Raw genomic sequence first — 576,716 nt, 5'->3', positions numbered from 1 at the left:
CAGCTTGCGCTGTTGAACGCATTCCAGAGTGACAACCGCGCAGTAACGGGTGCCGCTCCTTTTATGCTCTATTATCATCACAGCTGTCTGAACGACCGACTGAATAGTGTCCAAAGTAGATTTACTTTTCTTAAATCTATACTGGTTGTTGGACAGGCCGTCCGCATCTTACATATACGAGACTAGCCTGATGAGGATCAATCTCTCCAACAACTTGTTCGTCGTATCCAGTAGACAGATAGGTCTAAACGCCGACAGGCCACCTGGTGGTTTACCCGCCTTTGGTTGTAGCACCAATTTCTGTCGCTTCCATAGATCCGGGAAGATTCCTTGATCTATGCAGCGTTGCGTCGTGGTTCTGAACATGTCTGGATCTGCATTGAATACCGCTTTTAGGGCAACATTTGGGATACCATCGGGTCCCGGTGCATTATTCGACGCGAACAATTTCACGACTTCTGCCAGCTCTTCGTTCGTCACCCTCGCTTCTTCTTCTTCCTTCAGTGGGCTCTGTTGAATCTTCATAAAAAAACCACATATCTGTAAGTAGTTCTGAACAAGCGACCTGGTACCGCTTCCAAAGTGCCTTAACCCCCTGGAGTGTCAACAGGCACATCAGGATGGACGCCAGAAAAATCCTGATTACGGTATACTGGTCACGACGTTCAAGTAGAAATAGACAAGGATATTGGGTCGGACAGCGATATTGGGCTGACAGTCGTGTCATTCTACTCCCCGAGTAAGGAAAGGTGACACCAACTTGAAACGGCGAGTAGGCTCATGGCTCGTCTGCCTTAAACCCTTCGCAAGCCTCTGTATACGTTCGGAACTCGTCCATCACAGTTCGAACGAAACGTGTAAATTTCTGAGACATATAATGCACATAATTGGAGCGTGGAATATAATGGATATTTACATGATATGTCATGTAAACTTCAATTATATGTCATGTAATCCAGCAGGATCCTGAGTGATTACATGACATATAACACATTTTTACATGATTTCAGAATTAAATTTACATGACGTTGTGTTTACATGGCATAAATGAAGTTTACATGACGTGTAATCTTCATTATTTTTAACTGTGCATATTAAGTGATGAGTACCGTTTTTATTCATATAACGGCCACTTAAGGCCTCAGTGAAGTATAACTCACAAAAAAGCATGTAAACTAAATCACTCTGTATGATTCCTCCGCGTTATCGAACCTTCAAACCCCTAAACTTTCGAACGGTGAGTGAAGATTTCGATTCCGAAACATGAATAATTTTAAATAAATAGAATTGTGTGGACTTTACATGATTCTTATTCCGGACGCTTCCTTACTTTTGCCTCATATTCCGGACCCTTCGATTCAAATTCCGGACAGGTCAAACAAAAAATAAATAGAAAAGTCAAATCATCAAATGAATTCGTTAAACCATTTAAGAGACGCCTAAAGAAGTTGGGCATTATAAATTTTCATAGATATCTATGGAAAATGCTTAGTAAAAATAGCCTTAAAATTGAAAACTTTTGAACGGCGAAAATTGAAACATTTCGTGTGAAATGTTTCCCATACAAAGCAGAGTGTCCGGAATTTGAAGCTGTCCGTAATATGAATCAAGACGGTACTAGGCTCGGGTGACCAATAACACTGTTCGACAAAAATTTTTTTTTGATGGATCAGGGACGCGTTTATATGGGTCTTGAAGTGCAAGAAAAGTATAGAAAGAGGCCGTTTTCAAATGATTTGCAGCACCCTTGGATTATTTTTGATAAAGCTTGAAAATTTGGCATTTTTTATCACAAAAAGTGTAATAAGCAAAATATCAATATCTTTTTAAATTCAATTATACAACCATTGAATTTGTCAAACAATATTTTTAGCACTGGATGACTTCAGGGAAACGTGCACTATTTCAGAAAAATATTGGCATCTATTTTGTATATGAATTTAGAATGTTAACGATCATTTAGCAAGTACGTGAGGATGTGCACCATATAAATACTACTTTTTTTTTCTATTTCACACATCTGGTTCATTATATAATAATTATTATAGGTTCAAGAAGAAGCTTGATTAGGATTTGATTCTTTGCTCCATTAGATAAAGCAATCAGCAACGCAATCCAGTAACATTTGATTTCTACAAGGATACGACGACTACGGAAAATTTATGTGTCTGTTATATTTATATGGGCTGGTTGGTCTAATAAACTCTTAGCAGTAATACAAAATTAGGTTAGACACTGACATGTAAGTGGTCCTACATGAGCTAGTCTGTTTATCAGAAACCGATGGCGAAGTCTATGAAAAATGTGACAATATTGTTATTTGCGATCAAATCGTATCGTATCAAAGATTTTGATACATACTTATTAAAAATAGATCGTGAAGTCCAATTGTTATCAGAATATCCCTAGAAATTACAGACTAACGTAAAATAGCAACCCAAAATTCATTAATCAACAATTTCACCTTTGTTGTGACACCACTCGACAGCCACTCAGGCAGGCATGAGCTCTTTTTGATTCAGTTTGTGTACAATACTAATCATTTGTGAAAACTGGTTAAGTTTTAACATGCCTGCTTCTTACTTATAAGATGAAAAAAATTCTGGTTAAACCATTTCCAAATCTTTTTTTTTGGTTCTACATTTTACATTTTTTCGGCAATTTTAATCAAACTTTCAAATGGATCGTTAGTTTCTTGTTCAATGGGATGTTTTCTTCAAATGGGTTTAGTTGTAAGCATATTGGAAACATAAAGAAGTCGACCATTAAAATTAATTTTAAACTCGTTTCCCTTTTGAGGCCAAACGTGTCCATTTATGAACCCCCATTCCCATAATCTCTAAATGAGTAAAAATGCTTTTCGATTAAATGAAGAAACAATTTATCAATACATTTATGATAAACAATTTTGCGACACTTCACGTAATGTCTGATTTTCTTTCTTTAAACAGGAAGACATATAAAAAAAGTGTTTAACTCATTTAGATTACATCACAATTTTTTGTGAAATTTATTCTAAATCTCAAAACTGAAAGTTTGATTAAAATTGCCGAAAAATATGTGAAATGTAGAATAAAAAAAATCGGAAATGGTTTAACCAGAAATTGTTTCATCTTACAAGTAAGAAGCAGGCATGTTACCACTAAATCAGTTTTCAGAAATGATCAGCATTTTGCACAAACTGAATCAAATAGAGCTCATGCCTGCCTGAGCGGCTTTCGCAAAGAAAAATGTAATAATGTTGATAACTTAACTATTTATTGCTATTTTCTGTTATTCTGTAATTTTTGTAGGGATATTCTGATGGAAATTAATCTCACGATAAGTAAACTATTTTTAATGAGAACATATCGAAATATTTAGAAATCGCAAATAACAATGTTATCATATTTTTTTACAGACACCGTCTCCTGATAAACCAGCTAGCGCATGTAAGACCACTTATATGTCAGTGTCCAACCTATATCAATTTTGTATTTCTGCTGAGAGTTTATTAGACCAACCAGCCCATATAAATATAACAGACACATACATTTTCCGTAGTCATCGTATCCTTGTAGAAATCAAATGTTACTGGATTCCATTGCTCATTGCTTTATCTAATGGAGCAAAGAATCAAATCTTGATCAAGCTTCTTCTTGAACCTATAATAATTATTATATAATGAACCAGATGTGTGAAATAGAAAAAAAGTAGTATTTATATGGTGCACATCCTCACGTACTTGCTTAATGATCTTTAACATTCCAAATTCATATACAAAATAGATGCCAATATTCTTCTTAAATGGTGCACGTTTCCCTGAAGTCATCCAGTGCTAAAAAATATTGATTTGACAAATTCAATGGTTGTATAATTGAATTTAAAAATATATTGATATTTTGCTTATTGCTCTTTCTATACTTTTCTTGCACTTCAAGACCCATATAAACGCGTCCCTAATCCATCCAATTTTTTTTTTGTCGAACAGTGTAATTGACCATTCTCGACCTGTGCCGATCCGGAATCGTGTCAACCCTAGCATGGCCTCCCTGCTTGTATAGATAACCATGGGATCATGAAAGGCGACTACGTACGGCGATTGACGATAGCGGTTTGGAGGGGGACCCTGAAGAATGGAGAGTATAAACAACATCGGAGAAGGCGCAGCAAATCCGTTTGCCAGAAGCGGGTTGGTAAGATCACTAACGCTTCAAACCCAACAAGCGCATCAGCAGCACGAGCGTGAGCAGAAGCAAATTAACTTGCAGCCACAACAGGAGTATAGTGTTTGGTCGAGAATACCTAAACTACCGAAGGTAGTTACAGCGAAGGAACTTGTGGAGGAGCTACAAGAGTATGTCGACAAAAGAAGTAATGTGCACAAAGACACCAAACTGTTGGTGATGGAAATCCAAGGAACCCTTGGAGCGGCAGTCAAAGAATGGAAATCACTGGAGGCGAGGGCTGATGCAGCCGAAAAAGAGCTTGCGGTGACCAAGTCCACGTTAGAAGCAATGCGAGCCTCAGCATCGCGAAAAGTTGAAACGAGTACTGTTACGGGAAGCGGCCGTGTCGAACAAAATTGTCAACAGCGTGCAAACCACGCACTTCTTCACGCAGAAGAGGGCAGGAGCGTCACCAGTAGATGTTAGACCAGGCGGCTCAAAAAAGCATAACGACTCCCCCGATTCTAGGGTATATCCAACAACCTAGGAGCTACTGAGTAAAACAGCCAAACTTAGTGGCATTGGGTAACGTTCCAATGACAATACGCATGAGAATAGAACTCAGTGGAATGCAATAGCCACGGCCAGGTTGCCTGTTGACGCAGCAAACAAGTAGAGATGGTCGGGTTTCACATTTTTCAAACCCGAACCCGACCCGTACCCGACTTATTAATTTAAAAAGATGGTGAAATCATCGTTTCTGATGCATAGGGAAGCTTTTAGGTTGTTACTCTGTTCACAAATCTCACCAAACCCGAGCTTAACCCGACTCGAACCCGACTTTTTGTAAGCCCGAACCCGACCCGTACGCGATAATTTTGTAGCTTGCAAACCCGACCCGAACCCGAACCCGAAAAATTCCAAATTTTTAAACCCGAACCCGTCGGGTTCGGGTTCGGGTCGGGTTTCGGGTTTGAAAACCCGAAACCCGACCATCTCTGCAAACAAGGTCCTCAAAACCGGCAAGATCAAAGTAGGATGGTCGATTTGTTCGCATATTGTATGTGAGCTGGTCCTTATCTTCCTTCCAGAGTGGACTGTATTTGGTGGCTACAAGTAGCTCTCCCCTTTGGTGGTTGAGGTGGACGTCTGTAGAAATTATTTGTTGATCGGCTAACCGATTCTTAGGCACTTCGGTGGGTTTCTCCTTGGGATTCATCCACAAAACTCAGCACATCATTTCACAATTACACAATTTATTTTGGTCCATTACTCATTACATCAAGCACCTTTATTTAAAACAAACTACAACATTTATTACACTACTCTAAAACTACATATATTTGGGTTTTTAGTTGGAATCTGATCTGTGACAATAACGAGGACAACAAACACGTCACAGGAGAACTCTAAACAAGTGTCTGCAAACATGTCTCAGTGGAGATAGTGCAAACAAACTTGAACCACTGCGAGGTTGCACAGTATTTGCTATGGCAGTCCGAAGCGGAAATGAAGGGTGACGTAGCTATGATCTTTGAGCCATACCGAATCCCACCTAGAGATGGGTAGCAGATACAAGTAAAACAGCGGCAATTTGGACAGTTGGAAGATACCCCTTTTAGATAGTGGTGGAATACGCAGATGAAGGCTTCGTAATCGCCAAAGTTAATAGTGTGTATATCTGTAGTTGCTACGCACCTCCGCGATGGCCGTTAGAAGAATTCAACCGTATGCTAGACAGATTAACGGAAGAGCTTACCGATCGTAGACCATTTGTCATAGTGGGGAAGCCGCCTTACTAACGCAAGAGGATCCAGTCTGTTACAAGCGTTAGCAAAACTAAATGTTCATCTAGTCAACGAAGGTACCATTCGCTTATATCGTCGGGAAGACAGAGAGTCTATCATCGACCTCACTTTCTGCAGCCCGGGGTCTCCTGCTAACCATGAACTGGAGAGTGTTCGAGGAGTATACCGGCATTATCCGGTACCGCATTGGGGGCAGAACTTCAAGAAGGACGCGTTCATCGAAGCACTTAGACTTGAACACATTACTTTGAACCTCAGTGCAGACAAGTTAACGGCAGCACTAACTCGTGCGTGCGAGAGTTGGAAAACCAGCTAATGATCGCCGTCCAGTCTACTGATGAAACTCGACCATTGCCGATCTACGTGGAAGGTGCCTCCGGCTTTGCGGACGATGTGGTGCTACTGGTAGTCGGTGAATCAAGAGAGGAGGCGGAGGTAATCACCACCGAGACGATCAATACTTAGAAGATTGAATACGGGACCAGAAACTGGCGATAGCTTACCACAAAACTGAAGTGGTTATGATCAGCAATCGCAAGGCAGTGCAGCATGCTATTGTGACCGGACGAATCCAAGCTTCTTCTCATTTCAAACTCATCTCAATACTCTATCCTTCTCAACACAGGCAAGAATCACGGTTCGTGGTTGCATCATCAACTTAAAGCGTGAAGTTAAGCATCTGAGGTTGATGATTGATGATCGGCTTAATTTCAACAAACATATCGATTAAGTCTGTCAAAAAGCAGTGAAGGTGATTTCGGCGTTACCCCGGATCATGCCAAACAACTCGTCGATTAAAAGCAGCAAGAAACGGCTGCTAGCGATCGTCAAAACATTGATCATCAGATAAGGAGGTCCAGCATGCGTGTCTACACTGAAGACCGAAAGGAATCGATCTCGTCTGAGCAGTACGTATAGGTTGATAGCAATGCGGGTTTCAAGTTCGTACCGCACCATTTCATCGGAGGCAGTATGTGTGATAGCAGGGATGATACCTATCAAGCTTCATCTCGAGGAAGATAGCGAGTGTTACAGGGACCGCCAAACAAGAGGAGCCCGAGAAAGAGTACGTGCTGACACGATCAGGAAATGGCAACACCAGTGGGATCAAGCTGCGACTGACAGATGGGCACATCGTCTCATCCCAAGTCTGTCGATGTGGATTAGAAACCACACGATGAAGTAAATTTTCACTTGACGCAGTTTCGGAATTACTATGTGGCGCTTTAACCAACACCTAATGATTCTGCGGAATAGAAAGACAAGCACAACAATCCCTCATTACACGTCTCTTTTCAAAAGTCCATGTCTCTTCTGGTTTAGATTTCTGTCGTATGTGTCTGTAGAGCGTAAGAGCTCAGTAACTATAAACAATTCATCTAGCTTGTAATCGGAAGTTCGAGTGTCACTAAAAGAAGTATTCGCAAATCCATGTCTCAATTTTGTCAGTTGGAAGCACACTCATACGTCAAATCATGGTGTCGTACGAATATTCAACTAATATTACTTCCTCGATCATTGTGAGCGTATTGTCCAAAGATCATTTCATTATTAGGCATTTTCCATGCAGTTGCATTTATTTATTTTTTTTTTTGACCTATGTGTTTCGCTCGGCCGTTTGAAATTTACAATTATTCCTCTTCTTGAATTCAAGCAATGTCTCGTATACGGTGGGTTTTTATTTACAGCCACTTTTAATTTAATTACGTTGTATTTATTATTCCTTCAAGAGAGTAAACATGCCTGCTGCATGCTAAAGTTCACTGGAGAAATTCTTGGAAAAAATCCCCTGAGGAATTCCTGGAGGAAATCCTGTTAGACACATAGGATGATCTTTGATAGAATTCTTGGAAAAACTCATGAAGATTTCTATAGGAGGACTTTATTGAGGAATCTTAATATTTATTCCCGAAAAAATCGTGGTGGAATCCATGTACGAATTCTTGCATGAATTCTAAAAGGAATCCCCGGATAAATAAGTTGATGATTCCTGGAGATGTCTCTGTATGAATTTCTAAAGGATTCCCCGAAGAAATTGCTGGAAGAGGAATAAATATTGTTTAAAAAAAACAACAGCGATGGAATATTGTTCCTGTTTTTACTTACCTAAAATGAGTAGGCACTAGAGGTGGTTGTTTCAGCGAGAAAAAAACAGAACTGGTAAACAAACATGCGTCAAAACAATTTTGGATCTGACCAAAAATGGACCAGACAATTAGCCTGTTCCCAAAACATAGACCAGAAAATACCAGTTAAAAAATAAAATTGAAATATTATTTGCAACACCGGTGCAAGCTCCAATTTTTAACATGGTCCGAAAATTTGGAACCTATCGATGATTTGAACCGTCGGTGAAGTTGCCCTAAGGGCACACATAAGGGAAACAATGCATCGATCCAATGTCGGTCAACCTCAAAAGAAGACAGTCTCCAGGAGACGACGAGCCTCCACAGGATGCAGCTACAAAAAGTAGCACTCGTAAGTCGTACCTGTTAGATGATTTTGGAGAACTTGGACGAGCCCTCGTCCAAACTCTAGTCACGATTGGAATTGATATGGAGTCTCGTTCATGACTTGAAAAGCAGAATATATCAAAATATGACTTCAATAGATATTTTATTATAGAAAATTGGCAATTCAATTTTATAATTTATCAAACAAGCTATTCTACGTTAGTCTTATATAACCAGAGAGTGATGAAATATCAACAATAAAATTACACTACACTCAGTAAATTTATACCAAAAAGAAAATAAATCAGCTTTTTTTTGGGGTCCTCCAAATTTATATCTGCACCGGATACCAAAAACTCTAGCTACGCCTCTGCTTCTGTCGGGTAGCACCACTTCCGGGAGAGGTCTGTATTATGAGTGGGACTGTTTTGTGGGTACACGGAAGTTCACGAAAGACGAGAATGAATGCAAGAAACTGACAGTGTGAGCGACTTGCATCTACCGAGCATCTTGTATGCTGAAGTTGTGGATAAGGAGGGCAGAGGTCGTTATATTCAGTTGACAGCCTATACTCGTAACCGTCGGACGCGTTTTGAAATTCTCCCGTGCTTCATATCAGCAAAATGAGTGGTGTTCGCAAAAACACTTTGGTGATTGATTTTAGTGTCGTTCCTGCGCGACCTGAGGTTCGAAAAGTCGAACAATTTTTGGAACACGAAATCAAACTGAATCTATCCGATGTGAAAAGTATTCAGCTACACAACACGCGTAACTGTGTATACATCGAGATGGTGGACAACAGTACAGCGCTGCGCTATGAAAAAGCGCACAATATCAAACGCGTTATTGTCTATAAAGATAAACAGTTTAAAATACCGGTATATGTGGACAGCGAGGCAGTGACTGTGAGAGTGCATGACCTGCCCCCATCCGTCCCTCATGCGACTGTCGGTGACTTCATGATGAAGTATGGGGAGGTGTTTTCAATACAGTCCGAGCGTTGGAAACACTACTTTGCCGGAATACCTAACGGAGTTCGAGTGCTTCAGATGCGAATAAAGCACCCTATCCCGTCGTATCTCACGATAGCCAATGAGGTCTGCTACGTGGAACACCCGAACCAAATCAGGACCTGTCGACGGTGCTCCAAGCCATCGCATCCTAACCAAAAATGTTTGGAGGTGTCCTTAACTGGACGCGAACCTGTAACAGCAGCACCAGCCGCTTCATCAACCGAACAAATTTTCAACCAGGCGGATTTTCCGCCGATTAGCAGTGAGCAATCGACCCCATCTTCCCCTGAAGCGAGTGATCCGTTTGCCAAAATATTGGCAAAAGGTAAACGTGCGCTTACCGAACTGGACAACAAAACACCTATAGAACAACAGAGCTCAAGTGAAAGCGACGACGACAACGACGGGAACGGCAGTTCATCTTCTCCATGCGAGAACAACGATGGCACAAACAAGAGACGGCTGTCAACGAAGCGCGGGAAGGAGAAAAAAAAGTTGTGTGCTATTCAGGGATCACAGAGTAGCTGTGATTCCAATTTGTCAAATAAATGATAATTATTATCAAGGATAATCGGCCCCGTAAAGCCTTTGAGCGTTTGGGCCTGCCAAATAAATAATTTGAAAAAAAAAAAAAAAAAAGGTCGTTATATTCCCCTTGTATTAGTGAAGTTAATATTTCCTGCTAGATTTAATTTACAGATGCTCACCACAAGTAATATCCTCGCCATCGAAATCATTGCAACATTTGACCACTTTACTAAAGACAGAGAATCTATCACATGCTAATTGTCAATATTTTTAGATAATTCCTAACTGATGACATTATCTGTAGAGCATCATTTCGTGTTTTGCGAATAAATCAAAAGCGACACATATGTGAATTGGAGTAGTTAGAAGCAAAGGAGTATTACAGTTGCCTCTCCACATTTCGATTTCGAAGGGACCATCGAGATAGGGAGAGATCGAGAGAAAGAACACATTTTTGATGAACACTAGATTGAAAAACACTCCGTTGCGAAGAAAGTAATAAACAAACCAACGTCATTTTGCGCTCCTAATTTGTTTTGAATCCCAAAGCTTTGGTCTAGTTACCTTCGATAATGGTCATATCGACATATGGAAAGAAAATTGAGAACGAAAAATCAACAGAAACACATCGAGATATGGAGATATCGAGATAAGGAGGATCTCGATATGGAAAGTGAAAATGTATGCAGACTGAAGGGACTTATGAAATTATCGACAAAGGGAGAGATATTGAGATATAGAACATCGAGATGTGGAGAGTCGACTGTAGTGAGAAAAACCTACTTTTGAAAGTACGGCTTTGAAGATCAATAATTTTCCACTACATCCACATAGTATAAAAGTCAAAAAACAAGCCATTTATCTACAAATAATGTTTTTCTTTTTTACTTATCATAAAACAGCAGTTGGTATTTTAGCGATTACCATTATTTGCCGCATTGTATGAAACAATGTTTTTAACTTATTTTTACATTATAGTAGAAAGTCTGGCTTATTGAGTAATGTTTGATCCTTCGACTTTGACGTTTGCTCCTGCGGGGGTGAGCGATGAGGGCAGGATCAAACATGTCGCGCGTCGTTTGCGTAGCAGTGAAAAAGTTCTGCGATTAGTTAGTAGTGTTTGATCCTATGATCTTATCGCTTGCTCTTGTGGGGGCGGGCGACGAACACTTGTTCGGCGTTCAATGCGTTTATAGAGAAATATCGCTAATCCGGTTAGGCGCATTCATTTCAAATTATATACGTTTACCGAAACGAATACTTCACGCAACCCTTTCCCATATCCAAACTCCCAGTGTTTACTTGTGGAAGTGCAGAGGACTCTTCAACATTTCCCTCCCATCCCCAAATTGACCTGCATTCCGACGCAGCTGGCGTCGTTATTGTTTGTTATAATAATGAGAACACCAGTACTTACACATTGAGGATGCTACTGATCCTGAGTAGCGTCTGTTGGTTCCTGTGTAAGTACAGCTGTTCTCGCAATAACGGAGTAGCATCTGCGGGCGGTCAATTATGCTCATGCTCAAAGTCTAGCTTTTTATTCTGAGAAAAGATTAAATTCGGTCAATGTTATGATCACTAGACTGATGCAAATTTTGGAGTTTCTGCTCCCCTATGCTTAAACGATGTCAATTATGATAAAAATGATTCTCCCAAAATTTGAAGTTATTTGGAAGAAATTTGGTTGTGCACACGCTATTTGAAATTTATATGGAAATTACTATGGAAAAGTGAACATACTCTTCTCATGTGAATTCCTCCCAGCTAAAACTTTGCCGAATACCTTATTTTGATTGGACGGAAGGATAATTTGTTATCATTGATAACTAAGTCTAAATCATGCTGAGATGATCATTCAATTACTTTGATCTATTCTCCTCACCAAGCATCACTCTAATGATCACCCTTATTTTTTTTTATAAGCATTCAAAGAAACTGTACTTACAAATTTCTATTAATGATTTTCTCTTCTTTAAATATTTAGCTGTTCTTTTGGGCTAACTAATGATATACACTTTGACGTGTTCGGACTTACCATAGAAAAACCAGCACTTCCACTTCTAATCTAAATTTACAGTCCAGTGGATCGTCTAGGACTAAGAGAGCTATCCTTCATACATCTTTTATATGCAATATGTACAGGAAGTCTACACAGTAGACAATAGATATTCCTTACAATAGCTTATTCTCTATGGTGCCATCTGTGTTCAGTGAGAGGAACAATTATAGTAGCTTTGCTATAATAGGGATTTCTGATACACTGGACCCCATGGGCGTAAATAGCAATCTGTCTCGAGGGGGGCCACGGCCCCTTCTCATTACAGGTAATTGATCATATAGGACTTATATAACTTTACAATGCTTGTTTCAATAATAGTTATGAACCGATTATTGTGGCGTACTTTCATACCTTTCCAATTCGGCTCAAATTAGAATTTAGCAGAATCGTGAAAGAGAAAGCAGTTTTAAATTTTGGATTAAGGCTCAAGAATCCATCATTCAATCATCAGTTCGATGAGAAACGTAGTGGTGTTCAGACGTGTCGAATTTTACCTCCGCTCGTGCCGGTAGTGTTATTTTTTCACTCAGAATAGTGATAGGATGTGAGAGTTTTTATGAAGAAAAGTTGTGTGCCTTCAGATGTCCTAATTGATTCGAAAGTGATTTGCTTATTTACTTTCTAAATTTATTTAAAACGTTGGATTAGTTGAGTCAAAATCTCAATTGGTGATCTAACGCAAAGCTAAAATGCGTAGATGGCGCTCTTCTAGAATAGGGATTAGTGCATCTTAATCAAAATTTGTAGTGATAACTATGTAAGAAAAATCACCATAATCATTTAACTGACAAGATTTTTGCAACTTAAGGCACAGGAAATCGTAAATATTCATTTCAATTTGAAAAACTTTTGCAACCTAACCTCACTTTTGATCGCCAATCATGTTGATAAAAAAAACATTTTCAACCGCGTGCTCTCACGGCTGTTCTCTTGCGTACGGTGGTGTGTGTGAATTAGGTGTATAGCGAAAAACCGAAGAATATCCGAAAGCGGATAGAAGTGTGTGACGCCTAAATCGTGAATTGAATTCGTTGAAGGAACACGGCGCTTTTTCAGGAAAACGCGGCTAATGGCGGAAAGTTGTCGACAAAAATCCGGTGAGTTTGTTCCAATGTGAAAAGATCATATTCTAGGTTTGTATCTTTTCGTGCGGATACAACATACTTGGGATTAAAATTCTTGTGGTGAGGCTGCCATGGCAACGAATGAACGCGGCGCCGCGCAGGCGTCAGATTATTAAACGGGTACACACTGACTGCTCTTCTATGCTTATTGCTTATCTGTCCCATGTTCCACGTAAACCTTATATTCCGCGGGACAAATATGCGTAGAACGGCAGCTGAGTAGGTATGAGTGAGAAGCTGATGTCCTACCCGAGTAAAGCTGGAGATCATATTGAAAACTAATTTTGTTGTTGTGCTGTCGCGAATTTTGATAACTCACTTTGCTGTCATTTTGGTCGTTTTAATGGTTAAAATATCAAAACTGAGAGCAGAAAAATGTTTCCATGAAATCAAATGAAAAACTATTTTTGCTATCAGTTACAGCAAATTGAAAACTGTTTCTGCTATCATGGAGGGTAAATTGAAAACTCGTTGAGATGTACATATTTTCGATTGATATTGGAACGAGTCTGCGACAAAATAAATGCTTCATTATTATATTCTCATAGTATCTATACATGTAGCACGAATAAATTTATAATTAGATAAAATGAAAACATTACCAAAAATTTAAAATGATAGCAGAACAAAAACAAAATATGATATCGAATATTTCAGTGACAAATTGATATCAATTTATGATATCAACTTGATGCTGATAACAGAATATGTTTTCAACTTGCATTCTTTTTGATGTTGGACTTTGCTCGGGTAATTATCATGCTTGTTCCCTGGCTCTGTTAAGGGTTTTGTGAATATTGGAGTATGAAGTAATTTGCGAGAGGAATAGTGGGAGAGGGGGAGGAAAATGGATAGGAAAAACACAGTGTATGTACAGAGCCTTTCTAACCTTTTTTTTTCTCTCGCACATGTTGTTTCGCTTGGGTATGTGTAGAAAGCATGTGAGTTGGAATGGGCATGGAACGGGTGCTGATCTTACGTACGAGGGTTGTATTTGTGCGATTAATGCAGCAAATGCTGCGTGTGACATATCATGTTGCGCATGTTATGCAATGAGAATATATACCGAGGTGTGGAAGATGACATTTAGTGTGCGTGACATCCGTGTACGGTGCAAAATGTTTCACAACTACAAGCGAACGAGCTCCCATTAGAGGCCGTATAAATTATTATTATTGTTTACGTTTTTTCTCATCACTAATCCATAGCCATCACCTCTTCTTCCACACCTTGGTATATATTCTCATTACATGTTATGCTAGGGTTTCAGGTGTTTATGAACTTGCAGGATGATGTATGTGTTTATGAATTGGCTTGCTTGTTTCTTCTCATGGAATATTCGCGTAACTTTTTAGAATGACCTATGAAACAATAAGAGATTCTCTCCTCTCTTGCTATCTTGCAATTATACCAGTGCAATAATAAAATAGATCGAAAGAAAATGTGCTTGGCTAGCGTTTCATACTAAAAATTCAACAGAAGAGGTTTATGCCTGAGCCACATTGATTAAGGATAAAATAAACAAAGAGAGCCTATTGAGTTGTTTTGAAAAGTTATGCGAGAGTTCATTTAATGATATTTCAAGCTAGATAATTGAGCCAACCTTTTTTTTTACAGTTTGTGCCGACAACATGCCAGAAACATACCAATAAAAGATAGATAAATATTTTTATTGAAAAGATTTGCTGCCAGAGGCTGGATCATCTGTATAGAAAACACCAATAAACAAATAAGTTATGCGACGAAAGGAGCTTCATTTTTACATGAACATGGATTATCATTTTTTAATTTGAGAATTGTAATTAGCAAACACAACTTATCATTTTCAAAACAAATCATTTCATTTATATTTATACCTAAATCATCAAAAACAATCATTAAAATGTTGTATACCATAATGATCATTTTTTCAGATAATCAAATCATAGCTAATTGAGACCCCGGTTAACGGAACTTTTGATTTATCAAGTTTGACCAAAAGAAAATGCTTCTATTCTAAATATCGCTTGATTTGATTATCAAGGTGTCCTGGATTACATGGAGCTTAAACTTTTCAATTTCATTTTTGCGAATGTTTTAGTAAGAGCGATGAAAAAAAACTATAGAGGACGAATGTTTCTAGTATTTACTTAGTTCTCGTTGACACGTATAAACTTTCTTATCTCTACCAGATGTTCCCACAGCGACATTCTTCCTGTATAGTTGTTTATCTGTAGTGTTTTAGAACATCTAATGTGTATTCACAAACAAATCAGTCATAAGATTCACAACAGTTATTTTCAATATTCCCATGCTCTATTGTTCAGTTTATGTTGTATTCTAGCACGCAAGGTGCTTATATATGTTTGACTTATTTTCCTATTTCAGTGGTTGGGAGTATCATGGAGTCTACATATCGGAGATGCTAATCAAATCACTGCGCTTTAATTTTCAGCATATCGGTCTTTTCTACAAAATAGATTTGGTTATTTTTTCAGAGCGTACCTCATGAGATTGAATTCATCATATCCAACTAATTAAATAATTTTAACATATATATCAATTTTATATAAATATTTGATCTTATACAATATATTGGGAATTGAGAGGGTGCATCAGGGCATCATTGAAGTTACAGCTGAACGATGGAGTGGAGTACCAACTGGAGCCTAGGAGAATGCGCCGTATCATCCTTGTAGATGGGTGCATATCTACAACAATTGCAATGGATGTGACACGCCCTTCTCATAACAAACCATCTCGTGGAAAGCTGGACAAGTATTGCGATTCTCTTTATTCTATTTGTTGTATTGTATTGTTTGAAGGAGAATCTTTTTAAATCTCGGGTTTCACGACTGCTTAAGGGGCCGCCACAACCCCCCTTTGGCCCCTCTGGTTTATGAATTCAAATTATTTACATACATAATCTATCTCCTTACATAAATTGTCATTGTATTATTTTCAGGCTTGTTGGAATTATCTGTGATTATGTATTTAATATTAATCATCTTTCAGTCATCGATTCTAGGTCAAATCATCGAGTTATTGCATGTTTTTTTATATTTTAAATTATTCTATTTATTTTTATTACATAACAATCATTTAATTGAATCATATATCATGGGTGATATTGGGAGGGTGCATCAGGGCATCATTGAAGTTACAGCTGGAAAATGGAGTGGAGTGCCAGCCGGAGTCAAGGGTTGAAGTAACCGTAACATCCTTGTGGTGGGTTCTTCTATCCCAACAGTTGTAATGGATTTGACGCGCCCTTCTTATAACAAACCATCCCGTGGATAACTTGACAGGTATTGCAAATTTCATTATACTTTCCGTTGGATCATATTATTGGAAGGAGATTCTCTATTTCCCGCGGGTTTCGCGTAAGTGTCTCTGCCTACGGGTCCGCCACATCCCATTTTGGCCTTTCATACAATTATTTTTTTTGTTTTTTTTCTTGATGGTCCCATAGGAGTTTTAACTTTCGAACTCCTCCTCCACCCCATACGCTTTTTTGCAAAGGGGAGGCTTACAAGACTTGGTTTATCAATTTGATATTTTATTCGTAGTGTCCTCATGTGTCATCGTCTTCTATCCGTTTTTTTTATTCGTCTGGCTCCCGCGTATGTCCATCGTCTTGTTTTCTTAAGTTTCCATCAGATTTTTTATTAACGGTTTACATTTCCGCTTGAATCGATTCTCATTAGTCTCATACTTTACTTCATCTGGAAGTGAGTTAAAAAGTCTGAATCCTTTGAAAAATAATGAATTTTGTGTTCCCGTCATTGTCAAATTTGGTAGTCGAAAGTCATTTGCTCTTCGTGTCGCATATCGATGCACGTCTGATCCGTATTGCACGTTCTCTGTCAAATATTTCGGTGTCAATCCATTTCTTATCTTAAAAACAAGTGTGAGTGTTCGGAAGGTTATTCTCTCTGATACTGACATCCATTGTAGAACTTCTCTCATTAGTTGACTTGAAGTCTTTCGGTCACATCCTAATATTAATCTCATTGTCCGGTTCTGCACAGTTTGCATCCTTCTCATTTGTCGTTTTGAAGCCAGAAACAGTATCGAAGCGCAGTATTCGAAATGTGGGGCTATTAAAGTTTTATATATCATTATTTTGTTATCGAATGTCAGATATTTGTTGATTTTACATAACATCCCATACTTTGATGCTGCTTTACGTATTATGTAGTCAATATGTTCGTTGAAATTGAGTTTCTCGTTAACTATAACTCCTAAGTATTTTACCAGTTTTACTTGCTCCACAACCTCACCATCAATAGACAATGTATCCAAATATCCGTTCCTAGATTTGTTTGTTATTACCATATACTTAGTTTTTGTTACATTTAACTTCAACTTCTTGATCTTCAACCATTTCGTTAACTTATTTAGTTCAACCCTCATTACCGCATATGCTGCTTCAATGCTGTCTGCAATAACATGGTATGTTGAATTCCGATTGATAATGAAAATTGACTGTATTGTTAAGTGGAACCGCATGCAGAGCTAGACTCAAGCTAGGATGGTGGCTACCTACATACATACATACATACAAACACGTCGGAACATTTCAGGAACATGACTATGGAACAACTATCAAAATCCAATAGCCCGTTCTCAAGCCATTTCGTGACATACAAACACCATTCCATTTTTAATTATATAGATAAATTATATAAGCATATATATAAACTTTCAGGAGCAACATGGAGTCTGCATATCGTAGATTCTTACTCAATTAATGATTTTCGTATTGCAGCATGCCATTCTTAAATAATATAAAATTGCGTCTGCTCATGTAAACATTTGTTTATCATTATAAGTGTACCTTAACCTAACACCAATAATTTCTGCGTTTTTTTTGCATATTTACATTCACGCGAATGGAATTGTAATTCTTAATATTTTACAGCGATCTATCAAGAAAAGTAAGATAAAGCATCACACGCTATGTCTGAACCAGACGATCATAGGGGTCGAGTGTGCATCGGATTTTTTCTTGCTAGGGATCAGTGGTTGATCCATGTTTTGATAGTCGTGAGGTTTTAAAATGATCTATTGGCGATTTTTTTCCATACATTTTGTATGGGTTGAAATGCGCCGAAAAACGAGGTTTTCATGGGCTTTAGTATAAAAAATAGCTGAAAAGTGTAAAAAATCAAAATTTCACCGATAGAATATTTTGAAACCTTCCGATATTGGAAGTATGTATCGGTTACTGGTCTCTGGCGAGGGGGAATCTGATGTTCATTAGATTTTTGTAGTCGTCTGGTTCAGACATAGCGTGTATCAGTGCTTGGTTTTTGCCTACCATTCTACATATCTAAAACGATAAATAATTAATAAAGTTTTGTTTTGCAGTTCATTTTATGCCTATATATCATAACAACATTTTATTGTAATGTTATCTTATGTTATATTGTGTAGCGTTGTACTGTATCTACTGTTCATAGGTAATAAATAGGTATACAAATAATTCCTTTGGCTCATAAAATAGCAGATAATTTTATTCCTTATAGCTACTAGTCCAGTGGTGGTTCACGAGTTACTTATTTATAATTGGTTTGTTAAACTAATTCATTGGCATAATTTCCAGAATCATCATGGAGTCATCGGAGATACTAACATAATCACTGCTATTAATATTTCAGCCGTTCTATTCCGGAAATTGTAATTCGTCCTTATTTTGGAGACTACCTAACGAGGTTCAATTCATCACAATTAGAGAATGGAAATTCTGAAACATCTATATTCATATCATATACAACTATAAATTCCATTTAATATACTTTATTATAATTATTTCATTTATTATATGCTGGGTATTGAGAGGGTGCATAAGCGCATCAGAGAAGTCATAGATGGACGATGTAGTAGGGTGTTAGACGGAATCTAGGAGAATGTGCCGTAACATCCTTGCACTACATGTTGCTACTTATAAATTACTTTAATGTAATTGTCTTTGTTTACTACAGTAGGCTACAGCGGATGAAACGAAGCGGCGGATGTAATACTATTTTGTTTGCCCTCCCTAAACATATGGAAGCTGGAATTTTGTTTTTGATGTATCCGGAACTTTATTAACAAATCGCTGATTTTTTATTTTTATTTAAATTATTTGTTTATTTTTATCATTCTTCCCTAGACCAGCCTAATATCATCAGTAACAAAATGTTTGCCGATATAATGCTGCATGCTGTTTCACTGCGTCATATTTTATTGTTACTTTCATTTTATTTTCATATTTTATTATCATATTATTATATATATTATAATCTTATGTACTATATAACATATCACTATAATTGAATTTCTCATGTTTTGGGGAGGGAGGGAGCATCAGGGCATCATTGAATTTACAACTGGACAATGAAGTGGAGTGCCAATCGGAGTCAGGAGGAAAAGTGTTAGTCGTTCGCGTCTAATACTTCTCTCTCCAACAGTTGTGAAAGATTTGACGCGCCCTTCTTCTAACAAACCTTTCCGTGGAAAGCTCGACAAGTATTGCAAATTCTAATACTCAATCTGTTGGATCATATGGCTGGAAGGAGATTCTCTATTTCCCGCGGGTTTCGCGTAAGTGTTTCTACTTACGGGTCCGCCACCCCCCTTTTGGCCCTTCATACAGCGATATGTTGAATGCAGATTGGTAATAAAATTTGACCTTACTGTTGAGTGGAGCCGCATGCAGAGCAAGACTCAAGCAAGGATTGGTGGCTACCTACATACATACATACATACAAGAATCCATCATTCAATCATCAGCAATCATCAAAAATGGAAAACCAGTTTTTTCGTTCAATTTTAAAGGTATCCTCATACAAATTTATCACTGCATTACAGATAGCAAGTGCAATGCAATGATAGATTTTCATAAACATTGCTTCGGTTTTGAGCGAAAAAAAAATGGTTTTGAAATTTTGCAAAACGTTGATGGTTATTTTCCTCTTAAGGATCAAAATAAATGTGAATTTCTAACTTCTTGAAGCTAAAACGGATTAATTCACGTTTGAAATTTAATATTATTGGGGACGGATCTGATGTAGTGGCTAGAACACACGCCTCTCACGCCGAGGACCTAGGATAGATTGCCATCCCCGAGATAGTCACTAAAAAGTTCAGTGACGACCTTCGGAAGGGAAGTAAAGCCGTTGGTCCCGAGATGAACTAGCCCAAGGCTTAAATTCTCGTTAATAAAGATAGAAAAAAATTAGGAATATTTGTTGTTCAGCTCTTAAGTGAGTGATAAATTTCTCCAAACTTCAACACTTAACAAATAAAATTTTGTGATTTCCTGATTTTTGAACAGAAAATTGAATAATACTTTTTTGTTAGAGTTAAACGCTTAAAGCTGCATGGCAAGGATTGACATTTATTTCAAACTAGTGGTTCCGGCAAACTTCGTCTTGCCATCAAGTAGGCTGTTGAATAATGACATGCAATCTCCCATACAAAATGACACCTTAGTTTTCTCCCGTTTTTAAGACTATTCCGAAGACTTTCCTAAAGTTTTTCTACGCACGAACACGTCGGAACTCTTGACGAATTCAATAGTGAAAAAACTGTGAAAATACGTTGAACCGTTTTCAAGCCATTTCGTGACATACAAACACCATTCCATTTTTATTTATATAGAAGATAAAGCTGTGGTCCTTAAATTCGCATGTTTATAATTGTTTGAAGGAAACAAGACAAACGGTACCTTTTTCATGAATTGAATAATATCCTATTTTATTGGATTGTTCACATTTGGGCTACTAAAAAATCGTAAAAATATCCGATCAGTCATAAACTATAAATGTACGACTGAGACATACATATTTAACTAAAAACACATGAGCTAGTTCTTGACAAACCAACAGCTTTTAATCAGGAATTATCAGTGAAAGAAGTTCAACCAATGCATTGGAAAAGCCATTGCAATGGCTGTTTCATCGAACTTGGTAAAATATACAATGTAAATCAAGAGAAATGTAAGAATATTTCTAGTTTTATTTATTTGCTTATCTCGTTTATTTGGCAGGTTCGGAAGAATTTTTTTTTTTTGTTAGTCTGTCAAAATTTTCTCAAACTTGTTTTGAAACACAGATAAGAAACAAGTGCTTGCTTGCTTGCACAAATAAGAAGCAGCTTTGTCATCACCACTTGAGGTATTTGAAAATTATTCCATATTGTTACGAAGCTATACATCATTGATATATAGGGTGTCCCAGAAAGTATGGGCACGACTTCACCATACTGCCATTTCGAGACAAATGCATTTAAAAATCTGATTTTCACACATTTATTTTTTTAGTTATCAAGGGTAGATATTGAATTTTGAACGATTTTTTTCGCTTTCTGTTTGTTGATGGTGCTACATTTCTGTAAGCACTTCTTATCAGTTTTACACAAATTGCGTTATTTCTGAGCGACTTTGTTGTACGAAATTCGTGCTGGGTCATATTGTACGTACAATAAAAATCTGAAAAAAATATTTTTATCATTGCCGATACGATAAATGATCACACTATCACTTATTTTATATGAAATTATACACTTAATTATATGAAATGTGAATACAAACAAAAAATCCAATTTTTGCTGTGGTCGAATTTTGAAAAGGTCAAAACCATGTCCGTGTATATCCAATAAACTTGTAAAAACATTGTTGCCTATTCAAAAGTATAAATATTTGACACAAGTAAATTTGAAATGAAATAACTTTATTGATATTGAAAATATCTGAAAAGCTACGATTTCGTGAAACTATCGTAGGTGGAGAGAAAAACTTGCTTGGAGGAAGAATAATTCGAATCTGTTAAACCGTTATCAAGCCAACTCGTGACATACAAACACCAATCTATTTTTATTTTTATAGATATATCCTAAATCTTCCAAATTTTCTTGGTTAAATGAATGATCCGAATTATAATATAACTTTCATTAAACACAATCTCACTGAATCATGGCAATGAATTTTCAACAATACTGGATGGCAATGACGTATAAATCTGGGATGAGCTCTCATAAAGACGTGGGTAGGATTCCCATAAGATTCTGGATATCATTTTCACGGAAAACTTTGGAGGATTATCACATAAAACCAGTTTATAACAGAATCTTTGGCATGATTTCACACAATCCTACCAAGGAATATCATCGAATCTGAGACAGAAAATTTCATAAAACCCTAAGCAAATTTCTCACAAAATTTTGTGGTAGAATCTTATAAATGCTTGGACAGCATCATCTATTTTCCAGAAGAGGATTCTAAAATAAATCTTGGAACTGATTCTGAGAATCCAGAGTTGGGTTTCAATTGACTCGAGCAAGATTTCCAGATAATACGAGGTGGAAGTCTGACAGAATCTTCTGTGAATATCTGTCAGAACTCTGGAATTTTCATTAGAAAATCCTAAACATCATTCGCACAAAGTCCAAAGAAAGATTTCTAAAGAATCCTGAGCTTGATATTATTCTTATACACACACATTTCCCGGTAACAACGATTCGGATTTTACATAATTCAAAATAATTGATTTGAGATAATCAATCTAGAAAATTGATCCCAAAATGTCGAACCTTTTATTAAAATTTGTAATCATACTCAATAGCTTTTAGCTATTAATTAACAAATTCTGCCAACAACGTGCTTCGGCAAACTTCAACATTCGACTCATAAAGGAAACTGGCGGTATCAAAAGTTATAAAACTACATTGCAATTGCCTGTTAAACAATGACGACCCAAAAAATTTAGGAAATGTAATTTATCTATATTTTCATTTTTTTCAAAAACTTTTAGGGGGGGCCAAGCTTATGATTCGGGGGGGCCAGGCCCCCCCTGGCCCCCCCTTATTTACGCCAATGCTGGTCCCACAATTATGAATCAATTAAGGCTTTGCGGGGCCCAGATAGCCGTAGCGGTAAACGCGCAGCTATTCAGCAAGACCAAGCTGAGGGTCGTGGGTTCGAATCCCACCGGTCGAGGATCTTTTCGGGTTGGAAATTTTCTCGACTTCCCAGGGCATAGAGTATCTTCGTACCTGCCACACGATATACGCATGCAAAAATGGTCATTGGCATAGTAAGCTCTCAGTTAATAACTGTGGAAGTGCTCATAAGAACACTAAGCTGAGAAGCAGGCTCTGTCCCAGTAGGGACGTAACGCCAGAAAGAAGAAGAAGAAGGCTTTGCGAAAATTAATGCAAGCTAAATAAACAACATATTTCAATGCATTCAACACCAAATGGTAAAGTTGGGCATATATTTACAGTTCATGCACATTGTACTCATTGGAATAGCTGATAATATTGAAATTTTTCACTTACCGTCTAAAACCACATTTTATAAATCGGCAAAAAACCTATCCACAAATATGAATCAATGTGACCACAATTTATGAGTCAGCTGAATATTTTCATTTATTTCACAATAGATGTCGAATATGTGTATGAGAACACTGCCTCGGATATCATAAGAGATATGCAGCGGAAGACCGGAACCAATTCCAAGAACTCAGAAAATGAGTGATGATGACTTGATTCGAAATTGTACCATTTGGAAATTAAAGTTCAATTTTGCTAATCTTAGTCTTATCCTAGAGATCTGATTTTTTCGTCTTTGGGCAAGTTGGTCAGTATTTCAAGCGATTTTTGTTTTTTTTATTATGCTGCTGAGCAGTCAAAGTGAACATATATTTTTTGACTAGTATACCCCTTAAGTCTGTTTATTTAGCCGTGAGTGTAGACAAGAAGTTAATCCATACAAACGTAGGGAGATTAGGGACAGAATGGACACAATAAACAAATGCATATTTTAAGACCATAAAATTACTCGCTCCAGTCCACCTTTTGGATTGCATTTAGGTCCCATAACAACTGTGCAAAATTTCAGCTCGTTCGGAGAAACTATATTTTAACGCCAGCCGTTCAAAGTTTGTATGGGATTTAATATGGGAACACTTACTTTTGCAAAGAACAATCGCCAGAGGTCGCCCGTTGTCCTCTATAAAAATTCTGAACACAGATCACGATAGACATTTTTACAATGAAGTATATTGTCGAAGACCGCCTAACAATCCAATACTTGTGAAAAAAGTTATTCAATGATAACCTATTGGCAAGGCGACGTTGATTAACACGTAAAGGAATAACAATAATAACAAAATCGGGCAAACTTTCCGAATAGTCTATGCTTAATAACTTTTCTCACAAGCATTGGATTGCTTTGCGGTATTTGGCAATGTTGTTCATCGTAGGAATACCTATCGAGATCTGTGTTCAGAATTTTTATAGAGGTCAATAAGCGACCTCTGGCGATTTTTCTTTGCAAAAGTAAGATTTCCCATAGTAAATCCCATACAAACTTTGAACGGCTGGCGCTAAAATATTGTTTCTCCGATCGAGCTGAAATTTTGCACAGTTGTTATGGGACCTAAATGCAATCCAAAAAGTGGTCTGGAGCGAGAATCTAAATTTTTCATATCACCGTGTTCCAGGCTATTAGACACATTGTGTAGCTTATCAGCAAAAATATTTCTGTGATGTTTTGTAATAAGTTCCATTACAATTTTGTCTCTTTAAATCATCTGATTCATAAATTGTGGGTGATTCAACTGTGTGGGTGACTGTTCATTACACACTTCTTAGGAGATTTTTTTTTTTTTAAATAAAAAAGTATCATTGGATGTTCTTCTAAATTCATTTACTGATAAGATGTTTTGCTGCCTGCAGCAAACAATGAAGGTTATCGTGTCACCCTAATTATCAATAATTATAATGATTAAAAAACTAAGATAGGATTGTACCCCGTTTGGCATAAAGTCGTTTGGCATAAGGTCGTTTGGCATAAAGCCGTTTGGCATAAAGTCGTTTGGCATAATGGTCGTTTGGCATAATGGTCGTTTGGCATAATGGCCGTTTGGCATAATGGTCATTTGGCATAATGGCCGTTTGGCATAATGATTGACTTGAAATATATATATCGGCATTTTTTAAGCTTTTACCGAGATCAACACCACCGAGCCCACAGCAAAAAAAAAATAATAGGTTTTAAACAAGCGTGGTGTTCGTTCAGAGATTATCCGAGCTAAGAATTTCAAAAAATGTTGTGACATTCGTGACGGGTCTCTACATCTCAGAACATAGAGTACCCTTGAGCTTGTTGCGATGTACATATTTGAAAATAGTAAATTGGCAAGGAAAGTTCGCAGTTATTCATCAAGGGAACGCTCATAGAATGTTCCGATGCATATCAAGCTCTGTGCCAGTTTGGACGTAACACTCGCTGAAAACTACTTGATAAAAGATTGATTTTTTTTGCAAAATATTAAAAGCTCTAATCAAAAGATCTATTAATGCGACTTAATGCAAAAATAGCCTTTATACGAGAGCAGATTATTTTTCGTTTAAAATGTTTCAGACTCTAACGCAAAAAAAAAATCTTTTCACAGCACAGCTCAAATGAACAACACATCTTTAAAAGAAAATATTTGTGGCAAAACTTTTCAACGGTTCAATATAAATAATAATTTTAAAAGTGTACATCAAAAACACCGTCTATTATCGAGAAAAGGAAAAAATTGTGATTGAAATAATGTATTTTCCAGCATATCTCGTAAGAAGATCACGCGTTTGCCCCAAAAAAAAAGAATATATAGAATATTCCAAAATAATTATAATTCTAACAACACATCTGGCAAGAATTGATAATAAATATGGTTCACAATTAGCTTTACTAAATAATAAAATTTATAACAGTATAAACATAAAGAACAGCCTATTTTTAAAAGAAGGCAAAATTTACAATTAAACCAATACAAGAATTGACGCCAAAATTATTGCGGCAATGACTGGTTCTCCCGAAAAGTGGTGACGAGAAAGAACGATAAACAGTCAAAAGAAGGAAGCTCTAATCAAAATTCTAATTCTTGTCTATACACATGTTGGCAAAAATGCTAAAGACGGTAAAACTCGAAAGAACCGCCAATTAAATAAAGAAGGTTGCATATTAGATGGTCAGTTCGTTCACCCCCCTAAAATGTATATAGTAACGACAATTATGGGTGCTAAAAATTTTCCGGGGGAGTGGGCTAGTCGAGGAAACGGGATATTCGCGAAATGGCATTCGGGAAAACGACATTCAGGGAAAAGTAGCACAACCCATCAAAGTAACTGCAGTAATTGATTTCTCTTTTCGCTGATAATTTGAGCAGATCAATGTTATCGTTTGCCGCCCTTTTGTCAGTTCTATACAAAAATACTTAAAAAATATAGCTCCAAAAAAAAGCTTATGCATAAAAGAAGGAGAAATTTAATGAAATTTGAAATCAACAGTTTTCTATAATAATGGTTACATCATATTTAGGAAAAAATAGAACAATTAATAGAAGGGTAAATTTGTGCTAAATATATAAAAATCTTCAGTACAAAAATTTGTTCCAATAGCGAAACTCAAAAGAAGAATTAATATATAAAAGAAGGGTAATTTCTGGATAAATAATAAAATACTATTGGCAATAACTTTCTTAATGTGCTTAAATTTATTCAAGAGCGAATGATTGTTGAATAGAGTGCCATTTTGTATCAATTGACTCCAAAATAAGCCTTGTGTCATCAGAAAGATTGAATAGAAACGTAGAAACGAAAATTGAGAAATTCTTGGTTTCAGACTCATTATGCCAAACGACTATTATGCCAAACGACCATTATGCCAAACAACCATTATGCCAAACGACTTTATGCCAAATGACCATTATGCCAAACGACTTTATGCCAAACGGCTTTATGCCAAACGACTTTATGCCAAATGACCTACCACCCTTTGGACTTATGGTTAACTTATCAAAGAGCTTCCTAAAAAAAATCATTACATATGCCATTACGACTCATAGAATCATACTAGAAACAATTTTTTTAGTTACAATAAAACAGCTTTCCATAGCTTCTATGATCCATTACTCGATATCTCTATGAGTCAAAGGTCCCTTCAAATATCGATTCATGGAGGTTTGACTGCATTAAAAAATAGATGCGCAAACTTAAAAATTATCTCCAATTTTATATAGTTTTCGACTTATCGGTCCGTTTAGAACCTTGATTAGAAACAAATGATTGCCTAATATTTATATGTAATATATTCGAAGAAAAATCCAAAGAAAGTAAACGCCTTATTTAACTACTGGTCATGGTTAATGTTATCCTGATTATTGCATATCAGTTTCTTAGGCTAATGTTCCGCCGTTTAAAATTTAATCAAATCAATTCCACCATCCAGCTCCGATAAATGTTTAATGCAGCTCCGGTACAATCTGCACTCAATGATAATTTTCCTCCAGAGATTGCCACTGCATTGCCCGGTTTTGGAATAAACTGCATATGCTATTATTATCGGAGGCTTTCGTAGCTTAGTAGATGACTTGTCAATTGTTGGGTAAAACCATGCCGAATGTTAACCGTAGTTTTCGTGGAACTGAGTAGTTCAATAGAAACTTCGCGTCTTGTCTTACTGAGAACAGACAAAGTTCCATTTGGACTGGAATGCCACACTAAATGTGTAGAAGCATGCATTATAATGCCCACAGTGATGCATACTATATGAGCTTGTAGCTTACTTCCGTACTCACGGAATCAGCGCAACAGTCAGCGTATAATATACAGTGGCTCAATTTCATTTTCGTACGGGGCACTGTTTTCATATCAAGTTGGTATAAAACTATTACATGGTGCATGGACTTCGATATACTTTATCAATAATGAAGGTTATAGGTGTCATCTGTTGTTTGACAATGACAAACTGTATTCATTTGCTTAAATCTTTGGAATAATGGAAAAGTATTGAGATTGTGTCTATAATTGACCCAATTCCATATTCGTACACCTAACAAAAAGAAATATACAGCATTCAAAACTAATTTTTAATGGACTAGATGACTACTTAAGCTCTTCGTTGTGTTGTTCAGATGCAGTAGAATACATTTGGAAAATTTATAAACGGATATATTTGAAACTTAAGTAAATTTAAGAAAAATACCAGTTTTCCCATGTTTTTTGCTAAAATATTCGGTAAGTCGAACAATAAATTGCATTTTTTTCAACATCACTTACTTAAGAATGATAATTGCGAATATTGCACAAGTTTCATAAAATTATAATCAGTTTTAGAGTAGCTAAGAGTGGATATCGACAACTTATACTTTTGAATCTTAGGTAATATAATGTTTATAACAAATCCAAAACCAAAAATTTTAGTCAATTTCTTTATGTTTGGCTCCTAAATGTATATACATAATCCATAGTTAATGTTCCTATCAAAACATTGCGTAATTATCATTTTTAATTTACATTTTACTACCAAACATGATTATAGAGATTTATAGAATAAATATTATTGCCATAACCGCCACACAAACGTGTTTTTAAAATGATGAAAACAACAAGATATATTCTATTAAATAGTGTATCAATGCTCTCTGCTCATTCAAGTTATTTAGTATTTTTCTTATGAAATCAATAAATTGCAAAATAGGGTGCTATTTTGAATATAATTTAAATATTATTTCAAATAAAATTGAATATTACGATGACATCAATTATATGGAGGTATGTACAGCGTAGTTTAGGGTACTTTGTTGTTAAATGAAGTTCGTAGTTCAAATTATTTTTACAGACAAATTCAAAATTAACATTTACCTGTTGTTTAGAATGAAAATTTGGTTTACATTGATTAAAAATATCATTTTAGAAGAGTTTTGAACTTATGGCACAACAATTTTCTGAACTCAAAAGGGATAAAAACTATTTATGATTTCTGTAAAGTGTATATATTTCAACTAAATTTCTATCAGAGCTTACGAGTATAATCTATAGATTGGATCCAATGACAGAAATAAACGTTATTGTTCGAATTATTGGATTTTATAGCAAAAATCATTGGAAAACTGGCATTTCTCATAATTTTACCTAAATTTTATATATGTCCACTAATAAATTGTCCAAATGTATTTCACTACATCTGAACATCATAATAAAGCACTTCAGTAATCAAATAGAGCTTCTAAATTTAGTTTTGAACGTTGTGCGTTTGAATTTTGGTAGGTGTACGAATATGGAATTGGGTGAATTTTAGACATCAATTCAATACTTTTCTATTAATCCAAAGATGAATGTAAATGGAAACATTTTGTGATTGGCAAACAATAGATGACACCTATTACCTTCAATGTGGATAAAGTATTTGTAGCTCAATACTTCATTTAATAGTTTTTTACTAACTTGATGTGGAATCAGTATCCTGTACGAATATGAAATTGGGCCACTGTAAGCGGAATATCCTGTCCCGAAGGGGCTAGTTTACGATGATGATGTGGTGTGTAGAAGGAAGGCCGGCACGCATTTGTGTCGATAGTTGGAGCGTAGACGGTGATTATAATTGTTCCAGTTTGTCGTTCAAATTATATTTGCATTGTAGGGGAATTAGGGGCATAATGGACACGTTAAGCGAATGTTCGTTTTAGGACCATTAAATGGCAATGTTTTTAATTTACCCCCGGCTAGTTTTCAAGTTTGATGTTAGTACGACGTGCCACATTCATTCATAGTGATAAAAATCATATCATATGTCAGAAAAGCGAGATAGAAAATTGGGTCGAAAACAAGGCTGGTAAAAAGGTATCGGGGCGAAATGAACACCTGCATGATATTTAGTTATTCCAATATATTCAATGACTGTCAATCGTTCCGATATGCAAAAGGGCTCTCCCTCAATCATAATAGCTAAAAAGCACCTTTCTGGGTTCGTTACTTTGCTCCAAAATTATATTCTTCCACGGTCCTGCTTATATGCCAATTTGAAACTGAGAAAAATTTGAAGTCAAGTTTTGAAGAACAATTGAAGCAAAAATTAAACTTTTATACCGTCAAACATTTCAAATGCATTACAGATTTCATGCAGTGAATGAACTTTTGATGAAATATGCGTATTATCAGATATTGAGAGGGTGTCCATTTCGCCCCGTATGTTCATTATGCCCCTAATCCCCCTACATAGCCGCAAACATGTCCAGTGGTTGAGTGATCGTTGCTTGACTGCTAATTAATACAAACCAATAATGGCCCTAAGCATTATAGAATTGGTGTTGGCTGCTATGGATTTGGAAATCGAATAAATTTCTTAGTAAATGTTATTAGTTCTTCTGTTGAAAAGTGTTATAAATCAGATTTCATTTTTATGATTTTTTTAAACTAAACCTTCTTAAAATAGTACCGTAAAACGGGGTAACTTTGATAACGTGGGTAACTTTGATAGTGCGAGACCCACAACATATTAAACGAAATAACGAAGTTTCTGTCAATCAGTTAAGTAAAACGAATGCAAAAGTAAAGAGTATTAGTATGACACTTCATGTCAAAGCTATTTTCTTTGGAATCAAGTGCATTTGAGGACTTGTATGCAAATATTAAAAATTTATAAGATTTTAACATTTTTGCAACGCTGACTAACAATCTGTTCTACGATCACTATTTGATGAAGTCATTATGAGTTCGTCACTTATCCTTGACAGCCTAGTTATAGTAAAACATGAATTCGGTCTCAAATCTCTTAGCGAAAACCATTTTTACAAACTGGAACCATTTTTGTAATCTAAGTCAGAAATTTCTATATAGCGTTAAACGCCTAGAGGTATGCAACGCCCTATAAATGTTCCGTAATTAATTCAATTTTGTTCGACTATCAAAGTAACCCCAAAACAGAAAAGCAACTTTCGATTATATGAAAAATTATGTATCCATTCAGAATGAATCTTTTGGCAATCTATCAAGTGCAATCGATAGCTAGGATGTCAGTACTTGTTTTAAAAATATAAATTGTAATTCTTTGACACAGAATGCATAAATATTGATGTTTTTTTCGAAAAACCTATCAAAGTTACCCCGTTTTACGGTACTTTAAAGTGGCAAGCCGTTTCAAATGTTTTAAAAATGTATCCTATCCAGGGTTCTGAATTTTCGTATCAATGATGCGAAATCTACGATTTTTCGCACGTAAGGAGAATGGTTTTTCGCTTCCTCGCGTGAACATCTTTTATCGCTTGCACTAATTTTCCCTGGAGCTACGATTAGGGGATAACCGAAAATCACTCCACTCTGGGGATAATTTATTTTTCACTCCATCATATTTTCGCTCACCAACTGCTCCCGAGAATTATCACTATGTGGATAAAAAAAAACTAGTGCCGGCGACGGGATTCGAACTTAGAACTTTGATAAAAACAACCGCGATGCGTGCACGCTAACCATGCTACCACACCAACTTGACAAACGGAGAGGTTAATTTGGTGCTTAAAAACAATTGCTGTTCGTGGCGATGGATACAGGAAAAATTCTCTATGGATCGAAGAAAGAGGAAACAAACTTCTCACAGCTGCGGAAATGGGCAATTATCTATTTTTACTTTGTTTTGTGGACGGATAAAATCGCAAGGCAGCTTATCGCTGAAAATTGCGATTGTGCTCGTGGCCACTACTGCGCCGGACTCAGTTGATCTGTAGCTGCTTTATCGATACAGATCTATTTTCAACTTATCTATATTTTACATCTAGTTTTCACTCTCTCCTACTCTTTTACTCTCACACCGAGCAGGTAGGAGAGAGCTCTGCTATTAGTGAGGCTAGCTGCCTGCGAAGAGGGTCAGTTTGTCTCAGTCACCATCTGATACTGACGGAGGATGGATGTGCTCCGTGAGGCGTCTTCTGGTGGCTGGACGGGTTTTTTTGTGTGGAGGGGCTGGGAATCGAACCCATGACCTTCCGCTTATGAAGCGGAAGCGTTACCTCAAGGCTACAGACCCCCCTAGTTATTGATTTATATGCAATCACAAATTCTTCAGCAGTGCTCATTTAACTTCTGAACAGGCAACATTGCTACACCTGGCGCGAAAGATAGCACGCACAAATCATCCCAAGTAACAATTTATGTTTTAATATATATTTGAAGAAAGGCATAAGCGCAACTCGATAAAACTGTGATTAAATCATAAATCTCTTCAACGACGTGATAAATCAGTTGTAAATAACGTATAAAACTGATTTGGCCCACGCTACAAGATGCTGTCCAGAAGTAGTATGAAGAGCTCCACAAACCTTCCTAGTTTTGTTCAAAGTCGTTTTTTGATTGCATTTGAGATATGCATAAGGCTGTTAAAAGCGTGTTTTAAGAATATTAACTTTAAAATAAACTTCATCCAGAATGCTTTGAGTCTGAACATATTTGTTGAGTAGAATTGTTGAATAAAAACAAATAAAATATAATTTGCACAAAACCTGTTCAAGATAGATTCATCTTCTTAAATTTCAAGGTGCTAAATAAAAACAATCATTCGTTATCGTTATTTTGGGTATGATATATTGATTCAGTTTATTGCATGAAAACCTCTTGCCGTGATAAACTTACCGTGAATGTATACAAAAAAGTGAAGAATAAAATAAACCGCTGCGAAAATATTGTGAAATTGTAGTGAATTAATGATTGACCTAATGAGCGCATAGTATTGCTTTTCAAGAAATATAGTGTTTTGTGTCATTCAATTTATAGGAATGTTTATTACTATTAAGTAAAAGAGTGTGAATCATCATATTTCGAGAAAACTGATGAAAAAACTTGAGAATATTTAAGTAATTTCAAATATGGCTACTGTTTCCTTTCTAGTAAATCGAGTCAAATCTCCATTATTCTTCCTTCCCTCAATTAAAACCGTAACAAACTATTCTTGTGTTGAATAAAATCAGTTTCCCCAATAAAAAAACTATTTCGCACGAGAAAAAACTGGAAACTCTACTATAAATCCACTACTAATCAGTTTGTGTTTATAGTTATCTTAAATAAGAGTGTATTTTTCACATAAAGCAAAATTGATTTGACAGGTGTTTGTTTTGATTTAGATATTCTTGTGAACGCATCATCACAACAAGGTGATCATAATTAATCATGCCTTACAAAGTGGTCCAAACAATTGAGGATGGAGAAATATGTTTGAGTGTAGTTCCCAGTGGATGGGAGTCAAAAGGGATTCTCTTCTGGCCAAAGAAGCATCTGGTCGGTAAGTTGTCGCAAGAGGAATCATCAACGCCGTACGAAAAATGGGAGCGGATGAACTGCGTATGCAAGCGAGAGTTCAAAACACGATCCGAAGCGGAAGCTGAAATGGATCGGATGGAGAACAAATCCGACACGGAAATCGAAGACAACCGAACCATGCTCCCACCCAAAAAGAAAGTCCGGAACGAGATGCCTACCAAATCCCAGGAAAAGTTTGAGCCCCGAAACTTCAACACGTTGATTGCCACTGCCTCGATGGATCTTGACGAATCTCAGCAGACTCTTGCCAATCAAGATGATGTTCAGTTGGACCCAATGGTAAGTGAAAAAAAAGTGGTTTAATTTTCTGTAGGGTAAGGAGGGGCAAGATGGATCACATGAGGAATCGACACCCTTATCTTCCCATATATATCCTGGATCTTTGACGAGCAGTTTCCAGAACGTCTGCTACAGTCAATTCTCCCTTTTTCGATATTTCGCGTCTCGATATCGAGTTAGAGAACCATCGTAAAAGTTGGTTTTCATGATCTACGCTATTGGGGATCGTTCAAATATTACGTAACGCAACAGGGGGAGGGAGGGAGTCTTACATAGTGTTACGGTCCATACAAAAATCTACAATTTTCCATACAAAAGCTGTTACGTGGGGGAGGGAGGGGGTCTAAAATTGGCAAATTTTGCGTTACGTAATATTTGAATGAACTCTTGTCCCTTGGATCGCAGTTGAAATGGTTTTGTGTTCTCTAACTCGGAATCTCCCTATTTCGATGGTCCCTTCAATATCGAATTGTGAAGAGTTGACTATATATTTTTAAAACCCAGTGGCAAGATAGGTCAACTTTTGTTAAATTATTTGAATTTTTTGATGGACGTATATCCTCTTAAAAATACCCATGTTTTATTCAAAAAGAACCTGAAAAATGCAAAATAATTTTTAGAATCCTATTGCCCCAGCGATGTATTAACGATTTTACATTATTAATTTTCACAACTTAAAAACGTAAGAAACAATAAAACTAACATGTATCTTTCAAGTAGCTACACGTTTGTCACTAATAAACTTATTCATGCCATCAGAAAAATATAAATTGCGCTTCAAAATGACATTGACCTATTTTGCTCCGTGACCCATCTTGCTTCGTGACACATCTTGCCCTTTCTTACCCTCCAATGATTCTAATTTTAGGGTGGTGAACAACAGATCATTTTCGTCGAACCGCAATGCGCAATCACTGAAGAGCAACTCACCGATTCTTCACGGCTGATCTATTTGAACACTGACGACGGTACACCCTCGGGAATTCATGTCGCTGCTGGCTCTGGTGATTTAAAAACTGTCATCTATAACCAGAACATCATCAAGGACAACCAAACTAAAATTATGAGGTCTATGGCACAAATGCAAACAACGTTGGATTTTTTGGTGGAATTAGTGGGCCAGCATGATGTCTTCCTGAAAGAGAGAATGCCGATTGGACAAGAAAATGACCACATCATCAATCCCGTTGACAGCATGGAAGATCTCAACAATCTGGAAAAATATTTGGACGATGAACGCAACTTGCAAAAACTCTCGACCAGTATGACTTTCATTTGTGGCACTAGTGGAAAAGCACAAGGAATTGACTGTTGCTACAAGTTGGTTGATTATTTTTTCACACGGCGATTTTTGACACAGTGCTCCTGGACAGGTGCCGCAAGACTGTCAGATGGTAATGCTGGGCAACAGGAAACTGAACCGTCCACATCTGGTGACGTCATTGGGAAGGTGCCATTGAAATTCTTCAAAAAAACTCGGCAATTGTTTTTGAACCTGGTAATACGCGCAGAGAAGGATTTTTCTGAATTGCAAGCCGAAAAGTTCTTCAAAACTGTTTTGAAAAACAGTAAGCAAAGAACAACAGCTAAATCTCTAACTTCAACGCATAAGAATCGACCTAAAAATTTGAAATACAAATCAAGCAAGCGAAATGACGAGAATGAACCCGCCAACCTTAATGATGGAGGGGACAAGAACAAGGATCAGAAAAAGGAAGAAAGGGGTGAAGAAAAGTATTGAAATCGCGAGAAGACATCACAGAGAACGGATACAACATGAAAAACGAAATGATTGGTATGCAGCCGGTGAAATAAAAACATGGCAAGGATAAGAAGAAAAGTTGAAGTTTTATTTTAAATGAAAATAAATGTGAGATAAAAATAAATGAAATTAAATGTGTTTCTCTATTTTTTATTCAAGAGCTTAAAGTAGACTGTGGAGTAACGGTATAAACACCATTTTTTCTTTCAGCTGTATAGCAACCATCTTACATTTGATGACTGATGGGTCAAACGTGGTTGTTACATTTCTTTCGCAAGTCGAGGAGTAAATGTTTAAATGACTTGATTTAATTGGAGTGACAAAAAAATCACCTATTCGTTTTAACGAAGATCCAAAAACAGTAAGCGTGCTTTGTGTCACGTTTTCAAACATAACAATTTGGTTCGTCTTCGTCAAGAACCACTTATTAGCTGTATCATTGCTTAAAGAAAATTTCTCAAAATCAACTCGAGCGTACATTTTTGATTTTGGATCAGTTGTAGAACTTGGAATAGGTTTTTTCAGGATTTTTTGTTGCTTGCTAGTAGCTCCTTCATCACTAACTATTTTGTTCAGTTCGCTTATGCGTTTTGCTACCTGAATCAACGGTTTATGTCCACTGCGAATCATATTCTTGATCTGGTACAACCTACTCTCGAATGGGTAAGCACTGAACTTCGAAAGAATACCAAACCTCTTAACATCATCAACCAAATGGTTGAGATTATGAACATTGCTTGTGATGTAATCTTCACCATAAATTTTAGCATAGCATTCAACATAGTGCAAAAGCATTGTATGAGCTACATCAAGTAGGCTAGTATATGTTTCCGAAGAACATATAGTAATCGCACAAAATAATGTCAGAAAATGTTCGTAAATGTCGCAGGGCAGGAAATTGAAGCCTTTCCTATGTAGTATAAAAATGATCGGAATTCCAATCCTTTCCAATGGCCTATACAGTCCAGACCTCTCACAGATCTATGAATTTCACGAGGTAGCTTGATTTGCACTAGGAGCCGAGTAATATCATAGGTTTCCTTTGCTGACCACTTGCATCTGTAGTTCCCAAACTTCACGTCTCTCCATCCTATTAGACATCTTTTCATGATTCCAAGATCGATCAAATGAAGTGAATCACCTACTGGGAAATCAGCGATCATATCAATAGGTAATCGCAGCAACGGAGAATCGATTTTGTGATGGGATCCATAAATACGCATACGAAACCCCGAATCCGTCCTCTTCAAACAGTTCGCTTGTGGATAATAATTGCAATGCGACAAGTATGAATACTCTCCAGAGACTGTGCATTTTTGGCAACCATTCTGGGCGTTGAAGTATGCCACACCTGTAATTAAAAAAGGTTACTTTGGTTACAGTTTTAAAAACATTCAAAATACCTTTAACAAAAGATCTAGCGGGAGAATCGCATATGATGCATCGAAGTTTCACGTTGATTTTATGATTATTGATTGTCATTCCATGCTCCAAAATATCGTTTAGTTCCTCAACAAAAGGGGTCAAGAAAGCATTCAAGTCAGCTGGCTTAGTTTTACCACTATAGATTCCGATTATCATTGGTGGTACATGTGGGAGCTCTACGATATTAAATAATATGGGCCAAAATTCATCTCTTGAGCTTTTGTAAATCGGTAGTCCATCCAAATTTACATTAATTGATATGGACTTTGACTCGTCCAAATCCATGAAAAGGTTCAAGAGACATTCTCGAATACTATGATGCCAATACTGACCATCTCCTACTGGAATGAGGGAAATGTTTTGAGTAGTTTGAAGGAGCGTTCGAGGATCTTTCGGTAATACGTTTGGCAAGCGATCATTGATAATTTTGATCAGATCTTTTAAAGCACTTTGTTTTATATTATGCTCCAGTGACCAATTTTTGAGCGCTGTTGATAATTTTTCATTTTTGTCATCCTCATTATCGTAGTCATCCCATTCGCCATCGTCATCATCGTCCACATCCTCATCGTATTTGATTTCCGCATCCAAAAAGTTTCCCTTTGCATCCTCCTGCATTCCTGATTCATCACATAATTGTTCGTATTGACCAGCATGTATTGCTAGCGGATTATGTTCTGGTGCTCGAGGAGGTGCTTCATCGATGTGATCTTTACATGTCTCGGCATTTTTGATGAACTACACGGGGGGTTGAGTATTCTATTAAAATTATTATTCACCTTTCTTTTGAATGAACCACTAGACTTGAACTTTTTCCACGTATTCGGCTCCATTTTTTGACAGATAAAATTAAAGTTCTCTTAAGAATGACCGTTCTTATCTTAGGTAAAATAAATATATTATAGATTTAAATGTGTTTTATGCAATTCTCAGGTCCTATTTTTATCTTCAATAAGCTTCTCTTAAGAATTATTTGATTGGAATTTTCGATCGTCATTTAGGACGCATACAAGAGCGTTTTAAATGTGTCTAGAAGACTAATTGTATTGAAATAAAAATAGAATTTATGACAAAGCTTGAAGAGTTCATCAGTACTACTTCAAAACCATAAAAGTTTCAAGTCAATAAATTCTTTTCCAAAATTGTTTTAAAACAAGCTAGTTTTATAATTTTCGTTGAAAATTGCAATAAATTTTGATTAAATTCAATAAGTATTCAAATTGTTACTTGGGATGGCTACTATGTTTTACTGCATATATCCAGTGACGCCTGCAGAACAGCCCAATAATTATAGCCAAAGTTTTACAACTCATTCTAAAATCAATTCAATACCCTGATAGCCTGTGTTTTTCCTCTTTTAGAAATGACTTGGTCTTAACCGACTCTAGTGATCTTTGTAGCCAATTAATTACTCATGCTGATTTTGATTCTGATCATGTCCCTGTTACTTTTCAAATATCCCATGAAGCGATTCTCAATCCTATCAGCTCCACTTTCAATTATTTCGAGCCGACTGGAATACATATGAAACGTATATTGACTCTAATCTTGATGTTAACATTTCTTTATAAACAAAACTTGATATTGACAATGCTCTTGAAACTTTAACAAATTCCATTGTTGAAGCCAGGAGCATTGCAATTCCAAAATGTGAAGTAAAATAGGAATCCGTGATTATAGACGATGATCTTAAACTCTTGATCCGTCTTAAAAACGTAAGGAGAAGGCAATTTCAACGCACTCGTGATCCTGCTACGAAAATTATATGGCAGGATTTGCAGAAAGAAATCAAGAAACGTTTTGCTCAATTTAGAAACAAAAATTTTGAAAATAAGTTTTCTCATTTGGACCCTGGCTCTAAGCCCTTTTGGAAATTATCTAAAATTTTGAAAAAAAAACCCTCAGAAGCCAATACCGGCATTGAAAGAGGAAAACAAATTATTACTAACTTATTGTGAAAAAGCTCAAAAACTTGCTATGCAGTTTGAAAGTGCGCACAATTTTAATTTACGACTTACTAGTCCAATTGAAAATCAAGTTACTCAGGACTTCGAAAATATTCTCAATCAAGAGAACGTTTTCGAAAATGCCTGGGAGACTGATTTGGAAGAAGTGAGAACTATTATTAAAAAATTCAAAAATATGAAAGCTCCTGGCGATGATGGAATTTTCTACATCCTCATCAAGAAACTTCCAGAAAGTAGCTTATCATTTTAGTTGATATATTTAACAAATGTTTTCAATTAGCATATTTTCCTGACAAATGCAAAAATGCTAAGGTTGTTCCAATTTTAAAACCAGACAAAAATCCTGCAGAAGCTTCTAGCTATCGTCCAATCAGTTTGCTATCCTCCATCAGTAAACTTTTTGAAAAGGTTATTTTGAACAGAATGATGGCCAATATCAACGAAAATTCAATTTTTGCCAATGAACAGTTCGGATTCCGCCATGGACATTCGACCACTCATCAACTTTTACGTGTAACAAATTTGATCCGTTCCAATAAATCTGAAGGCTATTCTACTGGTCTTGCTCTTCTAGATATAGAAAAAGCATTCGACAGTGTTTGGCATGAAGGTTTGATTTGCAACTAATCGGTAAATCATACAGTGCCGGGCCAACTCAGGACACAAGAGACTCCGGTAGTCCCAGGGTCGGCTAGCTACTGGGTAATCAAGGGCTTTTCGCGAATACAAAAACTAACACGGGAACTTTCACGTTACTCAAACATTTATTAAAATTTCCTAATTGTAGCGTGTGCGTGTTGTTATGTGTTTTTCAATTAAGTGTAAATTTGTTAAGTGTTATCTAATCTAGTTTGTACCGGTACATACCGCTGCCGTTTGTTGTTGGGTGGACGAATGGCCGACACAGCGACACCAATCCTGCTGTGCGGCCGGAACTCTCGCCGGAATGGCGAAACAGGCGGATGTACGGGCTGGTATTCCGGTCCGTTGACGGGCCAGCGGGCGTTGCTGGACGGTGGGATGCAGGCGTCTTCCCTCTTAGACGTAATCGGCCGGCCGTGGCATGGCCACCTTGGACGACCGAGAGGGGGATCTCCTTAGCGATTAGGGCCAACGGCCCGAGATGTTGGTCCTACTAGAGGACAGGGTCCTTAACATTTAGGCCCGGAAGCCTAATGGCTTCACAAGCCGAGCCGTGTGCTGGACGGAAACAATGGCGAAACAAAACAAGAACAAGAACAAGAACAAGAGGTCCTTTTTGGACATCGAGAAGTTAGACATAAATGTCGTCACGGTAGACACAACAAGGTAGGCTATTCCCACGTGTAAACAACGATTTTCCATCAAAACATGTGTCGTCATTCCTATCTTCAAGCACGAGGCCTTGAGGATAGTAAAGGAGAGCAGGCCTTGCTTTCTTTTGCACTCGTTCGAGTTTGCGATAGGAATGACGTCACTGCCAAGTGTCATTTTTCGGAGTATAATACCTTGCTTCTTTTTACCGTGAAATGTCGTTTTGTGCATGGTTGCTAATTTACCTGAGCTAGGTTTCTTCCCTTGCACCCACTTAGCTCCTGCTAAGGGCTTAGGGGGGGGGGGGGGGGTATATCCCGAAATAAAATCACTACACTTAAAACCACGTCTTGAGCACACGGACGCCTGATATTAAAAGAGGCCAGCTATTGGCAATGGCCGTTCTTTCTAATTTCATTTTTCCCACTTTCCGTCATTCCAATCATTTTTAGCTTTAGCCATCCTTTCTGCCATACTGCAGCAATGGTAGCAAATAAACCTATTTGCAGCGGTACTGAACCCTATCACTCCTGTGGTATTTCTTCTGTTCTTGCACAAGAAACGTGAAGGGTCCAACAAACAACAATATAAATAAAAACAAAAATCCACAATTTGTAACCAACCGGTTACAGATTGTAAAATTAAAAACTTTAATTTTCCAACATACATTGTTAGAATAATTCAAAGTTATCTGTCAAATCGTACACTTCAGGTTAATTATCAGAACTCCAGATCTGAAAGACTTCCTGTAAGAGCTGGTGTTCCTCAAGGCAGCATTTTGGGACCAATATTATACAATATTTTCACATCTGACTTACCTGAGTTACCTCAGGGATGTCAAAAATCTTTATTTACGGATGACACAGGCCTCTCCGCCAAAGGACGAAGCCTGCGTGTCATCTGTAGTCGATTGCAAAAAAGTTTGGATATTTTTTCTTCATACTTGCAAAAATGGAAGATTTCTCCTAATGCTTCCAAAACTCAACTAATAATATTCCCACATAAACCAAAAGCTCTTTATTTGAAACCTTCAAGTAGACATGTTGTCACGATGAGAAGGGTTCCAATAAATTGGTCAGATGAAGTTAAGTATCTAGGGCTTATGCTAGATAAGAATTTAACTTTCAAAAATCACATTGAGGGCATTCAAGCCAAATGTAATAAATATGTAAAATGTCTCTATCCCCTTATTAATAGAAAATCAAAACTTTGTTTTAAGAACAAGCTGTTGATATTCAAACAAATTTTCAGGCCAGCCATGTTGTATGCTGTACCAATATGGGCTAGCTGTTGTAATACCAGGAAGAAAGCTCTGCGGAGAATTCAAAATAAAATTTTGAAAATGATTCTGAGGCTTCCTCCCTGGTATAGTACCAATGAGTTACATAGAATATCCAATGTTGAAACATTGGAACAAATGTCAAATACAATCATTAATAATTTCAGGCAAAAATCGTTACAATCTTCTATTGCCACGATTAATGCGTTATATGTTTAGGTTAAGTTAGGTTAAGTATATTAAAAACATTTTTTTTTCTCTTATAAGCAGGTGAAATCAACTCACCTGTAAAAAAACTGAACTGCTACGGCAAATGAAATGTAATATGTTGTTAACAAAATGTTAATTAAATCTTAAATTTGTTTTACCAAATTAGGATGATAGTGTTGTCAAATAACACAGAACACCTAGATATAAGAAATGAATGTAATGTTTGGAATGATACTAATAAAGAAATTAAAAAAAAAAAAAAAATGTCAATTTTACTATTCTCGAAACAATCTTTGAACTCACTAAATTTACACATTTGACGTGCGCATTGACTTTGTATGTTTATGTGACATATGTTCATATTATTGTTAGACAATGCAGCATTCATTACAGCCCTCGGTATACCTTCATTCATACGAGCGTTCGTTCCCATGGCATTAGCCATTAGCGCGTAAAAAGAACGAAATACGACAGAAAAATACTGAAGGTCCCCCAAGAAAAGAATCAGCAATCAGCAATAAATGTAAATGAATCATAATTAATGACTACTAAACAATTTTATACAAATTCTTCAAATTCAATAAAGCACAGTTCGTTTTGGAAAATTCAACAATTCTATCAATCAGCAAGGCAACAATAACAGCAGCAACAGATCCAGCAGGCAACAACAGCAGCAGCAGCAAACGATTATGAAACCGTATAATGAATAGACTTTTAGGACGGAATAATACATGGGATGCAAGGATCGGATTCACAGGAATGCAATCAAGGGAAAAAAGAAAAGCTTCATTGGATGAGGTCAAACTTTCAGAAGGCTGGAATCATGGATAAATGATGATGGGAAACATGGATCAACGTTGGATGGAAGAGAAGATCTTAAGAGGAAGGGTTTACCGTTGCATTAAGTTGATCGATCGTTTGAACAGGCAAGGCGGCAGCGTATGCTTACACTAACACGCCATTCGTTTATCTCGCAGATTAATTGCTGTTATAATGTTCTGATCCATAATATGAGTCGATTTGATCCATAATAAGGAGCCTCCTCTTCCTCTGATCCACATCTGTGGGATGGACAACGTTTGGAATTTCGATCGAAATCGACACTTTTTTGTAAATAATCGTGCATTTTAAGATATATTCCCAAAGACAACTAAATTTTGCAGTACCAGGAAGGTGATTTGGTTTTGTACAGCGTCACCATGATTTATGAGCATATTTTGTTCTGAAAAATGACCCTTAGTTGATCCATAACTGTGTGGTAACTGTACTGCTCGTTAGTTCACAGCTGAGAGAGACTCGCGAAGAGGAAAAATATCAACGTCATATGCAGCCCAGATTCCCCTCTCACGAAACGTCAAATGCAGCCCACCGGTTTTATGGCTGAAAAAGTTAAAAGTATTGTGTTCAAAGTAAACTGTTATTAAAAACCTCAGTCGGCGGAGCAGTTTTTTCCAAAGTTGCTGATAAATCTAAGCAGAAGATTAATTATTTATAATGTCTGCTACGTTTGCTGGCATGAAATTTCACTCAAACGGCTATTTATAATTCGATGTGATGCAAACTCAATCATTTTTTGCTGAGAGGTTCATGTGAGGATTTGAACAGCATGCGCATAATTGGTATAAACACAAAGTGGAATAAGAAAAAAACTCAGCAATCACAGAAAAAGAAGACCGTCTTCGCGAGTCTCGTCTCAGGTTCACAGCATATTAGAGTACGCAGCATGTGTATGGGCACCGCATCACACCACTCAAATCGACAGGCTGGAGAAAGTTCAACGGAGTTTTATTCGGTACGCCCTTCGACAGCTGCCTTGGTCAGATACTTGCCGGATTACCCAGCACGATGTAGGCTCATCAATCTGGAGATGTTGGACGCCAAACGTAACAACCTACAAAGGCTCTCCTTTTTTTGATCTCATTCGGGAAATATCGATTGTCCTGCACTTCTGGAAGACGTTCAGTTCTACGCGCCGCTTCGTCAACTGAGGGAACGTGATTTGCTGCAGATTAGGCTTCACAGGACTACTTACGGATTCAACAATCCGTTGTCTAGATGTTTTCGTTTGTTCAATAGTGTGAGTGTATTGTTTGATTGTAATGTGTCTAAGTATGTCTTTAAGAACAGGCTTAAGGTTTTTTAGCTTAAGAAACAGTCTGTAGAATGTAGCAATTCGAGACGATGACAATAAAAAAATAAATAAACATGATCTAGTTCACGGTGTATTTTTGCTTGTTGGCGAGTTCACAACGAGTGTGACAACTTTCCACAGAACAACTTTACAGACATTGAACAAACTTGAGTTACTCACATTTTGATAAAAAAAAAATGTACGATGACTTTGATCTTAAAAGTAACTGCCTCCAATTCTGCGCGGTAATCTATATTTCAAATCGTTTTTTTCTTTTCGACGGCATGAGTTATAAGAAAAGTTTGGCTAAAGCCAGAATTTCGATAACACGGTTCCAGTTACCATACTTGAAACAGAACAAATCCAATATCCTATTTCAACATATCAACTGCATGATGCTGTAGCCAGCTCGACAAGGCGAGCGAACCAATCTGCTAGGGCATTCGGGTTGGAAGAGAAACAAGTAGCTCATGCGCCACCTCCTTAGAGGACCACTTGTCAATTTCTATTGCCCGGCAAACTCAAACCTCAGGGCGAGTCCTGTTTTCTTATAAAACTACCGAACGATCTAGCAAATGCTCCACGAAATTCTTGGAGAAACCTTTTTTTTTAAATAAGACACCTACCATAAATGTTTCCAGTGGACAATTTGTCTTTTGAAGGAAGCACCACACCTGACAACGGACTAGCATGCAACGCCCAATTTCACAGTCGAAACACGTTCCCTGACGAAAAAATGTCCAGACTGAAGCGGAAATCGAACCTGCACTCCTTAGTCGATGCTGCCAAATGCTTTGAAATTCTTGCAGGACCCTATCAAGGGATTCCTGAGGCAATCTCTAGAGGAATTCTTGAAAAAATCTCTATAACATGAGATATGTTTTTTGGCTACGTAGTCTTTATTTTTTTCAATGGATTTTTTTTATAATAAAGACTGCGTAAACGGAAAGCATATTTCATTAAAACATGCAGTTAATTGTCTACCAGCTCACCCCTGGAACAATTTCTAGATGAAATCAATCAAAGATTTTTCTGAAGCAATCTTTTGTGAAATTCTTCAATAAAAAGCTGAAAATATCTCTGCAGGAATGGCTGTAAAGATTTTACTAGAGAAACCCCTGGATGAGTCTCTGGAGAAATTCGTGTAGGAATCTCTGAAGTAATTTCTTGGAGAATTCTTAGAGAATCCTTGAAGGTATCTCACGAAGAATCACTGTAGAGCTGTTTATGATGGAATTTGTAGCTAAATCCCTGTAGATTTTTTCTGGAGAAATTCCTGGAAATTCTTGGATAAATCCCAGGAGAAATCTTTGGAGGATTCCATGAAGTGATTTACCAAAAGGAATTAATGTAGAGCATTTACTGGAGGATTTTTTGTAGAGATTTTCAATTTCCCTGAATCCCTGAAAGATTACATGGAGGAATCATTAGAATAATTCACGTCACGATTTTCCATCTGCAGGATTTCCTGGTAGAATCCCTGAAGCGATCTGTAGAGGAGTCCCGGAATAAATCTTTGTAAAAATTCCTAAAAGAATCTTAAGAGGATTACTTGAAGATATCTTTGTATGTTTCCGTGGAGGAATACACGGAGGAAATTCTGAAGAAAGCACTAGTGAAATATCTTGAGAAGTTTGTTCAATGCCAGTTTTGCGTGGTAAAAATTAGACAAAACCTAAGAAATCTTGTAACCTTCTGAGATCTATATCATGATTGATTGTAGGGTGCATTCGATTCGATGTAAACATTTAGGTGCTTTTAGTAGAAGACAGTTTCCTAGCTTCTTTGAATTTGGGGCAAAAGTTCGCAGCCACCAACGATCAAAACAATCAAAAAGTATGTGTATAGAGTTCAAAAAGTGTCACATAGGGAAATGCGTGATAATTTTAGTATATTTCAAAATAAATCACTATTTTGTATTTTATTGAAACAATGAAAAGTTCAAAAATAGCAAATATGTGTTCTTTGTCCCTAAACCTCCATAACTCGATGATCTATTCAATATCTTGCATGGGAAGTTGATTGTACCAATGAAATTTCTGTCAGGTTTATTTTCTTACTATTATTCCAATATGTGACATTAGTTGATCAAAATTTCGGCTTCAAATAAGTGCTCTCTTGATCATTTTTATAAATTTTAGTACCTTCCCATGCTCTATGCTCACTTTTGTCGGACGTTAGATATATGCGGTTATGGACAACAAATAAAGGGCCTTCCTTAGCCGAGTGGTTAGAGTCGGCGGCTACAAAGCAAAACCATGCTGAAGGTGTCTGGGTTCGAATCCTGGTCGGTCCAAGATCTTTTCGTAAAGGAAATTTCCTTGACTTCTCTGGGCATGGAGTATGATCGTACCTGCCACACGATATACGAATGCGAAAATGGCAACATTGGCAAAGAATACTCTCAGTTAATAACTGTGGAAGTGCTCATAAGAACACTAATCTGAGAAGCAGGCTCTATCCCATTGAGGACGTAAATGCCAAGAAGAAGAAGAAGAAGTAGAAATTGAAATTCCAATCTCTCTCTCGTTTAATGACCAAATCTACTTGCTTCACTGAAGCTGGCAGCAATCAAGTGCAAACAAAGTCATAAATAATACCTGTGTTTATAAAGAACACTTCCTAGCCACCATATTTTTATTAAAACCATTACAAACAGAAACCGAACTTCACGCAAAACTCTAAGTCGCGTACATATACAGTATTGGACAAAACATTTGCAACTTTTTCGATTTTCCATACAAAATGACAAACTTTGGTAAGCTAGATTTCAGTTATTTATGGACCGATTCGAGTAAAATTTTCACAGAACATCAGATATAACTTGAATTTTAACATATATTTTTGAATGATTTTTCCAATCACGAGTTAATAAATAATAACGGTTTAACTAAAGTGTATTTTTTGACAAAAAATTTAAAACAATTTATCTTAAAATCTGATAGCTTATCACAAAAACTGTCTTCAGCAAACTTGTTCATCTCGTTTAAATCTACAACTTTGCTGAAGATACCATGAAGCTATTCCTTCAATATGTTTAGTTATGTCATTTATAAAAAATCGTCAAAAAATTCACTTTAGTCAAACCGTTACTGCTTTTAAACTTGTGATTGGAAAAATCATCCAAAAATATATGTTTAAATTCAAGTTATTTCTGATGTTCTGTCAAAATTTCATTCAAATCGATCCATAAATAACTGAGATATAGCTTACCAAAGTTGGTCTTTTTGTATGGAAAATCGAAAAAGTTGCAAATGTTTTGTCCAATACTGTATGAAAGGTATACGCACAACCTGTATTATTCCGCAATTTCTGCAGCGAGCACACGTGGCAGAAATGGCTGGCAATATATGCACCATATGTTGCTTCCACCTACTTACTTCTGCGGAAAGCTAAGACTAGACCCGTCACCCGCCCTCTCGTGTGATTCGTCGGCATCATTCCTGGGGTTCGAATTACAGTGAGTGTACATATTCGATTTACCTCCGGTCCCGGTGGTCCTCCACCCTTGCAGATGAAGGGATTCTACGTGTCGTTCGGTGCGGCATTTATTGGTAAAAGTATCCAAAAGTTTTGTCGGTAATCAATCATATCGAAATTGATTTCGTATGTTATACATATGAGGAGCCAATGCCAGCAAACGATTCCACTGCATGGCGGAAACCAGTTTCCCGATGCTATTATGACCTTTTGTTTGGAGAAATTATATCGTAAAAGAGATTTATGCGGGAATCGTTAAAGCCGATTTAAATTGAATCTGCCACCGTCGCGTCGTCGGAGGAATGAAAACGATGGAAGTTTGCATGCCAAATGCTCGTCATGGGTGGGCCTCTGTCGAATATTGTTGGATAAGTTGTAAGAATAAAGGGAAACAACATAAGACTCATGTTAGTTTTTGAAAATTCTGCATTTGTTCCAATGTTTGTTTGTTTTGAGGATTCAAATTAAAATTTTGAAAATGATTCTAAAGCTCGCTCCCTGAATGAATTTAATAGAATATCCAATGTTGAAACATGTCCAATAAAATTCTTAATAATTTTAGACGAAAATCGTTGCAATATTCTATTGCCACGATTAATGTCTTATACATCTAGGTTAAGTTAGAGTGGTGTTAAAAAGGTGTCATTGTTTTGGTTAGCATTAGAGTTTTCAATCCCGGGAACATTTCCCGGGAATTGAGATTTCCCGGGATTCCCGTTTCCTGGGAAATGATTTTCTGTTTCCCGGGATTCCCGTATTTCCCGGGATTTCTGTAGTTCTTGGGAAGCTCTATTTAAATATAGAATGGACCATGTATATTCAGTTAAAAACTATCGCACAATTTACTTTTCATATCATACCAAACAATGTCCTCACTAGAAGAGATACGATGTGTTTGTGAGTTAAACTATTGGTGAAAACCAACCGAAAAAAGGGAAGAAAACGGGATGTATTTCACTAACATTTTATAGGTGATTTCTACATGGCTTACTTCACTGCCTACTGGTTGGCAATACAGTCTCCCTATCTCGATGGTCCCTTCGATATCGAGATGTGGAGAGGCGACTGTATAACGTTTGCTGGGACAACTAGTTGGCAATACAATATAAAGAAATTTTCGAATAATCTAATTCATGATTTGAGTAGAATTATAAAGTTTTCAAGGTTTCTTCTTGTTTGTTTTTTATTTTAGTTTTGTAAAGATTTATTAAATAATGGTAAATATTATTTGAACTTCATACGATACCTCCACATATAATTTTGCTTAATTTTATAAACTTTTTTGTAAAAAAGCCTAGCAAAAAACAAAGCAAATATTTTTGGAGGAACATTAATAAATACTAATAAATAAAATAAAAATAAAAATAAATAAATTAGGGACCCAGATATCCGTAGCGGTAAACGCGCGGCTATTCAGCAAGATCAAGCTAAGGGTCGTGGGTTCGAATCTCACCGGTCGAGGATCTTTTCGGGTTGGAAATTTTCTCGACTTCCTAGGGCATAAGTATCATCGTACCTGCCACACGATATACGCAGGCAAAAAATGGTCATTGGCATAGTAAGCTCTCAGTTAATAACTGTGGAAGTGCTCATAAGAACACTAAGTTGAGAAGCAGGCTCTGTCCCAGTGGGGACGTAACGCCAGAAAAAAAGAAGAAAGAAATTACTCATAAAAAGAGAGAACCCAAATGCAATGGGTTAAAATAAAACATACATAAAATATGACATTATTTTCAAAAAACTTCATCAAATTAGCATAACTTTTACGTTTTTAGAATTTCCCGGGATCCCGGGATTTCCCAGGAAATGATAATTTTATTTCCCGTTTCCCGGGAAGTCAATTCCCGGAAAAATTGAAAACTCTAGTTAGCATGGTCCAAAAATCTTTCTACCCATTTCAACCCGAGAGAAACCCGAAGTACAGGTTTTCTAGGTATACCTTTTTGTTTGTTTCTAATCGTACTGACTTCCGGTTCGTCGCAGTTTCTTCTCTATGAATTGGAGAATCTTCAAATCCACAATAAAAGAAATTCATCTATTAAGGCGCCTATGGTCAAAAATATAATTTGAACGGGTTTTCCAATGTATTTGATCGATTTTCTCCATACTTCAATCTTCTTTAGCCCCTCCTTAGTGTTGGTGGATCCCACTCATAGTTCCAGAATTGCTTCTGAAATACAAATTATAACATGTTTGTATTAATTAACATATTTGTATGTGTACTTTAGGTATATTTTATTTCATATAAGAATAATCCTTACTCATGCCACATATAAATGTAATTTCATAAAAGCGGGAATTCAAGCCAAATGTGAATAATTTATAAACTGTCTGAATTCACTCATTCGCAGAAAATCAAAAATTTTGTCTAAAGAACAAGTTTGTGATCGTCAAACAAATTTTCAGGCCGACCATGTTGTATGCTGTACCAATATGAGTTACAAAGAATCCGCTATAAAATAATAATAATAATGAATTTAAAAAATTAGAACGTGAACGATGTCGAAGAAACATTTAGGCTGAACGTATTCTGGATCATATCAGATATTCGCGAAGTTAATCACAAGCTTAAGAAAGACCCAATTGACCTCAGGAGTCAATACATGGATATCTACATCAACGCAATCGACGCACGCCTGTGGCACTGGCGTACTCAAAAATATGATTGATATATTTATCATCCCACCTGCATGTTCTCAAAACTAATTAGTGTACCTGTCAGGAAGGCATAATCGAGAAGCAGCAGTAGAAGAAGAAGAAAAGCGTTTCCTTAAGACGTGCAAATTATTGAAACGTTTCCTGTCCTCGCCAATCGCCGGGAGCGATATAACTCTGGACTTCTGCTTGTTTGTCTTTCAATCGGACCGTTTCACTATCAATAATTGAGAATGACATTTCCACATGCGATGTGTACACACACACACCTGAAGGCGTACACGCACATACACCCGCATACACTCACGCATTCGACGCTGGGCATTAGCCACAAACGGACATGTCCCGGGTAGATGTGAATAACAAAATAATGCTGGAATAAGAAAAAAATTCGCAAATAAATGAATAAATAAATGAAGCTCGATATTCACTATCACATCCAAGGCAAACACAAACAATCAAAATCAAATTTGTTACTATTATGTTATTCTTGAAGATCATTGAATAAATTATTAAGTACGCTATATACTAGGTATTACGGTCAATTTTGTTATTTGGGCAAACATACTGAATAACATGAAAGATCATTACAACAAAAAACTTCGCCATCGTTGATGAATATGTTATTATTACGATATGCATATACCATTCATATGTATATATGTATTGGCATAATATCATTCGGATTTGTTCGAAATATTCTTATTTCAATCCAAATACGATGGATTTATGTTGAATTCGATGTTAAAACATGACGACTATAATGTTTGTTTCAACCTAAAACATTTTTGTAGGTGATACTGAAAAAAAACTAATTCACGTATGCTATTAGGTATCATTTTCCAATCCAGCTCCAACTGCAATGATTTTAAATAGTATCCATACTTATTACACTGTGGAACATGTTTTCGAAAAAAAACACTCTATTTACTTGATTTGGGATTGCCGTTTTCAAAAAAAAACATAGCACGCCTAGTTTTCGAAATATAGAAAATGTATTATTTAACGATTTCAGTGAACTTGTATGCAAGTTCACTAGCGTGTATGGCGCTTTGTTTGCGCAATTTACCATACAATTCAAAGTTTATTTGTTGAAGAATAACTATCCTGGCTTCGGTGTCTTCAATGAAAATCAACTTCGCTTTGGGGATGATCTCAAACATGCCCGCAGACCACTTCTTCATCTTCTCGGATAGTCTCAGTTCTATTAAGGCACTCCGATTAAGCATGCATCTTACTTTCTTACAAAAATAAGAGAGCAGATGTGTGCACTAGTCGAAAGATCATATAAGATTACCTTTGTATGGGTCCCCTCACATTGCTTAATTTATGGCATTGAGAAGGCGGACTCTCTCGCAAAGGTGGGCGCTGAGGAAGGTGAGATTTATGATAGACGAATTTCAAACGATGTTTTTTTTTCATTTAGTACGTCAAAGTTCTCTTCTCTTCAGTAAGGGGCCCAGATAGCCATAGCGGTAAACGCGCAGCTATTCAGCATGACCATGCTGAGGGTCGTGGGTTCGAATCCCGCTGGTCGAGGATCTTTTCGTAAGGCGGCATCCACAAATTACGTAACGCACTAGGGGGAGGGGGGGGTAGGCTCAAGCGTTACGGCTCATACAAAAATTTGAAATTTTTCATACAAAAAGCGTTACGGAGGGGGAGGGTGGTCAAAAATTTTCAATGTTAGCGTTACGTAATAAATGGACGCTGCCTAATGGAAATTATCTCGATTCCCAGGGCATAGAGTATCTTCGTACCTGCCACACGATATACACATGCAAAAATGGTCAATCGTCAAAGAAAGCATTCAGTTAATAACTGTGGAAGTGCTCATAAGAACACTAATCTGAGAAACAGGCTTTGTCCCAGTTGGGACGTTACGCCAGAAAGAAGAATTTGTTTTCTGAACCCTGTTTCGAATTTGCATTGAGGATAAAAATCATTTCCAGAGAAAAAATGTTCTTTTCGTAAACAGCTTTGCACTTTATAAAACAAATCTGCTACCTTTAGAATAAAACACATTAAAGGGTTTGTTCCCTAATTCATTTAATTCATTGAACATCAGAAAACAAATATGGAATGTGAATAACAGTAAAACTGTGAATCAGAATGATTAGAACAGTTTAACGGTGTCTTTATATGGCCGTGACAATAATCGATTGTTTCGAGAAGAATCTTTAAGAGGTCAAAAAATGACCCATGACTTTGAAACGCTCTCCAAAAAATATATTTTTGAACCGAATTCGTTATTATAACCGAATTAGGGTAAATTATGGCTTCGGCACCCTGAGGGTATTTTCGGCAGCACTAACTTATCGTCCTTGTTTGAATTTATCTACGGAACAAGAGTTAACTTCAATGTACTCAACACATTCCTTGAACTATAATCTTCCATGTGAATCTCATCTTTCACAAAAATATTATATAACATGGGTTGAATCATTAAAAGAAAAAAATGCTTACAAATTTGTCGTCATTCGTGAGCTGCCCAATAAAACAACACAAGAACAGCTTAAGAAAAACTCACCACTTTAACGGTCCAATTCTCCGCTTCAATTCCAATTTTTTTCACAAAAGCAACGCACCGATGCACTATTGAACTTTCGATTTGTATATAAAGAACTCGAAAATACTTAATTTTAATGCTTCAAATCACAAATTAAAATTAATGCACTTTGATTTCCTCGGCAATCACTTTTTATTACTGGACAAGGTTGCCAGGAAACCATATTCAATTGCGGTGTATTTATTATTCACAATTTAAACTCATTGAAAAAGTCGAACACAACTCATCAATTTATTGGAATTAGGCAACAAAGCATGCATTGGTAATAATTGAGCCTATCAATACTTTCCTTATTTGCGTATTGTAGTGCATAAACATCAATATACTGAGAAACATATAAAATATACATCTTTTAAAAGATTAACTACTTTGGCAACACTCCTGTTGAGTGATTCCAAGCAACAGCACCAAAATTTGGTAAATTTTTTAATTCATTTTTTTCTATTGAGCTGAAACTTTGCACAGTTTTTCCAGTTCCATCTAAATCGTCATTTTTCGATGTGGATGTGAAAATGGTTCAAAAATATTCAAAAAGCTGCACAGCAAAAACGGTTCGTTCGATTGTTAGACAACTAAAGAAACAAAGTTAGACAACTAAATAAAGATTCCAAAAAAATACACACAGTAAAAAAAATTTTTTTTTGCATTAAAATACATAATTTTTGACACAAAAACTCAAATATCTCAAAACCCTATCGGAATACCAACGTAATTTTTTGAGGGAAAACGGTCCATTATATTAGCTATCTACCATAAAAATTTGGTGATGGTAAACCAATAAACAAAAAAGTTATGACATTTCAAACATGTCACAATTTTCACAAATAGTAGAAAAAAAAATTTTTTTTTCGGTGTAAATTATTACGGGAACCGCAGTTTGTTGCTGATTTTATTGTTAAGGGCCTTGCGTGAATTAAACAAGTCGTTTTCATGTATTCATTAGTATTATGTATATTTTATGTATAATATTATGTATATGTATAAATATTATATGTATATGTATACATGTATAAATTAAAATGAATTAACAGATTACACGAAATTATTTTTTTTACCAGGATATTTTTTTTTAGAGTATGATCGATGAGTTTCTAAATGTTATATATAAACTTTAAAAGTTTTGGATTTGGGTATGCGTTATGAGATCATGAAAACATTTTATTAATACTTATTTATTTATTTATTGTTATTCAATTTTTTTACAATATCGAACACTTTTGCATCATTATCAGTACAGTTCGAGTATAGTTTTGCTTTAATTTTATTTTCTGACAATGGAATGAAACAGTGAAATTTTTGGGACGTTTTCGCGTTATTATATTGCTCGCTGAGCTCTGATGCCGTTAATTCGTACTCTTCAGTAGTAGTAAAACAAAATGATAATTTTGTTAAATCTTCTTCTTTTCTGCGATTCGCCCAATCAAATAGTTCTTTTGCAGTTTTAATTGGATGCTCACGTTCTTTGGCTAAACTTGCTCTTGTGGCCATGCGCTTTATGGTTCCTCCAATAGCATCACAAGGACCTTTGCCTTGTGACGTAGCAAAGAAATGCCATTCTGCATCAATTCCGTACTTTGATTTAAATTGACATAGGCTCGAAAAATTCTTACGGTTTTTGTACTGCGATGCTGCTCCATCAGACATGAAATATATCTTTCTGATTTCTTTATCCTTATCAACGCGTAAAAAGTTAATCATTTTGGCAACGAACAAATTCACAGATACTGAGTCGTGTCTTAAATCTTCGGAAATTACAGTAAAACTAAAATGTTCAATTTGCGTACTTCCATTGAAATAAATAACGAATAGATGAATTGTAGCTTGTTGTACGTTCCAGTGATGGGACTGCACTTCATCTTGCAATACAAAGCTATAGTTTTCGGAAAAATCACAAATGACTAAAAATTCACCATCTTGTAATGTATTTTTCGTATTTTTTAAAAAGCGAGATTGCTCTGTTTTAATAAAGTCGTGAGGAATTAAACTTTCTAATTTCAAGCAAAAAAAATGACACAAACTCATCTACAGGTTTTACAATAGTTTCTAGGTCACACCTATTCGTGGTCACCCATTGCTCAAATGATAACAGATCAATATAATTTTCTTCAAACTCAGCGAATAAAGTATTTTCCAATGATGAAGATTCTGGACAATCCGAACAAGATCGTAGATAGCAATTTGATGTTGTATTTTCACACAAAAGACTACCAGTTAACATTTTAATATCCTTTGATAAATTGATTCTTTTCAAACTATGTAAGATTAGGTTAATATTTTCGTGTGTTCATTATGTGTTCATGAATTGGATAGAAGCTTGCATTGTCTTGGACGAAGGCTTGCAAATGAGGAAAAACCTACATTAATATTTTCGTTAATTTCCTTGAAGCGTATATACGCTTCTTTCAAAGTAGTCATCATTAATCGTTTTTGGATTGCTTGACGCTTTCCATCTTTTTTTTACAGATACATAATCTTTTTTGGCCAGGCATAGCTCTACTTACTTTTTTTTTATCTGTATTAACGAGATTTTTAGCCCTGGGCTAGTTCATCTCGGGACCAACGGCTTTACTTCCCTTCCGAAGGAAGTCGTCACTGAAATTTTAGTGACTATCTCGGGGATGGGATTCGATCCCAGGTCCTCGGCGTGAGAGGCGTGTGTTTTAACCCCTGCTGTATTTCTATTGGTTTTGAACTCATCAATGGCGTCTTGAATAGACCACGAGCTTGGCAGCATCGACAAAATCAATAATTTTTCTTTCCTTGTCGTGGCTAGATTCGAGAACCTTTCCTTCATATTCATAATTACCTCATCGTAGTCTGTATTTTCCACATTCTTAGGTCCTAATTTGAAGAGGTTTCTTCGTACAGCTTCGTTGATTTCACGGTATTTTTTCTCGGGATAATTGACGTAACCCATCTTCGTCCATTTAATCGGAGTCACTTTTATTCCAGCTATCCCTTCGTTGAAGCGTTCGATGTTGACCTTCTGAATACACTCATCTTCTGATTGATTTGTTGAAACAGATGTCGCTGATGGTACCGTGGCAAGACTATCTGCACTTGGTACTTCTGGTAACTCCTCAGTTGTTGTCGGTGCATCTAGTAATTCCTCAGTTGTTGTTGTTTTCGAACTTCCTGCAACCTGATCCACCGATGATGTACAGATTGCCCGTTTGTCAACGTTTAAACGGCAGGACGTACAAATGCGTAAATTTGTATTCAATGTAGACATTGGAGCATAACCAGCCGCTTTCAGTTTATCTATGGCGCTTTCGGTGAGATTTCGTAGCTCTTTTGAACACTTTTTTTCTGCAAACGGCCTGCAACAGTTGAGAAAGCGACTACTCATGTTGCTCGTTAGATTTTAATAAACAAAATCACTTTTAAGTTTTTACTGACTAGTTTGGTGTCGTTTGCTTGACTGAAGAAAAATTTTACAATTAAATCTTTTATAACCATAGTGGTAGTATATTTTTAGCTTTTTCGTGAGTATGTTCATGGTATGTACTTATCATGTTTTTGATGTTATTGAAGTTACTCGCTTTCTCCCAAATATGATTAACAAAGTCTATTCTCTACCAAGGCGGGTCTATACCCAGGTGTAATCAGATTTTAACTTTGTGGAGAAAACCAGCGCCGAGAAAACCGACCTGCTTTACGTATACTAGATCACCTGGGTATAGACCCGCCTTGTTCTCTACGAGGTAAACTTTTTGCAGGTAAACTAGTCGTATACCTGTATAGAAAACTTTTTTTGTAGCTTTTGTCTTCAATATTAGATTTCTTATAGGTTTCTTTTATCAAAAGGTTTCAACACTATTGAGAGAATTTTTCTTCAGTTACGTACAATAAAAAATATGACACTATCAAGACTTTAGATCACAACACTGGAACGCGTCTAACTTTCTAATAGATGCTATAATAGTTATGAATAATTAAATAAAATATCATGAAAACAACTTGTTAACCTCATGTGGTACCCTTAACAAAAAATTCAGCAACAAACTGCGGTCCTAAAAAAATTAACAATGAAAAAAAGTGTCAAATTTGTGAAATATTTGAAATGTCATAACTTTTTTGTTTATTGGCTTACCATCACCAAATTTTATGGTAGATAGCTAATATAATGGACCGTTTTCCCTCAAAAAATTACGTTGGTATTCCGATAGGGTTTTGAGATATTTGAGTTTTTGTGACATGTTTTTGTGTGATGTTTTTTAATGCAAAAAAAAACATTTTTTACTGTGTGTATTTTTTTTTGGAATCTTTATTTAGTTGTCTAACTTTGTTTCTTTAGTTGTCTAACAATCGAACGAACCGTTTTTGCTGTGCAGCTTTTTGAATATTTTTGAACCATTTTCACATACACCCTTTTGAAAAGTTAGTCGTGACTCAACTTGAAGATTTGATATCGGAAAATGACGATTTAGATGGAACTGAAAAACTGTGCAAAGTTTCAGATATTTTTGAAATGGTCGATCAGAATCGACTTGCATGCCTCCGTGGAATCCCTCTGTTGTTCTACAGGCAATTCGCAACTACGAAGCAAAAAGAGATTCCACAAAGCACTCGCACCAACGGAAAACCTCGTAAGGAACTGTCATCGTGTGCGTGAAAAAAAAAGCAAAAAAACATCTCTCCTTGTTTTTCTCACAGAAAATAGAAGAAAACATCAGCAGCTTCGTAGTCGCGAATCAGATGATGATTTTTATGTGTCAAGTCTTAAGTAAATTGATTTGTAAAGGGTCTATTCTGATTTTCTCATACACTGAGAATAAAATGAACGTAAATAAATTTTACTGGCAAAGTTTGGATTTTGATCCGATCGAACAATATTCGGAGAGTGCTAATCATAAATCAACTAAAAATCGTGAAACATCGCAACTGGATTTTTTTTAATGTTACCATTCACTCTCTCGATAATAACATGGTGATAGAGCATTCAAAAGCAGCATCCTTTACAGACCACAGCCATTCAGCGAATAGTTCAATTCACGGGGAAATTATTTACCTTTTGCATTTAAAGAAAATTGAAAACAACTGCGCAAGTACCGTCGTTGGGGGTGAGATTTGGCCAAAAATACGTAAGTCCTCATTTATTTTTACACAACTTTCACAATTTGCATGGTATGTTCGGCTAAATATGAGAATACTTGGCAAAAACTGAACAAATGATTGGAATTTGATTATTTTCCTGTAAATAGGAAACGTATGGAAATTGGCACAAACTCACCCCGAGGGGGTGACATTGGGCCAAACAAACTGCACTGAGGAAAGTGAACTATCGATAAACATAGGAATCCCTTATGAAAATGCGCCACAAGACATCGGATTGTTTTCGAAAATCGAAATAGTTTTCGCGGCATCCTGGAATCGAACCAAGAACCTTCCGATCGATAGGCTTGTACGCACTCCCCTTGTCTATCGACGCCTTAATGTGGGGTGATGCTAAAACGATACCTACAGCTTTCGTATTGCAATAATCGTTCCACCATTCTTAAGGCAAAATATATGAATTTCTATAGTCCAGTTCGCTGCGTGTAGAATTGATACGCAATAAGAACAAATCAAGAGAATCGTTTTCTTTTCAAGTTTTCTAGAGCTTTCCAATATGATGAATGATATGATGGACAGGAATGTGAGATTTCAAAATAGTATTCGTACACTTTAAAGCGAAATTATCTTTGAAGCCTCAAAAGTGACAATTTAAAAAGGCCTTTTCAAGCTTTTTTCGATTGATTTATTAAAAATAAACTACTAGTTCCATGAATCTAATATTTTAATGATACAATCAAGCTTCGTTCGTTGCGCTAAACCTATAGCCCACTTAGTGCAAGACTTTGACTAATCAGGCTGAGTTTCGAGCCGTCAAATAAAAAAATACGGACCTATCAACATTGATAAATTGCGTCTTATTTCAGAAAGTGACGTTTGCTCTCTTTTTTGGTGGGCTGCAGCCCAACTAACGGGAGCCCAATTGAAACGTAGCCCACTTAAAGATAGTGCAACGAACGAAATTCGACTGTCGTTGTAGATAATTTCAAGGATTACCACGTTTACAATATTGAGAAGAGGATATATTCCGAAAACTGACAGCTACTTGATTACGTCATTCCTATCTATCTCGAACAAATTTGTGAAGAAAACGATCTAGTGGTCCCAATGGTATAAAGTACGATAGAAGTGACGTCACATGTTTACAACCAAATTCGAGTTTACACCTGTAAAGAGCCTGCCTTGCTAATTGTTATGCCGTGAGGAATACTACATTTAAGTTTCCTTTTTAATATTCCCAATGCTTGCTGAGATATTTCAGATTATAATTTGGCTTAATGTCACTCTCGACGACAGTACCTGTAAACTTTGACAGGCACTGGTGCCGTTATTTTCAGTTCTTTCAAAGGAGAGGAAACCAGTGTGTAGCGAGTAATGAGTTACAGTCGTCGGAACTAACTAGAAGACAGTGAACTTTACTACATGTAGCATCTACTCAAAAATAAAATCCATAAAGTTTACTACACTTTTGGTATGAATAAAAAACCTTTCGAACATGTAGTATCTACTACTTTCGAACATGAGCAGTGGCTGATGCTGCACGTTGAGAAAATTCTATTCAGAGTGCAGAGCGATCATGCACGTTAAGAAATTTCCAAACAGAGTGACACTTAAAATCAATAAAATCATGCATATATGCCAAATTTGTCACTTATTCACACGACAAAACATGTGAAAATATGAATATTACTACATTCCCGCTATACATCGCGTAATCGAGCGTGGACACTAATTCATGTAAGTTATGTAATTTTACACGATTTGAAGTATAAATTTGCGATAAATCTAGCATCCCCTTTATGTGCATGTGAATTTTATGATGATAGTTACAAAGATTTTTCTGAAAATTTTGGATTTTTTGCTAAAATTCTGTGTCCTATAAAGAGATCTTGATATTACAGCAACATAAAATTATGAAACTACTAGACTTTTTTGGATTCCAGTACTGAGATTTTGATGTAAATAAAATCTAAAAATCTCAGAAATACTTTCTTAAAGATATCGAAATAATTTCAAAAGATCAATAATCGAATCAGATTGCGAATTTTTAATATTGCCACAAGAGTTCCAGAAAGCCTTAAATAGTCCCTAAATTATTATGTATAACAAATCTAGAATGTATCGGAATCCCAGAATTTTTATAAAAAAGAAATTGAAATTCCAAAGGAAATCCGAGAATCTTGGATGTCACATAAAGTTGCAGTATTACTTTATAAATATTTGAATTGCCAATATTTAAAATTTCTACAGTAATCTTACCGGCATCTCAAAACTCTTATTGAAATCTCAGATTTTTCAAGGAAATCTCCAAATTATAACATCCGAATTGTCACGTTTTCGTAACGAATTAACTAAATTAGAATTAAAATTGCCCGATTACAAAAATGTCTGCCATACATCATGGCTGGTTATTCTCTTTCGAAATATCAAAACTGACATTATTGTCTATGTTTTCTACTCACATTATTCCATTCAATTCAACAATCTCAACAAGTGACTGATGCTATATAGAAAAGTCCATTCAGAGTGCAGCGTAAAATTCATGCATATAAAGGGGATGCCAAATTTTTCACTTATTCATACGACAAATCATGTGAAAATATATATAGTACTACATTCCCGCTATGCATCGCGTAATCGATCATGAACACAAATTCATGTAGGTTATGTAACTTTACACGATTTGAAGTGTAAATTTGCGATAACCATTCCCTTTATGTGCATGTGAATTTTATAATGATTTGACAACAAGGATTTTTCTGAGAATTTTGGAATTTTAGCTAGAAATCAGCATCCTATGAAGGAATCTTGAGATTACAGAAATTATGGAATTATAAAGGTTTGGAACTTTTCAAGATTACAGTACTGAGAATTTGATGAAATAGCGGTAGAATTTTGAGCTTCCTCTGTGAATTTAAAAAAAAAAATAGCATGTTGAACTCCGATGATGGATAAGGAATTCTTAGTATTTCTGTGAGATTCTCGTTATTTTGGTAGGTTCCCTGGTAGTATCCCTGGAATTCTTAGAAATAAAAATAAATTCCCACAATAGTGGTTGAATTAAGGATTTTCATTTTTACATTTTTACATTAAGACATTCAAAGCGTTATACTACAATTCAAGATTTCTTCTGAAATCCCCACCGAACTTGAAATCAAAGGGGTCTAATGTTTACAAGAATTCCAAATATACGGACTAGAGTTTGCAGGAATTTCACTGAAATCTCAGAAATCCTTACAGAAATACAATCTTGAAGATACCCGAATAATTTCAAAAGATTAATAGCCAGATCAAATACCGGATTTAAAATATCCCAAAAGAATCCCAGAATGGCTTCCAGAATCCCAGGATTGTTATAAAAAATTTAAATTGCCTATCGGAAATCCAGAATTACTATAGGGATTCCAGAATCAGTCATTCTTACATAAAATTAAGAATTACTGCCACACGATATTCACATGCAAAATGATCAATTGACATTGAAAGCTCTCACTTAAAAACTGTGTAAGTACTCATAAGAACACTGAGAAGCTGAAAATTAGGCTCTGCCCCAGTTGGGACGTAACGCCAGAAAGAATACCATATCTCTCAGATAAATTCAAAATTTCTTACCGGAATCTCAAAATTCTTTTCGAAATATCAAAATTTCTACGGAAATCACAAAATACCTTTCGAAATATCAAAACTGACATCGTCTTCCCATGATATTTACTCAAATTATTCCATTCATTTCAACAATCTCAAAGCATGAGTAGCAACCTCTGAAGCCAGTAGCTTTGTAGTAAATGCTACCTTTATTCATAGCAATGCGTTGTTTGTAGTATGTTCGAAAGGTGTAGAAAGAGAAATGACACAAACATGTTCCACTCGTGTTCCACATATAGCGTTTACTACCGATATTGTAGTAAACTCAAGTTTACTACATTTTATTCATACGGCCCAGTGGGTGATATGAATAAAAAACTTTGAACTTTACTACATGTAGCATCTACTCAAAAACAAAATCCACAAAGTTTACTACACTTTTGGAATGAATAAAAAACTTTTCGAACATGTAGTACTTACTACTTTCGAACATGAGCAGTGACTGAAGCTGCACGTTAAGAAATTTCCATTCAGAGTGCAGAGTGATTCTGCACGTAAAGAATAATCTATTCAGAGTGACGCTTAAAATTAATACAATCATGCATATGAAGAAAATGCATGGAATCTAATCGATTACGCGACAATTTGCACAAATCATGAAGGTGCTGTTATTGACAAGATTTGTAGTGTAGTTTTGCGATTAGTCTGGTATTCTCTCTATGTCTATGATTTTATGATGATGGTACATCAAAGAATTTTCTGGGTGGTTTTCGGCCTTCGTCAACGCCGATGATTTTTTAAATACTAGCTTAACATTTATGAAGAGATCTTGAGATTACAGCTATCAAATTAGGAACCACATATTTTCTAGCACTGAGATTCTGGTTAAATTGCGGTAGAATTTTGATGCTCCCCGTGTGTTTTCCTAACAGCATGTTGAATTCCGATGTTCTAAGGGTTTCTGTGATATTCTCGTTATTTTGGTGGGGTTTCTGATAGTATCCTTGGAATGTCTAGAACTTAGAATGTAGATATTTTATGAGAATTGTAGTGATTCCATTGGTAGTCGTTAGAATTCAATGAGGATCTCCCCTAAAATACCAGGGTTCCCTTTGAAATTATTAAAATTCTTAACGATTCCACAAAAAATTCCATTGAAATCTATAAAATATTTACCGACATTCAAAAAGTTTATATTAAAGCTTTACTTTGAAATTCCAACGGAACTGGAGATCAACGGAATCTTAAAGGTTTTTACAATAATTACTAAGATTGATTTTCGGAATTACAAATATTCACACAATAATTCGCAGGAATCCCACCGCAATCTCATAGATTCTTACAGCAATATCGTCTCAAAAATACCCACAGAATTCCAAGAGATTAATATTCGGAATTCCATTCCCACCCCAATTCTAGAGTTTTTACCAGATTCCTAATATTTCCGCAATATTCCTAGAATGGTATTTAAATTTTCAGAATTATCATAAAAAATCCGACATCCCTATCGGAATCGCAAAGTTCCTACAGGAATTCCGGAATTCAAAAGGAAATCTGAGATGTCAGAATTTACACGTAAAATTCAGAATTACTTTATCAATATCTGAATTCCCACCGACATCCTAAAATTCCTAGAAAATAACATAATTATCGTAATGCCAGAATTCACACGGATATTACAAATTGCTACTGCCGGTAATCTTACCGGAATCTCAGAATTGGCGGAGCGAAAGTTTTCGTAACCTCAGAATTTCTTTGCAAAACTCAAAATACCTTCCGATATATCAAAACTCATATCGTTTTCCCATGATTTTTACTCAAAAGTAAATTATTCCATTCAATTCCGCAAACTCAAAGCATGTGTAGCAACCTCTGAAGCTAACTACCAGTAGCTTTGTAGTAAATGCTACCTTTATTCATAGCAATGCGTTGTTTGTAGTATGTTCGAAAGGTGTAGAAAGGAAAATGACACAAACATGTTCCACTCGTGTTCCACATATAGCGTTTACTACCGAGAATGTAGTTAACTCAACTTTACTACATTTTATTCATACGGCCCAGTGTGTCCATCTTTTCCTCTTTTGTGATTTCTTCCTTTCGTGACGACAAAAGTCATGCGTGTTGTTTGAATGCGGACGGATGGTGCGGATCAGGAGCGAATAAAAGGGATAATATTCCGGCACTAATTTTAAATCAACATCAAGCGGTGGCAGTAACGCGCAGACAATATTACGCGCAATTCAAACGCAATTCTGAAATTTAAATTATCCAATAATTGCGTTCTGTGGATTTTCCTTGCAGAGCATAATATTATGAACCAATTAACAATGACGTCATGCTGCAAGTTCTTGTTTGTTTGGTTGGTTCTTGGTTAGAATCGTACCTGCTGCAAGTTTATAACCATGGTATTGTCATGTCTACCTATATCAAGTGATATTCCTTATGACTCTGGTACCTTTTATTTGTTCGTACCTACGGGATTTTTGAGCTATAAATACTGGCTGACGTTAGCGCAGAAAGAGGAGACTTCCTGGACTGTGGACAGATTAACATATTATTTTATTTTTTTATTTGCAGGATATAAAAGTGGCGACGAGGATCATGGAAACGTGTGTTGGCAATTATCGTTTTTCTTTGAGGTGGCGAGTTTGCCAATTTTATTTATTTGAGTATGGTGAAATTGCCAATTTGAGTTGAACTAAATTGTTCTTTAGAGCTGACGAAATTGTCGTATATTGTGAACATAGTTGTTCTTTTGTGAAGCGAGATATTATATTGAGATGAACGAAATTGTTCTTTAGTGTTGACGAAGTTGTCAAATAAAATGTTGAGCAATATGAATCCAATGATTTGAATGTTACGTTGTAGCCACGAGATAAGTACTATGAACATACAATTGTGGATTTTTAGGTATATTTTCGATTGTTCGTTGTATGAGTTGTTATAACATGAAGGTTACTTTTTGAAGAGTTATTAGAAAGTTTCTAAAGGGGAAAGGACTGTCATGTCTACCTATATCAAGTGATATTCCTTATGACTCTGGTACCTTTTATTTGTTCGTACCTACGGGATTTTTGAGCTATAAATACTGGCTGACGTTAGCGCAGAAAGAGGAGACTTCCTGGACTGTGGACAGATTAACATATTATTTTATTTTTTTATTTTTTATTTGCAGGATATAAAAGGTATGTCAATTTTCACAGCCAAAATGCTGCCACAGTGAGTCTTGATAAAAAAATATTCGATGAAATAAATGGAAACGAAATTAGGCAGCGTCCATTTAGGGATTGTACACAAATTATGTCACGCTAAATATCGACTTTTTTACCCCACCCCACTTTGTCACGCTTGACTTGACCCCCACCCCCCTTGGAGCGTAACATTTGAGCTTACTTCCCATCCCCCTACAGCGTTACGTAATGTGTGGATGGCGCCTTAGTCTGCAAAAAATTAAGTGGCGTTGTGCATTCCATTTGATTCTCTGTTACTGTATTTATAACTGCAACGCTGTTTTCAGTGTAGCCTGTATTTTTCCGCATTGGCCCTTTCAACGAGTAGAACATAATGAGTGACGTTTAATTTCAGTCATTGTCAACACATGCGAAAAGTAACCAATACATAAGCTAGTTTTTGCACAGTTTTGGATTGCCGAAGAGAACATTTTAGCTGCCGACAATAGTAATTGCTTTGCCGATAAAAGAACAAGAGCCTCGTGATTTTGGCGAGGAAAAGCAGATGATTTAGAGAACATAATAGTGTTTTGAGTATAATAATCAATGAATAAAGAGTGCTCAAGTTTATTTCAGGTGTCTCCTGCTGATTCTTGTACTTAATTGTTGTGTATAATTGCCTTTTTAAGAGTCCAGCTGCTTAGACTGCCGAGAATACGTAAGTTCCCCTAGCTAGTTTTTGCGCAACATACTGGGTACGTCTTACGGCAACATACTGGGGTACAATTTCGAAAAACGAAAATCACTCGCGTCATGAAAAGTGGTTAGATTTTGACTGTTAATAACATACTAACGCCCGGATAGATTCTCGAGATTCTTGCACCAATCGATTGGAAATCTTTCTACGAATCAACTCCAATAATGAAAACTATTGATTTTCATGACTAAACTATTGATAAATGGGTAAATATCGAGGCATGTCTTATTTTCCATAGAAAAGCACATTTTTCTTGCTGTTATAAGGTTTTGACGTGTTGATGTTTACTTGTACGGTCATGTTAACATTTTTCATGTCTTCTACAAAGTTGTTAAACATGTTAAAACGCGTGTTTTTGCTGAACATCGCACCTCTATCTAAAAGAATTATCAGTCGAATTCGTTTCAATATATCTTATTTGTTTGATAGTAAAAACCCATGCAAAGACGCTTATAGACAAAAGTTTTTATCAAATGCCGAAAGGGGAGATATGGTACTTTCATGATTTGTAAGAGTTGTCTGCGCCATTTTGCACCTAAGCCAGTTATAGAGGCCTAAACTACCCCTTGAAAAAAGAGTAATTCATGAATAACTTTGTTACTTCAAAAGATAGAGTGATGCCGTTGTATGTGAATAGCCCCTAAAAATCATACTTTTTATCATAACATTTTTCCAAGATTTTTAACATTTTTCGTGTTTTCTACAAATTTATTTGTCATGAAAAAATCCGTTTTTGTTGTTTTGTTCAGCAAAAAAACGGATTTTTTCATGACAAATAACTTTGTAGAAAACACGAAAAATGTTAAAAATCTTGGAAAAATGTTATGATAAAAAGTATGATTTTTAGGGGCTATTCACATACAACGGCATATATCTCAAAAAGTATAAGAGATAGAAAAATCGTGTCTTTGACAAAATTGTTTCAAATCCCCAATTCTACAACTTTGCCGAAGACAGCATATGTCTATCTAAATGTTTTGAAAAAATAGTTTTTTTTTATCTCACTGCTAGGTGGATTGATCACAAAACTTTTTTCGTCAAAAGTTGCGCTTCAATATACCAAGAAACTTCTCCGAACACACTATATCGCTAAAATCAACGGTTTGGGCGCTATTCAAAAAGCGCATGAAATCGAGAAAATAATGCACAGTGCGATGTCTTCCTTACCAATATGGACGGCGACATCTCCCAGCCGGTCGTTCATCAGAACCACAGCTCGGACCACTACCCGGTGGTGGCATAAGTTGGTTCCCTGGTCAACCGGCATCGAGTCACCCGGCGCAACTACCATGCGGTGTGTCAACGCCAACATCGGATACGAGGCTCCTCTGGCGTCCATTCAAGACGTCGATCGGCAGCTGCAGAGCATCGAAGAGGCCATCTCCGTGGCACGAGAGCAGCACGTACCAACATCTGGTCAGGTGAGCAACACCCTTCCTATAGATAGAGTTACCAAAGACCTCATTGGATTACGCAACTCCAAACGTAGGCAGTACCAACGCACTGGTCTGCCTACGTTAAAAAGCGAAGTTAATAATAATAAGTTAATAATAATAAGTTAATAATAATAAGTTAATAATAATAAGTTAATAATCGCATATCCAAAATTATCAAGGAACGAGACTTTTCCAAAAAGATACACTCTCTCCCAGATTGTGCTAGGCCATTCTGGAAGACGACCAAAATTCTTAAAACCAAACCCAGACCAATTCCACCGTTGATCCCATTAGACAACACCGGCTCTAAGGATTGCATGATAACCCCTGTGGAGAAGGCCGCTGAGATAGGTCGGCATTTCGTCAGCTCACATAATCTATTTAGGGCTCAACATTCCTAGCCCACACGAAGCTGCTGTCTCCAAACATGCAGCTAACCTACACCGATCTCTCAACGACTTCTCGGAGGAGTTGGAGATCACTGCTGACGAATTGCTGGCCTATGTGAAAACATCCAAAAACATAAAGGCCTCAGGCTTCGACAACATCCTGAACTTGGAGCTCAAGCAATTGAGTCTCCAGTTCTATCAACATCTGGCACTGATTTTCAATCAGTGGAACCGGCCTTCTGATACCTGATAGCTACTTCCCCTCGTCGTGGAAGTCAGCAAAAGTCAGCCCCATCAGGAAACCGGGGAAAGATCCTTCCTCCAAAAGCTATCGCCCCATGAGCCTTCTCTCAGGGTTATCAAAGCTTTTTGAAAAAGCGATCAACAGAGGGCTGCTTTCGGCAGCCGATCAAAATAACATCTTACTCGAGGAACAGTTTGGCTATCAATCTTCAAAACAGAATGATCAGATTTTATTCCAAAACTCTATTAAAGTTAGTTATTTAGTTAAAGTTACACTGAGGTCTTTTTTTACACGGTCCCTCATGCTGTGCAAAACAATTAAGCGCAAAAAAAAACCGTGCCAATTCCGGAATCCGTGTAAAAATAAACCGTGTAATTCTGGAATCCGTGTAAAAAGTGCCGTGTTAATTCCGAAATTCGTGTAAATAAGAAAAAACAGCCGTGTTAATTCCGAAATCCGTGTAAATGAGAAAAAAAAAACCGTGTTGAATCCGCATTCCGTGCAAAAAAAAAGCACCGTGCAAATTCCGAAAAAAAGCCGTGTAAAAATAAAACGTGCAAAAAACACCGTGTAAAAAAAACTTTAGTGTATTAGGAAAAATTGCAATTAAATAGCAAATTCTACCATTGAAGAAAAATGTTTCAATGTCAAAATGTGTTATTTGTTTGTTTGAAATAATAGTTGAAATAACTAAAAAATAATTGAGTTTGTATTCCAGAAACTAACCCTTAGCTTGAACCATACGTCCCAAGTGTCATTGGTAGTTGAACAACAGCTTGTTCAGCTAAAATGTTGTTTATACAGCCTATTTTCAGCTGAATAAACTGTTATCCTGCTATCATTGTTACCTGGGGTGATGAGCTCATTTAGTTACTCGTGCTCATTTATGCACGATGAGATATGTTTTAGTTTTTATGCAATACAATCTGAGTTATTCCATTTGACATTAATTTTGATTTTCACACATTCTCTGATAGTTGAATACAATATTCATTTGCAATTCTCCTCTACTCGGGATGCTGCACCGATGCCGAGAGCCGGCTGTGTTTATAAATCAAAACTCTGCCTCCGGGATAATTTAATCTAATTAACTCCTTTGTTTCAGCTGGAACTAATCATTCATATAATTAAACAATATCAATAACATATGCCCTGTCATCCTTCGGGAAAACGAGATATGAGCACACACACATACCGCATACATAGGTATATCCTTAGCGGTCGGTATCACACGAAACCAAGATGATAGGACGACAAGTGGGCGGAATTGAGCCAGTGGCAGCAAGACCAAGAACCAGAAACGGCATTCATTGCGGAAATATCAGCTGCGAGCGGAAGAAAACTGACATCAAGAGGCTTAATAACAATAACAATAACCGCACCACATCCACTGTAGATGTGAAACCCACAAACAGAGACACGCATGCATGCAGATTCAGATAATTTGAACGGCGGTCGGTTAAAGCAGAGCAATATTACACATTTTCAATTATACTGCGGTTGACGACATCTTCTTGTTCATTTTCTCAAATCATTCGATTTGAGCTAAAAAAACCTTCTGCATATTTATCGACGTTAATTACCGATTACCATCCTCCAGATTGAAATAAGTTTTGCAATTATTGTCGCATTTTTTACATAGAATTGAAATGGCATCTCTTATTAATCGTTATCTTCTTTTTATCCGGTATCGCAAGTGATCCCAAACTTTTGCATGATGTAAGTAACATTCAAAAAGTATAAAATGGCACATGGGTCCAATGGCACAATGCACAGTTCTGATTCTAGCATGGACATTCGACCACTCATCAACTTTTACATGTAACAAATTTTATCCGTTCCAACAAATCTGAAGGCTATTCTACTTGTCTTGCTCTTCTAGACATAGAAAAAGCATTCGACAGTGTTTGGGTAGTAAAATAAAAAAAACTTCAATGTTCCAACATACATTGTTAGAATAATCCAAAGTTATCTGTCAAATCGTACACTTCTGGTTAATTATCAGAATAGAAGTCTTAAAGATTTCCTGTAAGAGGTGGTGTTCCCCAAAGCAGTATTTTAGGACCAATATAATACAATATTTTCACATCTGACTTACCTGAGTTACCCCAGGGATGTCAAAAATCTTTGTTTGTGGATAACACAGGGCTCTCGGCCAAAGGACGATGCCTGCGTGTCATCTGTATTGGTTGCAAAAAAGTTTGGATAATTTTTCTTCAAACTTTCAATAATGGAAGATTTTTCCTATCGCTTCCAAAACTCAACTTATAATATTACCACAAAACTAAAAACTCTTTATTTGTAGAAAGCGCACCTTATTAATGATCCAGACTGACAGTTCTCCAAACTCGTAAAAAAACCTTTTAATAGCTTTCAATTTTAACAGCTTCACCAACTTTCTGACAGTTCAACGATATGAATTACTGATATTTTTGCGTAAAAAGATTGTACCGAACTTCTCCAATAATTTCCATTGCACTTCAGTTAACGAGCAAGAATCATAACGAACAGTATTCATCAAATCAACCAGTCAATTCAAAGTGCTGCTATCAATCGACCAACAAATCAAACACCGTTTGATCTTTTTCTCTTGCTATCATCTACGGTTCTACATCACACTACCAATAGCTCGTTCGGCGATAAATTGGTCTCGTATGGAAAAGGGATTTTCACGAAAATGAGGGTTGAAGCATAATTGTCGAAAGTTGGGAAAAAATACTACTGGGTGACTGAGTTCTTATCTTGCTCGTCCCAGATGTTTAGTGCAGAATTCATTTCATTTTTCTTATTTCTTGAACACAAAAACTATTACAATTGTCCAAGAACTGTTGCAACTCTTAAAAGTAAAACAGAGCGAACATCATTTCTCCACATACTCAGTGTTCCACAGAACATGTCTATGCAGTTTCAACCATCCATGGCACTAGACAAGCGGAAAATTGCAACATTTTCTAACTTATAGACCGGTAAAAGAGAAATCAAGTCATCATTCAATTAAATGTACCTCCACAGTCCACATACATCAACCAGTTGCGCTATACCTGCAAAGCACAGGTATAGGGTGTACCAGAAAAATCGATGGCTTAGGTCGCAAATCTTAGCTGGCGGTAATTTGTCACCCGTCGACCCGTGGAAGCATAAGGTAGGAACTTGTGAGGACTCCGTCGACTCACCATTTTGCAGCCCCTCGGAACCACAACTAAAATCTTTCTAGTAAAACATAAACATCATATCTGGGATTTTTGTTTTTTTTTTTCTTTTAAATATCTACTTAAAACAATAACTGCTTCCATCACTTAATCAATTTACTGGAACACGACGGCTACTACTGATGCAAGGGAGCTTAATTTTTTGCGAAACCCCAATACATTTTAAACATTTTTTTTCCTGGAACACCCTAACAGTCAGCCTTTTGCAACGAGTCCTCGTTGGTTCACTCGGGTGCACATCGAAGCCAGAATCACATGTTGAATATGTGATCTGTTTAGCCAAATCAGTTACGTCCGCTGGCAGGAAACAATCTGGTATGACTTTTATTTGAATGATTGATATCATTATTGTAATTGGCATTACGAGCGCAACCCCCCATAGCGGACATGAGCGAAAAAGAGGCAGAAACGTAAGGGTTTCCCAGGGAAAATATCGGTTCGGTACCTCGTGGAACTGAACGTACCTATACGGAGTACAACACAGTACAAAGTTTAGAGTCAAGCTGCAGAACAAGCGATATAACGAGCATTTTTCCCTGCATCAATTATTTAGTTGGGATATAGGCAAAGCGAAGCAGCGAGTGCTTCCAGTAGTCTGAGGGGCCATCACAGAGCCTTTTCTTTATTCATGCTTTTGGAAAAATCTCTCCTTCGGCTCTTCGGGGTAGTGCTGCATTCACTTTGATTATGGATATCACTTTTGTAAAAGACTTTCCGTTAAATTTGATTGCCAATTATGGGTAAACCATTCTCGGTCTTTTGTACTTTTCGGATTGGCTTACGCTCTTGTGAAGGATTGATCCAACGGACGATTTGCTGAGTCAGTTTCGGCAGGAGAGTCAGCACACTCAAGGGTTCATGAAGGTTAATTGCATAGACATATAATAATTTTCATTTCGATGTACATTTGCATTAATTTTTGAGCATCTACTACAACGTGTAAAAGCATGATAAAATTTTTGATATTTGAATTTTTGACAGCCTGTTTCTAGGATAAACTTATACCCCACAGGTAATCCCTAATCTATGGTGTTATGTGGCCTCATGCTCACTGTGACAAAAATAAATAGTTGTGCTAATTGTATGTCTCGTTTTAATAAATCTTTGTGCAACTTCGATTGTTGTGATCAATCATAAAGAAGCAATTACGAGTTGTGAGGCCATCTATGATCATGCTCATTAGACCTATAAGAATATATTCAAATGTCTGGAAGTTCTTCAGTCAACCAATATTTTGATTTTTCATGTCAAAATGAACTTCTGGTCAAAATTTCAGTCAATTTGGAGAAAATTTAGATGTGCTTCAAATCAATTATATGTTTTTGGACTATTTTCAAGCTTTGAAAATTCATAACTACTGAACGGAACATTGAAACTTATCGGAAATACCAGTACATAATATTTTATTCAATTCTACGAACTTTTGTCGAACACGGTTTTATGATTGGAGCAAGTTTAAACATAGTTTGGTGGAGGTTTGTGCTTCAAGGTTCTTGAAAATCACTATTTTTAGGGAGTGTTCTCCCTGTAAAACATACCTGTATGAAAAATTCAGATTTTGAATTTCCAGAACATGATGACTATGTATTTCTTAAACTCAATCCTGTAGGCGTAGGCCGTCATTGAAATTTGTACGCGTCGTTGATGATTGTTGCTAACTAATCTCACGATTTTGAATCAAAGAAAATCCGTTGGTTTTGCACTGACATAGCTGAAAAAGTATCAGCATACTTTATGCATGTTAGAGCGTACAGTGATACTTTTTCAAGTGAGTATAAACTTTCAAGACCGAGTTTTATGACTTTAAAATTGCAAGCTTTGAACATCATTGCTGACAAAACGAATGACGGGCTACTTAGCCTTAAAGATACCTTTTATAAAACGAATATCAATTGTAAAAAATAGGCAATTAGGAAGCACATTCGTAAATCCGCTGTGGGTGAGCCAAGAACACCACCGTGAGCTTCAAGGAATGTAAAAAATGAACACGTTAGCACTGCTTTTTTTCAGTCGATGATAATGATTGTTTTCAAATCGTTCTGAATAGTCAGTGAAATACGATCAAAACAATCATTACTCGGAAAGAAAAAGCGATGCTAACTTGTTTAATTCATTCATTCGACGGTACATGTGTCAGCACGATTTAAGGCTAAGTAGCCCGTCATTCGTTTGGGCAGCCATGTTGACATAGCAGCTCGCAATTTCAAAGTGATAAAACTCAGTCATCAAAGATCATATTGATCCGGAAAAGTATCACTATATGCGCTGACATGCAGAAAGTATGCTGATACTTTTTTAGATGCATCAGTGCAATACCAACTGATTTTCTTTGATTCGAAATTGTGACATGATTTAGCAACAATCATCAACAACACGTACGAATTTCAATGACGGCCTACTTCGCCTTAACTATCAGGTTGCGATGGGTTGTTCGATCTTTGGGCATTTTTTGTAATCTATTTCCTAAAGCAACATGTAAGCTGTTAATGGTTAATGATTTCATAGGTTTATTATGTTTGTTGACTAGGGTCTGGAAAAATAATGCCAATGTGTGTTTTTTAATAGCATACATATTCAGAAAACCGTGATTTATTTATTTATTTATTTCCAAAAACATGTAGAGTAAGCTAATACTTTTAAATTTCTACATTCGCTAGGCACTTAAGGAAGTAAGCAATTCATCTTTTTTAACTAATTTAACTAAGTTTCTGTTGTTAACTTACATATGCTGATTCCCCCCATTCAACCATTCAGTACAGTTCTGACGAAAGACATTGAACGAATTTATATTTTTGATCGTAGTCGGAAGTTGATTCCAGCATACGACGCCGCGTACGAAGAAGGTACCCGAATAATGCGATGTATTATGTTGAGGAATCAAATAGTTTCTGTTTCTATCGCTTCTGAAAGGCTGCAACTTTTCTTTTAAATAATGAGGATAAGTATAATTAATGATTTTGTAGAACATTAAACACGAACGTAATTTAAAAAACTGATAGAATGAACATCCGAGTAACCTCGATTGAAGGTGTCTGACATGCGAAAATCTATTGAGATTAAAAACCCAGCGTACACAACAATTTAATGCTATTCGCAGCCTGTCTAAACATCTAGCTGAAGCATTAAGAGTAAGCTCCAAACCATACATAAAATGGGAAAGTAATAACGATTTAAATAACATGATTTTTACATTACATGGTAGCATACTTGCTGTGAACCTTAATCTTCTCAAACCAGCATAAATCTTACCACATTGGGCATTTATGTGATCATCCCATTCAAGGTTATTTTGAAAGACAACTCCAAAATTTTTCAATCGATCCGAAAATCCAATAAGTTCAGAACCCAAGTGAATGCTGGGTAAAAGAGCTGTTCGCGCAGTTCTGGTTATCAACATACCTTTTGTTTTAGAACCATTTATGAGAAGTAAATTTTTCTCTGACCACTTTAAAAGCCTAGAAAGGTCGCTATTTACCAAATTAGCCGTATCATGTACATCAAGATTATTTGAGCAAATATAGAGTTGCACATCATCTGCAAACATATGAATCTTGCAGAACTTCAAAATTCTTGGCAAATCATTGATAAACATACTAAATAGTAACGGACCCAAGACTGAGCCTTGTGGAACTCCAGATAGAATAACTGAAGGTTGTGAACGACTATCATTTACATAAACACTTTGCTTCCGGTTACATAAGTACGATTTGACCAACTTCAGAGCCTGAGTGGAAAAGTTAAATTCACACGATAATTTCTTTAATAATTTGCAATGAGATACACGATCGAAAGCCTTAGAAAAATCAATTAAAAGTAATATCGCCAAACCTTTTTTGTCCACAGTCTTATGAATGTCGTCGTGAACCTTTAGTAACGCAGATGTCGTACTATGTTCAGCTCTAAAACCGGATTGAAAGGGGCTTAAAAGATCGTAATTATGAAGAAAATTTTGTATTTGGTTCTTTAAATTTTTTTCAAAAACTTTGGAAAGCCCGCATAGAATACTAATTGGTCTCAAGTTATTTAGATCATTGTTCCGTTTCTTCTTTTTAATTGGTATGATTTTGGTTTCCTTCCACGCAATAGGAAAATTTCCTGAACGTATAATTAAATTGAAAATATAGGTTATTTGTTGAATCACGAAAGGCAGAATGAGTTTCACAAATTTCAAGGGTATGTTGTCCAAACCAATATCATCAGATTTGATAGAGTCAATCGCAATTTCCGTTTCAAGTTCGTTTGTCAATAAAAATGTGAAACCTTCTTCATTACTAGGAAACGTTGGTATTGTAGAAGAATCATTAGTGAAATTAGTACAAAAGTGTTCATTGATTTCATCACACGAGCTATTAAAACAATCGTCATCATCACGGTCGGCTATAACTTTCAAGTTTCTAAGTTTATTCCAAATCGTTTTCTGAGAATCCGTTGGACCAACAGACTGGGAAACATAATCAGATTTTGCCAATTTAATCAAACTAGTCACTCGATTACGAAGACGTTTGAATTGAGCATGGTCTTCTACAGTTCTGGATAACTTCCAAACACGATACGCAATATTTCTTTCCACTATTGCCATCCGTATGTTGTTGTTGAACCATTGTGAATTATTTTTTATTTGACTATATCGGAGAGGTACAAAGCGTTCAATAAGATTACGCAAATGAGAATTAAAGAACTCTAGAGCCAAATCTGAGTTAGTGATTGAGTATAGCAATCACTATTCTCGAAACAATCTTTGAACTCACTAAATTTACTCATTTGACGTGCGTATAGACTTTGTATGTTTATGTGACATATGTTCATATTATTGTTAGACAATGCAGCATTCATTACAGCCCTCGGTATACCTTCATTCATACGAGCGTTCGTTCCCATGGCATTAGCCATTAGCGCGTGAAAAGAACGAAATACGACAGAAAAATACTGAAGGTCCCCCAAGAAAAGAATCAGCAATCAGCAATAAATGTAAATGAATCATAATTAATAACTACTAAACAATTTTATACAAATTCTTCAAATTCAATAAAGCACAGTTCGTTTTGGAAAATTCAACAGTTCTATCAATCAGCAAGGCAACAATAACAGCAGCAACAGATCCAGCAGGCAACAACAGCAGCAGCAGCAAACGATTATGAAACCGTATAATGAATAGACTTTTAGGACGGAATAATACATGGGATGCAAGGATCGGATTCACAGGAATGCAATCAAGGGAAAAAAGAAAAGCTTCATTGGATGAGGTCAAACTTTCAGGAAGGCTGGAATCATGGATACATGATGATGGGAAACATGGATCAACGTTGGATGGAAGAGAAGATCTTAAGAGGAAGGGTTTACCGTTGCATTAAGTTGATCGATCGTTTGAACAGGCAAGGCGGCAGCTCCCTCATGCAGCTTGATGAAAACTATTCCATCTCTGGTGAAAACGTTATGTAACTTCCCAGTCTTTTTAAGTTTTATAGCTGCTCATTTGATCCTACGTGCGTCTTCTGAGAGATTTTCGTTAATATAGTTCCTGGTGTTGACGTTGAACCCGAGATGCAAGAGCGACAGATTCCTGGTAGCCAGATAACGTGAATAGAACTCGTTCCGAGAAATGTTAAAGGCGAACTGCATCAAAATAGGAGGTGTCGACCCAGCAGCTATTGGTGATCGGGCCAACCGTTTGGGTTGAATTAATGGAACATCCTAATATCCAAGCACGGTCGATAACTTCTGCACAAAAACAGAGAGACATTCATCCGGCGTGTACGGAACGCCCGTTATTAAGAGCTCGTTAGTTCTTCCAGCTCGTTCAATGCATCCTCTGTTGAAGTTAACATCTTTTTTTAGTTGCGAAACGGACTCAGCTAGGTTGTCGATGTCCCGGCCACACTCATCTTTCAGGCGTTGCACTTCATCGCGTAGATCGGAAATTTCCGATTTTAATTCTTCTACACAGGTATCGATTTTATCCTCAATTTTAGAATTAGCGGCGTCAAACATACACTGCATTCGAGAGACCAGATCATGGTAGGAGTCAATTTGGCTGTCCGATTTATTCATATTCTCCCACGTACGTTTGCTAATGTTGTTGTTGTTAGGTTTGCGCTTGCCGTGTTTACTCATGCTTCGGCTGAGCTCAGTAAATTTGCTGAGTGACTATTGTGTGGTGGATATAGGTGAGTGTATTTGGTTCACCAATGACAGATATGAAATGGGGATGGCGGATATGAAGAGCTGCGAGGCTGGACCACAATATCAACTTTTTAGTTGCACTAAAAGATCGGGTACATCATGTAATAATCGTACTCCAGTCACTAATGAACAAACACCGATTAAATCGCACGGCAACAGGCAAGTCAATGCAGATATATCAACGGTTCATGTAGAATTTTCCGTTTAGAACTGCCCGTCACAAGTTCACTCACAACTCACGCTCATCCCTTCAGAAACTCTTTCTGGGTACTGTGGTGAACAAATCTCGATCAAATGAGTTTAAACTGAATTTAATCTTATTGGCGTGTTCGACAAACTTCAACAGAATAGAATTAGCTTTCAATAGGGGGTAATAGCAATTGATTTTCATTTATGAGTGTTGAGTTATGATTTTTTAAACCTTAAAATAAGCCTAAAAACACATTTTTAACTTGAAGCATAGTGAAAATTCTATCAAAAGGGTTGAAAATTTGACCAGATATTGTTTTTAGCATGAGAATTCAGAATAATGCTTGACCGGAAGATTTCCAGACATTTTTTCAAATATGAACAGGTCTAATGCTCATGCTCATTGGTATAAAAATGCGCTTGCATGTGTCTTTCTTTACAAGAAATTTTCCACATAATTCCCTTCTCCGGAAGAATTGACGTATGACTATTTGGAAAAAAAGTATATAAACAATATCGTGTGTTACACTGTTGGCTTATTTCTTGAAGGTAGAGTTAGTGTTAGTGTATTTTCTCGTGAGCTAAGGGGCCGTCCATAAATGACGTAGCATTTTATTCACTGATTTTTTACACCCCCATCCCCCCTCGTAGCATTTCGTCACAAATGCTGGAACTCCCTCCTGGAAAATACGTAGCATATCGAGCACCCCCCCCTCTATATTTTCTATATTTTCCTTAGTGACTGGGTTGAAACAAAAAATTGGAATTGAGAAGTTCAATACAAAGTTTGATATTGATTACTGACTGAAATGAAAGGATAATCTATTCTAACAGTTTGATATACAGTAGCGCTCAAAAGTAATTTGGAAAAGTTTTAAATAAACATTTTCCTTGGTTTTGGTTTCCAGTTTCTTATAGACTAAATTATATTACTATTGCTGTTCTTACCATAAAAAACAAGTTTACTATAAAAAATGTGAAAAAAATTGGTTGGATTGATGAAGCTCGTTACTGTCGAGTTAGGGTCCAATATATTGTATAATATATTGAACAAAAATTTCGTTGTATGAAAGGATTGTTTTTTTTTTAATTATTCGTTGTTGGGAAATAGATTTCAATGAAGATGATCAAGAAAATATATTAATTTGAAATGAATCATCGTTAATATTATCCAATTTCAAATCATTTCAGCAAACAGTGGCCAGATACATAAAAGACTAACCTTGAAATATTTGGAATGTTTAGAAAATTTTAGCGATTATTATATAAATACAATAATCTCTTATAATATTTCAGTTGATTTTCCTTATCGTTTCCATACTGAATTAATCTTACAAATAACCGAGTTATTAATAAAATTGAATGATGGCAATTGTATTAACACTCGAATCTATTATCCTCATTAATATTCAGACTATTCCATCAAGAGAATTGATATATCAAAACAAATAATGAGTTGATTGGGTGGAGATCTCATGCAACATTGAAGGCATCATTCACGGAATAAATATCTTGCTTTAAATGTAATATTTGCCAAGAAGAGCATATTTTATTTTCTAGAAGAAATAAAGCCCCAACAGAAAATATGGATAAAACTAAAACGGCTGACTTTATGTCATGTTAACAAATGGCAAAAAAATGTACTCCAAGTAGTTAGAGCACTGATTTTCAATCAATTCATTAAACTTATTTCGTTTATTTATAAATTTATTAATTTGGACACGAATATAATATAATATTCACATAATTATTTAAAGCTTAAAAACATCTGTTTGATTGCCTTTATCAAGAAAATCTGAAGTTTCATAGATATTTTTTTCAATCTTGTCATATGAATGTTTTGAAGCTTAATCATAATTTTATAACCCAAGTTTATAAGTAAAAAAAAAGAAATGCAATAAAAAATAATTGTATGCAATTTTTCTCAGCGCCTTTCTTTTTACGGACTTGATTCAAAATGCTACGTCCACTAGCTAGGACCCCTCCCTCCCCCTCGTCACACTTCGTCACAAATTCGTGAAGACCCCCCTCCCCCCTAAAAAGCTACGTCATTTATGGACGACCCCTAAGGCTGCATTAGTTTTACATATGTCGAACTCAAATTTAGGATCTGAATTCAACCAACGTGTAAACTTTGAAGGAACACATCATCCTATTGGCAGGGAACGTGCCTCTGAAGCCGCATAGTGGCCCCAATTTAGAAAATCATGGCATATTTGTTTTTTTTATGGCGCTACGTCCTTCAAGACATGACATGTGCCACAATGTTACGCCAACGAACTCGGTTTATGGCTACTTGCCTCCAGTTTCTCGGTTGTCGCACTTTTCCAAGATCCTGCTCCACTTGGTCTAATCACCTAGCTCGTTGCGCGCCTCTTCGTTTTGTACCGGTCGGATTTGAATGAACACCATTTGTGCGGGATTGTTGTGTGGCATTCTCACGATGTGGCCCGCCCATCGTATCCTTCCAGCTTTGTCGACTTTCTGGATACTGGGTTCGCTGTACAGTTGCGCAAGCTCGAGGATCATTCTTCTCCGCCATACGCCGTTTTCACATACCGGCGGATGATGGTCCTCAGCACACGTCATTCAAAAATTCAAAGCGCATACAGGTCCTCTTCGAACATTGTCCAACTTTCATTTCATTTATTTAGTTTATCATTTAAACACTGAATCAATAATTTCACGCCACAGCACTCGGTTCGTGGCCTCATCTCTTCATCCTCGGTCCTGTCCCACGCTTGTCAAATCGCTGCGCACTTGATCCGTCCCCACCTAGCTCGCTGCGCTCCACACCTTCTTGTATCAACCAGATCCGAAGCGAACACCATCTTTGCAGGCTTGCTGTTTGGCATTCTTGCAACATGCTCTGCCTATCGTATCTTTCCAGCTAATTCCACATTCTGGATTCTGGATTCGTCGTAGAGTTGGTCGACCTCGTGGGTCGTCCTTCGCCGCCACACACCGTTTTCCTGCACACCGCCAAAGGTCGTTCTAAGCACCCGACGTTCGAAGACTCCAAGTACTTGCAGGTCTTCCTCGAGCATCGTCCACGTTTCATGCCCGTAGAGGACTACCGGTCTTATGAACTTTTTGTACATGGTACATTTGGTGCGGGGTGAATCTTTTTTGACCGCAGCCTCTTGAGGAGACCATAGTAGGCCCGACTTCCACTGATGATGTGCCTCCATATTTCACGGCTAACGTTATTGTCAGCCGTCAGCAAGGATCCAAGTTAGACGAACTCGTCGACCACCTCGAACGTCTCCCCGTCTATCGTATCATTGCTTCTTAAGCAATCGATTGTTGATCGCATTCACCACCAGTCCAATTTTTTCTGTCTCGTTGTTCAGGCGGGTGTACAAGTCTGCCACATTTTCAAATGTTCGGCCGACAATGTCCATATCGTCCGCGAAGCAAACAAATTGATCTCATGAAAGTCGTACCCCGGCGGTAAATTCCGGCTCTCCGCATAACACTTTCTAGCGCAACATTGAGCAACAGGCGTGAAAGTCCATCACCTTGTCGTAGTCCCCGGCGCGATCCAAACGAACTTGAATGTTCGCCTGAAACCTTCACACCCTTTTGCAAACCTTCCATCGTCGTTCTCATCAGTCCCGTGAGCTTCCCGGGAAAGCTGTTCTCGTCCATGATTTTCCATAGATCTACGCGGTCGATACTGACGTATGCCGCTTTGAAATCAATGAAAATGTGATGCGTTGGGACCTGCTATTCACCCCATATTTGGAGGATTTGTCGTACAGTAAAGATCTGGTCCGTTGTCGATCGGCTGTCAACGAAACCGGCTTGATAGATTCCCACGAACTCGTTTACTACAGGTGACAGACGACGGAAGAAGATCTGGGATAATATTTTGTAGGCCGCATTTAGAATGATGATCGCTCGAAAGTTCTCTAAATCTTAACTTGTCGCCTTTCTTGTAGATGGGGCATATTACCCCTTTCTTCCACTCATCCAATAGTTGTTCTGTTTCCCAGATTGTGCCTATCAGCCGGTGTAGACATATGGCCAGCCTCTCCGAGCTCATCTTTATGAGTTCAGCTCCGATACCATCCTTACCAACAGCTTTATTGATCTTGAGCTGGTGAATGGCATCATTAACCTCCCTCCAGGTGGGGGCTGGTTGGTTTCCATCCTCCGCAGTACTGAAGAAGACATTTCATCCGTTGTCCCGTCCTTCATTAACTGTGCTTTCAGCGCCATTCAGGTGCTCGTCGAAGTACTGTTTCCACCTTTCAAACACCTAACGCTCGTCCGTCAAAATGCTCCCATCCTTACCCCTGCACATCTCGGCTCGCGGCACGAAGCCGTTGCGGGATGCGTTTAGCTTCTGATAGAACTTACGTGTTTCTTGAGACCGGCACACCTGTTCCATCTCCTCGCACGCCGTCTCCTCCAGGTGGCGTTATTTCTCTCGAAATAGGTGGGTCTGCTGTTTCCGGTTCCGTCTATAACGCTCCACGTTTTGTAGCAAGGGACCCGGCTACAGCATGACCGCCAGCGCTGCATTCTTCTCCTCCAGCCTATATTCTTCGTCGGACCAATCGTTCCGTCGACTCAGTCCCACGTACCCGACGTTGCTCTCAGCTGCATCGTTGATGGCTGCTTTCAATGTTCTCCAGCAGTCCTCAAAACGGTCTTCATCCAGCTAACCCTCTTCCGGTAATACAGCCTCGAGGTGCTGCGCGTATGCAGCTGCGACATCCGGTCGCTTAAGCCGCTCTAGATCATACCGGGGCGGCCGTCGATACCGTACGTTGCTAATGACGGAGAGTTTTGGGCGCAGTTTTAACATCACCGGATAGTGGTCAGAGTCGATGTTAGCGCCACGATAGGTCCTGACGTCGATAATGTCAGAGAAGTTCCGTCCATCAATCAGAACGTGGTCGATTTGTGATTCTGTCTGCTGTGGTGATTTCCAGGTGTATCGGTATAGAAGGCTGTGCTGGAAGTAGGCCGTAGTATTTTTGGAGGAAACGAAATCAATTAATCGTAATCCGTTTTCGTTCGTCAGCCGGTGGACGCTGAACTTTCCAATAGTCAGTCTGGAATCCTCCTCCTAGCCAATTGGCCAACCTGCGCGTTTCGATCTCCTATGATGATTTTGACGTCGTGGCTTGGGCAGCTACCGTATCATCAACAGTGCTTCCGGAGTGACATGTTTATTATGCTGAAGTTGAAGAACCGGCCTTTGATCCTCAAATTGCACATTCTCTCATTGATCGGCCATCACTCGATCACGCGCCTCTGCATATCAACTATTACTATAAAAGCTGTTCCCAGCTCGTATGTGTTGCCGCAGCTCTGGAAGATGGCATGATTACCTCTAAATGTTCGCACCATCCTAATCCGCCTAATCCGCGGTCCTTCAGTACGTCGGCGGAAATCGCTGTGGTCTTCGCCGACATAGTGCACAGTTTAGCTTAGAGTCCTTCTCTGACACTCGGACTCACTATTTACTTTTTACCAATTTCTTACGTAAAAGGTCTTTTTTGATGGTGCGAATTTCCTACAGGTTCCTGAATGTCAAAAGTCATCCGAACGAGCCTGACTGGTGGGAAGCGATCCACGACGAGTTGGTGGCACTGCAGAATTACCAAACGTGGATCGTGGTGAAATGCCCTTCGGAGGTACAACCGTACCTTGCAAGTGGGTGTTCAACCTGAAGACGGATACTGTCGGGTATGAGGCGAGGCTGGTAGCTAAGGGCTACGCGCAAAAGAGTACAGCGGAGGCCCGACTGACTATCATCCGGATGCTATTGGCACTAGCAACGACGAATGAGATGCTTATTCACCAGCTAGATGTCAAGACAGCCATCTTTATCGGATTTCTCAAGGAGAAGGTGTACATGCAGTGTCCCTATTGAAGTGTGCTTGCTACATCGTGCACTTTATAGTCTGAAGCAGTCACAGAGGTGCTGCAACAGCCATTTAAACGAGTTCTTGACAACTTTTGGTTTCGTACGTTCGAAGCACGATACGTTGACGACCGCCGCTGTTGATGAGGCCGACATCGAACGTGTGAAAACCACACTGATATCAGAAATTCAAGATGACGGACATGAGCTGCACCATTTCCTTGGAATCAAGATCCAACGGGATTTGATAGGGATTTGAACGGTGGCCAGATTAAACTGTCCCAGAAGATAATTGCTCATTTTGGAATGCATAACTGCAATACTGTGAAGACATCATCCGAAAAAAGGCTGTAGTTGAAGCGAGAAGCCGGAAAATGCGAGTACCTCTACCTGTGTTTTGTCGTTGCATACTTGGCGAGATTCTGGTGAAGAACATTGGAAGCAAGACAAGCGCTACGCTACCTTCAAGCAACGAAGAAGTTAGGATTGGTCTACATAATAAAACCGAAGGTAGCTGCTTACGTGGACTCCGACTTCGCAAGCAACGAATGCAACCGGAAATGCGTTTCCGGATTTCTACTAAAGGTGCACGGAAACGCTGTCGCCTGGTCATCAAATAAGCAGTCAACTGTGGCTATGTCGTCTACCGAAGCCGAATACGTTGCCATGATTCCCTGCGTGAGCGAAACGATTTGACTAACCAGATTGATGGTCGATCTACGGCAATATGCCCTACTATTTCCGGTACCACTCTATGAAGACAACCAAAGAGCGATTATGTTGGCGGGACGAGAGAAAAAAAGGCGAGTTTCTGTGAAAGTGCTCATTGAACATTAAGCAGAGAAGCAGGCTTTGTCCCAGTGAGGACGTAATTCCAAGAAGAAGAAGAAGATCAATAAATATTTATCAAGTATAAAGGCTTTGGTGTCCGGTCATTATCGAAGGCTTATCCTATTCAGCTTAAAAGCATAGTTATTTGCCTAAAAAGCTTTCTAATTCATTAAAACATAACCCTACGTGGTTTGAGTTTCCTGTTTCTAGTTTCAAACATCAAAACCCAAGGAAAATATGATGCATTTTATTCACTACCAATCGTGTCAATTTGAAAGCCCTTCAATATCATGTCGCCCGATTAATTCAGATGATAAATTACTGCGAAATGTGTTACCACAAACAGCGTGGGGAAATTAATTTTCGACACGCCCGATAAGTAACCGTCACTTGTTGGTACGCTGCATAAAAATTGCTAGCGTATGCAAAGTATTGTATCAACAATACAAGCATCATTAATTTTCCCTCAATCCCCAATTCAACCGTTTCGGCGATCGGAACGGAAGGGACGATAACTGCTCTGCCGAGTAGGCAATAAATTATTAAACATGTTTGAAATTGGAAAATCCATTCAAGCAAAGATAAGACGCCTGAATCTTCTTTCAATTAATCTTCATTATTGCTAAAAGCTAGTGCTCGTTTTTGCTAATAATCAAACTATGCATAGTTCGTAAGAGCAGCTTGCCTAGAAGAACAGGTACCTAAGGGCAGGCAAACATCTTGCCAAAAGAAACAACCTAGCCAAGCAGCTCCCTTAACTGGACTTTGGTCTCAATCTTTTCCGCAGTGTTCTTAAGGACTTTTCTCGTACACCCATCTGCGCACACAATCTTACACACATACACACCACACTTGCAGCACAGGATCGGAAGCATCATCTCGGCAGCTAGAGACTTTATCATAATTATCTATCAAGCAGAGGAAGGAGTGCTGATGTTGGTTTATAGTTTATGCTAATCCTTTCGTAGATTGTACTCTTGGAGAAACCCGAGTTCAGATGCTGCTCACATAAGAAGGAAGCAAAGTGCTCGAATGTTTGTTGCACCCTTATCGTTTGCAAGAAATTAAAACTCTTGATCTTTGCTACCGGCTGGTAAGACTAAACACTGTTGGGCTAATAGAGTTGGGAGGCTTTGTTGAAGCTGCTTTTGATTCTGATGGGACGATGTGAGTAAAAAGGTATTTTATTGTTTGCATAAATTAAACATCTGAATGAATGTGTGAATTTTCAATATTTTCCCCAATTGAATGTAAGTCTGATGATGAAGCGTAAAAAAAATGTTCAAAAATCACCTTTTTAGTTCTAAATTTTTGGACTAGTACCATTTAAAATATTACAATTATGTGTTATTTTTTGATAATCATTATCACTATCACTATTAATTTGACAAAACTAGCGATTAGTATCAATTTGGTAAACGAAGCATTTTAGCATTTCAGCAGGCGAATAGAATTCACCTGCTTATAGGAAAAAATGCTCTTCAATAAACCTAGCTTATCCAAAATCAATATATTCACACTTATCGTGGTATAAGTTTAAGTTTAAATAATGAGTGTTGGTTTGATTGTCTTAATTTAATCCCAATATAAAATGATTTAATTATATCCGTAATTCAACTACATAATTGAAAATCCAAAAAGAATTTCAACTCATTAAAAGGTTCCCAGATAGCAAGCCATATACCAAAATACCACTGTTGACCAACATGCACAGCGAGGCGATGTAAAACCGTTCTTGAAGGTATCCCTTTTAGGAACAATCATACATTATCTAGAAATAAAACCAAAAATACTGTTTGATTCTGAAATCTTACACGATGTACAAATCGAATATCTAAAACATTTTCAGATTTAAGATCACACACGTGTAGAAAAAAGTGGCAATTCGCGAAACAATCCATTGAGTATAAAGTAAAAAAAAAACCTTTATTCTTAATCAAGATTGGTTGAGAGCTAGAGATTCTAACGAAAAAATAATCAGAAAGCTAATGGACAGTTGATTTACGAATAAGTAAATTGAGAACTAATGAATATGAAATTGAATATTCGATTTATTTGAAATTTCAGCTCAAAGGAGGACGGGCGGATGATTTGATGTTGTTCGTTCTATGTGCTAAAATTCACCTTAATGAAGAGCTTAAAAAAATCCCTGAACTTGAATTCCATTTCCTCAAATGGCCAGTTTCCCCGAAATATTACGCATTTCAAAAATGTACCAGAGACATGGTGACAAAATAGAAGGAACGAAAATAAATCGAAAGAAGGAAATATTTGGTCACTAAAGTCGCTATTATTTTGCTGTCTGACCACTATCAGCCCTGAGAGTATCACGGCTGGAAAAACTACGGCAAGCGAGCATTAAGTGATATGCATTTTTTGCATGATGTTGGTCATGTCGGACTGTGGGCAGTTTCCATATAGACTGGCGGCCAAAAATATTTATATCATATCATGCCAAATTTATGAGGTTTATGATGCAGATTTGATGTTTTGTTTTCAAAAAACAAGTTTTCGAGACAAACTTAGGCCATTTGTGCGATAAACGCAGCAAACATAATTAAAAATATTAGAACTTACATATTTATGATTATATGAATCATATTTTGATATTCAACAATCCCCTGTAATAATTTTTTGTTGTTATTGAATGTAAACTATTAAAAATACAGAAAAATGTATCCGTAATAAAAATAAAATAATGTATAAATAAAAATGTAATGTATGTAATGTAAACTATTAAAAATACAGAAAAATGTAACGACATTTCCTTAATTCTGAAAAAAGTGAAAGCTCTCATATATGCTGATGACATGAAACTGTTTCTTGAAATAGTAAACGATGAAGATATACATACTTTTCAAAATGAAATTGATATGTTTTACAAATGGTGCAATAAAAGCCTTCTTCAATTGAACGTGAAAAAATGTAATTCAATATCCTTTAGCAGAAAGCGTAGTATACCTAACACAACAGTCTACCTAGGGAATCAACTAGTAGAAAAATGCGTAAGAATAAGAGATTTAGGAGTGATTTTAGATTCCAAAGTTACTTTTATAGATCCCTATAATACAATTATCAACAAGGCAAACAAGATGTTAGCATTTATAAAACGGTTTAGCTATAATTTTCACGATCCATACACTATAAAAACATTATACATAACCTATGTGCGTTCAATTTTAGAATACTGTAGCATAGTTTGGTCACCATTTTCATCAACCCATGAAAATCGTATAGAATCAGTTCAAAAACAATTTCTGTTGTTCGCACTTCGAAAATTAGGTTGGACAAGGTTACCTCTACCATCTTATGAAGCACGATGCATGCTCATTAATATTCAAACATTGAAGAAACGTCGCGAATTTGCAATGGTCTCGTTCGTAAACGATATAGTTTCGCATCGTATTGACTCGATGACACTTTTATCAAAATTAAATTTTTATGCTCCTTCAAGACAACTGCGAAGTCGAAGTATTTTTTATACAAACCATCACCGCACAAATTATGACAAATTTGAGCCTTTAAATCAAATAATGTCTGTTTACATTAAACATTGCGAAACCATTGACTTTACTATGACGAAATCGGTACTAAAACAAAAATTTATGTCATATCAAAATTCGAACTAGATTAAGAAAATAACGTTTTCAAACTATAATAGTGTTAAGTGTAGAATTGTAACAAAATGGTCTACTTCTGATTGACGACATGAAATAAATAAACATTCTTTAGTTTACTTTTAATAGTACTTTTGGAAACAGATTTTAGCCTGGGACAACTTGGGACAATAAAGTAAGGGATGTGTAAATTTTGATTAGAAATCGGATATATTTTTTTCAGTGTGGTCCTCACATTTATCCGAATTGAAAAACGAATTTGTGTTTTATTTTATTATTATAAGATAGCTGTTTTAATAAGTTTTTGAACAGTGTATAAAGATCTGTTTAAAATACTACTATTATGCAGTATATTTCATTCAATTGAATTTTACATTTTCTTTAAAACTTTAACTTTGACATACTGTATAAATTAAACTACAAAAGATCTTGCTCTTATATTCCAGAAATACCTTAAAAGAAGTGTTTACTATATAGTGATGTACAAGGAAAACCTATCAAAGCAGTCAGTTTTTCGATTATTGACCACATTTTTGCCCATAGTGTATACACTAGAGTGATGCAAATTTTGAAATTTTAGCTCCCCTATGCTTGAACGATTTATTTTATAGTAAATAGCATATTTCCAAAGTTTGAAATGATTTGGAAAAAAAAAATTAACTGTGCACACGCCATTTGAATTTTATAATTTTATATATAAAATTCAAATGGCGTGTGCACAGTTAATTTTTTTTCCAAATCATTTCAAACTTTGGAAATATGCTATTTACTATAAAATAAATCGTTTAAGCATAGGGGAGCTAAAATTTCAAAATTTGCATCACTCTAGTGTATACACTATGGGCAAAAATGTGGTCAATAATCGAAAAACTGACTGCTTTGATTACTATGAAAAACGCCAATCTTTCATGTCCAACCCTCTATCTATTCGTAACAATATTTTATGGAAAAATGAACAAAATCATGCAAAATCTTCCCAGCTACATTTTTGCAGAAGACTGCATTTTGATTGAAAATCAGGATAAATTGCTATCCATAATCCAAAACTGGGTTCGCATTTTCCATGCTTAACCAACTGCTTGGCAGGTAATAGTGGTGCCCCTGGCGGGTAGAATAGATCAAAGTAATCCAGGCTACACTGAGGTAAAAATACTTAGGTTTTCCATAAATCATGACTTATAACCAGCCAAATTAAAGTTTCATTAAACGCTTAAACATTTTGATAATGAGATCATAAGTTTCATAAGTAAGAGCTTTAAATTATTTAGAACCATTACTTGACATAATTGTTATAGCAATCGCTAGAAGAACTGCTCTGTTTTCGATGTTGGGTACAAGTTAATCGAAAGCAGATCACATGTTATTGAAGCATGTCAATTTTTGAGCACGCCTGAAGTAAAAGGCAAACTTAATGAATGATTGATAATTCTGGTTCAACAATTATCATTGCGTTTATTATCGATTTTTATTGATGGACATATGAAATTTAGTAATGGAAATCTTCACCAAAATCATAAGCAAAACTTAAAAATTTCAACAATAATCGTTGTGGCGCCAAATCATAATTTTTCCTTAAGAAATTAATGAGTTTTTTTGCCTCAGTGTACTATGTTCTACAGCAAAAAAGCAGTGTGACTCTGAAAGTAATTGAATGATCATCTCAGCATGACATAGACCAATGTTTCCCAAACTTTTTTGACTTTCGCTCAGGCTTGGGAACTGTGACCACATGTGACCCATGTGCTGCCAATGGTTCACACACTGCTTGACTGTTTTGGTCTCTCCTCTATGATCGTTTTCGGGCAGCCATTCCGAGGTGAATGATCGAAAAATATGTGAAATAATTCAATCGCTAATAATTCGCTTGTGTTTTCAACTAATTGAAATCTATTAGCTCTAACAGCAAGTGCACAATAATTCCGTTGCGATACATATAAACAACTTCAATTTCATGCTGCCTTTATCGAGCAAAAATTCAAAACCCCGAAAACTGCAAAAATCGTGTCAACACTGTGCTCGAGTCATTTCGCATTTGGGTTTGAAAAACGTTGGGAAGAAGGAGATTACAGTTTTGAAGAGCCGTGACATTTTTTTGTTTTGAACGGTCATGGTTTGCTTTGGATTTTGATGGTCGTACAGAAACATGTAAATGTAGAGGCGGTAATTGTTTGCTACAGTACTTTTCCCATCCCTGCTTTCGCCCCCTTGAGACCAACATTTTTTGGAATCGCCCCCCTGATTTGAAATTTTAATGGTTGCATTAAGCGACAAACTTACGTTGAAGTTTCAATCAATATCTCTTCGTAAGTGTACTAAAAATTTGACAAACTTGAAGGGTGTAGTAGTCAATAGAGTTGCTTAATATCAATCATATCAGCTGATGGCTGATAGTCTAAAACTATCAATATCACTTGCAAGCTATCAATATCACTTTGATATGACAACCAACAGCAGTGATGCGACATCGCACTCTAGATCAAAATCACTACAGAATGAGTGATCACGTGGTCATTATCCATGCTGTTAATGCTTTTCAGTGACCAACACATAGTTTCAATCTATCTGCAACACTGTCGAAAATATCGTACTGATAAGTTGCCATTTTATCTGCTTGATTTCAAGCTAAACTTAACCCATCAGTGATGTCCATAGTCTATCGCCATCAATGCACTGGTGATGGAGTAGACAGCATGATGTTGATGTGATATGGAATGATCCGATTTGTATCGCAGTCGGCCTGCACAAATCACCAAATTTTAAGCATTGATAGTGACATCGAGCAACTCTAGTAGTCAATCATGATCAGAGATGGGAAAATTTCTGAAATTCACACTACAGTAGGTAAGCGTAGCAAATCACAGTCAGCGGAGCCAGTGAAACTCACGCCTATCGCTGCTGTAGGCAAAATGCCTTGAAAATAACAAAACACCCGTTGCTAAGGGCAACCCAAAACCACAGAGAACAGACGTTCATCTTTTCTTGTCAGCGTGTGTAAAGCATTGTACTGGTCATTTCAAAGTATGTCGTTATGCTCCTGTTACGCGGCGCTGTCGTCATATTGAGAACGCTACAAATTTGTCGCTTTTTACACTTTGGCGCTAGTGTCGATATAAAAAATTGCCACTTGTCGCTAGCGGTGCTTTGTGTACTAATGCATTTTGATGTTCACTAGTGACATCGTGTTGTCGAAACGAGTTTGTATGTCGGGCTGTCTGCGTTGACGGCGCTGATGGTTGATTCGAACTTTACACATGATTTAAATGAAATTTTGTTCGAGCCTCCATGTCTGTTCTCTGTGCCAAAACTACTGTAAAAAAATGTTCTATTTCCCGCTGCATTTCCCGCATTTACAGCCTTCAATGACACTACTGATTTAGAGAATTCATGAACCCAACATAGGCTACTTGATGAGATTCACAATTTTGAACTACTGTATTAGAAGATTGGTAATAGTAGTATACCATTCCCAGCCCTGATCATGATGCTCTAATTAACATCTTCTGCTTGTATATTAACCTTCCGCGGATGTTAAGAAAAACAACTTAATAAGATACTGGGGTCATTATGACCCAGAAATGAATACCCCTATAAATCAACGAAATATCAACCGAATAATGAAATTTATGCCGCATTCGAAAGATATACTCCTCAAGATTCTGATCAGTACCTGGAATACCGGTTCCGGTTCCAGTGGCCACCGGGAATCGGCTACGAAGGGGACCATGTTGGCCACGTGGAATTTCAGTACACCCAGTCCAGAAATCTGCAGTCATCACCAAATTGTATGAGATGCAGGCCATATAGGAACATACTGCCTTCAGCAAACTTGCTTCAGGGACCAAGAACTTCCACATGGGATACAATTTAGTTCAGAACTCGACCACCGCGTGGCGCTAGCGTCGACATGAACTTCCGGTATGGACTAATTATGCGATAACTCGAGATTGGGAGCATATAGAAGAATGCTGTCTTCGGCAAAGTTGCTCAGAAGGACAAGGGCTTCCACATAAGGTACAATTTAGTTCAGAACTCGACCACCTCGTGGCGCTAGCGTCGACATGAACTTCCGGTAGGGGCTAATTATGCGATAACTCGAGATTGCGAGCACATAGAAGGTTGCTGTCTTCGGCAAAGTTGCTCAGGAGGACAAGGGCTTCCACATAAGGTACAATTTAGTTCAGAACTCGACCACCGCGTGGCGCTAGCGTCGATATGAACTGCCGGTATGGACTATTTATGCGATAACTCGAGATTGCGAGCACATAGAAGGTTGCTGTCTTCGGCAAAGTTGCTCAGGAGGATAAGGACTTCCACATAGGATACAATTCAGTTCAGAACTCGACCACCGCGTGGCGCTAGCGTCGACATGAACTTCCGGTATGGACTAATTATGCGATAACTCGAGATTGGGAGCATATAGAAGAATGCTGTCTTCGGCAAAGTTGCTCAGAAGGACAAGGGCTTCCACATAAGGTACAATTTAGTTCAGAGCTCGACCACCTCGTGGCGCTAGCGTCGACATGAACTTCCGGTAGGGGCTAATTATGCGATAACTCGAGATTGCGAGCACATAGAAGGTTGCTGTCTTAGGCAAAGTTGCTCAGGAGGACAAGGGCTTCCACATAAGGTACAATTCAGTTCAGAACTCGATCACCGCGTGGCGCTAGCTACGATATGAACTTCCGGTATGGACTATTTATGCGATAACTCGAGATTGCGAGCACATAGAAGGTTGCTGTCTTCGGCAAAGTTGCTCAGGAGGATAAGGACTTCCACATAGGATACAATTCAGTTCAGAACTCGACCACCGCGTGGCGCTAGCGTCGACATGAACTTCCGGTATGGACTAATTATGCGATAACTCGAGATTGGGAGCATATAGAAGAATGCTGTCTTCGGCAAAGTTGCTCAGAAGGACAAGGGCTTCCACATAAGGTACAATTTAGTTCAGAGCTCGACCACCTCGTGGCGCTAGCGTCGACATGAACTTCCGGTAGGGGCTAATTATGCGATAACTCGAGATTGCGAGCACATAGAAGGTTGCTGTCTTCGGCAAAGTTGCTCAGGAGGACAAGGGCTTCCACATAAGGTACAATTTAGTTCAGAACTCGACCACCGCGTGGCGCTAGCGTCGATATGAACTGCCGGTATGGACTATTTATGCGATAACTCGAGATTGCGAGCACATAGAAGGTTGCTGTCTTCGGCAAAGTTGCTCAGGAGGATAAGGACTTACACATAAGATACAATTCAGTTCAGAACTCGACCACCGCGTGGCGCTAGCGTCGATATGGACTTTCGGTTGGAGATAATTATGCGATTACTTGAGATTGCGACCATATAGAAGGATTTTTTTTTCTGTCTGGAACATAACCACTGCGACCAACATTTGATCTATTGTAGTGTATCTCGTGTGTTTTGTTTAGTTCATATCGTTTTACTCTGTCACTATTGAGAAGAGATAAAGTATTCGGTTTTCTTACAGTTGTAATTCGTAACTCGATCGCTGGAAAGGATTCTAATTGGAAGGTTTCGCTTTTTATTCCCTTCGAAGAGTGTGGTGAGTGCACCTTTGTCAGTCAAAATCGGATCCTTTGATAAAGCTAAGAAATTACACAGATATTGTCCATGCATCAGAATCCTTGTCCTTACTTTTTCAAACTAGAGAACTAAATGAATAAAGGATTAGATAAAAAATTGTTGAATTAGACTCCATTTTTTTCCGTGTCTCAATCATTGTCAGATCTTTCTCGGCAACTGGGAAAACCGAGACTTGTCATTTTTAACAAGGTTTCGAATGTTACAAGGACTAATAAGTGTTCCTTTCATTACTAGAACATCCTGTTCTCTTTGTTTGAAGCAGTCAGAACTAGGGTTCACTAGTTCACTTATCTTTTCCCTATAACGCACCACGAAAAGTTAATGTACCCGCGTTATGGGTCATTTAGAAGGATGCTGTCTTCCGCAAAACTGCTCAGGAGGATAAAGACTTCCACATTGGTTACAATTTAGATCAGAACTTGGCTACCGCGTAGCGCTTGAGTCGGTATCAACTTCCGGTAAGGGCTAGTTATGCGATAACTCAAGATTATGTGCATATAGAAGGATGTATTTGGTAAAGTTGCCCAAGAGGATATTTTTTTGTCTCTTATAATGAGGATTTTAACCCATAGCAAGTTTATCTCGAGACCAACGGCTCCAAAGTGACCATCAGGTTATGTGATTTGATCCCAGGTCTTCAGCGTGAGGGGTTTGTGGACCAACCACAATATTAGAGTCAGTCTCACAAAAGAATAAGGTATTCCACATGGGCTACAGTTCAGTTTAGAACTCGACCACCCGGTGGATTTGACGTCGTTTTCTATTTCCGGTAGAGGTTAATTATTAGAGGGGGGTTTCACATTTTTCGAGCCCAAACCCAACCCGTACTCTACTTACTTTATTTCTTCAAACCCGGAACCGACCCGAACCTGAAAAAATCCTCTGTTCAAATCCGTACTCGACTCGAAACTCAAGAATTTTTTGTAAGAAAAAACAGAGTTTTAAAAATAGATAAATTCATCGTTTCTGATGCATAAGGAAGCTTTCTGGATGTTAATCTTTCCATAACTTTTACTAAACTCCACCTAAACCCGATTTTTTACAAGCCCGATTCCGACTTAATCGAAAAAAAATTTCTAGCCTGCAAATCCGACCCGAACCGGTCGAGTTCGGGTTTGAAAACCCGAGACCCGACCATCTCTACTGATTATGCTATATATTGAGATTGTGAACTTATAGAAGGATGCTGTCTGCGGCAAAATTGTTCGAGAGAATAAGGAATTTGGCATGAACATACGTTCCGTGACCGGCATGTGGTGCTGGCGTCTATATGCATTTCCCGAAGGAGCTCTCTTTTGAAGGTTTTATCTTCGGCAAACTTGTTAAGTTTTTTTTATTCTGCGTAGTAAATTCCGCGTGACGCTCGTCATTATATTGCTCTATATGTTATGAACTACACGATCTGAAATGAAGTATATGGTACGATATAAACTATATAATATGAAATGAGCTCTATGATATGATATGAACTATATTGTAGTCACTTTTAAAATTCCAACAAGAGTTAGATACAGATAATGTCATAAAGTTGCGGAAAAAAATACTTCTAAATTTCTTTAGAAGTTTTTGCACTTTATTTTTTAATTGGATCCGGAGGAATCTTATGACTTTACACCAGTATTTCCTTCTGGAATTCCTTCAAAAAATCATCTGGATCTCAAGACGTAGTTCACATCAGAGTTATTCAAAGGAGATAGTCCAGTAACCTTATATGATTTGTATGATGAATTCTACAGTTTTTTACCGAGAGCTCATCCGATGGTATACAACCTCAAGCCCTTCTGCTCATCATCTTCTACAAATATCTTCAGAGACTCTTCCAGAGATTTCTTCAGGAAATCTTTCGAAGATTCCTCCTGGGATTTTACCAGAAAACAATCCAAGCTGATCTTTACCTTAATCCCTACAGTGATTTCTCCTGGAGATCCACTAGGACTTTTGCCAGAGATTCTACCAGGAAGAACTTTTGTTCGCCATGCATGAAATTGTAGTTATTTGAAGACGTTTTCCTCAAAGCAGTTTTTCGAGCTAAGATTATAACTAACTGACAGTATATTTGATTCTTGGTTTCCATACTCATATTTCTCCAGGCCAGGGAGTTGACAAGAAATTTTCACAAGGATTCCTACAAGAAAATATGTTCTTTAGCGATTTCGCAAAGATTTCCAGCAGAAATGTCTTTAGTGATTCCTCCATTGATTCCTCCAGAAAAATCTTTACTGGGATTATTTCAGGAATTTCCCCAATGATTCCTCCAGGATTCGTTTCAGGAATGCTTCGAAATTTCTCCGAGAAATCCAGGGATTTTTTAAGTAATTTCTTCTGGCATTCCTTTACAAAACTTTCCACAGACTTTTGCAAGGATTGCTCCAAAAAATGTGTCTACAAGGATTCTTGCACAGATACTTTCAAGGCTTTCTCCAGGAGTTACACTAAAACAATCTCTTCAAGGATTACTAAAGATGTTTCTCTAGTGATTTCTCCAGAATTTATTCCGAGGATTCCTCTACGGATACATACAAAGATATCCCCAAGCAGTTCTCTCGAGATTCGTCCAGAAATTATACCGGAGATTTTTTCCAGGATTCCTCCACGGATCGCTCCAGGGATGATTCTTCGAGGAAATTCTACAAGGATTTCACAAGGAATTTCTGCAGCCGTTCTAAAACTCACAAATTCCTCAAGGAAATTACATGAATTGCCTCAAGGATTTCCCAAGATAATCTTTCAGAATTCCCCAAGAATTTCTTCAGGGATTCGTTCTGGGTCCAATAATACTCCATGAATTCCCCCAAGACTTCTTCTTGAAATTTCTTCAGAGATTCTCCCATAAATTCCTGCTGGAATATTATCAGAACTTATGCTAAATATTTCTCTATGGATTACATTAAGAAAATCTCTACATATAATTCTCCAGTTAAATCTCTACATTTTTTTTTAAATCTCTTCATGGATTCCTTCGAATATTTCTCCTTAGATTTTTCCAGAATGTTTTTCCATTTAAATATTTCTATAAAGATTCTTCCAGAGATTTTTCCAGAAAAAAATCTACAGGGGATTTTCCAGGGATTTCTCTAACGATTCCACCATCAAAATCTCTATAACGATTCTTCCTGGGATACCTCCAAGGATTCTCCAGTGGTTCCTCCAGATATGTCTCCAGGAGTCCTTCAGTAATTGACTTATAGAATCCTTCATGGATTCTTACAGGAGTTTATCCTAAGGCTCCTCCAGGGATTTCTCTATGCAAATCTTTACAGTTTACTGTAGATATCGTTTCAGGAATGAACTGGTAGAGATTTGACTGTTTATATAAATGAAATATGAGTTTCGTCTACGTTGTCTTTATTATAAATAGAATGTTGAAAAAAATAAAGACTGCGTAACTGAAAAGCATATTTGATGTTCCGGGAATTTTTGTAAGGAATTCCTCCAGAGTTTTCCTCGAGAATCCCTTCTTAGGCTCCTGCAAGAATTTCTTCAGCGATCCCTATAAGAACTCATAAAATAATTTTTTGTAAAATCCCCAATTGAATGGTGGAATCTCTGGAATAATTCGTTATAGAATTCCTGGAGGCAATTTTAGGACTAATTCCTAGAAGAATCTTGAGAGGACTACCTACGGAATGTCTGGAGAAATATCTTAAGTAATCTTCTTGGAGGAATCCTTAGGGGAATCTGTAATTTTTATTGGAGGAATGTCAGGAGAGATAGCTTGAAGAATCTTTGGAATAATCGCTGTAGAAGTCCTTGAAGTAATCTCTGCAATAATGCCTGGAAAAGTTCCATGAGGATGGATTAATTCCCGGAGAAATCTTATAAATCTATAAACTCCCTCAAAAGAGTACCTTTTGAAATTTTCCAAAATTTTTATCTGGAGCGAATTCTTCAGAGTTTTTGTAAATCCCTCACAGGTCTTTTTTATTGAATTCTTCTACGATCTGATTTTAAATTGTTTTAGGTATTTCTCAAGTTATTATTTTTCGATTTGACGATTTGAATTTTCTCAAGAGGGTTTTCTTGAAAACACTTCCGGGTACAGTTTAATAATGCGTCCCTTTGAAGCTATTTCTGGAATTCCTCCAGCTGCTTTTTCTAGTATTAGTCCAAAAGATGTTTGCAACATTCGTTCAAGTTAGTGTATGAATTCCTCCACGGTCATTCTTGGAATTGCTCTGTAAGTCTACTGAAAGTCTCGTTGAAGTTCTACATGAGTTGAATTTGATTCTTCTAATAATTTATTATGGAATTTCACGAGAAAATTGATTTTTTGTACAAATCTTCTTTCAAGATAATGTGATGAAATTTCTCTAAGTTCTTCATGGTAATATTGTTATGATACAAAATTTTTACACTAAATCTTGTACGCAATATATGTTGAAATTTGCAGAAGTTAACGAAGAAGATTTTTTTTATGTTGACATTACTATCCTGTTAATTATTTGTACTTACGCAAAAATAATTTATTCTGAAACAAATCAACTACTTCAGCACTAAATTTAACGTTAGATCAAATTTACGCACCTTTTCATTTTACTATAAACTTGTATTTATCTCAATACAGGTCGGACTCGATAATCCGGAGTATCGATTTTTATTTCATCCTCCGGATAATCGAATCGCCAAAAAAAAAATTTAAATTTGCGATAAAATTACTGAAATATTATCGTTTTTCGTTGTTTTTATTTATATTATGCAGTGGCGTAGCCATAAATTATTTCTAGGTACATTGGGGCTTGAGAAGAAAAAAAAATTGACTAGTATACACAAGAAAAAAAACTTTTCTCAAACTCTCATTTTCTTACCTACGCCCAAAACTGCTTAACCATTTATATTGTATATAACAATACTAAACTATCTCAAATTTATGCATAAAAACTGAAAACAAGAATATCAAAAACAAACTCCGGATAATCGAGTCCGACCTGTAATAACATTGATGATTATCACTATCCGAAAACATTCACATCTTTGTACTTCAAGTCATGCTAGCAAATCTTCTTACTTCTAACTTGCGAAGAATAGTTTAGGTGATAAGATAATCACCATTCACGCAGAGGAATACGTTCAAATTAAAGTTTACGACGTGCACTTTTTTAAGTAAAGGTAAGAAAAGGTAAGAAATTTCTTAAGAAAAAAAAACAAGCTCAAGAGTTTCTTTCGGAATTCTATCTTTAACTTCTTCTAGGGATACGCCCCAGAATATTTTTTGAGGACATCCTTATAAATTATCTCCTAGGAGAGACGCCCCTAATACTCTTCAAGCGTAAGTTTATCAATCTATTTATTTTTCCAATGATTTTAAAAATTACTCCTTACTGTTTAGGTCATTTTGGAGTTTCTCACGGATTTCTTTCAGCAATTTGTTTTTCTGTTTTCATAGAAAATTGTTTGAAAGTTCCTTGCACAAATTATCTACCTATGCATTTCCTTCCACAATCTCTCCAGAAATTGTTTCTTCACTTTTGCAAGAAATAGTTTGCAACTATTGCTAATTTTTTTAATAAGAGGTTTCGTTGGATGTAGTTAATGGGTCCCGCTTTTTATGATACTTTCATGATTTTCTCTTGATATTTTTCCAGTAATTTTTTCAAGTTCCTCTAGGAGGGTTAAAAAATCTCGCTTTTGTTAAATATTAGAACACTAAAATGTTCGTACTTGGTAAAATATTTCTTCCTCAAAAATGCATGGTAAGTCTGAAAATTGTCTGAAAAACGAGCATCCTTCTATGTGTATGCAATTTCTAAATATCGCATAACTAGCTCCTATTGTAAGTTCATAAAACGCCAGCACACTGCGGTGGTCAAATTCCGAGCTAAATTGTATCTCATGTGACTTATCATGTAACTTATCCTCCTGAGCAATTTTGCCGAACACATCATCCTTCTATATGCTCACAATCTTGAATTATCGCATAATTAGCCGAAAGTCCAAACCGACGCCAACGCCACGCGGTGGTCGAGTTCTGAACTGAATTGTATCCTATGTGGAAGTCCTTATCCTCCTGAGCAACTTTGCCGAAGACAGCAACCTCCTATGTGCTCGCAATCTCGAGTTATCGCATAATTAGCCCCTACCGGAAGTTTATGTTGACGCTAGCGCCACGAGGTGGTCGAGTTCTGAACTAAATTGTACCTTATGTGGAAGCCCTTGTCCTCCTGACCAACTTTGCCGAAGACAGCAACCTTCTATGTGATCGCAATCTCGAGTTATCGCATAATTAGTCCCTACCGGAAGTTCATATCGACGCTAGCGCCACGCGGTGGTCGGGTTCTGAACTGAATTGTATCCTATGTGGAAGTCCTTATCCTCCTGAGCAACTTTGCCGAAGACAGCAACCTCCTGTGCTCGCAATCTCGAGTTATCGCATAATTAGCCCCTACCGGAAGTTCATATCGACGCTAGCGCCACGCGGTGGACGGGTTCTGAACTGAATTGTATCCTATGTGGAAGTCCTTATCCTCCTGAGCAACTTTGCCGAAGACAGCAACCTTCTATGTGCTCGCAATCTCGAGTTATCGCATAATTAGCCCCTACCAGAAGTTCATATCGACGCTAGCGCCACGCGGTGGTCGAGTTCTGAACTGAATTGTATCCTATGTGGATGTCCTGATCCTCCTGAGCAACTTTGCCGAAGACAGCAACCTTCTATGTGCTCGCAATCTCGAGTTATCGCATAATTAGCCCATACCGGAAGTTCATGTCGACGCTAGCGCCACGAGGTGGTCGAGTTCTGAACTAAATTGTACCTTATGTGGAAGCCCTTGTCCTCCTGACCAACTTTGCCGAAGACAGCAACCTTCTATGTGATCGCAATCTCGAGTTATCGTATAATTAGACCCTACCGGAAGTTCATATCGACGCTAGCGCCACACGGTGGTCGGGTTCTGAACTGAATTGTATCCTATGTGGAAGTCCTTATCCTCCTGAGCAACTTTGCCGAAGACAGCAACCTTCTATGTACTCGCAATCTCGAGTTATCGCATAATTAGCCCCTACCGGAAGTTCATATCGACGCTAGCGCCACGCGGTGGTCGAGTTCTGAACTGAATTGTATCCTATGTGGAAGTCCTTAACCTCCTGAGCAACTTTGCCGAAGACAACAACCTTCTATGTACTCGCAATCTCGAGTTATCGCATAATTAGCCCCTACCGGAAGTTCATATCGACGCTAGCGCCACGCGGTGGTCGAGTTCTGAACTGAATTGTATCCTATGTGGAAGTCCTTATCCTCCTGAGCAACTTTGCCGAAGACAGCAACCTTCTATGTGCTCGCAATCTCGAGTTATCGCATGATTAGTCCATACCGGAAGTTCATATCGACGCTAGCGCCACGTGGTGGTTGAGTTCTGAACTAAATTGTACCTTATGTGGAAGCCCTTGTCCTCCTGACCAACTTTGCCGAAGACAGCAACCTTCTATGTGATCGCAATCTCGAGTTATCGTATAATTAGTCCCTACCGGAAGTTCATATCGACGCTAGCGCCACGCGGTGGTCGAGCTCTGAACTAAATTGTATCCTATGTGGAAGTCCTTATCCTCCTGAGCAACTTTGCCGAAGACAGCAACCTCCTATGTGCTCGCAATCTCGAGTTATCGCATAAATAGCCCCTACCGGAAGTTCATATCGACGCTAGCGCCACGCGGTGGTCGAGTTCTGAACTGAATTGTATCCTATGTGGATGTCCTGATCCTCCTGAGCAACTTTGCCGAAGACAGCAACCTTCTATGTACTCGCAATCTCGAGTTATCGCATAATTAGCCCCTACCGGAAGTTCATATCGACGCTAGCGCCACGCGGTGGTCGAGTTCTGAACTAAATTGTATCCCATGTGGAAGTTCTTGGTCCCTGAAGCAAGTTTGCTGAAGGCAGTACGTTCCTATATGGCCTGCATCTCATACAATTTGGTGATGACTGCAGATTTCTGGACTGGGTGTACTGAAATTCCACGTGGCCAACATGGTCCCCTTCGTAGCCGATTCCCGGTGGCCACTGGAACCGGAACCGGTATTCCAGGTACTGATCAGAATCTTGAGGAGTATATCTTTTGAATGCGGCATAAATTTCATTATTCGGTTGATATTTCGCTGATTTATAGGGGTATACATTTCTGGGTCATAATGACCCCAGTATCTTATTAAGTTGTTTTTTTGTGGCGCCATCTTAGAATCACCTTAAGAAAAAATTTTTTTGGTCTTGCGCTTCGTTTCCACAAAATATTAAAAGTCAGGAAATTTCAGAAAGATCCGTTTGATAACAACAGAGATATTGCAGGTTGAAATCCGATTTTGGGTCATAATGACCCCAGTATCAAACTAAGGTTAATATAAAGTCATGCAATATCTATCATATGCATGATTTGTTTCGCATCTACAAATCTATTATCCTGCAAATGTGTGCGATCACCCATAATTTTTTTCTTCGATTTTAATGTAAGTTGTTCAAATAAATTAACGAAATATACAGTTTTGACTAGCTTTCATAGTGATGGGTGATATGCAAAGGCGCGTGATCGGGTGGTGGCCGATCAATGAACGAATGTGCAAGTTAAAAATCAAAGGCCGATTCTTTAACTTCAGCATAATCAACGTGCATAGCCCACACTCCGGAAGCACTGATGATGACAAGGACGCTTTTTACGCGCAGCTCGGACGTGAGTACGACCGCTGCCCAAGACGTCAAGATCATCATAGGAGATTTGAACGCTCAGGTTGGCCAGGAGGAGGAGTTCAGACCGACGATTGGAAAGTTCAACGCCCACCGGCTGACGAACGAGAACGGCCTACGACCGATAGATTTTGCCGCCTGCAAGAACATGGCCATTCGTAGCACCTATTTCCAGCACAGCCTTCCGTATCGGTACACCTGGAGATCACCTCAGCAGACAAAATCGCAAATCAACCACGTTTTGATCGATGGACGGCACTTCTCCGACATAACCGATGTCAGAACCTATCGCGGCGCTAACATTGACTCCGACCACTACCTGGTGATGGTGAAACTGCGCCCAAAACTATCCGTCATCAACAATGTACGAAACCGACGCCCGCCCCGGTACCATCTCGAGCGGTTGAAACAACCGAATGTCGCCAATGCGTACGCGCAGCATCTTGAGGCAGCGTTGCCGGATGAGGGAGATCTCGATAGGGCCCCTCTTGAGGGCTGCTGGAGGACAGTCAAAGCAGCCATTAACGACGCTGCCGAAAGCATTGTCGGATTTGTGGAACGGAGCTCAAGAAACAATTGGTTCGACGAGGAGTGCCAGGAGGTTTTAGAGGAGAAGAATGCAGCGCGGGCTGCAATGCTGCAGCATGGTACGCGGCAAAACGTGGAACGATACAGACTGAAGCGGAAACAGCAAACCCGCCTATTCCGGGACAAAAAGCGCCGCCTGGAAGAGGTGGAATGCCAAGAGATGGAGTTGCTGTACCGGTCTCAAGAAACGCGGAAGTTCTATCAGAAGCTCAACACATCCCGCAAAGGCTTCGTGCCGCGAGCTTAAATGTGCCGGGATAAGGATGGGAGCATCTTGACGGACGGACGCGAGGTGATCGAAAGGTGGAAGCAGCACTACGATGAACACCTGAATGGCGCAGAGAACACAGGCACAGAAGGTCAACACAGCGAAGGCGATGGCTACGTCAGCACAGTGGACAGCGGAAACCAACCAGCTCCTACGAAGGGGGAAATTAAGGATGCCATTCAACAGCTCAAGAACAACAAGGCCGCTGGCAAGGATGGTATCGGAGCCGAACTCATCAAGATGGGCCCGGATAAGTTGGCCGCTTGCCTGCGTCGGCTGATAATCAGAATCTGGAAAACGGAACAGCTACCGGAGGAGTGGAACCAAGGCGTTATATGCCCTATCTACAAGAAGGGCGACAAACTGGAGTGTGAAAATTATCGTGCAATCACCATCCTAAACGCCGCCTACAAAGTGCTATCCCAGATTCTCTTCCGTCGTCTATCACCTATAGCAAACGGGTTTGTGGGAAGTTATCAAGCAGGTTTCATCGATGGCCGCTCGACAACGGATCAGATCTTTTCCGTGCGGCAAATCCTCCAAAAATGCCGTGGGTACCAGGTCCCTACGCACCATTTGTTCATCGATTTCAAGGCGGCATACGATAGTATCGACCGCGTAGAGCTATGGAAAATGCCTACCTGACCCAGAGAAGTTCTGGAATAACTTTGTCAACAATACTCCAAATGTGTACTTTCCCATTACTCATAAAACTACAACTAATAGTGTAGCAATCCTCAAAATTTCAAGAAAAATATTGAGTTAACACAAGCAATTTGAATTTTGTGTGTCAGCCCCGTAGCCTACGGGTTAATTGCTCCCATACCATTATTTTCACCCCCTTTCCAGCTTTTTCGCCCCCCAAATTCAGTTTTACAAAGTTTCCCCCTTGGACCTGAAAATCGACCCCAGGGGGGCGAATTCGCCTACTTTGAGAATCACTGATCTAGACTTTGTTATCAATAACAATTTTTTCTTACGTCTCATCAAAATGTGGTCTTTGGCAATATTTCGCATGAGTAGAGTTTGTTCACTTTTCAATAGATTATTATTAGGAGCAGTTAAAGGACTGAACACAAAAGGTTTGTCCATATAAATTTCCATACAAACTTCGAATGGCGTGTGCACAACCATGTTTTCCAAATCACTTCAAATTTTGGGAAAATGATTTTCATCATAATTGACACCGGCTTGGCACTTGGCTTGGCTCGACAAACCCTCCCCCCCTGGAGCGTGACGACCCCTATTGGCAATAAATGGACTCGCGACTCCAATTCGCTAGATAGGGCGCGTTACGTTACCGCAAAGTACCGTAATCCGGGCAAATTGATCAATTTTTCACAACTTTTTCTCATGTTTGTGAAATAAAACTTAACATTTCATAAAATTGATATTAATATCAAAAATCGAAAATGACACATTGACATTGACTATATTATATTGACATATACAAAGTTCTAACAGTTCTTCATTTTATTGCAAAATTAAACTTTGTAAATCTGCATAAAACGTCCAAATGTCTGCAATTTCTCTTGAATTAAGCGCATTATTCAACCATAAACGGTTTAATGAGCAGAAAACTATTATTTCAATGCTGTACGATTTCACGAATGAATTCAGCAGTTCACACTAAAGCTTCCACAACACTTTTCACATCCAAAGTTTGCATGCAGGATTAGCACCAGCGGATTGTTTTGTACCGACATTTCTAACACCTTCAAAAACTGTGCATATTTATATGCAAAACCGACCTTAATCGAAATGAAACAGTTTAAAATCATCATTAGACATCTATAAACTAGAAAACATAGAACATATGTAATGCCAACGAAGTAGTAAACACCCTTGAAAGTAAATGCTATTTGGTACCGACCTGATCAAATTCACCCCAGTGATCAATTTTCCCCCGGATTACGGTACTAGGTATTCAGAACTCATGGGTCCAATAGAATTGCTGATTTTTTTATGGGAATCGTAGTGAATCTGGTCGTATTCTTAAGAATTCAATGAGGATTCCCTCTGGAACACCAGGGTTCTTTTCAAGTATGAAGATCCTCATCGATATCACTGAAATTTAGAGCTGAATCCAGTAGATATTTACCAACAACCCCATTTTTTGATAAATCTTCTTCACGTGGTATGTCTCATATTTCCCTTGAAACACATGGCAAACTTAGTGGCATCTTATAGAGGAAGGTATGGCTTTCATCTGAGACTAAATCAATTTTGGCGGTCATTTTGAATTTTGATAGAAAAACCCTGTTTGTCACCATTAGCGCACCGCTCGTTTACGTGTCACCATCAGAAAGCTGAGAAAAAACTGAGTAAGATAGGCTTCAAAAACTAGGTGAGTAATGGTATTTACCCTATGAAGGTATACTGTATACCCCCCTATTTTCTTAAAGGCAAGTGCAGAATAAATGCTGGCGACCCGGTTCCGCTTTCCGTTGACGTTCCGCTATCATTGCGTTTGGGCCTTAATAGTATTAATTTAAGTGAAAAAATTTGGCGGCCATCTCGGATTATGACGCCATTTTGATTTTAAGTAGTAGAATTAGCTTTTTACCTTGTTTGCACTTGTTAAATTTAAAGACTACCGTATCGCTTACTCTTCTTGTTCTTATTTTCCTGGCATTACGTCCTTACTGGAACCGAGCCTGTTACTCAGATTAATTCGAACAGGAACAGATAATTAAATAGGAATTTTCTCTTATAATGCATATTTGATACCAGAATGATCCTTCGGCATATCTTCAGGTTAAGGAATAGCATTCATTCTTCAATTCATTTGGTCCAAAACCATTGATTAAAATGAACAATCAATTGAGCAACTGAGATAAGATAAGAATAAAAAAATCTCATTTTTTATAGTGGAAGCCTCATAATTGAACATGATGAGCGCTAAGATGGTAAAAAAAACATTCAACCGCTTAAAATCAAAATGGTGTCAAATTCCATGATAATCGCCAAATTTTTGAATCCGAAAAAGGGTGACCAGAAAAATCGCTACCTTGCAATATTTTAATTTTAAGAAATCATTCATTTCTTGAACTAAATAAAAGCTACAGATTTTTCAAGAAAAATCATAAAATTTCACAAAAATTGTTTTTTACATGAAAATAAATTAAAAAAAAATCCGTTTTTTCATGTTTTGAAGGCCTTGGGACCAAAGGGGCTATTGCTGTTCTCAGTTTTTCTTAAAAGTTCAGAAAATTTTACTTATACAGTCAAAATTTCAGCGATGTATGTTTTTTAGTTTTTGAGATATATTGTTTTGAAAATAAAAAAAAAATATATCGGCACACACTGTAGGTTTCAGCGTTTTAGATTTTTTATTTATTATTTTGCATGAATCGTCGACAAATGGTGTTAGTTTTTTGACTGACATTTTTTTGCATCGTTTTCAAATGCTCAGCCGAAAATGTCCATATCACCCGCGTAGCAAACAAATTGACTGGATCTCGTGAAAAACGTTCCCCGGCTGTTATGCCTGGCTCTCCACATAACACCTTCTAGCGCAATATTGAACAACAGATACGAAAGTCCTGTCACCTTGTCGGGGACGGGATTCGAACAAACTGGAATGTTCACTTGAATCCTTTTATCGTTGCTGCTTCTCGTTGTGAGCTTCTCGGGGAAGCTATTCTCGTCCATGATTTTCCATAGCTCTACGCGATATTACGGTGATGCGTTGGGACCTAGTATTCTCGACATTTTTGGAGGATTTGCTGTACAGTAAAGATCTGACCCGTTGTCGATCGGCCGTAAACGAAGCCGGCTTGATAATTTCCCACGAACTCGTTTACTACAGGTGACAGACAAATTCATATGATCTGAGACAGTACTTTGTAAACCGCATTTAGAATGGTGATCGCTCGGAAGTTCTTACAATCTAACTTGTCACCCTTCTTGTAGATGGGGCATATCACCCCTTCCTTCCACTCCTCCGGTTTCAGTTCTGTTTCCCAGATTGTGCCTATCAGCCGGTACATACTCTGCCTACATTCCTCGTCCAACCAATCATTCCATCGGCTCCGTCCCACGTACCCGATGTTTCTCTCAGCTGGTTGATGGCTGCTGTCACTGTCGGTCGAGTAAAGTGAAAAAGTGCCGCGTTCAATTAGTTCTTTTTAATCTTTTGACGTTGACGCTTGCTCCTGTGCAGTGCGTCAAGAAAGCCTGAGCACTCGTCAGTTGTTTTCCCTCTCAGGTCGCGTGCCTATTTTCTCTGAGAGCTTTTATATAGCCGAGCAAGCGAGGATTGGATTGTTGCTGCTCAAGGATGACGGATCAATTGGTGAGCTCGTTTCATGCTACTATTTCTAATCTATAAAATATGTATGACTGCACCTTTAATCGTTTCAACGGTAAGACGTAAATATGATTTTTCAACAAATTTTGAAACAAACTTTGAAATGTCCAAATTTTTTTTCCAGACTCCTTTTTCTTTTTACCTTTATTTTTGTAATTAAAAAAACTTTGAATGGTTCGACACTACAAGTGTAGACTTGCTAAAGGTTCACTTTATTCAACAAACTTTGAACGGTTCGTCACCTCAAGTGTCGGCATAATTTTTCTCTACATAGATATTGTGCATATCAAATGAAAATATTACATTTACATATAAGCATGTTTATATCTCACCAATAATTATTTATCATGGTTCAATCGCTTATCAAAGTGAATCCTGTGACCCAACGATCCTCCCCATTAACAAACATCCCTCCCAGTAACCTTTGTGGAGATGCAGAGGCAAACACGGTCTCCAAATAGCAAAGGTTACACACTAACATTCCTTCCCTCAATCCCACCTGACTGCAAGGACGTGGCCGGCGCCGTTATTGACCATGTAAAAATGGAGGCACTGAATTATGCACACTGAAGAAGATTACGGCCAATCCCAGCCGATCTTCTAGTTGATTCTTTGTGCATTTTCACTGACTTCGGTCAATCACGGAATAGCAACCATTGATATGTGTGGTCAGTCTAAGCTAAGCTAAGCTAAGCCATACATCACGTAACCGAGCATGGATTCCAACCAATTACGCGTCAATTCGCACATATGAGTGCTTTTTCGTCTTTACCAAATCCTGCGTATAAGGAATTTTGGAATTTTAACTAGGCACTGTATCCTATGAAGGGATCTTGAGATTACAGCAATCATAATATTATAAATTTCCTAGAATTTTTTAAGATTCCAATACTAAGATTTGGATTAAATTGTGATAGTATATTTAGCTTCCTCTGCGATGGAACTCTGGTAGATCTCTAGGAATTCCAAACAACTACCAAAATACATACTTTTCAATTGATTACATGATGAAATCAAAGTGAAACTTGCGAAGATGTTACACGTTCTTCTTTCTGGCGTTACGTCCCCACTGGGAAAGAGCCTGCTTCTCAGCTTAGTGTTCTAATGAGCACTTCCACAGTTATTAACTGAGAGCTTACTGTGCCAATGACCAATTTTGCATGTGTATATCGTGTGGCAGGTACGAAGATACTCTATGCCCAGGGAAGTCGAGAAAATTTCCAACCCGAAAAGATCCTCGACCGGTGGGATTCGAACCCACGACCCTCAGCTTGGTCTTGCTGAATAGCTGCGCGTTTACCGCTACGGCTATCTGGGCCCCAGATAGTCTTATCGGTGAAAATTGAACTTACTCCCAATTTTCTAGATAGGGCGCGTTACGTTACCGCAGAGTACTCTTATAAGTCCAGTGAAATGGCTGAGTTTCTTATCAAACTCTTTTATTTCATTCGATTCGTAGAATGAATGTATAGATTTTTATGAGAATTGTAAAATTACAGAAATTACGTGACTTTGAGAATAGCACACTTTCACGTTTAGTAAGCCTAACGGCTATGTGGCTCGCGCATTTGAAAAATCTGGGAAACTATAGATGGATTGTTGTAATTTCACTGCACTTCCATATGTGCCGTTGGTCAGTGCAAATTAAACGGTTACATCTCTGTCATGCGGCAAACAAATTCATTTATTCCGCTCCATTAAATTAAAACTTCCACAATACATTAATTAACTACCATATAATTTGGCTCAACCGAAAACAACCTCGTGCTCGGTTGGATAGTTCTACATCACCGAAACATTCCGGCAGTGCACCAGGTAACCCCACCACCATAATTGCACAGATACATTTCACACGTAAAAATAGTTTCCATTTCCATTTCCAGAGTTGCATGTATAACACACATGCAAAACAGCAAACAACACCACATCTTCGGCGTTCGCTCCCTTTTATTGTGTTTGACGCGCAGTTCTACAGTGAAGAGAAACTGTTGTAGAATGTAGAACGGAACCATCAGCTGGATGGTGCAAATTGTACACTGTGATCTTAATTTACGAACTAGATTCGTAAGTTAAATCAATTCGTAAAAAGAGTAAGTTTACTTCGTAAAACGATGTTTAACCTTTTGTAGTCTACTTGTAAGAAATTCATTTTTATTGTCGCAAGTGATGTTTTTTTTGTTTGTTTGTCGAAAGCTTGTTCTCATGACAATGTTTTAATTTTCTGTTAATAATAGGATAAAAATATTTAACATATTTGATAAATTTGGCTTGAATGGCCCTCAACGTGATTTTTGAGCCCTAGATACATAAATTTATCTGATCAATTTATTGGAACCCCTTTCGCCGTAACAACATGTCTACTTGAAGGTTTCAAATAAAGAGCTTTTGGTTTATGAGAGACTATTATAAGTTGAGTTTTGGAAGCATTAGGAGAAATCTTCCATTTTTGCAAGCAGGAAGAAAAAATATCCAAACTTTTTTGCAATCTACTACAGATGTCACGCAGGCTGAGTCCTTTGGCGGAGAGGCCTGTGTCATCCGCAAACAAAGATTTTTGACACCCCTGAGGTAACTCAGGTAAGTCAGTTGTGAAAACATTGTATAATATTGGTCCCAAAATGCTGCCCTGAGAAACACCAGCTCTTACAGGAAGTCTCTCAGACCTGGAATTCTGATAATAAACCTGACGTGTACGATTTGCCAGATAAACTTGGAATATTATAACAATGTATGTTAGAAAATTTAAGTTTTTTTATTATTTTATAATCAAGCCTTCGTGCAAATAATGTCAAATGCTTCTTCTATATCAAGAAGAGCAAGACCAGTAAAGTGGCCTTCAGATTTGTAGGAACGAATCAACTTTGTTACAGTAAAAGTAGTCGTCGAATGTTCATGGCGGAATCCGAACTGTTTATTGGCAAAAATTGAATCTTCGTTGATGTGAACCATCATGCGGTATCATTCTGTTCAAAATGACTTTATCAAAAGTTTATACTGTTGGAGGAAATCAAGCTGATTGGACGATAGCTGAAAGCTTTTGCTGGATTGTTGTCCGGTTTAAATTGGTACTGTCTTGGCATTTTTCCATTTGAACTATACCAACTATCAAAACTATGATAGCAAGTATGATTGAAAATATGTTTCAATATATCATAGATAAATCACGTCTTATGCAAGTTTCCCATTTCTTGGTCTTAACTCAATATACACACTTAAATTATTTTACGGATTCCTGTGAAATCTCAACAGCTGAACGGTTCGGTAAAATAAATTAACGGAGTACGGTAAACTTTCACAGTATTCGGTAAAAATTCACCGGAATCCGTAAAATTCCGACAAAATTACGGTGTTTTATTTCACCGAATTGCTCAGCTGTTGAGATTACGGTGAAATTCACTGTAAGAGCTTAGTGTGTATGAACTTCATAAAAAGAATTAAGTCAATTATTTAAATTTACGTATGAAGGACTTCGTAAAACGAGGTCTTAGTGTAGTTCCACCCGAAAAAAGCAGTAAGCAGAAAAAAAGAAAGCGATGCAAACAAGCACTAAATAGCATTGAAATATATTACACCACATCTAACTTTTGCACATGCAGCTGGTTCATTATGGGAGCAGCTCCACACAACGTACCGGGCCACCGGACGGAAACGGAAGGATCTGACTGCCTCAGGAGAATCTTCGAATTCTGACGGCACCCCTCTCCATATGCAGCCTTTAAGTGGGTGGGGGGTTAGGATGCAAGCGGCCAGACCCCACTCGCCATTACACACTCTCATCCACCAAACAAGCCAAAAGGTATGGGAAGGTACCTAAGTGAAGTGAAAACACATAAACTAAAAGTTGTGAAACAAAACAGTTCGAGCGAATGGCTGAGGAAAACGAATGGAGTGCATTAATGCACATTTCCTGTAATATAGCAAATTGATCCTCGTGAGTATTCTCCTTCCATCTGCTTGCTGCCGACAGAGTTTTTCCCCCTTAGTTCCATGAATGAACGGGAACATGGTATCACACTCTCATGGCGAAAGCTTATTGCTCACCCCGCAGCGAGTCGTAAGATGAAGTTTTCGGATGAGTGAACTATGCAAAAATCGGAAGGAAGCAAGCATGATTATTGGGGGTACTAGTTATAACTGTTGGGATACAGCTGCACGTAAGTTTCATTGGATACAATATTGTAAGCAGTAATTATTGATCAATTGAACAAAAATAAAAAAAAGGCCAACAATGAAACGCTAGAAAAATATGCCAATAAAATAGATGTAAAAGTTCCAACAAAAGCTTCCAGAACACCTTCATTTCGTTTATTTTGTTAACATCTAAACAGACAACACTGAATCAACAATTTCACGCCACAATACTCGGTTCGTGGCCGCATCTCTCCATCCTCGGTTCTGCCCCACGTTCGCCATATCGATACGCACTTGATCCGACCACCTAGCTCGCTGCGCTCCACGCCTTCTTGTACCAACCGGATCCGATGCGAATACCATCTTTGCAGGGCTGCTGTCCAGCATTCTTGCAATATGCCCTGCCCATCGTATCCTTCCAACTTTGGCCACCTTCTCGATACTGGGTTCGCCGTAGAGTTGGGCGAGCTCGTGATTCATCCTTCGCGACACACACCGTCTTCATGCACACCGCCAAAGGTCGTCCTAAGCATCCGACGTTCGAAGACTCCAAGTGCTTGCAGGTCCTCCTCGAGCATCGTCCACGTTTCATGCCCGTAGAGGACATGATGCGGATATGAATCTTTTTTGACCGCAGCTTCTTGTGAAGGCCATAGTAGGCCCACTGATGATGCGCCTCCGTATTTTACGGCTAGCGTCATTGTCAGCCGTTAGCAAGGATCCAAGGTAGACGAACTCGTTGACCACCTCAAATGTATCCCGGTCTATCGTAACACTGCTATCTAGGCGAGCCCTGTCACGCTCAGCCCTACCAGCTAGCATGTACTTTGTCTTGGACGCATTCACCACCAATCCAACTTTTGCTGCCTCGCGTTTTAGGCGGGTGTACAGGTCTGCCACTTTTTCAAATGTTCGGCCGACAATTTCCATATTGAACAACAGGCACGAAAGTCCATCACCTTGTCGTAGTCCCCGACGGGATCCAAACGAACTGGAATGTTCGCCTGAAACCTTCACACAATTTTGCACACCCTCCATCGTCGCTCTTATCAGTCTCGTGAGCTTCCCGGGAAAGCTGTTCTCGTTTATGATTTTCCATAGCTCTACGATACTATCGTATGCCACCTAGAAATCGATGAAAAGGTGATGCGTTGGGACCTGATATTCACGACATTTTTGGATGATTTGCCGTACAGTAAAGATCTGGTCCGTTGTCGATCGGCCATCATCGAAGCCGGCTTGATAACTTCACATGAACCCGTTTACTACAGGTGACAGACGACAAAAAATGATCTGGGATAATACCTTGTAACACGCATTTAGAATGGTGATCGCTCGAAAGTTCTCACAATCTAACTTGTCGCCTTTCTTGTAGATGGGACATATTACCCCTTCCTTTCACTCCTCCGATAGCTGTTCTGTTTCCCATATTGTGCATATCAGCCGGTGCAGACAAATACCCAGACAACCAGAAATCGCACGAAAGTTCACGTTATAACTCGTTTATTCATACTAATTATATCTAACTCGCAAAACACCGTGGATAAACTCGTCAAATTGATGAGTTTCCTCGCATAAAACACTTTTTTTCTGAGTTCATTTGCACATTTTGTTTCGCCTCGTACACTCGTACAAAGTAAGTCGAATCAATTCGTAGCAGCTGTCAAATCAACATTTGTTATCATAAGTTAAGTCGCATAAGATCACAGGTAAGTTCGGTGGAATATGTAAACACTCGCATTGTATGTTATTATTCATCACATAATATATGCACGCATATCGCCTCCACTTTTGTACGTAGAAAGCCTTTTCGCGACATCTTATAAGTGAAATTTTGCACATACAAAGCCTCCAGGTGATTTCGTTATGCGTACATTTTGGTTGTCTGGGTAGCCAGCCTCTCCGGGCCCATCTTTATGAGTTCAGCTCCTGTACCATCCTTACCAGCTTTATTGTTCTTGAGCTGGTGAATGGCATCCTTAACCTCCCTCAAAGTGGGGGCTGGTTGATTTCCATCGCCCGCTGTACTGACAAAGGCAATTCCTCCGTTGTCCCGTTCTTCATTGCCTGTGCTCTCAGCGCCATTCAGGTGTTCATCGAAGTGCTGCTTCCATCTTTCGATCACCTCACGCTCGTCCATCAAAAGCTCCCATCCTTACCATGATATGAAGATTTCATCGAACATAGGTTTTTACAATTTGGATGCAGAATGCGTTAAAATAACTAAATTTATAACAAAAAATTCTATGATATATTTTTAATCTATCAAAAACATATCAAGTCCAGTTTTAATTTTTGATACGAACGAATGAAGGTGCTACGAACGGCCTTATTCTTGGAAGCGGCGAAATCAATTAGTCGTAAGCCGTTTTCATTCGTCAGCCGGTGGGCGCTGAACATTCCAATAGTCGGTCTGAACTCCTCCTCCTGGCCAACCTGAGAGATCTCCTATGATGATTTTGACTTCATGGCTTGGGCAGCTGTCGTACTCGCGTTCGAGCAGCGCGTAGAAAGCGTCTTTGTCATCATCAGTGCTTCCTGTGCACGTTTATTATGCTAAAGTTGAAGAACCGGCCTTTGAGCCTCAACTAGCACATTCTCTCATTGATCGGCCACCACCCGATCACGTACCTCTGCATATCACACATCACTATAAAAGTTATTCTCAGCTCGTGTGTGTTGCTGCAGCTCTTGTAGATGGTATGGTTACCTCTAAACGTTTAGACTCTAAACGTTCGCACCATTGATCCTTTCCAACACATTTCCTGCAACGCTACGATGCCAAATCCACGGTCCTTCAGCACGTCGGCGAGTATGCGTGTGCTCCCGATGAAGTTGAGGGATTGTAGATTTCCGGAAGACCATTCCCCCTAAATGTTCGGAGATCCATAGTGCGCAGTTTAGCTTAGAGTCCTTCTCCGGCACTCGGACGATGATCAGCCGCTCCTGACATGGGGAACAGACGCTGTTGTGAGCCGCTCCTAACATGGAGTACAGATGCTCCAGGTTTGCAGAAGCAAAAGCAAAAGCAAACCCCCCCCCCCCCTTCCCTGTCAGCATACGACCAAAGTTCCCACCGGGGTTGGCTACCCAATCTTCCCCAAGGTTACTCGTACCCCGGCCTGTACCACGAGGAGGTAGGGATAGGAGTTGCTTGAAAAGAGGCTAAGGACCACACAAAGGGGTCTATTTTATTGCTACAGGTACGCGAGGTACCAATACACTATGGTCCAGAAAGCAGTTTTACTCAGAAAGATGCATTTGAGCTTTAGAATGAAACATTACACGAAAACGAATGCCGTCAAAAGATATTTTTCATGTTTGCCCCAATCAGAGATATTCACAATCAAAATAGGAATGTTTTTGTGTGAAAAACAACAATAACTCCCAAACGGAAGCAGATAGCGAGTTTCTTCACTCACCAAATTACGCATTTTTCAAAGCTCTAAAAGTGTTTCATACATTACTTCGATGAGATATTTGAATTGAAAACGCTAGAGCCAGAAAACCAGTTTTGTATGTACCACTCCATGTCACCGCAGGAAAAAAGCACTAAATCGATCATTTCTTTTTTTTGGCAAAGTTGCTTGAAATTGAATGATCTACAACTTTGCTGAAGCATGTATAATATAATTTCTACAAATAAGGAAGTTATTTTTACAATTTCTATGAAAATGTGGTCCACCCTAATTTTCAATAACACCAAACAAAGGCTTAACTAATACAAACAACTTTGTAGAAGACTGTTTTCGGGTAATGTTTCATTCTAAAGCTCAAAATGCATCTTTCCGCGTAAAACTGTTTTCTGGGCCACTGTGCAATGGCCTTAAGGTGTTCTTTTTACCACCCCTTCCCCTATTCTCCTACAGCAGTGGTAGGCGTGAGTTTTATTAGCTTCGCTGAGTGTGATTGGCTTTGCTTTGCTACTGTAGGGTAATTCTCATTACTTTTCTCAACTTTGGGTAGAATGCATAGTTTTGAATGATGTTTTCAACACAGAAGTTACGTTTTTCAAAGCTATTGAATACCGATAAGCAGAGGCATAGAATGGATGAAATTATTAATATGCTTGACACGGTGTGTTTCATAGAGCAATTTCAAAACAAAAAAATCGGCTTGTCTGAAATTTTGACACAAGAAAGCCATGATTGTCCCCTTTCATTTGCAACTAAAACGAAAATAATCGGTCGGGGGGTCTGGAGCAATTTTTGTTTTTCAATATTTTTTATGGAGTTAGGGTTATAACTTTACCTTAGTAAGCACCTAGGGTATAACAACCATTTAAAAATTCAAATCATTGTAGCTTTTGATTGAAATAATTTATTTTTTTTTGTGGGATTATATTTTTGCAGAAACAAAAGTTTTGAATGACCCCTAGGTGAGCTTCTATAAAAAAGGTACATACTGTGACTTATATAGGGTGTTGACCGAATGTGTTGACCGAATTTAGTTCTGTTGAGCTTATATGAAAGGTACACATGTCTAGTTTCAGAAACCCTTCCGGAGATCCGGAATTGGGTCGCTTTGGCCACCGGAAACCTGATACATCTGAAAACAGTTCCTTAAGAGACCCTTATTTTAACGACATGTAGTTTCGTAACTAAAGAAGTAATCTGAACCGTCCTCATATGGTTGAATAGGTATTCACGTGAACTATGATTAAAGGTTCTCAAATCATTTACTTATTCATACCCGATTCTGGAAACCCGGAACATCCGAAAAGTAAGTTTCCATCTCAGTTTTGTATATGTAATTCATATCGGTACTATTCGGTTGATGGACATTTTGGCATACAATTTCTCTGTAATAAGGAATTAATTACCGTACCGGCGCACATCCCTTGAAAATTTCGGTCCAGTCTGGTTCATGCGGAACCGACTCCTGGAGTCCCGGAAGGTAGTAAATCTGGACAATGAATTCGATGAAATTACTCGAATTTATGCCCCAAAACCAAATTAATTGTGTCCAACTCATAACGATTTATTATGTTTGGATGTATTTTGCCAAAATAATGAATGGAGCACTGGAATGACCACCGGAAACTCCGTAATATGGGACCAAAACTGCATGCGACGGCTCAAACTTCATGATTTTGAATTCTGTGACTCTTCTAATTCAATTATAGCACCAACTCGAACGTCTTTTGATGGAACATTAGCATCAAAGGTCGTTCGAGTTGGCGCTTTCATAAGTTTTAAACACAACATATACACGAAACATAGTAGGTACTTGAGATCTGCTGGATATAAATGGCAAACAAATTTGTATGCACTAAAGATCACCGTTATTGGCTCCTTTTGGAGTAATCGGATACTCTTATGATTCGCCTGAGATTTTTGTTAAAGCTTCGTATGATTTCGTTATTAAGCTAGCAAAATCGAAAAGTTACTGAGTAACATTTTCAAAGCTGGAATTTATTTGTTTTATGTATTACTATAGAATTCCGTACAACTCTAATAAAACTATGCTAAAACTGAACATTACAGCATCTTATTGAGATCTCTAAGCAAAATGCCACGATCACACCATCAATTTTTCACAGGTAGATTTGTTATGAATTAAACCTATCGATGTTTGTTTGAATTCATTAGCACTTTTCTACCATCAATCTATCAAGAAAGTGTATAATTGTCAGCATTATTATTAATATTCTTATCTTTATTTAATAGATTTTCAGCCCTAGACTGGCTAATTTTAAAATATTTGTCAGCAATCCTGTTTGTTTTTCCATCACAAACAAAAGAAATGTTCTGTCAATCATCATACCAGCACATGGACAATAGTGTCAACATTGTACTGCTATTGCATTTGGGTTGGAATACTGGATTTATTAAGTGTTATATTACGTCTGTCATTGGCACAAATGTGAACTTGTCAATATTCTGGAATTTATGCCATAAGGTCGAAAGGGCAAAAGATCGAAGAAGAATAAAGAGGGGATAAAAGGTCAAAAATCTCCTTTCAAAGATGATTAAATTTTTCATAATGCAAATCACTTTCAACCTTTTGTCCTTTTGACCTTTTGCGTTTTCGACCATTTGCCTTCCAATCTTTTGTTTTTCGACTTTTTGTCCTTTCAACCTTTTGTCTTTCGATCGTTTGTTCCTAAACCAAGTCAGAAAGATGAATATTGCTCTTGAGTTACAAATTAAAATTGAGAAAAGGTTGTTTGACATTCTTAGTTGTAAAAGCAATGCAAATTTCAACAATGAATGAAGCAAAGAAGAGACAACTCGGACCCATGCCTGTAAATTTTTAGATGTAGAGCTATCTAGAATATAATTTACAAGATATTGACACTAGATTTTTGCACCATTTTCATCTAAATCCGTTACAACAGTTCACCTCATCAAAATAAAGTTAGATGAAAAAGATAAGTATATAAAGTTAGATGAAAAAGATAAGTATGTATCACTTTTATAAGTTTCATAGTTCGCTTTGAAATATCGAACAGGCTATTGCCCTGTAAAAATCCTGTAAACTTACTTGTCCGGCAAAGTTCCCTTAAAACTGTTTCAACATCTGTTGCATTCAAAATTAAAAGTAATCCTATTCCATACAGCTAATGTAAATCAATCTCCTTTATTAGTCTGTGCTCATCTCGGACACGATACAGGATACTTGAACGGATACCCCACACCGTATCAAATCCATCTGTTCCTCCATGCGCCCGTTAGTTGGTGTATTCTATCTCCATGTACATACACGTCACCTCGTCGTCTTCCTCCGTATCGAGCTGTCTGCCATAGGTAGATAATTGAAACGAGAACAAACCCCAAAAATCAACATGATCCACAGATCCCATCCCTTCTATCCCCGGACTAAATATCTGCAGACATCAAGTGAACAGCGTGTTCATCACGAGCAAAACAAAAACCGAAACAAAGTAATAAATAATGGAACATTTTTACATTAAATATATTAAAAAAGCTGTACGGTGTAACACATTCCGCCGGTGATGGGGCCCGGGATGTCTCGACGCAATGTTCTAAAGTTTTCCTCATCCAATCTGCCCACCCGAATAAAAATTCACAATCAATCCAATGGTTCATCCTATTGAAACACCATGAAACCTATTGATAATCGCACAGAAATTATCTATCACATTTTAAGAAACTGCGAAAATATACAATCGTTTTCAAATTATTTTAAGAAAAATGCTGTAGAAAAATAATAAATTTTGCCTATTATGCCTTCCTTTAAATATACCATAAATTCTATTTTTCGGTCTGAATTCAGTATTGGATTTTTTCAAAATTCTATTGTAAAGAACAACTTTCATATTACACCCGATTCTGTTTTTGCACGGGGGATGCGTACCGTGCAAAAAAAGTTTTCAGTTCAAAATTTCAAAAACCGTGCAAAAAAAGTAACACCATTTCTCGACGTGTCATGCAAAAATAAGGTTTTGGCGGAAAAAAATGTATGGAAACTTTTTTTGCACGGCCGTGTAAAAAAAATCCGTGCAAAAACAGAATCGGGTGTATATTGCAAAAATGACATTTGCTATTAATTCGAAGTTGCAAAACAATAGAACGGGTTGTAAGTGAGTTACAATAAATACCTTTCTTTGGTTAACCTGTGGGAAAAGATGGTATCGTTACAATAAAATTTATTTGATATTAAAAATATTTTTTATCAGGCTACTCGTTCTCGCCTGGTCCCGGTTTAGCGTGCTGCGGTAACAGTAACAACTGACGACAGAGAGTAATAATAATGGGAAAAGCTTTTCAGTAGTCGTCTTCGTGTGCCGTGCCATCAAACCTCATCGAGAACCGGTAGCGGCCCTCGAATGGGAATTTTTCAATATCTAAACCACCACCCCTTACTAATCTTAACCCACATCAGCTTCCTCACCTATGGGAAAACAACAGCTTCATATTTACCGCGTGCGAAAACGCACCCACTTTTCCTATGCATCGCATTGTTCTTGATCCTGATGCTGCATCATCATCTGCTCGGTAAAATCCACGATAGCAACAGTTTAATTGTGCTTTTTCTTCTTCTTTCTGGCGTTACGTTACAACAGGGTCAGAGCCTGAATATCGATTAGTGATCTTATTCACTTCCACAGTCTTTGCCAATTCAAAATTTTTTGCATGTGTATATCATGCGGAAGGTACGAATATACTCTATGTCCTGCAAATGTGCTGGATATGTAGACCTTGACAAAATAATATATTGCATAATAATAATTGCATACTTAAATAGTATTCAACTGGATTATCTTTTGAAAATGGTGAAACTTTTTACCCGATTTTTTTTTGTTCAAAATAATGTAATCGAAAAATGTCAACTCCTACAGAAAAGTGTTGTATGCATGACTTGTGAATAATTGTCTAAATTTATGAATCAAAATACTGTACAAATCTCGTTTCTGGCCTACGGGATGGTACACAAATTATGTCACGCTAAATTTAAACTTTTTCGACCCCCCCCCCCTTTGTCACACTTTTTGTATGAGTCCTCCGAAAATTTTGTAAGGCTAGTCACGCTTGGCTCGACCTCCTCCCCCCCCTTGGAGCGTGACGTAATTTGTGCATGACCCCTACACTGTAAAAAATGATTTCAAATTTTAAGATTTTAAAAAGGCCATTTTTCATTATAATGACATTTTGAGACAAGATAGGCTATTATGTTTTTGCAATTTCTCATCGTAATAGGTTATTTTTCATCAAAACATAAGATAAATAAAAATATAAGATTGAAAAAAGTTATTAGCGCCAATAAGTGTATAAATTCCTACTAAGATCTATTGCTTTGCTGAAGACACCAGACTTCAGTAGATCAAGGGCTATTTGACAGCGATTAACCTGACTGGGAATTCAACTACTTACTTTAATTTTGCTGGCTCTACGTCCCTACGACATGACCTGTGCCACAATGTTACGACAGGGTAACTCGGTCCATGGCTACTAACCTCCAATTTCTCGATCGCCCCACACTTCCAAAATCATGCTCCACTTGTTTAAACCACCACGCTCCCCTTCGTCATGTACCGGCCCGATTTGAGGTGAACACCATTTTTGCGGGACTGTTGTCCGGCATTCTCACAACGTGCCCCGCCCATCGTACCCTTCCAGCTATGGCGACTTTCTGAATACTGGGTTCACCGTAGAGTTACGCAAGCTCGTGGTTCGTTCTTCTCCTCCATACGCCGTTCTCACATACTCCGCCGAAGATCGTCCTAATCACACGTCGTTGCAGGTCCTCTTTGAGCATTGTCCACGTCGCATGCCCGTAGAGGACTACGGGTGTTTCAAACGGGTCCGATAATGCACCCGATATCTTCACACAACACTGTACACTATCCATCATTGCTTTGATCAGTCTAGTCAATTTCAGAATTCAACTAATAGGTGGCAAATTGCAGAAACACAATTTCTCCCATCTTCTATATCTGAAGATCCTGGTAAGTTATAAGGTTGGTGTTTTCGGCAAAGTTGTTTAGCATATAAAGGGCTAAATGTAAAAATCTTACCACGGCTGTTAAGCCCGGCTTTCTGTAACACCTTCTTGAGCAATACTGAACAACAGGCATGAAAGTCCATCACCTTGTCGTAGTTCATAGCAGGATTCAAACGAACTGAAGTGTTCGCCTGAAACCTTCATACAATTTTGCACACCTTCCATCGTTGCTCTTATCAGTCTCGTAAGTTTCGCGAGAAAGCTGTTGTCGTCCATGATTTTCCATAGCTCTACGCGGTCGATACTGTCGATGAAAAGGTGATGCGTTGGGATCTGGTATTCACGATATTTTTGGAGGATTCGCCGTACAGTAAAGATCTGGTCCGTTGTCGATCGACCGTCGACGAAGCCGGCTTGATAACTTCCCACAAACTCGTTGACTACAGGTGACAGGTGATGATGGAAAATGATCTGGGATAATACTTTGTAGGCCGCATTTAGAATGGTGATCGCTCGAAAGTTCTCAGAATCTAACTTGTCGCCCTTCTTGTAGATGGGGCATATTACCTCTTCCTTCCACTCCTCAGGTAGCTGTTCTGTGTCCTAGATTGTGCCTATCAACCGGTGCAGACAAATGGCCAGCCTCTTCGGGCTTATCTTTATGAGTTCAGCTCCGATACCATCCTTACCAGCAGCTTTATTATTCTTGAGCTGATTAATGCATCCTTAACCTCCCTCAAAGTGGGGGCTGAGCTGTTTCCATCGCCCGCAGTACTGACCGTTGTCTCGACCTTCACTGCCTGTGTTCGCAGCGCCCTTCAGGTGCTCGTCGAAGTGCTGCTTCCATCTTTTGATCACCTCACGCTCATTCATCAAGATGCTACCATGCTTATCCCTGCACATCTCGGCTCGCGGCACGAAGCACTTGCGGGATGCGTTTAGCTTCTGATAGAACTTGAAACCAATACGACTGTTCCATCTCCTCGCACTTCGTCTCCTCCAGTCGGCGTTTTTTCTCCCGAAAGAGGCGGGTCGGCTGTTTCCGTTTCCGTCTATAACGTTCCACGTTCTGACAGTTCCCTCGCTGCAGCATGACCACCCGCTATGCATTCTTCTTCTCCAGAATTTGCCTATATTCCTCATTGAACCAGTCGCTCCGCGGACTCCGCCCCATATACCCAACGTTGCTCTCAGTTGCATCGTTGATGGCTGCTTTCACTGTTCTCCAGCGGTCCTCAAGAGGGGCTCACCCAGCTCACCCACTTCCGGTAATGCAGCCTCGAGGTGCTGCGCGTATGCAGCTGCGACATCCGGTTGCTTGAGCTGCTCTAGGTCCTACCGGGGCGGCCGTCGGTACCGTACGTTGTTAACGACGGAGAGTTTTTGGTGCAGTTTAACCATCACCAGGGGCCCAGATAGCCGTAGCGGTAAACGCGCAGCTATTCAGCAAGACCAAGCTGAGGGTCGTGGGTTCGAATCCCACCGGTCGAGGATCTTTTCGGGTTGGAAATTTTCTCGACTTCCCAGGGCATAGAGTATCTTCGTACCTGCCACACGATATACGAATGCAAAAATGGTCATTGGCACAGTAAGCTCTCAGTTAATAACTGTGGAAGTGCTCATAAGAACACTAAGCTGAGAAGCAGGCTCTGTCCCAGTAGGGACGTAATGCCAGAAAGAAGAAGAAGAACCATCACCAGATAGTGGTCATACTCGATGTTGGCGCTACGGTAGGTCCTGACGTCGATAATGTCGGAGAAGTGCCGTCCATCAATCAGAACTTGGTCAATTTGTGATTCTGTCTGCTTTGATGATCTCCAGGTGTATCGACATAAAAGGCTGTGCTGGAAGTAAGAATTACGATTGGCCATATTCTTGAACGCGGCGAAATCAGTTAGTCGTAAGCCGTTTTCGTTCGTCAGCCGGTGGGCGCTGAACTTTCCAATAGTCGGTCTGAACTTTTCCTCCTGGCCAATCTGAGCGTTTAGAGTTCCTATTATGATTTAGGCAGCTGTCGTACTTTCGTCAGAGCTGCGCGTAAAATGCGTCTTTATCAACATCAGTGCTTCCGGAGTGAAAGCTGAGTGGGGTGATCGTATCAATAGTGTTTGATCCATCATTTGTGTTGCTTACCCTTGTGAGGGAAGTGCAAAAAAGGTAAAGATCAGTCGGGTCCGGTTCGTGCAGCGCGGAGAGAAGGTGGCGTGATCGAGTCAATAGTATTTGGTCCATCAGGTGTGTTGCTTACTCCTGCATGAACGAGCGATAGGACCGGAAGCACACTCGTTTGGCATGCGTATGCGAGTAATATCGTGAATCCGGTTAGGCTTGATTTTATCATGGATCTCACCTTATCTCACTATCCCAATATACTTTCCATGACAACTATGAAGATGCAGAGGTATATTCGGTCTCTAGTAACAATGGTTGTCTAAGGGTCCATTCACAAATTTCATAACGCTTTAGGGGGTGGGTGGGTGTCCAAACGTTGTTACGGCTTATACAAAATTGGTAGACTATCAAGACAAAAAGCGTTACGAGGGGGTGCGCCGTTATTGAATTTCAAACTTTGAACTCTCCATTTGTGCACTTTAAGAAGGTTAATTAATCCCAAGTATCATTCATTAAATCTCTGTGCAACTTAGATTGTTCTGATGATATGGGGAACAGACGCTGTTGTGAGCCGCTCCTAATATGGAGCACAGACGCTCTAGGTTTGCAGAAGCAAAACACCCTTCCCTGACAGCATACGACCAAAACGTTCCCACACGGGTTAGTTACCCGATTTTCCATAAGGTTGCTCGTACCCTAATCAGTACCGCAAGGAAGTAGGGATAGGAGCAGCTGAGCAGCAGGCTAGGGACCACACAGAGGGGTCTATTTTATTCTAGCAGATACGCAAGGTACCAATGGTACGCCATGACCAGCAATTCCATGATTCACATTGGTATGAGGGTTTTTTTGACGGTCGAATTGTCTGAAATTTTGCTATTATAAGCGCTTCAGTACGACGCATATTGTAGCCAAATATGAGCCTGTACCTTTCGAAAACCCTGCTGCCGAAGTGTATTAAAAGTGCCAAGAATAGGATCTGGCTCTCTACTTAATACGTAGGGTAGATGTACCATTAGTGGAGGTACTAAGCACGATTGAATTTCATTTACCCGCCTAAGTTCAAGAAGCGCAATTAATGTACCGTAAAACGGGGTAACTTTGATATTTTTTTCGAAGAAAATTTGAATATTTTTGCATGTTGTTTCGAAGATTTACAATTTATATTTTTAAAACAAGTACTGGCATCCAAGCTATCGATTACAGTCGATAAATTGACAAAAGATTTATTTTGAATGGATATATAATATTTCATATAATCGAAAGTTGGTTTTCTGTTTTGGGGTAACTTTGATAATGGAGCATGATTCGAACAAATTTGAATGAATAACGTACATTTGTAGGGCATTACATACCTCTAGGCGTTTAACGTTATATGGAAATTTCTGACTTAGATTACAAAAATGGTCCCAATTTGTGAAAATGCTTTTCGTTAAGGCTGTCAAAGATAAGTGGCCAACTATTCAAAACTACATCAAATAGTGATCGTAGAACAGATTGTTTGTAAGCGTTTCGAAAATGCTAAAATTGTGTAAATTTTTTAAATTCGTATAAAAAGCCTAAAATGTTCTTGATTCAAATGAAAACCGCTCTTACATGAAGTGTCATACTAATGTTCTTTAATTTTGCATTCGTTTTGCTTAACTGATTAACAGAAATTATGATATTTCGTTTAGTATGTGGTGGGTTACGCACTATCAAAGTTTCCCGCATTATCAAAGTTACCCCGTTTTACGGTACATGTTAATGTTGTAACGGGAAGTAACGACCATTGACTTAATGAGAAAAATGATTTCATCGCAGTAACCAGCGGCATGTCAGTGAAAAATGACTCAACTATTGGTACACTGTTCCTTTAGTTGCAGTATATTTTCAATTTGTGTTCCTATAGTTACGGTATCCGTTATTTTTTATGTTATCCTCCACTATAGGAACACTTTACCGCAACTATTGGTGTGGGCTACGTAGCCGTGCGGTTAGTGTCACCAGGCATTTAGCCGCATCGTGCTAGGGAGTGTGGGTTTGATTCCCGTCGCAGGCCGGAAAACTTTTCGTGAGGAATGTTTTCCGACTGTGCCACTGGGCGTTGCATGCTAGTCCGTTGTCTAGTGTGATGCTTCCTTCAAAGGGCATAATGTCCACTGGAAGCAGTAACGTGTAAGTGTCTTTTAAAAAGTAAGAAAAAATTTAGCAATATATCACTCAAATTGCTAAAATTTCATCAGTTTTAAAGGTATTTGGACGCTCTTTTCAACTATTCCATGTATCAACAAGCTAATACGTCGATTGGCAGTGTAGGTTCTGTGGCTAATGTACAACATCAGTGGAAACGGCATTATCGCAACTATAGGAACACCCACAACTAAGGGAACACTTACCCTACAAAAAACTATACCGATATTTTACCTAGGCAAAATTTTCATTGTTCTTCTTCTTGGCATTAACGTCCTCACTGGGACAGAGCCTGCTTCTCAGCTTAGTGTTCTTATGAGTACTTCCACAGTTGTTAACTGCGAGCTTTCTTTGCCAAAGTTGCCATTTTCGCATTCGTATATCGTGTGGTAGGTACGATGATACTCTATGCCCATGGAAGTCAAATAAATTTCCATTACGAAAATATTCCGGACCGACCGGGAATCGAACCCAGACACCTTCAGCATGGCTTTACTTTGTAGCCGTGGACTCTAACCACTCGGTTAAGTAAGGACCCGGCTACGATAGGTCCTGACGTTGATAATGTCGGAGAAGTATCGTCCAACGAACTTGGCGTGCTGTTGAGAGTTTAATGGAGGCGAACTGTTTTTTTCAAAAGATATGTAAAGTGGATATTATTCAACCCTTTGCAAAATGTTGATGAGTTTTAGTTGTATCAAAAACGACTTTTTAATTATTTCTCATTTAGTAGTAGAGTAGACAGCAGAACAATATGCAATAATGAAAGGACATAGGTATTCCCCAAAGAATAAAAAAAACTGGTCGCAGTGATAAACATAAACATGCAAGGTTTTACACGATCAAAAGATATTACTAAAACGATGTATAAACTTTCTCGGGGATACGACTATGATGATTAACATAAAAAGATATAATTTAAGCATTAGAATAAGACAGCAATGGATAAATGGTCGGTGTTCAGACAGAGTGGACTAGACGGTATTTTGGCGTTCTAAAGATACGTTAGGGATTCCATCGAATCTGATTTTTCCAATGCTATTTTGGTACAGATGTATCATCGAATAGATAAGTTTCATTAATACAGTAAATAACACAAATATTTTGATATTCCGCATGCCTGGGGGACGTTTTCCTAGAACCATTAAAAAACACTGGGTCCAGTCTGTCTGAACACCGACCAAATAAGGTCGATAAAAATAATTTATCGGCCTCCTGTTTTATTGTATTGTACTGTACTGTACTGTACTATTGTTGGTCGAGATTTGAAAGGCAATTTGGTGAGCCCCTGACTTGATAAACGTTTTTGAAACTGCATTTCGAAACATTAATAACTTTTTTATTCGCCTAACAATTTACCGTAGAACTACGCGTTGATAATACTATAAAGAACAGACCAAATAGTAAAAGCGTATTTGGCGCTAATCATTCAAAACTGTAGAAACCATCGCAAAGACCCAATCACCTATTCACATATTCTAACAGTTCCGCTTGACCGACCAAACCGTTTGATGCCATATTTATGAAGTGTTTTGCCGTTTCCTTGAGACCGACTGAATAAAACATTAGCTGTCCTGAGTGCGCTTTTAGAGAGTTAAACAATCCGACTTCACACGGTTGGTTGTGGAGGTTGTATTTTCGGTTGGAATCGGAAGCCTTTGATGAGACATCCAACGCGATTGCCAACCCGGAAGGAAGAGGTGCAATGTATGTTTAAACAGGTTGCTTGTTCCGTCAGAGCCGGTGCATGTTTGAGATTCGGACGCGACAAATGAACCGTAGCAAAGAGTGTCTTCCGTCCGAATCGGGAGTGGAGCTTTGTGCTAGACAAATGTTCCTCGGGGATACCATATTTTAAAAGTTGTTCAATATGCTACAAGAGTAAATACTATTGGCGGAAACAGAAATGTAATCGGAAATTATTGCAGTGATCAGTCTTATGTCGTTCCGTAGCTTTGTCCTTTGAATATACATAAGATAATCAGTATGAAAAGTTCATGTACGAGTATACTGACAAAAAATATTGTATTTGTTTAGTATTCGTTCAGCGGCGAGAATTTTAGTACTTTCAGGCCTTTACGGGTTGAGAATGATTGTACCATTCGAAACAATCATAAAAGTTCCCATTTTTCTAATGTCCTCTATTATTCAAAAACATAAAGCATGGCTCACATAAAAAGAAAAGCAATACGTAAGTCAACTGCAAACATGATTTATTTTATATATCACTCATTCACATACATGGAATGCAAATTGTGTGAGACGTAGCTTCCAAAGATCCACCGTTTGCATTTCAATTGTCAAAAGAAACGGACTTTGTTGGGCCCAACAGAGAGCGAAGTACCATAAGCATAAGCCTGTTCTTTTAAAAATACATCACATCGCTGCGCATTTCTTTGCCTCACATATCATGGCCAGATGGCGGAATGTAATTGTGCGAGGATTTCTTCAGTGCCGCAATAAATACTGGCGGATGGTCGAATGAAATGTAAGCAAACCCTAACATTAGCTTATTGGAGATACATTATTACCAACCCTCCGGGGGGTCATACACTTTTCCTTGTGGGTGTAGAAAGTCTTTGGGGCTTAGGATGTAGCAATAGGTATGCATTGTTCACATCAACTACTGATACTGACAGCATTGGGTATTGTATCTTGCTGATAGAGGCATCCTGATATTAATACACTTTCTTTGGTTCTAATCATATACTGCATTATTAATACGCGAAGACTTATATAGTGGAGTAAAAGTTATTTTTATATGATGGTTTGATTATAAGTAAAATTTTCTACCGTTTTGTCTCAAATTCCGAACAGACTCATATACCAAACACTCGATTTTTGTATGGTGTATTGGTTGAAATGTTTCGCTGAAATATGTCATCAAATTGCCAGGAAATAGTAGTCATTTTGGATTCAGTTTTAACGTATTTAAATCTATTTTATACTATAGGAGTTGTAATGACTCTCTCATTCGAGGTCAGTTAAACATGCCCGGAAAAAAATATTTGCGAAATCATTTATTTAGACACGATTTATCTGTGCTGTTCGGAATTTTAATCCACGTGTTCGAAATATGAGACAGAATGAAAACACTATTCGGCATTTGAACCAAAATGTTTTTACACAGTTTGACATAAAAACAAAACTAAAAATAATAAAACCAACATTATGATCAATACATCCAATAACTAACAGTTAGGTTTTGCCAATAAATTAAAACTTTCACAAAAATCTGCTAATTGATGCCTATCATATGCATTTGAAGTTAATGTTGGCCTTAAGTGTTTGGAATATGAGTCAAAACGGTACGTTATCAAATACAACAACACAGTCTTATTTTGGCAACATATTTTTGTGCATGAAATTGATCGAAAAATTTCGAAATTGTGAAAACCTTTGAAGAATGTTTTAGAATGAGGCATTAGACGCAGTTATCTTATTCACAACTCTACAGCTACTTCGGCTCTCTTAGATGCCCAATTTGACTCTCGTAAGCGTGCCTACGAACAACAGTGAGAGATTTTAATTTTAGCGTCGCACTGTTGCCTTGTTTCCACCATACTACTCATAATGCAGGCCACAGACGCTCAGACGGTACGACCAACATTGACTCCGCCCACAAGTTAGTCAAACCGATTTTCGTTGCTGTAACCATTTGACCGACTGTCAAAGTTCGTTGCAGCAACACTATATTTCTTCGCATGTTTTGAATGATCTCGCATGTTTTGAATGATCTCGTCTTTGTAGGGGATTATTTTGAACGGTAATCGATATGAGAATGGCTATGGTAAGTTCTTCAAAGATTCTATCCAGAAGTGGTTTCCTCAAGTTATTCTACTTTGAAGTTTTTCCAGGAATCCATGGATTCTACCAGAAATTCTTCCCGGGATTCTATCAGAAATTTTATCAATTGTTCCTCTAAAAATGTATCCACATATTCAACCAGAAATTCCTCCGGAGAAAATTCTTCAGGCATACCTTCAGGTGGCATTCTTCCAGAGATACCTTAAAATACTGATTATTCAGGATTTCCTCAACTGATTCCTTCAAAGATCAATCCAAAAAAAATCTCTAGAAATATATTCAGTAATTCAGTCCCCAAGAATTCCTCCAGACATTCCTACAATATTTTTTTTTTCAAAGATTTTTCAGGAATTCCTCTAATTCAGATACTTCTCAAGAAATTTATCACCAGAAATTCCCCCAAGGATCTCACCAGAACTTATTTCAGAGCCTACTCCTAGGACTCATCCTTAAATTTCACCGAGAGTTACTTCAGAAATTCCAAGAGGAATTTTTTCAGCGATTCTTTCTTGTATTTTTCCAACAGAATCCTCCAGGGATTTATCCAAAACCTTCCCAAAGGATTTCTTCAGTGATTCATATAATGCTTTCTTCAATAATTCCACCAAAAAATCCTCCAAACATTTATTTAGGAGCTCCTCCAGCGAAACTTCAGGAACTTCTAAACAGATTCTATAAGGATTCTTTTCCTGCGATTCCACCAGGAATTCCTCTAGATATTCTTAAAGAGATTATTCAATGAATCCTTACCAAGAAATTAATACAAGCATTCCATCAAAAATTCCACCAGGAATTGCTCCTATCTAAAACCTGTCAGTGATTCTTCTACTGACTTCCATAGGAATACCTCCAAAAATACTTCAGCGATTATTCCAAACATTCTTCCAGGGATAACTTCAAGGATTCCTTCATGATTTTCGCTTGAAATTCCTTCTAAAATTCCAACAGAAATAAATGCAGAGATTTACTCCAGGAACTCTTACTGTGATTCTACACAGAATTTCTCCGAGGATTCATCAAGGGCTCCATCCAGGGATTACACCGGGATGCCTTCGGCAATTCTCTAAAAAATACTGCAAAAGAATTCAAAAAGCTTTCAACACTGGACACCACCATGAAGTCTTTTAGAGATTTTTTGAGAGGTTCCCCCAGGTTATTCTCAGGATTCTTCTAGTGTTTTCTTCAAAAATTCTTCCTTGTATCCCTGAAGGGACCCTACGCAGCATTCAACCTGGGATTTTTAAAGGTATTACTTTAAGAATCTACCAGAAATTTCTCCGAAGATTACTAAAGGAATTCATCCATCATTTCCTTCCAGTATTTCTTGAAGGATTTGTTCCAAGGAATCTATCAGGAATTAGAGAATCCTGTAGGAACTCTTTCAGGGATTGCTTTTAAATTTCTTCCAGAGATATATTAAGAAATATCTCCAGGGAATTCTCTGATAATTTCTCCAGTGATTTCTTGGGTGATTCCTTCAAGGATTTCACAATAATTTTTTCCATGAATTTTCCCAGAAATTTTCCAAAAAATCCTTCCAGGGATTCAACCTGAAGACATTCACAAAAATGCTTTGTTTAATCCTCTGAGTAAATGTCAATGCAATCCCTGGAGGAATAATCTTTTGGAAATTTGTTGGAGAATTACCGGTTTTTTTTTAAGATGCAATCCATGGAGGAACCATGGTGGAATCCTTGGAGGAATCCTGATGGAATCCTTGGAAGAATTCCTAAAGATATTATTGAAGCAACTCCAGATGGAATCCCTATAAAAACTCCTGATGAAATCCCTGGAGGAATTCCTGATAAGATTATGATGAAATTTCTAATAACATCCCTTATGATATGCCTTGAAGAAATTCTGAAAGAAATCCTCTAGGAACTCCTGATATAATCTCTGGAGAAAGTCCAGGTCCTGATAGATTCCGGAGAAAGTCCAGGAGGAATCTCTGAAAAAACTTCATATGGAGGCTTGGTGAAATCTTCAGAAGAACTCTTAGAGGTACTCTTCATAGAATCCCTTTAGGAACCCCTGATGGAATCCCTGGAGGAGCTCCAGATGGGATCCTTGAAGGAGTTCCTAAAGACATTCTTGAAGGAACTCCTGATAGAATCATTGGAGAAACTTCTGATGTAATCTCTAGAGGAACTCCTGAAGGAATCTCTATAGCAACTTCTGATGAAATCGCTGGAGGAATTCTTGATAAGATTCCTGGTGGAAATCTTGATAGAATCCCTAGAAGAACTCCTTTGGATATCCCTAGAAGATATCCTGATGGAATTTCTCGAGGAATCTCTCGAAGCCGCAGTTGGTTAACACGCCCAGTCTAGCGTATTGGAAGTCGTAGGATCGAAGCCTACTATAACGATTCCATTATTTTTCACAATTTCACATCTCAATTTGCCCAAACTGACTTTTGTGTCTACGAAATTCAGGTATTTTCGGCAGACTTGTTCTTAATTCCTTTCTGGTATTGTATTTGCTCTTAACTACTGTTATGTACTAATACTTTGAAGACATTAATCTCGCGAAAGAAACACACAAACTACGTTAACCTAAATTGGGACTTTTTCAATTTCCTCCTCCCCCTTTGTCACAAATATTTTGTAAGGCTTGTCATGCTTTAAATGATACCCTCCCCCACAATGGGTTACCCTACTCTACCCTGAAATGGTGTTATAAAACGCTTGTCTACGTTCAACCCGTAGAAGCGTCAACTAGGAACCAGATCAATGTTAGACACTTTTCCTTGGTTGTCAACTCATAGTTTTACAGCTCAATTTTGGTGCAATAACGTCTATTACATGATTCTTGGTACAAAAACGTTCATTGTCAATTATTGCATTGAACATATCTGATTTGACCCAAATTAGGATAGTGAAATTCAATACAATAAAACTGCAATAATTCACAAATGTGTTCTAATTGTCAATAAGCAACTTTAGAAAATTTAAAGCCAAGCAAAACGATGATAAAATTACAGAAGCACGAGGGAATTTTATAGTTGTACAATTGTACAAGTAGATTAAATTAGGGGCCAATTCAATTTGGTATTTTTCCACGGTGCCATAATGCCTTTCCTCCCCCTGTTATACTACCTTGATCCAATTTTATTACATTTTTAATGTCTGACCGGTGATTAATCTACTGCAGTGAGCTGTAAAAAGTCGAAAAAATACTTCCGCTTTCCCATATGAAGACTTGAGACAACTTACCACACGTTGAACGCCTTTTGGGTGGCTTTGACCATCTTAGCATCCTCCCAAACACCACGTGCCTGCCTTATACTTCTACAGCCAAGAGCTAAACTGATTTACTTGCCCGCGTCCACTATAAATAATACAACAGATTTCAATAAATCTAATTGGCTTCTTCCATCGAAGCATTGGCGAGCTTACTGAAGCAATCAGACAGAAAGAAAAGTCACGCTTTCTTGCGCCCTGTTATAAAGCTCAACGCTAATACATATGAGAAAAGAACCTAAAACTGAAGCTGGAAAGTGCAATTTCTTTCTCAGGAAATTTTTGATTCGAAGAACGAACAAAAGGATATCATTTTTACGATGCCACCACAATTGGCCACGGCAGAATACACTAGGATCAAATTCGCGGGTGTAACATCTTCTTGCTGGCAAACAAAAGAAATGCCAAATGGAATTGGTCATGCATTATTTAGCATCAAATTTTTATATTTCATCACCACTCACGGTGTTGTCTGTTGTTCCTGGGTACTGAAAAGAGATTGAAACATGTAGTGAAGGTATGTTTAAAAAAAAACAGATTATTTGGGTGGTTAGTTCGAAATGGAAACCGACGAAAATTATTATATTTCCATTATGGCAGGCATGCTAGATAATATGTACCAACATCAAAATTTTGGATTACATTTTTTTTAATTCAAAATTAATCAAAGAACGATTTGGAGGAATTATTCTTCTTCTATTTGGCATCACTTTCCAACTGGTTAATGTGGTAGAGTAAACCTGGGAAGAGAAAATTATTAATTAACGTTAATTTCATAGAGTACTTACCATTAATTTGCTATCCGATCTGATTCGCTGTTTAATAAACTTGAATTAGCGTTTATTAATCATTTTCTCTTCCCAGGTTTACTCCACCACAGTTAAGAGTCTGCTTCCAGGCTTAATGTTCTTCGATTTAGTGCAACGTTATCAATTGAAAGCTTTCCTTATCGATATGTATGTATTTTTAGAGGATTAAGGGCATAAGGGATACGTTAAGCAAATACTTGGCAATACTTTTCAGTTACCCTCGACTTGTTTTCAAGTTTAATATTCGTACTACGTGCTGTATTCATTCGTGGAGATGAAAATCATATCGAAAGTCAGAAAAACGAGATATAAAATTGGGTCGAAAACTAGGCTGGTATCGGTATCGGGTGGAATCGATTCGTATCCCGTCGCTGGCACCAGTTTTTGTTTATCCACATAATGATAATTCTCGGAAGCAGTTGGTGAGCGAAAATATGATGGAGTGAAAAAGAAATTATTCCCAGAGTGGAATGATTTTCGGTTATCCTCCATCGTAGCTCTAGGGAAAATAAGCAGGGTTCTGAATTTTCATAACAATGATGCGAAATCTACGATTTTTCGCATGTATGGAGAATGCTTTTATCGCTTTCTCACGTGAACATCTTTTTTCGCTCACACTTATTTTCCCTAGAGCTACGATTGAGGATAACCGAAAATCATTCCACTCTGGGGATATTTCTATTTCACTCCATCATATATTGCTTCGCGTTAGAAAATGGGTTAACCAACGTGCGAAATTTGATTTTTGACCAACTTCACCGCGTCGCAACTCGATTCTCAATAGTGCGCATAATGCACACGGCGGAGGGCATAGATGCGCACTATAGCGAAGTGACTCACGACGCGGCGAAGTTGGTCAAAAATCGAACTTCGCACGTTGGTTCACCCATTTTTAGTCGCGAAGCACTATATTTTCACTCACCAACTGCTACCGAGAATTATCACTATGTGGATAAACAAAAACTGGTGCCGGCGACGGGATTCGAACCTAGAATATTGCTAGAAAACTACCGTAATGCGTGCACGCTTACCATGCTACCACATCAACATGACGAAAGTGGTTGTTTATTTGGTGCATAAAAGCAACTGCTGTTCGTGGCGATGGATACAGGAAAAGTTCTCCATGGATAGGAGAAAGAGAAAACAAACTTCTCTCAGCTCTGAATATGTGCAATTATCTATTTTCGCTTTGTTTTGTTGAACTATCGAATATCATACATTTTGCCTTATGAAAGGTGGAACGATTATTGCAATACGAACGCTTTATGTATCGTTTTAGCATCACTCCACATCAAGGCGTCGATATGTATATTTGAACAGAAATGGCAATAATCGCTCACCACGTGTGCAATGATTCTCTGGGCTTCGCATTGTAATTTTCGATAACTTTCTCCGTGTTGGCAATCATTGCCACATTATCGAACAGCATCCATAAAACAAATTTGGGTTCAAAATAACTGATTAATCGCGAGTTGAAAAGGTTACAACAATGTTGCACCCTGTGATTGTCATGACAATTTTTCTTTTAACAATGGACCTATGCACGAGTTCACTAAAAAGTTGGGACAACCGGTTGTGAGCTAACTTGCTTTGTTGATTGTTTTTCGTCTACTTTGATGACAATTTGATTCATTGAAATACAACAACAACAAAAAACTTGAAATTCCATTTCCCATATCTGCCTAATAATTTTATGATGAAAATAGAGATCAGAGATATTTCCAGCCATTTTGGTAAGAATTCAAAGGTTAGAAGTGTATATGAAAAAATCCAAGTTTTAACACTAGTAAAACTATTAAATCATAGATCATATTCACGATGATGCTACTAAGATTTTCTACCCAACCTGATTATTCAATTTTTTTTAAACAAAGCTGCAGAAAAATAATTTTGTGCATAATTTCGTTTGTGTTTAGTTTACTAGACTTTTTGTTACTGAAAGCATATTATTGGGCGTTCCTTTTTGGAATCACCCTGACTGTAAACCATAATTAAAGAATCGTTTATACATAGTAATCTACAATTCGTAATCACAGATTCGGAATATTATCGGTATTTTATTTTCTAGGAATAGAAAAAAAAGAAACATCAAGAAGAAATTATGCCGAAAACATTTTTTTCAGCAGCAAGCTGATATCGATATTTTATATTATGTTTTATTATCTTATTCGACATCATATTTTGTTTTTGTTCTTTTTTCATTATATTGTTTTGTTATTGTAACAATTTTAAATAATTATATCTTTTAGTGCTACATATATAAATACTATAATAATATAAAAATACTGTCTTCATTTTGATGCAGGCCCATTTCAATGCCAATCAAAATATGTGTACCTCAATGAGTTCTCTCTGATTTTATATTTCAAATTGCTTACACTGAGTGCTATCGGATGTCAAAATTTTGGAAAAATGGAAATGCTTATAGCGCTTTTCCATGCGCAAATATGGCCAACTGTTAGTAATTTAGAAATAATCATAAGGAAAAACGTTCTCCAATTGCTTTTTCGACAGAGATGGAAGACATTAGCTATATTCAATTGTCAAAGTCGCGTTATGATCGTGACAAGCACTGTCGCTGATGGCATAAACCGTTTTCAATTTGACTTCTTTAGAACATTTGTTTGCTCTTAGTTTTGACACAGGTTTCGATATTGTGACCGTTGGAACGACCAAAATGATAATAAGCTGAGTTATCAAAATCTGCGACAATACAGCATCAAAATTAGTTTCCAATATAGTCTAAAGATTTTCTTGGGTATCATTTCACGCAGTTAAAATGTTTTTTTATATTATTGCAAAACTATATGATGAATAGTTCTGTACTTCAACAAAAATTGATCCATAGCGGTGGGACGACTTACTCAAGCGATTGAAATTGTTGTCCTGTATTTGTTCCTGTCATACTACCTAAAGCAGGCCTGTCCAACGTACGGCCCGCGGGCCGCATCCGGCCCGCGACCTCATTTTGTGCGGCCCGCGGAGAGTTCGAAGACTCTTCTCATATTTGGCCATTTGGTTATTCTACTAACCCGTAGTTAGAACATACCAAGACTAACCTTTTCAATTTACAATTTAGTTTCAAGCTAACATTTTAGTTAGATAATTGTTTATGTTGTTTATTGTTTTTAAATGTTTTAAATACCAGGTTTTATGAATGATTAGAGTTTTAAATTTAGGAGTCTGGGCATTTTGCAACTACAAGATTCAAGCAATGTCGATTGCAGTTTTTATAGAGGTCAAAATTGTTCTACGTATGAATATGACTTGAGATAATGATTTGAGGTTCATTATGAGAAAAAAAAAAAACACAAACATCACCTTAATATTATTGGGATTACAACAAAAATATTTCTACCGTGCCTTCTTTCAACATTCAATGAATGAAACCTGAACATAACTCATTGTCAAAAGGCCAATTTTTCAAACAAAATTTCACTAAATCAAAAGCTCAAATTTTCACAGAACTAAATTTTACCAACACCTGGGCATGATTCAATACGCAATTTTCTAAAATCCTGGGAAAGGTTCCTGACAGAATCCTGAGCGAATAAAAAAAAACAGAGTTTTGAGTTGTTTTTTAAATTCTGGTAAGCATTTACAAAGTTCACAAAGAAATCCTAGACACGATTCTTGTAAAATCCTGAAAATTCCAACCAAGATTTTCGTAAAAGCTTTTTCAGGGTTTTAAAACATTCTGGGCCATTCTGTCATTAGTTCTGGCAGAATTCGGAGTATGATTTTATAAAATCCTGAGCATTATTCTCAAATTTCTGGAGAAGATTCTTCAAAATATGCTGGAATATATATTATCATAATTTTGAAAGAGACTTTCAAAATATTTAGGTAACTAGCAGGACGCTTCATCTGTTTTTCGATTTCTCGCAATGCAAATTGCTTCATTCCCTGATTTTTGTTATATTTCTTGAACTTCGTGAATTGGCTTTTGCCACACTTTTAAGATTTATTTTTGGGATCCTTACCATAGACTTTTTTTTGCAAAAACTGCATCTATTTTATGGGAACTTGACGAGTGATAAACAATTTCTAAACTAAAGATAAAAATACATCGAAGCCAAACCTCGAATTTTCAACAGCACAAATAAAGGCAACTAAACAACCATTCGAGCTGAACGATTATCTAGTTCTCTAGATTTGTGCTTTTGAAAATTAGAGGTTTGGTTTTGACAGACTTCATGCATATATTTGAGCATCCAAAAATTTGGCCCGCCATACAAATTTGTTTCTGCGATTTGGCCCGCGGTTCAAAAAGGTTGGGCAGGCCTGACCTAAAGAAACCAATCCGTAGAAAAATCTTTGTGAAAATTCTTTTTTTTTCAGGGTTTTTAATGAAAATATCAGAAGGAATTTCTGCAGCAAATCCTTAAAAAATATTTGAAGAATTGGTGGTACAATATATTTCTACAGGAGTTTTGATGGTATGACCTTTTTAAAGAAAATTGCTGCCTTCTCACTGACTTATTAAAATATTTTTGAAAAAATCAAAAAGACATTGATATTCTTCAGGAGATTCGTTAAGCCGTCTCTGGTGAATCAACCGCATTTTTTTTAGGAATTCTTGCGTGGATCCTTGCAGAAATTAATGATGAAATTTATTAGAATTTTTGTTTGGAAAATTCCTTTCTTTTCAGACATTCGTGGAGAATTCAAAGGAAAAATTTTAAAAGAAATTGTAAAAGAATTTTTGGGAAAAAAGTTGCATTAAGCTCTGTATGAATTCTTGTAAGAATATTAAACAAAATCCCAATTGAACCACTGAGGTTATTCAAGAAAAATCTTGAAGAGTTGCTACAGGAAACTTATGTAGAAAATATCCAGAGATTACCTTCTAAGAACTTCTGGAGAAAACGTCGGAGAAATCCTTGAATAAACTCCAGAAAGAAAAAAAAACATATATTGAATTCTAAATGAGAAAATGCAAAGGGGAATTTTTGAAAGAATTCTTGAAGTGACTTTTGAACTAATTTTTGATAAACTCCAGAAATAATCTATGGCATGATTCCGTAAGAAACAACTTGGAGAGCTTTTAGAGAAATGTCTAGGGAAAATCGCAAAGGACCCTTTGACAGGATCAATGTGCAGTAAGTTATTAACCTACCTTTTTCATTATGGCAATTTTTGGGCGATATTTTTCTCATGCATTAGAAAGGTGAATGAGATCGTTGAAGAAATTTATGCCGCAATCATAGAAACAGTTTTGAAGAAGCGCTAGTAAGAACTCCTACAGTAATTCATTGTGTAGTTCTTAGAACTGCTCAAGAAATTTATCGAAAGAATTCCTTAAGAAATTACCATAAGCATTCCAAGAAGTAGATGTCTTAAAGATTCTTTTCGAGGAAATTAATAGAGAAATTCATGATAAGAATCGAGTGGGAATCCTAGGTAGAATTCATGAATAAGGATACCTAAACAATTGATTGTTGAGATCCACAAAAAAAAATCCTGGAAAAATGGACTTTTCTGAAGGTTTCTCTGGAGTATTTCCTTTCATATATTATTACCTATGTGATAGGTCACAATCATGCATTTGCCTTTTTCGTATTTTTCTTTTTTTGTTTTGTTGTATTTTTTCCTTTTTTTGTAAATAATTATGCTTAACATTAGTTTAAATGTATATTTATAAATATGTATATAGTATTCCTATATTCCCTATCCTAAAATATCAATTACCCTTATTATAAAATCAATAAATTAAAAAATAAATAAAATAAAAACAATTTGTGAATAAGAATAATTTAAATATTTAAATTCAAATCCCCGTCCTATAAAACCCTACATCATCATTTCTTCCTTATGCATTGCATCATGGCGCCTTGTACCAACTGTGCGGAAACAAATCCCTCCCGGGAAATGTTCCACCCATGGGTTTTGCTGCATCATCCTAAGCGATATAAAAAGGATATGCAGGCCAAGGAAATGATCTTTTGGTAACGAAATCTAAAGTGCTTATAGTCGATTACTTTAACCCCCTTATTATCTCTTAATCAACTAGTAACGGAATCTAGAGTCCCGTGTGACAAGTTGAAACCGCTTTTGGATTGTGCGTACGGATACTAGGTGTTCTCCAGTGAATTCTGTGGCCACCGTAGATCAGTGGATCGAAGCATCGCTAAAGTACTAGGTACCTGGAGTTCAACCGCCGTTCGAATTGGGATACTGAAACTCCACCAGCCGACCGTGTTGCTTCCAAACTAGCTACAGTGAAGCGCGACGAGATCGAACGAGACCCGTTAAGAATGTTCGTTGGAACCTGAGAGAGACTCGCGAAGAGGAAAAATATCGACGTCATATGCAGCCCAGATTCCCCTCTCACGAAACGTCAAATGCAGCCCACCGTTTTTATGGCTGAAAAAGTGAAAAGTATTGTGTTCAAAGTAAATTGTTATTGAAAACCTCAGTCAGCGGAGCAGTTTTTTCCAAAGTTGCTGATAAATCTAAGCAGAAGATTAATTATTTCTAATGTCTGCTACGTTTGCTGGCATGAAATTTCATTCAAACGGCTATTTATGATTCGATGCGATGCAAACTCAATCATTGTTTGCTGAGAGGTTCATGTGAGGATTTGAACGGCTTGCGCATAATTGGTATAAACACAAAGTGGAATAAGAAAAAACTCAGCAATCACAGAAAAAGAAGACCGTCTTCGCGAGTCTCGTCTCAGGTTGGAACCACTGGCGTATTCAGGTGATGTACAGTGCACTCCCTTTTAATTGTCCTTCCCTGATCCCTCCATTGTTACCATTAAAGTAAATAAAATTATAAAAGGAACTCTGCTGAAAATATAGTGTTAGAAGCATAATTATTTCGGACGCAATCCCCTTTTCTCTCCCTCCTTCGTGGTGGTAAAATTAAAGTCGTGAAGCAAGTGTGGGTTGTGAGTCTGCCCCTAAACGATTCTCCCGGATAGACCCTGAGCGAGCTAAAGTGTAAATAGTTTTTAAAAATTTGCTTATTAATTAGTTTCTTTTTAATTTTGAATTGAAGGTTTTTGAAGTTTTTTCTTAGTGTAAATTTCTTTAGTTTTCTTAGTGTAGTTCTTTTCTTATTATTTTTATTCTTAAAATTTATATTGAGCTTAGCTTAGACTGACTACACATATCAATGGTTGCTATTCCGTGATTGACCGAAGTCAGTGAAAATGCACAAAGAATCAACTAGAAGTTCAGCTGGGATTGGCCATAATCTTCTTCAGTGTGCATAATTCAGTGCCTCTATTTATACAAGGTCAATAACGGCGCCGGCCACGTCCTTGCAGTCAGGTGGGATTGAGGGAAGGAATGTTAGTGTGTAACCTTTGCTATTTGGAGACCGTGTTTGCCTCTGCATCTCCACAAAGGTTACTGGGAGGGATGTTTGTTAATGGGGAGGATCGTTGGGTCAAAGGATTCACTTTGATAAGCGATTAGACCATGATAAACAATGATTTGTGAGATATATACATGCTTATACGTAAATATAATTGTTCATATAATTTCTATGTAGAGGAAAATTATGCCGACACTTGAGGTGACGAACCATTCAAAGTTTGTTGAACAAATACCTAAATGTAACATTCCTACAGCTGTCAGTACGAAAGCATGTGTTATTATATTTTACTCATTTGAAAAGAAACAAAAGACAAAAAAAAATGTTAAACATAAATAAATCATGAATCAGAGTTTGTGTCGACACTCACAGTGACGAACCATCCATAGTTTGTTGAAACATCATATTTACATCCCACCATTGTAACGATTAAATGTGCAGTCATACATATTTTATAGATTAGAAATAGTAGCATGAAACGAGCTCACCAATTGATCCGTTATCCTTGACTGAGCAGCCACAATCCCCTTTCAGCTTCACTCGTTTGCTCGGCTAGCACTCAGATAAAAAAATAGGCGCGCGACCCGAAAAAAAAACACGGACGACAGCTCGGGCTTTCTTGACGCACTGCCCAGGAGCTTACTCCTTACTAACTTACTCCAACCGAACTCCCCGATTACGCCACTTTTTCACTTACGAGATCGACGCGCGACATGTTTGATCCTGCCCTCGTCGCTCGCTCCGGCAAAAGCAAGCGTCAAGGTCGAAAAATCAAACAGAACTCTTTATTCTTAAAATTTATATTGAAATTATAAAGTGAAGTAACCAAAGAGTAACAATATCTAAAATTCTCAAAGAAATTCAAGTATCCTGAACATAACCCTTGGCAAAATTTCTTAAGAAAACAATCCATGGAATACTTCTGACAGAATCACTGAAGAGGTCTGTAAAGGAATCCCATGATGGATTCATTGAAGTTTATTTTGGGTAAATAATAGATGAATCTTCATGGAGTAATTGCTGTAGGAGTTCTAGGATAATTGCATGCAAAAAAAATAAATTTCAATAATAATATCTGGAAATTTTTCATTTATCTTTTAAGGGAATTTTTGAAAATTAGCTTTCAGAAATGCATGGATAAATTCCAGCAATAATTATTATTGTACTATATTCAACATGCATTACTGTCATGGAAGGCACGGTAAATGGCTGGGCATGACGTACCATTGGTACCTCGCGTACCTGCAGGAGTAAAATAGACCCCTTTGTGCGGTCCTTAGCCTCTTGCCCAGCAACTCCTATCCCTACCTCCTCGTGGTACTGGCCGGGGTACGAGTAACCTTGGGGAAGATCGGGTAACCAACCCCCAGTGGGAACTTTGGTCGTATGCTGACAGGGAAGGGGGGGGTTTGCTTTTGCAAACCTGGAGCGTCTGTACTCCACGTTAGGAGCGGCTCACAACAGCGTCTGTTCCCCATGTCAGGGGCGGCTGATCATCGTCCGAGTGCCGGAGAAGGACTCTAAGCTAAACTGCGCACTATGGCCCTCCGAACATTTAGGGGGAATGGTCCTCCGGAAATCTAGGGGGTTGGTGTCAGGCCCTGCAAGCCAACCGTAAAAACACATCAGCACAGGAACGTCAACGAGAGAATACGGACCGGAACAATCGGCAAAGACCACAACGACGAAAATGGACTAGCGATTGGAAACTCGTGGAACTGCAAATCTCTCAACTTCATTGGAAGTACTCGCATACTCTCCGATGTACTGAAGACCCGCGGTTTCGACATCGTAGCGCTGCAGGAGGTGTGCTGGACAGGAGCATTGGTGCGAACGTTTAGAGGTAATCATACCATCTACCAGAGCTGCGGCAACACACGCGAGCTGGGAACAGCTTTCATAGTGATGGGTGATATGCAAAGGCGCGTGATCGGGTGGTGGCCGATCAATAAACGAATGTGCAAGTTAAGAATCAAAGGCCGATTCTTTAACTTCAGCATAATCAACGTGCATAGCCCACACTCCGGAAGCACTGATGATGACAAGGACGCATTTTACGCGCAGCTCGAACGCGAGTACGACCGCTGCCCAAGCCACGACGTCAAGATCATCATAGGAGACTTAAACGCTCAGGTTGGCCAGGAGGAGGAGTTCAGACCGACGATTGGAAAGTTCAGCGCCCACCGGCTGACGAACGAGAACGGCCTACGACTGATAGATTTTGCCGCCTCCAAGAACATGGTCATTCGTAGCACCTGTTTCCAGCACAGCCTCCCGTATCGGTACACCTGGAGATCACCTCAGCAGACAGAATCGCAAATCGACCACGTTTTGATCGATGGACGGCGCTTCTCCGACATAACCGACGTCAGAACCTATCGTGGCGCCAACATTGACTCCGACCACTACCTGGTGATGGTGAAACTGCGCCCAAAACTATCCGTCATCAACAATGTACGGTACCGACGCCCGCCCCGGTACAATCTCGAGCGGTTGAAACAACCGGATGTCGCCAATGCGTACGCGCAGCATCTTGAGGCAGCGTTGCCGGATGAGGGCGAGCTCGATAGGGCCCCTCTTGAGGACTGGAGGCTGGAGGACAGTCAAAGCAGCCATTAACGACGCTGCCGACAGCGTTGTCGGATATGTGGAACTGAGTTCAAGAAACGATTGGTTCGACGAGGAGTGCCAGGAGGTTTTAGAGGAGAAGAGTGCAGCGCGGGCTGCAATGCTGCAGCATGGTACGCGGCAAAACGTGGAACGATACAGACTGAAGCGGAAACAGCAAACCCGCCTATTCCGGGACAAAAAGCGCCGCCTGGAAGAGGTGGAATGCCAAGAGATGGAGTTGCTGTACCGTTCTCAAGAAACGCGGAAGTTCTATCAGAAGCTCAACACATCCCGCAAAGGCTTCGTGCCGCGAGCTGAGATGTGCCGGGATAAGGATGGGAGCATCTTGACGGACGGACGCGAGGTGATCGAAAGGTGGAAGCAGCACTACGATGAACACCTGAATGGCACAGAGAACACAGGCACAGAAGGTCAGGACAGCGAAGGCGATGGCTACGTCAGCACAGCGGACAGCGGAAATCAACCAGCTCCCACGATGGGGGAAGTTAAGGATGCCATTCAACAGCTCAAGAACAACAAAGCCGCTGGCAAGGATGGTATCGGAGCCGAACTCATCAAGATGGGCCCGGACAGTTTAGCCGCTTGTCTGCATCGGCTGATAGTCAGAATCTGGGAAACGGAACAGCTACCGGAGGAGTGGAAGCAAGGCGTTATATGCCCTATCTACAAAAAGGGCGACAAACTGGAGTGTGAAAATTATCGTGCAATCACCATCCTAAACGCCGCCTATAAAGTGCTATCCCAGATTCTCTTCCGTCGTCTATCACCTATAGCAAACGAGTTCGTGGAAAGTTATCAAGCAGGTTTCATCGACGGCCGCTCGACAACGGACCAGATCTTTTCCGTGCGGCAAATCCTCCAGAAATGCCGTGAGTACCAGCAGTGTTGCCACATTTTTTCCGACTCTCATCTGTGTTTTCGGCTAAAAAAATCTTTTTACCTTAAGTCAACCTCCAAAAATCTTGGTAAAAATCTGTGACGCAAAAATACTTAAAATTTTTATTTTTTAGGTAAAAAAGAATTTTTGCAAACGTATTATGACTGTTTTTGGCATGTCATCAATTTTGAATTTGTAATTATTCTTCTAAAAGTATGTTAAAGGAACGTAATAGCACAGACAAACAGACGTCACACTCTCATCGCTGTCCATCGAACAACTTTTTAACGATCGATTCGTATATCTGGTAGGTGGTCATTCGACCACGCAGCGCTTGCGTCGTTTTTGTTCGTGTTTGACGTTTACACACTACCGCCACCTGTTGGTCAATCGGCCAAATACAGTGTTTTTAGCATTGGGCGTACACGTTTTCGCGACTATGATTTTGATCGCGATTTGTTCTAAGTGTTACGACTGTTTTTCTGTGGTAATAGTTTTTAAAATATTAAAATATTTAAGTTTTTGAGAAAAAACTAAATAGAGAAATGACATTTCTGATTTTATCTTCCAAAACCGTGTCCTAAATTCGTGAAATATCCTAAAATATTAAAAATCTTTTTAATCTCAAAAATCTGTGATCTGTGATCACAGATATCTGTAGGCAAGCACAGGAAAAAATCTGTGTGATTACAGATAAATCTGTGTATGTGGCATCACTGAGTACCAGGTCCCTACGCACCATTTGTTCATCGATTTCAAGGCGGCATACGATAGTATCCACCGCATAGAGCTATGGAAAATCATGGACGAGAACAGCTTTCCCGGGAAGCTCACAAGATTGATCAGAGCAACGATGGACGGTGTGCAAAACTGCGTGAAGATCTCGGGCGAACACTCCAGTTCGTTCGAGTCTCGGCGGGGACTACGACAGGGCGACGGACTTTCGTGCCTGTAGCTCAATATTGCGCTTGAAGGTGTCATGCGGAGAGCCGGACTTAACAGTCGAGGCACGATTTTCACGAGATCCGGACAATTTGTTTGCTTCGCGGACGACATGGATATTATTGGGAGAAAATTTGAAACGGTGGCAGATTTGTTCACCCGCCTGAAACGCGAAGCAACAAGAGTCGGGCTAATGGTGAATGCGTCGAAAACAATACCTTCGAGGTGGTGGACGAGTTCGTCTACCTCGGATCCTTGTTGACGGCTGACAACAATGTTAGTCGGGAAATACGAAGGCGCATCATCAGCGGAAGTCGTGCCTACTATGGGCTCCAGAAGAAACTGCGGTCAAGAAAGATTCACCCCCGCACCAAATGCACGATGTACAAAACGCTCATAAGACCGGTAGTCCTCTATGGGCATGAGGCGTGGACTATGCTCGAGGAGGACTTGCAAGCTCTTGGGGTTTTCGAACGCCGAGTGCTAAGGACGATCTTCGGCGGCGTGCAGGAGAACGGCGTGTGGCGGCGAAGGATGAACCACGAGCTCGCTCAACTCTACGGCGAACCCAGTATCGTGAAGGTAGCTAAAGCTGGAAGGATACGCTGGGCAGGGCATGTTGCAAGAATGCCGGACAACAACCCTGTAAAGATGGTGTTCGCCACGAATCCGGTCGGAACAAGAAGTACTGTCATGGAAAAATACAAAGAATATTTCATGGAAAAAAAAAACAAAAAAAAATGCATGAAGCTCGATGAGATCCGAATTCCAGGAGGATCGAGGACAACTTTTTGAAGAAATCCGTTGACATGTACGTACACTCCCGTGCATAAGTTTGGGTTCACCCCCTAAAAACATACAAAAATGTTCAGTCCATATCTCTGGGATTACACGTCCAATTGATACTCTCTAACTCTGCGGAAAAATCTGAAAACTATTCAAAATCAATGAAACAGTCATTCAAGTCATCGTGCAAAAGTTTGGGTTCACCTGAACTTACTTAAAACACGAAAAATCTGTGAAATCTCAAACCAATCATGTACGAGCCATTATTTGTGTTTGAAAAAGCTATGAGTTTGTAAAATCGATTGAAAAATGGCAGAGATATTGACAAAAATGATTAGCGTACGGCTCAGGTGAACCCAAACTTTTGCACGATGACTTGAATGCCTGTTTCATTAATTTTTTATACTTTTCAAATTTTTCCGCAAACATTTCGTGAGCGCCTTTCAAAGAATATAAGATAAGATTCTAATGACACCTTGTTTTAAAATTTTGGTCCATCCAATGCTGAGGAAATTAGCTATGTTTTTTTCAGTGTGGTTTTTGAAAAATGTTACAACTTTAAGTAAAAATTTAGTATACAAAATCCAAAAAATTTTTTTTGGAAAAACACATACGATCAAGAATAACTCTTTGCCTTTCGAGAGTTCGCTTAGAAAGGCTTAGAGAGTTCTAATTGGACGTGTAATCACAGAGATATGGACTGAACACTTTTGTATGTTTTTTAGGGGGTGAACCCAAACTTATGCACGGAAGTGTACGTACATGATGTACGATTTTCTATAGTAGTGCCTAAGGCAATACCTAAATATTATCTGGGGTATTCATTTTAATACTATTTAATGTTTCGAACTAAATTATTCATCGGTGTGGAAATTCAAAATCGGCGGTGAGACGTTGATCGGCGTCTAGCGCGCCGCCGATGTATCAATCGACGTCGGCGTGACGTGATCGACGGCGGTGGCGTGGCGCGGCGGCGCACAACAACGTTTGAATGGTTTCCCTGTCTGTAGTATGATCTTCTTCTTCTTCTTGGCATTACGTCCTCACAGAGACAAAGCCTGCTTCTCAGCTTAGTGTTCCATGATAACTCCCACAGTTAATAACTGAGAGCTTTCTTTGCCTTAGTTGCCATTTTCGCATTCGTATATCGTGTGGCGGGTAGGATGATACTATATGCCCAGGGAAGTCAAGGAAATTTCCATTACGAAAAGATCCTAGACTGACCGGGAATCGAACCAGACCTTCAGCATGGCTTTGCTTTGTAGCCGTGGACTCTAACCACTCAGCTAAGAAAAGCCTTCTGTAATATGATAGATAATATAAAAAAACTGATAAAATTGGAAATTTTGGGTAAGATGATCATGATAACGATTCATGCGGTCACGTTCAACTCCTGCACTCATATCTTTATACTCCTAATGTTTTAAAACTTTATTTCAATAGCTCATACACAGTTTCTCTGCTTATAATGTGAAAAATCCTGTCAAAAACCCTATAAAATGGGGAATTTGAATAAAATGGGCACTTTCATTTGATTCCTTAGATAATTTTATACAATATAAGGTGCAGATCTACTTGAGCATTTCCATGATTCTTTTTGGCATGTTTTTTTTTCTTTTTTATTGGTCGAATTATCTGAAACTTTGCTAAAAGAAGCACTTCAAGACGACGCATTTTGTGGCCAAATATGAGCTCTACAGCGAACACTATGATGAAAATTGCAGTTTTCAGTTCTTAAGTCTAAGTTAGAGACAAGATTTTACGTCTGTGGAAAATTGTTCTTTGGAATTTTTGGTAATCTATTACTTATTTCAGAAAAAAAACTATAAACAATATAAATTACTATTATGACGCATGGTTTCTGTGGTTTCTCAACCAAAGTTTTTCTTTTGTACATTGCATTAAACAGTGCCAGTTAATGACTAATTTTACATTACTTCATGCAACAGTTAAACTTCCAAACCCATGCATTCAAGATGTTTACTACGAACTGCATTGACTTGCCACTTGTTGAATTTGAAGAAATTATCTAAAGCTACCAAAGTTATCCCTCTTGCATGCTTTGAAAAGCTCTGAGTTATAAAGCGTTAGCGTTGTTTTAGGAATATGCAGAAAGCTCTCTTCTTTCTCATTTCCTCCATGTGTGAGTACACATCCCAGCTAGCAAGTAGAATGTATTAGCGAGAAAGTGAATCCTTTTCTGATGTTTGTACAGAGAGGACTAATTGCAATTTTCTAAATCAAAAGATATAACATGCTTCGAAGACATGGAAATATAAGCTATATTAAAGTGGCTTGAATACTTGAAAGCATTATAACCTACATGAAATACCTCGTGTGCAATGAACAGCAATTAAAAGAGGAAACAATATAATCCTGCCCTAGGAAAAGGATAACCATGACTAGTTTATCCAAAAGTAGCAAGCAAAATAATTTGAAACGAGCAATAAATGCGTATACATTATTACCCATCAAACAATCGCAAAAAGCAGCAATAAAAATCGAACATTATCATTTAATATATTAATTCTTTCCAAGAATAAACAGGAAGTTAACACTAAAATACTAGACATTTTTTTTAGACCTAATTTTAAATTTTTTAGTAGATAATTGCTTATTTTTATTAATTTGCCGAATACAAAAAAAAATCAGTGCTTTTTAATATTTTTTATTACAAAAAAATGTTCAAACTTCGGTTTAGTTCTAATTACATTATAGACTTTTGAAGAAATACAGAGTGTTTCCCTTCTTTGCATGCTCGTTAAGTTGCCTGCCATCCACAAATATAGCGTTTGACATGCGCATGAATCAAAATAAGGGGAAATACTCGACGCTCAAGCGAGCATGAATGAATAAAAGCATGCTTGGTTCGAGCTCAGTGATTGATGCAAATGGTAATAAATTAAACTATCATGCTTAAATACCTTTCTTCGAAATTCTCCTATTATTTCAATTACAACTTGTTTAATAAATTTGATTTCAATTTGTCAGTATTGAAATAGATATTAAATTGTAATTGTAATTGTAATTTATTAAACGTACGATATCCTATTATAAAAAGGATTAAATGGATTAGAAGTACATGAACTTTATGCGAGGATCATGCTTCAATCCTAACACTAGTTGTATATGTGATCGCTCTGAGTATAATTCTAATAGGATCTCTAGTCGTGTTTTAGCTTCCGCTTTCATCGTATGCTTAATTGTGCGAACCAGTTTGACCTCTGTTGACGGCACCGCACGTACGACAAAGGCCTTCTTCTTAGCTTGATGAACATCTGCCGCTCAACTTATGTTCTAAGATTTGCCATCTGCTCAAGCTCAGTCGGTTGTAAAAGCCGAATCAAGAAATAAAAATCAAGAACCGAATTAAACCAACCCTCGCTTTGACTCGCGAGACGTATTGGAAGTGCTTCGATAGAGGGTGCACTATACCTACATCAGAAAGGCTTATGAAGTATAATTTCCAACAAGGGTGGCTAACCCCACATTTTGAGCATGCGTACAACTGTCTCGTATGCGATTGCTGGTATCCTTTGGCACGCTTACGTATACTATTGAAGCGTCCTCAATCGCGCTGCTGCAATTACGAACAACGCAAAAACAACCCACACACAATTCGACTCAACCAACGGTTCCAACGCATGCGCGTCGCTGAATCATCCGCGGCGGTCGTACCTACCATTAAATGCAGAGTGGCCTTGCAAGGTACCACTGCACAGCCACCCTCCTGTCGTCATTGTCGATACGTTTCTCAGGATGCCTTTTTGAAGGGTTTTAACATCATTCGAATAGAAGTGAATCTGGTTGACAATACACGCAGAGAAATTGTGAGTTCGTTCAACAAAATTTTAGGTTAGTCTTGACAAACATGTTTGTCATCTGCACACTTAAATTATTTCACCGACCTCAGTAAATTTTTTCGTCGAGAACCCAACAGCTGAGAGCTCGGTAAATTATAACGCCGAATCTCGGTACTTATTTTACCGAGATTTCGGCAATCCGAATTTTTTGCCGAGATCTCGGCGAACGTTACCGAGATTCGGTAAACGTTTACCGAGATCTCGGTAAAAGTTTTACCGAGAATCGTCAAATTATTACCGAGATATCAGCTGTTGGGTTCTCGGCGAAACCGTTTAAGTGTGTGAGTGCTAACAAACATTTTTGTTGAAATCAACCCAAAATTCGTAAATATTGCCGATATTCCGAATAGGTAATATAGACGCCTTTCATATATTCCGTTTAATTTTACTATATTATGTTATGAAAATTGTAGGTATCTCATTTCATTATTCATTGCAGCAGTTGGTTTATGTAAACCCATCAGCTCACAAAAATCAGCAATATATAACTGAATGAGTTTATAGGATGATTGATCAGCACGATCAGCGCTCATTCCCACTGGTAAGCTACATATGCATGTAAATTACGCACTCACTGATATGGTGAAAAATCAGTCCTTGCGGTCAAGGGTGGCGAACCCAAACCGATTCGTTCGACACTAACACTATCCATTCATCTCGCATGGGCAACAAGGTCCTGCTCGCGGCCCTGCTGATTATTGTCGTGTTCGAATGGGGCTTGAGCCTTAGCAAATAACAGCAACGCGAAAAGGTGAAATATGAAAAAGCTTATCCAGCATAAGGAGAAACGTTCACGCTTCCATGTTCTTCCTATTAAAAATCAAGAGCGTCGTTTGATTCGGTTCTAGTTTTTGTTATCGTGCGCATTGACTTTAATGCAAGAGGGAACATATGCATGACGAATTCTAGAAACACTTACCTTACGCGGGGCCGAAAATTCACCAAATTTTTCAGTATGCTTTACACACAAATATGTGGAGAGGAACTCAGCCTAGTTTCGAACAATTCAAGATCGGTATTCGTTATCATAAGCATGATCTTTGGGCACTGTCATGGGAGATAAAATCTTATAATAAACATCCGTTTATTCATTGAACATTCCCCACGCATTTTGGGACCAATATTATACAATATTTTTACATCTGACTTACCTGAGTTACCTCAGGGATGCCAAAAATCTCTGTTTGTCCTCTGAAGGATGAAGCATGCGTGTCATCTGCAGTAGATGGCAAAAAAGTTTGGATATTTTTTCTTCATATTTGCAAAAATGGAAGATTTCTCCTAATGCTTTTAAAAACCAACTTTTAATATTCGCACAAAAGCCTTTTATTTGGAACTTTCAAGTAGACATGTTGTCACAATGAAAGGGGTTCCAAAAAAAATTGGTCAGATGAAGTTATAGGTTTCTAGGGCTCATGCCAGATAAGGACTGTGACGAACTAAACTTGGAAAATTCATAGTCCTGTGTCTTTTTACTTAGTTTTAGTTCCACCCCTCAAATGTTATCAAACTCTGAATATACTTGTTTTTAATTAATTACGAATCGTGGTTTACGGCTAACCAGCCGAGTGGAAGTTTAACAACTACCGAAAAGCTAAACATTACATATACTTTGCAATTGAATTAAATGGACAAATTGATTTCTTTTTCGCAAAACTTCACATCAATTTGTCCATTTAATTCAATTGCAAAGTATATGTAATGTTAAGCTTTTCGGTAGTTGCTGAATATACTTCTCAAAATAATTGTATCATGAAAGAAAGTAATTTGCACTTACTATTCTATTTTTAATAAACATCGTAGAAACCTCTCTCTGCCATGAGATTCTCAACTTGTTTTTGTGACTGGTAAATTTTAATCAAAATAAAAGAAAATATATCAAACTTTCATCAATTTTATAATGATTTCTCATTCTGTAATCTATGTAAATGGAGAATAAGTGACATCCATGCTATGAACAAGAACTGTATTTATGACCATTTAAAAAACTTCAAGGTTATTTGAAAAAAAAAATCAAATCCCTAACTATCTAAAATGGGGCCTTCCTTAGCCGAGTGGTTAGAGTCCGCGGCTACAAAGCAAAGCCATGCTGAAGGTGTCTGGGTTCGATTCCCGGTCGGTCCAGGATCTTTTCGTAATGGAAATTTCCTTGACTCCCCTGGGCGTAGAGTATCATCGTACCTGCCACACGATATACGAATGCGAAAATGGCAACTATGCATAGTTATGGCAAAGCTATGGCAAAGAAAGCTCTCAGTTAATAACTGTGGAAGTGCTCATAAGAGCACTAAGCTGAGAAGCAGGCTCTGTCCCAGTGAGGACGTTAATGCCAAGAAGAAGAAGAACTATCTAAAATAACAAACTTTCAATGTGTTTTTGAATAAACGATGTTTTCAATTATTATAAGTATTTCTACTTTTTGCATGTTTCGAGTTTTTCAATTATCGCTGTTATGGTTCGATATGATTTTTGCCACATATTTTATAGAGAAGGTTAAAAGCATATCAATTGCTAAAGGAACCTTATTCTCCACGCCTGTTAGGAGTCCAAAATATGAAATATTCAAATGAGTAACGCTTCTCGATGATTAAAATTATTTAAAATAATTTAATTCAAAAAATTTCCAACAGTATTTTACAACTGTTCCACTTTGTTTTGTTTCAAAACTGTGCGGATGCTCTGAATTTTCTGTCAATATGTCATATGTATTTAACGCTTTTTTTGATCTGTCACAGATAAACAGAGCAAAAAAGAGCTTTTTTGCAATTTCGTTTCATATCAGCCTACTTTTTATTAACAGAATGGACCACATAACGGCCTACTTTTCCTACCAAACAAAACAATGCTGAAAAGTGCTACTTTTAAGCATTGAAAATGGTGTTGAAAAGTAGCACTTTTCAGTTCTGTTTTTGATGTTGCCTGACTAATATCTGAGCGCGTCCATACAGTGATGCATTTTGAACTGAACGCGAGCCAAAAATGAACGGAGCCGGAGCCAAACTTGCACGAGAACGCAGTAGACAATGAACTTCCGAGCAAGAGCCAGCCGCTGCTTAAGAACGGCCCGTTCAGTTCACAATTTAGATTGGAGCTCTTACGTGAGGAATGAATGAATTGATCGTCTTAAATTTTCATAAACAGAAAAATCATACTGCTTTTGCTGTTTTAAATTTCTAAACATAACTTTGACATAGATTTTTGTCGTGTATCAGTCAAAGTCAATTGGGTTCATTTTTTAGCTCGCACGGGTTCATATTTTTGAACTGCTCAATGTTCAAGCCTACTTGATCCCTGCGTTCAAAAAACTGAACTGGAACGCGAACTGAACGCGTTCAAATGCATCACTGCGTCCATACACCATTTGTTAAATTACTCTGGATTTGTCATAGACTTCATCAACTAGCAATTCTGATTTAACATCCGGATGATCCAAATCTGATCCAGATAGAGTAAAAGCACCGGTTTTGGCCAGCGTAAGAGAGAATGTCAATAAAAAATTATTAATACGTATTAATGTTTAAAATATGTCAAATGCAAGCAATATTATGTATGTGAAATATCGAAACTGAGCTAAACCATTTTTCCGCTTTGAAAATCTCGTTGGTCAATAAAGGCTACCAGAACCAGTTTCGGCCAGAGATTTAACTTCTGTTCCTAAATTGGCCAGTCACATTGATTTTTTACGAGATTGGCCTAATTGGGTGTATAAGAGTTACAATAATAAGAAAAATGAATTGTTTTTCTCATGTTTCGATTCAATTTGGACGAGTAAATGCATATAGCTCTATCATGTGAATGTGATCTATTGTAAAACGGTGTATAATCCACTATGGCTACAACTGGCGTATGGCCAAAACCGGTGCTTCTACTCTAAGGGATTCTGGATTGGAATGGGATCACCTAGCAAACGTAGAGAAGGCAATCAGTTTACTCTCTAAAAAGTCGTAATTAGCAGTTCGGCACTTGAAGAGTTAAGTGAACAATAAAGTGGAAAACTGTGTGCGGCGTCTTACCTGGTTTTTCTTCGAATGTAGAATATACACCATTTTGATTCGTATTACGGACACTTAAGGTCTTAGTGAAGTATAACTCATCGAAAAGCATGTAAAATAAATCATTTTATATGATTCTTCCGCGTTATCAAGCCTTTAAAACATTTAATGTTCGAATGGTGGATAAAGATTTTGATTCCACTTCATGAATAATTTTAAATTACAAGAAATATGCGGACTTTTCATGATTCTTATTCCGGACGCATCCGGACACTTTGATTCTAATTCCGTACAGCTCATGAAAATCATAACTAGCAAAGTCAATTCATCAATCGAAATCGTCAAACAACTAAAGAGAAGTCTAAGGCAGTTGGGGATTATAAATTTGCATAGATATCTATGAATAATGCTTATTAAAACTAGTCTCGAAAAGGACAACTTTCGAGCGACAAAAATTGAAACATTTCGTGTGAAATGTTTCCCGTACAACGTGAAGTGTCTGGAATAAGAAGCTGTTCGTAATATGAATCAAAACGGTACTAGAAATAAAAGCGTGAAAATTCGTGACAGTCATTCAACTGTATCACATCCTACATGATTGAAAAATATTAGGCTCTTACTACGCATGGATGTTCATATGGATTCTCTTGCAACATGTTTATGTTCCTAGAAATAATAGACCTTCAACTTTTTTCATAATTGCAAAATATGTTGCATGCAACTCGTTGCTAATCTCGATTTTTAGCACTCGCCGTAATTATTCTAAATCGTAATTAAGTGTACGACTCGTGCTAACAAAAATCATCATTTTGCCACTTGTTGCTTAAATTACTATATTTACATGTTTGATATATTTTTGAGACTATTACTTATTAAATAAAACATAACTGAAGTGTATAGGTGCATTGGTTTCAAAGTTATCATTGTTTGAATCTCACAAATTAAGTTCGACACAGTCCTTAATAAATTAACTTTCAAAAATCACATTGAGGGAAATCAAGCCAAATGTAACAATTATATAAAATGTCTTTATCCACTTATTAACAAAAAATCAAAACTTTGTCTCAAGAACAAGCTTTAGATTTTCAAACAAATTTTCAGGCTAGCCATGTTGTATGCTGTACCAATATAGGCTAGCTGTTGTAATACCAGAAATAAAGCTCTGCAGAGAATTCAACATAAAATTTTGAAAATGATTCTGAAGCTTCCTCTCTGGTATAGTACTAATTAATTCCATGGAATATCCAATGCTGAAACATTGGAACAAATGTCAAATAAAATAATTCATGATTTCAGGCAAAAATCGTTACAATCTTCTATTGCCACGATTAAAGCTTTATATATTTAGATTAAGTTAGGTTAAGTATATTGAAATATATTTCTCTTATAAGCAGGTGAAATCAACTCACCTGTAAAAAATCCAAACTGCTACGGCAAATGAAATGTAAAATGTTGTTAACAAAATGTTAATAAAATCTTAAATTTGTTTTACCAAATTAGGATGATAGTGTTGTCTAACACAGAACACCTAGATATAAAAAATTAATGTAATGTAATTACGATGATACTAATAAAGAAATTAAAATAAAAAACGGGTTTGGAATCAATGGTAGGTTTCGTTCATGTCTACATCAGGAATCCCTCAAGCAAGCCACCTGGGGCCTTTAATTTTTCTTCTGTCTTCAATGATGTAAACCGTCAGATAAAGGTTCCCCGGTTGTCTTATGCAGACGATCTTAAGATTCTTCTTAAAATCCACTCAATCGAGGATTGCAACCTTCTCCAACAACAACTCTCTAGTTTTTTAGATTGGTTTACTATCAATCGCATGATTGTTAATGCCATGAAGTGCTCTGTGATCACTTTTTCCAGAAAGAGAAACGAAAAACGCTACACCGATGGGTCACTCTCGAACCTTGGCGTCGGTTTCGGAGTTTCGGCCTCCGAAATTGCACTAAGCCTTAGTCTTCCTCTTACATGCTCCGTTTTTTCCGCGGAAGCCATCCGACCGACCAGTATTAATCCTTACAGATTCAGCAAGCGTGGTTTCTGCCTTGCAATCTGAAAGGCCCACACATCCATGGATTCAGGGGACGCTAGAAAATGCTCTGCTGAACACAACCTACGCATGGATTCCCGGACATTGTGAGATACCCGGAAATGTAGCTGCCGATAACCTCGCCGGGACTGGCCAGTCTTCTCCTCGTTTCGAAGAAACGGTTCCTTTCGATGGCGTCAAAAGATAGATTTCGAAAACCTTCAAGAACGTATGGGGTACTGAATAGGCTCAACCTTACTCTCGGCACCTGCGAAAAATCAAACTCTCAACCGAAAACTAGGTCGATTGTCCTCTTCTCCACGATTAACGAGTCATCTCCCGTTTAAGAACCGGGCATACGCGGGTTTCTCATAACATGGATGGGCGTGGTCCTTTCAGACGGATGTGCTCTATTTGCAGCGTTCAGAACTCCGTCGAGCACTTTATATGTACATGTCCGCAATACGAATCAGCCCGGAGATCCTTCGGAATTACGGGAAGTGTCAACTCTAATAGGGTTCCTAAAAGCTATAAACCTGTACGGACAAATATGACCCTACACTACAAGCCATCTTAGTACAGCTAAGTAGATGTCCACCGCCAAACTATGCGGCTATACGCAATTAGGTTATCAAATTTTTCAAAATAAGGAAGTTTCGCATTATGCGGTGCGCATTTACAATTAGGATATTTCAAATTAAGACTGTTTGTGGGTGTTTATGTAAAACAACGACAGGACGACTGTCCAGCGATCCAGCTAAAATACCGTTACTCTGTGTTTGACGAGACACCTTGGTTGGGCTCGAAAGGGGCACCCATTAAGGGTCCTCTTTTTCATTTTTGAGGCACCATTTCGTTGACCTCTCCTGACGAGTGTTGAACTAGCTTTGAGTTAAAAAACACTAAAATAAAGAAAAAAAAAGAAATAGAAGTCCAATCCATTTAAGTTATCAGTTCATGGGTGCTGAAATCGAACGTGTTGTCCTTGTGAAGGATTTGGGAGTGGTCTTAGACACGACCTTAACTCTTAATAATCATGTGTCTAATGTGATGGCTAAGACGTCACGTGTTCTAGGATGGATTTTTAGGATAGCTAAAAAGTGTACTGATGTTCACTGTACTGTTCCTTGTCACGTTCTATCCTAGAATACTGCTCGGAGGTTTGGAGTCCAAACTACTCCAATGGAGTCGAGCATATTGAGTCTGTGCAACGGCGATTCTTACGCTTCGCCATCCGTAGTTGTAAAACTCAACGGGGCACCCCCTAGATATGAGCCTTAGGGTAAGAAAAACGCTCTTTCAAAATTTCAACTCAATTGGTTGATCCACCAGCTGGCGCATTCGATTTGAAGTTTGTATGGAATATTCGTCTCAAATATATTGAAAATTGATCCTATGTCACTGATTCGTTCCGTATACTAATTGTTCGCGCTCAAATAAGCCCACAATGACAAATACACTAGTTGATACCCTAATGAACATAATTGCAGAAGGTTGTATCTGGATTTATTCTCATTTTCATTACTCTTTCAGTTGTTGAAAGTTAAGCTTAGATCAGCACTCCCGTACAGTCACTTATACGCATGCGACATGTGCCTCAGCTCGTCCAGCGTCATAGGTGGCTATGATGCGCTTAGTGGCAACCTCCAAGCTATGTTGAAGAAATACAAGCAGTATTGCATGATATACTTCAGATGGTTAAAACACCAACTTTATTAATTTTGATCATGGTACAATCTTCTACAATATTCTTCGCTATTACATCAAGTAGTGTTTTTGACATTCTGGGTCCAATTGAACGCGATCATCAATTTTCCTGAACCAAACAGTAGATTATGTGCTGTTCCTCATATGTTTGAGCTGAAAATCCCATATTAACTTCAATTCAAATGCACCAGGAGTGTCAGTTTTGTGTTCAGTCGAGAATGGATTACCAACTGGTGAGTTCGTTTCATGCTTATGATAACACATATTTTCTTGAAAGCGTAACTTTTATGTAATATTAAAACAAACTTTGTATGGTTCGTCACTATATGTGTCGGCATTATGCTTTTTTCTTATACAATTTGAATATACATATATTTTTCTCTTTTTGACATTATTAAAAATTATTTATTCAAACAAATCTTTTGAATTGTTCGACATTGTGAATGTTGACGTATTTTCTAAAACTTCTACCATATCGAGACAAAATGCACAGTAATACTCATATGTAATTTTCAAACAAACTATGTATGGTTCGTCACTACAAGTGTCGGCATTATTCCTGTTTCATATAAGTTAAAATATATACATGTAATTTTCAGTTTTCGTCATTAATAAAAACGTCTTTTGAAATGTTCGACATTATAGATGTTGACGTATTTTTCCAAAAACTTCTCGAGACAAAAATACAAAACTAGCTTTAAATACAAGTCGTATATTTCCCCCTTGTCCATGGATCGCATCACCGACCAGAGGTGACTCCCAGATCTTTTCCTCCCTCACTAATAAACACCCTTCCCGTGGTGATTGTGGAGATGCAGAGGTATTCTCGGTCTCTAGAAGCAACAATCATTACACCCTAACATTCCTTCCCCATCCCAACTGACTGGAAGGACTTGGCCGGCGCCGTTATTGATCAATAATATTAGATCTGCTAAAATTGCACTTCGAGAGTAAGCGGAAACTCCCATCCCTTATTCATTTGGATCGTAGTGCAATTCTTACCAGTTCCGATCAATCACGGAGTAGCAACACTTAAGGTCTTAGTGAAGTATAACTCATCGAAAAGCATGTAAAATAAATCATTTTATATGATTCTTCCGCGTTATCAAGCCTTTAAAACATTTAATGTTCGAATGGTGGATAAAGATTTTGATTCCACTTCATGAATAATTTTAAATTACAAGAAATATGCGGACTTTTCATGATTCTTATTCCGGACGCATCCGGACACTTTGATTCTAATTCCGTACAGCTCATGAAAATCATAACTAGCAAAGTCAATTCATCAATCGAAATCGTCAAACAACTAAAGAGAAGTCTAAGGCAGTTGGGGATTATAAATTTGCATAGATATCTATGAATAATGCTTATTAAAACTAGTCTCGAAAAGGACAACTTTCGAGCGACAAAAATTGAAACATTTCGTGTGAAATGTTTCCCGTACAACGTGAAGTGTCTGGAATAAGAAGCTGTTCGTAATATGAATCAAAACGGTACTAGAAATAAAAGCGTGAAAATTCGTGACAGTCATTCAACTGTATCACATCCTACATGATTGAAAAATATTAGGCTCTTACTACGCATGGATGTTCATATGGATTCTCTTGCAACATGTTCCTAGAAATAATAGACCTTCAACTTTTTTCATAATTGCAAAATATGTTGCATGCAACTCGTTGCTAATCTCGATTTTTAGCACTCGCCGTAATTATTCTAAATCGTAATTAAGTGTACGACTCGTGCTAACAAAAATCATCATTTTGCCACTTGTTGCTTAAATTACTATATTTACATGTTTGATATATTTTTGAGACTATTACTTATTAAATAAAACATAACTGAAGTGTATAGGTGCATTGGTTTCAAAGTTATCATTGTTTGAATCTCACAAATTAAGTTCGACACAGTCCTTAATAAATTAACTTTCAAAAATCACATTGAGGGAAATCAAGCCAAATGTAACAATTATATAAAATGTCTTTATCCACTTATTAACAAAAAATCAAAACTTTGTCTCAAGAACAAGCTTTAGATTTTCAAACAAATTTTCAGGCTAGCCATGTTGTATGCTGTACCAATATAGGCTAGCTGTTGTAATACCAGAAATAAAGCTCTGCAGAGAATTCAACATAAAATTTTGAAAATGATTCTGAAGCTTCCTCTCTGGTATAGTACTAATTAATTCCATGGAATATCCAATGCTGAAACATTGGAACAAATGTCAAATAAAATAATTCATGATTTCAGGCAAAAATCGTTACAATCTTCTATTGCCACGATTAAAGCTTTATATATTTAGATTAAGTTAGGTTAAGTATATTGAAATATATTTCTCTTATAAGCAGGTGAAATCAACTCACCTGTAAAAAATCCAAACTGCTACGGCAAATGAAATGTAAAATGTTGTTAACAAAATGTTAATAAAATCTTAAATTTGTTTTACCAAATTAGGATGATAGTGTTGTCTAACACAGAACACCTAGATATAAAAAATTAATGTAATGTAATTACGATGATACTAATAAAGAAATTAAAATAAAAAACGGGTTTGGAATCAATGGTAGGTTTCGTTCATGTCTACATCAGGAATCCCTCAAGCAAGCCACCTGGGGCCTTTAATTTTTCTTCTGTCTTCAATGATGTAAACCGTCAGATAAAGGTTCCCCGGTTGTCTTATGCAGACGATCTTAAGATTCTTCTTAAAATCCACTCAATCGAGGATTGCAACCTTCTCCAACAACAACTCTCTAGTTTTTTAGATTGGTTTACTATCAATCGCATGATTGTTAATGCCATGAAGTGCTCTGTGATCACTTTTTCCAGAAAGAGAAACGAAAAACGCTACACCGATGGGTCACTCTCGAACCTTGGCGTCGGTTTCGGAGTTTCGGCCTCCGAAATTGCACTAAGCCTTAGTCTTCCTCTTACATGCTCCGTTTTTTCCGCGGAAGCCATCCGACCGACCAGTATTAATCCTTACAGATTCAGCAAGCGTGGTTTCTGCCTTGCAATCTGAAAGGCCCACACATCCATGGATTCAGGGGACGCTAGAAAATGCTCTGCTGAACACAACCTACGCATGGATTCCCGGACATTGTGAGATACCCGGAAATGTAGCTGCCGATAACCTCGCCGGGACTGGCCAGTCTTCTCCTCGTTTCGAAGAAACGGTTCCTTTCGATGGCGTCAAAAGATAGATTTCGAAAACCTTCAAGAACGTATGGGGTACTGAATAGGCTCAACCTTACTCTCGGCACCTGCGAAAAATCAAACTCTCAACCGAAAACTAGGTCGATTGTCCTCTTCTCCACGATTAACGAGTCATCTCCCGTTTAAGAACCGGGCATACGCGGGTTTCTCATAACATGGATGGGCGTGGTCCTTTCAGACGGATGTGCTCTATTTGCAGCGTTCAGAACTCCGTCGAGCACTTTATATGTACATGTCCGCAATACGAATCAGCCCGGAGATCCTTCGGAATTACGGGAAGTGTCAACTCTAATAGGGTTCCTAAAAGCTATAAACCTGTACGGACAAATATGACCCTACACTACAAGCCATCTTAGTACAGCTAAGTAGATGTCCACCGCCAAACTATGCGGCTATACGCAATTAGGTTATCAAATTTTTCAAAATAAGGAAGTTTCGCATTATGCGGTGCGCATTTACAATTAGGATATTTCAAATTAAGACTGTTTGTGGGTGTTTATGTAAAACAACGACAGGACGACTGTCCAGCGATCCAGCTAAAATACCGTTACTCTGTGTTTGACGAGACACCTTGGTTGGGCTCGAAAGGGGCACCCATTAAGGGTCCTCTTTTTCATTTTTGAGGCACCATTTCGTTGACCTCTCCTGACGAGTGTTGAACTAGCTTTGAGTTAAAAAACACTAAAATAAAGAAAAAAAAAGAAATAGAAGTCCAATCCATTTAAGTTATCAGTTCATGGGTGCTGAAATCGAACGTGTTGTCCTTGTGAAGGATTTGGGAGTGGTCTTAGACACGACCTTAACTCTTAATAATCATGTGTCTAATGTGATGGCTAAGACGTCACGTGTTCTAGGATGGATTTTTAGGATAGCTAAAAAGTGTACTGATGTTCACTGTACTGTTCCTTGTCACGTTCTATCCTAGAATACTGCTCGGAGGTTTGGAGTCCAAACTACTCCAATGGAGTCGAGCATATTGAGTCTGTGCAACGGCGATTCTTACGCTTCGCCATCCGTAGTTGTAAAACTCAACGGGGCACCCCCTAGATATGAGCCTTAGGGTAAGAAAAACGCTCTTTCAAAATTTCAACTCAATTGGTTGATCCACCAGCTGGCGCATTCGATTTGAAGTTTGTTTGGAATATTCGTCTCAAATATATTGAAAATTGATCCTATGTCACTGATTCGTTCCGTATACTAATTGTTCGCGCTCAAATAAGCCCACAATGACAAATACACTAGTTGATACCCTAATAAACATAATTGCAGAAGGTTGTATCTGGATTTATTCTCATTTTCATTACTCTTTCAGTTGTTGACAGTTAAGCTTAGATCAGCACTCCCGTACAGTCACTTATATGCATGCGACATGTGCCTCAGCTCGTCCAGCGTCATAGGTGGCTATGATGCGCTTAGTGGCAACCTCCAAGCTATGTTGAAGAAATACAAGCAGTATTGCATGATATACTTCAGATGGTTAAAACACCAACTTTATTAATTTTGATCATGGTACAATCTTCTACAATATTCTTCGCTATTACATCAAGTAGTGTTTTTGACATTCTGGGTCCAATTGAACGCGATCATCAATTTTCCTGAACCAAACAGTAGATTATGTGCTGTTCCTCATATGTTTGAGCTGAAAATCCCATATTAACTTCAATTCAAATGCACCAGGAGTGTCAGTTTTGTGTTCAGTCGAGAATGGATTACCAACTGGTGAGTTCGTTTCATGCTTATGATAACACATATTTTCTTGAAAGCGTAACTTTTATGTAATATTAAAACAAACTTTGTATGGTTCGTCACTATATGTGTCGGCATTATGCTTTTTTCTTATACAATTTGAATATACATATATTTTTCTCTTTTTGACATTATTAAAAATTATTTATTCAAACAAATCTTTTGAATTGTTCGACATTGTGAATGTTGACGTATTTTCTAAAACTTCTACCATATCGAGACAAAATGCACAGTAATACTCATATGTAATTTTCAAACAAACTATGTATGGTTCGTCACTACAAGTGTCGGCATTATTCCTGTTTCATATAAGTTAAAATATATACATGTAATTTTCAGTTTTCGTCATTAATAAAAACGTCTTTTGAAATGTTCGACATTATAGATGTTGACGTATTTTTCCAAAAACTTCTCGAGACAAAAATACAAAACTAGCTTTAAATACAAGTCGTATATTTCCCCCTTGTCCATGGATCGCATCACCGACCAGAGGTGACTCCCAGATCTTTTCCTCCCTCACTAATAAACACCCTTCCCGTGGTGATTGTGGAGATGCAGAGGTATTCTCGGTCTCTAGAAGCAACAATCATTACACCCTAACATTCCTTCCCCATCCCAACTGACTGTAAGGACTTGGCCGGCGCCGTTATTGATCAATAATATTAGATCTGCTAAAATTGCACTTCGAGAGTAAGCGGAAACTCCCATCCCTTATTCATTTGGATCGTAGTGCAATTCTTACCAGTTCCGATCAATCACGGAGTAGCAACCATTGACATGTACAGTCAGTCTATGCTATGCTATGCTATGCTATTAACTTCAATTCAAATGCACCAGCTCATGGAACGACCAAATGAGCTGAATTTTTCAGAAAGGCTTCCTCTAACCCCAAGAAATAATCCTGGGGGGTGCCCCGTGGAATCATACAACTTTATTTTTCTCCCATACTGAGCTGGGCCAGTCTAGTGGAGAGACCCTTTCCGTTACCCCAGCTACGAGAACCGTTACCGATTGATCGATCTTGAACCCTTGCACGTTAGACGCAATACTGCCAGAGGTTTGTTTATCGCTGACTCTCTTCAATGTCGACTTGATTGTCCTACTATTTTGGAGCAAATTAACATAAACGTTGCACCCCGTATACTGCGCAACAACCTCATGCTCCGCTTACCGTTAAGACGAAACAACTATAGCATGCACGGAGCTACTAAGGCTAAGTAGCCCGTCGTTCGTTTTGGCAACAATGATGATTTTTCAGCTTGCATTTCAAAGTCATTTTTTTTTCAATTTCTTTATTAGTATCATTCCAAACATTACATTCATTATTTCTTATATCTAGGTGTTCTGTGTTATTAGACAACACTATCATCCTAATTTGGTAAAACAAATCTAAGATTTTGTTAACATTTTGTTAATAACATATTACATTTCATTTGCCGTAGCAGTTCAGATTTTTTACAGGTGAGTTGATTTCACCTGCTTATAAGAGAAATAAAAACACGATGTCAATATACTTAACCTAACTTAACCTAAACATATAACGCATTAATCGTGGCAATAGAAGATTGTAACGATTTTTGCCTGAAATTATTGATTATTTTATTTGACATTTGTTCCAATGTTTCAACATTGGATATTCTATGTAACTCATTGGTACTTTACCAGGGAGGAAGCCTCAGAATCATTTTCAAAATTTAATTTTGAATTCTCTGCAGAGCTTTCTTCCTGGTATTACAACAGCTAGTCCATATTGGTACAGCATACAACATGGCTGGCCTGAAAATTTGTTTGAATATCAAAAGCTTGTTCTTAAGACAAAGTTTTGATTTTCTTTTAATAAGGGGATAGAGACATTTTACATATTTGTTACATTTGGCTTGAATGCTCTCAATGTGATTTTTGAAAGTTAAATTCTTATCTAGCATGAGCCCTAGATACTTAACTTCATCTGACCAATTTATTGGAACCCCTCTCATCGTGACAACATGTCTACTTGAAGGTTTCAAATAAAAAGCTTTTGGTATATGTGGGAATATTATTAGTTGAGTTTTGGAAGCATTAGGAGAAATCTTCCATTTTTGCAAGTATGAAGAAAAAATATCCGAACTTTTTTGCAATCGACTACAGATGACACGCAAGCTTCGTCCTTTGGCGGAGAGGCCTGTGTCATCCGCAAAGATTTTTGACATCCCTGAGGTAACTCAGGTAAGTCAGATGTGAAAATATTGTATAATATTGGTCCCAAAATGCTGCCTTGGGGAACACCAGCTCTTACAGGAAGTCTTTCAGATCTGGAGTACTGATAATTAACCTGAAGTGTACGATTTGACAGATAACTTTGAATTATTCTAACAATGTATGTTGGAAAATTAAATTTTTTCAATTTTACAATCAAACCTTCATGCCAAACACTGTCGAATGCTTTTTCTATGTCTAGAAGAGCAAGACCAGTAGAGTAGCCTTCAGATTTGTTGGAACGGATCAAATTTGTTACACGTAAAAGTTGATGAGTGGTCGAATGTCCATGGCGGAATCCGAACTGTTCATTGGCAAAAATTGAATTTTCGTTGATGTGGGCCATCATTCTGTTCAAAATAACCTTTTCAAAAAGTTTACTGATGGAGGAAAGCAAACTGATTGGACGATAGCTAGAAGCTTCTGCAGGATTTTTGTCTGATTTTAAAATTGGAACAACCTTAGCATTTTTCCATTTGTCAAAAAAATATGCTAATTGAAAGCATTTGTTAAATTTATCAACTAAAAATGATAAGCTACTTTCTGGAAGATTCTTGATGAGGATGTAGAAAATTCCATCATCGCCAGGAGCTTTCATATTTTTGAATTTTTTAATAATAGTTCTCACTTCTTCCAAATCAGTCTCCCAGGCATTTTCGAAAACGTTCTCTTGATTGAGAACATTTTTAACTCATGAGTAACATGATTTTCAATTGGACTAGTAAGTCCTAAATTAAAATTGTGCGCACTTTCAAACTGCATAGCAAGTTTTTGAGCTTTTTCGCAATTAGTTAGTAATAATTTGTTTTCCTCTTTCAATGCCGGTATTGGCTTCTGAGGTTTTTTCAAGATTTTAGATAATTTCCAAAGGGCTTAGGGCCAGGGTCCAATTGAGAAATTTTATTTTCAAATTTTTTGTTTCTTAAATCTGCAAAACGTTTCTTGATTTCTTTCTGCAAATCCTGCCATATAATTTTCATAGCAGGATCACGAGTGCGCTGAAATTGCCTTCTCCTCACGTTTTCGTTTCAAAGTGATAATACTCAGCCTTGTTAGTTTATATTGACTTGAAACAGTATCACTGTACGCGCTAACATGCATGAAGTGTGCTGATACTTTTTCAGGTGTGTCAGTGCAAAACCAACTGTTTTTCTTTGATTCGAAATCGAGAGATGAATTAGCAACAATCATCAACGACACGTACAAATTGCAATGACGGCCTACTTCGCCTTAATGGTCTGCAAAGGACATTCAATCGGATAGCCCCAGAATTTGACTTCGACGCTCCTCAACGCACCCTCCGCCGACGTTTTTCAAGTTTTTTTTTTGCAAACGCCGCTGGTGATAGTTAAATGTTTTTTGACTTGTGTTCACTTTAAGTTTAATTTTATCATTTTGTTAGTATTAAGACTAGAATTAAGTTAGACATCATTGGGGCTGTTGATTGCCTGTTGATGCATTAAAAATAAATAAACAATATAAAACTCCTTGAAATAAATTCTTACATTAACTGCAACTCGTAAACTGTCCGAAAAAAATAATTGACAAAAATTTAAAACCTGATGAGTTTTTTCTTCAGATGTATGGCAGAATTTTACCCTAGTATGAAAAAATCCAATGAAATCGACCATAGTTTTTTTTCAGCAATTCATTTTGATTTTGCTATGATTTTTTTTTTTGCACGAACATACTTATTGCTTAACTCTAAACTATGTTTTTTTTAGAAAATCCATTCAGCAAAATTTTTGGAGTCACTATTCCATGAAAAATTTTGTATAATCGAATCCCTCAAGTAATATCAAAGGGTCACCTCAGAACTTTAGCTATAAATCTATTGAAATCTATTAAAATCTATTGAAAATACTTTCTACGTGAATTCTTCCTGGAGGACAACATTTATGCGCCATGTCTATTTTTTAACCACAAATAGATTTCGGGATATATTCCCGAATTAAACAATGAATTTTTTGAAACAATGCTTCAAATTCCCAGATTATACGAGACTTATTGATGAAAAATCTTTTGAAATGTCTCTTGCCTCCAAACCTTCAGAGGATTTTTTTAATCCCCAGGAATACTTTTGATTCCGAAATATGCATAGCGGTAAAGGAAACTGATTACGGAGATGATAGAAATTAAAATATTTATAAATAAATTTGTAAGGATCTCCCTTAAAACAAGTTTTATCAATTGTTGACAGAATACACATTTTGAAATTGAATTCTTGTTCAATTTTAGGGCAAAATTCCTAGAAGCTTTCTGGCAGAGTTCTGGGCTATCCATAAGTCAAGCCAAGAATTCTTAAAAATATTCTCAAGGAATCTCGTTATTTTTAATCCTATAATCATTCACCTCTAGAGAAAAGATTATAAATAATCTTTTAGTTTTCGTTGTTTCGACACTTTTTTGAAGAACCTCATATAAAAATCTTGTCATACTCTAAAAACACATTTTAAAGAATCTAAAGAAAAGTAAAAGTAAATACTAGAAGTTCTGAATAATTGCAGATTTTTTATACGTATGGTTCCTGTTTTCTAAATTTCCATCCGAAATTCCTCAACAAATTTTCAAAGTAACGCTAAAACTTCCACGAATATTTTAATTTAGTAAAATCATACATTGAGAATTTTGGCACTGTTCTTTTAAAACACCGCCACTATTTTTGCATTGCATTAGTGCATTGAAAAATTGTTTGGAATTTTTGTAGGTTGGAAAAAAATTGTTTCTATATCAATCTGTACACCTATACTGTACTATATGCAAAACGTAAAATTATATGGGATGCCCTATTTATACTACAAATATGTGAAATATAAGCTTTTAATCCATATTATGTGTGGAAAATATCGGAACTGAGCTGAAACCATTTTTTCGCTTTGACAACCTACAATAACGTTGGTCAATATAGGCCACCAGAACCAGTTTCTGCCAGAGATTTAGCTTCGGTTCCTAAATTGGACAATCACATTGATTTCTTATGAGAGTGGCCAGCTTTGGTGTATGGGAGTTAGAATTATAAGGAAAATAAATAATATTTCTTAGGTTTTGAATCAATTCGGACGAGTAAATGAATGTAGCTCTATCATATGAATGTAATTTACTGAACACAAACGAACACAGCAATGATTGGATATGTAAAATGCTGTACAGTAATGTCCCGATTTTGTCAGCCCCATGTTACATTTAGGGTTGACAAAATCGGGAAAGAGCAAAAATCGGGAAAAAAATTTCAACTACTTTTTATTTTTATTCTCGCCTATAGACTTTGTTTAATGTTGTTGTTAATGTTTACAGCGTATTTCATACATTTGCATGAACCGTAATAATATACAAGATCCCTAACGTAACTGTGTTTTGTGACAACTGCAATACAAAATGAATTCATACTTTAGATGATCGTATAGACGTGGTCAATGTCATACCTGACTTTTTACATTATGGTTGTACCTAATATTTCCATATTCAAATAAAGTATTTCAAGGTCACTTCAAGGTCGACAAAATCGGGTCAAAAGGATGCTAAAATCGGGGGTAGATACAATCGGGTCTGAAAAAGCGCTAAAATCTGGGGTAGATAAAATCGGGGATAGACAAAATCGGATCATTACTGTATAACACTATGGCTACGACTGGCGTATAGCCAAAACCGGTGCTTCTACCATACAAATACCTTCAGTAAAAATTCAATCCCTTTTAATGCCAATCATTTTTCATTACAAAAGACGAAGAAAAAAGAACAAGAATGTTTGTAATTAATCTTACACAAACCTCTTAAGTTTTTCTGACAGGTAAATCATATGAAATTTTGTCAAAAAGTTTTGTTTCTACGTTGAATTCATGATTTTGTTGACAGGATTAAGTACCCAGACAACCAAAATGTATGTATAACGAAATCACCTGGAGGCTTGGCACGTGCAACAATTCACTTATAAGATGTCACGAAAAGGCCTTTTACGTACAAAAGTGGATACGAGATACGTGCATATATCATGTGATAAATAATAGCATACAATGCGAGTGTATAAATTTTCTACCGAACTAACCTGTGATATTATGCGACTTAACATATGATAACAAATGTTGATTTGACAGCTGCTACGGATTTATTCGACTTACTTTGTACGAGTGTACGGGACGAAACAAAATGTCCAAATTAACTCAGAACGCAAGCGTTATATGCGAGGAAACTCATCAATCTGACAATTTTATCCACGGTGTTTTGCGGGTTTGATGTAATTAATATGAATAAACGAGTTATTACGTGAACTTTGATGTGACTTCTGGTTGTCTGGGTATTTATTTTTTCGAATTAAATTTAAGTGGAAACTATCTAACGAAATTGGGGGCCTTCCTTAGCCGAGTGGTTAGAGTCCGCGGCTACAAAGCAAAGCCATGCTAAAGGTGTCTGGGTTCGATTCCCGGTCGGTGCAGGATCTTTTTGTAATGGAAATTTCCTTGACTTCCCTGGGCATAGAATATCATCGAACCTGCCACACGATATACGAATGCGAAATGGCAACTTTGGCAAAGAAAGCTCTCAGTTAATAACTGTGGAAGTGCTCATAAATAACACTAAGCTGAGAAGCAGGCTCTGTCCCAGTGAGGACGTAATGCCAAGAAGAAGAAGAAGAAGAAGAAGAAGAAGAAGATCTAACGAATTTCTTAAGTTCTTCCTTTTTTGTATGTTGCTCAAGAAATCTGATATAAATAGGATATGGATATGCACTTTTTTGTACAGTAATTTGTAGAGAAATCTTTAAAAAAAACATGAGAGAATATCTTATGCAATTTATGGAGAAATCTTTTAGAAGTTCTAAAATGAATTACAAAATCCTCATAGTAAATCTCAATCACACGACACGACGCGAGACAGGACACAACATTTATGGTTCTTTCAAACGTTAAAACGTTCTTTTGAAGCAGAGAAAGAGAGGATATCCAAAGGATTAATTGACCCTTCTACCCAAAGGTGACCAATGGGATTAAGAACACCCTTAAGCAACATGGCTTCCAGACAGTGTACAAGAGTAGCAACACTCTTAAAGACCGTCTTTGTTGCTTGATGGACAAAGTGACGAAAGAAGGCTTGTCGGGGATTTACCAAATCTGGACAAACATTTGAAAAGGGCTCAAGAGGTCTGGGCTTTTTTCGGAAACGTTGCTGTTGAGCCCTTTTTAACCCCTTCGCGCAAACTAAGACCACTATCAAGAAGATGATTATTAGTTCTTCCTGATAGTGGTATTGGTGAGCATGAGCGAGTTAAATTAGGCTCAACAGCGACTGGAGTGGCAAAATATTTGTTTACCAATGTCAAAGTGCCCTTTTCTAATATTTGTCTAGAAATTCCGTGCAAAAGCTGTCCTGCGGTATACATCGACCAAACTCGCCGAAAAATCAAAAAAAAAAAATTGAGGGAACTTAAGAATGCGGCTGAGAACTGAAGAACAAATGAGTCAAGCATTGCAGTACATACGATGGAACTTAATCATTCAGTGGTTTGGGATAATGTAAAGTTCCTAAAATCTGCGAAGGAGATTAAACGCTTGGAAATCGATGTACAACCATTGATGAACGAAGATGAAGCTCCAATAGCAATAACATCACAGACGAAAAATTAAATGATTTTTTTCTCCTATATTCGACGTCAACTTAGCCAAGTATGAAGCTGTATATGTTTTTTCTTCTATACAATCAGTTGGACATCGTCCTGATGATGGGCAACATCAAGCCCGAAACTGGTCGTTTAAAAAGTTAATTTATATGTCCTTTTAACGTTTGTAAGAACCATAAGTGATGTCCTGTCTCGCGTCGCGTCGTGTGTGATATAGTTCTTACGTCGCACAAAACACAAAATAATGAGCATAGTAAACCTGTTGAAAAATTTCTTTAATAATCCCCAGAAGAATCGTTTCTGCTGTTAAAAGAAAAAAAACCTGAAAAAGACTTGGAAGAATCTCTGATTATTTTTTTGGAAGCATCCTAGGACGACATCCCAGGGGAAACAACAATACAATTCTCAAAAGAAATTCCTGAACAAATTGATTGAGAAATTTTCCAGTATTTTCGCAGAAGAGTTCATGAGAGTACACTTCAAAGATTCCGCACAAAACTCAAGAACGTTAGAAATTTTTGAAATTTTCTCAGCTAGAAGAAATTTTAAAATATTAGTTTAGAACACAAAACGATCAATCATTGGTCGCAGTGATAATATACTCAACAAGAAAAACAAAAAAAATATTCCGTAATGAAAATTGAAATTAAGTGATATGAAAAAAAATTACAAATAAAATTGTTACAAACCTATGCAAACTACTAAACTTGTGAAAATTGTAATAATAGCGCAAGACATTACTTCTGTAGAACAAAAAAAAATTTCCCCCTCCAGAAAAAAAAAATCCTGGCTACGTCAATGTTGAAAGTATCACTGTATCATGCATAAAGTATGTTGATACTTTTTCAGCTGTGTCAGTGCAAAACCAACTGATTTCCTTTGATTCGAAATCGTGAGATGAATTAGCAACAATCAACAACGACTCGTACAAATTTCAATGACGGCCTACTTCACCTTAATTTAACTATTTACAAATTACAGTCAACTCTCCATAGCTTGACATTGAAGGGAGCTTCTAGTTAAGGAGGTATCGAGTTACAGAACACTAAACCAGTGCAACTGGGATCTTGAAAACTAAGTTTTACTGTGACTCTCTAACTCGATATCGATATACTAAGTCAAGTGAGAGATAGTTGACTGTGATGCGCATTCCACATATTTTCAATAAAATAAAAATTAAGTCTACCTTTCCAGTTTTGAAATTGTTTCAACTCACATTTAAATTTGCCTATATTCTATAGATAAAAGATGGACCTATAGGTATACTTAAGTATATCTATAGATAAGTAGTATACTAAATCCATCTCGTATTATGTACAATTTGTGAAATACATTCAACTCTCCATAACTCTAAATTGAAGGGACCATCGAGTTGGAGAGGTATCGAGTTATAGAACTTAAAACCAGTATAAATGCGCCCCAAGGGGCCATCGTGCTAGTCATGAAAACCAACTTTTACTATAATTCGCAAACTCGATATACAGATACGAAATTTCGAGCAAGGGAGTGTTGACTGTAAATCCTGCTTAAGTTCCCCCAAGTCCCGAACAACAATAATTCATTGAACTGAGTCCAACCCCGTTTGAGCTAGCAAACTGCCTCATACGCTAAACACCTTTATCGATTTTTACGATAATGCCACGGACGCAACTAAGCCTGTATATGTAGCCTTTGGGTTCTGACTAAACTGAGAAAAAAAAATACCCCTCCAATCGAGCCTATCTCTGATTCTCGGTGCGGGAAAATAATCACCTTTGCCGTCGTTGTAATGGAACAACATACACGCTCAGCTCAGCCAAACAGGCGCTGGACTTGTTTGCCGTAAAGCGATGACGACGACGACGATGACGACTAGGGGTACGTAAATCTCGTCCTTTCCCGGTGCTTTACGTTGCTATTGATGTTGTTGTTATTCGCATTCGGTTCTGCGTGTATCCTTTTTATTGCGCTTCTGCTGAGTATCAATGTTTGAACTGCATTTGATTCTAGTAGGACTACCGCTAGGCAGTATTGTACGCGAACGAAAGGAAGAAAAGCAGACATGCGCACCTTGCCGGAATCGGATTTTCCCTCCTTTCTGGCACAGACAGGCAAAAGCACGTATCGAACGAACCACCAAAAAGAGGGGAAAGCTGGACTTACCATTGAGTGCGACATATAGCTGAACCATCCATCGATGCGAGCGAGGACCTAGCAGAGGAGACCGATTAGGCTGAGTCGACCAGTTTGAGTTTGGCGGCGATCCTGTCGAGAGGGACATAAAACACAGCAGGCGAAACACGTGTAACTTAAAAGCGAACTTCGGTTTGGGGTTGTGGGAAAGGAAAACCCATCATAGCAAGCGGTGTGGCTTGTGAGTTATTGATTTTTCCTCTGCGCCTCATCGCAGCAACCCACTTTCGGCTCAGCCCCTTCTCGTTGTCGCGGCCTCCTATGTTCATGTTCGGTATAGTGCAGTGCGTTTAATATTCTCGAACTTGGAATAGTGCAATTGAACTAGTGGATTAAAGTGGATCTTTTGGATAAAACTGAATAAACATGGGTTTACGAAGACGGACCATCGATTCCGTGGAAACGGTGCATCGCGAACCGCAGGTTCATCGGGAAACTTGGGTTTCCACTAACAAGATTCTCAACAGTAGCCTCATTAGTGCGAAGCGCATGAATAGTCGGAATCCAAATTTCGATTACGATGAAACCAAACTTCTCATTTCTCTCTGGGGTGACCCTCAAGTGCAAAAAACCCTAATCACGACCCACAAAAAGCACCCGGTAATCGCAGATCTGGCCAAAAGAATGCGCGAACATGGATACAATCGGTCAACGGAGGAAATTAACACGCGCATCAAGAACCTCAAGTGTTTCTACAATCGAATCAAGAAGGACATGGCCGCCGGAATCATCAATCAAACCACTTGGAAGCATTACTCGGAAATGGACGAAATCATAAGCCGACCGGTGTTTGGAAATGCCCACCGGATGCACATGATGCAGCAGCAAAAGCAGCAGGAAGAGCAGGAGGAGCTCAAGAAGCAAATCCTGGAACAGCAGGAGCAGATGCAGCGCTTTCCCGTTAAGCTGGAGGTGATGAGCGATGACGATTCGACGGAGATTCGGGCGGAGGATTTGCTGACCATCGATACGAATCCGCCACCGGATGACGATGGAGACGCGCTAAAGAAGGAGGAGCTGAACATTAAGGATGACTGCGAGAAGAATGGTCTGGGAGCATCTGGGGGTGGCGTTGGAGACGAATACGATGATGATGATGAAGATGACGACGATGATAGCGACTTTGATGTGGAAAAGTAAGTACGAATACTGAACTGTTCCATTAGAAAAATGTTAACGCGAAGTAGGCTGTCAATGAAATTGGTTTTGCATCATTGATGATCGTTGATAATTTATTTTACGATTTTGAAATACAATCAACTCTCCATAACTCGATATTGAAAGCACAATCTAGCTAGGAAGATATTAAGTTATAGAACACAAATCCAGTGCAATTGCGATCAAACAAATCGGAGGTGGGACATTTTGCATAAAGACATTTCGCATAAAGACATTTCGCATAAGGACGTTTCGCATACGGACGTTTGGCATAATGGCCATTTGGCATAATGAGAATTATATGCCTTCTTTAAAATGGTACCTGTTCTTGTATGAAACTACTTTATGCGAAACGTCCATTATGCCAAACGTCCGTATGCGAAACGTCCTTATGCGAAACGTCTTTATGCAAAATGGATCATCCCAAAAAAAAATCATCGAAGTTGCCATGAAAACCGACGCTCACTATGGCTCTCTAATTCGATATCGAAATACGGAATATCGAATAAGGGAAAGTTAACTGTATAAAAAAAATCAGTTGGTTTAGTACTGTTATAGCTGAGTAAGTATCATATTTTCTGCATGTAAGCGCATACAGTGTTAATTTTGTAAATCAACATTAATCCTCAAGCAGAGCATTAATGTTTAACGATTACCAATGATTGATTGGGTGATTAATGATTAAATTCAATTTTACCATGAATAATAATTATTATTAATGAATAAATTAAATAAACAAATTTTGTTGAAGCCATGAATAATGAGTGTGATTAATAATTAAACCAAAGTATTAGTAATTAATCATACTCTAATGATTGATGATTTAACTTTTATTTAATGTGATTATTGATTATTGAATAATGATTAAATTCGGTATGATTAGTGATAATGATTAATGATTATGATCAGTAATGAATTGGAACTGAATACGTGCCAAATGCTAACGCGTTCCAATATTTGCACATGAACGTTCCAATATTTGCACATGAACGCAGTAAACAATGATCTCCCGAGCAGTACACCACCACTACTACTGAACTCCCGTTCAGTTTATAAAAGTGATCGAGCGCATACACAAGATATGGATTACCTTATTACCGTCAAACTAAACACATAGCTGCAAAATACTCACTTTTATATTTTTGACTACCAAGAATTTAGCATAGCATAGCATAGACTGACTGTACATGTCAATGGTTGCTACTCCGTGATTGATTGGAACTGGTAAGAATTGCACTAGGATCCAAATGAATAAGGGATGGGAGTTTCCGCTTACTCTCGAAGTGCAATTTTAGCAGATCTAATATTATTGATCAATAACGGCGCCGGCCAAGTCCTTACAGTCAGTTGGGATGGGGAAGGAATGTTAGGGTGTAATGATTGTTGCTTCTAGAGACCGAGAATACCTCTGCATCTCCACAATCACCACGGGAAGGGTGTTTATTAGTGAGGGAGGAAAAGATCTGGGAGTCACCTCTGGTCGGTGATGCGATCCATGGACAAGGGGGAAATATACGACTTGTATTTAAAGCTAGTTTTGTATTTTTGTCTCGAGAAGTTTTTGGAAAAAATACGTCAACATCTATAATGTCGAACAATTCAAAAGACGTTTTTATTAATGACGAAAACTGAAAATTGCCTGTATATATTTAGACTTAATTGAAACAGGAATAATGCCGACACTTGTAGTGACGAACCATACATAGTTTGTTTGAAAATTACATATGAGTATTACTGTGCATTTTGTCTCGATATGGTAGAAGTCAACATCCACAATGTCGAACAATTCAAGAGATAATTTTTAATAATGTCAAAAAGAGAAAAATATATGTATATTGTAGTTGTATAAGAAAAAAGCATAATGCCGACACTTATAGTGACGAACCATACAAAGTTTGTTTTAATATTACATAAAAGTTACGCTTTCGAGAAAAAATGTGTTATCATAAGCATGAAACGAACTCACAAGTTGGTAATCCATTCTCGACTGAACACAAAACTGACACTGACAGCAAAACTTCTTGGCGTCCCGAAAACAAACCGTCTTGCTTGGGCCTTCCCAAATACCTACCCAGCAAGACGCTCCAAAACAGGGAAAAAAAAATCTCTGGTGACGAAAACACGCGCGAATCCGTCAGCAAAATCAATCGGACGACGCAAAACCGAACCGTCCTGCTTGGGCTTCACAAAGCACTACCTATATTTTTGACTACCAAGAATTTAACCCATAAAGGTGTTGTGTATTTGTCAAAATTAATTCAGTACAATTTTCGGCTCTCGTGGGTTCACAGTAGATTTGGAATTGCTGAATCTGATGCTGTTCCCAGAAATGTTCCAGCACGTCACAAGTTTAAGCTATATGTCGCCAAAGTTATATAAAACACTGTTTTTAACGATGTTTACATGAGTTTTAAAGTATGATTTAACATACTTTTTAGAGTTCTCATACACTAAGCATGCAAAACAGAACATCATCTTTCATTTCAGATATAATTTGGCTTGAAAGACACGTTTTAATTTTGATTAAACCGACTGTTTCAACATGTTTGCAGTCTCCATACATAATTTTTCGTTTATCTTTTATGTGGAAATACAATACTTTACTAAACCATCAAAATATAACTTTTAAGCATATCAAATATTATGAACTTTGTTGATAAATGTTGTCTGAAATAGTCAAATTCTCCTTTTCCAACAGCCAATATCTCAAAAACTAGACGTGCTATAAAATTTCTAAGAACGGCAATGGATTTAGCAACCCGATATTAAGTAAATAGCGGTATGTTGGTGCTTGAGACAAAAACGTGTTTCACAGTGTTATAATTAAACCCAAATTTGATCAAAATTTCCAATTTTAAAATATTGTTATAAGTCGTCTTTTAACCAAATTCTATCGTTTTATCTAAGTCAAAGTTTTTAGGACTAGACCATTTTGTAGAAATTTCATTATAAGATCACTGTGAAAAAAGTTTGACAAATATTTTTCTGAACAATGTTTCGCGATTCGTGATTTAAAATTATGATTAGATAGAAATCTGAAATTTTGTGACTTTTCACAAATGACCCATGATCTTGAAACGCTCAAAAATCAATCTTTGAACCGATTTTCGTTCTTTTTGCTTTATATGAAAGATATGATACCGGAAAGAAGGAAGAAGGACGTTGAACATTTTTTGTTAGTATGTCCACTCTCCAGGAATTATTCCGGAAATTTCTTCAGGGATTCCACCAGGAAATTTTGCAGAGGTTCCACTAGGAATTCCTCCAGGGATTCCACAAGAAAATACTTCAAGATTTTCCTTCAAGAATTCTCCCAGGGATATTTCTCAAAAAATCGCTACATGAATCACTCCAAAGATTTTACCAAATAATCCTGCAGGAATTCCCCGAGGAATTCTTCCAGAGATTTGTTATTGGCCTCCGAAAAATCATGTAAAAATTCCCCTAAAGATTCCCTCATGAATTCCTCCAAGGATTTAATCTGAAATTACCCTAAAAGTATCTCCAGGGGTATCCTTCCCTGAAGAAATTTTTAAAAAGCTTCTGGATAATTTCCTGGAAGAATCGCTGGAGAAATTCTTTGAGCCATCCCTGGAGAAATCTCTAGGGAAAATTCATGAAGAAATCCTTAGAGCAATCCCTAGTGATCGCTCTAGAAAAAAATATGGAGAAATATCTGTAGTATCACATGAAGGAATCCTTAGAGTAATCTCTAGACGAATCTTTGAGGGACAATCTTGATCAATCCTTGTCTAATCACTGGAAGATTCTTTGGGAAAATTTTAGAAAAATATCTTGCAGGAGTCTCTGGAGGAATTCCAGAAGAAATCTCTTGTACAATTTTTAGTGGAATCTGTGTAATGATTTTTTGGCGTTATACTTGGAGAAATTCCTGAAGAATTTGCTGGGTAAATCTCTGTAGGAATCCCTGTAGAGATTTTCCTGGATAAATTTCTGAAGTAATCTGGAGAAATTCCTGTTGGAATCTCTGAAGCATTACTTGGGTAAATTGCTGAAGGAATCCCTGGAGGCATCTCAGGAGGAATCCGTGGAGAAATTCCTGGAGTAATCTTTGGAGGAATTCCTGGAAGAATCACTGTGAAGCTTATGCAGGAGGAATCCCTGGAGAAACCCCTGCAGAGATATTTCAGCAGAAATCCCTTGAAAATCTTTGGAGGGTTCGATGGAGAAATTTCTGAAGAAATCGCTGAACAAATATCTGGAGGAATCCATGGAGGAATTTTCCTTGAGGAATCTAGGTATAGAATTTTCTAATATAATCCCTGGAGAAAGTCTTAGAGTATATTCTGATAAAATTCCTGTAGGATGATGCCATAGTTAATTTTTAAAGGAATTTTCAAAGAAATTCTTGAAAGAATCCCCGGAGGAACTCTTAGAAGGTCAGAACGAATCTCTGAAGAAATTTCTGTGGGAATTCCTTGAAGATTACCTGGAAAATTACTGGAAGTACTTCAAGTACTCCTGGAGGAATTCCTCAAAAAATTCGTGAAGTAAATTCTTGTGAAATCCCTGGAGAATTTCCTGACGTAATGCCTCGAGCGATCTCTAGATAATCCCTGGAATTTTTGTTTAAATATCTAGAGTAATCCTTGAATATATTGTTCTAGTGTAAGTCCTGGAGAACGATTTGGAGACATCTCTCATAGGATCCCTACAGAGTTTTTGAATCCTTGAAGGAGTATCTGAAATAATCACTATATTGCGGGGAAATTTGAAAATTTGGATAAATACCTTCGCGGAAATAACGCGCAGCGAGAAATCTCCGCATAGAACAAATGAACCACAGTAAGCAGTGCAGTTTTTTTTTATCAGCATGTAAACATCATGATGGGTGGATCACGGCAGATTTTCCTTGCAAACTATTGATTGCCATTCCAGTAGTGATTTCAAGGCCATTGAAACCTTATCCCGAATTCTCCTCCATTATGAGGATACTGACTCCTACCTTACAACCTTAATCAATTTGTGAATGCGTTGAAAATATGTTCTGGATAGTGCCTCTCAAGGAAAAGTGTGGAAGACAAGCAGCATACATATATACACTACCCGTCATAAATACGGACTCACTAAAATAAGTATTGCAACACTCAGCTGAATATTGAATCACCCTGAAAAGTTTAGCATCACCTCAAAACAGGTTAATTCACAGTGCTATACTCCTTATGACTTGCAAAGAAGCGATCTTCAGCAAAGTTGTTCAGGGGATCAAGGACATCCGGAAAGCGAACAGTTTAGTTCGCGATTTTTTCCACTAGGTGGCGCTAGTGAGCATACAAAATTGAGCATTTTGAACGAGTTCTAGCTTGTGATCCATAAGAGATAGAAAGTTCGGGTCTTCGGCAAAGTTGCTCAGGGGTTCAAGGACATCCGGAAAGCGAACAGTTTAGTTCGCGATTTTTCCGCTATGTGGCGCTAGTGAGCATGTAAATTTGAGCATTTCAAACGAGTTGTAGCTTAGTATCCATAAGAGATAGAAAGTTCGGGTCTTCGGCAAAGTTGCTCAGGGATTCAAGGACAAGCTAGAACTGGTTTGAAATGCTCAATTTTGCATGCTCATTAGCGCCACCTAGCGGAAAAATCGCGAACTAAACTGTTCGCTTTCCGGATGTCCTTGAACCACTGAGCAACTTTGCCGAAGACCCGAATTTTCTATCTCTTATGGATCACAAGCTAGAACTCGTTTGAAATGTTCAATTTTACATGCTCACTAGCGCCACCTAGCACAAAAATCGCGAACTAAACTGATCGCTTTCCAGATGTCTTTGAACCCCTGAGCAACTTTGCCGAAGACCCGAACTTCCTATCTCTTATGGATCAAAAGCTAGAACTAGTTCAAAATGCTCAATTTTACATGCTCACTAGCGCCACCTAGTGACAAAATCGCGAACTAAACTGATCGCTTTCCATATGTCCTTGAACCCCTGAGCAACTTTGCCGAAGACCCGAAATTTCTATCTCTTATGGATCACAAGCTAGAACTAGTTCAAAATGCTCAATTTTACATGCTCACTAGCGCCACCTAGCGGAAAAATCGCGAACTAAACTGATCGCTTTCCATATGTTCTTGAACCCCTGAGCAACTTTGCCGAAGACCCGAACTTTCTATCTCTTATGGATCACAAGCTAGAACTAGTTCAAAATGCTCAATTTTGCATGCTCACTAGCGCCACCTAGCGGCAAAATCGCGAACTAAACTGTTCGCTTTCCGGATGTCCTTGAACCCCTGAGCAACTTTGCCGAAGACCCGAACTTTCTATCTCTTATGGATCACAAGCTAGAACTCGTTCAAAATGCTCAATTTTGCATGCTCACTAGCGCCACCTAGCGGAAAAATCGCGAACTAAATTGTTCGCTTTCCGGATGTCCTTGATCCCCTGAACAACTTTGCTGAAGATCGTTTCTTTGCAAGTCGTAAGGATCTCGAGATATAGCAATGTGAATTAACCTGTTTTGAGATTGAGGTGATGCTAAACTTTTTGGGGGTAATTTTTTCAGCTGAGTGTTGCAATACTTATTTTCAGTGAGTCCGTATTTATGACGGGTAGTGTATTATATTTTGTTTAAATTGGTTGTTGAGTTACTCGTCGATCCAGTCATTGATTTAATGATCCGGTTTACTAAATCAATTTGGATTGAATTGGACGGTTTGTTTTCTTAATCTCTTATCAGAGTTATTTGTAGCATTCCTTTCGGTGCATGTGACAGGAACTGCTCAAAGTCCAAAGTGGCAGCAAATAAATAATGAAAATCAGGGGTCACTACGATGATTTTGGTGGAAAATTTTCAGATGAATCTTTCTGAATTTTCCAGGAATCAATTTTTTTTCTTGCAACGCGTAGGGGAGGTGGGGGTAACACCGACACCCTAAGGTTTAGAGCTGTTTAAAAATATAGGAAGGCAATAATTATTACTTTTTTCTACGCAGGCTCTTTGTATAGGTAGTTAGCTATGGAATCTGTACATTACAACTGTAAAAATATGGTTATTTTGACAAATTAGGTACGTTTTGTAAACTTAGTAAAAACAGAATTATTCAATTCGGTGTAGGTAAGACCGCCACCCCTAGGGTAACACCGTCACTCAAGGGGGTAACACCGTCACCGATGCCCATGATGACGAATAATGGACTTTATAAACTAGACGCGTAATCAGAATATGAACTAGTTACATTAATATCTTATCGTATATTATTCGTAGCATTGTACAGCCATGTCTTATATAGCGGTATTTTCAAAAGAATCATTGTTCTGAACAATCTTCTATTACTCTTAGTTCGCCCATACAATTTGCCGCCAAGTGTGAATGTATAATTGATAATTGGGGATTATGTCCAATATCTGGTGATTCCTAATGAACTTTTAAAATTTCTAGGACGTCCTGTGAACTCCTAGTGGGGTAATGGATTTCTAGTGGTATTTTGAGTAGTTCTGGCAAAACGTTTGCGATTTTGAAAAGGCGGTTTCCTGAGGAATTCGCTAAGTGCCAAAAAAATATTTTTTTGAAAATTTTCATCGGACGCTTGAGAATTTTTAGCAATATCGAAGCGAAATCTTAAGAAGATCCTGGAAATGAACTTATCCATCGGTGTACTAAAATCACTTGGTCCCAGATTTGTGACGCTGGAGCGGGTCCAGATTAAGTGGGAATCATACGGGAGCGTGCCCCGCTCAAGTGTCACATTTTTCGGACTGAGTGATTTTAATACACCGATGCATAAGTCAATTCTAAGCGGATTCCTAGCGAGATGCTTCAGAGTCCTCGCGTGTTCCTGTAGATTCCTTACGAGCACCTGAAGATTCCTATCAGATTCTTTAGATTTCATAGAAGGATCCTTTAAATTTTCGTTTGAAAGCTCCACATTAAAAATGACATTTTTTCCTGGAACCTTTCACACACCAATAAGCTATGATAATAGAAGAATGAGTACCGTAAATTCGGGTGAAATTGATCAGTAGGGTGAAATTGATCACTGTGTCACACGATTTTATTTCCCTTTTATAGAGCACAGAAATCAATTGCAGGTTGTGAAGTTTTTTGTGTTAAGGAATGTTTATTTCTATGAAAATAATAGAAAATTCCATAATCTTGTTCTGTGTGGTATTGGCAGGCACCATTAAACTTATAGTTTTAAGGTGATCATAGAACGAAGCCACACCTCAAATTTTCAAGAGCACAAGACTTGAAAACAAAACAGCGCTCCGCGTTGAAAATTTATCCCACTGGTCACCACCAGCGAGCAAGCAATCTGATTGATTTTCAACGCGAACTGTTGTCAGATTATCCAGTCTTGTGCACTTGAAAATTCAAATTTTTGCTTCGTTTTATAATCACCTTAAACAAGAATTTGGACATGGTGTCAACCTGAAAATATGTAAGGATGCTTGAAATATATCCCCAAAACAAATTCTATCATCAAAATTCGTGCCAATTTGTTCATTTTGTTGTAATGATTGATTTTTTCATAGATATCAGAAGACTCCTTCGGAAATTGCCTACATTTAGGCGTTTTCTACCGTATTGTTGAAAATTAATTGTTTATGATTTCCATATATGTTGCCTTGTTAAGAATTTGGTAACCATATTTGGATTCAGGAGGCCCTAATTAACCCTCTAATACCCAACCCCGCCTTTAGACGGAGTACACTTTGGAATTTTGTGTATTTGTTCGTAGCTCGGAAATCAAAATGATTTTATTTTTGGCTAAAACCTTGACTCATAACACGCATATAAGAAAAGTTTTTTATGACCTTTGAAACTTTTTTGTATTTTTGAAAATTGTTTGAAAAATTGTATTCTTATATAACCTACAAATACCCGGGGTTCATTTAACGTGTGATATAAAAAATCGTACCTTTTATATTTTTCTACGATCAACCTATCACAAAAAAGAGCTTGGTGGTATTCAAATAATTTTAAACATTTTTTTCCGATAAATACACGGAAAACAAAAATATTTCCAGAAAAATATGAAAAATTTAATATTTTTGAAACTAGCGTAAAAATTTGAATTTTCATGATTGCCAAAAATCAGTAACTAGAAGAGGCTTCAAGAAAAAATGAAAAAGGGTAGGGATGTTCAAAAACAAAAATTATAAAAATCAAAAACCGAAATCCATAGATTTGCGAATAAAAATAAATCATTGCCCAAAACGTGTTTAGAACGATTTTAGATAATTAAAAATGATATTTAGATCGAAAATAAAAATTTGGGTATTAGAGGGTTAAATAAGTAAAGTTGTTTTCAAAACTAACAATAATTGTTTTGACAGGTGATCAATTTCACCCCAAAACGGAGTTCCTTGATTTTTTATTCTAGAGACGATTTTTAGCACTAAAATCACAACTGTATGAAAATTTGAGTATATACGCCAATGAGGCTCTCCGTCGTATTTGTTTTCCTGCATTAAATTGTATGGAATTGGCAACATCATGAAAAACAGACATGGAAAACGGTGAAAAGTGATCAATTTCACCCGAAATTACGGTAGTCATTAAGTTTGATACCCGCAAGATGGATCAACCTTTGTTCAATTCAATTTTTCTCTTCTTCGAGATGAACTTGCCTAAGGCTGAATGTCTCGTGAATTAAGATAATAATAATAAGTTTTTCTCTAAACTAGTATCTAATACTCACATTCTGATTATGATGGACATATATCCTATTGAAAATACATATGTTTTGTTTACAAATCCTTAAACTATTTTGTAAATTTTAAATACAGAATAGTCTTTAAGCAAATAATTAAAACAAATCCAAAATAATACACAAATGACTTCAAAAAACAATGTGACCTATCTCGCCCCTTTTCCACCTCGATAGTATGCAATGTATTGTTGGAGCAACTTAATGTTTTTTCATTGTACATTTTTACAAATAAGAGTTGTAAGAAACAATTAAAAACAAACCCTTATACTTCAAGTTGCTACAAGTATGTTATCTAATGAAATTATTCATGTCACAAAAATATATAAATTGCGTTTCAAAATGACACTGACCCATTTTGCTTCTTACTCTATACCATACCAAAAAATGTGTTTAGTCATATTAAGTAAAACAAGGTCATAAATGCATTTTCAAGAGAACTAGACTAGACCTACAATCTACAATACTTACAATAAGCATTTTTTTATTTCGTTCTATTCTAGTGAATTCAACGATGGCCTTGATGAAATACTATCAAAAGCAAGATCCGCCGTCAAACCATCATCTGACCCACCCACAAAAGACCGATCTAGTCCGCAGGTGACCATCAATGGATCCAAACCCCCAACTCCAGTAGCATCCGTCATGACGCCTAATACTACCGCTACGACCCAGGGAAAGATATCCGTTGTTCCAACCAACCTTTTGCTGAAACCTCCCACATCCAGCGTGAGCATGAACACCCCCATACAGATCTACACTCAACCAACTATGAGCTTGGGAGCCTCCACAGCGCTCGTTCACACGTCCCAAACGTCCATCACATCCACCGCACCCACACCTGGAATGGCACCAATGAAACTGTTGCTCGTGAATACCGTTTCCAAAGATGGGACAACGAAGCAAATTCTAACGCCTGCTTCGGAACTTCCCCAGATGCCACAGATGCGACCCGCTCCCATGCTTCAACCGAGGCCTTCTATCATTCCAATCGCACCGAAACCACCCACGGTCAGCATTCCGGCCATCAACGTCTCGCAGAAGCCCATCAGCGTGATGCCTACAATGACTGCAGCGCCAAAAGCACCAAAGGCGATACCAATTCCAGTGCCGCCGGGAGAAAAGTCTCCTGGGTTCAAGAAAATGTTCAGCCAACTGGTGGCCGTTCAGCGTGAAAACCTCGCAGTTTCCAGAGCGAGATTGGCCCTCGAGAAGGAGCGACTCGAGTTCGAAAAACAGATTGGTGGTCCATTGGTAGATGTGGTACGCAGTTTGAGCGGTTTCTTCAACGGCTTCTTGCAGCAACACGCCCAACAAAAGCATGGTCAGATCGTCAACGGAAGTAACGGTCAAGAAAAGGGACAACCGGCAGCCAAGAAACGACGAACTGAGGGTAGCGTTGAAAAGCCACAGCAATCTACGGTTACCACCACCGATTCTGTGAAAACGGAAGTGATAAGCGACGATGATAACTGAGAGTAGTTAAAATTAATTTCTTCGGATTTATTCCAATCGTCGTACAGACCTTTTTTTGTTTTTGTTCCACGAGTTTATAATTTATTTAATTTATTGCTGTAGAACTAGCAACAAACTTGAATTCGATAACAGTTTGCTGAACTAAAGAGTTAATATTTAACACACTTCAAGTAAGAATAAAAAAGACCCTATATTTCTAGTAACAGTTTTCGTACACGTTGTTCATCAGTTCCATATCACGGATTTCCATTATGTCCGTCTTCAGTCGCTGTTTAATTATTTCGCGCAAAATGTCCTCCCGGTGCTTCTCGTCATCGATGCCCATCCGGTATAGGGAATTGTCCGTGATTCTGAGCAATGCTCGGCCAGTTATTTCGTGCTATAATCAGGGAGTGGAGATTGTTAAACGATATAAATTGACAAAAACGACTGAGAAGACTTGTTGTATTTTCGGCATATATGTTCTCTTCGTCATGGGTGGTTTTCTAAAAATTTGCATCTTTCAGCATACAGGGGAAAGGGCAGTTTGGTTACCTTAAGGATGATTTATCCATTGGAGAACTAAATTCACACGATCCAAAAATTTTGACACGAAGCATGCTGAGAAGCATTCAGAAGCATGTCACGCGAGAATTTAATTCATCGACGGATAAGTCCATTTATACATTTGCCAATCTTGTAAAATTACTCATAAGGATTGTTACAAGAATCTTCTTTAATCGTTAAAAACAACTAATGAAGCAATCCTCAATGGCGTTTCTGAATGAATCAATAAGGCTGATAAAAATATTAAATTTCTTTTATGTCCGAGACCACTCGGAAGGTACGAGGGGAGGGATAAAAATAAATAAGGAACAAAAAAATGAAAATGAAAAAAACAAATATTTTTCGAATTTTTATTTTCAACGATAATTGTTAAACTTTTTTCAATCGTCCTCTGGATCATTATTTTACTTGTTTTTACTTTAAAAATTGATAAAAACCTAACTTATGTTCAAAAAATTATGAATCTTTTTTTTCTCCCCTTCAAAATTTTCGGATTTTTGAAGGGGGGGGGTGACATAAAAGAAAATTAATATTTGTATCAGCCTAAATGATTTCTTAAAACTATCACCAACAAAGTATATGATCTGGAACAAATTTTCATGAGCATTCCTGGAAGTAATTCATGAGAAGTTTTTGGAACATCCATAGATAATTATCAGAAGATTATTGAAGAATCTTAGGAAAAAGCTATGGAATAATCTAAGAACTATCGCATCGTGTTATATTTTTAAGGTCAAACCATAGCTACTACTGCAATAAAGAAGGCTGTACATTAAAATCGCCATTTCTTCAAAAATTTGTTTTTTTTTTTTTTTGAATGAGCGGTTATTGGAACACACAAAAATACCCAGTGACCCAATAAACGCTTACGAGCTCTTGTGTTTTCAATATAAAGAATTATTTTATCATATGAAAATAATGTCAGACGACTTCATTAGAAAGTTATTAAAATTGCTAGAATAAATCCGTTTGAGAAATGTTGGGTTTTGATATGAAAAATCGATGTTTACACTACTGAGCGGAAATAGGGGCATGAGCGCTGATGGTATGTCTTGTAATGTACGGCCATGATTTCTTCACGCTAAAACCTTTTATACAAATGTAACACAAATGTCGCCAAGGACCTTTTAAAAATTTCCTAAAATATGTTTCTTAACAACATACGGCCAGAATTATCTCATTATGTCTATTTTACCTGAAATACTTTTTGTGAAGCATTTTAAGGGTGCACTTTAAATGTGGTTTCCTGAAAGACAAGCGAACACACAATTCTTTGTATTCAATTTGAACGACCTGAATGTTCAAATCCGTACCTCCCCAGCCTAAAACTATCCTAGTATTTACTCTAGACATTGTTTCACTAATCCTTCAACCGAATTCTCCGAATTATTACTGTAGGAGATCTTCCAAAGATTTCCACAGAATTTCTTCCAAGGAATTCCACTAAGGTTTATTTAAGAGTTGTTGAAAAAATAATAGCTTAAGGGATTATTCAAGAAACCCTGCAAGAATTCCTCCACCTGTGCATATGAATTTCTTCAAGAATTTTTCCACGTTTTCTCCCAGGAATCAAGGAATTGCTTAAGGGGTTCTTAGAACAAATCTTTTTTTCTAGACATTTCTCTAGCACTCAATCCAAATATTACCGTCGCATTTTTTTAACAAATATTTCTACAAAAGTTTAACAAAACATTTCCATGCTATCTTCAAAAGTCTATTCAAGTTTTTACACGAGTTAATACTACAGCAATTTTCCCAATAATTCCTCCAAACATTCCTGAACAAAATTCTTTGGAGATTATGTCTGAAGTTTTTCAAGAAATTCCTTTACAAAATCATGCGAAATATTATCCAGAGATATGATTGATTTTTATTTTCGATTATCTCAGCAAATTATCTATGAAATCTTCTTAAACTTCCTCGAAAGTTTAGGAGTTCTTTCAGAGGTCCATGTTCATTAAGGATGACTTTAAAACATACATATTTTTTATCAGAGGTCCCTAGAAATTCGTGGAAGCATTTCATGAGAAGTTTTTGATTTAATTTTAGAGGATGTTTCAACCAGGAAACTTGGAGGATGTCCAAGGGAAGTGTATGGATGAATCACAGGATAAAATCTTGGAGGAATAAGAACTCTCTTAAAAAAATATTTTTGTAATTATTGGAGGGATTGTCATAATTTCCGAAATAAGCTGAAGACATTCCATTTCTGTTGTATTTCTTGTGAAAATTCAGACTGAATTCTTGAGATATCCTTAGCAAAATTTTTGGACAAATTCCCTAGGAATATTCGTAGAGAAATTCCTTGGGCAATAAAAGCTAAGTGTGCACCTTTAGAAATTTTCGAAGTAATATCTGAACATACCTGAAACTAGACCTGAAATAATTTCTGATGAAATTCCTATAGAAAATCATGAAAAAACACATACGATCAGTAATACTCATTACTCAATTTACCCATGTGATGTATTCATAGAGTGAAAACATTCAAAAGTGTGCATATTTCAAGAATTCAAGATGTTTCTAGATTGTGTCCGGTATTGGGAGCTATCCTTTAAGATTGATCAATTTGGTGCAAAAATACACCATCAAAACTCAATGTCAAAATTCTTATTTCTATTTTCAAATTGATTTTTGTACGTTACATGAATGATAATATTTATAATAAATGAGTAACAAGATGACATAAAAACAATAATATTTGAATTATGAATTTATTCGCTTAGGTGCCCGGTAATAGGAGATCTCCCCCTATATCCAAAGATGTCTGCAGGAATTCTTGATTCTTTAACGCAGCGGTTTTCAGATATGCTCCCGTTAATCGATCCAATAATGTCAACAAATATCGTGAGGTAAGTATTAAGTTAGTTTTTGTTTTTGTTAAGCACTTTGAAATAGGATGGTACAAAAGGCAAAACTGTTGTCTTTCAAAAAATTACTAGGTTTTGTTTTTAATTCAAAACACTGAGTGATTATTTCGCTCTATTAAAATATTCTCAATTTTGTATGAAAATTGCGCTTTTTAAACTGCGCATAAAATGCCTTAAAAATTGAACAATCATTCGAAACATAATTAATCAGAACAAAAACCAGATCGACGTAGATAGATAGAGAACTAAACAGTGGTTTGAGATGGGAACTTGAAGGATTGATCACAACCAGCACCATCGATTTCGTTGAGATTATTATTAGGACATCTTCAAACATTCAAACTGTCATTTCTCCAGAGATCCTGCACTGATTTCTTAGGATTACCTTTCAAAACTTTAACTAAAAATGTCTCTAATCATATCTTCAGAAATTAATCCAGATATTCCAGCTGGGATCTATAAGAAGTCCTCCAGATTTTCTTTGAGAAAGTTCTTAAAGCATTGATCAAAGATTTTTCCAGGGATGTCTCCATGCAATTGTCAAGGATATTTTTTCATAAACTATTGGAGAAATTCCTGAAAAACAGGTAGGTATTTCTGAAACAAACCTGTGATGAAATTTCTGTGGAAATTCCGAATAAACTCTTGCAAGGATTTCTATAAAAAATCCTAACTCCTAAGGTAATATTGGTGGATTTACTAGATAAATTAAAAAAATATTGAGAAAATAATCTATCGAATAATTGAACAATATTGTTCGGAAGAACTGCATACATTTCATTCCATTAGCGAAACTGTCCCTCCTACCTCTAAGCGCCTCTTACTGCTAAATTTCAGAAGGATTAGCCGACAAAAACCACCCAAGACGAAGAGAACAAAACTGCCGCAAAAACGTAAGTGTTCTCCAACTAGATATCCAACCTTTATAAACAGCTCACTATATTTGGCAAATTGTTCACTGCAATGCCTCCGGAGCCATTTCAGGGAGTCTGCCACTGTCCAAAGGCAAACCGCTTTCGGCCGAGCTGTTTTTGTCTAAAACAAGGGAATAACAATCAATCTCAACCATAAACAACAAACTTCATTGGCTTTGCGAAATAAACCTTATTTTTACCTTAGTTTTTGCAACGGGAGTGGTTTCCTCAACCATAATGTTGATTTCAGTGGCAATATAAATATAATGAATGAAATAAATTTATGAATGACGAAAAACTAGTAAACACTTCGAGCTGGTTCCAATTTTCCTTTGTTTTGTGAGAACTTCGTGAGCTTTCGGGAGAGAAAATGAGATGAGAATTAAAAAAAAACATTGTGAGATGTGAGGTAAACAATCAAAGCACGCAGCCAACGCTCTTGCAGGATGCATGCATCGGTAGGGTTACCAGACGTACTCTTTTTAGAGTACAAGTACTCTTTTTTGCCTTGAAAAATCGTATACTATTCTTTTTTGCTGAACGGGCTCTGGTGTACTCTTTTTCAGTTATTACTGATGATAATCGACAAATTATCTGTTGAAGAAACCAGATCAACCTTTTTCCCAGGATAACACAGATAATTCACAGATTTTCGACAAAAACTTGCTTAATCAAATTGGCTCGAGCAGCTAAAAAAAAAAATACGCTCGTCACCTCACTCAACACCGTAAATGATAAACTACTGATATACAAACAACTAGCTTTTAATTTTATATAAAAAAAAAGTCAGTTTAAATTCAAAATCACTTTGTTTTGAACAATTTAATCTTATTGAAGCAACTTTTTTTTATCAAGCACTTTCTTAAAACATTGTTTTGGCGATGCAATTTTTTATGAACCATGCTGTGGAAATGGAAAGGTTTCGAAGTATAGTATGGAAATCACAAAAATAAATTGTTAAATCAATCATGTTTCTAAATTTCAAAATGTTTCAACAAGCCATTGATAAAACTTAAATCAAAGACAATGCTTGAGGTTATTTTTAGATCTATGTTCCAATTATCTCAGTTCTTCTGGTTTCCGCACAAATTCATATGGTTCTACATTTTATTAAGAATATTCTTTCTAAGTATTAAAGACACAATTTTTTCAAAACACCTTATTTGAAAGAAAATATTTTTACAAAAAGTTGAACGATTTTCGGTATAGTAAATTTAATTAAAAAATATGTTGTTTGAAAAAAATCGGTTCACTGGGAGTCAATGTTCAATATAGTAAGAAAGCATTTTTCTGAATTGGTGAGAAATATAAGAGTTGAAATTTGTAAAATCTTTGATGAAAAGTTGAGAATAGTGTCTCCATGAAAATCTTAATTTTAATTGACATGTAGGAAAAATGGCTGTGATTAAGAAAAGGCAATTTTTTGGCAAGAAAATGTCGAAATTATTAATTAGTAGTGCATTTAAAATTTTTCAGGGTAGGCTAAGTGTACTCTTAAGTACTCTTTTACAGGGTTGAAAAAATGTACTCTTTATAGTGAGAGTAAATATGGTAACCCTGCATCGGGTGGATGTAGGGGAAACAAAGTCAAGATGGGCACTTCGTTTATTCGTTGTTCACACCCGTATTTTGACAGGCATCCTAAAGGGAGTTTTTTGTGTAAATTTAATTGAAATAAAAGGTGAATCAAATTCTTTTCATATTTTTTTGTCCATTTTCAAGATTTGAAAATTCATAGCTTAGCACAAACGTTAGAATAATCGATTCTTTTATCACAAATCGATTGCTAATGACGTGTCTGCTAAAAGGATTCTCGAATACTTTTTCAAATGGACGTAAGTAGCAAAATATGAAAAAAACGGAGTTTTCATTGCAAACGATTGTAAAAGTAGCAAAAACCATATTAAAATGGAAATTTCAATGATAATCGTTTAATACAAATATTGGCGTTATTTTTACTAGACGACGGAACACCACTTTTATTCATTTCCAAACGAAAAATCATATACGCCGTTTTGGTTACAAATCGACGAATCTATCAAAACAACTGACAGCATAGATACACTCGAACGATAACAGCGAAAGTAGTGAAAAAATAGACTTTGATACTTTTGATCGACTTTCGTCATTTTGATATCAAATGTTGTTTGCTACCGGGTCATCCAGTTGGAATTTACGAGTCAAGATCTTTTCAATGCCGTTTATACTCAAAATGTCACAGATGACTTCAATAGAGGCAACTCGAACGAGAATGGGACCGGTAAGGTCAGATGCGAAAAAGCTCACTCCAGATAAAGCTTAGATTCGCTCGGGGAAATCTGGTTGACATATCTTTCGGAGTAGTCTTACAAAACAGCTTAAAATATTGAATACATTTACCTGTGAATATTGTCTCACGAACATTAGCTTTCAAATCCATCGCGTAATGCGTCCTCCGCTTTGGTAACCATTTACCCCCGGTATGCTGAATGAACTCGTTGGCTTTCAATTTTTCCAGCACAGCCACTTTGCTGTGCGATTTTCTTCCATTGATTTAAACGCGAATTCTTTCGGTTTTGTTTGTTATGTGGCTTTTTACGATGTGGAAGAGCTCGAGCTTCTCGAACTGCAACTTCTGGAACAACTTTCACCACTGCTGCAGCTACTACCACGAACTGCTGGAGCTCGCCGATGATTCTCACCTCTCCAAGACGACTTCGCTACGGACGTTGTCGAATGGGATTTTCGCTACCTGTCGATATTACTGCGGCTCGAGTACTTATCGTTGCGATGGTGTACCTAGAGGCAAATTCAAATGATTATCGAAGTGTAAAACTTTCCCAAGCAACCAAAAGTACGGATAAAATGGCATACTTTGGCCTAATCAGCTATTTAAAAGTCAATGAAGAACTTTCTAAACAGCTAACTTTTTAAGTAATTATCCGAACTTTGGTTCACAATTGGTTCGCTTACGCCTCTGAAAAGACTGTTGTTAAGCTTGAAGGTGAACTTCGATGAACTTGCAAAAAAAAAATTTATACCGAGTAGCCAGCTTTTGTGGATCATTGCTAATTTGTACGGGATTTTCTGAACCGTAGGCATGTATGTATTTTTTTGGTTTAAGTTATATTTTTGTGTTAATACTTACGTCGAGATTCGAACTCGAGTTCCTTGCGTTGAAACCAGAGAGTATACCACTGCTGCATGTACGCGTAGCGGAATGACACATTATTTTACTCAATATGCTGATTTCATAGATCTAGGCTTTCTCTTTTCCCTTTTGGAACTTATTCTGAACATGAAGTACTATTAAGAGTTCACTTATAACGTAAACAGAACTAGAAAGTTTGAAAAAGTTCACGTGGAACTGTTTGTGAACTTCACAATTTGACATTACTCAGTTTGTTTTGATTCTCAGTGGTACTATAAATTTCATAACTTTTTAGATAAAAAATAAAACAAGTTGCAGTGAAAAACCATGTAGTTGAAACTAAATAGTTTTCAAAAAAGGACCCATAGCTACTCATTTATTGAATATATTGAAAGGTGAATATCAATGAAGGTGTTGAATTTCCTAGGTGTTTATTCCGAACTGCACAAAGCCCTCAGTTGGTCGAAAATGCACCGATCGACGTATCCCAAATAAACAACTCAAAACAGGTACGTTGGAATGAATTATTATACAAAAGTGATCATTAGTTCAAAACTGGCTTGTGTTAAACAATTCGTCACAATTTCAGGCAGTGCGCTGCATATAAGGTACGGCTGTTATATAGAGTAGATCCAGTGTTTTCTTAGGACAGTTACGGCCAAGTAGTCATAGAATACTGGAGTGGTCGCGATGTGCTTTAATTTAATTATCGACAACAGATTAGAAGACTAGCGAACGCTTGAAGTAAATCTATCAACAAGTTTGTATCTCATGTTACAAAAAAGTTCACGTCAAGTTCGGTTTGTACATTAAACGTACTTTGTGTTGGAGGTTCGATTAAAGTTCAGTTAGTAATTTATTTGAACTTTCTGGTTTCTATAATTATAATTGGTACTTCTTTGAGCATTAAGTACCGTTTACATACATGCGATCTAATTATTCAGCAATAAAGTTCCACGGAACTAGATCTACACTAAATGTGAACTTCTGAGTTCGATTGTTAAGTCATATCAGAACTTTTGGTTGCTTGGGTTATCACTGATACTGTATGAAAATAGAGCATACACTTACCTTTCGAATTGGAATAGAAGAATTAGTCTTCAAATATACCCAATCCAATAGGAAGTCGTTGCAGTTTTCATCTGATTTTATTATATTATAATTATTATGAAGAAGGTAAATACAACATTTAATTGAATTGATTAGCGATTGAGGTCGAAATACGGGCACGGTATGTCTAAATCAACAGATTATATAACTCGTATGTGCGGGATGGATTTTCTTCCGCTTGAGTTTAGTATATTCGTTTAGAAGGTTTCAAAATGTTCTATCGGTGAAATTTTTTTTCCACTTTTTAGCTATTTTCCATACTATAATTCATGAAAATCACGTTTTTCGACGCATATCAGCCCATACAAAATGCATGAGAAAAATTTCCCGGATAGAATATTTTAAAACCTTTCTATTGTGAAAATATAGCATGAGCATGAGCATAGATGACCGTACAGTTCGTAGTTACTACTCCGTGATTGACCAGAACAATCGAAGTTGCACAGGCAATTTATGAATGGGGCTTGGGATTAGCTTACCATTCTTTAATGTGCACAAATCGAGAGCTCAAATTGTAAAAGTCAATAACGGCGCCGGCCACGTCCTTACGGTCATCGGGGAAGGGAAGGAATGTTAGTTAGACAACTGTTGTACTACAGACCGAGTATACCCCTGCATCTTCACAGTTGTCATGGAAAGGAAATTGTGTTAGTGGGATAGGACACAGATCTGGGAGTCACCAATGGTTAGTGATGCGATCCATGATCCACTACTAACGATCCGCGGCGCTTTTTCATTTCACTACTCGACCTACACGCTAAGATCAGTTTACCCAAATATGAGTAAAGTTTACCCATAATCGTCGAAAAGTGCACACACTCATTTTATGGGTAAAGTGACTTTACTCATAAATGGGTTTACGACTGATACCCATAAATGGGTAATTGTTCGCAACAAAAAATACCCAAATATGAGTACTTGTTTTCCCTTCTTCTCTGAATATATACTGCACCGTTTTTGATTGAAATAATAAATAAGTTATAATAATTCGAAAGCATTATGATCTAGCTTTATTAAGAGAATAAAATATAAACAATATAAATAACAATCTACACAGACACATGAACTCAAAATATGTTTAAATGCTAATCCACTTCCGTGTCACACATCATAACCTGCTCAATATTTTTACGCACATTCCAATATACGTGGGTTGCTCCACTGGTCACTGGTTCCAGTTCCTTGCGGTAGACAGTTTTCCGACTATAGGTTACAGTTGGTAGCTATGAAAAGTTCTTCTTGTGCTGCGTTGAACAATAAATGAAAAAAAGTTGAATCAATGGTAACTGTCTACTCTACTAAATATATGATCCTGTTTTACTTACTTTCAGTAAAAAAACACAATTTTCCGTCCCACGAACTTAGTTACTTTTTGAAGAACGCTGCTTCAACATGGCTTATAAGTATACTTTATAAACGACTCACACAGAATGCTGATATTTTCTTTTTTTTCATCCAAATATGGGTAAAGGCAATTACCCATATTTGGGTAATGACAGTTCACTAACAATATGGGTGAATTTTACCAATTTTTATTGGTATACTTTACCCATATTATGAGTACTAGATCTAAAACCCATAAATGGGTCGTTCAACTACCCATTTTTAGGTAATCTGATCTTAGCGTGTACGCTCGACATGTTTGATCCTGCCCTTGTTACCCGCCCCCGCAAGAGCAAGTATCAAGGTCGAAAGATCAAACAGAACAAAACCGATTGCGGCACTTTTTCACTTCACTCGACCGACGCGCAACATGTTTGATCCTGCCCTCGTCACCCGCCCCCGCAAGAGCAAGCATCAAGGTCGAAAGATCAAACAGAACTAACCGATCGCGGCACTTTTTCACTTTACTCGACTGACGCGCGACTTGTTTGATCCTGCCCTCGTCACCAGCCCCCGCAAGAGCAATGAAAATATAGGCCAAAAACTGATCTCTGGTGATAAAAGAAATCCAATATACATTCAGTATATTTTTTTTTCAATAATTCAATAATATTTTTTTCAATAATTCAATTATTTTTATAGTCGTCTGGGACAGATATTGCGTGACAAAACTCAATTTTCGCTTACACTGCGGAACACGTTTTTGTCTCAAGCACCAAAATACATACCACTATTCACTCAATTAAGGGTCGCAGAATCCATTGCCGTTTTCAAAAATAACATAGCACGTCTAGGTTTTGAGATATTGGCTGTTGAAAATGCAAAAAATAATGATTGATTATTTTATCCAACTTGCATGCAAGTTAGCCAGCTTGTAAGGCAATTTAAGTGCTTAATTTGCCACAGAATCCATACTTTATGTGTATAACAATACTTATCAAGTTTATTATACTTTCGATCGGTTAAATCTAAATTTAATCGTGTTATATCAACCAAATTATATCTAAAATTAAAGTTTAGGTCCTATTCTGCATGTTTGGTGGATTAAATCACTAAAAAGTTTGATGAATTATACTTTAAATGTAACATAAACATCAATACAACCAGAGTTTCATATAACTTTGGCGACATGTAGCTAAAAACTGTGCCGTGCTGGAACATTTCTGAGAATGGCAACAGACTCAGCAACCTAAAACCTACTAGAGACACATAATTTGATCCTTGAGATACGCAAAACTGTCATTATTGTTACGCTGTGTTGTTTATAAGTGTTACACTGAACACAAAAAAAGGGTTTCGACAAGCTTTTAAAATTTCTGCTATGGGTTAATCACCATTTTTCTCTATATGACAACTTTTAGTTTTATTTAATTCTTAATTTTTTTCATAGATTAAAAGTTATAGAGCATTTTATGACATGTTGCATTAGTTGAATAATATAAAATTGAAAAGCACGTTACTGAGGTCTCAACAGAAGATCCAATTCGGTATGCTATGTGTTCTATCCATGTAATCAGCTTTTTTGACATTAAGTGTGCTGCTATATAGCTACATATAAATTTTGAGTATAATCAAACATTTCCATTATATCTCTAACATGTTTACTTAACTTCTACAATCAATTTGGTGTTGAAAAAACAAAATATTATTGCTTTTAATACTTCTTTACCAGCATAAATGTCTATTGGACTAGGTTTCATGTATTTTCTAGGGTAAAATAAATGTTGAGTGTAATCAGAAATGTCTATTTCTACTCAAACATGTAAACCTAAACTCTATAAGTAAATTTATTCCGAAAAAACTGCGAGCCATTGCTTCGAATTCAGATTTATGATTTACTGCGAGCCATTGCTTGGAATTTAAAAAAAACATGTTCTCTAACTTCTATATTTTACTACAACTATTATTTTATTTATAGAGTTCTACATCAATCATCTTGACAAATCCTCGCCAACAATATTTCGCCAATTCACTCGGTTCATGGCCGCTTCTCCCCATCCTCGACTGCGTCCATAGGGTTAGTCACCATTTTTTCTATATGGCAACTTTTAGTTTTATTTTTTTAGAATTCTTATTTTTACCATATATTAAAAATCATAGAGCTTTTCTGCTATGGGTTAATCACCATTTTTCTCTTTATGACAACTTTTAGTTTTATTTAATTCTTAATTTTTCCATAGATTAAAAGTTATAAAGCATTCTATGACATGTTGCATTAGTTAGGGTGCCGGTACCAATGGTTGTATTGTACCAGTAGATTGGACTATGGAATGAAACGAACATTTTTCGATAAAAACGACATGTGCTATTTTTGGTGGATAGATCGTCTCTAGTTTAGTCGATTTGCCAAATTTCAGCTTTTTATTTCATCAAAAAGTCCTATAAATAATTAAGTTTATGCAAAAAAATTGCTCCCTTGCACCAGTAGTAGCCGTCGTGTTCCAGTAGTGGATCAACGGATGGAAGCAGTTTTTAAAATGGATGTATAAAAATGAAGAAATGCCCTAGAGATGATCCTCATGCTTCATTCGAAAGATATTAATTGCTGTTCCGAGGGAAAAATGTTAAACCTTTGTAAAAATTTATCATTTTGTTTAAAATTCCTTGTATCATTCCCGAACGTCTACTACTGGAGCACTAGCGCAACTACTGGAACACGTGTACCAATAGTGGCTCAAGCAATTTTATGTTAAAATATTAGTTTTATCACTCTTTTTATATTTTTCCCATATAGTATAGGTTGAAATCTTCCTGTTGACGCCAAAAGATCTCTGGTAAGACTTTTCGTTGTTTTGTTATGATTTTTTATAGCTTAGGTAGTCCACTAATGGAACCAGCACCCTAAATAAGATTGAATTGAAAAACACGTTACTGAGTTCTCAACAGCAGAATCAATTCGGTATGCTATGTTTACTATCCGTATAATCAGCATTTTTTGACATTAAGTGTGCTGAACTTCGAGGTCTACCGATACGGGAGGCTGTGCTGGAAATATGTACTACGAATGACCATATTCTTGGAGGCGGCGAAATCTATTAGTCGTAGGCCGTTCTCGTTCGTCAGCCGGTGGGCGCTGAATTTCCAATCGTTTGTCTGAACTCCTCCTCCTGGCCAACCTGAGCGTTCAAATCTCCTATGAGGATTTTGATGTCATGGCTTGGACAGCGGTCGTACTCGCGTTTGAGCTGCGCGTAAAATGCGTCCTTGACATCATCAGTGCTTCCGAAGTGTTGGCTATGCACGTTGATTAGAGAAGATTCAAATATGACGTCCGTCTTTTTCCAACACCTATTACACCTACTGTCGCACCACGACGAGGTTGGAATAGGAGTTGCTGGTAAATGGTAAAAAAAATTAAACATCGGTTTGCTCATTATAAAGTTATGATTCTTTGAAGTTTTTGTGCAACTTTTTAACGGAAGAGTATTTATCTGGTGCAAGATGGTAATTAGCATCAGTTGCAGCTATCTAAATTAATCTTACATTTTTTTGTTCTAAGTGCTATGTATTGCCTCTAAAAACAATGCCACTGTGCTATTTATACATTATTTGTCATTGTTGGAATAGAGGAGATAGCTGATCCCACTTGTGCACCCCTACTACTCATCACTCAATACAAACATCTATCGCGTATTTCTCGCCAGCAGTAAATTCACCATCATCTACAACAATACCAGAGTGATTCAGTTCATATCAATCTACGGTTCGAGTCGGGCATCTGTTTTGGTCGTCATTTACTGTTGTTTGTATACGTCGTCGTCGTTCAATAATCAGAAATCTCATGTTCTTTTGTTATTATACTAAGTTCAACATCAATAAATTAAGTTTAAATCGTAGTTTTTAAGAACAATCCGCAAGTTTGTTGTTTTGTAACCGTAGTGATGAATAAATAAGTTAGAGAACATTTCAACGGCCCATTGCACCCAAAAAACGGAACTGCGAAAGAATCTTGCATATAAACAGTCATAATATTTTGAAGCCTTTCAAAATAATTAGTATGTCTTAAAAAATCGGCACACCCCAAAATTGCGGACACTGTGTAAAAATGGCTGCCGTAAATTACGCTTATACAGTGAAACCTCCATGAGTCGATATTGAAGGGACCATCGACTCATGGAAATATCGAGTCATGGAACAGCAATCCTTTGGAAAGCTGCTTCTAGGGACCATCATAGTAACCATGAAATTTTGTTTTTAGTATGGTTCCATGACTCGATAGCGAGTCATGGAACATCGACTCATGGAGGTATCACTGTATATCATATGCCAAAATTGATTTCATAAAAAAATCCAATCCAATTGTTTAAACATTGTGTTCACAAATGTTATGTTCATGTTAATCTACTTAATATGGAGTAGTTAAATAAATATGACATTATAACAAATCTAACATAGCTTAGTAATATTATTGCATAATATTTATTCATACACGCATAGAAAACTATTTTAAAGTCAAATATATTCTGAATCATTTCAACAAAATTTCTGCGCTATTTGCCGGCTTATAATTGCTTTTAATTATTTTAATAACTACTAGTAATTTGGTTTAAAAATATTTCTTGTTGAATTTGACAGCTGGGCTCAATGCGGTTCAACAAAATAAGTTTTTGATTTAAAATGTGTTCAAATATCCATGTGCTACAATTCACAAAGATAATGCAGATTAAAAAACTTTCATTTTCAAATATCTTTGTGAAAATGTTTTGAATGAAAAAAATAGGAAACGAATGATCATAACATACCCTGGAAGGCTTCGATCATGTTCCGAAACTATTAAATAAGTCGATTAATTGAACGTCTTTTTTGGAAATTTTCTCAACATCCGCGACCGACATTTTTACGTTTACACTATTTAGAGCGAGAAACAAAATGGCAGTTCAGACCTTTAGCTTTAAACACTGAGTTTAACTTTTATTAAAATCAACAATGGAAGTATCTGAAACAAACAGATCTTCAATTTGAAATGATGATTTTTGTAGTTGTTTCAAAAATAAATCTGATTTAACATGCTGTCAGTTAAGTCAAAAATGTTTCTGTTTTGTTTTAATTTCAACGCAATTTGTTTGATTAAAACAAATAGAAAGCGTTTGTCAAAAACAACAAAAATAACTATTGTTTTGAATAGCTGTTAACTCTCTACGTATAAGAGTTAGTTCAATAATCATTTAAACAAATGAAAAGTACCAGGAACCATACATATTGAGAATAGCCCATACACTGTACGTGTATGTTTCGATAAAACATAATAAGAAATTACATCATCATAAGGCTAATACGATAAAATAATAATTATTAGGCTAATACGATAAAATTTATCTAATTGAAAGGTTGCATAATGAAAACATTGTTGAAATTAAGAAAAAAAATATAATTCTATCGTTTAAGTGTCCTTGGCGTTTACATACTGCTTCGCGTTGAAAAATGGGTTAACCAACGTGCAAAATTGGATTTTTGACCAACTTCGCCGCGTCGCAACTTGATTCTCAATAGTGCGCATAATGCACACGGCGGAGGGCATAGATGCACACTATAGCGAAGCGACACTGCGAAGTTGGTCGAAAATCGAGCTTCGCACGTTGGTTCACCCATTTTCAGTCGCGAAGCAGTATGATAAGAAAGTTTAAAAAGTTCGTCATCAAACTTTATTACATAAACTATATTTTTTAACTTACACATCATCGATCGATAGAACCGGTTGATTGCCGTCAGTATAAGGGCACATTGAAGCCTCCTGTAATTTGCCTGTGTTGGTAGCAAAGCTCAAAGCTTTGAGCCAACCCTTCTCCAGTAGAGATACTAGAAATAATACAGGATGCTTCGATGCTTACTGACTTTAAAATGGCTTGCTCAATTTTCACCACCCTAATAAAATTTTCGACACTCCCTTGCGACGCCTATCCACCTATTCATTTCCATCATTTGCAAAAAATCTTTTATAGATTCCTTTTACCTTTGAGTCGCATGACCGCTTTAGCCATAACAAATAAAATATGTTTTTGAATAAAAAATGAAAAGGAAAGCGGGCTTATTCTATGATAACTAGAAACTTCTACAGGATGTTCTGTTCCGTTTTAAAATTGGTACAAACTTGTAATTTTTCCATTTGTCAAGAAAATTTTAATAAATCCAATTCTAAGCTACTTCTTGATGTAAAAAATGCCATCTTAGTACGTATCAAAGATTTAATTCATATATATCGATATTACTGGATATTGACAACAATATTATTTGATGACCGACACGTATGGAAGACGAATACGTCCTGCACTAAGAATATATTTCTGTGAATATTCTCGTGTTGATAACCAAGTTAAATTTACAGAGTGTGGAATATGCGTGACGCCAAAATTAATTCATTTCAATCATAATTCACTTTCGTTGGCAAGGATATCAAATATCCTTTCGTTTGCTTAGAGTGACGCTATATGTCCACACGATGATATGGGCACGATAGAACACATGCGACGAACGCTTACACGATCAGTGCAATAAATTTATGCTTCTGGCGCTAGGCAAACGATTGCATGTATATGAACGACAGGATACAAATCAGGATTACTGGGCATGTGCGTCTTGCGCACCGCACGCTTTCAACCACCCTTTAAAACTCCTCGTGCGAGGGTTGATTGTTCCAGACTACCCTCTCTAAACGCCTGCTCGGTGGTGCAGCAAGTTAGTCGTGAATTGGTGCACCGGCGTTGATGGCGCATGTTTCGTTTTTGCTCGCAAGCGTGAACTTTTTTCTCTGCTCCCTGTGCTGATAAAGCAACGAGGATTGGGTAGGAGAGAAAAAATATCGATTTTTCATAGTGGATTTGTGCCTATTGCGCTGTGTAGCGTACTTTTTAATAGTGGAAGTAAAACAAGATAAAATTTAGCTTTGGAAGGTAAAAATATGGACGTTTGAACGAATGTTTACACACCAGAGCTATGAGTGCACGCCCTAAACGTAGTACATCGGACGGAAATTCGTTTAACATGTGGGTGTCTACTAATAAAGTGTTGATAGGTTCAGTGGGTGGCCCCAAGAAGCCACATCTTCGCAATCCCAACTTTGATTTTGAAGAAACCAAGTTGTTGATTTCACTATGGGGAGATCCTCAAGTTCAGAAGACTTTGGTGACATCTCACAAGAAACACCCAGTGATTGCCCAGTTGGCAGAAAAAATGCGAGAATATGGATACAATCGATCACCTGAAGAGGTGAACACAAGGATCAAGAATGTCAAATGCTTCTATAATCGCGTCAAAAAGGATCATGATGCTGGCATAGTCACGTCGTGGAAGCATTTCCAAGCCATGGATGAAATTATGAGCCGTCCAATATTTGGTAACAATCATCAGCAGTCCAGTTCCGAAGCTGGTCCATCGAATGATGATAATGCATCAACTGATCAGGTGCAAGTAAAACTAGAACCGAGTGCTGATGATGATAAAGAAATAAGAACTGAAGAGTTACTTAAAAATGCCGAACAGATTGAGCTTAAAGAGCCCAATTTATTGATACCAAAAGACGAACCAATGGATGAGGATGACGACGATCCTAATGATCCAGACTTTGAAAATGATGGAGACGACGAGGATGATAGTATAAGCGATGATAGCGATGAGTCGGATTTCGACATCGACGAGTAAGTATGATTGTAGCCAGATCATAAATTAGTGCATATCTCTTACGAATGATATTCAATTTGCTATCCCTTCTTGATGCTAACGTCAAAACACCCCACGGGTGGATGGTAGCAAACAAAACGATTCGTTTGGCACATGCGCTGAAAATACAGCTTGTGTTCATGTGAACAGGATTGGAATGACTTCAGTTCTTAAGTCCTTGTGGTGAATGGCTACAGTTCTATTGCGTTTGCGCATTAGGTGGTCTAATAATTGTTTTATGTTCATTACATGCCGGTAAGCACGTGCTAGAAGCTATAGGTGCAATTCATCAGAAATAAACATTACGTGTATTTGTTTTGTTTCATTTTAGTGAACGTATCTAGTATCGAAAGACCGGATACGGAGTCAGTAAATTGAATTGAAAATCAAATTGAATAAGAATTCTTATTAAGGGATTTGTACCATTGTCATATTTGAGCCTACCCAAGTAATCATGATGGTCAAGCAGCAACTTATGCATATGAACGGTATATATAAAGCTAGCATTACTGTATAAGTACAATTAATGTTGTTTTAAAGTGAGAAAGGGACGTACTAGAGCCATAAAAAAGTTATAATTTATAACATTAAGGTGGTGGCAGAGACGAATAGAGACGCAGTAGTCTGGTTCGTAATGGGTACCACTTATAGTACTGTAAATGGTCTCTCGGTACAGCAAAAGGTACCCAAGTTTGACAGATTGCAGTACACTTATTACCTTATGTGCCATAAAATGTTGAGCTACTGCAAGGGAAATGGAAGTCTTTGTTTCTTCTTTGGTGAAGATGTATCGAAGGCATACATATCTCGAAATTCAGGTTCTTCATTTCCCATTATCATCAAACAAAAATAACTTTCAAATTTATGAACGCCAGATGGTTAATACACCTAATCTACACATCTGAGCAAATTAAAAAAAATCCTTATACACAATTACGTCCTTGAAAAGATGTAATTGTCAAAATCGTTGGTTTTTAGTTAATTAATCTCGCGTTTCGTGAATTATCAATATGTTTCCATCAATCAATGAATATATGAAAATCAACAAATTTTACAAGAACTAACCATGACAATATTTAAATAATTATGTACAGGCTCAAGTATTATAAGGCATTACGGAGCCGATTTAATTTTGTGATTTTTTAGAAACTTCAATAATCAACATAGCATTCTCATTGGGGCCTTCCTAAGCCGAGTGGTTAGAGTCCGCGGCTACAAAGCAAATCCATGCTGAAGGTGTCTGGGTTAGATTCCCAGTCGGTCCAGGATCTTTTCGTAAGAGAAATTTCCTTGACTTCCCTGGGCATAGAGTATAATCGTACCTGCCATACGATATACGAATGCGGAGATGGCTCTGTCCCAGTGAGGACGTCAATGCCAAGAAGAGGAAGAAGCATTCTCAATAGATTGAAAATTACAAGTTCTGGCTCAACTAACATTTACTGCAAATGTAAACATTCTCATTCTTCTTTATACGGCTCTATGCTGAGTAAATGCGCTGTACATACGAACGAAAGCTTTTATGTGATACTTTTAACTATAAATCTCGAATCTATTCAGCTATTTTTAAGCTGTGTTGTCGATCTTAACCGAAATATTCAAAGTAAGTGTTGCGCTTTCATATATTCCAAAAGCGTAGCAAAAGGTTCGATTTGTTTTCATTCCAAAAGCTGGAAGAAAGGATAAAACAACTCCCAAAGTCTTTAGACGTATAAGCCTCTGTTCTTTTAATGACAATGGAAAAAATAATTGATGACTTCATCAAGTCAACAAGTTTAATAGAAATGCCTCTTTGTAAATACCAATTTGCGTATCAATCAGGTAAATCTACCATTACGGCGCTGCAGTCGCTGGTAAATAAAATCGAGAAATCTCTTGAAACCAAAGAAATAGCCGTGGTTGCTTTTCTCGATATTGAAGGAGCATTCGATAATGCATCCTATAGCTCTATGAGTTCAGCCATTGAAGCAAGGGGCTTGGATAAATGTGTTATCGAATGGGTTATGACTATGCTCAAGGATCGCACAATTTATGCTGATCTAGGAGCTGCGCAAATATCTATAAGATATACGAGGGGATGTCCTCGAGGAGGAGTGTTATCGCCCTTACTGTGGTCTCTTGTAGTAGACGAACTCCTTAGAAATTTAATAGATCAAGGTTTTGAGGTAATTGGATATGCCGATGATGTGGCCATCTTGGTTCGTGGAAAGTTTGATAACACGATTTTCGATCGGTTGCAAACTGCGTTAAACATTACTCTCAAATGGTGTAGGAAAGAGAGGGTTAAACCAATTTTCGGAAGAAGTTAAACACCTTGGGGTTACTTTGGATTATAAATTGAACTGGAACTCTCATCTGAGCAAGGTCATAAGTAAGGGTACTAATGCCCTATGGGTCTGCAATAAAGCCCTAGGAAAAACTTGGGGACTGCAACTTAATATGGTAAACTGGATTTATTCAGCAATAGTCCGACCAAAAATTAGTTATGCTTCACTGGTATGGTGGCCCAAGACAAATAATGTAACCGCTCAGAAGAAGCTGGCTAAGTTGCAACGACTTGATAATAAATCTTCGAGTTGTTTAGTAGAATACCTATAAGTAGATGAAAAAATCCGAATTTAGTACACGACACTGAAGACGGCCTTACGGTTGAGGTTGAAATACGCGTATCTGTCAAAGGATACAAACTCTAGTGGAATTAAATGGTATAGTACTAAATTCGGTTTTTTCATCTACTTGCTTATATATCAATGACAGGGGCAATGAAAAGTACACCATCGGTTGCCTTGGATGACCTTCTTAATATACTGCCTTTGCATCAATTCATTAAACTGCAAGCTGCAAAAAATGCCTTGCAGTTTATTCGTTTTAATAAAATACTAGATGGTAATTTGATTGGATTGATGAAGATCATCAAGGAATTCAATTTAAATTCAGATATGAAACAATAGAAGATTGGATGACAACGAAGACCAACTATGATGTTCCCTTTTAAGTGGTTAAACCAAGCCGCTATACTTGGGATTCTGGTGGGCCAAGTTTACGTCCAGGTTCTATTGTATTTTATACCGACGGGTCAAAGATAGGCGACAATACTGGAGCTGGAGTTTTCGACCCTGGTATCAGCAAGGTAATCGCTATGGGGCGTAGTCCCACTGTGTTTCAAGCTGAAATACAAGCCATCATTAACTGTACAAATGTTTGTCTCAAAAGAAACTATAGGTTTGCAAAGATCTGTATTTTCTCGGACAGTCAAGCAGCTTTGAATGCTCTAAAGGCATTCACATGTAGATCAAAGTTAGTGTGGGAATGCAATCTTTCTCTGAAGCAATTGGCCAGTAGGAACGAAGTAACGAAGTGGGGAATGAAATCGCCGACAATCACAATCTAGCAAGACAGGGTGCAGCTTCGAGCTTTGTCGGCCATGAACCGTTCTGTGGTGTTACTGTGTGCACTCTCAGGATGAAACTGAAAAATTGGGAAATGTCCATGGTAGAATCCAATTGGAACGCCACGGATACATCCAAGCAAGCGAAAAGATTCATAAAACCCAGTCTAGCTAAAGCCCGGGCTATATTGAATCTTATTAAAGGAAATCTTAGGGTAATAACTGGCCTGATGACCGGTCACTGCCCAAGTAGGTGTCATCTTAAAAAGATAGGAAAAATACAATCCTCTGAGTGTCGTTTTTGTCAAGCTGAAAACGAAACTGCTGAGCATTTACTCTGCAACTGCGGAGCATTGCTTGATCAAAGAATGTTAGCATTTGGAAAAGGGTTATTAGAGCCCTTGGAAATATGGCAAGGTAGTCCTAATAGGGTAATAGACTTTATAAAACGAGTTGTGCTTAGTTGGGACAGTATGACACATCAACCAATGTCTATCACATCGCAATTGTGAAAGGATATTTGATGAGCACCAAATAAAATATGGGTCATACCACAATATTCCTAAATAATGGAAGCAGTGGTTAAAAGGCTCTACAGATGAGGAAAAAAAAGCTGTGTTGGTAGTTCTTATGCATACCATTCATTGCTCTATCTCGACAGTTATACAACAAGTAGCTGTGTAACATGTTTGGAAGGCACGTTTCAACTATTCCGCAATACAGCTTCACTGTATTATCGAATAAATATTATTTTCCTTGAAACAGCCGGAATCCAATTCATAAGTAGCTGAATGAAGTGTTCCCAATGTTACACAATTAAAGTACGCACACACAATTGAACCACTTGGGATCAAACTCAACGATCTCAGTATCCAGAGGTCTCGATGTTATCCTTGCTGCCACCACAGTATGTATCGAAGGCAAAATACAAACCTTTTTGTTCTACATCGAAAACGGTTTATAAAATATTTTATAATGATGTTTATAAGATGTTATAACCACGCTTACACCACTTTATCAAGCTGTAAAAGTGCGTGAAACGTCAAACGAATTGTTTACATCCAACAGGCTGTGTAGATACGCCACAAGTTGCTATTTTACAACTTCCTGTTGTATATTCACTTTATAACAAACGAAAAGGCGCTTTTCAATTATATATTAAGCCGCATAACAAAGCATATTGCATGGTGTTTAGAGTGTCCATCCCAGGACAAAAAATCCCGGGATTTGAGTAATTTCGGGATTTTTCGTTGGTTTCCCGAGATGAACGTAAAATTTGATAAAACCCGGATTATTTGAATGCAAAACATTGATATTTTTCCTCAAGAAAAAGTATCATGAATGAATAGAATAAGTACATAGTTAGCTATTATCATCTTCTCCTTCTTCTTAGCGTTAACGTCCCCACTGGGACAGAGCCGGCTGCTCAGCGTAGTGTTCTAAGAGCACTTCCACAGTTATTAACTGAGAGCTTTCTTTGCCAAAGTTGCCATTTTCGCATTCGTATATCGTGTGGCAGGTACGCCATGCCCAGGGAAGTCAAGGAAATTTCCATTACGAAAAGATCCTGGACCGACCGGGATTCGAACCCAGACACCTTCAGCATGGCTTTGCTTTGTAGCCGCGGACTCTAACCACTCGGCTAAGGAAGGCCCCCAGTTATTATCATAAAATGTTCAAATTATCAAACATGTTGAATGTTGACCATACATTAATGAATGTTTGCCCTTTACTGGCATATACCAGATTTGCTGGTATATCTGAAGCATACTTTTGGGAACTTGTAATCAGAAGACACAGTGTGTTTGTTTGACAAATTGGGACATGAATTTGCGAAAAATACGCGTTCTAGTGAGACACGAACTCACAACTCCGTGTACGCTATACCGGCGCTTTAACCAACTAAGCTACAGAACACCTTATGAGTCTGCGGAATAGAAAGCCAAACTGAATCCGAGTACTAACTATTAATCCGTCTCTATTCGCAAATCTATGTCCCTTTCAGACTTAGATGCCCAATCCGCGTTTGTATCTCCCGATTACAAAACAGAGCGAATTGTATATGGATACTGAGTTCTTACGCTCTACAGCCGCATACCTATAAGCCGAATACTTGCCGGCACGAATTTCAGTATGCATTGAGTTCTCAGTGTGGTCGCACGCTCTCACTAGAACGCGTATTTTTTCGCAAATTCATGTCCCAATTTGTCAAACAAACACACTGTGTCTTCTGATTACAAGTTCCCAAAAGTATGTTGACCATACTTTCATTTAAATTTAAAAAATGGAAAAATAGTTATTAACCAAGGCAAGCTTTGTTTTTCTTTGCAGTTACTTAATAAGAAAATTCATAACATATAATATGTAGGTAGGGACAATGGTAATTCGCGATTTCTCGGTAGCCACGAATTCCGCGAAATTTGGCCTTTGACACAAAATTTAGGAAATACCGAAAAATGCCGCGATATGAGTGAAACTCGAGGAATTTAATATGATAAACGCTGTAAATTTCAGTTGTTGTCTGATAAACATGTTTTTTTCAGTTTTGGAGTTCAGGTTCCATTAATGATTTTCTAACTGATTAGTTTTAACTTGTGCAACTTTCTTACCCAAATTTATACATATTTTATTTTGATTTTTATTTTTTTTTTGTTTAAAATATGCTCAAAAGTATGAGACCGCGACAAAGCCGCCAAATTATGGATTTATCGCCTAACTCTGTCGCGGAATTTCAAGTATTTTTCCTCAAATTTCCATTGTCCCTAATAATATGTAATTTATTAGTTTAAGAACTTACTGATTAAAAAAAATATTGTCGCTTCAAGTTTAATTGTTAAATCATTGTACAGCTGAAATTGCATTTCCCTTTCAACGGAAAAAAAGTGTTTTTTGATTTTAATTTAAGTAATCCCGGGATCAAGCTTCACATTTTGTCCCGAATCCCGAACTTTGAGTCGATTGGTCGTTGAGACAACATAGTTAAGTTTTGGTAATTAAATCCACTTTATTTCTTCTACACGCGAAATTCCCTGTGTTGGTGTTCTGTTAGTGGTTGCAGTTTCCAACAAAGACTTGATTGTTCCAAAACCCAGTACATTAATTTTATGGAAAACTGAAATAAAATTCCCTCAAAACCATTAGCAGCAAAAGCTACAGAACCAAAATTTTGTGCAGGGTTAGCACATAAGCCTTCTTGGATTTCTTGCCAAATTTTTAACAGAATTCGTTTAAAATCCTGGACAAATAGGGTTTCAATGCTAGTAATGGACCCCTTAGTAGCTGAAATTCATTCTCGACGCTTTTCCGCAATGATATCTTGGACGGATATACGTTTTGTGAAGTCTTACAACAAGTTCAATGCCTTTACTTTGTAGTGCGCCTATGAAACATACAAAATCATTCGATCATTCCAGCGAAATATACATTTGGAAAACTGTTGTCTGAATGCCTATTATGGACCCCAGGAGGGTCCATATGTTTACAAATTTGACGTTTCCTATTATGGATCCTCCATTTGATTCCCATGTAATCCGGCTCGCTGCCGACGTGCTTATTATGGACCCCCCTGGAAATGCCTATTATGGACCCTCTTGTGTGGTTTCATTTACAAAACTGTTCAAATTTCAGTATTTATGCACTTTAGACCATATATTTTGCCTGAAACTGCTGACTAACAATACAATCAAAGTTTTCCCGGTGGATTTTCATATGAATAAGGTTGCTTTGAGAGTTAATTTTATGTTTTTCTGTAGGGTGTCCATAATACGTAAAGGGTCCATAACCGGCATCGACTCCCTATCTGACAGATTCTACAATAGGATTTTAGAATGGAGATAGTGAAGGTATCCTACAAATAATTCTTTCAGAAACCTGCGTTGGATTTTCACAAAATGCTACACAGGATTCTCACATAATTCTAGGCAGGATTTCAAATAATGATAAGTAGATTTGTAACAAAATTCTGAGTAGGATTCTTATAACATATTTGACGAGATGCTAATATAAAATTCAGATAGGATTTTCAACAATTCTTAAACTAAATTCTGACATACTTTTTAACACAACTCCTTCGCAAGATAATTATAGAATACTGAGTGGGACTCGTACTTAATCCTTAATAGGATGTTCAAAAACAATTATCTATTATTTCAAAGGAATTTTAGTTTTCTTATTTGGTTAAAAAAAATATTGGAAATAGTTTGGCCCACCGCGAAAAATTATTTCTGAAATATGGCCCGTGATTGAAAAATTTTGGGCATGTCTGGCTAAAGTAGTGCTTTACAACAGCTGTGGCTGTTGAACAAAAGTATATGATATATAAAGTTACAATCAAATGTTGCACATATTCTAAGCAGCGCTTTAGCTCCTCATTTTCATGTTTTTTAAAAGCTTGTTGAATAGGGCGATTCAAAATTTGAAGAGGTTTGGAAATTCAATCTCCCATATCTTCCCTAATATCCTTATCATAAAAATAGTGTTCTGTGAAATTTTCAGCTTGCTAGGTAATGGTAGCCCAAGGATGATGTACACTGTTAAAAATAATGAACATTACAAGTCATGTAAACTTCATATATGCGATGTAAACATGACTTCATGTAAATTTGAGTCTGAAATCATGTAAAAATGTGTTATATGTCATGTAACCACATAGGATCCTGCTGGATTGCATGACATATAATTGAAGTTTACATGATATATCATGTAAATATCCATGAAACTCCACGCTCCAATTATGTGCATTATATGTCTCAAAAATGTACACGTTTCGTTCGAACTGTGTAGGTTTATATGGGAATTACTATGGAGAAATTTAGAAAAATGTTCCATACATGTTAGTATTGGAAGGTAAGTACAAACTTATCCCAAAGTGAAAACTCATTCGTCAAACCAAAATAAAAAATGCTGAAGAGAGCGATTTAATCCGACGGATAGAAAAAGAGATATTTATAAGTTTGTTTGCAATTATTTAGCTTCATATGGGATTATAGCTCTGCAAACATCTACAAAAGCAGAAAACTTCATTAAGGTTTGCAGAATGAGTTTTTACAATGGGACGATATTTTTCTATTTTTATAGTAAGAATAGATAGATATATATGGGAGATTGGATTTTCAAACATTTTGAAATTTTGTATCGTCCTAGTCAACACCAGAAGAAGTAATGTCACCATTATGTATGCGAATTCTGTTCACTTGGAAATCCTTAAACTTTGCAAGGTTCTTGTTCAACCGACTCCCTTCACTCAAACTGGCAAAGATTTGTTTTCAGCCGGATCGTTCAGCAGATCGAAGAGCCTTGCTAGCCGACATGGAAGATTCTGATCCAGCTGAACGGCGTCTGCTCCAACTCTTTCCTCATTGTTCCTCATCCTTCTAGTCAGATCGGAATTCCATTTGGGGCTTATTGTAGTCTTCACAGATCGTAGAGGACATGCTTCTTGAAAACCATCGCATCATACAAATCACTTGGATTTTCGAAAGACGGAGAGTATCCTTAAAATTTGTTTGAAATCAATCAAATGCGCATTGCAATGTAGAGATTACAGTTTGTTGACCGGAGTGTGGACGCAATGCCAAAAAGAAGATGAAGAACTATTCCATCAGACTATACCCACTCAAATTAATATCTGAGCTGCTCCAGATGATGTGATGAGCATTAGCATCACTTTTTTGAAATAAAAAAAAAAAACAACAAAACAACCAGGCTTCCGTTCAACCGCAGGCTACTAACTGATATCGCTACCAGCCAGCTCCTCTCTTTTATTTCATGTCTATGTAAAGATAGTTACAATTCATTCACTTGAAATACTACCTCTACAATTCTTACCCAAGACATCTCCATTGCAGGGTGTGTGATGTACCTGCTCTCTAACACATTTCCTACAATTATCTGGACGGCTTCCATCATGTGATAAATAAACCAAATAATAGACGTGTCTTCGTACGTATAGACGCATTTTTAACGAGCATGCATACACGAGGCATTACACATTTTAGAATTAGACATTTCACGTTTGCTGGAAGTAGCAAAAACTGGATCCACGAGGTTACCTACATAGAAGAAGAACCAGCGCGACGTTATAGTTATTCCACAGACACTTATGGAATTTCCTTCGACCACTCATTTAACGATCATTTCAAATACGCTATGTTTTGAATCTTACAACCAGAGGCCCTCGCGTCATTTTTCTTCGCGTTTGATGTTTTACACTACCGCAATCTGCAGATCTTGTTGCACGAAATACTGTTTCGTGCAACGTGCTCACGAGATGATAATGAGGTGAACTGGGCGATTGATTTTAAAGAAATTTGTTCTAGATGTTATGTCTGCTTGTCTGTGCTTATTTTATGCCCAACACATCGTATGTGAAATTCAGTAACATTTTGTATATTTATTTCATTTTATTTCAGTGAACGTAGGAAAGCACGCTTACGTAGACGAACATCGCGTAAGCTATCCAAAGCGAATACCCAAACCAATAAACCAACCAGCACACCGGTGACATCTTCTGCCGTCGTCTCAGTGGTAACATGTGCCCCAACTACCACGATGCCGACTATAACTACCGTCCCAACGCCGAGTAAGCCTCCTGGGACTATAAAAATAATCAATTACACGGGAAACTCTGGAATCAACATCTCCACAATCGTTCCAAATCAGAATATGATCACTCAATCTTCAGGCCAAAATGTAACCATTGTCCCTGGAGCTGCCAACACCACTTCAACTACACCAGGAAAAATATCTCTTGTACCTACCAATTTCCTTCTAAAACCACAGGCCCCGAAGATCAACTTCAACTCCCCAATTCAACTCTACACTAAACCAACTGTATCCATCGCCAACAACGCGACCATATCGGCTGCTTCAACTCCGGCCTCTAGTGCTGTTCAACCAATGAAACTTCTCTTCGTCAACACGGCTGGAAGTCAGAAGCAACAAATTATAACTCCTTCGAAGCACATCTACACAACCACTCCAACACCGTTAGTTAAAACAACCCCAGCGACTCAGATAGCTATCCAACCCAAACCAGTAATAACTTCAACGACAAGCCTTATGGCAATCCCCCAAAAGAAGCCTGATCCTCCTCCACCAGTAGCGGTTGCACCTGCTGCTCCCAAAAAATCAGGAATCAAATCTTTGCTTGGACAATTGGTGTCCATCCAGCGTGAAAATTTGGCCCTATCACGCAGCAGGATAAATGTTGAGAGAGAAAGATTCAACAATGAGAAACAAATTGTCTGCTCACTTGTTGAAGCACTGAACGACTTGAACAACATGCTGCAAGGTTTTAGCAGCACTGTGAATATCGGCGATGATTTTGGTTGCGGTACACCTCCACCTGCCACTAATGAGTCCGATGGTGCCGATTCCAGAATGAATGATATTAGTCAGGAAATGCTACCGGTTAGTGGATTGATTCCGGTAGTTGATACCATCAAAGCGGAAGTTATCAGTGATTCGGACTGAAGAAACCAATGCGTTCCCATCTCGAAATACTCTAGTCAAAGGTCTCGTAATTTATTTCTAGGAATACGTTTTCAGCGATTGTCAAATGCTCAAACATGACTTGAAGTTAGCTACGAATGTGGTACAAAATAATTGCAATTAAATACCAAAAATCTGCAACTTGTTGTTTTATTTCTGAATACGTTTTTGAAACCTTTTTTGATTGAAGGAAGGCGGGAAAACAATGCTCCAGGAATTCATACAGAGACACCTCCTTATTTCTCCAAGCAATCCTCTGGGGAAGACCGCCAAAAGAAATCTCCACGAGCTCTTCCTGGAATTCTACCGAAGTACCTCCGATGTCCCTACCAGGATTTTCACCAGAAATTCATACTTCGACTTCCTCCAGGAATTCCTCTGGGGATTTCTTTCAGACATTCGTTCAGGAATAGCTGCATGAATTAGTCCGGGGGTTTGCTCAAGGAAATTTTCATCAGAAATTCCTCCATAGATATGCTCCAGGAATACCTCTTAGGATTTCCTCCAAAAAAACCTTTCACCAGGAATTCCTTCTTGGATTTCCTTAAGGTATTCGCTCCGGCGATTTCCTTCAAGAATTCTCTGGGGATTTCGTACAAAAAATCCTTCGAAAATTTCAGTTATTTTTTTTCTGAAATTCCTTTTTGGATTTTTTTTTTCAGAGAATTCATCCAAGTATTTCCTCCGAGAATGTTTCTAGGGATTTCCAGCAGGAATTTCTCCTGGGATTTCGTCTAGGAATTCCTCTGGGGATTTCATTGTGATATCCAGATCCAGATATTTTATCCAGAAACTCCTTCGGGGATTTATTCGGAGATTTTTTTCGTGGATTTCCACCAGTCTCTGGGAAATTTCACTAATGTCATCCAGGAATTTCTCCGAAAATTTGCTCCAGGTATTTCTCCAGCGATTTTTTTTTTATAATAACTCCTCCGGGGATTTCCTCCATGAATTCCCAGAGGATTTCCAATAGCAATTCCACGGATTTCCTACATAAATTTCTCCGAACTCATTCAGGAATTACTTTGGAGATCCTCCCGGATTTTCTTCAGGGTTCCTCCGGAATTCCCTCCATGGTTCTACCAGGAATTTTTCCGGAGTTTCTCTAAAAATTATTCCTCCGACAATTCCTCCGAAGTCCATGCAGGAATTTCTTAGAAAGCCCTACAAGAATTTATTCAGAGTTCCTCATTGAATTTCTTCGGAGTTTCTCCGGGAATTCTTTCGAAGCTTCACCGGTAATTCTTCCTGAGTTGCTCCAGAAATTTCTCCGAAGTTCTTTCAGCAATAGTGCGATATTCAAACTGAAAAGGCAATAAATGGCTCTTTTTCAGTGGTAGTAAAAACGAAATCCTGAAACAAAGAAAGCACCATGGAACATAAACTAAACACAAAAAGTTATGCAGTCACATTACGCTTGATTTCTAATCACTACTTTTTTGATCCAGTTTCCCAATTGCTTGTAATTAACGTTTTTCATTATTTTCCATACGTTTTGACAGGTCTCGACTACCATTCTTCCATGTGCTTGTGTCGGAAATTTTTTTCCGTAGTTCTTTCAGGAATTGCTCCAGACTTCCACCAGGATTTTTTTGGAATTCCTCCTTTTTTCAACGGAATTCCTTAAGAATTCTTACTTGGATTCTTCCTTAAGAGTTGCCTTGGGCATCCTACAAGAAAATTTTCAGAGTTCATCCTGCAGTTCCTACGCAGTTCTTCCAGCAATTCTTGCAAACTTTCTCTGAAAAATCCTTCAGAGTTCCTGCAAGAATTCTTACTCTGGACATTCCTTTGAAGATTTCTTCGGAATTCCTTTAAGATTTGCTTCGAGGTTTCTTCAGGAATTCCTTCAGAGGTTCTCCAGGAATACTTTCGGAGCTTCTCCAGGAATTCTTCTAACAGTTCCTCAAGGAATTCTTTCAAAACTTTTTTCAGGAATTCCTTTGGAGCCCCATATCCTCCATAGATTGCTTTGGAGTTCCTTCAGAAATTCCTTGAAGCTCCTCCAGAAATTCCTTTGAATATGCTCCACAAATTTCTGTAGAGTTCCTCCGGGATGCCCTCCATAGTTCCAGGCATTTCTCCGGAGTTTCTCAAATAATTATTCAGCAGTTCCTCCAGCAAATCTTTCGGAATTCTACCATGAATTTTCTGGAAGCCTTTCAAGAATTCCTTTGGAGCTCCACCGGTTTTTCTTCTTCTTCATTCTGGCGTTACGTCCCCACTGGGACAGAGCCTGCTTTTCAGCAGTGTTCTATGAGCACTTCCACAGTTATTAACTGAGAGCTTACTATGCCAATGATTATTTTTGCATGCGTATATCATGTGGCAGGTATACTTTATGCCCTGGGAAGTCGAGAAAATTTCCAACTCGAAAAGATCCTCAACGACCCTCAGCTTGGTCTTGCTGAATAGCTGCGCGTTTACCGCTACGGCTATCTGGGCCCCGAGCTCCACCGGTATTTCCTTCGAATTTCCGTCATCGGAATTTCTCCAGGAGTTCTTCAGAGTTCCTCCAGTGAATCCTGAGAAATAGTCCGGAGTCTCTTAGGAATGCTTCTGGAGTTACTGTGAGAATTTTCCCAGACCCTTCTAGAAATCCTCCAGAGTTCCTCCGGGAATTTGTCACGAGTCCTAGAACTTTACTTTGGTAGAATTGAATCAGAAAAATAGCCCCAAAATGCATATAATGTAGAATTCGAAATAAATGAAAATTCAGCTTTCAAATGAATGAAATAAAAAAACTGGGTGAATTTTGTATGTTTATATTTAGAGTAATTCCAAGCAACAGCACCAAAATTTGGTAAATTTTTTAATTCGTAATTTTTTGAGGGAAAACGGTCCATTATATTAGCTATCTACCATAAAAATTTGGTGATGGTAAACCAATAAACAAAAAAGTTATGACATTTCAAACATGTCACAATTTTCACATTTAATAGAAAAAAAAAATTTTTTTTAGGTGTAAATTATTACGGGAACCGCAGTTTGTTGCTGATTTTATTGTTAAGGGCCTTGCGTGAATTAAACAAGTCGTTTTCATGTATTCATTAGTATTATGTATATTATATGTATAAATATTATGTATATGTATAAATATTATATGTATATGTATATATGTATAAATTAAAATGAATTAACAGATTACACGAAAATAAAAAAAAAAATTTACCAGGATATTTTTTTTTAGAGTATGATCGATGAGTTTCTAAATGTTATATATAAACTTTAAAAGTTTTGGATTTGGGTATGCGTTATGAGATCATGAAAACATTTTATTAATACTTATTTATTTATTTATTGTCATTCAATTTTTTTACAATATCGAACACTTTTGCATCATTATCAGTACAGTTCGAGTATAGTTTTGCTTTAATTTTATTTTCTGACAATGGAATGAAACAGTGAAATTTTTGGGTTCCTTGGATCGTTTTCGCGTTATTATATTGCTCGCTGAGCTCTGATGCCGTCAATTCGTACTCTTCAGTAGTAGTAAAACAAAATGATAATTTTGTTAAATCTTCTTCTTTTCTGCGATTCGCCCAATCAAATAGTTCTTTTGCAGTTTTAATTGGATGCTCACGTTCTTTGGCTAAACTTGCTCTTGTGGCCATGCGCTTTATGGTTCCTCCAATAGCATCACAAGGACCTTTGCCATGTGACGTAGCAAAGAAATGCCATTCTGCATCAATTCCGTACTTTGATTTAAATTGACATAGGCTCGAAAAATTCTTACGGTTTTTGTACTGCGATGCTGCTCCATCAGACATGAAATATATCTTTCTGATTTCTTTATCCTTATCAACGCGTAAATAGTTAATCATTTTGGCAATGAACAAATGTACAGATACTGAGTCGTGTCTTAAATCTTCGGAAATTACAATAAAACTAAAATGTTCAATTTGCGTACTTCCATTGAAATAAATAACGAATGGATGAATTGTAGCTTGTTGTACGTTCCAGTGATGGGACTGCACTTCATCTTGCAATACAAAGCTATAGTTTTCAGAAAAATCACAAATGACTAAAAATTCACCATCTTGTAATGTATTTTTCGTATTTTTTAAAAAGCGGGATTGCTCTGTTTTAATAAAGTCGTGAGGAATTAAACTTTCTAATTTCAAGCAAAAATATGACACAAACTCATCTACAGGTTTTACAATAGTTTATAGGTCACACCTATCTGTGGTCACCCATTGCTCAAATGATAACTGATCAATATAATTTTCTTCAAACTCAGCGAATAAAGTATTTTCCAATGATGAAGAATCTGGACAATCCGAACAAGATCGTAGATAGCAATTTGATGCTGTATTTTCACACAAAAGAATACCAGTTAACATTTTAATATCCTTTGATAAATTGATTCTTTTCAAACTATGTAAGATTAGGTTAATATTTTCGTGTGTTGTGCACACACAAACATTATGTGTTCCTGAATTGGATAGAAGCTTGCATTGCCTTGGACGAAGGCTTGCAAATGAGGAAAAACCTACCTTAATATTTTCGTTAATTTCCTTGAAGCGTGTATACGCTTCTTTCAAAGTAGTCATCATTAATCGTTTTTGGATTGCTTGACGCTTTCCATCTTTTTTACAGATACATAATCTTTTTGGCCAGGCATAGCTCTACTTACTTCATCGTCTTCAAAATATTGAATTATTTTTTCTTTTGTCTCATCTGTTAATGAAGTACTCGACCTAGCATTTTTGGTTGCAAGACAGTTATTTTTTAATTGTTTTGCCTCTTTTGCTGTATTTCTATTGGTTTTGAACTCATCAATGGCGTCTTGAATAGACCACGAGCTTGGCAGCATCGACAAAATCAATAATTTTTCTTTCCTTGTCGTGGCTAGATTCGAGAACCTTTCCTTCATATTCATAATTACCTCATCGTAGTCTGTATTTTCCACATCCTCAGGTCCTAATTTGAAGAGGTTTCTTCGTACAGCTTCGTTGATTTCACGGTATTTTTTCTCGGGATAATTGACGTAACCCATCTTCGTCTATTTAATCGGAGTCACTTTTATTCCAGCTATCCCTTCGTTGAAGCGTTCGATGTTGACCTTCTGGATGCACTCATCTTCTGATTGATTTGTTGAAACAGATGTCGCTGATGGTACCGTGGCAAGACTATCTGCACTTGGTACTTCTGGTAACTCCTCAGTTGTTGTCGGTGCATCTAGTAATTCCTCAGTTGTTGTTGTTTTCGAACTTCCTGCAACCTGATCCACCGATGATGTACAGATTGCCCGTTTGTCAACGTTTAAACGGCAGGACGTACAAATGCGTAAATTTGTATTCAATGTAGACATTCCTCCTTCTTTGTCGGGTGTTGAATCACTGCGTCCAATTAACTTGAACTATTGTGATGTCCCCTTTTACTGTATGTATAGTACATACATCATCCAGTGACATGTATGTCACTAAATGATCTATGTACTTCTGAGCTCATGAACACCTTATTATTGAGAAATAATGGTCCTAAGCTGCAGTGTGAGAATTCCCCCAGTCTGGTGCAATTAGCTTAATAAAGCCTATAACATTGCTGGGGGTTGCGATCCTTATATCGGCAGGCTCTAAGAAGGGCTTACCAAATATCCTGGACCTACGATGGATTTGTGCACTGCAATAGCAGATGAGGTGTTCTGATGTTTCTCGCTCATCGTCACAGAAGCGACAGTTGGAGTTTTGAACAACACCGATCTTTTGTAAATGATATCTGCTGGGGCAGTGTCCTGTTACTAGACCAGTGTATAAACTGAGATCCCTTTTGCTGAGACCTAATAGTTGTTGGGTTATCTTTGGGTTTATATTTACAAGCCTTTTTGACTGACTCGTATTAGGAGATGCATCCCAGTTTGATGAGGTCTGGCTAACCAGCCAGTTGTTCAGTTCCATTTTTAAGAAACTGTCTGATATTCCGAAAAATGGCTCGGGGCCAGTGAACCTATTAGCAGATCCGTTTCTGGCCAGCTCATCAGCAATTTCGTTTCCCTCTAGACCCGCATGCCCTGGGATCCAATATAGGTTAACTCGATTGCAGAGAGCTAGTTTTTTCAAAGCTAGAATGCATTCCCACACTAGTTTTGAGTTACACGTGTAAGTGTTAAGCGCCTGAAGAGCCGCTTGGCTGTCGGAGAGAATACATATACTTGCGTGTCTGTATTTCCTCTTCAGGCATAGTAACGCACATTCTAAGATAGCATATATTTCTGCCTGAAATACTGTAGACCACTGTCCTAAGTGAATTGAGGTTTTTGTTCGGGGTCCGTAGACTCCAGAACCTGCCAGATTATTCATTTTGGAACCATCTGTGTAGAATTTAATAGAACCTGGAGGGATGTTGGGTCCACCTTCTTCCCATTCTTGACGAGAAGACATGATCACCTTATAGGGTATGTCATAGTTGACTACCATTTCCATCCTGTCACTACACTTTTCTACAATTTGATTTATATAAAATTCATTTAATATACTGAGGTGACCCGTAAGATCACCTGATAGTAGGGTTTTTGTTCGTTTCAGCCTCAACGCACTTTTCTCAGCGTCCAGCTTTATGAATTGATCCAGCCGGGGCAGATTAAGCATCGCGTCTAAGGCAGAGGTGGGTGTACTGCATGCTGCACCAGTAATTGCTATACAGGCAATACGTTGGATTTTGTTTAGCTTTGCCCTTGCCGTAGCCTCTTTTGTTTTAGGCCACCAGATAAGAGAAGCATAAGTTGTTCTAGGACGAACAATGGTTTTATAGATCCACATAATCATACTTGGTTTCAGGCCCCATTTCTTACCAAGTGCTCTGGAGCATACCCAGAGTGAATTGAGGCCTTTTTGCACCACTGTTTGAAGATGTGAATTCCAATTTAGCTTGGAGTCAAGTATGACACCAAGATATTTGGCTTCCTTTGAGCAAGTCAGTTGTGTTTCGTTTAGGAGAAGGGTTCTCAATTGTACCTTCCTACGTTTTGTGAAAGGTACGATGGTGGTTTTGGAAGGATTTATTCCTAGTTGCTCTCGTTGACACCAGGAAAAGGTATGATCAAGAGCTAGCTGCATCCTTTCGAATATAACGTCTTCAAATTTGCCTCGTACAATAATGACCACGTCATCTGCATATCCTACCACTTCGAAGCCTCTCCTTTCTAAGCTATCTAGAAGCTCGTCCACCACCAGTGACCAAAGCAAAGGTGAAAGTACCCCACCTTGTGGGCACCCCCTTGTAGCCTTTACAGTGACGCACGAACCACTTAGCTCAGAGGAGATTTGTCGATTGGCTAGCATAGCATGTACCCAGGTAGCAATGCATGGGTCGAAATTCCTCCTCAACATTGCCGATCCTATAGACGAATAAGAAGCATTATCGAATGCACCCTCAATGTCAAGAAATGCTACAAGAGCGATTTCTTTAGCTTGTAGAGTTTTTTCGATCTTATTGACTAACGAATGTAGTGCTGAGATCGTGGATTTGCCACTCTGATACGCAAATTGGTGTTGTGAAAGAGGCATTGCTTTCATAAATTTAGAATTTATGTATTCGCACAATACCTTTTCCATGATTTTAAGCATCACGGATGACAAACTGATCGGCCTAAATGCTTTGGGATTTGTTTTGTCTTTTTTACCTGTTTTAGGAATGAAGACAACTCGAACTTGACGCCAATCATCTGGAATATGCCCTAAAATCAAGCTCGCCCTAAAAATCTCTACCATGTGTGGGATTAGCGTTTTCTCCGCTTTTTGGATTAACGCTGGGAAGATCCCATCCATGCCAGCAGATTTGAATGGCTCAAAAGATCTCACAGCCCTTTCAACTCTGGCACAAGTAAAAGCTTCTTTGGCAACCTTAATTGCATCTCTTTTTGTCCCAGAAACCAAAGATATGGTCTCTTGTGGGACTGAAACAGCAATCTCAGTACCTTCGTCACTTATTCTTGATTGAGGAATTGAGTCAGGGAAGTGAATTCTTAACATTTCACTCACTGTATCGCTTGCCTCTACAGTGAATGAACCGTCGACTCTACGGATACTACTCAGACCATTGGAGTGTTCTTTTGAGAGTGTTTTTTGAAGCCTGGCTACCACGGGGGTCATCTCTATGTTCTCGCACATACTAACCCATGATTTCCGTTTTGAGCGCCTTAGCTCCTTATTATAGTCTGTTAGAGCTTTTTTGTATAGGCTCCAATCGGAAGTACGCTTAGCGCGGTTAAATTCTCTACACGCTGTTTTTCTGAGCTTATCTAGAGTTTTGTTCCACCATGGAACATCTCTACTCGAACTAGTTGTTCTAGTCGGGCAACTCTCTTGATAAGCATTAAGAATTTTGTTTTTAATGCAGGCGGACGCCGATTCCAACTGCATTATGGATTTAATATTATTTTCAATTATGTATGATTCAGATTGGAGAATTGCTGAATAGGTTTCCCAATCAGTTTTCTTAGGATCTTTAAATGTTCTTTCTATCGTTAGACCCCCTTCCCAGTCGAATATTATGTGTTTGTGGTCTGACATTGATGTTTCATCAGAAACATGCCAATTTTTTATTTTGTCAGAAATAGATGGACTACATAAAGTCAAATCCAACACTTCCTGTCGAATGGAGTTTGAAAATGTAGGCTTGTCGCCAATATTGCATATATTGATGTTTTTGGAGGAAAGAAACTGTAAAAGATAATCACCTCTGGTGTTGATATCTGTACTTCCCCATACGGTGTGATGCGCGTTCGCGTCGCAACCAATGACGAACGGGATGTTGTGGATACGGCTGTAATGGACAATCGCAGCTATCTCTGGTGGAGGAATATTCTCCGCATCGCCAGGAAAATACGCTGAAACCATGAGGATCTCAGATTTTCCCCTAGCGGTGGGCACCTCCATCCTGACTGCCACGATGTCCTTTTTAATGAATTCTGTAATAGGAAAGCATTTAGTGTTATTGCGTATTAAGATAGCCGCTCTTGGAGATAGCTGGCTATCATCATATACCAACTTACATGAGTTTAGTTGAATACCTAGTATCCTGGTTTTATTGACCCACGGCTCCTGAATAAGCGCCACCGTCAATTTTTCTTTTGTGAATCTCCGACAGAGTACATCTGTTGCACTCTGTGCGTGGTGGAGATTCACTTGAACTGCCTTAAGCGCCATATTTAGGAGTTCCGCTTTTATCCAGGCGAAAATCGCCCTTCTTTGGATGTTGCGGGTCATCACGGTTTTGTTTCGGGTTAGGTTTCAGAACTTTGTTTTTCCCACCCATCACATCCAGGCCTGCGAGTTTCGCCCCTGTGGTCAAGACTTCACTCATTTCTTTTCCACTGCTAGTTTTAGATACCTTTGGGTTGGTACCACTTGAGCAGGGAATTGAAGCTGAGCTCGGAACTTTTCCTTTAGGAGCGGACACGCTAGCCTTCATGGTGGTCTTTGGGTGAGAAATTGCGTTCCTTTTACCACTGTTTGAATCAGGGGCTTCCTCAGAATTTTCTTGGGCCAGCTCCTTATTCGGCTTGTGGTTGGAAACGGAGGGTATCCTCTTAATTTTCCTCAACTGGATTTCTCCAAATCGGTAGTTGAGGATGAACTTGGATTTCGACAGCATGTCCATTGACGATCCATCTACTGTAAAGATCCATTCGACATGGATGTCATTGAGGATGGACCTTTTCACGATACGCCAATTCGTTGTTTTCAACCCGTTCTGGCTCTCTATGAGAGCCTTAATGCGTTCGTCCGCGAAGGTTGAGCTTTGAGGGAAGAATGCTCTAAGAAGCTCTTGGCGGGGAATGTCTTCCTCGTTCAGTGCAACCAACTCAGCACCTTCCCAGGTATTTATTGAAGGTGTTATTTCTTTCACCCACTCAGCTGTCTCTTGATCCTTGCAAATTAGAACCATGTAGCCAGATTTGTAGACAAGGTTACAGAATTTGGGTTTCAGTGGCTCATCACGCTGTTGTTCCACTTTAAGCAACAGAGCATCCTGTAGAACGTCTAGTTGAGCCGTCGTGAGCTGGGCGGTTGGAAAGTCTTTGGGTATTATCCCGACCTTCACACGCTTGGTCATATCGCTGTAGCTCTGACCAGTGGCTTGTCGTTTGGACACACCTTTTTGTGGCATTGAGCTTGAGGATTTTTCAGCGCGCTCTTGGGGATCTAACTGGTGTTTCATCTTCTTCGGCTTTGAATCCTCTTCAACCGTAGCAGATTTATCAAGGTCGTTTCTCGTTCGCTTAGAAGAAGCAAGCACAGTACCCTCTTTTGCCAGGATTTTGGATAAAGCCTCGTTTCGGCATAGTCCGCTTTCCCGGAGAGCTTTGAGCTGCTTCCTTTGTGAGCGCGTTAGGTTTTTTCTGAGAGTTACATTGCCTTCAGCTTCCTCACCATCCATAGGATCGTCCATTTTGGGTCCTTTTTTGGATGGTACAGGTTTAGGGGTGTTGATTCCATCATCATTGTCGTCGTCCGTGTTCACCGATTCAATCGACGAGGGGATACCAGGATCTTCTGAATGTCCCGCGCTGGACTTGCCCGGTGCGTTGGGTTTCTGGGACGGAGTAGATTCCATCTCCTCTTGAGAACTGCACAGTATCTGGTCTTCTGTAAGCCCAAGCTGGCTTAGTGAGTTCTCCACTTCCATCTTTTCCGACTGTGTGAGGCAGTCGTCACCTTTGATTGGTTTGCTAACACTGGTATTCATTTTGTTGGTCCCACGAGTCGCTAGGGAAATAAAGGTCAACTGCATCATTACCCTGCCATAATGCAGCAAGAGCTTCATACTGAAGAGTTCGCCCTGGTGCTCTTCAGGCTCCGTGTGTGATTGAGCATTTATTAAACCCCCTCAACCATTCTTCCATCGGCACGGGTCGCATCACACCTTGGCGTTGGGGTTCATTGTGGGGGGCCGAGATTCGTACGTCTACGATTTCGAGACTGAACGGATTTCGGTCCCCCACTGTATCCATTTTCTTTACATGATGGCCATGGATAACAACCATCACAACCATCCACACTTTATCCGGGCTTTGGACCGGTAGCTCTGGTTCTCAATAGTTTCATGTTCATACGGACAAGTTACTACAGGGATCCGTCATAGCGTCAGCGGTGTAGACATTGCACAGTGGTCCAGGAATCAGTTTTACGCGGAAAGATGCATTTTGAGCTTAAGGATGAAACATTAGACAAAAACGGTCTTCTACAAAGTTGTTTGTATTAGTTAAGCCCTTTGTTCGGTGTTATTGAAAATTAGGGTGGACCACATTTTCATAGAAATTGTGTGACTAACTTTCTTATTTTTAGAAATTATATTATACATGCTTTAGCAAAGTTATAGACCATTCAATTTCAAGCAACTTTGCCAAAAAAAGTTTTTTTGTATCTCTTAAATTGACCGATTTAGAGCTTTTTTCCTGCAGTGACATAGGGTGGTCCGAACAAAACTGGTTTTCTGGCTCTAGAGTTTTCAATTCAAATTTCTCATCAAAGTAGTCTATGAAACACTTTTAGAGCTTTGAAAAATGCGTAATTTGGTGAGTGAAGAAACTCGCTATCTCCTTCCGTTTAGGAGTTATTGTTGTTTTTCTCTCAAAAACATGCCTACTTTGATTGTGAATATCTCTGATTGGGGCATACATAAAAAATATCTTTTAACGGCATTCAAAAGGCAAAATAAAATTGTATATTATATCAAAAAATTACAGATGTGTTATTTTTGTAACTCTAATAAAATGCCTTGAAAAACAAAGGATTTTAAGCAGAAAAATTTTAATAACTTTTGAACTAAAATAGATATCATCAATATTTTTGCATGAAAATTTGCGTTTTGTTAATTTCTAAAAGTCGTTCATAGACTGCTTTGACGAGAAATCTGAAATAAGAAAGATAGGGCTTTAAAACTATTTTGAAGATTTTCATTGTATGTATTTCTTTATTATTTTGCATTTTGAGCATGAAAATGAAATTTTAGACAAAAATGATCTTCTACAAAATTGTTTCTCAAAATGTAAGCTTTCATACTGTGTCATTTTAAACTAGGGTGGTCCACAATATCACACATATCATATAATCAACTTTTTTATTTGCAAAAATACTGGTATATGCTCTTTGGCAAAGCGGAAGAACTTGAAATTTTGATCAACTTTGTCAAAAAAAGTTTTTCTGTAGCTCAAAATTTGACCAATCTAGAGCATTTTTTCCTAATCATCGCAGGGTGGTCCAACAAAAATAAGTTTTTCGACGCTTGTTTTTTTAATATTATTTTCTCGTCCAAGTCGTTTATGAACGACTTTTAGAACTTAACAAAACGCAAATTTTCATGCAAAAAGATTTTTGATATCTATTTTAGTTCAAAAGTTATTAAAGTTTTTGTGAAAAAAAAACATTTGACTTTCAAGTCGTTTTATTAAAGTTACAAAAATAACACATCTGTAATTTTTTGATATAATATTTAATTTTATTTTGTCTTTCGAACGCCGTCAAAAGATATTTTTTATGTTTGCCCCAATCAGAGATATTCACGATCAAAGTAGGCATGTTTTTGAAAGAAAAACAACAATAACTCATAAACGGAAGGAGATAGCGAGTTTCTTCACTCACCAAATTACGCATTTTTCAAAGCTCTAAAAGTGTTTCATAAACTACTTTGATGAGAAATTTGAATTGAAAACTCTAGAGCCAGAAAACCAGTTTTGTTCGGACCACCCTATGTCACCGTAGGAAAAAAGCTCTAAATCGGTCAATTTAAGAGATACAAAAAAACTTTTTTTGGCAAAATTGCTTGAAATTGAATGGTCTACAACTTTGCTGAAGCATGTATAATATAATTTTTACAAATAAGAAAGTTAGTCACACAATTTCTATGAAAATGTGGTCCACCCTAATTTTCAATAACACCAAACAAAGGGCTTAACTAATACAAACAACGTGGTAGAAGACCGTTTTTGTCTAATGTTTCATTCTAAAGCTCAAAATGCATCTTTCCGCGTAAAACTGATTCCTGGACCATAGTGCATTGGAGCATAACCAGCCGCTTTCAGTTTATCTATGGTGCTTTCGGTGAGATTTCGTAGCTCTTTCGAACACTTTTTTCTGCAAACGGCCTGCAACAGTTGAGAAAGCGACTACTTATGTTGCTCGTTAGATTTTAATAAACAAAATCACTTTTAAGTTTTTACTGACTAGTTGGGTGTCGTTTGCTTGACTGAAGAAAAATTTTACAATTAAATCTTTTATAACCATAGCGGTAGTATATTTTTAGCTTTTTCGTGAGTATGTATATCTTTTCTCTACCAAGGCGGGTCTATACCCAGGTGTAATCAGATTTTAACTTTGTGGAGAAAACCAGCGCCGAGAAAACCGACCTGCTTTACGTATACTAGATCACCTGGGTATAGACCCGTCTTGTTCTCTACGAGGTAAACTTTTTGCAGGTAAACTAGTCGTATACCTATATAGAAAACTTTTTTTGTAGCTTTTGTCTTCAATATTAGATTTCTTATAGGTTTCTTTTATAAAAAGGTTTCAACACTATTGAGAGAATTTTTCTTCAGTTACGTACAATAAAAAATATGACACTATCAAGACTTTAGATCACAACACTGGATCGCGTCTAACTTTCTAATAGATGCTATAATAGTTATGAATAATTAAATAAAATATCATGAAAACAACTTGTTAACCTCATGTGGTACCCTTAACAAAAAATTCAACAACAAACTGCGGTCCTAAAAAAATTAACAATGAAAAAAAAAATGTTTCACTAAGTGTCAAATTTGTGAAATATTTGAAATGTCATAACTTTTTTGTTTATTGGCTTACCATCACCAAATTTTTATGGTAGATAGCTAATATAATGGACCGTTTTCCCTCAAAAAATTACGTTGGTAATCCGATAGGGTTTTGAGATATTTGAGTTTTTGTGACAAAAATGATGTTTTTTAATGCAAAAAAAAATTTTTTTTACTGTGTGTATTTTTTTTTTGAATCTTTATTTAGTTGTCTAACTTTGTTTCTTTAGTTGTCTAACAATCGAACGAACCGTTTTTGCTGTGCAGCTTTTTGAATATTTTTGAACCATTTTCACATACACCCTTTTGAAAAGTTAGTCGTGACTCAACTTGAAGATTTGATATCGGAAAATGACGATTTAGATGGAACTGAAAAACTGTGCAAAGTTTCAGATATTTTTGAAATGGTCGAACAGAATCGACTTGCATGCCTCCGTGGAATCCCTCTTTTGCTAAACACCAATTTTCTAATTTTCTCCCACTAAATGTACATGAACATCGACCGGATCTGTACATGTTCTGTGCTCTCTAATCGTCTACAAAACAACAATTCCGAGAAAAAGTGTAAATTATGTGCTCCTTGCTGCACACGGTGCGTTCTCTGTTGAATTATTGTTTCAGTGTTCAGTGTAATCGACATCTCTCGCATTCGAGACAACCTTAGCTTTGAATAAATATATTTGCCTGCATTCTAATATTTCATTTATTTTTAACCAAAACCTAGTTATCTTTTGTCATGGTTGTTTATATGTAAATATTTCAAAAATCTACATAGGAATAGGAGTTTGAATCAAACTAAGTTTTTGTTTGGAGGAGTAAACACATTTTTTAACGATTTGAAACAAACCAAATATTCTGATTTTAATGTCGATTTTTGCAGCGATATAGCTGATTTATTGTGAATTACTCTGCGATGTTATTAATATCTGTGAGAATAAAAGTTGTATTGTTCATAAATAAGTAATACTGTCCCAATGATATTTACATGTAAAAACAATAATAACACCATACACCAACTGGTAGAAAATAAATGTCAATTCAACTGGAGCTCACTGTAGAAAATTTCTTAACCATTTCTTCCGCATTTTTACTTTTCTTGAGCCAAACAGCATACTCAGGACCTATTCACAAATTTTATAACGCTGTAGGGGGTTGGTGGGTGCCCTTAAGATGTTACAGCTCATACAAAATTTGTAAAATATTCGGACAAAAGCGTTACGAGGGGGTTAGTGGGCGTCAAAAATGGTAATTTTTAGCGTTATGAAATTTGTGAATGAACCCTTAGCTTAAATCTAAGAATGCTGTTTCACCCAAGAAGAGTAGAGACATTCCTTGACTGAATGAAACAAGAAATATCCTGCAGAGAGTCCCATTGCCCATGGGGCTCTGCATTGTTTTGATTTTGTATGAGGTTTTGACGTTTACTGGCCTTGTTGTTTACTAATTTCATAAAGGAGTGAAAGAGTGAGACTGATTCCTATGCACAGTAGTGTGGGACAAAATTTAGATTCTCGCTTCAGTCCACTTTTCAAATTGCATTTAGGTTCCATATCAACTGTGCAAAATTTCAGCTCGATCGGAGAAACTATATTTTAGCGCCAGCCGTTCAAAGTTTGTATGGGATTTACCATGGGAAAACTTACTTTTGCAAAGAAAAATCGCCAGAGGTCGCCCATTGACCTCTATAAAAATTCTGAACACAGACCTCGATAGGTATTTTTAAGGCGAAGAACAGTTCCGAAGACCTCGATCAGCTGGTTTTTCTGTTTACCATGAGCTTATGACGTTTCGCGATAGGAGTGACCGTTCGATTACAAAGGAAAATGTTAAGCCCTGATAACACTCGCATGTTATGTTTACCCTTCCGTTTCGGTTGCATGCACAGTTTTAGCTGTCAGTCCTATCGCGGAAAGTCCTCATGGATAGCCTTATTGCACGGTGACGTCATCAGAAAATTGCTCTCTTTCCCTTCTCGGGGAAATCTGAAAACATTGTTTTCAAGTTTTGTTGAAGAGCGAAAGAGAGAGAATTTATCCGTGAAATGCCTAATTTGAAATGACATTTCTTCTCAACTGCTTACTGCGATCAAAGAAATGGGATTTTCTGGACCATTTTATGCAAGTAATTTCGATTACTTTTCCTGTCAGCAGCAAATAAGCCTTAAAGCCTGATTCATTGCTGAATTTTCTACAGCGTCTCCCATTTGAACTGGCAGTTCTTTTCTACTGCGTACTGCGATCAGAAAAAAGCGCATTCTTGATCGATTCCTTGCAGAAATTTCCCATGCATCAAGATAGGCCGAGAAATTACTTGTCAGCAGCGAATCAGGCTTAAACTACGAATCAAAACAATACACTACTTGAGTCGATTTTACACTGTAGAAAAACGTCGCAAGTAACTGAATAAAACCGCTTATCATTTTGTCAAAAAATTCGTGTGTAAAATAATTGGAACTCCATAGTTTTTGAACGCGCGCTCATTGTATGCAAAATTTAATCGAAAAAATGTTAAAAAGATGGTTCATTTTAAAACAGTTATAGAAGACAGGTTGTAATTCTTCTGAATTAATTTTCTCAAAACCGTATGGAAGTTACTTACGTCGATTTAAAAAAGTAATCGAGATTTCTTGGCCTATCTTGATATCTTGATGCATGGGAAATGGATCATTAAAATAACCAAAACGGCTGCTATAGCATATATGGGAAGCATACACGGAGAACAAAATATAGTGTTCGTAATCATTTTTCCGGTCAATTTAACTATATTTTAAGGTTAATTTGGAGATAACTAAAAATATAGTTGAATTGACACTATATTGTTAAACATAACTATACCATATAGTTGTTGATAACTATATTTTTGATTGAATTTACAAACGTCAAACGTCAAAATTTAACTATATTTTTATTGACTCAAAGTGAATTTTATTGAGTTTACAATATTTTGCAATGTTTACTCAGCATTTTGTTCTGCTTTATCAACATATCTGAAAAGATTCGGTGCTGCTTTATCAATCTAAAAAAAACATTGCAAAAATGAAAACAAAGAACGAGTCGACAAACTTGATATGTGGTCTCCTGCGTGAGAGGTGGTCATCTTAGCACCTACACTATTCCTTGCAAGTTAGAAGTAAGTAGATTTGTGAGCATGACTTGAATTCTAGGGAGGTGAATGTTTCCGAATAGTGATAATTATCAAAATTATAATTGTTTTAAGTACAAGTGGATAGCTCAATCAAAGAAGTGTGTTTATTTGATTTGACGTTAATTTAGTGTTGGCGTAAGTTAATTTTATTTCGAAACAACTATTTGTGCGTAGGTAAAAGTAATTGACAGGATTGTAATCTTAACATACGGAAATTCTTCTGCGTGTAGATAGCGCCACCGTAGTCTTGTGTGTTTGACAGAACAGCAATGCTGTCACAATGTTAAATCCCATATACAGTGGCGCCTTTGTTTTGATACGGTGAGCAGTTGCAAAAACTACCTTCAATGATCCATTCCTGCAAGAAATCGATCAAGAAAGCGCTTTTTTTCTGATCGCAGTAAGCAGTTTAAAAAAAATGTAGTTCAAATGGGAGTTGCTGTAGAAAATTTCTACAAGGAATTGGCGAGAAACTTCTTTAGCGATTTCTTTTCAGCAGTTAATCTGACTTAAAGCTCAGTATACTATTTCGCTCAAGAATAGAAATGAAATTTCTTGACTGAATGGGTCAAGAAATTTCCTATGGAGTCCCCTTTGAAATTACAACATTTCTTCTCAACTGCGTACTGCGATCAGAAAAATGTGATTTTATGGACCATTTCTGGGACGAAATTTTCCACGCCCCGAGGTTATGCGATTCCTTTTCTTGTCAGTAGCAAAAACAGAAATTTTAGTAGTAGAACGCTAGTGGCGCTGTTGTCACAAAACTGATTTAACTAATTATTACCTTTAATTGTTATGTTTCATTAATTGATCGATCCCACGCAATAAAGGATGATTTGTTTTGGTCTTTGACACTTTGAGGCCCGGTACTCACGCTGTCAGATCGCAGCAAACTAGATGTTGGTCACACGAACAGTAGCGACATTAGCATTCTTAGGTTAATGCTTCTACTGTAGCAAACCAGCCTTAAAGCTAAGTATGCTGTTTCGCTCAAGAAAAGTAAAGAAATTCCTTGATTGAAAGGGTCAAGAAATTTCCTACAGAGAGCTCCCTTTGAAGTGACATTTATTCTCAACTGCGTACTGCGATCAGAAAAATGTGACTTTCTTGACCATTTCTTGGGAGAAATTTTCCACGCATCGAGATAGGCGATTCCTCTTCTTGTCAGTAGCAAACCGGCCTTAAATATGAAAGCTATTATTTTTCAGTGTGTACACCAAATATCAAACCTCTACAAACTGAGGACTTTGATCATCGCTCACTCAACTTCATCTTCTCACGCATCTCACATCGCGATTCGCTTTTGCTTTTGCTTCGCTCAAATTCTCATTCGTCGTCGAGCCACAGTCGGGAGCGTGCGTGTTTTTTGATTTCGTGCGTCTGTGGGGTCTCACTCGGAAGAACAGTAAAATTCGACTGTCATTATCGTTTTGAACTATTATTTCGGGATTTTCTCATAGAACAGGTTGGATGAGAGTGTATTTTTGCTGAAAGTAGTGAAACATTGTGTGGGATTTTCTGCAAAGTGCAAGTATAAAAATGTGAAAAAAGTGGATAAAGCAAAAAAAAAAGATTGCCAAAGTGAAACCGAGAAAAATCCCTCTGTCTCGCACTCCCACCCGCACAGCTCACAACGGGTTTTGGCTGAGTGCTCAGTGAGGGAAGTGTGAGAATTTTTGACGGGAATATTTCTAGAAGTGTGGGTGCGTTAGTGAATTGCGAGCAGCTCACAGCTGTGGAATGAAGAGACGTGATGTTGGAGAGAGTGAGAATGATTGATCATTGATCCAGTGAAAGACAGAGAGGCTGCTTTGTACTCTGTTGGTGTGTAGAGGTGTGTAAGAGCGATATTCATTGATATTTTTGGCATAGTATTCCCCATTGGCTTGCTTGTGCTTACTAGCGGTACTTTGTGTGGTGTAGTAATCCGAAGCAATACGGCTAGCGGCTGGCAGTTTACAAAGGTAAGAATTTGTTTACACATTCGATTATTATTCTTATGTTTTAAAAATTATTGACTGTTCTATTATTTATTATTTGGTTTCATTAGGCTGATACAAATATTAATTTTCTTTTATGTCATTTTTGTCAAACAATAAATCAAATTTAAATTATGAATTTAAACATTTTATGTTATTTTATCGTCCAGAAAGTCGATGGATAAACTGATTTATAGCTATGAATATTCATTAATATCATTTTAGCAAAAAATCCTGCTAAAAAAACGAGTCCAAGGAAATGAGGCTTTTATTTCACCAAAAGCTATGCAGCCCTTTTCATTTGTGCCCATAGACGCCGGCCGACGCTGATGAGGCCTGTGAGTTGACGCCTTTGTTTACTCTAAAATGTGTTGAGGCCTTCTAGTTGTGGCTTGTTTTTTCATCATCTTCAGATGTGGCCTTTTGAAAATCATTCAATATTCATGATAAAATACGATAATTGAAGTGTAGAAGAGTGTTACGTGGTAAAGCAAGGTACATGGGATCTCTGCAGCAAGAAGAGATTCGTGCGGTCGATTAAGTATGTGATTTATCCAATCATCGTCATCGATAAACATAATGGATGTGCTAAGCGAGAGTGTCGTCGAGCAATTATATGGAAATATTTGTTCAATTGAAGTAATATTTCAATTGAACGTTATGTTTCATGTAATTGTAACGAAATCGTGTTGTTATCAATAAGTCGTGAAGTACAGACATGCTGACACAGGTATTATTAGGTAGTATGATACAAAATACATCACTCCACAGGAACCCGACGAAAAATTTGATTATGTTCGCTGTTGAAACTATCGCTGTGTAAAATAATACATGGAGCGGAGCGGCTGAAGTATAACTTGCATCTGCTTAGTAAATTTGAAACATTTTTTCGTAATTTTAGTTGCAATTTTGATGTTTGTTTAATAGGCCTCAACTCGGTTTCAAGTAAATATAGAAATGGGGCCTTTTTGGGAAAAGGCCGCATTTGCGATTAATAACCTAATTATCGGGAAATGAGATGGGGCCTTTTTGAAAAATGATATTTTTTCAACTTTCATGCATATTTTTGCATGACTATTGTATGATACAGTAAGAATAGGCTCTTATACACTTAAATCAGCAGAAACCCGATTTGTTTACATTTTGGACTTGAGGCCTTTTCAATTGTTGGTCTTGAATTCTGAAGGGGAGAAAAAAAAAAGATTCATCATTTTTTTGACATCTGTTAGGGTTTTTCATTTTTTAAATTAAAAACCCAGTAAAATAATGATCCAGAGGACGATTGAAAAAAGTTTAACAACTATCGTAAAAAATAAAAATTTGAAATTTTTTTTTTTTTCATTTTTATTTTTTTTGTTCCTTATTTATTTTTATCCCCCTCTCGTACCTTCCAAGTGGGCTCGGACATAAAAGAAATTTAATATTTGTATCAGCCTTATTTAAAATAAAAATAAGTTATCTTACATTATTTAAGGTAACTCGGGGTAAAATGCGTCATTGCCGTTTTAAGAGAGTTTTATTTCTTCTTCTTTCTGGCGTTACGTCCCATCTAGGACAAAGCCTGCTCCTCGGATTAGTGTTCTTATGAGCACTTCCACAGTTATTAACTGAGAGCTTTCTTCTTCTTTGGATGTGTATATCATGTGGCAGGTACGAAGATACTCTATGGCCTGAGAATCGAGAAAATTTCCTTTACGAAACGATCCTCGACCAGCGGGATTGGAACCCACGACCCTCAGCATGGTCATGCTAAATAGCTGCGCGTTTACCGCTACGGCTATCTAGGCCCTCTGAATACATGAATATTTTGTTCAGATGAGCAGTATGGTTTTTCCCTGAGACGAGACTCGCGAAGACGGTCTGCTTTTTCTGTGATTGCTGAGTTTTTTCTTATTCCACTTTGTGTTTATACCAATTATGCGCATGCTGTTCAAACCCTCACATGAACCTCTCAGCAATAAATGATTGAGTTTGCATCACATCGAATCATAAATAGCCGTTTGAGTGAAATTTCATGCCAGCAAACATAGCAGACATTAGAAATAATTAATCTTCTGCCTAGATTTATCAGCAACTTTGGAAAAAAACTGCTCTGTCGACTGAGGTTTTTGATTACAGTTTACTTTGAACACAATACTTTTCACTTTTTCAGCCATGAAAACGGTGGGCTGCATTTGACGTTTCGTGAGAGGGGAATCTGGGCTGCATATGACGTTGATATTTTTCCTCTTCGCGAGTCTCTCTCAGGTTTTTCCTAAAAGCTGTCCATTAATATATCTATTACGTTTCCTGCATGTTAAAAATAATTAAATTAATTAAAGTGTATCACTCTATACCCTAAAATCTCATAGGGTTGCCAACACGAATGCACTCTATGAAAACCATAGTTTCCCATGATTTAGATGTCATATCTTTGAACCCTTTGAACCCATCTTCATCGACTCAAAGTAGAATGTATGGTAAGGTTTAGGCCTGAGAATCAGAAGATCCACGGTTCAAGCACAATAATCTTTTTTTTTGTGCATAATCAACAGTAATCGTAGCTCATCATCACCAATAAGTGAAGGAACATTATCACTGGTATTTTGGTATTTTGAGTAATAGGGTGATCAAAGTATTTTGGACAGACCGTTACACGTATATAATTTGGCCATTTACGGCAAAATCAAATGGAGGTGGCCAAATTATATACGCGTAACGCTCTGTCCAAAATTCATAAAACACCCTGCAGGCCGAACATAAAGATTGCTTGAACAATGTGTGGGTGTTGGCACCCACTCAACTCCTCAGCAACAGCCTTGAGAACTAGAGCTCACCCCAAGACGCCCAGCAACGAGGAAGCATTTATTGAGTACTAACTACGTAACGACTTCCAGTCTTTGAGGTATAAATCAGCATCGTACTGAAAAGCTAAAAAGAGCTAATATTTATAATCCATCAAGCATCTCACAAATTACCAATGACCGAATTTCACGGGCTTATTCACAAATTTCATAACGCTGAAAACGGTGGCTTACACAAAACTTGTAGAATATCCATTCAGAAAGTTTTACGAGAGGCCAACACCCACACATTGTTCAAACCGTTCGAACAATCTTTATGTTCGGCATGTATTACTCAAAATACCAGTTATATTGTCCTTCACTTATTGGTGATGATGAGCTACGATTACTGTTGAGTGCATACGTGTTGGCAACCCTATGAGATTTTAGGGTATAGAGTGTTACACTTACAATTATTTCACAGTGAAAATCAATTTCCACATGAAAATGATATATGAACGATATGTATGTTCGTAACACTCAGATTAAATAGATAGTTGAATTAGATACACAATATAATAAGATTATTATAGGAATTTACATAACTGGAAAAATATATTGTTTTTTTTTTCAAGATTTTTCAACTAAATACGTTAAAAGCATGATGAAAAAGTGGTCAGAACACCTTAGTGTCTTCGGCAAAGTGATAGACAATTGTGTTAGCAAAAGTTTACTGGTATTTTCGAATCATTTTCAATTATATATTTGGGTTTCAGGTATGTACATCAGTGAAAATGTCCAAAAAACCACGGAATCGATTTGATACACCTCTAAATCTTTACCAAATTGGCTCATTTTTGAACAGATAACTTGTTTTGATAAATGAGTTCGAAATTTGATGTGGCATATAGCGTCGGAGATTTTTTTTCAAAAAGTGAACAGGTCTACTATGCATAGCTTTTATTCGCCTCGTACAAATTTCAAGAGATCTTTTCAAGGTACACTAAGTCCCTTGATAATGTTCCATATTGATTGTAATTCAGTGATATAATTTGTATACGTTTAAAACACTCAACTGTAAAAAAATATTTAAAATTATTGAAGTTATTTCATTTCAAATTTTATAGTATGTATTCTTCGTAACTGTTAAATATTTCAAATTACTAAAATAATTTTATTTTATATCTTGGACTAACGTTTGTAGGTATTGTTGCGAGAGTAGCGAGGAAATCGATTCAAATTCGATAAATTTATTCGTCATGATTGATAAATTATTAAATTCCTACAAAAAAACAAGGAAAACATTATCCACACTTCTTTATATATAGAATCGACTTATTTCTAGTGATCTTGCTTCGGATCATAACTTCGCAACCGTGCTCCTTTTCGCAACAATTATGAACCCTTGTTGCAAATATCGTTTCCATCACGCTTACCTCGCACTTGTGGAGTTATAGACTCATTTTTGATCGACGGGGCGCTATCAACAGTTATGAACTCACTTTTTTGTCACTATTTTGATATTTTTAGTCACTGAAGTCACTATTATTTTGCTCCAGGATGCTATCGGTCAGACCCTTAATGAATTAGAAGACAAGCCATGGGAACCAGTCGTCGACTAGTTCAATACCAGCATGCTCGTGCAGGTCCCCACTGATGTGCAAATAGTCCAAGCTCATCATTATTTTGAGAAGACGTAATTGATAATATGTCTTGAACAGGGCGTGCCCGGCAATGGAAGTTGTCCTATCTTTTATTCTCCGACTTGCTATTAGGCAGTTATTCCTTCCAAAGTGGCAAACTAGCAAGGCAAAAAACATGGTAGTTTTCAGTATGAAATCTACGAAATATGTCCCGTATCCCGTATGGAGGAAAAGAGCTCTTTAATGCTCTCTCTGGTCGGATTTCTTCGCAGAAAACATTGTTTTTGCTGAACTGTACCGTTAAGTCACCAGTCACCGTGCGGCCTCCATTCACCGTGCACATATACAAATTCCCACAGAATATTCATACAATTTTCACAAATTATACTTTTGTCAGCAAAATAAGATAAAACTGATTAAATGAAGTAGTTTTAGTCACAAAGCATTTTGAAAAACCTAGTTTATGTAGTCACAATCATGTAAATTGTGTTTGATAATGAGATTTTTTAACACTCTTACAAGAAACGCCAAAAAATTCACATTTTTCATTTTAACGATAGAGTATGAAAGTTTTCAAAATTTCAACAAGTTTTTACTGTGGATACTATTAGTAAGATGTATTTCATCGTATGAGCAATGAAATTTTATGCAAATTATAACTTTTTATTGCGTTTCAGTCGAAACCCAAATGCACGGTGAATGGATCCTTTTTAATATATATGGTTTCTATTACCGTGCATCAGTGTAAAAGGCATGACATTATTCGGTAACATTAGATTTATTGTTATGTCGCTATTAAACTACTTCATATTTAGTGTTTGAGTCACAATACAGTCAAACCTCCTATAACGATTTGAATGAAAAAATAATTATTTAGCCAATTTTTAATTTATTGATGGTTTATATTTTAAATGAAGATTTGAATACCCTTAAAAATGAGTGCACACACTACTAGCAACAAAGTTTATCCATCAACAACGTTTCTTCAAGATATAAAAATAAATCATAACGAAAGCTAAACGCACGGTGAATGGTGCACTAGCGTGCACGGTAAATGGTGACATAGAACGGTACCAGGCGACCTTAACATGACATTTTCAAATATAATTTTTGAGTAATTTTTAGTTATGCATCACTAGTTTTGGATTTTTCCCTGAATTATAGTATAATTGCACGCTACGTAGTGGTGCAAATTATAATTATTTGGATAAGTTGTATAATTTTTTGAACTGCAAATTTTTCTTAAATGCACGGTGAATGGTAGCTTGACGGCATATGACAATCGTTATAAAAAGCTTATAGGCTTCGGAATAAAATAATTAAAAGTTGATCAGTAGTACACTTTTAGTCTTCGCGTATATAAATGTTGGACGAATAAATAAAAAAATGTGTTATTAAAAAGGCCATGGAGAAAAAAGTGTATGCTGGTTCGTATTAAGGAAGTTACAGGCATCCATTTTTTAGGTAACCCATCTTGCAAATAGCAGCCCGCGAAAAGATTTTGAATATAGTATTGTGATGTAGCCCGCACAGGCATTGCAGAATTCGTTCTCAATTGATTTTAAAGTAAGCGAAGAAAGCATCCCATCTGTAGCGGTCCACGATCGGCAATGTATCGCATGTTGTAACAAGCTTGATAAATAACAGCATTGAATGAAGCCCCAAAGAGAGAACGATGATAAAATCCACTTTTCTCGTTTGTTTACCATGCACTGCTATCCCCCCGATCTAATCAGAGCTGCAGCAGTATACGATAAACAGGCTCTCAAAATGGTTGCCATAATCATTCAATCAATGAAAAATTTGTCTGCATTTGTCCAAGTTGGATATTTGAATAATTGTCGGGAATTGATGAGTATTCGACCGTATTTCTCAGCTCAGCAACAGTTTGTGAAAACCCCTAAAATTGTTCCGATTAAAAGGTGTTCTCTAAACAGATAGCAAGGCTTTGGTGGGTTGTTTGAATAGTTCAAGTTACGTTATAATTTATAACAAAAATCACTAAGGAGTGTATCGAAAAGTAGTCGCAAACATTCCAAACAGTCTCAAAAATATTGGGTTGAATCTACATACAATTTTCTGATCAGAAATACTTTACAAAGTATTTAAAAATTATGATGCGCTGATGTTGTTTCAATTGAGTGGAATTTTGTATGATAATTCTTCAAATAACTAACGGATGATGATGAAAATCTTGCACACCTCTAAAAAAATTGATATGTTAAAAAATGTGTTAAATTTCAAGAAAAAATTGTGTTTGTTTATGCTAATATATTCTGTACTCTCATGACATAGTGTAAAAAATATAATGAAAAATACATTAACAAGCATTTGAGAGCAAAAACAAAAATCGAAAAAAAGTCGATTTTCAAGGACCTCGTTTTTTGATTTTTTCTTTCTACACGTTAATTGTAATATCGAACGATTGGAACGAATAAAAAATATTTTTTTGATTGGAAAAGTTTCTTTGCATATTCATAATGTAATGTAAGCAAAAAATGGTACTCTATATTATTACCGCTGTATATGACAGAGTTTCAGAAGTTGATTATACAAAAGTGACTTTCTAAAACCGACCTTATTCCAATGATCGAGCTTTCTTAGAACAATAATATTTTTTTTTTGAAATCCCTATTATGTGCCGTATGAAGTAAACATATTTTCCGATAGAATAAGCTTTTCATCCTATTTTGTTTGATATACATTTTGTTAAACAAAAATCATCGCATCTTTAAAAGACACTTAATAAAATGTAATTTTGTGCAAGATTTTATTTTCTTTGTCTAATAAACCTTGTTATATTTATATCAAGACTGCATATTATTTAACATTTTTTTAATTACTTCAATTTTTGATTACATGATGAACATATGCGTGGAAAAAGCTTTTAAAAAGATAAACTGTTCTCTGAGATATACCGTTTTGAATGTTTGCGACTACTTTTCGATACACTCCTTATAAATGAAATCGTGCTAAAATATGAAGAGGCTTACTAAAGGTTAACTAAAATACGAAACAAATCAATCTTTCATGATCAAACTCATATAAGTGAAACTTTCATTGCTTGTCCACCATTACTAAGGAGTGCAGACATATTCAAGAATACTCTACAACATTACAGATTTTGAAACTTTGATTATGAAAATCCAAAGTATCAACCATTTTTGCAAATTTTCCATTGTTTTACTTCATTTCTTGGTTTTAGCAGACTTATAAAGGGTTAGCCATTTAGCTAAAAAGTATCATAAATTTATTTAGAGGCCAAACATTTCCAAGTTACTACAAATTAAGTTATACAGTCATCTCTCCCTTACTCGATATTGAAGGGACCATCGAGTTAGGGAGGTATCGAGTTACAGAACACAAAAGCAGTGCAACTGCGTTCCAAGGGACCATCGAGTTAGCCATGGAATCCAACTTTTACTATGGTTCTCTAACTCGATATCGAGATACGAGATATCGAGTAAGGGAGAGTTAACTGATTGATTGATTGATTTGACTTTATTAACGAGATTTTTAGCCCTGGGCTAGTTCATCTCGGGACCAACGGCTTTACTTCTCTTCCGAAGGAAGTCGTCACTATAACTTTTTACGTCATAAGTGACTATGTCGGGGATGGGATTCGATCCCAGGTCCTCGGCGTGAGAGGCGAGTGTTCTAACCACTACACCAGGTCCGTTCCCGTCGAGTTAACTGTAATATTTTGGAATTGCCACCATTTGAGTATTACCTCCTACTCCTTAATGTTATGGAAACAAATTGAGTCAGATAATTATTAGTCGGGTTCTTATCGTATTACACAAACTATACTTTACCTGCAATTGTGTTCGTGTTGGTATTTCACTCCTTCTATGGTTCGCATACGATATGAATACATAAATATGTATATTTCTCACACACGAGCGTAAAAGTACGTATCTCACAGTTCACCCGAGTCTCGTTTCTCACGTAAAGCTGAAAAATTGTAAAACCTACGACACAACCGATGCGACGGGAGAACCGTAAGATCTACTTCTCGTCTGTCAGGCTATAGTGTCGCGAGCACCATATGTACGAGTGAGCTGCAAAATCGAATGAAGGAAGGCGTAGATCTGCATGCACCTTTTACACTCGATACATCTAAATCTAAAGGATTGGACATAGTGGCGCGTCATCTGGTGTGAATACTTTAAGATGATGATGTTATTGAGATACACGTAGTAATGTATAAAACATGTAGTAATTGTATAAAAATAAGCATTGCCTAACTTTGCCGATCCAAAAACACATTTTTTTTTGTATTGAAAGAACTTACATGAAAATGTGTTTCCTGCTTTTGTTTAAATTGTGATATATTAGACAATTTTAGTCTGTTTTTTAGCACAGTTTTGTTCAAAACAATATTATAGATTCCTTCTCATACGAAATATCAAACTTTGACGCACCTTCGGAAAAAAAGGTTCCCGGTCAAGCATTGCCTAATAAATTCGTTCTCAATTGATTATAAAGGACGATCAAAGCAAGCGAAGAAAAGCATCGCATCTGTATCGGCCCGTGAGCGGCAATGTATCGCAAGTTGTAACAAGCTTGATAAACAATAGCAGCGAAGAAGAACCTCAAAGGGAGAGCGATTATAAAACCCATTTTTCTCGTTTGTTTGCCATTGGGAGTAGAAGAATAGGTTCTTGTCCATCATGCATCGGCAAGTAAACGGTTATGAACAATACACATTTTAAGATCTTAAGGTGATAATAAAACGAAACCACACTTCCAATTTGTAAGTGCACAAATCAATCCTTCGGGGTTTGACATTACATTATTAATAATTGTTATTCCTTCTCATGTAATTTCGGCTTCGCTTCGCGTTTCGCGTCTACTCTAGCCGCGCCCTAACTACGCTAACGCTTACGAGTTCGCATCGTCCAAACGCATCCACTGTGTCGGCAACTTAATCATCAATCGAACAGCGAGAGTCGAAAAGGTGAACGTGTGAAATTTTCTGCTTAGATCACTCGCCGTCAGTCAGTCAGTCAGTCGAGTTGAGTCAGTCAGTGCTGTTCGTTCAGCAGACAGTCTGCGGCAAGAGTATAGTTTATTGCATGGCGACGGGACGGTGGTAAGTTCGAGTCTCAACCATCCATCGCGTATTTTTAGGAGTGGGAGGGGTGTATAGGTAAATTTCAGTCCCAGCCGAACACTAGAGTTGGAAGCATTCTAGTAGTGTTGCGTAGTCGAGCGAGAAAAGAAAGGCGACCAATGTGAAGGCGCAGTGTATTTGAGTGATTTTGGCTAATGAAGGAAGTTTTTGCATATTCGATTCAAAGTGGCACTGTGTGAAAGGAAAAGACTGGGAGCTATTTTTATGAGGTCGTCGGGCCACCAGTGATCGGGAATGAGAGACAGTTCAATTCCGGATTCCGAGTGAACATTTTGGATATCAGTGAGTGTGGTGGAGCTGTGATTTTGAGAAATATTCTAGAAAATATTTGAAGGTAAAGATGCCACATACAAGGATTATCGAGTGAGATTGCATTGAAATGGAGAAAATATCGATTGATTGACCGATTAGTGATATTGATTCAGACAAGGAGTCGTCAGTCAAAATATAATCCCATACAGTTTCTCAATCGAAAAGTGAAAGAGCCCAATGTGATCTACTAATGGAGCTGAAGAAATAGTGAAACTACGAAAGAAGACAACGACTAAAACTGGCAGTAGGAGGAAGAAATAGCAATAGTGAATATTTTCCTCGTAAAACTGAGCAAAGGAAAAAAAAAACGAGAAATATCTAGGTGGTGCCGTATGTATGTGTGCAAGTCGCTAATAGTGCCAACCAGTCACAGCAATAGTCGGAGCGCCACAGCCGGAGGCAGTTTTGGGTCCAAATTTACAAGTACTTGCCAGATAGCTTGACAGCGAGCGAGATAGTTCGAGTTTTTAGCAGAAATAGTAGCACTGGTGGTGAGACGTGAGCCAGCAGTACGGGGCGACATCTCGTCAGACGACGAATGGAATAGCCAGAGCAAAGTGAGTGCGAAACAGTGAGAAGCTTGGATTCTGATTCTGTGTTTGTTCTTTGTGGGATACAGGTCCATGATAGGTATGGTGGAAAACAGTATCGATGTGTGTTCGGTCCAAGAACGAAGGCACGTCTTGTTTGCGAAAAGTGTTAGTTTTTGGCCGGACAGGAATTACGCGTATTGATCAATTCGAGAACTAGGGTTTCAATGCTAGTAATGGACCCCTTAGTAGCTGGAATTCATTCTAGACGCTTTTCCGCAATGATATGTCAGACGCATATACGTTTTGTGGAGTCTAACAACAAATTCAATGTCTTTACTTCATAGTACGTCTATGAAACATACAAAATCATTCGATTTTTCCAGCGAAATATGCATTTGAAAAACTGTTGTCCGAATGCCTATTATGGACCCTCCCGGGGTCCATAATAGGATTGTTTACAAATTTGACGTTGCATATTATGGATCCTCCATTTGATTCCCATGTAATCCGGCTCGCTGCCGACGAGCCTATTATGGACCCACCTGGGAATGCGTATTATGGACCCTCTTGTGTGGTTTCATTTACAAAACTGTTCAGATATCTGTATTTATGCGTCTCAAACCAAATATTTTGCCTGAAACTGCTGACTAACAATGTAGTCGAAGTTCCCCCGGTGGATTTTCATAGGAATAAAGTTGCTTTGAGTGTTAATTTTATGTTTTTCTGTAGGGGGTCCATAATACGCAAAGGGTCCATAATCGGCATCGACTCCCTACTTAGGAATTGATAAATATCTCTCATGCTATGAGTTAAACTAAGCGGAAAAATGGTGTATGATGATTAATGATATAGAGCTGGCCTTTTGGATCAGATTTAAAATATTATTTTGGAGCAGAAACCGGTCATATTAACTGTCACGTTTATTGATTTCATCCAGTAAAGACCCGACTAGGGTCGGTGTTCCCTTAGTGGACGGTCCCCTATAGTCGCACTAGTGGCTTTTTACGGCCGTTTCGCTGGTAATCGTAGCAAAATAATTTTTGACATGAAGATCAGTAGCTGTTTATCTAAGTACCATTGACACACAGCTCGATTTTGTTCAAAAAATGATCAAAATAAATTGTTTTGCTTAAAATTTTAGCTCCCTTGCACCTATAGTTAACCTATTGTTCCTATAGTAGCACTACTAAGAGAAACTATTTTGTTATTAAACAAAATAGTTGATAAATTACGAACTTTTTTACATCAATCGAACGCTTTTGATCCACACTTCAAAGGAAAAATATAAAAGTTTTGTAAAAAAACGGTTTTGATTTGTGTTTTGCCTATTCCGTGAGGCTAGTGCTACTATAGGAACAGAAATTAGGAATAGTGCTACTATAGGCACATGTGTTCCTATAGTGGCACAAGCGATAATAAATACAAAAACATGAGTTTTCGTATGTGTCATAATTTTTCCACAAAGCCAAGATAAAAAGCTTTCAGATGATGTAAAAATAATTCCGCAGGCTTTATTTTTCGATTTTATACGAATATTTGTTCTTAGCTATGCGGCTATTGGTACATCGACCCTATCTGATTTTCCAATCTGGTTCGAGCCGAGTGCTCAAAATTTTGGTCAAACGCGTTCTTTTTATTGTGTTTTGACTGTTTCGACATGTTCATCTGACTATACGTTTGACAGTTCAAACGAAATATATTGTTTAGTATTGTTGGTTCGACTTACAGTGGAAAACCTTTGGGCTGATAGGCATATAGTAAGGTATTTTTCAGAAGGTTTTTCGTATGCAGCTCTCGAATGTAGAAAACTAAAAACAAAAATTAGCGCTTACACGGAATACAAAAACGTTCCAGAACAACCTGAAAAATGCACTGTAGTTTTCTATAAGATCTTTTTCCATGAGAATTCCTCCATGCAATCCACTTAGGAAATCCTCCAAGGATTTCTATCAGCATTTTCTTCTAAGCACTTAACCTTCATCAGAAATGTTTTCCAGATGATCTCGTAGAAGATTTATATATATCTTCAAAAAAAATCTATGAATTTTACCAAATAAATTTCCTGTTGTGAAAATTCCTGTACGGATCTCCTCCTAGAACTAACGGATTGTTTTTACCAGGAATTCGACCCAGGATTTCTTAACCAAGTTCAGTTATTTTTTCTCTGATTTTTTGGACATTTTTTTACAGGAATTCCTGATAAAATAAGGAATATATGAAGGAATTCGTGTATAAACAGTAAGGAGAACAATTCGAGCAACCAAACAAAACGTATTCTAAAAGAACTTTAGGGGATCTGAAATGTGGATTTCCTTTCCAAATTTTGAGGAATTATTCAGCTAGAATAATTACAGAAAAACGCCATAAATCATTTTTTCCTGAGATTCAACTATATTTTCTTATTTTGTTTTCGTTATTTCTCGAAAGTAATCAAACAAACTTACAGTGCTGTTCAACATTTATGAATTACAGCTTTGAAGAATGCCGGTTTTTTATTGTCTACAAACAGATGTAAAAATTGTACGACGTGTTTGGAATTCAGTGTAATGTCTTGCACCATTACTTTTTTTTTAGATATTTCAGAAAACATCCAAAAAGAAAACTGAGAAAAAATTCTGATAAGATTCGAGATATTTTCTAAATAGCTAAATTTCTTAGAGGAATTCTCGCAAGAATCCTTGAAGGAATTCTTGGAGATTCAGTTTTGGATACTCCTTCAATACTATCTGGATAAAGCCTATAAATAATTCCTAAAAGCATACATAGAAACACCAAAAGAAATGTTTGCTGGAATATATGATAGGATCTTCTCAGAAATCCGTGGATAATTTATTGAAAAGTATCCTTAAGGTGGAATCCAACCATGGCAGGCACAATGGCCGGCTTGTGCCCCTACTCACGCTTTCAAAGGCACTAATCTGCTGAAATAATGAACGTATATGTCATGTCTACCTATCTCAAGTGATATTAATTATTCTGCCTTTTGGTTTGGTACCTTTTATCTGTTCGTACCTACGGTATTTCTGAGCTATAAGTACTGGCTGCAGTTGGTGCAGAAGAGAGACTTCCCGAACTGTGGACTGATTAACATATTATTTTATTCTTTACTTGCAGGATATAAAAGTGGCGACGAGGATCATGGAAACGTGTGTTGAAGATAATCGTTTTTCTTTGGGGTGGCGAATTGCCAATTGTATCTGTTTTTGAAAGTCTGGTGAAATTGCCAATTTGTGTTGAACCAAATTGTTCTTCAGAGCTGACGAAATTGTCGTTTATTGTGAACATAGTTGTTCTTTTGTGAAGCGATTACTGTATGGAGATGAACGAAATTGTTCTTTAGTGTTGACGAATTTGTCAAATGTAATGTTGAGCAGTAAAATCCAATGATTTGAATGTTTTGTTGTAGTCTTGGAATTAGCAAATTTGCGTATTTAAAATAAGATCGTGGAATACTTTGGATATATTTTCGATTGTTCGTTGTATGAGTTGTTGCAACTTGTAGCTGGCTTTTAAAGAGTTATTAGAAAGTTTCTAAAGGGGAAAGGACTGTCATGTCTACCTATCTCAAGTGATATTAATTATTCTGCCTTTTGGTTTGGTACCTTTTATCTGTTCGTACCTACGGTATTTCTGAGCTATAAGTACTGGCTGCAGTTGGTGCAGAAGAGAGACTTCCCGAACTGTGGACTGATTAACATATTATTTTATTCTTTACTTGCAGGATATAAAAGTATACTTAATAGGATATAAAAGTAATACTTCCTTGGAAATACTTGGAAATCTCTTTTGAAAAATTCCAGAAAAGATTTCTTTTAAAATTACTAATTGAAGATTTATTTTAGATAGAAAGAACTCCCAGAATAATTCAGAGTAAAATTCATATATGTCGAGAAGTCTCTAGAAATAATTTCTGTAGAATTCTCAAAAGTATCTCTAAGACTAACCGAAGCAACCAAAAATTCAAATAAAAGAGCATATTTTGATTTAAGTAGCCCACTTATAAGTGATTAACCGAACTTTAGCTCATATTAAGTTCGTTTTGGTTGCTTATATAGAATTATGTGGTTTAAGAATGGTTATTTGCTAATTTCATGCAGAAAATCCTAAAGATAATTCTGAAGAAATCATTTGAGGGTTTTTGGGAATATTGAATGTGATTTTTATTTGAGAAATGCAAGTAATATTTTTTGATGATATAAGAATGCATAAAGAATTATCTATGAAAAAATCCGAACAAAATGCATAAGTTCCGGAAAAAAATGAAGCTTGCCAACAGGGAATTCATCAAAGAATTTATTTTAGAATCTTTAGAAATCTTTAAATTCCTGGAGAAACGCTCTAAGAAATTCTTCAAGAAACTATTGAAACAATTATTATCCAAACTTCTTATTTCTAATTCTATCATTTGCTACCAGCCCTGATTTCCCTAATATATCATCTATAGGAAAAAATACAAAACGTTCTCCAGAAAAATATTGTGGGTCTATCGCTGATATGTCCATAAATCCGAATCCCATTTTAAGGGAAAGGCTATTTTCCCCTTAAGATCGAATAAATTATTTTTTTTTCATTTCTGACTTTGACTTTCAGATCATTAAATCATATAAAATTTTGAATGTTGAATTTTGATAAACATTTTTGATTTTCGTGGCAATTAAATATGACTCACCATTTTTTTTTCCTATGTGTACTCGTTAAGAACAAAACAGATAGTTGTTTTTTATTGAACTAAAACATTCTTTGAAATTTATTTTCAAGGATACCTATCATTCAAAAAACAATTTTAGTGTTCTAAAATTAATCATTCTTATATATTGAGACATATTTTTTAGTCTGGAATTATATTTTAAAACCTGGAAAGCCTAGATATATCAGGGAATTTCATTTCTGTAAATGAGTAGACACCCTGTGTATGAATTTGTTTATTTCGTAGAAATACATGTTTTTATGATATATTTAGAAATTTGGTAGGAAATTGCCATTTAGCACAGTATTCTTAATACTTTAACTGCTGGATATGTCCCTAAATATTTGAAGGTAAGAATTTAGCTAGCATATTTAAATTTGGAGCCCCCAAATTCATCGCTAAGCTGTGATCAATTTTAACCAGAAATAAGGGTCAATTTCAAGATTAAAGATAATTTTAAGCACAAAGAACACTCTTGATAGGAATTTTGAGCACACTACCTGCAAAGTTTATCATTGAACTCATTTTTATTTATTATTTTGTTGAAATCAAGTTATCAAACTTGGTTTCTAACACATGATAAAGAGAAAAAAGCCAATTTAAAAAACATACTTCCAGTTGATAAGATGATAAACAGGCTTTATCCCATTGAAGATGTTGTGTCATCCGCTTAAATCCCGGATGTGTCTCGCAATTCAAAAAGATTAGAGAATTTCTAAATTACCAAACCTTCTGCATTAGTTAACTTCAATCCCATCCCGTAACCTAGATTCTTTGTTTCTCTGAAATCCTAAACAACGAATCCATCTTGCCTTCATTCCTACCATAACGATTGTATTGAATGGCGACTAACCCGAGGCCTCGAAAATAAACAGCGCGCGGTGTTAGTAAACACAATTTATTATTAGGTTAGTCCCCAATCGCTCCTTACCCATTCCACTATTTTCATTCCGTGGACCAACACTAAAAGGCCTCATTTTCAAAACGACAAACCGTTGGTCAATTCGCGCCGCTTTACAGAGGAACATAAGAAAGCGATCACCATCTCCACCCCCAATCGTCGGTCGGATGGACCAAAGAAAACTGAAAACCTCGCGCTTCTTTGTTGGATAACGGCGACAACGACGATACCAGCTACAGTGTCACATTCCGCCACAATGATGTCGATGCCTGGCCGCTTGCTTATCTGTTGGCATTTACTACCTTCAGAGGGTGGTACCGTAAATCGGGGGCAAATTGAACAATATTTTACAACTCTGTTATATTATTCTTGGGAATACAGATATTGTGAAATTAATATTGACAAAATCATTATTTCGGTAATTTCTGTCAGTCTACATAATTAATGTTTTCATGCCACAACACAAGTAAACTGGACAATGTTATTATTCATCATCGATGAACAGCATTTTAAATCGGTTCAGAGCCGATCAAATTCACCCCGGATTACGGTACCTATTTCCTTACGCCCGGCATCGCCAAAAGCAATGTCATTTCGCGTAAGCAAAAGGATTAACTCAAGTACGCCGCGCCAGCTTGTCTGTCGTAGAACCGAGGTTGATAACGATGAAAGGGAATTTTTCAATCTCTTCCGCAAATTTAGATCCTAGCTGTGGCGATAACGGTAAGCTTCAGCACGTTTTGACTGATTTTCAATCTGGGTTTTTGTACCGAAGTGTAATACCGGATTAAAGTTGAATGATAAGTTTTATAATTAGGTTTTGTCTTGTGGCTCATAATTGTGAATAATTGTTCACTTCGTGAATTCACTTCATTCAACTTACAATTTATTGGACCATTCTAATGAAGCTGTTCGCATCTTATACTCTTCTCGTTCCGAAGGTGCCCATGAGACCTGAGGCGGTCCGCTTTTATTTACGGAGTTTAGCCTCCATGAGTAATTTTGCTTGCACACACAAACACTTTCCCACACTGACCTTACGCGGTAACATTGCGTTGCGAACAACAAGAACGGCCGTCGTCGCCGTAAGCAAACAATCACTGATCTTCTTTGAAGATTTCCTGTTGAAAAAAAAAATATCTCTTTATGAAACTGGCGAAAATTTAGCCTACGCTAAAAAGCTTTCATTAATCAAATATTGATTATTGGTAGCGTCCTAAACATGGTTTTATCAGTTGCCATAGTGAACATTTTTGGGCAAAATCATATGATGAAAGTGAATCAATAAATATAAGCTATTTTAAAAACATATGAACGTATGTTATAGTACTAAGATATAGGATGTATCTTGATGTTAAAACGTTCAAACCGATTTTGAATGTGAAAGTTATAGAAATTTCACATATGGCCAAATAGGGAATCACTATGGCCATAACTAGGACACTTTCCCTAGTTGTCTTCACAAGGTAAATGAGATAGATAATAAACATATAGCATCTTATCGGTAATTGATGCTATTGATTATATATTTATTCCTAATTGACGACATCTATTTCTTAATTGACGACAACTAAACTAAAATTCTCTATTCTGCTAAGGCTTTGTTTTAATTTGTCATCAAACAGACCTAATCCATTTCAAATTTTTCGGTTTCGACATTCGACGTTTTATCCACCGATATTTTGCCACTTCTATTTCAGATTCAATTTTTTTGGACAGACCAACTTATCAAAGAATGATATGTCGTTTTCGAAGTTTTTACAAAACAAATTTAATGCTCTTGCTTAACAAGACGAACAAAAAGGTTTTGTAAAGTCACACAAACTAGAATTCCTTCGAACTCCCACTGCAAAGTCACTTTGTGATCGTGCTGGTCAAACCCAACAGAACGCTTTAGCAAAAGCAACACCAGCCAAAAGTGTAGTCGGTGGTAGTAGTAGGCAGCTTGGGGCGCCACCGAAGTCTATAAACGCGCGAAATAATATTATTTTTAAAAACCGAATAAATAAACGCCATGGAAACAAAGTTCAAAATAACCGCTCCGTCGTCGTCAGTCACAGCAGTGTTGTTCGCTTGCAAAACCCATTTATTTGTACTACGCACGATCTTTTGCTCCGGATGACGGCTATCGCGAAGAATATATAATTGTACGCGACGACGACGAATTTTTACCTTTTACTTGTGGAGGCTGGCGATGCCAAGTTCCGCGCACAGCTGATCTGAATGTGCTTTGTTTCGAATTGTTTATTTAGTTGTATAAACTGACTTCACTTTAAGAACTTAAATTTTTGGATTGTTGAAGGTAAAGAAATCTGCCAGTTAATAATTGTGAAAGTGCTCATAAGAACACTAAGTTGAGAAGCAGGCTTTTTGGGCGTTTGGGCGTCACGCCAAGAAAAAGTGGAGTGCTGATTCACAATACACATAATTAAATTTTATCAAATTTTGATGTTTTATGTAGAACGAGAATTTTCTTTTTATTCCATTTAATCGACTTATTTCCCTCACAGATTGAGCTTAAAGATTTCTTCCAAGAATTCGTCAAGAAATTCATACATCGACATCTCATTTGGGTCGGTGTTCCCTTAGTGGACAGTCCCCTATAGTCGCACTAGTGGCTTTTTACGGCCATTTAGCTATAAATCTTTTCAAAATATTTTTTGACATGAAGGGCAGGAGCTATTAATCTAAGTACCATTGATACACAGCTTGAGTTTGTTCAAAAAATGATCGAAATATTTAGTTTTGCTTAAAATTTGAGCTCCCTTGCGCCTATAGTTAACCTATTGTTCCTATAGTAGCACTACTGAGAGAAACTATTTTTTATTATACAAAATACTTGATGAAATAACAACTTTTTTAACATCAAACGAAAGCTTTTGATCCACACTGTGTAGGAAAAATATAAAAGTTTTGTAAAAATACGATTTTGATAAGTATTTTGCCAACGCCGTGATGCTAGTGCTACTATAGGAACAGGAATTAGAAATAGTGCTACTATAGGCACATGTATTCCTATAGTGGCACACGCGATAATAAATACATACATTTGAGTTTTCGTAGTTTTCATATTTTTCTTGCAAAACCAAGATAAAAAGCTTTCAGATGATGTAAAAATAATGACGCTAGCGTTATTTTTCGATTTTATACGATTTTTTGTTCTTAGCTATGCGGCTATTGGTACATCGACCCTACGTGATTATTGAGCTGAAATCGAATTCAGGTTAACTTCTGCGTCCATGAGTCTTCTCATGGCGTAGGGGTAACGCGCCCTAACTAGAGATCAGGGAGTCGTGAGTTCGATTCTCACTGAGAAGACGTGTAACTTTTTCGCAAAACTTCACATCAATGTGTCCATTTGATCCAATTGCAAAGTATATGTAATGGTTAGCTTTTCGGTAGTTGTTAAACTTCCTCTCAGCTGGTTAGCCGTAAACCACGATTCATAATTAAGGCTTTATGGTGCGTCACCACAAAATGGCTTGTCCTAAAATCATTCACATATTGTTACGATAGTATTGGTATTTGCAGCATCGATGAAATATAACTGCTCATCAGCTGATTTTATGGATAATTTATACGAAGAAAAATGCTTCAGGTGGAACTTGAATATTAAATCACCACTCTCAGATACAGTATTATCAATTTAGCGACAATATACAAGAGATTTATATTCTCAAAAAAAATCTCCGGTCTTATGCCGCATTTCACAACTTCTTTTGTAAATAGAAGGTTCTTACCTTTTCCATTGAAATTCTGCTGCAAGCATTTGTGTTTTGGATTCCATTTTGCGTTCACATCACTTCCACTAAACAAATCTTTCATTCACTTTCCTTAAAGGAACACATTTCAAACGGGAATCAAATATTTATAAAGTTTTATTAACCGCAACACTCAAAACTATTATGGCGGTGGTTTTCACTTGCTGCGAATCGACGCCGCCGCCGCACACTGAGACATGCCTGTGTTTATAGACTAAAATATCCAACTTTTTTTTCTGTTGTATCAATTTTCAGTGCAGAAAGGTTGGGCAACGCATAGAAACTTGAAACTCATACGTTGTTTGTTTTTCGATTCTCTCAAATTACAGAAACCATCTCTACGAAGTATAAAATCATACCAATAGTTTATCAATTTGGACCACCCAAAATAATTGAAAAGCTCCACAGTGCGATGCGTCTATCGTGTGTGTACAATCATCGCGATCGTTGAGTGCAGTGATGTCAGAGTTGCTATCTGTAAAATCATAGCATTTAATGTGAATTGATCACAAAAATCATTAAAATTTGATTAAATCAGTGATCTTGTGATGGAAAACTATTTGCAAAATGATAAGTTTTTATAATATGCAACAAATGTTCCGAAAACAGCATATAGCAATTGGTAGAAAAATCTTTCACCAACCACCTGGCAACACCGTCATCTCTTGCAAACATAAACCGTACCGATGCATAACAAAAATATGCGATAAATCCAATAAAAAACAGAGAAATTCCGTTGCCCTTCATTAAACTATAATGTTTTCTTTTGATCTGTACGATTGAAGAGTTGACTTCGATATCCAATACTCGTCAATCTACTAAATTTCCCATGTGTTTACATAAAAATATGCTTAACACAAATGTTATGTTATTTGTTTGTTTGCTTTGAAAATGTACATGGAAAGGCGACACTACTACTATTACATCAATGATGATTCTAATGATTCTTTGAGTTACACGCCGCTTATAAGTATAACCTATAAGCCATATGCGATTAGATGTGACTTACTGCCTGGGAATAATTCACAAATATGAAATAAGAATTTCTGTGAATTCGTGCAAATAGTAGAAGCCTTTATGATTTAGATTGTGCGTAGAAGTGAGTGCGTATGAAATGCACGATCGATAAATGCTGACTGAATTTTCACTATTTTAGCTTCGATACAGACAATTGATGCGGTTTATGAAAGTCATTGTAACCTTTTGGTTTGAACTTAATTATCTAAATTGTATAACTCTCTACAGTAGGATCTGCGAAAAGAAAATTATCTGAATTCGACGGTGAGCCTAGCTGGATGGAGAAAATTTAATGTAAGAAACATGATTATACTTAACCTCAAGGTGAAGATAAATCGAAGCCAAACTTCAAATTTTTAGGAGCACAGATTTGGAGAACCAAACATCCGTTTAAGCTGAAAACTTAATCAATTGGTCACTAGCTGGTAGTGACCAATCGATTAAGTTTTCAGCTCAAACGGGTGTTCGGTTCTCCAGATTTGTGCTCCTGAAATTTTGAGGTTTGGCTTCGATTTATCTTCACCTTAAACAAACACTGAACTAAAATATAACGAATATTTACAGCTTTGAGCTTCAGAGAAGTTTTTCATCGTTCCCACAATCCGTACATATGATAGCTGCGGGAAATTTTTCCAAAATAGTAACCAGAACACGCCCTACCGTGTTATTTAATAAAAATAAGTTTTTATCAAAAATTATAGGGCCCAATTAAAGATTTCATCAAAGATCGTTAGCTCTGGATGCTGAGACTTGAGACTTGAGAGAAGCCCGTTAGCTTCTATGCTCTGCTTTATTCTGCTGTTGGGAGAATTTGTCAAAAGCTTTGTAAGGAAATCTTCGAAAGCATTGTCAGATATACGTGAGGAATTTTCGCAGAAATCTATCAAAGATCACTGCGACAAATATCTATCAACTTAATGAAAGATTCACAAGACTTCCTCGAAAGGTTTTTGTAAAAGCTGTTGAAAACTTGTTTCGTTCACTACTTCCAATAACCAACAAAGTTCTGAGAAATTTTTGGAGGATCTTAACAGGAAGCTGACAAAATATGTCAAGAATTAAACTATTTTCAAGATCACCTGAATCGAACTGGAATCGATCAGCGTTAAGTAATGATCTCTGGCTTGCTATGTAAGCCGGCAGAATGACATTGAAGGTAGTTTCCCAGTATTATCAGAATTGAAAGAAACAAAAAAGGTTACGGCTTAAAAATATTTGAAAGACGCAAAATTTGCAACTTGGTTATAAGACAGCGACCATTTATTACGTAATGCTAAATTGGAAATTTATGACCCTCGTCCGTGACGCTTTTTGTATGAAAAAATTCAATTTTTTGTATGAGCCATAACGCTTGAATCAACTACCCCTCTACCCCTAGAGTTACGTAATTTATTGATATTGAATATCGATATTGAACGGGAAAGTCGGAAAAACGGGAGTGAACGGAACCTTAATTTTGTACGGGACGTTTCAAGGCGATTTTCAACAGCCTACTTGATGGCAAGACAAAGTTTGCCGGGACCACTAGTATATAAAAAAAGTTTAAATTATTGAAATTAGTTTTTACCTAAAATTTATGTGTAACTAAATGTGTTATTTTTTAATCGTATCAATATGTGTTATAATTTTGTTACAATCAGTGTATATTTTGTTATAGTTTTTGTTATTCAAACAGTTATATTAGCTTACACTCTGATACAAAAAAATGAAATAAATAACACCAGCTATTTATAATTCTGTTTTGTTCTTCTGATCCGGATACCAGATGATTGATTCGTTCACTACCTTGAAATGTAACAAGTTGTGCCAATTATGAATGCCAAAGGCTTTTCAGGCAAATGGGCCACCCGGGGGAGTGGGTTTTCGGGGAACTGGCGTTCGGGGAAACGACATTCGAGGAAAAGTAGCCCAACTGCAGATTCTGTATGAAATTCTCTATTATAAATCTAATTATTATAAAATTATTTAACGAAGGAATTACAAGAAATTCATTAAAGCTTTCCTGTGGAATCACCCCTTAGGGATTTCCACAAGATTTAAGAAATTAATGATTTCTTCAGGATTTTCCATGAATTTCACAAGAATGTCTTAAGATTTCGACAAAAAATCTCCAGAGCTGTTTATATGAATCCACCGAAACTCTATCTCTAGAGTCTGCTATAAATATTTCAAGAAAATTACTTATTGATTCTTAAGCGCTTTTTTAGAATTCTCCGAAGACCTTATCAAAATTCCGCCGAGAAGCTACTAAGAATTACAACAATAGATTACTGTGAACATATATAAGAAATTCCTCGGATGATCGAAAAATACATAAATTTGAGGATGAAATATGATTCTCAGGTATATTTGAAGCATCCTCACAAACTTTCCTAGACTTTCAGACTGTCACCTAGATCATATCCTTATTTAGAGCTAGAAGATTATGAATGTCTGACATTAGCATACAGGCAATTATTTAGAAATTTTACATTATTTCATAGAAATATAAATAAGTTGTAACACGAAAAAACTTCAAAACACACAATACTTGAGACATACAGCGTTAGTTTTAATTTAATCTTGTTTTTATTTAGTAACACACAGTGCTGGGAATGGTAATAGTAGTAGGCTTGAATTTTTGCGAAAATCACGTGGCTCTCCCAGTACAGTAGTTTAAATACGTGAATCTCATCAAGTAGCCTCTGTTGGGTGCACGAGTTTTCTAAATCGTTAGTGTCATTGAAGTCTCTAAATGCGGGAAATAGAACAAATTTCTACAGTAGTTTTGGGTTGCCCTTAGCAACGGGTGTTTTACGATTTTCAAGGCATTTTGCCTACAGCAGCGTTGGGCGTGAGTTTCACTGGCTTCGCTGACTGTGATTGGCTTTGTTTGGCTACTGTAGAGTGAATTTCAGATTTTTTTCCCAACCCTGGTAACACAAAAGAGCATGTTCTTTCAGCTACTTCAGCATTTTTTCCCGCTCAAATTACGGCTATATCATATTTAAACTTTAATTTAAAAAATACTTCCAAATTTGAACCTTCACGGAGCCGCAAATCAACCCAACTTTGACTTCTTTTGACGCAATTCGGCTCTTCATGGGATAACCCAAATTTGGGTTAACTGAGATATACCAATCATTAGGTTGTTTCCCTTTGACAGCGGCAAAATAAACAACTCAGTGCAAAATAAATCTACCCAGCGTTAGCTTTCGAAGTCTCCGAGATGGGTTAAAATAACTTAACGTTAGGTAAACTCGAAAGAACCCAAATTTGGCTTATTCCATTAAACTTCGACGCTGGGTCGGTGCGTCTCTCTCTGTTTTTGACAACATTGCTGTTGCGAGAGAGGCAAAACAACCCAACCGTGGGTAAAAACTAAATGCAGTTTCCCCAAATTTGAGAAAAAATAATTTAATTTTTGGTTAGTCTGATTTCTCCGTGTTGATACTTTTCATCATGTTTGACGTTCATTTAGTCGACAAAAACGCCACTGGGGTTGTTTCTATCTGACACTTTGGAAGCGACACGAAAAACAAACAAAATACATCCAAAATTTCCTAAAAAATATCATAATTTTTTTTTTCTTGGACTTAAACTAACGAAAAACATTTAAAAAATGAGTTAACATGTGATTCTGGCCTAAACTTAAGTCAAGTGTTCGGCACTAAAAATGGGACAAGACATTAGGACCATATTGATTACAGGTTACATTGATATTGGTACTCTATTTTTTAGGAAATTTAAATTACGGTACGCATGTGTAAAGATGATCCATTGACAAAAAATCGCTCAGGGTTCTAAGAGTTCATAAGAACAATAGGCTGAGAAGCAGACTCTGTCTCAGTTGCGAAATTATGTCAGGATTGAGAGAAAGAACCCCTATTTAACATTGCGACATTTGATAGAACTAATAATCACCAAACGACGAATGCCATCACAGAATTGCTTGTATTGGCGATTGAACCCGCCCTCCTCACGATTCCACAATAGCTGTGCTGGTAAGCGCGTGAAGTTGACGATTCAGAGATCGTTTGTTCGTTTCCGGCCGTGTTTTGTTTTTGTTCTATTTTTCCATAAAAGACTCATAATTTGTCGACGCCACGATTCATATTTTTAGTCGACCAGAGCTCCCCAACGGAGTTTCAACCATAAAGAAGGAATTTGAATTTGTTCGTCATGACGGATCACTATAGCAAATAGTCATCCAACGCTGGTTGAGTGACGATGACAAATCTTCCTTTAGTTTCGTCGTCGATTTTTTCTATTTGACGGCGGAAATTATAGACCCTGATCTTCGATCATTCGATTGAATATTATTATCAAGGATGATAGGGAGCGAATAGAGAAAGACGTTTTCTACGAAGCTACTAAATTGAATTTGAAGAGCCTGACATTGAGATTGAACCACATTGACATTCTGCTTCGAAAACAAAAGCGATAGCTATTCGACTATTCCACCTGTCATTAACCTTTCCAACTTTTCCCGATATACCTCAATTCAGTAAACAAAGTTTATTATACTGTTAGTGATTACAGCGCTATATTATTTTTATTTAATAGTCAAAGTTAAATTAACCTTTTTGTTTTCCAACATTTTCCATCACGTCAGTCATGGTTAGAATCACTAACTTTGGCTCGATATCTGTCGGCACTGCCATTTTCCAGATGCTTTGGTTTCCCATAGCGGCGACAGTAATGTTAAGCTACACATACGACGACAGACTAGATGGGATAGAGGGAGTAGTTAATCAAGAGGTGTCTAGCATATCCAAACGTACAGAACCGACTGCAGACCTTTCGCAAACTTTGCTCCCTCCTTTAGCATTACATTCTACACTATGTACCACTGACTGGCGAAACTAATTCAATCAATTATGAATACCATAACCTGCTCCACAATTCCGGCCCTCCAACATCGACACCTTTTGGGCACTGATGTTCCGTCAAGCAAGAGTGAAATGGAAACGTCAGGGCAGGTAGCGAGTCACTTTTTTAGTGACTTGGTCACCATAAAAAATTTGTTTAACGGTATCTCAACTTTTTTCAACAAAAGGTTATTGTGTTCAAATATTTCATCCACAATAGGCCGTGATAAAATTATGTAACGGTCATTTTTTGTAGTCAGTTTAGTTTTAAGTTAGATGACTTACAGAGCAACTTCATAGTATTAGTTTAAGTTAATCCTTTCCAGCGTTCCCTGCAACTATGATGGTTTCTAACAAAGTAATTGTTAATGTAGTGCAAGTTCAATCTGAAGGTTTATATTTTTGAAAGTCGATTTGAATATCTCGTGGTTTTATTCTTTAAAAGGATTTGCAATATCTCGTGGGGAACTATGGGACACTAGTCAGTGACAAAAGTTAGTAACCCAATGCTGTTTTCCCATACAAAATGCCCAAGTTTGGGGCTCTGTATTTCAGCTTCTGGTAGTCCGAATTGGCTGAAATTTTAATGACGAACTACAAATAACTTGAAATTGTGATTTCATTGCTTTGCAGTCATTTTCCAAAAATCTTTCATTCATATCATTTTCTTTAATTATAACATATTTTAATCTTCCGGTAGTCACACGATTTTCTCAAATATGACTACTAAAATAGCGCTTTTTTTTCTCTTGTAAACAGGTGAAATCAACTCACCTGTAAAAAAAAAAACTGAACTGCTACGGCAAATGAAATGTAATATGTTGTTAACAAAATGTTAATAAAATCTTAGATTTGTGTTACTAAATTGTGATGTTGTCTAATAACACAGAACACCTAGATATAAGAAATAATGAATGTAATGTTTGGAATAATACTAATAAAGAAATAAAAAAAAATGAACACTTAAATAACTATTTTACCATCACTTTTCGCTACCAGCCCTGAAATGGTGTTCGTTAACAGTAGTCCTCCTATTGGCGACCACTTGCACAGAGGAAAGTTTTTCCAACTTGCCGTTTCCCAGAGGACTCAACTCAGACAACAATGTCCTCTCTTACGCCAACGCGTGCAAAATACGTCCAAAAATAGCACAAAAGCAGTTTTGGTCAATGCCGACCGACCCACCGACGCAACGGGAGCTATTGTGAAAGTTGGCAAACTTTTCTCCGCTAGTCTGTTGCGTTTGCAGGAACTCGTTCTTTTACGATATCAAAAATGTCGCCTCGTATATTCCACTGCTGTAATGAAACTTTTAGATTAGCCACGATTTCGTTGAATAAGTTAAAATAGTGTATCTTATCTGATTATTTGATATACCGTTCTCTATAGATACCAGTTCGATAGCTTCATAGAGAATCAATTGAATCCATAACACGTCCACTGAATACAACGATATCGATAAAAAGTTACAAACCGAAAGAATCAATTTCCGAAACTACATGTGCACCGGAATTTTGCTGATTTGGTTCGTTCGGCACCGGGAGAATAGAGAGAGAGGAATCTAGAACAACGTCGATGGCGATGATGCAGTGAAGACTTAGCTCTCGACGTGTTTTGTTTGGCAATGGTGATTGACAGATGACAATCACAAGATGAAAACAATCAGCTGATTGCTTTCATTCTACTTCTTCTACACTTGGCATTACGTACTCATTGGGACCGAGCCTGTTCATTGGCTTAGTGGTCAAACATCACTTTCACAGTTATTACCTGGAAGTTTTTTTTTGCCAATTGACCATTTTTACATTCGTATATCGTGTGGCAAGTTACGAAGACACTCTATGCCTAGAGAAGTTGAAATTTTATTTACGAAAAGATTCTCGACCGGCGGGGAACCCACGACCCTCAGCTTAAGTTCTGGTTAAATTCATTGATACATCAGTTATAGATTACTGTGTAGTCCTTTAATTCTGTTGCATCAATCTTGCCCGTTTCGCGTTATGCGAGTACGAATAAATATATGTGTGTAGTCGAGGATAGATTACCAACTGGTGAGCTCGTTTCATGCTTATGATAACACATTTTTATTAGAGCACCGTTACGTTTAGGGTAAAAGCACCGGTTTTGGCCAGCCTAAGAGAAATATCCGATAAAAATTAAACGGGAAGCCGTATTTAAACTACAAATATGTCAAATGCAAGCTTTCAATCCATATTATGTGTGTAAAATATCAAAACTGAGCTGAAACCATTTTTTCGCTTTGAAAATCCTGTTGGTCAATAAAGGCCAACGGAACCAGTTTCGGCCAGAGATGTAATTTCGGTTCCTTGATTGGCCAATCGCATTGATTTCTCATAAGAGTGGCCAAATTTGGAGTGCCCTGGCCCAATTAGGTGTATGAGAGTTAAAATTATAAGGAAAATTAATTGTTTTCCTGTGTTTTGAATCAATTTGGACGAGTAAATGAATGTAGCGATATCATGTGAATGTAATCTACTGAACACAAAAGGTCTTATGCTGATTGGCTATGTAGAACGATGTATAAACCCCTATGGCTACAACTGGCGTATGGCCAAAACCGGTGCTTCTACCCTATGCAATTTTCAAACAAACTATGAATGGTTCGTCAGTAGAAGTGTTATTCCTGTGAATATAATTTTAAAATAAACAATCTTTTTTTTTCGTCGTTACTAAAACAACTTTTGAATAGTTCATTATGAATGTTGAGGTACTATTGTGTTACGTTTTCTTATAGATGTTCAATAATCTGCATTAAATTAAGAAGATAGTTTCTTTTTCAATCTGCTTCCTATATCTTCCCATCACGAGACAAAATACAAAACTAGTTTCAAGTAAGACTCGCAATTTTCCTCCTTATCCATGGAATCACCGACCAAAGGCAACTCCCAGATCCGTTTCCTTCCTCACTAACAAACACCCTTCCCGTTGTGATTGTAGAGATGCAGAGGTATTCTCGATTTCTAGAAGCAACAATCACACACTAACATATTGAGATTCTACGAAGCTTTTCTTCCTCATCCTCTTTTTCTTGGCATTACGTTACTACTGGGACAGAGATTGCTTCGCAGATGTTCGATGAGAAATTCTACAGTTATTAACTGAGAGCTTTCTTTTGCAATGTTGCCATTTTTTGCATTCGTACGTCGTATGACAGGCATGATGATAATATATGCCCAGGGAAGGAAAGACAAATTAAACCTTCAAGATCTACAGGAACTACAGTACATTCTTATTTTATTAAAAAAAAAAATATGCTGATGGCTCCGTAAATCTCATTCCAGATGCCGCAAATCGACAATAAAATATTCGTTTTAAAATGGTCCAAGTGCAGCACGCAATTTGTGCGCTACTTGACTACATCATTAGGTAAATTGAGGCCAACTGTTTACTAAAGGCAAATTTCGAAAGCTAAAATAAACCAGATAATTTGCTGGAATCAAAAACCAACGCAAACCGCCTAACGATGGAACGCTTTTCTCTCCTTTTCGCCCATCACCACACGGCCTTGCTTGCTGCCAGGCCTCGACTCGACTGAAGATGAACAACATAAACACTCGTGTGCAGGCCTATACATGAGCACGTGGCCGTATATTTCAGTTACACTACCCGCCCAAAGTTTGGGATCGCTACATCGATTATTGTAACACCGCCAAAAGTTTACTCATTATTGCATTGGTGCCCCTAAAACGCAGTCATTTTGTAATCGTTTGCAACATTTGACGAAGCGATGCCAAACTTTTGGCGGGTAGTGTATATTCGTATCGTATTTCCCATGCCGGAGCGGGACCGTGGTTGCATTGTCTGACTTGTGATTCTAGAACAAGTATTCTAAGAAGTAGAATTCACACTACGACGGTGTTCCAGGATCAATCGCCGATGAGGCAACCACCGTAAATTACTTTCTTCAGTTGTTTCTTATTCTTCTTTATGGCGTTACGTCAAAGGCTGAATTTTAGCTTGATGTTAGGCGAGCACTTCCACAGTTACAGTTGTTACTTTTACATTCATTTGTATTTTATTTTCTTTTTTAGCTTTTCTTTAGAGCTTTATAGTTATTGTTGGGATTATAGACATTTATGAACTCATGGGGGATTTTGCTTCTTTCAAAAACCGGAAAAGCCGAGTAATGTTTCTTAAATGATTAGTTTTTGGCATCCAAGCTACTGTAACTTTATCCGAAATATTCCCTTCTTAGAAATTTATGCTGTTCTTTCAAATTATATCACTACATTGATTCTTGACATTCCTCATATTATAGAATTGTAAAACTTTTTTTATTCAGCAAAGCTTAGTCTAACACCCTTCGATTAACTCAAGATAATTGTAAAAATGTGGCATTAAATGATCAATTATGGAAACAGATATCAAACATCATTTTGGAACTCATTTGGCCTAATGACCCTTACGGCATTACGAACTTCAGCCAACTTTTGCCTTCGGCATTCAAAACACGAGTTAACAAATGAACGTACGAAAGAAAAAATGTCAATTGAATGCAGCTGACCACGATGGGGTCACCAGGAAACGGCAAGAATGAACAATTAAAAATTCTCGATTTAACAAAATGTCATCGTGTCAAACGACATTCATTTCACAGTTTTTTTTGTGTTTTTCGAACCGTAAACTAAGTAAATAACGTAAAAAAAATGTTCCGCATTGCTCTGTTTCATCAAGATATCTCTAAGTGATCTGTTTCATTAAGATATCTTTACAGATAAGCAATCACATGGTTCAGAAACTACCAAATTTTTAAAGCATCTTGCCGATCGATGTCTCTGCAATCACTACTTGATCGTTGATCTTTTTCACGTTAGACTGTGAGAATTGCACGATCTGCAAGGCTATTATTATTCCATTTGAAGCGATTATTCTAAACAGTCTGCAAATTGGTGTTAATTGGAGTACACGAAAGCCCGCGATGGATGAGATGATAATGGTCTCTGGCAATCGAGTTTAGAGCCGCGAAGACTTAGTCCAACCACTGTGGGGTGAACTCGGCATTGGCGGGAGGTGTTGTTGTGCTGAACGTCGTTATGTAATATGCCCCATAAGAGTGCGAGCATTAGGGTGTTTCAGAAAAAAAAAGTTCGATAAGTCATGATGCTCATCGATCCTAGAATAAAAAATAAGCTTTGTATAAACTTTGTAGAACCAATAAACTTTATGAAAAATCGTTCGGAGATTCCGCCAGGTCGATTTATGAAAAATGCTTATATTTTATGGAAATTGTTAAAATTTCACGTTTTGTGCAAGCAAATTATTCGTTGTGAATAGTGCTACTGGCGAAGCATTTCAGGCTCTGTAATAAAACATCGTGCATATATTTTAGGTCGGATATTTTCCAAACAATAAACTAAAAATGATTTTTTTAGTTACAGGCAAGAAAATTTAATATTTTAAAATAAAAATATTACACAAGGGCCCAAACTTCCTCATTCAATAATAAAAATATTCGAAAGTAGTCTTTCAAAACATCTACGAAAAACGTCAATAAACGTAAAAATAAGACAATTTTCATCAATAATGACTATTTTTCACAAATCGATCTGAGAGAACCTCCAAACAATATATCTCTCATCCCAGGGTTGAACACCATGACTTTTCGATTTTTTCCAGGGACACCCTAGCGAGCATGTCAGCCTATAGAAGGCGGCATGGCAATGGCAGAGGTGAGGCTGGCTACTTAAGTTTTTTTTGGAGGTCAGTGCAGTTTTGCATTGAATCGTCGTAGGCATTTTTCAATCGCGCTGGCATATTCACACGAAAGCGGTGAAATATGGTGCAATCGTGTGTAAAATGGATGCTGTGCAAGGTGAGTGTCCTGCCCGTTTGGCCTCAGCAGCACGCCTCATTTTAGGTTACGCATGTACGGAATGTGCGGTGCGGCGCGCTGACCGAAGGGAGCCCAACAAATGGGCTAGTGCGCACAAACATGTAGAGTAAGGTGGGGCAAAAGTTTGATCTTTATAGTATGACCAAATTTAACCAAATTTAAACTCTTGCAAATAAATAAATAAATAAATAGAACAAAGTGGACCTTCATAATGTTTACTACGAATTTGCTGAACAAACTTGTGTAAATATATTTACCCTTATTTTGTTAGAACAATTCTCGCGGAACATTACTAAAGGACCTATGTACAAATGAGAGATTCTCTCCTCTCTCGTTCTCTTTTGATTATAACAGTGGAATACTAAAGATTTTGGGAAGTTTTCACTATAGATCGAAAGTCAATTTCCTTGACTAGCGTTTCATACAAAAAAACAACAGAAGAGATTAATGTGACTCAGTTCTTAATGAAAGAGAAAGTGAACAAAGAGAGCCTCTCAATGTTAGATAGGTCCTTTAGTAATGTTACGCGAGAATTTCAAAATTGATTGTCTTAAACGAACTTTTTCCTCACATCCAATTCCGATACTTTTGTGGCGGGGATACCTCCTAAGAATTATAAAATGATGTTCGCACTATATTATGATCACTAATATGACAAAACCAGGGATTTTTGTAATATACCAGAAAACAGCAGTTTCCCAAACTCAAGAAAAATGTAAAATTTTTGTTGCTGTTTTTGCATGATCAGACATATTTATAATGTTTGTATTGAGCTTAAAATCTTGAAAAGCAACTTTTGCTCTACTCGAATTTAAGCCCCACCTTACCCTATCCATATAGTTAAGCTTGAGTCGAGGTGTTTGCCTGTGAGTATCTTGTGGGCGAAGAAGAATCCTAACTAATGTACATATGTACCACTTGTTTGGAAGAAGAGGGGGACATATACAAGTTTCCACACTGTAGAGAGTAAATCAAACCACGTGTTCGACCGAGACAGGGATCCAATATGTCTGAGATCGATTTGTTCGAGCACGCGGAAGAAAGTACCTATGGGATTGAATGCGATGCTCTAACGATTAAGGAGAAATTGATAAAAAATAACAACGAATGTCAGACTGATAAAATTCTGGAAAATTACAAACACATGCGAAGAAATCGATTATAGTCTCTACAAAATATTTGGTCCAGTATGACAAATATGTTAGTCATTTGGAGGAGTAATGATAGTTACCAACGATTAGATTGTTTGTCGTTTCCAGCACATTTGTATGGAAAAAAGTACAATGAAATTATTTTTAAAATCTTTAAATCCTTTCCGTGATTTCCGGTAGGAGGGATATCTAATATAAACCTTGAAGGATTTTCAAAGATATATCACAAAATATCAGAACTATTGCAGAAAATCTGGGAGGAATTCCAATAGAAATCCAATCCATACCAAAATCTGTAAAATTGCAAATCTTAGAGGCTCCAAAGATACAGTATCGGACATATAAAATGTACCAAAGCCGTTTTTCCATACAAAATGGTCAACTTCAGAGAGCTATATCTCCGCCGTTTCTAAACCGATTCTTATCATTTTTTTCTGTGGCAAACTACAAATATCCTCAATTTTCGAAAACTATTGTAAAAGTTGTGTGAAAATTATTAATTCAAAAGTTACATATAGGTTGAATTTTGACATAAAAAATGCAACAAGACACAAGGTGATGTAGCAGAAAAACTACACGTCGTAGCATCTTGGTATCTTCGGCGCATTTGTTTATTGCGTGATAAAGACCAAATGCGCTGAAGACACCAAAAGAATACGTCGCATAGTTTGATACATTATTTTTCGTCTTGGTGCATTTTTTATGACAAAATTCAACCTATATGTAACTTTTAAACCAATAGTTTTCACACAAGTTTTTCAATAGATATCAAAAATTGAGGTAATTTATAGTTCGTCACAGAAACAATGAGAAAAATCGGTTGAGATACGGTGGAGATATAGCTCTCTGAAGTTGACCATTTTGTATATGGAAAAACGACTTTGGTGCATTTTATATGTCCGGTACTGTATCTTTGGAGCCTCTAAGATTGACAATTTTACAGATTTTGGTATGGATTGGATACCACAGATTTCTCGAGAGACTACGTACAGTATTGAACAATATTTTGTAACTTTTTCGATTTTCCATGCAAAATGGTCATCTTTGTAGGCTTAGATCTGAGTTATTTATGGGCCGATTTGAATTAAATTGTCACAGTTCTCCAGACATAACTTGAATTTCACCATATATTTTTGAGCGATTTTTCCAATCATACACACTAAGGTTTTTTTCACGGCATCGGCTGTGCGAATCACGGTTTTCCAATTTTAACCGAGACTCAGCTAATAGATTGTCTAATTGCTTAGCAACGAAGAATGACTTACTAAGATCTCAGGTAATTTGTTTACCGACTACTCGGCTGTGCGAATCTCGGTTAAAATTGGTTAAAAGTAGACCGCGGCGGTCGATACCGATGCTATCCGGGCAGATGCCGAGATTTGTCCTGCGATTTCGGTGGAGGAAAGCTTTCGGTTAACAGGCGCTCTGACGATCATTTGTCGGTGCTGCGAATTACTCAGCCTACTCCGACTCGACGTTGTTCGGCCAAGTGCCAGGGTTGGTTCTGCAATTCTGGTTGGAGGATGACTTCTGGTTTGCAGGCGCCCCGACGACCTACTACCGATACTACACTACGCCCGCTCTACTCGATTTAGTCCCCAACGGAGGATCTAGTCTACTCCGATCGCGGCCTTACCGTCATCTCCTATGGAGCGACGACATAATCTACGTTATCTCTACTCGTACCCCGCATTCCAAGCGCTTTCATGCTGGCACATGCTCTACACGATGTTGTTCGGATTTAGGCCGCTTACGGTTTCTGACATCAGCTCACTTCGTATATTCCTGAATCGAGGGCAGTCGAATATAACATACTCCGGCGTCTCCTCGATATTTGGACAGGCCGGACAATGTGGAGACTCTACATGTCCGAATCTGAGCAGATATTTCCGTTAGAATCCATCGCCTGACAAAAACTGGGTCAGGAAGAAGTTAACTTCTCCATGTTTTCTGATCGCCCACACCGACACGTTAGGAATGAGCTTGTGGGTCCACCTTCTTTTCTCCTTTGTCACTCCATGCGCGTTTGTCATCCAGGGATGGCACACCTTGTGTCCTAGTTAATGAGCTTTGGTTTAAGCGCCATTACTCACTCTCTGAATCAAGAAGATAAGTTTACACTGCCCCATGATACACAAAAAGCCCAAAAATAAGGTGTTTAATCGTAAAAAAAACTCATCAAATCTGTTCATTGGTCTTAAGTTCAAGTGAAGAAACTGTTTCCACACAAAAATAATCATTTTGTTGAGAAATTGAATTCATATCATATGGCCGGTTTCGTTTCTCAATAGAAATACGGCATAGGTGCATAAATGACATAAAACTTTACAATTCATTTTAATTCAAAATATTCAGCTATGCACAATGGTCATTATTGAATGCGGGTTTCACACTTTAAATAACACTTTTCAATAACTTTTATCAGAAAGCACTATTTAACCATCAAATCAACCAGAACTGATACACTCCCGTGCAAAAGTTTGGGTTTACCCCCTCAAAAACGTACAAAAGTGTTCTGTCCATATCTCTGTGATTACGCGTCCAATTGAAACTCTCTAAGCCGCATTCGAAAGGCAAAGAGTTATTCTTACTTCGTATGTATTTTTTCAAAAACATTTTTCTGAATTTTGTATACTAAATTTTAACTAAAAGTTGTGGCATTTTTCAAAAAACATACTGAAAAAACATTTATAATTTCCTCAGCATTGGATCGACCAAAATTTTAAAACAAGGTGTCATTAGAATCGTAATCTTATATTCTTTGAAGAGCACTCACGAAATTTTTGCGGAAAAATCTGAAAACTATTCAAAATCATTAAAACAGTCATTCAAATCATCGTGCAAAAATTTGGGTTCACTCCTCAATATGATGCAAATCGTGCAAAAGTTTGGGTGCCGTTTGGGTTTTTGTCAATATCTCAGCCATTTTTCAACCGATTTTAATAATTCATAACTTTTTCAAACGCAAATAATGGCGCGTACATGATTAGTTTGATATTTCACAGATTTTTCGTGTTTTAAGTAAGTTCAGGTGTACCCAAACTTTTGCACGATACACCATACTGAGGGGTGAACCCAAACTTTTGCACGATGACTTGAATGACTGTTTCATTGATTTTGAATAGTTTTGAGATTTTTCCGCAAAAAAATTGTGAGTGCTCTTCAGAGAATATAAGATTACGATTCTAATGATACCTTGTTTTAAAATTTTGGTCCATTCAATGCTGAGGAAATAACAAATGTTTTTTCAGTGTATTTTATGAAAAATGTCACAACTTTAAGTACAAATTTAGTATACAAAATTCAAAAAATGTTTTTGGTGAAATACATGCGAAGTAAGAATAACTCTTTGCCTTTCGAAAGCGGCTTAGAGAGTTTCAATTGGACGTGTAATCGCAGAGACATGGACTGAACACTGTTGTATGTTTTTTAAGGGGTGAACCCAAACTTTTGCTCGGGAGTGTATGCGTTCTAATCTATTGTAAAAACACATTTCTCACTAACGAGAAAAACAACAATCCGAGTGCGATCATGCGCTGCTGATCAGAACAATTTCACCAAATTCCTTTTTCGAAACTCATCTTATAATGAACAAGAGCGTCAGCCGTAACTTAGCACTGCCCATCAAAATACACACACGGCGCGAAAAATTTGTGGGCTTCGTGGCCGTGCGATTAGTGTTACTAACCATTTAGCCACATCTAGTCAAGGGGTGTGGGTTCGATTCCCGCTTTAGTCCGGAAGACTTTTCGTCAGGAATGTATTTCGACTGTGCCACTGGGCGTTGCATGCTAGTCCGTTGTCTAGTGTGGTGCTTCCTTCAAAGCGCAAATCGTCCACAGAAAGCATTAACTTGTCGGTGTCTTTTTTTTAAATTGACGAAAAAATTGCAGTTCATAATCCATCCGTCCACGAACCACGTTCAATTTTTCAGTCCACACGCTTAAAAGCTCCCCAGATCTAAGCGACTTTTTGCGGCGAGAGCGACAAACAATCGTAGCGATTTCGCTGATGTTTCGCTGCATGCACTGTTTGATAAGCGCGTCTCAGCCACAGCGACGCGATTTTTCTGCGATTCGCCTAGTGTCAGTCAAGATGGTTCCATAGAAGAGTGCTTGCAGCGACACAACAACGAAATCACGACGATTATTTGTCGCTGTCGCCGTAAAAAGTCGCGTAGATTTGGGGGAGCCCTAACACACACAGGAGATAAAAAAAACGAGTCGCGCGAAACAAATTCAAGTGGAGGAACAGTTGAAACCAGGGACGAAAATACTCAATCTACCCTCGCCTACATTGATACTTGCTGGGTAGAATCTTCGTTGATTTTTATTTGTTTTTATCCTCGCCTTGACAACACAACAAAGATTGGCAAAGCGCTTGCCGCAAGATTGTCAGTTTCCTTTTACCCTGCTGATACTCAACCGCATTATGATCATCGGAAGCAAAAAATGATATTCATTCTGGACAGCTTGACTTTTTTACATTCCGCTTCGGGAAGTTGTAATTGTTGCACAAAGCACAGTAAAGACGCGTCAACATCATCGATTCCGTGCATCGGATCGTTCATTACCCGTAAAGCAGCATATATTTTAATTAGTATGAACCTCAATGATAATCAATTTTCTAAAACTGACACTCTTCTGCTTCTGATAATCAAAAACACCAGCGACGTACGGGCATCGTTGTTTGTTTTTTCATCTACTTTTGTGCCATCTTCATTGGTGCAATCATTTTGGTGGTGGTGCGGTTACTTTGATGGTGGCATAAATGTCAGTGAATTGAGTATAGTGAGCATGATTTTTTTCGTCCCTGGTTGAAACCATCACATCGAGCAAAACGTAGAGCAGAAAAAAAAAACGAAACTCTACAAGTCATCTTCAGATATAATCTCCGAAAAACACTTTTATCACTTTGACTTAGCTAAATTTGAGTCACACTTAAGTCACGTTGATAAACATGTTTCCACAGAACATTTTCTCGTGGCATAGTACCATACGCCGAATCTAATTTTCACCGGCCGATTTGAACAAAAGAAAAAAACGCGGAACGAGGTGAACGTGAAACAAAATTCAAAATGCAGCCGCTCGCGCGCACGGCTTGCTGCGATCTCCCTGCTCGCACGACGCCACAAGTCTACTTTAGATCACGGCATAAAAAATTAACAAGGCAGGCTCTTCACTGATGTAAACATCAAGTTTGGTTGAAAACATGTGACGTCACTCCTATCGTACCATATACCATCCGGACCACTAGATCAATTTTTTTGAAAATTTGTTCGAAGTGGATAGGAATGACGTCGTCAAGTAGCTGTCAGTTTTCGGAATATATCACCTTCTTAAATATAGTACACCGTGCTTTAGATATAATATTCACAACGAAATAAATACTTCTATCACTTTACAAAAACAAGTGTACACAGAATATCACATCCGTCGAATCTATTTTTCACTAGCCGAATTGAAAAAAAGTTGCGGAACTGAAGTAAACGTGACAGTACTTTCAAAACGCCTCCGCCCTCGCGCCCGGCTTGCTGCGATCCAGAATAAGTATCTAATAAATTTCCTTGAAAAAGCATGAAAAATGTACTTCACGAGATATTTGGCGTATTGTCACGATGAATTTTCGACGTAATTTACTCTTAAAGAATGCTTATAAATTTTCTTGGGTTATTTCCTGCTGCTTTTTTGGTCTTTCTCTGTCTCTTTTATCAGATATGGTGACTATTGAGAATTACAGTTCCTAATTTTTGACTCTCGAGTGAAGCCACACCTCAAATCTTCAAATGCGCATCTGGAGGACCAAAAAACTATCCAATTCACACCATTGCTTGATTCTATAGATTTGTAGTCTTAAAAATTTGAGTTGGGGACTCGATTTTACGTTTACACGGAAAAATACATTACTTTATACATCACCAAGTTCTTTTCTGTGATACGTTGATTATGAAAAAAATGATATACTCATATCTTTACTTTATTCTTTTAATAAAACTCAGAAAGTGGAGTTTGAGAACAATAAAAAAAAAATGAATATTTCAATGATTTTTCAGAAGTGCAATTCTCGCATAATCTGGGATAACGCCCTAAAAGCCATTGGTAACTACGTGTGTAGCTCGTTGTTTCTGGCCAAATGATTGAATAAGCAACCAAACCAACACCACTGGCAGATCGGGAATGATCCTTTCTTCAGTATAACGTTGTTAAATAATGTGTAAATCCATTCAAATGCACAAAAACAACGAGGTACACACGTGGTTACCAATGGCTTTTAGGGCGAGATCATAAGTTATGCGAGAATTATGTTTTTTTGCACATTCATCCAAAAAATATTCTAAGATCTGGCTTGTGATCTTACCTACGATTTAAAATTGAAATTATTTTGATTTTCTAACTACGGAAGTATAGGGTAAACCGGTGCTTCTACCCTATACGAAAGTGTACTCCTTTGAGTAAAAACCAAAACCATGCTAAAAATGTTGATGTCGCTTAAAAGGCTCTTAATGTTTTTCCTTATTTTTCCGCTTTATCAAAACTTTACACATGCTTGCCGGAACAGTTCTACATCCAGTGATCGCTCACATCCTACTTCATCGGTGGAAAAGCGAAATATTATCATAATTTATCCCTCCCCATTGCACGTTATCCACTCTGTTGTCTGCAAACTGAATATAAAAATACGAAACTTCCTGATGCCAAACCGAACCAACAATGCACGACGACATGCTGTCGACCGCCTCTCCCGTTTGGATGTCCATTGGATCGTCCCGTTCCGCATCGAATTGTGTGTGAGAGCTCAGTTATGCTGTCTGCTATAACTGCATAATTGTCTCATAAGAATAGGGTTTTTTTTTAAATTCCTTTATTAGTATGACTCACATTACATTCATTTCTTATATATAAGTGTTCTGTATTAAGCAACTCTATCATACATTCATACACGTTTGGTAAAACTAAACTTTTTTACCTGCTCATCAAAGAAAAAAGTTGCTTTTCAATGAACATAACCTAAATATATAAAGCATTTATCATGGCAACAGAAGATTACAACGATTTTTGTCTAAAATTATTAAAAATTTTATTCGACAATCTTTCAACATTAGATATTCTATGAAACTCATTAGTACTATACAAGAAGGAGTCTTCAGAATAATTTTCAAAATTGTATTTTGAATACTCTGTAGACCTTTCATCCTGGTATTAAAACAGCTGGTTAAAATTTGTTTGAAGATCAAAAGCTTGTTCTTAAGGCAATGTTTCGATTTAGTGTTAAAAAGTGGATATTGACATTTTATATATTTGTTACATTTGATTTCAAATAAAGAGCTTTTTGTTTATGTGGGAATATTATAAGTTGAGTTTTGGAAGTATAAGGAGAAATCTGTCATTTTTGCAAGTATGAAGAAAAAATATCCAAACTTTTTTTGCAATCTACTACTTACAAGAATAGATACTATAATAGAATACAAGCATAGATGGGACAAATATGCCATTACAGACAGACAGCACAGTGCCAACTAGTGGATTGAAGGCTAAATAAAACATAAGAACGCACGAAATGGAAAGTCAGTCTAGACGGGAATCCACCGGCTGATTGCGCACACCACACGCTCTTGCCGGCAAATTGTCTGCATTTATTGACGATGGTTGTCCTGAGTGGGCTCCATAATGGCTGTTTGCGTTTGTGTCGTGTTTGCGTTCTGGAGCTATCCGGAAGAATTCATCGACCGGACTACCGGAAGATTTTGACTACCGAAGCCGAACTTTACCATTTCTTTATGTTAGGTTTGATTTAGCTGAAATTTCTTCAGAATTTCGCCACAACTCGTCAAACTTCTGATCAGCTCTGGCTCAAAATCTGGCACATTTTCAATAGTGTCTGATTCTACACTCTTTGGGTGAGTAATAGAGGAGGATTGTAACAGTGCTTTACTGGTGTTCGGAAAATCGATAGGCCGGTAGCCGGGAAAATTATGCAGCTACGTATGGTAGTAAACTGGGCGAGAAAAGTAGGGAGTGGTCAATATGAAAACTGTATTATGAGGCGTTTGTTATGTTTCTCTACGTCCAGTGGAACTTCTTTCCTGGCTTTCTTTACTTGCGTGAGTGTTTATTGTAAATATTTCATGACTGTTATTTTCTTTCTTCTATCGCACAGCGTTTCGATTGAAATTTGGCCTAGTATTTCCCCATTTTTTCTTATCTAGAATATATTTATTTATTTACTCGTTTTCCTAGCTTAAAACTTATACACAGAGGGGTGTGTGGGGGTCAAAGAGAATTGAAGAGTAATACAGGGCTTGTAGAAGGTTTTTAAAAACCTGGTAACTATTTCAATGCTATTTTCTGTTTATATTTACAAGAAAAAACTGTCCTACCGTGTTCTGTCAGTTTTAGGATGAATGGTTGTAATTGAAGACCACTAAATGGAATCCTGCCAAAAAAGTTTAAAGCCATAATATAGTAGAGAGAGCGAGTACAGCTGTAATAGGGTATTCTATATTGTCGAACGCTTGACTGCCCTTTTTATATATGCTAATAGACACAAGCTCTCACTAGGATGACTCACAGGCAAACCGGTAATTGTAGCTGCCAACCAGGGTGCGATGGGATACTTCGAGCAGAGCACTAGAACAATTATATATAAAAACACTGTAGCTATATTTTTAAAGTTGCGTTCTGTTGCACATAGGATAAAGTGCAGCTTTTAATCCGACTTGGTGTATTCTGGTTTTGTTTCTCGATGCTGACGATGCTGCTGACGCGGGAAACTATGATCGTACTTCCCTTTCTTAAGGTGAAACAGTTTAGAATTCAACTTCTAATGTTGTACCGAAATTTCAAAAGCTTCTCGAGATTAGGAGAAGAAGGCATTCAATAATAGAGCACTTTTAATGTTGGCTTGTGCAACACCAGAAAGCATTAGGTGAAGATGAATCGAAGCCAAACCTAAAATTTACAAGAGCCTAAATCTGGATCACCAGGCGTAGACCAGATCGATTTGTTACTTGCCAGTGGTGATCAATCGAAGCTCAAACGGCTGTTCGGTTCTCCAGATTTGTGCTCTTGAAAATTTGAGTTTTGGCTTCGATTCATCTTACCCTTAAAATAAAAAAGATCAGGAATATTGCTCTTTTATTTTTTTAGATTGAAGAACTGAGGGCACAAGTCGGCCATCCTTAAATTTCGATAAGTTACCTTAACGCGCTTTTCGACGCCTCGGCCGGCGACAAGATTCTCCTGTGAAATACTAGCAGGCATTACGAATCGCACATCAACACACGTTGTGTCCCCTCACGTCTCCCTAGGATGCCCCGCGCCTTGTAGCATTACGAATCGTAACCTACGATGCTTCGGTTGGTATTTTGACATCTTTGCAGTCTCCGACCATCCCGTGCTGCTACATGTCTGAACGACGTCATGCGAGGAATTCTCTCTTGAATGACGTAATTTTTACATTTCCCTTACCCATTTGTTCTCGTCCCGAACCGGGGTTGTCTTCCGCTTACATGGTGCACAGTAGGGCGGATCAAAAACAAAAAAGATCATCAAATTTTCTATATATTTTTACAATCTTCATTATAGAAATAGTGTTCTGTGAAGTTTTCAACATTTTCGGGGGAAATTTTAAGGACAATGAAAATGAGGTTTTGTATGGAATATTTTCGGAAAATGCTCCCAACACATTGTTACTTTAATATTAGAAAAAATCTCAACTTAAAGTAAAATTTCACTCTTTGAACCATAATTTGCTAGAGAGAGAGAGAGCAGTTCAATTCAACAGATGGTGAAAGAGATAACCATCAATTTGTTTACTATAATTTAGCTCTGAGTAACATTCAAAAATTAAACTATCATCAGCAAGAATCTATATAGAATTGTGGATACGAGTAACTGACAATGAAGAAGACTGCAAGTGGTACTCGAAATACGCGTATCTGTTAAAGGTAAGCATTTAGGGCGGAATTCAAAGGTACAAGGTACTCCAATCTACTTTTTAGTTTTTCTATTTAGATTCTGATCGGAGAATTCGAATACATTAAAAAGAGTTATATAGAACTGTCGGTGTTAGATGTATAACTTGATTTTCATTTAAATTTCCATGGAAATCGTGTTAACCTTCAACTCCTTACCGAGATTGCTGAGAAATGGACTAATGTTATTGTAAAAATTGTAGAAAAGATATAGAAGATGGAATTTCCAAACGTTTTGAAGTTTGAACTGCTCTAATGCACAGAGTTGTTATTGTGGAAACGAAGGCACTTGGCCATCGAGGTGTAGCGAATAGTTAGAGTTAGTATTATGTCATCCTTTTTGTATCTACATTGAAGCGTCGGTTCATTTTGATACCTGGCATGTGATGTGCTGTGTGTTCCCATTCTTTATGATTCCCAATGATACACCCAATAGGCTAACACGGATTTTTCTAACAAAAGCGCGTTTTTCTGCTATCACTCATTATCCCAGCTATCTCTCAAGGAACCGTGTTAACTGATGATAAAAAACTGGGTCAGGCTACAGAAACATTAAAAATAAGAATGGATGTTCAAGGTTCAATTGCAAAAAAAACGTACCAATAGTTTTCAACAATTGACAATCATGCCTTTTTTCCAAAATCTCATGTATGTTGCCACAAAGAAACGCTACATTAATTATTTCCTAATATTCCTCTAGAGTTTTTCTACATTAATTTATTGATTTTATTTGGCGAGTTTTTTTTCAGTTTTTTTAGACTATCCTACAGAATGCTACTGCGTTATTGGTGTAATAATTTTCCCGTTAAATACTCCAGTGATGTACTGAGAAAAACTTGCATAGCTTTTTCATGAATCCAAAAGCACCCTTGCAGGAGTTCGTTCCTGTAGAAGTTCATCGAGTGTTTCTTAAGGAGTTTTATAAGAGATTACGCTAGAATTTTTTGAGTTGTGTTACTGTTTTTTCTGGAATTCTTCTAATGTTTTTTGGAATACTTTCTATTTAGTTATCTGGAAGATAATTGGTACAATTCCCGGAATTTATTAATAATTTTCTTTAAAAATTTTTTGAGAAAAATCTAAAAGAAGCTTTGAAAGATTTACTGTCTCCATAAAGAAATTCCAAGTTCAATTCTCAAGTAATTTTGAATTGAAATTTGCTTAACAAGAAGAAATGTCTGTCAAATTTATAGAAGAATTTCCTGGAAAATTTTTTGGTCGAATTTCTGGAACAATTACCATGACATTTCTTGAAAAATTTCCGAGGAAATCAAGTCCAGGAAGAGTGTCTGTCAAATTTATCAAATAATTTCTTGAAATTTCTGATAATATCTTTATTTCTATTTTATTTTTTTTTTAAAGTCTGATTAATTTTTTTCCAGGAATGATTTGGAAAATTTATTAAACTAAGATGAACAGCACTAATTTCGACCAATTTTCGGATTTTCATACGAAGTAGGCCAAAATCGTAAGAAATGGTCGAAAATCGGTACTCTTTCGCTATTGGATAAAATTGAGGTAATTTCTGAACTGGTTGATTCCATAAAATCTGCCGTTATACGCATAATTGTCCCATGTTCCAAAATATAGAACCGAGAAAAACGCGATTAAAGTTTTGGCCCATTTATGCTCCGTATGGATAATAGTCATGATTAATTTGAAAAATGTCCTAACAATATTATGAAAAAATGGATGTTCTTTAAAGAAAAAAAATAAATTTTGGTATGAAGTACAAAGTGGGACGGTTATGCCTAGAAATACCAAGTTTTGAGGGAAATTCAACTAGAGACGTTCCGATACTTCCGATATATCGGAGTATCGATATTTTGCTTTCGATATTCGATATTTTGGTATCGATATTTCCTATTCAATATATCGGTGGTATCGATATTTTCTTCCGATATATCGTACATTAATATAAGGAAAAGAAAGGTAGAGTTTTCTTCATTCATAATTCATTTTATGTACCGTAAATTGTGTTTTTTTTTTTTTTTTTTTTTTTATTTTTTTTTTAGTTTTAGAAGGTGGTAAATTACATTTACGAACTAACCCAGCGTTTCACGTTCGATATGGAGGCTAGTCATATCGAATTCGTCCATCGTGCGCCAGAGTGTCGGACTCTTTTATACCGACTAAAGTCCACCTTCGCCCACGAGCCATTCCCCCCGGAACTGCCTCTTGGCATTACTTCATGGGGGAGGCTATTGTGCTAACCACTGCACTGCTCCTTGCTTCTTACGCTCCTGTACTTCCCTTGCTCTCTTCGTACTGCTGGCATCACGCCAGGGCCATGTTTCAGCTGCCGCTTCTGTCATTGCTACGCTTCGTTGCTCTACTGCGACGTGTTTGGGGCTGGCATCTCGCCAGAGCCCTGCGCAACTTTTGCGCCTGCTGCTAATCCGCCGATTCTCGAGTTCTCCAGGTTGGACCAGTTGGATGCCGAGGTCGGTCCACCGATTCCGGTTGGAGGGTAGCTTCCGGTTCACTGGCGCCCCGACGACCCAAAACTGGTGGTTGTCACGATCGCTACTCGGCATAGTCCCCGACGGTGGATCTAGCCTACACCAGCGGAGAGTTCCCAACGTAGGAATGTCTCCCGAAACCACTGCTGCTGACCGGTGAAGTGCCGAGGTCGATCCAGCGATTCCGGTTGGAGGATGGCTTCCGGTTCACTGGTGCCCCGACGACTTAAGCCGGTGACTCGCTACGGACTACTCAGAATAGTCCCCGACGGTGGATCTATCCTACTCCGACGAAGATTTCCCCGACGGCGGAAGATCTCCCGAACCGATGCTTTCCGGGCTGATGCCGAGGTCGGTTCTGCGATTCCGGTGGAGAGAAACTTCCGGTTCACAGGCGCCTCGACGACCATTTGCCGGTGCAACTACGCGTTCTACTCAGTTAGTCCCCGACGGTGAACTTAACCTACTCCGAAGCTGACCGGGCAGATGCCGAGGTCGGCCCTGCGATTCCGGTGGAGGGAAACTTCCGGTTCACAGGCGCCCCGACGACCATTTGCCGGAGCTGTTTCGCGATCTACTCGACTAGTCCCCGGCGGAAGGACATAGCCTACTCCGACGCGATGTTGGTCGGTAAGTGCCGAGGTCGGTCCTGCAATTCCGGTTGGAGGATGACTTCCGGTTTGCAGGCGCCTCGACGACTTATTACCGATATTACGTTACTCCCGCTCTACTCGGTCTAGTCCCCGGCGGAGGATCTAGCCTACTCCGGTCGCGCCCGTAGGTCTCCTTCATATGCTCGCTTCAACAGCCTGGCTTGTCAAGCGCCAAGGTCGGTCCGCCGATTCCGGCTGCCCCAACGATTCAGAGCCATGTGCTGTCCGCTGTGTTGGGTTCCGCTGCTCCTCTCGCCATCTTCGTTGTAAAAGAGACATCATCTGAACGATAGTCGTGTTTACCGCGTCCCATTTCTCTTCGTCGGCACACATTCGTTGGACGATATTGTGCACATTAACGTCATTGCCGACGACGGATGTCATCTCGGCTCGCTCATGCTCGAAGCGCGGACATTCGAAGACCACGTGTTCAGGGGTTTCGTCAGCATCGCCGCACCCGGTGCATAACGGCGATCTTGCATGTCCAAACCTATTGAGGTATTTCTTGAAACAGCCATGACCAGACAAAAACTGCGTCAAGTGGAAATTCACTTCTCCGTGTTTTCTGTTTACCCACGTCGACAGGCACGGAATTAGACGGTGGGTCCATCTACCGTTCTCAGCGCTATCCCACTGCTGTTGCCATTTCCTCATGGTTTCATCCCGGGCTCTTTTCCGAATTCCCCGCGTGCTTCGGTCCCTGTAGCACTCGCTGTCCTCTTCGAGTTGAAGGCTTATAGGGATCAATCCTGCAATCACACAGACTGCCTCCGATGAAATCGTACGATACGCGCTCGCCACACGCATGGCCATCAGTCTGAACGTACTGTTCAGCCGGGAGCGGTTCCTCTTCGTCTGCAGTGCTGTCACCCACACGGGGCCAGCGTATCTGAGTACCGACGTCGACACGCTCGCCAGTAGTCGCTTCTTGCTGCTGCTGATCGCTGAGTTGTTGGGCATGATCCGGGATAGAGCTGATATCACCTTCACGGCCCTCTCACATGTATAATCGACATGGCTGTTGAAGCTCAGCCGATCATCGATCATCACTCCTAGGTGTCTGACTTCCCGCTTTGAGTCGATGGTACACTGTCCAACCGAGATTCTCGCCTTCTGCACTGCCTTTCGGTTGCTTATCATCACAACTTCGGTTTTGTGATGGGCTAACGTAAGCTTCTTCCCTCGCATCCATTCTTCCACGGCGTCTACTGCTTCGGTAGCAAGTATCTCTACTTCCTCTAGTGATTCGCCGATGACTACGAGCACCACGTCATCCGCGAAGCCGTAAATTGTGTGTGTGTGTGTGTGTGTGTGTGTGTGTGTGTGTGTGTGTGTGTGTGTGTGTGTGTGTGTGTGTGTGTGTGTGTGTATGTGTGTGTGTGTGTGTGTGTGTGTGTGTGTGTGTGTGTGTGTGTGTGTGTGTGTGTGTGTGTGTGTGTGTGTGTGTGTGTGTGTGTGTGTGTGTGTGTGTGTGTGTGTGTGTGTGTGTGTGTTTTTTTTTTTTTTCCATGCATCTCTAGGAGTTAAAAAATCTTCTCAAGACTGGCCTGTATTTGTTCATGCTCATGCCACAGTGTATGGTTTGGCACTGTGTGGGATTCGCAATGGGGCGCCTACCCACTAAAAAACAGTCTCCTAGGTACACCGTCACCGTAAAGATTTCTTCTCCGGCACCACCTTGCGGTATTACTTCGAAGAAGAGGCGACACATGCTACGCGCACCCTTCATTAAGCCCTTCGGCTCCATCATTAATTTGTTAGTTCCTAATCCATGCCATGCTGAGCCCTTCGGCTCCCATTAATAATTTGTTAGTATTCCTAGTTTGTGATCTAAACATGCCATATTCAGCCATTCGGCTCACGATACCATGGGTGCCAGAAACTCCCTGACGAAGGAAGTTCTCTCGGTGCTGGACGCATGCCATTTAGCACTCCAGGTTCTCGCGCACTATTCGGATAGTCCCCGGCGGTGAATCTACCCTACCCCGACGAAGACTTCCCCGGAGGTGGAAGTTCTTCCGGTACCGATGCTGCCCGGATAGGTGCCAAGGTCGATCCTGCGATTCCGGTTGGTGGATGACTTCCGGTTCACAGGTGCCCTGACGACCAATTTGGCAAGACAATTTACACCGTCTTCAGCTCAAGGCTGCACAGACTGAACAATCACAAACATTAGGCAACGGACAACACGAAACACCCAGTAGCCCAATGATGAACTTTTCGTTTGACGAAAAGTTTCCACCGACTGGAGTGGGAATCGAACCCACACTTCATGGCACAATATGCCTAAACGACTGACGCCGCTAACCGCACGGCCACGAAGCCTACAATTTCCGGGGCTTTTCCACGATCTACTCGGTCTTGTCCCCGACGGTGGATCAAGCTTACCTACCGGTTGGGTGCCGAGGTCGGTTCGGCGATTCCGGTTGGAGACTGACTTCCGGTTCACCGGCTTGTTCCTCCCTCCACTTCCGCTGAAGCAATGACATTATTTTCGTCACCGCCATGTTCACCGCGTTCCACATCACCTCATCGCTACACATTCTATCCACTACGTTGTCTACGGTTACGTCAGCACCGCAGACCGCTGTCATCTCGCTACGTTCCGCAGCAAAACGTGGACACTCGAAAATGACGTGTTCCGGCGACTCCTCTACGACTGGGCACTCAGCGCAGAGCGGCGACTCTGCGTGGCCGAACCTGTGCAGATATTTCTTGAAGCAGCCGTGACCTGACAAGAACTGCGTCAAGTGGAAGTTGACTTCTCCATGGGATCTGCTCACCCATTTCGCCAGATTTGGAATAAGGCGATAAGTCCACCTTCCCTTCTCAGCGGTATCCCACTCGCGTTGCCATTTCACCATCGTGTCGGCTCGGGCAATCTTCCGGGCTCCTCTAGTACTACTAGCTTCGTAGCACTCCTTATCCTCTTCCAAAACGTAGCCGATAGGGACCATTCCGGCAATCACGCATACTGCCTCCGAAGATATGGTTCGGTAGGCACTCGCTACCCGCATGGCCATCAGCCTATACGTGCTACTAAGCTTGACTCGGTTCCTCTTCGTCTTCATTGCGGTTCCCCACGCCGGGCTAGCGTACCTCAGGATTGACGTAGCCACGCTAGACAATAGCCTCCGCTTACTGCTGCAAATCGCCGAGTTATTCGGCATGATCCTGGACAGCGCCGTGACTGCCCTTGCTGCTTTCTCGCACGCGTAATCGACATGGCAGTTGAAGTTCAGCCGATCGTCGATCATTACGCCGAGGTGTTTTAGCTCCCGCTTTGAGGCTATGGTGTGTTCTCCCACTGTAATCTCAGCCTTTTGCACCACTTTTCGGTTGCTGATAAGCAACAGCTCCGTTTTTTGGTGGGCTATCACCAGTTTCTTCTCGTACATCCAGTTTTCGACTGCGTCCACTGCTTCTGTAGCGAGAACCTCCACCCTTTCCAGTGAGTCACCAATAACCACAAGCGTGATGTCGTCTGCAAATCCAACGATTTTGACGCCTGTTGGCAGCCTAAGCGTCAGCACTCCGTCGTACATAGCATTCCACAACGTTGGACCCAGGATAGAGCCCTGTGGAACTCCCGCATTTACCGACCTCGACTTCTGTCCTTCGCTAGTGCTGTAGCTCAAGACCCGGTTTTCGAAGTAGCTTCCAAGTATCTTGCACAGATAATCCGGAACCTTCATTTTATGTAACGCCACAGCAATGGCTTCCCAGCTTGCACTGTTAAAGGCGTTTCTCACATCTATCGTCACGACAGCACAGTAACGGTTACCTCTTCTTTTTTTTGTCCTTGCTTTGTCGGCTGTGTCAATCACTGTTTTGATAGCATCTACCGTTGACCTTCCTTTCCGGAATCCAAACTGCCACTCCGACAGTCCACGCTCTCCCTCAGTGAACGCCATCAGTCTATTGAGGATGATCCTCTCCAACAGCTTTCCGAGTGTGTCGAGCAAACATATCGGCCGAAACGAGCCTGGATCACCGGGGGGCTTACCCGGTTTCGGTAACAGAACCAGTTTTTGCCTTTTCCACTGTGCTGGGAAATGTCCCTCATCTAAGCAGATCTGGAGTGATGTCCGGAACATATCTGGGTTGGCCGTGATAGCTGCTTTCAACGCTACGTTGGGAATACCATCTGGGCCAGGCGCTTTCTTCGGCTTCATTTTCTTGGCCGCCTCTATGAGCTCCTCATTGGTAATGATTGCTCTTTCTTCACCTTCCTGGCCATACGGTGTCGGTGGCCAGACCGTTGGCGCGTGTTGTGGGAACAACCCGTCGACGATAATCTGCAACTTCTCTGGGCATGTTTCAGCGGGTACGGCTGGACCACTGATCTTGGCCATCGCCACCCTGTATGCATCTCCCCACGGATTTGCATTGGCATCGCGACACAACTCCTTGAAGCACGTTCTCTTGCTCAGCGAAATTTCTCTTTTCAGATCGGCTTTCGCCGCCCTCAATGTTACTCTTCGCTCTTCCCTCTCACCATCGGTTTTGGCTCTTTGCATCCGTCTCCTGGCTTGGAGACATCTTTTGCGGAGGTTGCCAAGTGTCTCATTCCACCAGTATACCGGACGACGTCTGTATTTCGGCTCGACCTTCCGTGGCATGGCAATGTCGCATGCTCGTACCATCGCAGCCGTTAACTCCTCCGATCTCAAGTTCAGAACCTGCTCTTCTCTTCTGAGGGCTTCCACGAAAAGCTCTTCGTTAAAACGTTTCGTTTTCCACATCTGCTCATGAGGTGTACTCGCTCTCTGTGAGCATTGTGTTCTTCCACCAATTCTATACCGGACCTCCTGATGATCGCTATGAGTGTACCCATCGCAGACTCTCCAGTTCAGGCCTCCCGTCAACACAGGACTACAGAAAGTGATGTCGATTATTGATTCCCGGCCATCTCTACGGTAGGTGCTGGTTGTTCCTTCGTTACCCAAGTCTACGTCCAGCCTTGCCAGCGCTTCTAGTAGACTACGCCCTCTTGGGTTGGTGAGACGGCTGCCCCACTCAACTGCCCAAGCATTGAAGTCGCCAGCGATGACGACTGGTCTCCGGTCGGCTAGCTTATCGGTTAGCTCGTCCAGCATCTCGTTGAACTGGTCCAATGTCCAGCGGGGGGGTGCGTAGCAGCTACACACGTACACATCGTTAAGCTTTGCAATAACGAAGCCTTCGTCCGCCTGGAACACTATTTCCTGGATAGGATACCTCCCCATCGTCCAGATTGCCGCTGTCTTCGCCTTATCAGCGATCCAGTTACCGTTTCCAGCTGGTACTCGATACGGCTCGGCAAGGATAGCTACGTCGCACTTCGATTCCGATACGGACTTCCACAGCAGCTGTTGCGCTGTGTCACAGTGGTTGAGGTTTAGCTGAGTTACCTCCACTGCGGTTTAGAATTTCTCGCTTGCTTGAAGGCCGGGCACTTAGGGCCTCCCGTCGCGTGTCTGTTGCGACTTTTGTCCTTGCAAATCAGGCACCTTTGCTTATTGTTGCAATCCTGCGCCTTGTGACCTTCGTCGCCACACCATCTACAGAGCTTACTTCTGTCTGGTCCTTCGCAGTTTCGTGCCAGGTGGCCGTATTCCAGGCACCTGTAGCATCCCTCCGGTCTCTGGGAGATCTTCAGTGGACATACTGAACAACCGACCCGAATTTTCCCGACTTCCAGCGCTTTGTTGGCTGCGTCTACTGGGAGCTTTATCGACGCCGCCTGTGTACCAAGCGGTGCTCTTCTTAGCCGTACTGTCATCTGCACCGTTTCCAGATCGCACTGTTCCTTTATGGCGGTCCTCACTTCCTCTTCGGTGGTGATCCAATCCAGATCCCGCAATTGGAGTGTCACTTCAGGGCACATGGCTTTCACCTGCACCTTTTCGCCCATGACTCTCTCGGTTAGCTCTTTGTATGTTGAGCTTTTGTTCACCGAGTCTTTTTTTAGCTCGATGAGCATGTCTCCCGTCTGGGTGCGTCTGATCTTCTGAACGTCGGCACCAAACTCCTTTAGTTGAGGGTCCGTCCTCATGGCCCGCAAGACTTCAGCATAAGTGTCCTCGCTAGTTTTGACGACAACAGCTTCGCATTTTGCCTTCTTCCTGATTGGCCTTTGCTTTCTGGCATTCTCCTGTTTGCCTCTCTTCTTCTTGTTCCGGACCTCTTGCCATGGGATATCGCCGGGTCCCCCACTGAGCACTTCATCCGCCGGTTTTGGATTTGCATTTTTCGGCTTCTTGGGTACAGCCTGTCTTTCGTCTCCTGGTGACGACCTATGTCTTTTAGGGGTGAAACTTGGCGTAGTTCCTATTCCCGCTGACCTTTCTTTCCCCTTGCTATCTTTCCGAGGGGCTATGCCGGTTTTTGCCGGCTGCACTACCGCAGCTGCCAGGGCCTTTTTGGTCGCCGCTAACTCGGTTTCAACAGCATCAATCCTCTGCATCACTTTCCTCCAGTCCTTCACGGCGGATCCGAGGGTTCCTTGAATCCTTGCCACGAGGTCCTTGATGTCTTTGTGCACGTTGTGCCTCTTATCGACGAATTCCCGAAGCTCATCTACGACGGTTTTCGCCGCTTCCACCTTCGATTGGCTCGGGGGTAACTTCCACGCACTTTGCAGCTGATGTTGCTGCTGTCTCTCACGCTGCTCCTGCTCACTTTGCGACTTATCCCGCCGCTCCTGTTCACGTGTTCGCTGCTCGTGCAGCTCATCTTCGCCATGCTGGTGTTCCAGCTGCTGCTGTTCCAGCTCCTGCTGTTGGCCTTGCTTCGGTGGCGACCTCGGCAAGCCACTTTTTGCGAACGGATTCGCTGCTTCACCTACGTTGATGTTATTCACTTCCATGCTTAAGGGTCCCCCCTCCAAGCCGCTATCTCCACCCGTCGTAAGTAGTCGTCCTTGTGATCCCGTGGGTATCTTTGCTTGCAGTGAGGTCCACGCGAGGGCTGACACGGTCCTTCATGGGGTACCGGGTTCAGAGCCAGATCGACGCTAGTCAGGAATATCCATCTGAGCCTACTTCCACCAGCTAAGGTGGCGAGCTTTGAACGTACTAGGAGGCCTGCCACGGTTTTAACGGGACGGGGACAACCGTTCCATTAGCCCACCTGCCGTTTCAGAATAGTGTCACCCATTCTTACTAAGGAAGTGGAATAGAGCGATTGTCAGCTCTATAGCGTCGTGTTGATACAGTCCTTGACCTTGTCCTTGTCCTTGCAGCCAGTATGCCGTAATTAGGATCTTACTGGCATCGATCCTAATGTGCCGGTTGGCACTCCAATGGTTGGGCTAAGGCACTTTGAAAGCGGTACCAGGTCGCTTGTTCAGGGTTACTTGCAGATATGTGGTTTTTTGTAGAGATTCACCAGAGCCCACTGATGAACCCCCGCCACATCCTAGGTAGACCGTGCTTGAGCCCCCGGTCAGATGGACCAGACGCTCGGCTACCTCCCGAAGGAAGTACTAAAGGTGGTATTCCATACGGCTGTATGTACAAGTTTCGCTTGGGAAGGGTAAAAATCCCAAGCTCCCACCTGGCACCTCCTCACTCTAGCTGATGTCAGAAGGACAACAGTGCCCAGGTTGCACTACCAGCTAAGTACGCAACCCTTTGCTGGCGGTCTTTGTCATCGTTAGACCCGTGGAAGCGTGAGGTAGGGGCTTGTGAGGACCAGAGCTATGTTGGACGCTCCTTCCTGGTTGTCGACTCACCATTTTGCAACCCGTGTGTGTGTGTGTGTGTGTGTGTGTGTGTGTGTGTGTGTGTGTGTGTGTGTGTGTGTGTGTGTGTGTGTGTGTGTGTGTGTGTGTGTGTGTGTGTGTGTGTGTGTGTTTTTTTTTTCATGCATCTCTAGGAGTTAAAAAAATCTTCTCAAGACTGGCCTGTATTTGTTCATGCTCATGCCACAGTGTATGGTTTGGCACTGTGTGGGATTCGCAATGGGGCGCCTACCCACTAAAAAACAGTCTCCTAGGTACACCGTCACCGTAAAGAATTCTTCTCCGGCACCACCTTGCGGTATTACTTCGAAGAAGAGGCGACACATGCTACGCGCACCCTTCATTAAGCCCTTCGGCTCCATCATTAATTTGTTAGTTCCTAATCCATGCCATGCTGAGCCCTTCGGCTCCCATTAATAATTTGTTAGTATTCCTTGTTTGTGATCTAAACATGCCATATTCAGCCATTCGGCTCCCGATACCATGGGTGCCAGAAACTCCCTGACGAAGGAAGTTCTCTCGGTGCTGGACGCATGCCATTTAGCACTCCAGGTTCTCGCGCACTATTCGGATAGTCCCCGGCAGTGAATCTACCCTACCCCGACGAAGACTTCCCCGGAGGTGGAAGTTCTTCCGGTACCGATGCTGCCCGGATAGGTGCCAAGGTCGATCCTGCGATTCCGGTTGGTGGATGACTTCCGGTTCACAGGTGCCCTGACGACCAATTTGGCAAGACAATTTACACCGTCTTCAGCTCAAGGCTGCACAGACTGAACAATCACAAACATTAGGCAACGGACAACACGAAACACCCAGTAGCCCAATGATGAATTTTTCGTTTGACGAAAAGTTTCCACCGACTGGAGTGGGAATCGAACCCACACTTCATGGCACAATATGCCTAAACGACTGACGCCGCTAACCGCACGGCCACGAAGCCTACAATTTCCGGGGCTTTTCCACGATCTACTCGGTCTTGTCCCCGACGGTGGATCAAGCTTACCTACCGGTTGGGTGCCGAGGTCGGTTCGGCGATTCCGGTTGGAGACTGACTTCCGGTTCACCGGCTTGTTCCTCCCTCCACTTCCGCTGAAGCAATGACATTATTTTCGTCACCGCCATGTTCACCGCGTTCCACATCACCTCATCGCTACACATTCTATCCACTACGTTGTCTACGGTTACGTCAGCACCGCAGACCGCTGTCATCTCGCTACGTTCCGCAGCAAAACGTGGACACTCGAAAATGACGTGTTCCGGCGACTCCTCTACGACTGGGCACTCAGCGCAGAGCGGCGACTCTGCGTGGCCGAACCTGTGCAGATATTTCTTGAAGCAGCCGTGACCTGACAAGAACTGCGTCAAGTGGAAGTTGACTTCTCCATGGGATCTGCTCACCCATTTCGCCAGATTTGGAATAAGGCGATAAGTCCACCTTCCCTTCTCAGCGGTATCCCACTCGCGTTGCCATTTCACCATCGTGTCGGCTCGGGCAATCTTCCGGGCTCCTCTAGTACTACTAGCTTCGTAGCACTCCTTATCCTCTTCCAAAACGTAGCCGATAGGGACCATTCCGGCAATCACGCATACTGCCTCCGAAGATATGGTTCGGTAGGCACTCGCTACCCGCATGGCCATCAGCCTATACGTGCTGCTAAGCTTGACTCGGTTCCTCTTCGTCTTCATTGCGGTTCCCCACGCCGGGCTAGCGTACCTCAGGATCGACGTAGCCACGCTAGACAATAGCCTCCGCTTACTGCTGCAAATCGCCGAGTTATTCGGCATGATCCTGGACAGCGCTGTGACTGCCCTTGCTGCTTTCTCGCACGCGTAATCGACATGGCAGTTGAAGTTCAGCCGATCGTCGATCATTACGCCGAGGTGTTTTAGCTCCCGCTTTGAGGCTATGGTGTGTTCTCCCACTGTAATCTCAGCCTTCTGCACCACTTTTCGATTGCTGATAAGCAACAGCTCCGTTTTTTGGTGGGCTATCACCAGTTTCTTCTCGTACATCCAGTTTTCGACTGCGTCCACTGCTTCTGTAGCGAGAACCTCCACCCTTTCCAGTGAGTCACCAATGACCACAAGCGTGATGTCGTCTGCAAATCCAACGATTTTGACGCCTGTTGGCAGCCTAAGCGTCAGCACTCCGTCGTACATAGCATTCCACAACGTTGGACCCAGGATAGAGCCCTGTGGAACTCCCGCATTTACCGACCTCGTCTTCTGTCCTTCGCTAGTGCTGTAGCTCAAGACCCGGTTTTCAAAGTAGCTTCCTAGTATCTTGCACAGATAATCCGGAACCTTCATTTTATGTAACGCCACAGCAATGGCTTCCCAGCTTGCACTGTTAAAGGCGTTTCTCACATCTATCGTCACGACAGCACAGTAACGGTTACCTCTACGTTTTTTTGTCCTTGCTTTGTCGGCTGTGTGTGTGTGTGTGTGTGTGTGTGTGTGTGTGTGTGTGTGTGTTTTTTTTTTTTTTTTTTTTTTTTCATGCATCTCTAGGAGTTAAAAAATCTTCTCAAGACTGGCCTGTATTTGTTCATGCTCATGCCACAGTGTATGGTTTGGCACTGTGTGGGATTCGCAATGGGGCGCCTACCCACTAAAAAACAGTCTCCTAGGTACACCGTCACCGTAAAGAATTCTTCTCCGGCACCACCTTGCGGTATTACTTCGAAGAAGAGACGACACATGCTACGCGCACCCTTCATTAAGCCCTTCGGCTCCATCATTAATTTGTTAGTTCCTAATCCATGCCATGCTGAGCCCTTCGGCTCCCATTAATAATTTGTTAGTATTCCTAGTTTGTGATCTAAACATGCCATATTCAGCCATTCGGCTCACGATACCATGGGTGCCAGAAACTCCCTGACGAAGGAAGTTCTCTCGGTGCTGGACGCATGCCATTTAGCACTCCAGGTTCTCGCGCACTATTCGGATAGTCCCCGGCGGTGAATCTACCCTACCCCGACGAAGACTTCCCCGGAGGTGGAAGTTCTTCCGGTACCGATGCTGCCCGGATAGGTGCCAAGGTCGATCCTGCGATTCCGGTTGGTGGATGACTTCCGGTTCACAGGTGCCCTGACGACCAATTTGGCAAGACAATTTACACCGTCTTCAGCTCAAGGCTGCACAGACTGAACAATCACAAACATTAGGCAACGGACAACACGAAACACCCAGTAGCCCAATGATGAATTTTTCGTTTGACGAAAAGTTTCCACCGACTGGAGTGGGAATCGAACCCACACTTCATGGCACAATATGCCTAAACGACTGACGCCGCTAACCGCACGGCCACGAAGCCTACAATTTCCGGGGCTTTTCCACGATCTACTCGGTCTTGTCCCCGACGGTGGATCAAGCTTACCTACCGGTTGGGTGCCGAGGTCGGTTCGGCGATTCCGGTTGGAGACTGACTTCCGGTTCACCGGCTTGTTCCTCCCTCCACTTCCGCTGAAGCAATGACATTATTTTCGTCACCGCCATGTTCACCGCGTTCCACATCACCTCATCGCTACACATTCTATCCACTACGTTGTCTACGGTTACGTCAGCACCGCAGACCGCTGTCATCTCGCTACGTTCCGCAGCAAAACGTGGACACTCGAAAATGACGTGTTCCGGCGACTCCTCTACGACTGGGCACTCAGCGCAGAGCGGCGACTCTGCGTGGCCGAACCTGTGCAGATATTTCTTGAAGCAGCCGTGACCTGACAAGAACTGCGTCAAGTGGAAGTTGACTTCTCCATGGGATCTGCTCACCCATTTCGCCAGATTTGGAATAAGGCGATAAGTCCACCTTCCCTTCTCAGCGGTATCCCACTCGCGTTGCCATTTCACCATCGTGTCGGCTCGGGCAATCTTCCGGGCTCCTCTAGTACTACTAGCTTCGTAGCACTCCTTATCCTCTTCCAAAACGTAGCCGATAGGGACCATTCCGGCAATCACGCATACTGCCTCCGAAGATATGGTTCGGTAGGCACTCGCTACCCGCATGGCCATCAGCCTATACGTGCTGCTAAGCTTGACTCGGTTCCTCTTCGTCTTCATTGCGGTTCCCCACGCCGGGCTAGCGTACCTCAGGATCGACGTAGCCACGCTAGACAATAGCCTCCGCTTACTGCTGCAAATCGCTGAGTTATTCGGCATGATCCTGGACAGCGCCGTGACTGCCCTTGCTGCTTTCTCGCACGCGTAATCGACATGGCAGTTGAAGTTCAGCCGATCGTCGATCATTACGCCGAGGTGTTTTAGCTCCCGCTTTGAGGCTATGGTGTGTTCTCCCACTGTAATCTCAGCCTTCTGCACCACTTTTCGATTGCTGATAAGCAACAGCTCCGTTTTTTGGTGGGCTATCACCAGTTTCTTCTCGTACATCCAGTTTTCGACTGCGTCCACTGCTTCTGTAGCGAGAACCTCCACCCTTTCCAGTGAGTCACCAATGACCACAAGCGTGATGTCGTCTGCAAATCCAACGATTTTGACGCCTGTTGGCAGCCTAAGCGTCAGCACTCCGTCGTACATAGCATTCCACAACGTTGGACCCAGGATAGAGCCCTGTGGAACTCCCGCATTTACCGACCTCGTCTTCTGTCCTTCGCTAGTGCTGTAGCTCAAGACCCGGTTTTCAAAGTAGCTTCCTAGTATCTTGCACAGATAATCCGGAACCTTCATTTTATGTAACGCCACAGCAATGGCTTCCCAGCTTGCACTGTTAAAGGCGTTTCTCACATCTATCGTCACGACAGCACAGTAACGGTTACCTCTACGTTTTTTTGTCCTTGCTTTGTCGGCTGTGTCAATCACTGTTTTGATGGCATCTACCGTTGACTTTCCTTTCCGGAATCCATACTGCCACTCCGACAGTCCACGCTCTCCCTCAGTGAACGCCATCAGTCTATTGAGGATGATCCTCTCCAACAGCTTTCCGAGTGTGTCAAGCAAACATATCGGCCGAAACGAGCCTGGTTCACCGGGGGGCTTACCCGGTTTCGGTAGCAGAACCAGTTTTTGCCTTTTCCACTGTGCTGGGAAATGTCCCTCATCTAAGCAGATCTGGAGTGATGTCCGGAACATATCTGGGTTGGCCGTGATAGCTGCTTTCAACGCTACGTTGGGGATACCATCAGGGCCAGGCGCTTTCTTCGGCTTCATTTTCTTGGCCGCCTCTATGAGCTCCTCATTGGTAATGATTGCTCTTTCTTCACCTTCCTGGCCATACGGTGTCGGTGGCCAGACCGTTGGCGCGTGTTGTGGGAACAACCCGTCGACGATAATCTGCAACTTCTCTGGGCATGTTTCAGCGGGTACGGCTGGACCACTGATCTTGGCCATCGCCACCCTGTATGCATCTCCCCACGGATTTGCATTGGCATCGCGACACAACTCCTTGAAGCACGTTCTCTTGCTCAGCGAAATTTCTCTTTTCAGATCGGCTTTCGCCGCCCTCAATGTTACTCTTCGCTCTTCCCTCTCACCATCGGTTTTGGCTCTTTGCATCCGTCTCCTGGCTTGGAGACATCTTTTGCGGAGGTTGCCAAGTGTCTCATTCCACCAGTATACCGGACGACGTCTGTATTTCGGCTCGACCTTCCGTGGCATGGCAATGTCGCATGCTCGTACCATCGCAGCCGTTAACTCCTCCGATCTCAAGTTCAGAACCTGCTCTTCTCTTCTGAGGGCTTCCACGAAAAGCTCTTCGTTAAAACGTTTCGTTTTCCACATCTGCTCATGAGGTGTACTCGCTCTCTGTGAGCATTGTGTTCTTCCACCAATTCTATACCGGACCTCCTGATGATCGCTATGAGTGTACCCATCGCAGACTCTCCAGTTCAGGCCTCCCGTCAACACAGGACTACAGAAAGTGATGTCGATTATTGATTCCCGGCCATCTCTACGGTAGGTGCTGGTTGTTCCTTCGTTACCCAAGTCTACGTCCAGCCTTGCCAGCGCTTCTAGTAGACTACGCCCTCTTGGGTTGGTGAGACGGCTGCCCCACTCAACTGCCCAAGCATTGAAGTCGCCAGCGATGACGACTGGTCTCCGGTCGGCTAGCTTATCGGTTAGCTCGTCCAGCATCTCGTTGAACTGGTCCAATGTCCAGCGGGGGGGTGCGTAGCAGCTACACACGTACACATCGTTAAGCTTTGCAATAACGAAGCCTTCGTCCGCCTGGAACACTATTTCCTGGATAGGATACCTCCCCATCGTCCAGATTGCCGCTGTCTTCGCCTTATCAGCGATCCAGTTACCGTTTCCAGCTGGTACTCGATACGGCTCGGCAAGGATAGCTACGTCGCACTTCGATTCCGATACGGACTTCCACAGCAGCTGTTGCGCTGTGTCACAGTGGTTGAGGTTTAGCTGAGTTACCTCCACTGCGGTTTAGAATTTCTCGCTTGCTTGAAGGCCGGACACTTAGGGCCTCCCGTCGCGTGTCTGTTGCGACTTTTGTCCTTGCAGATCAGGCACCTTTGCTTATTGTTGCAATCTTGCGCCTTGTGACCTTCGTCGCCACACCATCTACAGAGCTTGCTTCTGTCTGGTCCTTCGCAGTTCCGTGCCAGGTGGCCGTATTCCAGGCACCTGTAGCATCCCTCCGGTCTCTGGGAGATCTTCAGTGGACATACTGAGCAACCGACTCGAATTTTCCCGACTTCCAGCGCTTTGTTGGCTGCGTCTACTGGGAGCTTTATGGACGCCGCCTGAGTACCAAGCGGTGCTCTTCTTAGCCGTACTGTCATCTGCACCGTTTCCAGATCGCACTGCTCCTTTATGGCGGTCCTCACTTCCTCTTCGGTGGTGATCCAATCCAGATCCCGCAATTGGAGTGTCACTTCAGGGCACATGGCTTTCACCTGCACCTTTTCGCCCATGACTCTCTCGGTTAGCTCTTTGTATGTCGAGCTTTTGTTCACCGAGTCTTTTTTTAGCTCGATGAGCATGTCTCCCGTCTGGGTGCGTCTGATCTTCTGAACGTCGGCACTAAACTCCTTTAGTTGAGGGTCCGTCCTCATGGCCCGCAAGACTTCAGCATAAGTGTCCTCGCTAGTTTTGACGACAACAGCTTCGCATTTTGCCTTCTTCCTGATTGGCCTTTGCTTTCTGGCACTCTCCTGTTTGCCTCTCTTCTTCTGGTTCCGGACCTCTTGCCATGGGATGTGTGTGTGTGTGTGTGTGTGTGTGTGTGTGTGTGTTTTTTTTTTTTTTTTTTTTTTTTTTTTTTTTTTTCATGCATCTCTAGGAGTTAAAAAAATCTTCTCAAGACTGGCCTGTATTTGTTCATGCTCATGCCACAGTGTATGGTTTGGCACTGTGTGGGATTCGCAATGGGGCGCCTACCCACTAAAAAACAGTCTCCTAGGTACACCGTCACCGTAAAGAATTCTTCTCCGGCACCACCTTGCGGTATTGTGTGTGTGTGTGTGTGTGTGTGTGTGTGTGTGTGTGTGTGTGTGTGTGTGTGTGTGTGTGTGTGTGTGTGTACAATCCATCTCCCACTGACCGGCAGTGCTTTTATGGAAGAAAATTGTATGCATGTATTTTTGATACCCTTCGATATCTTTATATCTGCAGACAATTTTAGCCCGGGAGATGAAAGGTGATAGCTCTACTGAAATTCCAACGACCCATTTCAAGAATGGCAGTAAATACACACACATTCTGAAGTCATTTTCATATACAGTAAGCCCCGCATAAAAACACCCAGATATCAAATGGATATATGAAATGTTTTTACACTTCCCGAATCGAAAATTAAATTTTCGACCCTGGCACGTATTTAGTTTCAAATGGTAATAGGTGAGTAAATAATAATAATGAACGATTTTACCTGGATGTAATGCTCTTTTTTTTTTTCGTCGCCACACTGAGCTATACACTAAAGCTATACGCCAAATACTATACACTTTTTCACTGCACTGCGCGCATAACATGATCGCTTCACCCGCCCCCGCAGGAGCAAGCGTCACGGTCAAAGGATCACACACTACTTCATTTTATGTACCGTAAATTCGGATGAAATTGATCGGTAGGGTGAAATTGATCATCATGTCACACAATTTTATTCTTACAAATAGAGCACCAAAATCAATCAAATGAACGTTGTTTGTCTTAACTATTGTCGAATTGTGTGTTGTGAAGTTTTTTCTGTTAAAGAATATTTATTTCGGGCAAACGCTCCCTTAATGGAGGTAGCTCCAATAGTGGTGGTAGTGTGTTGTGGCATGTTACGCAGTAATAAATGATTATATGATATTTTTCTGTGATGTATGATGCAAAAATGATATAATTAATCGAATAATATTCATGAAATTCAACCGTAAAACTATTTAAAACAATTATTTTGCTTAACATTTTTGCTCCTTTGCACCTATAGTGGTGCATCAGTACCCATAGTGGAGGGTCCCATAAGAAATCAATGGATTGCGCCACTAAAGGAACCATTCTTAAAACATACCTCCACTAAAGGAACAGTGTTCCTATTATTGGTGCAAGACTTTTTGCAGGAAAATTTCAAATGAATCGTGGTTTTTATACATTTGAATGGTAGAAGGATTTGAAATCTATCGACTGATACGTGAAAATTATGTATTTTATGATTTTATCACCGTGTTTTAGCAGTTTTCCCTTAGGTGCACCACTAATGGTACATTTGCCCTCTATGGAAATAATGTAAAAATGCAAAATCATTTTCGGGTGGGTATTCGAAGACTTCCATAAACTTCTAGTTCTAAAAAAGGATGTGAACATGGTATCATTCTCAAAGCTTGTGAGTTTGCTAAATATATATCCCAAAAAAGAGATTTTATCATCAAAACTTGTACCAAATTGCTCATTTTGTTGAAATAATGTAATTTCTGTTAGATGTTTGAAAATTCCTCTGGAAATTGCCTACATTGAGGCGTTTTCTGCTGTATGTTGAAGTTTAATTATATAATATTTCCATAAATATTCATTTGTTAAGAATTTAAAAAGCATATTCGGATTCAGTGATCTCAAATTAAGTAAGTGGAGTAGTTTTAGAAACTTACAATTATTGTATTGATAAGTGATCAATTTCACCCCAGAATGGGATTACCCCGATTTTTTTATTTTAGATATAATTTTAACATTAAAATCACATTTGTTAGAAAATTTCGGTACATGAGCCAATAAGACTCACCATCGTACTCGTTTTCCTGAATAAAGTTGTTGGGCAACAGTATAGAAAACAGATCAGAAAAACCGTCAAAAATGATCAATTTTACCCGAAATTACGGTATTTAAAAAAGTAGTTACCATTCGAATTGTACTATAAAGTATCTTAACAAAAAATGTTTATGTCCATATAGGTCAAATTACCAATAATCTTGAGTATTCAAAGATTTTTTTTCGAATCTTAGAAAACTAAACGGCGATTTAGGAATTTTGCTTTATTTAGATATATCATGTGATATTCCGATATATCGATATTTTGATTCAATATATCGGTGGTATCGATACTTTGATTCGATAATCGTATCAAATTATATATCGATATTTTGCAATATCGGAACGTCCCTAAATTCAACACATAAGAGTCCAACTAATTTTAGCAGACCGATTTTTGCTCTGACGATTGCTCTCGTCGGTAGCCTTGACGTAAATTAATAATTAATAAAGCCTAATTTGAGGGTCCAAACGAAGGCTCATGTGACATGTAGCAAAGTGGAGCCGTTTATGAGTATGCGAATGAATGTGAACGAAAAATGAATGAAAAGAACGCCCAGGCGCTTGAATGAGTGGATACGAGTAATTGACACTGAAGAAGACTACAAGTGGTAATCGAAAAACGCGTGTCTGTCAAAGATAAGCAATTAGATACAATTTACACAAATCTGCATTCTTGAATCTCTATTGAGATTCTGCTCAGAGGGTTCGAATACAAAAAAATAGTTATTATTATTATCTTCATTAACGAGACTAACAGCCTCAGGCTGTTTCATCTCGGTTAGATAAAATGATGTATGCGTTTTATGCGTAAGTCTTCGCTTCGTGAAGTAGTTCCTCAAATAAAAAGAGCCTTTTTCGAATACATTTCAACGAAAACAATCTCGGACTAAACTTCAATTGATTGTATCTGTACATTAAGGCAGTGCGTCGGAGAAGCCCAAGAATTCGTGCTCGTTTTTTTTTTTTTTCATGTCGGTGCGGTTCCTGTCTCTCCGTTTTCGCGCAATTCTGGGCAATGGATCGGAGAAGCCCAAGCATTCGTGATCTTTTTTTTCGTGTCGGTGCGGTTCCGGTCTCTCGATTGCGCGCGATCTTGAGCTCAAGCAATCGTGTCCGGTTCGTGTATTACAAACTGGTGAGCTCGTTTCATGCCTATGATTACTCATTTATACCGCTGCCACATTACGTTTGTATTTTTCAAACAGACTATGGATAGTTCGTCACTACAAGTGGCGGCATAAACCCTTATTATGTTTTAAATAATTCTAATATACATAAACCTCTCATTTTTCGTCATTACCAAAAATAACCTTTGATTAGTTAGATATTATGAATGTCGACGTGATACGATTTACGTTTTCTTAAAGATACCCTATACAGATTATTTTATAAAACTTTCATGACTATTTCACTAAATTTAAGTCGGAATCCATTAAATTAAAAAGATTGATTAGGGCTTTTGACTCATTTTTCAAACCTCTATTTATGATTATCGTTTCCGTATTATTCAAACAACCTGTGGATGGTTCGTCACTTCAAGTGTCGGCATAAACATTTATTCTTATCAACTATAATTTTATTATACATAGTTTTCTTTTCATTACTAAAAATAACATTTGATTAGTTCAACATTTTGAATGTGGACGAATCTCCTTAATTTTCTATATTAAAATATTTTTTCACCGCGAGACAAAATGCCACAACAGTTTTAGGTAAAAGTCGTATTATTCCTCCTTATCCATGGATCGCATCACCGACCAAAGGTGACTCCCAGATCTTTTTCCTTCATCACTAATAGACACCCTCCCGTGATGATTGTGGAAATGCAGAGGTATTCTCGGTCTCTAGAAGCAACAATCATTACACTCTAACATTCCTTCCCCATCTCAACTGACTGTAAGGACTTGGCCGGCGCCGTTATTGATCAATAATATGAGATTTGCTAAAATTGCACTTCGAGAGTAAGCGAAAATTCCCATCCCTTATTCATTTGGATCGAAGTGCAATTATTACCAGTTCCGAGCAATCACGGAGTAGCAACCATTCACATGTACAATCAGTCTATGCTATGGTATGCTAATTGATTGTATCTGTATATTAACTTGTCCCTAGAAATTATTAAAAATACATATATGCTTTCTTCACAAGTTTCCTTATGTATTAGCTGCGCGAATATCAACATCACTAACAGCCGGTGATTCAGGAAGTGTACTCTTCAAAAATCTTGAAGTTTGATGCCTATATTGATATGGTTCCAGATTGTTCCAAATTGGACTACTCCGCCTCCGCCTGGGCATGCTTCCGGAAGTCTTGAAGTATGATGTTCAGTTGGATATGTTTCCGGATAAAATACACATGATTAAATTTGGAAATACGAACATGGTTGACCATATTTAGGAAGATTTCGAACGAATCTTAATGCTTCCGCTGGCATTCAATTTTTAACTGGTTCAAGTTACAAGGGAAATTGTTAACATCAATTAACTTTACACCGCACAAATATACAAGCTTAAGAAGAACTGTGATTTGGACATGAACTCGAAGAATCAGAAACATCATTATTTGAAAATGGTACTGAGAAATACATAGTGGGACAAATATGCGTAGAAGTTATGCGTAGAAATTCAACAGTGGGACGAATTGACTTGGTATGCTAATTATAGAGTCTTCGAACTAAAAAATAAATTTTGATTGTTTTCAAAATGTACTATTTCTTCTCAAACAAGCTCACTAAATTTCTACGAGTGAATTCACGCAAAAAAAAAAAATATGCAAGCGCAAATATTGACTCGATGGTTGAAAATCTAGGGTTTCCCGTAGGTTTCTGGTATTTTTTTAAGTGTCATCGCTATGAATTTGGTTTCATAAGCAAACAGTTTGAAATAAAGAATATTTATTACTATATTTGTAGTGAAATAAGCTTTGAGTGTAATGAAAAAAAAACTCTATTTTTATTGAAACATGTTCACCGCACTTCTACACTCAGGAAAACAGCCCCCTGAAATAAAGGTGCTCATACTCTGGTAAATTTCTCATTTTCATTGATTTCATTTGTACCATATATTCACTATATTCTTCTTAAGTACTTTATATTTGTGTAGTGCATACATATCATTTGAGTCACAAGAAGCAAGCTTTGCATTCTCTCAGATCACATTGTATATGAAAAGATGGCATCCAAAAAATGATTGGTTTCTCTTGTTTTGTGATTGTGTCGTCGGTAGTAATTCAAGTTAATTTAGTGGTATTTCAGTCAAATATCAATATCTGAACACTATTGATGGCTGTGTAGATGCGTAAGATCCAGTTCTGCATTGGTTGCCTCATTCTGTGTAGTTTTAACACATGCGCTGCGTGGAGCAGTCTTAGCGTGTTCAATTGAGCCTTCGCTCAGAGAAGACAGCCGTGATGTTGGACAGGATGGGCTCGTGTTGTTCTTGAGCGGACTGACGAAGTTTTTTTTTTGTTCAGAGGGCTGGGAATCAAACCCATCCGCTTATAAAGCGAAGGTGTCATCCTGGAACTTTTGATTATTGCACTAAAGTCGAACTTTGGCCCCAACTTATCATCATTATTTTGAGACATGAATTTCTCAGTACATATTGGGTTTCCCTAATTTTGGTTTATACTATTAATAGAATACCCTAATGATCGATCATCCTAAAATAAATTCATCTCAATAAATGCAGTCTTACTCATGTTTACTCACTCGAACAATTTTATTTTCTTGAATCACTCTTCGAGTAATGTTAAAGTCAGAACATAATAGTTGTCGGGTGATTTAAATATGATATCACCCTAAAGCATTTGTATAATGACGCAAATCAATTTGTTGTTCCAATATGTACATACGTTTCTGTTCTGCTTGATTAATTTTCAATGTGGTGAAATTGATTCAATTATGTCATTTAATAAGCTATTCAATTTTGAGTACACAAACATAAAACCATCAGCATCTAACTCTTAAATTCTCTTTTGTCTTATTTCAGATTACAAAAAAACATTCAGCGAATTCGAAAACTTAAAGTAAGTATCAACACTCAAGAAATTCTTTTCACACTTCTGTTTTCATGCAGATTTTCATACAAATCAGTCGATCGTTGGCTAGGTGGAGTGAAATTGCACAGTAAAATCGATAAATAATTGACTTATCAATCACATTTGCCAGGTCACTTGAAGGGTTAAACTGTTTGTTCAGTTGCCAGCTAATTTAGTGAGATTATTACGATGCCGTTCTTCGGATTTTCAATGTGCAAGACTGTGAATAGAGTGACTGTAATCCATATTGGGACAACATACAACATGCCTGATTTTTTTACAATTTGACAGAAATGATTTATTTTAACAATGTATGTTGAAAAATTAAAATTTATAATGTTACAAACAAACCTTCATGCCAAACATTGTGATACTAAACATGAGAAACTACTCTTTGATAGCACGATGATATATAAGTATTCAAATTACTTCTTCTTCTTCTTCTTGGCATTAACGTCCTCACTGGGAAAGAGCCTGCTTCTCAGCTTAGTGTTCTTATGAGCACTTCCACAGTTATGAACTGAGAGCTTTCTTTGCCAAAGTTGCCATTTTCGCATTCGTATATCAGGTGGTAGGTACGATGATACTCTATGCCCAGGGATGTCAAGGAAATTTCCATAACGAAAAGATCCTGGACCGACCGGGAATCGAACCCAGACACTTTCAGCATGACTTTGCTTTGTAGCCGCGGACTCTAACCACTCGGCTAAGGAAGGCCCCCCAAATTACTTCAATGTGCCTAATTCATGGGGGTTAATTATTGAATAACTCTTTGTCATAGGTCAAAAGTTTGATTTTGCTCAATTGTAAAACATATTTTTATCAACTTTAATTGGAACATTAAGAATCTCGTACTTTGAGAAAAAAGAAGCTCGAAAAAGCACGTTGATAATGGACTGCCACATATTGCATTAGCAAACAAGCAGCATTGCACAGCAAGTGAGAGCCCATTTCGAACAGAAAAAATACTGACCATTCTTTGTATTTTGTACCGTTTTACCGTTTGTGCTAAATATGTTGACACTGCTGTCGTCCGTCGTCATCGTGCCGGTACGCCGAGTGTCATTGGTTTTACTGTTATTCGAAATTCAGAATAATAAAATGAATTTTATTCAAATGCGAAATGGCGTGCCGGCCGGTTAGTGGGCTTAAGGGGGCAGCTACACAATGCGGATGCGGTGGAATAATAATGCACTATGTAGGACCGTGTTTCGAGCGAGCCCAATCAGAAGCAACTATGAGAGACGGGACACGATGATGGTCGCATTTCGTTGACAAGATTACTTTCTTTTTATTTGTTTGGTTTTTTGGTTTAGTATTCAGGTCTTGGTCAAAAAGTTTCGAACTATTTTGTCAACCGATCCGTATGAACTTGAAATCTAAACTGTTATGGTAAAGAAAATGCAATGATATTGTTTACATAAAACATTTTGTAGTTGATGCAAGAGGCATTGTAATACCAAAATGTGAAGTAAAATTCAAATCCATCGACAATGAGGCGACAATTTCAACGTATCCTTCGTACCAGACGAATTTAAATAATTTATAAAACGTTTATCTGGATTGATGTTCAAACTTTGAAAAAATATAATTTCTCGATTGGGGACAGAGTTTGAAAGTCTTTTATGAAATCATCAAAAAATTGGATTGGCATTGGCTATAACATAACTATCAATGGGCTCGAGAAATAAAAAAATCCTAATTCATAATACATCACATAGCTCACACAATCTCCAAGCTTATCCATTTGCGATGTGATACGCATCAGTTGTTTGAATGTTACATTTAATTACGATCCGATCCACCATATGAAAGATCTCTTAAGCTACCTTTAGGTCTATTCCGTGCACACCGAACGGCAGCGCTGCGATTTACCAATATGGCTATCGACCAATTTGCCGTAAATCCATTTTCTCGGCTTGGCTCTATTGTATGCAAATCGATGCCCCCATTGTACTGGTTGATATCGCCACAAAACTGCCAGCTAAACTTCCACCAAAGAGGCCCCCCACAAATGAGTGCACCCCCTCTATATGGCTGGATGGGTGCTAACTCTTTCCATTACGATAATACACTGCGCGAGATAAGTATAAGGACATGATTCGAAAGGCTAGCGGAAAAATGCCAAGTTTGTACCAATTTAAAAACCGGACAAAAATCCGACATAAGCTTTTAGCTGTCCTCCAATCAGTTTGCTTTCTTACATCAGTAAACTCTTTGAGAAGGTCATTTTGAACAGAATGATGGTCCACATCGAAAAAAAATTAAATATCGCCGATGAACAGTTCGTATTCCAACAAGGACATTCGACCATTCACCAACTTTTACGTGTAACAAATTTGATTCGTTCCAACAAATCTGAATGCTATTCTCTCGGGCCTTCACAGAAAAAAATATTTAATTTTCAATGTGATGTAAACTGAAGTCTACTGTAAAAATAAATCAAGCTCATGTGTTTTTACAGCATCATGTAAACTTAAATGAATATACATTCAATTTTCAACCAAAAATGATTGACTTTTACATGATCGTATAAATTTAAAGTGAATTCGATTGAAAAATAAAGGTTTGGTCGTTGAAATTTAGGTTTATTTTGATGCTCCAAATATGTGCATCAAAATAAACTTAAATTTACAACATATTTTTAGCTGTGTTGCTCTTCTAGACATAGAAAAAGCATTCGACAGGGTTTGGCATGGAGGCTTGATACAACATACATTGTTAGAATAATTGAAAGTTATCGAAAGTGTTATCATTCAAATCGCACACTTCAGGTTAATTATCAAAACTCCAAGTCTGAAAGACTACCTGTAAGAGCTGGTGCTCCTCAAGGCAAACAAGTTTGGATATTTTTTCATCATACTTGCACAAATGAAAGATTTCTCGTAATGCTTCCAAAACAATTTCTTGTCCGTCTCTAGTTCTAGCGATCGCTATGAACGAATAGTTTGAGTGTGATATATTAAGAATGGAAGAAACAAGAAAGTGAAAGACATACCTACAAAGTACGAGGCAAGGGACAGGTCTGGGATTGAACACATGACCTTCTGCTTATGAAGTAGAAGCGGTAGTCATTAGACCACCTACCCCGCCACATTAATCACTCTTAACTAGAACACAGAAATAGTGTCTAAATACAATTACTCAATAAAAATTGAAAATCATTAACTGCCTCTGCATTTATTTCGCACAGTGTAAACAGCGCGGTACCTACCCATAGTGCGGGTGTATCTTTGGAATTTCCAACACGTGCAAAACGGGCGCCGGATACTACGTTCCTGTTTTCCGCCCATTGCTGGATGGAACTCGTCTCCATCATCGAAGAATCAGTTCAGCTCTGTCTGGTCGCTCTCTGTATGTGGATGAGACCACCCCCCACTCAAGTGCAAGCTCTCATGCAGAAACAGATTTCTTTAATTGATGCGTGTGTGTCTAATTAAAATTGCATTCAAATGATCGCTAAATGAATGGATGCTAACGATGATGGGGCTTTCAATTTGATGTCCTTGGCAATTGTAATCGCTATGTGACATTATAGTAGAGGATTTCAAATTGATTTGAAACGCAACTTAAGCTGATTTTTATCTATACATTGTTCGTGTAACATTTCAGCTTGAAATATCTCCCTTTAATCAACGTAAAGCTTGTTACTGGAAGTGTTTTATTAAATTAGAATAATTTATCAAATTCGGAGTAATAAAATGTCCAAACATGATTACCATTGAATATGTTCTAATTTTCACCCGTCCAGCTCAACGTTGTAATCAAAAATATAACGTATCAGTAACCGTGGTATAATACGTGCGTATGGAATATTTATGTACAAAAATCGTTGTTATCATCCGTGAATGTTATCATTTCATTGTCATCTAGCTATAGAATGTGGCACATTTGCATTTACATCTATGAGTCTTATCTGCTTCATTGGTGGTAATGTATGAAGGCTAGCCCATGAATTGCCTGATAAAATAGGGATGTGATGTGGATGTGTACTGACTAAATAATCATCTTAGTAACGGTACTTCGAACAAACAATAAATTGAATTGCAACAAACAATAAATTGAACATTCATTGTGCTTATATTTTTTTTTCTATATAGAACATTGAAACTAAATTTTTCAATGTCTGATTCAGCAGTACTAGTAGGGAGTCATTTTTAGAGGATCGGTTACTATTTCCGACCTGGTCATTAAAAAGTCACTTATTTTACATTAATGATCCAAAATAACACTATTTGCGATGTTAAAAAAAGTTACTGTATATAAGCTCCAATATTGGACAAATTTAACAAAAAATATCGATCATACTGAATGGATTAACGCGTACAGGCCTGATTGAAATAAAAAAAACTAAAACTCTCACCGCTCAGCGAATACTTAACGGCTTATTATAATTTTTGTCAGTATACTCGTACATATATCTATCTAATAAAGATACAAAAAGTATTTCAAGTCAAACTACGAGAGATATCCAACAATCAACAATTACCAAAACTATTACTTTAGTTTTGATCTCGAAAGTCCGAATTTGTACACCCCTCTTCATTCGGTTACCCTGTATCTGGATAATATTTAACTCTACGCCATGCACCACTCTCACCATAATGCTTTCCGCATTGGCAAGGATACTAAAGACAACAATTAATGGCCCAAACCAGCGAAACTTAATTAAATGGCCACAAATTGAATCCCCTTCATGTTTATTGCAACAAATGCATGCCATAAATTAATGCCGTTTGCTTTTCGAATTAGTCATCGTTTTTCCCAGTTCATTTGGATACGTCCATCCATCCATGCAGACCGCGATCTAAAATTTATCGTCCAATAGCCCGCATTTCTCCCCTCTTTTAGGTTTTTATGTTTTATTTCTTTCGCACGTCATATTCGTAAATCGAACTGACAGAATAATGTCTTACTCTTCGGTGCACTATTTTCAGGTCTCCTCCACTTAATTTACCGGCGGCTTGTCCGCATTCGGGGCCCGTATCGGTTTACAATGCTTTACAAGCCGCAATTTTCTTCCATTGGAGTGTAATCCGCCTTCATCCATTTCCACCTTGTAGGGGAACTAGGTGTAGAATGTCCCACTGCAATACCTCTGAGATAGATGGTATATTGGACCAATTTGATCATTTCATTGGTATTTTTAATAATTACAAGCTTATTTCTACAATTTCCCTGTAACCACAATTAGAATAAAGTTTTCGACGAAATTTACAATTAAAATTAAGTTTTTCCTTAGTGATGCATATTACCTCGTCTTTCCTTACAATGTGTGCGTTATAAAAAAGCGTTTTCCGCTCGAATGACGACCACGACTTCCATTTATTCATCAACACCGAATACCTTCATGCCTGTGAAGCACGAGACACAACACGTTTTTTTTTTGTATGCGTCGTTTTTATCAAGCCAAAGCCACCACTCGAACCAGCGGCATTTTACATCGTCTTCATTTTCCAAAGCCGCACATTCACATGGTGTTGTGAGGGTCAAGGTGGTTGTAAAAAGCTTTTCTGCAATTTCACCTCACTTTCATTGCCATGGTTGAGGCGCCGGTGTCGTCCGTGGTTGAACAGAGAATAGAGTCAAATAATACCACCTTCCCTTATGCAACATACCTCTCTGAATTCAATTGCTGAGCTGATACAGAAATTGATTTGTGGGGTTAGAAAACGGCACACAGACATGATATGATTCTCAGAATGTTCTGAGCTCAAAGTGCTGACGCGAACCTTAAGAAAATCTCTGCAAACTTTCTGGAGGTTCTTTTAAAATTACTTGAACACTGGATAATATGCAGCGCAAACTCAAGAGAACTGTGGCAACAGACGTTTACCGAGGATTATTTGAGGGTATCGCTAGAAAAATTCCTTTTAGAATTCGTGGAACCTGAACATGAACGAATTCCTATTGCAACCCCTGGATGATTTTGTGGGAAAATTTCAGGAGCTGTAGAAATCTTCCAAGGAATTCCCTGAAGAGTTCACCTTGTGGATTTTTGGAGATCAATTACGACAAATTTGTTGCTGCCAATTTTCGGATTTTCATTCAAAGTTGGCCTAAAGCGTATGAATGAGTTGACAATTAGTACTAAGTCGAAAATTGGTGCTCTTCCCCTATCAGGAGCTATGAATAAACTCCTGGATACTTTGAGAATGTCTTGGAAAGTTGTCTGTAGAGAGTTTTGAAGTGATTATGAAAATAATCCTAGAGGCCCAGATAGCCATAGCGGTAAACGCGCAGCTATTCAGCAAGTCGAGGGTTTGAATCCTGTTTGTCGAGGATCTTTTCGGGAGGATAAAATTCTCGACATCCTTGGGTATAGAGTATAATCTTACCTGACACAAGATATAAACATGTAAAAATGGTCAATTGGGTAGGAGAGAGCTCTCAGTTAATAACTGTGGAGTGCTCCCTTGAGAAACACTGAATACAGGGGGCTGATAGAAGATCTCTTAGTATCTATATCTCTTCTTGGAGGCTGATTACCCATTTTGAAGTACCGTAAAACAGGGTAACACTGATTAGCACTAATTAGTCGTCCCTATAATCTTAGTGTTATAAGTCACTATCTCGGAGTTGGAAACTATCCCTGGTCATCGGCGTGAGAGGCGTGTGTTCTAACCACTGTATTAGGTCCGTCCCTCTTTCTTATTTTGCTGAGCTAACAATATTTAAGGTTTTGTTAACATTAGAGTTTAGAGTAAAAGAATATGTGTTGTAAGGTTTGGTCTTCATATTTAGCTCCAGGGTCTATGATTTTAGTATGTAACGACATTTCATTTGTTTTTTTTTAATAAAACATGCAACATTTGAATTTTTAATTATAAGTTTTAATAAATATTCAAAAAAAAACTGATCATTGTTACTCCCAATTACGGTATCTAAACACTTTATTCTTAATTTTTTTTTCTTTAAATTTTATTTGTAAGCAAAATTGTCCCTTAGGTCCCACAAGTCACTATTTGCATCAAAAAGTCACTAAAGTTACTTTTTTCATAAAAATAATCACTAAAGCCACTATTTACGTGATCTATTGATAATTAAATTAAAGGCTGGATCAAAGCTCTTGAAACACAAACAACAAGAAATATAAATTTGTTATTATAAGGACAACTTATAATTTTCTCACATAAAACAAAAGCACCTAATTTGAAACCTTCAAGTAGACATGTTGCCACGATAAGAGGAGTTCCAATAAATTGATCAGATGAAGTTAAGTATCTAGAGCTCATGCTAGCTAAAAAATAACTTTCAATAAACACATTGAGGGCATTCAAGCCAAATGTAACAAATATATAAAATGTATAAATCCACTTATTAACAGAAATTCGAAACTTTGTTTTAAGGACAAGCTTTTGATCTTCTATTGCCGCGATTAATGCGTTATATATTTAGGTTTGATAAAATGAAAGCGTTTTTTTTTTCTCTCTTATAAGCAGATGAAATCAACTCAACTGTAAAAATTCGCTTGCTACGGCAAATGAAATGTAATATGTTGTTAACAAAATGTTAATAAAAGCTTAATTTTGTTTTACCAAATTAGGATGATAGTGTTGTACAACACGGAACACCTAGACAATACAATAAATGAATGTAATGTTCAAAATGATACTTATAGTAAAAAAAAACAAATAAAGTGTGGTTTGAAAATCAAACAAAACCTTAGGGATTCCTGGATTTTTTTCTGGAAAAATTAAGATGAATCTTTTGTTGACAATTCCAACGAAAAATTTAAAATAAATTCTGGCGGGAGTGTCGGAGTTGTATCCTATCAAAACTTAGGAAGCGTTTTGGGCTGAATTTTATGGCCGAAATATTTGAATAAATGTTGGCGAAAGTCAGGGTTAATATCTGACAGACTTGCTAGATAAATGTCTACAGTACAGATTCGATTTTGTCAGTCCCTTTCTTACGAAGAACTTTTTGCTCTCACGGTTTCATTATCAAATGTTATATAACCTGATAAAAGCTATGGTAAATATGCAGAACTTAGTGAAGAAAGAGTTCTGATTTCTTGTTTACTTTTTAAAGAAAAGCTAAATAACGTTTTGAAGAAGGGGTTGACAAAATCGGGGTTGACAACATGTGAACTTTCTGCAGTAATTTACGGTTATAGAAGGAATTTTAACCTGCCTTCTGAAAGAACCTTATCAAAACTCCTTCTGAAGATAAGCCAGAGACGTTTAGGAATATCAACCAAAAACATCATAGTTTAATCGTCTAGGACTTCAAAAGCAAGTACTAATTTTGCTAGAAATCATTTCATTAATATCATTTGAAATTCCAACAAATAAGCTACACATTTTTTGCATTGATTAACCCTTGATACTGTTTCTCTATAGCTTTGATCAACTATTCCTATTTTAATAACACGTTACTATAATGATATCAGTTCAGTGTCGATTCCTTAATTTCAATTCTACCTGTTTATGAATTCCAACAACAACTATGCATCTAATAAAGAGAGATTTGTTAAGTATGCTAAACAAGTAATAAATTTTCTGAGTCGTAGAATAGATAAAACGTAAGGTTACAAAACATCTCTGAGTGATATGATTTTTTTCAATAATTCAATCATTGAAACTTTCAGGTAAAATGTATATTTATCAAGTACGCATGGAATCATTCTCTAATTACTTATGCACAACATTCATCGAATTTAGTTTGCCAAAAATCAATTGAGTTCTGGAGTTACTGTTACTGTTTACTTACTTGATACTTGATGGGCTACAATTCGCAACGTTGAATCTACGCCGAATGGATAATTCTCCCCCACTGGACTCGTTCCTGAGCCAATCGTTTCCAGTCGCCCTGAACGTTGAATGCCCTTAGGTCCTCCTCAACTGCAAAAAACCATCGTGTGCAAAGCCTACCGCGAAGTCGACGGCCTCGTCCGGGTTCTCTACTGAATATTACTTTTGCTAGTCGTTCTTCCGGCATGCGTCCCACGTGATCATTTCAACGCAGCCTGCCGTGTTTAATGAGTTTAATAATATCCACTTCTTTATAATTCATTAGGGGTATTCACTTAAAGCTGCGTAAACTGAGTATTTGCGTAATAGATTGATGAATTATTTCAAATGAAATATTGCTGTTCTGACCCAGAGCATTGACAGATCAGATGCTTATAATCTAGTTACCCATCACAGCCTATCACAAACATCAGACATTTCGTAGATTGTTTTTGTAAGAACTCACTATATTTTTGAATATTGGTTGGTCTAGTTTAAAGACTGTATAACAACGTGCCTCGTTCCTTGACCATTACCGAAAATCAAAAACTTTGTTTAATATTAGATAAATGAAGAGTATCAGGAATAAATTGTGGGGGTTGGTTAGGAGTCATGCACAAATTATATCACACTCCAAGGAGAGGAGGAGGAGGTCAAGTCATGTGTGACGAAATTTTCGGAGGACTCATACGTGACGAAGGGGGGAGGGAGGGAATTAGAAAAAATGAAATTTAGTATGCCATACATTGTGTAAAATTCTTTATAACCCACTGAAACCAACTGATGTGAAACGATCTTTCAACTGGGTTAGGAATTTACCATTGGACTTTATTACCGCGCATACAGAAACTTAGGCACGGCATATTGGTATCATTTATATTGGATGGTAGCTTGATAGGTAATTCAAAATGAGCAGTACATCTTGCCTGTAATGGAAAAATGGATGAAACTTCTCACTACTTATTCTTGGTAGAGCTCCCACCGGCATCAGTTCAAGCGCTGATCGCTCTCTGGTAATTTCCTGCGAAACTATTGGATAAACCAACAACAATTATAGGTCCAGGCGTCTCATATGCCTCGACATACAATATAGTCAAGATATTGACATGAGAATACCTGTTTGTTAACTTTTCTTGAATTCCCGTTTTCGTAAATGGAACGGTGATTGTTTTTTCAATGATGACAAACGACAATAACAAACGCATAGGCCTTTTCGTGTGACAGGTCCGTCTATGCATTTGTTTATATCGGTGGAGGACCGGTGCATACACGAAGCTGTCTTTTTCATAGAAGAACTGTCAAAGAGCTTCCTGATCAGCTGTTTTGGAACGTCATGTGAATAAGCCTATTCTTGGATTGTTAGACTGTCACACTCCAACAAGTTGAAATGTTTCATGCACAATTAACACATTTCTGTGAAAGATTTAAATAATCAGTTGAGCACGAAATACGCAAAGAATTACGCAGTTAAGTGAATCCCCCTATTGATTCATGCGGCGCCGCCAGGTGCCATTTTCTTGTTCACCGCCGAGTATTGTTTGCGGCACCTTACGCTCAAAAACCCTAAACGCTTTCCGGTCGACCTCTTTTAACGTACACGATTCATGTCCGTATAGAGCAACTTGTCTTCATTTGCAGACTACGGGACCTCAGCTGGTTACGAAGCCCGTAAAAAGCCCTATTCGCTGCTGCAAGACGCCTTTTCATCTCGCGGGTAACATTATTATCGCACGTCACTAGTGTACCAAGGTAAATAAATTCTTCCACTACTTCAAATCGTTCACCACCCAGCAACAATTCACTATCAACATCACGATTTGGAACCACGCTGCCTACCGCCGATCATGTACTTTGTTTTGCTGGTTTAACAATAAGTCCAATCATTACAGTCTCCCTTTTAAAAAGCACGAATGCCTCTTCCACAGCTCGACGATCGATTCCTATTATGTCGATATCGTCCGCAAAACCTAGGAGCATATGCGACCGCGTAACAATGGTACCGCTTCTTTGCACGCCTGCTCTCCTAATAGCTCCTTCGAGGGCAATGTTAAACAAAAGGTTCGAAAGCGCATCTCCTTGCTTCAATCCATCTGAGCCTGCTTCTCAGCTTAGTGTTCTTATGAGCACTTCCACAGTTATTAACTGAGAGCTTACTGTGCCAATGACCATTTTTGCATGCGTATATCGTGTGCCAGGTACGAAGATACTCTATGCCCTGGGAAGTCGAGAAAATTTCTAACCCGAAAAGATCATCGACCTGTGGGATTCGAACCCACGACCCTCAGCTTGGTCTTGCTGAATAGCTGCGCGTTTACCGCTACGGCTATCTGGGTCATAACTCATTTCTCTTCACTGGATCGTACACCGCCTTAAAATCAAAAAACAGATGATGAGTCTGGAACTTATCAAGGATTTGTCGTAAGGTAAGCATTTGATCCGTTTGTGGATCGGCCTTCACAAAAACCAGCTTGGTATTCGCCGACGCCGACTGTTACTGTTTATTTTACAAAATTTCTGCTATTTTTTACTTGTTTTTGAATTTAGGATTTTCAGAATATTCAACAATTCATCCACGATTTGCTTTTGTTTTTTTTTTTTCAAGAAATCCACTACAATGTTGTCTACAATCGAAATTTTCTCTTGATTTATGCCACAGATTTGTTAAAAATGCTTCGCATAATCCGTTTTGTACAAATTTTATCATTAGTTTGTTTTTCTTTTTCAGAGCACATGTATTTTATATACTACGAGTTTTCTTCTGACTGAAATCAGAAATTTAAAATAGCAATTAACTTGGTATAGAGTTTATATTTGCCTCGTAAAAAAATAAGAAATTAAATCGTTTGGTTAAGATTTTGACCATTCCAATCACTAAAGTCACTATTTTTTTGCTGTCTGACCGCTACCAGCCCTGTAGATGAAAATCTTATGGATTATCTTAGAATGAATTGCGGGAGGAAAAATAATTCTTTTTTGAAAAATTTCTGGATGCATAATTAGAGGAATTGCTGATAGAATCACTGGAAAAACCGGAACTTGTCTGTTTGGAACCCTACTCTCTAGGTTTTGGGGATCATCAAAACGCTCTTCGCTACTCGTCGGTAACGATTAGTAGGTATCAAGTTGAAAAGCCATGTATTGCCGTTGCCTTGGTCTCTGTTGAGTAGCGTTTGCAAATTTCCAGACTCTCCGCCACATTCAATTTCCAAGGTGAAGAAATATTTCGCAAAATTTTAATACCCGCTGTCGTAATTGTACAACGCTCTGAAAAGACATTTTCGGCTCCCTTAGATTTGAAATCGTGAGTCATCCCTTTATCTATCGTCTTCTGAGCTTTTCCTATTTCCGCTAAGTGTTCCTTAAATCTTACATCGGACCGCTTTGTTTGACCAACGTACACCTTGCTGCAGTGAGGATAACTGATTTTGTAAACATCAGCCTTTTTCAGTGTGTTTACCGGCCAAAATAGTTTTGTAGGTACATTCAGCATTTTTTGGCTGGTTTATTTCGTAGCGTCACTGCGACAAATGAAAAAAAATCATTATTTTCTTGCTAAAAAACTAACTTATAAATACCTGACAATTCTATTTGTGAACTTATCCCTGTCAACCCTTTTCATTATTTTTATTTTGTCGCACTTACGTCACGGAGTAAACCATCCCATAAAATGCTGAATGTACAAAACTATTTTGGCCTCGTTCCAGCAACGCAAAAGCGATAAACGACACATTGCGACTCATAAACAAGCGAAATTCTTGAGAGGCCGAAACGACCGAAGAAAGCAACAGCAGCAGCAGCAGTAGGGTTTCGATTTATTTCACTTTTATTTGCAAGTCTCATGTTTCGTGAAATTGATTGCCGAATCACATAGGCAACATAGGAAAATGTCCAGATCGTATGTAGATTTGTTATACCCAGCGGCATATTTACGGTGCTAACTAAATTTCGAGACATTTCCCTCTCAGATTCCCCCCAGATCGCGATCGGGAAATTCAAACACCAGTGGATAATGGTGCGATTCTATGTTTATGGATTTTTCAAAATAAACAGTATGTTTTCACAATTATTGTTATAATGGTTTCGATATCACTTTATGGTTTCGGTGTGGTGGGATGCTCTGAACGGGTAAAGTGTAATTGGACACGTAAGCTAATAAACCGATAATTTAGACGTTTTTTTTTCGCAACTAGCGTAGTACGACGGAAACCCCAAGCTAGCACGGCGGCGAATTTTAAGTGCAATCGGGTAAACAAACGAGTTCATAAAAATTTTATGCCTATTTGCGGCTATTAATTTCGGTTTAGCGTGCTGTGAATTGGGTACAATGAGTTATCGAAACGGTAGAAGTCAGATGTGGAGCGGCGAGCATTGGTAGCCAGGTGAATCGTAATTGGACCTTGGTTTGCGGCTTCTCGTTGCCACTGACCATCAACATAATTCACCACTTTTTATTGGTATAATTCATATAATTTCGCTGTGGTTGTCGGACCGATCTACAGTATGTAGAGCACTTTATTGTTTATGAGAGAATTTAGAATGGATCTTGGGATGTTGCGTGGTAGACATTACTTTGCATTGTAATTTAAATAAAATTAGAAAGATAAATGTTTTATGCGTATTTTTCTGACGTAGATTTAAAAACTACAGTTTAAATTATGTCACCAGTTAAAAATGGTGTGTTTTCCTTGCAGTTACTATGCTTTAACATTCACCTTTGATTATTAATTTAATGTACTACATATTATACACTAAAGCCAGTATAAACTTGTGGTAAATTTATGACACGCAATCCATCCGAACCGGCTCCGAGACAATTGCTGATATAGTACATGATGCACATGGCATTCATATAGCCAACTTCCTTGCGTGCGTTACGTGCTTCATACTCCCATGCTAATTGTTTGAAAATACTTTATATTCCTCACTTTATATTCCATATCCGCCACCCAGCGTGAAGAGCTGCCCCAGCTATTGGTAACCGAGTTTCAATGGGATGAAATATTATTCTGAACGTCAATCTTGTGGTAACGAAGTGCAACTCCGCACTGCAAACAGCAGCAACGCTGTTAAACGACAGCGATTTTCTAGGCACAGACAAAGATATAGGTAGCTGTAGCAATCGTGTTGAAGTACAACACCGAAGCACGTATACGGGTCGCGCACGTGTTTTCTATTGTGTGATGTGTTACAGTAACTTAGATTTCTGACCCACTTCCGCTCCTTTGGCAATCTTTCTAGACTTGTATGTTGTCTTTCACTTCTTATGTGCTGCCGACTTGGTTCCCTTTCTACTTATCGTTGTTGTTGTTGTTTCAGAACGTAGTATCACTTATAAATTCGTATCGTCAACCACATGAGGGATGTAAGCTGGTGCACTGTGACTGAATACAAAACTTCGTTGGTCAAAATCTATGAACTAATCTGTCCTTTCTAGCTACAAAAAACTAGTGATAGGTACTCCGATAGAGTCACTGTGCGGGTTATACCTCGTCGTCGTCTGTGATAGCGCACCCAAGAAGTAATTGCACAAACGAACCGGTTTCAAAAGACAAAAGCCAAGAACACGCGCACATGCCAACTTATCATAAGTAGTTATCATCGTACATGTGGCTCCAAATTGCATAACCGGCATACTCGTAGCTAGCTAGCAGCACGGTCGTGTGTGTCGGAAGCGATTCTCGTCTCCCATCGTGCCGCGTATACCGTTCTTAACACATTATTGGGAGAAGATCTCGTTGAAGAAACGTATAGAGTAAGGTGGGGAAAACTTTCGATCTTAATCGCAAATTAGTTTGTATTTTTCCGCAATCACAAGTATATGGCTGTTATAAGGTATGCCTGTCATAAAAGGATCGATATTTTGGGATTCAGTCAGCGAACTTTTGTCCCAAAAATGTAGTTAAGTTCATTTTTTCTACCAGTTTCACTGAGGGGGATTGTTAGCATTCGATGTATCATGTCAGGCGTTTACCAAATTACATGCGACCACTGCAATAAAATTTACAGCAGAAGTTACTAAAGCACACAAAGACACAGAAAAAGGACATGTACACAATTTCAAATTAAAAGTTGCAGAACATATTTACAATGAACAACATTTCCTTAACACAAAAAATATCAAACTCTTACGACATATTTCTAATCCTTGGAAACTTGACGTAGCGGAAAACATAGAAATTTTCAAACAAAACAACAATAAATTACAAAACAAAGATCAAGGATATGGGTACTCTAGGCTGTTTAAACTTATATCTAACCTTCACACACACAATACATAAACACATTTATTGACCACCTGCCAAACAAGCAGGAATTTGTAATTTTGACAATCCTTTCATTTGATTAGCTACACAATTAAAAAAATGACCCCCTGCACACTTAAATTATTTTACGGATTCCTTTGAAATTTCAACAGCTGAACAGTTCGGTAAAAAAATTAACGGAGTACGGTAAATTTTCACAGTATTCGGTAAAAAATCACCGGAATCCGTTAAATTCCGACGAAGTTACGGTGTTTTATTTCACCGAGCTGTTCAGCTGTTGAGATTACGGTGAAATTCACCGTAGGAGCTTAGTGTGTACGATTACAGGTAGAATCTAGTCCTAACATACCCACACACTTTTTTCTAGTATAAATAATAGATCCATGCGATGTTCTCTTTAAGTCGAGCACTCGATACTTAAGAAGTCTGTAAGTCGCAGACGAAATAGATAAGACATATTAGAGTTTAAAGGTATTTGCTCGCCTTAGTAGTGATTTTAGTATTACTGTGTGCGTTTGAAATGCAAATATCAAATGCGGGAACACCAAACGCGGTAAGATTTTTCACAAAGATAGCTTTTCTATGCTAGGTTGGCGGTGATATGGATCACGTTTGTTAGGTCCTTAGATCAGTTTGTATTACCGCATTTGGAACGCATTTGACCAAGATTTGCACGTCAAACGCAAACAGCATTTTTTTTTTTGCAAAAAGTGAAGTGTTAAAGTTCAATTTGAAGTTTCAAAACAGGGTTAATTTAAATACAGCCAAAAATATCAGTTTTTAGCAAAACTAATTTTAATGACTTCTCGCTTGGTCAAGTATATTTCGCTAAATTTGAAAATAATATGGCAGTTTGCTAGTTTTTCCGCTAAATAAATTATGACTCGAACTTTTACCCCGCTGGTTTAGGTTAAAAATTACAATTTTCACGTCTAAAATTAACAAGTATCCAGAACTTTTCAATAGATCTCTATAAAATTTAAAGTGAAAGTCTCTTACTTGATCAACATTTGTACTACCATGACATTTGTAAGATTTGTTCTGAACTCAGCTAAAAATCTTAAATAAGAAACTTTTGCCCCACTTTACTCTAGTACCTACTCGAGAGCCTGAATAGATTGTGTGCAGACAGGCCACACTTGGAGGAAAATTAAATTTTACGGTTGATGATGCACGAATGCAGCGTGGCAGTCAGTAAGTCAGGGTAGCGATCGCTTTTTTTTTCAACACTTTTCGATTTGAATCTCTGGCCACACAGTGGTTTAAGCTTAAAAGACTAGTCTAAATATGTCCATGAGGCACGATTTTTTTTTTCTGTTTCTATTCGGGATGAACCACTGCGACCAGTTTTCTTTGATCTTTTGTGGTATACCCGTGTCCTTTGTTTAGTGCATGTCGTTCTACTCCATTACTATTGAGAAATAATGAAGTAGTCGTTTTTTATACAAATATCATTCTTTACCATTTTGCATAGAGCCTCTTTAGAAAAAGATACCGCTATTTATACCTTTTGGAGAAAACAGTTTATCACCATTAAACTCTCAAAAGCGCGCCCCTTAATCAGGTTCGGCCACTAAGCTGGTTGAATGATACTGATTTTGACCATGCATCGGTACTCTAGCGTATCAAATTATTGCTTCTTCTTATAAGGTTCAAAGTCGTTTTTTGAAACTGTGAACAGGTTTCATCGCATAAGACATTTAGATTCCTTGAAACGAAGAAGCTTATTTTAGAAGTTAGGAGGTCTGCTACTTCACTGATTCGGAATCGTTTCCCTCCTAGATATCGAAAGATAAACTTTTGAACTCGGAAAGTACTTGTCTCATGAGTTGAAACCAACCTCAGATGCTGATTGAGCCATTTTTCCACTTCGACCTCATCTAGGACAAATAGGTGGGTCTTAGTGGCTTGTTACTCTCGTATACTCTTCCGACCGTAACTATACAACAAGAGTACAATATGGTAGATCTTACCCCGTAACGCACCACTAAAAGGTGATCTACCAGCGTTACGGGCAATAAGGCACGATTAGAACATATTGAAATTTCGATAAACGTCGCGTTGTTATATGGACCATCAGAATTGGGTCCTAAAATGTTTAATGAATTCTCGTTTTTATTCAATAATACGAAAGAGCATGTTCTTGCAACTACTTTAGCAAGTTTTCCCGCTCAAATAACGGCTATATCATTTTTTAACTTCAATTTTAAAAATGGTTCCAAATATCAACCTTGACACTTGTGATCTTGTTTGACATTCACTTTTTCGACAAAAATGCCACAGGGCATATAGTTTTAACACTGGGGTTGTTCCTATCTGACATTTCGGAAGGGACACGGAAAACAAAATATACCCAAAATTCGAGTTTAAACCAAGGGGTGTGACAAAATCTCAAAAATCATAAAAAAATGTTTTTTGTACTTAAACCAATGAAAATCATTTAAAAATTGAGTAAACATGCGTTTCTGCCCTAAACTTAAGCGTTTGTTAATAAAATTGAGACAGGGCTTTAGGACCCTATTGGTAGCATGTTACTTTTTAGAGACTCAGAGACTATTTCAATGCAACTATTCTACAAGCTCTTCAGTAAATTCATATTTGATTATTCGAGGAAAAGCTTAAGAAATTCTAGTGAATTCTCCAGAGATTTCTAATGTATTTCCATCCATCCTTCTCCTACAAATTCTGTCACAAAACTAACATCATTTTTTAACCTCAAAATCAATGCAAACTTGCCTAATCTTGATTCTTTCTATCAAAACATGTTTTTATGTAACGGTATCGAACTTTATAAATATCATGATAATCACCTCAGCTTATTCTCTACATTGCCTTCCTCGTCTACACTATTATTGTATTATAAATTTTGCACAATGACGAAAGTATTGAATATTTATTGAAAGGTGCAAATGAATTTTCTGTTTATTTCGCCAATCATTTGTAGACTACATATTCACATAGTTTCTTATATTCTAAGATTTCCTAGTGAGTTAAAATATGTTTTCAATTTGATCCGGGGCATACTTAGATCAATAATTTCACAGTGCTCATTGCAAACAGACATCATTTAAATTGACACTTATATTGAGCTGTTCGGTAATCCAATCCGCATGGTTGTTAAATTAATTGTGTGTGTAGGAACATGAGATGGATGGATATTGGTTATGAAAGGGGTCCGCGTGGTCTGTAGGGATTTGAATTCTAAACTTGTAACCAACTCAGTTATTGGGTCACCAAGTGGCTCGGTAGCTTAGTTGGTAAAGCGCTCGTCTAGCATACAAGAGTCCTGGGTTCGAATCCCAGCCGAGCACGTGGATTTTTTTCATAATTTCACCCATAATTTGTCCATCTTTACCACACATAATGAGTTAATTAATTTAGACATCATTTGCTTTAGAGGACTAAATTTAGCGTAGTTTGTAAGATAACGATCTAAAGTAAACAAATTTCTGTGACGCAATTGTCGATTAGGAGCATAAAAGTTTAATTTGGATAATATCTCAGTTGAGTCAATACGTTGTGAAACGATATCGTTAACAAATGCCACCATGGCATATTCCCGTCACTGTTTTAATGTCTGAATGTTTGTCAACATGCATCGTGCTTTATACGACGGAAGAGGAAATACAGTCCATCCTAATTTGCGGAGTGCGTATAGTAAAAACTGCTTTTGAATCGATTATATTCGTTCTTCATGTGATTTCAAATATGGGAACCAGACAACACTACAATACTCTAATATGGATCTCACATAAGCAACGTAAAGGGTTTTGATCGTATAAGGGTGTTTGATTTGACCAAAAATACATTTGTTAATAATTGATTCGTACAGTTTTGGAATGCATGGAGTGCTTCGGAAAGCCCAAACAAGACGCTTCGTTTTCGGGACGCCGGGGTTTATTTTTCGTTTCGCGCGTTTTGCTGGGCAGTGCTTCGGAAAGCCCAAGCAAGACGCTTCGTTTTCGGGACGTCGAGAAATTTTGTTGTTCGCGCTGTGTGAGTGCGAAAAGATATTCATGCTTATGATAACACATTTTTTAATGAAAGCGTTACTTTTATGTAATATTCAAACTAACATTGTATGGTTCGTCACTACAAGTGTCGGCATTATTCCTATTTCATATAAATATATACATATATTTTTCTCATTTCGCCATTAAGGTGAAGATAAATCGAAGCCAAACCTCAAATTTTCAAGAGCGCGGATCTGGAGAACCAAACATCTGTTTAAACTGAAAACTTAATCGATTGGTCACTCGCTGGTGGTGACCAATCGATTAAGTGTTCAGCTCAAACAGGTGTTCGGTTCTCCAGATCCGTGCTCTTGAAAATTTGAGGCTTGGCTTCGATTCATCTTCACCTTAATTAAAACTTCATTTGAATGGTTCGACATTATAGATGTTGACGTATTTTTTCAAAATCTTCTACCAAAAACTTCTTGATACAAAAATATAAAACTAGCTTTAAGTAAAAGTCGTATTTTTCCTCCTTATCCATGGATCGCATCACCGACCAAAGGTGACTCCCAGATCTTTCCCTCCCTCACTAATAAACACCCTTCCCGTGGTGATTGTGGAGATGCAGAGGTATTCTCGGTCTCTAGAAGCAACAATCATTACACTCTAACATTCCTTCCCCATCCCAACTGACTGTAAGGATTTGGCCAGCGCCGTTATTGATCAATAATATTAGATCTGCTCAAATTGCAATTTCGAGAGTAAGCGGAAACTCCCATCCCTTGTTCATTTGGATCGTAGTGCAATTCTTACCAGTTCCGATCAATCACGGAGTAGCAACCATTGACATGTGCAATCAGTCTATGCTATGCTATGCTATTCAAACTGTTTTGGAATGCATGAAATGATGGCAATCCCACGATAGTTCCTAATATCAGATTTTTTGCCTGATTTGTAAATAGGTACCAAGAAAGACTTTTTCCATTCCTTTGGAAATTCACCAGATTCAAGTGACATATTGAAGAGCCAGAATAGTGGAGTTGTAAGTCCTACCGCTAATTTTTTTATAAATACTGATGGGATTCTATCTGGTTCAGATCCTTTTGTAGCATCTAGATCATTCAGACCTGTCGTTATGTCTTGAACATGAATTTGGTTTACTCCAACATCCTTTGAAATCTCTGGAAGGTATGAAAAATATCCAAAATCACGATCATTATCAGAGAAATTCGTGTAAGTTTTTTGAAAAAAGTTGCAAAAAGGTTACAAATATCTTCTGAGTTATTTCCTTCTTTGTCGTCTAATGTCATTTTTGATGGGAAATTGTTTGAATTAATCTTTGATTTTACATAGTTAAAGAAATTCTTTGGACATGTCTTGACTTCATTTTCGGTTTTTATGTTATAATCTGTAAGTGCATTAGAAATAGTTAAATTTAGTTGATTTCTTTGGGAATAGTTTAAGGGACTCCTCCAGAAATTCCTCCAGCCTTTTTTCAAAGGATTCTCCTGACCTTCATGTCAGAGGATGGTCTACTGAGAGTACATCTACCCCACCTCCAGTATTTTCCACAGTAATCCGTCTGAAAATTATCCCAGTGACTATCCCATCATTTCCTCCAGATAAGTTTTCATTAATTATTATATAGATTTCTTCAGTTGTTACTTTAGGAGATCTTTCAAAGAGTGATATGGGAGTTCTTTGAAGACCATTCACAAAAGATTATACCTGAGTTTTTATAAAGAAATTTGTTTCAAGAAACTCTGCAATATTTTTTCCAGGAAACCCTACAAGAATTCTTATGCACAATGCCTTAATTATTCAGCCAAATCTTGTCCAATTTCTCATGTTATTCATACAGTTCTTCGTCTTCCAAACATTTTTCGCATAATTTTTCAATTAACATCTTCATAATCAGGCATTGCAGAATTCGTTCTCAACTCAATCGATTTCGAATCACGATCAAAGCAAGCGAAAAAAAAAATCACATCTGTATAGAACCATGATCGGCAGTGTTTCGCAAGTTATAACAAGCTTGATATATATCAGCAGCAATGGAGAGCCCAAAGAGGGAGGAAGCTGATAAAACCCATTTTTCTTGCTTATTTACACTATTACTCGCCTCGATATCATCAGAGATGTAGCAGTAGACGATAAACAGGCTCTTATGATGTGTTGCGAATCATGATGGTTACAGAGAGCGATAAGTGAGATACTCTTAATTTTCTCAAAATTGAATCCCTGTCCATAATGGATTCTCCAAAGTTCATTTAGGGTTTGGCACCAGTATGGCCCATAAAAATGCGAAAATCGTCTATCACGTTTTATGGTAGTTGTATGTGTACAATTAAAACGAATCACGAATTATATTAATTAGTAGATTAGTTTGATTTCTAGACTAGACTCTGTTTTTCGTTTTTGAGCATGATTTTTATCTATAACTTTCCCCTTACGAGAAAGGATTTGGAAGGATACTATATAAATTCATCATTAAGGTATTAGAGACGTACCACCCTAGGGCTGAAATTCTTTCTAATAAATAAAAATAATTATGATAACCCATCCCTAAATTGACCTGCATTCGGACGCAGCCGGCGCCGTTATTGTCTATTATAATAATGAGAACACCAGTACTTACACATTGAGGATGCTACTGATCCCGAGTAGCATCTGTTGGTTCCCTGTGTAAGTACAGCTGTTCTTGCAATAACGGAGTAGCATCTGTGGGCGGTCAATCATGCTTATGCTCATGCTCAATAAATAAAAATAATTATGATAAATACAGTGATTTTTCGATTATATCACTGCTAAGCTTGATCGCGCTTCATTTTGTCATGCTCGATTAAGGCATGGTTTTCTTTTCGATTATATCAAATCGAATTCCAGGCCGGGAAAACACGGGAAATACCCGGGAAATTGGAGAACACACCGGGAAAGTAAGTGAATAAAGGTGACAATACGCAGGATTGTCAGCATTTTTTCACCTCAGAGAGATCTTTGGCAATTTATTCTTACAATGCCAATACAAATAACTTGTAAGATGTTTCGTAGATCTCTGGCGGCAACATACTAAATTGACTCAAAGGACATCCTATCAAACTTCATCAAGACCCTAGAAAAAGAATCAGAAGGGTGTTTAAGAATTCCTGGCAAGGTTTTTGGTGAGATGACTGATAAATTTTCATTAAGATTCATGGTTAATTTTTACGTTACCGAACTCCGACATGGCCTATGGTGCCTTCCTTAGCCGAGTGGTTACATTCCGCGGCTACAAAGCAAAGTCATGCTGAAGGTGTCTGGGTTCAGATCCCGGTCGGTCCAGGATCTTTTCGTTATGGAAATTTACTCGACTTCCCTGGGCATAGAGTATCATCGTACTTGCCACACAATATACCAATGCGAAAATGGCAACTTTGGCAAAGAAAGCTCTCAGTTAAACTGTGGAAGTGCTCATAAGAACTGCTGAGAAGCAGGCTCTGTCCCATTGAGGACGTAATGCCAAGAAGTAGAAGAAGAACCTCTGACATGGTATTTTCAAATAGCTGCCATTTCGTCAATTTCCATTCCATTTTTTTGAAACCACCTTCAGTTGACTTTAAAAAGGTACTAGTTATTTATCATAAATGACTATGCTGCATTTGGAACCAAATCCTTTCCACTAACAAAAACTCCTTCGCGTGAGAACCATGAAGATGCAGAGGTATACTCGGTCCTAAATAACAATGGATGTCACATTAGGGCAGTTCAAAATTTGAAAGTGTTTGAAAATCCAATCCACCATATCTTCTTTACCATAAAAATAGTGTTCTGTGAAATTTTCAGCTTTCTAGGTGGTGATTTAAAGGTGGCCCAAAGATAATGTAGGCTTCTATGGAAATTACTATGGAGAAATTTTGAGAAATGTTTCAAACACGTTAGTACTGGAATGTAGGTACAAATATATTATCCCATAGTAAAAACTTGTTCTTCAAGACGTAATAAAGAAATTTGCTTAAATGAGCAATTGAGGCCGGCGGATAGGAGAAGAGATATTTATGAGTTTGTTTGCTATTATTTAGCTTCATATGGGATTATAGACTTGCAAACATTTTGATAAATCACAAACAAAATTACTTCAAAAGGGATTTATTTCTTCAATAAGATCCTTCATTAGGGTTTGAAGAATGAGTTTTCGATATGAGCTGATAAGTTTGTACTTATATTACAGTACTAAGAAGTTTGGATTTTTTTTTTTAATTTCTCTATAGTAATTTCCATATAAACGTATATTGTCTTTGGGCCACCTTTAAATCACCACCGAAAAAGCTGAAAATTTCACAAAACACTATTTTTATGGCAAGGATGGTAAAAAATATATAGGAGACTGGATTTTAAGTAAATTCAAGGATTCATTTGCATATTTCATATCGCTTGAAGATTTAAGCATCTCGCTATGATAGTTTCAGAACATTTTGTATTATGAAACTAGTGCATAGCTTTGAGCTTCCGTATTTACTTACTTGTTAGACGCATCAGTAATCAGCTAGCTATTAATTACATTAGTTATAATAATCGTGCTTCGACAACTCCCCTTTCTTCGAGACCACTGTGCACCATCATCGATGCACTTCGGTGCTGTTGAGTTTCCTGTTCTTCCTGTGCTACCGAAGTCGGCACGTAGCTATGCTTAAAACGTTTCTCCATCAGATGCGGTTTCCGATCGTGTGGTGATGCACATTAGTCTAGCTAGCAAGTAGGTATATTAGCATGCATGGCGCTGGCTGTATGCACTTTTAGCTGGATCCGCAGCCGCGCCGCTCCATATTGGCCTCGTTTCTTTATCCGGACTAGGCTGCTACTTCCGAGACCTAGAGGATAGAGCTTTTTTCACGGTTATTACATCGACGACGACGATATACTCTTGTCAGTGCTAATTACTTAATTATGACGCATTCGGTTGGAGGGAATGCTGGTTGAATGAGTTTGCTAATGGTCTTTTTCCATCGAACTTGTGTAAGTAATCTACGTTATGTGCAATCGGACACTCCTTTGATGAGTATAATGATGTATTACATGTAAGTATGCACTACACTTGGTATGTTTCTACAAAGTGAGTGGGTATAGTGCATATAAAGATATTTTTTATGAAGCATAAAATAGTAGTATAAAACGTTTCAAAGTAAACATGTATTCATCATTCTGCTGCCAATTAAGACATATCATATTTTTCAGCTTAGTGTTCTTCAAGCACTTGGTTACCTAATAACAAGAGAGTTATTTTTAAATATGATTTTTTAATGTTTTCAATTAATTTTCCGTATCCAAAAGCAACGTTCTTGTTCTATCGAGCTCAAAACAGTTTTTTTTTTTCATAAAACCTATGCATATTTTTTTAGCCGAGTGGTTATAGTCTGTGGCTACAAAGCAAAACCCTGCTGAAGGTGTCGGTCGAGAATGACAAAATCCCTTTGTTCATTCACAAATTCCATAACGCCAATAATGGCCATTTTCGATACCCACCCACCCCCTCGTAACGGTTTTTGTATGAATATTTTACAAATCTATTACGAACCGTAACATCACGAGGACACCCACACACCCTGTCCAGCGTTATGAAATTTGTGAATGGGCCCTTTTCTCTTTCCTTTTGCACGGATGTTATTTCCTTGATCGCCAGTTCCCAGAATGTAATGTTTCCGATTTCCTGCTTCTTATGCGCCTTTCTGAACTGCATTTCTTTTTGTTTTTGTTTTTTAATAAACGCGTTTTAGGAAATGGTGACATTCGGAGGAAAATTGCATAGTGCTCTTAGGGATGTACATTACAGGGGGCCATCCATCCGGGAAATCAGGGAATTCCAAATGACCGGGTAAAATACGGGAAATACCGGGAAACCTGCAAACACCGAAAGAATGTGAATTTCAAACAAGAGTAAACCGGTTTTTTGAACTTCAAACGCTATGAACAGAAAATTTTTCCCTTCGCATTATGGCTAACTTTTTATTAATTGAGATACTTTACTGTTTTTTTAGTATCCATCCTGGAGAGATCTTTTGCAAATTTTTCTAACAATTTTCACCGATTTCTCATCAGATGCTCTGTAGATGGCAAAATATTAAGTGGATGCAAAGGAGAGCTAATGGAACGTCATTGTGATCTTTAAAAAAATTCTACCCTTCTAGAATTTTTCAAAAGATCACAATGATGTTCCATTAGCTCTCCTTTGCATCCACACAATATCTTGCCATCTACAGAGCATCACATCAGAGAGATCCCTGGCAAGGTTCTTGGAGAGATGGTTAATAGATTTCAATAAAGATTCATAGGCAATTCTAACGAGATATTTGAAGTAATTCTTATAGGAAACGAGGCGATAATTAACAGTTACAGAATATTAAATGAAATGAAATTTGTGTATTGCTGATGACAATTTCTTGTCAGATCCCTAATGAAGTCATAACGAGAATCCGAGGTCCTTCCTCGTAAAAGATGTTCCTTGTAAAGATTTTTATTCTTTTCTTGACGCGATTCTTGGAAAAATCTTTGATGTATTTCTGGGAAGATGCATTTTTGAATTTATATCATTTGTTTGGCAACCATCATAGGGAAACAATCAAACGTTTTTGTAGAGATATTGTCAAAAATTTCTCTCCTTGGATAAACAAAAGTTTCACAATATATAGAATTCCTCTATGAACCAGCACCGGTCAAGTCTAACGCTCATTATTTTCTTCGATGGTTACAAATGTTATAAACTATATGTTTTATTAACAAACCATTTGAATTGATTACTAAAAAACAATACCCGGTCTGAAGGTAATAAAACTAGCTTTCAGTTCTTACATTATGTTTTAATAAATCACTTAGATCTGTTTTTTTTAACTTTTTTGAAATTTAAACCTACTTAACAGTACTTATTTTTTTTTCTTTTGAAACTATTTTGTGTGGAAAAAAACGAATAGTTCTGCAACTGCTATGGTAATGCTAATATTGTTTAACGTTTGACAATCCTTATGAATAAAAATCATATGGTGTTCGGAAAAATATGCATAATGGTGCAAAAATATGTTCAAAGGTCGTAACAAAATCTTGTGATAGAAAAGCCTTAACTTTAAAGCTATTTTTTTTTAAGTCAAATCAAATATCGAAACTTTCTATTGAACATCTGACAAATATCAAGCCGCGTGATCATCTGGTACAAACTTTCAGGCATTCGATTAGAAAGCTAATTTTGAATGGACACTCTGATATTAGAATTTCTAAAGTGCATTACATCGAAATTTCTGTTGCTATTAAATTCTTAAATGAATTTCCGTCAATATATCATTTTGTATGCATAATTGTTCTAGGGCTTTTTGTTGAAATTCATATACAATTACTGAGAAAATCTGGATCAGTTTGTGAAGAAATTCACGTCTGCATGTGAATTAACAATTAAAAAAAAGTGTTTCTTTTCATAGAGTTATCAAAGTTATTGCCAACATTTTTTCAATTTTTTTTAACAAATGAAATAAATTAGGACGGAATTCCTGAGACAATTGCTAGGAATTCTTGTATACCAACCTAGAGATATAATTGCTACTGCATCTACTTACTAAGAAACATGTCATGAGTTCAATGTCAAGCCATACACATGCTGCTCGAATATTTAAGAAATTTTCAAACAGTAGGCAAAATTCTTTCTCAACCTGTAACCATGTACTTAGTTTTGGTAGAATTAATGGTCAGGCCTAACCTCGCGGTCTCCCTATTCAGAGGCCCGGAGGCCCCCTCCACTGACCAGCTATCGATTCCAATAAGGTCGATATCGTCCGCAAAGACAAGGAGCATATGCGGCCGTTTCACTGAACTCCAGATCTCCTAATAGCACCTTCGAGTGCAATGTTGAACAGTGAATTCGAAAGAGCGTCTCCTTGCTTCAAACGAGATTAATACTTCATCTGTAATCTGAACACTTGATATCGATCTATCCAGCGTTGCACGTATCAGCGTTAATAGTTTTGACGGAATACCATGTTCAGTAGGGTGCGGCTTAGTTTTCGAAAGTTCTCACCAAAAATTCTTATGCTGTTTTGAATTTAAATCACATAAAAACAGTTGAGCCAAAAATATTAAGATTTAGAGGTGGTACAAGTGACTTGGAGGTGAATTCTCAAGTTATGAAATATGAAATGTAGTGAAGTCTTCATGACTTTGTTATTTTCTAACAAATTTTAAAGCTTTGTCTAAAATAAAAACTAGTCGTAGTTAGTAGTAGTTTTCTCTCATTTTTCCTTTTTTTTATTAAAAAAAACATCATCTTTGTTTGTCCATAACTTCATGAATACTCATCCAATCCCAGATCTTTTTACATGTTCTTGAAGCTTTTTTAGTTGTACTCAAACTGTGTATTCAAATATCATTATAAAAATGTTTTGACTAAGTTATTTTACAAAAGCTACCCAAAAACATAATTTCACAATTAAAAAATCTTCGTTTATATTAAACAATTCAGTCAAAACTATTTTTTAAATCAATTTGTTGTACCCACAGCTTAAAAACTATTATTTTGCTTCAAAGGAATGTAAAAAAAATAGGAATCGGTTAAGTATTCATGAAGTTATGATCAAACAAAGATGATTTTTTAGTAGAAAGAAGAAACATTTGGAGAAAACTAATATTTAAAAACAATAGGATTCCCTTTTTATGTGGTTTGAGTTCAGAGGAGCACAAGAATTTTTGGCCTCGATAACTTTCGAAAAACAAGCCGCGCCCTAATGTCCAGACATTATCTGCCACAGCTCATTTCTTTTCAGAGGATCGTATACTGCCTCAAAACAATAAACAGATGGTGGGTCTGCAAGTTACACTCCAGGAATTTCCATAAAAAATAAAATAACAAAGGAAAATACACAGGTAGCTGTTGTTATTTATTTTTCATTCACATCCTAATCAGATAACAGTATCAATAACACAAAAAATGGACTTTCCATGAATTTATTAAAACAAAAAAATACATAACTGTTATTTATTTCTAATTTACACCATAATTAAATCCCAGTCTCAATAACACAATGAGGTCTAAAAATGCAATGTAATATAATGAGCAAACCCGTCGCTAAAATGTCGAAATTAAAACATTGGCCTTTTGAAATCAACCACCCAAACTCGGGAGATTTTGAGCACCAACCAACCAGGCTTCTGCAGGAGTCGCATATCCCGACCAGCGCTGCACTTTAGTGCGGCAAATGTTCCGAATCGTTTGCCCTTGTTCCGTACGGTGAGTAACGTCCTGTATGTGTCACCGCACTAGGACAATGTGCATTAGACCTGTTCATTTTTTCAGGAACCCATTTCTCATCATATTCTGATCTTCGGGCCTTAGCCTTACACCATCAACTCTATTTTGAGCCGATGGTATTACGACTTTTGCACCCATTTAGACTCACTCCAAATTTCTTATTATCACAGTTGAATCTCGCATACAATTTCGCATTGCAAATGTGTACAAGCAAGGTCTGTCATAAGCGAAATCATGCTTGGAGGGATGTCAAAATTATCACAGAAATCTAAACACTCGTGCAAGACCCAATAATGCAACTGTATAATTCAAAAATGTTACTTCTAAACCATGGCTAGCAGTGGTTTTCATGAGGAAAATTCGATGTCAGGTTTCACCCTAGTGTCTTTGGCAAAGCGATAGATTCTTGTCTAGTCTTAGAATAGCTTTGCTTAGCTTAGACTGACTACACATATCAATGGTTGCTATTCCGTGATTGACCGAAGCCATTTTCACTGGCACAAAGAATCAACTACAGTGGCCCAATTTCATATTCGTACGGGACACTGGCGACACATCAAGTGAGTAAAAAACTATGAAATGATATATTGAGTTTGAAATGCTTTATCTATATTGATGGCTATAGGTGTCATCTATTATTTGACAGTCATAAAATGTTTTCATTTACATTTATCTTTGGGTTAATGGAAAAGTATTTAATTTGTGTCTGAAATTCACCCAATCCCATATTCGTACACCTATCAAAATTTAAACATACAACATCCCAAACTGAATTTTAATGCTCTATTTGATTGTTCAAGTACTATATTACGTTGTTTAGACGTAGTAGAGTACATTTGGACAATTTATAAGCGGACATATATGAAACATAGGTAAAATTTCTAGAAATACAATTTTTCATTTATTTTTGCTGTAAAATTCAATAATTCTAACAATAGCGTTAATTTTTGTTGTAGAATTCAATCTAAAAAATATATTCATGAGCACTAAAAGAGTTTTGGTTAAAATATATTAAGTTTACAGAATTCATAAAAAAAATTATCCTCTTTGAGTAAATGATTATGTCATGATTTCAAAACTCTTCTGAAATGTTATTATCAAACAATGTAAACCGAATTTTTGTTCTAAACAACAGTAAAAGGTTAGTTTCAAACTTGTCAGCAGAAAGAATTTTAACTAAGAACTTCGTTTTACAACAAAGTACCCTACACTATGCTGTACATACCTTCACATGATAGATGCTGTACATACCTTAACATGATTGATGTTCACTCACATTATGTTAGAATTTCAGCGTCTATGGCGCTGCCGAGGCTGGTCCCTTGTAACATTGTTTAAGTCGGCTAGGAGAAGCAGTTTGCCTAGGCTACTTCTGCTACACGTGTTGTGCTATATGCACTGGTCCCTTCCCGAAGAAATACCGTAAGGTGGTTCCGGGGAGATGAGGGTCTGAGTCCAAGGGTCATGTCGATGCACTGTTCACCACTTGAGCAATTCTAAATGAATTGCTCATGCACAGTGCATAGGCTGATTTTAGCGGGTCGTCGTTGGTGCGTCATCCCCGCATTCCCTGAGTTATCTTCTCAGGGGATCTGTTTGCAGATTTCCCCCTTGTAAAAAACAAAAAAAAAAACCCAATATTCAATTATTTTTTAATTCTTATTCTGTTTATACTATGTTTAACAAAATATGACCCTATTCTGCGGTTTATTTATTTTATAATAAAAATACAAAATATTCCGAGTGGGCGGAGAGCATTGATATACTTTTTACTAGAATATAACGTGTTGTTTTCATCATTTCAAATAACGCATGTGTTGCGGTTACGGTAATAATATTTATTCTATCAATCTCTATGATAATGTTTGGTAGTAAAATATGAAATAAAAATAATAATTGCGAAATTTTTAGATAGGAATATTGACTATGGATTATGTACATCTATTCAAGAGCCAAACTGAAAGTAATTGACTAAAATTTTTGGTTTTAGATTTTTTCTAAATGTTATATTAACCAAGATTATGAAGTATGAGATACCGATAACCACTCGTAAGTACTCTAAAACTGAGTATAAGTTTTTGACAAAAATTTAGCAAAAATCATTGGAAAAGAGGTATTTTTCTTAAATTTTCTTAAGTTTCAAATATGTTCGCTTATATTTTTTCCAAATGTACTCTAATACATCTGAACAACGTAATGAAGATATTGAGCAATCATCTAGCACATAAAAAAATAGTTTTGGATGTTGTATGTTTGATTTTTGTAAGGTGTGTTGAGTAATGTATTCAATATTAGTAGATGAATTGATCAAATTCATAGGAATTCAACAAATTCTGTACTCTCCTACTAATAGAAGAGACTTCTTGTAGTTTTTATTCATAATATATACTACACATTGTACGAATTTCTTGTTTCTTTTTATAACTTCGATTTCAAGCTTTGGAATACCTCTAACCTCCTCATTTGACAACGAGTCATACATCTTGAGTTGATCAGGCTGCAAGGTGACTGTTTGATTTGGGTTTGGGTTGTCTTGTTCTTTGACCATGCTTCTAGTTAAAACGAACATGGATTTTAAATCATCTGAATTCAACTTTATTCGTGATAAAGCATCAGCGACTATGTTTTCTTTTCCTGCCATATATTCAATTGTAAAATCGAATTCTTCAAGATCCAATCGGATTCTGGTTAGTTTAGAAGTTGGATTTTTCATTCCAAACAAATAAACTAATGGTCTGTGGTCTGTTCTAATTTTGAATTTACGTCCATATAAATATGATTTAAAGTAATTTATAGACCAGTGTATAGCAGCTAATTCTTTTTCAATTACAGCTTTGTTCTCTTCACCTTTTGTAAAAGTTCTACTAGCAAATGCTATAGGTAGATCTTTTCCATTGTGGTTTTGAGACAAAACTGCACCACATGCGAAGGATGAAGCATCAGTGGTTAAAGTAAAATCTTTCGAAAAGTCGGGAAATTGTAAAATTTGAGGTGAAAGTAGTTTTTTCTTCAAATTTTCAAATGACTCCTGGCATTCTGATGTCCATAAAAATTTTACATCTTTTCGTAATAATTTATTTAACGGTCGTGCTATTAAAGCAAAATTTTGAATGAATTTCCTATAATAGTTACAAAACGCGACGAATCTTCTAACTTCATCAGCATTTTGTGGTGCTGGATATTTTTCGATGATTGAAAATTTTGCGTCATCAGGTGTTATACCTTTATCTGAAATTTTGTGACCTAAATATGTGACTTCACTTTTGAAAAAATCACATTTTTCAGGATTTAATTTTAAATTGTACATTCTTAAACGTTCGAAAACATTTTCTAGATTTCTAAGATGATGATTTTCTGAACAGCCTATCACAACAATATCATCTACGTAAATAAATGCACATTCCGGTGATAGTCCAGCCATTGCGATAGTCATCATCCTTTGAAAACTATTAGGAGAAATATTTAGTCCAAAGGGTAATCTTGTATATTGATAATGACCATCGCTAGTGGAAAAAGCAGTATACTTTTTTGAATTATTTTCCAAAGGTATCTGGTGAAATCCAGACATTAAATCTAATGTAGTAAAATAGCGTGCTCTACCCAGTTGATCAAGAATGGTTTCAATCCTTGGCAGTGGAAATTTATCGGGTAAGATTTTTCTATTCAATTGACGAAAATCTATAACTAGACGCCATTTTTTACCAGAGTCAGATTTCTTTGGTACTAATAATATGGGTGAGTTAAAATGCGAAACAGATGGTTCAATGATACCATCATCGAGCATTTTCTTAACTTGGCTATTTATTTCAGTTTGTTGGGAATGAATCTGTTTGTAGTTAGGAATGTAAACGGAGGTATTGTCAATTAATTCTATTGATTATTCGTAAAAATTATTTGCTGTTAGCCTATCCTCTGATATATGAAATACATCATTATAGTTCATCATCAATTTGTAAAGATTTTTCTGAGTTTTGTGTGAAATATTCCCAATTTTCACTTTAGTAATTAATTCTTCAATCCTATTACTATGCTTAATGTTCGAATTTGAGACGTTCATTATTTTATAACAACTTAGTTGTTTTAAAGTAGGTTTGAAGGGTTTTACTACTACATGCTCATTTAATGTATTAATAAATTTTACGTAAGGATTTTTCTTATTTATAATGGAGTTTCCTATAAAAATTCCATGCTGAACTTCTTGTGAGCAAACAAGTAGTTCATCTTCTTCATTATCTGGAACGTCAATTCTTTTCACCATTTCACATCTTCCAGGTATAATAAATTTTCCATCTACGTTATCTTCTATGGGAATGGTAAAAACTTCGTTACTGATACTGATATTAAGCAACCATAAATCATAATCTATTGTACAACGATTATTTACAAAAAAATCTCTTCCTATTATACCATCTGTCGGTATTGGAAAGTCGTTTTCAACTATGTGAAAAATTTGATCTATCATATGTTCACTAATATTTATTGTACTTTTGGTACTACCTAGAGAGGCTATTGTACCTTCACCTATACCTACTATATTACAATTTTGGTTTGGGAAGTATGTTTTGGTGGGCTTAACACATTTCGCTTTGATCACTGATATATCAGAACCACAGTCTACAATAAATGTACACTGAGTGTCTGACAGATCAGTTTTGAGCAAGACAAAATTTGATGCTGAAACTCTTATTGAGTACGCCCGTACTGTACCTCTAAAAAAGGATTGTTTGTCACTTGTTGTTGGTTTGATTGGTTTGTTGATTGTTGTTGACTAGAATTTTCCTGTGCAACATACACACGAGAATTCGTACCTCTTCTACCTCGGTTATTTGATTGATGACTGTGGTTTCTATCAGGGAAACTGTTTGTTTGCGGTCGTGGCTGATACTGGAAACGATTTGCAGTATTTGTGTTTCGTCCCCTATAAGTTGATCTTCTACCTCGATAAGTAGAAGTTATCATCCTAGGCTGGTGATTTGAAAAGGTTGGACGTAGTTGATAACGTGGTTGGTGGCCATTGGTCCAGAAAACTTGTTTCTGTTGACTTTGATCAGCCTCCAATTCAGTTACCTTGGTGATTGCAGAAGTAAGGTTTTCAAATTGTCCGGCTTTAAGTATTAGTTGGATTTCGGAGTTCTTTACTCCATTGGTCAACGCTTTTACGGCAGCTTTAGATGCTAACCTGGTTGCGGATGCTAATGGAACGTTTTCCGTTAAATAAGTTTTTTCCAACTCCAAAGCGAGTTTTTCAATTTTGTCAGTAAAATCTACGATAGTGGAAGTCTGTCTAGTTGCGTTCAATTTTGCAACTACAGCTTCAAGAGACTGCGTAATTCTGCATCTCTGTTCCAAACTTGTAATGATTTCGTTGACAGTTGCAGGAGCAGCATTAACAGCTGATCGTGCTTTGCCTTCCAATCTTGAGAGTATCACCTGAATGGCGATAGCTCTATTATTATCGTTTACCATCGTATCAATAGCTCTCAAGGCGGCGGTCGTACCTTCAAGCTTATCTGCATTGCCATTGAATTGAGGCAAAAGCGTAGCAATAAGCTTCACAATTTCCATATTATTTGCCATGGTAACTTTTCGACTCCCTTTTTTAAGAATTTCAATTGCAAGTACTACTTGTGCTACTTGTTTGAACTTCAACAGATGAATACCTGTATCAAGCCTGGTATCAATAAAAATTTTAATCTGGCTGTAAATATCACGTACAGCTTTGGTTAAAAATCTTTGTCTTGTTTCATCAATTAATTGAAATAATTCTATAAGATTGTCATAAATTTGTCGACTTTCACTTGCTTTAGCTTGCAAAGTACTCTTTAGATATTTTCGGTTTGGACACTTTTTTAGATTTCTCAAAATATTGGAAAGTTTTTTAATTAATGGATCGATATCTTCATCCATTGAATTTTAAAACACGAAAAACCATTACACACTTTGTTCAAAGATTACCGGTTTTACACATTTACAATTTAACACCTTTAACACAATGATTTATACTACGTCAAACGCATTTTACAAATTTACAACATATTACTTAACACTATCTATTTCTACTAACCTTTGATTATAATTATCCACTCCATTACTTTGTAGGTGTAGTTTGATGCGCTCAATCCTGGATCAACAACAGCCGTATCAGCAACAGTAGCGGGTTTACAGTTAATCATTCTACCACTCAACGGCTCTACCGTGGGTTGTGCGGGGGACTCTGCTTTGTTGATGCCTTTGGTTCGCAATGATGTGACGCTATCCATAAGCGCAGTGTGGTTTAATTTGACGATATTGTTAACTTTCGCGCACTTCGCGATGACATTACGATTTTCACACTCTACCACATTCGCTATAGCGATTGCAACAGCTAATTTAAATGATTCAGTTCAATGTTCAAACGTTTTGCACTTTATTTGCGGTGCATAGTTTACTAAAACTAGGTTAAACAACATCGGCACCAAATTCCAATGTGTCAAATATTTATAAACTTTCGCGTGGTGTTGTTCCACACATGCTACGTTTGAGTAACATGTTATTGAACAAAACGCACTTCAGCGACTTCCTATGAATTTGATCAATTCATCTACTTATATTGAATACATTACTCAACAGGTGTACGAATATGGGATTGGCTCAATTTTAGACACAAATTCAATACTTTTCCATTATTCTAAAGATTTGAGCGAATAAATATGATTGTGATTGCCGAGTAATAGATGACACCTACCTTCGTAATTGATAGAGTATATCGAAGTCCGTAAATCATTTATTAGTTTTGAACCTACTTGATATGGAAATAGTGCCCCGTACGAAAATGATGTTGAGTCACTGTAGAAGATCGGCTGGGAATGGCCATCATCTTCTTCAGTGTGCATAATTCAGTGCCACTATTTATACATGGTCAATAACGGCTCATGCCACATCCTTGCAGTCAGGTGGGATTGGGGGAAGGAATGTTAGTGTGTAACCTTTGTTATTTGGAGACCGTGTTTGCCTCTGCATCTCAACAAAGGTTACTGGGAGGGATGTTTGTTAATGGGGAGGATCGTTGGGTCACAGGATTCACTTTGATAAGCGATTAGACCATGATAAATAATTATTGGTGAGATATAAACATGCTTATATGTAAATGTAATATTTTCATTTGATATAAACATCATCTATGTAGAGAAAAATTATGCCGACACTTGACGTGACGAACCTTTCAAAGTTTGTTGAATAAAGTGAACCTTTCGCAAGTCTACACTCGTAGTGTAGAACCATTCAAAGTTTTTTTTAATTACAAAAATAAAAGTAAAAGGAAAAAGGTGTTTTGTAAAAAAATATTAGACATAAATAATTTATGAATCAGAGTTTATGTCGATACTTACAGTGACGAATCTTCTTTTCTACATTTCGATATCGGACCATCGTGAAAGGGAGATATCGAGACAAAGGACATTTTTCTAATAAATACTAAATTGAAAATCACTCCGTTACTGGGAAAATAATAAACAAACGAACGTCATTTCGTGTTCGCAAAATGTTGTGGATTACTAAAATCTAGTCTAATAACCTTTAGTAATAGGCATATCGGAGAGAAAAACGGGAATGAAAAACACATCAAGACAGGGAGATATTGAGATAAGGAGGAAGAATCTGTGAAACACTTTCTAAAACTGAACAGGCCTAACAGAGACTATGGCTCTATGTTTGTTTTGCAATTAAGCTTCTGTGCAGTTTTTGGTCGCGAACGAATGGGATCTTTATGTTATTCTTGTTGTCGTTGTTGTTGTTGCTGTTATGTTTATGTATCACACAGATGCAGCAGCGAACACGTTTTGCACACTATATTTCACATTGTCGTCCTTGATCCTTATCATAGTTCGGTCGGTGCACAAAGAGTTTCCCATATCGTAGTGGAGTATGTTTTCAACCGATGCTACGAGGTCTGTTTACAGTTTGCAGCGAGAAGTTTGCTTATCTGTACGATGTCGACGTCGTTGTCCAGCACACTACTAGTGACATAGCCGCCATGTCCTAGAGTGGTAGCCTTGAAGCAACGGTGAGCCATAAAATTGCGTATTGCTCTGTTGGCTTGGATTTGTTGGAATAAATCCCCTAAAACTGGTGCAGCTGGAAGGGGGATGAGGTTTATAGGTATAAAGGCAACTCGGGATAATCTGGGATGAAGTTGTATTTAATTTAATTGATTTTTCTCCGTAGCACGATTTCATTTTCGTTATCAGATAGAGAGGAAGTATCGAAACGAAATAAATCGATTGGGTGGGCTATGTTTAGACAAAGATTAAAAAGGTGCCAGCTGGAAAAACACGTTGATGTTTAATTAAAAAGTTTTACCAATGAAACATATGTCTAGTTTTTACATAAATATAAAAATCATCTGAATCAGGAAGTAGAAGTGGTCTGTTTTTAAGCAAAATTGTCTCTAATGTCTTTTTTTCAATTTCTCATTGGTATTATTTTAGTAGACTAAAAAACTTACAGATATATTTCCAAGACAATTTCAACCAAAATTATATTTTTTATTATCTATTTATATATATTTTTTTGGCTTTATTTGTGTGAATTTTAACTCATTAGGCTAGTTCTTCACTCATTATCTATTTATACCCTTAATGTATAAATGCTGGTGATCCTCTATTTTGAGGCAACATTGGCACCTGCCACATCAGAATGCAGACCAATAAGGGGAAGGGGAGAAATTCATTGAAATTGGCCCACAGAAGACCGGATATACCCCTGCATCTACGCAAGTTCATGCGGAAAGGTAACTTTATGGCAGAGAGGCTTGCTCTTGGTTAGCAGCCTGCCTATGTATCAGACGTAAGAAAAGGCGTGCTATAATGATGGCAAAATGGACGCGTAGAAAAACTGTTTCTTGACCGTCTCTGGTTCAAGCGATTGCTATGAACGAATAGATTAAGTGTGATAGATTAAGAGAGGAAAATAGAAGCAAGTGAAAAATACAACTACAAAATACGAGGAAAGAAATGGGACTGGGATTGAACCCATGACCTTCTGCTTATGGAGCAGCAGCGGTAGCCATTAGACCACTAACCCCGTCACGTCATAGAATCCTGATATAAATCCTGAAAATTCAAAAATTCATGTGACTCAGTTGTTTATGAGTTATTTCTTAAAGGTACACTGATCAAAAATTTTGAATTTATTATTATAATTATTTTACTATTACTAGTGTTTTTTGTGACATTTTACACCGGTAGTATGAATTACGTAAAAAATGGTAGCGTATAAATTTCTAAATAAATCGCGAGAGTAATGTCTAGAGGAAGTTTTTTGACAAATGCCTAAAATAATTTGTAATGAATTCCCGCAAAAAGTTTTCAAAAATCACGATTTGTAACTAAACGTAGAGTTAGAGATTAGAAGGTTAAAACCCTAAGGACATTTCGATTTTACATGCTCAAGCCTTATATGATGTAATTCCATGAAATTAAATGTTCAATTCCCTATCTACCATCAGGAAGCTAACAATTTATGCAAATTTTAATCTCCCGTTCATTTTTTACTTCCAGGAATCTAATTTCTGTCGGTGCAGCCAGACGTCCAGTGGATATAGGACCTAGCATGAAAAAGATCCAGCGACGGCGCTTGGCTCGACCAGGCTGGATACCATGAAGCACCGGCTCCTGCTGGACAGTGGCGCACCCATCACTGGTACAACAACCATGGACATCCGTTGTTGCTGTTGCAGTGAGAGAGTGCAAACGGACCATTTCCGTTTCGACAACAACAGGAATAATACCAACCGCTGCAGTGGCGGCAGAGTGTGCACAATTAGTACCGGTGGTCATATTTCGATCAGCAACGCTGTGGGTCTATCACTCGAAAAGCCAGTGCAAGCCGGGCTCGTTTAAATTGGGGAAGTGCGAAGAATATACGAGGAAAATTGAAATAATATGAAAATAGTTGATTCCAAGCCAAAATATAGTTTAGTGCAACTAAGAAGAAAGAAAAGAAGAAAGTATATTGTTGTAGTGTATCCAAGAGTGTGTGAAAGCAAGATAGGAAGAATTGGCACGAGCAGTGGTGGTGTAAAATAGTTTATTTTTGTGAAAATAGAAGAACCACACTACCCACCGAATTAAAGAGGGCAAAGTGCGAGTTGAAGGTATTGGAGTGGCGTGTGTTTGCGCGCAAGCTGTGAACGGGCAAAATATTTGGAATAAATAACGTTTGGACGGCTGAAAGGGCACAAATAAGCCATCAAAATGACCGATCAAAAGAAAGGCCTTGCGGGGCTTAGCTTGTCCAGCTTGTCAGGTATGTACCAATCAATCATCGTTAGTTTAGTTGTCCGTGCGCTTGCAATGAAGGTGCTCTTTTGATTGTATCAAATAATTTTACCAGATATCATGGTAGTTCAAAAGCTCCATTTGCAATGATTTTCGACGCATTAGAGACAAACCGAATCAGATAAATACAGTCGACCCTCCTCAACTTGATATTTTGAAACACGATATATTATAGAACTCGATACATTTTTCGGACCCTTCCAATTTCCATACATCGAGTTCTCCATAAGTCGATATTTACAGAGCTCAATGTCTCCACTTGTCGATGTCACGTGTGAAGTAAATTTCTCTCCATTATCCGATGTCTATTTTAAAATCCTTTTTATCCGGTGAAACATGGAACATGTTTGGAAGTGAAGAAAGACCTGTATGTTGTAATAAAAGCTGAAAGTTGAACTTGTATGTTGTAATAAAAGTTCAAAAATGTGTAAATTAAAATATTGATTATCAGTAAGATTTTTACAGCACGAGTTGGATAATTATGAGAAGTGCTGTAAAAATCTAGTTCTGCAACGAGTTGCGTACAACATTTTTTGCAATTTCTAAGAACACCACTTGAGGGTATCAGAAACCACATCATCTGCATGCATTCTCCATTATATTGCAAGTTCTGAAAATTGTTATGTAATGATTCATTACGCAACTCAAAACAGTTGCGTAATATTCATAGAAAAGGTGTTGGTGTAATGAAAAACAACCTATTACGATGAGCAATTGCAATAGTAGTTTACGGAACAAGTTGCAGAATGATGATTTTTACAGCACGAGTCGCAAATTTATCCTACAAGGCTTGCCGAGTGCTATAAAAATCGAGTTCTGCAACGAGCTACGTACAACATTTTTTGCAATTTCGTAGAAGACCACTTGAAGGTATCAGAAATTATATCGGAATGCATTCACCATTATTTTACAATTTCTGAAAAATTGTTGTACCGTTAAGTCACCAGTCATCGTGCGGGCTCCATTCACCGTGCACATATACAAATTCCTACAGAATATTCATACAATTTTCACAAATTATCCTTTTGTCAGCAAAATAATATAAAACTGATAAAATGAAGTAGTTTTTGTCACAAAGCATTTTGAAAAACCTAGTTTATGCAGTCAAAATCATGTGAATTCTGTTTGATAATGAGATTTTTCAACACTCTTAGTAGAAACGCCAAAAATAACAATTTTTCATTTTAACGTTAGAGTATGAAATTTTTCAAAATTTCAACAAGTTTACACTGTGGATACTACTAGTTAGATGTATTTCATCGTATGAGCAATGAAATTTTATGCAATTTATAATTTTTTATTGTGTTTTAGTCAAAACCTAAATGCACGGTAAATGGACCCTTTTCAATATGTATGGTTCCCATTACCGTGCATTACTGTAAAAAGCTTGAAATTATTCGGTAATATTAGATTGACTGTTATGTCGTGATTAAAAAACTTCATATTGAGTGTTTGAGTGAATATGAAATGGTTTAGACAATACAGTCAAACCTCCTATAACGATTTTAATGAAAAATTATTTAATTTTATTTAGTAAATTTTAAACTTTTTATGGTTTTTATTATAAATGAAGATTTTAATACTCTTAAAAATGAGTGCGCACACTACTAGCAACATAGTTGCTCCATTGCCAACGTTTCTTCAAGATACAAAATTAAATCATGACGAAAACTATATGCACGGTGAATGGTGCACTAGTGTGCACGGTAAATGGTGACATAGAACGGTACGAGGCGACCTTAACATAACATTTTCAAACATATTTTTAGAGTATTTTTTTTATCCAACACTAGTTTTATATTTTTTTCCTGAATTATTATATAATTGCACGCTACGTAGTGGTATTCTAGTACGCATCAAATTATTTGGAAAAGTTATACAATTTATTGAAGTGCAAATTTTTCTTAAATGCACGGTGAATGGTAGCTTGACGGTATTATGATTCATTACGCAACTCAAAACAATTGCGTAATGAGAAAGCGTTGCGTTATGCATCAATAAAGCACTGATTTCAGTTGCGTAATGACTTTTTTGCAATTTCACATCGTAATAGGCTGTTTTTCCTCACGCCAATCTGTCATGAAACGGCCTACTTTCCTGCACTGAAGTATGCTGTGCGGGAATAGTCATAACGCAACTGAAACCAGTGCTGTAATGATTCATTACGCAACGCTTTCTCATTACGCAAATGTTTTGAATTGCGTAATGAATCATTACACAATATTTTTTCAGAAATTGTACAATGATGGTGAATGCATTCCGATATGATTTCTGATACCCTCAAGTGGTCTTCTACGAAATTGCAAAAAATGTTGTACGTATGCTCGTTGCAGAACTCGATTTTTACAGCACTCGTCGTAATTATCCTACTCGGCAAACCTTGTAGGATAAATTTACGACTCGTGCTGTAAAAATCATCATTCTGTAACTTGTTCCGTAAACTACTATTCTCGCACTGCATACTTCAGTGCATGAAAGTAGGCCGTTCATTACGCAACGCTTTCTCATTACGCAACTGATTTGAGTTTCGTAATGAATCATTACACAATTATTTTTCAGAAACTGTAAAATAATGGTGAATGCATTCAGATATAATTTCTAATATCCTCAAGTGGTCTTCTACGAAATTGCAAAAAATGTTGTACGTTACTCGGCAAGCCTCGTAGGATAAATTTGCGACTCGTGCTGTAAAAATCATCATTGTGCAACTTGTTCCGTAAACTACTATTTCAAAATAGTATCATTATAGTAGTTTACGTAACAAGTTGCAGAATGACGATTTTTACAGCACGAGTCGTACATTTGTCCAACGAGGCTTGCCGAGTTGGATAACTACGACGAGTGCTGTAAAAATCGAGTTCTGCAACGAGTTGCGTACAACATTTTTTGCAATTTCGTAGAACACCACTGGAGGGTATCAGAAATCACATCTGGATGCTTGCACTATCATTTTGCAATTTCTAAAAATAGTTGGGTAATGATTCATTACGCAACTCAAAACAGTTGCGTAATGAGAAAGCGTTGCGTAATGAATCATTGCAGCACTGGTTTCAGTTGCGTAATGACAATTCCCGTACTGCTTACTTCAGTGCAGGAAAGTAGGCCGTTTCATGACAGATTGGCGTGATGAAAAACAGCCTATTACGATGAGAAATTGCAAAAAAATAATATTGCTTTCTTACAGATGTGGTTATAAAAGTATTGGTAATACACAAGTTTGTTCCTTTGGTTTCAGGAGTTTTTGTGTCTGTATATTCTACAACTCGATAAATCACCCTTGAATATCAAGCTATGGAAAGTCGACTGTGCATAAAACAACAAGAATAAAATTCCCAAACACTTTCCGTTGGATCATATTATTGGAAGGAGATTCTCTATTTCCCGCGGGTTTCGCGTAAGTGTCTCTGCTTACAGGTCCGCCACACCCCTTTTTGGCCTTTCATACAATGATATGTTGAATTCAGATTGATAATGAAAATTGTTATACTGTTAAGTGGAACCGCATGCAGAGCAAGACTCAAGCTAGGATGGTGGCTACCTACATACATACATACATACAACAAGAATAAAATTCCCAAACCAATCAAATTAAAAACAAATTATCAATTTTACTATTTGTACTGTCATTTTAAGAAAGTATTGCAAGGAATTCCTTTTAAAATATTAAAGTAATTGGAATGAACCCTCCATATTTTTTGACAAATTTCTTGGGTTTCCAAAAGAAAAACTGCTGCGTAAAATCTACGAGAGATTTCCATGTCCATTCTTTCTTGTGTAATCTTAACGGAATTTGATTAAAAATGGTGTTACAGCCGTTGCAGCGAATCCTAGTGTAAATGCTTGAGCACCAAAAGATTTTTTTTAATTTCTACGCGTTCTTTAAACATTCTTTTGTACCAACAAACCTGGAAAAAGAACTATACTAATTGTTCCAGAAAATCTTTCAAAGATACATTTAGGGGCTATTCAATGGATTCCTCCAGAAATCACTCTATACATGTTGGAAAAAAATATTGCAGATATCCTTCCAAAACATCTCTAATGGTGGTAAGCTCCATCGAGGTTAGTACGCCAATCGCGTATTATCCTCGATTTTGCTAAGCATCGAACGGTATTATCTTCGATTTTAATCCCGGTATTAACTTTAGTGCGCCGATTTTGGCGTACTAATGTTAATACGAGATTTTCCAAATAATGGCTGCGTGCATTAATTTGCCTACACGCACACTACTGCATTAGCATAGAAAACGTCAAAAGGGAAGAATCAAAACATTCGTGTTTTGGTTTTTCCTTATCGGCGTAGGAATAACTAATGTGAATTGTAATAGAGAGAACATCTGTGCGGTGGAATTCGAGGACAGCATCTTGGTTTTTTGGCTCCAACCGTAGGAAGATTTGCTACGAAATCCTGGACGAAAAACTGCATCACACAGACGGCACTCGACCGTGGCTTAAATGGATACTGACTCACATTGATCGATGCAACCGGCAGCCTCCAACTTCCAACAAGTGTAAACGTCGCACTGAATCACGACACTGTTCGATCCGTTCCCAGCAATGTTTATCTGTGGTTGACCGCCTTCAGCTGGCGGAAATTTGCCAATCCTGAGTCATACCCTGATACCCTTAACACTAGGATCAAAACCGTTCGAGGGTTAGATCTGTGCGCCACCGCCGAGCTCAAAAGGCCGGAATTTCAAAACGCCGGGAAATTGTAGGACACACCGGGAAAAGGACTAGAAAGTTTAGCCAAGGAATGCATGACGGAGTGCTAGAGAAACAGTTCACGGTAATGGTATATCGTTGGTTTCAAGAAGATTATCTCTGCAGTTTTTTTCACCATTGTTACCGATTTCTTTTGAAATGTTAGGTGAACTTCTGGCTAAAAATATTAGGCACATTCAACGAAGTTTTAAGGAAAAAATATTGAGATCCTTGGAATTCTTGTTGAGAAGAGTACTTATGGATTCCTGGTAAGTGTCTTGATGATATGCTTCATGAATTGCTATTAAGATTCATGGCACTTTTTTGGTGACATATTTTCATGAATCCTAAATGGAATCGTGGCGATTATTGGCCAGTTACTTGAAAGTTCTTTGGTAAATCACTGAAAATAATTAGGTACTGCTTTGCAAATAAGATTTTTAGTCGATTCTATAAATGAGTTTCGGCAATTTTTTCTTGAAATTTTCATCACATTTCTAGCGGTAAGAGAAAAACTGAGCTGGGAGATTTGAGCAGTTTTCCAATGACATTCTGGACACATTCATTAAAAATTGCTCTTTGGCGGATTCCTGGATAAGTCTTATTTGAATTACTGACTTGACTAATCCGTGATCTATAACAAAGTCCTAGTGAGGTCGAGATTTTGTATGAGTTTCTGTAGATATACAGTGTATTCTTTCTACCATTTATATTGTATTCCCTTAATGAATTCGTGGAGAGCTTTTTGTTGGATGAACAAAAGGCAAAGTCGTTTCAGTATTTTTGGGCAGATTTTGTTTATTTCTTGAAAACATTCTTGGCATACTCTTTGATGGATTCCTAGAAAAATGCTTGTTTGTCGTAATGATCCCTTGAATTCAACGAGAGTTGCAGCAGATCGAGAATTTCTTCAAGAACCATCACCATGTTTAACTAATATCTCAGGCATACTTCGTAGAGGATGGGTTGGCCATCATAAACATTTTTGATTCGTGGAACAAATGACCTGCATTTAAATGCACAGTATACTTCCAAAAGAATTTATTATGAATTCTATTGGGTGCACGCCATTCTTTGTATTTTGACATTTCGATTGAAAATAAATAGTAGTAGGTTATTTCTACCATGTCAACTATTTTCTTCCGAAATGAAAAGTCTGGTCTAACGGTACCTTTAGTGAACTTAAAGCCCTGACAATTGATAAAAGTCTTGCGTAAAACATATTTATTGTTGGTCGTTAAGACTTTCAATAACTCTATAATATCTGTTTGTCCTAAACTCTAGAATTTCTTTATTTATTTTGACTTGTATACTGCCCATAAAGGAATAACTGTCCCATATGGAAATAGTAGGCATTGAGAAAATTGCGCTCGAAGTTTGAGTTTTGTATTCTCATACAAATGTTTATAATTTTCTAGTACATTTCTGCATGCCATATTTATTTAGTACCACCACACAGATAATTAATTTTGTTTCTATTGATCAGCAAAAAATATAATCTTGAACACAACTCACGTTTTGCAATTGTTATTCGGGTTGGAAGTTCATATAGAGACTGTTATGCCTTTATAAGGACTGTTCATTTTTTAAAGTGGACAGTTTGTGCATGCTGTATCTTTTTAATTTATCAATGAAATTTCAATCGGTTTTCTGCACATCGTTCGACTAGCATTGTACATTGTTGTGATAATATTTTTTTTCCAAAAAAAATAAATTTCACACGAATATGGAACAACAATTAGAACGGTCGATTTTTGGAGGTTATCAAAATCAATGATTGTTAGAAATTGGCTGGAAAATTCGACAATTTATATTTTTTATTTTCAAAAAAGGCTTGTTCTTCAAAAGTATCATCAATAAGAAGCCTGATGGAAAAAATCTAGTTATTTTTGGAACAACAGTTTTACAGATATAATAAAATCATTTTCCCCTATGTTTTTTAGAGAAAACTATTTTTTAATTTGAAAGACACTGATATGAGTAGAATTTTTTGGTTAAAAATGCGTCTCGACGGAAGTCCTAATATAGAATTCATATAAACAATAACTTACGCCTTCATAGAGTTACTTACTTAGTCCCCACGTCACATTTAAATACAATAGAAACACAATTGCTTTATTCTAAGAAGACCTTTCAGAGTACATTGACAATCATCAAAATTGGCAACACTGCCGTAATAAAATCGATTTTATTTTCTACATATTGTTGTCATAATATGTTATTCTGAGATTGCCAATTGAAATATTCGGAGAAAACCATTTACAATTTGCTGTAGATAGATAAATATGCGTACACGATTTAAAAAGTATAAGTCTTTTTAGTAAAATTACCATAAACAGTAAAATTTGTTCTCAAGACTATGGTTTAAACGCACGATTTAGCTCTCGTTTATACAAATATAGTTTCTTTAGTAAACCAAACTAGTTTTGAACACGTTTTTTACTTTTCTCTTTTGTGGGTATTGAAAGGATGGTGTATCAGCAAATTTGGCCATAAATGGGTAAATCACTAAGTTACCTTATGTCAGAGAATGGTGGAATATAATTGATTTTTTTAAAGCTTTACCTTTAGTAGAATAGTAAAGAATACAAACATACAATTTGTTCATAAAAATTAGGATTTTTGTTTTGCGAAATATAATGTTAAACTTTGACAAACAGCTTTTCTTAGGAGTTTTGGGAAAAACTATTTAGCTCTTCAACCAAAAGCATTTTCTAAGATCTTTTATTTTCATAGCATTGTAGAATAATAGTTTAACGATGCACAGAAAACCGATTTCGATTTTATCAATAAATAAAAAAGATATAGCAAAAACAAAGTGTCCACTTTATAAAATGAACAGTCCTTATTTCAAAATGGGACTGCACCAGCTTCATATTTTTCCGCAACTTTTCCGAACAAGGTGTGTTAATTTTTATATGCATAGTAAAGTTCATATAAAAACATGAATGTTGCGACGAAAAAAGGTGTTTGTTCGAAAATCCATATGGGACAGTTATGCTTTTATGGGCAGTATAGTATTATTTAATTGCATTTGTTACTGCATCTAAGTGTTCCTATTTCCGCTCACGCTAAACAGATTTCGTGACGAACTTACAAAAAAATGCATTATTTCGAATTTCGTTATTTATGCTGATATTGTTTATGGTCAAACCATAGCTACTATTGCAACAAAGAAGGCTGTATACTAAAATCGACATTTCTTCAAAATTTTGTTTGATTTTTTGCATGAGCGGTTATTGGAACACACAAAAATACCTAGTGATCCAATAACCGCTCACGAGGTCTTGTGTTTTTTCAATATAAAGAATTATTTTATCAAATGAAAATAATGTCAGACGGTTTCATTTGAAAGTTGTTAATATTGCTAAGTCAAGGTGAAACAGTTTGGAATCAACTTCTAAGATTGCACTAAAATTTCAAAGGCACAAGAAAGCATCTAATAATAGTTCACTTCTGAATTTAGCTTTGTTCACTAGCAGAAGACTTAAAATAAGAAGATCAGAAACGTTTGTCAACTATTTCTCCGGCCTATGTGGCGACTGTCTTTGGATTCCGAGATGTTTCACCTTAAGGATCTTTTTCGTAAAGGCAATTTACTCGACTTCCTAGGGTATATAGTACTTTCGTACTTGGCACACGATTTACTAATTTGAAATTTGATAAAAACAGGTCTCAGTGGAATTGATCAACAGAACACTATCCTGAGAAGCACGCTCTGTCCCGTTATACGAATCAACATTATTAACTTTCTATCCAGAAGTGTAATGACCTGAAACCATTGATTAAAAATAACTTCTGACTAGTACCGGATTCTTGGAATTGGGTCAAAGTTTTTTTTTTTCCAGAAAACGGATTCTTCTTGTAATTCTTTCGGAACGCCTCAAATAGTACCTGCATGGATTTCACAAGAAATTTACATAAAGATTAATCCAAGAAATAGTTTTTTGAATTTCTCAAAGAAGTTTCTAGATATTCCTACAATCAGCCATTCCAACGTTCTACCAGGAATTTTTTCAGGAATTCAGGAATCCGTTTGCAAACGAATCCTTATAGGTATTTTTGAAAAATTTACTAGATGAATGCTAGGATAAATCGATGGAAGGATTTTTCACTTATTCCTTCAGAAATCACTGGAGAGCTTTTCGAAGCAATTTTTAGATGTAAGCGTAGATGCGTCTTGTAAGAATTCATGAAGATATTGTTCGAAGAATTTTTCCTCTATGTGCTCTTTAAGTATATGCCACAAAAACCCTTACAACTAATATTCCAGAAATTTTCCAGAAATTCCTCAATAGATTCCTTCAGATTTTTCCAGTGAATCTTATAATTTAACCAGGAACTTTTCAGTGATTTATTCAGAGTTCAATTTTTCCAGGAATTCTTTCGCGAGTTCGTCTTGAGAATTCCATAAAATCTAAATGGATTCACCGAAACATACATAGGTATATATTTTTTTTTCTGCAATATATACAAGATTCAGAGGGTTCATCAATTCGTTATTGATTAGGCTCTCTAAAAAATTTAGACGAAACCCTCAATAAATTCTTAAATAAAACTTAAAAAAATAAGGTTTCCCGAGTGCAGTGGCGCGGGAAGTGGGTAGGACAGGTAGGACATGTACTACGCACAAAAACACCTGGGTAGGACAGTCAAAGAATTGTCCTACCCATGATTCAACAAAAAAAAAAAAACAAAACGAAAATCAGCAGGAAGGTTGAAAAATCAATTACACAATATATTACCTGTTCAATATCCTAAATAAAATATGGAGAATAGGAGACAAAATAAGGGGTTTCGAGGTTTATTATGCCTACTGAATCGTGATATGTTATGACCCCCAAAAGTTCTGGCTCGTTTAAAGAACGATTGAGAATATCTATAGTGAAGAAAAAATAGAGCAATCCTCTATGGCAGCGTTCCATAGCGAGCTGTGACGACTTGCCCTTGCAACAAAATGTTCTGGTTTTGATGAAAATTCAATGAGGTTTTAAAAATAACAACCAAAATTGAACTATTTAAGCTAACTAAAATTAATATCAAACTATGGAACTATCAGGCGAAACAACACAACATACTAGAAAATTTTTAGATTTTTTATGTACTCTTCAGAATTTTTTGACAGATTGTTCTAAAAAAATCTTTCTATTCATATTGCCCTAAGAACTTGATTACATATTATTAATGGATTTTTCGATAACTTTGATAGAATCTTGATGATATCCTGATTAATTTTCGATGGTTTGTTTTCACATAGTTTGTTGATGAACAATCTAGATATATGGTGGGCTTCTTTAATGGTGTTTTGTATGTTTTTTTTAGATTATTAGAGAGTTTCAAACGGTATCGTATAAACATTGCAATACGAGATATTTGAACAATTGTTTTTAAGAAGTCTTTGAAATTTTAAAATATTTTAAAACAACTTTAGAAACCACATAACACGACATTCAACAACAATCTTCGGAAATCAATATCAAAACATGGAAGTTTATAATAGTCACTGTGATCTAATAATTAGGATATTATGAAGAAATTTTATAAATTGACGATTTGATTTTTCTCATTTTCCAAGAGAAATATTTTATGATTAGCCGAATATTTGTAAGACCTAGGCCGCTTTTCTGTGAAGGTTGGAAACCACTGCTCTATTACATTTTTAAATGAATCAATGAATGGTTTCTGAAGAAAATCTGGAGCCAACGCTGTAGGGCAGAATCACTAAGAATTTTCGGTCAATTTTCAGATTTCTATAAAAAGTAAGGCGAAATCGTATAAATGGGTCGAAAATTCGAGCTCTTCCCCTATATGTTACATATAGTATGGCCCATAAAAAATGCGAAATTGTGTGAACGTGAATTTAGCATCCACAAGCGTTATTTTCATTGCTTTTGCTTGTGAATGTAATTTCTTATTATTGTAGTATATTCTGATATAACTTCGCTATCCAGGAACTTTTTTGTCATATTTTTCTTACTGTCCTAAATAATGTAATAAAGCAAAGAAACTCAAAGGTTTTGTCCACCCAAAACAAGAAACAGCGTCTGATTGTCGTATACTCTGGTGATAAACTTATTACCTTCAAAAATCACACTTTGAAGTTTTAATTTGTTTAGTATCAGAGGATGGGGGAGTTCTTAGAGAACGTTTTTTTTTTTTTAAACTTTATTTGAGTGTATTTTAACGCACGAGGGCTAGTTCTACACTTAGTTCTTAGAGAACGTGTTTTTCATGATCACAATAAAATATTTTGCCAGGGTCATTGTTTTGAGGGCATTTGCGTCTTATAGGTTTGATATGCCTTTATTTTTTGTTAAAGTTGAATAGGGTAGAAGCACCGGTTTTGGCCATACGCCAATTGTAGCCATAGTGGATTATACACCGTTTTACATAGCCAATCAGCATAAAACCTTTTGTGTTCAGTAGATCACATTCATATTATAGAGCTACATTCATTTACTCGTCCAAATTGATTGAAAACACAAGAAAAACAATTAATTTTCCTTATAATTTTAACTCGCATACACCTAATTTGGCCAGGGCACTCCTAATTTAGCCACTCTCATGAGAAATCAATGCGATTGGCCAATTTAGGAATCAAAGTTAAATCTCTGGCCGAAACTGGTTCCGTTGGCCTATATTGACCAACGGGATTTTCAAGGCGAAAAAATGGTTTTAGCTCAGTTTTGATATTTACACACATAATATGGATTGGAAGTTTGCATTTGACATATTGGTAGTATAAATACGGCTTCCCATTGAATTTTTATTGACATTTTCTCTTAGGCTGGCCAAAACCGGTGCTTTTACCCTAAATAAAAAATAAATACGGAGACCTATAACAGATTTTTGGAGATGAAATTTGTTCCTTTGGTTAGAGACAACTTTTATCAATACTAGCTCAAAGGTTTTGAACAAAACGTAGCCGCTTATCACACTCACATGAAAGTTCAATCAAAGCTCTCCAAAATGAGCCGTTTTTTCGAAAATATGTTTAAGTCTTCAAGGACCCAGGCATGAACCAATTCTATCATTTGATATGGGCGTATGCTGGGGCCTGTGAAGAAGCTGACGTCATCGTTGATGTTTTAGAAGCGTTCATCACACATATATTGAACTGGACGTCCGCATGATTAAATTTGAAGGTATGCTTCCAATTCCTCTCTGGTAAAGTGAAAGTAACAGATAAAGATCATGTCCAAAGCGAAAAACTTAGTCTAAATAAATTTCACAATACAAGTAATGAATAATATTTATGTTTCATTCACATTTTCTTTGTAAAAACTACCATAAAACATGATATGATGATTTTCGCATTTTTTTATGGGCCATACTGTACATACAATTTTCCGTAAGCTTTCCTGGAAGTAATGGTTTGGAAGTTTCTGGAATATACTTAGAAAATTACTAGAAGATTCTTAAAGAATCTTTGGAAAAAAGTAATAAGTTAATCTATAAAGACATTTTTGCTTCCATATAAATTGTTTGGGAGTTGACAAAACAAGCCAGTCTTCCAAGAACATTTTTTTGTTGAACTGAAAAATCTTCTGAAAATGTATTTGGAAAGCTTGGAAACAGGTTAGCCTTTTAAATATACTCAACCCAAAACCGACCAAAATGCCACTTACACCCCTTGTATTTAGAGCCCTGAAATATAGTAATTTTCCATTTCCAGCCTAGGATTCCAAGATGTTTAAAATTTTCTTAGCTTCAATGTGTACAATATATTTGCCTACGTTTGTCCTACCCATGATTTCAAACGTGGACGCGCCTCTGCCCGAGTGAATACCTAAAAAGCAATTGCTGAAGGAATACCAGAAAGGAGAAATTTATTGGAATAATCGCATGTTTGAATTCCTGAAAGAACTCTTGAAAAGATTTGAAAAACCCTTGCTTGAATCAAATGGATGAAATCCTTCCCGAATCCTTCCCAGTAAGCCAGAAGCCTCAACCATAAATGCCCTGAAGCATCTCTGGAAGAATTAAAAAAAAACAGGAGAATTTTTTGTATTTGAATTTTTCATTTCTGGCGGAATCAATGGATGAACTTGTGGAAGATTCACTGAATAAATTTCTGAAGGAATTCCTGGAAGAACCTGAAGAGTTTTTCCAAAACCTCCATCTCTGATAAAATTCTTGGAGGAGTCCATAATGAAATACCTGGAGGAATTCTTAGTGAAATTTCTGGAGACATCTTTGGGAATATTCCTGGAATAATCCCTGCTGGTATTTCTAAGAAATCTCTTTTGGAAATTATCGCTTATGAAATTCTCGATGGAAATTTATTCACTTATTCCTGAAGGAATTTCAGGTGGAACTCTGGTAGAATTTCCGCAGTAATCTCTAGTTTTAGTCTGAAATTATTAAAGAAATCCCTGATAGAATTCTTAATGGGATTTCTGGAGAAATTGTTGGTAAAATTATTGTAGAAATCTCTGAAAAAAAAAATACTGGTGGAACCATGCTGAAATTCCTTGAGGAAACACCTTCTGGAAATCGCGCAGGAATCACTTGGAGGAATATAATTTGGGATTTATGAAGAAATTCCTTGTGGACTTCTTGAATATTCTATGTAGGATTCCCTTGAAAATACTTTTGGATAATTCTGGAAGAAATCTCAGGTAGAATTTTTGAAGGAATTCCTATGAGAGTTCCTGGAGGAATTCCTGAATTCTTGAAGAAATACCTGGCAATTTCTTGGAGGAATCCCTGATCGTATCCTTGGAAAAATTCCTCATAGAATTACTGGATGAATTCCAGGAAATATACCTAGTACAATACTCGAAGGAGTTCTTGATAATTCAAGGAGGAATCCCTGGTAGTGTTTCTGAAAGAATCTAGTGGAATTATTTTCGGCGAAATTAATGGATAACTATATGAAGGAATTCCTGGTAAAATTCCGGATTTACCAATTTCGGAATTTTCGGTATAATCTCTGACAGAGTCCTTGGAAGGATCTCTGGTAAAATCCATATTAAAATTCATGGAGGGATCCCTGATAGAATCCTTCTAAGAATCTCTGATGAAATTCCTAATAGAATTACTGGATATATTCCTGTTAGAATTCATGGAGAAATATCTAGTCAAAGTCTTGAAAAAAATATTGTAGGTTTCCCTGATTGAATCACTAGTTATCCCTGATAGAATTTCTGAAGAAATACCTGGCAGAATTATTGGAGGGATCTCTGAAAGAATCCGTGGAGGAATTCATGGTGAAATTTCTAACAGTATTACTGGATGAATTCCTGGAGTAATACCAGGTAGGTATCCCTGATAAAGTTTCTGGAAGGATCAAGTGTTATTGAAGGAATCTTCAGTGAAATTATTAGAAAAAATCTTGGAGTAATCCTTGCGGAAAGAATCCTTGATATATTTTTTGGGGTACAATTCTGGATTAATTTCTACTGATATTTCTTAAGGAACCTATTTTGTAAATTTTTCAGGCGTAGTCGGGATCACTTGCAAATCATGAACTATGTTTGAAGATTCTTCACATATCTAGCCCGTTAAGTGAACTACCAACATTTGGTTGAACATACAAAGGCAGAATTATTTTAACTTTTGAACTAATATTAAGATTTAATCCCAGTTTGGTAATTCTTTAATTTATCTTACGTTTTAAAAAAAGGACCTCAAAGTTTTAAATTCAAAATTAGTCAATTTGAAATGGTGGAAATATGCTATATGTTTGGTAGCTTGATTATCAGATTTTTTTCTTGGTTTGATTAACCGTGAGAACTATTTTACAAATAACTCTTGCTAAAGATAATCGATTGTATAAGCGGGTTTCACGCTTAAACTTAAACATGGTTCTCATAAATTGATTTACAAGATTTTCTCGAAATATTGATAATTGCTTTGTATTGTTTGCAAGATTTCACAAAGACTAATTGGGGTTGAAAACTCATGTTACGTTTACTGCTTACAATCCTTTCTCGACTTCCCAGGGCATAAAGTATCATCGTACCTGCCACACGATATACGCATGCAAAAATGGTCATTGACATAGTAAGCTCTCAGTTAATAACTGTGGAAGTGCTCACAAGAACACTAAGCTGAGAAGCAGGCTCTGTCCCAGTGGGGACGTAACGCCAGAAAGAAGAAGAAGAAGATCAGTATTTGATCTATATTTTCATAATCGGAAGGTTTTAAAATATTCTATCGGTGAAATTTCACGGATGGAATATTTTAAAACTTTCCGATTATTAAAATATAACCCAAATTCTAAACTCTAGCAAGAAAAAATCCGATGAACATTAGATTTTTATAATCGTCTGATTCAGACATAGCGTGCAGTATACTGGATGCTATAGAGGCCCTAACATATTACCAATTTGGTTCCCCTCCAAACCCCTTCTTGCCTGTATACTTTTTAGTTTATTAAAAACTTAATTGATACTGCTATGAGAAATTGGTGAAGTAGGTAACTTGAAGTAGAACAGACCCGTCTCGCTCAGAGTACATCCTTCAGGGTTAAACTGTCGCTCGAGAGCACCTCAAAGATATATTTACTGTAGAAGCTTCTCTCCAGGAACGCATTCAGGTAGCTGTTCTATATCACCTCCAGCAGGGCGTCGTCGAAGATCCGCTCGCAGCAAGTTCCACCGCATAGGTCCAACGAAATGCGCGACAGAATAGTGGCCGGCACTTCTATGTAGCAGGGCGAGTTTCTCACCAAATACTTCCGATAGATGCGGACTGCATCCGAGTTGATAAGGGAGTTGAAACCTTCGTCCACCTTGGCTACGGAAGGCGGTTCCTCGAGCTTCAACTTGTTCGATTCGCAAATTTGCGTCTTCTTGTCGTCGGTTCTTCTCTTCTAGGACCACTTTCAGGGCGGGTAGAATCGGCGTACAATTTCCCGAAGTTCGACAACCCGGATCACCTTCTTCCATTGTGATTGTTCCATCATCAAAAGCGTTCTCCGAATATGTGGAAATGGAATTGTAATCCACGCTCAGATAGGATACTGTCGTACCCATCCGATGATTCACTTCTCTGTAGTCCACGATGCTTAACGCCTCCTTTCCCAGTGCCATTCCGGCCTTCCACCCGGGCATTGTCCGCACTGGCACCCGCCTTGAAGCTCTCCACGTCGAGCCTGAATTTGACCAACGCTAGGGCATCTTTCGTTTTCGGGAACTCCACAAAGTAGCAGATGCAACTCTTCTTGGCCAGAATATCCTGCGGATTCCGAGACAGCCGCGACCGGACTTCCGACGGATTATTCTATCGTTCTAGCCAGTAGCGTTTCGCTTCCTGCAGGGCTTGCTCATCGTTTTCCGGTTCACCACCGCCGATTTGCACCGCCGGAATCAATGACATCATTGGCCGAGGTCGCTTTCGATGATGATTCTTGACGTGCCAAACTGTTGCTGCTGCTGCTTTCAGTGAGGGTTTTTTCCGCGACACAGCCGTCTTTTTCAGGAACTGCAGCATTCCGACGGACACGGATTCCGATCCTCCGTCGAAGAATGACCAAAAGACTTGTTTTACTGCGCCTCTGAGACTTGAAACAAACAAAACAAAAAGTAATGACATTTCCCTTTCTTCATTTCTGCTGCTCATTCTCATACCCACACATTCTCACGCGGCTGCGTCCTCATCGTTTAATACCGATTTTGATGCTTAACGAACACGGTAATAAATTTAATCTCGGATTTTAGAAAATCCAGATTAAATCTCGTATTAGCATCGTCGGAGCTTACCACCATAAGAATTTCACTTGGTATGCTTTTAGAAGAATTCTTCCAGAATCCATCAGCAGACTCTGAGATCGGCTCTGTATTTTCAATTAGTCTATTAAAATGTTGAAATATATGCTCGTTTGAAATCTTCCGTTGGGAAAGTAAAGAAACTGCATTCGGATGGTCAAACTGATGGACCCTTCAGTAGTTATAACTGAAACCGTGATTGTCCGACATTTCCCCGAAGGATTTTCTCCCGAAAACCATTTCCCCAAATGTAATATTTCCCGAAAACTATTTCCGAAGACATTTTTTATTTATCTTTTTTAATGAGGGAATCTGGGGTAGAGTGCTTCGAGAAGCCCAAGCAGGACAGTTCGGTTTTGCGTCGTCCGATTGATTTAGCTGACGGATTCGCGCGTTTTCGTTGCCGGAGAATTTTTTCCCCCTGTTTTGGAGCGTCTTGCTGGGTAGTGCTTCGAGAAGCCCAAGCAGGACAGTTCGGTTTTGCGTCGTCCGATTGATTTAGCTGACGGATTCGCGCGTTTTCGTTGCCGGAGAATTTTTTTCCCCCTGTTTTGGAGCGTCTTGCTGGGTAGTGCTTTGTGAAGCCCAAGCAGGACAGTTCGGTTTTGCGTCGTCCGATTGATTTAGCTGACGGATTCGCGCGTTTTCGTTGCCGGAGAATTTTTTCCCCCTGTTTTGGAGCGTCTTGCTGGGTAGTGCTTCGAGAAGCCCAAGCAGGACAGTTCGGTTTTGCGTCGTCCGATTGATTTAGCTGACGGATTCGCGCGTTTTCGTTGCCGGAGAATTTTTTCCCCCTGTTTTGGAGCGTCTTGCTGGGTAGTGCTTCGAGAAGCCCAAGCAGGACAGTTCGGTTTTGCGTCGTCCGATTGATTTAGCTGACGGATTCGCGCGTTTTCGTTGCCGGAGAATTTTTTTCCCCCTGTTTTGGAGCGTCTTGCTGGGTAGTGCTTCGAGAAGCCCAAGCAGGACAGTTCGGTTTTGCGTCGTCCGATTGATTTAGCTGACGGATTCGCGCGTTTTCGTTGCCGGAGAATTTTTTTCCCCCTGTTTTGGAGCGTCTTGCTGGGTAGTGCTTTGTGAAGCCCAAGCAGGACAGTTCGGTTTTGCGTCGTCCGATTGATTTAGCTGACGGATTCGCGCGTTTTCGTTGCCGGAGAATTTTTTCCCCCTGTTTTGGAGCGTCTTGCTGGGTAGTGCTTCGAGAAGCCCAAGCAGGACAGTTCGGTTTTGCGTCGTCCGATTGATTTAGCTGACGGATTCGCGCGTTTTCGTTGCCGGAGAATTTTTTCCCCCTGTTTTGGAGCGTCTTGCTGGGTAGTGCTTCGAGAAGCCCAAGCAGGACAGTTCGGTTTTGCGTCGTCCGATTGATTTAGCTGACGGATTCGCGCGTTTTCGTTGCCGGAGAATTTTTTCCCCCTGTTTTGGAGCGTCTTGCTGGGTAGTGCTTTGTGAAGCCCAAGCAGGACAGTTCGGTTTTGCGTCGTCCGATTGATTTAGCTGACGGATTCGCGCGTTTTCGTTGCCGGAGAATTTTTTCCCCCTGTTTTGGAGCGTCTTGCTGGGTAGTGCTTCGAGAAGCCCAAGCAGGACAGTTCGGTTTTGCGTCGTCCGATTGATTTAGCCGACGGATTCGCGCGTTTTCGTTGCCGGAGAATTTTTTCCCCCTGTTTTGGAGCGTCTTGCTGGGTAGTGCTTTGTGAAGCCCAAGCAGGACAGTTCGGTTTTGCGTCGTCCGATTGATTTAGCTGACGGATTCGCGCGTTTTCGTTGCCGGAGAATTTTTTCCCCCTGTTTTGGAGCGTCTTGCTGGGTAGTGCTTCGAGAAGCCCAAGCAGGACAGTTCGGTTTTGCGTCGTCCGATTGATTTAGCTGACGGATTCGCGCGTTTTCGTTGCCGGAGAATTTTTTCCCCCTGTTTTGGAGCGTCTTGCTGGGTAGTGCTTTGTGAAGCCCAAGCAGGACAGTTCGGTTTTGCGTCGTCCGATTGATTTAGCTGACGGATTCGCGCGTTTTCGTTGCCGGAGAATTTTTTCCCCCTGTTTTGGAGCGTCTTGCTGGGTAGTGCTTCGAGAAGCCCAAGCAGGACAGTTCGGTTTTGCGTCGTCCGATTGATTTAGCCGACGGATTCGCGCGTTTTCGTTGCCGGAGAATTTTTTCCCCCTGTTTTGGAGCGTCTTGCTGGGTAGTGCTTTGTGAAGCCCAAGCAGGACAGTTCGGTTTTGCGTCGTCCGATTGATTTAGCTGACGGATTCGCGCGTTTTCGTTGCCGGAGAATTTTTTCCCCCTGTTTTGGAGCGTCTTGCTGGGTAGTGCTTCGAGAAGCCCAAGCAGGACAGTTCGGTTTTGCGTCGTCCGATTGATTTAGCTGACGGATTCGCGCGTTTTCGTTGCCGGAGAATTTTTTTCCCCCTGTTTTGGAGCGTCTTGCTGGGTAGTGCTTTGTGAAGCCCAAGCAGGACAGTTCGGTTTTGCGTCGTCCGATTGATTTAGCTGACGGATTCGCGCGTTTTCGTTGCCGGAGAATTTTTTTCCCCCTGTTTTGGAGCGTCTTGCTGGGTAGTGCTTTGTGAAGCCCAAGCAGGACAGTTCGGTTTTGCGTCGTCCGATTGATTTAGCTGACGGATTCGCGCGTTTTCGTTGCCGGAGAATTTTTTTCCCCCTGTTTTGGAGCGTCTTGCTGGGTAGTGCTTTGTGAAGCCCAAGCAGGACAGTTCGGTTTTGCGTCGTCCGATTGATTTAGCTGACGGATTCGCGCGTTTTCGTTGCCGGAGAATTTTTTCCCCCTGTTTTGGAGCGTCTTGCTGGGTAGTGCTTCGAGAAGCCCAAGCAGGACGGTTCGGTTTTGCGTCGTCCGATAGAGTTTGTTGACGGTTTCGCGCGTGTTTTCGTCGCCGGAGATTTTTTTTTTTTTTTTCCCTTTGTTTTGGAGCGTCTTGCTGGGTACGTATTTGGGAAGGCCCAAGCAAGACGGTTTATTTTCGGGACGCCAAGAAGTTTTGCTGTCAGTGTCAGTTTTGTGTTCAGTCGAGAATGGATGGCCAACTGGTGAGTTCGTTTCATGCTTGTGATAACACATATTTTCTTGAAAGCGTAACTTTTATGTAATATTAAAACAAACTTTGTATGGTTTGTCACTATAGGTGTCGGCATTATGCTTTTTTCTTATACAATTTGAATATACATATATTTTTCTCTTTTTGACATTATTAAAAATTATCCTTTGAATTGTTCGACATTGTGAATGTTGACGTATTTTCTAAAACTTCTACCATATCGAGACAAAATGCACAGTAATACTCATATGTAATTTTCAAACAAACTATGTATGGTTCGTCACTACAAGTGTCGGCATTATTCCTGTTTCATATAAGTTAAAATATATACATGTAATTTTCAGTTTTCGTCATTAATAAAAACGTCTTTTGAATTGTTCGACATTATAGATGTTGACGTAATTTTTCCAAAAACTTCTCGAGACAAAAATACAAAACTAGCTTTAAATACAAGTCGTATATTTCCCCCTTGTCCATGGATCGCATCACCGACCAGAGGTGACTCCCAGATCTTTTCCTTCCTCACTAATAAACACCCTTCCCGTGGTGATTGTGGAGATGCAGAGGTATTCTCGGTCTCTAGAAGCAACAATCATTACACCCTGACATTCCTTCCCCATCCCAACTGACTGTGGGGACTTGGCCGGCGCCGTTATTGATCAATAATATTAGATCTGCTAAAATTGCACTTCGAGAGTAAGCGGAAACTCCCATCCCTTATTCATTTGGATCGTAGTGCAATTCTTGCCAGTTCCGATCGGTCACGGAGTGGCAACCATTGACATGTACAGTCAGTTTATGCTATGCTATGCTATGCTATGCAAAACACCCCTTTCTTTTTACCTTTATTTTTGTAATAAAAAAAACTTTGAATGGTTGGACACTACAAGTGTAGACTTCCGAAAGGTTCACTTTATTCAACAAACTTTGGATGGTTCGTCACTGTAAGTGTCGGCATAAGAATAGGAGTGTTAGGAATGTTTCATTTAGGTATTTGTTCAACAAACTTTGAATGGTTCGTCACCCCAAGTGTCGGCATAATCATGTTTATATCTCACAAATAATTATTTATCATGGTCTAATTGCTTATCAAAGTGAATCCTGTGACCCAACGATCCTCCCCATTAACAAACATCCCTCCCAGTAACCTTTGTGGAGATGCAGAGGCAAACACGGTCTCCAAATAGCAAAGGTTACACACTAACATTCCTTCCCTCAATCCCACCTGACTGCAAGGACGTGGCCGGCGCCGTTATTGACCCTGTATAAATAGAGGCACTGAATTATGCACACTGAAGAAGATTATGGCCAATCCCAGTCAAACTTCTAGTTGATTCTTTGTGCATTTTCACTGACTTCGGTCAATCACGGAATAGCAACCATTGATATGTGTAGTCAGTCTAAGCTAAGCTAAGCTAAGTTTAATGAGGGAATCTGGGGTAATATGTACCCTTGAGGAAAAACGATCCAAGGTGCTCTTTTCGGTTATTTGCAAATTTATTGAGAAAAAACTTTTCATCACCCCAAAAACTCGTTAGTGCATATTACCCCTGATACCCTTAATAATTTGAAATATCGTTTAAAATTTAGTTCGATTTTAAACAATTGATTATGCTAATAATCGCAATCTATCAGATTTTGAGATAAATAGTTTTGAATTTTTCCTCGAAAATTACACTTTAGTTAAACTGTTATAAACTGTTAAACTCGTGATTGGAAAACATATTGAAACATATATGTTAAAATTCAAGTTATATCTGATGTTATGTGAAAATTTCATTTGAATCGGTCCCGTCCATAAATAACTGATATATAGCTTTCCAAATTTGGTCATTTTGTATGGAAAATCGAAAAAGTTGCAAGTGTTTTGTCCAATACTGTATACTCAATAGAAACCGCTTCCAATGAAACTGCCTATTATTTGCTCGCTTTTTTCAACAGGCTATCACAAAAAAAATCTAAGTGGCTTTGAGTCTAATGCACGTGGCACTTTATTTTGAACATCTGTTACATTAAACGCATGAATTTAATAACAAATTAATCAATGTTTATCTAATCTTACATCAGCTAGCATGTTCAATACTTTTTGGCAGCTTTTAGTATGACCATTTTATTACGATAATTTCGGAAAATGGTATATTCGGGATAATAGTTTATTCGGGAAAGCTTCATTCGAGGGAATTGCATTCGGGGAAATGTCGGACAATTATAAGGCTGATACTATATATATCTGGATAATCTTTCTTGGAGCCTTTGAGTTTTAAATAGGTAGGAATTTCTCCAGAAGTTTCTTCAGATTCAAACCCGGGAAAAAATAATTTACATTTGATACACTAAAGGAACTGTAAGCAAATTTCAAGGAAAAAGTTGGCCTGTAAAAACTTTGATAAACATCTTCCGATTCTTTAAACAAACTTCTAGAGATATCAAATATTACCAGTTTAATTAATAAAGAAATTCGCAGAGGACGTCTTTTAGAAATATCTGATGTCATCTCTGAAATTATCGATTAAAGAATATCTAGAGTCATGAAGTCATTTTTGGAGATAACTTAAGAGAAACTGCTGATCGATTTCTTGAAGGATCTTATGAACAAAAACCTTTTTGAATTCCTTCAGATATTCGCAGAAAAATAAAGGGACGAACAATTGAGGGAAACGGGAAAAATGCCTAATGAAATCTTTAAAGAGTAATAGGGTCGGTGTACCAATAGTTGCATAGCTAAGAACAAACATTCGTATAAAATCGAAAAATAAAACCAGCGCCATTATTTTCACGTCATCTGAAAGCTTTAAGTCTTGGTTTGTAGAAAAAATATAAAAATCATGAAAACACATATATTTGCATTTAATATGGCTTGTGCCACTATAAGAACACATGTGCCTATAGTAGCACTATTTCTAATTTAGTAGCATTAGCTTCGCGGCGTAGGCGAACGCAAATCAAAATCGTATTTTTACTAAACTTTAATATTTTTCTTTCAAATTATAGATCAAAACTTTCGATTGATGTAAAAAGTTGGCCGTAAAAAGCCATTAGTGTGACTATAGGGGACTATTTACTAAGGGTACACTGACCCTATCTGTTATAGTATTAATATGAATCTCTAAGAAAGTCCTTAGAAATACTCTCACAAAATCTGAGATTATGAATGAAATCCTGGATGGAAACTCTTGAAACATATCTTGGCTCCTGTTGAGTCTCCTTTTTGTATTTTTGTTACTGTTTGTTTTATTTTTTGGTCGTTCCTATTGCTTAGATCTGTGGTGGCCAAAGAAAGTCTAGATTGCCTGAGTGGGACAAACTTCGTACAATTGTTCGTCAGGAGGTTGTACTACCTCTAAAGTTATCATGAATAGCACACTAATCTATTCGGAAAATTATCTTCGATCAGAAATACAGCCGATTGAAAAATGACCTGAGAATCACTGGCTTAGAAACTCTGTTGCTATCAGCTCTATAAAAAGGAATGAATTTGGCAAAAAAATTGAAAAAACGGACTTTGATTTGGCGCGAAAAACATTTTGGAGTTCCCGTAACAACCCTGAAACATCTCCCGGCAAAACTGTATTTGCATTCATATGCAGTAGTTTTAGCAACAAAATTTCATCAGATGCAACAAAAGCAGTTACAATTATTCCCAGATGTAGAATGTACTTCATCTATGCGATTCCTATTTGGACGGTCTTGATGGTTTCCATTTAGGACAAAAATCCCGTATACGAAGACGACCGTAGCTTATGGGATTCGAGGTAACCAATTACTATATATATCAATTTGTAATTTATCTAATTTGAGCCGCCCAAAAATTCTTTCAGAGATTTTTCAAGGGATGCATAGTGGAATTTGCGTAATTTTCTCAAGAAATCCTTGAGTACTCTAACGCTACTCCCTCAAGTAATTTACAGAAATTTTACAATTTATTCCAAAAAAATTGGAAAATGACTATTTCAAGATTTCCTGCCTTTCCTTTCCTTCCTTTTTCCATTAATTCTTCCACTAATTTCTCCAGTTATTATTCTAGTAGATCTTTCAAAGATTCCTACAGGGAGTTGTTTTTGATTCTTCTTCTCCTTCTTCTTTTTCTTGGCATTAACGTCCTCACTGGGACAGAGCCTGCTTCTCAGCTTAGTGTTCTTTTGAGCACTTCCACAATTATTAACTGAGAGCTTTCTTTTCCAAAGTTGCCATTTCCGCATTCGTATATCGTGTGGCAGGTGCGATTATACACTATGCCCAGGGAAGTCAAGGAAATTTCCATTACGAAAAGATCCTGGACCGACCGGGAATCGAATCCTGACACCTTCAGCATGACTTTGCTTTGGGGCCGACTCTAACCACTCGTCTAAGGAAGGTCCCTTAGGTTTGATACTTATTTCAGACGATTCGGCCGAGAAAAACCCCCCATACCAAAGTGAATTATTGAAGTGCCCAAATAGATCTGCACCCTATTATGTATAAAAATATCTGAACTATGAAAAAATTTTATGTTCGCATAGTAAATCACGTTGGTGAATATTGGCCACCAGAACCAGTTTCAGCCACAAATTTAACTTTGGTTTCTAAATTGAAGCATCACACTAATTTCACCTGACATTGGCCAAATATATAATATCCTGCTCAAATTTAGTGCATGAAAGGTAAAATATTTTATTTTATTCTTTATTGTTTTAATCGATTAGGACGTATAAATGAATGTTACTCTAACGTGTAAATGTGCCCGACCTAAAACGAAATGTTTCATGCTAATTTGCTGTGTAAAACGATGTATAATCCACTATGGCTACCATTGGCGCTATAACCAAAACCGGTGCTTCTACCCTTGATCAAAAGCTTTTAATTTGATATCTTCAAGTACAAATGTTGACACAATTAAAGGGTTTCCAAAATAATCGTCAGAAATTTAAGTATCTAGTATGCTTGTTATATAAAAGTTTAACTCTCTAGCATAATTCACATTAAGAGCATTCCAGCCAAATGTAACAAATGTATTGAAATATCTTATTCACTTCTTCTTTTTCTTTCTGGCGTTACGTCCCAACTAGGACAAAGCCTGCTTCGCAGATTAGTGTTCTTATGAGCACTTCCACAGTTATTAACTGAGTGCTTTCTTTGCCGATTGACCATTTTTGCATGTGTATATCGTGTGGCAGGTACGAAGATACTCTATGCCTGGGAATCGAGAAAATTTCCTTTACGAAAAGATCCTCAACCAGCGGGATTCGAACCCACGACCATCAGCATGGTCATGCTGAATAGCTGCGCGTTTACCGCTACGGCTATCTGGGTCCACTTATTGAAAGATAATCGAAAAGTTGCCTTAAGAATTAAGAACAAGCTTTTGGTCCAGAAAATTCAGTTCCGCCGTATTGTATGCTGTACCAATGTCGACAAGTTGTTGTGATACCAATAAGAATGCTCTACAAGTTGAAACCTCTAAAATAAAAATTTGTAGATGATCCTTAAGCTTAGGTTCAGAATATCATAATTAGCAAAAAATCATAGTTAATTTCAATTACACCTACATATAAAGCAGGGGTGTTCAATTTGTGGCTCGCGGAGTATTTTCGTTGAATACACACAGAGCTGAATATCATTTGAATTTGATATAAGTATCAAATATTTTGATTTGTTTAATATTTTTAATTATTTGAGCCAACGAAATTGTCAAGAAGAATCAAGTAGAAATTGCCTTTTCAGTGTTATAATATTTGTTACATCCAACCAAAATCGAGCACTAGATTGCTGTAGCGGTAAACGCGCTGCTTTTTAGCATGAATAAGCTGAGGATCGTGGATTCGAATCGCCTCCGGTTGAAGATCTTTTCGTAATAGAAATTTTCTCAACTTCCCAGAGCATAAAAGTATCTTCGTACCTGCCACACGAGATACATACACTCCCGTGCAAAAGTTTGGGTTCACCCCCTCAAAAACATACAAAAGTGTTCTGTCCATATCACTGTGATTACAAGTCCAATTGAAACTCTTTAAGCCGCATTCAAAAGGAAAAGAGTTATTCTTAGTTCGTATGTATTTCTCCAAAAACATGTTTTGAATTTTGTTTACTAAATTTTTACTTAAAGTTGTGACATTTAAAAAAACACACTGTAAAATCTTATCTAATTTTCTCAGCATTTGATCGACCAAAATTTTAAATGAAAGTGTCATTAGAATCGTAATCTTATATTTTTTGAAGAGACCCCATGAAATTTTGGTGGAAAAATCTGAAAAGTATTCAAAATCAATAAAACAGCCAGTCAAGTCATCGTGCAAAAGTTTGGGTTCACCGCCGCACGCACATTATTTTTGTCAATATCTCTGCCAGTTCTCAACCGATTTAATAGTTTAAAGATTTTTCGAGCGCAAATAATGGCGCGTATATGATTGGTTTAAGATTTCATAGATTTTTCGTGTTTTAAGTGGACCCAAACTTTTTCACGATACACCATACTGAGGGGTGAACCCAAAGTTTTGCACGATGACTTGAATGACTGTTTCATAGATTTTGAAAAGTTTTCAGATTTTTTCGCAAAAATTTCGAAAGATTACGATTCTAATGACACCTTGTTTTAAAATTTTGGTCAATCCAATGCTAAGGAAATCAACTATGTTTTTTTTTGAAAAATGTCACAACTTCAAGTAAAAATTTAGTATACAAAGTTCAAACAATGTTTTTGGAAAAATATATATGAAGTAAGAATAACTGTTTGCCTTTCGAATGCGGCTTAAGGAGTTTCAATTGGACGTGTAATTACAGAGATATGGACTGAACACTTTTGTATGTTTTCAGGGGGTGAACCCAAACTTATGCCGGGAGTGTATGTAAAATGTCGATCGACAAAGTTCTCGGTTAATAACTGTGGAAGTGCTCATAAGAACATTAAGCTGTGAAGCAGGCTCTGTCCTAGTGTCCCATCTACGCCATAAAGAAGAAGAAGTAGTTTAAAAAAATGTAAATGAACTCATGTAAGGAAATAATAGAATTGCACAACAGATTGAGCTTTCAACCTAGGGCACTATATAGCACCAAGGGCATCCAATCCTCATTCACCTTGCGCAACGCTGTTCGCCAAAACATGGCTTAAAATTATAGTTTTCAATACCTCGGACCATTATTTTTGTACCCCATGATTATTTTCGTCTGGTGAAACACATTTTCCTCGACCTTCCGGAATAATAATTGCTTTTCCTCACTCACTCGCTCACTCACTTTTATTGCGTTTTTCCTTTCTTCCTTTTTCTTCTGCAGTGATCTCAGCGTCGAACCGGCTCCGCGAGCTCGAGTCGCTCATCATCGACAATGTCACCTCGAACAACAACCTGAACAGCGCCGGCATGTCGTCAGAGAAATTCCTCTCGATCGAAACGCTGCTCGACTGCATGCTGGTGCTATACGACGAGTGCTGCAATTCGTCCCTTCGGCGGGAGAAAACTGTCTCCGATTTTATCGAGATGATCCGCTCGGTGGTGCAGTGCATCAAGCAGTTGCGCCTCTCGCGGGAGGACTTCGAGGTGCTCAAGGTCATTGGCCGCGGGGCATTCGGCGAGGTATGCGTCGTGCGGATGAATCACACTAGTCAGATTTACGCGATGAAGATTCTGAACAAATGGGAAATGCTAAAGGTAAGTGGCACTTTATTGGTGGCTGGGCTAGGAGTGGTGATGAGAAATTGTGGGGTTAGGATGGGTTGCTGCGCAGCAGGTGAGATACATATGGTGTGAATTATGTCTAAATGTTGACGCTACATATAGCGTAATCAAAATAACACCACCCTGTTTTCCATTGCTGCCTAAAAATCATGTGGCATATCCTTTAATTGTCCACTGTAAAATTATAGAGATAGAGATGGTCTAGTTTCACATTTTGCAAACCCGACCCCGACACAATAAATCAATATCAAACCTGTACGCGGCCCAAACCCGCAAGAATTTCCTCGTTCAAATTCGAACCCGACATGAAATCCTTTCTTTGTGAGAAAAATTAGACTAAAATCTTTTTGATGAACAAGGAAGCTTTCAGATTGTTGTTTTGTTCACTATACTCGTTAAGTTTGACTCAAATATGACTTTTTTAAAACCCAAACCCGACCCGTACTTAATTGTGTTGTAACCTTCCAAACCCGACCCGTAAAATTTCTAATGTTCAAACCCGGGTTCGAAAATCCGAGATACGACAATCTGTATTATATTAATCACTAATTTTGAAATTTTTGCTTCCCTATGTTAAAACGATGTTAACCCTCTAATATCCAAATTTTTATTTTCGATCTAAATATCATTTTTAGTTATCTAAAATCGTTCTAAACATGTTTTGAGCAATGATTTATTTTTATGCGCAAATCTATGAATTTTGGTTTTTGATTTTTATAATTTTTATTTTTGAACATCCCCATCCTTTTTCATTTTTTCTTGAAACCTCTTCTAGTTAATGATTTTAGCCAAAAATAAAAATTCAAATTTTTACAGTACTTTTATAAATATTAAATTTTCAATTTTTTTCTGGATTTTTTCTTTATTTTCCGTGTAATTAACGGAAAAACAGGTTTGAAATTATTTTAATACCATCAAGCTCTTCTTCTGTGATAGGTTTATTGTAGAAAAATGTAAAATGTACGATTTTGTATATTACACATTAAATGAACGCCAGGCATTTGTAGGTTATCTATATAAATAAATATGGAATAATGTTTGTATGTCACGAAATGGCTTGAGAACGGGAGTTTGGACTTACATGATTCTTTCACTGATGAATTCGTCCAGAGCTCCGACGTGTTTGTACGAAGAAAAAAATTAAGAAAATCTTCGGAATACTGGGTAATACGGGAGAAAACTAATCTGACATTTTATACACGGGACTTGCATAGCGTTTTTCAACAGCCTACTTGATGGCAAGACGAAGTTTGCCGGGACCACTAGTATAAGAATACAATTTTTCAAACAATTTAAAAAAATACAAAAAAGTTTCAAAAGTCATAAAAAACTTTTCTTATATACGTGTTATGAGTCAAGGTTTAAGCCAAAAATAAAATCATTTTGATTTCCGAGCTACGAAAAAATACACAAAATTCCAAAGTGTACCCCGTCTAAAGGCGGGGTTGGGTATTAGAGGGTTAATGCTCCGCAGTGTAGGAACAAGTTTTTGTCTCAAGCGCCCAAATACCGTTAGGGGAAAAGCACTAATTTTTGACCCACAAGAATTCTGTGCCAATTTTCGGATTTTCATACAAAGTAGGCCAAAATCGTATGAATGGGTCGAAAATAATGCTGGGTCGAAAATTGGTACTTTTCCCCTATTTACTGATTTTATTGCCGCGTTCAAATTTTTGTATCTTGCCAGTGGCGCAACCAAGGGGGGGTTTTGGGGGTCAAAACCCCTCCCTGAGCCGAAAAAAATATAATGCTTACCAAGTATATTTTTTAAATTCAACACTATAATACAGCTTCAGAGCAGTAGCTTAGTCTCATTCGTATTACCACTATGAATTTCAGTAGTTTTCACATTTGTATCCTGCTAAGTTGTGCTTCAATGTGAATTTTTGAAGAGTTTGATGCAAACAAAATTACTTGTGAATTTCTAGTAACAAACTAATAATAAAATCGTTTTCTAGGCTATTTTAAACAAAAATTAGTTTTCCAAAACTTCAGATATCTTCTTCTTCTTCTTCTTGGCATTAACGTCCTCACTGGGACAAAGCCTGCTTCTCAGCGTAGTGTTCTTTATGAGCACTTCCACAGTTATTAACTGAGAGCTTTCTTTGCCAAAGTTGCCATTTTCGCATTCGTATATCGTGTGGCAGGTACGATTATACTCTATGCCCAGGGAAGTCAAGGAAATTTCCTTTACGAAAAGATCCTGGACCGACCGGGAATTGAACCCGGACACCTTCAGCATGGCTTTGCTTTGTAGCCGCGGACTCTAACCGCTCGGCTAAGGAACTTCAGATATATTAAAATCATTTTATTGGGAATCTAGTGGGCTCAGAATTTTGCGACATTCAGTCAGAGCAAAGAAATTTCCGAAGAAGCTATTCTTTGATTTTTAAAGATTTCTAAGAAAAAAATCAGCAATGCTATTGGAGTTTTTTCAGCTCCATTAAGAATTTCAACAATTTTGAGATTTTGTTGGTTGGATCATAAATTACATTCTATTTTCTGATGAAGGTGTTTATTCAAAAAATGTTGGAAAATGTGACTCGAAACTGTCCATCAGAAAAATAAGCGTCCCACTCCAGTAGTACATAAATAGAACTACAAAGTCATCCAAAAACAAAGTTTAATGGTTGTATTGGAATTTTAAGGTGAATGAAATACAATGAACGCATAACTAATTTTTGATCTTTGGACTCGGTCTCAGCGTTTGCAAGGAAGTAGCCTGTAGATGTGTCAATCTTATGTGAGAGTCAGGGGTTAGTCCCAAATCGCTAACTTAAGTAACGGAAGGGACGGGGGCAACTTTCATACATCAGTCTATAAATGTACAACTCACGAGTTTATGCGAATTGCTTAGTTTGAATGATCGTTGTAATGAATTTCAGGCGTGACTTTTGGGTGTGCCTGTCATGGGTATTTACTGGTTCGTAATGAGATCTTTGAAAGGCTTTCATAAACTTTTATTTCGAGACCATCCATTTTAGGGGTCCGCGGGATGTTTGTAGAACTTCAAAGGGGGTCGCACCTCCAAAAGGGTGAGAACCACTGCTCTAGGAGATCTTCCGAAAATTTTAACAGAATTTCTTGCAAGAAAACCTGCAAAGGTTAGTTGCGGAGCTTTCGAAAAAAAAATGTTCAGGGATTTTAATTTTAAGAAATCCGACACGAATTTATACGCCATTTCATCCACGGTAACTCCAAAGAATTTCTCCGAAAATTCCTCAAGGGGTTGTTCCAGAAAATTTACTAAGAATCTTTCAAACAATTCTTCAAATTCAATCCTGTGTTTCATCATTGGGTTCCTAGATTATTTTCTTGGAATTTCTCCAGAATATCATCCAAGGATTACAACTTTATATGAGGTTCCACACGGCGCACTTAATATAAGGTTCAACACTGCAGCATTTTCCCGAAATACTTACTCTAACACATTTTTTCAACTTTCCAGTCGTCACGCGATTTGCCACTGCCAGAACCACCACGCTGCTGTTATGTAAGAAAAGCGAGTTTTTTTCACCTGTGTTGTACAAAATACAAAAGCGCGATGACTGAAATGTTAAGTGATTCCTTTTGATGTTTTTCAAGGAGTACTTTTAGAAAATCCTGCATGATATAAGCCATAGTATCGATTGATTTGTTTTTCTAATTATCCTAACAATTTAACTAGAAACTCTTCTAAAATTTCCTGAAGGGTCTATAAGTTTTTCTAGTAGAACTTTTTCATCAAGAGTGGTTTAAGAACTAAGACAAGTTTTATCGAAGGGTAATTTGAAATTTGCTATGGAAATACTTCAGGAACTTTTTTTGGACATTTTCTCAAATTCCTGAAAAATTTCATTCAAGGTGACAATTTTATAAGAAATTCTTGGAGCCATCCTTGACAACAATTCTGGTTGAATTTTTTAAGACGTTCTAAACGGGAGTCTTGGAGAATGTCCTAAGGAAATCGAGGGAATAATCACTGAATGAAATCGTGGATAACTTAAGACTTTCTTGAAAAATATCTGCAAGAATCTTCAAAGAGTTTCCTGATGATCTCTGAGTTAATTTATGTGGATATATCTGCCAAAAAACAGGTTGTACTCTTTAGACATCCAAAACAAAATTCTTTGATGATTTGTTTTAGGAAAACTCTTGAAGTATTTTCATGCGAAATAATCACTAAATGATGACACTAGACATCAAAACATTGTGTTGAGGTCAAATCCGGAGTGGCTCATATTGCCTAACACCGCTAACACATATAGCAAGATACATTCCCGTGCAAAAGTTTGGGTTCACCCTCTAAAAAACATGCACAATTGTTCTGCCCATATCTCTGTGATTACACGTGAATTCCGAAATAATCACTGCATGTCAGCCCTTGATCTCCTCAACAACTTTGTCGAAGATGGTTTTTCTAGATTCAATCTAGATCACAAGGTATTTTATGTTGAACATGAAACCCCAAGAGTCTTGTACAAAATACAACTCGCGTTACAAAAATTCAGACGACAGCCGAAAGGTTAAGTCACTTCGTACCGTTCTATGTGACTATTTACCGTGCACGCTAGTGCAGTAGACACAGTGGGTTTAGTTTTTGTCATGATTTTATATCGTATCTTGAAGAAACGTTGTTGATGGAGTAATTGTGTTGCTAGTACTGTGCGCATTTATTTTTAAGAGTATTCAAGTCTTAAATTACAATAGAAGCCATAGAAGGTTTGAAAAATCCGTTATAGGAGGTTTAACTGCATTGTCTAAACCATTTCATATTCGCTAAAAAATTACATATGAAGTATTCAAATCATGACATAACAATAAATCCAATATTGCCCAATAATTTCATGCCTTTTATACTAATGCACAGAAATAGGAACCATACATATTAAAAAGGGGGCCTTCCTTAGCCGAGTGGTTAGAGTCCGCGGCTACAAAGCAAAGCCATGCTGAAGGTGTCAGGGTTCAATTCTCGGTCGGTCCAGGATCTTTCCTTGACTTCCCTGGGCATAGAGTATCATCGTACCTGCCACACGATATACGAATGCCAAAATGGCAACTTTGGCATAGAAAGCTCTCAGTTAATAACTGTGGAAGTGCTCATAAGAACACTAAGCTGAGAAGCAGGCTCTATCCCAGTGGGGACGTTGATGCCAAAAAGAAGAAGAACATATTAAAAAGGGTCCATTCATCGTGCGTTCGTTTTTCGACTAAAATACAATAAAAAGTTCATATTTGCATAAAACCTTAAGGCTCATACAATGAAATACATCTCACTAGTAGTATCTGCTACGAAAACTTGTTGAGAATATATAAAATTTGATACTCTAACGTTAAAATGTAAAATTCGATTTTTTGGCGCTTCAACTAGGAGTGTTTAAAAATCTAATTATTAAACAGAATTCACACGATTTTGACCACCATTTGCGATGAATGGAGGCCGCACGGCGACTGGTGACTTGACGATAATTCTCGAAAACTTATTCATACAGACTCAAGTCAAAAAAGTATACAAACTTACTTTATCGATCCTATCCTGCAGACGATTCTACACGTTTCGCTCTGAACCAACTCGATTTTTCACTTTTAGGACGTTTAATTTCTGGATTTACAAAACGACGAAAGTAAGATTTTCAACTTTCGCCAAACCGCTGTATGGAGAGTAACTTACCCACGAATCAAAACAAAACACTACTTGAGTCGATTTTACACTGATAGAAAAACGTCGCAAGTAACTGAATACAACGGCTTATAATTTTGTCATAGAATTCTTGTGTGAAATAATAGGAGCTTAGGCTGGCCATAAGCCAACCAGATAAAAACGGGACAAATAAAAAATAAAAACGGGACAATTTTATAAAGCATAGATTATGCGATTGTGCTACTTTTCCCCGAATTCCAGTTCTCCAAATGACCCGTTTCTCCGAAGCCATTTCCCCGAATGCCCCGTTCCCTTGTAAAGCAATGCAACTCAAAAAAGTGCAATAATAGTCTTTAACCGAGCAGGCGAAAAAAACTAACTAATAGCAAATTTTGATATGGACATACTAAAGTGATATTAACTTGAAAGATATAAGAGATAAAAGATCCGAAAATAATATCTAAAATTTACTCCTGGAATACTAAAAGCATATCATATTTAGCTTTTATAAGCTTTTACCAATATCAGCGAGCTATTCCTTAGATCTTCCAACATAAAATTTAGCTATGGCTCAGAAGTTTCAGGAATAACATTTTGATATTATCTTCAGATCTTTTATCTCTTATGTCAATCAAATCAATATCTCGATTCAATGGTCAGAACTTTGCTGCTGCTCGGGTAGTGAGATAGTGTTGAATTAGAAAGATCGATAAGTTACCAAACAGGGAGTTATTTGATCATTCTCGACTAAATACATATTGCAAAAAATACATATTGTTCACCACCTTGAAATGCAAAAGGTTATGACAATTATTAGTGTTAGAACTTTTCGGAGAACTGAGCTATTCGGGGAAACGGGGTTTTCGGGGAACTAGCATTCTGAGAACTGGCGTTGGGAGAACGACGTTCGGGAAACCGCCATTTGAGGAAAAGTAGCAGACCCAGATTATGCAATCCCAAGCTACATGTCTGTATGATTCAATAAAAATCACTTAAGAACCTTGAAGCTCATTCTTTGATTTCTAAAAAGCAGCGTTTTTTAAGAATTTCCTAAAAAAATCGTTACACTTTTCAATTTTTCAAATTCAAACGTAAATTTTTCTAATATTTCATTACTTTATTGAAATATCCACTTTTTAAACAGTTAATCCAATCAATTGCGTTTTAGAAGTAAACACATAGTTGTTCTTTTTCATTTTAGGTATTATATGAATAATTATCTTATGAAGATTTGTATTTTGGAAATCCACCAAAATTTGGCATAAATATGAATAAAGAAACGCAAAAAGTTAAGCAGAAGCATGTACGGATCAAGTTTAACTCTGTTTGAGAAACTAATAATTGCTTGGAATAGATGAGTAAGACAATAAACTCTGAAATATTTCTAAAAACTGTTTGTTGTGTTGTTATTTTTATTTTTTTACTGGTGTTAAAAATTATGTGCCAATTCTCCATTTCCTAAAATACGGGATAATTCGAGCATTTTCCATAAAACTACGGGACAGTCCGCCGAGGGGATGAAAACGGTACTGTCCCGTTAAATACGGTACGTATGGTCAGCCTATAGGAGCTCCATAGTTTTTGAACGCGAGATCATTGTTTGCAAAATTTAAGCATTGTATACACACGTCGAAAAAATGTTTAAAAGGCAATTCATTTGAAAACAGTTTTAGAAGACAGGTTGTGATTCTTCTGAATTAATTTTCTCAAAACCGTATGGAAGTTACTTACGTCGATTTGAAAAAGTAATCGAAAATTCTTGAATTTAAACTCTAGTAGGGTTTTTTTTCATTTCTGTGTTGAATTGTACATGGTCCTCAAAAAGAAAATCAACTACGCTCAAATTAAGTATAAATTTATGTATGATAAATTTGCAGTGGACATCACAAAGATACAGTATTGGACATATGAAATGCACCAAAGCTGTTTTCCCATATAAAATGGTCAACTTCAGAGAGCTATATCTCCGCCGTTCCTCAACCTATTATTTTCATTTTTTTTTCTGTGACGAGCTGTAAATTACCTCAATGTTCGATAAGTATTGATTTTTTTTTTTGAAACTATTAATTCAAAAGTTACAGATAGGTTACAGATAGGAAAAAAATATACCAGAACAACAGTTTATTTAGTAGGCAAATTACAGGTCGTACCATTTTAATGTCTTCAGCGCATTTGGTCCTTATCAATCAATGAACAAATGCGCTTAACACACCAAGGTGTTTAGGCGCCTAGTTTTTCAGCTATATCACTTTATCGTCACAGAAAAATGAGACGTATCGGCTTAGAAACGGTGAAGATATAGCTTTCTGAAGTTGACCTTTTTGTACGGGAAAATGGCTTCGGTACATTTTATATGCCCGATACTGTAAGTTAAATAGTTTTTTTTTTGTAGAAAACAGTGTTGTTTTATTGATTTAATGCACACGTATGAATTATTGAATAATTCACACCTTCGTGTTAATCGTAAATGTTTTGGTTAGATTCCTCTCCCTAATGATGACTTCCGTGTTGTAACTTTTTTTTGCAGCGTGCTGAAACGGCGTGCTTTCGTGAGGAACGCGATGTGCTGGTGTTTGGTGATCGGAGATGGATCACTAACCTGCATTATGCGTTTCAAGATGATATCAATCTGGTAAGTACGACAGACGAGAGCATGACTGATGCTTAGGTTATACATAGTGCTGAAGTATTTTTGGAAATGGGAAGGCTTGAACAATGACGTCGTCTTGAATGATGACTTTCGATTCCTACATCCCATTTCCAATTCTTCAGTACGAGACCACAAGTAAGGTAACCTATGTATTGTAACCAATTTATCTCCCATCTCAGTATCTTGTGATGGACTACTACTGTGGTGGTGATTTGCTCACGTTGTTGAGTAAATTTGAGGATCGACTCCCGGAGGACATGGCCCGGTTTTACATCACCGAAATGGTACTCGCCATAAACAGTATCCACGAGTTGAAATACGTTCATCGAGATATCAAACCCGATAATATCGTTCTGGATGCCAGTGGGCATGTGCGGTTGGCAGATTTTGGGTCATGCTTGAAACTGGGACCTCAGGGTACGGTGCAATCTAATGTGGCCGTGGGAACACCGGATTATATATCGCCGGAGATTCTACGCGCGATGGAGGACGGTCAGGGTAAATATGGCCCTGAATGTGATTGGTGGTCGTTAGGAGTTTGCATGTATGAAATGTTGTTCGGCGAAACACCTTTCTACGCGGAAAGTTTAGTGGAAACTTATGGAAAAATTATGAATCACAAAAACTGCTTCGATTTCCCTAACGACGACGAGGAGTTCCAAGTTAGTGATAATGCAAAGGATTTAATCAAAAGATTAATTTGCTCACCAGACTACCGATTAGGTCAGAACGGTATCGATGATTTCAAATCGCATCCGTGGTTCGAAGGAATCGACTGGGATACGATACGAAACGGCCAGGCGCCGTATATACCTGAGGTTTCTAGTCCAACCGATACGTCCAATTTTGATGTGGACGACACGGACATAAAACTGTCCGATGCGGTGCCTCCAACGACAAATCCCGCCTTCTCAGGGCACCACCTGCCTTTCATTGGGTTTACGTTCACCAAGGACAGCAGTATATCGGATGTGGGGAAACTGTCACGTGCCATTAGCAACTTAACCAATAGTCAATTACAACAACCGTTAGCTCCGCTCAAGTTAGATGGTAATCAACAACGTTCTGAAGAGAAACGTCTCAGTCCGGACAGCACACGGAAGCTGCAGGATGAAATCAACATTCTGACCAAGCGGAATTGTGAGTTGGAAAGTCAAATTAAAAGTTTCGAGCGGCAAGAATTCGCCGTCCGAAGTAGTGGTAACTCTTCCCTGGGAGATACGGTCGATGGCCAGTTAGATGCTAAGTTGAAGGAGTATGAGAAAATCAACCGCCAACTACGGCAAGAGAAAGAAGATCTGCAGAAGGAGCATGCAGACGCACTTGAAAGACTGAAACTACAAGATAAGGAACTGAAGGACGCTCTCAGCCAGCGAAAGTTGGCGATGGCTGAATACACCGAAGTAACTGACAAGCTATCGGATTTGAGACAGCAAAAGCAGAAATTATCTCGTCAAGTACGCGATAAAGAAGAGGAAGTTGAAGTTGCGATGCAGAAAGTCGATACTCTTCGAAGTGAGCTGCGAAAAACAGATAAGTCTCGAAGAGAAATGGAAGCGAGAATGCAAGACATATTGTCAGAAGTTACCAGAGAACGGCAGCTGCGAGAGAGATCGGAAGACTATTGCAGACAGTTGCAAGCCGAAAGAAGTAGAAGTTCGTCCGATTTGGGTTCATCTACGTCGCTAGGAATCTCATCATCCGACTCGATTCGGTTAGAAATCGATCGATTAGAGGTGGAATACAGTGAAAAGATCAACCTGCAACAATCGCGATACAATGCGGAGATCTCGGCGCTAAGAGACCAGCTTACTGAAGCCGATAACCTTCGTGAGATGCTACAAATCGAGTTGCAGCAGGCTCGTGATAAGCTGGACTCGACGCGACTAGAATCCCTCACTGATTCAGAGGAGACCATCATGGAACTGCGCAAGCGGCACGAACGCGAGAAGAAGATCCTACTGGATGATAACCGTAAGCTGAGCGCGGATAGGGAGATACTCAGCGAACAAAATCGACGTCTACAAAACGATCGACTGCAAATGGAAAGCGATTATGAGGAATTGAGGTTTGAGCGTGATGGCTGGGGCCCAATGTTTCAAATGTTAACATTTGATTCCGATTCTAGGAATAAACGCCAAGCATTCAGTCAGTGGGAACGACAGATTTCGGAGATCATTCAGTGGGTTTCGGACGAAAAAGATGCTCGCGGTTACCTGCAAGCGTTGGCTACCAAGATGACCGAAGAATTGGAGTTCCTTAAACACTCCGGTTCACTCAATCACAACTCCAGTGACAAGAATTGGCGCAACCGTCGGTCGCAGAAGCTGGACAAAATGGAACTGCTCAATCTGCAGAGTTCGTTGCAGAACGAAATTCAAGCCAAGGCCCTCATCTCGGAGGAGCTGACACGAACCCGAACGGATTTGGTTGCTGCACAAAAGTAAGTGTAAGTTTTAGCAGACTATCAGAATCATACTTTAATGTCGCTTTCTGTTTCTTTCATTTTTTTACTCGCAGGGACCTTCGAGAGGCGCGCCAAATTTGCGAGTCGTTCAATAATGAATTGAAACGCAAGGAAGGTCAAATCAAGGAACTCCAACAGCGACTGGAAACGAACGAAGGATGTAAGTCTACCCATTTTTATAACTATTGTTTTACAATCGTTTCCGCGGAAAACTTTACATGTCCTCCAAACTCGCTGTCCAACATAAATTATCGCTGTTTTTTAGAGATTTTCGTGTAACAATTGAACGCTCCGTTTCTTGTGTTTTTGTGTGGAGCGAATTGTTACGACGAATCAGAACAAGATGTGCTGAAAGGACCAAACGCATCGTATATAAAGTAAAACTTTACTACAAGTGTGCAAACATATTTCCTTGTTTCCGCCTCCGTATTGAATGCTTGTCACATCACACTGCGCCAAATTACCATCACATCGATCATTCATCCGCATACATCTTGTGCTCTTTAGATAAGGTTTCCGTATTTCTCTGTTATTGGTATTCTAGTGCAACAAGGGAGTGCAAAATATGAGTTTCAAATAAGTTCATATTAAAAAAAAACACATTTTAATATTCATTTGTTTAGAAAACGTTCTGCATCAGATAGAAATCATTATGTGCCACGAAACCATCAATAGTATCCCAAACTATAATCTACAGTATCTATGGAGCTCACCTAGAAGGGCATCTACACTCTGCAGACACTCAACACACTAAAAGCAGAAATCAATTTGAACATATAAAATGTTTAAATTTTCACACTCTTTTTCATCCGTTGTTTTCTCAGATACAGGTAGAATACACTTCAACCTTTTCTCACGCTCTCTTATGTTTTCAATACCTTTATACGGTAACAAATTACGGTCTACATGTTTCGCAAAGTAGTTGAGAAACAGGACCTTCTTAAGTAGCCATAAATGATACATAATCGTGTTGACATGAATATGGAAAAAATTGCCTAAATAATGTAGGCTAAAAAAATTTCGAGCCAATCGAATCCTTGTTCGAATTGCTAATGCACTTCCTTGTAAAAACAATAAAAAAAGTAAATTATTTTACACTGAGAAGATAAATTTCTAATTCAACATTCAAAACTCTCACTTCATAAAGACTTGGTAATGGGTTTCTCATACGCTTGAAAATAAAATTAAAAAAAAAAAAACAAACAGACAGAGCCTACAAACTATCGCACAAAAGAGTCAAAATCTAATCGCTTCGCTCAGTCAGTCTTAGTTAGCTCTAAAAAGTGTTAAAAACAGAAAATCGAATAAGAAAACAAACAGAAAAGTAACCAAAAACCGAAAACTAGTGCAAAAAAATCACAACAAACATACAAACACGTACACTAACCGAGTACCGGGAGAAAATAGAGACTCATGTGAGTGGATCGCCACCAGACTACCGTACGTGCACGGCATGCACTATACAGAGAAAAAAGAAGAAAAAAACAAATGATAAAAGATGAAAGAGGGAGAACCGAAAATTAATAAATTAATAATGATAGTGTGCCGCGTGGGGCGCACAAATCAGGTCTAATCTCCTATTGAGTGGGATGCTCCTCGTCCCATGCTGGTTCCGCTCGCTCTAGTGAACCACCCGCCGGTAAAAAGTGTTGATAATTAAATCACTATAATGAAATTATGCTGCCCGAAAGCGCACCACCCCGCGCACATTCGCGTGGCGCAAAAAACAATTCCCGATCGCGACGGATCGTTCAGAGACATATACAGGAAAAGCGCGCAAAAAATAAGTGAAATTGTTATTTACGGCGTTCGTTTTTGTGTCGTTTCTCACGCTTTTCGTTATTGTTTGTCGGAAGAGCAAAACAAAAATGCATCGATTTGATTGGCTCACTTCAACCTTTGGCGGATGATAAGCGGGCTGTGATTAGCTTGAGAGAGTGCCAACTAATGCGATGATGAAATAGTTGCGTAAGCTGATTGAGATAATTCAATTATATAATTAGATAAACACAATTCCATTGTTTTCCGTAAATTTTTCTTTAATAAGCGAAGGTATCGGTAACACCACCATAGTTATCAATCTCACGGATCATAAGAATATATAAATTTCCCAAACCTTGACCTTCTTTGTTTTAAGAATAGCAATCAATTAACATTAATGATTAATCTGGATTGCAAATGATTAAAACTTGCAAACGAGGCGAAGAAATTTGTTGTTACACAAGAATTGGACAACCTAGTTCAATAATTTGAACATTTCATCAAGAAATGTCTGAAAAAATCTCTAGATAATGTTGGCCTAAACCCAGAAGAAACCCTTGGTAAACATTTCTGCACAGATAATTTCTTGAAGAATTTTCTTGAAGAATTCTGTTAAAGTTTAGTGAAGTTTCCACCAAACACACTTAAATTATTTTACCGTATTCCGTGAATTTCAATGTAATCTCAACAGCTGAACAGTTCGGTAAAATAAAACATCGTAGGGGAGGTGGTGGCAAAATGAACAGAGGTGGTAAAATGAACACCCTGCCTTTTACCGAGTGAACACAAATTTCAATGAATTTTCATCACGCACGGACGATTTAGAGCATAAATCGGAGTGTTCGGTTTGATACGGAGATCAATTGAAGTAAAAATATAACCGACAACCAAGATTTTAGAAAACCACGTTTGAGGTTTTTCAGTAAAGTGATGATTGTGATGATTTGTGATCTTGATATTATGACCTAACTAATTTATGAATTTCATGATTTGTAAATCATGGTGTGGGGATCAGATTTTTATCCGTGTAGCCATTCCGAATGTAGGGGAAGATTGGACACCTAAGCTGCTAAATTCGTAATTCAAAAACTATTTATTTTATAGGTCTTGGGGCCTATTTATAATAAATAATATCGCTTTGGTACAAACATAAATTTGAAAATATAAATATGAATTTTGACCAGAGTTGCACAATTTGAGTAGAGATTAATCATAAACTTTTTGGTTTATAATCTAAATTTGTCGAAATAGTCATTTTTAGAGTCGTACAACAGGTAGAAAGTGAGGTTACGATTCGCCACTGACTAAAACTATCAATATCAGTTGCGAACTATCAATATCACTTTGATCTGGCAACCAACAGCAGTGATGCGACATCGCACTCTAGATCATAATCACTGCAGAATGAATGATCACGTGGTAAGGGGCGGTCCATTAATTACGTAAGACAATTTTCAAGGTTTTTCAACCCCCCCTGGCAAGATTTTTTGTATGGAAATTAAATTACAAATAAATTGTATAGCGCGTAAGAAATCTCAATCATGTTGATGCCTACCTCAACTAGGAAATATCTTGAAAATTTGAGCAGCAAAAAATTTAAAGCATTTTGATCGCCCACTTTAAATTTATCGCAAATGCCCCATTTTGTGAAAAGTGCTTTTTTTCCACTTTGAACTATTGTTTAAACGAAAGCATTTAGAGCACTGTACCCTTTAACAAAAATAATTGATTTAACAAGTGAAACAAGTATGTAGACAAAATTTCTCAATAAAATTCATACTTTTCAAAATATATCAAAACCGAAATTTTGACATGTTTTTTAACATGGTACACTCGCGATAACTTCAAAGTGTGTGATCAAAACGGTGTGAGTTTTTTACTGCACAAATTTTAAGTTATTTTCTAGTGGCGGTAGAATTAGATCAATCGGAGATCTAGGAGTCAAGATCCGAGTTTCCAAACTTGGCCATTTTGTATGAAAAATGGCAAAATTATCTTCTTTTTTCGCTGGTAACTGTATTAAGCCAAAAAACTTGTTGAATTTTTTTCCGTACTCTTATCTAAAATCTGAATATGATTGTAATTATTAGAATTGAAAAGATCATTTGCATTAGAAATGTTCCAAAGAGCGGAGAACTAGGGTCGTAGGTGCGCTGAATTAGGGCTTTTTACGGTATATGAGAATACAATACGATGTTTGTATTAACTCTTCTTCTACCAAGGGGGTGAAAAATTACGCCAAGGGTCAAAAAAAGTTGGAAGTGCAACTTTGAACAGTTTTCGAAGCGATTTACAATTTTTTCCAGCAATGGAACCGGACACTATTTAGAATTGATATTCATTTTTCATTTCATTTTTGAAATAGATGCATCTACTCAAAGTTATTAAGAAAAAGACACTTCCTATTGTTTTGGAAAGCGCATTTTTTTCCACAAATTCAACAATAAAACAACATTTAAAGCGATGACATGTAGTTTTTTCGACATTAATTGGCTTGATTAAGTAAAGTGAACATGTTTGAGCAGAAATTGAAAATTTTTATTACACACAAAAGTTCTTTTACTTAAAAAACCCTTTTTTGACGCGTTTGCCTGTAACTCAAAATTCAAAGCGATAACATATAATTTTTTCGACATGAGATTGATTGTGAAAGTCAAGTGAATATTTTTGAGTAAAAAAAGGAATTTCCGATAACACTCAAAATTGATTTTACCCAGAAAACCACACAAAAAACGTATTTCTTGAGCGTTTTTGTCTGTAAATCAAAATTGAACGCTTTGACATATAGCTTTTCCAACATGAATTTACTTGCAGTGGTGAAGTAAATATTGGAGAATAGAAAAATGAATTTTTGACTACATTCAAAATTGTTTTACCTACAAAAATTTTGAAGTGCAATCAAAACTTTATTTTTCTACTCAAATTTATTCCATTGACTTCTACAAGCAAATTCATTACGTAAAAACTACAAGTTATCGCCTAATTTTTTAATCTACAGACGAAAAAGAAGAAGTTTAGGAAAATCCGTTTTTGGGTTGTTGGGTAAAATAAATTTTGAGTGTAATTGGATACTTATTTTTTAATCAAACATGTTCACTTGACTTTTACAATCAATTGAACCTCGAAAACCCTAAATGTCATCAAATTTAATTTTGAGTTACAGGCAAAAGGGTCAATAAAATTGGGGTTTACCTTATATTTTAGGTAAAAAAATTTTGAGTGTTGTCATAAATTTCAATTTCTGCTCAAAAATGTTTACTTGACTTCTACAAGTTAATTCATGCCGAAAAAACTACATGTCATAGCCATGAGTTTTTATTTACGAACGAACAAACTCGGGAAATAAGTTGTTTATGTTGTTTTGTTGGCAAAAATAATGTTGAGTGCAGTCAAAAATTTATTTTTCTCCTCTACAGTTTTCACTTGACCTATGCAAATGAATTCGTGTCGAAAAAACTACATGTCATATCCCTTCATTATAATTTACAGACAAGAAAGCTCAAGAAATACATTTTTCGTTACTAGATAAAATAAATTTTGAGTGTTATCGGAAATTATTTATTTACTAAACTATGTTCCCTTGACTCTCACAATCAATTTCTTGTCCGAAAATCTATATGTCATCGCTTTGAGTTTTGAGTTACAGACAAACGGGTCCAAACAATAGGGTTTTTCGTAATATTTTAGTTAAAATAAATGTTGAGTGTATTAAAAAAAAATAAATTTCTGCTGAAAAATGTTCATTAAAATTCTACAAGTAAATTCATGCCGAAAAAACTACATGTCATAGCCTTGAGTTAATATTTACAGACGAACAAACTCGGGAAATAAGTTGTTTATGTTGTTTTGTAGGTAAAAACAATTTTGAGTGTAGTCAAAAAATATCTTTCTACTCTCCAATATTCACTTGACCTCTGCAAGTAACTTCGTGTTGAAAAAACTACATGTCATGGCCCTCAATTTACAGACAAAAAAGCTAAAACAAAAGACGTTTTTTTAGGTTTCAGGGTAAAATAAATTTTGAGTGTTATCGATTTTTTTTTACTAAAACTTGTTCACTTGACTTTCACAATCAATTTCATGTCGAAAAAACTATATGTCATCGCTTTGAATTTTGCTTTATTGTTGAATTTGTGAAAAAAAAACACTAGAAAGTGCCTTTTGCTTAATAACTTTGGGTAGACGCACCTATTTCAAAAACCCAAATATGAACATCAATCTTGAATAGTGTCCGGTTCCATTGCTGAAAACTGTTTGAATTGCACTTCCGACTCTCTGAGTGGGGTTGGGAGTACAGGTCTCGCGTTGAGTATCATACAGGCGTATCTGCAGTGATCGATTTCTCTTCGTCGATTTTCTCTCCGCTTTATTATGTGAAATTCAATAGGTTTTCGAAACATTTTACGGTGCAGTACGATAAAGAATGATGAGTACTTTCTACTAAGTCGAAAATAGCAGTCGAAAACAGTCGCCCGGCAAAATAATTAACTAAAGAGAAAATCGATGAAGAGAAATCGATATGATATTATGATACTAAACGCGAGAGGTGTTAAGCCTTGTTTTGAGTGAACGTACAATAACACACAACTGTAAATGAATGGGAATCAAGGGGAAGTTTCATTACTATCAAATATCAGCTTGCTATAATACTGCTCCAAATATCCTGATATTTGTAAAGCTCAGTACAAAAAGCTACAAAATTCTGTAAATGTTGTAACAATTCGAAACCCTTCGAAAAATTGAAAACACTACACTCAGGCAAATAGACTATCGAAATACATAGGAACCACTTATGAAAATTCGACACAATAAATCGGGTTGAAATTCATAGCTTTGCCTTATGAAACCAAACTTTGAAAACAAAAAAAAAATGTTCTCGCGGCAACCTGGAATCGAACCAAGGATCTTGCGACCGTTAGGCCCGTGCGTACACCACGCGCCTATCGACGCCCTAATGTGAGTTGATGCTAAAACGATACAAAAAGCGTTCGTATTGCAATAACCGTTCCGCCTTGCATAAGGCAAAATGTATGCATTTCGATAGTCTAGTTCACAGCTTGTATGCCAAAATTCCATTTAACTGAGAATCTCCTTACGAATAAAGACGTTCAAATACTATTTGCTATCATTTCTAAGCAACAAGTTTGTTGACTTTGACTTAGATCATCCTCTTATTCAATAATTCCATCCGATCAAACATTATCGGTACCAGTGAACTTTGGAGTGGAGGTGTAAACAAAACGAAAGAAAAAAAACATATCGATTTTTCAAGACACCAAATGAATATGGAAAGTAATTGATTTTACAATTCTGATGATTGATGATGGGTTTTCAAGACTGGATGAATGAATAAATGATCAATCAAAAGATTTTATTGGGAAGAATGTCCTTTCTGCTTATGAGTCTCTTAAGACATTCACAGTCGCTTTCATTCTGTTGCAGTCCTTCATAATTTATCGTTTATTAGATCTCAAGAACTTTGACTTCTACGTTATTCACTTGGTTAGATACTTTTTAACCTATTTTGAACTATTGTACTTTGAAAACCCTCAATCGTTTTTTCGATTAGTCTGATTTTAAACTGATCATTAACTAATTTTCGGTTCACTCTTTCAAAACTGTTGTTATTCGAAGTGCAGAACACACTTTTTCAAATCTTGACATGATGATTGATGTTGGATCACTGCGCTATTTTGGTAAACTTGTTCCTCACAAATAAAAAAACAAGTGTTTTAACAACCGAAGTGATCAAACGTGAATGTGCAATTTATCAAATTTTAATATTAAGTTTGCACATTTTTCTGAAAGTGGCGCGGAATCAACAGCGTACTCAATATTCCCATTAAATCTAATGATTATGTAGAACATCAAGTGTATCTCAATGTGTAGTATAGAATTCAAATGTGAACGCATCCATAGCTCAAATCACAACCTTATCGTGCCAAATAATAAAAAAAAAACAATACACACTCTCAGTGAACTCAGTGAATAACATGGTTCGCAGCATTTCCCACAAGTTCGGATATCTATGTTTTAGCGAATCATATTTATTCCATAGCAGTACCTAATCTCGTAACGGATGAAAATGGTTCCCTCTCGGCCAAGAGTACCAATAAAGTTGTAATCGTTGCAGTAGAGAGTGCTCTTCCGAGTTCCATTTTCATCCGTTCGTTGGTTGCCCTAAGCGACCGGAATCGCCGAAGAGGAAAACCTGTACGTGTTATTGATTATAAACCCGCAAACACATTAAGCTTATCATTCATTTATTGCCTCCTAATCTCTCTTGTACATGTATCTGATTGTTATATGGTGTTTGTTATGTCGCCACCGTACAAAAACGCAGCTCTGAAGAGTTCCTGCTCGGCAGCCAACGACTTTTCGGCAACGAGTGCGGTTCGCGTCGTAGAAGGTTCCTCGTCACTGTCTGGTGAGCAGGAAGGTACAGCGGTCTCGTTTCTACGAGCGAAGGGAGACGACGACGAGAGGCCATTAATTATTCTAGATATGGAAGAATCCCTCTCAGCGGTTGCTCATGAAATACCGGTTGATGATGATGTAGACGATATGCTGGTTCAGAACCTTCTGAAAGAATTTGTTGACCACACTGTTGACGAACAATCCGTCTCGGAAGATAACGACTCGGAATTGACCGATTTTGAACGCCAAGTTCTTAGTAAGTATATGAAGGAAATGTGCGAACAAGAGGTTACCAACAAAACAGATGCAGTGTGTCATCTAACTACGACAGATCACCAACAAGAGCAAGATTCGAATCAGGTGATTGAATTTTCACCAATCCCATCGACTATTGAATTAACAGAAAATAATTCAAACGAAAAAATCGAATTTGAACAAGATCATTTGAATAATAACAGCGATAGTAATACAGCTAGCAGCTGCTCCAAAGAATCTCAAATCGACGAAAACGCCAACAGGATTCGAATAGATCTTTCCAAGCTGGAAGCTGAATCTTTACCCGCGGTTCCGATAGCGAATGCTTCTGCAGAACCAGCAAATTCTGCAGACCCAATCAACGACGAATCCAATGGTCAGCAGCCGTCGTTTGTCACCAGTCCAACGCCAAAGGTTATTAGCGATAGTAGTGAAAGCACAAGCACCACCATCGTCGCAGCTGCCGCGATCGTTAACAGTGGCAGCAGCGCCCAATTGGCCAATACTCATAATACCACTAGTACTATCATTAATTGCACCGCTATACCTTCTACTACCAGTACCACTGTTGCTATCACTAACATGAGCAGCACTACTAGCACCTACAATCAGGCCCGTGGGAACCAAATTTCACAGCAAAAGCAACAACAACAACAACCGCCGCCGCTTGAGGAGCAGGAAGAACTTCTGCAGCTACAACAACGGCAACAGCAGGAACGCAGTCGAGCGATGAGACGAAATTTTTCTGTTTGGGTTGGTGTAACATCGTGTGTCTGGGGCATCTTGATCTATCTAATCAAATCGTATACGTAATGTTGCTCTTTTTATATCTCTTATTTTGTTTGAGTGTTATTTTGTTTTTTCGTTTATGTTTGTGTTGTTTATTTTGTTCTTTTATGTTTTATTTTTGTTTTTAGTTCATTTGCTTAAAGTTATCGTACATTTAATTAATTTGGTTTCCTGTTATAAGTTTAGTATCGTTTCTGCCTACAGAATCCTATTACGCTTACAAAAATTTTGATTTCCTCTTTGTTAGATTGGTTTTTTGACTTTTGATTAGTTTCCGGTTTTTTATTTACCAGTTTATTTTCTTTTCCATCCGTTTTTTCCCCTTAAATTTTTGAAATGCCAACCCGGATTCTGCGTGAGTAATACATTTAAATTAGCCATTATTTTGATGATTGTTCTGTTTTTGGATTTCATTCGGACATATTTGTACTTGTTTTTCGATGACATTTTGCCACTACACATTAATCATACTGGTTATTGGATTGCATACGTAGTATATAAGAGCCGACTTTTTTCAAGAACTATGGAATCACGAGTATAATCGAAATGTTAATAGGATTGTTTTGACTTTCACAGAATAGCAGTTGAACATTTGATAATTTGAAAGTCTGGCAAAACTCGGAAATTATAAGCATTTTTACGGCCAAACTTGTCTACTTTACTAACTTAAGTTGAAATGGTTCTTAAATTAGAACCACTTCAGGTTAATTAAAAAAATTTTTGAACTTACTTCCAAATCTCATTGATTCCAGATCAAGTCAAGAATGATAGAAGTTTGAAGTTTCAATTTGAAGCGGTCCCATTTCACCCTGGGCAGTTAGAGATCCAGGTTTACCCAAGATTCCTTGTTGTACACGACTGTTATGTTATATAAGAATTTAATAAAATTCCTTCAACAATAGTTCTATTAAACCAGCAACCCTCAAAGGCTTTATTGAAATATTTCTCTACGAAATCAGACAGAAATTCCCAGGGTATCTCGGGATCTCTATAGAAAAGCTACCAGGATTTTTAGATATTTAGGATTTTTTTAGGCTCGACATTACTCACAATACCCAAGTAACCAATGCTATTATACAGCTGACATGCCCTATACTAGCCGTATAATAGCCCTATAAGGCCAAAAAGGCGAATTAGCGGGCTAATGGTTCTTTGGGTAGTCCGCCAAATGTTGCTTCAAATATATTAAACATTACTTCATATTATTTCTCCAGAGGCGAATGACACCAGTTAAAACCTCTATAATAAATAATAAATAAATAAAATATTATTTCTCAACAAACTAGTCGAAAAGTATTTTTAAAAGAGTTCTACTTATGGCACATCAAAGAAATTTTACACAGATTCCCTCTAGTTTCCTCAAAAACGATAACAATAATTTCCTCAGGAGCTTGTCTTGTAATTAAGTATAAATTTAAGAACTCTCCCAGATATTCATCTGGAGATTTTAAAATAAATTTCTCCAAAAATATCTTTAAAATTCATCCAGAAGATTCTTAAATAATTACATTCAGACTTACTCAAGGAAAACTCTGTCAATGAGTTGCCAACATTTTGTTTTATGGTGCCTAGTAAACACACGGTCGTATATGATAGCATACAAGAGTACGTATACGTATACGTATATGATAGCATACAAGAGACGTATACGTATACAGGCGATATACGTACATTTTTCATGCATCCTTATGACATATGAACGTATATCGCCTTCAGTTTTATACGCTCAAGCTCTATTGTATACGATTTTGTGATTACTGTCAGTATAGTTCGCCTAAGAGTCGGCCGATCTTATGAAATGCTTCCAAGGCTAATTCTTATGCATGATCGCCAAGAATGAACGCTTCTATTGGCTTTCAACCAAGTAAACTTTCGAAGAAACGAAGGAAGCAGAGAGACAAGCTCTGTCTCACTGGAATCGTAATGAAATCGTATAGAGAAAATACGTAGCTTTCATTTGAAGCTAAAAAAATAGAGGCCATTTTGAATTTGGGCGCCATCTTGAATTTCATCAGAAAAACCATATTCCACCAGTAGCGCACCGCTCGTTTTGAATTCTGAAATCACCATCAGAAAGCTGAGAAAAAACTGAGTAAGAGAAGAGAGGTATTTATCCTAAGAAATTAACGATTTTTTAAATCATTTTCTACGATTTTGACGTATATGGGGAATGCAATCAATGTGAACATCATTTTTTGTGCAACAAAGAAACAAGTTTTCAATCGTTGGTTTTTTCTTCGAGTCAAGTTTTAGGAGTTTTAGTTTGAGTGAAATAATCTGGCGGCCATCTTGGATTTTAACGCCATCTTGATTTTAAGTAGTAGAATGAGTTTTTCGCCTTGTTTGATGATTTTCGAGGCTACCGCTGAAAAAAGATTACGCTTAATTTTCTTCTTCTTTTTCCTGACGTTACGTCTTTATTGGAATACAGCCTGCTTCTCAGTTTTATACTTTATAAAAACAGGTGTATAACGAATTATGCTGAGTATAGAATATACATTTTCTTTTATATGTAAAGAATTTCAGTTATCTGGACAATTTATAAAGGAATATATTGAGGAATAGCTGAAGATGCTTCATGAAAAGAATAGATATACAATGGATAAAAAAATCTAAGTGATTTCAAGAAAAACTAATTGTTGAAAATGAATTCTGGGTATATATCCTGAACGAGTTAGAGGGGAAATGCATGACGAATTTTCATTTGTCATCCAAGACAAATTCTTGCAGCGATATAGAGATTGCCAGATTGGTTTTTGCTATAATCCTTACGAAAAATGATTAATAAATTCCTTGAGTTTCACGTTACGTCAGGAATCCACGGATGCATTTTGAAAGAGTCTTTAAATGTAAAATTTTTGAAGGAATTTCATAAAAAAATTCAGAGGAATTCATGGATGGCATTCTGGAAGAATTCTTAGAGGGACCCTCGAGCAATACTTTGAGGTATTGTTAAGAACTCGTTAGAGGAATTCATTATAATTCCAGGATAGATTTTAGGAATAACCTTGAAGTGATAATTGAAAAAATTGTTTGGATAATCTCAAGAAACATATCTAGAATCTTCCGGTTTACCTAAGGAGATGCACCAATGTCTGAAAATCTTGAGAGTAACATTAATAATAATAATTACTTATCTAGAATATAAAGAGGAATTCTTGGAGGAATATGTGTAGCTATCATAAAAAAATCCTCGATAAAGTCTACGAATAATGCCTGAACAGATTTATTTTAAGATAGCAAGGGATTTCCAGATTGTCCTAGAGCTTCCAAAACCGACAATTGAGAGCTTTGCCCCCCAACTACGTCATAAGATGGCGCGCATGACCACAGGTATGGGTCATTTGGCATAAAGTCGTTTGGCATAAAGTCGTTTAGCATAACGCCATTTGGCATAAAGGACATTTGGAATAACGGTCATTTGGCGTAATAGAAATTTTGCATAACTTTTTTCATCAAGAACAACCATCTTTTAAAAGAAGGGCTATAAGTCTAATTATGCCAAATGGCTATTATGACAAATTACCGTTACGTCAAATGACCCATTATACCAAATGGCGTTATGCCAAATGGCCCGCTCCCTATGATCGCAAGGTTTTTTAGGGATTTTACCAAAACCCATTGACTGTGCATCACATAATTATTATTAATCTAGTTCTTCGTGCATACCTTTTAACTTACGATAGTTAAGATACGGTCGTTGTACTGCAATCCAATGACAGAAGTGATTAGTGAGCTAAATTAACCGTACTACTCATTCAGAAGTCTCGTAAAAGCAAGACGCTCGCCTGTTCACCGCTTGTACATCAAACTCACCTTATAATAATACACCCAATCAAGCGTAACACTACCAAAGAATTTAATGAACCAGCAGCCTCGCATCCTTCGCACTTGCGTAGCGTACGCTTCCAGCTAAACCAAATTGATCGAGTACTACTCTAGTCATACCTCGCTAAAACCAAAGCTCACGCCAAGCACACCCTGCCAATGTTTTTCTTTATATACGCACCTTTACAGCGATTCTACGATTGTTCTTTTTCCAGATCTTTGTAACAATCATAAACTCAAACAATGTTGTAGTAGAAATAACAGAAAAATAATCGACTCTCACTCGACTTCGGCGCCGAGGGTTGACGAAGGCAGCGCCAAACATTTGGGTAGTAGTAGCTTGCCAACCTCTAACGATGCCTCGACCGTGACAACCCCGGCTATCGCAACGATGAATGCAACAGCGCCACAACCACAGCCAATACTCATTGCTTCCACGCCAAATGCATGCGTTGCCGCAAACGAACGATCGCTTAGTGCGTCACCAAATGCGATGGGTAGTGTGCTCACGCCGCCCACCACCCCATCCACAGTGTTCAACGGCAAGGAAAAATCTAGTACTACTCTTTCTTCTAACAGGCCAGCCACGCACAGTGGCAAACATTTGGACAAAATTGTACAATCCAATAGTTTCGAACATCACCGACACTCTCACCAGCATCCACAAACACGTGAACAACAGCAACCTATTTCACCCAATGTATCACCAAAGAATCACATTTACTCGAAAGAAACGGTCGGTGAAGGACCGTTTTTAAATGATCTAGTCCAAAACACAACCGCCTACGAGGCGGACAAACCAATCGTGATCGACAGGAATCGCCGCAAAGGCAGTTATAAGAAACGTAGAAAACTTAGGAAACGAGAAAAACGTCATTAGCAGGATTCGTGACGAACAAGTTAGAATGGGCATTTAAAAATGTGTGCAGTAATACAATTTGTCTTATCCTACACTAAGATTTCTTAGCTATCGTAGGCTTTTCTCTATTTTTTTAAGTGGAGTTCAAATCTCACAGTCATTTACGCCAAACCCCATAAATCATGTTATATAAACTAGGTTTATTGAACTCATCTTCAATATTATAAAAGCTTTACCACAAGTCTAATCACTCGAACACATTGTCAATGTTAATCGATCCTACGAGGAAGATAATCTGAGACGCTTTGCAGTGCACCGTGAAAGTAAAACATCCAGTGATATTTTGAAATTTGGAAAAAAAAAGTTGTTAAACTTGTTTTAGGGTTTTTTTAGTTGATGCCTAAGTTTTTTTGTTCGTAAGTCATTGAAAATTTTGTGTTCCAATTGTTAATGCTTGAAGAAGATTGTATTTTGGCAAAATGAAGAAAATATATAAGATTGTTATTGTTTTTTTTTCGATAGAGGAAAATATAGTGGACTTGTTAGAAAATGAAGAACGTGGAGTTTTTTCTTATTTGTTTTATCTGTCTGCTAAACAATGTGAATAGGTTTTTGTGTAGAATTTGTAACATACTAAATCGCGTAGACACAGTAGAACGGCTAGGATGCGCTTCGCAATGCTGCTTTGTTACAGAAACCTTGAAGATCAACATACCATCCGTGCATCAGTACCCGCTCATATTTCAGAACACTGCTTAAAAAAAATTAAAACAAACTTTAGCCGCTAACCATTTTAAATCGATATATTAAAGCATGTTGTGGGCAATCTTTTAGGTATTTACTCAAGTAAACATACTTTCTAAACGCGTAAGCGGGTTACTGGGAGCCTGAGCGGGTACTATTACACTGACGGTAACAATAAACAAAACAGATATCGTTTAATATCATTTAGACGACATATTCAGCAAATGTAATACTTACAAAAATCAGATGGTCAAAAAATTGGAAACATCAAATATAATAGCAGTTCGTTATCTCCAAACCAAGCTCGTCGCACTAATGAAGCAAAAAAATGCACAATTTTCATGGATGAATCGGAAAAATTATTCTCACAGGAACGCAGTGTTGTTGGAATCACACTTAATATTCATATTTCATGCACTTAACTCTTCAAAACAATCCACTTCGCTTGAGTTTTTCAGCGTTCACATTTACAACATGTGGCTAGGTGGACAAACCTCATTCGAATCCTGCACTGAGGCAAAAAACTTAATAATTTCCGAAGGAATAATTATGATTTGGCGCCACAACGATTATTGTTGAAATTTTTAAGTTTTACTTATGGTTTTGGTGAAGAATTTCATTACTAAATTTCATAAGTAATTCAATGAAAATCGATAAAAAACGCAATGATAATTGATTAAGTAAAATGATCAACTGTTAATAATGCTTACCTTTCATTTCAGGCATTCTCAAAAATTGACATGTTTTGTTAACATGTGACCTGCTTTCGATTAACTTGTACCCAACATCAAAAGAGGAGCAGTTCTTTTAGCGATTGTTATGAAAATTATTTCAAGTAGTGGTTCTTAAATTATTCAAAGCTCTCACTTATAAAACTTATGATCCCAATGTCGAAATGGTTAAGCGTTCAATGAAACCATAATTTGGCTGGTTCATAAGTCATGATTTATGGAAAACCTAAGTATTTTTGCCTCAATGTGGTATATTACCCATATTTTGCGACGGTTTTAGCGACAAAATTAGTACATTAAATGTCCTAAAAATTTCGGAGTTGCCCAATATTTTATTATGCGCGAGGTGATAAAAATATACAGCGATTTGTCAAACTTGGGTACTACGCGGTACTCAGGGTGGGACCGAATATAGTACTAGAAGTGGTAATCATACTGAGTCTGACTACTACGTCCTTATTTTGTCTTTTGTAAGGTTTCAAAGTAGGCTATCTTTAATTTCTCATATGAAAGTTTTAATGTTTCAATGTAAAAGACATTTATTTTTGATAAATCGTCGATAGGTATTGCTTCATGTGATACTTGTATGTCTCATAATTCGCCTAAAATACATAGACAACGCAGTATTCTCGTATAGAGGAAGGATGTTCATTTGAAGTTAAAAACAATGCAAAATAGTCCCAATCTACATTTTAGCAGGAAAAAGGTGGTCTCTCTGAACCCTCCCCTTGGTTATGCGACCTTGCCGCGATGGGAGGGCATAATCCATTAGCCCATATGATGGAAACCAAAGGCGTAACCTGTAGTGGTGGTATCACATTTTGGCACTTTTTGCTTAAAGCCGCGTCATAATTCATATGGCATATACGCAATAATATCTCGGATGTGATCCAACGGACATTCTGCGTCATTGATAGAATTGATGCCCATTTCAAATAATTAATCTATTCGAAGTGGACATTAATACTATTGGTGACGTTCAGTTTGCCTTTTGGTAACCAGAATGATCCGTAGCCACTCTTACTATTAGCTAGTTAGATACATCGTTATCATATACGACGTAGGGAAAACATAGGAACTCTTAGGAAAATGACTAGTAGATTCACTGAGTAGAAATAAGTGGCGACAATCTTATTTTAATATGGTTTTTACATTGCCTCTTTTGTAACAGTGGTATAAATAATCTAATTCCAGCTTCATTTTCGCAAAATTTACAAGTAGAAAGTAGGCGTTGTGAAGCATTGCATTTGCCACCGAAAAGTGAATCATGTAGGAGACTGTAATAGAAGCCTAAGGTAACTTTACTCTTCAATATTCACTATAAAATGACTATGGAAAGTAAGACGCTGAGATCGATCATTAGGGTACACTTGCTAGTTTCGAAAAATTGTTGAACAGACAAGGAAAGCGACTTTTTTCTTTAAGGATACATGAACGTAATGACCAATAAACACTTTTAACAACAAAAATAAAATTAACTAGAACTACTACTAAACAGCCTAATTTTGTTAAAACATGACGACAATTGACATTTAAGACTCTAATCTTACGTAAAAGACAGGAGTAATCAGAATAGCACTTGAATGACAAATTATTCAAAACCATTTCGACTAGACAGTATTAGTAATGACACTACTACACAACTATTTCAAACAAATTCTGATGGAGCTGCTGATTTTCACAATGCTTCCTTTTCTCAGAAGCAAGGGAATATGGGTGCTTTTCAAAAACTACCACGTCACAATACTAATAAAAAAACAGTGTTCGTGTGGGCGCCATTGCCTAGTCCGTCTGAGTATTGGTCCTGGTAGAGGGGAAACTTGGCAAAAGCCAGACCGAGAATGAGGTCTTCAGAAGAGTTGTAGAGGAAATAATAACACACATTTTTGCTGAGCTATGCAAGTTTGTAGTTCTTGTGATTTTGAAGTTATAAGCAAATTTAAGCGAACAACTTTGAAATTTGTAGATGCCCATAGCTCATGGAGTTGGTTCGATAAAATAACCTTCCAGTCGTCGCGCGGTTTGCCACCGTCAGATCCACCGCGCTGCTGTTGTGAACGAAAAGCGAGGTATTTTCAGCAGTGTTTCACAAAATACAACAGCGCGACGACTGAATTGTTAAGCAACGTATGTTGTCTAAACGTTGAAGAGCGCAGCCTCAAATTTCCTTGAAAGAAAAAGGTTGAGTCAAAATTTAAACTCAAAGAAGATGCAAAACTCAATTCCGAATAACTTCTCTAACGAGATCATACGTCTAAATTGTTGATTCGGACCATATTGTGCAGGGGTGATTCTCTAATCGTACATCTACATGTTCTACGAAAAGAAAATCGTGATTTTCTACAAAAAATGCGCATCTCTTGAGTAGAAAATGGTTTAAATAGTTGATTTCAATCATGTATCTTTTGCATTCTATTTTATATTTGTTTAAATTTGTAGGGTGCAGAGCTACTTGGGCACTTCTTGCATGAGGGTTTTTTCTGGACCGAATCGTATGAAACTTTGCAATATTTGCAATGCAAATATCTTGGTGGTCATTTTTAATAGTACTGCCATTGTGAATTTCATCGAAAAATAGTGTTTTTCTAACCGCACCGATTTTTCTGAATTCTGAGGTTGTCATCAGACAGACAACAGCTACAAAAACTTGGTAAGCAATGGTATTTACCCTACTGAACGATAATCATGTTCTATGATTTTGATGTATATGGCGAGTGCAATTAATCCAAATATCATTTTTATAGAAAAGTAGATTATGTCTTCAAGTTGAGTGAAGAATAGTCCAAATCATTTGGATTAAAAAATCTGGCGACCATCTTGGATTTTGACTCCAACTTACATTTAAGCAGTTGAATGAAAAAACGTTTTTTTCATTCTATTTATTTTTGTCTTGGCATTACGTCCCCGTTAGGACAAAACCCACTTATTAGCTGTTTATTTTGCTACTTTTTTATATGTACGTTTACAGTGCGGCAATGAATGCCTCAGCAAATCAAGGATTTTTTTACAAAAATAAAATTTAATTGACGGATTGCATTAGCACTTATGTTACAATAACATGTATTGAGGCAAATTATTGAAAAAAATACTATATGTTTCATATTTATGAACGATAAAGTAAGTTTTACAGTTCTAACTATTTTGCTTGATTAGAACTCGGGGTCTATCGGGGACCATTTTCTCACACTAATTTTGGGTAAAAAGAAACATTGGCGTAAATACGAGGGGAGGGGGGGGGGTATCTATAGGGATCTAAGACACAAGGGTAGAAGCACCGGTTTTGGCCATACGCCAGTTGTTGCAATAGTGGATTATACACCGTTTTACAAATAATATGGATTGAACGTATGCATTTGACATATTTGTAGCACAGACAAATTTTTAGTATAAATACGGGTTTTTATTGACATTTTCCCTTAGGCTGGCCAAAACCGGGGCATTTGCCCTATGTTCAATTTTTTATTCACAAAATTTTAAATTCCGCTTATGCCAGAAAGTGAGATACATACTAGGTGAAATTGTTTGCATTGGCAACCCGAATCAGATTTGGTCGCATTTTCAATTTCGGTTTGGACCAAATTAAGAACAAAATACCGAATTATTATTATTATTACTTTTCGAATACATTATTAGGAAGTAATAATTGTAGTTCTCTCATGTCAATGTGATGTACTAAACACGAAATGGTAAAGCAAAATCATGCTGATTTGCTTCACAAAACGACACAATGCAACAATGCCAAAACCGATGCATCTAGCTTAAACCAAAATTTGAAATGTGCATTCTCCCGCAAATTTAAGTTTTAGAGCACATGAGTACATGTCACAGAACTGCATTGAAATTACGAAATATTTCGATATCCTTTCTGCATCATACACATTTTTTATATGAATCTTCAGTGTCTGTTTATCAATGCGTCTTATATTGACATGACTCTTTAATGCGCATTTGGACAGTGTCTGTCCCTAAAGTGATACTAGGCGTTACATTCCATGTTTTTTTCCTTCTGACCGGATGAGCCACTGCGACCATTTTTTAGATACATTACTCCATTTCCATTGATAGGCAATGAAGTATCGATTTCCGTACAGTTCTTGTTGATTCCTAAGAGATTGATAAAAACCGAATGTGATGAAAAGGTTTCACCATTTACACCCTTCACAGAGACTTGCATCTCAGCAAAGGCATGCCCCTTATCAAACATAATCGATTCAATTTCTGAGGAACCAAATCGGTACTCTAGTCCTATCCTTGTCTCGGTTTTATTTAGTACCGAAAAATACTGTAAAAACGGGCTTTGTACTAGTAGCAAAATCGAATCTAGCTTGAGCTAAACAATGTTTATTAATCAGCATACACGTGAATTCTTGATTACCAGTAGAAAACAGTTCTTGTTAAGTTGATACCGTCAAACGGGGTAACTTGCAACTGCTAGGTAAAATAGATAAACTTCAAAAATTAAAAATATTACCCTAGCTAGCTCGACAAACAAGATGAGACTAGGGTTCGAATTGGTAGATCTTACCACGTAACGCACCACGAAAAGGTGATCTACCCGCGTTCGGTTAGAAGGCGTTCCTTACATTTTTAAACATACAACAGAAATTCAGTTCTAGAATTAGATAACATTATCTCAATTTGTGAGTTTGTCGTACCATAGGCAACATAATTATTCTATAGAAATAAAAGGATAAAATAATCTATCATTTACATTTAATTACAATGATTTCAAACAGTTTTACAAAACCTTCGTTTCTGCTAACCGGCGATTGCAATTAATGCTTGAGCGATGGAAAAAGCTCCCGTTGCCTTAAGCTTCATAAGGAAAGCTTCCTCATTGAATAATACCATTTTGTTCAGTTTCCAACCCATACAAAAATACTTGGTCATAACGTTGATGCTTCACCTTGTTCGACAGATTCCCACCCTCGTTCATTGAATAAATTGTCTCCTGTAAAATTAATCATACATTTTTTCTAACAAATGCGTTTTCTCTCTCTTTCTGTTTTTATCATGCCAAAATCACAAAACCACAAACAAATCACACCGCAAACAATATCTGCGTGCCCTTACTGTTGTGATGTGCCATTCTAAAACCAATAAAAAAACAATAATCACACAAACAATCCGACATTGTCGCGCCAACAAAAATCAATCGTGTGTTTTGTTAAATGCTGCTGTTGCTAATCCAAAATACCATTCGCCAATTGGATGAAATTCTTCGTCAACCAACATTCAATCAATCAATCGGACCATTAAAATCGAAATATAATTTCAAATGCTTCATCCTTTGTTGTTGAATAACACCGATTCAACTAACGGCGATTACTCACCAAAATAAAACAAAAATGGCTGAACGCGCGCAATATGCGCACTCTTGCTATCCGAACTCCTGGCCGAGCAGTCTTGGAGAGACCTTCGTCACAGATGTCCTATCTGGACCATTTCCTGAAAGAATCGCGCGATGGTTCCGGTTCGACAACGCACACCAACTCAACCCTAGCAGTGAATATGGTAATTGTCATTTCTAAGCTAAGAATTGTTCATAAATCAATTTCATTATCTATTTGTACTTTTTTTTACCTAAATGAAGCCGTCCCAGCAGATCAGTCAGCACGTGACATCTACTAGTTCATCGTCGAACAATCTTACCAACACGCCGATGAACCAGCATAACCAGAGCCTTTCGTCGCTGCATCAACAGTTGCAGCATCAGCAGGTGCAACAACAACAGCAGCAACATCTTCAGCAGCAATCGCATACTTATGGTAATCAACAGCAGCAGCAACAACAGCAAGGGCATCAAATGCACCACTCCAACTACTCGATGGAGAGTGAGGAAGGTGATGTCGAGGATAATCGAGGCCATTCGCTGTCCAGCTCTAAGAGCAACCTGAGCGATCATTCGCTGGTATGTATCTCCTTTTTAATACTTCAGCTCGGGGTCTCTTGAGGCTCAAGTAAGAATTGTGCAAAAGTCAAAACATAAAAAGCAGTTTTCCCTTTTAAACCTACAAATCGAAATAAAATAAAAACACATAGCATAAAACATGTACTGCCCATAAACGCATAACTGTCCCATGTGAATAGGAAATCCAGCAAAGATGGGACTGACATGCATTTATGGGCAGTGTAGCAGAAGTAGCCTAGGCAAACTTAAGCAAAGTTACAAGGGACCAGCCTCGGCAGGGCTAATCCTCTGCAGCCAACTCTTGGTCGGCGCGCTATAGGCGCTGCAATTCTAACATTATGTGTGTGACAGCCGTAGTTACTGCATTCCAGCACTCGGCATCCGCACACATACTTTTGTCGGGGGACGTGTCCCCTCCGCATGTAGCGAGCATGCGATCTCAACAGTGAAACGGAGGCATTCAAATATGACACACTCCGCTGTTTACTCCACACCTGCACAATTGGGGCATGCAGGAGATTCTGAGTTCCCTAACCTATGCAGGTATTGCCTGACAGAAACTGCGTCAGATGGAAGTTCACTACCCCATGGTCTCTTTTATACCAATCTGACACATTTGGTATTAACCGATAGATCTACCTTTAGTGGAGTTTTCCCATTCCTGCTGCCAACTTCTGAGCGTTGCCTCTTTACAAGCGTTGCGGAATCCTCTGGTACCTCTTTGGTTGAAGCATTGAACATCTTCCTTAATGATGAGCCCGATGGGCGTCATCCCGGCTATGATGAACAAAGCCTCTTTAGAAACCGTTCGGTATGCTCGGAATTTGTATGTTCGGAATTTGTTGAACGATTCCTCCAGAGATTCTCCCAAAATACCCCAAGATTCCTTCTATAATTTCCCAAGCGATACTTTCCGGAATTCCCCAAAAGATTCTTCATGTTATTCCTACGTGCTTTCAACCGCTTTAGGTTAGGTAGTACATTTAAAATTTTTCAAGGTAGGCTAATTTTATACTAGAATTTTTAACATTTTTCATGTCTTCTACAAAGTTGTTAGATATCTTAAAACGCGTGTTTTTGCTGAACATCGCACCTATCTATCTCTTGAAGGAATTATTGGTAGAAATCGTTTTAATAAGGCTTGTTTGTTCAATAGTTAGAATCCATGAAAAGACGCTTATAGACAAATGTTTTTATCATCTGCCGAAAGGGAAGATATGGTTCTTTTATGATTTGTAAGAGTTGTCTGTGCCATTTTGCGCAGAAGGCAGTTATAGGTACCTAAACTACCCCTTAAAAAACGAGTAATTCATAAATAACTTTGTTACTTCAAAAGATAGCATGATGGTATGTTCAGCAAAAACACGTTTTTTTTTTCATGACAAAATACTTTGTAGAAGACACACAAAAATTCAAAATTCTTGGAAAAAAGTTATGATTAAAAATTTTATTTTTAGGGGCCATTGACATACAACGGCGTATGTATCAAAAAGTATAAGAGATAGAAAAATCATGTCTTCGACAAAGTTGTTTCAAATTGCCAATTCTACAACTTTGCCGAAGACACCATATGTCTATCTAAATGTTTTGAAAAAATAGTTTTTCTATCTCACTGCTAGGTGGATTGATCACAAAACTTTTTTCATCAGAAGATGCGCTTTAATTTACCAAGAAACTTCTCCGAACAAACTATATTGCTAAAATCAACGGTTTGGGCGCTATTTAAGAAGCGCATGAAATCGACGAAATAAAACACAGTGCAACGACTTACCCGTCGTATCTAGCAGACGGATAGGTTCATACGCCGACGGGGCACCTGGTGGTTTCCCCGCCTTTGATACTAGCACCAGTTTCTGGCGCTTCCATACACCCGAGAAGATTCCTTGCATCATGGTGCGTTGCATCATGGTTCTGAACATGTCCGGATCCGCATTTACTGGCGCTTTTAGGGCAACAGTCGGGAAACTATCGGGTCCTGGTGCCTTATTTGACGCGTATGATTTCACGACTTCTGCTAGCTCTTCGTTCGTCACCCTCGCCACTTCTTCGACATCGATTACCGATCGCAGCAACTCGGGTGACTTCTCTTGGGGCGCTATGGTACCTTTGGTCTTAGCCATTACCACTCTGTAGGCGTCACCCCACGGACTCGAGTTGGCACTCTATCTCTGGCATAGACTATCAAAGCATGCCCGTTTTCGACTCTTGATTTCCTTTTTACACGGATAAAAAATCTGATTCCCTAATCATGATTTATAAGTCATGAAATTCATAATTTGGTTAGGTCATGATATCAGGACCACAAATCAAGGTTTCTAGTGTGATAATCATGATTCCTCAAAAGCGTAACATCCAGACTGACAACACTAAACGGGGTGCATTGCATAATATCATTCGTTTCGATCACCTCCATCTCAACATATTAAAATGGTAGTGTGGTATAGTACGGGATCCTGAGTCAGAAGGTTCTTGGTTCAAATTTGGCTCTAGGGGGTGTTTTTCATTTTTTTTAATATTGTCGATAATAAACGGAAGCGCGACTCATGATTTTAGGCAAGTAATTCATGTTTCCGGGCAATCCGCAACAAAAACATAACGCATATATTGCGTTACGGAAATCTGATTCATGATATCATTAGTCCGAATCATGATGTATTTTCATAAGCTGAAAACACTCTGAAATCATAATATAATGTTTTTGGATTCTGATTTCTACCCTTGTAAGAGCTAACTTTGCCTCTCTGAATACTGTACCGCATTCTTCTCTTTGTGCTTCTGTGCGTGCGCGTTGCTATCTCCGTCTAGCCCGAAGACAGATTGGTCGATTTGTATTTGATTCGCACCACCAGTACACCGGTGGCATGCTCTATCTAGGAGGGGCTTTGCTCGGCATGGAAGCATCACCCGCTCGTGATATAAGTCATGAAATTCATAGCAACTAGCTCTTCACCGAGGTCCATAGTGTCCCGTTCGCACGTCAGGACTTTAGTGATTACTTCGCCGTCGAAGCGCACTGTTTTCCCACCTCGGGCTTTGGTCGAGTTACATTGCACTGCACTCCGTCCATCAGGGATTGATTATCGCTATGAGAATAACCGTCATCAACGCGCCAGCTCATGGTATCTATAAGTTTAGGACTACAGAACGTCATGTCGATAATCGGATCTGCACCACTTCTGCGGAAGGTACCCTCATTTGCCAGCTCTTTATTTAATTCGGCAATGGATTCCAACAATAGTTGGCCTTTTTGGTTGGTGCAGCTGCTATCCCACTCCACTGCACATACATTAAAGTCACCAGCTATTACAACTGGCTGCCGATAGTTCGGATTTCATCCTGTCGACCATGAGGGAAAATTCCTCAATCGACCGGGGGTGTAACAACTGCAAACACGCCGTTAATTTTTGCTATTGCAAAACCGTCATTTAAGATAGAGACTACTTCTTGGATTGGGTATCGTCCTGTGGTTCCTATAGCTGCTAGCTGTTGAGACCTTTTCGCCACCCAGTTCCCGTTGTTGGGTGGTATGCGGTATGGGTCCGATAGAAGCACCACGTCGGTCTGCGTTTCCGAGACTGACTGCCAAAGCAGCTGCTGGTGTGCATCACAATGGTTCAAATTCAACTGTGTTTCTTACGTTTTGGCTGCTTTGATATTCCGCTTGTGCCCGGACATTTGGGTCCACCCGTTAAGTGTCCGTTGCCTACTCAGTCAACACATATCAGGCACTTAGCGATTTGCTTACAATCGCTTGCCCTATGGCCTCCGGTGGTGCACAGCTTACTTCTGTCTCTTTGAGGGCAGCCGACACCTCAGCTGCATCGGTGACCTCATCTAGTTTTTTACATCTCACATCAACCTCGTCGCCAAGTACTTCTTGTGCTAGTTGCTTATAAGGCACACTCTTTTGCTTGGCGTCCTTCTTTAAGACTATGATCATTTCACCAATCCTAGTCCGCCTTATGCTCCGCACGTCTGCGCCCAATGGCGATAGCTTCTCCGTGCTTCGCATCGCCTTCAAAACCTTGGCGTATTTCGCCTCCTCCGTTTTGATAACGAGGGCCTCTCCTAAGTTCATACGTTTCATTTTTTTTATTATGCTTCTTGGTCGCCGTTTCCGGGTTTCTCCTTTCTTTCTTGTATCCGACTCGTAGCCCCGAGTTGCTACATTAAAATCGTAGAAGAAGAAAAAAAACTGTTTAGTGATCGCACACATTTGCAGGATAATAGATTTGTTGATACAAAATAAATCATGCATATGATAGATATTGCATGACTTTTTATGGATATACAAACAGAAGACGTTCTTTTTGGGGTATTTTAATTGAAGCATCATGTTTGACTACTACACCCTTTAAGCTTGTCAAATTTTTGGTATACTTACGAAAAGATATTGATTGGAACTTCAACGTAAGTTTATCGTTTAATGCAACCATTTAAATTTCACATCAGGGGGGCGATTCCAAAAAATGTTGGTCTCGCCCCAAAAATGTTTGGGAAACATTGGTTTATCATATACTGCTACAACTTTGATCAGATTGGGGGGATAGTAGTGCATGATCAAACGCCTCTAAACATGCACCAAACCTGGGGGACACTATTGCTATTGGATGCTCGTGGATTATTTATCGTGCCAGTAAAGAAAAACACCTCTCCCCAACGGTAAACAAGCGAAAAAAAAAATTTTATCATCGCTCTCTCTTTGGTGCTCTCGTTCGCTGTTTCCATTTATCAGACTTGTTACAACTTGCGATACATTGACGATCGTGGACCGCAACAGATAGGATGTTTTTCTTTGCTTGCTTCAATCGTGCTTCATACTCAAATCAGAGCGAATTCTGGCCAGTGTCACCCGAACCTACTAAGGGAGTAGAATGTCGGTGATGTCAGCCTCAACGCATACTAACCATTACATATATCGTCACTTTTCCTCAGTCGTGCGCTGCCAGTGTACATAGCTGGGACCGTACTACCGTTTGCCCCAATGTGCTTGAAGAACTCCTACTCGTAGTGCCATATCTTGTCCGTTTGTGTCGCGACCAGTATGCCATAATCAGGACCTTATTGGCATCGATCCTAATGTGCCGGTTGGCACTCTTGTTGGTTTGGGCTATGGTGCTTTGGTACTTTGAGCGGCATAGGTCGCATTGACAGATTTGCATTCGGATTTTTTGTGGTATTTATGAAGGTTTATCAAAGCCCACTGCGAACTCCATCACATCCTGGGCAACACCCCAAATAGCAGAGGTCCTAGAGGGGGTTCGTTAAGCTCCCAGACTTTCGTCGCTGTTGCCCGGTAGATCTTACCCCGTAGCACACCACGTAAAGGTGATCTACCTGCATTAAGGAGGATACTCAGGATCTGTAGCACACACTTAGATCAAATTACTGGGGTCGGTAAAATTTTACTGGGTTTTGGAACTACCGAAAAAGTCAGTAAAATGAAAACTGTCGCCACGCGTAATTGAAAAGCAAATTTCACCATGTTTTATTTTTTATCGATGTATGATATAATAAGAAAGCTCTCTGCAAAATTTCAGTAAAAAATCTCTGTTTTTAGTTTTGTGACATTTTTTTTTTACTTTGCTGACTTTTTCGGTAGTTCCAAAACCCAGTTATTTTTACCGAACAGATTTAGTGTGCATTCTCAATGCGTAACTCACTGGTGCTCTTATTATTACAACAAACAATAAGGGTGCCGGCTGCGTCCGAATGCAGGTCAATTCGGGGATGGAAATGAAATGTTAACGTGTTTCTTACTTTAAGGAAGCCGTTGAGTCATCTGCACTTCCACAAGAAAACATTGGGAGTTTGGGAGTACGGAAAAAGGTTGTTTGTTCACAGCATTCGAATTGGTATACGATATACTGCCCATAACTGCATATTTGTAACATTCGACAAAAGTAGGCATTGAGTAAATGGAATACCAAGAGCGCAATTTATGGCAGTATGGGAGGAAACTAAAATTTCACAAAATTACGAGGAACTCAAAAGTGCTTATTTGATGCTGATATTTTGTATAACTCATATTGCATACTAGGTGAATAGTCAGAAAATAATTCTGATAGAAATTTCATTGCTATTGCATTATGACGCACATTTGTAATCTCAATGTTACTGTTATGCGGTTATAATTACCAATGTGACAAAACAACTTGGTATTTTTTTCGAATTCTCTAGAACAATCTCACAGATTTCATTAAGTTGATAGAAAGTATTTATCATTTGATTACTCTCCATAAGATTAACTCCAATTTGTCAAATATGTCGAATGTGACTGTTATGCAGTTATGGGCAGTATTTCCCAAAGTTAACACCTATTTACTAATTCTCAATTTCTTATTCATTCCGACCATCCACAGAGCATGCACAGCGTGATGATGCCAAAGCAGAAAGTGCACCAGTTCCTGGTGCGCACGTTCTCTAGTCCCACCAAGTGCAACCACTGCACCTCGCTCATGGTCGGTCTCACCCGGCAGGGCGTGGTGTGCGAACTGTGCGGTTTCGCCTGCCACATGATCTGCTGCCAGAAGGTACCCACGCAGTGTCCCGTTCCGTCCGATCAGACCAAACGGCCGCTCGGAATCGATCCGACCCGTGGCATCGGCACGGCCTACGAGGGCTACGTCAAGGTACCTAAGCTGGGAGCCGTCAAGCGTGGCTGGGTGCGCCAGTTTGTCGTTGTTTGTGATTTTAAGCTGTTTCTGTACGACATCTCAGCGGACCGTAGTGCATTACCAAGTGTTCACGTTACTCAGGTAGGTTATTCGTATCATCTAAGAAAAAAAAAATGCTTAGTTGTGGTTCATACTTTTAGGTATTAGATATGCGTGATCCAGAATTCAATGTGTCAGGAGTTCGGGAGAGCGACGTTATTCACGCAGCTAAAAAAGACGTTCCTTGTATCTTTAAGGTAAGTTTTGGAAGGTAAGCCTTAGGCGGCATCCACAAATTACGTAACGCTCTAGGGGGAGGGGGGGGGGGTAGGCTCGAGCGTTACGACTCATACAAAAATTTGAAAATTTTCATACAAAAAGCGTTACGGAGGTGGGGGGGAGTGGTCGAAAATTTCCAATTTTAGCGTTACGTAATAAATGGACGCCGCCTTATTCAGCATCATTTGAATCCACCTCCTTTTAGATAACAACCTCCCTAATGGACGGCGGCCCTTCGCTTCAAACGCTCATGTTGGCGGATACTGAATCCGAAAAGGCAAAGTGGGTGGTAGCCCTGAGCGAACTACATCGAATATTGAAACGAAACAACCTACCAAATACGGCCATTTTCCGCGTGAAAGAGGTGTTGGATAGCTCCCTATCAGCAATTCGCAGCGCACTGAGTGCGCTCATAATTGACCCGGATCGGATTCTGCTGGGTACGGAAGACGGTCTATTCTGTCTGGATTTGGATCGCAGTGAGATCGCCCGGATAGGTGAAAGTAAAAAGGTCTATCAGTTGTGGTACATTGCGGAAGAGCAACTGCTAGTGATTCTGTGTGGCAAACAGCGACATTTGAGGCTTTTGCCGATCCGAGCGTTGGAAGCAACGGACGTGGAATGGATCAAGGTAGCGGAATCCAAGAACTGCATAACAGCATGTACGGGGATAATCGAACGTGGACCGCAACCGGTGTTCTGTATTGTGATCGCCTTGAAGCGACAGAATACTTCGCAGATTGTGGTGTACGTGGTGAATCGAAATAGAAGTCGACATCATAAGATGTGTGAATTTACCGTTGCTTACCCGGTGCAGAGTCTGCAGATGCTGTCCGATCTTAGATTAGCGATAGGTCATCAGAGTGGTTTTACGGCGTACTGCCTACAAGGAGAGGCCCAAGCAATGCGTAAGTTATAAATCTTCTTATGAGAAAGAACGGCAACATTCAATAGTGATGTCCGTCTTGCAGCTCTAGTACATCCGGAGAACCAACTAAATAATTTCCTGGCGTATTCCGGAGTGGATGCATGGCGAGTTATTGAAATCCAATCAGGGCAAGGATCAAGCGGTAGGATGATCTACTATTCAAATTATGGTTTTGTACAACATTTATCTATTTTTTATATTTCAGCCCATGGAGAATATTTGCTGGTGTTCCAAACTTTAGCCATTTATGTGGATTTGCAAGGTCGCAAATCTCGTGATCGGGAAATTATGTACCCTGCTGTACCTACCCATATAAGTAAGAGCGAAACCTTCTGTAAAACTTTGTTAGTTTAAGTAGCTTAAACTAACATTTTACAATACTTTATTTTTGAACTTTATATAACATTGTTGTATGTTCTTCCTTTGTCCTACAGCCTATTGTGATGGTCATTTGCTAGTCTACTCGGAAACGCATCTCGATATCTTCAACGCGCAAACTGCCGACTGGGTACAATCGATTGGGTTGAAGCGTTCTCGCCCGCTGATGAACAACGGTAGTCTTTCGCTGACTACATTGAACGACGCGGCGCATGTCATCTACCTGGCAAACATGCACACACGTAAGTTATTGATCAGTTCATTAATGTTGAAGTCGCTTTTATTTTCAAACATTTGATAGAAAGCCGCGTCAGGCAGCTATGACACATAACATGTACAGAATCTGTAAAAGACTGCCCCGTAATCAGACCCGCTTTACCTTCATCCTCCAGTACCCATAATAAAGCAAAGATGCCATAGTCTTGAAGACCTCAAAAACTCCAAACTTTTTGTAAACTTGATCGACCCTTTAGCTCGCTACCTTTCACATCTTCTTGTACCAATCAGATCCGAAGCAAAAACCATCTTTGCAGGGTAGCTATTCGGCGTTTTTGTATCATTTCTGCCCATGGTATCCTTCCAGCTTTGTTCACCTTCTTCAAACGCATTCAGGTCCTCTTCGAGCATAGTCCACGTTTGGTACTCGTAGAAAACGTTAGTCTCATGAGCGTTTTGTACATGGTAAATTTAGTGGGTCGACCGTGTTTTCAAATGTTCGACCGACAATGTCCATTTCCGCGATGCACACAAATTGGCTGGTTCTGTTAAAAAATGGTACCCTGGCTGTTAAACCTTGTTCTCCGGATAAGACCTTCTAGCACAATATTTAACAACAGGTACGAGAGTCTTAGTGTCCGACGAGATATCTTAGATCGTCGCTTTGTAAGATTATCACTTTTGTAAGTTTTTCGGGAAAGATGCTCTCGTTCATGATATTCCATAGCTTTACGCGGTGTCTGGTAGCTGTTCTGTCTTCCAGACTGTGCCTATCAGCCGGTGCAGAAAAATGGCCCTATCTTTATGAGGTCAACGCTGATACCATCCTTACTAGCAGCTTTATTGTTCTTGAGCTGGTGAATGGCATCCGTAGCCTCCCTCGAAGTCGAGGCTGGTTTGATTCCATTGGTCGCAGTGCTGAAATAGCCATCCCCTCCGTTGTGTAAACCCTCATTGCTTGCGCTATCAGCACCATGTTCATCGAAGTGTGGCTTCCTCCTTTCGATAACCTCACGCTTATCCGTCAAGATACTCTTATCCTTATTCGGGCACATCTCGACTCGCTGAACGAAGCCATTGCGGGATGCATTAGAATAGCTAAAGGCCATGACGGAGCTATCAGTGATTTTTTTAATAAAAATCTATACAACTATTTGAATAGAAAATTTGGAGAATACCTAATAGTATACCTAAAATAGCGATTTTTAATTGAATTCTCATAGAAATCTTTAGAAAACAAGTCGCTTTTTTGTGGTAGTCTTTTAACCCGTATAGGCCTGAGTGAAAGCAAAACTTCTAAAACCCTCACCGCTCAGCGAATTCTTAACGGATTGAAATCATTTTTTGTCTGTTCACTGGCCCACATATCTAGTTTCTAGAAGTGGCCAGAGGAACTCGGAAATATTCCTGTGGCCGGAGTTATTTCGGTGGGTTACTGGGTCAAGTCGGGTAAAAAAGGGCTATTTTTTGGGACATGCCAAGTTACCTTTATTTATTTGCAATGACAATAATTTTAATTTGCATAAATCATTAAGATCTGATATTCAACATTATAAATGAAGTGTTTTGCACCGTTCATAATATACCGGATGTGGCCATTCGGACGTAATGCCGGAAGAACCGGCTGTAAATTTGTTGGATACTAAACCGTTTCAGTTCTCGAAAAGTAGAAATCAAACATAATTTTGCACTAAAATGCATTCCCACAAGCTTGGCACAGATGTTCATATACAAATTGGACAGTTTATCATAAATTCGAGGCGTCCCGGAACGCGTAAATGATCATTAGTAGGATTAATCAAATGCAAAACTCATGGTTATCCAATTCAATCGTTTCTCAAAAGGTTTACACTAATGCAATTTTCTTAAAATTCCGTCATGTAGTGGCCACATTATAGCCAATTCCGGAAATTATGTGTGATTTGAAATTTGCCTACCTTGAGGGGCACAAACGCACAGTACCCTTGTCACCCGATCTGACCCAGTGATTTACCGGAATAACTCCGACCACAAAAATACTCCCGCGTTCCACTGTCCACTTCTAGTAACTAGATATGTGTGCCAGTATACTGACAAAAAATCATTTGAATCCATTAGGAATTCGCTGAGCGGTGAGGGTTTTAGAATTTTTGCTCTCACTCAGGCCTATACGGGTTAATATGAAATAGGAAGATAAATCATCTAAAACCAAAATATATTTAAAATTATTATCAGAGGCGAACGCCTGATACAATTTCCAAAGTGCTCATAAGAACACTAAGCTGAGAAGCAGGCTCTGTCCCAGTGAGGACGTTAATGCCAAGAAGAAGAAGAAGAAATGTTTATTCACGTTACATTGATCTATGAATTGCATCACTAGATCAGCCCAAAAGGCGAAAAACCACAAGGCAGAATGACAGAAGGCTGAAAATACCACAAGGCGAAATTTCGAAAGGCCGAAAATACCACAAGACAGAAAAACCAAAATACAGAAAGTATCGAAAAGGTGGCATAATAGGATCCAGGAATGGATTTTGTAAGACTAACTTTAGGTGATTATTGGCCTTTTTTCAGTGAACATATTTTGAATCTTTTAAATGTGGAAGATGCAGGATTGAGGATTGAAAAACTGAGGTGGCAGAATACCGCTAAGTCTCCGATATACGATATGCAAGCATAAGTCCCTGTAATCACTACTGCAAGCATTTGCTAGGTATAATTTGAACAGAGGATGAACTTCATTTTTTTACGTCCGACGAGCGCAGCGAGTGCGGACAGCAAGCGTTTGACCGACATTAGGTTTGGGAAAAAGCGTCACACAGGTTGGCCAAAACTTTGGAAAATGTGGGAGGTCGGTACTTTTCCTTCATGGATTCTCCAGAAAATCTTTCAGAGTTCCTTCAGCGATTCCTCGGATATCCTCCAGAAATTTATCCGAGCTCCTTCAGGAATATCTTTAGAGAATTTCCTTCAGGGTTCCTCCGGGATTCCCTCCATCGTTCCATCGGGAGTTTCTCCGGATTTTTTTCTAAATATTATTCCTCGGCAATTCCTTCGAAGTCCCTGCAGGAAGTTCCTTGAAAGTCCTGCAAGAATTTATTCCGAGTTGGAATTTCTTCGGAGGCCTCCTGGCTTTTCCCGGAGTTATTCAGAGTTCTAGTAATACCTCGGAAATCCTCCGGATTTCCATCAGGAATTTTTCACGATTTTCTTCGAAAAAATCCCTACATTTCCTCCACGAATTACTTTAGAGTTTCTCAAAAAAACAATCAAGATTTTCCCCGGGAATTTCTCCAGAGTTCCTCGTTTAATTCCTCCGGGGTTCCTCTTTTTCTTAAGTTCTTTTAGAAATGCTTTCTGATTTCCTCCGGCAATACCTCTGGATTTCCACCAGGAATTCTTACAGAGTTTTTCCAGAAATTTATCTTTAGCCCCCAAGCGTTTGCTCTGGATTTCATCCAGTAATTCCTGCAAAATTCTTCCGGAGATCCATCGGGAATTCTTACGAATATCCTCCATAGTTTCTCTAGGAATTTCTCCGAAGTTCCTCAAGCAAAAACCCCGGAGTTCCACCAGAAACGCATCCGGGAAATCCTCAAGCACTCATCCGGGAAATCTTTAAGCACTCATCTGGGGATTTTCGCGAGGAATTCCTGAGGTTAATTCTAACAGCGATTCCTTCGGGGATTTCGTCAAGGAATTCCTCCGGAGATATCCCCAAGAGCTCCTCCGGGGATTTTCTCCTGGAATTCTTCAGAGGATTTCCAACAGTAATTCTTTCGAGGATTTCGTCCAGAAATTCCTCCGAGAATTCCATTTAGAAATTCCTTCTTTAAAGTTCCTCCAGAATTTCTCCGGAGATTTCCTCCAGGAATTCCTCCGGGAATTTAAAGGATTCCTCCGAAGATAAGAACTCCCCAAAAACTCCTCTGGGCATTTTCTCCTGGAATTCTTCAGGGGATTTCCAACAGTAATTCTTTCGAGGATTTTGTCCAGAAATTCTTCAGAGAATTCCATTTAGAAATTCCTTCTCTAGAGTTCCTCCGGGAATTTAATGGATTTCTCCAAAGATAAGAACTCCCCAAAAACTCCTCCGGGCATTTTCTCCTGGAATTCCTCAGGGGATTTCATCCAGAATTATACCAGGGATTTCGTCCAGGAAATCTTCCAGGCATTTCATTAAGAAGTTCCTCTGGGAATTTCCCCAGAAATTCTTTAGAGGATTTTTTCAGAGCGTTTCTCCGGAGATTTCGTTTCGGAATTTCTCCGGAGATTCCTTCAGATTTCATCCAGAATTTTTTTTTTTTTTTGACCTCCATCGGGAATTCCTTCAGATTTCCGCTATATTTCCTCTTGTTTTTTTCGAAATTTCTACAGGAATTCTTCAGAGTTCTTATATTTTCTTATATTTCCTTCGGAAATTTTTTCATAAAATTTATCCGGAGATTTTTTTCTCCGGGGATTTTCCCCCAGGGACTTCCTCAGGAGATCTCCTCTAGGGATTCCTTCGGGGATATCCCCTTAGAGCTCCTCAGTGAATTTTCAATAACATTTTCTCCGAGGATTTCGTCCAATATTTCCTTTAAGGATTTTTCCATGGATTTCTTCGAGGATTTCCTCCATGGATTCCTCCGGAGATTTTTTCCAAGAATTGGCTTGTTTAGAGGTATCCTGTTTTTAACATATTCTGATTCTACGTTAAATATTAAGCCAGAATCCAAAGTTTCATAATTGTTAGTGCCCTGGAACTATTTTTAAAACACGTTTGAATTTAGTATGGAAATCGCGATTGAATCACCCCTCGTCAAAATTTACTTCGGGGCGAGCTGTCATTGTGTAAAATGAAATGTCATTCAGTCAACAGAATGAAAGCTGTTTTAATCATTTACTGTATCAAAATTAAGATATTAAAGCGCAATAAAATCGTGTTACACTTAGAAACATGTGCTCTTTCTAGCAAGCTACAAAAAACTGTGAATTTTTCATCACTAAACAACCCAATTCCGCCAGGGATTTCTTCCCCTTCGGGGATTCTCTCCAAGAATTTCTTTGGGTATTTTGTCCAGAAATTCTTTCGGGGATTTTCTCCGGGGATTGCATTGAGAAATTCCTCCGGGATTTTCTCAAGGAATTCCTCAGAGAATTTCCAACAGTACTTCTTTTGAGGATTTCGTCCAGGAATTCCTCAGGAAATTTCATTAAGAATTGCCTTCGGCATTTCCTCCAGGAATTCCTCAGGGGAATTCCACTAGCAATACCTCCTGGGATTCCGTTTATGATTCCACCGCCAATGCCTCGATATTTCTCCATTCGGGAATAAGTAGGAGCTCCACCGGAAATTTGTCAGAAGTACCTTCCAAATTTCATCCAAAGTTTCGCCCGGAATTCTTCCGCAGTTCCTCCATAAATTCCACCGTATTTCCTTCTGGAATTTTCCTGCGAGTTGCTCCAAGAATCCAAGAGAATTGACAAAGTTATTGCGTGTTAAAGAAAACCTAAATGAACGAATTTTTATGTTTGTACTGCAAAGGTTAAAACGGGTTAAAAGGTAAGATGATGTGAAGAATAAACGAAGTCGTGATGTTATTCGTCCTTTGTGTCTTTATGTCTGTACATTAATCAGATAAAGTACGCTGGACTCTTCTGCGATTTCTTTAAGTCTTGATAATTTCTTGAGCAACTAACAGAAATTTCAAAAGCTCAAAGGAAGAGATTTTTGAGCAATTCTGAGAACGATATTTTCCAAGTTGATTCAACATTCAAGTTCTACTAAAGATGGAGAAAGATCGCAACTTGAATAGACAATTCGAAGTCTTGAATAAGAATTCATGGATATTTCTCAAAGATAATGTTTATTTGCTTCTAGAATTCCCAGACAATATAGTGGGACCATAGGTTTTTCATGATAATGAAGCCTACCATAGTTATTTCTTTTCGTGGTCAAGATTCCATGGAATTGTTTTCTACAGAGTTGAGCCAACTTCGGGCTGTAAATCTCTCACATCTATCTATCTATCTATTCCATGCAATCTCTGATGTTTTTTCACCCATATTTGACCTTTTGAAAGTTTGCTGGGTTGTTTCAGGCACATGATATGTGCCAATATTAGGACACACTGAATTCTTGATTTTTTTCTCAAAAAGAGTTAAATGTAATCAAATAAAAGCATTTGTTGGATTTTTTATTTCCCATGCCCTGTTCTTGGCGAACTCGACTTGATTAGCAAACTTTGCCCCTCCATATGCTCATGAAGTTGGTGGCTCTGATGGCGATAACGGATACGTTCTCAACGACTCCCACGGCTGCGCTCGAAATTCAATTCGACTTCGACGTAACATCTTACACATATAACAAGAATTAAGAGAATGTTTCAACGTCTTATTTTGTTTTCGTGAAAGACCGTAGAAATTATCAATTCACGGTTTTAAAAAGAAGCACATACAGTCACATATGAAATTTATTCTTGCTACTTTCAGGAGAGCTTCTCAATTTATCGCCCTGCGATCGTGATGGAAGACTCAAATCGAAAAGATTTTCCTTACGTAACGAAGGCAGCCGTACGATACGAACGTAAGTTAAAACAATGCTATGGACATAGACAATTAGTTTTACATTTAAAATTTTATAATCAATCAAATCAATTCCTAGAAGCACCGATCGCCGTTCGAAGCTGATTTCAGCTCCGACAAACTTCAACCACATATCGCACATGGGTCCCGGAGATGGCATCCAAAAACAGCGGCTGCTTGACCTCCCCACGACGATAGAAACGGCAGATCAGAACAACCAACATCGAGTAAGGGCACCCTTATTACATTCAAACAGACATGTGTTTTACTCTTCTGTTTCCATCAATTACAGCTCTCAACGATGCGACACGCACCGCCTCCACCCCGAGCACCGCCCCGCCCGATGATCCATCCCCACAATGGTTAGTATACATTTGAAACTGCAAGAACACTACCACACTCACACCCATTAAAAGAAGGTTCCAATAATTCGTTCCCAGGTGCTAAACGGGCAGCCCCTGCTCGGCCACGGGATCAACCACCCTCGTTACCAAGATCGCCTAGTCCCCTTGGAAGCATGTCTTCACTTCAGGATGTTTTGAAGGTAAGGGTTCAGTTGTCGCCATGAAGATTTTTTTTAAAGTGAATGGCTCCCCTGCAATGACATGGGACCCAGATAGCAGTAGCGGTAAACACTCAGTTATTCAGCAATACCAAGGGTCGTAGGTCCGAGTCCCGCCGATCGAAGATCTTTTCGTAAATGAAATTTTCTCGACTCTCCAGGGCACAGAATATTTTCATATCTGAAAATAGATGAAAAAACCGAATTTAGTACTATACCATTTAATTCCACTAGAGTTTGTATCCTTTGACAGATACGCGTATTTCGACCTCAACTGTAAGGCCGTCTTCAGTGTCGTGTACTAGACTCGACTTGAAGAAAACCATCGTATGCACACATTATATATTAACACTAGGTATAAACCTATTTCCCTACCCATTATTTTTTTTAACTTAAAATTTATGAGCTTTAGGTACATTCCATCCCTCTTTTGTTGAAACTTTAAATGCTGAAAGGTACATCACGGGAACGATTAGTAGGTATCAAGTTGAATAGCCATGTATTGCCGTTGCCGTTGTCTCTGTTGAGTAGCGTCGTAGGTACCTGTTTGCAAATTTCCAGACTCTCCGCCACATCCAGTTTCCAAGGAGAAGAAACATTTCTCAAAATTTTGATATCGGCCGTCGTAATTGTATGTCCTTCTGAAAAGATATGTTCTGCCACCTTAGATTTGAAATCGTATGTCATCCCCTTGTCTATCGTCTTCTGAGCTTTTCCTATTTCCGCTAAGTGTTCCTTGAATCTAACCTCGAGAGACCGCTTTGTTTGACCAACGTAGACCTTGCTGCAGTGGGAACAGCTGATTTTGTAAACACCAGCCTTGTTTAGTGTGTTTACCGGATCCTTGGTAGAGCCTAACGAAGTTCTAAGTTGGTTGTCTCTGCTGGAAAATACCAAATCGATTCCGAAATTCCTTAGCTTTGGGCGGAGCTGTTTGCTGATGTGTACGTCGTATGGATGTGGCGGAGAGTCTGGAAATTTGCAAACAGGTACCTACGACGCTACTCAACAGAGACAACGGCAACGGCAATACATGGCTATTCAACTTGATACCTACTAATCGTTCCCGTGATGTACCTTTCAGCATTTAAAGTTTCAACAAAAGAGGGATGGAATGTACCTAAAGCTCATAAATTTTAAGTTAAAAAAAATAATGGGTAGGGAAATAGGTTTATACCTAGTGTTAATATATAATGTGTGCATACGATGGTTTTCTTCAAGTCGAGTCTAGTACACGACACTGAAGACGGCCTTACAGTTGAGGTCGAAATACGCGTATCTGTCAAAGGATACAAACTCTAGTGGAATTAAATGGTATAGTACTAAATTCGGTTTTTTCATCTACTTATAGGTATTCTACTAAACAGCTCGAAGATTTATTATTTTCATATCTGCCACACGATATACACATGCAAAAATTTTCAGTTGGCAAAGAAATCTCTCAGTTAATAACTGGGGAAGTGCTCATAAGAACACTACGCTGAGAAGCAGGTTTTATCTCAGTTGGGACGTAACGCCATAAAAAAGAAGACTCCTGAATTTTTCATTTCATTTGAAATAATATTTTCAGAGCTTTTGATTTCAAGACTTTCTTCTAAAACTCATATGTTTTTCTTAGAATATCTGCATGATGTTTCTTTGGATATTGCTCCTGGTAGTTTGTTCGGAAGTCTGTCATAAACTACTCTAAACTTCATCAGAAACTCTTTCTCTGGAGAATGGTAATAAAGTCCATCCAAAATTTGGTTAAGAATTTGACCAAAGAGACCTTTGAAGACGCATTTACTCCAAGAAAATCTGGCAGTTCAGCGAAATTACTTTCAAGGATTCATTCACAAATTTCTCCTTGATTTTATTTTGAAAGTTTTTAAAATACCAGTAGTAATTACTTCAGAAGGTTATTTTGAAATACGTATAATCATACCTTCAGTAATTCGGATATTTTGCCATAAATTTACAAAATATTTTATTACTTGTGGAATTTCTTGAAAAACTAAATATTCGTACAATTTTAAAAGAATGTATTATTTTGAGGTATTTCCTTAGGGCTTTAAGGATACACACATGAAGAATGCCTGAAACAATCACTGAATGAAATCCTTGAACAACCTCTAAATGAATTTATACTTTGGCGAATTATTCGTTGTATAGTCACACTGGAGCATCCCAAATTTAAAAATAAGTGCATGATTAACCGTAATATTGAAACTTATCTATTTAATGAAGCATCTATATAAAAAACAGCATCATTCAGGTCAGAATTGCGTAAGCCCTTGGCTTATCCTTAAAATGCCTAAAAATCATGTAGTCCAGTCTGTCTGAACACATCGACCAATTTCTGGTTGAATTGGAGAAGATTACAAAACAAATCCAGAATCAGTTCATGAAGAAATCTCTTCGTCGTATTTTAGACAAGATCAAGTACATTATTTAGAGAAAACCATGGCACTATACTGGAATACCTGTATAGAAGATTCTGGTTAAATCCTTGGCTCATTTTTCAATTTAATTCTTGAGGAACACAACTTAAAGAAAACATTTCAAATGAAATTCTTGAAAACATCTTAGATGTGAGAATTCTCTGAAGAAGTGCTCACATGTATGTACGCTGTAGGAATTATCTGCTGTCTAGATTTCCGGAACTTTCTTAGAGTTCTTTACAATTTACTTGTAGATATTCAAGAAACAGTATTCGAAAACTGAAGGTGTCCTAAGGGTACCGTAATTTCGGGTAAAATTGATCATTTTTCACGGTTTTTCTAGTTTGTTTTCTTTAATGTTAACAATGCCAAGCAACTAAATGCAGAAAAACAAGTACGAAGGTGAGCCTCATCGACTTATATACCGAAATTTTCTAACAAATGTCATTTTAGTGTTAACAAATACCTCTAAAATAAAAAATCAGAGGCTCTCATTTCGGGGTGAAATTGATAATTTGTCAATGCCATTATTGTTAGTTTCCAAAACAACTCTATATGATAAATTTGAGCTCCCTGAATCCGAATATGCTTGTAAAATTCTTAACAATGCAATATTTATATAAATAACGAATAGTTAAATTTTAAGAATTACGCGGAAAACACCTAAATGTATGCAATTTCCTAAGGAATTCAATGATATATAACAGAAATTCAATTATTCCAACCATATGAGCTAATTGGTACGAGTTTTGGTGATGAAATATGGTTTGGGGATATACCTCAAGCATCCTCACAAAATTTCAGGTTTATACCATGTTCAAATCCTTGCTTATAAATAGAAGTTCATAGCTGTTTGTCAATACTGCACCGTACATGATTTTGAAATTTTACGTTATTTTTATAGTAATAAACATTGTTCAACGCAAAAAACTTCACAACACACAATTCTACAATAGTTACGACAAGCAACGTTCATTTACTGCAGCTTACATTGATATTTGTGCTCCATTACGAATAAATAAAATCGTGTGATACGATGATCAATTTCACCCTTCTGATGAATTACACCCGATTTTACGGTAATTTCTTGTCGTATCCTTGAAAAGTACATAGAATGATTGATTGATGGAATTCCTGGAATTCATCTAATAAATTTGCAGAGCATTTTCTTGCAAACTGATTTAACACTTTAGCTGATGTAGGTAACTGTGTGACTGATTGAAAACAAGAATATCAAAAAACATATTCCGGATAATCGAGTCTAAAATTCCGGATAATCGAATCCCGGATAATAGAGTCACCGGATAATCGAGTCCGACCTGTATAGTTAAAAAAAAGTTCTCCAAAAGAGACATCGGGTTAACAATTACTCAGCAAATAATGTGAAAATCGCCTTCATTTATTTCAATGAAGTACCTACTGTAACATTCCCTACATAAATCTTTCACCATTTGACATCTCGTCTCTTCCAGGTTGCCGACATGCAGTCCGAGTCGCGGCAAAGTGTTGCCAGCAACAATTCCAGCTCGGTTTCAACGCCCCCATCGCCAACCAACGATCGTCTCAGCTCCAGCTACGATTCCTAGTGGTAAAAATGGGGCTCACGTCGATGAGCGCAAACGCAGAAGCACACGACTGGTGAACTAGTCAGTTTCCGCCAGTCGTTCGCTTCTATGTTTAGAGTGTCACGTAAATGTTAAAGTTTACACCAACAAGTCTCCTAATCTCTATTACGAAACAAAACACATTACACTAAATACTCGTAGCATGTCATACATCGCTTTTGATTTTAGAGTTTCTTATTTATTTTAAAACTTTTCTAGCTTTTTATTTCTAAGATCTATTCAATTTATTGGATTTTAGTGCAAAAGCGAGCTTTGAAAACTAATTGATCTCTTCGATGATACAAACCGAAATCTTACTGAAATTCTCTAAAGACAAATACTATTTATGAAACGGTTGTGTTACTTTGAAAACGGACGCAATCAAAGTCCTCATCTCTGCAATAACTCTTAAAAGTACTAACTATTACCTACTACTATTAACAATTACTATAACTAATTAGAACACAAAAATCAAATTCTGCCATCTGCGAGGAAATGGGGATAGCGTTGTGCAATATCAGTAAGTAGGCATACGAACGTGGAAATTGCGCCGTAGCAAGGATTGAGTATTCATATAGAAGGAAACCATTATACATTTCAACGATAGAATAGAGTAAACAGTTTTAGAGACATCTCCTAACACAGCAACTAAATTGTCTTTTTAAACATTTCAACTGCAGCAGAAAATGAAACATAATCAAATGAGTAACACCTAAAACAACGAGTTCATAACAACAAACACTAACTATGAATGCGATAATTCCTGATACATCATAACCTACACATCTCATTCTTCTGGTAGCACGTAAATGAAAACCATTTAGCAAATAGACCTGTTGATCATATATCTCTTCTCCAGTGGACATCTAGTGAGGATTTTTGCTTGTTTGTGTATTGATCGTTTGTTCGGCAAGACAATTTGCGTCAATGAAGCAGGACGAGAAGAGGAATTTAAACAAGATAAAATGTTTGCCAGGCTGCTGAAAGGACGAAATTGGCAGTATTCATCTCTTTAGAAAGCAATTTGGTGGCGTTAGCGGTGGGTACTACTAAAAGATAAGCCATTGTAGATTGATCATCGTTCTTAAAATCTAATGCATGTTGTCCGTACTAAATGCAGATGAGTTAATGCATCGTCAATACGTTCAATTTGCGCTAAACATGTGGAACTAACCACTCGTCAATATTCGGAATGAAACGCAGAATCAAATTTATTGCTACCTTTAGAGACACAAAATCTATTATCTTACAAGATAAGGAACTAACTGATACAAGCTTGAGCAGGTTTAGCCATTCGGCTTCTTGGCCATGTGAAGTTGAGTGAACGAAAATAACGTTGAAAAGATAAAAAAAACTGAAGACAATATTTAGTATTTCCGATACAGATTTACTGTATTTGTTAATATTATATACACAGAAAAGAAGAGAAGGACGCATAGGAAAAAATAAATTAAAACTCTAATAAAAACAACTGAAAACCATGTAAAAAGATTACTAATGCATTAAGTACACATAATTAACTTAAATTCCATTGAAATTTCGTTGTAAAAAGAATCACACATTTTACCACTGTACAAAAAAACTCACAATTTAAAACGCAAACGGATCTAAGTTTATGTCTAGGAAAGCGTAAGTTACTTTATCTGAACTAAGTTGTGCTTCGGTGGCCCCCGCCTCCGATCAGTGTCAGATATTGACCGTGTCAAAAAAGTATTTATTTATACCATCACCACCTTAATACTAAATAATTTATTTGAAGTTAGCAAATCTTTTTCATGTCAATTCGAAACTTATTTTTTTAGAACTTTACCGATTCTGTGCTAATTGCTGCATTTTCTTAAGTTCAAAAAAACATTCTACAAACGCTACTATTAGCAAAGTCACCACCACCACAATAAACGAGAACAGTCAATAAGATACCAAGTGACGTTTCGCTGAAATTTGAGACATGTTACAATAAAAAAATAAACCTCTCATTTCGCAAATGCGGCTGTCTAATGGCACTTGCAAATGTCGGTATTGATAACTGGAAGAACCGGTTAAGCTATAAAGCGAGAACAACAAGAACGTGGAAACATATACTTCACTAATAAATAAGATAAGCAGTATGTAGAATATACCGAAAACTCTAGTGTTTTATAAAATTATATTAATTGTAAAATTACCACGACAAAATATATTAATATTATACAAGTACTAAAACAGAAATCAAGAAACATATCGAATGTTTTGCATGACGATGTGATTATCACAAGGCCCTTAAGCTATTTCAAACATATCTTTTTACACTAACTTCGTCTATTCGTCTTCGTCTATTAAATCCATACATTTACTTTTCGGATTATTTTGCGGTTCTTGGAGATTTTTATGCAAATATACCGAAATAAAATAAATATTGATATAAATATGATTTTCGAATTTCCGCACGGATGTAAAAATTCCCGCAGATTGCATAACTACAGATTAGGGTGGTTCAAAGTATCTATTTCGCTCTACATTGCTCATTTGATTCTAGATCAAGTTCTAAGTGCTTTCCCAAAATTAAAACTCTCGCATAACTTATGATCTCGCCCTAAAAGCCAATGGTAACCATGTGTGTAGCTCGTTGTTTCTAAGCATTTGTATGAAGTTACACGTTATTTAACAACATAGCGGTGAAGAAAGGATCATTATTTACCTGCCAGTGGTGTTGGTTTGGATGTTTATTCATTCATTTGCTCAGAAACAGCGAGCTACACACGTGGTTACCAATGACTTTTAGGGCGTTATCTCAGATTATGCGAGAACTCATCAGAAATTCAATGAGGACTGTTAAGGATTCTCCGTTTGGGTAGAAATCAATAACTATCACCCTATTCTTGTTTACGTTCGAATGCTCTTTCGATTGAAAACTATTCTGCATTCCTGTTTACGCCAGCAACATCAAATATAGGCCATGGATTCAAATGAACAGGATTCGATCGAAAGTTGATTCCGCCGTAAGCAGGAATGAGGGTCACAATTAGGGAAATTATTTTGAGGCAGTAATTCATGGTAGAACATGTTTACGACAAAGGATTTTTGCGTCAAAACCCAGAGCAATTATTATTTGCTAGAAAATTCTCTTTAATCGAAAAAAAATCGGCTGCGCTGTTATCAAAACGTTATGAAAATGTCATCGACTTACCAAAACATGATTGAGTTTTTTAATATCTCTAATCAGTAAAGGATTAACATATCTAGGTCCGGTAGGCTTCGTTTTAGAGAATTGCACCGTGTGCCAGAAACCGTTATTACCAGAAAAAAAAAGAATTTGGCACCTACAATTCGAAAGATATATCACTCAAGCATCTTCTCCGTGAATTTGAAAATTGAAAAAAAACACATGTTTACTCAATTTTTTAACGTTTTTCGTTGGTTTAAGTCTAAAAAACATGTTTTAATGTTTCTTTAGATTTTGTCACACCCCTTGGCTTAAACTCAAAATTTGGGTATATTTTGTTTTCCGTGTCCCTTCCGAAATGTCAGTTAGGAACAACCCCAGTGTTAAAACTAAAACCCCTGTGGTGTTTTTGTCGACTAAGCGAACGTCAAACATGATCAAAAGTGTCAAGGTTCATTTATGGACCCAATTTTTAAATTAAAGTTTAAAGGGTTTGTTCACAAACTTCATAACGCTGAAAATTTCCATTTCTGACACCCACCCGCCCCCTCATAACACTTTTTGTATGAATATTCCACAAATTTTGTATGAGCCGTAACAACATGAGGACACCCACCTACCCCCTTCAGCGTTATGAAATTTGTGAATGAGCCCAAACATGATATAGCCGTTATTTGAACGGGAAAAAATGCTAAAGTTGTTGCAGTAACATGCTCTTTCGTGTTGTTAAATATAAACAAGATTTCATTAAAAATTGTAGGACCCAATTGTTGTATTTTATCTATGAGACTCTTTTATTCATAAGGAGCGAGAGGAAATGTCGATCAATTTCTCTCCCCTGAAATCTGTTTAATGCGCTAGGGCTTTGTTTTGTGAGTTAAGTTCTGTTATTTCCTCTACGAGAAAGAATGGTGATCAAATTATGTCTATTGATGTTTCATTTGGTGAGGAAAGGAAATAAATCGCCGAAAAGAATTCTTTCTATTCGTAATAACTGGGCGAATAGTAATGTTAACACACGCAGTGGCTTCGTTTATAAGGAACTTTTATCCTACCTTATTACATCAGCAGCTTTAGCACAGAACACCAACGCGCCAGGCATCCAGCACACCATCATCCTAGTTGTGGGTTCGAATCCTGATTCCAACAAAAAAAAAACATTAAGCTGGTAAAGAAAACCATTGAAAGATAGTCAATGGATTAATTGTTTTGTTTATTTTTAACGCAAGCCCTAAAAATACATTATTTAAAGCTAATATACATCATGAACCCTAAATATACAAACATAAATGCTTTAGTAGGGCTTGTGCATTAAAACTGCTTTACCAAGTATTGCATTAATTTGGTTGTTGTGGGGCCCTTTTCCACTTTAATGTGCTTTAATTATGCTTTACAGTGGCCCAATTTCATATTCGTACGGTACACTGGCGCCACATCACGTGAGTAAAAAACTATGAAATGATATATTGAGTTTGAAATGCTTTATCTATATTGATGGCTATAGGTGTCATCTATTATTTGACAGCCATAACATGTTTTCATTTACATTCATCTTTGGATTAATGGAAAAGTATTGAATTTGTGTCTGAAATTCACCCAATCCAATATTCGTACACCTATCAAAATTTAAACATACAACATTCCAAAATGATTAAAATTCATTTGATTGTTCAAGTACTATATTACGTTGTTTAGACGTAGTAGAGTACATTTGGACAATTTATAAGCGGAAACTTAGGTAAATTTTTTAGAAAGGAGTCATGCACAAATTACGTCACGCTCCTAGGGGGGGAGGGGGTCAAGCCAAGCGTGACAAGCCTTACAAAAATTTCGGAGGACTCATACAAAAAACGTGAAAAAGGGGGGGGGGGTCAAAATAGTTGAAATTTAGCGTGACATAATTTGTGTACAATCCCAAATACAATTTTTCTTTGATTTTTGCTATAAAATTAAATAATTCTAACAATTGCGTTAATTTTTGTTGTAGAATTCAATCCAAAAAATATATTCATGAGCACTAAAAGAGTTTTGGTTAAAATATATTAAGTTTACAGAATCCATAAAAAAAATTTATTCTCCTTGAGTATAGAAAATGATTATGTCATAATTTCAAAACTCTTCTGAAATGTTATTTTCAAACAATGTAAACCAATTTTTTGTTCTAAACAACAGTAAAAGGTTAGTTTCAAACTTGTCAGCAGAAAGAATTTTAACTAAGAACTTCGTTTTAAAACAAAGTACCCTACACTATGCTGTACACACCTTCACATGATTGATGTTATCCCAATATTCGAATTATTTTTTAATTCTTATTCTGATTATACTCAAAATATGACCCTATTCTGCGGTTTATTTATTTTATAATAAAAATACAAAATATTCCGAGTGGGCGGAGAGCATTGATATACTTTTTACTAGAATATAACGTGTTTTCATCATTTCAAATAACGCATGTGTTGCGGTTACGTCAATAATATTTATTCTATCAATCTCTATGATAATGTTTGGTAGTAAAATATGAAATAAAAATAATAATTGCGCCAAACTGAAAGTAATTGAGTAAAATTTTTGGTTTTAGATTTTTTTCTAAATGTTATTTTAACCAAGATTGTGAAGTATGAGATACCGATAACCACTCGTAAGTACTCTAATACTGATTATAAGTTTTTGAAACTCGTTCAGTGTTTGTAGTAATAATTGTTAATGAAGTGAACCTGGAAAAATTACGTTATTTTTCGACTTACTAGATTATTTTTAGCAAAAAACATTGAAAAAGAGGTATTTTTTCTTAATTTTACTTAAGTTTCGAATATGTCCGCTTATATTTTTTCCAAATGTACTCTAATACAACTGAACAACGTTATGAAGAGATTGAGCAATCATCTAGCACATAAAAAAATAGTTTTGGATGTTGTATGTTTGATTTTTGTAAGGTGTACGAATATGGGATTGGCTCAATTTAAAACACAAATTCAATACTTTTCCATTATTGTAAAAATACTTTTGAGCGAATAATTATGATTATGATTGCCGAGTAATAGATGACACCTACGACCTTCGTAATTGATAAAGTATATCGAAGTCCGTAAATCATTTATTAGTTTTAAACCTACTTGATATGGAAACAGTGCCCCGTACGAAAATGAGGTTGAGTCACTGTATAAAGCTCTTAAAGGTTATGTCACTTTAAAACAAAATCTGATGGCATACTATAGAGCAAACATAAAGTATTCATATATAGCTTCGTGGTTACTTGGGTTGAAAGAACCCAAATTTGGCTTATTCCATTGAACTTCGACGCTTGGTCGGTGCGTCTCTCTCTGTTTTTGACAACATTGCTGTTACGGGAGTGGCAAAACAACCCCAACTAAATGCAGTTCTGGCCACTTTTTTCAAAGGGGCGAAACTAACAAAAATAAACAAATTAAGTTAAAGGTTGGGTTGGCATCATTTTGTATCGTACTTGCAAGAAAAACCACAAAACTTCATTTTTTTTTGTGTTACGTGCAGTAAATCATAAAAAAACAATTGGGCGTAATTGAATTTCGAAAGGGTCTTCCTTAGCGTGAAATTTCGCCCATTTCCTCCCACACTAAACAACGATGACAAAAGGGCTTATCTGAAATCTACATTCAATTTAAGGCTCTTGTTAATTTTAGAGCTTGTTTTCCGAAAAATCATGCCATAATTTATTACATCAGCTACTTAATGTTAGTTTAGTACGATTACATGCATATCCCAAAACATAGATGTAGAAACCATGTTATTTTGAGAGGTATTATGGTGGAATGTTTTGGTATCATATTCGCGCTTGTTGATCAGCCGAATGAAATGATCCTGAGAATAGTATGGCAGTCATATTGATACAACGTAGTCCCTCATTCGATTCCTTACATTTCACTCTGCACCAGATTAATAAGAAATGAGAGAATTCGTAACATACCTCCAGTGATGTAGAGTTTCGAAAAATGTCCCCATCTAAGTATCCGTCGCAGGTGATCCTGTGCAACACCTGCCGATATAAACGATAGTAGCAGCAAAAATGGAATACCGCCTCATCCTCCGGCGGTGGACGAGGCTCAGAAGGAATGTAAATGTTCTTTGCTGTAAGAAAAACATAACTTCTGTTGAAGTTGTTTGCAAAGATTCTGACGGTATCCAATCGACGATGGGATGTTAGAACACTTCCCAAGTAACCACAAGCATTATAACATTGCTCGTATTCTACTGCATATCAACACCATTGATGCAACATTGCTTTTATTCAACAAATTTCAAGAGCTGTCAAGCAATAAAGCATTAACCCTACATTACAAATGTATCAATGCACTAACATCACTTTATAAATTGTACTGCTGCATTAATATTACTTTATAAGTTGCTTCATTGCTTTATCGTCCTTTTTGCATTAATTTAACTGTAAAAGTGCCCTTTTCCACTTTTAAACTACTTTAATGGTAGGCTTACGGCAATGCAGCTGCATTATATATGCAATTATATAATGCTCCATGGTTACTTGGGTTACCTTCGGCTGCTACTGACAACGGCTAGTGCACCTACGCGGGTTGTTCCTGTTGGATGAGAGGGGCGCGGTGATTTTACCAGCAAAGAATATCGATTTTCTCAGTTGATTTGAGCCTTTAACTATTAAAAGTACTTCAAAAACAAATTCGAGCAGAAGGGCGCAACTAAAATTGCTTTCAACAAAAAGCAAAACAAACAGGCGAATTTGACAGATGGTTTTCCAATTGGACTCGGCTGAGAGGCGCAATTGGATTTATGATTTGACAAATGGCGATTATGCTGAAGGGCGCAATCACAAACGATGTTCAAAAATGGACGTTACCATATTTTCCTCAAAATTTTAATGCAAAATTTAAACAAATATGTTCCAAATTAGGTTATCTGATAAAAGACCTTACGGAGAACACGAATCACATAAATGAGGGTCAAAAATATGTATTATAAAAAATAGAGAATTGATAATCTGTTGGGAAATTTCATTTTGCAGATTTTTCATTTTGACGTCTTTGTCAATTTCGCCCATTTGAAAAAAGTGGCCAGAGTTCACCCAAATTTGAGTTTAAAGAACTTTTTTTGGGTAGTCTTATTTTTCCGTGTAACAACACATCAACACTATTTTGACCAGCTCCAATTTTTATGATTTTGACTCAAATTTTTGAGTTAAATTTATTCGTATTTGAGTGAAGTTTAATGAGCGTGTAATCAAGATTACACTCTGAAATAATACAAAACGTAAAAAGTTTAAATCTAAAACTGCTCTGTATTTCTTAAAACATAAACATAGGTCAGTTTGAGAATTAAACTTATTCGGTATAACAATTTAAACTAGACGTGAATAACCTGTGACAATTTTTATCAGTGTATTCATATTTTCGAGTTGATCGGCGGATGTAAACAAAAACAGATTCGGTTTCGTTTTCAAACGGGCATTTCGTGAAAAAATACAAATTTTCATTTCGGCAATGTGGATTCCGGAGAAATACATTCGGATATATGAGGAGGATCACCAGATGAACAAACAAGAACATGTTGAATGGTGAGTTTACAAAAAGATTAGCTAGAAAACTGATATTTACTGATAGTATTCGGCTTCATTTTGCAGATGATGCGCACCTTCAGCAGTTCGGATTCGACGATATGGACATCAAGGGCACCGAACTGGCCACCGTTTCAAACTCGTCCTAACCGGCAGGAGAGAAATTACCCTCGATCATAGCCTAGTGGTATCGGTTCAATCAGTACCAGTACAATGTCAACAGTGATAGACGCAAATCGGTCTTCATCACCGGAATGTCCACCGCAAAGATTGATCCGCGAACAGTTACTATCTCCGACGCTATCGGTGTTCTTCGAGAAAAGGAAACACGCGTACAGTCTTCAGCTGCAGGAGTTCTGCCTGAAACAACAGATCGCTGTAGTCGACAACTGGGTGCGGCACTCAACCGGATCTGGCAATATTCTCGACCAAGACGGTGGTGACTAATTCGGATCAGAGCATGGTGCAATGCGCCAGTCTGTGGACGAAAATAGACCAGTCGATGGAATCCAAGGTGTGGCCTTCATCTCGTACTGACCACCATTGCGAAACATGTCCAGTACTAGACATCCAAATTCCCTGACAAGATCAAGGTAAGATTTCAAAATTCGTATTGGTATTGGTAGTTCCATCAGGAAGTTCTTCTGGGTAGTTTTTTTCGGCAGTTCCTCCTGGTAGTCCGGAACATCTTGAAGAAAATTCCTCCAGGAGGTTCTTTCGGAATCGTGATTTTGGAATTTATTTCAGAATTCGATTTGGAATTCCCTTCCGGAATTCCTTTTGATACTTACTTCGGCGTTTGCAAAGGAATATCCTTCAGAATTTTCTTTTAAATATCCTTTGGAACTTTCATCGGAATATCCTTCCTAAAGTTTCTTTGGAGTTTCCTTTGGAATTCGGAATGCCCTGTAGATTTTTTTCGAGGTTGTCTTTGGACATGTCTCTGGAATTTCGTTTTGATTTTCCTTCGGCATTTATATCCTTCTATTTTTTTCGGTTTTTCGTTTAAAATTTTCTTCGGAATTTATTTTGCCTTTGGAATTTACTTCGGATTTCTTTGAAATTTCCTTCGGAATTCCCTGTGGATTTATTTTTGGAATTTTATTTTGACATGCTTTTAAAATTTTCTTCGGGATTCCCATCCTAATTTAATTTGAAATTTAATTCTGAATTTCTTTCGGATTTCCTCTGGAATTTCTTTCGGAATTTCTTTTGCCTTTGAAATTTGCCTTCGGAATTTCTTTTGAAACTTCCATCAAATTTCCATTTTAATAACCTTCAAAATTTTCTTAGGATTTTCCTTCAATATTTCCATTGGAATTTCCTTTGGAATATCCTTCTGTTTTTTTTTTTATTTTGTTTGGAATTCCTTTCAGATCTTTGCAATCTCCTTCGGAATAAGGAACTCTTTTGGAACTTCCATGATTTCCTACGGAATTCGGAACTTTCTGTAGAATTTCCTTAGGAATTTGCTTTGCAATTTTCTTCGAAATTTCTTTTAAATTTTCCTTCTGCATTTACATCGGAATTTACTTTGAAACATCCTTGGCAATTTCTATAAAAATTTTCTTCAGAGTTTGCTTTGGCATTTCCTTTAAAATTTTGTTCGGAATTTCTTTTGGAATTTCCTTTGAAATTTCTTATTTCTTTGGAACATCTTGCGGAGTTTCTTCCGAATTTACTTTAGATTGTCCTACGGCAGTTCCATTTAAATTTCCTTCGTGATTATGAATTTTTTTTGGAACTTCCATCAGAACTCCTATAATTTCCTTCGTAATTTTCTCTGGATTTCCCTTTCGAGTTTCTATTGGATTTTATTCGAAATTTCCTTAGGAATTGCATTTGGAATTCTCTTCGGAATTTCCTTTGAAGTTTCTCGGAGGAACTTCCTTTGGAAAGTTTCAAACAAGATTTTCCAGAAAGTGCTATATGGTTTCATCCAGGAGTTTCCTTCTGGAAAAATTCCAAAAAGAACGATTGCAAAAACTGAGAAATTCTAAGAGAAGTTCATGGGAAAATTTTCTGTGGAAATCCTGGAGGAGTATTTACGGTGTAATTCTTGATGGATTTTTGGAGGAATTACTGAGGTATTCTTTGAGAAATTTCCGGTATAATTCCTGTAGAAATTCCTCGATGAATGACGGAGGGATGCCTGAAGGAAAGTTAAAAGGAATCCCTAAAGTAATTCATTGAACAATTTCCGGAAGAACCCATAAAGAAATATCTAGAGATTTTCCAAAGAAATTGTCAAAGGTAATTCCAAGAAACTCCGAAGGCAGTTTCAAGAAATTTCGAAGGAAATTCCAAGGGAAACTTCAAACGAATTTCTGAACTTAATTTTAAAGAAAACTTCAGAGGAAATTCCAGAAGGAAATTTCAAAGGAAATTCCGAAAAAAATAGAGGCAATTCCGAAGAAAATTACTAAATAAATTCCGAAGAAAATTCCTAAGGAAGTTCCAAAGAAAATTCCTAAGGAAATTTCATTGGAAATTCCAAACGAAAATTCAAATGCGAATTCTAAAGGGAAGTCCAAAAGAAATTCCGAAGCAAAATCCAGGGGAAATTTTAGAAAGAAATTCACAAGGAAGATCATCAGATTATTTCAAAGGAAATCGAAAGAAATCTCAAAGAAAAATCCGAAAAATAATTTAAGGGGGTTCCGAAGAAAATTTCAATGGAAATTCTAAATGAAATTCGAAAAAAAATACAAAAAAAAAAATTCAGAAGGGAATTCCAAAGAAAATTCCGAAAAAATAGCAAAACAATTTTTTGAAGGAATTTCCAAAGGAATTTTCTAAGAAATTTTCCAAGAAATTCCGATGCAAATTTTTAAACAAATCCTCAAATGAAATTCCGAAGAAATACCAAAGCAAATTGCGAAGGAAAAAAGAAATTCCGAAAGATTTTCGAAGGAAATCCCGAAGGTAATGTGAAAGGAAATTCTGGAGGAATTTTCAAAGGTTGTTCCAAGAAATTAGTATAGAAATTGTAAAACAAAATTCTGAAGAAAAATCCGAAAGAGATTCCGAACGAAATGCCTATGTTAATTCCCGAGGAAATTTCAAAGAAACTTCCAGAGGAAATTTCAGAAAGAAATTTCAAAAGAAATTCCGATAAAAATATCAGAAAAATTTCCTAATGCAACTCCTTAGGAAATTTCATTAGAAATTCCAAAGAAAATTTCAATGGGAATTCGAAAACAAAGTTCGAAGGAAATTCCAAAAGAAATTCTGGAAATTCCAAAGGAAATTCAGAAGAAAATTCCGGAAGAAATCCCAAAGAAAATTCCGAGAAATTATTTAAAGGCAATTCTGAAGAAAACTCCTAAGGAAATTTCAATGGAAATTCTTAAGAAATTTCCGAATAAAACACAAAAAGAATTCTGAAGGGAATTCCAAAGAAAATTCTGAGGAAAATACCAAAGCAATTTTCGAAGGAAATTCCAAAAGAAATTCCGATGAAATTTTCGAAGGAAATTCCATGAAATTCCAAACGAAATCCTTAAACGAAATTCCGAAGTAAAATTTGATGAAGGTTCCGAACAAAATTCCAAAACAAATTTCAAACGAAATTCCTTTATTAATTTCAAAGGAAATTTCAAATAAATTCCAGAAGAAATTCCGAAGGAAATTTCAAAGGAAATTTAGAAATAAATTTCAAGGGAAATTCCGAAGAAAAATTCAGAAAGAAATTTCTAAGGAAAGAATTTCCAAAATTCCAAATAAAGAAGTAAAGGAAATTTCGAAGAAAATTTTTAAGGAAATTTCAATGTAAATTCTAAAGAAATATTCCGAAGAAATTCCAAATAGATTTACGAAGGAAATTTTGCAGGGAATTCTAAATTAAATTCTGGAGGAAAGTAATTCCAAAGAAAATTCCGAAAGGAATTGCAAAGGAAATTGAATTTTCGAAGCTAACTCCAAGCAACTTCGTAGGAAAGTCAAAAAGCAATCCTCAAAGGATATTCCGAAGAAAAATCGAAAGGATATTGCGAACGAAATTTCAAATTAATTTCCAAACGAATTTTCAAACGAAATTCCAATGTTTATTTCAAAGGAAAATTGGAACGAAATTTCAGAGGAAATTCTGAAGGAAATTTCAAAGGAAATTCATAATTAAACTTCAAAGAAAATTCCGAAAAAAATCAAAATGAAATTCCGAAGAAATGTCTTAAGAAAATTTCAATGGAAGTTCTATAGGAAATTCTGAAGAAATTTTATTATGAATTCTTAAGGAAATTTAGAGGGGAATTTAAAGGGAATTCAGAAAGAAATTTCGAAGGAACTTCCAAAAAACAAAAATCAAATGGAAATCTGAAGAAAAATTTGAAGGAAATTTCATTGTAAATTCTAAACAAATATTCCGAAAGAAATTGTAAAGGAAATTCCGAAGGAATTTTCGAAACTAATTCCGAGAAATCCTCAAAGGATATTCCAAATTCAGAATTAAATTTCAAGGAAATTCCGAAAAAAATCAAAAGTAAATTCTGAAGAAAACTCCTAAGGGAATTTCAATGGAAATTCCAAAGAAAATTTCAATGGAAGTTCTATAGGAAATTCTGAAGAAATTTCATTATGAATTCATAAGGAAATTTTGAAGGGAATTCCAAAGGAAATTCAGAAAGAAATTTCAAAGGAACTTCCGAAAGAATTTCCAAAGGAAATTCCGAATAAAAACTTAAAAGGAATTTCAATTTACATTGAAAAATTCTAAAGAAATATTCCGAAGAAATTCCAAATGGAATTCCGAAGGAAATTCTGCAGGAAATTCTAAAATAAATTCCGGAGGAAATTCCGAAGGGATTTTCGAAGGTAGTTCCTAAAAAAAATCGGTAATTCAGAATTAAATTTCGAAGGAAATTCCGAAGAAAATTTCCATTGAAATTCCAAAAAAAATTTCAATGGAAGTTGTATAGGAAATTCCGAAGAAATTTTATTAGGAATTCCTAAGGAAATTTTGATGGGAATTCCAAAAAAATCAGGAAGGAATTTCTAAAGGAAAATCGGAATAAAACATTAAAGTAAATTCCGAAGAAAATATTCAAGGACATTTCAATGTAAACTCCAAAGAAATATTTCGAAGAAATTACAAAGGAAGTTCTGTAGGGAATTCCAAAGTAAATTCCGGAGGAAATTCCGAAGAAATTTTCGAAGGTAATTCCAAAGAAAATTCTGAAAGGAATTGCGAAGAAAATTCCGTAAAAAATCTAAAGGAAATTCCGAAGGAATTTTAGAAGCTAACTCTAAGCAATTCCGAAGGAAATTCTAAAAAAAAGATATACAGAAGAAAAATTCAAAGAAAATTCCGAACGAAATTTAAAAGGAAATTCAGAATTATATTTCAAAGGAAACTCTTAATTTAATTTCAAAAGAAATTCCGTAAAAAAAAACAAAAGGAAATTCCGAAGAAATTTTCTGAGGAAATTTCAATGATAATTCCAAAGAAAATTTCAATTGAAATTCTGAAGAAAATTCCGAAGAAATTCCAAAAGGAATTCTGAAGAAAATTCTGAACAGAATTCTAGAGGATTTTCAAAGGAAGTTTCGAAGGAAATTCAGAAAAATTTTTAAAGGAAATTCCGAAAGAATTTCCAATGTAAATTCCAAATAAAATATAAAGTGAATTCCGAAGAAATTTTTTAAAGAAATTTCAATGTAAATTTTAAAAGGAGGTTCTAAAGGAAATTCCGAAGGAATTTTTGAAGGTAATTCCAAGCAATTCTGAAGGAAATTGTAAAAGAAATCCTTAAAGGAAATTCCGAATAAAAATCCGAAGGAAATTCAAAAGAAAACACCCAACGAATTTCCGAACTAAAATTCCAAAGAAATTTCGAAACAAAATTTCAAAGGAAATTCCAGAGGATAGTCCAAAGGAAGTTCAGAAGGAAATTTCAAGTAAAATTCCAAAAGAAATTAAGAAAACAATTAAAAGAAATTCCGAAGAAAATTCCTAAGGAAATTTCAATGGAAATTGCAAAGGCATTTTCAATGGAAATTCTATAGTAAATTCTGAAGAAATTTCATAAGAGATTCCGAAGAAAATGTTGAAGGTAATTCTAAAGAAAATTAAAAAAAAAAAATTCCGATGGAGATTCTAAAGGAGAATCCGAAGAAAATTACGTTAAATTTCCATGACGATCCAAAGCAAATTCTTCCAGTTCCATCATCGTTCATGGAGAAATGTCCTGAAGAATTCATGTAACAACTTCTGAAGGAATTTCTAGAAGACTTATGTCGATATAATCATTATCATTAAATAATATCCTGAAGAAAAATGGAATCCCTCAAATTAAAATATCTGTCCATGTATCCAACTTGAAGAAATCTTCGGAGTAATATCTGGATCTTTGGACAAATACCTGAGATAATTTCTGGTGAAATTCCTTGTGAAAATAATTGAAAATGCATACACGTAATGCCACAAGGAATTAAAAAAAAAAGTTTTAGAAATATTCTCACAGAAATGTCAGGTCTGATTTCATAAAGAATCTAACATTTTTTCTCCGGATTCCTGTTAGGTTACGTTTCGTTATTTTTTGTTGTTAATGTATGGTCTTTTTTCAAGCTAGTGGTTTCTGAATTTCCTATTTTTAAGACACTCAGTCGCTACCAGCCCTGCTTCATGAACATTTTTTAAATTATTGTGAAATATTTGATTTCGGGAAAGCCAATGCCGGAAAAGTAATCTGGAATTTAAGCAACTTTCAATTTCGTAACGATAATAATTGATTAAGAGCTCTTGAACGTTTTCGAATGAAATGCAAACAGTTCATCATTTATATAAATTACCACATTTAATTGTTATACAGGTCGGATTCGATTAACCGGGAGCTTGATAATCCGTGTTCTTAAGACGATGATGGACAGTGCTTTTACGAACGAAATGAAACACTTCATCATTATTAAATACAATTCATTTGAACACATAAAACTGAAACTTTGATATTGTTAGCACATTGCTTTGAAATGTCTAGAAGAGTTAATACACTTCAAAATTTGTCATTTGTTCGTTTTGGACATATAAAAAGAAAGTATTTCTTGAACCTGAAATTATTCTATAAACCTGGAAATAGCTGGGAATTTCATTTCGGTAAACAAGTAGACACACTGCGAGATCTCAAGCAAAAATTAGGTAGGATTGCCTAAGAAAACAATTAAGCCACATCTGTAAATTGTTAGTATTTTCTGCAAAAAAAATAAAATGAACTCTTTTAAAAGAGTCCAAAAGGAAATTTTAAAAAGAAATAACATTATTAACAAATTCCTGAAAATCTTAGGATTTCGTTGAATTTTTGTTTTTTTTTGGGAATTTAGTAATTTCTGAGAAGATAATTGGGAGAAACCCAGATCATATTTTGTAGGTATCTTTGAGAAAGTATGTAAAAAATCACTACATATATAGACTCCTGAAGTTTGGAGTAATATCGCAAAGAATTAATGGAAAATAACCGAATATGTTTCTAATGAATCTCATATCTTGAATAAAATTTTGAAAAATACATACAGTCATACGATCAGAAATTCTTGTCATGATGTCACGAGAACTTCCCAAAAAATTTTAGAAATATCATTTGAGAAATGATCGGATTATTTGAAAAACCTTTTTAAAACTCTTCATCTTCTGCTTGTTTCTGGTTTCACGGTTTTTATTTAATTTTTATTTGGTTACTGTTGATGTTTTTTTTGTCTCTTTTAGGTTCCTGTCCGGTATTTTTTTCATGCATGAAGTTTCTGAAGATCCTATTGTGAGACACACAATCGCTACCAGCCCTGGACCTTCCAATTCTTCAACAGGAGGAACAAGACAAGTTGGCCGGCATCGCTAAGCACCAACTCCTATTCAGAATCGAAGGATTCATCAACGGCAAGCGGAATGAATGGAAAAACAGCAACAAAATGCTCACTGCAGAAGGAATGTTTACGTCTCAATGAACGCAAATAAATTATCAAGTACGGGAACTTCAGGAACCTCCTCCGTCCGCCCGGGTTGGGACCGCGGCCAATATGATCTCGCATGTGGGTCGTAGTTGAACTTGAAGGTACCAGGTGAACTTGAAGGTACCAGAACTGCCGGCCATCACACCGGGGTGACATTTAATCCCGTTAGCATTCAGTAAAGCAATCTTCATTAATAAAACATATATTTTTGAACGAATTTAGTATTATTTGATTTCTATTTAATGAAAAGAGGACCATTTTTAAGCACGGCCAAAGTTAATCTAGACAGTGATGAATGCAACCTAATCTTCGGGCCGATTTTATCAAAGTTATACTAGGCCCGTTTAGTAGCAAGCTAAACAAGGTCTAGACCCAACCAGGTGGATAGTGGTTTAGTGTGGCATTTAAACTATTTAGTTTTGATTTTTTTCAGAGTGTATAAAATCAGGTACACGAAAAAAACATTTTACCTAATTTTTGAGTTGACTTTACCCAAAATTAAGTATATCGATTATTCTCTCAACCCAAAATCTCTCGGTATTCTCTCTCTTCCCCACCAATGTTGTCAAAAATAGAGAGAGCTGCACCTACTCAATGGGGGTAGTTTGGCCCAATAAGCCAAATTTGGGTAAATGCATTATTCTCAAGCTTGGGTTGATTGATCTCAATTTTGCGTTTAATCAAACCAAATTGAAGTAATTTTTTCTTATGGCTTTAAAGGCAAAGTACCTAATGGGAGACCTTGGAAATTTAGCCAAATTTGGGTTATTGGGCTCAAACTACGGTTTTGCGTTGAAACAACTCATATTTGAGTAGAGCTGCGTTGCCGTGTAAATTTGGCTTATTGGGCCAAACTACCCCCATTGAGTAGGTGCAGCTCTCTCTATTTTTGACAACATTGGTGGGGAAGAGAGAGAATACCGAGAGATTTTGGGTTGAGAGAATAATCGATATACTTAATGTTGGGTAAAGTCAACTCAAAAATTAGGTAAAATGTTTTTTCCGTGTACACACAGTTCCGTGAGCGTGTAAATTAGTGACGTCCTTGATTTTCGTGTACCTTCATCATCGCCATTTTTCTTCCTCCTTTGTTCGTCTCTTTCATACGCTTGCGGTCTAATGCAATGGCATACTTGACGTCATGTCTGCAATCGCATGAGTACGTCGAGAGATTGAAAGAGATGACTTGTTCCTTTCAACCGTACCTCTGTACTGAAGCACATTGGTGTCGTCCGCTGTCAGCCAGAAAGTGTCAGAAACGTCAGAAACATTTCGTGCGGGGTTGTGTTTAGGGTTGTCGCAAAATCTCAATTAATCGATTAGTTGGTAATCGATTACTGTCCAAGAATGCCGATTATCGATAACGATTAATCGATTTGTATTTTTCGATTAATCGAATTAATCGACATTTTTTACTGAAAATTCGAGATATTACTGCTATAAGGTACACCGGAGTAAGCTAAAACGGGTTGGGCAAAATGAAATACTAAGTTTTAAACATGATGACAATAAGTGTTAGCAGGTACATATTTCGTTCCTTAAAGTTTGTTTCATTTATTAGCACAATGTTTCTGTAGTAAAATTTTACATTATTACGAAATTTTACATTTCATGTAACCCCAGCCGTGCTAACTTGCCCTAAATTGTATTTAAACGGTTTTGAAAATTGCTCCAAATAGATAAACCCCTGTAAATACGGATCGACGTGCACGATGAAATTCTTTTAAAATTTAATAGAACTAATCCAATTTTCGAAGCAAGAAGTTCAGGTTCATGGCTTGATACATTGTTTCTCTGAGAATGTTTTTTTTTCAAATCAAGATGAATTTCAGTATGTTATCTACTGAACATTTTAAGATTGACTCGGGAATTTCTAGCCAACTTCGGCGATATTCAGTTTACTCGGGTAAGCTCTGTTCAGGTTACTTCAGTATTTTCTACCATCTGAATATTTTTTTCACAATTTATTTCACAATTCTGCAAGGAGGAAAACGGCAAAGATTAAAAGAATGTTTGCTATTAATCCATTCGTTTGTTTTTTTCTCACATTACAACCTAGCTATCTCGGCATACTGCGCGTTTACGGTAAAGCGACCATATATGCCCCGCGAAACGCGGGACACCCTGTCAGATCTCATTTCCAATTAAACATTATTCGTGATTGGATGTGTATTCTACACACATTTTAGGTCTAAATCATGATCTAATTTCTCAGTTTAGTCAAACAATTAGTTTTGACGCAGTAATATCATGTTGAAAATTGCGTTGTCCCGCGAAACGTGGAACGTCTGGTCACCTTAGTTTATGGGCGTTTATTATACAAATTATAACACACAATTTCCTAACGTTATCTTTGAAGTTTATTGAATTTTCCCTCGCACAAATGCGTCGGAGTCCTGGACAAATGCATCAGTGAAAAAAATGCGAATCCGTTGACCCGTTCTCATGATAACCCTTGACCAGGACTGGTATAGGACTGGAACTTTTTAGTTCTTTCCTGAAAAAAGTCATCAAACTGGAACCAGAAGAAAACAATAAGAAACCAAACAAAAATTAAGAAAACAAAGAGAAACTGAACAGGAAATAGGGGATGTGAGATCCATTTATCATAAAATCAGGTCAGGAATTTCTTTAAGAGTATTTTGAAGATTTTTTGGCATTTCTCGTGACATTACCAAAAGTGTTAATTTTCGTGTTAACCATCTGTATTACTATATGCATTTCATCATGATTTTCACTAGGAATTTCATCTGAATATAAATAAAATTTTCCAGTAATTTTTCTAATGATGTCTCCAGAGAAATGTCTTGGATTTTTTTAGGAATTATTAGTAAATGAAAAACCGAATTTAGTACTATACCATTTAATTCCACTAGTGTTTGCATGCTTATACGCGTATTTCACCCTCAACTGTATGGCCGTCTTCAGTGTCGTGTACTAAACACGACTTGGAAATTATTAGATCATTTTTTCAAATAAATCAGGGGTACATTCTGAAGAATTTTTTAATGACGTACGGTAAATAGTCACATAGAACGGTACGAGGCGATTTTAACATGGAATTTGTAAATACAGTTTTTGAATGTTTCATTGGAAATTATTTGGAAAAAAATATACAACTTTTTCAAGTGCAGATTTTTTTTTAAATGCACGGGAAATGGTAGCTTGACGATAGTTTACGAATAAATTTCTTGATACATTTGAAAGACTTTTGACACGTGAAAATGTTCAGGCAAAACAGCTGGAGAAATCTTCAAAGAAAATCTCTGAGGAAATGTTGAATAAATTTTTAGAATTGAATCCTTTAAGAATTCATTTAAAAAAATTGTATAATTAAATAGGGGAAATTCTCCGAAGAATTCTTGGAGTAAGACCTTGATATTTCATCTTTTCTCCAGGAAACCTGGATATTTTTTAATGGTCCTTTGTTGAGGTTAAAATTTCACATCATGCATTGAGGGCGAAAATGGCCAATGATTTTAAAACAATTGCAGCAGGAATTCATCCAGGGACTCTTTTAGGAATTCCGCTAGGGATGCTACCGACAGGATTTTTTTTAGGTATTTCACCCATAATTTTACCATCATTCATGCTTACAAAAATACCTCAAAAAAAATTGTTTTAAAATTATTCCATGTCGCTTTCAAAGATTCCTCCACGCATTCTACAAGGATTTGTTCCAGATATTTCTCGCAGGATCTATCAGGATTTCTTTTGGAAATATTACAGGGAATAATTCCAGATTTTGCTTCAGAAATTTTTATGAGCTATTTCTCTCGCGTTTTATTTTTTTGTTTTTTTTTTCAAAAAGTCTACCGAAGATTTTCCTATGCATTTTGTGTCAGCAGCTTCAATATTCTGCCATGAATAAATATTCAAATCGCTATAACTTTTTTGTTTCTCAATATATTTGCACCACCACAAATTCTCAAAAAACTTTTCTATTTTAATAATTTGTATTATTGGTCATCTGGGCCCGGAGATATTCCAAAACTCGCGTAGCCATGACTCACGTTAATATCTCAAGTTACAGTTTTTTCTCATGCTCGGTGATTTACTTTTCAAAACTGTACATTGACGAGAGTCTGTTGTGAAAAAATGAAGCAAATCGATTCAACCGTTTTTTTTAGTACCGTAAAACGGAGTAACTTTGATAATGCGGGTAACTTTGATAGTGCTTGACCCACAACATACTAAACGAAACAACGAAGTTTCTGTTAATCAGTTAAAAAAAACGAATGCAAAAATAAAGAGTTATAAAATGGCACTTCATGTCCAAGCTATTTTCGTTGGAATCAAGTGCATTTGAGGATTTATAGGCAAATATTAAAAATTCATAAGATTTTAGCATTTTTAAAACGCTCACAAACAATCTGTTCTACGATCACTATTTGATCAAGTCATAATAAGCTCGTCACTTATCCTTGACTGCCTAGTTATAGTAGAACACGAATTCGGTCTGAAATCTCTTAGCGAAAACCATTTGTACAAACAGGGACCATTTTTGTAATCTAAACCAAAAATGTTCATATACCTATAAGTAATGTTTAGCTTTTCAATAGTTGTTGAACTTCCTCTCGGCTGGTTAGCCGTAAACCACGATTCATAATTAAAAACAAGTATGCGATTTGAATGATTTTTTTTTTCATAGATAAATTGACTAAAAACAAAATGGTCAGGTCAGCTGAAAAGGGTGCTGTACTTCTGTGCCCCTGGAGGTAGGCAAATTTCAAGTTATCGGCTATAATGTGGCCACTATATCAAGGAATTTTAAGAAAAACGCATCAGCATAAACCTTTTGAGAAACGATTGGGTAACCATGTGTTCTGCATTTGTTTGACCCTTGAAATATACATTTTGGGTGCCCAGGATGCATCAAATTTACGACAAAGTGGCCAATTTGTATCTAAACATATGTGTCAAGCCCATGGGAACGTATTTCAGTAATTTATTATGTTTAATCTGTACTGTTAGATAATTGAAACGGTTTAATATCCAACGAATCTATAGTCAGTTCTTTAGGTTATTAGGCCCGAGTGGTCACATCCACTACATTTAAAACGGTGCTTACCTCTTCATTTATAATGTTGAATATCAGATCTTAATGATTTTTGCAAATTAAAATGATTGCCATTGCAAATAAATAAAGACAACTTGGCATGTCCCAAAAAATAGCCCATTTTTACCCGGCCTGACCCAGTGACCCACCAAAATATCTCCGACCAGAGTAACATTCCCGATATCCCTTGGCCAATTTTAAGAACTAGATATGTGGGCAAGTATTCTGACAAAAAATTATTTGAATCCGTTAAGTACTTGCTGAGCGGTGAGGATTTTAGTATTTTTGCTTTCACTCAGGCTTATACGGGTTAAATAATTTATCCAAGGATTTTTTAATAAATGGCTCTAGTAGAACTTTAAGGGATTGCTTATTCCTTCAAGTATTCCTTCAAGAATACTTTTAGAAATTTGTTCAGGGATTTCTCCAACTATTGCTTCAAAAATATCACTTGGCTTCTCCAAAACGTTTTCTGTGGTTCTATCAAGAGTTCCTCCAGGAATTTCATCAGAAGTTAAAAAAAATCAGAGATTCTTGAAGAATTCCTCCAAGAAATTCCTACGATTTTTCTTTATAAATTTATCCAGCAATTCTTCTACGCCTTTTTCTAGGAATTGCTCCAGATTTTTTTCAAGGGGTTCTATCTGTTTTTTACAGTCATTCCTCATAAAATCGGCCAGAAATTTCTCAAGTTTTTTTTTTCAGGAATCCCTCATTTGTTCTTACTAGATTTCCATGAAGTCTACCGATTATTCCTCAACAAATTCATACTGAAATTTCTTCCAAGGTTTCTTTAGTAAAAAACAACAAGAATTATTCCTGAAATTCTTTGAAGAATACCTGTAAAAACTCTTCCATTACAGTGATAAATCTGGAAACGCATTTTTGGACAGTTTTCTTCTCCTTCGGAATTTCTCCAATTATTTCTTCTGGGATTTGTTAAGCAAATCCCACCGATTGTTTCTTGGAATTTATTCAGGAAATACTCCAAGAAATCAGAGGAAAAGTTTTCATTAGATACCCTGGTTGAAATCGTAGAAAAAATCTCTTAGTAACGTCTGGTGGAATTTCTGAAGGAATTCTCGCAGGAATCCTAATAGGGTTTTTTGAAGGAATCATTTACACAATTTCTAGAAAAAATCAGGAGGAATCTGTGGACGACTCCTGGTGGAATTCGTGGAGCATTTTCTGTAAGGATTCTTAGGGCAAATATTGCAGGTGAATACAGAGGACGTCGTGTACGGTTTCATGAGGGGTTTCTAGTAGAGCGTTCCATAGGAATCCTAGATGAAAGTGATAGAGAAATATTTTGGAATGTTTTCGGGAATTGCTGGAGATTAATTCGACAGTATTTTTTTTTGTCTTTTTGAAAAATGCTCCGCTCCCCTAGGTCACTGAAAGAATTTTGCAGCATGGATATGTTCGTTTTCTAAAGCTAGTTTTCTTAAGCAAAGAAATTTCAGAACTATTTCTATTCAGTGCAAAGGCCAAAAATTACCCCGATGTACGAAGAAAGCAAAGAAAATCTATGCGATTTTTTGGTAAATTAATTGTAAACATTTGTTTAAAAATGTGAGAGAACCCCAAGAGATACTTTGGGAAGACTAAGAAAACGCTGAATGTGGATGTAAAACATGGAAACGGTAGTAAAAATTTGTAGCGTGGGCAATGAAATAATGATCCATGGCCAATTAATTGAAAGACAATATACTGCTGTGAATCGCAAGTGAATCCCATCCATCCATCCAAACAAATACTAAAATAAGTTGATTAGATTGAAACATGTTTGGATATCAATAAAACTTTCACAATTTGCCTACCTTTCTGTTACCTTTTGAGATAAAAATTAAGATGATCAAAACACCGTTAACTTTTGTATAATACGTTACAAAACTATGTAATGAGGTCACATTTCATTATGGGACAATTCGGCTTGGTGTTTTTGTTTTACAAATTTTACCGAACAAATTAATAGTCTCGTTAGTGTAGCTGAAAGATCATAGGCATACCATGCCCACACAGTTACGGATCACCCACAGTGACGGATCACTTTGGCGTTCAACATTGGATAACTCGCTCAAAACATACACGTTGCCGTAAAACATATTTTTTCTATGTTATACTATTTGTCTTCTACCATTCGTAATGTTAACCACAACATTCAACCGCTAAATAACGGTGTTTTTGACAAATGTTTAGTTGGTACCACACAGCTACCATTGTATGGTCATTTTCTGTAAGAAGTGCCGTCAGCATTCATAAGCTCCCACAGGTGGTAAAATTCAAATGTTATAGCATAAAACATGCTCGTTCGCTTCGATTTAGTATGAATTCATCTTTGGAAAACATTTTCCTTGATTGTTGATTCTAAATACCGAAAATTAGCACTTCTATCTAGTGATCCATAATATGAACCAGGAAATGATTTTTTACCACGGTTATGGATCACTTCCAAAGAATGTAGATTTCTGCCATTTTAAGCATTGGATTCAACATTTTCAGATAATAGCACTAAGGTTAAAACTAATGGAACATCAATGTTTGTAAATTTCATTTTTTAGCAGACAAAAATGGGTGGAAACTTGGTATGGAGCGAAAACGGTACATGTATCAGTTACTACAATACAGTATCACAAAAAAATGGCATTTTACCCTTGTTTCCAGCTCTACCACTGCTGTTTTTTGCAGTAATCTGTGGCACATTGTTAACTTTCGCCAAACCATGCAATACAGATGCATTGAGTTGAAAATCTCTTGATTTTGCGCACTGATCCGTAATATGTCACAATTTGATCCATAATATGAAAATTGATCCATAATATGCTTTTCAGAAACCGATACAATTTTTAATTTTTATGCAATCCTATGTAAATATTATACTCAAAACAGTTTACTAACCGAAGTTCCAATTTGAAACGATTCAATTCGTACTTTTTAATTACAATTTTACGTTTTCCATGTCGTTTTATTAAATTTTGTAAGTTGGACTCCACACTATTTGATCCATAACTGTGGGGTCATGGTATATGTTGAAAACTTGTATAAACTAAATCGGAAACAATTCTCGCACCGGTGATCTTGGAAAACGACAATTTGGAGTTAATGCACAGATAATATCGAAATGAATAACTGCTAGATTCATAAACATATTCGTGGTTTTATGATTGCCTGTGCGATAAATTTTCGTACACAACCTTACACAAAACAGTGTTTTACAGGAAAACATCACTGTAGTTTGAATTGGACATTTTATTTTGGAAAAATCGACAAATAACACAGCGCAACAAAAATGACAATTTTGCGTGTCTCAAGAATCAAATTATGTGTCTTTAGTAGATTTGGGGTTGCTGAATCTGATGCCGTTTTCAGAAATTTTCCAGCACGTCACAATTTTTAGCTACAGGTCGTCATAGTTGTATAAAACATTGGTTTCGTTGATGTTTACCTAAAATTTGAAGTATATTTTATCAAACTTTTTTGTGATCTTATCCACCAAGCATGTAAAAGAGGACGTAAACTTTCGTTTTAGAAATATTTTGGTTGAAATTTCACGATTAAATTAAGATTAAACCGATTTTTTCAACATGCTTGCTGTCTCCATATAAAATTCTTCGTTACTCTTATATGGCAAAATACAATACTTTTCTAAACCATCAAAAAATAACTTTTCCGCATGAAAAATATTATGAACTTTGATGATGAGTATTGTTATACACATAAAGTTTGAATTCTGTGGCAAATTAAGCAAATAAATTTCCTTACAAGCTGGCAAACTTGCATGCAAGTTGGCTGAAATAGTCATTTTTTGCATTTTCAACACCTAATAACTCAAAAACTAGACGTGCTATGATAATTATGTAAACGGCAATGGATTCAGCAACCCTTAATTAAGTAAATAAAGGTATTTTGATGCTGGAGACAAAAACGTGTTCCGTAGTGTAATCGACGTCAGTTAATCGATTATCTCGATTATTGAGTGAGCCAGGTATCGATGAAAAATTAATCGATTAGTGAGTCTATTGATCGATTAATCGAAATAATCGATTAATTTGCGACAACCCTAGTTGTGTTTAGTGGCATTTCGAAAATCACTGTCCTCGAGTGCGTGCTTATCTTCATCGAGCAAAAGTAAAATCAATCTGAAACCCAGAAATAAATAGGAATCTTGGAAGTCAGGATTCGCGTGAGTGGTAGTTTTAGAGCTCCGCGCAGAAAAAGTGGTACCCGGTGACGAAAAGCATTCGTTTTTCAGTTCGGTGTGCAAGTGTTAAAGTGCCGTATTTTACTCAGTTTTTGACGGTGGCAGCTTTTCGAAAACGTGGGACGAAAACAAGAAAAAAACACCGCTAGCTGCGATTGCCATCGTCGGAACATCGTTGCGTCAGATTGATTGAAAACAGCTGCCCTTCGGTTCCCAGTTAAGATCTTGTGAATGTTATTCTAAAGAAGTGTTTACAGTTAAAATGTCCAGATTTGTGCTTGCCAGAAGATGCATTGAGGCAATCGCGACCTTCGGTAGCTCCAGCACTGCCGCCGGTAGAGCTGCTCCGATTACACAATACAAAAATTGCCGACCGCTTTCGACCCAGGCTGGAAAAGTCCATCAGACGTCGGGTGGAGTCGAACAGCAGCAGCAGCCGGCAGATCCAGAAGCGGTTCACGTCGAACTCCATCAGCGTTTGACTCAGCTTTTCGAGGAGGAAACCAAACGTTGTCTGATTGTGCCACCGTTCAAGCGAGCGTTGCTCTACGGGGACAAATCGGCCATCAGGGATCACACCGGAGATTACAGCTTCATCCAGATTTACGAGGCAGTCAAGCGTTTGGCGCTACAGATTTCCAACTGTTGCGGTAAGTTTCCTGGGCGTAGTATTCAGCTTTTTTCAATGTTTGCTGGCTGATTGTCAGTGATGTCTCTAGGAGGGGCTACTGAAGATACTTTGATAGAATCACGAATTCGTAAATAATGTATATTATATTATATTATTATTATATTATAGGGGAAGAAGATTTCCTCACCTCAAAAGTTTATTCAAGAATTTCACGCGAAACGATCACTATACACGACTTATATAATTTTATGCATGAAATGTTGAACTATGATGGATATCAAATTTCCTTTTTTATAGTTTGCAAGGTGGAATCCGAAACGCGTATCGGTTCATTTTGTTGGCTGAGTAATAAGTCCATTGTTAAATTCCAGATTGCAGAAAGTCGAAATATTTGCATTTCAGAGTTCCTATTGACCAGCAATTTCATTCTAGCCAATAATTGAAACGAGAGGTATAGATTTCATACACTCCCTCCACGAATAGATAAGATAGATTCCATCAGTATTTCTTCCGCGAATGACTCCCGGATTTCTCCAGGCATCTAGTAGGAATTCCTGTAAGGAAATCAACAACAAAAATCCCAGGAAAATGCCTGACGACTTCCGTAGAGATTTTCCGGGATTTTAGTTTGCATTCTTCAAAAAATTCTCAAACTCCCCAATGTATTCTATCAAATTTATTGCTTTTAAGATACAGTGCATAATATCATGTGTTTAATACTATCATTTACTGTAGATAATGCTTCGTGAGGTACTCCAATGATTTCTATGTTTTTTTTTCTGGATTGCATACTCGCAATACAGTCCCATCTAAAAAATCATCATGTCGAGCAAAACGCATCTAAACATTATTGTAAAAAATTCTCTCGCCGCTGCTTGTAGAACTCAATCTTGGTGGCATTGATCAACATATTATCGTTCCGATATATGACAATCGTAACCAACTGAAATACATTTTACGCGATTGTTTTCAGTAACCAAATTTGAACATTAGGATAGATGGGACTCGATATCCGATTATCTCTCTTGCCAAACACAAAAGTACTCGCATACCTGTCTCATTATTTGGGACTCGCTTACTTTGTTATAGCGCACCTTTATAAATTGATGTTGCAGTTAACAATCGTCTCCAAAACTTTTTTGCACTTTGCGGTTATTAGAATTTCTATCTTTTAAATTTTGATTGTGTTTCGAGACTAATGAACAGTACCGTGGTGACAGCGTTATCGGTTTATAGTGTAATATAGTATTCATTTATTAGATTTGACTGTTACAGCCGGACTATATATGCAAAGTTTACTGAACCTCCGCAAAGTGGGTGCTGAATTTGATAAAAAATGTAGGTAATTTCAGTGAGCCTAATGATAGTAAAGCAGCTGGCAATTTTCTCGATGTCAATAATCTTGCTGTTGGTTCGAAATCGAAGCTTCAGATGTTTCATACGATTGTATAACATTTTGCGGTAATCCACTTCGCGGTTTGTCATTTCGCGGCACGACATTTCGCGGTTAGTACCATTTGGCGGTATGTCATTTCGCGGTCAGTACCATTTCGCGGTGTACTGTTTCGCGGTTTGTACCGAAATGTTTCATATATCTTAACAGAGCAATTTGAAGAACTGCAAGTATTCAAAAGAAGGGTAAATCTCCGATGAAAATATTATAGATGATAATGCCAACAATTTTCAGTGCAACTCGTAGGAAAAACCACACCGCGAAATGGTATAGACCGCGAAATGGCATACCGCGAAATGGTACACCGCGAACTTGTTGACCGCGAAATGGTTAACCGCGAAATGTCGGACAACCGTTTCATACTAAAAATGTGATTATGGGAAGCCTTTCGACATAATCTGTGCGTAATCCTGCTATGTCCCAAGAAGACTACCACTCCACGCCGTTGAATGATGCACCTGCCGAAGATTTAGTTGATGATTGCGCTGAGGGCGATAGTAGTTACCGAGGAAGCATTTCAATGTATTGGCTTGAAAAGAAACTACAGGTATGTTCCGTTTTTATCAACACGAACAGCAATTTTCAGTTGATAAAAACGGAACCGTGACAAAAACGGAATTATTTTCTTAGACAAAATATTTCACAAATTTGAAAAGAAAATTGCAGTTTTGTCAGGATAATACCGATTATCATCATAAAAATGCACAGTATTGATGTTTAGGAGCTGTGAGGAGCATTTCAGTAGGTTGTTTATTCTTACAGGCTCGTAATGAAACTTGTTTGCTGACTCCTATCGATCAATATGATTTTGTAATAAATCATTACTAGTTTTAGTTTTCTTGGTTGAAATTTAAATGAATGTTATATAGAATATTCAAACGATAATCACATAAATGTCCTTTGCATGATAAAGAGCATGTAAAAATAACTACAAGGAAATGGGTCAAGCTGACCATTTTTTTTAAAGAAGAATTCAACAAGAAACAACTTATTTTTTCCACTGTTCATACTCATCCTTCTGCTTCTTCTTTTCTTTATGGCATTACATCCCAACTGAGAAAAAAACCTTTTTCTCAGCTTAGTGTCTTTCTTCTGAAATTATTACTATCAATTTCTATAGGGATGCACAATCGCTAATAGACCGGAAATAAACTAACCTAAAGTTCTATTAAACACTAGTGGTCCCGTCAAACTTCGTTTTACCATCAAGTAGGCTGCTGAAAAATAGCATGCAATTTCTCATATAAAACGACAGATTAGTTTTCAATTGTTTTCCAGTTATTCAAGAGAATGTTACAAATCTTTTTCTTCACTCAAACACGTGACCAATGCAACAGTAAAATAATCATGTAAGTCTATTGGCCTTTTCTTAAGCCATTTCGGGACATACAAACACCATTCCATTTTCATTTATATAGAAGTTCATCAAAAACACAAAAGTGTACCGTGATGAATCAAAATCCGGACGGTATCAATATCCGGACACTCTGATAACATTGATTAAATAAAAGAAAAAATATATGTTAATATGTTTAATTTTATGCATCAATTTTACCTTTAACATTGTTTATCATTTTACTAAAACTTGTGATCTAGTAACCATTGCCAAATAATTGATAAAAACAAAAACAGAAAATTTGCTCCTGTCAGACACTATTTCTTCGCAGTGCAAGTTCTTCTCGGTTACGCGTCGATGGAAGCTCCATCCAGTTCGGGTTGATAATATTGTGATTGATTAAGTGCATAAGTGCAAACGGAATTATTAATTAACAAAACAGTTGCATGAAACTTTATAAATTTGGGTTAAATGCTATTATTTAAGTGTTTAAATTGACTGTCCGGGTTTGAAGACGAGTGGCTCGAAATCCGGACGAGATAAAATATTGCTGAAATTGGCATATATGAATGAAAATTTTGATAGTATCTTGAAGAGAAAACTTGCAGAAGATCTAGTTAAAGTGTTATGTGACCTCTCACTACGTTTTCCTCTTAAAAAAACTGTATTATTTATGTGAAACCGCAGTTCTAAACACAAGCGTCCACAGGAATTCTATGATTTCAATTGAGGTAATAAAAACACAAATTCACTTATATTTCATATGTTTTTGAGCAACGTAGAGTAAATGAGTACATCAATAACATAACAAGGTGGAGTTTAATTGGATAAAGGAACACTTATTACGTATTTTACGAAAATATTTCATGAAGTTGTACAGTTGTCCGGATTTTGATTCACAAGTGTCCGGATTTCAAGACAAGGCATGTTCTAGGTGTCCGGATTTAAGGACAAGACAAGAATTATTGATTTCACTATTCAAATGATAAAATCTTAATTTTCAATAAAAAGCTCCTTATTGTTACTTAGATAAGATATGAATCTATATGTTGCAACACAGAACATTGTTTAATTCTGAAGATAATCAATTTAAAATAGAATTTGAACATAGGTCCCTGCTTAAGCGTCCGGGTATTGATGCAGCACGGTACAAACACTAGAACAAGCATCACCAAATTAGATATTTTTTTGCGTTGCGTTATGTGGTCACGAAGTATGTCGTAGATTGCATACTGAAAACTGTTATGTTGTTTACTTTACCACTCATATTCAAAATACCTATGGAAAACTCTTTTGGATGGAATAGCTGTTTAATCGGAAGTCAGAGACATGACAATTTCCATTGCCGACCACGTCTATGATGATATGACAGCTACCTAAAGAGAGGCCAGCAACTCACGGACGCCCTCATATATGTCAAGGAGCTGGATAATAGGGAAGCGTATGGTCTACAATTCACTATAAGCGAGTGATACGACCGGATTTGAATTGTTGGGAGTGACTTTGCTAAAAAAATAATGCCACTTCATAAGCGAGTCTTACAGGGATGGGGCACAGGTATTTCCACCTTTTGTCCAAGCTTAAGAGCTTTGGTTTAAGCGTCATCACTCGCTCTCCAAAACGAAAGAACAAATTGACCCTACGCTCTAAAAGAGCCCTAGTTTCATTGAAAATAAGTACTTCAGTTGGAACAAACTCTCCAAATCCAATTTAAGCAAATGATTCTGTTTGTCACGCAATCGGTCATCGCCAAAAGCAGCGCGCTGATGCTGTGTATGAAAAACGATGTTTTCTAAGAGTTTTTCTAACTGAACATATATGGGATTGTTCATTAATTATGTAAGGGGTTTTGGTGGGAGGGGGTGTTTGAGATATCTTGCGTGTCATGAAAAATATTATTTATTTCCATACAAGAAATCATACCATAGGGGGAGTTGTCTCAACTGTCCAAGCTGTCTTACGTAATTAATGGTCAGAAAGGCTTATCAAATTTACATACAAAACTCTTTAATGCTATTAAAAAGGAGAGGCCTCTGCAACTCTCTTAATTAGGTATTCATCTAATCAGAAATTCCAGTTGTTGCTAGCACGTGACCAGGGCAACTCTTGATTGTTGAAGGATGGATCAATCTTGTCCAACAGACCATGCTAAGTTTGAAAACTCCAATTAATTAGTGGATGAAGGACTCAAACCTTATAGCATTGTATATGACTTGACACCCACCATGAATCGTAGGTGCTCAACATTAACATAATGCGGAAATTCAACTATGAGGCTATTGGAAAATATTTGAATTGCTTTAAAATAAGTATTCAGTTTGTATTCTAAACATTTTGCAAATAAAAAAAAAAAATTTCTGTGTGTTGATAAAAACGGAATAATTTGTTGACGAAATCGGAACGTGACAAAATCGGAGCATGACAAAATCGGAACGTGATAAAAACGGAACACACCTGTATAGCTTTTTGGTTCAGAGGTTCTTCAGAAGGACACAGTGCTAGGGGTACCCGTATCAGTAATGTGAAGATGGCTACAGAGAAAATTGCGCATGGAGCAAAAACAAGCATTTATCTTGAAAATTAACTATTTGATCCACCATATTTACTATTACAGTTAACTCTCCCTTACTCGATATTCCGTATCTCGATATCGAGTTAGAGAACCATAGTAAAAGTTGGTTTTCATGGCTAACTCGATGGTCCCTTGGAACGCAGTTGCACTGCTTTTGTGTTCTGTAACTCGATACCTCCCTAACTCGATGGTCCCTTCAATATCGAGTAAGGGAGAGATGACTGTACTACTTTTTTAAATGCATAGAAATTACGATGTTACATACCACATATTATTACACAAATAGATTTGTTTTAATTTCTTCGCAATCATCTAATGGGACAGTTATGCGGGTACTTTCAATACGGGACGCACATGATTTGGTATTTTTTCGCATTTCGTCCATACAATGCGACAATTTTGAACATGATTTCGGATAGTTCAATAGAAATAAATCCTATTCATGGAGCTAACTCAAAAGTGGTGAAAATTCATATGAGACTGTTTTGCGAGTATGGGCAGTGTACTTAGTAGGTACTTTTATAGAGTGACATAAAGAACACATCCTTTTTCTCAGCAGCTCAAATATTTCTGCTTAAATTCTTTCTAGAATTACACCCGGTGTTCTTCTAAGGATATATTCTTTTTGAAATATACAGAGATTCTTAGAATTCAATTCAGATCACGATAATTCCTATATTGATTCATATAAGAATTTATTCACGGAAAAAGACAATTTACACCGTCTTCAGCCATAGGCTGCACAGACTGAACATAACTTACATTAAGACATCGGACACACGGAACGACCAGTGAAACAGTGAAGAATTTTTCGTTTGACGAAAAGTTTTCTCCGACTGGGGCGGGAATCGAACTCACCACTCCATAGCACAATATGCCTAAACGACTGACGCCGCTAACCGCACAGATAAGAAGCCTAGAACATTTCCACATGTCCTATTCAATTAGCATAACCACACAGATTTCTTATTCAGCTACTATTGATCAGCAAAAAAATTTAAACTTGAACATAATCCAAGTTTTGCAATAGCTATTGAGGATCAAAGTTCGTATAGAGACTGTTATGCCTTTATTTTTCAATATGGGACTACACTAACTTCATATTTTCAAACAAAGTGTATCAATTTTCATATACGATGATTTTTATTTTCGTTACGTTATATCGAAGCAAAATATTTTTTTTCTAAATTTCATTCAATATGTATTGTTTGATGAGAAAATGGATCCAAAATTGAAGTTATTGACCTAGCAGGCATTTTCAGTCTTTTTCACATATTTTTTTTCGATATTTTTCCTTGTTTTAAATTTTCCATATTATTCTTTTCATTTTCATTTTTTTATTTTTACGTCTTCATGCAGTAATCCTTAAAGAAATGAATTTCTGGAAAATCTTTGACGAAATCCATGAACACTCGGAGAAACTTTAAAAGAAATTCATAAATTAAATCTTTTAGATAAGGTACCGCGGGGCAAGTGGGTAAATGGGGTAAGTGAAAATAATTAATATATTTTACTAAATATGTGAATTAACGTTTTAAAAACATGCGTAAACCTTTGAGGTCATTGAGAACATTACGATAGGTAAGAGATTTCTGAGATTTTTCAGCCATTATTGCATAATAGAGTGAGAAATTGTTAACCTGTCAACTGTTACTCCGTAACAAGTTGGCGGTGTACAATCTTATTTTAATATTTTCAGTGGAAAAAGTTGCGGAAAATAATTTCCTGTAGCACTTCTTAGTTGTCCTCTGTGACAGTTTCAAACTGCATTAAAAAAAAGTTTTAGAATTAACTCGACGTAGACCTAAAAATAACTAAATTTAAACACCGTCAATTTTCTCATCAGGTGGGGCAAGTGAAAAGTTTATCATTAGAGATTGAATTTGCGTTTTCTCTTTAAGTAGCCATAAGTAAACATGATTCGCAATTATCATAGAAAAACATAACGTGCTGATAATTCAAGAAACACTATACTCAAGTGTTAAAAGCTATTAGAAATCATGGAAATTCTCTAAAAAATGTTGCCAAACATTACAATATCAATATGTCTACTTCGTGCAGCCAATTGAAAGGAAGACGTTGATTGAAAAGTTGCAATATTAGAGAACACACGGAAATCTCGTGGAATGTCTCTGTAAAGCTAGTTCAAAACATAAAAATGAGGTATAGGTCTATCCACATGTAAAATACCCTAAATACGTTATTGAAGGATTCCGTTTGATTTCTCCCGAAGAGTTATCCGACGTCATATTCGACTTTCTCAAAAACAAATAACGAGCGGTGGAAATTCTAAAATGCAATTGCTGTCCTATAATGTAAGAACTAACATTGAAAATGTTGCAGTTATAATGTTGTCGAATCATTTCAACAAACATAACTGAACAGAAGAAAATTGAAGTGAAAAAAATAACATTTTATTTGTTTACATGTTACTTATGTTATTGTTCATTGGGAAGTCTTAACAAGTGTTAAAGCTAATAGAAATCGTGAATAGAACTGTTTGTTTTTGAATTTATTGTTCAAAACGGTAAACTTTTCACTTGCCCCACTTTTGCGGCAAGTGACAAGTAAGGAGACGTTTTTCAAAAACTTTTTCTGTATTTTTTTCTTCAATTTTTCATAAAAATCAATTTCAGCATGCTGTTTATATATGGTGGGAGTCAAGCTAAAAAATATACACAACCTCATTTGTATCAATTTAAAGTCTCTAGATTTGGATGAATCTCAACTATGCGAATTCCATTACCCACTTGCCCCACGGTACCTTATCTCTAAACAAGTTAATGTTGAGCAGTCCATGAACATGTCTAGCAATTATGGAACTTCAAGAATGTTGTTATAATTAATCGATTTCATGAAAGAATTTAAAAATGCTCAAGAATTTAAAAAACGTTGAGAGAGAGTTCCGATGAAAAAATCTGCTGGGATCCCTGGAATCCTCTCTAAAATAAATATCAGAAGTTTTTATACATGAATATCAGTGAAATGGTTGGGAGATACCATTCAGAATTATTTTAAGAACATGTTTTGAGATTCATACTTGAATATCAGGAGGGTTTAAGACGAGTTCATGGAGAAATTATTAGTTAAATCTTTGAAGGTATCCTTGGAATGATTCTGTTCGAGATCCGTGGAGAAATTCCAGGCGGAATATCCAATTCTTGGAGAAATGATTTGAAGAAAATCAATAGGAATTCCGAAAACAATAGTTAAATATTTTCTTAAGCATTTTTAGAAAAAAAGCAGTACACAAGTCTAATCTGTACTTGATCTATTTTTTTGAATGCAAAATCTAAATCAATAAATATTTAAGTTTTATAGAAAGTTGAAAGCAGGTTTGGTTCCAGTGAGAGCGTAAATGCAAAAAAAAAAATAAATAAAGAAGAATGATGTATGCAAAAGTACAGCAATGACAAGAATATAGTGTTAAAATTGAGCGTATAGTATACTCGATATCGATGTATGACTAGGGTAACCAATATATTTTGGACCCCTATATATTTTGGACCCCCTGGGCCATTATCCTGCAAATATCCCAGTTTAAATCGAAAAAGCAGCTGAATTCGCAAGCCATTTGGAAATATAGGACTATTCCGCACATGCATCAACCGTTTGTATATAGAAAATGTGTTTATTTTATCGGAAATTAATTTAATTTAATCGGTTCATCCATGCAACCGTTACAATACGTTACCCACAGAAATTGAAGCCGTCAGAATTTTTTCAAATGTAAACAAATTTTTTTTTTCAAATTTTTGAACTAGAAGCGTAGAATTTCTTCGGTTTTCCATTGTCAATCGATTGATTAGACTATGGGCAAGCATATCATACAACCAGTGCTGCGAACTTAATCGCCAAACGATAAAAATGCCGGGTGTCTAAAATATATACTTTATACAGTCAAACCTCCATGAGTCGATATTGAAGGGATCATCGACTAATAGAAATATCGAATCATGGAACAGCTATTCTTTGCAAAGCGGTTTGAAGGGACCATCATAGTAACCATGATTTTATGTTTTTAGTATGGTTCCATGAGTCGATATCGAGTAATGAAACATCGTCTCATGGAGGGTTGACTGTATATAATAAAATGTATTGGTGTGTCCAAAATAATGAAAAACAGAGCTTCACAATTCAAAAATTTTCAACGTTTTTTCGATCCCAATTGACCGTATGGGCATTTTTATCACGTAGAGGAAGTTTTTTTTCTACATTTTGGCATGTTCTTTGAATTGGTTAAGCTGTACAATTTTTTAATTTGGGACAAAAAACTAAAATCACTTCCCTAGGAGGTCCAAAATGCGAGCGTTACCCTATATTCAGTGATAGTAAACGCTTGCATTGCTCTGATTTAGTATTGGTTTAGGTTTGAATCTTGAAAAATGTTTATTGTAGTTCATAAATAATGTTTTTCATAAAAATTGGAAACGAGGTTATAACGAGGTATGACTACATATTGAAGTATGAACGTTACGGTGGAAAAAGGTGTTGGTTCAAAAATCAATATGAGACAGTTATGCTCTTATGGGCACTATAGGCCTGAGTGAAAGAAAAATTACTAAAACTCTAACCACTCGGCGAATACAAACGGATTTCAGTTATTTTTTGTCGATGTGCTCGTACACAAATATGTAAGAATGTGATGTTCTCACTGGGGAATTGATTCCAACTTAGTTGTTCCTCTGAATGTCTCAAGTCTCTGAATGTTCTTCAAGTGTAGGTCCACTGAGTTTCTTTTAATTTAGGAAATAAAAAAAAAAAGATAAAAAGAAAGTACAAAACAAAACGAAAAGGAAACAAAAAAAAGAATAACCTATTTACGACCGCTTATTTATCTGCAATGGAATAACAAAAATAAAATTAAATCAATTCTCATAAAAAGATCTAGTATAGTATCATCGGCTTTTTCGTGAAGTTCATCAAAAGTGTTTAAGTTTCAAACACTTCTGACTCGCATTACCAATAGCACCACTAGTGTGCATCTTTCTCTTCAGAGCCTCTTTTAAGCCCCAGGACCTGACAGTAATCAAGCTGATCACAAGGTTGTGCCTTTGCCCAGGGTAGAAGTTAAACGCGAAAATATTGGCACTATTTTTCAAGATCATTGTCAAGGATGCCTTATGGTGAAATTCGTAGTGAAAAACAATTTACTAAAATTCTAAAGAATTTACAAAGAAATATCAATAAGTTCCGTCATAATCTTGTTTAGATAGATAGATATTAGTTCGGCCATTAGTTAATAAACTATTTCTAAAGAAATGATTTAAGGAATATTTCTTTATGAAAATTGTGGTAGTTATGTATATAGCTGAGTAGGCCATGCTTTCAAAAATGATCATTATCATTCAATCTGTCAAGTGCACAAGTACCACATTGGCGACGAGCAAGAACCTAAGAACAACGGATAAACCAGTCGGAAGTTGGATCAGAATAGATCTCAAGGCATCTATAAAGGGAACGTCTGATTTTCCGAAAGATAGAATCTTATCGGATCAGACTCGAGGGAAAAAGAAAAGTCTCGCCTCAATTGAGGGAGATGCCTTAGCGGTGGATGAAAATCTACCCAGAGAAGGCAAGAAAGTCTCGCCTCAAAGGAGGGAGACGCCTTAACAATGGATGAAAATCCATCCGGAGAAGGCAAGAATGTTTCGCCTCATTGAAGGGAAACGACTTAACGGAGGATGAAAATCCTACCGGAGAAGGCAAGCATATCTCACCTCAATGAAGGAAAACGCCTAAAGGGCGGATGAAAATCCATCAGGAAAAGGCAAAAATTGACTCAAGAAACGTAGAAGAAAATTCGAAAATTTGACCGCCCTATCAAAAAGCTAGGAAAGGGTACGGATGCCAAAACCGGATATAAATTCGGGTTTCTATAGTAAATAAATTTCTCATTGAAGGAAAAATTTTCCTAGCCGATAGGTAAAGGTCCAAGTGGAAAATTCATAAAAAATAGAGACCTACATGCTCAATAAACGTTGCAGATATTCATCTTAACGTGCATGAAAGAGAGCAGCCACAGGATTGATCTGTGTGATTATACGCAGGAACGACTTGAAAATCGCTGAAAAAAATAATCAATGTCATACAAGACCCTCTCTCGTTATAGAAAAGGAGATGTGGTAGTTATGTATATAGCTGAGTAGGCCAAGCTTTCAAAAATGATCATTATCATTCAATCTGTCAAGTGCACAAGTACCACAAAAATCTTAATTGACTGTTTAACGATAAACTTGCGACGATCGACGCGCCACCATATTTCATATAACGGAGGTTATTAGAACTAACTTGGAGGTGATGATTTGGATGTTATTTGGCAATTTGGAGGTTAAAATCACCTCCAAACACTAGCGATTTTGCGGTGGGATGTTGACGTTTGATCACGAATAAATCTCGAAAACTTATTCAAACAGACTCAAGTCAAAAAAATTTACAAACTTACATTATCGATTCTACGTGTTTCGCAGACGAAATTCTACACATTTTGCTCTAAACCAACTCGATTTTTCACTTTTAGAACGTTTACTTTTCGGAATTACAAAACGACGAAAGTAAGATTTTCAACTTTCGCTACCTAACCACTACATTCGCCGCTCCGCTGTATGGAGAGACAAAGTGACTTAACCACGAATCAAAACAAAACACTACTTGAGCCGATTTTACACTGGTACAAAAACGTCGAAAGTAACTGAATAAATCGGCTTATCATTTTGTAATATTTTTTTTGTGGGAAATAACAGGAACTCCCTAGTTTTTGAATGCGAGCTTATTGTATGCAAAATTTAAGCAATGTACACGGCGAAAAAATGTGAAAAAGTTGATTCATTTTAAAACAGTTTTAGAAGACAAGTTGTGATTCTTCTAAATTAATTTTCTCAAAACTGTATGGAAGTTACTTACGTCGATTTGAAAAAGTAATCGAGAAATGTTTCTCCACATTTTCCTTTACCGCTTTGCTAATTTCAGAAACAAAAGTATACTAGGGGCTTTGTAACAAATTCCTTCTAAGGATTCTAAGGCAAGAGGCTTTTTAAATACACTTTTCGGAAATAATTCTTGTATAATCTGAGGATTTGAAACATAATTTCAAACGTTCTTTGGAAATGTGTCTATTATGGACCCACCTGAAATTGGTTAATATGGACCCTCTTGTGCGGTTTTATTTACAAAACTGTTTACGTATCTGTATTCATGCTTTTATGGCCAAATATTTTGCCTGAAACGGCTGCAATCGAAGTTCCCCCGATGGATTTTTATTTTACAAAGGTTGCTTTTAGTGTTAATTTTATGTTTTTTTCTGTAGGGGGTCCATAATCGGCATCGGCTCCCTAGGTTCTATATTTCGCCAGAAGTTCCAGCTACCTATTGCCTAAGAAATTCCTAGGATATTAACGTATTTGTACGTACCACGGTATTTTTTGCAACGGAGATGTCAAACAATAGCGCTTACCGCAAACATCAACAAGCTGTTTCTAGCGGTAGCTAATCGAGCGACAGCCGAACAGCTAATTTTTCGGTTGTCCGTGGATCGAAATCAGGACCGCCACGCTAATGCTGTGTATGACAAGCGAGGTTTTCCCACTATTGTTGTACAAAGTAAAAGAACAACTGAAGAGTGTTTTGTCATTAACAGGGCAGGGAACGGGAATGCACAGAGTGTTTTAACATGGTTTTCAATCGAAAGAGCATTTGAACGTAAACATGAATGGGGTTGAATGTCGATACGCATACCAAACTTCTATTTTTTAAGACATATCTGGTAAATCATATTATCTGTTTTTTTAATTAGTTAATAAAAACTACCAAATCACCATAAAAAATACCTACTTACATTTTACTTATTTTTTTAACATTATAAAATATGAATCCACTTGTTCCGACCAAATTTCAAGAAACTAAATTTATGAAATTTCTTTATTACAAAACCTTTATTGAAATAAATAATTTTAAAATTTTAACTCGTAGTTTAACATAAATATATATTTTTACATTTTTTAGATGAACCTAAAAATATGATTACTTCAACCAAACCCTTTTCTTATCGAAAGTCTTATGTCGCCTATGTTCATCATATCCCACCGATTTCGCCAATATTATCAGACGATGATGCAATTCGTATGCAACAGCACTGAAGAATATGAAGTTCAAGGACGTTCATATTTTGTAGTTAAAAGCCCGTCAAGTATATGTACTGCTTTGAGTTTTGAGAAACCGTTTTCTGAATCATTCATCGTAACGACGCCTTCGCTGCGTTATTCTGGGATTCTGTTCGCTGCTAATTATTTTCACAAACAATTTGCAACAGTGTTTGCTGCTGCGAAGTAAAAGGCGACTGATGACGTAGGTACGTAAGAGACGTTGGCGACCGCTTTCGAGCTGTGCGCGTAAATGGCATTTGTAAAATTTTGTTTTCGCCCGGAGACACACCGCCAGTTGGTATCTTTGGGTGCGTATTTGTTTTGCACTTTCTCACGGGGGCCAAACTGATATTGTGATCGACAACGTCTTTAGTAAAAATACGTTCACTAAAAATAGAATCATTTGTTTATAGCGAAACGAATTGTTTACAAGCATTGGACTCGTCGTATCAGTTGGTTGATTTGATTCAACTCAACTCATGGATCAGATTGCGAAATTTAGATTGATTTCAGGTTGGATTCCGTTGACACGGGAAATTTGTGTTGTTTAAGATTACAAAATTTGTATACATACGCTTGATTCAGTTGAAGCTCATAGAAGTTAAGTTATACTTATTCTTTAAAATTACAAAGATTTTTGTCTTTTAAAATTTAATAAATTTATTATTTAAGCAATTGTTTCAAAGTTATTCTCAGGATAATACAGAAAAAAAAGCTTACGTTGACCATAATAGGTTAACTCCATTTCTGCTTTAAAATCTTTATCAGGAATCCTTGCATGGATTTGTTCTGAACTCGAACATATGAACACATTAAATCATATTTATCTGTTCCGATTTTTTTGTGTTACTGTTGCACGATTAATCAAACAATGTGTTGCAATGTGACTAAACTTTGTATGTTTTTAGAGTTTTCTTCAAAAAGCATACACATTCTGTTGGGGCCTTCCTTAGCCGAGTGGTTAAAGTCCGCTACAAAGCAAAGCCATGTGAATGTGTCCGGGTTCAAATCCAGGTCGGTCCAGGATCTTTTCGTAAAGAAAATTTCCTTGACTTCCCTAGGCATAGAGTATCATCGTACCTGTCACACTATATACGAATGCAAAAATGGTAATTTTGGCAAAGAAAGCTCTCAGTTAATAACTGTGGAAGTGCTCATAAGAACACTACGCTGAGAAGCAGGCTCTGTTCTAGTGAGGACGTTAATGCCAAGAAAAAGAAAGAAAAATTCAGTTGGGTTTGCTGGAATAATTCATGAATTCATAAACATCATAACTGATAATCATCCTAATTGATCATCATCAATTGATGATTGACAATAGTTCAAATTTTACTAATATGCCGTTAACTGCAAACATTCTTAAATAAAGAATTAGGTAAAAAACTGCACACAGTGTAGAAACAGGGCAATATGGTCTTAGCTTATCAAAGATACCTTATCACAAAAATGAACTATCAGCACATATCATTCCTGCAGTTTCATTGCAAGACCGTCGCCGCGCGTGTATTTTAGCATTCCAGCATTCTATCACATGTCATCTTCTGCATTACGTCCCTACTGGGACAGAGCTTGCTCATAGGTTTGTAAGGCGGCAGGATCCGTCATTGATTTAGGAACTTTCGAAAGCATTTTTTCTGTTCAAGATCAGGAAAATTTACACGAAAATGTGTTCATTGCATTCCATTGTCCAAACGAAACACAGTGAACACATTTTCATCGAATAATTTTCAGTTTTGAATAGAAAAACTGCTTTTGAAGTTTCGATGATGACGATGATAACGATAATGGATTCTGGAACGTTAAATTAAGATACAGCTAGGGAAGTGTACGAGACTATGTTGTTGAGTTTAATTACTTAAAAAAATACATTGACTTCGTACCAATGCTTCGTTTTAAATTATGTTGTCAATTATATTGTGGCAAACTAGATTCTACAATCAAGCTAGTAAGCTACCAAAATCAAAGTTATTTTTTCCCATCAAAAATCGATTGTATCTCTATCTGAAATCGGATACTACTACTATCTTTTTTTCAAATCATGGTAAACATTTTGATTCTAATTGAATGAACAATATATAAAACCATTAGTTCAATAACTAAATAAGGCTGGTCCGAGACCACATGGAAGGTTCCTTTTATATGGCAAAATCCAATACTTTTCTAAACCACAAAAAAAACTTTTCAGTATAAAAAATATTATAAACTTTGTTAATAAATATTGTTATTCCACACGACAAAGCAAATTAAGCAAATAAATTACCTTACAAGCTGGCAAACTTGCATACCAGTTGGTTGAAATAGTTAAATTTAGTATTTTCAACATCCAATATCTCAAAACCTGGACGAGCTATGATGTTTCTAAAAACGGAAATGGATTCAGCAACCCTTAATTAAGTAAATAGCAGTATTTTGGTGTTAGAGACAAAACCGTGTTTCGCAGTGTAATAGCATATTTGTCACATTCGACATTTTTGAGTCATTGCCGTGGAGAATCATCAAATCATACATACTTTCGATCAAACTACTGAAATCTGTGAGATTGTTCAAGAAAATTCGAAAACTACAAAGTTGTTTTGTCACATTGGTAATTGTAACCGCACAACCGTCGCATTGAGATTATACATGAGCCCCGTGATGTATTATCAATGAAATTTCTATAAGAAGTGTGACATAAAAGAAAATTAATATTTGTATCAGTCTAAATACACTTGAATTGCACAAGGTACACTTTCCCGGACTATGGGGCATATGCATTGTTCAATTCCTACAAATGTTACACATGTTCTGTTTTTATTTCAAATTTATTTAATTTCTATACATCTTCTTGCACAGAATGCCTATCAATAGGGTAAGACTGCAATGTTAAAAAAAACAATCAGTTTTTTGCACATTTTTTACGGTTATGGCTTGTTTGTTCTGTAAGGTCCTAAGGCCATCGGGGTCAAAATTTGTTAGCCTAGCTCAAACCAAAGGTGGCTCATACTGCTCCGCCTACCCATACTTGGAACAATTACGCGAAAACGGGCTGATTCCTGCTCTCGGCTTTTAAAAATTGAGTCGTAATCAAACCGCTTCTGACAATGACATTAATTAGCAAAACACGTAACACCTTGAGGAGGTCGTTTAAATGTTAAAAAAGCGCATGGGAAACCTAATCCTCATATTCAGCGAAGTGAACACAATCGCCAGAAAGGTATCGTTGCGGAACAAGTCTTTGTCTCAAGCATTAACATACAGTAGGATTCCGTTTTTTGTAAGCTCCATTTTTGGCACCCCTTTATATTGGCAACAAAATGGATCCATTTTTGGCAACATACTATAACACATTTAAAATAAGTATTTAATGGTATGTATCATCGAGTTTCTGGCTTTCGTAGTATAAACAGTAGCTCAGCTTCACGCTGCCATTCTTGTTCGCTGAAGAATTTATTTTAAGAATATTCAAAATATTCCTCCATCAAGAAAATCACTAAAAATTCCATTAAAATCAGGATATGCAATTTAGATGCCCATTTGAACCATATAATTTTGCTGTTGAACGAGTCATTAGGGAAGCTGACGTACAATAAATCTTCAAGAACTCCCTCTGGCATTTCAAACAATTTTCCTAGGAATTGCTACATTTATTTTTCAAGGAACATCATAAGAGATTGTTCTGTGAATTTTCTCAAAAATATTCTAACAAATGTTCGTGGTATTTTGCTATGCCTTTATTTTTATTTGTTTCCTTTTTCAGAAATAAATCGATACTCTGGCGTTCTGACAGGATTTCATTTGTTTTTGTTCTTTGAAATGCTCATTGAATTGCTCCCAAATTTCATGTTTACCTGATATTTTTGCTGCAACGTCTCAGTAATTTACTAAGGTTTTCTCAATTTGCCCTATCGATTATCCTTAAGCATCATCATCTACTTATTCTTTCTAACTTTTCTCTAGGAAATATTTCGGCGATTCCTACGAGGATTGTTACTCATTATTTGTATTGTTGACTCTGTTTAGACACTATTTTTCGCTTTAAACATTATTTTCATCCGTTATTTTCTTTTTACTAAGAGGAATTGGAAGCATACCTTCAAATTTTATCATGCAGTCATCGAGTTCAATATCCTTGTCATGGAAGCTTTTGAAACGTCAACTATGTGGCGACATTCTTCACAGGGCTTACCTCGAGAATTCGTTTATGTCAAATGAAATAATGGATTTATACCTGAGAGATTATACATGTTTTAGAATAAACAGCTCTTTGCAGAGAGCCATGCTTAAATCTTCATATAAGTGTGATAAGCAACTTTGAACACGGGGCAGTATGGACACCCTAAGGAATTTTCCTATTTTGACTGTAAAGACACGAATATTATACAGTTTTCATGCGCAGTATGCTTTTTAGAGTTCTCAAGCATTTGTTAAACATTGTTGCAAAATTTTGAAAAAAATATTTTGTTTGTAAAAATGGGTTTAAAAAAGCTCATATTTGGTAGTCACCATCAAGCTAGCGGGGCAAAGTGGACACCCCCATGGGGCAGTATGGACACCTTAACGTTTATAGGAAAATTGTCCCACGATCATTCTCAAACCTCGAAAAATGAAGTACACATTCAGGAAACCATAGCGATAGATCACTGTGCCACTGAAAACATGATTCAAACCAATTTACGACATTTTTCGTAGTGATGCCTTAAATATTGCCTCCAGATTAATTTTAATACAGAATTGACGATTTTCAACCGATTTGTGGTTCCGAATCATAATCATTGCATTGCATGCTTAATTGTTTTTGGATAGTTTTGTGTATGAAGTTACATTTCTTTTTCTTTAAAGTGTCAGCTCTACTTTGTCACTCGGTGTCCATATTGCCCCAACAGTACAGGAAATTTTCATATAAGTTTTTCAGTGTCTCAAAGTAGCAGAAAAAAAATCTATTATATTTTTGAATTTACCATAAATAATTGAAGATTCAGTCAGCTACATTTTCGGTCAACTTGCAGTCATTTGCTTCTGAAACCTTATTTGGTGAGGTGTGAATGTTATAATTTTTAAACCCAATAAAATCATTCTCCATTTTTTGGTTTAAAATCAATGTATAAAACATTTTTTCTGAAATTTTAGTGGCCAACTTACTTATTCGACAGGCAACTGAAATATTGTTTGCATCTAAAGTGTAAAATTATTCGCATATGCGAATGCCCTGTGTGTCCATTCTGCCCCGGGTGTCCATACTGCCCCCGGTACCCCTATCTAACAAAAAAAAATCTTCTTTCTCAAAAAAACTCATAGACCTTTGTATATATTTTTTATTGAACGTCAACAAAAAATGAAGACACACCAAACCCATAAGATGCAAACTGATGCTTTCGAAACCATGACTCTGGCAAAATATTTTATTGTGACCATTCTTGTTGCAACATTTCTGTTCCGCAACAACAGTTGATCACCACATGAACGGAATATGACAATGATTGCTCAAAGCGTGCCCAGCGATTTTCTAGGCTTTACATTGCAATTTTTGATAACTTTTTCCGTGTTGACATTACATGATGATGTCAATTTTTCAAAGTGCCAAGAATAGAATCCTGCTCCCTATGTTGGAAAAGAAGTTTTTTTTTAATTTTACGATCAAACCTTTAAGCCAACCACTGTCGAATGCTTTTTCTATATCTAGAGGAGCAAGACCAGTAGAACAGCCTTCAGATTTGTTGGAACGAATCAAATTTGTTATTCATAGGCGTATAAAACATCAACTGTTTTCGTCATTTGAAACTAAAGTTTTTGAAACTTTAGGTGTTTCAGTTGAAACACAGTTTGGTAAATATACTTTCATAGCTGCCTATTTGCCTTTTCAAGTTAATTAAAAAAAAACAGCAAGTTAATTTGCTCCAAACTGATTTGGGAAAATTGACTCGCAATAAGTCAAAAAAATTTGTCATTGGCGACTTCAATGCCAAACATCGGTCATGGAATAATTCTCAAAGTAATTCCAACGGCAGAATTTTGTTTGATGAGTGCTCATCAGGATATTTCTCAATTGAATACCCTGATAGCCCTACATGTTTTTCCTCTTCTAGAAATCCATCTACGATTGACTTGGTCTTAACTGACTCTAGTCATCTTTGTAGCCAATTAGTTACTCATGCTGATTTTGCTTCTGATCATGTCCCTGTTACATTTCAAATATCCCAAGAAGCGATTCTCAATCCTATCAGCTCCACTTTCAATTATTTACGAGCCGACTGGAATATATATAAAACGTATGTTGACTCCAATCTTGATGTTAACATTTCTTTAGAAACTAAACTTGATATTGACAATGCTCTTGAAACTTTAACAAATTCCATTGTTGAAGCCCGGAGCATTGCAATTCCAAAATGTGAAGTAAAATTTGAATCCGTGATTATAGACGATGATCTTAAACTCTTGATCCGCATTAAAAACGTGAGGAGAAGGCAATTTCAACGCACTCGCGATCCTGCTATGAAAATTAAATGGCAGGATTTGCAGAAAGAAATCAAAAAACGTTTTGCACAATTAAGAAACGAAAATTTTGAAAATAAGATTTGCTATGCAGTTTGAAAGCGCGCACAATTTTTTATTTAGGACTTACTAGTCCAATTGAAAATCAAGTTACTCGAGTATACTCAGGACTTCGAACATATTCTCAATCAAGAGAACGTTTTCGAAAATGCCTGGGAGACTGATTTAGAAGAAGTGAGAACTATTATTAAAAAAATTAAAAATATGGAAGCTCCTGGCGATGATGGAATTTTCTACATCCTCATCAAGAAACTTCCAGAAAGTAGCTTATCATTTTTAGTTGATATATTTAACAAATGTTTTCAATTAGCATATTTTCCTGACAAATGGAAAAATGTTAAGGTTGTTCCGATTTTAAAACCAGACAAAAACCCTGCAGAAGCTTCTAGCTATCGCCCAATCAGTTTGCTTTCCTCCATCAGTAAACTTTTTGAAAAGGTCATTTCGAACAGAATGATTTTTCTTAATACTTGCAAAAATGGAAGATTTCTCCTAATGCTTCCAAAACTCAACTAATAATATTCCCACATAAACCAAAAGCTCTTTATTTGAGGGGTTATAAATTGGTCAGATGAAGTTAAGTATTTAGTTTCATGCTAGATAAGAACTTAACTTTCAAAAATCACATTGAGGGCATTCAAGCCAAATGTAATAAATATGTAAAATGTCTCAGATAAAAAGCGAGGTTACGAGTCGCCTCTGGTTGGAAGTTTGAGAAATTTGAGAATCCAGCGTAGCGCGTTCAGTGAGTGGGATACAAACATCAATGTCGCTGCTTGGCGGCCAGTGAGAGAAACTGAATGTTCGAAAGGTTGTCTGTACTTTTTGCCGCTGGCGTCAACTGTTAGCGTTTAAGAACGAAATAAACAGTACCAATAAGTTATCATTGATAGTCATCGTATATTTTGCATCAAACTATGCATTTCAAATTTGGTTTGTGCAGAAAATTATTGAGTCCATTCTATTAGGAGATATAAATGCATTACTTGTTTTATTTCACTAAAAATAGAAGCAAAAGATAAGAAACGACTATATAACGACTCAATTTTAAGAATACAAGCTAACCAGCATATGTGGTAGAGCTAACGCAACTAATCCAAGCATTGCTAAGCATATTTGAATGATTTCCAAATAATTTTACTATTTCTATAAGGGGTGCTCATCTTGCCCCGACTTTGTCACCAATCGTTTTGGTAACAATGAATTTGTGTGGTGGGAAGGCAAGCTGATGGTTCAGATTAATTCAATTGTTATTTTTTTTTTATTTTGTATTGTATAAATTATTTATTTAAATGTCTAAGTGTACGATAAACGTTTGTCTCCACGGTTCAGTGTTTGAGTGATGTTTATTTTACGCTTTGTAGCTTAAGGTGTCTTTATTTATTTATTTTGTTGTTGATTCCGATTGCAGATTTGTTCTTTATTTATTTATCTATCTATTTATTTATTTATGCTTTTTCATTTATGTATTTATTTATTTATATATATTTATTTATTTATTCATTCATTCATTTATTTACTTATTTATTTATTTATTTATTTATTTATTTATTCATTCATTTTTGTATTCACAAATTTATTTATTACCCAGATTTTTTATTTACATTATTATTCAGATTGTTTATTTATTTTTCATATTACAAAAATTCATATTACTTTATTTACAAAAAAGGAAAACAAGTGTAAGGTTAGGAAATGTCAAGGCTTTGCATGTAGCCCAATCGGAATTTTAATTTAAAGAATTTTGCAAGACACCTTTAGTACTGAAATATGTTTAGCGTGTAAGGAACTCATCGTTACAAAGACCTACTCATCATTACAAAGAAAGACGAGTTTTTGATATGTGTCATCAAGGACATGGGAGTTGAATAAGGGTAGTTGATAGTGGAAGGACCCCCCCCCCCTTTTTACGACTACTATAAAGGGGATGGGAAGATTTTGGGAAGCTCTCTTTTAAGTTTAGTCCGGAGAAGTGATGGAAGTGACGGTCCGGATTTGTCCGCTAACATACAAGCCGGTTTAGTTCCGAAATTAGTCGTCAGTTATTAAAACTTACGTGTTAAATAAGCCTAACAGCGATAATACCTTAAATTAAATCGTAAGAAATTAAAATGTACGGGTCAGTGTTGTGCCGCACCACGGACTATCAGTGAAGTGCACCTCAAAAATTAAGAAGTCAGTGCTGGTCGAGTTAGGCACCATTGGCCATTTACGTACAAACAATGCCGAGCGAGTACGTGGTGAACATAATTGTGACGTCAGTAAGAAGATTTTGTGGTGACCGACGGACATTTTGTATTTCGTGGTATTAGGGTAGAAGTACCAATTATGGCAATAGTGGGAACAAAAAGAGATTTTTCTTATTGTTGCACTAGAATATAACGGCTTATATTCACAGGAATGATAAACCTATTTATTTTTGATGGTAACTGAAGCTTTATAAGAACATTCGTGCAATAAGATTCGAAAAATGAACATTTGAAAATTTTGCCTCACACATATGTCACCTTCTTAGCAGTTTGCTAAAGGACACTACTTACGAAATGTATGTTTTTATCCGGAAAAAACTGCTTCAACCTATTAATGTATGTTGCCTAATGAGAACAAATGAATAAATGTAGCTGGTGAGCAACCAAATCTACTGTTTTAAGCTGGAAATCGTGTTATTTCCACTATGTCGATAACTGGAACAAGGAGTGTATGAGAACCCAATTATGGCGATACTCTGGAGGCGGATTGTTTACATTTTTTGATCAGTGAAATAGAAGAAGTGAAGCTATTTTACGGGTGACTTCCACGACGGGAAGGTTTGGTAAGGCATGATCTTCATGTTTTGTACTCAATTGCTAAGATTTATCAATCACACGTTCGAAAACGTTCGCAAGCGGAAGATGTTAATTTCAAGGTAGAGGGGGGTTTTCAGTGACACTCGATTTTTGAATTTTCCCTCTTTTTTCGTTAAAATTAGGCGCTGAAAAGGTAATGTGAGTTCATTAATGCTGTTTTGTATCATCATTTGCGTTTTCACTACATTTCGACTCCTTTTCGAAAGTTAATTTGCTCCCATGAACCCATTGCCATAAATTGATTTAACATGTATTTAACACAAAACTTTTGGAAAACTTTATGAGCAATCACTTCATTACATCTTAGCGTTGCATTATCATTCGCTCTGGATGACGTTTGAGTTCATTTCGTGCAAATATTCGATAGTCCATAATTGGAACACTTTTATGTCGAATGCTAGGAACGCTATTGCCATAATTGGTACAAAAACAACGCTTTTTCAAACCAATTTTTTGAAGCTTAAAGTCAATTTAGAACCAAAACTGTTTAAATCAACTGCTCCGCAAGCCTTTAAACTAGTAATTAACACCAACAAGTCATGCTTACGTTTTAGGAACGTGGTTAAAAATTGATTTTTATCCACACTGTTGACATATTGCATCCATAATTGGTACACCTACCCTACGCCATGACTGTTGGCGTCGGTTAAAGAAAAGGTGCCACTCGCTCGATGACCACAAACCCCAAAATGTGCGCAGTGTACCACTTCCCGGACGTTTTGGAACAAAGGCCAAACGCTACAAAGGCCTATACCGTCAACCCCCCCCCCCCCCTTTTCGTCTGTTATGTGTGATGCTGTAGCCGTAAAAGAAGAAGCAGGAAGAAGATGAAAACCATGAAGAAGAAGACCCATAAGAACTCCAGGATCGATCGCCTACAAGGACATCTGAAGCAGTAACGGCCGCAACGTACCGGTGAGCTCCATCCATAGTGATACCCCCCCCCCCCCTTTTGAAGTCTCAAAATAAAAGTGTTAATTGTAAAAAGTCTGTTTCTTTCTGTTTCAAATTGATGTATGGCCCGTCTGAACCTCAGCTAATTAAATTTAAGGTTATTTAGAAAGAAATCTTGTTTTCCGTTGTCCTTCCACTTTTGTATTGTCCGCCTTTTCACCACTCAGTTCGGAAATTCTCTCGGAAACCTCCTACAACGACCCTGAGATCCAGGTTAATCAAAAGAGGCCTTGAGCGCCCACCCCGGAAGTTGCCGTTGGCTCTAGACCAGCAGCTTGGGGCTTTGGCAGGTCCCCTTCTAGGAGCTCGCAAATATACCTGGACCAAAGAGAGTCGTATCAACTTATAAAAAACACTGTAATTTATACTACACTGTATATATACTGAAAGACTCTCCAAAAGGTTTCAGAGAATCAGAAATTTGGTCAAAATATTATTAGACGAAAAAATTCTAATGTGTTCTGGTCATTTGTTATAAGATAATTCAATATTTTCACAAATTATGATGATTTATCCATATTTTCAAATTCTCATTTTTTTTTCCTAGCTGTCATCTGGCTTACAAATTCTCATTATTTCTAATAATTTTTATCAATGACGGCAGTTGGATGAACTTCAATTCAACAGTGTATTACTTTATTTTAATAAAATTCATTCAAATAGTCTCAAAATTGAGGGGTGCTCATCTTGCTCAATCCCCCACCCCAACCCCCCTTTCCCCCTATTTTTTTCTTCTTGTGCAAGAGTGAAGTGAAATGTAGTTTTTTTTTTCATATGGAAATTACTACGGAGAAATTAAAAAAAAATCCGAACACGTTAGTACTGAATTGTATGCACACAATCATTTATAAAAATGCAAAAGTTTGTAGGGATAAATTTCCATATTGAGCTTAATAATAGGGTGCAGGACCATTTGGGATCTTCCACGATTCACTTTGGCATGGAGGGTTTTTCTTGGCCGAATTGTCTGAAACTTTGCAGTAAAGAGCTCTTCACGCACATTGTGTCCAAATATGAGCTTGGCAGCTTTAAAAAAACCCTACTGTCGAAGTGAATCTAAATGCCAAGAATAGCTCTAAAAATTCATTCATGGATTCATGGATTCAAATTCATGGATTTCTCTTCTCCCATTCGTTATATTGAAATACTTAAAATTCACAGGACACTATTTTTATTGTTAGGAAGACAAGGAAGATATGAGAGAAGGGTTTATCAAACTTTTTTGAATCTTGAACTGCCCTACTGCATGGTCGATGTAACCACCAGCACTTTATTTGCTGGGAAAATACGTTTTTTGGTCCCCTGCTGCATTCAACGATTTCGGTCAAATAATCTGTACATTTGCTAAAGATTGAAATTCAAAAATTGACTGGGGAAGGCTTTTTGGATAATGTCTTACTTTTGCCATCTGTAAACACATACGTCGTTTTATCCGTCCAATCAGTGGGTTTGATGAACGATCTAAAAATCACTTTAATCAAACCGTTACTGCTTTTGAACTCGTGATTAGAAAAATCGCTCAAAAATATATGTTTAAATTCAAGTAATATCTGACGTGCTGTGAAAATTTCATTCAAATCGGTCTATAAACAACTGAGATCTAGCCTACCAATGTTAACCATTTTGTATGGAAAATCGAAAAAGTTGCAAATGTTTTGTCCAATACTGTCCAATACTCATGCCAATATGTTTTTCTCTTATAGATCAGATATTTTAGAACAAATAAGCGCTGTTCGCATGTCTAATAGAGTGATGCAAATTTTGAAATGTTTGCTCCCCTATGCTTAAACGATTTTTATTATGGTAAATAGCATTCTCCCTAAGTTTGAAGTGATTCGGAAGAAATTTGACTGTGCACACGCCATTTGAAGTTTATATGGAGATTTCTATACAAAACGCCAATCTTTTTTTCAGCCCTTTATCTCTTCGTCATAATAATCTATGGAAAAGTGAAATAATTCTTCTAATGTGAAATCATCTCAGCAACAACTTTGCCGAAGACCACTTTTTGATTGGACCTCAGGATAAATTGTTGTTCATCATCATAAAGTTGGTTTGCATGTAGTATGCTTCACCAACTGTTCGGCAGGCAACAGTGGTGCTCCTGGCGGGAAGAATAGATCAAAGTAATCCAGGCTACTATGTTCTACAGCAAAAAGGCAGTGTTGCTCTGAAAGTAATTGAATGATCATCTTAGCATGATTTAGACTTTGTTATCAATAATAACAAATTATTCTTACGTCCCATCGAAATGTGGTCTTCGGCAAAGTTGTAGCTGGGGCGTTTTCACATGAGATGAGTGTGTTCACTTTTCCATAGATTATTATGACGAGCAGTTAGAGGACTGAACACAAAAGGTTTGTTTTTTCCATAGTAATTTCCAAATAAACTTCAAATAGCTTGTGCACAACCAAATTTCTTCCGAATCACTTCAAATTTTGGGAGGATCATTTTCGTCATAATTGACATCGTTTAAGCATAGTGGAGCAAAAACTTCATAATTTGCATCAGTCTGATGTCCAACCATTGTATTATTAGGTAAAGAATGCATATCAAAGAAAAACTGCATTTTGGTCATATTGGCGCTTACGTCGACTATGCAAATATGGGCAGATTTGTGAGTTGTTAGAGTGATAGTTGATGATGTAATAATATCCCAGAAACAGATATCTACATACCTAGAAGGATACTTAAGGATTCATGTCTAGAAAAACACTAATTGAATTTTAACACTTCACATCACTTTTGCAAAAGAAAATACTTAAAATCACTAGTAAGGCGAGCAAATACCTTTAAACGCTAATACGTTGCTTATCTTGACAGATAGGCCGATTTCGTCTGCGAAACTCCTTACTAGTCCTTACCTAGGGGGTGCAAACTGGATATCAACAAGCAGCCAGGCTGCTGTCAAGCTAAAATTTTCATCAAAATTATCCGAGTATGTCTAGGAATGTGTAGCCATTACTTCGTCACGCTAAAAACTGGTATGCTTTTTATGTGACACAAAAACTATCAACTGTTGAAAAAACGTTTACTTCTCGCATAACTTATGATCTCGCCCTAAAAGCCATTGGTAGCCATGTCTGTAGCTTGTTGTTTCTGAGGATTTGAATGGATTTCCACGTTTTTTATCAACTCTATGGTGAACAAACGATCATTATCTACCTGCCAGTGGTATTGGATTGGATGTTTATACATTTATTTGCTCAGAAACAACGAGCTACACACGTGGTTACCAATGGCTTTTAGGGCGTTATCCCAGATTATGCGAGACTTGGTCTTATTGATGTGCAAGTTTTTCAGAACTTTTGTAAACTATATTTTTAACTAACATACGGTCATAAACTATCTGATGCAGCTGATTTATTGGACTAATTACCTGCATCAAAGTACGGTATGGTATATGCAAAGTACTATGGTACGATTCTACCGTACCCTAAGGAAGACATGCAAATTTCTGTTAGGCCAATTCGCATAATGTAGAACGGCTAAAAACTATTGTTAAACAGTCCGTGTATTCCTAGTGGCGTGTTCGACAATTAGCGAGCATTTTGACCGTTCAACAATTGACGAATTATGCTACGGGAAGAACTTTTTTGCAAAGTTTCAGACAGCTCTGCCGTGAAAAAAGCTTTAAGACAAAATGAATCATGGACGTGTCCAAGTATTCTTTTTATCTTTTTATCTTTTTTATCAAATAGTCTAATAGTTATGATCATTGTATCGCAATTATAATAATAATACTATTTATGTCTCTTACAGGAAGTGCATCACAATCTCGAGTAGCATTCATCTGTCCTAATAACGCGACATATGTGATCAGTCAATGGGCCTGTTGGTTTTCCGGACAAATCGGTAAGCGATCAATTCAACAAAACTGATATTTATATTGCCCTAACTACGAACTCTTCCGTAGCTGTTCCTCTAAACCCAAAATATCCACAAGACTTACTGGAATATTACATCAAAGATTCGGACGCATCACTGCTCATTGCAACACCAGAATATCAGAATATCGCCCAGCCTCTGGCAACCAAGTTGGACAAGAAGCTCCTTTTGGTACATCACGATTTGCTGAAAGTTGATACCAAGCAGACCGAAGAAGGAGAAACGTCATATCTGGATCCGAAACGCGAAAATTTACTGCAACTCAATGATAGCTTGGTTGTGGAAGGTTGTCTAAATGGAGAGTTTTACCGGGATTCCAGTGCCCTCATATTGTATACCTCTGGAACAACCGGCAAACCAAAGGGTGTAGTGCTAAGCTTTGCCAACCTGGATGCACAATTCAGCGCATTGTCACATGCTTGGCAGGTCAAAGGAAATGATTCTGTGCTCCACGCACTTCCTCTAAATCACGTCCATGGAACCATCAATGCGTTGAATCTACCATTGTCTGTTGGTGCCAAGTGTGTCATGTTGCCTAAGTTCGATAGTAGCAGCGTTTGGAGCTATCTATTGAACATCAATATGACCAGCAAAGAAAGAGTCAACATGTTCATGGGAGTTCCAACGATGTATGGATTGCTTATCAAGGAATTCCACAATGTGTTTGAGAAAAATGCTCGAATGAGCGACTACGTGAAAACTCACTGCAAGAACAAGATTAAATTGATGATTTCCGGATCAGCACCTCTGCCTGGCACAATCTTTGATAGGTGGTTCGAAATCACCGGTCATAAATTGTTGGAACGATACGGAATGACCGAAATTGGTATGGCTATTTCTAATCCGTTTATCCAGGATAAAACTAGAGTACGCAAGCAGGGCTGCGTTGGAATGCCTTTGCCAGGAGTAAGTGTTAAAATTGTGGACAAAGAGCATAACAAAGAGCTGATCCTTGAAGGAAAGGCAAACGAAGGCTACTGGAACCCCACTCCGGATGCAAATGTGGCAGACGCTGCCGTTGATCAGAAGATAAGCGGAAACGTTTATGTGAAAGGTCGTTCAGTCTTTCAAGAATACTGGCAGAAACCCGAGGAAACAAAAGCAGAATTTGAAGATGGATGGTTCAAAACAGGCGACACAGCAGAATACAGCGATGGAACAGTTAAGATACTTGGCCGAACATCAGTCGATATTATCAAATCCGGTGGCTATAAACTGTCAGCACTGGAAATCGAAACCGCTCTTCACGAACATCCACAAACCACAGATGTAGCGGTAATCGGATTGCCGGACGAAACTTGGGGCGCAAAGGTGGTGGCCATTATCAGTGTCAAAGATCCAGAAACGTTCAGCATTCCTCGGTTGCTGGTATGGCTCGAAAATAAGCTGCCGAAGCAAGCAATTCCCAAGGAAGTTAAGATAATCTCCGAAGTTCCCAGAAACGCTATGGGCAAAATCAACAAAAAAGAACTGACCGAAAAACTGTATGGTGCCGATGCCGAACAACAGAATCAGGAGAAAGTGGTTAAGTAAGTCAGGACGAATGATACATGTTTCGTGTTTTCCATTTATTGCTTAGTTTCATGTAATACAACTACATTTATCCTATTTTCGCTGCTATTGGCGAGAAATGGTATATGATAAGATCATGAGATAAGTAACAACTAGTCAGGGAAGTCAAATTGCGACACGCGGAAGGACTAGATTAGTTACGTGTAACAATTTGTGCACATACGTGTTTGAAAAAAAAAAACGCATTCTTACACATTAAAAATCACTTATCTTACAACGGTATAGCTTTTTCCTAAATAAAGCTTACACAGTTCAATATTAGCCGGAAAAGCTACAATGAATAAAATTTGAAACATTCACTGACAACGTTGTTGAAGTACTGATATAATAATTTTGTTTACTATATAATTTTCAGCTGAGACATATTCGAAAGCCATTAGCTAATTATTCATTCCCAAAATTACGCGATAATACAGATCTTTTCATCTTACCTGGGCTTGGAATTTTATTTCTCAGGAAGCGATGATTTTTGATATTTGATCGCTGTATTTGTAGTGTTGATTAGAAGTTGCATAAACTTTTTTTTTTCATTCAGATTTTTTCGATATTCTGATCTAGTGATCATATTGAAACTACTGCATAATACGGTTTTGGCGTTGATTTTGTTTTAATGGAAAGTTCCCTGAACTTGGAATTATATTTTCCAGGGAACGATGATTTGAAATATTTGATCGCTGTATTTTGTAGTGTCGATTAGAGGTTGCATGAGCTTCAAAACAATGGCAAAGTTTTTATTACAATAATCAGAATTTGTGGATATTCCCTCCCCTTGGTTATGCGACCTTGCCGCGATGGGAGGGCATAATCCATTAGCCCATATGATGGAAACCAAAGGCGTAACCTGTAGTGGTGGTATCACATTTTGGCACTTTTTGCTTAAAGCCGCGTCATAATTCATATGGCATAGACGCAATAATATCTCGGATGTGATCCAACGGACATTCTGCGTCATTGATAGAATTGATGCCCATTTCAAATAATTAATCTATTCGAAGTGGACATTAATACTATTGGTGACGTTCAGTTTGCCTTTTGGTAACCAGAATGATCCGTAGCCACTCTTACTATTAGCTAGTTAGATACATCGTTATCATATACGACGTAGGGAATACATAGGAACTCTTAGGAAAATGACTAGTAGATTCACTGAGTAGAAATGAGTGGCGACAATCTTATTTTAATATGGTTTTTACATTGCCATAATAAGAAATACCTCTTCTGTAACAGCGGTATAAATAATCTAATTCCAGCTTCATTTTCGCAAAATTTACAAGTAGAAAGTAGGCGTTGTGAAGCATTGCATTTGCCACCGAAAAGTGAATCATGTAGGAGACCGTAATAGAAGCCTAAGGTAACTTTACTCTTCAATATTCACTATAAAATGACTATGGAAAGTAAGACGCTGAGATCGATCATTAGGGTACACTTGCTAGTTTCGAAAAATGGTTGAACAGACAAGGAAAGCGACTTTTTTCTTTAAGGATATATGAACGTAATGACCAATAAACACTTTTAACAACAAAAAATAAAATTAACTAGAACTACTACTAAACAGCCTAATTTTGTTAAAACTTGACGACAATTGACATTTAAGACTCTAATCTTACGTAAAAGACAGGAGTAATCAGAATAGCACTTGAATGACAAATTATTCAAAACCATTTTGACTAGACAGTATTAGTAATGACACTACTACACAACTATTTCAAACAAATTCTGATGGAGCTGCTGATTTTCACAATGCTTCCTTTTCTCAGAAGCAAGGGAATATGGGCACTTTTCAAAAACTACCACGTCACAATACTAATAAAAAAACAGTGTTCATGTGGGCGCCATTGCCTAGTCCGTCTGAGTATTGGTCCTGGTAGAGGGGAAACTTGGCAAAAGCCAGACCGAGGGTTCAGCCTTGACAAGTTAAGCTGTCAGGCAGCTCCAACTGAATACCATACAAAAAAAAAAAAAAATAATCAGAATTTGTGGATATTCTGATTTAGTGATCCTATTCAAACTAGAGGGTTTTGTCCCGGGAATCCCGGGACAAAAATCCCGGAAAATCCCGGGATCCAAAAAATCCCGAATCCCGGGATATTTGCGAAAAACCCGAGATTTCCCGAAAATGCATGTTGAACTAGAAAATGATAAACTATAACACGTTTCTCTACGGTTTGTTCCGTTTGTTAACAATAGATTCAGTGATTGTTTTTTTTTAATCTTCCCATAACCGTTTATTTTACCGGTGTACCTTACAGTCTTACACTTCTCGTGGTACAACATGTCTAACGTGGCTGTTATGCCAATAATTTAAAAGCATGATGATTCCAGCAATGTAAATAAGTTACATAATCATGAGAGTAGGATTTGAAAGATTTCTTGATAAAATTTGAGAGTGATTGCTATCACATATACCTATACCTTATGTATCATGATTGATTTTATTTTCAAGTTATGGCAACATGGCCACTGACTTCGACTGCAGATAGGTGAAATATTGATGAATTTAATCTTAGACAGCTTCTATAAGAATTCAACTTACCTTTCAAAACAGGTTCGGTTATTACGAAACTACTCTATAAAACCAAACATTGCTTCAAAACTCGCTTCGACTGTTCTATAGTCGTTTTGGAAGCATTAGATTTTCGTCCCGGGATCCCGGGAAATCCCGGGATTTTTTAAAATAAAATCCCGAATCCCGGGATTTTTTCGAGTCCGGGAAACAATACCCTCTAATTCAAACTACTGTATAATACGAATAATCAGTGCATCAGTATCCGCTCATGCCCCTATTTCCGCTTACAAGTGTAAACATTGATTTTTCGTGTCAAAAACCAACATTTTTTCCAAGAATATATATTAGAGTGATTCAAAAAATCATTTTTGCTCCACACCGCTCATTCGATTCTAGATCAAATTCTGAGTGTCTTCTCAAAGTTTGAGCTCATTTGGATGAAAACTGAGACTGCACAAGCCCTTCAAAGTTTATATGGGAATTAGTATGAGAAAAGCAACCAATTCATTCAATCGGTCATAGTGTTTGCCCATGTGCTTTTGGGGATAGAACTACGTTGATACTGTGAAGTACAATAAGCAGTTACAACTTTGCCGAAGACCGTTTTTAAATCGGACGCCCCTGTAATTAGTTATTGATTTTTGAATGAGTTGTAAAACTTTGGGTATAATTATTGGGCTGTTCTGCAGGCATCACTGGATGTATGCTGTAAAACATAGTAGCCATAATTTGTGCGTGCTATCTTTCGCGCCAGGTGGAGCAATGTTGCCTGTTCAGAAGTTGAATGAGCAGTGCTGAAGAATTTAAAAAGAATTTACTAGATATAAATCAATAACTAATTACTGAGGCGTCCGATTAGAAAACGGTCTTCGGCAAAGTTGTAGCTGATAAATGTATCTCACAGTATCAACGTATTTCTAATCCACAAGAGCACATGGGCAAACACTATGACCGATTGAATGAATTGGTTGCTTTTCTTATACTAATTACCATATGAACTTTAAATGGCTTGTGCAGTCTCAGTTTTCTTCCAAATGAGCTCAAACTTTGAGAGGACACTCAGAATGTGTGGGTGGAGCACCAGGGTGATCTAGAATCGAATGAGTGGTGTGGAGCAAAAACGATTTTTTAAACCACTGCTAGCCGTACAGTGAATACTGTCCGAAGCTCTAAACTAGACTTTAGATAGGAAAGAGAACGTAATCCTTCTGAAGCAGTTCACCCAGTTCACCAGACGTACACGGAAAGATGGCTTCCAAGAAGACACTGTTGCGATCTGTCTCAGAAGGTTACGGTAGAAGGTGGGAATCGTTCTTTTCACACTATCACTTCACTTGATAACTATTAGATTACTTCATAGCACTATTCATTGGTATTGATATCACCATCTTTATTATCAACAGAATTTCTACTAACCACGTCATCATTATCTATACCAATTTTGTTATGTTTTGAAGGCCGTATAATAATGAGAACAATGTCCTGCAACAATGAAGCGCATCGCACAGCAATCACAAGTACAGATTATACTATAATCACTCACACTTACAAAAATTCAACCTCAGCGAATAAACTGTTTCTAATGTTTTATCGCGTCGATAATATGCCATTGCTAGGATCAGTTATAAAAAGAAATTTGTTCTTGACGTTGTTTGAAAACACTGACCGACACTATCAGCTTATTAAAATTGTAGTAATCTCTGATAATTTTATTTCTTTGTAGAGGGAGAGCGGGCCATTTGGCATAAAGCCATTTGGCATAAGGTCATTTGGCATAACGCCATTTGGCATAAAGGACATTTGGCATAACAGACATTTGTCATAATTTTTAACTAAGGAAAGATGAGGGTTATTTGGCATAACGGACATTTGGCAGAATTTCAATATATTTTCTGTTCATACTGAAATTAAGGATCTTAGCATTTTATTACCGTTTTATTTTAGTAACAGCTGAATCTGTTTTATAATATTTTATTTATACTCGCACAATAAATGCGGTATGAATCCATCAGAAGATTCCAGTTAAATTATGCCACCGAATTCAATCGGACTGTAAACTTTGTAGATGTATTTTATACGACTTTTGTTGACTTCCAACCCGATGATCTCGCTTACGAACATACGAAATAACGGTAAAGGAAAATATGATGAATTTCTTTCCGAAGCTTTCAAGTTCATCGAAAACAACTGAAAAACGATGTAGTTTTCCTTTATATATAAATACACGTTTTACCTTTGATTTGATGTGCTCAGGTAGCCATGACTTTTGTGAGTTGACCATGTGTGAATATTCAATAAATATGGATTTACCTCATATCGTCTATTAGTAAAAACGAATACGATCGAAATGTCGAGTGAAGTTATGGTGAAGAACACGTTGGCTTTCCTGTTTCCAGCAGATGCCACGCAACCCGCTGTAGCAAATGATAAGTGTAAACACTTTGTTTAACATAGTAGGCCAATAAATCTAAAAATTAAAACACTTAAGAGCGAAAAACGATTTTTTATTACAAATACTCAATTATCTCGGCTCTTAAGCAAAACCGAGAAAAAGTTTGTTCAGTAAAGTTGTTTCTATGATCATTTGCAGAGCTGCTCGCTGTCACTACCAATGCTTAAAATTTGCTGATTTGTACAGGCCGCATTTGTACAGGCCTATATCACATCAACATCATGCTGTCTACTCCATCACCAATGCATTGATAGCAATAGACTATGTATATCACTGATGGGTTAACTTTAATTTTAAATTTAGCAAATGAAATGTCAACTTATCAAAACGATATTTTTGATAATGCTGCAGATGAATTGAAACTATGTGTTGGTCACTGAAAAACCTGATTAGCTTGGAGAATTGCTACGTGATCACTCATTCTGAATTGATTATGCTATAGAGAGCGATGTCGCATCACTGCTGTTGGTTGCCAAATCAAAGTGATATTGATAGCTCGCAACTGATATTGATAGTTTTAGTAAATCAGCCAAACGCTGATATGACTGATATTGAGCTTTGATCATTTGCTACAACTTTGCTGAACATACCAACTCACGATTCGTTAAAAAAAGTTGGCGTATACGTCACTCTTGCGATCACGGTAAAAAAGTTGATGCGTACATTTTGTAGTACTGCAAGTTCTGAACATATTTTCAGAAGCAACTATGGCTTTAAAATCAATAAATCGAGACGAAAATCTCATGTCCGCCTAAATTAGCTTCCTGGACCAGTGTGCACCGGTTGATCGGGCTCGTTTGAACACAAGATGTTATTTAAAAGATAATTGTAGCAGCAATGCTTCTGCATTTTATTTTTCTGTTTTCCAAAGTTAAAGCCTTGTTTTCAATTTCAAATTAAGAAATATTGCGTCACTGATTGACACCCTAGTTCATCTTCTGTTATCTTGTTTAGTCATGATATTTATCTAGCGATTTACCCTTCTTTTTAACATAATGTGTTCTTTCGAGGGTTATTGGAATAGCGTTGTGACACATTATTTTTATATAGGAATTTGCCCTTCTTTTTTAACATGGCCTATTATTTTGTGTAATATTACAACAGTGCTATGTAAAAAAGGAGTATTTGAATCATTATACCAAATAACCCTTACTTTTCAGTAGTTTGATATTATGCCAAATGTCCGTTGTGCCAAATGACCCTTTATTTTCACAGTTATAAATTATGCCAAATGACCGTTATGCCAAATGGCTGTTATGTCAAATGTCCTTTATGCCAAATGGTGTTATGCCAAATGACCTTATGTCAAATGGCTTTATGCCAAATGACCCAGACCCTTGTAGAGGTGTTTTAGGGTAATGGAATATGATATGTGCTTACCTTTTTAATGTTGGGGGTGCTAGTGATTAGTTCGTACCAGACATCATGTATACGCGCTTCACATCAAGAGCTTGAGATCAGCTTGCCATGAGGGCACAAAAATAACCGCGCGCTTGAGCACGTGCTATGGTGAGACACATTTTTTTAGATCTCATGTAGCAATGTACTAGCTCAAACGATCACATCTGGCTCATGTGCCATCTCATGAGAAAATCTCAATGTGACAGTGCATTTGAGACTCGCTGCCAAAGGTTCCGAAAGCAAGGGAAAGGGATCAAATCATGGATGGAAACTGCCTGTAAGGCTTACAATGTAAGCACTGACGCGGTTCAACGCGGTTAAGATTCTAGCATTTGAATTGAAAAACTTGTAGGGGAACTGGGGGTAAAATGAACACCCTAAGCATTTTTCATGTTTTCTTGCTTATGAAGCTGTCAGATTCTTTTTCAATTGCTCAGAATTGAAAAAGGATGTTTATGCAATGTAACAAGTTGAAATATTGTGATGGAAATAGAATTTTATCAACATTATTATAATTTTGAAAATTGCTTTCCACAGAGTCAATGTTCCAAACATGTGGGTAAAATGAACATGTAACTGGGGTAATATGAACATATACTTGGGGGTAAAATGAACATCCAATGGTGGTAATATGAACATATACTGGGGGTAAAATGAACACATGCTGGGGGTAAAATGAACACCATTCAAATTGAACGGGTTGCGGCATGATTCTCGGCATCTGGTACATGATCAATGCATATTTCACAGATAGTCCGGAATCAATGGAATGTTTGGCCGCGACCATTTGGATGGCTGTCCATTACTGTCCTTGTATTTCCTCGGGAAAACTTTCGGCATCTGATAAAAAATCGGGTACTAATTGTGCTGCCATGGTGTTCATATTACCCCCATCTTGAGTGGTTCATTTTACCCCCAAAGAATCAACATATTCAAATCATTTGTTCTAAGAATTTAGAAGATAAAATTCTTCCTATTTCCGTCTACTTATCATAAATACTTTAAAGATGTGATGTGCTACGCAGTTCAATAGATTTTTGATGATTTTAGTCATAAAAACCTTTAATTGCACGAGTGAAAATTTACATCATATGAGAAAACGGAGAGGCGTACTTTGTTTTTGTTTACTTTTACAGCTTTTGACAGTTCAAGATCGCGCTAAAGTTGTCAAAATAGCTCCTTTGTTTGAGGGTTAAGGATGGTGCTGTGTTTTGCATAGGTTAATAGCATAATACCGTAAAACACTAACCCAGTGATTCCCAAAGTAGGCGAATTCGCCCCCCAGGGGGCAATTTTCGGGCTCAAGGGGGCGAAAAAATCAGAAAGGGGGCGAAAAGGCTAACACGGGAGCATTTGAATAAGTTACTCTTTTTCTTTTTAGGAAACACATCTGAAGGTTAATCAATTCCAAACTTAACTAATTCCAGGAATATTTTACGTTGGACCGATATATCAACAATCAGGGTCATTTTAACACTTCAGTCGTCGCGCTGTTGTATTTTGTACAACACTGTAGAATAAAAATACTCGCTTTTCGTTCACAACAGCAGCGCGTTCGTTCTGACGGTGGCAAACCGCGCGATGACTGGAAGGTTAAAGGTCAAACACATGCATTCAGGTTTTTTTATATCAAGTGAGTTTTAAAACTGGTCGGTATTTGAGATTTTCACAAGTTCACAGATAACATTTAAAACACAACATATTTTGGATGTATATCTGAGAATTTTTAAAACTTTCTGCAAATGCCCAATATTTTATATGGGAACTTTGAGGTTGGAAAGCTCATATTTCTTTCATTGGCATTCAGCTATTTTACAGAACAAAAGAAGATTCGGTTGCACTGTTTCTTATCATTTCTCATGGAACAAATCATTTGAGAGACAAATTTTTCGTGTTAGAAAAAAATACCCTTTTATATATTGCATTGACATATGAGTTGAAAAACATTCTGGATTCTCATTATTTGTTCAATGTTTTTTGATTGAATGAAAAAAAATCGTTCTCAGAAACGTCAAACATTTAAAATTCACAATTTTGCAGTAATTTTAAAAATGAAAGTCAAATCAGTATGTAATCACCATCTACGTCGCAAGTTGGCGCCTATGCATTCAAATAGTTTAAACTGAACTGAACTAGTATCAAAAACTGATTCAGTAGCCTGTAATGCACGCAAAATATTGTTAAAATTGCTATTATAAATTGCAATTTAGTAAATTATCTAATAATTTTGGGAAATCGATTTTTGAGAATATATTGTTAAATGTACATAATAGTTATTGTATCATGATTCTGTGGATATGCGAGTCAAAGTCATTTTTGACGTACAGCATAAAATATTAAAATCACATATTAGGGGGGCGATTCCAGATAAATGTTGGTCTCAAGGGGGTGAAAGTTGAAAAAGTTTGGGAAGCACTGCACTAACCTGTTCATTTTACTCCCCCTGTTCATTTTACCCACAGTTCCCAAAGAAGCATAGGCATAGACCGAAGCCGTATGCTTCCGTGGAGCTGTTGTACTAGGCAAACATAACTGCAAAAAAGTACTCCAAGTAAGCGCATGCGACGAGCCTCACGAGATGTCTCATGAGACTCGCTCACTAAGATATATTTTGTAAGTATCTGCATCTCGTGTCTCACATAATCTGTGAGCTGCGATATGGGATATCGCATGGCACACTAGCTCATTTAGGTATACATGAGAAATACGACACTCTGGTTCGTACTCACTTATATCCTAGTATTTTTCTCATGATTTACTACTATTCCTATTCACAGTTACGGGTACCTATAAATAGAGATAGCGATTAGTCACAAGTTTTTTTTAGTCTGACGGCATTCTTATAATATATTCAATGCTATAATGAAAAACCTAATTCTGAAATGACGCTAGTTGACGAGAAGAGAATGATATAATTAGTAAATTAGTAAATAGTGATATGATTAGTACAAGAAACGGGTTTAATAAGATTATGTTGTATCCTTGTACGGCCATGCGTGGTCCTGTTCAATACGATTTCTTCAATGTTAGAAGGTTTTGATGCACATTAAAACAGATAAAATAATGCTCCGGATGAGTGTCTGGAAGTATAAATAAAAAACGTATAGAAAAAACAAACAAGGACCGCTTCATCATAGTCCACGTAAAGCATCGGTTCACGGTGATGCTAATCAATAGTGTTCATTAGAAAACACTTTTGATTATTATCACCATTGGCACCACTAGTGCGCATCTTTCTCTTCAGAGTAAAGATACATTTAAGCCCCGAGACCTGACAGCAATCAAGCTGATCAAAAGGTTGTGTCTTTGCCCAGAGAACATTTTTTCCAAGGATATATTCTAGCAATATTACCAACTTTCAAATGAAGTCGTGTGACATTATTTTAATTTGATAATACATATAATTCTTTATATTGAAAACACAAGACCTCGTGAGCGGTTATTGGATCACTAGATATTTTTGTGTGTTCCAATAACCGCTCATGCAAAAAATTAAACAAAATTTCAAAGAAATGTCGATTTTAGTAAACCGTAAAGTGCCCTAATTAAGCGCATTGCCCAATTCCGCGCATTTCATACAAAATTATTTATATATGGAAATACAGATTAATGCTGCAGAAACTTTTTATACCATTTGATGCTTCTTTCATTTAGAATAAATTTGACTCACAAATAAAAGCCAATAAGACACTTTTTCGCGGCGTAAAAAAATAATCAGTAGCGACCCGTCTAAGTAGACGCCATTTTTATTATTTCCTTAGCGTTCGTGCTAATACTGTAAAACAAAAACAAAGGCAATTTTTTATTGAAAATGTTTTACTCAGTGTTGCTCAGACTCATTTCCCCGAAAATAACATTTTTCGAACTACGAAGCCAAGAACTACTACAGCCATGCTCTATCCTCCTAAGATAGAAAAGCAGATGGTTAAACTTGAGTACTGCACACAAAATCGATCAATTTTGATCCCAGAGAGCCACAATTCAAGTTTCGGTGAAATGAAATGAATGAGTGAGTGAGTGCGAATCATTTCACCGAAACTTGAGTTGCGGCCCACCCAGAGTTGCCTAATATCAATCATATCAGCTGATGGCTGATGGTCTTAAACTATCAATATCACTTGCGAGCTATCAATATCACTTTGATTTGACAACCAACAGCAGTGATGCGACATCGCACTCTAGATCAAAATCACTGCAGAATGAGTGATCACGTGGTCATTATCCATGCTATTAATGTTTTTCAGTGACCAACACATAGTTTCATCTAACTGCAACACTGTCCAAAATATCGTACTAATAAATTGCCGTTTTATCTGTGCTTAATTTAAAACTAAACTTAACCCATCAGTGATATCCATAGTCTATCGCCATCAATGCACTGGTGATGGAGTAGACAACATGATGTTGATGTGATATGGAATGATCCGATTTGTATCGCAGTCGGCCTGTACAAATCAGCAAATTTTAAGCATTGATAGTGACATCGAGGAGCTCTGGGCCCACCGAGATCGAAACTGTCGGATCCCATGTGCAACATTCAAGCCCAACCACCTCCCCCTCCATCTCAGGAAAACAACGCACAGTTATAACAGTTCATAGCTTCACAATTCGAATTTCGGGGAAATGAGTCTGGTCAACACTGGTTTTACTTTTTATGAAATATTCCATGAAACTACTTGCTACAGATATGTTTCATGGTGCTTCTATGAAATCTTTTCAAATTTTAGCATAATTATTGAGTTTTATTCAAAAAAGTATTGCGCGGAATTAGGTCACGGCTTTTTTTTATATGATGCCCTAATTTCGCGTACTGTTCCTCGCTGAACAACAAACAAGTTAAACATGCTATATTCTCAATATCACATATTCTGCAATCACATCTGATTATTTCTCTGAAAATTATCTGGAAATCCAACTTACAGGGGAATTAGAAGCGGTCGTCCAGAAACCACGTGGTCATTCTTGTGGGAGGAAAAGTTTGTCCAACGACAAAGGTTCATAAACATTTAAAAATTGTTGTGGGAACAATAGACCACAAGGGGAGAGGGGCGTAGTTCTGAAAATCGGATAAAATATCACTTAGTTTATGGAAAGCCCCAAAGGATTATTCTATACATCTGTGCACACAAAATTTACTTAACATTGTGAATCACAAATAATCGAAAAAACAATGGACTTTTGATTGCGACTCTTATTTATACCTATTATACAATCTTTTCGGGTTGGAAATGTTCTCGACTTCCCAGGGCATAGAGTATCATCGTACCTGCCACACGATATACGCATGCAAAAATGATCATTGGCAAAGTAAGCTCTCAGTTAATAACTGTGGAAGTGCTCATAAGAACACCAAGCTGAGAAGCAGGCTCTGTCCCAGTGGGAACGTAACGCCAGAAAGAAGAAGAAGAAGTGTTGGTAGCTTAAGGGTCCATTCACACATTTCATAACGCTAGAAAGGGTGGGTGTGTGTTCTAATGATGTTCTGGTCCATACAACAATTAAATAATATTTATACAAAAAGCGTTACAAGGGGGCGGGTGGGTGTCCAAAAAGGCCAATTTCACCGTTATGAAATAAATGAATGAGCCCTAACGATGAGGGCGAAAAAAAACCTTTGTATTCATAAAAATACTTTTTGCAATTTCTCATCGTAATAGGCTGTTTTTCTTCACGCCAATCTGCCATGAAACGGCCTACTTTCCTGCACTGAAGTATGCAGTGCGGGAATAGTAATTACGCAACTGAAACCAGTGCTGTAATGATTCATTACGCAACGCTTTCTCATTACGCAACTGTTTTGAGTTGCGTAATGAATCATTACACAACAATTCTCGCGTAACATTACTAAAGGACCTATCTAACATTGAGAGGCTCTCTTTGTTTACTTTCTCTTTCATTAATAACTGAGTCACATTAATCTCTTCTGTTGCATTTTTTGTATGAAACGCTAGTCAAGGAAATTGGCTTTCGATCTATAGTGAAAAATTTCCCAAAATCTTTAGTGTTCCACTGTTATAATCGAAAGAGAACGAGAGAGGAGAGAATCTCTCATTTGTACATAGGTCCTTTAGTAATGTTACGCGAGAATTTTTCAGAAATTGTAAAATAATGGAGAATGCATTCCGATATAATTTCTGATACCATCAAGTGCTCTCCTATGAAATTGCAAAAAAAATGTTGTACGTAACTCGTTGCAGAACTCGATTTTTACAGCACTCGTCGTAATTATCCCACTCGGCAAGCCTCGTAGGATAAATTTACGACTCGTGCTGTAAAAATCATCATTCTGCAACTTGTTCCGTAAACTACTATTATAGAACTTTACTGATAGAAGTGCATCAGATAACCAAACGGAAATATTTTTCCTCATTACCTGGATACTGATCGAACTCTTAAGTACGTTTGATAAGATGGCAACACAGCTGTCATTTATTTATTTATTTATTAGTTCAACATCTTTGGCGGAAGTCACACAGAATGCTTAAATATTCTTAATTCTATTTTTAAAACTAATCTACTAATATTGAAATCAAACAAATCGTAAATGCCGTTGAATAATTTACAAGATCTGTCCAATGGGTTATTATAGCCATAAGCGGTTCGGTGTGCAGGAGTCCATAAGAAGTTAGCGTTGCGCAGTTGTCGGAGTTTTCACTATAGACCAATCCAGTTGCCTGCGTAGTAGTGCGTGGTGCAATGTTGACAAAATTTTCTTTGTTTGCTGTGAGAACTGTCACAACATTGCTTTTGTTTGCTGTGAGAATCCAAATATAAACCGATTTGCTGCAAAACAACCACTTCCTTGTTGGCCTGCCGTTGACCGAAAGCTCAATGACGTCAAACAAACATCGATACGTTTTCATTCTGAGGAAATCGACTTGTGTAATATTGAGTGTGCGTTGGTGTTCGTGGCAGTTTGCTTGGGGACCTCTATTCGTTAGTTTATTAGTTCGTTAGTTGTTGCACAGTGAAATTTTGTATCATTCCGAGGTTATTACACGGGTAAAAATCGGATCCCAAAATCATAAAAAAAGACTCATGATTTCTGGAGCCTAGGGTATTTTCAGTTTATGAAAATACACCATGATTCGAAAGCATGATATCATAATTCGGTGCACCCGTAACGCAGTCAGTGCGTTATACTTTTGGCAGAATCATAAAGCTAAATCATGATGTTGGGACTTGGAATCATAATTTCCGGTGCGCATCTTTATGATTCTGGTCGGGTTTGCAAGCGCCATAAAGCTAAATCATATATTTAGGATTTGGAATCATGATTCCAGGTGCGCATGGTTTATGATTCCGGTCGTTTTTTACAGGATCATGCAGCTAAATCATGCCATTGGGATCCCAAATCATGATTTCTGGTGCGCATCGTTTATGATTATCATTATATTTTCGGACCAAAAAAAAAAACAAAAAAATCAATAAAACGGCTAAAAAGAGAAGACGGTGGAAAATGGTCAAAATGGATTTCGATTACAGGCGCAAAAATGGATTAATTTTGTATCACTTACCGGTAGTTAGTAGAGCGGAGCCGGAAGAATTTTCCCTCAATGCGGAGCCGGAACGGGCAACAGCCACGGCAGGAAAGGAACAGAATGAAACGGCTAAACAGAGAAGACGGTGGAAAATTGTCAGCATTTGTATTGAATTGCATGCGTTTTTTTCACTTACCGGTAGTTCTGCAGAGCCGGAATAGCTCGATATCAACGGAGCAGGAACGGAATAGTAGAGCAGGAACGACAGTAGAGCAACAGCGGCGCAGGAAACCGGCAATAAAAGTGAACTTTTTTTTTTAAAAAAAAAAAGGACTTTTCCGTGAATGCGCAGCCAACTATGCTTTGCACAAGCTTTGCTAAACACGTTTTGACAGGTGCACCGTGTGCGTAACGCTTTTCATGGTCATGATTTGGAGCTCATGAAAATGGTTGCTCTGAATCATGATAGTGGTAGCTCAGCTTCAAAAATCATGAGTCTGAATCATGATTTCGTCCCAAGAGCAATTTATAATTTTCATGATTCGTAAATCATGATAATGGGATCAGATTTTTTCCCGTGTATGATGTTATCATCAAAATTACAATATTCGGAGGATTGAGGACTATTGAGGATTTTTCCTCTAAAAAATTAACGGTGCGCCAAGCGACTGTGCAATATGACATGAGCTATTCCGTGCATTATTGCCATGCCAAAAAATATGAGATCCAAAGGCGGACAAATATGTTTATCCAAACATGACGAAAATTTGTTGGGGACATTCAGTTCAGTCGACACTATGATGTTACGCCGAATCGTCAGAGTTTTTGGTTAGAACGGGAAAGAAAATGTTAACCTTTAAGCCTTAAAGGTTAACATTTTCTTTCCTGTTCTATCCAAAAACTTTTAAAGTTTAAGGACAACCGGGGCCGTATTTTATGTATTCATTCCTAAAAAGACACAAGCAAGATTTGTCATACAGGACACAGCATAAAAATTGACAAGGCAGGCTCTTTACTGATCAATGTAAATATCAAGTTTGATTGTAAACATGTGACATCACTCCTATCGTACCATATGCCTTCAGGACCAATTCCAATATCGTAAATTACGATGAAACCAATTTGTGCGACGAACCGGGGAAAAAGAAGGTTATTACTCGACGTGATTACAAATACCCGGAACGGGATGAATAGCGCAAAGGTAATGTTTAGCGCTGCCGAAGATAAAATCTTACGTCGTATCTCGTATACGAAGCTCTTCATTTGCTCTTCGACTGCAGGTGGACCGCGACATGCTAGATACAATCGATCGAAACCGAGATGGTTCGAAAGTTCCTCTTTCAAAGACTGGTTTGTACAATTGCGATTCCTTATCTGGAAAAGGGGGAGAAGGGGGGAAGAGGGTTTCGATTGGCGATAATCTTGCTTCCCGTTTAACGTTGATGGTTATCGAGATGATGATGTCTGTTTGATATTTCTCCTGGCCAATAAATTCAACTCACCTGACACAACCATTTTTTCACACCCTCAAGACAGCTTGGCATACACTTGAAAAATTAAAAATCTCTCAAGGTAAATACGAGCCATCCTTGCCGAAGGATAGATTTTCCAAAGTGTTTGAACAACTGATGGATGACATCAAGGACCGCAAAATGTTCGAGCTGGATTCAAGAAATATGGAAATGTCCATGAAGTGCCAAGAGAAAAGCGATCAAAAATCCAAGTTCAACCATGACAAAACGTTTCCGGGGTATCTAATATTGTTTCGGAGGATTTTAAACCGTCAGAAATCATCGACGTTACTTCGATACAATCACATGTTCATGAAATTTTCGTAGGCCAAAAATGACCCAATGGAACATTTGTACGTTTTTAAATCTTTGTTATCTCTACGATAGACGAAGTTTATTGAAGTTTTGGTTTTGCTGAAAAGTATTGGTATTTTTCATCAAAATTGAAAAAAAAAATAATTTTAATGGTCTATGATTTATTTTGATATTTTAACTTAAAAAATGGAGGAGCAATGATGCATGATGGAGCCACCCTTGCGTTTGATTAAATAGGTTGATGAAATTATTTTTGGATTTAATAATTCTCGTGGTACTCTCACATAGGGTAACCAATATATTTTGGACCCCTATATATTTTGGACCCCCTGGTCCATTTTCCTGCAAATTTCCAAGTTTAAATCGAAAGACCAACTCAATTCGCATGTCATTTGAAAAGATAGGACTATTCCGTACTTGCATCAACCGTTTGAACATAGAAAATGTGTTTGTTTTATCTGAAATTAGGGTAACGGTCGTATTTTGGACCTCCTAAGGAAGTGATTTTAGTTTTTTGTCCCAATCAATTAATGGCACAGCGTAACCAAGTCAAAGAACATGCCAAAATGTAAAGCAAAACTTCCTTTACAAGATAAAAATGCCCAAACGGTCATGAAGGATCCAAAAAACGTCGAAAATAATTGAATTGTGATGTACTGCTTTTCATTATTTTGGACACACCAATACATTTTGGACCCTCAAAGTATATATTTTGGACCCCCGGTGTTTTTTTTATCGTTTGGCGACAAAGTCCACGACACTGGTTGTATAATATGCTTGCCCATAGTCTAATCAATCGATTGACAATGGAAAACCGAAGAAATTCTACGCTTTTAGTCCAGAAATTTGAAAAAAGTTTTTGTTTACATTTGAAAAATTTCTGACGGCTTCAATTTCTGTGTGTAACGTGTTGTAACGGTTGTATGGATGAACAGATTAAATTGAATTAATTTCAGATAAAACCAACACATTTTCTATGTTCAAACGGTTGATGCAAGTACGGAATAGTCCTATCATTCCAAATGGCATGGGAATTGAGTTGGTCTTTCGATTTAAACTTGGAAATTTGCAGGAAAATGGACCAGGGGGTCCAAAATATATAGGGGTCCAAAATATATTGGTTACCCTATTTTGTGGACCTAACATTCAACTGGAATAGTACTCTCTCTCTCTCTCTCTCTCTCTCTCTCTCTCTCTCTCTCTCTCTCTCTCTCTCTCTCTCTCTCTCTCTCTCTCTCTCTCTCTCTCTCTCTCTCTCTCTCTCTCTCTCTCTCTCTCTCTCTCTCTCTCTCTCTCTCTCTCTCTCTCTCTCTCTCTCTCTCTCTCTCTCTCTCTCTCTCTCTCTCTCTCTCTCTCTCTCTCTCTCTCTCTCTCTCTCTCTCTCTCTCTCTCTCTCTCTCTCTCTCTCTCTCTCTCTCTCTCTCTCTCTCTCTCTCTCTCTCTCTCTCTCTCTCTCTCTCTCTCTCTCTCTCTCTCTCTCTCTCTCTCTCTCTCTCTCTCTCTCTCTCTCTCTCTCTCTCTCTCTCTCTCTCTCTCTCTCTCTCTCTCTCTCTCTCTCTCTCTCTCTCTCTCTCTCTCTCTCTCTCTCTCTCTCTCTCTCTCTCTCTCTCTCTCTCTCTCTCTCTCTCTCTCTCTCTCTCTCTCTCTCTCTCTCTCTCTCTCTCTCTCTCTCTCTCTCTCTCTCTCTCTCTCTCTCTCTCTCTCTCTCTCTCTCTCTCTCTCTCTCTCTCTCTCTCTCTCTCTCTCTCTCTCTCTCTCTCTCTCTCTCTCTCTCTCTCTCTCTCTCTCTCTCTCTCTCTCTCTCTCTCTCTCTCTCCTCTCTCTCTCTCTCTCTCTCTCTCTCTCTCTCTCTCTCTCTCTCTCTCTCTCTCTCTCTCTCTCTCTCTCTCTCTCTCTCTCTCTCTCTCTCTCTCTCTCTCTCTCTCTCTCTCTCTCTTGTTGCGATGCTCACCTAAACGCACGCTTCAAAAGAACTCTTGAGCACCCAGCCCGAACAAGGCAGTCCTCGAGGAGTTGTGAGAGCATTTCTAAATTTTCATTGCCTCTCTGCTTAGCATTTTTTCGCTCCCTCGCATAGAGGCAGAGGTAGCACGCTGCACTAGAGTATGTCACCGAATTCTGATGATGTTGCGGAGTATTATCAAGCCTGTCCATAATACGTCAAAATTGACATGCAACCAATATTGTCTTGAAATCGACAGCTTTCAGTAAAAAAAAAAACTTGTAATTTTAGATATGTATGTTTTATGGAAATAAACATTATCTGCAGTGCCACGGAGATAATAATGTATTTTTACAGCATCAGGATGATTTTTAGTCATATTGTATTCTGAAAAAATGACTTATGAATTAATCAAATTTTACACAGTCACGTTACATAAATCCGTTTTCCGCACATACAAATTGGGACTCTTGATGAATCCTTGTATTTATCGGTTAAGAGATCTATTGAGATATGTTTAATTTTCATTAGAATTCATAGATGGAGTTGTTTCTGCTTCTCTTCTGTCCTGCTTGTATGTCTGCGCTAAAGTAATTTGATGTTTATGAAACTAAGCATTTTTCTTCTCATGTCTTTAGAGGTTTTGTTTCATTCGAATATATGACTACAAATGCAGACAAGCTAATTTCATAGTGATGATGCAATCATACAATGTACATCAACTACGATACTTCAAAATTAGTCCAATAATCAACACTAGTATTACATCATAGGCGTGGGTGATAATTGATTGTCCGATGCAAGAGTGCGAATGGCCGTGACTTTACCAAAGTCATAAGTTCGGGTTGACATCTGTGCAGTGACTGACAGATAGTGTAATTTCTCTTGAAAACGATCGATCGATCGCTGGCTTGCGCCATAAACCACTAGAATCAATTTTCTTGCCAAACAGTCGAGACACCTGGCGGCTTCGCATCGTTTGACAAGTGAATGAGGGAGAACGCTAGCTGTGCTTCTTCGTATTTTAGATCCAGGGTACGAACAGGAACGACAGAGACAGGGTGAACTCTGCAGGTTGCTTGGCTGGACTAGACCACTGACACGGACGTCGAACGCAGGAGAAAATAAAACCATACCATTCATCTGATTGCAAAAATTTCGTGCTGTCTCCTCTGTGCTCTTGCTCTGAGTCTCGTGAAGCGCAAGTAGTGTAGCTGGTCTCGGAAGAAAAATTGAATTTTTCGCTTGCTCGTACATTGCAATTTGCTGAATCGTGGTCGCGTTCGACGGTACAAGGTACGGAAAAGTGTTTGCCACCATAATCTGGAACATATCTCGGGTTTTTTCGGGTACCTGTATCCGAGACGGAAAAAAGAACTCTCCTTGGTCGAAATCCATAATCTTAGTGCTGCTGCTCCCTTGCGTGTGCGGGTGTGCAAGGAAAAGTTGTGTGTAGTTCCAAAATCGGGTTCAAGGGAGCAGTGATTTTTTCCATCGTCGGGGTTTAATTTCTGTGTAGATTTTTTTCCCTGCTGGGGTTGGGCTATAGATGTGCTTGGTACTAGTTTTGAAAAAGATCAAAATCTTTTGAGATTTGACATTGTTTAGCCTTATGTGAGCAGTGAAAAGTGGAAAATAAACCGAGAGGGTGTGTAATTTTTTCTTCTTGCTTCTATGTGTTCTCCTTTGGTGGTAATGCTCCTGTCAATATTGGATGTAGTTTTTTTTTCTCTTCTCGGTTGGTTGAAGACGAAAAAGCAGAGTGAAGTTATTTTCAATCATCTAGACAGAAATGCATTTTGACCTCCAGAAAGTGTAGGATAACGAAAACCATTGGAATTGTTATCAGTGGAAATATCAAGTGTAAAGATTATAGTAGCTGTGCAGATAGAAGAAAGAGCCCAAAATGTGGAAGAAAATTGGGAAAATGGAAAATTCATAATATAGAGATATTGAAATATTAATACAAATACCTATGGATAAAGGTTAGCACCAACACATCGACAGGCGACACCGTGTATCAACTACGATCGCTCAACATGAGCTACAGAATTGCACACACACACTGGCAGTTGTAAGCAGAAGTTCTCCAATATTGGAGACGTATACACAGATAAGCGGAGAGAACACTGAAGGTTGGGTTGCCTGCGCTCGCTGATGGTGGACCCATATGGAAAACACGGGTAGTCCACAATGTACTCTGTAGTGAGAAAAGTGTGATATGTGTGATATTACATTCGACTGCAGTTGCGTAAACAGGATGCTCTCACAGGGAGGGAGATAAAAAGAGCCTTCTTCTGGTTCTTATCGCATAGTTTTTCAATCTTTACTATACAACATCGATGGATCCAGATATTGACTGAGCTATGTTTATTACTCATACTGTTTACTTGTTTTGAAATTGTCATATAAAGCAATCAGTCTATGCGTACGGTAAGAATATGTAGTTGTAAATTCTATGCTCATCAAAACAATTTGTTTAAATTAATCATCGATTTCCAAAAAAAAGGTCATATCATTCATGCAAGTATAATATTTCTGTTCATCAAGATATGAAGAGAAGGACATTTAGTGTGTGTTGACTGAAATAGTTAATCTGGTAATTTCCTCTGGCTAGCAGTCTCAATAACTGGTTCCCGAAACAGTAACTCTCGCTTCAACATTTCGGTTAAAGATCCAAACGCGAATCTAAACTGTTAAGTCATGTTTCATGAACAAATTATTATATCTGATAGCTCCGTAGGAATTACCAGGCACCGTGAACAAAGAATGAGGATATGAATGGGTGAAAAATGCATATGTCCAAGTTGATTGGTGAATAACTCTTGTATTTATGTATAGAAAAATATACGATCATGGGTAGAATGATGATTTCAATTAAGACACAAATATTTGAATTCAATAAAAATAATATTTACAATCCGTTAATTTTTTACTATTATATAAATGTAAGAAAATTGACCCATTCGCGTTCCAACGAGGGGGGTCAAAGAAACTGAAATATGCATTAGGAATAATAAAAAAATCAACCTCTGTTGGAATTTGGCCCTAATTATCAATAATATGATTAACATTAAAAGAAATGTTTTAAATTTTTCATTTCTCCAATCAGATGTTGATACGAAATTTGGAAATTTGTAAGGTTCCAATTTACACGTTACGTAAAATTTGAAATCAAACGGCTGTTTTGACGGTTTTTTTTCAATCCTTCAATTAGATATTTAAGGACAAATACAACATATTTTTTTCGCATGGAATATGAACTTTGACAGTGCACAGGATGGCTCTCGGTGAAAGTTTCAGAAATTTGATTATCTTTCGGCCAAAAAATCACTTAGGAAGTCACACAAAATTGCAACAAAAACAACGAAAAACAGAAATAAAACACAAAAAATAAGGTACCGTAAATAGTGCGATAGTGCGAGACCTACAACATACTAAACGCAACAACAAAGTTTCTGTTAATCAGTTAAGCAAAACGAATGCAAAAGCGAAGAGTATTAGAATGATACTTCATGTCGAAGCTATTTTCGTTGGAATCGAGTACATTTAAGAATTTGAAAGCAATTTTTAAAAATTGAAATTTTTTTAGCGTTTTTGAAACGCTCACAAACAATATGTTCTACAATCACTATTTGATAAAGTCATAATAAGTTCGTCACTTATTATTGACAGCCTAGTTGTAGTAGAACATGAATTCGGTCTCAAATCTTTTAGCGAAAACCATTTTTGCAAACTGGGGCCATTTTTGTAATCTAAGTCAGAAATTTCCATATATGTACAGGAAATCATGTATTGTAGACACCATGCTATTGATTCATAACAATTACAAATTGACTTTAAAAATATCAAAATTGCAAATTGGCTTGTTCAAGGGTATCAAGCTTTCTTCTTATTCTGATTTTACGGTAAAAATTGAGCCAGAATCCAAAATTCCAAAATTGTTCGTGTCCTGGAACTATTTAAAAATAGTTTGAAGTCAGTATGGAAATCATTTTTCAATCACCCCTCAGCCAATTTTACTACGGGGCGAGCTGTCATTATGAAAATTGAAATCTTTATTAACTATTTCTAATATCTAATAAAACTGCGTTATGCATAGAAAAATGCGCTCTTTCGGTCGAGTCAAACACAAAATGAAACAATAACGCTCAGAAGCATTGTTCATGAATTTCCCGGACGCTTCGAATCCCGGATACCGATCCAAAAATTCTTTCTTCGACAATTTTTATGCATGGAGAATGTGGGAGACGTCATAACTATAAAAATCGAAATTCGGACCGAAAACACCGTGAAAATGGCTAACCAAGGCCAACAATGAGGTCTTCTCTTACTTTTCAAAAATACGAAATGTTCGTCATTGTAAAGTGCTCGTTTCGGTAAGAAAAAAATATCAGGTAAAAATTTGAAGTCTGTACGTGGACGCTAAATGGTCCCCCAATGGCGACCCGGGATAGCATTGATCAGTTGTTTGGATATTTATTAAGAGGAAAATACCCATCATGGTTTTACAAATTTTCAAAACCAAATTTTTTTTGCTCAAAATTGAAGCAATGCTCATGAAAATCTATCATTGCGTTGCACTTGCTATCTGTAGGGTAGTCATAGATTTTCATGAGGCTTTCTTTAAATTTGAACGAAAAAACTGGTTTTTCACTCTTGATGATTGCTGATGATTGAATGATGGATTCTTGAGCCTTAAACATTTCTTTCGAAAATGCAAATGTTGCATGTTTTATATTTTTATAACTGATAACCATCGCTCGTGACTAGCACCCTCATTCTTGATTACGGCGAATCCAATTTTTGTTCGAATCCATGGCCCACTTTATTTTGCTGGCGTAAACGGGAATGCAAAACGGTTTTCGATCGAAAAAGCGTTCGAACGTAACCAAGAATAGGGGTGTATATACTGTATTTTATTTTTTGAAAGATTTAAGCATGTTTAAAAAAAGTTTTAAGTTATTTTTCAATTTTGCTGAAATGGGGGTAACATTGATCACCCATGTAATTAACGTTTGGTAATATTGAAAATGCCGTTACTTACTTAAATCATGGCACCTGAAGCAGAATACATATTAAGTTCAAACTTTCACAAGTCATTCCGGTATTTGAGTTTTTCCTGCTTATATTGTTTGCAGAACTCATGTGAAACATGAATCTTTGCGTCATCCCTAATAATTCATTGTTTCGAAAAGTTGACAAATTTACGCATGAATTAAACGCAATTTTTATAAAAATCTTATTTTTTATTAGCTCATGGACATAAGAAAGAGAAGCACCATTCATGCTTTTACGAGATGAGTCACTTCCCAGACAACCAAAATGTACGTATAATGAAATCATGTGGAGGCTTTGTATGTGCAAAATTTCACTTATAAGATGTCGCGAAAAGGCTTTCTACGTATAAAAGTGGAGGCGATATACGTGCATATTTTATGTGATGAATAATAGCATTTAGGGGGGTCCTTAGCCTTGAGGTTACGCTTTCGCTTCATAAGCGGAAGGTCATGGATTCAATTCCCAGCCCCTCCAAAAAACCCGTCCAGCCACCAGATGGATTATGGCTTATGGAAATCGATTGGACCAACAGCAGAGCACTCTCCTACCTGCTCGGTGTGATACACTCAAAATAATCCAAACGTCATTGTTACGTGAAAACATACGTGATTTTTTTTCCATCGCACTTTCCACGTAGCTCTTACGTTAATCATAGGTAGCCCAGAATGAACGCATGAACTTTTGAACTTCGTCCATTCCACCGTCGCTAAACGTAAGAGCTACGTGGATTTTCCGGTAGCCTTTACGAAGCGTTTCAATAGGACCTAGCTGGTTTTGCATTAAATTTAACTGTAATAAAGACCAATCTTATTTCTAATAGGCTTTGGAAGAAAACTAATTCCCAATTGGGTCCTAAAATGTTTAATGAAATCTTGTTTTTATTTAATGACACGAAAGAGCATGTTACTGCAACTATTTTAGCAATTTTTTCCGCTCAAATAACGACTACATCATATTTAAACTTTAAATTAAAAATTGGGTCCATAAATGAACCTTGACACTTTTGATCATGTTTGACGTTCGCTTAATCGACAAAAACACCACAGGGCTTTTAGTTTTAACACTGGGGTTGTTCCTACCTGACATTTCGGAAGGGACACGGAAAGCAAAATACACCCAAAATTTGAGTTTAAGCCAAGGAGCGTGACAAAATCTAAAAAAAATTTTTTTGGACTTGAACAAAAGAAAAACATTATAAAATTGAGTAAACTTGTGTTTTTGGCCTAAACTTAAGCGTTTGGCATTAAAATTGGGACAGGCCTTTAGGGCCCTATTGGAAAATGTAAACACACTTAAAAGATTGTGATATTTTTATTGTCAATCTGAGCATTTTGTTTCCCCAATTTTGTGAGTTTGGTCTTCCTTGTTGTAGCCTACGCGTGCTAGAATTGATAGAGGTTATAAATCACGTATAAAATATGAAGTGACGCTGGGATTCTTCGGTATTCAAAGCATATTTACCTTGAAATCAATCTTACATAATGTTTAAAGCAGCAGCAGCTTCTGAAGTTCTTCAAAAATCAAGCGGGCGCCATCTTAGGATTTGAGCTCAACACCGAATGTACGTACACTATGAAAATGTCAAAATGAACTCAAACACCTACGTGAATTCCACGTGAGCGCTATAGGTAACCTCAGTAAACATTACCGAGTCACTATTTGGTGGTTATGAATGGTTTAGTGATCTTTATCTTAGTCAGGTGAAGTGGAGGTAAAATGAATTTGGAATGATCTACGTGATTTTTCACGTAGCAATGACGTTTGGATTTTTTTGAGTGTAGCAAAAGAGCAGAAGAGAGTGAATGCAGATGTAAATATAGATGAGCTAAAAATAGAACTGTATCGGTAAGGAAGATACAGATAAAAACTGATTCCGGCACAGTAGTGGCCACGAGCACGGAGTACCTTAAAAAAAGATACGATTTGAAGGTTAAGTTTAAAAAATAATAATAATAGCATTCAATGTGACAGTAAAAATTTTCTTCCAAACTAACCTGTGTTTTTATGCGACTTAACGTATAATAACAAATGTTTATTTGACAGCTGCTACGGATTGATTCGACTTACTTTGTACGAGTATACGAGACGAAACAAAATGTACAAATGAACTCCGAAAACAAGCGTTTTATGCGAGGAAACTCATCAATCTGACGAATTTATCCACCGTGTTTTGCGGGTTTGATGTAATTTGTATGAATTAACGAGTTATTACGTGAACTTTCATGCGACTTCTGGATGTCTGGGTCTGATCAATGTTATCCCAGATTACGGTATTCAAAATGTTGCCATTTTGTCAATTTTCAACGAAAGGCAAAAGCTACAAAGGACTCGTACACTGCCGTTATACGCATAATTGTCCCATGTTCTAAAATATGTAATCGAGAAAAACGCGTTTAAAGATTTCAACACAATTAGGCCTCGTATTGACCAAATTTGTGATAAATTAAATTAAAATCTTTGCAATAGTATAAAGAATAGCGTGTCAAGAGTTTGATTTATGGAAAAAAGTAAATTTGGCTACGAAATTCGAAGTGGGACTGTTATGCCTAGAAATACGGGGTTTTTGGTGAATTTCTACGCTTAACAGTCCTACTGATAGTAGTGACAAATTATTTGCTAAGTATACTGCTGTATATGACCGTTCTTACGTATGGATTGTACCGAATATAGAGGAAGTATATCCTCAAAACTGTGTTGAAGCACTTAATGAAGGCTCAAGTGACATGTGCCAAACGGAGCCACATGTGGGGAAGTGAAGAAACACGATTTTATAGTTTGGGATGGAAAGCAAAGCTTTCTGTATGAGTGATAATGAGAAAATATATTAGTTAGTGAAACAAAGAGTGGATGAGTAAGTTAGAGAGTTTATAAGTTGTGATAAATTCCTTTTTCGACTCTTCCAGAGGCAGGCATGACAGAAACTTATCTGCAAATTCAAGGTAATTCTGCAGAGTAAATATTTACTTACTTTACTTTACTTTACTTCCTCTGGGGAACAGGGTTTCCAAAAGAACCTGGCATGTTATCAAGTCATCCAAAAACGTTTTAATTACCCTTCTTCAGCCTTGATTTGGGAATTTATGAAGTTCGATGTCGTCATCTAGGTTTCAGTTTCGTTAATTTAGAGGCCATTTCCCCCGGTTATTCGGAACAACATGACATGTGATCAAGTCGTTCAAGTACCAGCTTTACCTTTATTTGCAAATTCATAAAGATTGATATGTCACAAGCCAGGTTTCAGATTCGCCAATATACTGGTCACTTCGACTAGTGAATCGGTAATCAGAACCAGCATGTGGCCAAGTCATCCAAAAACGATTTTTATTTAGACTTGGTTTGCTAAAGCCATGGACTCGAAATTGAAGTGATTACTGATTATTTAAGTGGGATCACCTCAGTACACCCCGTGATAAATTCGAAATTACGATAAATTTCTAATCGATGACCGCGAACTGAAATTTGTTGAAAAACGGATCAGAAATAATATTTTGATATTGAAAATTTCAATCAAATTTGACGTCAGGCTCACATGGATGATGAATGCACCTCGATAAAACAAATACAAAAACAGGTTGTGTTCCACATGGGATGTAATGCCAACGTAAGAAGATATTGAAAACAATTTTCCTAAAAAACAGCCAATCAAAAATTGCGTACTGAAAATTTTGTTCGAGATCAGCGCTGCAAATAGTATAGTGTGACAGTTATGCGTAGAAATACAGTAGTGGGACAGTTATGCGTGGAAATTCAACAATGGAACAACTTGACTTGGCTTGCTTTTCATTGAGTTTCCGAACAAAGTCAAATTTTTATAAGTGTTTTCTAAAACTATACGTAAAAATAAAATGTTTGATGGCAAAAAGTCAAAATGCACAAAAAGTAACATGGGACAATTATGCGTATAACGGCAGTACAGATGGCTAGATTTACGTGAAATGTCCGCCGGTCAACAGTTATTCCAGTTAGTCTGTCGTTTCTGGTAAAAACAACCTCTTTTTCCTTTTTCGTCAACATTTACTCAATTATATGGTACTAGCCCGGTTTCTGGGGCATTAGTTGGGGATCGAAATTTGACCAGCGCAAACCATATCATGCGACACATCAATCTCCAATATTTTACAACAGATGTGTAATACAGTCCCCTCACAGTTATGCATCAACTAAGGGTCATTTTTCAGAAGAATATATGATTAAAAAGATGGTGACGACATACAAAATAAAATTACCTATTTTTGAGAATACACCTCAAAATTCGTGGTTATTTACCCAAAAAGGTCGATTTCGATAAAAAAAAATCCCAAACGATGTCCACCCGACAGATGTGGAGATCAGTGAGAGAGGAGGATTTTTATTATGGATCATATTGACTCATATTATGGATCAAAACACTATAACAGCAATTTATCTGCGAAGTAAACGTACGGTGTTTTAGCGAAAGCATACTTTTTGGCGTTTGTTTCGGAATCGTCTTATCTTTGATTCATAACAGTTACTGTGGTATGGTTTTCAAAACCCCACAGTTATGAATCAACGCTTCAGGAAATACGGTTGTCATTTAATTTCTTACGGACGGAAAAAAATATGCTTAAGCATAGTATATTAACTGCAATGCTGTACAGGGTTATGGCTCACGTGGGTAAAATGTGTTCTACATAAATGCAATTCTATTGATGAGATGTTCCCGTTTAAGTCCAACTCTGATACATATCTGTGTGCTATCCATAACTGTGAGGTGACTGTACAATGCATATGAGGTAATTGTATGCAACATAGGGTCAGCTACAAGTACTTCCGGAATATTCTAGAGCCGATTCCGGAACCCTGTAAAACGACATCAATCTGATGGTTGCAAACCATATCATACGGTACATTAATCTTCAAAATTAATCTTCAAGATTGTTCGCCAGGAACCGAATATGATCCAAATTGAGTAACTTCTTGCAACATAGGGTCGTTTACAAGCACTCCGGGATGTTCTGGAGCCGATTCCGGAACCCTGGAAAAGTACATTATCCGATGATTGTAACCATGCAACACATAAATCTTCATTTTTTTTACTAGGAGTATGATATGATGCAAATTGGGATTCACTGGGAGTATAATATGAATAAAGCAGAGTAATTTCTTTCAACCCTTTGTTGTATGCAGTTACTCAATTGTATTTTACTCTCAGTGAAAAAAAAATATGTGTCGTATGATATGCATAGCAATCATCGGATTGATGTCCTTTTCCAGGGTCCCGAATTTGGCTCCAGAACATTGAGGAAGTTCTTGGAGTTGACCCTATGTTACAATAAATTATTCGGTTTCCATCGTCTTATACTCCCAGCGCCAATTCTTGAAGATTGATCATAAAATTGTTGTTCTTCTCAGGGTCCCGGAATCGGCTGCAGCACATCCCGGAAGTACTTGTAAAAGACCCTAAGATGCAAGAAGTTATATGATTTGCATCATATTATATTTCTGGAGAGAAGTCTCGAAGATTGATTGGTTTGAAATCATCGGATTGATGTTCATTTCCAGTTTTATTTCCTTCGACTTTTTTCACCATTTGATAGACTATGTAAACTGAATTAACGCCTTGCTTAGCCGAGTGGCTAGAATCCGCGGCTACAAAGTGAAGCCATGCTGAAGGTGTCTGGGTTCGAATCCCGGTCGGTCCAGGATCTTTTCGTAATGGAAATTTCCTTGACTACCCTGGGCATAAAGTATCATCGTACCTGCCACACGATATACGAATGCGAAAATGGCAACTAAGGCAAAGAAAGCTCTCAGTTAATAACACTACGCTGAGTAGCCGGATCTGTCCCAGTGGGGGCGTTAATGCCAAGAAGAAGAAGAAACTAAATTAACGATGAACAAAGGTTTTTGTAAATTAGCTTAATTTTTAAACACAACCTTACTAAATCATGGGGAAATACTCTCGAAGAATAATCGAAAGGATTGTGATAAATATTTGGGATACTCCTTTCAAGTTTTGAACATTATAACAATTAAATCAGGACATAATAATCACGGACAACTTGAAGAGCGTTTTGTTAAAATCATCTGCAGGATTTCACAGATTCTTTGCCACAATTTCTAATGAATGTGGACATTATCATACAACAACCTGGACACGGTTTCAATATAATCCAGGGTAAGATTCTGACAGAATCTAGCAATCATTTAATTATGAGGATTTTTTAAAGAACCTGGACAGCGTTATCAAAGATTTCAATCGAGGATTTCCAAATAACGATATTCACCTCGGGTGGAAAAAGCGTTTTTAAAACACGTCGTACGTCCAAATCTATGATGGCACATTTTTCCACCTATGGGCAAATTACCCCCAGTTCCCCCATCAATCGTAAACAACCAAATTTCGTAATAAATTCCTTGGGTTTCACTCATTTGGCAAATATTTTTATCGGATAATGCAGTTTAGTTCTAGTCAGGTCAATCTCGCCAACTGATCCAGTTTACTCCCAGACTACGGTACCTCAAAACTCTCACCGCTTTAGGTGGATTTAGGTTCGATTTCATAGGAAAAATGCATACATTGAATTACACTTCACATGGCGCTGTGACTTATCCATCGATCGATTCATTCACCCCGATAGGAATGTACCCTGCCTTTCTCCATTCTGCTGCGATCGAACAATGGTTGCGCAGCCCGATGCTATTTTGGGGACTTCAAATCATTGATAGGCCATAAATCTCCGATAAATGAAAGCGTCTGTTTTTTTTTGTGTTGTTGCAAATATCCACGAAGTCCCATGCGTCAAACTGAATGAAAGGGAAAAAGACAGCAAACCGAGAGTCATAGAACAAACGTCTCTTGCCGCCGTGCGTCCGGCTTTACCTTACCATCATTCCGGATAGATAAGACAAAAGCGATCCTAATCATTCCCGGGACCAGCGAGCGCGTTGTTTGTTTGTCGATGGGAATTTTTTGTATGAAATTGATAAACAATGAATATGTACACGTTACTCATCAACAAGCTTGGGGAGTTGCTGCTGTTGCTAAATACATACTCATTACCAATGGGGATGCATATATTTGAGAAGCGGACGCAAATTTGTGCCTCGCGCCCTGATATGTGTCAGGTGGCTCATTACACTTAGACCGGTTGGGGATCTGGTGGGCAGCAAAACACATAGATAGCGCCACCACGCTTAGATAATTGGAAATTGGATCTGGCGCTCTCCAAGCTGCTTCTCGTCGTCGGCAGTTGACACACGATTTGACTGTAGCGCGGCGGCAGTGATGACCTCTGATCTAACGCTTTCATGCGTGTGAAAAACTATCCTCAAATAATGCAATTTGCTGATTGATGATTGACCAACAGTATTACCAGACAAAACAAATGAAAAAAAAAAAGATCAACGTGACTGAACGGGAAACGTCAATGTCATGTTATAAATTTTCTAAGACTAACAAATTCTTCAACAACTTCAAACATTTCCTTAGCACCATCATCACTATGCCTACTTCTATCTCTACCTGCAACCATGTATGGTAAATCATGTATTTTGGACAGGCTAAGGATAGGTCTGGACGCTGCGATCGATATACTGCATAAGATACCAATATATTATTACGGAATATTACTTATATCCTTAATGTCTTACTGTACTTTGAAACTTATAAAGTGCAGCATTATCTTCCAAAACAACGTTTTAAGCGACCATCTGTTATACATTTCGAACACCAAATATAAATTTTGCACACCCTAGTGTGAATATAATTTGGACAGGGCGTTATCTCAATATCCATTCAATGGTTTACTAAAATGGCGGTAATACCATAATGTTTCATGAGTTTACATGTGCATTTACATATGCATTTTTTCACTTATTGGATACGTATTTTAGTTGTTGTTGTTGTTGTTGTTTGGTGAGAGGGACTTTAACCCGAGGGTCATTCGTCACTTTAAGGTATTTTAGTGATAATCAATCATTTCATTCAATAAAATCAAATATCACCAAGTCCACGAAATACGCCCGCAAGTATGCATGCATGCGACATTCCAGTGTGTTTCATCAGATGGCCAAATTACATCAACTGCACAAAAACACTGATATATTTTGGACATCATCTGATTTATGCCATGAGCGCTATTATTGAATTTTATGTTTGTTCTTGAAATATACATCCTCTTGCATTCGTAGGATTCACAGATGTTCTTCTTCTTCTTTCTGGCGTTACGTCCCAACTAGGACAAAGCCTGCTTCTCAGATTAGTGTTCTTATGAGCACTTCCACAGTTATTAACTGAGAGCTCTCTTTGCCGATTGACCATTTTTGCATATGAATATCGTGTGGCAGTTACGAAGATACTCTATGCCCTGGGAATCGAGAAAATTTCCTTTACGAAAAGATCCTCGACCAGCGGGATTCGAACCCACGACCCTCAGCATGGTCATACTGAATAGCTGCTACGGCTATCTGGGCCCCACAGATGTTCTGTTGATACAATTTACAATTTTGATATTTTTGAATACGATTTGCAATTGTTATGAAAATAGTCATCATAAATTAGTAGCATAGGGTCTAATTAAGGCAAAACATGATTTTCCGTATAAATATTCCACGTTATCTTAAAAAATACACCGACACCACTTCCAGTGGACAATTTGCCGTTTGGAGGAAGCACCATAATACTAGATGACGGACTAGCTTGCAACGCCCAGTGGCACAGTCGAAAAACGTTCCTGATCACAAGTTTTCCAGAATGAAACGGGAATCGAACCCACACTCCTTGACTCAATGCGGCTAAATACTTGGTAACACTAACACTAACTATTGGTCAAACCTACCCAAGTAACTATGCTGCTAAAGCTGCAATTTAGCACTATAACTACAATTAAAGTTCTTTTAAAGTGGGAAAAGTAGTAATGCTAGCTTTGTATTCACCGTTTATATGCATACATTTCAACTTGAACGTCATAGTTATCACAGATAAAAATATTTAAATTTCAATGTAGCGTAAACTGAATAAGATAATAAGTGTTTAATTTTCAACTAAATGTTGCTTAAATGTTACATGTTCGTGTAAATTTGAAGTGCATTCGATTGAAAAATAAGCGATTTGTCGTTGACATTTCAGTTTATTTTGATGCTCCAAATATGTGCATGAAAATAAACTGAAATTAACAACTTATTTTTAGCTGTGTTGGGTAGAAATGTGTTCGAGTATACTGACTAAAATGATTAACCCGTATAGGCCTGAGTGAAGACAAAAATTCTAAAACGCTCACCGTTCAGCGAATTCTTAGCGGATTCAAATGATATTTTCCTGTTTACTGGCCCACATATCTAGTTTCTAGAAGTGGCCAGAGAAACTCGGAAATATTCCTGTGGCCGGAGTTATTCCGGTGGGTCACTGGGTCAGTTCGGGTAAAAAAGGGCTATTTTTTGGGACATGTCAAGTTACGTTTATTTGTTTGCAATGACAATCATTTTAATTTGCATAAATCATTAAGATCTGATATTCAATATTATAAATGAAAAGTTTTGAACCGTTTAAAATATACCAGATGTGGCCATTCGGACGTAATGCCCTGAAGAACCGGCTATAGATTTGTTGAATGTTAAACCGTTTCAGTTCTCGAAAAGTAGAAATCAAACATAATTGTGCACTAAAACGCTTTCTCATAAGCTTGGCACAGATGTTCAGATACAAATTGGCCACTTTATCGTAAGTTTGAGGCGTCCCGGGACCCGAAAATGGTCATTTGTAGCATCAATCAAATGCAAAACTCATAGTTATCCAATTCAATCGTTTCTCAAAAGGTTTACACTGATGCAATTTTCTCAAAATTCCGTCATATAGTGGCCACATTACAGCCAATTCCGGAAATTATCTGTGACTTGAAATTTGTCTACCCTCAGGGGCACAAATACACAGTACCCTTCTCACCCGACCTGACCCAGTGCCTCACCGGAATAACTTGGCCACAGGAATATTTCCGCGTTCTTCTGTCCACTTATAGAAACTACATATATGTGCCAGTATACTAACAAAAAATCATTTGAATCCATTAAAAATTCGCTGAGCGGTGAGGGTTTTTGCTTTTTTTCTTTCACTCAGGCCTATACGGGTTAAAATCCGAAAAGTATTCCCTGAGAGCATTGGATTATTTTGCTTTCGTCCAAGCCTAAACAAGTTAACGAGATTTTTAACCCTGGGCTGGCTCATCTTGGGACCACAGTCTAGTGGAGCCTTTTTCTCATAAAACTTTTTTTTTGATCGTACAATCGAAACGTTGGGCGTAGAAGAAATATTAAGTTCTGATTACCGTTGAACCTGAAAGCCGCTAAGAAAATCCCCGGTGCTTCCCTAATAACTTAAACACTTGTTTTAATTGATTATGATTCGTGGTTTACGGCTAACCAGCCGAGTGGAAGTTTGACAACTATCGAAAAACTAAACATTACATATACTTTGCAATTGGATTAAATGGACAAATTGATGTGAAGTTTGCAAAAACAGTTAATGTCCTGGGTAAGGTCAAATTCGAACTGCATTAAGAAGAAAATAATCGTCATCGGTTTTTAAATTTTATAAACCAGATTTTTTGCACAAAATCGAAGCAAAGTTCAGCTTCTGCTGTACGGCGCCTGTTCCAACTCCTTCTGCATTGTTTCCTGAGTCTAGTCAGATCGGAATTCCACCATGGGGTCCTTCTTGAAGTCTTTACAGATCGCAGAGGACATGCTTCTTCAAAAGCTTCCATAATGTAGGATGTTGTAGTATCAACGGCATCATCCAAATCACTTGGATTTTCAATGAACCGAGAATATCCATGAAATTTGATCGCAACCAATTCAGTGTAGAGTTGCCAGTTTGTTGACCGGGGATAGTACACGACACTGAAGACGGCCTTACAGTTGAGGTCAAAATAAGCGTATCTGTCAAAGGATACAAAATCTAGTGAAATTAAATGGTATAGTACTAAATTCGGGTTTTCACTTACTTATAAGTATTCCACTAAACAGCTCGAAGATTTATTATCAAAATGATAATGTTTAGTAGCTAAATTTGTAGGTTTAGAAGAAAAATAAAATTTTCCAATTGAAGGCCACGAAAATCCTATATACAGGGCCGTACATTTTCATTTCATTGAAAGTCTTTTCAGTCCCCAACTGACTGACTCAAGCTTGCCTTTCACTTGAAACTCAACTGTTTCGTTTCAATCCGACAAACCTTTTCATTTATCGCAGCAAGCGTAGTCTCTCATTTCTTTCGTGCTGCTTGTGCATCGCGCGTCATAAATCAGAGCCTCACCGCAGCGAGCTGGTCTTTCAATCGATAGTCTCTAACTTTAGGAGCTGATTAATTCAAATGAACGACGTGGTTTCCCGCATAGTTTCTCGATCGTAATTCATTACCTAACAAGTTACATACATTACTATTGCAAAAAATAGGCAATATTAGTTTACGGAACAAGTTGCAGAATGAGGCTAGCCGAGTAGGATAGTTACGACGAGTGTTGTAAAAATTGAGTTCTGCAACGAGTTACGTACAACATTTTTTGCAATTTCGTCGACGACTACTTGAGGGTATCAGAAATTATATCGGAATGCATTCACCATTATCTTACTATTTCTGAAAAAATGTGTTATGATTCATTACGCAACCCAAAACAGTTGCGTAATGATAAAGCGTTGCGTAATGAATCATTACAGCACTGGTTTCAGTTGCGTAATGACTATTCCCGCACTGCGTACTTCAGCGCAGGAAAGTAGGCCGTTTCATGACAGATTGGCGTGATGAAAAGCAGCCTTTTACAATGAGAAATTGCAAAATAGTAGTTTACGTAACAAGTTGCAGAAAAAGTATTTTTACAGCACGAGTCGTACAAATCGAGGATAACTGCGACGAGTACTGTAAAAATCGAGTTTTGCAACAAGTTTCGTAGAACATGTTTTGCAATTTCGTAGAAGACCTCTTGAGGGAAACAGTAATAACATCAGGATAAATGTACCATTATTTCAAAATTTCTGAAAACTATTGTGTTATGATTTATTACCCAACGCAAAACAGTTGCGCAATGAAAACGCGTTATGTAATAATCATTACGTAACTGATTTCAGTTACGTAATAACTGTTATTAATACCAGACTACATAATTCAGTGCAGGAATGCATGAAACGGCCTGACAGATTGGCGTTATGAAAAACAGCCTGTTACGATGAGAAAATGCAAAAAAGTGTTTTATAGACTAATTTGATGAGAGATCAGAATTGGAAACGCAAGAAGAAACAGTTTTTTATCACCAATATGAAAAAAAACTCAAAACCGGTCAATTAAGAGCTTCAAACAACTTTTTTGTTGGCAGTTTCTTGGGATTGAATGGTTTACAACTTTGCTGAAGCATGTATACTATAATTCTTACAAATAAGAAAGTTAGTTATACCACCAACTAATAATAATAAATCAATAAGCAACAAAGGACCTAACTTATAAAAACAAACTTTGTAGAAGATCGTTTTCGTATAATGTTATGTTCTAAAGCTCAAAATGCATCTTTCCGCGTAAAAATGCCTAGTGTACCACTGTGCACCATGGCATGGAAAAACCGGATGAAGACCGTTGAAATTGCATAAGCAATTGCTTCGCTAACGGTGTTTTGTACTAAACTCTCCAATGACACAAATAAAAAATGGAAGGTAGAAGGTATCTCAAATTATGCAAGTCAGCATATGAAGCAGACCTAATTTTAAAATCGTGTTCTTAGTGACCATTGATACAAAATACATGATTGATTTCCAATTCCAAATCAATATATTCTGGGGCCCAGATAGCCGTAGCGGTAAACGCGCAGATATTTAAGGATTTTCCGAACGAATAAACTCATGTTTTGCAAAAAATATTGTAAATTATTCTGAATGTTGGAATTTATCATATTATATCAATTGTATTGAGGCTCAAGAATTCAATCAACCATCAGCAATCATAAAAATTAAAAACAAGCGTTTTCGTTGAAATTTGAAGAAAACATCATGAAAATCTGTCATTGAATTACAGTTGGCAAGTGCGAATTGATAAATTTTCATGAACATTGTTTTTATTTTGAGCACAAAAAATTAATGCTTATTGGACTTATCGTCTTAAGGTATAATAAATACGAACTTTTAATAAGAAGAGTCATACCGATCAATGTTACCCCGGTGATCAATGATACCCCGGATTACGGTATTCGGTTATTTTGGAAAATGAGGACAGCTCAAAGGAGGACGGAAGAACGAACATTTGATCGAAATGGAGGACATGTCATATCAAAGGATACCATCTAGTGAACCTAGGAATGGCTCATCAATTCACGAATGGTTTCTTCGACATTGTATCTGTTTTTTAATGTTACTGTTCGAAATTCTTAAAATAAATTATCGTACAGAGAAATAAAAACTTAGTGTGTAGTATGCCACCAAAATCGAAACATTCTACTCAGATTTTCCGTTTAAAATCATAAGCAGTATTTCAATAAAAAAATGTAGCACGTGAGCGCATAATGTGCACCAAAATGCATTGTTTTTCTTTTTCTTCTCAAAATTACGTCTCCACTGGGAAACAACCTACTTCTCAGCTTAGTGTTCTTATGAGCACTTTTTCAGTTATTATTTGAGAGCTTTGCCAAATTTTCCATTCTCACATTCGTAGGTATATCGTGTGGCAGATACGATGATATTCTATGACCAGGCAAGCCAAGGAAATTTCCATTGGGAAAAGATCCTGGATCAAACAGGTATTGGGCTCATAAGGCTAAGCAAGGCCACCAAAATGAAAAGCAAAGGTATACGCTATATGTTTTCAAAAGATCGGATTTCTACTTGGCATACTGTTGATGGATTTTTTGAAATGCAGAAAATTTCCTGCTACAATGTTGTCTCCAGCCAGTTTCTGCATATGATGGCAGGGGCACACAAGGAATCCATCCACGTCTTGCTGTCGAAATGCAGTAACGTTCGCCGACCCGGCATGGTTGTTCATTCACGCAGTTCGGTTGCTCTCTAACTGTAGGAGACCTTGAACGCGTCAGTCAACTGCATCACCCGCGCTATACTCTCTCTGTGGTTGATGTTAAATACTGTTGCTTTTATTGCTGCTAAACTGGCGGTGCTGGTCATAAGTGACGACCGCGACGAATGGATAAACGTTTTTTTGACAGACTCTATTTTTAAAAAAAGATTCCATTCAATAATACGTATCGGCCGGCAGTTGTTATGTACTAAACCGGCCACGACAAGAAAGTCAAAAGCAGAGAAAACAACGCCTGAGATTACTCCTGGTAAGAAAGTGTAAATAAATGCTACGCTTTTATCTTCTTAGGATTAGATGTCTTAATTGTAGTTAATTGGGTAACTGCTCCTGGTGTTTATCTTAAGGTTCAATTGAAATCATTGGTCTATTGAACAAGCGACTGATGCCATGAATTGTTCGCATTAAAGAGTTTATATTATTTCTTGACATACGATGTCTACTTAAAAAAGTTACAAAATGTTAATTACATACACTGCCCGTGTACGGATTCGTATGAAAAAGTGCTGCATCACTGCCCACAAATTGCATAACGATTCATATTATATGCTCCCTTTATTTATAATATAATCGATACTAAATTGTCGGTTATGGGCTAACTTTGATAATGCGTATGTAAACATATGGAAACTCGAAATCATTACAACTGGAACTGGATCAGATAATGTCGATAGAGAACGTGGCTTAGATCTCATGTATTACAGAGCTTATTAAAAAATCGCATACAATGTGTTTCATGTTGGAACAAACATCATAAACACCATATGAAGTCTATAAGAACATGTTGAAAAATATATATTTTTGGAAAGATATCGATTGATTTGAGCGTCATTTGATAGTTTTTGGAGTATAGATAAGTATACATATAAGCGAAAAAGCACATATGGATTCAATTATCAAACAAGTCAAAATGAACAAATTCAGTGAATCACATTCCGGGTTAAAATTTATCACATGGATGTTAGTTCACTGCTATATTAAGTGCGCTGAAAACAAATATTCTTGCTAAATTCTTACCGATTAAATATTTTATTTATAGAAACACAATCCAGCTTTTTTTTCTATCTTTATTAACGAGATTTTTAGCCCTGGGCTAGTTCATCTCGGGACCAACGGCTTTACTTCCCTTCCGAAGGAAGTCGTCACTGAAATTTTTAGTGACTATGTCGGGGATGGGATTCGATCCCAGGTCCTCGGCGTGAGAGGCGAGTGTTCTAACCACTACACCAGGTCCGTCCCCAACAATCCAGCTTTTTAAAACCGCTAATGGCTGCCGAAAGCAGGCTCGCTTTCTGGTAGGGATCGGTCAATTTAACGTTTGGCTTGGGTCGTTTATATGGAACGAACCCAAGCCAAACGTCATATCATTTGATCCCTACCAGCCCTGGCAGCCATTAGCGCTCGTAAAAAGCTAGATTCATAATTAAGATTTTACCCCATTACCCCGAATGCCATTACCCCGAATGCCATTAACCCGAAGGCCATTACCCCGAACGACCCATTACCACGAATGACGGTTATATTCCATTACCCCGAATGGGTCATTACCCCGAACGCCACTACCCCGAATGAGCCATTACCCCGAATAGTATAAGATGCAGAGCAGTATATTGATAAGCGGACAAAAAATGTTGACCATACTGTTATAAAAGATTGACCATCCATGTATGCGTCTCTAATGTAAACTTAATGGTGTGTGAAATTCATCTGTAAAATTTTCATCAAATTTTTCCCTTCTTTCGTATATCAGCTATTTTTTCGAAATATCCCGTTGGTAACTAACTTTCTCTTCTTTTTTTTGGGACAGTTCCTGTTCCTCAGCTCAGGGGGCACTTATGCAATTCAAGAGTTTATTCACAAATTACATAACGCCAAAAATGGCCATTTTCGACGCCTACCCAACCTCTTGTAATCCTAAAAAAATGTCTCATAGCATTAGAAATTGAGTTTTTGACTAACTGAAATGGGCAAGGAAAATCAGATTGCGAGGGGTCCTGGGGGTAGATGATAAAGGGGGCCCCTACTCATTGCTGAAGGTAACGTTTATTGTAACGCTAGAGAACAGTACTTCCGAACAGAACATCGTTGTTTTGGTTTCGAAAATACATTGTTCTATTAATAATCAAAAATCAGGGGGCCCTCTATAACTTGAGCCTGAGGAAGTCAGGAACAGGTTTGGGAAATTTTATTATAAGCCTTACGCCGAACCAAGCCGACAAAGGTGAACAAAGTTCTCTTTTTTATGCAAAACATTTGATCTATCTAAAGTCTCATTTTTCTTTTTTCGCATTCTTTTTTTACGTGAATTATTAAGGCTCCAGAGATTACAAATAATACATAGGTTCAAAGATTTTCATCTTCAGGCATTTTTCTAGAGATTCATTAAGAGCTTTCATCAGGTATACGTACAAAGACTTCTCCAGGGATCCCCACAAGACTTCGTATGGAGCAATTCTCTAGCAATTCTCCCAGGAATTTGCCTTGAAATTTCCTAAGATATGCTAAGAGGAATTACTTCAAAATTTGCACCAGAAAATCCTTCAGCAGTCCAACATCGGAAAGTTCTCTCAAATTTTCATAACACACATAGAGGTAGGCAACTACCTTTAAAACAAGTATGATTTTTGATCGAAAAACAAAGATTCCAATGCCGTATGATTTCAAAAAATGAGTTCTGTAGCTCACACTTGACTTGAGCTTAGAAAGCATTTCACGTATTCGAAGCTAACAACTAGGCTTAGCACTAACGTATTGTTTAGTACTGACACTATGTCAGCTAAAACTATGAACAATTTTATGCAAACAAACAATTTTATTACTATACCATTTAATTCCACTTAAGTATGTATCCTTTGACAGCAGTCTTCTAAGATCATCCTTCGGCTCCAAGATTTAAACAAGCATGCTTTGAATTCATCTCAATGGACCGATGCACGAGTTCACTATCTGACGTTTGAGTGGTGCCGTGTTATTTACGTGACCATGGCAACGAGTGAATTCCGCACCGCTCAAACGTCAAATTAGTGAACTCATGCATTGGTCCATAAGCGGGATCGTTTTGAATCCTAACTTTTTCAATCTTAGCGTGCGGGATTTGTGCCAGGATTCAATCTTAGGATGGACCTTTGCACGAGTTCACTAATTTGACGTTTGAGCGGTGCCAAATGCACTCGTTGCCATGGACGTCAGATAATGAACTCGTGCATTGATCCATTGAATCACTGTCATTAAGCTCACATGAGATCAATTGAATACAAGAATACAACATGCTCCCCGAATGAAATACAGTCATCTCTCCCTTACTCGATATTGAAGGGACCATCGAGTTAGGGAGGTATCGAGTTACAGAACACAAAAGCAGTGCAACTGCGTTCCAAGGGACCATCGAGTTAGCCATGAAAACCAACTTTTACTATGGTTCTCTAACTCGATATCGAGATACGGAATATCGAGTAAGGGAGAGTTAACTGTAGTACTAAATGTTCCTTGAGTCCAATATGAATATTCGACGTTTCAATGGGGATTCGGATGAACTAAACCTATGGAACAAGAGGCACAGTTGTAAGAAAAGCAATACAATTATATCGGTCGTCAGGAATGTCCAAGAGTTGTATCAAACCACCCTATTGGTTGGTCATTACCAGCCTTGGTAAAGTGTTTTAGATCAAATATTTGACCGTCATAGCACTGTTTTGGTAAATTTATACAGGCTCTTGCGGATGTAAGTTCTAAAATTTTGATAGTATTTTATTCACATTCTCTGATTGAAATCAAGGAATTCCGTCATAATGGGAACTCATTACAGCACATTATGTTGGTCAGAAGGCTGTAAAGAAATACGATAGACTCATTCCAAACGTCCTGTCAGACAGGAATTTTCAGAAGGAATTGCCAGAAAAATCAATGCTGACTCGATTTATTTTACAGTTAACTCTCCCTTACTCGATATTCGGTATCTCGATATCGAGTTAGAGAACCATAGTAAGAGTTGGTTTTCATGGCTAACTCGATGGTCCCTTGGATAGCAATTGCACTGATTTTGTGTTCTGTAACTCGATACCTCCCTAACTCGATGGTCCCTTCAACATCGAGTAAGGGAGAGTTAACTGTATTATCAAACAATTGATCCTGGGATTCAATCCTCCCATACACGTGGCATGATTCATTGCATGCCTGGATTTGAACCAAAATTGCGCGCGAAACAAATCTTGCTCTGATGATTTTAAATCTCAGCAGTTCTTGGAAAGGGATTTTTTGAAGACTGTTTGACAGATACGCGTTCTTCGATCTCAACTGTATGACCGTTTTCAGTGTCGTGTACTAGACTCGACTGACTAGAGTGTTTCAGAGAACACTGAAAGTTCCTGATGCCGACACAACGTCAGCATTTTTGAAAGGATTTATAATTTGCTTCCAAACTAATCACATTTTTCTCAGTGATCTATTTGGCCCCGGTTAATGATACTTATTATGAAATATTCGGATGTTTGAACTACCTGACTTGGAGTTTTTTGCTACCATTTCAACTTCATTAGTAATTTAAGTATTTCTACGGACTGTCTTCATCAATGTTCATGATACTTTGGATCAAGGGCCGCATACGGCCCTGACGAAGGTTTTGTAACCCCCTGAGAGAATTTTGAATATAAAAGCATGTTTATATTCCATATTAATGACAAATATTTTTCATATGTTCTTGTAGGCACGTACAATGACTTTTATTCCGTGTTGAGCAGAAAATTAGACTGTTCCTTCAAATAATTTTCAATTAGAAACATTGCTTACATCCCAGAAACTACAAGTTTTTTCAAAGTCCCAAAGTTTGCATCACTTTGGCTTTGAGAACACATTTTCCAGGTTCATCATACCTCAAACCTGGTTGTAGTTGTTCGAGTCTTGAAATAGAGTACCGTGTTCCGGGGTAACATTCATCAGTTTTTTTTATATTTCTGTAAACTTCTATTTGAAAATGACAATGTTGCAATGTGTATATTGAAAAACTACAAGTCTTGTGGAATCAATGACAAAAGATCGAAAAACAAAAGGTTGAATCGACAAAAAGTCGAAGAATAAAAAGGAACAAAAGGTTGAAAATCTTTTTTCACAGAAGGAGAAATTTCAACCCAGCAAATAATTTTCGACCTTTCGACCTTTTGTCTTTTAACCTTTTGTTTTTAGACCATTTGTCTTTTGACCTTTTGGTTTTTGACCTTTTGTCCATAAACCTACTCGTGATTATATACTTATTTTTTTCTTCAAGTTCGAAATTTGTTTAAACATATGTTTTATGCGATTTTTTGATTTAGCTTATATGGGGTAACATTGATCATATCGCTACTAACTAACTTAAATAGCTGGAGCCGAATATGAAGGCCCAAATAAATCATTTATTTTTTTAGCTAATTTTAAAATTAAAAACACCGTGGACCCCAAAATAAGCCTGAAAGTATGCTATTTTCTAATTTGAATTAACTCGTGAATTCTGATAAATTGAATATACTGTAATCCGGGGGCAAATTGATCACTGGGGCGAAATGATGATCAGGTCTGTACCAAAAGCCACTTCCTCCCAAGGATACTGAAGTATAGTTTATTGGTCATAGGGTCGGTGTTCCCTTATTAGACAGTTCCCTATAGTCGCACTAGTGGCTTTTTACGGCCGTTTTGCTATAAATCGTTTCAAAATATTTTTTGACATGAAGGTCAGGAGCTATTTATCTAAGTACCATTGATAGACAGCTTTATTTTGTTCAAAAAATTATCGAAATAATTAGTTTTGCTTAAAATTTAAGCTCCCTTGCGTCTATAGTAAATCTATTGTTCCTAAAGTAGCACTACTGAGAGAGACTTTTTTTTATGTTACGAAATAATTGGTGAATTAAGAACTTTTTTGACATTAAACGATAGCACAAATGTTCCACATTTTAAAGGAAAAATTTTAAAGTTTTGTAAAAAAAAGGTTTTGATTTGTATTTTTCCAAAGCCGTGATGCTAGTACTACTTTAGTAACAGAAATTATAAATAGTGCTACTATAGGCACATGTGTTCCTATAGTGGCACAAGCGATAATAAATACAAACATATGAGTTTTCGTAGTTTTCATATTTTTCCCACAAAGCCAAGATAAAAAGCTTTCAGGTGATGTAAAAATAATAACGCTAGCGTTATTTTTCCATTTTATACGAATATTTGTTTTAGCTATTGGTACATCTACCCTATATCCGTTTATTCTCAAATATTTGCTTCAAGAGAAATTGCCTACATTTAGGCGAATTAGGCAGATTATCAAAATATTTCTTTGTTTATATCATTTGTAGATCTCATGTGAGACATGAATCTTGAGAAGTGTCCACAATCATGGAAATCTTTGCTTCGAAACATTAGAAACTTCACTCGTGAACAAAACTTATTTTTTTGCAAAAAACGTAATTTTCGTTAGCTTATGGATATAAAAAAAGCATCATTCTCATTCATGCATTAAAATATTCCATCGATAAATGTTGATTCGCGCTTTTTACTATGAGGCTCATTCCGATCAGTGGTTCCCCGCTTTACTGTACCGTAAAAAGGGGGTGAAGTTGATCACTTTTGTGCCATTCTGTTTTATAATTCCTAGTAGGATCCATGTATTATCATTCAAATATTTTTAAAACCTGTAATGGTTAAATGTTTATCGAATTATACAAACGTAATTTTGACAAAATGTTACCATAATATTAAAAATATTGCTGTGTGCATTTGAAACGCAAATATCAAATGCGGGAACACCAAACGCGGTAAGATTTTTCACAAGTAATGCGAAGTCAAAATTTGATTTTCTTTGCTAGGTTGGCGGTGATATGGATCATGGTTGCTAAGTATCCTTTGATTGCTTTGTGTAACTGCATTTGAAGCCCAGTTAGCCAAGGTTTGCACGTCAAACGCAAACAGCAATATTGCTTAGAAATCAAAAATTGAATTTTTTGATCCCGGGGTGAAGTTGATCAATTACAGAGATAGGTTTCGTAAAATAAAGCGATATGCTAATCAAACGATTTGGGGTCACTGAATCTGAATCAAGTATCAAAAATCTTACAACTTATTGATAAATCGATTAATTTTAGAGTTAAAAGTTGTGAATTACAGAATACACAACATTAAACACCTAAAGGTATGCAATTTTCCTTTGAATTAGCAACTCGCTCAAAAGAAGAACATGTTTTTTCTCTGAAAATGAAATTTTATCGTCAATGCAAATTCAAAACAGAGTTCACAGAATACCTGGAATGTATGAAACAGTTTATTTAAATGGCGTTTTCATATAGCCTTGGCAATAGTCGATTGTTTGGAGAAGAACCCTTCAACAGTTCACCAAACATTTCATAAAAAATCTGTTTTTACATGGTACAGTATGGCTCATAAAAAAAATGCGAAAATCGTCATATCATGTTTTATGGTAGTTTTTACATAGAAAATGTTAATGAAACATAAATATTATTCATGACTTGTGTTGTTTAATCTATTTTAACTCAGTTTTTCGCTTTGTACATGATTTTTATCTGTTACTTTCACCTTACCAGAGAGGAACTAGAAGCATTTTATCATGCGGACGTCGAGTTCAATATCTGTGTGATAAAAGCTTCTAAAACATCAACGATGGCGTGAGATTCTTCACAGGCCTTGTCTCCAGCATACGCCCATATCAAATGATAGGATTGGTTCATACCTGGGTAATTGATGACTTAAACATATTTTCGAAAAAACGTCTCATTTTGGAGAGCTTTGATTGAACCTTCATATAAGTGTGATAAGTGGCTCCGTTTTGCTTAAAACCTATGAGCTAGTATTGATATAAGTTGTCTCTAACCGAAGTAATACATTTAATCCTCAAAAATCTGTTATAGGCCTTTGTATTTATTTTTTAGTCAACTTAAACAAAATATAAAGGCATATCAAATTTATTAGACGCAAATGCCCTCAAAACTATGACTCTGGCAAAATATTTCATTGTGATCATGAAAAACACGTTTTCTAAGAACTCCTCCATCCTCGTATACTAAACAAACTAAACTTTTCAACAATAAAGTGTGATTTTTGGAGGTGGAAAGTTTATCACCAGAGTATACGACAATCAGACGCTGTTTCTTGCTTTGGGCGGACAAAACCTTTGAACTTATTTGCTTTATTACATTATTTAGGACAGTATGAAAAACATGACAAAAATTGTCCTAGATAGCGAAGTTGTGTCAGAATATACTACAATAATCAGAAATTACATTTACTATCAAAAACAATGAAAATAATGCCTGTGGATGCTATATTCACGTTTAAACAATTTTCGCATTTTTATGGGTCATACTGTATAACTATCTTGCATGTAAAAACGAACTTCAAAACATGAAGAGCAGATATCATGTAAGGACTGTTAATTTCATAAAGTGGACACTTTGTTTATGCTATATCTTTTTTATTTATTGATAAAATCGTAATCGGGTTTCTGTGTATCGTTGACCTATTATTCTAAAATGCTATAAAAATATAAAATTTTTGAAAATGCTTTTGGTTGAAGAGCTAAATAGTTTTTCCAAAAACTCTTAAAAAAAGCTGTCCGTCAAAGTTTAACATTATTTTTCGCAAAACAAAAATCCTTATTTTTATGAACAAATTGTATGTTTGTATCCTTAACTATTCTACTAAAGGTAAAGCTTTAAAAATATCAATTATATTCCACCATTCTATGACATTAGGTAACTTTAGTGATTTACCCATTTATGGCCAAATTTGCTGATACACCATTCTTTCACTCCCAGCAAAAGAGAACAGTAAAAAGCGTGTTCAAAACTAGTTTGGATTACTAAAGAAACTATATTAGTATAAACGAAAGCTAAATCGTGAGATTAAACCACAGTCTTAAGTATAAATTTTACTGTTTATGGTAGCTTTACTAAAAAGTCTCATACTTTTAAAATCATGTACGCATATTTATTGATCTACAGCAAATTGTAAACAGTTTTCTCCGATTTTTTCAATTGGTAATCTCAGAATAACATATTATGAAAATAATATGTGGAAAATAAAATCGATTTTATTACAGCAGTGTTGCCAATTTTGATGATTGTCAATGTACTTTGATAGGTCTTCTAAGAATAAAGCAATTGTGTTTCTGTTGTGCTTTGAATGTGACGTGGGGACTTACTAAGTAACTCTATGAAGGCGTAAGTTATTTTTCATATTAATACTATACTAGGACTTCCGTCAGGACGTACTTTTACACAAAAAATTCTACTCATATCAATTCCCATCAAATTTTAAAAAAAATTCTTTAAAAATATACGGGAAAATTGATTTTATTATATCTGCAAAAATTGTTGCTCCAAAAATAACTTGATTTTTTCCATCAGGCTTCTGATTGATGATGCTTTCGAAGAACAAGCCTTTTTTGAAAATAGAAAATATAAATTATCGAATTTTCCAGCCAATTTCTTACAATCATTGATTTTGATAACCTCAAAAAATCGACCGATCTAATCGTTGTTCCATATTCGTGTGAAATTTAATCATTTTCGAGAATTTTTATTATCACAACATTGTACAATACTAGTCGAACGATGTGCAAAAAACCGTTGAAATTTCATTGATTAATAAGAAAGATACAGCATGCACAAGGTGTCCACTTTATAAAATGAACAGTCCTTAATGTGACATCACAAAAATTTTGATAACTGAAATCGGATCATAGCTCTCTTGACAGTTTATACATGTAGGTACGGGAATGATCAACTTTTCCCCACTGATCAACTACACCCCGAATTACAGTACCGTAAAACGGAGTGATAATGGAGGACTTACAACACACTAAACAAATATAAAAATTTCAGTTAATCAGTTAAGCAAAACGAATGCAAAAGTAAAGAGTATTAGTATGACACTTCATTTCAGAACTGTTTTCTTATTTATTTATTTATTTATTTTAACAAGAATTTGGAAGAGGGAAAAACCCCTTTGAGTGATTTCTTTTTTTTATGAAATGCTTCTCAAAAGGGCGCAAAACCTCTTCATCTTTTCGAAAAACATTATAAAATATGTAAAACTAATATTAAAGGCTCAACCGGAAACGATCCATAACAGAGCCAAAATCTTGAAGGGAAAACATCGATGAACGAAAGCCGAGGGACAATATGTTTCTTGAACTCTGAAAAGAAAATTTGAAAGGCAGTATCAAACAGTAAATCGAATTTCATTTAAAAATCCAAAAAGAATTTTCATCATAACAAGAGATTTACTGCCAAGAATATCTCGAACCGATGTAGGTACAAAATGATTTAATTTTTGAAAATTATCAATAATTTTTTTCCTGGGCAAAACATAATTCTGACAATGAAAAACAATGTGATCGATATCTTGATAAGATGCACCACATTCACATAAATTAGAATCTACAATATTAATACGATATAAATGACTGTTGCAAATATAATGGTTGGACATGAGTCTTGAAAAAAGACAAATAAAATTTCTACCAACAGATAGATGTTTAAACCAAGGTTTTCTATCTACTTTTGGACATATGGAATGACATCAACGACCTTTATCACTAGAATTCCAATCAATTTGCCAAAAGTTGATTGAATTTCTTTTTAATTTAGTAAAATATTCTGAATAAAATATGTCACGTTTGAAAATAATGCCACTAGATGCACCTAGTTTAGCTAAGGAATCAGCTTGTTCATTACCAAATATTTGACAATGAGCTGGAACCCAGACAAATTTAATGATAAATCCTCGAGACTGCAAATCATATACTAATTAGCGTAACAATAAAATTAAATGATGTGATTTAGAATTGAAACTAACGGATTTAATAGCATTCAAACAGCTCAAGCTATCTGTACATATAACATAAATGTTTGGAGAACATTCCCTAATTAAATTACATGTAAAATATAAAGCACATAATTCAGCAACAAAAATAGAACAAGGTGATTGCAATTTAAAAAAATGTGTATTATCAACATGGTAAATACCAAACCCAGAATTATTATTAGTGAAAGATCCATCTGTATAAAATATACATTGAGGATTGAACCCATCAAATTTCCGCTCAAATAATAATTTAGCAAATCGCAAAGACTCATTAATTGGAATTTGTTTTAATTCTATTTGTAAAGATATATCAACTAACGGATGAAAAGAATGAACATTTATATCACAATTATAAAAACAATTGGAATGAAATGGAACAATATTTTCTGTAGAACAATAATCAAATGCGTTTATCATTTTACATGTTGGATTAATTTCTTGTAAATCTTTTAATGTATTAATTATTTGATGATTATTATTAAAGCATTGAACTAGGAATTTACAATTTAATTCATTAAAACGAATTTTGAGAGGAACAACACCCGCTAAAACTTCAACAGATTTAGTATGAGTAGAATTCATTAACTTTAAACAAATCCTCAAACAACGAGCGCAGCCAAAAATAAAACATCCATACTCCAAAACTGAGCGTATTGTAGTCTTGTAAAGTGTTATCATATCAGAAGGATGGGCACCCCACCAAGTGCCCGTAATGATACGAAGAAAATTGATTCTTTTTGAACAAACTTTCTGAACATATTTGATATGTGAATTCCAGTTTAATTTAGAATCAAACCAAATACCAAGATATTTATAATCATCTACTTGTTCAACTTCAAAACCATTAAGGTATAAATTTACACTTATGGTGGAATATTTGCGTGAAAATATAATAAACTTAGTTTTTGGAACTGAAAAAGTGAAACCATTATTGAAAGCCCATAATCCAATATTATCCAAACAAATTTGCATATAATGTCGAATGATTTCTCTATTTTTACCACTAACGGAAATGACCTTATCATCGGCAAATTGATAAAAATAACATCCATTTGGAATTATTGCTGATATATCACTAGTGAATAAATTATATAAAAAAGGGCTTAAGCAAGAACCTTGAGGTAGACCAAAATAACTATAACGGACCATTTTAGAAGATCCATTGTGATAAAAATGCATTATTTTGAAAGAAAATAAATTGTAGAGAAAATTAGATAAAATGTGAGGAATTTTATAATGATTCATTTTTTGAAAAAGTAAATCAATAAGTACGGAGTCATATGCACCGGATACATCCAAAAAAGTGGAAATAACATCCTGTTTCCTGTTGAAACATAATTGAACTTGAGATCCTAAAAGTGCTGTGCAATCACGGGTTCCACAACCTTTTCTGAAACCAAATTGAGAAGTGGAAAAAATTTCATTCTTTTCTGCCCATAATTCAAGCCGATTTAAAATCATTCTTTCCATAAGTTTTCGAAGACAAGACAATAAACTAATTGGTCTACGACTATCAGCCAGAGAGGGATCTTTACCAGGCCTTAATATACTAACTACTTTGATTGCACGCCATTCTAATGGAAATATATTTTGTGAAAGAAAACAATTATATATGGAAAGTAAATAAACTTTTCCTTCATATGGCAAACTTTTAAGAACAATAAATTTAACATTATCAATACCCGGAGCAGTATTGTTAGTAATAGATAAAGCTAAATTAAACTCATCTATTGAAAATGGAGAACAAAGCTCAGGAAAAAAATTGATGGCCTGTTTTTTCTGTGACTTTTGTAAACACTTTACTAAAATTTTAATGAATTGATTATAATTTTCAATTGGTGAACAAAGGTCTTCTAAATGTATCAATGAAGTGGACATCAAATCAGAAAATTTCATCCAGTCAACATTTTTTGAATTGAATTGAAATTGCATTCATCAATAAGATCCATAATTAACAAACCACGACCATCAACTTTATCACTTCCCCAAGAATAATTGTGGGCATTAAAATCACCCAATATAAAAAAGGGAAAAGGAACATTATCTATAATCATTTTCACTTCAGATATTGAAAAAGACGAATTTGGAGGAGCATATAAACAAATAATACAAAAATTAATATCATTGTGTTTTACAGAAATTATAACATGTTCAAGTTGTATGTTTAATGATAAATTCAAATACTTAAACTCAATGCCACTTCTAATACCAATCAGAACTCCTCCAAATGGAATATCCCTATCTTTCCGAATAATGTTGAATGATGGAAAACATAAAACTTTCGATTCAGTCAACCATGTTTCATTTAAACAAAAAACATCAATGCTGTTATTTGCAATCAGAGCTTTTAATCTATCTACTTTAGGAATAATGCTTCTGCAATTTCATTGTAAAATATTCAGAGGACTTTTATTATTATTAGCCATTACGAAGAAAATAATGAAGCAATGATTGGTCCAAATGAATTCAATTTATCAAGTATTGTAACCAAAAATGGTAAAATCATCTTTATTATTTTCTTCCAAATATCACTAAAACCGAGCAGTTCTACTAACTCTTCCAAAATACCTAACATTGAATTTTTGTCTTTAACATTTTTGTTTTCATCAGAAGCATTGCTATTTGCATTAAAATCATTATTTGGTGGATCAGACTCAACACGTTGAAATCCTGGGATAGTACTAGAAGTAGAAGGAATCAAACAAGGAAAATTTTTGTCAAATGATTTTACTTTAGAATTATTACTTTCTAGAGGTTGACTAGATGATTTGAGAATTCTTTTTCTTTTAGGAGGTGGCTTGTAAACAAAATTATCTGAATTCAATGAATTATCCGGTTCATCATCTGATAAAGACTCATAAACATTAGGAGTTGAAATGTCTTTTGAATTCTTCAAAATCTCTGAATATGAAAATTGATTTCTATTTTTAAGTTTTTGATTATGTTTTGATTGATTACTAATGTATACAGGACAATCCTTCAAGGCAATATGTTTCTGATTACAATAAACACAACATTCTGAATGTTTTTTACAATCAGATGATAAATGGGATTGTGCACATTTCGAACATTTAGGTTTATTTGAGCAAAATTGTACAGTGTGTCCGAAAAGAAGACATCGTTCACGGTGCATCAATTTAGGATAATAAAGCCTAACTCGAAAAATAACTCCATCAACCTCTACAAAGTCTGGAATAACTGATCCAGCAAAAGTAATCTTAATGCAATTGGAGTGAACATATTGAGCTTCTTTGTCATTTAAAAAAAAGTTTAGATAATCTGTGGCAATCTAAAACGTTAACAGCCGGAATAGCCTTATTTTTAAATATTCCAATGCCATGATTAATAATGTCATTACATTCTAAAGATTCATCGTATATAACACCACTGATTTCACAAAAATCACATGGTGCGTATACACGATAAGATCCCGCAAAAAGCTGAGATTCCAAAAGGGAGTTGGCGTCATCACGAGAACCAAAAACAACTCGTAACTTGTCAAGAGAAACCTTTTTGATTTCTTTGACAGACGAGTATTTTTCATAAACCTTAGACGAAATTAATAAAACATTAATAGGTTTCAGAACTGTTTTCGTTGAAAGCGATAACATTTGAAGCTTTATATTTAATTATTGAAAATCGATGAAATTTTAGCATTTTTGAAACTTTTACAAACAATCTATTCTACGTTCTTTTTTTGATGAAATTTTGAAGAATTCGTCGCTCAACTCTGACAGCCCAGTTATAGTTGAACATGGATTTAGTCTCAAAACTCTTAGATAATAATTTTCACAAATTGGAGCCAGAAATTTTCATATGATGTTAAATGCCTAGAAGTATGCAATGCCCTATTTGCTCTAAGTAATTCATTCGAGATTGTTCGAAATATACTTTTTTTGTATTCCAAAAACATTTGATTTATGTTGAATTCAATGTTGAAACGTGGATATCAATCGATATCTATTGAAAAATATTATTTTAGACCAATTCATACAGGCTTATAACGGTGTTTGTAATGCATGTTTGAACTAAAAATACTTTTGTCGGTGAATTTTTCTATAAGTTCTGTTGTTTTATGAACAAAATCTAATTCACGCTCTCTATTAACATTCCCCAATCAAGTTTCAATTGCAATGATGTCATGTAGTAATTTGGTTAGGGTTCATGTGTTCACATACCCATTATCAAAGTTACTCAAAAACAGAAAATAGACTTTGCATTTTATGAAAAATTCATGAAAAATTTATTGTTTTGAAATCTTTCAACTGCGATCCATAGCTGTGATACCAGTAATTGTTTTGAAAGTATAAAATAAAAATCTTCAAAACAAAACGCAAAAATATTTCAATTTTCTTCCAAAAAACTATCAATGTTACCCCGTTCTACGGTACGTAAATTGATTCAATTTTTTTTTTTTCAAGCTGAGAGATTACTGGACCATTGTATTTTTTTTTTTCAAATGTTTTTTCCATTACATTGAGATCAACACATCTTTCTGGAGAAGTTTTCCACTGTTTAAAGAAAGTACCTACTTTTTACTTTAGTAGTCGCGCTGTTAAACTTTGTACAACACATGTAAAAGCTTGTTGTTCGTATACAGCATCAGAACGGTGCTTCTTGTAGTGACGACCGGAAGGTTAATAACGTTAATAAGAACCATTGGAATAATTTTTGCAAATGGCGTAGCCTGCTTTGTATTCTGAAGACACTGGTGTGGGCGGCACTATAGGGTAGTCTGAGGACCCCTGGGCTTGATCGATGAGCTCTGAACACGTAGAAAAAACAATAATAATATGCGGTAGTCAACTGTGAAACCTCAATGTCATGGAAAATCTTTGGACTGTTCATTGGAAATAATTTGGTTTTCAGAAAATTACAAAGTTTTAGAATTCCATTCCAACCATGGGTCCAAGACTGATGGATATATTAAAGTGTTTACTATAGAGAAAGGTATGCACACGCCTGAAAGTTGAAAGTTTTATGAAAATTACTATGGAAAACGCCAACTTTTTGTATTCACCCTCCAGCCCTTTAGCATGATATTTTGTGATATTTTCCCAGTAACGACTTTGATGAAGATCACATTTTAATTAGACGTATACATTATTAGTTACATATTAGATATTGATCTCAAAGTATACAGGATTCCTAATTGGTTATTCAATAACTTTCAGAGCATCATATCGCTTGAGCATTTATAAGCAAAACGTTCAAAATTTCCATCAGTCTGTAGTCTATATAAGGCACTACTTCATGTAGGTGAAGTCCATCATACATAGAAGAGCGCAACTTCTGTGAAACATTAATCCTATCAGTTATAAAAGAAAAACTTGAAGAAACCTATGGTATCCTTAAAATCTATAAAATTTACCTCTCGATCGGGGATCTAAGACAAATATAGAGTTGTGGCTACAAGATTTTCAGAACTTGCAAATATGAACTTTAAAAATTGAAACTTCTTAGCCATCAAAAGTATCCCTTTCAGAATACCAAGTTTAATTTTGATGGAATGACCAAAAAACATAATTATGGGCGTCTAGTTGACTAGGTGGGCAATGGAACAGATGAGCAACGAAAGTGAAATGGATCGGTTCAATTGAAGAAAAATCTGGGTGAGACGCTTCGGTTAAAGCAAAGGCTATGTTCATTGTTGTGGACTGCTGAAATGAGTGAAAAACGGCAACAATCAGTTCCCTGCCCCAGCGCAAAAAGTGCAAAGTAGGAACATCCTGAAATTAGAAGATTCGTTCACGTACGGGGTTATTCTGTGAAGATGTGCAAGTAGACACGAAGATGCGGAACGCTGAGTGATATAAAACTCCATCAAAGGTTCCCCGGTTGAATCCGGTGGTTGATTGGCTGAAATGTAGCGGAACTGGGATGACCTACCTCCAGCACCGGATGCAGTGAATTTATGAGCCAAGAAGGCAGCCAGCAAAATCATCTGTGCAAAACAGAAGCAACTTGCAAGTGTCAAAGTGAGTGTAAGCGATGAAGAGAGAAAATATATATGTATATAGATAACTACATCTACATCACATATCCAACAGTGGAAAAGGTAGCGAGCAAAATGTAGTCGCCCACGCGATATTAACATATTATTAGAGTACTATACACAAACTACGACGGTAACGTTTGGGGTATAGTTCAACATAGCTATTAAAAAAAATATCGATAAATTTGGGTGGATCTGAAGGCAGGGAAAAAAAGCTCTGCTAAGTATTGACCACTTATAAACAAGTGTCATGGTTTATATGTAATTTTTTTTTTTTTACAAATTGCATTAGGTTGAACTCTGTTGAACCTATCTGGTTTATAATGACCCCAATTACTAAGAATGGCTAATGTTGACAAAGTATTGTTCTTTCCGATAAATTCAATCGTATTCAACATTGAGACTATTCTGTTACAAATTGATGCACACGGTTTCAAGAAAATAGACTTCATTCGAATCTTTGATGTAGGATTCGAATCCTATCGACAAACGCCCATTGTGTGCATCACCCAAAAGAAGATTTGTTTCACTGTGTGGATATCGTATGGAGCATAGGACCTGGGTCTCCCTTCCTAGTTTGGAGACAGGACATTGCGTTTTTCGATAACTCTCCCTCCTCTCATCTCAGCTAGGTGCTCCACATCCTGCCAGCGTGGTGTTCTCAGTTGCCTTGGTATCCAGAGTAAAGAGAGGGAGAGCGCGCAGGCAACACAGTCGATTCTTTCATCCTAGTCAGTGTCTGCCCCAGTTCATCTATCCACCGATAAAGAATTGGTCCAGCATAGGTTCTAGGGAGAATTTTTGGGGGAGGACGTTGAACTCGAATTTAATCGTTCAGATTTTTTGCGGTGTGGTCGAATGAAATAGGTTACCGAATGCAACAGTTTGGTATATAACCTTGCAACTAAACTTGAATAAAATTGAAATAAATTTTTACTATGAAATATGCGTCCAGAGAAAGCAGAATTAATTACAAAATACATGAATATTGCAGCAGTTTTCAGTGACAAAAACAAAATCGCTAAAATATTTAAATGTGAAGGTTACATGATTGATTCCATTGTGAAATTAACGTGAATATTATTCTGAGTGCACGCTAAAAATAGATTTCATCAGACCGCGATGGAATGATAAATAAATGCTCGTCATTGTCATTGTGTAGCTACTAAACTTCATGGAGGTGAATCAGAAAGATTTCTCAAACTATTTACAAGACTTTGCCATTAGACCACTTCAAAGCCTATCAACATCACCAGTATGACCAGGCCATAGTGATGTTTTCCTCGTACTAGCAATTTTCCGCAAAGCCTTGGCTTGGCAGGTGTTCTGCGACCGTTTTGAACATTAGTATCAATGCCTTGAAATATCTTAACTTTTCGTTTTGAAATACGTTTTTGATTATAACAAATTTAGAAAACAAAACAATCGACCGTGTTGTAAATTTGATCAATTAGTAACTCGTGGGTTGCGACCAATTGATCGAATTATCATTTAAGGCTAAGTAGCCCGTCATTCGTTTTGGCAAAAATGATGACTATTCAGCTTGCATTTCAAAGTGATAAAACTCAGTCTTGATAGTTTATATTGACTTAAAAAAGTATCAGTGTACGCGCTAACAAGCATAAAGTAAGCTGATACTTTTTCATCTGTGTCAGTGCAAAACCAACTGATTTTTTTGAGTCGAAATCGTGAGATGAATTAGCAACAATCATCAACGATCCGTACAAATTTCAATGACGGCCTACTTCGCCTTAACACCATTCTTTCGTTTTCTAGATTTGTGCTCTTGCAAGTGGTAACTTGATATTTTCCATCATGCTTCTGATTGATGTTGCTTTCGAAGAACAAGCCTTTTTTGAAAATAAAAAATATAGATTGTCTTTCCAGTCAATTTCAAACAATCATTGATTTTGATAATCTCAAAAAAACGACCGTTCTAAGCGTTGTTCCATATTCGTGTGCAATTAAATTATTTTGGAGAATATTTTATCATTACAACATTGTACAATACAAGTCGAACGATGTACAGAAAACCGATTAAAATTTTATTGATAAATACAACAGATACACCATGCACAAGGTGTCAACTTTAAAAAATGAACCGTCCTTATAGGCTGCAAGCATGTTGAAAAAATCGATTTAATATAAATTTAATCATGCAATTTCAACCAAATTATACATGAAATGGGGGCCCAGATAGCCGTAGCGGTAAACGCGCAGCTATTCAGCAAGACCAAGCTGAGGGCCGTGGGTTCGAATCCCACCGGTCGAGGATCTTTTCGGGTTGGAAATTTTCTCGACTTCCCAGGGCATAGAGTATCTTCGTACCTGCCACACGATATACGCATGCAAAAATGGTCATTGGCATAGTAAGCTCTCAGTTAATAACTGTGGAAGTGCTCATAAGAACACTAAGCTGAGAAGCAGGCTCTGTCCCAGTGGGGACGTAACGCCAGAAAGAAGAAAGAAGAAGAGTTCAATACATGAAATGAAAGTTAAAGTTATTTATTGCATACTTAGTGGATTAGATCACAAAAAAGTTGTTTTTTTAAACACCAATGAAAACAGTGTTTTTACAACTTTGGCGACCTGTAGCTTAAAACTACAACGTGCAGGAACGTTTCTGAGAACGGCATCAGATACAGCAACCCTAAATCTACTAGAGACACATAATTTGATTCTTGAGACACACAAACATGTCATTTTTGTTACGCTGTGTTATCGAACATTCATATATCTCTAATATTTTTACGAAAACGTTCAGCATTTGGGCTAAACTTTGTTATCGAAAGGTTAAAAGTATTCAGCCGACGAAAACTCTCCTATACATGGAAACATTTCAACAGATTTTTTTTTCATTTAGTATGGAAAACAACCCTTTAAGTTGTAAAAAATCATTCAGGGAGTAAAATTTATGTTGGGACACGTCAAAAAAAAATCTGTCGAAACGCAATTTCGATGATAATTAAAATTTTGACACCATTATACAGCCTTGGCAATACTTCACGAGTTTTGTTAAAAAAAAAACATGAACATTTACGTGAGTGTTGAACTTGTGTTCATTCAAACACATTAATAAACGTTTAACTAAAAATATTTCACTCCAGAAATTCGCTCAGTTTTTCATTTTACAGTCGACTCTCCACATGTTGTTCTACATCTCGATATCTCCCCCTATGTCGATAATTTCATAAGTCCCTTCAGTCTGCATACATTTTCACTCTCCATATCTCGATATCCTCCTTATCTCGATATCTCCATATCTCGATGTGTTACTATTGATTGTTTGTTCTCAATTTTCTCTCCGTATGTCGATATGACCAATATCAAAGGTTACTAGACCAAAGTTTTGGGATTCAAAACAAATTAGGAGCGCCAAATGACGTCTGTTTGTGTATTACTTTCTTGGCAACGGAGTGCTTTTCAATCTAGTATTCATCAAAAATGTGTTCTTTGTCTCGATCTTTCCCTATCTCGATGGCCCCTTCGATATCGAGATGTGGAGAGGCGACTGTACTTTAAAAAAAGTGGAAAAATTTTGCCATTCTGCCGTTTTTAAACTAAGATTTTGGAAATTATTGACGAAAAATTAAATATACCGTCGCGCGGGGTGACATTGGGCCTAGGCGATGACAGCGCCCCCACAATGTTGCTACTTGTGTTGCCATTCAAAATGACCGATAATTGTCCTACACAGTTTTACAATCGGACTTCAACGTCTGTTATCTGTGGTTTAAGTCTAAAACAAAAAACCTTCTCAATAAAGCAAACCAAATCTGTTTTTATGTTAGAATTAAACATTTCAAATACAATCGAAATTTTTGAAATGTTACTTTACGATTTTCGTAGAAATTTTTAGGTCAATTTAACTAGCCAAAGGCAGAGAATCATGTTCATAAAAATAGAAAAAGGGTCTATCAATGCTTGTAAAAAAATCGGATTTCAAACGGAGTAATGGGAATAACAAGGTGCTCCGTGCAACAATTTAATTTCGAAAACTGCTCCACTAGCCAAATAGGCTGAAAACCCCTGTCTTATATAATGATCCCAGAGTTATGTATCAACTAAGAATCATTTTTCAGAACAAAATATGATTAAAAATCACGCTGTACAAATTTAAAATTACGCTGTTCAAAACAGAATTTCCTACCTCAAATTTCAAGATTATTTAAAAAAAATAGTCGAATTTGTGACAATTTGCAAAAGTAATCCATTCCACAGATGTGACCAGTGAAAGATAGAGACCCTTATTATCCTTCCGTTGGTCGCGCGATTTGTTACTGTTCGAACCACCACGCTGATGCTGTGTACACCAAGCGAGGGTTTTCCACCAGTGTTTTACAAAATACAACAGTGCGACAACTGAAGTTTTATGAATCAAACGGATCCATAATATGGATTCCATATTAATTAGGACAATTCGCCTAATGTTGAACGGCCAAAAACTTCGCATATTGTTGAACATTGTTTTATTCCTTAGGCTGCGTTGATTTATTACATTAAATGAAACGTTAAACTTTGAAGCATTTGATAAATCCTTTACGTTGAAAATTTTAGCTAAAATATGGAGTTCCATATATTTGATCTCTTGAAAGCTTGCTGAATTGTTTCTGGCCACGATATTTTCCAGATTCAGGAGCCTTCTGATGCTTGATTTTTTTTGTTTAGGTCTCGATCAGTTTTTTGCAGGGGGTCATCAAAAGACGATTTCACCGTAGCTTACAACAAAATGATTTCTCCTTTTATTTAGTGGCTTACACAAATGTTTACTCATTTACTTGCATATTTATAGCAATGTAATTTTTAAGCAATAGCATACAAAAATCAATTCCGTCAATATGCGCCTTACCCAGCTTAAACCCACGTTAATGAGTAGTTATAAGTTAACGTGAACAACCCAAAACTGTCAGATTTCCCAAAAGTATCAGATTCCCAAAAATGTTACAATCATGTTGGCCATGGTTCATATATATGTGGTTGACGAGCTTGGAGGGCCCGTGGTTTTTTGCCCATACTTTGCTGCCAGCTAAATGTTCTGACAGTATTGAAGTCATTAAATCGCTTAGTCATTAATGCTGAGACCACTGCCTTACAATATGGCCTCATTGCATTACTCAGGCAGCTGAGAGTTGGCCACTTTAGTGTGGAGTGGATTTTTTTCGAAAATGGCATAAAGCGTACATGACATGCATACGGAAACGTTATTATCGTCCAGTATGTCGTGCTCCTTCCCCTCGGTTCCTGCGGCATGCAAGAACGATCGCGATCGCACCTTGGACAATCTATGTGATCGATGTCACGATCGCGATATGCCACTGTCTGTAGGGTACCATGCTTAACTGTTCGTTACTTCAATTAGAAAGCACGCGAGACAAATCGTCGCTGGTACTTTCGATGCATTCATTGTTCGGCTCTTGAAGAAGGTGACGTGAGATTTCCAACGTGAACTAACGAGCTTCGAACATACGTGTAGCATAGAGTGAACTGGGGCAAATGGTCGACATTAGAGGAACATTCAATAATTACAGAACAGTTGAAAAGAAATAAAAACCACACAATGAACTTTCAACATATTGGCTACAAATTTGCGTTTGTTCAGCAAACGCATTTGTTGTGTCAAAAAAATAACCCGAAAGGCTTGAAACCAATCTATACCTACAATCCAATTGGCTTGTTTAAGGGTATCCAGTTTCTTACATATTCTGAATGTACGTTAAAAATTAAACTAGAATCCAAAGTTTCACAATTTTCCGTGACCTGGAACTATTTTTAAAATAAGTTTGAAATTAGTATGGAAATCGCTTTTGAATCACCCCTCGGCAAATTTTACTTCGGGACGAGCTGTCATTATGTAAATTGAAATGTCATTAGGTCGACGGATCGAAATCTTTTTTAATCATTTATAATATCAACATTAAGATATTGAAGTGCAATAAAATCATGTCATACCTAGAAAACTGCGCTAGTTCGATTAAGCTACGAAAAACTGTTAATTTGTCTTCACTAAACAACCCAATTCTAAACGAGAATATGGCTGAACGTGGAAAGTTAGATGTTAGATGTGTTAGATGGAACAAGAACATCAAAATTGATTATTGAATCTGAGGTATCGGCACGTTGATTTGGTTATGAAATTGATCTTATTAAATTGAGAAATATAATTTTTATTATCGATTCATGTGAAGTTCCACCGAGTTCCACCCTAAATCATGTATAGCGTCCTCTAAAAGGCCTGACAGCTCCAACTTTCAACAACTTTTCAAGATTTGTGTCTATTTGTAGGTACATTTCTCACTTTTGCAGCTTCGAGTATTAAGTGACATGTTGCATGTTGACTTCTTACGTCATTATAAGCAATTTAAGTTGTAATATTGTAAGATTCCATGAAAATTATGAAATTGGTGCTTGAGACAGTTTCGAACATTACAATTTTCATGTCTACAACCAACAAGCAGCCATAAATTTTCCAAATCTCGATCGATATCCATAATATTTGGAGTGAAGTTCTGTTATTTGAACAGCATTCGAACCACCATTAAGTTTAGAACACTTGTTTTGTATTGAAACTTAAAAATAAACTTTTGCCCCATTTTACCCTATATTCGGATAGGCACCATACATGCATGCATGCAACGGTTGGAAATGAAATCGATGAAGAAATGCTCTACGCCTGTCGAATGTTAATTGTAACTTGACACTTCGGACCTAAAATTGTAGTGATGAAGTAGTCGTCGGATGACGGAGTGTTGTTCCATATAATTGAATGAAGGTTTCTCGTGAGGTTGCACATAAAATGTTGCATGGAGGGTCAGTCGGTTCTATGTAGGACTCCTCTGAAGCAGGCATACCGCATACCGGGTAGGTTTCGCTTCGCAGCTGCCTTCAAAAGTGAACATTTTTTTTATCTGTAAGTATGGATATTTGAGCAATAGAATTGGAAAGTATCTCGATCGGACCAATTCTCAACTTATGAGACCACCCCGTGATTGGATATTTGACAAAAATTCAAATACAAATGCACTCTATGAAAACCACAGTTACCCATGATTTAGACGTCATATCTTTGAACCATACAGTCCTTCATCATCGGCTCAAAGTAGAGTTGATGGTAAGGTTTGGGCCTGAGGGTCAGAAAATCCACGGTTCAAGCACAATATTTTTTTTTCACGTGATCAACGGTAATCGTAGCTTATTAGCACTAATTAGTGAAGGAACTTTCGCAATGCGGAACGCGGAATCAAATCAGTTATGGCCATAGTGGTTCCCTATTTGGCCATATAGAAAATATCGAAAACCTTCAGATTTTTAATCTTTCTGAATGTTTTAACGTGAAGATTTATCTTAAATATTTCTAGTACAACACAAAAAACCTTTCAAAATGTGAAAACATTCAAGTAATCCCGTATGGCGAAATAGGGAACCACTATGTCCATAGCTGGTACACTTACCCCAATCAAAGAAATTTTCTTGAACGGAAAAACATCCCTAGCAGGCGGAAAAAGCTTAGCACTAACAAATTATAACATGCATAGCTAAAAGTATTGAACTTGATAGATATAAGAGATAATAGATTTGGAAATGAGATCTAAAATTAAATCCTAGAAAACACTGACATGTCATATTTAGATTTTGTAAGATTTGAAAAATAGCTGCTAGCTATTCATTAGATCTGCAAACATATAATTTTGCTATGATTCAGAAGTTCCAGGAACAAAATTTGAATGTTGTTTGCATATCTCTTATCTCTTATGTCAATCAAGTCAATATATTTTTTTGTTTGTCAGAACCTCGCTTCTTTTCGGAATACTTGGCCTAAGACAAGACGTGACAGGTCAAAGTACAAAAATGAAACCAATTGCCTGTCAAAAAAGAACACTTCTCATTAATCGTTTTGGCAAACGCCTACTTCCACATCGTTGTGTTTGATTGCAACAGGGCACTTTGTTGCTAGTCCTTTGTTGCCGAGTTGCTAGCTCATAGGCTAGAGTTTTTATCAAATGTTTCGAAATTTTCCGTTAAATCTTTTTGTTTCAAATCAATTTATATTCGATGCTGAGTCTAAAGCATGTGCTCCTACAATGCTAAAATAAATAGAAAATACCTAATTGAGACCAATATGACGGAATTTGTGTCAATTCTTTCTAAAAATATCGCAGGTTTTGGGTTTTAACAAATACAGCAATCTCTATTGCACTAAATAAATGAAGTGTACACGAAACAATCAAATCATGAGCTTTGATTTTTTGATTTTGTTAACAAGATTTGCTTAAAAAGGATACTGGTAACTCTGGCCTTTGTATCGTCAAGGTTATCGACTGAAAAACAACGGGCAGTCTTAATTGAGCTGTCACGTCCTGTCCTAGTACTTGGCCTAAATGTTTATTTTTGTTTAAAAAAAAAACTATATTTCTGGTGGCTGTCGATGTTTATTTCCTAAACAGCTATTTCAAAAGTATTGAGAAATCATCGGTTATGATTGTATCTGATAACTTCTTTTTATATTAGTAATTTGAAATGCATTCGGAACTCAACACGAATTAAGGATATTTTGTCCATTTTCCGAAAAATGAGCTATAGTGTATCCTCTTTTGCAAGCCTTATATAGGATTATTTTATATGGCAATATGATTATTAATCGTTATTTTAGCCTCGTTTGAATCAACTGTTCAACAAAAATACTTATTCAGCTCCTAATCATATTTATGTTAAACATGTGCAAATAGCTGAAGTGCGAAGCAAGTAAAACGCTAATTCGTCTTCTAAATATCCCTTTATACATACATTTGTTTGGTGGAATATTGGGGATTGGGGGAAACATGTCTTGTTCAGCTCATTAGCAAAACAATCTTGACTAGTCGAATGAGAATCTTTGGAAACGTTTCATAAGTGGTGATACTACTTTTGTTCATTCCAATGCATAACGCTGATCATTGACCTAAGTCTGTGTTTAAAGAGCATCTTCTCAGCTCCTTATAGGGTCAAATTTTTATTCAGTTCTCATTACCATTAACGAACAATAATTAAACATACCGTAAACCGAGGTATCTTTGATAATGCAGGTAACATTGATAGTGGGGGGTCCACCACATACTAAACTAAATAATACAATATCTGTTAATCAGTTAAGCAGAAAGAATGCAAAATTAAAGAATATTAGTATAACACTTAATGTCAGAGCTATTTTCATTTAAATTGAGAACATTTGAGACTTATTATACGAATATTAACCTTCCAATCGTCACGCGGTTTACCACCACGCTGTTGTTGTGAGCGAAAAGTGACGTTTTTCAACAATGTTATGCAAAATATAACAGCGTGACGACTGAAGTGTTAAAAATTGATGCAACTTTAGCAATTTCGAAACGTTTACGAACAATCTGTTCTACAATCACTATTTGATGTAGTTTTGAATAGCTTGTCACTTATATTAGACAGCCTAGTTATAATATAACTTGAATATGATCTCAAATCTCTTAGCGAAAACCATTTTTACAAACTGGGACCATTTGTATAATCTAAGTCAGAAATTTCCATATAACGTCAAATGCCTAGTGGTGTGCAACGCCCTATGAATGTTACGTAATTCATTCAATTTCGTTCGATTTAAACTCTATTATCAAACTAATCCCAAAACAGAAAACCAAATTTCGATTTTTTGAAAAATTATGTATCTATTCAAAATAAATCTCATGGTAATTTATCAACTGCAATCGATAGCTAGGATGCCAGTACATGTTTTAAATATACAAATTATACTTCTTTGAAACAGCATGCATAAATATTTAACTTTTTCTCGAAAAAACTATCAAAGTTACCCCATTTTACGGTACATGCTTATTTGTGGCTCTGAATTGTTAGTTGGGGAATTTAGTGTCGATTTAGTGTCATTATAGAGCTGACACACCTCATATTAGCCTATTAGGGCCCAATAAGCCCTAAAAGGCGAATCAGTGGGCTAATGGTTACTTGAATAACCAAATTTGCTGAATTGTCGATTGAAATGAAAATAATTAGAATCCTATTTCCATTCGGAACCTTTTGAATAGTGACTAATTTTTACTAGGCAGTTTAGTGTCACTGTCATCACCAAGTATTCACCGCCATGAGCTTGTCCAGATAGACTCTCACTCCAGTTGAGATAGCATCATCGGTGCTGTTGCCAATGGCATGCTTTGCTTTAGCCACTGAGTGCCAGTACAGTAGTTATTACAGTGCACACAAGAAACAAGAGGTCGCCCATTAGCCAGTCCGGTCACATAATCGAACATTTTTGGTCGCCGCCGCACGAAGAAGTTTCACGTCCAGCCGTGTATGCTATATTGCTATCGAGCTCAAGACTCAGGGCTGTCCGGGGACTTTGCGTGATGAAGATATAGGAGCGTGTTGTACTTTGAGGGGGAAGTTTGTATGTGTATCGGCTTAGTGCTACTACAGTAGTTTATCTAATTGTAACGATCAGTGGTGACCATAGTACGGAATGTAAAACATAACAGCCGATAGTAAAATTTGAAAAATACATTTTATGTTGCCTGCAGCATACGCAAACAAAAATTTGTAACATTCTTTTCGACATTTTCAAGTAAAGATTGGTGAATAGTCAGTCGAATGTTTATTTTTTATTTTAATTAGAGATTATAGCCATGGGCTAATTCATCTCGGGACCAATGGCTTCACTTCACTTCACGAAGAAAGTCGTTAAATCAAAATGATTTTATTTTTGGCTTAAACCTTTACTCATAACGCGCATATAAGAAAAGTTTTTTATAACTTTTGAAACTTTTTTGTATTTTTGAAAATTGTCTGAAAAATTTTATTCTTATGTAACCTACAAATGCCTGGGGTTCATTTAACGTGTAATATAAAAAATCATACCTTTTATATTTTTCTACTATCGACCTATAACAGAAGAAGAGCTTGGTGGTATTAAAATAATTTCAAACCTGTTTTTCCGTTGATTACACGGAAATTAAAAATATTTCCAGAAAAATATTAAAAATTAAATATTTTTAAAAGTACCGTAAAAACTTGAATTTTTATTATTGCCAAAAATCAATAATAGAGGCTTCAAGAAAAAATAAAAAAGGATAGGGATGTCCAAAAATAAAAATTATAAAAATCAAAAACCAAAATTCATAGATTTTCGAATAAAAATAAATCATTGCCCAAAACGTGTCTAGAACGATTTTAGATAACTAAAAATGATATTTAGATCGAAAATAAAAATTTGTGTATTAGAGGCTTAATTCGTTTTATTTATTCATCGAAGAATTCAAGAAGGAATATTTCGACACCTTGAAGGCATTTCTTGGGAAATCTCAGGCTTGAGAAATTATTGGAGATATTATAAAACGAATCATTCGAGATTTTTTGTAAGAATACTTTTTTTTGTAAAATGATTAGGCTAATCCATAGAAAACCACAAATTTAGTGGTAAAGTCTCCAAAAACTCTACAAGAATCCCAGAAGCAAGCCTCGTTGGATGAATGTAGGGGAAGTGGTGGCAAAATGAACAGGGGTGGTAAAATGAACACCGTGCCTTTTACCGAGAAAAAACCAAACTTGTTTGAATTTTTATCACGCACGGACAATTTAGTGCATAATTCGGAGTGTGCGGGTTGATACGGAGGATACGGAATTGAAGTGAAAATATTAACGAAAACAAAGATTTTAGGAAGCCACGTTTGAAAATTAAAACTGATGAACTTTGAGCTTGGGAGACTTGAGGTTTTTCAGTGAGGTGAATATCGTCATGATATGATGTCAAATCTGATATCTTCAGAATACTTTTAGAATGGGTTACAATTATAAATGGATATATTTTTGGGAATGCAGCAAAAGTTTTCAAAAATGTTTGTTTTACTCACGTTTTTTGTTTGATGTTCATTTTATCACAAACAGCTTTTCATTTTGCCCACATAGTGCAGGTAAAATGAACATTTGCATCGTTTTTTGCTAGCAATAAAAATATGTGAAAATTTAGCTATTTCAGTCTGAATTCGTGTCGCTGCTATAGATAACATCCCTAATATTGACGTTGTGCGATAGAACTTTACAAATACCTCGTTTTTATATCAGAAACAAGATGATATCCTTAAGGTGTTCATTTTACCACCCCTTCCCCTACGACTCGTGCTGTAAAAATCGTTATTCTGCAACTTGTTGAAAAATAAATAAAATGTAAAAAAGATTTCACAGCACGAGTTGTACAATTATCCAACGAGGCTTGTCTGGTTGAAATCCCCGGGGGGCGCTATCGTGACCCTCCCTTGTAAGCTGAGAAGCAGGATCTGTCCCAGTAGAGACATAATACTAAGAAGAATAAGAAAATCAAATTATAAAATTTCAGAGCGCGCAATCCCTTGTAAGCGGTGTTGTAATTAATTACGGTAGTCGACACGTTTTCGTTGATATTCGGCAGCGCTTCCCTTAAACATTCACAACACGAGCAATCAAACGAACGTCGTAAAGAAATATGTCAATTGAATGCCTCTGACCACGATAGCTTTGCGATACGTTTGCCAGTTACGGCTTTGTTTGTTTCTGTTATTTTTCGTGATAGGCGCTGCTTTCACTGTATGTGTGTCACATTCGACATAACAACCAAGATCAAACTATTATTTTTGTTTATGGTCCGATATATCTGAATTCTTTACAAAACATATGATTTATGCAAATGTCATCGTGTCAGTCGAAATTCAATTGACTTTTTTTGTGTTTCTCGATGTTGATTCTACCGCTCGTGCTGTGTGTGAGAGAGGTCGGTAGCGGATGAGTGTAGAGAAATCATTTGACTGCTGACCATGGGAGCAAAACGAACGTCGTGAAAAATGTCGAATGTTTACAGTACTGCCTGATATCTCAAGGAACCGTATTAAAACCACAGAGAACAGACATGGAGGCTCGAACAAAATATCATCTGAACCATGTGTAAAGCTTCGAATCAGCGCCGCCAACGCAGACAGCCCAACATACAAATTCGTTTCGACAACACGATGTCACTAGTGAACGTCAAAATGCATTGACACACAAAGCAACGCTAGCGACAAGTGGCAATTTTTGATATCGACACTAGCGCCAAAGAGTAAAAAACGGCAAATTTGTAGCATTCTCAATCTGACGACAGCGCCGTGTAACAGGAGCATAACGACATACTTTGAAATCACCAGTACAATGCTTTACACACGCTGACGAGAAAAGATGAACGTCTGTTCTCTGTGTTAAAACTGAATTCCATGGCAGGATGGCCCTTTTAAACAGTTTTCTAAAATTTTCTGTTCCATGACTCGTTGTTTCTATAAGTCGATGGTCCCTTCAAATTTTTTTTTTGAGTTATATTATCATTGTTAAAAATGGAAATATCTTAAAAAATACCAATATATACCTTTCTGAAATTTTGACATCCGTTTTATCTAGTATTGTTCTTCTTCTTCTTCTTCTTTCTGGTGTTACGTCCCAGGCTTTGTCCCAGGCCTGCTTCTCAGATTAGTGTTCATATGAGCACTTCCACAGTTATTAACTGAGAGCTTTCTTTGCCGATTGACCATTTTTGCATGTGTATATCGTGTGGCAGGTACGATGATACTCTATGCCCTGGGAATCGAGAAAATTTCCTTTACGAAGCGGGATTCGAACCCACGACCCTCAGCATGGTCATGCTGAATAGCTGCACGTTTACCGCTACGGCTATCTAGGCCCCTCGTATTGTTCTATGGTGCCTGAAAATTTGAGCTTACGATTTTTTGCGCCTTAGGATATATTAGGATTAAAGAATTCCACTGTTTTCGGGGTATTTATTTCAATCTAGAGTTGGTATTTATTATGATTTTATCAGCAAAAAATATTATCTGGCATGGTTATTAAAAAAATGCCCAACTCGGTGAAATAACCGGTTTTTTATCTAATTTGCTCTTCAATTTTACTAACAACTCAAAAACAACAGGCAATGGAATTTTGAAGTATTCGAGAGAGTTGTTTATTTTATCAAAAAGAACAACTTTGCGGAACATGCCAGGTTTTTAGAACGTCACAGTAAAAAATTAGTTTGTGGTGCAGCCTATGCGGACGATTTTTGAACTATCTGTTTATGTCAATGGATGGTTCTTGTTGTTGCAAAAAACTTTTCCGGAGACAGCAAATGTCGAAAATGCTTCTTTACCGAGTTATTAACTCGTATAGGCCTGATTAAATGAAAAAATACTGAAACCCTCACCGCTCAGCGAATTCTCAACGGATTCGAATGATTTTTTGTCAGTTCACTGGCCCACATATCTTGTTTCTAGAAGTAGCCAGAGGAACTCGGAAATATTCCTGTGACCGGTGTTATTCCGGTGGGTCACTGGGTCAAGTCGGGTAAAAAAAGGCTATTTTTTGGGACATTCCAAGTTACCTTTATTTTTTTTTTTGCAATGATAATAACTTTAATTTGCATAAATCATTTAGAACTGATATTCAACATTACAAATTAAGAGTTTTGCACCGTTTAAAATGTACCGGATGTCGCCATTTGGACGTAATGCCCGGAAGAACCGACTATAGATTTGTTGGATACTTAATCATTTCATTTCTCAAAAAGTACAAATAAAACATAATTGTGCACTAAAATGCTTTCCCATAAGCTGGGCACAGATGTTCAGATAGAAATTGGCCACTTTATTGTAAGTTTGAGGCGTCCTTGGGCTCGAAAATGGTCATTTATAGGATCAATCAAATGCAAAACTCATAGTTATCCAATTCAATCGTTTCTCAAAAAGTTTACACTGATGCAATTTTCTTAAAACTCCGTCATGTAGTGGCCACATTATAGCCGATTCCGGAAATTATCTGTGACTTGAAATTTGCCTACCTCCATGGGCACAAACGCACAGTACCATTTTCACCCGACCTGACCCAGTGATCCGCCGTAATAAATCCGACCACAGGAATATTTCCGCGATTCTCTGTCCACTTCTAGAATCTAGATATGTGTACCAGTATACTAACAAAAAATCATTTGAATCCATTAAGAATTCGCTGAGCGGTGAGGGTTTTAGAATTTTTTTTCTTTCACTCAGGCCTATACGGGTTAATATTGTCCAACCAGATTGCGTGCATTGTGCCATAGTGCATCGTAGTTCATGTGCTATTCATTCAAGTTGCGTATTTACTAATTACGCAACGCTTTTCATAAATTGAAATATAGTAATTTATACACAAGGATAATTTTTGATTATTTTTGCAGGACGAGCCGAATATTTATCCAACAAGGCTTGTAGGTTAGAATAATTACGCCGAGTGCTGTAAAAATCGAGATCTAGAACCAGTATCGTAAAACTTTTTTTTTGTAATTTCGTAAAACGCTACTTAAAAGCAATCAAATCATGTCGACAGGCGTTCACCATTATTCTGCCCCTTCTGGAAATGGTTGTGTAATGAGTCATTACGTTGCGTGATGATTTTTACGCCACTGTGTAATTCAATGCAAGATTGTCGTGTTGAAAAACAGTCTATTACGATGAGGAATTGCAGAAAAAAGTTGAATATATGTACAACATAATTGATATCCCAAACAATTCACAAGCTTTCTATACGGCAGCAAACTGTACGGTTAGAAGATGCCGAGCAGCACAGGTACCTGAATACCTCTACACATAGTAGCCGCCACTCGCAGCTGCAGCAAGCAGCAAGCAGCCCCTTTAGTGGATCGTTCAGTGGGTGGGTTTGTTGGGTGGCCGTGGGTGGCGCAAAAGGAAGCAAACAGTGCACGGCGCGACGATCAACGGACGAAGCACCGTTGATGGGACCCGAAAGGAAGTGTGAGGGAGGAAAATGTGATTATAATCGAACGAGAGAGAAATAAATAAAAATGTGAAGAGACAGTGAAACAAAATCGCGAGTCGAACGATGCTAATCAAAACTGTGTATGTAAGCGTGTATATCGATAAATGTATATTGTGGAAACATGCAGCACACGGTAGTAGAGCGGTCGATCAACTAGATGCGAGAGTAATTGGCGAAGGTGGCAGCAGTCCATCGTATCCTCAAGAAGTAGGGTCTCTGTTATACCTACTTGAACACATAGATAAATAGGCAAAGTGGCGTCCGTCGTCGTCGTCGTCGTCGCGAAAGAGTAGGTTTGTCAATTATTGCGGGATTTCGGAGCGGCGGGGATAGACAGGGTATAGATAAAGCCAATCGATGCAATGATACCGACCGTGTCATGAGAATGGAAGACCGATCGGACGCGAGAGCGAGGTGATGCGAGAACTTGTCACGATAAGTTTGTGTTATGTTCTAGTTAACTCTTCCAGCTATTAAAAACAATTAGACGTATGATTGTATGTAGTTTGAAGGCTCTCCGTTTTCTGTTTAGCTGATGGTTGGCTTAGGGTGGCGAAGAAAGCTTCAAGGGTTATTGTACAAGCACTTGGCTTTGTACTCTCCAGCAACATCGGATACAGGTTTGTAATAATGCGGCGAAAGGGAAGTGGGCAGCAGTGTCTTATAGGAGATCTGACTGTAGTCAGTCTCTTGGATTATTATAAATCATGTAAAACATTTTGAACATTGTGGAACAAATTTTACCGCATTACTATGAAGTACCTTGCGTCTCCATATCGCCGTTGATTGAGAAAACTAGCGGATTTTGGGGCAAGTTGGCCATCCGTACCGTTTTGTATCAAATTCTGAACACTTAGTTTTTGTATGGCGATTTGGTTGGCATGTTTCGCTGAAATATATCATCAAATAATTAGGAAATGGCAGCCAATTTCATTTCAATTTAAACGTCTTCCAATCTATTTTATGTCTCGGGAGTAGTGATGATTCTCCAGTTCGAAACCAATAGAACTAGAATTTATTTGCGAAATTATTCATTTGAATATGATTCATTTGTGCCGTTCGGAATTTGAATCAAGGTGTTCGGAATATGAGACAGAATGAACACAGTGTTCGGCATTTGAATCAAAATGTTGTTCTATACTTTTACGTAAAAACAATACTAAATAAGTTTAAATAAACAATTTCATCAGTAAACCCACTAGCTAACAGTTAGACTTTGTGAACAAATAAAAATTTTCACGAATATCAGCTACAGTATGCCTATCAGATGCATTTGAAGTCACTGTTTGCCTTAAGTGTTCGTAATATGAGTCAAAACGGTATTTTGTTGACAGTAGCTAGTGAGTCATTTTTTCTCTTGTTTAAATATGTTCTTCCTTAAATCTGAGTGCAATGAACATTATATTATGAAAATTTCTGAATTGTTCCACGTATTTTCATCGTTGTTTGTATGAATTATCAAATATCAGTAGATTTTTATAATATTGGATGTTTTTCAAGGTACGTCACAACAAGATTTTCTTATAAATTGCACGCTTAAACAAAGTTACAAAAAAATTAGTACGGCTTGCACAAAATCGAGCTGGTCTGGAATTTACATACGGAGTGATTCCAAGCAACAGCACCAAAATTTGGTAAATTTTTTAATTCATTTTTTTCTATTGAGCTGAAACTTTGCACAGTTTTCCAGTTCCATCTAAATCGTCATTTTCCGATATCAAATCTTCAAGTTGAGTCACGACTAACTTTTCAAAAGGGTGTATGTGAAAATGGTTCAAAAATATTCAAAAAGCTGCACAGCAAAAACGGTTCGTTCGATTGTTAGACAACTAAAGAAACAAAGTTAGACAACTAAATAAAGATTCAAAAAAAAAAAATTTGGTGCATTAAAAAACATAATTTTTGACACAAAAACTCAAATATCTCAAAACCCTATCGGAATACCAACGTAATTTTTTGAGGGAAAACGGTCCATTATATTAGCTATCTACCATAAAAATTTGGTGATGGTAAACCAATAAACAAAAAAGTTATGACATTTCAAAAATGTCACAATTTTCACATTTAGTAGAAAAAAAATTTTTTTTCGGTGTAAATTATTACGGGAACCGCAGTTTGTTGCTGATTTTATTGTTAAGGGCTTTGCGTGAATTAAACAAGTCGTTTTCATGTATTCATTAGTATTATGTATATTATATGTATAAATATTATGTATATGTATAAATATTATATGTATATGTATATATGTATAAATTAAAAAAAAATAACAGATTACACGAAAATAATTTTTTTTTTTACCAGGATATTTTTTTTAGAGTATGATCGATGAGTTTCTAAATGTTATATATAAACTTTAAAAGTGTTGGATTTGGGTATGCGTTATGAGATCATGAAAACATTTTATTAATACTTATTTATTTATTTATTGTTGATTTGTTGAAACAGATGTCGCTGATGGTACCGTGGCAAGACTATCTGCACTTGGTACTTCTGGTAACTCCTCAGTTGTTGTCGGTGCATCTAGTAATTCCTCAGTTGTTGTTGTTTTCGAACTTCCTGCAACCTGATCCACCGATGATGTACAGATTGCCCGTTTGTCAACGTTTAAACGGCAGGACGTACAAATGCGTAAATTTGTATTCAATGTAGACATTGGAGCATAACCAGCCGCTTTCAGTTTATCTATTCGTGATCAAACGTCAACATCCCACCGCAAAATCGCTAGTGTTTGGAGGTGATTTTAACCTCCAAATTGCGAAATCATCACCTCCAAGTTAATTCTAATACCCTCCGTTACATGGATTATGGTGGCGCGTCGATCGTCGCAAGTTTATCGTTAAACAGTCAATGGTGCTTTCGGTGAGATTTCGTAGCTCTTTCGAACACTTTTTTTCTGCAAACGGCCTGCAACAGTTGAGAAAGCGACTACTCATGTTGCTCGTTAGATTTTAATAAACAAAATCACTTTTAAGTTTTTACTAACTAGTTTGGTGTCGTTTGCTTGACTGAAGAAAAATTTTACAATTAAATCTTTTATAACCATAGTGGTAGTATATTTTTAGCTTTTTCGTGAGTATGTTCATGGTATGTACCTATCATGTTTTTGATGTTGTTGAATTTGATTCACCCGAATTTACCCGAATTTACGGTACCGTAATGCGGGGTAAAATTGATCCGATTTTTGGATTGGAAATTTCCGTTAAAATGCAAATGTTGCAAGTTTTATATTTTTAAGCAAGTACTGACATCCATGGCTCGTGACTACATACTGTATAGTGTATTTTGTTCTCTGAAAGATTTAATCATGTTAAAAAATCTCGCGTTCAGTATCCTAAGGATGTAACTGCAATGATCGATTTGTCTTCATAGGTTTTTTTCTTTGGCTAATAACTTGGCTATGCAACTGTTTATGACTGTTATTTTCATTCGGTAGAAACTACTAATCAGCAAATTTTATAAAAATTTGATTAAAAAGAAAATCGACGAAGCAAAATTGATCACTGTAGATACGCCAGTATGGTACTAAACGCGAGAAATGTGTTTTTCGATTTGTTTATATTACCGTTAAGACACCAGTCACCGTGCGGCCTCCATTCACCGTGCACATATACAAATTCCTACAGAATATTCATACAATTTTCACAAATTATTCTTTTGTCAGCAAAATGAGATAAAACTGATGAAATGAAGTGTTCTTTGTCACAAAGCATTTTGAAAAACCTAGTTTATGTAGTCAAAATTATGCGAATTCTGTTTGATAATGAGATTTTTCAACACTCTTAGTAAAAACGCCAAAAATCCCCATTTTTCATTTTAACGATAGATTATGAAATTTTTCAAAATATCAATAAGTTTTCGCTGTGGATACTATAAGTAAGATGTATTTCATCGTATGAGCAATGAAATTTTATGCAAATTAGATTTTTTTTATTGCGCTTCAGTTGAAACCCAAATGCACGGTGAATGGATCCTTTTCAATATATATGGTTCCTATTACCGTGCATTAGTGTAAAAAGCATGAAATTATTCGGTAACATTAGATTTATTGTTATGTCGTCATTAAACTATTTCATATTTAGTTTTTGAGTGAATATGGAATGGTTTGGACAATACAGTCAAACCTCCTATAACGATTTTAATGAAAAAATAATTATTTAGCCAATTTTTAAACTTTTTATGGTATTTATTGTAAATGAAGATCTTAAAAATGATTGCGCACATTACTAGCAACATAGTTGCTCCATCAACAAGGTTTCTTCAAGATACAACATTAAATTATGACAAAAACTATACGAACGGTGAATGGTGCACCAGTGTGCACGGTGAATGGTGACATAGAACGGTACGAGGCGACCTTAACATGACATATTTGAACATAATTTTTGAGTATTTTTTTGTTATGCATCACTAGTTCTATATTTTTCCCTGAATTATTATATAAATGCCCGCTATGTAGTGGTATTCTAGTACGCTTCACATTATTTGGAAAAGTTATATAATTTTTTGAAGTGCAAATTTTTCTTAAATGCACGGTGAATGGTAGCTTGACGGTAATTATGCACCATACAAATTATTATTAACTAGTGGTCCCGGCAAACTTCGTCTTGCGATCAAGTAGGCTGTTGAAAAACGCCATGTGATGTCCCATACAAAATGACAGTTATAATCACTCTCGTTTTTTTCGACTTTCACGGTGTATATTTTGAGTTTTTCAAACACACAAACACGTCGGAACACTTCAAGAACCTAACTGTGAAAGAATCAGGTAAATTCATTGACTCGTTCTCAAGTTATTTCGTGACATACAAACACCATTCCATTTTTATTTATATAGATTTTCTTACAAACAAATCTTACCATTAGGGGAGGGGGGTTGAAAAATTACAAAATTGTTTTACATGATTAATGGACAGTGCTTATGACAAGGTGTGAAACGAACATCATGATGCTAAATTAGTGGGTTTAATAAGCTTTGAACAATATTAGAGAAGAAATTGCTAAAGGTCACACACTTGCCCCAAATTGCGCTACTTAGCGTCGAACCATTATAGAGTCAAGTTTTGCAAACGAGTAAAGGTCCGTCGCATTGCCTGAACAAAACCAACTCTAAGTCAAGTGAGCTACCCTAACAGCCGGAACTTTCCACAAATAGACCGCGCATTGAAAGAATGCAATTGATAATTACATATTTAATAGGCCTTTCTTACGTCTCTCATCATGAATTGAGTGCTACGGTGACTGCTACTGCTGCTACTGCTTCGATCTTCTACTCCACTTTCCGGTGCGATGGCAATGGGCCAGGTTTCACTGGAAATCAGACTTCGAATGCAGCTATCATTTATACGTACATGTACATATGTCGATACACCTTACCCTCCGCAATGCGCGCCGAGCGTGTTTCTGTTTGCTGAAATAGTTAGTTATAGAATACAGTGCTCGTTCGAATTTTTAAACACCCATCCGGTGCCCTTCTATCGTTAGTGTCTCGCTGTCGAATGTTGATGCTGCTGTTTGAAATGTTGATGTTGCCACTTAGGTGTCGGTGGTTACGGCTGTAGTACGGTAATTGATATCTACTTTTGATGTTACAACTCGATTGAAACTTGGTGAGAAAAGCAACCAGGTCTAATGTCGTGTGCGCGAGTATGGGCGCATAAATGAGTATTCTTTAGGCGTTCATAAAGATGAATGGACCGTGAAATCTATTTTTTTTATTTAAGCTAAAGACATTAATTTTAGGGCTTTTTTAATGATATTTTTTTCATTTGAATTATAGGTATTTTTAATAATGATTTTAATAATGAAGTGTAATTAAAACAATAATTTTGCGATAGAAAGGTGTGGACTCGAAAATCATCACACAGATAAATATGCTTTTTTTTGGGCAGCTCACATGAAGTTTAACTCACTCAATTTTCGCAATTATGACACTTACATAAATGTTTGCCTCCTCCAACGCTTTTTTTTTATTTCTTTGATTTTCACCCTTTGAAAACAATGCAAAATACCAAAAAATATTCTGGAATACTTCTAATACCTTTTTTTATTTGCATTGTTTTGAAATTCTTAAAGCTGTTTTTTGTTTTTTTAGTACATTAAATCATTATTATCGCAAAAGTGCAGAATAAAAGCATAACTTTGGTTGGTTTGACTTTATTAACGAGATTTTTAGTCCTGGGCTAGTTCATCTCGGGACCAACGGCTTTACTTCCCTTCCGAAGGAAGCCGCCACTATAACTTTTTACGTCATAAGTGACTATGTCGGGGATGGGATTCGATCCCAGGTCCTCGGCGTGAGAGGCGAGTGTTCTAACCACTACACCAGGTCCGTCCCCAAGCATAACTTTTTTCTAATTACAAATTATAAGATGTAAGAAATGTTTTTGTGCAGAAATGTAATAGAGCCTTAAGTGTTCTTTAGCAGTCTCAAACAAACCAAATCTATCGAATATTACTCAAACGGCTGCTGGAGCCTATCCTAGAAATTTGTTGAGCATTGAACTTCAGATCGACAAGCGTTATCACAAATCTATTGAATAAGATTTATACTCATACTGGTTCAAACAATTATGTCCTCTCATATTTTGATTTTATCTACGCCTACAGTTCCATGAACTTCTTTTAGTGTATAGGATTCAAGATCTACTACATCGAGAGACCGCTTTGTTTGGCCAATGTAGACCTTGTTAGGGACGATTAAAATATGACGTCCATCGTTTTTCGGGATTTCTAGACCCCCCTCCCCCCTCTGTCACGCTTTTTCCAATACCGTATGCACTAGACTGATGCAAATTTTGATGTTTTTGCTCCCCTATGCTTAAATGGTGTCAATTATGATGAAAATCATTCTCCCAAAATTTGAAGTGATTTGGAAGAAATTTGGTTGTGCACACGCCATTTGAAGTTTATATGGAAATTACTATGGAAAAGCCAAACCTTTTGTGTTCAGTCCTCTATCTGCTCGTCATAATAATATATCAAAACGCGAACACACTTATTCTTGATTCCAAAGTCTAAACCATGCTGAGATGATCATTCAATTACTTTCAGAGTAACACTGCTTTTTTGCTGTAGAACATAGTAGCCTGGATTACTTTGATCTATTCTTCCCGCCAGGAGCACCACTGTTGCCTGCCGAATAGTTGGTGAAGCTTTCTGAAGGCACACCATGTTTATGATGATGAATAACAATTTTTCCTGACGTCCAATCAAAATGTGGTCTTCGGCAAAGTTGTAGCTGGAAGAATATCACATGAGAAGAGTGTGTTCACTTTTCCATAAAATATTATGACGAAGAGATAGAAAGCTGAACACAAAAGGTTGGCGTTTTCCACAGTCAAATTTCTTCTAAATAATTTCAAATTTTGGGAGGATGCTTTTTACCATAATTTAAATCGTTTAAGCATAGGGGAGCAAAAATTACGAAATTTGCATCACTCTAGTATGCACGTACTGTCACACTTTTGTATTTTCTCACCGAAATCGCATGGACGAACACGATTTGAGAGAAATGCCTAAGGATCAACACCAGTCACACTACTTTAAAATACAAGTTTCTTCCCGCCCCCTGTGTAACTTACTTTGCTGGGTACTTATTTTAACTATGGAAAACCTTCGTACTTCTTCACAGAAGGATTTCATTAGAATCACACGCCGTAAAAGTTCTGTAATTCACAAAAGTTCTGAAATTTCCTCAACGACCGCGTAAAATTGAGAATGTAAACAAAGTTCAATCCGTCGTACTGAAATAGTAGTTTACGGAACGAGTTGCAGAATGATGATTTTTACAGCACGAGTCGTAAATTTATCTTACGAGGCTTGCCGAGTTGGATAATTACGACGAGTGCTGTAAAAATCGAGTTCTGCAACGAGTTACGTACAACATTTTTTGAAATTTCGTGGCAGACCACTTGAGAGTATAAGAAATTATATCGGAATGCATTTACCATCATTTTACAATTTCTGAAAAATTGTTGTGTTATGATTCATTACGCAACTCAAAACAGTTAAGTTATGAGAAAGCGTTGCGTAATGAATCATTACAGCACTGGTTTCAGTTGCGCAATGACTATTCCCGCACTGCATAGTTCAGTGCAGGAACCTGATTGCGACAGAAATGAAAACGATACGACGGATTGAAATAAAGGCAAGATGCATTTTCTTTGCATTATTTCCAAAAAAAAGATCAAGATTTACCAAAATCTCATTGTACAATGCTAAAGCCGTTTTGAGAAAGAATTGTTTGGCATCGGTTTGTATCAGCATCAATCACTGCAATACTGGGAAAATTGCAGTTCTCACTGATCAATGTTTTATACGATGGAAACTAGCACATCATCCTATCCATTGATCCTTGCCGTCTCGAAAATATATCTCAGTTCTTTCGTTTTCCGTCTTCGCTGAGGGGTATATGTGTGAGCCTATATGTTCTGTAAGAATTGTGCTCTCATTTACGTCAAAGTTCAAACCAGGACTTCCGTCAAAGTCCTACTCAGAAATTCTGTCCAGGACCCACTGAAAATATTGTCCAGGATTCGATGCAAGATTACAGAATTCTATTAGAATGTTTTATAGCATTCTGTTCATCCCATCTAATATTAATTCGAAATCCTGTTCAAAGTTTTCCAAGAATTAAGTCATGGGTGCTTAGGATTTCGTCAGAACTCCACCAAAAACTCATTTTCAAATCTTATTTTAGAGTCTGGAGAAGTATGTCCTGCATATAATTCTGTAAAAAATATTGATGGGTATGTATTGGTATAACACTGTTCGACAAAAAAAGTCGATATGAATGCACAGAGACCGGATACCCCGGGCTTGAAAGTAATAAAACAAAATAAACAAAAAAAAATGGCGTTTTCAGTGTTTTCGTGTCTGCCCCAGGTCATTTTTAAAATATACGTGAACTTTTTGCATTTTTTATTTAAAAATCTAATCTAATCAATAAACCGACACAGTGTTTTATATTCAGGACAGGGGAATTCATGTGCCATATAATGTTTTCAACTTTAAATACAATATGAAGAGTTGTAATAAGATTTGCAGGGAGCCCACCCCCCTTTTTTGTACCCTCCCCATTTTTAAAGTATCGCAAATGATGGAATATTTGATATACAGGGGGTTGTCAAAATAACTGGGACAGGCAAAAATTGGGCCAACTTTGGAATGCTGTAACTTTGACAAAAATTGACCGATTTCAATTCTTTAAGAAGTAATGGACGGGTCAACAAATCTAGTTTTGAGGTGCATCCACGGAGATGAACTATGACTACCGGATACCGGTGATAATCCGGATTTCCGGAAGCATGTCTTATGCAGTAAAATTATGACGTGTTTTTAGCAAAGGTCTCGGCTAAAAAATCAAAATTTTACTACACATGAAGATAGAAGATCTAATTCTGAAGCGATTGGTGCGCCAAGTATTAATATTGGTCCAGAAACAACCAATATATGGCCATTTCCCCGGAATCGGTGCCGGTAGTGGATCCGAATTGGGATCAAACAATTTATTCACTCAAAATATGTCGCGCAATATTGTTTTCTCCCTAGCTTATCATAAAATACCCTATTATAAGTTGAAAATGAGTCTTGTACAGATTTGGCCACTCATGGCGCCGCCCAGTGCCCCGGGGGAACCTTGCATAAGGGACATTTCGATTTTGACACCAAAGCATATCATGCGACGGCTCATTCTTCATGTCTTGTCGTAAATATGGCAACTGTAGACTCAAAATGGATAGTTGACTACAGTGACTACAGTGAAATCGAAATGTGCAATTTCGTAAGGAAACCATTTATATCTAACAGTAATGCAATTATTTGAGCTAATTGGTACGTGTTTTGGTGAGGAAATCTGGTTTGCGGATATATCTCAAGCATCCTCACAAACTTTCAGGTTTATACTGTGTTCAAATCCTTGCTTAGAAATAGAAGTTTATAGGTGTTTGTCAATACTGTACCGTACATGATTTTGAAATTTTACATTATTTTCATAGTAATTAACATTTTTCAACGCATAAAAAATTACAACACACGTTTTGACAATAGTTACCGCAAACAACGTTCATTTACTGCAGCTTACATTGATATTTCTGCTCCATTACGATTAAATAAAATCGTGTGATACGATGATCAATTTCACCCTTCTGATCAATTACACCCGATTTTACGGTACCCCGAATGCCATCAACTTGAATGTCTTAACCCCGAATTTCCTTACTCCGAATTCCAATATCATGAGACAATGTCATTCAAGATAACTGTTCATTCGAGGAAACAGCATTATGGTTATGGGGTAATGTCATAATCATCATAATCGGGGTAATGATTTTCGGAGCAATGGAATAGAATCGTATACTGACATAAAATATTGAAATCCGTTAAGTATTCGCTGAGTGCTGAAGGTTTTAGTTTTTTTTTGGTTTTACTCAAAACTATTTACGGGTTAAGTACAGATCTTCAGAAAAACAATTATAAACAATATTTTCTTGGAACTAAATGAGCAACAGAATAAAGAACTACTTTGGCACTTCCATGATTCACATTTACATGCTCGAATAATCTAAAACTGTTCAATAAGAAGCAAAAATCGTAGGTGGTACAGTCCTAGACCGTTGTATGAGGGTTGCCTACCTCATGTCCGTTACCAAAGTCAGAGATTTGGAACTAATATCTGACTCTTAGACGATTGACGCATACCCCAACAGTCGAAAGCTGTACTAGCCTCGTACTTGCGTACAGTTGCCGAAACCACTCCGATTCTACTATCGCGCTAATGAAACAAAGTTGGTTCAAGCGTGGAAACCGATTTTCATTATAGTCCATTTTACGAGACGTTTTTGAACAGCTGATCGCTCATTTTATGAATGGAAATTTGAGGGGAGGCGGTGTCGTAAAGTTTGAAAGTGACAGCAATATCATCAGTGTTGCCGTTTCGTAAAATGGACTATTGCAATAAATCAAGAAAAAAACACGCGAAAACTAGTGCAGAAAACTATTCAAAGTTTGTAGCTTGTGCAACACGAGACACTACCATTCACGTTAAGAGAAAAATAACCATCATCGTTTTACAACCAGTTTTTTTTTTGCTCAAAACCAGTTTTTTTTGCTCAAAATCGAATCAATGTTCATGAAAATCTATCATTATATTCAACTTGCTATCTGTAATACGATGATAGATTTCATAAGGATGACTTTAATTTTGAACGAAAAAACTGGTTTTCCGTTTTTGATGATTGCTGATAATTGGATTCTTTAGCCTTAAGGTGAAGATGAATCGAAGCCAAACCTCAAATTTTCAAGAGCACGGATCTGGAGAACCAAACATCCGCTTAAGCTGAAAACTTAATCGATTAGTCACTCGAACATATCTTGTGAGCTTAGTCCATGTTTCATGTCCGTAAAGGCCTACCGGTCTTATGAGAGTTTTTTGAGTGATTCCAAGCAACAGCACCAAAATTTGGTAAATTTTTTAATTCATTTTTTTCTATTGAGCTGAAACTTTGCACAGTTTTCCAGTTCCATCTAAATCGTCATTTTCCGATATCAAATCTTCAAGTTGAGTCACGACTAACTTTTCAAAAGGGTGTATGTGAAAATGGTTCAAAAATATTCAAAAAGCTGCACAGAAAAAACGGTTCGTTCGATTGTTAGGCAACTAAAGAAACAAAGTTAGACAACTAAATAAAGATTCAAAAAAAAAATACACACAGTAAAAAAAAAATTTTTTTTGCATTAAAAAACATAATTTTTGACACAAAAACTCAAATATCTCAAAACCCTATCGGAATACCAACGTAATTTTTTGAGGGAAAACGGTCCATTATATTAGCTATCTACCATGAAAATTTGGTGATGGTAAACCAATAAACAAAAAAGTAATGACATTTCAAACATGTCACAATTTTCACATTTAGTAGAAAAAAAAAATTTTTTTCGGTGTATATTATTACGGGAACCGCAGTTTGTTGCTGATTTTATTGTTAAGGGTCTTGCGTGAATTAAACAAGTCGTTTTCATGTATTCATTAGTATTATGTATATTATATGTATAAATATTATGTATATGTATAAATATTATATGTATATGTATATATGTATAAATTAAAATGAATTAACAGATTACACGAAAATATTTTTTTTTTACCAGGGTATTTTTTTTAGAGTATGATCGATGAGTTTTGTTATATATAAACTTTAAAAGTTTTGGATTTGGGTATGCGTTATGAGATCATGAAAACATTTTATTAATACTTATTTATTTATTTATTGTTATTCAATTTTTTTACAATATCGAACACTTTTGCATCATTATCAGTACAGTTCGAGTATAGTTTTGCTTTAATTTTATTTTCTGACAATGGAATGAAACAGTGAAATTTTTGGGTTCCTTGGATCGTTTTCGCGTTATTATATTGCTCGCTGAGCTCTGATGCCGTTAATTCGTACTCTTCAGTAGTAGTAAAACAAAATGATAATTTTGTTAAATCTTCTTCTTTTCTGCGATTCGCCCAATCAAATAGTTCTTTTGCAGTTTAAATTGGATGCTCACGTTCTTTGGCTAAACTTGCTCTTGTGGCCATGCGCTTTATGGTTCCTCCAATAGCATCACAAGGACCTTTGCCATGTGACGTAGCAAAGAAATGCCATTCTGCATCAATTCCGTACTTTGATTTAAATTGACATAGGCTCGAAAAATTCTTACGGTTTTTGTACTGTGATGCTGCTCCATCAGACATGAAATATATCTTTCTGATTTCTTTATCCTTATCAACGCGTAAAAAGTTAATCATTTTGGCAATGAACAAATTTACACATACTGAGTCGTGTCTTAAATCTTCGGAAATTATAATAAAACTTAAATGTTTAATTTGCTTACTTCCATTGTAATAAATAACGAATGGATGAATTGTATCTTGTTGTACGTTCCAGTGATGGGACTGCACTTCATCTTGCAATACAAAGCTATAGTTTTCAGAAAAATCACTAATGACTAAAAATTCACCATCTTGTAATGTATTTTTCGTATTTTTTAAAAAGCGGGATTGCTCTGTTTTAATAAAGTCGTGAGGAATTAAACTTTCTAATTTCAAGCAAAAAAATGACACAAACTCATCTACAGGTTTTACAATAGTTTCTAGGTCACACCTATCCGTGGTCACCCATTGCTCAAATGATAACTGATTAATATAATTTTCTTCAAACTCAGCGAATAAAGTATTTTTCAATGATGAAGAATCTGGACAATCCGAACAAGATCGTAGATAGTAATTTGATGTTGTATTTTCACACAAAAGACTACCAGTTAACATTTTAATATCCTTTGATAAATTGATTCTTTTCAAACTATGTAAGATTAGGTTAATATTTTCGTGTGTTGTGCACACACAAACATTATGTGTTCCTGAATTTAATAGAAGCTTGCATTGCCTTGGACGAAGGCTTGCAAATGAGGAAAAACCTACCTTAATATTTTCGTTAATTTCCTTGAAGCGTGTATACGCTTCTTTCAAAGTAGTCATCATTAATCGTTTTTGGATTGCTTGACGCTTTCCATCTTTTTTACAGATACATAATCTTTTTGGCCAGGCATAGCTCTACTTACTTCATCGTCTTCAAAATATTGAATTATTTTTTTCTTTTGTCTCATCTGTTAATGAAGTACTCGACCTAGCATTTTTGGTTGCAGGACAGTTATTTTTGAATTGTTTTGCCTCTTTTGCTGTATTTCTATTGGTTTTGAACTCATCAATGGCGTCTTGAATAGACCACGAGCTTGGCAGCATCGACAAAATCAATAATTTTTCTTTCCTTGTCGTGGCTAGATTTGAGAAACTTTCCTTCATATTCATACTTACCTCATCGTAGTCTGTATTTTCCACATCCTCAGGTCCTAATTTGAAGAGGTTTCTTCGTACAGCTTCGTTGATTTCACGGTATTTTTTCTCGGGATAATTGACGTAACCCATCTTCGTCCATTTAATCGGAGTCACTTTTATTCCAGCTATCCCTTCGTTGAAGCGTTCGATGTTGACCTTCTGGATGCACTCATCTTCCGATTGATTTGATTGATTATCAAAACGTTTCAACACTATTGAGAGAATTTTTCTTCAGTTACGTACAATAAAAAATATGACACTATCAAGACTTTAGATCACAACACTGGATCGCGTCTAACTTTCTAATAGATGCTATAATAGTTATGAATAATTAAATAAAATATCATGAAAACAACTTGTTAACCTCATGTGGTACCCTTAACAAAAAATTCAGCAACAAACTGCGGTCCTAAAAAAAATTAACAATGAAAAAAAAAAATTCACTAAGTGTCAAATTTGTGAAATATTTGAAATGTCATAACTTTTTTGTTTATTGGCTTACCATCACCAAATTTTTATGGTAGATAGCTAATATAATGGACCGTTTTCCCTCAACGTTGGTATTCCGATAGGGTTTTGAGATATTTGAGTTTTTGTGACAAAAATGATGTTTTTTAATGCAAAAAAATTTTTTTTTTACTGTGTGTATTTTTTTTTTTGGAATCTTTATTTATTTGTCTAACTTTGTTTCTTTAGTTGTCTAACAATCGAACGAACCGTTTTTGCTGTGCAGCTTTTTGAATATTTTTGAACCACTTTCACATACACCCTTTTGAAAAGTTAGTCGTGACTCAACTTGAAGATTTGATATCGGAAAATGACGATTTAGATGGAACTGAAAAACTGTGCAAAGTTTCAGATATTTTTGAAATGGTCGATCAGAATCGACTTGCATGCCTCCGTGGAATCCCTCTTTTACATAATGCACATTTGGTGCAGGGGTGAATCTCATCCACCACCTCGAAGGTATCCTCGTCTATTGTGACACCGCTTCCTAGGCGGGTCCAATCGCGCTCAGTTCCGTTAACCAGCATGTACTTTGGTTTTGATACTTTTACCATACTTTTGTTAATTCGTGTTTCAAGCGGGTGAACACGAATACTGTTTCAATTTCGTTTAATGACGTCTGTGAAGCAAACAAACTGACCGGATCTAATGCAAATCGTATTTTTACTGTTAAGCCTGGCTCTCGGCATGATATCTTCAAGCGCAATATTGAACAGTAGGCACGAAAGTTCATCACCTTGTAGTAATCCCCGGTGGGGTTCGAATGAACTGGAGTGTTCATCCGTGATATTAACGCATTTTTGCTTACATCGTTGTTCTTATCAATCCTGCCAGCTTCCCGGGGAAGCTGTTCTTGTCCATGATCTTCCATAGCTCTACAAACCTTAAACATATAGTTTACATGTTGTCCTTTATAGTAAAAAATGTTGTTTCTGTACCTTCGAGAACTCTTTGATTATTTTTGTAGATCTGAAGTCTGGAGAACAGGAGTACACACACTAAGCTCTTACGGTGAATTTCACCGTAATCTCAACAGCTGAACAGTTCGGTGAAATAAAACACCGTAATTCTGTCGAAATTTTACGGATTGCGGTGATTTTTCACCGAATACTGTAAAAATTTACCGTTTTCCGTTAATTTATTTCACCGAACTGTTCAGCTGTTGAGATTTTACAGGAATCCGTAAAATAATTTAAGTGTGCAGAGTTATGGTAGTAAGTAAAATAGTCATTCAAATCAAAACTTGATAGAATATAATTAAATGAGTTCGTACGGGTATCCAACCTAGGTCACAATTCAAAAAAATGCTGATTACTTCTGTAGATTTAAAGGCCGAAAAACAAATAATGTCCAATTTTTCATTTATCAGGTTCATTTGACTAATGCTACTGACGAAACGCAGATTAAATCTCGCCCTAAAAACCTTTCAAAACCACGTGTATATCTTGTTGTTACTGAGAAAACAAACGGATTTACACGATATTTAACAATACTACATACACTCTTAAAAATAATGAAAATTACTGTGGACGTAATTCTGGTTATGACTGAATGATACATGATGTAAGTGATGGAACGACACAAAAACGTGTCCTTGAAGATGTGTTGAACAAAAAATGTAATTTTACATGTTAGAGGACACGAAAACAATGGGACTGTTATCGATATTTCCCGAATCAGACACTAATGTAATTTCAATCCGACACAAATTTACGTCATTTGGCTCGCTTCTTTTATGTGCATCCAAAAAGACGTAAATCACAACATTTTTTGGTACTGTGTAGCTAAAAATATGTTGTAAATTTAAGTTTATTTTCATGCACATATTTGGAGCATCAAAATAAACGTAAATTTCAACGACCAATCCTTTATTTTTCAATTGAATTCACGATCATGTAATATTCAACTATTTTTAGTTGAAAATTAAATGTATAATAATTTAAATTTACATGATACTGTAATAACACACGAATTTGATTTATTTTTACAGTAAACTTTAGTTTACATCACATTGAAAATTAAATATTTTTTTCGTATACGATGTAGAAAGATTATCCTCTAGCTCCTAATGGTGATTGTTTTTATCTTTGTCCATTTGCTAAAAACAACGAACTTCATGCTCGGTTATCAAAGACTTTTAGGGCGAGATCATAAGTTATGCGACAAATTCCTGGCCTATCTATCTTCTATATAAATAAAAATGGAGTGGTGTTTGTATGTCACGAAATTAATTGAAAACGGGACAACCGATTTGCACAATTCTTTCACTGTTGTCTGCTTGAAGGGTTCCGATGTGTTCGTGTGACGAAAAAGTTTAGGGAAGTTTTCGGAAAATTTGGTTAAACGGGGGAGTACTAATATGTCATTTTGTATGGGAGGTTCCATAACATTTTTCAACAGCCTACTTGATGGCAAGACCAAGTTTGCCGAGACCACTAGTATTTGAATAAAATTTAATATTCTTCAGTAAACTCACAGACAAAAAAAACGTAGAGCATAGACAGAAAAAATCGAAATCATCGTCACAAAAACATTATCACCAAATGCTGATCGCTGATTCGTCAAGACCTAGATCAATCACCAGTGAATTGACCAGATTGTTGGACATTTACAAACACCTTGTTGATAGAAAAAGAGTTAACTGTTACGTCTGTTTACCTGTAGTATAATAATTCATTTTAAAAGAAACTTAAAGCTTACTTTATACCTATATAAATATACAACCTTTTTCTGATTTTATGGTTAATCTAAAATACACACAAACCATACTAATGAAAACATGTGCAAGCAAAGTATCTTCGATCGCTCCAATTGATCGAGAACCCCTGTAATACACTGCAATTGATGGATTCTAACAAGTTAATGAGTCCCGCTCACGATACCGGTTGTAACCGTCATCATCGCGATGCATCGTCTGAAACATGTGGACCTTCTCGGAAGCTAGGCAGGCAGCGTGCTGCATTCAGAGCGGTGGTTGATACACGGTGTGCAGCTGAGTGAAAAACAATCGACCAATACAACTACTATCGAATGTTTCAAACGAACATAGAACATGGTGCAGCTAAAAATAGTTAGAAACGTGCATATTAACGGTGCTGCAGTGTGATTGAATTGTTAAACATGTATAATTAAACCGATTAGATTGGGATGCTTCTTCCAGATGAAGATTAATGAGCTCGAAAAAATGGAATTGAGGTTTTAATTAATGTTACAAATGTTGTTTGTTTCATTTCTTTTAAAAATCGCAGATATTTCGATCGGCGGCAACAGTGGTGGAGAAAGCAGCAGTGGCAGTTCCAACGGCAACCAGGAACCACAACGTGCGTGTGCGGTGTGCGCACTCGTGGGCGCGTGTGTGTGTGCGTCGAGAGTGACTGGGTGTGTGGCAGAGCAGAGCACACGCCTCACGCGTCTCACTGTGCTGGTGGCCATCCGGTTGGTGCTAGCGGGTTGAAGGTGTGCATGCGAGGCGAACACAGCAGCAAAGGGGTGGTGAATTTGCGTGGCTCTGTGTATCCATGGGAGGGCTAGTATGTGGTTGAAGACGCACTAGTGTGTTTCTGTTACTCAAACTTGAAACCATTAAACAACATCATCAACAAGAAGAAAAGTGAACCAATAGACGGTTGTGTGACGAAGAAGCGGAAACGCTTAGCACGGAAGAAACATCCGAAAACGCGGAATACCAACGAGAGGACGGGCGGACGACGGGTGGTGGCAGTTATTAAATCAAGAAAAACGGATTCTGTAAAACAATCGCATCTCAGTTAGACTGGCTCGGAACGGTGAAGCACGGGGGGCAGAGTCTCCCGATACGTCACCGGAAGGCGGAGCCACCTGCTGGTGGGCCCCCTGGTCAGCGATGGGTTGCTTCGGATCGGCCGGATCGAAACAGTCGGATTCGAACAGTTCCGAGGACACAAAAAGTCAGAAACGGAGGAGCGATGCGATCACGCGGCAGCTACAGAAAGATAAACAGGTGAGTATCGATTGATAAATAATGATTTTTCATAAAAGCGAAAACATTTAAAAATTAACAAACTTGTTTTTAAAATGTTCTGGAAAAAATATGAAGTTGGTGCAATCCCATATTGGAAAATAAAGTCACTATATGAATTTACAACCCAAATATGAACTTCAAAATGTGAATAGGGCAAAATATATCTAGTACGTTTCTAAACCGGATCAATTTAACTTCATATGATGGTATTGTAATGCCTTTTGTTTTAACAATAAAAACTCCGAAACCAATATCAAAATTCGTATGTAAAGAAATTTTTAGTCGAGACACTTATCGATAAATGTTCAATTCATTCCTATCAACTCAGTTATAAAGTAGAACTGCTGGAATTGATAATCGTTTCATAGCCAATATGAAAAGTAACAGGGACGTGTTTAGTAGTGTGGGACAAAATTTAAATTCTCGCTCCAGTCCACTTTTTGGATTGCATTTAGGTCCCATACCAACTGTGTAAAATTTCAGCTCAATCGGCGAAACTATATTTTAGCGCCAGCCGTTCAAAGTTTGTGTGGGATTTACTATGGGAAAACTTACTTTTGCAAAGAAAAATCGCCAGAGGTCGCCCATTGACCTCTATAAAAATTCTAAACTCAGAACTCGATAGGTATTTCTATGATGAAGAATATTGCCGAAGACCGCACTGGTGTTCAGAATTTTTATAGACGTCAATGGGCGACCTCTTGCGATTTTTCTTTAAAAAAGTATGCTGGCGCTAAAATATAGTTTCTCCGATCGAGCTGAAATTTTGCACAGTTGTTATGGGACCGAAATGCAATCCAAAAAGTGGACTGGAGCGAGAATCTAAATTTTTCATATAACCGTGTCCCAGGCTAGTTTTTAGTCTTCAAGTCACCGTAAGTTGCCAATCAATCACAAAGCTGACTAGAGTCTACGCATTTAAAAATGGACCTTATGTTAGATTACTCAACGAATTCGTTCTTGGTTCTTGCATTGAATAATTGATCAATAACATTAGATAAAGTAGGTCAATAAATATCCACGAACTTCAGATTTTACGTAAAGATTCCCGCAGTTTAAGACTAGCAAATAATTGTTGGATCGTGTAATTGTGCTGCTCATGTGAGCTACTACAAAGGCTGGCGTACATTACACTTTTCTTTATGGTCCTTAACGAGTCGATTTCCAGTGACAGGCAGCTATACCTACTAAATTTCTTTTCTATACGCTTTCTTCTTTCCGTCTTTCTCCTGACATCGCCCCAATCATGGATGATGAACTTATTATTGCCCATCGACAGGTTTACAGAGCCACCCATAGACTGTTACTATTAGGCGCCGGTGAATCCGGCAAGTCAACAATCGTAAAACAAATGAGAATATTGCATGTCAATGGATTCTCCGACACAGAAAGAAAGCAGAAAATAGAGGATATCAAAAAGAATATCAGAGATGCCATATTGGTGAGTGAAATTTAGATTTTCTATTGTGGCTAACTTTGGACTGATAAATATACTTCTTCCTTTACAGACAATTACCGGTGCAATGAGCACACTAACACCTCCTATTCCATTAGAAAAGCCAGACAACCAGGCGAGAGTAGACTATATTCAGGATTACGCTTCAGGTAAATGCAAGATCCATACCTAACGACATGTATATGGGTATTGAGTCAAAGTTCTTTGCCCCTATGTTTCTCTAAATATGCCCTTGAAATCATAGTGGGGAATCTATATCCTAATTTATACATTGAGTTTTTTATTTTTTATTCTAAAGTGGACACCTTACTTATGATGCTCCTTTTCATTCATTAATCAAATAGAAATCGGTTTTCCGTTCCTGCTTATGTTCAACTACTTATTATTGGTAGGACTTTAAAACTACCAATAATATTCCAAAAAACTTTGATACTAGTTCACTCTAGTGATTTATACGTTTATGGTGAAAATTTCTTAAATACAATTTCAATACATCTAGTAAAAAAAAGAGATGGTAAAAAATTGTTTAGTGTACTAAAGAAACTATAATCGAAGCATGAAGAGCAAAACTATTAGTTTGAAGCGCATTCGAAATAATAAATTTTACTTATTTTTGTCGTTTATTGAAAAATCCCATACTTATTCATACATGTGCGCACTTTCACCGATCGGTAAGTGTTTTTCTCCAGATATTTCTTAAAGTTACTTACAGTCGGAGCTCGTTATAACGACAACTTTTATAGCGACAAAAGCTCTCTATAGCGACATTTTTCGGTCCTTGAAAAATATTTTAATGGTATAATTGATCTCTATAGTGACATTTCTCTAATACGACGGTCCCTTGCGATGTGGTTATAACAAGCTTCGACTGTACTTGATACTTGATGGGCTACAATCCGCTACGTTGAATGTACCGTTTTGATTCATATTACGGATACTTAAGGCCTCAGTGAAGTATAACTTATTAGAAAGCATATTAAATTAATAATGCTGTATGATTCCACCTCGCTATCGAGCCTTCAAAACAATTAACTTTCGAATGGTGAATGAAGATTTTGATTCTACAACATGAATAATTTTAAATAAATAGAAATGTGTGGACTTTTCTTGATTCTTATTCCAGAATTCTTTTGTCTCATATTCCAGACACTTTGATTCGAATTCCGGATAGCTCATCAAAATCATAGATCGAATTTTTGACTTTTTAATTGAGATCGGCAAACAACTAAAGAGGCGTCTATGGCAGTTGAGCATTATAAATTTTCATAGATATCTATGGAAAATGTTGACTAAAACGAGCCTCGAAAGTGAGAACTTTTGAACGGCAAAAATTGAAACATTTCGTGTGAAAAGCCAACGTGTGCGCGGCCTATCACCAATCCGACGGCCTCGTCCGGGATCTGTACCGAATATTATTTTTGCTTGTCGTTCTTCCGGCATTCGTACCACGAGACCAGCCCAACGCAGCCTGCCGTGTTTTATGAGCTTGATAATATCCACTTCTTTATATACTTGGTACAACTCATTATTCATGCGACGCCGCCAGATTCCATTTTCTTGTTTACCGCCGAGTATTGTTCTTAAAGTTACTAGTTTGGAAATGATAAATAGGCAAAAATGCGATTCAGCAATGAGACCAATTTTTAAGATTTCTATTGTGTTTTGGAGGTATTGCATCAACAATTTTTGGAGCGTAGGGTTTCAGTAGTTGAGATTCATTCTAGACGCTTTTTGCAAATATATCTTAGATGGATATACGTTTTGTGCAGTCCGTCAACAAGTTTTACGTCTTTAATTCATAGTGCGCCTTCAAAACACACAAAATCATTCGATTTATCCCGTGAAATACTCATTTGGGTTATCCTTATGCCTATAATGGACCCCGCTGGGATTCATAATAGGAATGTTGACAAATTTGAAGTTTCTTATTATGGACCCTCCAATTGATTCTCATGTTATCCGGCGCGCTGCCGACGTGCCTATTATGGACCATAGGGTTACCAGACGTACTCTTTTGAGAGTACATGTACTCCTATTTGTCTTAAAAGAATGTGTACTATTCGTTTTGCTAAATAGGCTCAATTGTACTCTTTTGTAGTTATTACTGGCGATTGCCGAACAAATCAAATAATATTTTGAAGAAACCAGATATTTCCCATGAAAACAGGTATCGAACGATTTTCGTTAAATTATAGATGGTTCGAATTGGTACGATTTGCTCAATAATGATGAGCTCATATATCTCACTAAATATAGATATATGTGACCTAACGGTAATACTATTGTTAAATAATTAGCTAACTATTGATGTTTAGTTCATACCTCATTATTGATTATTGATTTAGTTTTAAACTATTGGGAACAACTTTTGCTCAGGCACTTTTATTAGAACGTCGTTTTCAAATGGTCCAATGGTTGAACACAGCTGTGGGAATGGAAACTTTGAAATATAGTGCCCAAAAGACGAAAATAAACTATTAAACTAATCAAGCCTGTGTCTTCTATATTGCTTCAATAATTCCCTAGAAAAACTTAATTTGATGACAATACTCGAGATTCTTTTCAGATCCAAGGTTTGAAAAAGTGCTCTTGTCAGTTCTGGTTTGTTGTACAAACCTGTATATTGTTCTACATTTGGTGGTATAAAAATAATTGATAGACTATAGTATTGCCAAAATTCGAACGGCTTTCTTTACGTTAGGCGTCATTATAAAAAAAAAACAAAAAACGACTGAACAAATCTATTCACTAATACAAAAATGATCATAACAAGGAAATTCAGATAAACACGTTAGTAAAAAGAGCATTTTCAAAATTTTAAGCTATCAGGCAAAGTTTACTCTTGAGTACTCTTTTATAGAGTTCGAAAAAATGTACTCTTTCCGGTAAGAGCAAATATGGTAACCCTAATTATGGACCCACCTGGAATTTCATATTATGGACCCTTGTGTGGCCGAATTTACAAAACTGTTCAAATGCATTTATACACTTCAGGCCAAATATTTTGAATGAAGCTGCTACCTAACAATGCAATCGAAGTTCCCCCGGTGGATTTTATAGGACTAAGGTCGCTTTGAGTGTTAATTTTATGTTTTTCTGTAGGGGTTCCATAATACGCAAAGGGTTCATAACTGGTATCGACATATTTCTAGAAGTTATATGATAAATTATGGATGTAATACTGGTGACACGCCTCCCTGAAAAATCAGATATCTCAGCATCAGCATCTCTCCATCCTCGGCTCTGCCTCACGCTCGTCAAATCACTTGATCCGCTGCGCTGCACGCCTTCTTGTACCAACCGAATCCTAAGCGAACACCATGTTTGAAGGGTTATGGTCTGGCATTCTTGCAACATGCGCTGCCCATCGTATCCTTCCAGCTTTGGCCACCTTATGGATATCGGGTTCACCGTAGAGTTGGGTGAGCTCGTGCTTCATTCTTCGCCGCCACACACCGTTTTCCTGCTTACCACCAAAGATCGTCCTACGTCCCGACGTTCGAAGACTTCAAGTGCTTGCAGGTCCTCTTCGAGCATCGTCCACGTGTCATGAACGCAGATGACTACCGGTCTTATTAGTGTCTTGTACATGGTAGGTAGACGAACTCGTGGGCAACCTCGAACGTATCTTTTATATCTATCGTAACACTGCTACCTAGGCGGTCCTGATGTGCTCGGCTCCACCTTCTAGCATGTACTTTGCCTTAGACGCATTCACCAACAGTCTAACTTTTGCTGTTTGAAGCAAACAAATTGACTGGATCTCGTGAAAATCGTACCCCGGCTATCAACACATTCTAGCGCAATAATGAACAACATACACGAAAGCCCATAGCCTTGTCGTAGTCTTCGGCGGGATTCAAACGAACTGGAATGTTCGCCCAAAATCTTCACACAATTTTGCACACCCTCCATCGTGCTTGTGAGCTTCTCAGGAAAGCTGTTCTCGTCTATGATTTTTCATAGCTCTACGCGGTCGATACTGTCGTATACCGCTTTGAAATCTATCGAAATCGATGTGTTAGGACCTGGTATTCACAACATTTTTGGAGGATTTGCCGTACAGTAAAGAACCGGTCCGTTGTCGATCGGTCGTCAACGAAGCCGGCTTGATAACTTCCCACGAACTCGTTTACTACAGGTGACAGACGACGGAAGATGATCTGGAATAATACTACGTGCCACATTAAGAATGGTGATCGCTTGAAAGTTCTCACAATCTAGCTTGCCGCCTTTCTTGTAAGTGGGGCATATTACCCCTTCCTTCTGCACCTCCGGTAGCTGACGAAGGCATTTCTTCCGTTATCCCGTCCTTCATTGCCTGTGCCCTCAGCGCCATTGAGGTGTTCGTCGAAGTGGTGCTCAACCTTTCGATCAGCTCACGTTTGTGTGTCAAGATGTTCCCATCCTTATCCCTGCACATCTCGGCTCGCGGCATGAAGCCGTTGCGTTGAGCTTCTGATGGAACATATTTGTTTCTTGAGACCGGCACAGCTGTTCCATCTCCTCGCACTCCATCTCCTCCAGGCGGCGTTTTTTTCCGAAAGAGGCGGGTCTGCTGTTGCCGGTTCCGTCTATAACGTTCTGCCGGGTCCCTTGCTGCAGCATGACCGCCCGCGCTGCATTCTTCTCCTGCAGAATCTGCCTACATTCCTCGTCGAACTCATCGTTCCTTCGACTCCGTCCCACGTATCCGACGTTGTTCTCAGCTGCATTTTTGATGGCTGCCTTCACTGTTCTCCAGCAGTCCTCAAGAGGGGCTTCATCCAGCTAACCCCCTTCCGGTAATGCAGCCTCGAGGTGCTGCGCGTCCGGTTGCTTGAGCCGCTCTAGGTCATACCGGGGCGGCCGTCGGTACCGTACGTTGTTAACGACTGAGAGTTTTGGGCGCAGTTAAACCATCACCAGATAGTGGTCAGAGTCGAGATAGTCCTGACTTCGATAATGGCGGAGAAGTGCCGTCCATCAATCAAAACGTGGTTGCTTTGTGATTCTGTCTGCTGTGCTGGAAGTAGGTGCTACGAATGGCCATATTCTTGGTAGGCGATGAAATCAATTAGTCGTAAGCCGTTTTCGTTCGTCAGCCGGTGGGCGCTGAACTTTCCAATAGTCGGTCTGAATTGCTCCTTCTGGCCAACCTGAACGTTTAGATCTCCTATGATGATTTTGACGTTGTGGCTTGGGCAGCTATCGTACTCACGTTCAAGCTGCGCGTAAAATCAGTGCTGGGCGGAGTGAGGGCCGTGCACGTTTATTATGCGGAAGTTGAAGAACCGGCCTTTGAGCCCCAACTTGCACATTCACTCATTGATCGGCCACCACCCGATCACACACCTCTGCAAATCACCCATCACTATAAAAGCTGTTCCCAGCTCGTGTGTATTGCCGCAGCTCTGGTAGATGGTATGGTTACCTCTAAACGTTCGCACCATTGATCCCTTCCAACACACTTCCTGCAACGCCACGATGCTGAATCTGCGGTCCTTCAGCACGTCGACGAGTATACGTGTGCTCCGATGAATTGAGAGATTTACAGTTCCACGTACCGAGCTTCCAATCGCTAGCCCCTTTACGTTTCTGTGGACTTTGCCGATTGCACCGGTTCGGGACATATCATGATATACAACATTCAAAAAACGATTTTGAAAAAAGAACCTACGAATTAAGAATAACTTGGTCATTGCTTTTCGAATGCGCCATAGAGAGTTTTGATTGGACGTGTAAACACAGAGATATGGACAAAACACTTTTGTATGTTTTTAGGGGGTGATCCCAAATCTTTGCACGGGAGTGCATTTAAATACGATAATAGTAAACCCTTTATCACAGACTGTGTCTGTGCCTGTATTATTTGGCAGGGAAAGGGAATTAAACTAATGAGATAACAAATTGTCATTCCAAAGCACGGAAGTATTGATAAAACATATAAAATACGAAAGATTCGGTTGGATTGGGAAAACATCTAGGCTATGCAGCATAATTTTGGTCGGATTATTTTTACCCAGATTGCTATGTCTTCCAGGTCCTGATTTCAACTATCCACCGGAGTTCTACGAGAATACAGAAGAACTGTGGAAAGATCGTGGTGTACAGCAGACCTACGAACGGTCGAATGAATACCAATTAATTGATTGTGCTAAATAGTGAGTAGTCACGTTTTCAACCTAACCTCAACTGAACTCCACTGCGCCCACTTATGGTCAATCTCAATCAATGATATGCTGTTGCTTGTTATCATTTTGTTTTCCAGCTTTCTGGATCGTGTTAGTGAAATCAAACAGCCTAATTATACTCCAACCGAGCAGGATATACTGAGATGTCGTGTCTTAACGTCGGGTATATTCGAAACTAGGTTTCAAGTTGACAAGGTTAATTTTCAGTAAGTTTCGAAGTCAAATGTTCATACCTCAACATAATTGTTAATATGTTTAAACATTCTATTAATTTTCCAGCATGTTCGACGTTGGCGGTCAGCGCGACGAACGACGTAAATGGATCCAGTGTTTTAACGATGTCACTGCAATCATATTCGTGACAGCGTGTTCTAGTTATAATATGGTCCTGCGGGAGGATCCAACGCAAAATCGGCTGAGAGAATCGCTGGAACTGTTCAAAAGTATTTGGAACAATAGGTAATTTGGAATTATTTTGCTTTTTTATATATCAATACTAAAATAAAAAGTGTTTCGACAGATGGTTACGAACAATATCGGTCATATTGTTTCTGAACAAACAAGACTTGCTGGCGGAGAAAATCAAAGCTGGTAAAAGTAAACTTTCCGACTACTTTAGTGAGTTCAATCGTTACCAGACGCCCGGTAAGTTTAACCAATCATGGATAAAACTTATTTTTGTTGCTAACTGCGAGTATATTTCAGCCGACGCCGTTTGTGAGATGGGCGAAGAGCCAGAAGTGATAAGGGCAAAATATTTCATTCGAGATGAGTTTTTGGTGTGTATTAGCATTAGATTACGGTCATGTTAAATTAGGACAATCTATCACTTTTGTAATCTTTGTTTTAGCGTATATCGACAGCCAGTGGCGACGGTAAGCATTACTGCTATCCGCACTTTACCTGTGCGGTAGACACAGAAAACATCAAAAGAGTTTTCAACGATTGTCGAGACATCATCCAGCGGATGCATCTGCGGCAATACGAGCTGTTATAGGTGAGTTAAAAATATGTTTGATTTCCAAAATTTTACTGAAGCTGTGTCAAGCCGGTCCACTATGGGCGATCAGGAAAAATGGCTTGTCCTTATAATTTTTCCTTGTAATATATTCCATAGTGAACACTTCTATTGAGATATTCCTTGAATATTAGAGCAAGATTCGTTGTGGATTCGTTGATACAGTACATCAAAGTTAGTTTTTTTTTGGGAAATATAAAGGATTCAGGGCAAACACAAAGATATACGTCGAATGAAATGCATTATTGTAATATTTTATACAGATCTTAGAACACAATTCGAAAGTTTACTCAAAAAGCTGTTTTAGAAAAATTTAATGAAATAACAAGTCGTACTATTGTTCGGGTATGTGTGAGGACTACACTGAAAATTTATATCCGATTTCTTATTCAATCTTTATACATCTCATTCTTTTTTTGTCTCAAGTTGTACCAGGTTAAAATTTGTTCTCAAGAGTAGTTTAGACTGTTAACTAAAGTACTGTGAAGAATTTATCTGCACACTGGCACTGTTTTTCATTTAGGGCTTTTTGACTTTTTTCAATATTTTTAACAATGTTCCTTCAATAACAGCAAAATAATTGAAAATTTCAAAATAATTCTTGTCAAGTCATCATTTTCATGAAAATTCTATTATGTATTTATAATAGTTTTTGCAACGCTAATCGCATAGGCGGCCTATGCGGATGATTTGTAACAAACTCTTTATTTCGATTTAGGCCCTATTCAAAAGTTTGACTTGAAATCTATATGGAAACTGCACATAGTGGACCCTCATCTCTTTTAAATGATCACGTGGTTTTTGGATGGACCCTATTATTTCTTCATCATTCTCACCGGAAACCCCAATGCTCTGAGAAGACAAGACAATTTCCAACCCGAGAAGATCCACTATACACACAAGGGTGTCATGATCGTAGCCAAAGGGGGGAAATGGGGACCGTTGCCACCCCTCCCCGGCCGACGAAAAAAATCCAACTAGTTTGCTGTGATCGTTTATATATTGAATATTTAAAATAATTTTTCAAATATTATTATCTAATATTCATATTTATATAAAATTGCATCATGATAAATTCAATATATCATTCTTGGAGTTCAACTTAAAATCAGCACACTAAAACGAATTTACATAAAATTGAGTACAGTTCGCACAAAACCGTGCTATTGTGGACCAACACATCATGTATGCAAGTTCAAAACATTCTGAAAAACTGCTGCTTTGTTTTTATTTTCCGCGACGTATATAACACATGAAGATGCTTCGCAACTTGAGGCTTCCCAGTGTAGCATGAAATTTGTAAAAGTTAACCATAAATCAGCACAATATAGATTTTTCAGAATGAGCCAAAATCACACACAAATATGTTGGCCCAGAAAAGTCCGGTTTTGTGTAACTTTTTTTAAGAGAGAGACTTGTGCCAATGGCTGATGGAAAAAATTTCGCCACGGAAATTAATCTTGTGTTTAAAATTCCCAATATTTATTTTCAGCATTTATCCGGAGTCCGCAATCTATCATGAAATAAAATACTCGCGAGCTTCAAAATGCTGATTTGCTGTCCTACTGTCACTAAACGTGGCAAGAATGGAAGAAAGGACGTTTCCCCGAAATGCGAACTTTCTTCCAAGGGTGAAATGAATAATTGTATCGAAATGAGCAATCAGTTCGATGCTCTAGACAAATTTTCCGAACACCAAATCGAAGCAGTCTCTAGCCCAGGCTCTTTGATTCAAGTGAGGAAGCAAAGAGTGCCGCCTATCGTGGTCAGTTGTTCCGAATTTGCGGAATTTAGGCAGGAGTTCTTGAGCTCCATTAGGGGAATCAAGGTCTCCTTCCAAATCGCAAAGAAAGGGGACTGTCGCGTTTGCCGGAAACTCTTAAAGATCGCGAACTTCTTCTCAAACATCTTGAAGAGAAGAAGCACACTTCAAGTGAAGCAGTCCAAGTTGGTGTAAAATTTACTAATCAAATTGTTATTGGATTACGTTTTTCTAATGGATCCAAATAATAATTTGAATATTTTAAATTGGAATGCTCGTTCTCTGAATGGTAAAGAGGACGAGCTGTTTAATTTTCTTACAGCTAATAACGTGCATATAGCAGTTATTACCGAAACGTATTTAAAACTTGGATCTAATTTTGAAAGAGATCCTAGCTTTTTTGTTTATCGTAATGATCGACTTGATGGGGCATGTGGGGGTTGTCATGTGTTGCAATCATCATTCATAGGCGTATAAAACATCAACTGTTTTCGTCATTTGAAACTAAAGTTTTTGAAACTTTAGGTGTTTCTGTTGAAACACAGTTTGGTAAATATACTTTCATAGCTGCCTGTTTGCCTTTTCAATGCTCTGGACAGCAAGTTAATTTGCTCCAAACTGACTTGCGAAAATGGACTCGTAATAAGTCAAAAATTGTTGTCATTGGTGACTTTAATGCCAAACATCGGTCATGGAATAATTCTCAAAGTAATTCCAACGGCAGAATTTTTTTTTTATGAGTGCTCTTCAGGATATTTCTCAATTCAATACCCTGATAGCCCTACGTGTATTTCCTCTTGTAGAAATCCATCTACGATTGACTTGGTCTTAACCGACTCTAGTGATCTTTGTAGCCAATTAATTACTCATCCTGATTATGATTCTGATCATGTCCTTGTTACATTTCAAATATCTCATGAAGCAATTCTGAATCCTATCAGCTCCACTTTCAATTATTTTCGAGCCGACTGGAATACATCTGAAACGTATGTTGACTCTAATCTTGATGTCATCATTTCTTTAGAAACTTAACTTGATATTGACAATGCTATTGAAACTTTAACAAATTCCATTGTTGAAGCCAGGAGCATTACAATTCCAAAATGTGAAGTAAAATTTGAATCCGTGATTATAGACGATGATCTTAAAGTCTTGATCCGTCTTAAAAACGTGAGGAGAAGGCGATTTCAACGCACTCGCGATCATGCTATGAAAATTATATGGCAGGATTTTCAGAAAGAAATCAAGAAACGTTTTACACAATTAAGAAACAAACATTTTGAAAATTAGATTTTTCATAATAAATCTTATTTTTCATAATAAATGTCGAGTCTAGTACACGACACTGAAGACGGCCTTACAGTTTAGGTCGAAATACGCGTATCTGTCAAAGGATACAAACTCTAGTGGAATTAAATGGTATAGTACTAAATTCGTTTTTTTCATCTACTTTTAGATTTTTCAATTGGACTCTGGCTCTAAGCCTTTTTGGAAATTATCTAAAATTTTGAAAAAAAAACCTCAGAAGCCAATACCGGCATTGAAAGAGGAAAACAAATTATTACTAACTAATTGCGAAAAAGCTCAAAAACTTGCTATGCAGTTTGAAAGCGCGCACAATTTTAATTAAGGATTTACTAGTCCAATTGAAAATCAAGTTACTCAGGTCTTCAAAAATATCCTATAAAATATAAAATATATTAAGAACAAGCTTTTGATATTCAAACAAATTCAAACAATCTTCTATTGCCACGATTAATGCGTTATATGTTTAGGTTAAGTTAGATTAAGTAAATTGAAAACGTTTTTTTTTTCTCTTATAAGCAGGTTAAATCAACTCACCTGTAAAAAATCTGAACTGCTGCGGCAAATTAAATGTAATTAATTGTTAACAAAATGTCTAGTGTTCAAGTTTGATGTTAGTACGACGTGCTACATTCATTCATGATTATAAAAATCATATCATATGTCAGAAAAGCGAGATAGAAAATTGGATCAAAAACAAGGCTGGTAAAAAGGTATGAACACTTGCATAAAATTTAGCGATTCAAATATATTAAATGACTATCAATCGTTCCGATAAGTAAAAGGACTCTCCCTCAATCATAATAGCAAAAAAACCTTTCTGGGCTTTTGCTCAAAAATTAGATTCTTCAAATTTGGAAGGACGATTTTTTGGATTGAAGCAAAAAATAAGCTTTTGTACCGTCAAACATTTCGAATGCATTGCAGATTTCATGTTGTGTATGAACTTTTGATGAAGTATGCATATTCTCAGATATTGAGGGGGTGTCCATTTCGCCCCGTATGTTCATTATGCCCCTAATCCCCCTATGTGGAGTTTTGAAGAAAATTTCTATATTTTGTAGAAAAAGCATATAGAGCAATAATAGAACAATGAAAATAGATTTTTGCCTATTATTGCGGTATCTGTAAAACACATTTATAGTCATTTTAAATATTGCTAGAAACATGTTTTATATTATTAAGATACTATTTCGTGATATTATATATCATTTATACACTTATTCCTTTAAACAAAATATTTCTGTTTATCTTTACATTGTAGTTTCTCATATTTACAAATATGTATATTTCAAATAAACACAATGTTTTACCAAGGGGACGGACCTGGTGTAGTGGTTAGAACACTCGCCTCTCACGCCGAGGACCTGGGATCGAATCCCATCCCCGACATAGTTACTTATGACGTAAAAAGTTATAGTGACGACTTCCTTCGGAAGGGAAGTAAAGCCGTTGGTCCCGAGATGAACTAGCCCAGGGCTAAAAATCTCGTTAATAAAGTCAAATCAATCAATCAATGTTTTACCGAAAAATCACTAAAAACTGGGGGAAAATCGGTGCACATGCTAAAAATACGTTGAAAATTAAGATACAAGCAGGGAAGCAGTCTTTTGAAATTGCATTGGTTTGGTGAAAGTTAGTAGAAAATCGATGTATTTAGAAAGCACAAAAATTATAGGGTTTACTTGAATCAACAAATTCTTTTATTTTCATAAGGTGGAAGAACCTTGTCTATTTAATTTGACATTGGCCAGCTACGACGGAAGAGGAGACGAAACCGACAGAAAATCATTCGATTCTGTTGATTGGTTTTATAATCGTGACCCTTCCTTAGAGTGGTTAGAGTCCGCGGCTACAAAGCAAAGTCAAAATTTCAAAATTGATTATTTTACCTCACTAAACCCCAGATAAAGGATAGTTTGAACACTTCACTTTGCAAAATAATCCAACATTTAGGTTTAGGACACTGAAATACGGTTGAAATTTCAACACCATGCTTAGGTCCTCCATAATAAATACCCTACTGTAGGTGCAAAGGGGCTTAAATTTTAATCAAAACTATTTGTTTCGTTTATGTTTTGGGCCTTGACCATCATGGTAAACAATATTGTGTAATAGTTTATAGCAGAACGGCCGCAAAAAGTCACTAGTGTGACTTTAGGGCAGTGCTGTAAAACGGTGAACAGAGTCTGTTCATGCACAACAGAAAAATTGTACCGCATCGGTGGTTCCTTTTGTGCGATTGCGTTCTTGCTTTCTTTGCTCACGATCGCCCGAACCCAAATACTGTAGAGGGCATCGCATCATTTTATTTTGACATGCATTCACGCATCCGATTCCCTGTGTTATTTTTACAATAACACCATATATCGGTTAATTTTCTCAATACTGTCGAACTTTAGTTTGTAATCTATCTATTATAATTATAATTCACCCAATTATTTACAAAAATAACTATGAAAAGGAAAAAAGAACGGCTGTGAGCAGACTCTGCTCATCCAGCAATCACGTTCTTTTGACATTTGTTTTGTTCTGGTTCTCCGACGCAAGAATCTGTGAGCAAATCGGTCGCTGTAATATATTTGGTTCATTTTGCGTAAACGGCATGATTCCTTTAGGGTATAGTGCTTTAGGGTACTATTTACAAGGGGAAAATCCATCATAGGTAAAGCTCTTGAAAAAAACACTAGTGGTATCATGGAATACACTCCTGTGCAAAAGCTTAGCTTAAAAACATACAAAAGTGTTTTGTCCATATCTCTGTGATAACACGTCTATTGCGCATTTCAATGGAAATTAGTCAATCTCACTTCATAAATATTTAGACAAACACATGTTTTGAATTTTGTTTACTAAATTGTTACTTAAAGTTGTGACATTTTTCAAAAGTTACATTAAAAGAACATGACTGTTTTCTCAGCATTATTGGATCAATCAAGCCAATGCTTCATCTTTTTGCTCTACTTTTGCCTTTGCCTTGGTGAAATGAATTTGATAAGCCGGATAAGCCATCTAACCAGATTTGTGTCACCTACGGCATACTAGAGGGACTGCCTCCTCGGTGCTGGCACGATACCAAATGAAAAATTAAATACTCTAATTATTTTCCAAAAAGTCACCATGACGTAATTTTCAATAAAAATGAATGCTGGAGACAACACTTAAAAATTCAAACAAAGTATTAGCCTTCTTAGCAAACCAGTTGGTTTTGGCATTTTTTTTTATGCCCCCGTCTGACTTTGGCCATGAATACAGAATAATGTAACCTAAAACTTTTGTTATTAATATTCGTAACAACTGTAAGCTTTACCTTTAAGCGACTCATCATGTTTGTTTTTCTTTTCTTTTTTCAGATATACTTAACAATTTTGATGCAACCTGGTCGTCTCATTTTAGTTGTGTCTACCGTAAAAATATCAAATCTAGCCAAACTTTACTAATTTTATAATAAAAAGAAATATTGATTAATTAATAATCAAAACAAAAAAAACAGAAACCTATACAGACTAAAATAAAAAATAACCGCAGAATAAACAAAAGAATCATGAGACGTACACAAAGTCAGTGAGTGATTTGCGTTTGAAACCACGCATACAGACGGATACACTTGTTCAAACAATCGCATCAAGGATCGATACAAAATCGCGCCGTATCGTATTCCCTACGTCGCGTGTTCCACTAAACAACCGATCTTGCTGAAAAAAAAAAGTGGATCGTGTTGGTTAAAACAGTCAGCGACGGCAAAGGTGACACCGGATAAATGATTGCCGATACTGAATAATAACCTGTAGTCAAAAAAATCAAATTACAACCTATATGCACACAAAAGAAAAGTAACGTTGAGATATCATCAATCAAAAAAAAAAAAAAAGAATGAGCTAGAAAATTCGCAGTTCAAACGTAATTGTGAAATTAATGGAAGGAAATTGATGATACCAGAAACAACTGCATACCACACAGTAGTCATCGTCGTTACTATTAAATTATTAATGCAAAGCAAATATGTGAACGAAAAAAAAAACTTTGATAGAAAGAGAAGAGTAATGATCGGTGTGTTATATAACGCAGAGTGTATGAAAGAGATAGCAATGATTCACCGCCATATAAAATTTAAACAGACAACAATGAGAAAACACACACAAAAACACAAAAATGCTTACGGCCCTTTCAGCGAGTAAAAAAACAAATAATGATGATACAAGAAACATATGTGTGTGTTGTGTAAACATAACTAGTGAAATACAAAGAAAAGGAAGTCATGTCGTCGTTGTCATGCTATAGAGTGAAGATCAGAAACTAAGTCTTAGTAATCTGTGAGCTGTTTTCTATTTTTTGATTTATTTTAGTTTTTGATGGAAGGGTAGTGAATATTAGAGGTAAACTTAACAAACATCCGACACAAACAAAAAACCATGCATACATACACACATTGTACGAGAGATCAGCTAGGATAAAATCACATCATATAATAGAACAGAAAACGACATTGCACGAAAGCGAGGTAAGTCATCGTAGAAGAAAGAAGTTATTGTTAATAGAGCAGAATTTTTCTTTTTTTTTGTTTAGGAGAAATGCTTCTAAATTCGTCCAAAAATGATTATATGCGCTCTTGTTGTAGAACTATTTTCCAGTATTTTTAATTATCGTAATCTGTATACACATTTTATTGAATAACAATGTATCATATATATTTTTGTTTTAGAAAATTTTATCATCCTTGTTGAATCCGCTTTAAAAAAGAAAGAGAGAAATAAGAAGAAGTGTTTTATTCTTTATTTACGTATTTAATAATTTATGATGTAGATGTTCTATGTTCATTATGTGACATACGATAGTGAAAGGAGTTACAAAAAGGAAAGAAGTATGTGGAAATCTTAGAAAAAGTAGGGTAATTTTTCCAATTAGCCGCTTAATAATGAACGAGAACAAAACATGCAGAAAACAATCAATAAAACATCGCTGTTCCACAGTGAATTGCAAACAGCAACCACAACAAGTAGGGCATTGATTATAGTATGCTTCTGACGCAGAGTTATGTATAACCTAGAAAAGTTTTCAAAAGTACACGGATCTGAATCTCGGAACCGACAGATTAGACAAATGCGCACGGCAAAGTTTGAGGAACTGGAAAGGGTTTAACCACCTATACTAGAAAACATTACAACATAGTGTATGTGCTGCAATTTTGCGCAAAGGCATTTTATTTTCTATATTACTTAGCAACATTCGTTAACAAAAAATATCATTTTAAATGTTGGTTCACCTTCACGACAGTGGAAATAGGAGACGCAGTCTAAATGTAGCCTTAAAAATTGGTTGAACTTTCCCTCCATGATTATTCGGGCTGTTCTTAGTGAGTGACGTTACCCAAGTGACTATCAAAATATCAATATGCAGCTCTTGTCACTCAACACAAGAATTAACTTTCATTTATCCTTCGGCTGCCACTACCTAATTGCTTCGCTCGAAACTTGTAGTAAACATACATCACATGCAACAAAACAAAGCACTTCAAATGTCCAAATGGAAACTTATTTAGTTGAAACAAACATCGCAATTCACTGTTACTGTGTCATATATATCATTGGTAATTTATGCTTAGGAAAAATGTAATACCTTGTTGCAATATTTTATTTTACCCTTTTGTGTTATACTAGTTTTAATTATCAAAAGATCACCAATGAAAGTCTCGCATCCTATAATGAGAAATCTCTTTTTGATTTGAGAGATTGAGTCAACGTCGCAAATGTTATAACAATTACAAACACCCACAAAAAAAGCTTCGCAATTACATCCACCCACTGAGACAAACACATGCATCTGTCACACAGTAGATTAGAATGGGAGGACAAGTTGTGAAGATTCCAAGAAAATAACGCGGGACAAGCTGTTAAACGTTAAAAAATGTTATTTATTTTAGCCCGCTAACGAGCCACCATCTGGTCCATCTTTCTGCTTCTTGCTAATAACACAGCCCTCTCCAGAGCCCAGATAGATTTTACTGTAAAAGTTTCTTCATTTTCTATGCGAAACTAGCGGTAAAGTGCGAGTGATCTATTCTAGAGACGGAAAAGGAATACAAACACAAAAAAGTTACAGTGAGGATTTGTCCCAGTGTTTGGTAGTTTTACCATTAATTTTAATTATCAGTATATCGATCAAATTCAAGACAGCGTGTCGAATCATTTCATGTTTTGAAGCCATAAATATCATTAATAAATTGCTGGGAAAACCACCAAAAACAATGATAAATTCTCAGTGTGCTGTAATCCACAACACACAAGAGCAGAAAACAAATAAAAAACACAAGTGGAAATAAGCAACCACAGAGAAGGTAGGATGTAAACGTGTATAACTCTTTTATATAGTTGTATAGATTATATATGAAGAAAAAAATGGAAAAATCGATACAAAAACAAAAGGACAAAATAGTCATACCTATAGAGAGAATGAGAAATACAAAATCGCACAAACAGAAGATGAAATTCTAATTCAAAATGTGGAAATAAAACAAGCAGAAATGTGAATATTTTATTTTGTTTTTTATTTTGTTTTCTTCTTCATTTCCCTTTAAGTAGAATGGATGGTGTGCAACCAAACGGATCTGATGGTTTGATCAAAACTCGAGTGTACGGGTTTGAAGTTTTGCTATAACCAATGTTTGCAAGAAAAAACTTCGTTCATCAACGTCATGTTGCCGATATTGATTTAACTCGGTTATTGCAGGAACGGTAAACA

General features: G+C 37.2%; 6 protein-coding genes, 2 long non-coding RNA genes and 1 other non-coding gene across 19 annotated transcripts; 8 read left to right on the top strand and 1 right to left on the bottom strand.

Moving 5' to 3' along the window:
• Nucleotides 1-171,022: 171,022 nt before the first annotated feature.
• On the top strand, nucleotides 171,023-183,552 carry LOC5578526 (actin cytoskeleton-regulatory complex protein PAN1). The gene is made up of 2 exons (XM_001663867.2): nucleotides 171,023-172,225; nucleotides 182,415-183,552. The coding sequence occupies exons 1-2, from the start codon at nucleotides 171,456-171,458 to the stop codon at nucleotides 183,385-183,387; spliced, it is 1,743 nt and encodes a 580-aa protein (XP_001663917.1). The 5' UTR covers nucleotides 171,023-171,455; the 3' UTR covers nucleotides 183,388-183,552.
• Nucleotides 183,394-188,072, bottom strand: LOC5578525 (protein aveugle). Its single transcript, XM_001663866.2, has 3 exons — nucleotides 187,918-188,072; nucleotides 187,725-187,838; nucleotides 183,394-183,766 (listed from the first exon to the last, which is right to left on the bottom strand). Exons 1-3 carry the CDS (start codon nucleotides 187,951-187,953, stop codon nucleotides 183,584-183,586), a joined length of 333 nt encoding a protein of 110 aa, XP_001663916.1. The 5' UTR covers nucleotides 187,954-188,072; the 3' UTR covers nucleotides 183,394-183,583.
• Nucleotides 188,073-200,005: 11,933 nt separating this feature from the next.
• Nucleotides 200,006-212,013, top strand: LOC5578524 (actin cytoskeleton-regulatory complex protein pan1). The gene is made up of 2 exons (XM_001663865.2): nucleotides 200,006-200,971; nucleotides 210,792-212,013. Exons 1-2 carry the CDS (start codon nucleotides 200,271-200,273, stop codon nucleotides 211,852-211,854), a joined length of 1,764 nt encoding a protein of 587 aa, XP_001663915.2. The 5' UTR covers nucleotides 200,006-200,270; the 3' UTR covers nucleotides 211,855-212,013.
• An 18,111-nt stretch (nucleotides 212,014-230,124) lies between these two features.
• Nucleotides 230,125-416,928, top strand: LOC5578523 (serine/threonine-protein kinase Genghis Khan). Of its 6 annotated transcripts, none has more exons than XM_021855843.1 (22): nucleotides 230,131-230,327; nucleotides 230,492-230,760; nucleotides 297,391-297,427; nucleotides 335,189-335,936; nucleotides 362,688-363,061; nucleotides 371,236-371,340; nucleotides 371,538-373,426; nucleotides 373,487-373,801; nucleotides 373,879-373,985; nucleotides 394,614-394,723; nucleotides 394,803-395,120; nucleotides 401,483-401,878; nucleotides 401,938-402,033; nucleotides 402,261-402,963; nucleotides 403,027-403,125; nucleotides 403,189-403,299; nucleotides 403,418-403,603; nucleotides 410,034-410,127; nucleotides 410,206-410,353; nucleotides 410,419-410,488; nucleotides 410,543-410,670; nucleotides 414,581-416,857. In XM_021855843.1, the coding sequence occupies exons 4-22, from the start codon at nucleotides 335,885-335,887 to the stop codon at nucleotides 414,692-414,694; spliced, it is 5,415 nt and encodes a 1,804-aa protein (XP_021711535.1). In that variant the 5' UTR covers nucleotides 230,131-230,327; nucleotides 230,492-230,760; nucleotides 297,391-297,427; nucleotides 335,189-335,884; the 3' UTR covers nucleotides 414,695-416,857. The 6 variants fall into 6 exon arrangements, with proteins under 6 accessions (XP_021711534.1, XP_021711535.1, XP_021711537.1 ...); XM_021855845.1 differs by lacking the exons at nucleotides 230,131-230,327; nucleotides 230,492-230,760 and adding an exon at nucleotides 240,169-241,186 and having other exon boundaries at nucleotides 414,581-414,696; nucleotides 415,572-416,928; XM_021855844.1 differs by lacking the exons at nucleotides 230,131-230,327; nucleotides 230,492-230,760 and adding exons at nucleotides 240,177-240,275; nucleotides 240,639-241,186.
• On the top strand, nucleotides 315,677-315,748 carry Trnaa-agc. Its single transcript has one exon. It is a non-coding gene; the product is annotated as a tRNA-Ala (tRNA).
• On the top strand, nucleotides 383,102-384,966 carry LOC110679864. Its single transcript, XR_002502764.1, has 2 exons — nucleotides 383,102-384,656; nucleotides 384,688-384,966. It is a non-coding gene; the product is annotated as an uncharacterized LOC110679864 (long non-coding RNA).
• Nucleotides 416,929-423,099: 6,171 nt separating the features above from the next.
• On the top strand, nucleotides 423,100-431,569 carry LOC110679114. Its single transcript, XR_002502219.1, has 3 exons — nucleotides 423,100-423,414; nucleotides 423,481-424,007; nucleotides 431,111-431,569. It is a non-coding gene; the product is annotated as an uncharacterized LOC110679114 (long non-coding RNA).
• Nucleotides 431,570-440,475: 8,906 nt separating this feature from the next.
• On the top strand, nucleotides 440,476-470,864 carry LOC5578522 (acyl-CoA synthetase family member 3, mitochondrial). The gene is made up of 3 exons (XM_021855667.1): nucleotides 440,476-441,262; nucleotides 468,836-468,928; nucleotides 468,990-470,864. Exons 1-3 carry the CDS (start codon nucleotides 440,875-440,877, stop codon nucleotides 470,492-470,494), a joined length of 1,986 nt encoding a protein of 661 aa, XP_021711359.1. The 5' UTR covers nucleotides 440,476-440,874; the 3' UTR covers nucleotides 470,495-470,864.
• An 18,367-nt stretch (nucleotides 470,865-489,231) lies between these two features.
• LOC5563900 (guanine nucleotide-binding protein G(s) subunit alpha) lies at nucleotides 489,232-576,505 on the top strand. Of its 6 annotated transcripts, none has more exons than XM_021853099.1 (11): nucleotides 489,232-489,437; nucleotides 557,513-558,243; nucleotides 559,544-559,705; nucleotides 559,773-559,869; nucleotides 565,743-565,863; nucleotides 565,971-566,099; nucleotides 566,173-566,352; nucleotides 566,414-566,538; nucleotides 566,599-566,672; nucleotides 566,744-566,890; nucleotides 573,332-576,505. In XM_021853099.1, exons 2-10 carry the CDS (start codon nucleotides 558,127-558,129, stop codon nucleotides 566,888-566,890), a joined length of 1,152 nt encoding a protein of 383 aa, XP_021708791.1. In that variant the 5' UTR covers nucleotides 489,232-489,437; nucleotides 557,513-558,126; the 3' UTR covers nucleotides 573,332-576,505. The 6 variants fall into 6 exon arrangements, with proteins under 6 accessions (XP_021708791.1, XP_021708792.1, XP_021708795.1 ...); XM_021853100.1 differs by having other exon boundaries at nucleotides 489,232-489,789; XM_021853103.1 differs by lacking the exon at nucleotides 489,232-489,437 and adding an exon at nucleotides 489,898-490,126.
• Nucleotides 576,506-576,716: the final 211 nt, after the last annotated feature.

Source organism: Aedes aegypti, chromosome 3, assembly GCF_002204515.2.
Source record: "Aedes aegypti strain LVP_AGWG chromosome 3, AaegL5.0 Primary Assembly, whole genome shotgun sequence".
In the NCBI taxonomy this organism is placed as follows: domain Eukaryota; kingdom Metazoa; phylum Arthropoda; class Insecta; order Diptera; family Culicidae; genus Aedes; species Aedes aegypti.
This window is presented reverse-complemented; position numbering and strand designations above follow the sequence as displayed.

Bases quoted from the DNA above. Each gene is read 5' to 3' on its own strand.
- LOC5578526 (XM_001663867.2), top strand. From the start codon at position 171,456: ATGGGTTTACGAAGACGGACCATCGATTCCGTGGAAACGGTGCATCGC. The intron at 172,226-182,414 runs GTAAGTACGAAT...GTTCTATTCTAG, and splicing joins AGCGACTTTGATGTGGAAAA to TGAATTCAACGATGGCCTTG.
- LOC5578525 (XM_001663866.2), bottom strand. From the start codon at position 187,953: ATGGTTGAGGAAACCACTCCCGTTGCAAAAACTAAG. The intron at 187,839-187,917 runs GTAAAAATAAGG...CCCTTGTTTTAG, and splicing joins CTCCCGTTGCAAAAACTAAG to ACAAAAACAGCTCGGCCGAA. The intron at 183,767-187,724 runs GTTGGATATCTA...CCCTGATTATAG, and splicing joins ATAGTGAGCTGTTTATAAAG to CACGAAATAACTGGCCGAGC.
- LOC5578524 (XM_001663865.2), top strand. From the start codon at position 200,271: ATGAGTGCACGCCCTAAACGTAGTACATCGGACGGAAATTCGTTTAAC. The intron at 200,972-210,791 runs GTAAGTATGATT...ATTTTATTTCAG, and splicing joins TCGGATTTCGACATCGACGA to TGAACGTAGGAAAGCACGCT.
- LOC5578523 (XM_021855845.1), top strand. From the start codon at position 335,885: ATGACCGATCAAAAGAAAGGCCTTGCGGGGCTTAGCTTGTCCAGCTTG. The intron at 363,062-371,235 runs GTAAGTGGCACT...TTTTTTTTGCAG, and splicing joins ACAAATGGGAAATGCTAAAG to CGTGCTGAAACGGCGTGCTT. The intron at 371,341-371,537 runs GTAAGTACGACA...CTCCCATCTCAG, and splicing joins TTCAAGATGATATCAATCTG to TATCTTGTGATGGACTACTA.
- LOC5578522 (XM_021855667.1), top strand. From the start codon at position 440,875: ATGTCCAGATTTGTGCTTGCCAGAAGATGCATTGAGGCAATCGCGACC. The intron at 441,263-468,835 runs GTAAGTTTCCTG...TGTCTCTTACAG, and splicing joins ACAGATTTCCAACTGTTGCG to GAAGTGCATCACAATCTCGA. The intron at 468,929-468,989 runs GTAAGCGATCAA...ACTCTTCCGTAG, and splicing joins TTGGTTTTCCGGACAAATCG to CTGTTCCTCTAAACCCAAAA.
- LOC5563900 (XM_021853099.1), top strand. From the start codon at position 558,127: ATGGGTTGCTTCGGATCGGCCGGATCGAAACAGTCGGATTCGAACAGT. The intron at 558,244-559,543 runs GTGAGTATCGAT...GCCCATCGACAG, and splicing joins AGCTACAGAAAGATAAACAG to GTTTACAGAGCCACCCATAG. The intron at 565,864-565,970 runs GTGAGTAGTCAC...TTTGTTTTCCAG, and splicing joins TTAATTGATTGTGCTAAATA to CTTTCTGGATCGTGTTAGTG.